Below are 575,269 nucleotides of genomic sequence, written 5' to 3'. Positions count from 1 at the left end.
AGAACTTTCCCATCCCTAGATCTTTGACCACATAGAACCCCACCCCCAACCATGTGTGTTCAGAATCCTACCCATTTTTCAACGTTTAGCTCAGATTCTCCCCTGAGTGGTCAGGTCTCCTCCCTCTTTGGTGCTTTCATGGCCCCTGACTTTACTGATTTTAAGGCAGCGTTAAAACACAGCATGGTTATATAAAATCTAATTTATCTAAGACACAGTGTTTTTATTTATGGATGAGCCTGTCAGGCTATCACTAGACAGCAGGATCCTTGAATACAGGGATTGGGTCTTGTTCACATGTTTTATGTCCCACAGTGCCCAGCATGGGGTCTGACACCTGGTAATTACTCAATGAACACTTATGAATACAATCATGATTTTATTGTTAAGTGAAAAAAAGTGTAGAATAGGATTATAGTAGTCTATCTTTTGTCTAAAAAGAGGGGATATTAGACTATTTTATCATGGCCATTTTCGTTTCCATAAAAGGCACATAAGAAGTGAATCACAAGAGTTTCCGCCAAGAGGTGGGGCTACAGCAAGAATGGGAGGGGTGGTTTTTTAACCATGTGAATGTAATTCTCTTAAAAATCAGAAAGGTTGCTGAGGTGATTTGACCACCAGGATGCTGGTTCCTGATGCCGTTCCTGCACTTATGAGGTGACAACATCCACAAACTGTCATCGGCCCAGCAACTCCATGGCAGGTGGCAGGCCTGCCCCTGCAGAAGGTGGTAAAACTCTGCTTGATATGTGGAAGGCCAGGGGCAGGGAAGGAGGGAGAAAAAAAAAGGGATTTTCTTTTCAGTCAGATAAATGGCAAGTTTTTATTTAAGACATGTTTGCATAGTGTATATAATTTTAAAATGAAAAGCTAGAAAAGGTATAGGTCTTTTTTTTTTTTTTTAATTGGAGGTACGGGGCATTGAACCCACGACCTCGTGTATGCTAAGCATGTGCTGTACGACTGAGCTATATTCTTCCCCCAAGAAGATTGTAGAAGACTTTTGCAGGAAGAATTTAACTGGCCACTAGCAATACAAATTTAAGATCACCCAAAGAATGACTCCTCCTCATCTCTCAGAGAATCAGCTCTGAGAAGAAAAACTGCATTTTGCAGATCATATAAAAAGGAGGAAAGAGGGGGGAGGAGAGGCAGAATAGAATGAAAGATGGGAAGAAATAGATAAAGAAAGAGAAGAGATAGGAAAAAGATGCAGGATATAAGAAAAGAAAAAGAAGAAAACAGATTTTAAAAGATAGAGGCAAAGGCGACCCAGAGAGTGAGAGCGAGAAAGAGAGAGACAGAAAGAAGCAGTGGGAGTATGTATCTGGGAAAGGCTTGGAGGGTAACGTCCAAACCAGTCCAGCAAAGGGCTCAGGCACCAGGTGAGACCAGCCTATGCCATCAGGGGCCTGCTGGACTCTGAGATGGGGAGGCTCCATGTTCCTGGAGCAGGCAGTCTGCAAAGGTTTGGTCCCAGGGGTCCCTCCAGGAGTGTGCAGCCCCCCCCCCACCGCCCCAATACCACCTCTACAGCACAAGGCAACAGAGAGGGGAGAGGTTCTCTAGGCTTCCTTAGATTTTTCCAGGACCAATACCCTTTACCTCCAGGAGCTGAATTCCCAAGGGCAGGTACCCTTGACAGCCTGAGTTGTGCAGCCTTTGGGGACAGTGTGGTCCAAATGGAACTTGTCTGTCCTGCTCTTGGTAGTGGGCACAGTTGCCAGGAGACAGCCCAGCCTCCAGCTTCAGGCTCCCTCATTATCACTGACTGTGGAAGAGTGGCTGGTGCAGACTTGGTCCAGATTCCCCCTTCCTATGTGGGGAGGGCTCTGGAAAGGGATGGAGAGGGCTAGAGCAGGAGTTAAGGCTGATAGTGGAAGACCTTTGACCTCGGGTTTAGGTGTGTACCCAGCTAAACCCAGCTGTGGACCCAGCCAGAGATGAGGGGATAAATGTCCAATTCCAGACAGGATGAAGCTCTCTCTTCCCTACTCTGGGCTGCTTCCATTCCATCGGTAGAACATCTACAAAAGAGAGGAATTCAGTAGCATCTTGTTAAAAGAGGGGGAAAGTTGCATTCTGATTTTTTTTCCAGGATGTCTTCCCTAATCAAAACCAGTCGGGTGAGGATGTTCTATTCTGTCACCCACTACCTGAGTGAGTCATTTCCTTCTCCTGAGCCTGATTTCCATCCCCCTTTTCTACATATTTCTCTCATTTTTTGGGCAGTGGAGGTAATTAGGTTTTTTAAAATTTTTTTAATGGAGATATTGGGGATTGAACTCAGGACCCCGTGCGTGCTAAGCATGCACTCTCTCACTTGAACTATACCCTCCCCCCCCATATTTCTCTCATTTAAAGTCCTGCCCTTAGGCTTCCATGAGGCAGAAAATCAACAAGGATATAGAATTCAACATCACCATCAACCAACAGGATCTAATGGACATTAACAGAACACTCCATCCAATAACAGCAGAATACTCATTGTTTTCAAGTGTCTGTGGAACATATACCAAGATAAACCATATCATTAGCCATAAAACAAATTTCAATAAATTTAAAACAATTTAAATCATACTGAATGCATTCCCTGATGACAATGGAACCAAAATAGAAATCGATAAAAAAAAAATGATAACAGAAAAATCTCCAAATACTTGGAAACTAAGCAACATACTTCTAAATAATCTATGAGTCAAAATGGGGATTCTCAAGCAAAATTTAAAAATACATTGAACTGAGTGAAAATGAAAATGTGATATCAAAATTGTGGCTAAAGCAGTGCTGAGAAAGAAGTTGGTAGCACTAAATGCATATATTTTCTAATAAAAAATTAGAGGAATATCTCAAAGCAATAATCTAAGTCCCCACCTCAATAACCTAGAAGAAAAAGGAGAGCAAAATGAATTCACAAGATAAATTCAAAGCAAGTGGAAATAATAAAAATAAGAACATAAATCCATAAAACTGAAAACAGAAAAAGAAGACAGTAACAGAAAACAGAAAAGAACAAGAAAAAAATGAAACAAGGAGCTGATTATCTCAAAAGATCAATAAATCTCTAGCAAGATCAACAAATTTAAAAAAAAAAGGGAAGAAATACTGGTCCTAATGATGGGAATGGAAGAAGAGCTACCACTACAGACCCTGCAGACATCAGAAGGATAAAAGGGGAATTAGTACACAGTGGGCTGAATAATGGCCTACAAAGATATTAGGTACCTGTAAATATAACCTTGTTTAAAAAAGGGTCTCTGAAGATACAGTTAAGTAAGGATTTTGAGATGAGATTATCCCTAAGTACAATCACAAGAGAAAGGCAGAGGGAGATTTAACAGACTCAGAGGAGGAGAAGGTGAAGTGACCATGGAAGGAGTGGTTGAAGCGATGTGGCCGCAAGACAAGGAATTACTGGCTGCCTCAGAAGATGGAAAAGGCAAAGGATGGATGCCCCACTGGAGGAAGTGTAGTCTTTCTAACACCTTGATTTTGCTTCATTGATTCTGGTTTTGAATTTCTGGCCTCCAGAATGGTGGAGAATAAATGTTTGAAGCCATTATGTTATGTTAATTTGTTACAGCAGTCCCAGGAAACTAATACAGAATGAACAACTCTGTACACACAAATTTGGCAACTTAAATGAAACAGACCAATTCTTCAAAAGATGCTAACTACCTCAACTCATCTAGTATGAAAGAGGTCATTTGAACAATCCTGTAACTACTAAGAAAATTGTATTTATAATGCAAACCACTCCCCCTACCCTCTCCATTTCCAGGCCTAGATGGATTCACTGGAGAATTCTACCAAATATTTAAAGAAGAAAAAAAAAAGATACATAATCTCTTCCAGAAAACGGAAGAGGAGGAATATTGATCAATTAATTTTATGAAGCCAGTATTACCCTGATACTAAAATCAGATTAAGACAGTACCCAAACACACACCAGAGAGCGATAGACCGAACTCCCTAGTGAATTTAGATGCATACGTCCTTAACAGGATGTTAGCAGATGGAATTCAGCAAAATATAAAGAGAAATACAGACCATGACCAAATGGAGTTTATTTCAGGGATGCAAGGCAGATTCAATATTCAAAAACTAATAAATGTAATCCACCATATTAACAGTATAAACATTAAAAACCACATGCTCTTATCAAATGAGGTAGAAAAAGCATTTGACAAAATTCACACCCATTTTATAATTAAGCAAAATCCTCTCCGAGAAATAGGAATAGAAGGGGATATCTTCAACTTGACAATGAACACCTATAAAAACCGACTAGCATTCTACTTAATGGTAAAAGATTGAGTGTTTTCCCCCTAAGATTTGGAACAAGCCACCACCTTGAGGGGTTTTGTGAGCAGAAGGACATCTCAGTCTGCAAGATCAGCTTCCATCTTTACCTACAGCAAAGCTGCCCTTGGACTTGAGAGTGAATAGGCCAGTGGCATACTCTTCTGTCTGGAAGGAAGAGTCATTAAAGAGGTCTACACAGGCTTTAGTCTCAGAAAAGAGGCTTGTACAGGCTTTGGGCCATTTGGACAGCAAATTCCAGTGTCCTGGGGACCTGGGCCACAGTCTAGAAAGGAGGGGGTGTCCAGGCTCCGGGTGGAACTCTCCTTCTGTCTCATAGATTCTTCACCTTGTGGGGAAGGGCCAGCTAAAAGAGCAGCAAAGGTGGGGGTCCTCTTGCCTGGGCCTAGTGTCAATACTGTAGATGAGTTGTGAAATTCAATATTGTTCCTTTTCAGAAAGGTTATATGCTGCAAACACTGAAGTGGATAATTCCCCTGGAGGGGCTGGGGGAACAGAACTTAAATATATTGACACTTTTGCAGCAAAACACATTAATATTCATTCTAGGTAGGTTAAATGAAGACTATATTGACTCCCTATAGTTGCCTCAATAAATTCCTCAGGTCACATCAAGTCAGATTTTGCCACCACATGAGTTTGTGCCAAACTTCAGAACATGCTTTGGGTTTTTCAGAACTTTTTGAGAAGCCCACTTAGCCTTGAACTAATTAATATAAGAGACCTATGCTTGGCATATTAAAAGATATAGTCCCTACCCTCAACGGGGTTCTAGTTTAAGTAAGGGAACTCATTCATATACAGATGATTCCAGTAAGATGTGCTATGTTGATACAGCTGCTGTGGGAAAACACAGGCCCACCTACGGGAGTTTCAGGGAGAACTTCCTTGGAAAGGTGATGCCTTGGATGAAATATGAAGGTTTGAGAGGAGTTGGTTAGGTAGAAAAATGGAACAAGGTATGCTATGGGCTGAACTGTGTCACCCTAAAAAAAAAAAAACCAAGATATGTTGAAGTCATAACTCCCAGTGCCTCAGAATACAATCTTATTTGGAAACAGAGTCCTTGTAGATGTAATTAGTTAAGACGAGGTCATGCCGGAGAAAGGCAAGCCTCTTAAAAAGAGGGAAATTTGGACACAGAGATGGACACACAGAGACATGTGAAGGCACAGACACACAGACTCAGGGGACAATGGCCGTGTGCGGACAGAGACAATGATTGGAGTTATGCTGTACAAGCCAAGGGAAGCCTGGGGCCACCAGAAGCTGAAAGGTGAGGAAAGCTTCTCTCCTAGAGGTTTTGGAAGGATCATCATGCTGCCAACACCTTGATTTCAGACTTCTAGCTTCCAGGACTGAGAGAGAGGATGAATTTCCTTTGTTTTAAGCTGCCCAACTTATGGTACTTAGCTCAGCCCTAAGAAACTAGCACAGGGTGTCTTGGGCATAAAGACAAAGAGATGAGAAACAACATGGTACGTGCAAAGAAACTGTAAGCAACTCCCTATTTATAGAGCATAACTTTCAAGGCAGGAGCTGGCCTGTGATATGTATCTCTCTCATAAATGATATACATACATATCTCATAAATCAAATATCTACACACGTGTTTATAAGAATAAAGAAATGCGGAAGAGAATGATCACTAACATGATAGCATAGTTACCTCATGGAAGTAAAATTTCAGGCAATGCTTACATTCTTCCTTGTTCTTTTTCTGTATCGATTAGTACTTTAAATTACCACACATTTTACGTAGAATCAGAAAGTAAACAATTTCATTCAGGAAAACAAAGCCAATCAATGAGGAGAATGGATAAGAGGGAGCAAAACTAGGAGCAGAGAGACTGGCTAAGGAACTGTTGCAGTCTGTCAGCTGGTTGAGGAGGAGGGCCTGAACTCAGAAGGCGGTAGTCGGAATGGAGAGGTGAGATATTTAGAAGGTAGAATTAGAAGGAATTGGTGAGCAATGAGATGTATTGGGGTCGACGATAGAGAAGAAGATTCTAGAATGACTCTCAGAGCTCTATCTGGGGTGACTTGGTGAATGGTATTCACTGAGGTTAGAACAGGAGGAGATTCAGGGTTTTAGGTGCCAATGGTGAAATACCAGTGGGGGCATTCAAGTAGCAAGGTCCTCAATGGGAGGTCCCCGTGGTGGCCTGTCCAGCACTCCCTGCTAGGTTTCCCCTGGTGAGCCCCTCCCCCCACCTCTGTGATTCTAATGGTGGTTGCTATGTTCACACAGACTCCACCACCCTAGCTACAGCTGATTGGTCAGGGATTGGAGGCCTGACCCAGAGTTCTTTTTTTTTTTTTAAGTGTGTTTGAATACTGAGGACAGGACTGGTGATAAATCTGGGAATCACCCCATATCGGTAGCAGTAAGATCCAAGAATGGACTAGACTTCCTGACAGCATTTTGTAACAAGAGAGGGTGTAGGGGGAGAAAGAAGTCTGAGGATGGAATCTATCAAAGGTTAAGGAGAGAAGCAGAGTTCACAACTGAAATAAAAGGAACAATCAGAGAAGTAGGAAGAAAACCAGGAGAGAGTATGGCCCTATTTTGGATTCTACACCCACTTCCAGTGTGTGTATGTGTGTGTGATTTCCCCCACACAACCAAGCAGTTCTCAGGGCACCAGCTGGGTGTCCTAGACTTCAGCTCAATTCTGACACTACCTACACGGAGATAGCAAGAGATCCCACAGGTTAAGGGTTAAGACTGGGTCCCCTCCCCCAGCTGAGACACCAGCTGAAAGCCCAGGTTGTCACTGTGCCTGTGACCAGCAGGCTGTACATCAGAGGTTCACATGGCCCCCACTTTGGGTTCCGTTAATTTTCCAGAGTGGCTTATAGAACTCCGAGAAACATTTTACTTACTAGACTGTTACTGAATCCCCTTGACTTAGATAATGGTTTATTATAAAAGGATGTAACTCAGGAATAGCCAGATGGAAGAGATGCCCAGGGGAAGGTGTGGGGGAAGGGCATGGAAGCTCCATGCCCTCTGTGAGCATGCCACTCTCCCCGAATCTCCCATGTCCACCAGCCTGGAAGCTCTCTGAACCCAATCCTTTGGGGTTTTTATGGAGGCGTCATTGCGTAGGCATGCTTGATTAAGTCACCGGCCACTGGTAACTGAACTCAGTCTCAAGCCCTTCTCTCATCTCTGCAGGTTGGGGGATGGGACTGAAAGTTCCAATCCTCTAATCACATGCTTGACTCTGCTGGCAACCAGCCTCCAACCTTAAGTAAGGACCCCAAATCACCTCACTAACATAACAAATGATCTCTTTATCACTCTCATCACAGGAAATTCCAAGGGTTTTAGGAGCTCTGTGCCAGAAGACCAAATACACACACACACACACATATATATGTGTGTGTGTGTGTGTGTGTGTGTGTGTGTGTGTGTGTGTGTGTGTATATATACACACATAAATGGAGGTACTGGGGATTGAACCCTGGACCTTGCACATGCTAAGCATGCACTCTACCACTGAGCTATACCTACCTCCCTGTATTTATTGTATATCACAATATCATTTAGAGTTGAGGAAACAGGAGCTGAGAGGCTAAGCTAAGAAGCTGGCTGATTCAGGACTCAAATCCAGGCCTTTTTTCTTTCTACTACACCACTACCCAAAAAGTCCTGTGGGTTTTGATTATTCTGTGTTGTTGCTTTTCTAAAATGGACTTTAAGGGAGACAGTCAGTATGGACAACCTGTTATATTTTCCAATTTCCTTCAGAGCCTGTGCCAGGTTTTGAACTGAAGGCTGCCTTTGCTCTGCCCTCCTGTTTTTGGTCAATATTCATATGTCTGCCTAGGATTTGGTATTTTAGGCCTATGGGCCTGATCAGCATCAGGAGCACCAAGGGCCTCAAAACCACTCGGGACTAGGGCAAATAAAATGTTGAAGTGGAGTGAGGATGGAGACCAGGCTGAGGGGACCACACGGGAGGGCATTCTTGGGACATCTGGAGCCACATCCCACCCCATTTGCTCAAAGACTTCAGTTTGATCCCATTTGTCATCTCACCACACCTTCTTCTCAATGTCATAAGTCACAAAGATGAGTCATTAAGCTGATTTGCTTAATTTATCTTGTGAACATACTAATAAAAAGACTGTTACTGAATCCCCTTGACTTAGATAATGGGAGGGTGACAGAAGTTTCAAGAGAACCAATAATCCACTTTAATTAAATTAGATAATAGCCATTAGAGTTAGTAATTAGTGTCACTCGCCTGGTAATTGAGTGGTTGATGTGAAAAATGGCTCCACGTTAGGATCTGTCTCAGAATGATTGTAGGAAGGATACAAACTTATATGTCCCTTCACATTTATTGTGCATTTACTATGCATCAGGAAGTAGGATGTTGAGCAATAGAGTCAGAGAAGCGAGCAAGAAAGATGAGGTCCCTGTCCTTCTGGAACTTGTATTCTAGCAGTTTGGTTTCACAAGCCCACTAACTGGGGGCATTTCTAACAGTTGAAAAATGGCTTTCCCTACTTCCTTTCTCAGTAAGAGAGACCACTCACCAGGATCTAGGCCCAATTGTCAGAAGAAAATAAGAAAAAATTTTTCACATTTTGATTCTCACTGCAGCCCTGCAAGGCAGGGTAACATGGTAGAAAGGGCCAGACCTGGGTTCAGATGCCAGCTCTGCTACTTCCTACAGCTATTGCTCTCTGAGAGCCACAGAAAGTCTTCCAAACTCTCACCTGAAGCTCTGGGATGATAATATACATCATATATGGCTTATAAATCCTTGGCATATCACACAACAGCTATTGCTATTGCTATTAGCTTATTTTTAAAGATGAGAAACTTGACACAGAGAGGTCAAGTAATTTGTCCAAGGTCACACAGCTGATAATCGGTAGAGCAGGAATTTGAACCCAAATCTGATGCCAAGCCACCTCCTCTTTCTAATTTGGCACCCCTGTCTGGCCAGAGGCCCGGAAGGATTACCCATGGGTGGAGTGATGTGTTAGTTTATGGAGGGATGCAGGCATCGTTACTTGGGAAGTGCAGCCTGGGAGAACCAGGGGAGATGTGCGGTCTGGATAGGCAAGAACGCAGATGGTGGTCTGTGAACAAGTCCAGACAGATGGGTAGCAAGACCCAACCAGAGGAAACCAGGTTCAGGGTCTGCCTAGGTCGGCTCACCTGCAGCCAAACACTGCCCCCTGCCGGCCGCCCGAGGGACGGAGGCCGGCGGCTCAGCTCCCGGAGATGGCGGGCTGCCCACGACTGAAAGGAACCCTGGGGACCGCGCCCCCTTTCTCCTAACAAAGCAAGGAGGGCCAGAGAAGTGGCGGCACCTCGCTACCCCTATGCCAGCCTGGGCCACCTAGGGTGACGTCGCATCGCTTCCTTCGCTGACAGAGCTTTTCACCAGAAGGGGCCAGAACTAAGGATTTTCCCTGCTATGGACCCCCACCCCGGGCATCTCTGGCGCCTCTCCTTGCCACGCAGAACCCTCATCCCGATAGCGGGCCTAGCGGCCGCCCACCCAATCCTGCCTAGGGTGCTAGCCACCTGGGGTGGGCGGCGGACGCCCTTAGGGTTGAGCCTGAGTCTCGCGTGAGGCATCTTAACCAATTCTCGACCGGCTGAGGAGACACTGTGGCGGCTGCCACCAAATGCAGCCGCTTCTTGTCCCCCTCCTGGCATCCTCCCTGTGGCCCTGGATTCGGGTCCGCAGGGGTTAATCTTGTGGAGGGAGAGCACTGACCCTCTTCAGGCTGCAACTTGACAGGTGTGGGTGTGGGGTTCTCCCCACTTCATCCCATCCCTTCCCTCCCTGCTCTCCACTTTCTTTGGCCAGAGCTGCTAAAAAATGAGTTAAACGTTTCAGGATTCTCAGCTTTTAGTCCCGAAGTAGCTCTGCACCTCCATTTGCTCTCTGCAAAGTGAAGTGAGTTAAATGCTCTAAGAACAGAAGTAAACAGCATGTCTTAACATAATCATGTGCATTTCTCCATCTAAGAGAAACCCTTGGGGGAGCAATCTGCAGGAGACCTTGTCTGCAAGGCAGCCAAACATCGGACACAGCCAGGGAACCAGGTGGAGATATGACATATGGCCCCATAATAATGTGAAGTTGGTAAAACAACAGAGAAGGAGCTCAGTAGCAATCTGGGGGGCGGTGTGTGTGTGTGTGTGTGTGTGTGTGTGTGTGTTGGGAGGGGTCCTTTGTCGTATTCTTCCCAAGTCAAGAATCCCCATTTGGAACAGAAGAGATCTGACTCAACTAAGATTCCTGTGGAAAAGGAGAGCGTGTTGGGGGAGTTTCTGACTGAGCTGACCTCGTGCTCAGGGTGAGAGAGCCTGCAGCCCAGTTCCCTGCGGGTGGCTGAAGGTGGTTGAGCCTGACTGAGTAAGCAGCACTCATATTAAAACTGGATAAAGAACTTTCCAGTGTATCCTTAGGTCATCTGAACACTACTCTGACTGTAAGTTGGGCTGGGGAGTTACTACCATGCTTTTTTTTTTTTTTTTTTCAGATAAGGACTTGGAATTAGAAGTTCAGAGAGGTGAAGAGATTAACTTGATGAAAAGATGGGTTTGGAATGCAGGTTTTTGATTCTTTCCAACCCAGTGTCTTGGCGGGGGAGGGGGTGCTCTCTTAATAAAGTGTGACCTGCAAATCCAGAGGGGAGATGGCTTCGCACTATAGTATAGAGCTCTGTAACTTTTTTTTTTTTTTTGGCCATTTTTGTTTAGCATTGTTTCTTTTCCTTTCTTTCTTTTCTTCTTCTTTCTTTCTTTGGCTGTGGGGGAGGGTGGTAATTAAGTTTTTATTTATTTATTTTTAGTGAAAGTACTGGGGATTGAACCCAGGACCTCCTGCATGCTAAGCATGGACTCTACAACTGAGTTACTTCCCTTCCCCCTCTTTTGCACTCTTGAGCACTGCATTTTGACAAGAATACCATCAGATTCTTCTCATTACCAATTAGGTCTCCACTCAGTGTCACCTCAGAGAGGTCTTCCTTGACCTGTCTAGTATTGTCTCCTTTCCCAATGATATTCTTTCACGTTTAGGGCACCACCATCTGAAAATGTCTTGTTCGTTTCTGTGTCTCCCCCATGAGAACGCAAGGCCTTGTCATGTTTCCCTCCATGGCCCTGGGCCCAGCACATGCCAGGTGTTCCATTGCGATGTTTGAACAAATGAACGAACAAGAGCAGTGGTTTTCAAAGTCTGGTTCACAGGTTCCTGGGGGACTCTAGACCCTTTCAGGGGGCCTGCAAAATCAAACACTAAGTCATAGTTCGTCTTTTCCTCAAATTGATGTTGACATCATTTATATTGATGGGTGAAGCTGCCATCCACCAAATTATACTGGAAGTTCTTCACCACCACACACTGACAGTACGAACAAGACAAAATAAAAGCCAGCTTCACTTCTGAATGTACTTGAAGAGGCAATACAAATGATTCATTTTTATTAAAACTCAATCCTTGAGCATATAAAATAAGAAGTAGTCATAAAGTCCTTTTGCACATAGAAGGACAGTGGTTGTCTTGAGAAAAAGCACTTATTTGAGTTGTAAGCTAAATTAGCTGCCTTTATTTTTTTTTTCTAATGGAACCATTTTCCTTGAAAGAGTGACTGACAGAAAAAAATCTATGTTAATTCAGACTTGGGTATTGGCAGGCAGTTTTTAAAAACAGAGCTTTCCCTTTTATGGAAAACCACTGCCAGTTTTCATTGCTAATTATGAAATTCAAGTTTTAAGACAAATATTGGAATTTGGGAAAACATATCTATCACCGAGAGTTTGACAGCTTTCCAAGACCTGCAGACTGTTCTGATGAGCTTGGTGTTGACATTAATGAATGTGAAATTTTGGTGTTGAATCATGAAATGTGTCAACATTTGGAAGAGCTGTATAACTCGGTGAAACAAATATTTTCCAAATGACCAACACACAATGTTTCAGAATCACGCATGGATGAAAGATCAATTCAAAGCACATTACAGACCAATGGATTTTAATGTAATGGAATGAAAAGTTCATTGATATGGTTTCAGATTCCTCAATGCAACTAACCTTCAAGACACTACCACTTGCCCAGTTTTGATATGGTATCTAAGAAAAATGTCTACAATTACTTGAAAACACTACAAAATACTCCTCCCTTTCCCAACTATGTATCTGTGTGAAATCAGACTTATTTTTTCTTATGTCAACCCAAACAATATGTCACAACAAACTGAACATAGAAGCAGGTATGAGAATCTGCCCGTCTTCTATTAAGCCAGACATTACGGAGATTTGCCAAAATGCAAAAACAATGCCACTCTTACTGCTATTTCTTAAATTTGGAAAATATAGTTATTTTTCCTGAACTGTTACTTATGTTAACATGTATATGGTTTATTAATGCTATTTTAAATAAATTAACAAATAAGTATTTTAAACATTTCTCAGTTTTAATTTATAATATGGTGAATATCAATGGATATTTAATATAAACACATAAACAAAAACAAAACCCATAAACAAAAACCCAAAAAGCTCTTTGATCCTCAATAATTGTTAAGAAGGTAGAGGGGATTTTGAGACCAGAATATGTGAGACTCACTGATCTAGAGATGAGAATATCAGCTTTTCTGTCTCTTTTTTTTCTTATTCAGATATAATTCACATACCATACAATTCACCATTTTAAAGTGTAAAATTCAGTGGATTTTTAGTATATTCACAAGGCTGGTCAACCATCACCCACTATCTGATTCCAAAACATCTTCATCAGCCCTCCAAAGAAGCCCTGTACCAGTAGCAGTCACCCCTCCATTGCTGCCTCTCCATACCCACCCTGGAAACCACAAATCTAATGGATTTGCCTCTCTGGTCAATTAATATAAATAAAATCACACAGTATGCGGCTTTTGGTGCCTGGCTTCTTTCACTCAGCATTCTTTCACGTCTTTCAAGGTTCATCCATGGGGTTGTGGTATCCACATTTTATTACTTTTTATGATAGACTTATACCCCATTGCATGATGTATCACATTTTGTTTATCCATTCATCAGTTGATGGACATTTGGGTTGTTCCCACTTTCTGGCTAACAACACTGCTATGAACATTCATGTACAAGTTTTTATATAAATCTATGTTTTCAATTCTCTTGGGCATATACCTAGGCGTGGAATCCCTGAGTCTTATAGTAAATTTTTGAGAACATGCCAAACTGTTTTCCACAGTAGTTCCATTATTTTATATTTCCACTAGCAATATATGAGGGCTCCAATTTCTTTACATCCTTGGTAGTACTTGTTGTCTTTTTTTAATTAAAAAAAAATTTTTTTTTATCTTGGGGGAAGGTAATTAGGCTTATTTGTTTATTTATTTTAATGGAGGTACTGGGGATTGAACCCAGGACCTCGTGCATACTAAACACGCGCTCTGCCACTGAGCTATTCCCTACCCCACCATTCTTGTCTTTTTGATTATAACTATGCTAGTGGGTTTGAAGTGATATCTCATTGTGGTTTTGACTTGCATTTCCGTAGTGACTAATGATACTGAGTATCTTTTGATATGCTTATTGGCCATTTGTATACCCTCTATGAGAAATGTCTATTCCAATCACTGGCCCAATTTAAATTAGGTTATTTATCTTTTTATTGTTGAATTGTAAGAGTTCTTCATAATTCTGGATACAAGACCTGTATCAGAGCTATGATTTGCAAATATTTTCTTCCATTCTCTGGCTTGTCTTGTAAATTTTTTGATAGTGCCTTGGCCCACAAAAGTTTTTAATTTTGATTAAGCTCAATTTATCTATTTTTCCCTCTTGTGCATTTGGTGTCATATCTAAGAAACAATTGCCTACTGCAAAAAAAATTTACATTTAATGTTTTCTTCCAAAAGTTTTGTAGTTTTAGCTCTTATATTTAGGTCTTTGACCCACACTGAGTTAGTTTTTGTAGATGATGTTGGTAGGGGGTCCTAATTCATTCTTTTGCACATGGATATCCACTTGTCCCAGCACCATTGTTGAAAAAAATATTCTTTCCTCATTAGATAGCCTTGACACCTTGACTATAGATATACGGGTTTATTTCTGGACTCTCAATTCCATTCCACTGATCTTTACATCTATCTTTATGCCAGTACCACACTGCCTTGACTGAAATTGAGAAGTGTGAATCCTCCAACTTTGTTCTTTTTCAAAATTGTTTTGGTTAGACAATCTTAGCTTTAATATTAATTTTTTTTTCATTCTAGGTGGTATAGCTGTTTGTTATATTATTCTCTTTACCTTTCTGTATTAGATTTTTTGTACTAATAAAAAGGGTGACAGCTAAATGTGGGTGATGATTAAGTTATGTAGAAGAGTTAAATGTAAAACACTTAGAAGAGTATCTGGCACCCTCTATATGATTAGCTGTTGTTGTTGTTACTCTTTTAAGTGAAATTTGAGAGAAGCATCTTTTGAAGTTGGACTATCAGGATTCAAATACTGGCCCTGCCACTCCCTAAAGCTGTGACCTTGGCTAATTATGAAATCTTACTATACCCTAATCTGTAGAATGTGGATAATAACCTTAGTCTCATAGGGTTGTTGTGATAATTAAAAGAGATACAGACAAAATGAAATGATATAACAGAGATAACAGGAGATTCTTGAACCCAGTAGGCCCTAAACTATCATTTGCCTTCCTATAGTTCTGCAGGGAATGATCAAACTGGTAAAAAAAAAAAAAAAAAACAACAACAACAAAAAACCTGGGACTCATTCCACAGGAAGGACATGAAGGAAATGGAGCACAAAGCTGTTTTTGAATATCCAAAGCCAGACGTGGAAGAAAATGTCTTTTCTTTGTACTCTAGAGAAACCCAGGACTCCTGAATTTAAGGAAGTCATTGTTCCTTAACCCCTTTCTTCCCCAACCCCAGCCCTCTGGGAGCTTCCGTGATGCTCAAGTGGTCATACAGACCAGCACCTGCCAATTTGTAATTGTAATTATTTAGGTCTCAGATGCTCCCATTGGGTGGTCCCTTTTCAGAAATATTTACAAAGTGATTACAATGTTCCTGACACTATATATGTTAAATCTGGGGGCTCATGAGTGAGTAAGATGCTGCCCCAGTTCTCCAGAAGGTCACAGCCCAGTTAAAACCATTTGGTGAAAGTTTGAGGGAGCTTGACAGTCAATTGTTATCTCTCCTAATTCCTCCTTAGTTTTGGAACCAATACAGCAGCTGCTTCTCCACCATAAATCGCCAGACTCAAAGGGAACGTTTCAGAGCCAGCGGTCACTGGCACAGAGGTCTTTGGGCCTGGAAATACGTGGCTTTCTGAGCGTGGAGCACCCTCTAGTGTCTGTTCAGGGTAAGGCGACTTCAATGGGAAACTTCAAAGATCCCTGTTTAACTGCCAATAGTTTCTTAGTTTGGTGCAATTTATGGTTAAGCTGCTTTGTGGTCTCCACTGCAAGACAGCTTAAAAATAATAAATAGCAGAGTTGCCAACATTTTTTGAGCACTTACTGTGTCCCAAGCCTGTGTTAATTGTCTTACCTGGTTACCCATGAGGCAGATACCACTACACTACTATTACTATCAAAAATGTCATCTGAGGTCCAAATTAAATTCTTCATGCTATGGCCATTCCTCTCCCTTTTTGGAGATAAAGGATTGAGGTTTCTTCTTTTTGTGACAGAACCTGTGATTAAAAACAATAAGTTTATTTTTAAAATCTAATTTGCTTATCCAATCATTTTTTTCCCCCCAAAACTTCAGAGATTGGAGTTAGCTTTCTCTATAATGGTACATTGAAAGATGATAAACATTAACTAGTCCCAATTTGTATTTGAGTTTCAGAGAAGTTAAGTAAATTGTCCCAGTTCACATAGCTAATATATTAGAGGAAGAGCTGGGATTTGAACACAGGGCAGTCTAACTCCAGGACAGCAAGCTTTCAACCACTACATTGTGCAAAAAAATACCCCTTCTGCAGCCAGGGCTGAGAGCCCACAGATACAGTGTTTGTGGTGCTGGTGAAAACTGGTTAGGGCAAGAGTGTGTGTTGAGTTGTATTGTAGGAGCTGCTACATTTTAGAGGTATTTGAGTTCCAATGTTGGAGGCCCCATGACAATGAGTTGGACGGTGGGTCCTTGGTGCTTGCAGCTGATCAATTACACTGAGGGCATATGAGTTACAGTATGAGACACTGGGCTAGCTCTCAAAACAACCCTTAGATGCTTCTTCTTATCTTCACATAGTAGAATGAAGAAACTGAAGTTCAGGTTGGTCCACAGAGTGTAAAGAGCTGAGATGCAAATCAGGTAGTAAAAATTATAATTAATAGTTACTGAAGTCTTACCATGTGACAGGCACTATGGTAAGCTATTTCCATATATTACCTCATATAATTAACTCAAAGAATTATAAGCTGAGTTCTAAAGTTAAGGAGAGATTAAGGTGCCTACGGTTACACAGTGAGTGCAGAGCCACGAGTCAAACTTTGGTCTCCAAAGACCCTGCTCTTCGTCACTCTAAGATCTAAGAAGAGAATGTCTGACCTTTTCCTGGGTCACAGAAGCAAAGTGAATTTAAAAACAGACCAAAAAATCATAGCCATAAAGAGTCAGAATGGTGTGGTGGTTAGTACCCAATAAGCGTTGACTCGGTCTAGCTATTTCTAGACCATGTATCTCCTGCTACGTGATGAATCACCCACAAGTTTGGCGTAGCCATCGACATCTCCTTGCTAAAATAGAAATGGCATCTAGATGACAGAGCCAAACCTGGTCCTGCAGCATATCCCTCCTGAAGGAGGCAGCAGCCTCCCCTGTCCTCAGTCCCTGGCCAGATACCATAGTGCTGAGGCAGGTCACTCCTCCCCCAGATCCCTTGGCTACTTGGGGAGCCCCTTGGGATCAGCTGAGTGAGCAGTAAAGGGAGTTCATATGCTTTAAGGATGAAGAACCACTGTCACAGCTGATGCAGCTTGCTCTCTGTCTGTGCCTTCTGTCCCTTAAAGAACAGGACCTGAGGGTCCACACAATTTGCCAAATGTCAGCAGTTGTCTTAGCAATAAAGGATGCCTTGGCCAACAATTGGCCCCTTTGCACATTTTTTCAGATGTTTAGGCTATAGTCAATGGTCTAGCCATTTGATCCAACCAATGGCAGCAACAACAACTCCTTATTCAAGGTCATTCTGTTTGGGGTAAAGAATTCTGGGAATGTCCTTGCTTCACAGATACCCAAGAAAATAAATCAAGGTCAGACATGTCTCTGCACATACTAAAGTCACAATACAAGTCCTCACCAAGGCACTCTTTATCCTTTTTAGAGTTCCTGACATTGAGAATGACCAAGGCATTCATTTCACTCCTAAAAATATATAACACTGCACTCTTGAACAAAGCATTCAATAGAGCTTTCACCTCCGTTACTGGCTTCAGGCTGTAGGTCTCATGGAGGACCATAATGACTTACTTAAACAAGTTCAATTTTAATTAAATGAAATGACACATTTTAGTTACCAGTCAAACAATAGGGGTGAATTATAATAGTGTCCAGGTGTATTAATGGCTTGATCATCTTTTCGTACGATTATTGGCTCATAATCTGAGCAATAAAATAATTCTCAATAAATTTAAAATGATTAAAATGTACAAAGTATGTTTTTTGAGCAAAACAGAATTAAACCAAAAATCAATAACCACAGATCTGACAAATCATCAAAATTGCTGGGAATTAAGCACCACACTTCTAAATAACCCACAGATCCTATGAGAAATCACAAAGGACATTAGAAAATATTTTGAATGAATGAAATTGAATAATACAATTTACCACAATGTGTGGATGCAGCTTAGGCAGTGCTTACAGGGAAATTATAGCATTAAATACTTATATTAGAAAAGAAGAAAGATCTAACAGCAATACTCTAAGCTTGTACCTTAAGAAATTAGAAAAAATAAAAGAGCAAATTAAACCCAAAGTAAGCAGAAGGAAGGAAATAATAAAGGTGAGAGTGGAAATCAATAAAACAGAAAATGTATAAACAATAGATAAAAATCAAACACTATTAAAAAAGATCAATCAAGAGGGGAGGGTACAACTCAGTGGAAGAGCGCATGCTTAAGCATGCACGAGGTCCTGGGTTCAATCCCTAGCACCTCCATTAAAGTATATAAGTAAATAAATAAACCTAATTACATCCTCCCTAAAAATCAATGAAACTGATCAACCTCTAGGCAGACTGATCAGGGAGAAAGAAAACCTGAGAAGGCACAAATTACCACGATCAGGAGTGAACAAGGGAACATCCCTACAGACCCTACAGACATTAAAAGAGTACTAGGGAACATTAGAAACAGCTTTATGCCAATACATTCAACAACACAGAATACATTAGTAAATTCCTTGAAAGACACAAACGTTCAAAGCTCACTCAAGAAGAGATATATAACCTGAATTGTCCTATGTTCATAAAGAAATTAAACTTGTGATTTAAAAAAAGAAATCTTCCCACAAAGAAAACTACAGGCCTAGATGGCCTCAGTGGTGAATTCTACCAAACATTTAGGAAAGAATACCAATTCTACACAACCTTTTCCAGAAAATAGAAGAGGAGGCAATACTTCTCAACTTATTTTGTGAGGCCAGCATTACCCTGATATCAAAATGAGAAAAAAATATTTAAAAAACAAACAAACAAAAAAAACAAAACACAAAACCTGTGAATTTAGATACAAAATCCTTAATATGTAAGCAAATGAAATGCAGCAGTAAATCAAAAGGCTCATTCATCAAGATCAAGTGGGATTCATCCTGGGAATACAAGGCTGGTTTAACATTTGAAAACTCAGTGTAATGCAATTCACTATACCAAAAAACTAGAAAAAGAGGCATAAAGCCTCTTGATGAAATTTACCATTCATTCATGACAAAAACTCTCAGCAAACTAGTAATAGAAGGGAACTTCCTTAACTTGATAAAGAGCAACTAAGAAAAACTTACATCTAGCATTATATATAACAGTGAAAGATTGAATGTTTTCCCCCTAAGATCTGGAAAACACAAGGTTATCTGATCTCACTGTTAACATTGTACTAGAGGTCCTGTGCAGTGAAGTAAGCAAGAGAAATGAATAAGAGGCATATAGATTGGAAATAAAACTGTCTTTGTTCACAGATGCAATGATCATCTATGGTGAAAAGCTCAAGGAATCTACTGAAAAAATGTACTTGAACTAATAAGAGTTATTAACAAGGTCACAGGATATAAATGAAATATAAACCAACCATATGACCCAGCAATCACACTCTTAGGTATTTTACCAAGAGAAATGAAAACATCTGTCCACATGAAGATTTGTAGTGAATGTTTATGGCAGCTTTATTCATAATAGCCCCAAACTGGAAACAACCCTAGTGTCTAACATTTGGTAAATTGATAAATAAATTGTGATATATCCATAAAAAGGAACAAATATACTCAGTGATAAAAGGAAACCATTAACTGAAACATACAATATGAATTAATCTCAAAATTTGTATGCTAGATGAGAGAAGCCAGACAACAATGCTACATTCTAAATAATTACATCTACATGAAATTTTAGAAAAATCAAGTTAATAGTGACAACAAGATCACAGATCAACGGTTACTTGGGAATGGGTGAGAAGCAGATTGACTGCAAAAGGCTACCAGGAAACTTTTTGTGGTGATAGAAATGTCCTATGATTGGTAATAGTAGTTACATGGCTATTATACATTTGTTAAAAATCACTGGATTATATACTTTAAAATAGAGTATTTTATTATATATAAATTATATTTCAATAAAGCTGACAAAAAATACTGAAGGGAAAAAACTCCACATTCTGTGTATCTGTCTCCTCAATCCAGACTAAATAACCTGTTATAAAAATAGCTTCAGAATTATAGAAAATTAGTCTTTAATTCACCTAATATACTACCTCAGGACCTTTGCACCAGTTGTCTGCTGCCAGGAACCGTCTTGCCTTCCACGCTTCTTCTAGATAACTCTTCATCTTGTCCTTCAGGTCTTAGTTTCAATAGCATGTCCTTATAGACAGCTTCCCTGGACCATCCTTCCAAATTATGTTCCTCCATTATTCTATCCTAGCACTCAGTTCCTTCTTTTTTCAAGCACTTTATATGACTTTGTAATGAAATGTTGGCTTCTGTGTAAACTTACTTAGCATCTATGTTCTCCCAGGATGTAAGTTTCATGAAGTTAGGAACTGTGTCTATTTTTGTTCAACAAAAGACCATTTTCATCATGGTGGACAGATAAAAGATTAAAGATTAATATTTATCCAAAACTAAGAGCTCTCACTAAGTGACAATGAAAAGATCAATGCTTAAAATAAGCTTAGGTTTTAAATAGGTAATTTGCAGAAGAGCCATAATCAATCATATGAAAAGATGACCAACCAACCTTTGAACAAACTTGTACTCTCCCGTCATGTGCACAAATAAATCTCAGGGATATTAAAGGCTTCGTTTAAAAAAATAAAGAAAAATAACATTTAGGTGTTGTGATAGAAAGAATAATGGCCCCCAAAGATGTCCACATCCTAGTTCCTAGAACCTGTTAATATGTCACCTTACACAGCAAAAGGACTTCACAGATATGATTAAGGACCTTGAGATGGAGAGATTATCCTGTATTATCCAGGGAGGACCAAGCTGATCACACGGTTCTTTAAAATTGAAGAAACCTTCCTGGCTGAATCAGAGAGATGAGACCAGAGAAGAAGGAAAAGAAATTTGAACATTAATAGGATTTAACAGGCCATTGATGGCTTTGAAGCTGGAAAAAGGAGAGTGGCAAGAAGTGTGAGTGACCTCTGGAAGCTGAGAACAGCCCTTGACTGACAGCCAGCAAGGAAATGGAGGTCCTGCAGTGTAAGAAACTGAATTCTGCCAACAACTCGAATGAGCAAAGAAACAGATTCTCCCCTCGAGCCTCCAGAAATGGATGCAGTCCTTCCAGTGAATGTTTTGATTTCAATCCAATGAAACCTGTGTGTGTCACTTCTGACCTACAAATTGTAACATCACGTCTTTGTGATAGTTTTTTATAGTAGCAATAGAAAACTAATACATGTGTCTGTATGAATACCTCGTGGGGTGGGGAGAACTTTCTAAATAAAGCAAGATATCCCAAATTTCCATTTAAAAAGCTAAGCAGCTCTGATCTTTTTCTTTATTTTGTAGTTTTATTTTTTGAGGGGAAGGAGGCAGTTAGGTTTATTTATTTATTTATTCATTCATTTATTATTTTTTAGATGGAGATACTGGGGATCAATCCCAGGACCTCCTGCATGCTAAGCAGGCACTCTATACCACTGAGCTTTACCCTCCTTCCAAGCAGCTCTGAACTTATTTTAAAAACATATGGAAATTTTATCATAAACCAAGTCAAAAATAAGTTGGGGGAAATATTTGCAATGCAAGTAACTTATAAAAGGTCGATAACAATTACACACAGGATATTTTGTAAATTTCTAAAATATTCAGTACAAAAAGGGGAAATGTTTTTAAAAAAATCTATACAAAGAACACATCCAAAAGGTCAATAGATAAATGAAAAGAGGGCTAGCCTCACCAATATTCAGTTAAGGTAAATAAAGTAAAGAGAGAGAACTTTTCTCTGTTACATTGGCACATAATAAAGGATAAAAACAGTATTGGTGGAAATGAGAGTTACTGTGGCTTTTAAAGAAAGTTGTCTGGCAACAGCTATTAAAATATACATACCCTTTGACCAGCTCCTAAAAGCTATCTGGCTGCAAAGGTGTATATATATATATACACACACACATACACATACATGTTGCTATTTCATTAAAAACAGACAAATAAACAAAGAAAGAAAAGTTCTGTGTCTATGTGTCTGTTTTTGTTTGTAAAAGCAAGAGAGAAAGGTCTGGAAAATTACACCAGGCTGTTAACATTGATGACCTCTGAAGAGTGAAGATGATTAGCTTTATTTTTATTCACCCTTTATGGGTCTTGTTTTGTTTTATTTCTACTTGTTACAATGTTAATTTGTATCATTATAAATTCCAAATTCTATATAATTTGGGGGAGAACACAAGTGAAGGATAGTTTAAAACACACATGTAAACTTTAAAAAGGCATAATGCTTGACTCATAAATCCGTGTTGAAGGGTAAGTGTATTTTAAATGAATGGAAAACTCCCCTCTCTTGCTCCCACTCAGGTAAGGGCTCTCTGCAGGGTCCCTGGGCCTGTGTCCTGCCAATTTGCGAGATGGCTTCTGGCCTCCTCTCTGTCTTCCTTTCTAGAATACGTGCTCTCTGACTGCAGGACCTGCCTAAGTCCTAGTCACCACTGTACTTAGCAGTTAATGATTTCTGAACGAATCACAGAGGAAGATACCTAAACTTCCAATAAACATACGAAAAAGTGTTCAATCTCACTAATCTTCAAAGAAATGCACATTAAAATCACAATGAAATATCATCTCATACCCATTAGGATGACTGCTATTTAAAACAAAACAAACAAAAAGTTTATACTGTATAGCACAGGGAAATATATTCAATATCTTGTAATAACTTATGGTGAAAAAGAACCTGAAAACAAATATATGTATGTTCCTATATAACTGAAGTATTGTGCTATATACCAGAAATTGACACAACATAGTAAACTGACTATACTTCAATAAAAGTATAAAATTAAAACAAAAACAAAAACAAAACAAAACAAAACAAACCAGGAAATAACAAGTGTTGGTGAGGATGTGGAAAAATTAAAATCCCGTGCACTGTTGGTGGGAATATAAAATGGTGGAGCCACTATGGACAACAGAATAGAGGTTCCTCAAAAAATTGAAAGTAGAACTACCCAGCAATGCCATTTCTGGGTATAAACGCAAAAAAATTGAAAAGCAGGATCGTGAAGAGATATTTGCATACCCATATTCATTGCAGCGTGAATCACAATAGTCAAGAGGTTGAAGAAACCCAAATGTCCATTGACAGATGAATGAATGAAGACGATGTGGTATATACATACAATGGGATATTATTCAGCTTTTAAAAATAAAGAAACAATATCACATGCTGCAACACGAATGGAACTTGAGGATATTATGCTAAGCAAAATACGACAGTCACAAAAAAACACATACTGTATGATTGCACTTTTATTATTATCTAAAGCAGCCATATTCATAGAAACAGAAAGTAGGGTGGTAGAAGAGGAGGAAAGGTAGGGCCGTTGTTCAATGGATGTACAGTTTCAGTTTTGCAAGATGAAAAAGTTCTGGAGATCTGTTGCACAACAATGTGGATATAGTTAACTACTGAACTGTACACTTAAGATCATAAATTTTACATTATTTGTTTTTACCACTTTTTAAAAATACACGTACGCATGTGAACCCACTGCAACATCATTATAAACTCACCAGAATAACTAAAGGGAGCGAGATAGATAATGCCAGGTGTTGGGTATTGGAAAGGTTATGGATTTCTCATACATTGCTTGTGGAAGTGTAAATTGGTCAATCACTTTGGAAAAGTGTTAGTGTCTAGCAAAGAGAAACAGATCCCTATCCTATGACCCAGCATTTCCATTTCTGACTCTCTAAGTTCACGTGTCCATCAAAAAACATGGGCACAAATGCTCATAGCAGCTTTTTCATAATAGCCCAAACTGGAAACAACACGAATGTCCACCAGAAGAATGGATAAATATATTAGTATATATTCCTACAATGGAATATGACATTAAATGGAATAAGGCCATAAAATAGAATGAACTACTGTTATACACAGCAACATGGATAAGTCACACACACACAATATTGAGCAGATGAAGCCAAACACCAAATAATACAGATCATGACTTCATATATGTGACGTTCAAGGACGGAAAAACTAATTTATGGTGATAGAAGACAGAATTATGATTACTTCTGGGGGGTATTGACTAGAAGGTTATTGATTGGAAGGCATTATAAGGATAGTCTGGGAATATCTTGACGTAGGTGCACAGGGGTAAATATGCAAAAATACATTGAGCCACACACTTAACATTAGTGCCCTTTGCTGCGTTTATACTATACACCAATAAAAAGTACAGAAAATAGACTCATTCATGGAAGCACATTTTAATTTTAGCATAATTCTGTATTCATGTTTAAGTGGCTATAGAATAAAATCACCGTTTGGATGCCTTTTTCTCTCAGCAGTGTAAACTCATCAGAACCTGCAAACCAGTGGAGGACGCAGAGGCAAAACATAAATTATCCAACCTGCTCCCCCATTTTACAGGGGAAACAAACAGAGTCCAAGGGGGCTGATCTGAGGGAAAGGCTGAACTTCCACAGTAAGTTAGTGGCAGAGCCAGGCCTAGAACTGAGACCTGAGGCACAGCTTACCCCCTCCCCCAACCACTTGCCAGAAGGGTCTGGGTGATGACTGAGTCCCCAGCCCCATGCTAGCTGAGGAGGAAGTTTTCCAGTTTGAGGCCATGCAAGCAGGGTAATTCCTGGAGACCAGCCAGCTGGGAGTCAGGAAGGCGAGAACTGCGATAGTTTGTGGCAGTTTCACTGACAATAGGTTAAGCTGGGACCTCTGTTTGAGTCTGAGAGAAAAATAGAGAAGAGCTTGTGATTTGGGGGTGATACTCTAGTAACCTGAATGGGCAAAACACCGAGGGATCCCAAGAGCTGGGATGGAAAGTGAAACTTCTATGCTCTTCCTTTGACCTTGGCCAAGGTCATTCCCTTTGGACTCACCCCTCTTGTTCATCCAGTGGGGGAGAATCTCATTTAAGGTCCAGGGAACAGAAGAAAGGAGGCTGGTAGAAAGGGCAGCTCTCAGCCCGGTGCTGATCCCCAGGCGGGACCCAGCCCCAGGGAGGCAGAGCAGCAGGAGGGGTGCACGGGAAGTCGCCCAGGTCGCTGCAAGGAGCCAGAGAAGGGTTGCGGCTCGGTGAGGGACTGGATGGGGGTGGGGGGACGGAGGAGGAGTCCTCTGCTGGAATCTGTCGCCTCCAGCCGAGGGTCAGGGCGCCCCCTCCTCTTCTCAGACTCCTCCGGCCTCGCCCCTCCCTCTCACATTCCCAACTCCCAAAGACAACTTGTCGCTTACTTCAGAAGCCCGGGGCTTCTTTCTGTCCCCCAGACTCTGCTTTCTCCCACTTCTTTTGTCTATTTCTGTGTTTGACGGCTTCTCCGGGAGGCGTTCCTCGTATCCTCTTTCCTCTTGTCTGTTATCCGCACCCCCACCCCTACCTTTGCCTCTCTCTCTCTCTCTCTCTCTCTCTCTCTCTCTCTCACACACACACACACACACACACACACACACACACACACACTCACATACACTCACACACCCTCTCTTCTCTCTGCCGGCCATCTCGGCGCCTTTCCTCCCTGGCTCTGGCCTTCCAGAAGCGCGCCAGGCCCTTTCTGGAAACCGCCGCACACGGCGATCCGACGGCGCCCCAGGGACGGGGCAGGTGAGACTGGCGAAAGCTCCGCCTGAGCAGCCCCGGAGGAAGGTGGCGCCCGCGCGGATCCGCCGCCCAGGCCCTGTTCTCGCCCCACGCATGTTGGCGCCAGAGGGACGAGAACGCACGAGTCCCTTCGCGCCCCCGCGCCGTCGGCGCCGCCACCCGAGACCTAGACGCTGGGCCCAGAGCCCTCCCAGGGCGGGGGCGGGGACGGCGACCCGCCGCCGCCCAGCTCCTGGCCTCGGCGCCGTCACCTCCGTCCTTAAGCTCCGTGGCGCCCAAAGCCCGGGGTTCTTGCAGCCTAGGAAGATGCGCGGAGGACGGCGCCGTCCGGAGAGGTAGGTAGACACTCCCTGTCTCCCCCCAGCAGCTGGGGGCCGCGACCACGTAGCTCAGAGCGGCAGCGTGGAAGACTCCTCTGGGACTGGGCAGTCCCCGGGCCGCACTCAGCGCTGAGCGGCCACGGCAGGCGTGGGCCACGCGGGGCCGCCAGCTAACCTTGAGCTCCAGACCGATCCAGCCTCCAGGTGGGGCCTGGGGCGTCCTCGCAACGCCTGGCGCCCAACCCCGCCGGCTCCCCCCCCCCCCCCCGGACTCTCCTAGCGAAGGTGTCGGGGGCAAAGGTTCACCTCCCATCCTTCCCGCGCAACTCTGGCTCCTGGGAGCCCGGTGCTGCGTGCAGCCTAAGGCCCTCTTCGCTGGTCTCCCGGCTTACAGCCTCGTATTCCAAGCCGATATAGCCAAAGAGTCAGGGGCCGGTGGCCCTGAGCGGCCTCGTGGGTGGGGGCCGCTTGGAAAGGGACAATGGTTATTCTTTCTCCGTGGAAATTAGAAATTGGCCTGGAACTCTGGGTCCAGACGGGAACTCTCAGGCCCCCAAGGTGCAGAATCAGCTCTCTCTAGCAGCCCCCTGGAAGGCATGGAAGGACAATGCTTGGGGAGAGTCTCTTGCTTCTGATCGCCTTTCCATGCAGCAAGGGGACATAGGTTTCCTTGCCCTTCGGACGGTGCTGAGGCTAGGTGGCCTCCTGCCTGGGAGAGCGTGAATCTGAATCTGAAGGGATGCCAGGCACCGCCATCTTACTTGAAACACACACACAAAATAATGCGTGTGCGTTTTTGTAGAAGGGCTTGTTTATGGGAGAGGGCAGAAGGCAGGGAAAGGATCTCAATCTGTATGGACTGGGTCATACAAAAATTACTCACCTTTGAAAAGGCACGTAGAGAGAAGCAGGCATACCGGGGCTGCATGGTAGGTACTGTGGTGTCTCGTAGGAATTAGTAAGCCTCAGGAGTCAGTGAGCCATCCTGTATCAGAGCAGTTGTGCCTCTTAGAGTGTTAAGCACCGTGTAAAGGTTGAGGATTTGTAAAAACATGCAAAAGAGACATGAAATTATGTTCTCCCAATTGTGCTCAGTAATAAAGTAGCAGGCAGGAAATTAATATTTTCACCTGTATATTCTCTCCTTCCAAAGTAGAAGAGTACGTGGTATATCTCACATATTCCACATATGCTAAATGTGGGGGGGAAAGGCACAGAACTGTACTTTTCAGTATCAGTAGAAGTATAAAGACTCATGATTGAGAGGAGGTGTTCTCACAGAGAAAATTCACATTTCTCAGTGTACTTCCCCAACCCTTGGAAGAAGAAAGTCTGAGGCTTTTCCTGATATGATCTTTTCTCCAAATCCCCTTTTGAAGCTGCAGTTCCTCCCTTTTCATAGACTCTGGCCCATTTGACTCCAAGTCCAGAGAGGCCTCCTCACTCCCCTGGCCCAGAGAGGATGAAGGCTCTTTCCACTTCCAACTATATCACCCAGGCTCCCTAGGAGGCAAGTTGCCTGCAGCTGTCTGCCAGGGTTTAGAACCACCACCCCAACACACACATGCACCATAGCCATGCACACTGTCCCAGAATAAGTGCAAGGAAGAGCTTTACTAGTCCCAGGCAAGGCACTGTAGGAGACCTCAAAGGCCCTTAAGAAGAGCTCCTCTCTCTTCCACACCACAACTGGGGAGACCCAGATCCCCCCAGCAGATGGTTGGTAGTCCTGCCTTCTTGCTGCCTTCAGAGGCACCGACCCCATGACTCAGTCACCTGAGAACTTAGTCTCCCACCCACTCTGCCTCCAGCTTTTCTTCCTGGACTGATTAAAACAAGCATCAAGCTTCAAATGCTGTTGGATTCAAAGGGAGTTTGATTATTTTAACCTATTGGAACCTCTCCCTCGTCCCCCTCCCTCACACTCTCTTACTCTTGGGTTTTGTCTTCCCTTTCTCCACAAACACAGAAAGAAAAGAAATCCATGACTTTTCTGGGCTGGGAGGGAAGGGACAGAGAGAAAAGAAGGAATATTTGGCCCATCTAGGCAGCACCCAGAACTGTGATCTGAAGCACCAAGCCATCATAGTAGACCCTGTCCTCCAGTGCTTAGAGGTTATTTGATCCCACAATCCCCCCTTGCCCTAAGATCCAATGACACCATTTTTCTTAAGAGGAACTAAAGATTTGGGGCTTCTGCGGTTTTCAAAAAAAAAAAAATAAGAAGAAAAAATTGCTATAGTTATTTGTGACCAGATGTGGAGGGAGCAAGCCTGGGCTCACAGAGCAACGAGGACTGAGCCTCAGGAAGGGCAGGCTTGGCCCCTGGACTGTTCACCAGGTGGAAGTGAGATCAGAGGACTAGAGGTCCAGATCCCTCTCTTGCCTGGCTGCCCTTTGGGCCCCAGTGCCCGGAAATCAGGAATGACTGAAGGAAAAAAAACCAAAAACCAAAAAAAAACCTGAAAACATCCAGACTTGTAATCTATTTAGACTCCCAGACCCATCCTGAAAGCAGTAGAGAAAATCTGTCCCCTTGACTGATTTGCAACTTCCCATACTTCATTTTGGCAATATGGGGATGGGTCAGCTAGAGGGTTCAGATCTTGGGGTCCAGAGCTCAGTGTCCAGGGAGCTAGATTGCAAGGGGGGGGGTCTCACCGCATGCCCCCTTGCTTCCTTCTCCTCCCAGAGCTTCTCAGAAGGTGACTAGAGCTCTTTTGTACAGGTATGAAATTCTACAATTTCGGAGGATTCCAGATTCCTTTAATGTCATGTCAAGAACTCCTATTTGGATTGATCAGAGGAGTTTGTATCTGGAAAATGCTGAGACCAAATATGGTCGTTAATGTAGGTCTTCACTTTTTTCCATTTAGCTAATTCCTTGGTGCTTACCAAGTGGACCTCCTGTGAAAGCACCCAGGCAACAGTTCCTCTTCCATCACTGTCTGTTAAGAGAGGGGTGAAAGCCAGTGGGGCCTGAAAATAGGGCCAAATCTCAATGCCTTCTTCCTCAGGATGATGCCAGAGTAGCTACCCTTGGCCCACATTCCATCTTTCCCTTACCTTCTTCTGTCCCCTCCTCAGCCCCAGTTATAGGAATAACAGCCTTTATCTTGCAGGGGTAATTAAGGAAAAGCATCCCTACCCCATTCCATTGCCCATCTTGGGGCAACTCTGAGTCGCCTCCTCCTCAGCCCTCCACTATTCAAGTACTGGGGCTGAATCAAGGCTGAATCTTGGCAAGAGTGGAGGTGAAGGCTTAGTCTGAAATAGCTTGGATATTAAGTAATAATGATGAGAAAAATGACTATGAACTCCTGAGCCTCCATCATCTGGAAAAGTTCCTCCTTAAGCTATGGCCAAAACCCTCATCCCAGCCAGACTCTGGACTAGTCAGAATGCCCAAAGATCTTTTGTGGAGAGAGAAGTCAATAGCCAGGGACATCCTTTAAAACAATAAAAAGGGAGAGGGTCCAAATTTCTACTCAGTAAACCTCTTACCTCTTTCTCAGTCCATTGGCTCTTTGGCCCTGGGGACCCAGGCTCCTGGGTTCCTGGGTCGACCGTCGGGAATGAGGTTCCTTTGGGGGGTTGAGATGTCCCTGCCTTGTGGCTCCTGCCGCGACTCCTGGGAGAGGCCGTGTCACTGCCTTGGGACCAGATCTTCTCGGTGTTTACCGGTGGTTGAAGAAGTCGTGGTGAGGGGTTTGGGACTGCTGCACCCCTCGGCCCCAGACTCGGGACGTGCTTGGGACTGCGCGGAACACACCAAGTCCTGTCTAGGGGTCCCTTGCGCTGGGCCAGCGCAGCAGCCCCCGATGGCGCGCACCCCGCGATGCTTGGCTGGGGATCAGCACCTTCGCCTCCGGGCTGGGCACGGAGTGAAGACTTCAGTGCAAGGCGTTGGGCTTCTGAGGGGAGGAGGACAAGAAGGTCTCCAGGCTGGGAGTTGGCCGGCCGGGCCCAAGCCACAGCGTTGGCGTCCGGAGAAGGGTCTGGGTCACCTCGGGACTCCGCGCGCCTCCAGCCGCATCGCCGACAGCTCAGGCGCAGGTTGGCGCAGCAAGGGTGGGATATGGAAGCCTGAGAGGGCCTCGCGCCGACCCCTGGCCCTCCGGAGGCGAGAGTCTGGCTGAGGAATTAGAAAGGAGGCTTTCAAACCCGGCCGAGGTGTCCGGAAGGCGCAAGAAGCGAAGGGAGGTCGCAGTTACAAGGTGCCCCTACCTCGCACACAGCAACACCAGGGACCTGTAGACGCGCAGCCTCTGCTGTCTAATGGAAAGAGATGGGGTGGGATGGGGGCTTCGTCCAGCCGCCAGCGCGGGGAGCGCCTCGCCCCAAGCGGGATGTCGGCGCTCAGGGGCCGGAGAGGCTGGGGCGGGGCGCCCTTTCCGAGGTAGCGTCGTCTTCTAGCTCTTCTGCTCCGAGGGGCAGTGGGTCCTGCTCTCTGGGTCTCAGCGCTCGGCTGCCCCCCAGGAACAGTGCATTTGCTCCCTCCAGGCCGCCGGCGCCACTTGCCCCCATTTCCCGGCCCTGGATTCCCCCTCCTCAAGCCCTTCCTCCCCACAATTAACAAACGAACTGGAGAAACCCGCCGGGTCCCAGCGGAGGGCACCTCTCTCCTCCCGAATCGGCTAATTAATTAATCAGAGCCTTAAGGAGACTTAGGGGTTGTAAATGGCGGTTTAGACCGAGGGGGCGCTGACTAGGTCATTAGCCTCCCGGTAGAGACGGGAAGGGAGACGCGCCTGGCCGCCTCCGCCGCCCCCCTGGGCCCTTCTCAACACGCGGGTTTCGGACGCTCCACCTGCCCGCCTCGCTCCAGCTCCCGCCTCCTGTCGGGCTGTTTCTCTTCATTCTTTGTCATTTTCCACCTTCTCTCTGGACGCCTTCAAGGGCCCCATTGTGTCTGCTTGGATCTACCTGTCCTGCTGTCTCCCGTGCCCTTTTCCGCGCCCAGCCTGGGCCTAGAGAACTTTAAGGTCATGGTGAGTGGCCCTGGCTGGCGGTCTCGGCTCTTGGGTCTCAGCTGCGGCACCGGAGGCCTGGCTGGAGCTGAGGGAGCTGGAGATCCGGGGAAATATTTCCCCTTCCCCACCCATCCCCCCCAAAGCAAGGGCATTTGTGAGGGGAAAACCGATCCTGAAACTTTCGGTCCTCTTTCGGTATGGACCAATTCGAAACAAGGCAGCAAATGGCTGGAGAAGATCCAGGCCTCAGTGGAGAAAAGCTCTATTTCATTTTTCTTAGAGATGTGGAGACCTTGCACATTCCTCTACCTGGGTAAGGGTGCACCAGGCCAGACTGGGTGTGTTGGGCTGCCTCCTCTCAGTTCTGGATCCTCAACACCTGTGAGCAAGTGGCCCTTGTTCTGGGGAGGACCAGGTGACAATATCCATGCGACATTGTAATACACACAATTGTTCATCCGCTCTTTTGTCAGGGTAACTAAGTCTGTTTCACTGCCTCCCTCAGCATCACATTTGTGGTATTTGTATGTGAACAGTGAATGAAAGGTTCTTAACATTTTGGGGGTCACTCATGCATACTTTGAAATCTGATTAAAGCTATTGATTCCCTCCTCCCCAGAAAAAAGAATGCACTTATGTGGTACTCACCAAATCCCACAGTTTCAGAGGGTTTCAGACCCTTTGAACCCCAAGTTAAGAACTCCTATTTGGATGAAAGAAGCTGGTGTCTGGAAAATGCTGAGACCAAATATAGTCAGTTAATGCTGGTCTTCATTTTTACCCCTGTGGCTGATATCTTGGTGTTTGCCAGGCCAGCCTTTACCTTTACAAACACCCATGCAGCAGTGTTCCTCTCCCCACCAGTACTAGTGGGGTCTGGGTTCCCAGTGCGAACTGGTCTTTCCTCCCTTCCTAGGACCAGGAAGCTTGAAAAAGTGGGAAGATCTTTGCTGGGGGAAAGCTGATCTTGGACTGGCCAGGAGTAGGACCAGCCCCGTTGGAGGGAAACAGGACTTGGGCAGCCTCCCAGGAAATCAAAAAACACACTGGAACTTCTGGGAAGGTTATGCTATCTGGCAACAACCCCTTAGATAATGCTGGCTGTGAGCCAGGCAAATGGGGATCAAGCAATAAAATATTCTTTTGTGTTTGATCTACTTATTCGGTTTCCTCAGATACCCCAGCTCTTTGTGGGGCTTAGCCAAGGTTAGAGGCTTGGGGGATACTGAACTCTGGGCTAAAAGGGGAGGACATTTGCTTCCAAACATTTTTGCAACCTTGTTAGTAGTAGTCAAACAGCAGGTGGCCCCTGGCGAGCCTGGGGGACCTCCTGGTTTCACACATCCTCAGTGCTGCGGCTTGTTTAGACTTAACTCTTTCTTCACAGCCTCGTAAATCCCTCCTGGCCTTCTCCTCACTCCTTTAAGCTGACCAAGCTAGATCTCCCAGAAGAAAAGCCAGGCTTCTTTGGGGTCTGGAAAGTGAAGAAACTTCCTTCTTCTTGGACTATGTTCAGACAAATTAGGGGAACTGGAAATTATGTTTTTACCACACCCTCCCTCCCCCAACATGCACTCCAAACCTACCTCCCGCCCCCGCTGGTCCTCAACTGCTTACACATTTCAAGCAAATGTGACTAGGGGCAGGAAAGACCCCAACCCATTTCTGGTTGCCCCTCTCTGAGCTGGCACCCCTCCCCTACCAGCCCCAGTTCTGGGCTGTAACAAGAAGCCCATGATTGGCTAATAGTATTCAGACCCCTGCCTGAAAATAAGAAGAAAAAATAAACAATTTTCTGCTTGGGACAACTTAAACTGAATAATTCTGGCTGTGAACACCTGACCTAAATGCTTTTAATCAGAGCAGAAGAAATATATGCCCATTTGTTCCCTACTTTACTAATTAAAAAAAAAAAAAGCTAATTGGTGTTCTCAGGAACTTCCTACTGAGGGTCAGGAGCCCGTAGTCATCTCTCCTCCCCTCCTCACGCCCCTACGCCCCACCCCTCCCCCCACAAGGCTATCCGCACCATGGAGTTGGCCTCTTTCTGACAGACAATGGGAGGGGGATGCCCTTAGACCATCTGGCTCCTCCCCTGCACCAGGACTTTGGCCCTGAAAAGGAAATGCTGCCATTGGCCAGAAGTTCTGGCCCAGCAGGGTTATCCCCCTTCCCGGGCCTCTGGACTAGTTTCTGGGAGCAGAGGCTTCTCACTGGCTGCAAGCAAGTCAGCAGGGCTAACTGGTGGGGTGCAGCTTCCACTGGAGCCCCAGAGCTCAGCCCAGTGCTGGGCACACAGTAGACACTCAGGAAATGTTTATTGAATGTGGAATGAAAGTTCCCACCAGGCAAAGGTCTGTGGCTTGGCTGGGGAGTCTCTGGGGCTGGTGCATGGAAAGCTACATGGAAATAAGCAAGGCCTCGTTTTTCTCAAGCATCTCTCCGATGTTCTGTTTTAATTTCAGCTCTCTGGGACCCCTATTTCTTTCCTACCCATTCTCTAAGGCAGACTCTTGATCACTCCAGCAAAGGGAAAAGGCTCATTGAGAAGCTGGATGAGAATGTCCCACCACTCCCCAGACCTTTTCCCCACCAGATCCAGGTGCTTCAGGCTAAAGGGAGTTTGAACCTGAAATGAGCCAGATAATTGCCCCAATTCTCTGTTCATTGAAGAAGTAGTTACAGGCCAAGGGGTTCGAGGGGCCTTACTTTTATGGACATGGCTCTAATTCAACAGAATACATTATACATATACAGGCTGAGATGCACACCCTCCAACCTAGACTGGTTCTCTGGGAACAAAGCAGGCTTCTTCCTCCTTCCCCTTTCCCCCTCCTCCACCTCAATTCTCCTCCCCCTAGTTCTTAATAGTTACTATTTACTAAGTGCTCCCTGTTCACCAGGCATTGTGCTAAATCCTAGACACATTGTGCATTAATTAATCCTTACAACAACCCTCAGAGTTAGGATACCCAGATTTTACAGACGCAAAAACTAAGTTACTCTTCCAGGCATGAAGCCTGTGCATGTGTGCACGCGTGCGTGTGTGTGTGTGTGTATGTGTGTGTAAAATAATGTTGATATGATATGGGCAGATCTGAATGCTCAAGTGGCATAACAAGGATGGAAATAAACTCGACAACGAAAAGATCAAGTTTTTGAAATATAGAATGTTTTAATAAAATGCAGAGAGTTCCTCCTGCCTGAAAATGAACAAAGAAGTGATGCAATTAACTGGCTAATTCCGAGCCCCAAATGCTTTCCCTTGAAATGGGCGGATAATGAGGCCGACAGTATGTTCGCTGTTGAATTCGCCTGATGTTGCTCCATTTCCCCCCCCCCTAACTTTTGCGCATCGATTGGGCAATCACAGGGAGACGCACAGCCGCGGCCCGACTCGCACACCCTCACAAGCACACACTCACACACGCACAGAGGAATGCTGACACACACAGACCCGACTTTATCCTGCCTCCGAGTCTTTTATGACTCAGCCTCGGGAATGAAAATAGAATTTGGAGCGGAATAATGTGCCTGAGGCCGGGTAGGGCGCAGCTGCTCCAGATGTGCGCTGGGTAATTAGGCGTCCGCGAGAGTCCCTGCACGGCTGGGAGAGGAGTGTCTCGCGGGGCCCAGCCCTGGGCAGGCGCTGCGCCCACAGTCTGCCCCCACGGTAGGCACCTGCCTCCTACTGCCCTCCTCTTCCCTTCCTTTCCCGAGAGGGAGTCTCAAGGACCTCTGTCCTAAGAATAACTTTGGAGAAACTTCTCCTAGAGGACTCTGCACTATCTCTGCCTTGGGGGATGGGGAAGAGCCATCCCGCCTTCCCCTAACCTCCCCTTCTCAGGTTCTAGTGTCTCTGAGCTCAGACTCAAAAGTCTCCAACAAGTCTTCTTTTTCCTTATGCCACTCTATAACTCTACTGGCCCCATCCAAGCCTAGGAAAGTGACCCAACTGCCTGCCCTAAAATGTCCCTCTCTTTGGGGTTTATGGGACAGTCATATATCAGACAACTCTTCTTGTCATCAGGGTCTCTTTTACAAAGTATTCAAACCTTACAATATCCCTATCCAGTAGGTCATTTTCATCCGGGCCTTTGAAGGCCTAAATCACTTGCCAATGATCACACACAGCTAGAGAGGTTATAAGCAACACTGAGCTGACTATGTTCTGAAAGGGAGGGGGCGGGACTTGTCTTGGTTCCCAGTCCTAACCGACGGCTCCTATATCTGCCTCCAATTCCCTTATGTACTTCCCCAAATCTTAAATCCAGAAAACACCAAAATTCCAACATAGACAACCTCCAAAAGGCTGTCTTTCTGGAAATGAATTTTGCTTACAAGAAAGACATTTTTTGTTGAGGTCGTCATAGTTTGGAAGAACATTCCACTTGGAGTAGAGGACACGTCCTCCAGCCCTGCTTCACCACTTTGAATAGCTGCTCTGATCTTGGGCTAACCACGTTTAATTTTTTTGGGCCTCAGTGACTTCTTTTGCAAGTTGTGAGAGGGAGTAAAAGATTCTGGCGCTGCCCCTGAGCTGGCTTCTGGAGAGATCAAAGGAGATATGGGCTGTGGAAGGCTCCCTAGAGTCGGGGGATGGGGTAGGGGGTGGGGAGAGAATGGAGCCATGATTAGCTGTGGATTCCTTTCCCAGCCCTCACTCGTTTAATCGTGTTTCTCTTGCTTGGCAGAGGGCGCCAAAGGCGACACGCCAGCGGCCAGCTCCAGGCCAAGCCCAGTGCGTCTGCAGGAACCGGCCCCCTTCACTTGGCGCGGGACACCGAGCAGCGCGAGGATCTTCTTCTACGCGAACTCAACGCCAGGGCGCCACCTAGAGGCCTGCGACGGCCTCAGCCTTATCCACCGGCGACTACAGAGCTGCTTCCCCAGCCTCGGCCAGAAATTGCGGCGGGAAATCCAGCTCAGGTCTCAGGAACACTTCCGGCACCTTTGACTTGTCTGAGCACCCCCGCCTTTAATGAACTCTAGGAAGGGACACGGGCCTGGAAGGTCCAGAAATACTGATTTTTGTGACTCCCACTAAATGGAAGGGGGTCTCAATTTCGATTTCTTTGAGGATCCTGTGTTGTACATCTCTGTCTGCACTGCCTCCTCTCACCATCTAAATTGTCCGACCCCCTCCAATTATGCTAGAGTTTTGCTTTATCTTAAAGGAAGGGAGTAGGGAAATTTGCCCCTCAATCTTACAGCTTGGTCATCTACATTTTCAGTTTTCTGAATAATTTGGAGATGGACATGCTTTTGGAAAAGTATTTGGAAAGCTTTTGAGGGTGAAAAGAAACATTGCCTAAATGGCCTTTACTCACTGAGTGACCATCAACTAGTGTATGAGTGACATTCAGGAGGGTCCTTGTTGGCACCAGCGCCCCTGTCGGTGGGTGTCTGTGTTGAGCATTTGAAAGTTGACTCTGGGGCCAGGCGAACTCAGAATGAAAAGGCTGCCCAGCATCTATGGGACTCGGTTTCAGGTGCTGGAGGCTCCATACAGAGAGTTTTATTTTTTAAACTGGAATCCATGGCCTCAGCCTGGGTTCTGGAGGTGGGGTGAGGGGAAGCCACAAAGCCCCTGAAAAGTGTGCAAAATGTGTGTGTGCACAGGTGTGTCATTCTCAGGCTGCGGTCTCTTCAGTTTTTCCAGAGACCCAGGTCAGCAATGGGCAGGGAGCCAGCACACTGACCTGTCCCTACTGCAGGCCCAGACCAGGTCCCTAGGGGAGCAGGGGTGGACAATAACACTCTTGAATGGTGTGGAAACTGCTGCCCCTCAGTTCTGCCCTCCTCCTGTCACTAACAACTCGCAGAGGCAAATCCTCCCTGACAGAAGGATTGACTGCCAGTCTGCTGAATAACATATACTTATTTTATTTAGTAAAAACAAATACATGGGGAAGTGAAGTGAGGGAGCTGGGGCACATAATGAATGAGAAGGGGAGCTGGAGGGGCCTCCCCATGCGTATCCTGAATATGAATGTTGGCATAAACAAGCTACTTCCTGTCCTCCAGCTGTGGGGGAGCTCCCTCCTTCCTCCTGGTGGAAGGAAGGAGCCAAAGGACCTTCCCCACCCCTCCCCAGCTGAGGCAAAGTGAAACTGCCTGCAGCAGAGTTAGCCTTTCAGAACATTTGTAAACTGTAAACTACAGCCTAGCATTTTCCCTGTTCGTTTCCACTTTTCATCCCATTTTTTAAAAATCCCCAGTAGTGCTTTGGGGTCTTTTCTTGGAAGGGGAGGTGGTGGAGTTGGCTGGCCACACAGGGCCGCACCTGCGTGTCTGTGCGAGGAAGGTGACAGTCAGTGCACCAAACCCCCACCTGCGTCTGCAGCTGAGCCTCAGTCCTGTACCCAAGCCTTGCCTGGGCCTCTTAGACCGAAGCCTTGATTGTTTTGTTTTGTTTCATGAATAAGTGTGAGGCATGATGGAATTCCTTTGCTCTCCCACCCCAGAGGGCACCTAACCAGACCCTTCCTGCACACAAAGTGAATAGGAAATCAACAGCTTCACTCCCAGTTATCTGGAGCCCAAGGCGAAAAGGGATGTTTCTTGGTTTTGGTTCACATGGTCTATTTGTGATTCCAAATCCGGATTTCACAAAGTTTTGTAAAAAACAAAACAAAACAAACCGGACAGCCCAGAGCAGAAAAGAACTACAGAGAGGGCAGTGGAGGTCCGGGTAGTGGTCATTTTTGTTTGCTTTTGAAGCTTTTAAGGAGCCGGAGGGGAGAGCATGGCAGAGCTCGGCAGAGGCCAGTTTGGACACCACTCAGCGCTGGCCGTCCACTCCACGAAGACCGGCCTTCGGTTTCTCCTCTGGGAACCCCTGCCCAGCTCAGCCCCCTCAGACCTTCTGACCCCCTCTCCCCTTCTAGCAAGTACTTGGCAATAAACGGGGCGGGGCAGGGCAAAGATCATGGCGCCTAGAGACGAAACAAGGAAAAAACCCGCTTTCAGCGGAAAGATGCAAAGAACGGAGGTCAGGGCGTGGCTGCCAGAGCCAGGGCTTCAGCAAGGAAGGACCGGGCGCCTGACTCTGCCCTGGAGAAGAGCGGGCAGCCGAGCGGAGGACGTGCGTGGGCTCGGCGGGTTTTCAGCGCCCTCGGCGGCCTCCAGCCCCCCCCCCCCCCCCGCCCCGAGCGCGGAGCCAAGTCCGAGGGCCAGGCCGCTTCTCTCCACGCGGACACGGTCCGCCCGGGAAAGAAAGGGCCGAGCGGGTGCTTCCGCGGCTCGTAAATTTGTTTCCCCCTTCCTCTAACCCTCCCCCAGCCGTCTTTCTTTTCAGGACAGGAGGGGATGTAAACCGTTTGAAGTTCATCAACACGGTGAAGTTTTATTGTATTTCCGGTCCCCAAGATTTATACACGGGAGGGGGAGCGGGCGGCCCCGCAGACTCCTGCGCTCCCTCGGACTTCCTCGCTGGACACGTGGCCACTGGGACCCTCGCCCCCGGGGCGAGACCAGGAGGGATCCGGGCCGGGCGGACGGGACCACTCGCTCCGCACCTCCTGCCCCCTCCGACGGCCGCTCCTGCCCAGCGCCGCCGCCGCCGTCGCCCAGGTAAGTGCGCCGCTCGGCCCGCTCGGCCACCGCCGGGTGCGGGGTGTATGCCTGGGCACCTGTGAGGGGTGTGGGGTCTGGAGGGGCGGAGGTGGCAGTAAGGGACATCGGTGGGAGGCGGGGAACGAAGGGTCCAGGCTGAAGTTCAGGAAGGAAGGAGCAAATTTCCCCGTTTCATCTGAATTCAGAATGGATTATCTTACCTGGGACAGCTCAGCCTCTGCGGAGACAAGGCCCCAGGACATTTTGGGCAGGGTGACTTTCCAGCGACTGTTCCAGGTTACCTCAATTTCCTTTCCAGTCCTGTTGCTTGTTTGCTCCCAAGTCTTCTGGATGCTTTCGCACACTCTGCTTTTCCGGCTCCCTCTCCGACTGTCACTTTCTCAGCATTCTTTCTCTCCATTCTCCTGTCTGTTCGCATTTCAAAGTTGGGGTTTCGTGTAGGGCTTGAAGAGTTGACCTCTCAGACCTACCCTGGGTGACTCTGGAGCTGGCACTAGCCAGATGGCGACTGCAGACGTACCTTGAAAAACAGTTGGAAGTTGAGAGGGAAATCGTTTTAGCTGTGGAGACCTCCAGCTTGAGACAGAGGCTGAGAGGCAGTGACCAAGCAGGTATATGCCCAGGGCCCAGCCCAAGCCTGAGGCTGGGCCTAGGCCCCCCACAACCCTGCCCCGGACCAGGGCTCCTGGGAGAGAGCAAAAGCTCCTGGATCAATTTGGAGCTGCCAGCACCAGCTCCAAAATGGTTTTGCCTGGAGTTCTGCCTCCAGTTTTTGGATATGTTGTTTATTAGCAACTGTGTTCTATTTGGGAAGAGGTGGAGGAAAATGAAGTTAGCCGGCCAGCCGTTTAGGCCCACAAAATGGCTGCAGGGGCCTGCCCCCAGTGAGCCCTTGACCTGGGGCTTGAACTGGAACTGCTGAGTGAATTAGGTAGTTTCATGTTGTTGGGCCTGGATTTCTGAACACAACGACATTAAACCACCCGACTCACGGCAGTTACTGCTCCTCGCTTAGCTGGAGGAGTTGGGGTGTGGTACATAGTGAAGCAGAGTCAGGATTACTGTATCACCCTTGCAAAATGGTGAAGTGCTTTGAGGTTCCTTACCCAGGAGCAGCAAGGATGCTCCCCAGAGCAGAGATGTGGAATGTTCTCGGGTGTCTTCCCACTTCTGTATTTAAGTGGGTGTTGGGAGGGAAAGGGGAAGTGGGGGAGAATTCCACTCTCCAAAGGGACCTTGCTGGGCTGTTCTACAGAGCCAGAAGGGTCTTAGTTAGGACTTCAAGCTTCCTGTCTTGGGGTCTTGCGTTCTGTTCTACATTCAGACTTTGCAAAGAAAGTCTCGCCAACTGGGCAAAGGCTTGATTTCGACAGAGACACAGGGGGTCCTTGAAGTCTTTGTAACTCTTTGCGGGGTGGACAGGGCTCCACTTTAACGGGAAGCTTCAGGTCCTTGGAGAGGGCTCAATCTGTCCCATTCTGAAAGGGAAACATCAGGATCCCTTGTAGCCTCAGCCCACAGACCCCCAGGGTCCTTTCTAGGGCCCCCTAGTGGGACAAAGGTAGGTCCAAAAATTTTTCCCCTTCCTAATCCCTCAGTGATTTCTCTTCCCCACTGAGTGGCCAAGACTTTCCTGTAGATCCTTGGGCTGGGCTGTGGGTTTACTTAGGTCTGGAGTGCCACCCCCACCCTGGGAGATGGAGAGGGGCCTGTCTTGCTGGCTAGTGGGAACCCCAGACTCTGTTAGACAGTTCAGCCCAGACTGATGGAGTGACAGGAGATGGAGCGGGGGGGGGGGCAGGGGCAACGCTGTGATACCCTCTTTGACCCCAGCCCTCTCCAGGCTGCTGGCTCTCTGCCCAGGAAAGGAGTAACTAGAAGTGCTGGCAGAAGGAGGGGGACAGTCCAAAGCATAAGCTAACTTTTGTTCCCAAACTTTTTTCCCCCTGCTTGAGGCAGAGGAAATGTAGTAAGGGGCCTGGGGGAAGAGGCCCGACCGGATGGGGCTCTGGCGCCAGGCTGACTTGGAGGGTGAAGGGTGTCTCTGAATAAGGGGCCCCTTCCAGGGTGGAGGAGGCCCTTGGGAGACCCACCCTCAGCCCCCGGAGGAAATGCAGCCTTCAACTCACTGTCCTGGTGAGCAAAGTCCAGCAACACTGTCCCTTGATGTTTTCTTGTCCCCCGGTCTGGGGGAAGATGGTCTGGCATGTTCCGCTGCCTCACCTTACTTCTCCCTTGGCCTTTCACAAGCCTGCCCCGCCACCTGGAGCCTGACTGTCTTCCATCTCTGGCGTCCCTTGGCCACCCCCTCCCAGGAACAGCGCTGTAAAATGAAAAAAAGGGGGAAGTTAGAGAGAAAGGAAGAAATAAAGTCTTTGGAAAGCAGAGAGTTTTACAACAGCCACAGGTTTTATGGAAGCAATTCCGTAATAACCTTCTACCTGCTCAGCTCCTTTCCGCCCCGCCTGCCGCCCACCGCCCACCCCGTTTGGCCTCCTGGATGCCCCCTCCCCAGGAGTCAGCCGCCCCCAGGGCCTTCCATATTCCTGAGGGCTCATAGTTGGTAAGAAGATTTTCAAAGTCTGCTTGGGCCACTGACCTCTCCGTCCTTCCTTTCACCTCCAACATCCTGGGAAGGAATTTGGGAGAAGATTTCGTTACTTTACAATTAAAATCCTCACTCAGAGGGTGTGGAAGCACCAAGGATTGAACCCTTGTGCTCAGATTCGATGTGGTTCCTTTCGGAGGCTGTTGCATGGAAGGGTAAAGTTCTGGGGACCTTGATTCCCTCCCACTTGGAGCAAGTGACCCCACACCTTGTTCTTTCTCACAGTGGGGCTACACTCTGATCCTGGGTCAGAAGAAATAGCTCTGGGTGCTTGGGGACAGAGACATGGGGACTTTGCTAATTTCGTTGTACACAGCAGTTCTTTTTTATGATCTCCACAGTTACCTGAGAGCTTTCACATTCAATTCATCTCTGTCCACTGGTCAGATTTACACTTGTGTGGGACACACTTGTGCATGTATAACAGTGCCTTCCTCCCCATGTCCATCCCTACCATGAAATAAGCATCACACGATGTATGCTATCCCTGCGGTTTGGGGTAAGATACGCAGTAAAGGATTTCATGGTCAGACAAAAAAGCCACAAAATTTCGTGACCTCCTCTGGGCCAATTTGAGGCATTTTCTTCACCTTCCAGAGAAATATTTTAGAAGGAAGCTGTAAAAGAATCCAGGTTTAAGTCACATGTGTTTGTGGATACACTGTGTATTTTGCTTGAATATCGAGTCAACAGGCAGATTTTCAAGTGACGCTTCTGAATTAGCTAATGTTATAAAGCCACAATTCCAGTATGCAAATACTCAAGTTTTTGCCCTTTCTATAAGTGTGTGGTGGTTATAAAAATGTACATACATTTTGGGTCATAGGTCTTCTGATAACAGCAGAATTGTAAACCCATATTATTCGCAGGGGTTATACACGCATCCACATGTGTACCATTAGATCTTATATACAAATGCCCAAATGCATTCAGTATTATAGTTGGGCAGATTTATTTATTACATATTCTATACACAGCATAGAGCACAGCACACTAGGTTTCCATAAAGAAATATTGATTTGAAATATGCATACAGGAAACACACACCTATTCAAATACAGCATGCATAAATTTCAGCTTAGCTTATCAATTAAAATCAAAATTTCCCCCTTTCCATTTATCATTTTTCTCTTTATTTTTCTCCTTACTTTAATTTCCTTCCCTCCGTCCAGATTTTTTCTCTCTCTTTTTTATCTCTCTCTCTCTCCTTATAGAGAAGGACCCTTCCAAAAGCAGCCCTTAAACCACAGGCACTCACCGGCTGGTCCTGGCCAGGGCTGGCCTCTGCTCTCCCCACTTCGATCTCATTCTTGATTGCTCTGGGCCCCACTGTGGCCAGAAGCTGCAGCTTTTCCCTGCCTGCCCTTCCCGGAGCTATCTGCCACTGACCCTCAGGCGTGGCTCCTGTGCAGGGAGTGGCAAGAGGCTTCTAGAGGGTTTTCCTTCTTTCCCTCTAGGATTGAGGAGAAGTGGGGAGCAGTTTGCTCTCTCAGGATAAAGTGACACCCACTCAAGCAGCCCCTCTATTAAGCCCTAGAAACTGGGCTCCAGGGGCCCAAATCCTGTTTGCTTCTCTCCCTCATGGTGGGTACCATTGTCTGGGAGAGAAAACAAGGTTGGGGGGGAGGTCCATAGGCTCTGGGGAGAGCACCCAAACAAGGGTCTCCCTCTCAGAGGACCCTTGAATCATTTGCCTGTGCTGGAATTGAGCCCCAATTTGGGGGAACAATGCTTTCTAGAAAGCCTGGCTGCGGTGGGACTCTTTAGCTGGTGCTTCTGGATCCTCACCTGGAGGAGACGAGCTGCGGGTGCAGACTCCAGGGCTTGGGTGCTGGCTCATTCTCCTCCTTTCAGAGCCACCGCTCCTGAGAAGACTAAGCCCTCCAAAACCTGTCACTTTGGAATTCTCCCCACCCCCAGCTTGTTTGTGAGCAAAGGCTAGGTTCTGGTCTTAGAAAAGAGGCCTGGGTCCCCTTCTTACCCAGCACCCAGGAGCCCCCAGGGGTTAGGGCAGCTCACCAGACAGCGACCCACGAACCTGAACCCTGTCTGCTGGGACATGCCACCACTATAAGGCACAAGTCATGAGCCCAATGTTCTTCTCCCTCTAACCTCCTCCCTCAACTAAGTGGCTCTCTAGACTTCTCTCTCACTGCAAAGAGAAGCGGCAGCAAAGCCAGGGCCAGAGTGGGAACCAGAAGGGCTGCGGTCGGAACCCAGCGCCTACACAGCCCGAGTCTTAAGAGCAGCCCGGTGCTGTGACTTTGCCATAAATAAAAAAGCCCCTGCCCACAGTCCACATGTCCTTTTGGGCCCTAATTTATATACTACAGAAAGTCATATACCCAGCCCGCCATGCTTCACAACACCGTTATTTATAGCGGGAGATGAGATTTTTTTTCCCTGAAGAATATATTTATTACAGGTAAAGCCAACAGCAGACTCCCTATGTCTGGCAAATGGAGAACAGGTGCTTTGCTTTAACTGTGATTCACTCGCTGGGCGCCCAGCTTTCTTGCTGGCGAGTCCAGGGAGCTCCCTTGACTTTCCCAAGCGTCCAACCGCTACTTAGAAGAATTTGCATTGGATTTCTGTTTCCCCACTTGGGTCCCATGGAAAAAGCAGATCTTCACGCTGTTTGGTTCCGGATCTGCTGGGCTGTCGCCCTCGGAGAGCTGGGGTGGAAAAGGAGGGGGCCGGCTGGGCGCCGGCATTGATCTTTAAAAAATCATTTTGAAATCGCCATAATGTGAAGAAATATGGCGCTTTGCCCTCGTATTTCACACGTAATGACACGAGATGGCTTCATTTGGAAAGAAAAGCGGGCGGGAGTGTGTCTGTGCGTGTGCAGAGGTGATCCGCAGCCTTCTGCCCGGCAGAGGGGTACATGGCCAAAATGATAAAACCTCAAAATAGAATGGTCTCGCTTTTGTTAAAATGACTGGGCTGGGGCGGCCTGTCTTATAAGGGCCAGGATCGGAGTGGGCTGAGAAAATTGGCCCCAGCCTTGCCCCTAAACTGGACCGGAGGAGAATCTGGGCTGTCCAGGGGCCGCATCTCCCTGAGCACCCACACCACAAGAAGCGACTGCACCCAGGGCAGAAGCCGGGGGAGCGACCTCTGGAGATGGGCCAGGAAGCCAGCCGGTGGTCCCCGGGGAGCCTCAGCACAGGGCCGCAGAGCAGATATCAATAAAAACAGGCTGTTTGGAAGCTTCAGTGAGAGTCTGCAAGAAGGAAGGCAGCTGGAGGGTGGGAGACTGACCCTGCAAGGCTCTCTGTCTACGCTGGTGCCCAAGAGCTATACTTGGAAATCCTTCTAAGGCGCAATACCGCGTGAGGAGCCGGCAAGAGAGGCGAAAATTCGGACTCACCTCCCTCCCCACTGGATGGAAAGGGCGCTAACTCTGGACCCCTTCCCACACCTCTGCTCTGTTGACACCTTAGGGAAGTTCCTTAATCCTTTCTGATGTTCAGCTCCCCCATCTGGGCAATTTTAAGGGCCTGGCCCGCTCTTAAGAGGAGGGAAGGAGAAATGGCTGTGTCCCCCCTCCCTTCTTTCCTCTGACTGACCAGGGCCAGAGAGAGGCTCAAGAAACTTAAAGAAGCTAGTTGTATAAAACTCTTTCAGAGGCTCAACTTTCCAGGACCTAATGAATCCCTTTAACCTCATGAGGGTTCTAATTTCAAGACAGCTACATTTTTGGACAAGATCCTTGGACACTCACGTCCTTTTATTCCCCTCTCTCCTCCCTCAGCTACTGAGGGGTCAGGAGAAGCTCCCAGGCCTGTAAACCTCCCAAACTAGTTACAGAAAGCCCCCTCCAAAGCGGACGCATTCTGTAAAACCCCAACTTCTCCCCATCCCTTTTACTTCATCTCCAGTGGCTTTCTGGTGCACTGTTGTTTAATTAACATCTTTTGTCAAGGGGACAGAGAAGAGGAAGCAAGGGCCGGCGGGGTGGGGTGGAGGTGTGTTTGTGGTGGGGACAGGACCACCTCCTCTTTAATTATGCTGTGGGCCTCTCTGGCTGCTCCCCAGGCTGGGGCTGTCCCCTTCCTTCTGCCCTGCTCTCCCTCTCTCCCTCCTGGATCCTCCTGGGGAGAGGGCTCCGCAGCCAGCGTCCCTCCCGAGGCAGCCCGCTGCTTTCCCCTCCGCCTCTCCTCCGCCCCCGCCGCCCCACGTCGAGAACTGCCCCCCTTCCTGCAAAAGAGGGGGGGACGGGAGGCCGGCAGCTCCGGCTGAGGTTACGTGGCCGCCGAAGCCCTGACGTGATAGCACATTGCATCAGCATAAAACAATCCATCCTCGATATGGAATGCGGTGCGGACGGATGACAGCGAGAGCGCAGCCCCCTCGCCCGATTGATTTATGTCGGAGCTGACGCTTTATCAGGCAGTCGGAAAAACTTTGACCAATCATTTTGCAAGGAGCGCTGAGCCGGGCTGCTCCACTGTACTTTGTTGGCTGAGAAGTTGAGCAGGGGGTGGGGGTGGGAGGGTGGGGGGCTGGGGGGGTCGCGTCCGAAAGCCCTCACACCGGTCTGGGTGCCACCTCTCCCTGCTTGGGCGCCGCGCGCGAGCGCTTCCCTTCCCCCTGCGAGCGCCCGGATAATGTCTGAGAATGTCCATTTCTGGGACGCTTAGCAGCTATTATGTCGACTCGATCATAAGTCACGAGAGTGAGGACGCGCCTCCAGCCAAGTTTCCTTCCGGCCAGTACGCGAGCCCCCGGCAGCCGGGCCACGCGGAGCACCTGGAGTTTCCCTCGTGCAGCTTCCAGCCCAAAGCGCCGGTGTTCGGCGCCTCCTGGGCGCCGCTGAGCCCGCACGCGTCCGGAAGCCTGCCGTCCGTCTACCACCCCTACATCCAGCCCCAGGGCGTCCCGCCGGCCGAGAGCAGGTACCTCCGCACCTGGCTGGAGCCGGCGCCGCGCGGCGAAGCTGCTCCGGGGCAGGGCCAGGCGGCGGTGAAGGCGGAGCCGCTGCTGGGCGCGCCTGGGGAGCTGCTCAAGCAGGGCACGCCCGAGTACAGTTTGGAAACTTCGGCCGGCAGGGAGGCCGTCCTGTCTAATCAAAGACCCGGCTACGGGGACAATAAAATTTGCGAAGGAAGCGAGGACAAAGAGAGGCCGGATCAAAGTAAGTTATAAAAAGTGAGGAAATACCCAGGCCGAAGGCCAGGCGAGGGGGAGGGGAGGGGAGAGGCAATAAACTGCGGACAATGTGAAGGGAAACCGTGGCGGTGGCCCGGAGAGCGAGCTGGGGCGGAGGGAAGAGGGAGGAAGGAAGAGAGGCAGCTGGGTGCCCCAGAAGAGGAGACTGAGGTCGCTGGAGAAGCGCCGCCCCCACTCCTCCAAGTGCAGGAGGGACCCGGAGCGCCGGGACCTGCTCGCCGCTCTCTCGGCCTTCCTTCCCCCACGCCCCGGAGGCCTGGGCTGAAAGCCCGGGAAGAGGCTGACGACCGCCGGCCGCGAGAGGAGCTGGTGGGGCCCGGGAGGCAGCCAGCGAGGCCGAGAGCCCGCGCGGGCCAGGGCGGGAGCGCACGGGGCTGCCGGGCACAGCGCGGCTGGCAGAGCTCCCTGCGCCACGCGCACACCGTAAAAGCCGGCCAAGGGGAAGTGGGAGGGGGCTCATTAGGATTTTATTTGCGATGCAACAGCTTGGCGGAGGATTGTTCCTAGCAGATCTCCCTCAGTAGCAGCTCAGTGTCCGCAGCCGGCGCCGGGAGGGGCGGAGGAAGCCCGGGACCCGGTGACTGAGCCCCCTCCCCGGATGCGCCGGCCCCTCCCCGGGAGCCTTCCCTCTGGTCGCCCCCTCCCCTCCTTGGCATCCTTGTTCGGGTTGCCGCTTCCTTTTCTGCGGCCCCTGCTGCCCTCCGCGGGGCTCCCTACCCCCAGCCGGAGCTGTCCGCCTCGCGGGGAGTCGCGGAATCGCTTCCGAACTTAGGGGCCCGACCGCCGTCGTGGAGGAGAGATCCCGAAAGGACCCTGGGGAGGGGAAGGGTGGGGAGGAGAGAGGCTTGCGGAGAGGTGGAGAACTTTATCCTCTGAAGGTAGTTTCCCACCATCCCCTACTCCTCCAAAAGCACCCTTGCCAGCACCCCAAGTCTGTCTAATTTCCAGGAGGCTCTGCTACATAAGGGGGTGGGGGGATTCTAGTATTTTTCATTTTTAAGGTGGAGAAGGGTAAATTGGTCGGGGGGGGGGCTCAGCCCCCAAATGATAACCTTCAGGTCAGTAGGGACAAGTACTCACCCCTTACCCCTTACTCTTTTTGGAGAGTGAGGGTCAGATTTTTTGGTCTCTGCTTGCCCTGCTGGATTTCCCACCAGCAGAGTGGCCCAAAGGCCCTTTGGGGGACCTCTGCCTGCTGGAGGGTAGAGAGCTGCCCCCCTCCCCTGAGGTCTCTGTGAGGTCCCACTACCTCCATCCCTCCAGGTTGAATCACAGGAGCTGGTGTTTGGGTAACACAGGGCTCTTCCCAAACCCTCCCTGTTCACACCCAAACAAATCCCCCACCTCAAACCCCCAAACTCTGCTTGGAAAGTCCATTATTGCAAGGCAGCAGTTTGGCTAGGATCAATTATTAACAGTTTTTTCCCTCTTTCATATTTAATGCGGCTGCGGGTCCCAGCCCAGGCAATCACATTAAGGAAATAGCGCTGCAAATTGGTAAGACACGGTACTTAGTGTAGGATGAATCAGATTTTTTTTTTAAAAAAAAATCAGTGCTTTTCATTTGGGGAGAAGGAATCTAGCAGAGTAGTGGCTGTTATTTTTAATTGGCTCTGCTTTATTTGGTAACTTTTCTGAGTTCAGGGGTAAGGAGAAGAGAAGCCTGTATATATTTTTGTTTCCTCTTTTCCCCCTCCTCCACTCAATCACCCCTTTCTCTGTTCCCCCTCACTGCATGAAGCCAGTTGCAGTTAGGTGTGCTGTGAAGGACTTTTGTTACCCCCACATCATCCATGACTCCCCACCTTGTGTCTGGAGCAATCTTGTTTCCCAATTTCCCTGAACTTGCTTTAACCAAACTGCGAGCTGAGCAGGAGTGGAAAAGGAGACTATTGCAACCATAAGTTATCTGTGAGCCCCCAGCGCTCCCTTGTCCACAGGCTGGAGTTGATAAATGGTTGCAATTGGGTTGCATGTGAATTGGAGTGTGCTAGATGTTTGCGTCTCTAAATGTGAACCCATATTTGTGGTGTGTGTGGCGGGGGGCGGGGGGAGACGGCAAGATATCTACGAGACACATGCCTGCTACCATGTGGCCAAGAGACACAAGCTTGTGATCGAGGCATGAGGGTGCACTCAAACTGGACTGGAGGGCCAGGAGGTCTCTTGGCTGTGGCTGAACAGAAGCCACTCTCCTCTCCCCTAGCCCAATCCTTGTCTCTCCTCTCAGACCTGGAGCCAGAACCCTTCAGTCAGCCACCCCTAGTTACTCTGGTAGTGTCATAGCAGGGTAGCTGGGGGACTTTAGCCAGGCTGGGCTCTGACCCGGGTCCTAACCAATTCGGACCCAAATGGAGAAAAAGACTGAGAGAGAACCTGAGGTGGGTGAAGCTCTGAAAGTGCTGAGAAGTCTGGTACATGTTTGGCTCCATCCTGTCCAAATAACTCTCACCTGAAGGTGTCTATAGCAGCTCCTCGCCCATCTATGGGAACTCTTCTGGGAATCTGAAGGCCCCGGTGCCCCTTTCCCCAGTGCAAGATGGGAAGTGGAGACCAGGGGTGCGCCCTCTTGGAAGGAGAACATGGGGGCCCTTCATCCCCTCTTCCTTTCTTTGATTCTATCGCTGCTTCTCTTTCAGCCAACCCCTCCGCCAACTGGCTGCACGCTCGCTCTTCCCGGAAAAAGCGCTGTCCCTACACCAAATACCAGACGCTGGAGCTAGAGAAGGAGTTTCTGTTCAATATGTACCTCACCAGGGACCGTAGGCACGAAGTGGCCAGACTCCTCAATCTGAGTGAGAGACAAGTCAAAATCTGGTTTCAGAACCGGCGGATGAAAATGAAGAAAATGAATAAGGAACAGGGCAAAGAGTAAAGATCCCCCCTCAAGCCCTCCCCAGCCCTTCCCCATCTCACGCTTATTTATAAGTGATGGCTGCAAAGCCAGTGCTGTCTGGGGTGTATTCAAGTGAATGGGGAAGGGAGTCTTTCTCTTCAAAGTCCTTTTCTGCATCTAGAGCCTCACTCCTTTCCTTTGCTCTTACCCATCCTTCTCTTCTCCCTGGGCCTCAGGAGGAAGTTTGATTGATTTAGAAGGTAGATGTAGTTGGTTCCTAAGAAAGTGATGGGCCATAAGGAAAGAGAGCCCCTAGTAGAGTCCCCAGAATTCCTCCTGTTTTTTCTGGAAAGCCCCAGCCCCTCACTTCCAGCCTGCCCGGTCTCCCCCACCCCCCACCGCCGCACCTATCCCAGAGTCACCCAGGGACACTCCAACTGCACACAGCCCAGCAGATACCCGCATGCCTAAAGCCCAGAGCCCTCCGTACTAGTGGGGAAAGCTCACAGTCAACACTCAAATCAAGTGACACCTCAAATACAGACCATCACACCCCCAAATCTGGCAGAGCAGCCCACACACCGTCAGACAAGTCCAGGCTCTATCTCTGATGCAATACACACCGAAAACGGGTCTGGAGACACACTCCTGAATGAGGCGCTGCAGCTCAAAAAGGCTCAGCATGTCTCACCACCATCCCCATGGAATCCTTAACTGTACTCAGCCACAGACTCAAGGGCAAATGGGGTAAACTCAGCTCCCAAACTGGTGGGCCAGAAAGGGCGAGGAAAGGCAGCGGTGGTCTTATAAGAGTCTCCTAGGTTTTACGGTGGTATTCCACATACACACATTTTGCTGCAGGAAATGTTTAATTCTGCATGTTGTTTTCCTCTCCTTCCAACAAAAGGAGGTCAAATCGTGGGTCGTGAGCCTTGACAATGTCGTCCTCCCGTTCATCTGTGCCCCGCTTGACAGAGACTGTAGCTTCTCTTGCTCCACACCGGCCCTGAATTCTTCCGCATCCTCCCCAGCTCTGAAATCAACTCTTCGGCCAATCCACCTTGCACCAGCGAGTCAAGCCGCCCCCGTAGCAACCCCCCTCCGCCCTCCATCCCCTGCTAGCTCTACCCCTCCATAGGCAGGAAAGCCTGGTCAAGAGAACCCAATGGAGAATTTATTGTGAATTGATTCCCGGCTCCTTTCCAAAGGCAAGTTATGGAGAACAGGGAGGAGCGAAGGCTCCCTGGCACGCAGAGCTTGACAACGTTCCTCCCGTCCTGCTCAGTCCAACCCATGCGGAGGAGCCCCCGGGCCTGGCAGCTGCTACCCCAGCACAGAAGCGCAGAAACCAGCCCCAGGGCCGGGCTTTACCTGCGGAGTCTCGGGCCTGGATGGCGATCTGTGCGGCTGCTGCGCGCACGCTTCTGGGGAACAGTCCCGCGTGCTAAGGAAAGAGGCAAAATCGCACCTAAGCATTAGGCCGGAGTTTATGCTCAGCTTCTCCCCCACCCCTACCCCACTTCTCCGTTCCCCTCCAATCCCGTGGACTCTTGCTCCTGCTTCTCCCGACCCTGCAAGGGGACATTCCAGTAGAACTTTTTTTGCTTTGTTGGTGGCATTCGTGAAATTGTGCTGTGTTTTGTGATTTCTTTGGGGGTGATTGTCTCGCCTGTTTTCAGTTGTCGCTTATATGGGAGGGTTGTGGGTGGGAGTGGGGTGGGTGAGGGGCTTAGAGCTCTGATTGTTGTTTTGGAAGAAAAAAACATAAAAAGATCAAAAAATATATATCACTCTAGAAATAAATCTCTGCTTGTGTCTTATTCCATCTTGGCTTTCCTCACTTGGCCAGAGGTAGAGATCTTGGTTCGAAGAGGGTGGCTTGGACAAAAGAGTGACTTTTGTGCCCAAGAGGTTTCTCCTTAGACCTTGCAGGCAGTCTTCCTGGTGGAGCTGAGGGCTGGTCCAGACCCAAGCTCCCAAGATCACTGCTTAAATTGATCAAGAGCCTTCCAACAGGAGAGCTGGGAGGCTGGAGGGTCAGAAAACGATAGATGAGTGGTTTGGAGAAGGATCTGTATCTGGGTTTGCAGGGAGCAATGAGACTTTCCTCCTAAGTTGCACTGGAGGCTTGCTACCAACTCCAGAGCCAGAGGGAAGGCAAGGCCTGCCCTGCCACTCCTGGAAGCAGGTCCTCTCTTACCTGGCTGAGAAAGTCACCTTGGTTTGGCCACTTTAAAATATCATGCAAGTGAGGAAGGTGGTAACTTCCTTCTGCTGTTCCCTGCAGCACAGGGACTGGGTGTAGACAGAGGCCTCCAGGAGGCCAGGCTCTCCTTTCTTTTGCTCAAAAAGAATGAACCCCTTCGGGTTTTCAGTCCCCACCTGGAGTTTGAGGCTCCAGTTTGAGCCACAGGGTAGCAGCCTTGGTGTAAGGTGGGTAGAGTTTGGTCGGGGTGGAGGCCTGGGGAGGCAGATTCTACAGGCTGGGAGTGAGGGTTGAATATGAAACAGAAATGCTTCAGGAGAAAAAAAAAATCCCCTTCCCAGTCGGACCCCAGAACTAAATTCGGTTTCAAAGTGCACCTTTCTGTCCCTCTCAGACTATGGTGTCCCCATCAGAGCCTCATATGGAGAGTGCTGTTCTCGGCAGCCCCGTCATTCTCATCCAGGCGCTGGGATTCCACTTCTAACGGGCTGGCGCTTGGGAGCTGGCCTCCTGACTGAGCCTCCCATCGGGCCCACCCAGCGGCGCTGCAGTCCGCGGAGACCCTGAGGTTGGGGTAGAAGTAGGGACAAAGCATGACCCGCGGGAAAGGAGCTTGGAAGTAAAAAGGATGGGCCTACCCCTCTCCAGCGAACAGAAGGATGAACCACTCGGAGAGCTAGCAGGAGGCTGGAGAATCGAAGCTCCTGGGTATGGCAGGGCCCAGACCCGCAGCCTCCAAGGAGGGTTCCATTCCGTATATAAAATGAATCTGCCTCTAGAGCTTGTGTAGACTAGGCTCCCTCCCCGTCCTGGGCTCCCAGGAGCCAGCCCGTGCTGAGAGTGAGCGGAGAAGGCCGGATTCCGCCAAGAGGAAGCGCAAAAAGTGAGGCAGGAACTGTACGGAGTGCTGCGGGGCAGGGGCAAGGGCGCCCGGGGAAGCCTCCGGCGACGTCTGAGTCCAGAGCCCGGGGTGGCTTCTTTAAAGACAAACAAAGGCGAAGATGCGGAGGCTCGGAAGCCGGAGATGGGGAAATCTGCTGTCATAAAAGAGACAGAGATTCAGAGAGGGGGACCGGGAGAGTGCGAGACAAGGAGAAGCCGGGAGAGGAATTCAATGCCGTGTGCGCAGCAATAAAAGAATATGACCGCTATAAAAGTTTATAGCGTATAAATTTCTGAAGGTTAAGAAACTAAACAGCAGCAAAGCAAACAGTGAGGGGAAACTTTCCGGAGCTGAGAGAGCCACAGCTGGGCCTGGGCTCCGGGCCTGGCTGGAGAATGGGTGGGTCTGGCTGGGCCGCCCCCACTCTCACCCGCCCGGAACGCGGGGCGCGGGGTTTCCGGGGGCCCCAGGGGGCAAAGAGGGCTGAGGAGGAAGAGGGGAGGGAAGAACACTTTGTTGTCACAAATGCTTCACGGAACGCAACTGGGATTCCGTCTTTGTTCTTTGCACCCCCTCAAATCGGGCGTCATAAAGAGAAGCCCCCGCACGCGCCCGCGCGCGCACACACACACACACACGCAGGACCGGCGGGGCCAGACGTCTGGGCGCGGGCAGCCTCTTGATCCTTTTACAGTCCTGTCCCACTCTCTCAGGCCTCCTTTCCCCCAACAAAAAGCCCAATTGTTTCTCCTCAGAATTTGGAACAATCGTGTTGGATTTGAAAGGTGCTCAGCTCCCCCTTTTACGGGCCATAAACGGCGCACTGCTCGGCGGTCTCCGCCAGAAATTAGGGGCTGGGGGCGGGGGAGCTTACTGCTTCTTTTTCCCTCCCCACTCCCTCGCCTTTAAAAAAAATCTTTTAGCTTATCTGCACAATTTCAAAACCGTTTCCTGATTTCTGATGCCTTTTTTCTCGCCTGCTCTCATTTCCCTCCCCTTCTTCTGCTAATAATGAAAGTTTCTCCGCTGGTCGCCGCGGCGGCTGGCTCTCCGAGAGGCTGGCGTAGCTAGTTTTTCTCAGGACGGCCGCTAGATGGCACCCTTGCTCCACGTGAAAAGCCCCGATGCGGCAGCTGCCGGGCGCGGGTGGCTGCACCTCGCACCTCAGTCGGCCCTGAATCTACGAACTGAGCGCTATCAGAAGTCATGAATAATTTGCGCGTAATAAAAATATAGGGTTCATTATGGCCGTTCTCCACTTTTTATAGACTTCAAATATAGTGGTGTTATCCCCTCTCTTCCTCAAATGGTCAGTTTTCCCAGGAGGAGGGCTCAGGGCTTCTCATCTTGTTTCTGTATTTGATGGGACAACAAATGCATGAAAAGGGGGAATAATAATAATAACATGAATAGTGGGTCCAAATTAAATAGGAGAATTGATTCGGAAAAAAATGAGATAATCCGGAGAGGGGGGCGAGAGGAAGGTCTGCGGATGCGGGTGAACAGGTCAGGTGAGAGGGGCGAGCGGGCAGGAGAAGGTCGGATGGAGAGGAAGCTGCCCCAACCTGCTGTGGGACTGGCGGGAGAGGGAGTCGGGTGAGCCAGCCCCGGGGTGGAGTTGGGGGCAATTTGGGAGAAACGGATCCGTGGCTTTGGTGGGGATTCGGAGGTGCCCAGAGCCAGCGGGCGGCTCCACACGAACCGAGGCTCTGGAGCCTTTGTATGTGGCCGGGGCTGGGCGGGGCGGCGCCGGGAGACCCAGGCTCGGCGAGGGGCTTCCTTTGAACCGCGAGGTGCGGGGAGGCTCGGCTATTTCCTCGGTTGTTCTGGGCGCTCCAAGTTGGGCCGCCAAAAAGTGTTGTGCTTTCCGGATGGATGCGGGGACAGGCGCGGTGCAGGAAGCAAGGGCTCGGTGCTCCCGGCGTCCCGTGGCTTCAGGTGAGAGTTCAGGGCTCCGTGAGCCACAGCCCGGCCCCAGGCAAGCCTGGGGACGCCGATCTCTTCGCAGTTTAGCAGCTGGAGGCCTGGACTCCGGGAATTTTCGTTCTGAGACCGGTGCGCTGTCAGCCTGCCCATAGCCCCTTGGATTCCAAATACTCCACTTCCTCCTGGCCCGGCCCGATCCGTGCCCCCCATCCGGACAAACCTGCGCCAGAAATAGCTATCTGTCTCCTTAAAATTAGCCCCACCGCCAGCCTCTCCTCTCTTCCCCCAGGACCGGGTGCGAAGAGGAAAGTGGAGTTTCTCAACTTGAGTTTCTCTAATAAATCTGCACTCCGTTGGGTGTTTATAAATTATCTCCTCGCTCTTTCTTGTTTTTTCTTATAATAGAAACATTTTCCTTCCATCAGGAATTTCTGGCGCGGTGCAGGGATGATTTAGAACAAGCCATTGAATTTCTGCCTCACCGGTGAGTCCTCAAATCATGACCATAAAATCGCCGGCACTTGATAAAAATGTTCGCTTCGACAACAGCTTAACGCTGACTTCTGCTGCCTCACCGCCCCCTCAGCCTGGCGCTGAAAATTCAAGACTCCGGTTCTCTCCCCTCCTTTTCTCTTTTTTCTCTCTCCCGTTCGGCCCCTCTCCCATTCTCCGGATTCACTTTTGAAGGACCAAGTGTCCCCACTGGTAGCATCCTCTTGGAAAAGGTGATAGTTTCATTTTTACAAATATTGGGGTGAGTGGGATCCCCAAAAATCACCCCTCCAAAAGCAAGCAACTCTCTCGTGAATAAACAATGGATGAATTGAATGTATCTGTAGAGCCTCCACCTTTGTTATTAGAAATTTTCTTTCTCTCTCTCCCCTTTCCTTCCTTCTTTCTGTCCTGTTCTTTTATTTCTTGGCCAGTGAGTCACTCCAGGAGGTCATTGGTTTGGACCCTCAGATTGGGGCCTTCTAAAGCCTGGCCACCATCGCCTCTAGGCCTGGTAGGCTGGAAGGCCAGGAAAGGCAACTGGCATGAGAGTGTGGCACCCAGTCAGCTGGGTCCTACAGTCTGTGTTTCAGGCCCTAGGTCCTCAGGTCTAGAGGGAGAGCAGGGTTTAACTAGAAGTTCCCAAGGGAAGAGGGGAGAAAAAGGGGAATTCAGTGGCCTTGCTGCATCCAAATCCCTTCTACCCCAAGGTCAGTTTAGGTAGTGACAGTAGTTCAAAGGACAGTGAAGGCTAAAAGATGGCCTTCCCCAAAGGTACACACTCTGCAGTCACTGCTCAGGGCAGAGGAGGGCACAGGACAGTGGGCACCAGGGCCAGGCACCAGGTCCTTGGTTTCCAACAGTGGCCTCCATTGCTCTTTCTTCTCTTTGATGTGCTGATGGGCCTGGCAGTGGCCCTCACCCAAGGGTGCTTTGGAAGGTGTGGAGGACTGGCCTGGGAAGATTGGGAGCCAGCTGGGCATGGTGACTGGGTCCCAAGGCCTGGGTGCAGAACTGGGGCAGCCCAACTAGGTGTCATTCTGCTGGTGGCATCAGGCCCCTCACACATCACACAGAATTGGTCTCCCAAAGGCTTGCTGAGTCCCCTTCTAGGGACCCCCTTCCCATTCCAGCAACGCCCCTTCCAGGCCACCTGAGGTTGTGTAAAACTGCAGAATCACAGTTGCAGGGCAAGCTTTGCTCAGGGCTTCACCTCTGTCCATTAAGCAGAAAGTTTCATCTCCTTCTCTGGGTCCTTCTTCATGCCCTCCAGGACCCCTTCTCCAAAGAAAATCCTTGTTTGTTTGTTTAATGAAGGAAAGTTGGTGACTGGCCTGGGTGGGCCTGAGAGGGGGCAGTTTGGGGGTTCTGGAGAAGGAGTGGGGGCAGGTGCTCCCAGAGCTGAAGGAGGCGGAAAATCTTGCAAAAGTCACCGTTTGCACCGAAAAAAACTCATAATCATTCTCATTTCGGCTTTGTCACCCCCACCGTGCTGCAGTCAGGCGGCGGGGGCGATCGAAGCTGCAGTTTTATAGCTGTAGAGGAAAGAACTCGTAAAATGCTAACAGCTTTTATGCGCTGCGGCATAAACAACAACAGACTCGGCTTTATTGCGTTTTATAGTTTGTTAAAGAGTTTACAGCCGTTTTTTGGGGGCCGGTTACCCAGCCAATTCCCTCCACACGATAGTTAAACCTTTATCAATAATAAGGAAATTGATCATTAAAGCTTTAAATATGACTACCTCGTTTGTTTGAAAATATGTTTAGGAGAGGAAGCTGTATGATTTGATAACTTGTATTAAAATACCAATTACATTTATAGGACCTTTTAAAACTCGGCGCAATTAAACCGTGTTCTTTTACATTTTTCCGAAGCGACCCTGACATTTAAAAACTCCAACTGCCTCGTTAAAATCGCGAAATTAACAGCGTGCCTACGCCTGGCGCGTTGTGTATGTGTGTGCGTGTTTTTTTCCGTGACTCCCCCACATCACTCTTTGGGGGTGGTCTGCGAAGGTATTTGATTTGTTGTGAGGCGAAAGATATCTCATTAATGTAGGTAGTTAAACAGATTTAATCCGTATTCATTCTCTCTCCCCCCTCCCCCTCTCTCCCCCTCTCCCCCTCTCTCTCCCTGGGTGTTTTTTTTTTCCTTCCCCTCCTTTTTTTTTTTTTTTTTTCCGCTCTCTCCTCACTCCCTGGCGCTCTCTCGCTCTAGCTCTCTCTCTCGCTCGCTCTCTCTTGCTCTCACCCTCGCTCTGCGTTCTGTCCGGGAGGAGTACGGAGAAGCCAATAGGATGCGGGGTCTCTAATGGATGCAAATGATCATGAAAAGACAGTGCAAAATATGAAACAACTCATTTGCAGGGAAGTAAATCACCGAAAACTGTTTATGAACTGGCATCCCTTCTTCGAAATGTAAAGCGAGGACCTCTTTAAGTGGCGGTATATTTTTGTTTGGGGGGTGGGGGGTGGGGGGAGGGCGAGTGAGCCGCGGCTGCCATGCAAGCTTAGACTTTTGGAGGCTTCGCTGTCCTTTTCTATTCCTGGAAATCACAAAAAGTGTGGTGGCTTCGAGATCTTCTTCGCCTTTTCTTTCTTTTCTTCCCCCCCCCCCCTTTCCCTCTCCTTTCCTGGCGAGGGTGACTAGGAGCCGGCGAATCCGCGTTTTTTTTCTCTCTCTCTCCCTCCCTTTCCCCCTCCCCACCCCCTCCCCAACAGCCCCCAACTACAGCCGCCGCCGCCGCCGCCGCCTCAAAATTCAATAAAATGAGCTCTTATTTCGTCAACTCACTGTTCTCCAAATACAAAACCGGGGAGTCCCTGCGCCCCAATTATTATGACTGCGGCTTCGCCCAGGACCTGGGCGGCCGACCCACCGTGGTGTACGGTCCCAGCAGCGGCGGCAGCTTCCAGCACCCGTCGCAAATCCAGGAGTTCTACCACGGGCCGTCGTCGCTGTCCACGGCTCCCTACCAGCAGAACCCGTGCGCCGTGGCGTGCCACGGGGACCCCGGCAACTTCTACGGCTACGACCCGCTGCAGCGGCAGAGCCTGTTCGGTGCGCAGGATCCAGACCTGGTGCAGTACGCCGACTGCAAGCTCGCCGCCGCCAGCGGCCTGGGCGAGGAGGCCGAGGGTTCGGAGCAGAGCCCGTCGCCCACACAGCTCTTCCCCTGGATGCGCCCTCAAGGTGAGCTCGCGTCGGGGCCGGCGGGGGCAAGGGAGACCAGGGGCCCAGGCCAGGCAGGGGGCCGGGCAGGCCGGGAGCGGTTCTTCCAGCTCCTGGAAGACCTGCTTGCTCCTTTCAGATAGCCTCCCCCTCCTTTCCTTCCTTCCTTCTTCCCTTCCTTCCTTCCCTCCCTCCCTCCTTCTTTCCTTCCTTCCCTTCTAGTTTTTTTGTTTCCCTTGAAGGAGGTCGCTAAGCGACATTTCCTGAATCCATAAACCCCTCACCCTGCCTGACTTTTCTTCTTATTCCCCTCCTTTTTTCCCCTTTTACTGTTTTATGGGGGGTAGTGGAGAAAGGGTGGTGGGAGTGGGGGCGCTCAACTTTTGCACTTCTCAATTGCTTTATAGTTTAATTACCCTGAAGAAACTTTTCTTCTGGGGCAGAGGCTCTGGGGGCTTTTCAAGGTGGGTCCATTCGTCCCCATCCCAGCTTTTTTATTCTTATTTTTCCCCCTCCTTCACATCCTTCCTTCTAAAGTTTATGGCACTTTTAATAGATTCAACCATCCCCGCCCAACTCTCTGGTGCTGGTTACCAGGGGAGGGGGCTCCCCTTTCTGGCTCCGTTAGATTCAGTGGTGTCTGATCCCCCTCACCCCCCCCCTCCTCCGCTGACCGCGGCCTCCCAGCGCCCCCGCCCCTGCGCGGGGTAGAAGGTCCCCTGCCCTTATTATACTGGTCTCCTAGGCTGGTTCACGAATCTTCCAACCTTCTCCGTCTCTGCCCCCTCCCCCACCCTCCCCTCCCCTCTGTCTCGCCCTTTCCCCCATTCCCAGCAGCCGCCGGACGCAGGCGAGGCCGACAGACCTACAGCCGCTACCAGACCCTGGAGCTGGAGAAGGAGTTCCTATTTAATCCCTATCTGACTCGCAAGCGACGGATCGAGGTATCGCATGCGCTGGGACTGACTGAGAGACAGGTCAAAATCTGGTTCCAGAACCGGAGGATGAAGTGGAAAAAAGAGAACAACAAAGACAAGTTCCCCAGCAGCAAATGCGAGCAGGAGGAGCTGGAGAAACAGAAGCTGGAGCGGGCCCCGGAGGCGGCGGACGAGGGAGACGCGCAGAAGGGCGACAAGAAGTAGGCTCCAGCTGGGACTGCCAGGGCCGCGGCTGCCCTGCGTCCGCAGGTCCCCCGACCGCGCCGCCGTCGTCTGCCCCCGCCCAAGAGAGCTCTGGCCCCGCGAGCGGGGCCGGGAGCCTGGCCTCCCACCGCAGCGTCCCCGCCGCGCCAGTCCCCGCTAGTGGTAGTATCTCGTAATAGCTTCTGTGTGTGAGCTACCGTGGATCTCCTTCCCTTCTCTTGGGGGTCCGGGGGGCAAAAAAAAAAAAAAAAGGATTTCAAGCAAGGACTCCCTCGCCCTGCGAGGGTGAGCGGCTGCGGCCTGGCTGAGCACCCCCCATGCCCCCGCCCCGTGTAAAAAGCCTCCTTGTGCAATGGTCTTTTTTTCCTTTGAACGTGCTTCTTTGTAATGACCGAGGTACTGATTTCTGCTAAGTTCTCCCAACAACATGAAACTGCCTATTCACGCCGTAATTCTTTCTGTCTCCCTCTTCTCTCTCTCTCTCTCTCTCTCTCTCTCTCTCTCTCTCTCTCTCTCTCTCTCTCTCTCTCTCTTTCTCTCTCGTCCTCATTTCCCCCTCCCACCCCCTCTCCCCGCTGCCCTCCCTAGCTCGCTGCCTTTCTCTCTGGCTTCTCTCTTTTCCCACCCCCCCACCCCCGCTTTGGTTTGACAATTTCGTCTTAAGTGTTTCTCAAAAGAGGTTACTTTAGTTAGCATGCGCGCTGTGGGCAATTGTTAAAGTGTTCTTAGGTTTACTGTGAAGAGAATGTATCCTGTATCCGTGAATTGCTTTATTGGGGGGAGGGAGGGCTAATTATATATTTTGTTGTTCCTCTATACTTTGTTCTGTTGTCTGCGCCTGAAAAGGGCGGAAGAGTTACAATAAAGTTTACAAGCGAGAACCCGAGACTGGCCCGGCCCGCGCTCCTCATTTGCTCCTGGCGCCTTGCAGAGCTGGGGGGAGCCGGTCACCGAGATTCTGCGCCCGCCAGGGCAGGCCAGGCCAGGCCGCGGAGAGGAGGAGGCGGGGGTTGGAGGCAGGTGGTGCAGTCTCTTGGCCCAGGGGCGCAGGGGGTGAGGGAGGCGGCTGCGCATGATTGGAGGAGAGAGGAACGAGGGAGGGGAGCCAAGAGAAACCCCCTCCCTTCTCATTCAAAGGCTGCCGGGCCCGGAGACCCTAGCGCCCAGGCCACGCTGGAGAGATGCGCCTGGGCTGGTGGCTGTATCCTCCCACTTCCTCCTTTGTTTTTGTGTGCCCTCTCCTGCATGTGTGTGGGCGTAGGGGTTGGTAAAGGTGTAGTGCTGGGCTGCTAAACAAGCTTATACTTTTATTTTTACTGGACTCTGGTGGGGGGAGCAGGAGAAGAGAGATGCCCTTCCCTGCCTCTCCCTTTCTGAGACTTGGCCACCTTCGCCCAGCTCCGAGGTGGTGGCTTGCAGCCTTCCTTCCTTTTGCTCCCTTTGCTTCTCTGGCAGCCAAGCTGACTGAGGCATCCGCCTCCCGGAACCAGGAGAGCAGCATACCGGGCTGCCCTCCTCCCTTCCTTTTTCTTCCCACCCACCCCACCCCCTTCCTTTTTAAATTTTCAAACCTTATTTTTCTTTTAGCCACCAGAAACAGCAGCATCTCATGCCTGTGGGCTGGATCCCGCGACTTTGGGAGCACCCACGAAACCTCACTCCATCCCTGCCTGTCTGTCTGGGGCAGAGAGAGAGAGAGGGAGAGAACCGTGAGGCCAGGCTCACCTCTTTCCTCACCTTGGGACAAACGGACCAAGTCTGGACCAAGTTCCCCCAGAGGCCCAGCCAGGCTGAATCGGTCCGGATTAATAAAGACCTGAACTGCCCCTACTCATCCACCCGGTTATGTGCAATCCCTGCGTTTGTTTCTCGCTGGGTAACGGGCTGGGGAGAATGGGTGGGGGGCAGGCGGTGACAACACGGATCGCTCTCGGAGGTATTTATTTTCCCTTCCACTCAATCCCTTCCTCCCCAAATCTCGCCTGCAAGCTGCCTCCAGCCCACAGGGGTCGACAGAGGCCCTTGAGCCCCCCAGCCCCAATCCACAGGGCTTGGCTTTCCCATTCATTATTGATTATATTTTATAAATCCAACGCCACACAATTTTTTCCACATTACCGGGAGCAGTGGGGAGGCTGCCCAGCCATTGGCCGAGGGGGCGTCACGTGGGCGGGGTCACGTGGTCCAGAGAGGAAAAAGGGGGTCCTTTTTGGTGTAAATCTGGACTCTAATTCTGTAATATATCAAGGAATCTCGTAAAACCGACACTAAAACGTCCCTGCCTACAAATCATCCGGCCAAATTATGAGTTCATTGTATTATGCGAATGCTTTATTTTCTAAATATCCAGCCGCAAGTTCGGTTTTCGCTACCGGAGCCTTCCCCGAACAAACTTCTTGTGCGTTTGCTTCCAACCCCCAGCGCCCGGGCTATGGAGCTGGTTCGGGTGCTTCCTTCGCCGCCTCGATGCAGGGCTTGTACCCCGGCGGGGGGGGCATGGCGGGCCAGAGTGCAGCCGGCGTCTACGCGGCCGGCTACGGGCTCGAGCCGAGTTCCTTCAACATGCACTGCGCGCCCTTTGAGCAGAACCTCTCCGGGGTGTGTCCCGGCGACTCCGCCAAAGCGGCGGGCGCCAAGGAGCAGAGGGACTCGGACTTGGCGGCCGAGAGTAACTTCCGGATCTACCCCTGGATGCGAAGCTCAGGTAACGCCGCGCACCGAGCCGTCCCGAACCGTCCCGAGCCGCAGTGGCCCGGGCACATTCCCCGGAAGGCGCCCCCTTCCTGGCCAAGTGCCCTTCTCCGCGTCCAGAGTGCTCCCGGCAGGAGGTCGGCCCTTGGGGACGCGGCACCCCCTGGGCCGGGACCCGGCGCGCCGCCCCCACTCCCATTTTTTGCTTGGTGCTCTCAGGCTCGCTCTGCTTCCCTGGCGGATCCCTCTCCGCCTCTCCGCCGATGCCGCGGCGCTCTGAGATCCCAGCCCACCCCCCACCCTTCCTCCTGGCCTTTTAGCTTTAAATATTTATCAGCCGCGCCGGCACGGGCTGGAGACGAGGCCGTTTGTCTTGCGGAGGAAGGCTGGGGTTTGCAGAGAATAGCCATTAGGGTTTTCCCCCTCCCTTCTCCCTTCCCCAGCCAGGGATTTCAACTCTGGGTGTGTCCCCCAGCCCCAGCTAGAATAAGGTCTGAGGAGGGGGCCGCAACGCTGAGCAGCTCTCCCCTCCCCCTTTCTACCCAGCCAACCCCGCTCCCCCATTATTCCCTTCTGGACATTTAGAGGTGGGCTCTAGAGGCCTGGCAGGAGGAGGGAGTGTGAGAGGAGATGAGGATCCAGCCAGGGACACACAGCCACGGAGGCAGGTGGAGAGAGTGGGGCTGAGGCCAAGAGAGATGAGGCTCCTGACCCCCCAGTGAACTTGGGTAGGGGGAGGCAGGACAACTAGAGAAAGAGGCAGAGTTCTCAGGAGATTACAGCTGGCTTCCTCAGGTGCCCTTCCTAGCATCCCTGGAGAACTGGCTAACAAGTTTGCAAGTATCATTCCAGAAGGGTTAATGTCCTCTTGGGGGAGAGACTAGGACTCCAAGGAGTCAAATTAAGAGAGAGTGCAGGCCACTGAGGCGGCTTCTGTAGAAACTCCGAAAGACCAGGGGCTCCATGGGGCCTGCTGACAAGCCTGTCCCAGACATCCTTCTTAATTCTCCCTGGACTCAGGGGCCAACCTCAAGGTCCAGAAGACCCAAGACTTGTCAGAGGGTCCCAATCCAGCCAGAGTTGAGGGCCAGAAGAAGTCCATGTCTTCCACCATCAGTATTAGTGGTCATGGTCCCCGTTATCTGCTCCATAATTCAACTGCCTTTCCAGCTGATTTATTAAAGCCTCAATTTTTCTGCTCATGAACATTTCAGCTTGGCTTTTATCTGACTTGAAATTAGGGCCCCTCCTCCCACTATCTCCTTCCCAGGAGGGCTGGCACCAGCACAACTTCCTGAAAGCCGCCTCAGGGTTTTGGGCCTAAACTGGGAAGCCCTCCCCTGCCGTTGAGTCCCTACCACCCAGATATTGAATGTTCCACCCCAACCCAGGTGGCTATCTCTTCTCTTCCCCTGTACCTTCCTGGAGGCCCAAAGATTGCTTGGGAGAGCTGGGTTGGCTGGGCAGGTGGGTAGACAGGACAGCCTGGCCCTGTCTGAACCTCAGTCAATCACTGGAAAATAGTTATCAGAGGGCAGCTGCCTTTAGACCAACTCCACACTCCAAGGAAATCTGCAAATTCTCAACTTCTCATTCCACAACAGGCTGGGGGAGGGGGAGAGGACTGGACCTCTGAGGCTCTTTGTCTCCTATTCTTTTGGGGGAAAGCCCTCTGGCCAGGCCTAGAGCCCCCACTCCAGGGTTACTTGCATGGTTTTTATTATCCTTTACTCTGAAGACCATCAGAGTCAGCATCCAAAAGGGGAGGCTTGGGGTTCCTGGTCCTGAGGGTGATGGAAGGATTAACCAACTGCCCTTCATCCCACATGCACCCCTTAGGTGCAGGGCTTCAGGAGCCAGTTAGACCTTGGGAAGACTTCCTGGGTGGAAGATGGGAATGTTTGCCTTGGGAGGTCTGCATGTTGAGGGAAGGAGGGGGCATGGGCTAGGGTATGGAAAGTGACAATTTGGTTTAGCGGGAAAATAGGCTTTCCAACTACTGACCCAAGAGCATATACAGGGTCGAAGAGGGAAGCGAACACTCTTATGGCTCTTTCCGCATTCACTTGTTTTTCTCCTGTAAATCTCTGCACAGGGACTGACCGCAAGCGAGGCCGCCAGACCTACACCCGCTATCAGACCCTGGAGCTGGAGAAAGAATTTCATTACAATCGCTACCTGACGCGGCGGCGGCGCATCGAGATCGCGCACGCGCTCTGCCTCACCGAAAGACAGATCAAGATCTGGTTCCAGAACCGGCGCATGAAATGGAAAAAGGAGAACAAGACCTCGGGCCCCGGGGCCACCAGCCAGGACAAGGCTGAGGTGGAGGAGGACGAGGAAGAGTGAGGGACGGGGAAAGGGCAGAGCAAGAGAGAGATGAGAAAGGGAGAGAGCGAGAAGCCCAGCTCTGGGAACTGAACCAGGAAACTCAAGTCAAATAGGGAGAAAAAAAAAACTATTTAAAGGCAAAGCAGTTAAAATTTTTTTAAGGAGAGAAGGTGAAACTGGTTTCTTAACACTGAAAAAAAGATACTACCTATAGGAAAGTCTGTCGGGTGGGTTTGTTTTGTACAGTATGGGAAGGACATCATCTACCTGTTCTGTAGCTTTCTGGAATTTGCCTCCTCTTTTCTATGTCGCTAATTGTAGGATCTTCGTAAAATCCTGCTGTTTTGTAAGCCCCCTCTTTGATGCTGTCTTTGTGCTCTGTGTGTCTGGACTAACGTGTGTGGTTCCTCGCCTTCCTGAGCCCCCGCCTTCCCAGTAGGGGCACTAAAGGGGCCTTAGGGAGCCCCAAGGACCCACGGACTAGCTCGAGTGTCCCCTCTGTGTGCATGGCCTGCTGGCTGCTCCTTGCCCCTGCCAGCCCCTGTGATCCTCTTTACATTCTATGTGTATCTGAAGGATGGAGAAATAAAAAGCAATTAAAAATAAACAGATGCCCTATTTTCCATGTCTCCCTAAGGCTGGAAGAGGGTTAGGGTTAGCCATGCATCCCAGTGGCCCCCTGCACCAACTTTTTCTGCCCATGTGCTGGGGTCTGCTCTTTTTTCTGGTGCCCCTTGCTCTGCGGGCTGCCGACTTGTGAACCTGATATCACACATTCCCTTCATATTCTTTTACACACATTGACACACAAAGGCACACAATCACACATACTTACAGGCTGACATTGCACATAAATATACATTGTCACAGTCACAAACATCCATATTCTTATATTCACAAATAATACGTGTATTTATTTACACAGGCATTCACATATCCCAACTCCTGCCCAGAACACATGTATTCACCATTCGCTCCCACTCACGAGTCAACCCACATTCACACTCACAGACACGTTATACATACCAATGTACACTCACACGTTAGCTTATAAACACACAGACTCACATTTGCCCCCAAGGAAACACGTCCTTGAGTCCACATGCCCCGTCACACATACTCACAACACCAAACCAAACCAAATACCCCACCACCACCACCACCCGGGCAGTTCACAAACTCTTCCTCGACCAGGCCTTCACACCAGGCTGTGGCTGTGCCGCTCGGCACAAATACAAAAATACAAGCTGAAATCCAAAGTGCTAGGCCCCGCGCGAACGAAGAGCGGAAGGAAAGGGAAGGTGACCACCCAAATCCACTCCCGCTGCTCTTCTCGTGAGGGCGGGTGGGCGGCGTCGGGCAGAGGCCGGGCCGCCGTGCAGAAAGCTCCCGGCCACCGGCCTCCGACGCCAAGGCGCTCCCGGCTTTTCGCTCAGCCGGCAAACATTTTCCGCAAGAACTATTCGCTAATTTTATTTCAATTTATTTTACTTTCATTTATTTTAATTTATCTCCTCCTAAATTGACACAGCGACCCAAGTGAAACTTGAAATGGGGGGAAGGAAGGAAATGAGCCCCGAGAGCGAGAGGCCGAGCGGTGCGAGTCAGCCGGCTGCTGCGGCCGCATCCCGGCCGCTCCCAGCCGGGCCGCCCGGCCGCGCAGGGCTGCGCCGGCTTCCTCCGCGCCTTTCCGCTCTCTGTCCGCGCTGCCGGCAACCTGGGATCTTCCCCGGAATACAGAGAAAGAGAAAAAAGAAAAACATTTGGAAGAGGGGAGCTTATTTCCTTTCCTGCTTTTGGGCACTGGTAGCCCAATTCAAAATACGGGAGTATTCAGGGTACTTGGGAAACACGGGGTGAATTTTGGTGGCCGTTGTTTTGCTCTAAAACATCCCCTTGATCGAGGGAGAAAAACCAGGAGGATGGCGCCTACAGCTAGACCTGCAGAGCTGATTTTTAGTCTTTATTCGATTATAAACCCTGAATTATTTAAATTTAAAGAACAGGCGACCAGACAAAAAAGGGGAAGAGAGCGAGTTTAAGGAGAATGCTTAATTTGAATTTGCAAGTAAAAGGCTCCAAAACCTGCAGTTTCCCCCGTCAATGACCACTGAACCCCCACCCCACCCCCCAGAGAGCACAGGGCGTTATCCCTGAGAACGTGGGTGTATGGACATTTGGGCGGGAGAGACCAGGGTCCGGCTTTACCCTCCAATTTCTGAGGTGCAGGGGTGACAATCTGGTGGCTAGACTGTTCGCCTTGGCCTCCATTGGGGCCACCTTTCTTCCCGGAGCAAAAACTAGGCCCTAGGGGATCTAAAGCCCCTACACCCGCAATGCTACAAGCCTCACTGGTGGGGTGCCCACCATTTATAAGACTGGGAATGAAGGGGATGTTCAGGGGGGAAAGGGGGCACTGAGGCTTTCATTTTGCCCTAATACAAGTGGCAACCCTGGACACTGGGTGCTGCTCCAGATTCACTCCCAAATTGCCTTAGAACAGTCCCTATGTGGAGGTTTTGGGGTGAATTTTACTAGAATGGAGGACAGCGCTCCTGTGAGAATAGAGAGGTTCCAAAAAGAGCCCCCCTTCCCAGATGGATGTTTGTGGCTCCTCCGCCTGATTCCCTGCACCCCAAATCTCACCCCTCCTCAGACTGGGGTTTCCCCAAAAATCGAGAAGGAGAAGAAAAGAAGATGGCGACTGAGAAAAGGGTTGCTGGTGGAGCAGCCATGAAGAAATGCAATAAATTCCTTGTTGTTTTATGAAAATTTACAACTTTGTGATAGAAGTTTATGAGTGGTTGAATCCAGCGATTGGCCAGCGCCGGTCATGTGGCCGGGCGATCGTGAACATGAACTTTTTATCATTTCCCTGGTGGTTATAATGCAGCATTCTTTTGGACACCACACCTAGGTCGGAGCACTGTCGTCCTTCAGGGCTCCAGCCTCTTGATATTTTTATACTTCAGTATCAGCTCGATAAAGCAAGAGAGAGAGAGGAAAAGACAGGGGGAGAGGAAAGAAGAGAGAGAGAGGGAGTGAGAGAGAGAGAGAGAAGGAGGGGTGGGAATTACACAAAAGAGAGAACCAAAAATAATTTTAATTTCTAACTTAATTTGCTTGCTGATTTGGGATTTTAGTCATCATGGAGGGTAAATGGACAATCTGCCCAGGACTGCAGCCTGATACCATTTTTCAAAGCCAGAACTTACTCCATTTTCTATGCAAATATCAGAAAAGCGAAACACCCTCTCTCTCAACTCTGAGAAGGGGAAACAACGGCTCTCAGGTTGGGACAATATTATCTGGAAGATGAAGAAGAAACCGAACGCTCTTTTTTTTTTTTTTTTTCTCCTCCTCTTTCTCCCCACCTCTTTCAATCGGAGGAAAGAAACCCCAAGGTCTGCAAAGGTAAGGGATATTCTACAATTCTCTTCTTATATTTTTGCTTCGATTTTGTAGGGGGTGGGGCTTAGGTTTGTCTCTCTCCTCCCCACCCCCAAGACGGGGCTGAACCCCACCTCTGGGCGCTGCAGGGAGAGGCTTCCCAGGAAATTTGGTGGCTGAGAGAGGGGTGGCTGCTTCCAGGAGGGGGAGCAAGGCAGGGAAGACGGGAGGAGGAACCGAAAGGGGCCACGGAGGCGAGCTCTAAATCGCCTTTTTAAGCTGGGAGGAGAGGTTTAAGCCAGGGGGCTGAGAAAGAGAGGATGGGGTGTCTGAGCTTTGGGGCGCTGGTAGAATCCGGTTGCTATGGCCTCTGTGGGTTTGTGCCCCCTCCCCCTCCCACCACCCCTCCCTTGTTCCGGCCTCCCCCAATTGCCCCCATGCAGCTCTCTTGCCCGGTGCGAGTTTCCAGTATCGTATCAGTGGTTTCCCGGCAGCGTTGGCACGAGGGGCGGTGGCGCTAAGGGACGTCCTGGTCTCTGGAGGGCCTGGAATCTCCGCAGAGGCCAGCGAGGGTGAGGAGGTGGCTAGAGAGACACAGAAAGAACAATTCACAGAGAAATACTCATTATCTCCCTTCGGAGACATTTCTGAAATTAAAGGGCTGTGGGTGGAGGCACCCAAATAAAAGGAGAGCCCCCCAGGAAGCCTTCCTGAGAATGCCAGGTCTTTCGCCACTCCCACAGGAGGGAGCCTCGCTCTGCAGGGAGACAATTTTGTGGGTTTTAATGCGGTAGGTTACAGCGTGTTGGTTTCTGTGCAATATTGATTCTAATACTTGTGTCTATTGGTATGAGGTGTGTGGATTTCGGTGCAGGAGAAAAGTGTGCATCTGATATGAAAACATTTCAAACTTTCCTGGATCTAAATGTGGTGATTGTGAAGGAGCTGTTTAGCATGTTGTTGTTTTAGGCTTGTAAATAAAAAAGAGAGAAAAAACAATTAAAAGAAAATCCCATTAGGGGACCTGAATGTATCCAGACTGAAAAGCTGCCTGGCACTGAGCTCAGACACCTAGTCCTGTCCCTTCGGCGCCTGATTCATTCCCCAGCCAGGCCTCCTGGGGGGTGGGGGAGAAGAACCTTTGGGCTGGAGGCTGAGATTCCTAAAGTAGCTGGTGGGGTGGAAGAAGGTGTAAGCTGCTAGGTGAGGACTTAAAAATAGAGTGAGAGGGCTTCTGGGGAAGCTGTGAGTCTAGAGATAAGTGTATTTGGGTGCCAAGGGCAGGAGAGACTGTGATTTAGTTTGGTTTGAAGGAATAGGTGATTGCTTTTCTCTTTTTAAAGACCAGATGCAGAGCATTCAGCCTCGGGCCTCTGTCTGCCTAGGGATTGTGGGGTCTGGGCGTGTGTAGAGGGATCCTGGACGTTTCAGTCTTGAGCTGGGAAGAGAGAGACGCAGCCACTTGTGGCGTGGAAGGGGGGCCCCTGGAGGCACAGGTAGCTGCCCTCGAAGCAGGCCCGGAATGGGTGCCTGAAGGGTCCCCTCGGCTGTGTATCGAGAGAAGTTCTCGGTCAGCACCCACGGCACTCAGAGCCTATTCTCAAAACGAAAAATTTCGCAAACCCACCCAGACTAAAGGTCTTTTTCTCCTGTAGTCTTGGCGGGGCATAAATCATCCCTTTGACAGTTTGCTCTGACCCAAATTATGCGGTTTGCTGCCATCTACCGTCCGTTTGGAGACATGCGGCTTTGGCGCCGCAAGCCCCGCGACACTGCCTGAACCCGGAGCCCCCGCCGCTCGGGTTCGGAGGGATTCTGGGGGCTTCGGCCCAGATTGTTGCTTTCTGCTGGATCTTGGTTCTCGCCTGCCCGCGTGTGGATTCAAGAACAAATGTTCTCTCCCCCTTGGCAGCCGCATCCCAGAGCCAAACCTAGCGGCTGGCTAGGGGAAGCGGCTTTTTCTAGGGTATATTTTAAAAGGACTAATGCTGCATCCCGCGGGCAGGCAGGGGGCCCTGAATCAAAGGGTTGAGGGGAAATCAGAATCGAGAGCCCTCTCCCCTCTACCCCATCAAAGCGCAAGAGGGGATCACCAGGGCCGCTAGGGAGATACCAGGCCAAGACTGCTCAAGGTTTATTTGGTTTTCTTTTCCGCCAAGGGAGGGGGCCAGCAGGGGAGGCGCCGAACCCGGCAGTTCCACTCGGTTGTCAAAAGACAAACCGGGTCTGTGTTCTCCGTGTTGGCTAGTGGGTCTTGCCAGTTTCTTGGCCGGTGAGTCTGTGGTGAAGGAATTGAGCTGAGTTTTCGGGAAACTATGGTGTAAGCAAGTGAGTGTGAGTCCCCTTCCCCATTCCCGATCGTTTCAGGCGAAATCGACACAGATATGCTTTGGGGGAAAAATGGGGAGTGGGAGTGGGGATCAATCATTAAGGAACCAAACCATTGTAATTTCCGTTCCTGCCGGACCCCTCACACCCGCTTAAGCTGACTGCTTTCCCAGAAGGGGGTGGCGAGGGCGGGGGTACGCGCCGCTGCCGCTGCCTTTGAATATTGGCCCCTGTCTCACGGGTTACTGATTAGCTCGGGCTTTCAAGCCGCAGGAGGAAGCTCTGGTCGCTCCTTTCAAGGTGCTGTGGCCCCAGTTCCTGGGCGGGGGATCCAGGAAATTGCCTGCGGTGCCAGGCAGGCAGAGGTGTTACTAGGGTCTGGCTCGGAGTTGGAGGAGCTGCCGAGGTCGAGGGGCCCAGCGGTACTGGGAGCAAATGCGGGGGCTGCGACCCCTCCAGGCTTCGGTGCCCTGAGAGTCTGGGCAGTAGGAGCAGTCCTTTCAGCTTTTCAGCAGAGAATGATTTTCTGGCGGCTAGAAGGCCAGGCCCACTGCAAGAGGCCCCAGGGGAGCACGCCTGAAAAGCCTTGGGCCCCTCGGAGGTTTTTTCTTGCAGGCAAGCGAAGGACAGGTAGGGAGGGGAAGGCGGCTGGTACAGAGGGATGAAACACTTCAGAGCTCTTATGGTGCTGGTGCCGGTGGACCCAGGGAGAGGGAACAGAGCGCCACTGCTTCCCGGAACAGAGACGATGTCGTTCATTTGCATAATGGAAATGATGCTTTTGTACCGCGAGTTGGACCAGCCGATTTTAAGGCAATGTCCCTACTAAACAGCTCTCAAAGGTTGGGAGTGGCCACACTGCTCCCCTGGGAACATTAATGTTCCCCAAACCCAGAGAAACACACAGAACTCAGGGGAAGAACTAGGTTGAGATGTTTTAATTCACCCCACCCCAGCCAGGGTTGAGAGTGGGGTGGGGGAAGGTGTCCACAGTCCAAAGAGCTGGGTGTGGGGTGGGAGCATGGCAGATGAGAGGAAATACAAAGCCTGGACAATGTCTCAATCCCCCCTCCCCTACACATACCTACTGGCAAATACCCTCCCTGAGGTTACCAGTAAAGGAGACTTTTACTCCCAAGCTGAACACAACTTAGACATTTCCCTGGGAGCTGCAATGTGTGTACCTCCACAAGACCACAGATTCACAGCTCAGAAAATTACAATTATAAATCCTGCCTATGGGGTTTCTAGACAATCCTCCTGTGCGTACTCCAGACTTGGTACATATTTATATCCACCTCTCCATATACACACTTTCTCCTTGAGCAGGGAGAGAATCCCCGAACCAGCTGGTGGCTGCGCCTGCTGTGTATTTACATATTTCCCCTTGAAGACAGATCGACAACGGCAGTGGATCGAACCACAGACAGATTCTTAGAGATCTGGCTCCAGAAACCAGGCGGCCTCTGGCTCAGCCCTGCCTGCCTGCTCTTTCTCCCAAACAAACGGATCAGACGAATAAACGCTCATAAATACCTCTGGGCTTAGATAAGAGCGATGAGGCGCTATTTCCTTTCATGCTGGACTCCAGGCGCCCAGGCCCTGCTTTTGCGGCTCCATCTCATGACAGGCAACCTGCAGAGGTGAGGTTAATTTGGGGGTATGGCTCTAAGGATAAGGAGATTATTTCATGCTTCTGTCACAGGGAAAATCCCCCTCCCTCATTGGATCTTGTGTCATCCAGGCTTCACAGGAAAGCCCACACCTTTCAGTCTTAGTATGAAGACATTACAGCCAGAGAGGAGGCAGGGTGGGCTGAGGCCTAAGGCCCGGCCTCAGTGGCAAGGAGGAGGGAGATACACAAGGCTCTCTCCCCACCTTGCTCCTCCTGCCCAAAAGTTTCCTGTTCCTCTCTAGGAGTGGGCCTAATCACAGCTAGATTGGAACACTTGTGACTCTCCATTATTAGGAAGCTTGAGTTTATTTTCTTAAATCTTGACAAAATCCCGATAGAGTCAGGGTAGGAAGTAGTTGATGGGGCAACCAGGAATAGCCACTTAGCCATGAAGGTACAGCCCAGAAGTTGTCCTAAGCTCAGGGAGCTTTGTAAGCCATTTTGCAAGCAACCAAGTTCCCACCCTTGGTCACCAACCTCAGCCCTCTACCACTTTTCCTAGTGTCTTGTGCCATCTTCAGTGGGCAGAATTGGCCCACAAAAAGGAGCCCAAAGAACAATCAGAGGAGGGTCAGCCTAGCCCTTTCATCATCAGATTTTGTCCCACACCCTGGCCTTTTCTTTGTCCCAGGTCCAAAGGTTGTCACCCTTTACTGCCTGGCCTCCATGTGCACATTATAATGTTAAAACCACACCGTGATTCAGGCTTCCAGCCTGGCTCTAATGCTCATTTTCCTTAGATGAAGGAGAAAGAGAATGTCGGAGATGCACACCCTCTCTTGCACCAAAGCTTGTAGACAGCAAGCTGGTGATACAAACACGAGATATAGGAGGGGTTGCAGAGATGCTGAGAGACATACAGAAGGGTGGCAAGTATCTGGAGAGGGGATGCAGAATGATACGTTGTAAGCTGCCTACTGAGACCTCAGGAGCCCCGCCCCCCATAAAACTGAACAAAACTCAAGTCTTGAGAAAGAATTAATTTTAAAAAGAACTGCCAGCTCTAGAGAGACCTGAAAAGGAGTGAGGGCCCCCTCTCTTCCCTGTGGTCTCTGATTGCCTCCTATATCAGGAGGGTTTGAGGACCTAGAACTGGAGAGGGAAAAATTTCTTCCCTGTACCCAGACTTACTGAAACATCTTTGATTCCTAAGACCCTGTCACCCAGGGTATTCTAATGTCTTTTGGGGAAGGAGGTGGGATGGAGTGAGGGTTGCAGGCAAGATAGGGATCAGACAAACCTAGGCTGGGGGATGTCCCTCCCCCTCCTCTCCCTATCCCCAAGTGAAGAGAGGACTAGTCCCTCTTCCCAGTGCCCCCTTCCTGTGCCAAGACCAAGCAGTACATACTAGAACCAGGTAAGATGTCTTGTGCAGCAGTGGCCGTAGCCTTCCCAGAAGCTCCTGGCCTAGCCACACAGCTAGTGAGAGAAGCTTGGGCTCAGACCCTCCTCCCAATTCTCAGCCTTCTGGGTCTTCTGGGCTGCAGACTCTGGCCTGCCCCTCAGACCTTAAGAGTTGTGGAGAAGCAGAAATAATAAACCCAGGCTTGGAGGAGACACAGTAGATCTGAGAAACAGGAAAAACGGTTTTCAAAACCCTTGGAGAGGGTTTCATCTTCTTCGCGTCTCTTTCTGAAAACGATGCTAATCAACGGAGAACTCATCTCTCCTCTATCAACACAAAACCCGAGAAACAAGCCTTCTCCTTTAGTTCCTTCCTAAGGAGATTGAGGTTCGAGATTCGGATATATTTATCCACCTTCCCTAGAGGGAAGGGGCTCAAGCAACGCAGGGGTTAACTTTTCTGAAAACACAATTAACTTTTCCCTATCCTGCATGGGGAGGGGAGGGATATATTTAATCACTGGGGGATGGGGTGGTCTCAATCCAAATGCTCCCTCCTTTCGCAAGACGCCTCTTTCGCAGATCCTACGTAGGTGGAAGGGGAAGCGTTGTGCTGTTGGGGAGAGAGAGAAAGCAGAAGGAGAAGAAGGAGGGGGGAAAAAGGTTGATAGGTTTGTGCGCGGGTCCCTCGCGCGGGCTGCGCTCCTCCTGGGTGCTATTTGACAATTCCTGCCTCTGCCATTGGTCAGTGTTGGATCAGATGGTTGTATTTCCTTCTGGCCCTCACTGGCACCTCGCCATCCCCCCTCAGCTAAAACCCAATCTCAGATATACTACTAATAGGCGCGGCGCTCGGACTATAAAACACAACAAATCATAAACCCGGCGGAGCAGCAGCGGCCGTGCGCGCCTCCCCTCCCAATGAGTTCCTATTTCGTGAACTCCACCTTCCCCGTCACTCTGGCCAGCGGGCAGGAGTCCTTCCTGGGCCAGCTCCCGCTCTACTCGTCGGGCTATGCGGACCCGCTGAGGCACTACCCCGCGCCCTACGGGCCCGGGCCCGGCCAGGACAAGGGCTTTGCCGCCTCTTCCTATTACCCGCCGGCCGGCGGCGGCTACGGCCGAGCGGCGCCCTGCGACTACGGGCCGGCGCCGGCCTTCTACCGAGAGAAGGAGTCGGCCTGCGCGCTCTCGGGCGCCGACGAGCCGCCCCCGTTCCACCCCGAGCCGCGGAAGTCCGACTGCGCGCAGGACAAGAGCGTGTTCGGCGAGGCGGAGGAGCAGAAGTGCTCCACCCCTGTCTACCCCTGGATGCAGCGGATGAATTCGTGCAACAGTGAGTGAGCCTTGCTGCGGCCGCCTTGACCTCTGCGGGCCCCCCTCCCGGAGACAGAACTAGGGAACACCCCCCCGCCCCCATTCTCCCACAGGGTGCTGGGTTGGTGTCTCGATTGGAGCTAAGGGACGATTGGGCGCCTGCACCGGGTCTCCCGCGCTTCTCTCCCGTCCTCAGGAGTTGCAAAGTTTGCAAAGTCCCAGATGCACTCGGAGCCAGGGGGAGCGAGTGGGTTCTCTCGGAGCGCCAGGCCGCAGCTGGGATTCTGGGTCATGGAGATGGGCAGGACCCCCTCCTCGCAGTCAATGGGGGCTTTCCTTGGCGCCCTCAGCTCTAGTCGGGTCCCCACCCAAAGACTGTTCATTGAAAACGGAGTGCGTCATGGGAAGGGGAGCGGCGTGACGCTGGCGAGAGAGAGTTGTGTCTGTCCCGGACTAGGTTTCCCTGGGGGTCAGGGGCTGAGGAAAGATGAGGCACCAGGAAAGGGGTTGTAGTCAGAGGACGGAGAATAAAGGGAAGAAACAGAGGAAGCGAGCAGAGGCGGAGAGAGGGAGAAGCAGGCTCCTGGGTCTCAGGTTGGATTATTTGTCGGCCTTAAGTCCCAAATTGATGTCCATTAGCGGGACACGAAAGTGAGGAGCCGTTAATGCCGACTGTGGATCGATCCACGTCATTACGGATTAAGGGCCGGAATCTATCACAAGGTGGTGGGGGAGCCAGATGAATGGAAGGAAAAGATGCGGCTAGGAAGAGACACACCTGGCCAGTGCTTCCCCAGCCCCTCCCCCTAGGCTCGGGTGGGATTTAAAACTGTTCCTCCCATCCCCCACCAAGAATCTAGACAGAAGGCATTAGCCTAGGAGACCCCGAGGGAATCTGGAGGGGGCGCTGGAGGAGTGAGGAAGGGGGCTGCGGAGGACAGGGAACAGGGAGAGTGGAGGGCATCCCGGGACAGGCTACAGTCCACGTTTGAGGGTCGAGTGGGGGAGGGGGCTCTGGCCCTGGTGACCCCAGGCCTCAGCATCTCCTTTCTGCGTAACAGGTTCCTCCTTTGGGCCCAGCGGCCGGCGCGGCCGCCAGACCTACACACGCTACCAGACGCTGGAGCTGGAGAAGGAGTTTCACTACAATCGCTACCTGACGCGGCGGCGGCGCATCGAGATCGCGCACGCCCTATGCCTGACCGAGCGGCAGATCAAGATCTGGTTCCAGAACCGGCGCATGAAGTGGAAAAAGGAGAGCAAACTGCTCAGCGCGTCTCAGCTCAGTGCCGAGGAGGAAGAAGAAAAGCCAGCCGAATGAAGGCGCTGAAAGGGTGGTGGTTGTGGGGGACGCAAAGGGAGAGGCCTCTGGGGAGCCGAGGGCATCCGAGAGCCTCGAGAAGGCTCTGCGGGCGGGGGAGCCTGGGGAATTGCTCTCCTGAGCCCAACAGGCGGGGCCCAGCGCTCTCCCGGACCCCCGCCCGCAGATCTGTCGCTGGGTGCTGGGAGGCCGTGCTGCCTGAGCCCACCCAGCACCCCAGCGCCCCCTCCATCCCTGCGGAACCGCCTCAGCCTGAACAGGCTCCCCCGTGAGAACTGAGGACCAGACTCACTTGATGTTTCCTGGAAGCAGAGCAGAATGCTCTTGTCCGTGTCGCGTCTCATTTCTTCCATGTCCCCGGTGCACGGTTCAATGGTAGATTCGCAGTTCCCTCAGCGGGGGGGCTCGAAGACTCCCTGACCCCAGACCTCTCCCATCCCCTCCCCAAAGCCACTGGAAGGAGCACATACTACCTAGAAGTAAGAAGAGGAGCCTCAGAAGAAAACAAAGTTCTATTTTATTAATTTTCTATGTGTTGTGTTTGTAGTCTTGTCTTAGTTCTGGACGTGAAATACTTCGGTAATAATATTAATATTATTAATAATGATAATAATAATAATAATAATAATAAAGATGTAAAAACTCGCCGCTTAGTCACCTCTGCTCCTCCCCTGCCACTCCCCCACCCCCACCGCCACCCCTGCGTCCCCGTGCCGGAAACTCAGCAGCAAAGGCAGGAGCCCTGGTCGGCCCCAGCGGGCCGGACACGAGACTCGGAAGTTACAGTTGAGATAAAGGCTGCAGCGGTCCCGCCCAGGCTCCAGCACCGCGCCCGCCAGTACTGAGGCTCACAACGGCCTCTCCTGGTGCAGACTTGGGGGACTCATTCTCTAGCATTTCCTCGTTTGTCCGTGGCACGAGGACCACCACCGAGGTCCCTTAGCCAGGAGCTCCTGCAGAGACCGAGCCAGGCGAGTCTTGCGCCTCGGCAGCACTGTTCTGTCCGCATGATCGCTGAGGCCCGCCGTCTTTGGCCTGCCCACATGGCCTGATCTCCGCCGGCCTTGGCCCTCTGCTCCTGGCCTGTGGCTCTGGAGACTAAATTGGGGCCACTGGGTATTTATCTCTCCGCCAGCAGCTAAAGGCTCCAGGCATCCCTTCCTGTCTCAAGTAGTAGCTCAGTGACAAGTAGGGGAATGTGAAGCCATCGGCAGGCACGGGGTAAAGGACAAGATTTTCTCTTGCTCTTTGGAGACCTGAGGGCGGGAGGCCAGGTGATGGGGCAGTTCGGTCTCATCCCATCAACCAAAACCGACCTATTCTATCCCCACCCCACCCCTCACCCAGGCAGCAAGCTGCAGAGACTGTTTTCCTTTCTTCCTCCTTCTCGCTCTCTTTTTTATTTTTAAAGAAAATAGCCGCCTGGCAGAAGGGGCCCAGCTGTGGCGGTCTCTGGCTGCCCAGAGTGCTCAGGAAGGCACTGCCGGTCCTCAGAACCCCTTTCTGGGGAAGGAGTGGGCCTCTCGACAAATTCTGAAACTACCCAGCCACCAGAATGGGACCTTGAGTGGAGCTTCCCAAGGCAATAGCAGGCATCTGGTGAGGAGGTGAAAGGTTTCTACCTTGATCCCGAACTCTGAGAGCCACATTTACACCCAGACCCCAATCCCCGACGCTGTAGACCTTACGGTTTTTCTCACAGTGAGGCCACTTAGCACCAGCTGGGCTTGTCTTCTGGGGTCCCTGTCATGCTCTGCCACCCCTCCGTTGTAGGCTAAGGATGGGGAGGAAGTCAGGAAGAGGATTCCAGACTTCTAAGAGGATTAGGAGAAGTGAAAGCTTTTCCTTCAAACCCTTGGCTTAGCCCTGCCGGCTCAGTCTGGATGCTGTGGACTGGCCATTGCAGCCGGGTCAGGAAGCAGGCCAGGCCAAGCTCACAAGGAAACCAGTTGCAATAATTGTTTTTCACACATCTTCCAACCTCCCTCTCATTTCCGCCCCCAACTTTGAGATTTGCAAAGCCCCAGTAAAGGAAGAGCAACTCAATCTTTGATCATCTTATCCAGAGTTAAAATAATAATAGTAATAATAATAATAATGACAGGGAGAAGGACACAGAGAGACGAATTCCACTTCCATATAAGTGGGTAAAGGCTCAATCGGGTCTTTCCTCTAAAAGATTCAACCCTGCGGGTGAGCCTAGGCCGGATTTCTTTTTAGCCGAGCGATAGCACAGAGACAGCAGGGAGGTCGCCGTCGCCGCCATGGCGGTCTGCGGCCCGCGCTCCCGCCGTTCGCCGGGAGGTGGCGCGCTCTGCTCAGAGGCCGCCGTCAACCTTCTCCGTTTCTCCCCCTTCTCCTTTTTCCCCCTCTCTCCGAGGCTCGCATTGAATCGGCCCTAACGATTCTCGGATCGTCATTATTTGTAACCATAGAGCATGAATTACCTCTTGAGGTCATCAGCGAGAATTTACGACTGGTCAACAAAAGCACGTGATTCCCTAACGCCCCCCCATCCCCCTTCCAACCCCCCCCCATATTTGGCCGCATACATAGCAAAACGAAGTACAGTGCATCGCTATAATTCATTAATACATCATAAATCGTGAAGCACAGGGTTATAACGACCACGATCCACAAATCAAGCCCTCCAAAATCACCCAAATGAGCTCGTACTTTGTAAACTCCTTCTCGGGGCGTTATCCAAATGGCCCGGACTATCAGTTGCTAAATTATGGCAGTGGCAGCTCTCTGAGCGGCTCTTACAGGGATCCCGCTGCCATGCACACCGGCTCTTACGGCTACAATTACAATGGGATGGACCTCAGCGTCAACCGCTCCTCGGCCTCCTCCAGCCACTTTGGGGCGGTGGGCGAGAGCTCGCGCGCCTTCCCTGCGCCCGCCCAGGAGCCCCGCTTCAGGCAAGCGGCGTCGAGCTGCTCCCTGTCCTCGCCCGAGTCCCTGCCCTGCACCAACGGCGACAGCCACGGCGCCAAGCCCTCTGCTTCGTCCCCCTCCGACCAGGCGACCCAGGCCAGCTCCAGCGCCAATTTCACCGAAATAGATGAGGCCAGCGCGTCCTCGGAGCCTGAGGAAGCGGCGAGCCAGCTAAGCAGCCCGAGCCTAGCTCGGGCGCAGCCAGAGCCCATGGCCACCTCCACAGCCGCGCCCGAGGGGCAGACTCCGCAGATATTCCCCTGGATGAGGAAGCTTCACATCAGCCATGGTAATTCTCGCTCCCTTTTTTTGTCTTCTTGGCTTTCCTTCTCCGCGTTTGGGGAGGGGGAGGTTAGCGAGGAGAGCTTGGCTTTTCCTCAAATATAGATTTATTTTTTTCCAGAGGGGGAGAAGTCTCTAAGAGGGTCCTCACAGCTCGGGGGATAGAGCCAAAGAAGGTCTTTAGCTGGGGGGTTGGGGAGGAGTATTTTTTAATAATTTGTTCCCAGATTCGCCTTAGGTTTTATTCGCCCAGCTACACTAGCTTTAGGATGAAGGATGGGGTTTAAGTAACGTGGGGAAGGGTTCTGCTTGCCCCCCGAAATGTTGAGACTGCTTCTAGCAGAGGAGGGGCGAGCAGCAAAACGAGCTTTCCAGGGCAAAAGTGCAACCGCTCTCCTCCCTCCCGGGGCGAGCGGCCGCCTGAGCCCAGCGAAGGGTGAGGCACAAGGAGGGAGCAAGAGACAAAGCCGGGCGCATTCGCTGCCGGCAGAAGTGGGGGCTGCAGGGAAGGGGGTGCAGAGAGCGAGCTCGGATTCGGGCGTCTGGAGTGGGGAGGATTGGAGCTGCGGTGAGCTGGGTGCCGGGGACGCCTGGGTCCCGCTCCACGCCCCCCTCCCACCCAGTGCCCCCTCCCTTAACCGGAATAACGTTGCCTCGCGGCTCTGCTCCGTCTGCTCCAGATATGACCGGGCCGGACGGGAAAAGAGCCCGGACCGCGTATACCCGCTACCAGACCCTAGAGCTGGAGAAGGAGTTCCACTTCAACCGCTACCTGACGCGGCGGCGGCGCATCGAGATCGCCCACGCGCTCTGCCTGTCCGAGCGCCAGATCAAGATCTGGTTCCAGAACCGGCGCATGAAGTGGAAGAAAGACAACAAACTGAAAAGTATGAGCCTGGCTACAGCCGGCAGCGCCTTCCAGCCCTGAGCCCGCCGGGAGGAGCCCTGGGCAGCCCAAGAGCCCGTGCCGCCCCCAGCCCCGGCCCCTCCAAGCCTCCCCGCGCTGCCGCCGCCCGCTGGGGACCGGTTCCCACGAGCCTGCCTCGCCCGGGCCCTGTGTTACGATTTTTCGTTTGGTCTTAGGTCTTCCTGTGGCTCCCTCTCTCCTGGACTGGTTAATCTTATTATTGTTAATAATAATGATAATTATTATTTTCCCTCCATGGTCCCCACTCCCCTCCGCTCACCCCAAATCTGCCAGTGTTTCTGAATGTTCGTGTCTGTGGTTGCACTCCTTTCCCCAGGAAAAAAATGAAACTCGCATGTTTAATGTGAACTTTCCCCTCCCCATCTGTGTTCTTCTAACTTATTTATAAAAAGATGATCGCAGTATTTTGAGTTTCAGCTTGAAACTTCTCTAAAAGGGGCGGCAGTTGAGGTGGGGTAATACCGCAGCACCGGGGCCCAGCTGAGCTGGCCTCCAGAGAAGCAGTCCATGACTGTGTCTCTTTCCACCATCCTCTTCCTCCTCCCTCCCCACTCCTAGGCCCAAGTCTCCCAGTGGCTTGGTCCTGGGGTGAAAGGGGGCCAGGGAGGACCAAAGGAGTGATGTTGAGAAGAGGGAAGGTAAATAGTGAGATTGAAGTTCCTGCCGCCTGGGTAGGCCCCGCAAGGCCTGGTCTGGGAGCACCCGGAAACAAAAATAATCCTCAGTGTAAAATGTCTTGTGTATTTCTCTGTGAATCGATGGGTCTGGGATAGAGGGCCCAAAGCTTGTAAATATGGGGATAGTCTGGGTCAGACCCATCCCCTCCTCCCCACCCATTTCGCTTCTGAGACCATTTGTAGTGAGCAAGTGGATGCTGTGCTCCGTGTGAAATCTGTCTTTGCCGGGCCTGTCTCAGTGATTCGCTTTTGGTATTTGTTTGTAGCTTTCCTTGAAGTCAAATAAATGTTTCCCCTATTCCATTGCCCTTCCACTTGTCTTTTCTCTGGTGGCCTGTCTCTCCCATCACTGGGCACACCCTAGACCATTTTTGATAGATCTGGGGTACAGGGAAGGGAAAGCAGGATGCTCATCAGCAGCTACTCTCAGCCACCTAAGTCCCTGCCTGGTCAGCGGTGCTTGGGCCAGGGGACAGGCTTTCATGCCTGGGGGACTGAGAGGCCCTGAAACCCCACATGAGGCTGGGGCAGGGGAAAGGCTGAGCTGGACTCTACCGTGGCCTTCCACCAGCTGGCGAGAAAAGCCTCTGGAAACCTCTTCAGGGAAAGTAATTTGGGCCTAAGTCCTGAGTAGGAGGCTCCTGGCCTTTGGGAGTGGTACAGGCCTGCCCAACCCCGCTAGCTGTCCCCTGGTCCAAATCCCAATTCAGCTCTGCCACCCACTAAGGCCAAACAAACAAACAAAAAATCAGCTCGATTTCAAAGGTTTCCTCTCACCCTCAGTCTTCTCTACACCTATTAAGGGCTTGCTCTCTCCAGGGGTCCAACTGACCTCCCCTCTTAACTAGGAGCTGGGGCGCATCCTAGAAAACCCCTGGTTCCCCCATCAGCTGGACTGGCCCAGGGCCAGGGCCCAGTCCTCCTCTGTCCAAGTCAGCCTCCACCCTGCGCACAAGAGTCAAGTCTGGACACTTACCCGGTCAATCCCTTCCAGCTTGGCCCAACTTCTTACAGGACTTGGGGGGAGGGGGAACTGGTGAGGAGGCAGCCGAGGGTTGTGGAGGCTCTACTGGGCCCTCCTTCCTCCTCACCCCTTGACTTTGTCCCCCTTTGTCCATAGCAAACTATCCCAAAAGTCGCTATGACATTTAGATGTCAAATGGATAGGGGTTTTATCTTGAAGTTAGATCGTAAAAATCGCCGAGAAGTCAGACAGATACCCCTCACTGGCTCGAGAAAGTCACGTGAGGTCCATAAAGTTAGTTTTATGGTTTTGGGGAGTTGACACCGCACGGTATATTTCACATTCTCCAGAATGTTAAGTGACACTTTAACTGCTCGCCGTGGTGGGGAAGGGGGCAGAGGTAGGTGAGCACTCTCCCAGCCCAGAAGGCGGTGGCGGCAGCCCAGGCCCAGCTCTCCCGCAGTAAGTCGCTTCCAGTTTTCGCTTTTCTCCTCGCGATTGTGGGGCTGGGAATTGGGGGAAGGAAATCTTACCTCCAGCAGGGCTGTAGGGTGATAAGTGGGGCAAGTTGAGTCTGCTTTTTATACCAAGTTCTGACAAGTTGGGTGTCTGAAGTGGGGGCACTCAGTTCAGTTTGATAAGGCCTCTGAGGTCGGGGGTGCCTGGTTTTATCTGCGGGGGCGTCTGACTCTTTGTGGGGAAAAGGCTCGTGTGGGTCCCTTCAGTGACCTTGGAAATTTAGGGGGCAAAAAGGAGGGGTGTGTATTGCTGAAAGGAGGACCCCCATGTGGGGGGCCACTTCACTACTAGATATCTTCAGACAGACATCTCTCCACCCCCAGGAAAGAGACTTTATGACATTCATTTGTCAGGGGTGTGAGGGGGTGCGCTGCTGGGCACTTTTATCTGGATTCATCTGAGCTGAGAAAAAGCACCCGAAAGGCTAAAGCAGCTGCTGTGGGCTGCCTTGTGCTGGGGCACTCTTTGGCTTTCGGATCTTTGAACCCCACGAAAAGGGGGTATACACCCTCTCTTCTCCATGACCTCATCAGGGCTGTCCGGGACAGGGAGTGCAGCACCTTTGCACCCAACTTCAGCCTATTGGTCCCAAGCCAACCTTCCGGCTTGGCTCTAAGTAGGGTCCTGAGGCTCAAGTGGGGAACAGACAGAGGGGGCATTTCCCTCAAATCCAAAACCTAATTCTGGGCCAGGAGCAGGCAGAAGGGGAGAGCTTCCTTTTTTGTCTTGAGGTGTTAGGTGTTTAAGTAGATCCCTGGCAAGCCCTCTAAAAATAAATGTGCTGAAGATCACAGACCCCAACTGATTGGAAAAAAGGGGGGGATTTAGGAGCTGGGAGAGAAAATGGGAAAGGTGCTCTCTTTCCTCTCTTCTCCTTTCTTCTTCTCTCCCTTTCAGAGCCTAAAGGCCCCTTCGTTTTTGTGGCACCACAAACCAGAGGGATTTCATTATTTGACCCCAGGAGGTCCGTTATTTTCTTAGGATAAGTCACCCTCCTTCTGAAAGCCAGAGGCATCTTCCTCAGCAAATTTTAAGACATATGAGGGTCAACCATGATATCATTCCTACTTTTGCCAGCTCACCATCTCTAGAGTCAGTTCACCAACTCCCGTTGTCCCTGGAACTGGACATGTGGCACCTTAAGGGGCTTCTAATCTGTGGAACAAGGAGAGGGTCACAAGATGCCTTCTGTTTCATAGTAAAGAAAGTCTGTGCTCTCTCCCCATCTCCTCTCTGCTCCCTGAGCTCTCCAATCCCTGCCGGGATCTGACTTGCAGGAGACCCTTCACAGGCTTTGAGTGCAAAGAGGACAGAGAGCTTGGGGTCCTCACCTTGGTTTGAAGACACAACTCCCCAAGAATGATGGGGTATTTGTATCCCTTGGGAAGGAGACTCTAGTCAGCTCCCAAAGGATGTCAAGCACCATTTAAAATAATTCTAATCAATTTTGCAGGTACAACTTCTGCAGGCTTCCTCTCTGGACAAGGCAAATGGGTTGAATGAGGTGCAAAGGAAGAGTGCAGTGGGGGCAGAATCTGACCTGGGGCCTCCAGGGAAACCCCAGTCCTGTTGTGCCCCTGGCCTCACTCTAATGCTGCCACTCTCTCTGAGAAACCTCAGACCACCCCCCCAAGGCTTGCCCCTGAAGATTTTTTTGGCCCCCTCCCACATTAGTTCTGCAAAGTCTGATAAACAGTGTGTGGGGCCAGCGGCCCAGGGACATCTGCTGGGCATATCTAGACAGATTTTCCGGAATGGCAAAGAGCAGCCCCTGGCTTCCGCTGCAGAAGCCACAATTCTTGGAAGGGTCTTCTCCGGCTCTGAGCGATCCTGCCTGGAGAAGATGCCGCCCTAGCTGGGCTTTCCTGTTCTCCACTTCGAGTTCTCTGGGCAATGTCTCCCCTGAACTGCAGCCAGGATGCAATGGGGGAGGGGATGAGAGTTTCCAAATGGTTTCTGGTGCAAAGGAACCCTCTCTGCCCCAGACCGGCATCCTCTTCTCCTGTCTTCCCCAAGACAATCTGCGGTAAAGCTGCTCCTTTCTCTCCTTCTCTATCAGATTCCCCTTTCTGGCTGAGTCCAAGCCCCAGCCTTCTGAGGTGCAGGCCGGCCAAAGCCCTTACGCCCATCCCTCCAGACCCTTCACCTGGGGCAGGGCGCAGGAAGCCAGCAGCTAGAGGGTAAGACTGCACTTTTTCCCTCTGAGGCCAGCTTGACCACCACTCAATGGACAATTTAATTTTGTTTGGTTTCGTTTGGTTATTTTTTGGTTTTGTTTTTTGTTTTGTTTTTTGTTTTGTTTCTCTGAGGCCGCCGGGTGGGAGGAAGTATAAAGAAGTGTAAACAGGAAAGCCAGCCAGGCCTGGAGTTCCAAGTGCCCATATTTCATCGGCTTCCTCTCCGTAACTGCAGCGGGGACACTTAACTCTTCCCTGGCTGTGAGACGTATTCACCGGGGTTAGGGGAGCAGAGTGGGGGGGGGGCAGGATCCAAGTGGAAGCTCCTCTCTCAGGCTGCTTCCTTGAAATCTGGTTGCTGGGGTGGAAGCCAAGGATTCAGAGCAAGGGAGAGAACACACTGCTTAGCACAATCCCCCAAACTCAGCTCCTGCCAGGACAGAGCAGAGAAGGCTGTAGCCTGCATGGGCTTCTCAATTTGGGGCCCAACCCCACCAACCAAGGAGGACAGGGCTAGCAAGAACCCCTCCCCTCTTTTAGGGGAGAGCCCACTGGTCACCATCTCCATATTCGGAGTTTCTCAGAGTAATCAGATTTTGAGGCTAGGATCTGCCCACAGCGGGATTTATCGATTGCTGGAGCACTGTTTCCCATCCATATTAATTAACCCAGACACCGCCTGGAAACCAAGCTGTTTGGGGAGGGGGAGAGGAGAAATGGGGGCCCTTAAGGAGAATGGACATTTCTCCCTAAGAGGCGCCCCTGGGGCCCAGATTGGAGAATCGATCCCCACAAGAAACATGTGTCTTCCCCAAGTTCCTTGTTCCTCAACTTCTCAGCAAGGGTTAGCGTGACTTACTCTTCCACAGTCTGACTCCACACACGTCTTTAAACACCTCCAAGGCCCAACACTTCCTTGTCAGAGTGAGTTTGCCCCAGCACTCAGATGGATGGATCCTCTGCTGGTTGGATGTTCTCAGCAGGACCTTTCTAGAAGGGTTAATGCCTCCTCCCCACCTTCCTTTCAACTCCCCAAAGTAGAAACTTTTTATGGTTTTCCAGCTTGTTTTTAGTGTTTGTTGTTGGTGGTAGTGATAGCCTTCCCTTTCCTCCTGCCCCTCCCTCCAAAAAGTGATTAAAATCTGTTAAAGGATTTAATTAAGAGAGTTAAATGAAAAGGAAGGAGGCGCAAATGAGTTGGGGGAAAAAACCCACACGAAAGCTATTCTCAACGATTAAATCGCCATTTTAACAATATAATGGAGTTTGCATCCTGAAAGGGGAAATCAACGCTCATATCTCATCAATAATTCATAGAGTCCGGGATCACGCAGAGGTCAGCAGACGGGGCCGGAGCGCCAGCCTACTTGGGGCTCTAAGCCTCAGCCTGCCGTATACATTAAGCGCCGCCGGCCACCGCTGCCACCTCTGCCTCCCTGCCCGTTGGGGGCAGGCCCACAGGTTTAAGCCTACTTTTCCTTCTTTTGTCGAATTTACTGAGACCCAAATTTTGGGCTCCAAAAGGAAGTAGGGGATTTAGGAGGCAGGAGAGAACTGGACTTCCCAGCAATCCTGGACCTGTCAGACCCTGAATAGCAACACTTCCTAAGTTTTAATCCTATTCTCTCTCCCTTCTTTCTCCTATGTTTTTAGGCACTGTCTACCCTGTCTCTTCTCCCTAAATCTCCTCTTGGAGAGGAAAATGTGCTCTTTGCAGCATCCCTTAGCTTCTCCTCCCTGGAAACATCTCCCAGGCAGCATGGCCATGCTCTGGCCTTGCTCTCTGAGTGGGTTCGGGCTAAGCCGCCAGAGCTGTGGCCTCTGAGCGAGGCAACTGGCTTTGGTTGCCACAATCCCTGGCTTCGGAGCGCTGCAGAGTAGGGATGAGTGCATCTAGGGAGGAAAGTTACCTCGCAGGCACCCGTCCCGCTTGCCTAGCTAGGGGATGACCCAGACCAGGTGGGAAGGAGAGGACTCAGCCTGAAAAGAAGCTTTTAGGGGAGCAGAAGAGGGAAAGTCTCAGCATGTGGAAGTGTCTCCTCTTTGGGGCTTGGAGGCATGATGGAGTACATTTCTTGTTCCAGTCTCCCCTTCTCTCTAGTATGTCTCTCTAACTCACTCTCTTTTCTGTTTTCCGACCCCTAAGCGACCGTAGAGCAGGAGAAACGAAATCCTTCCCTGTGAGAGGTGGGGGCCTGGGAGGCTGTATTTGGGAGCAAGGGAAACCGAAAGAGCGCTGGTTGCCCCGCGGCCGCTGTGCTGGCCGAGAGGCAGAGGCTGTAACGTCCCCGAGCTGCCAGTAGAGTCCGCCTTAGACCAAGTTCACAGCCAGGCTGGAGCCTCCGAGGCGCCAGCGAGCGGCGGCGCAAGGTGGCCCCGGGACCGCTGGGCCTCGCATAGCCTGGATACTGAGCTCTCTCTCCAGCCTTTTGGCGCCTGTGGCCCCCTCCGCTCCCAAGGAACACTTGATCCAAGCTCTCTCCACTCTTCACCCCAGAAACACCCTTGTCCAGGTCAGCCCATTCTATGGCTTCCCATATGTTCTCTCGCCCAGCAACCGCGGCCCCACTCTTGGGGACAAGAATGGAGAGGGGTGCGTCATCAAAAGCTCTTCCAAGCAACCTAACAAGAGAGACCGGTGGAAATGCGGGAAGTGGTTTTTAAAAAGCCGGAAATGGAGTCAGCATCTTTTTCCGAGGAGGAGTTATTTCATAATAATAATAATAAAAAAAAAAAAACCTACTGCTCTTCCCCAGGTCTAAGGCCCTTGTGGGGGGCGGGGGCGAGGGGGGCGAGGGGGGAAGGGCAGGGAAGGCATTTTGCGCTTGGGTTTCTGCAGCCGGCGCAGCAGAATGAGACCCTGGGCGGTGAGGCCAGCGTTATTGCCAGAGGGGTCGCAAAGTTGGAGGGTCAAAAGTTTACCGCGTGCGTGAGCCGGCCGCAGCGGCGTCTAGCGGCGGGGGCGGGGGCGGGGTGGGAGAGGGAGGGGAGAAGGCGGTGTGTGTGTGTGTGTGTGTGTGTGTGTGAAGAGAGAAGAGAGCGAGCAAGGGATGCTCGAGGTAAGGAAGACTTGTGGGCTCGGGCAGTGGGGGAGCGGAACTGGGGAGCGGGAGAGGCTGATATCTGGGGAAGGAGAAACAGAGAGGAAGAAACCTTCCTCCCCAAACCGGCTCTGGTGGGGTGGGGATTGGCAGAAAAGGAAGAGCTCTGGGCATGGTCAAACCTCTGCGCAATTTTCTCTCCCAAAGATAACCTTTGAGTCACCATATAAAATTTAATTAAAACCTACCCAGCCGCACGCATTTAAAAAATCCAATTACCCACACGTCCTTGCAGGACGTTTGGTGGGGCCAAAGAAGTCTTCCAAGGTGAAGACCTGATTCCCACCAACATCAGCTCCACCAGGCTTCCCCTAAAGGGGCCAAACATCTGGCTTCCCCAACTCCCCCTCCCTCAGACAGGCCTGTTTTTCAGCGATTCCTAACCCCCAGGCTGTGTCCAGGCAGCTGGAGCCCATGACCGTGGGCCAGGACTGGAAGGAGTTTAAAAACTCCCATCCCTCTTTCCAAATTGCTTGGGTTTAAGAACTTGGATATCGAAAGGTTAGCTTAATTCTCTCGCTGTCTCCCCAACCTACATTTGTATGTTCATCCAGATTCCCTCTCTTCCTATTTCAAGGAGGGAGGGGAAATTAGAAGGAAAAATACTGAATGGCCTCACAGAGATCTTTGTAATTGGAATTGAAACAGGCGACCTGAAATGAACCTTGAATCCATGCATTAAGCTTAGCTCATAAGTAAAATGCTTAGAGAGACTCTGTAATTATAACACCAGGGCATATGCTTATTTGGGGGCTTTAAATGACTGTTTGTTGCATTATGAGATGTCATCATACTCTCTTCTAAGCATTTAATATAGGAGGTACACTCTGGGTGTTTGTCCTTCCAGGATAAAGATAACCTGAGTTTTCATAAAGATGTCTTTTGAAATATGCCCAGAAGAGACATGGTTTAATGTCAAATTTCAAATTAATTTGACCCCAGTCTTCGACTAAAACAACTAGAGTTCTCATTTCTATTCAGTTGGCAAATTCTTCTGGGGAGTCAGGCCAGTAAGGAATTCCTGGGGTCCAGAGGAGGTAGAGGTCAAAGCCTAAACCAGAGAATCTATCTCTTTCTGTTCCTACTCAGTCTCTTTTTCCTACATTCCAGGACAGAATATTAGCAAAGTAATGGTTCTGTGGGATGACTGGAACAGCCCAAGGCCCTGGGCTGGAGGGGCCTCAGAATGAGGAAAGGGAGTCCTCTGCCAGCCCAGGCCAAGCTGGGTGCCTTGAGACGCTGTCTCAGACTTGCCAGTGCTAGAGGGATACCCCCTAGCAGACACTCCCTAGGTCTGAACTGGGTGGAAGGGGAGTCACCTGACCTAATTCTGCTGGTTCCTTGGAGGTTGGAGAAAGGGGGAAATGTGTTGCTGGCAGTCCACCCATTTCTAATACTGGAGGGACAAACCAAAGAAAATCTCAAGTATTTTTAACACCTTTTTGGTTTGCTTCTGAACTTCCTTGTGGTGGTGCTGGGGTAAGCAAAGGAGTTACTGTACAGATGAAAAGTCGTTTTAAGCAAAAATGGAGGTGGGGAGGATGTTGTTTGATTTTTAAAGTAGAATTAAAACCTCTGACAGCCAAGTCCCCAGCTTTGATGAGTGCAGTTCAGTCCCTCTCTCAGGATTCTCCTCTCTGTCTTCCCCAAACCTGCTGGCCAAATCTCAGTGCCAGGAGGTGAAGCGGTCATTCCTGGGGCCCTGAAGCCTCCAAAGTTTTGGCAGAAAGGGGTGTCTCTCTGACATTGGAGGAGGGAATAAAGCAGATGGGGTGGACAGTGTGGGTGGGAATACTGGCTCTGCCAGTGCAGCCGTTTATAGGGGAGGCAGGAGGGAAGGGGGCTCTGGTTCAGGCCTGCTCACTGGAACCCAGATCCCCACATTTCCACTTCTTCAGGTGCCAGCCATAAAGGGAACTCTTTGATGTCCTACCCTCTCCCTCTTTGTCTGGGAACCAGAGCTGACAAAAAATATAGGAATGATGGCGTATCAAACCGGGGGCGGGGCCGGGCTGAGTCCTATCCGAATGGGACTGTTAGGGTCTGGGGGTTGGGTGAAGGGAAAGAGAAGGTTCTGGCAAAAAGTAGAGCTGGAGAGGATGAGCTGAATCAAATTCCTTACTCTGTCATTTTTCTCCCAAGTAATGACCTGCGCAAAATTCAATATGACCGAACGGACTGCGCGAGCGTATTATAGTAACTGCCTGCTCGTGGGGGAGGCCCGAGAGGGGTGAAACGCAGGTCACGGCGTCTAAAAATTATTAAAATGTTCGAGAGCTTCGTGACGTGTCTAGCTGTTTAACAAAGACTGCCAGAGTATGAGATTAATACGAAAACTTGCTCTTCACAAACAAAAACCCAAAAAAAGTCTTGCTCCGGCCACCAAGGGGGCTCGCAGCTCCTCTGCCCGCCGCCGCGGCTCGGTTTTCCGGATGCACAAGAGTGGACCAGGGCGAGCTCGGCGGCGGCCGGGCGGGCGCGGGGAGCGGCCGGGCGAGGACTCCTTCCCGCTCCCCTCCCGGCCTTCGGCTCCTCCCCGGCGGCCGGTGTGGCCCGGCCCGGGGCTCGCCTCCTCGGCCCTGGCCCTGCGGTTTCCCTCCGTCCTCGCCGACAAAAGGTAGCCGAGGCCGCGCAGGCTGGGCAAGCACGGGACGGCGAAGGGGGCCGAGCAGCGAGAGGTCACTCCAGCAACCTGTGGCTGCCGGAGAAGGTGGCCGGCGGGCCAGCGAGCCACCCAGAGCGCCTGGGAGGTGGCTCTGTAGGCGCGCGCCGAGCCTTGGCTCTTTTTTATTTTTACTCTCATGCGTATGATGATAGTATTCTCCGGAGGTGAAGGGGAGAGGCGGCCTCTTGCTCTGGTGGACCCCGTCTCTCGGGAGTCGCTGATAAACATTGTCCACCCATTTCGGAGGGACGGGCTGGGGTGGGCGGTGCGGTGCCTCGGTAGGATGGGCAGGTGGCGGCTCCCAGCGCGCAAAAGAGAAAATCTCCACTTTCAGTCATACCCAGCAACCCCTCCAGGCTCTGCCTCCAATCCCTCTCACTTGGAGTGATGGGGCACCTGGGCTGCATCTCTGGTGAAGTGTAGAGCAGTAGAGAGGCCCGGTGGCCAGCCCAGCGGCCCTCCTCAAATTCCAAAAAGCCGATGAGTTGGACGGGTTTCAGGGAGCAGAGGAGTTTAGAAGGATAGGAGATATGGGGTTGGTGGGGAGGAGCCTCGCCAGTTGGAAAGGGTCATGGAGCCCCTCATAAAGTGACCTTTGACAAGACTTGGAAGGCCCTACTTGAGGCTGGGGGTCTGATGGGGGTCCGACCCACACATTTGGTCTGTGGGTCCAGGGCCAGGTGCCAGTCACCCTGAGTGACCGAATAGGGGTCTCTTGGCAAAGATAACTATGGTATTATAGTCCGTGTGTGTGTGTGTGTGTGTGTGTGTGTGTGTGTCTGTGTCTGTGTCTGTGTCTGTGTCTGAGAGAGATTTAAAAAATATTTCTGAGTCCAGCCTGGTTTGGTGTTAGAAATCAGGCCTGGAGGCCAACATTGGCTTCCAACAATCTAGTTTTGGGATAGAAAATTAGAAGGTGTCTGGATTAAGTTGCTGGCAGGTGGAAGCTCTCCTCCTACCCACCTGCAAGGGTCCCAGTACTGGAGACAGGCAGAGACCTTTGGAGTATGGTGGTTAGAGGGTTGTTTTTGGTACTGTTGATGTGTTTGTTAAAGAAATTGATATTATCCTGACTTGTTCACTAGGGATGCAAGTATTTCTCAGATCTAAAGAGGTGAGTGGGGAATCTGGGTGGCGAAAAGTCTCCCCTCACCTTGTGAAGGCCCTCAGCTTTCAGTCTAGGACTCATTTCCCTCCAGCTCAATCCCCAGTCTCCCAGCTTAGTAAATTCAGTGGTTACTGGGAGCCTCAGGATGTTTCTTTGACAAGCCCAAATGTCCCAGGTTTCCCAGATCCCCATTTTGGTCCCACTGCCAGCAACCCTAGCAGGTGGCTGGGTGAGCAAGTTTAGACAGAGAGCCAGCCTGGAGCTGGGGGGGGGGGAATGGGGTTCCTCCTCACACTTTGGCTATCATCCCCTTTTTCTGGTCCCAGGAGGTATTGGGGGTTGGGAGGGGCTAGACTATCATCTGGTTGCATCTTTTATGGTTCCTCATCGCCCTTCATTCGGAAATGAAATGCCTTTGATCTTTTTCTCAGGTTGTAAACGGAATTGCCCGTCATTAAATATCCGGGGCCCCATCTGCTTGGTCTCCTAGCATTTTTCTTTACAGCTGTTTCTCTTTTTACCATTGAATTTTTCCAAAAGGACTTTTATGACACCCCCTTCACACCCAGCCACCTCTCTCTCTTCCCTTTGCTGAGAGGCGCCTTGGAAAATATCTAGATATTCGTTTGATCGCAAACTAAAGGCTTCGAGAGGCGCGGAGTTGCCGATTGGGGTTTTGTTTTTCTTAAAAAAAAAAAAAAAAAAGTAAAAGTCCTGGGGGGAGGGGAGGGGCGCGAGGGCACCCAGAAGGGCCTGGTTCTGACTACACCGCCCCTCCGCAGCCTCAGGATGACCCTTCCTCCTTTTGTGCTTAGCTAATGTTTACATCTCATAATTCATGCGCCGCGGAGAGTTGCGCAGCGGCCCAGAGGTTCGCGTCCCCTTCTCGGGACCGGCTGCTTCTATCTCTAATAGAAGAGAAAGAGGGTTGAAAACATCGTGATCCCAAGAATGGACCCGCAGTGCCTTTTCCTGCTCCCAGAGCTCAAAACTAGAACAAAACGAAATAAAATCAAAGCACTCAAACCACATCCCAAACGAAGAACGCTCGGAAAGTAGGAGGACTGGAAAATTTCTGGGCCAAGAAGATCTATCTGTCTTCTGTATATACCCTGTAGATCCGAATTTGTGTAAGGAATTTTGTGGTCACAAATTCGTATCTAGGGGAATATGTAGTTGACATAAACACTCCGCTCATTTTTTTCCTCGAAGAAAAAAAAATTTTTTTCTAAATGAGGACCATCCAGTGACTGACCACACGAAGACTCCTTCCTTTTTCTTTCTTCCTCTTTCTTTTCCTCCCTCAACTGGTTAGAGAAGAAGGAATCATCTACCCGAAATCTTCCCATGCCTGCCCTTGGCAGCCTTGGTCTCTTTTCACTTCTCTTAAAAGGTTAATGTTGTTGCTGATGATTTTTATTTTATTATCTCCCTCCAACCCACCTATTCCCTATTTGGGGCTCAGGGAGACTTCACCGAAAATCCGGTAAAAATGACGGTTGTCTTCAGCGTGTCCAAGCAAAGGAAATTCGCTTTTCAAACGGATGCCGAGGTCGCCTTTCCGTTTGGGTTCAGAACAAGATGCCCTGGAAATATGCGATTATCAAGGGGTGTTACTGTGTGGGGGTCGCCCGTCCATCCTATTCCCCAGCATCACAAGGATGTGAGATTTCTGCCCGCTCAGGAGGCAGCTGCATTAGCGGCAATTAGAACGACCTGATGCCGTGGTTAGCGTTACTCCAGCGGTTCTGGAATTAGCAAACTGCTATTCAATGTGCTCTCAAAAGTTGGAGGTTTTTCACTCCAGCGCTCATGTTCAGTGTGGGGAACCAAGTCGTTTCTTCTGGCTTGGGCCGCGTGGGGTAAGGGGAGGAGTGGATAGGCGAGGGGAACAGACGGACTGACTGACACAGTCAAACTAATAGCGCAGCTAAATGCGATTTGGAAGGCGAGGTCTCCCCGAATTAGTGCATGAATTTCCTATCGATCCGCCCGCGGTTCCATTCATCTCTGACAAGTCCCTCTGTGCACCCGCCTGCTTGCTCCAACGCCTCCTCTCTCACTCCCTACCCCTCCCCGTTCGGCTGCAGAGAAAAGCCCCACGCTTAGTGCCTCTCCCCCGTGTGGGTTCCCCTCTCCAGGCAGAGCCCCTAGTCTACCTCTCACTTAACTCCCTGCACAGACGCCGGGTGCAGTGTCTCCCTTCCGTCGTGAGGAGGGCCTGGGGGCCTAAGGAAGGCAGGGAATGCCCGGCGGAGGGGAGACAGGACAGGAGGGGTCACATCCGGAGCCCCAACCTCTGAGGGGATCCAGGGATGGCGCTCTGCCCAGCGCCCCAACAGGCCCTGGGGTGGCAACCTGCTTGGTCGCTATCCCTCTCTCTCACTCCCTCCCTTTTCCCCCGAACCGGGAAAGCCAGGCGTGGAGGCGGTCGCCCCGCAGGAGCCCTATGTAAATCCTGGTGCTGGGTGGGTGGGGAGGGGGAAGAGAAGGGGAAATAAACCTCTTTGGCTGGAGTAGGGTCCGGGTGAGCAGATTTCCTTATCCGGGAATCGCAGGCGGGGCGGCCATTGGCTCCAAAGATCACGTGGGCCCCTAACTTTGTTCACTTGACAGTAAGTAGGAGGGCTTTCGGAAACAGGAAAACGAGTCAGGGGTCGGAATAAATTTTAGTATATTTTGTGGGCAATTCCCAGAAATTAATGGCTATGAGTTCTTTTTTGATCAACTCAAACTATGTCGACCCCAAGTTCCCTCCGTGCGAGGAATATTCACAGAGCGATTACCTACCCAGCGACCACTCGCCGGGGTACTACGCTGGCGGCCAGAGGCGAGAGAGCAGCTTCCAGCCGGAGGCGGGTTTCGGGCGGCGCGCGGCGTGCACCGTGCAGCGTTACGCGGCCTGTCGGGACCCTGGGCCCCCGCCGCATCCGCCACCGCCCCCGCCGCCCCCGCCACCGCCCGGCCTGTCCCCTCGGGCTCCTGCACCGCCGCCCTCCGGGGCCCTCCTCCCAGAGCCCGGCCAGCGCTGCGAGGCGGTCAGCAGCAGCCCCCCGCCGCCTCCCTGCGCTCAGAACCCCCTGCACCCCAGCCCGTCCCACTCCGCGTGCAAAGAACCCGTCGTCTACCCCTGGATGCGCAAAGTTCACGTGAGCACGGGTGAGTGCGTGGGCACCCTTTCCCCCTCCCACCCCAACGCTTTTACACCAAAGGGACCTCGGAGGCATGGGGCGGGGGTTGGGGGGAGAGCCAATTGTCCCCGCTATAAACTCGCCATTGCCGGAGATTTACGGTCGCCTGTTTTCAGAGTCACATAATTACATCCCCCATAAATTTTTATGGCCGGGTGGGCCCCGCGCCTTTGAAGTCGGTTCCCCATCCTCTTTGCCATTCCCACCAGCGACTTTTTCACCAGGGAGATGCAGTCTCAGTGAAGTTGGAAATTGAGGAGGGGTGTAGAGGTAGGGGAGGAGAAGGGGGAGGAGGTAATCTGTATTTAAGCGGAGAGTTGAGTCAACTCCCAGTATTTATTTTTTCCTTTCTTTCCTCTAGTCTGGCTTCTTGGCTTGAGAAGTGGGCAAAAGTTTTTACTGGGGGCAGGCACTGTTTGGAATCTGAGCAGAGAGGGTGGGAACTAACAGAAGAAAGCCCTAGTGAAGCCCTCCTCCCTTTTTCACCCCTCATTCTCCCATCCCAGGCTCCAAGCCAAGTGGAGGGAGAGAGGAGGGATTGAAACCTCCTGAAGATTCTCCCCCCTCCCCACCCCAGACACCCAAACAACAACGTCGAGACCACACAACCCTCCAAAACTTAGAAATCTTTTTCTCTTCCTGGGGTCCCGCTTTCTCTTTCGTCCCCACCCTCTCCGGAGGAAGAAGAGGTGGTGGGAGAGGGAGGGAGGGAGGGAGACACTGTGTTAGCTGGAAGAAAGGGCTCTCCCTCCTCCCTTTCGGGGCAATAAAACTTTCTCTTTCTCCCTGTCTCTGTGTGTGTCCAGTAAACCCCAATTACGCCGGCGGGGAGCCCAAGCGCTCTCGGACCGCCTACACTCGCCAGCAGGTCTTGGAGCTGGAGAAGGAATTTCACTACAACCGCTACCTGACGCGGCGCCGGAGGGTGGAGATCGCCCACGCGCTCTGCCTTTCTGAGCGCCAGATCAAGATTTGGTTCCAGAACCGGCGCATGAAGTGGAAAAAAGACCACAAGTTGCCCAACACCAAGATCCGCTCGGGTGGCACCTCAGGCCCAGCCGGAGGGCCCCCTGGCCGGCCCAACGGAGGCCCCCCTGCGCTCTAGTGCCCCCCGCATGGGAGCCGCGAACCTCGGGGCGGGGGTGGGTTCCGTGCGCGGGGAGGGGGTTTGTGGGGAGATGCGGGAGGGGACCCTAGGGCCTGGGCCCGGAAAAGCCTACCTGCCCTCCCCCCACTTTGTCTATTTACACGAATAAATGCAGAGGAGGGGGGAGGGGAAGCTTTATTTATAGAAATGACAATAGGGAGCCGGACAAGGCCCCCCAGAAGCAAGGTTCAAGTCTCTGGCTTTCTTCCTTAAAAAAAAAAAAAGAAGAAGAAGAAGGAAGAAAGAAAAAGAAAGAGAAATAGGAGGAGGCTGCACTCCTCGTTTTCAGCTTTGGCGAAGATGGATCCACGTTTCATCTTTAATCACGCCAGGCCCAGGCCCATCTGTCTTGTTTACTCTGCCGAGGAGAGGACGGGCCTCGGTGGCGACCATTACCTCGACACCCGGCTAACAAATGAGGCCCGGCTCGGCCGCCACCGCCTCCGCTGCTGCCGCCGCTGCTGGAAGACAGCCTGGATTTTCTTTCTTTGTCCCCCATTCCTGACACCCAGCGAAAGCACCCTCTGACTGCCAGATAGCGCAGTGTTTTGGCCACGGTAACACACGCACACAACCTCCCTCCCACTCCGTGCCCTCTCAGGGGGACGCTGACCGCTCACCCCTTGCACGCGGGGCTGGGGAAGGGGCAGCAGGAAGGGGGCAAGCTGAGGCGGGGGGCGGCCTTGGCTTCGCAGGAGCAGGGCAGGGCAGGGCAACTGAGTCTGAGAGAAAGAAAGAGAGAGACCTAGAGAACAAGGGGGCCTTCCTCTGGAAGGTCAAGCCATTCCTGGCGGGCTGACGGGGCAGTTGAGTTCTGGGAGCTGGGCACAACCCTCTTGCCAGTCTGGAGTTGTACAGGGGAGGAGGCCTTTTCTCCTAGACAGGAAATGAATGTGAAACTAGGAAATAAAATGTGCTCTTCCCATCTGGGAGATGATGTTACAGAGACCTCTCCCATAGTTTATCGTTGTTGCATTGATGATTATTATTATTATTATTATATTATTATTAATTATTATTATTATTATTTTATGTGATGTGCTTCCTCTCTCCTATTCTTTCTGACATTCCAAACCAGGCCCCTTCCTAGTTCTGGGGCCATGTGAGTCTAGAACCCTTCGTTGGTGTGAAAATGTGTGTCCTGTACAGAGTGACAATAGAAATAAATGTTTGGTTTCTTGTGACCAGCACGGCGTGTTTTTGTTGAAACCTTGTTGTAACGATGCAGATGAATGCCACCCAGCATATATTTTTAAGCACCCCAGCCCATTCGGCCTCACATTGTATGTGGTTGAGGAATTTTTTCAAAGGGTCCAATGGGAATTTCTATCTCAGAGGACTCCAAATCGTGGTAGCTGGTTGGTTTTCCTTTTTGGGTAGATGTGCTTTGTTTGGGGCTTTTAATTTTTTCCCTGTAGTCCAAAAATGCACTGAGAGGACTGGGAGGGCTGATTCCAATCCCTAATGGGGGGGAAATGTTTCATTGTAGGACACAAGAGGCTTAAGTATGGCAAAGGCTTTCATATTGTGATTTATTTGTCATAAGCAAATAAAATGCGGTTAAGCCGTCTCCTTCTAGACAGACGGCTCTTTGCTTATTAAAGTTCCGAGAGAGGATTCTGCGTGGCCAGCCTCTTTCCTCCCGTGTAAGAAGGTATCGCTTTCCTCTGAGGTGTTTAAGGTTTTAATGAGTCTAATTTTTTGCACAGATGTTTCTGGGTGTTTGCAGGTTTTCAGAGTATTTTTATATTACAAAGGAGCTAGCCGGTGCCATAGCTCAAACTCTGACAAGCAAATAGATAATCAAGAAGACAAATGGCCTCTTTTGTGAAGCCCTGCTCCTGTATTAATTTTCATTTTCTTTCTCATAGAAAGTATCGAAAGTACGACTGGGGACCAAATAGCTTTCTGTCTCTGAGGTCCCAGTCACCCCTAGAATGGAGTGGGGGAAGGGGATGGGGGTGCAGGTGACCCTCAGAAGCTCTGTCAGGCTTGGGCCGCTTTGGGACAGCACCCAAGAGAAGTTGTAAGGTCTGGGGTCTCCAGCCTCAGCACTCTGGTCCTGTGGTAGCCCTTGGTACAGCCATCCTGCCTCCCAAAAACTCCAGGCTCCGGAGAGTATATGCAATTAAAAGTCGTTTTTTGGTCCCGTTTCCCTTCAGAAAATAAAAATAGCCAATTCCACCAGCGCATTTTATTGTTGTTTGTTTTGTGTTGCTCTGGAGTGTAGTGCCTGGGCATTTGAGGCTGGGTAGGGCCTGGGTCAGACCGGGCCGGGGTTCACCAAGTGGGTAGGGGCGTTTGAAATGCCCATTTCACTGCTGCAGGGAGACTCCTAGCAAATTGCCCAGACCTGGAAGATGAGAGCGGCGGGCTTTGTTTTCGGTGGAATCGCGGTGTGATGTTTAGCTTCCAGGGGATGCGGCCTCCCTTCCCTTCCAGAGGGGGAACTGTTCTTAAAAAGCATATGCACCCCCTCAGGAATGTCTCTATAGAACCAAATCAAAGCTGCTCTTAGGAAGGTATGAATAGAATAAAAAAAGATTTCTATGGAGCTTAAAGTTCACAGCCATTCTGTGTAGACAAGAGCTAAGAAAAATGTGAGAATTATACAGAAAACCATTAATCACTTCTTTTCTTTAAATACGTATCCTCTCTCCTTTGTTATTATTCAACAGCAAATCTCCGCAGACCGGCTGTTGGGGGAAAAAAGTGTTAGCTGCCACTCCCGGATCTGCGAGGGGGAAAAAATTTGGAACCATAAAGTTGAAAACTTTTTTCTCTCAGTTTGGAAGAAGCCGTTCGTCATGAAAGGGATCTGCAGAGTTCAGGCGAGAGGAGGCGAGAGGCGCAAAGGTAACAAAGCCCCCGCCTGGGCTGGCTTTTTTTTTTTTTTTTTTTGGATCGTTTTATGAGCTCTTTTTACAAGGGAAAGAAGCAGCACTCTCTCGCCTCCTTTTTCTTTTTCAACTATCTTTGCAGGGTTTTTATGGTGGACGCTTGGTCAGGTTTGATGCCTTTTATGATGACTGATGCTTGAGTCGGGGAGAGAGAGGGAACTGACACCTGGAGGGTGTTTGAACTGATTGGGACTGAGGTGTCAGAGCTCCTGAAAAACCCCAGAAAATGTTGTTTGTGAGGCAGCTCAGAAGTGCTTTTTCTGGTTTTAGAAAATGCCGGAGGGCCTGGGGAGCCCTGGCGTGTGTGCATGTGTGTCTGTAGCGAGGTGCACATGGGGCTGGTGTATTCTGTGACTCTGCTTGTCTAAACCGGAGGCTGGTGTCCCACATGTCTGTTTACCAGTGGGCTGTTGTCACTGCCATCTCCTGGAAAAATGGAATGCAGTTTTTGGATGGAATGCCTCAACCTCAGTGCTGGATATAGGTGGATGTCTTCGTTTTTACTTTTCCTGTCTAGTTTGGGATTCTAGACAAATATTTGCAACTCTCTGGAGCAGGAAACTGTTCCTTTCACAGGGGAGGTTCGTCAATGCTGGAATCTTCCTCTTTGACTCTGCCCCCCTTCTTCCTGGAGGCTCAGAGTTTGCTTTGGTTTCCTTTTGCTCCTTGGTTTGGGGGCTCTGTTCCCCTCTCTGGGGCCCTGCTTCTGAGGGTGAAGGAGCCAGTGGACTCTGCCTCAGACCAGAATGCACTGGCCCCTTTTCCCCGGGGCTCACTGAGAGTTTGGAAGCAGGAGGCTGGCAGGAGAGAGAGTTCATGGAGAGGCCACGTTTTCTAGGCGATTAGCTCAGTATTAGAACCACAAAATGACCTCGGAAGCCCCTTGACCTCTCTGAGACTGGACATTGTGTTGGCTCTTGCCTCCTGCCCAGAAGGGAAAGTCACACCTCTGCAGGGAGGGGACCTTGTGTGTCCCATCTTCTCCACTCCCCAGCCCCCAATCCCTTCTTTGCTATCTTGGAATTTTTGGGTTGTTTTCCTATTACTGTCTACTGGGGAAAAAAGAAATAAAACTTTGAGCACAGCTCAGGGAGGGAGGTTGGGTGCTGGTCTGTCTCTCTGTGCAGACCTCCTTCCCTCAGCCAAACTCCACCCCCACCCATGTCCAGTTCATCCTTCCTTCTTTCCTGTTTCGTTGGAGGGAGCTGAGGGAAGAAAGACAATGGGGGGCAGCTATGAGAGGTCCAGGGGCCTCAGAGAGCTAGGGAAACTAACCCTGGGTCCTAAGGAGGGAGAAGGCTCCTACTATGGCTACTGTTTCAAGGTCTGTTATCCAAATCCACAGCCTCTCAACCCATTTTCTGAAGTTCCTTTGTTTAGGAAGCTATTTCTAAAAATCACTCTCACCTCCTTCCCCTAATCCCCAGTCCCACCCTAGCTACTCACGGAGCCCATGGAGTACCTCCCCACCAGAGGAGCAAGAGATGGGAGGAGGGCCAGTGTAGTCTATTCTGGCCATTTCCAGGGACAGCTGTGCCACATTAACCAAAGTTTCCAGCAACTTTTAATTTTGAGAGATGCGTGGAGGACTTGCTAAGAAGTGAACTCAGAGCCTTTTCAAATCTGCATTCTACTGGCTGGACTGAAAATCTACACCAGCAACCATCCTCTTAGGAGGGGATAGAGACAAAGGGAGAAAGACAGACAGACGACAGACAGACTCCAACTGGGAAGAGGAAATGTTCCCTTGAGTTAAGACTAGGAGAAAAAAACCTTGCTGGGGTATATGTGAGGTGTTGGTTTGCATCTTGAAAATTGTCTCCTGTATCTTGGGGACTCTGTTTCAGGCAAGGAATAACTGGCATTGGTTGGCATTCTCTCCTTTGTCCCTGGGTGGCTTAATAAATGCTGGAGCTGGAGGCCTTGGTAAAAAAGGGAGTGAGCAGAAAGGCAAGCAGAATGGCTCCTGGAATGAAAATATTTGGGGCTCAGGGGATCTGTGCGCCCATTACTCATAAGTGCAGATAACCAACTGTGAGCCCTCTGTAGACCCAGGTGACAAATATCTAGTCACCTGGGTCTTTATAAGCTGCTCTCTGCAATGTGAGGATTAGAGGACCACCACAGGGAAAGAGGGAGAAACAGTGGAAAGGGAAGGCTGGGGTTCCTTCAAGGGTTTCAGCCCCACAGGCAGAACTGCGGGATCTTCTGGCTCCCTCACTCCCAGATCTCAACCTCTGCAGAGCCCATCATTGAGGGCAGGCTCCCCAGCCCCCTGGGCTCACCTTCTTCGATTTTAGCGGCCATCCCAGTTCTTTGAATATTTGGACCTCTCTTTCTCCATTTCTCTGGCCCTCCGGCCCTCCGCACCCTCCCTCCTACTTCCACCCACCTGAGCAGACTGGGAACCCACAGTCAGGCCAGAGCCCACCACCAGAGCAGCCCCAGCACCGGTGGTGGGTCTCCCTGGGAAGCGGTGGCCTGGGAGGGGGGTCTGGTTGGAAAACGGAGTTGGGAAGTTTCCCAGCGTGAGTTGAGCGCTGACGGATTTGTGATCGGCCATAAAACCGGCGCGTTCAGATTCGTAAATCAATCTCGCCTTTCTCATAGTATAAACGTTCGCTTTATCGGCAGCAAGAAAGCGCTCCGCTCGCGCTCAGGCACTTGTTTATTTGAACATGGACATTCCCAGGATCCGAAAAGAGTGTGGGCATTTTAACAGAACCTGTCCAGCGTGCCTTTGCGTCATCTGCTGTTCTTTTTTCTTGTCCTTTAAAAATAATTTTTTGATTTCAGAGACTGCTGTCCTCCCATGCTCCAGCATCTCTGTCTCCTGCTCTCTCTCCTTCCCACCCCCTTTCATATTTTTCGTTTAGACCTTAGCGAAGTGCTTTTCTTTGGAGGACCACTTTTAATGGACTTGTGGCCAGGACTTTGCAGCGAGTTGCCCTTGCTGGAGCCCGGCGCGGGGCTGAATTCAATACCAGTCTGCGTTTTGTCTCTGCACAATCAAAGCCGACCACCCCCCTACAGAGCCCGGGCCTGCCGGCGCCCCCACCCGAGCGTTGGGAGCGGGATTCCAAGGGGTCTAGGCCGGCCCGGTGCCTTGGGCAGGGGCAGCGCTGCAGCTACCGCCAGACCGGATACCACATGGGGGTGGCTGTTTTTCTCGGGGGTTGTTGGGGCACCTGGGTCCTCAACCTTCTCCCTGTTGAGTTGCTTTTGGTTCAGACCCCTCCAAACAAACCACTGGCAGCCCCTCGGCCCCATGTCCATCCCCCACCCCCCAAATGGCATCTCTTTTTCCCGGTCTGCCTGCCCCTGCAGCCGTGGCTGCCCCCGTGCTGCTGAAGATAAGACTGGGAGTGTGGCCGACGGGCTCCTGCAGGAATGTCTTCTCTGCTTCCCTTTGCAACCCCATCCCACACTGTGGCCAAAGACTGCGATTCTGATCCTAACTGGTCTGCTCCTTCTGGCACCAAGCTGTATGTGAAGGTTTGGAGGGATGTTTTGTTTTGTTTTGTTTTGTTTTGTTTTTTTACATCTGAGATGAAGTCTCTGTACATTTCTCTCTCTAGGCCCAGGGAATGGATTTCTCCTATCATCACCGGTGTTTAACCCTTTAATATGCAGCCCCCATCTTTTTAATTGATCAGTCTCCATTGTCTGCCAATTGGAAGTTCAGGGTACTAACACCTGGAAAATGGGGATGGGACAGATCAGGCCAACTTCAAAGCCTCTTTCTTCCCTTTCCTTCCCCTCCCCTCCATTTCACATCTCCAGTTGTCTTCACTAGTGTGTTGTGGGGCAGGGTGTTACATAGGTATACAGAGACTGAGTGTCCACTTCTTTTGTGTAGGAACCTTAGTCCAGGTCTTTGTCTCTAGAGTGTATTCTCAGTCAGTCAGTAGAATTTGGTTCCCTGTAATAGTAACACAACGGGAAAAAAAAGTCCCCCTTGTGGTTACACTCAACTTTGGAAGCTCCCGATGCCATCTCTTTATCCTGTCCTTTTCCTGCCCTTTCAAAAGGCACCACAAAAGATTAAAAGGGGAGTTAAAGCCAGAAACCCCTTCTTTATACATATATAATCTAGACTTATGAAGTATTTCTTTTGAAATTCGTTCCTTTAGAAATTGTTAGTTATTTAAGAAAGAGGGGGAGTAGGTCCCACTAAGATAAACACTCTAGGAATGAGGGAGAGAATAGAGTTGGGGGGAATCTTGATCTTAAAAGATGCAGAGAGAGAAACTAGCAGCTGAGAAATCCAGGGGCTTGGAGAAGGGCTCCGAGCCCATCCCACCCCACCCCCCAGATGCCCCCTGCAGACTATTTCTGCACCTCCACGAACTAAGCAGAAGCAGGAGGAGAAGGGAGACAGGAGAGGTGGGCCGTGGGTAAGTGTGTCTGGGGGGTGGTTACGGAGTGTAGGTTCAGCAGGTACAGATGCAATTGCGGGAGAGAGGAGAACTCGCTACTATTCCATTGGTGGGTTGGGGGGAACCTATTTTGCAGGAAAATTTCTCCTCCTGAAGGGGAAGGTCATAGTGGTCCTTTGAGCCTGAAATCGAAAGACCCCCTTCCTCCTCCTGGTCACGTGATTCATTAAATAATTAATGCCGAGGTTGCAGAATAGATATGTATTCGTCAGGAAAATCGCAGGCTCGGTCTCCCTGTTTCTGACGTGCAATTCAACTGTCCTTTGAAAAACAAGCCTGTACCCCGAGAAAAAAAAAGAGAGAGGGGGAGAGAGAGGGAGAGAGAGAGAAAAAGAGAGGGAGGCAGCAATAAAACAGCCCCGCAGCCGGAGCCACACCACGGGCTGGGGTATTGTAAGTAGAAGGGATTTCTCACTACCTACCGCGTCTTATATGTCCATGTAAATTTATTGTTTGTTATTAATGTTATTGTCGTAAAATGTGACAAATAGCCATCTTCATTTCCTGCCATTTCTCTTCACACGGTGCTCTGTGTGTTTATACCCATTGAGGCATTGCATAGAGATTTTAGGAATATTCCTCTTCTCTCTCTCTCTCTCTCTCCCTCTCTCTCTCTCCCTCTCCTCCAACCTTTTTCTTGATTTATAGCAATATGGGTGTCAGCTTCTCGGCCGGCGTGCCAGCCATTGTGTGTGTGTGTGTGTGTGTGTATGTGTGTGCGCGCGCATCTGCGTGTGTTTGTGAGCGAGTTGTGTTGTTTATGGCCATGTCTTTGATAAATCATTTCTCACAGAAAATGATGTGGAAGCTGGGCTATTTCTGCGGCCGGGAGAGAGTCACTCTCGCAGGCACTTCCTCTCGATCTGCTCTGCTCTGCTCCCAGGAGTTGGTTATTTCAGACGATTTACAGTAATATATCAGCAGTTAATATGAAAGCTCTATAGCTGGAGGTCTTAAATTACAGCATCTGTGATTATCAATTAAGGCAAGATTTGTATAAATTTGGTAAACCAGAAATGCCTCATTGGCATATAAACCCAGTCAAAGACCACGACCTAATATAAAAATTATATTTGTGAGCCTGAGAGAGCCAACATTCCTGCAGCAGCAGACAGAGCTTCATTTTTCAGCAGTTCCCCTTCAGGAGTTTGGCTGCTCCGAAGCCAACCGGGGGTAAAGAACCCAACTCTGAAGGCAGAAGGAGCCTGGGGGCAAGAGAGGTGGAGGCAGAGGAAGAAATTACCGGAGTTGAAGGCAAAGCTTTTTGTAATCGATGGGGACCAAATAGAAGTCTTCTGCATTCAGAGGGGGCTGGAGGGATTAAGTTACAGTATTAAAGCTTAATCTCTAGGACTGATGTGTATGACAGGGTGTTGAGGGTGGGGAAGGAGGTACCCAAATTGGGGGAGACAATGGAGGCAGAGGTTGAAGGGCAGGGAGGGAAGCTGAAAGCTTTGGCTCCCCACCCTCCTGGCTAACAAAACAAGGAAGTGAATTCACACCCCAGTAGCCTTCCTTCGACCTCCTGAAACAAAGAAAGTTTCCTCAGCAGCGAGGGACTATGTGTGTTTGAGGCTAAAGCAGGGAGAAGTTCTCTAAGTTCTTCTAGAAAGGAAATCCAGGAATCAGGTGGTCCCAGAAAGTTGAAGAGTATTCCAGGATGTGGGGTGTGTTCCTCTCCCTAAGCCCCCATCCAAAGAGGGAGCAAACAGGGTGCGGATTGGGAGGGGGAAAGCTGGTAACTATCCTCTCCTCTGCGGTCGGTAGGTTTCATTTGGAGGTCTCAGTCCCTCCCCAACAGGGAAGGGTCTGCTGGTGGAGAGCAAAGGCAGAGGTGGCTTTGGGGGATATTACTCGTTGTGCCCCAAAGTTGTTATGGATGAGGGCCAGAGGGCCAGAGGGCCAGAGCCTTTGCCAAGTTTGGTCCAGGCTGCTAGCTTCTCCTTCCCTGGCTGGAGCCTGGCCAACTGACTTTATAGCCACTATTATCTGTGATACTTAACTCTGCCTGCTAGTGTAAACCTTTGAGCAAGAAAATTAGAGTGATGCCGCACCCAGGTGTTAATTATTCATGGCATCAACTGCGCAGTGGAGCAGCGGCTTAGGCCCCAGTCCAGGCACATCCAGGAGCTCACTCCCATGGTCTATTCCCAGTGGGCACTGAGCCCTGTCCTTGTTAACAGGCAGCTATTTTGGGTGGGTAATGGGTGAGGCCTCCCAATTTGGGAGTCTGAGTTGAAAAGGGTTTAGGGAGAAAGAGAAGGAGAAGGTCAAGACCCTAGTCTGGGATAGGTGGGAGCATTACCTGGCCTACATAAATGGAAGAGTCTGGATTCAGGGGCAGCTTTGATGGGGCTGGAGGCAGCAGACCTGAGGGAGAGGGGGCTCCAAACTCTGCAGGCCCCCCATCTGTGAGTGTTGGAGAATCCCACACTCAGTGTGGGAAGCAAGTATGTCCTTCTCCCTCACCTGGGAAATGAAGGGGGGTAAATGTGGAGTGGGTGAGTTCACCCCCAATCTAGTGCTCCAGAATTCAGGCCAAAGTCTTGGAATTTCTGAGAGATGGGGAAAGGATTACTTCTTCCTTGGAGAGGAAAGGGGACATGAAGGAGAAGGAAGAGGGTAGAATGATATCGGAAGCTTGTGAATTCAACCTGCTTTGGAGGATGGGGAATGGCAGGAGAAGGCTGAAGGACTTGCTGTCTGGGACAGCCCAGAGCTAGTGGGGAGAGCTGGGAGCCAGTCCCACAGGCCCCTGCTCCTGTGCTTCCAACTCCTCCCTCCTTCTCATCTCCCCTCCCCCTGCTGCCTTCGCCTGTGACATGGAGGCCTGATCTAACCCCCCCCCCTTCCTCTCCATTCTCTCAGCCCCCTTTAGGTCTTTGTTTCTTCTGGCCCTGGGGATACCCCCTCCTCTTCCCTTTCCCCAACTTACACACAGACTCTTCCCCAGGAGACAAAAGCACAGAGACCATCCCTCCACCATTATCTTTTAGTCAGTCGCTGGCCCCTCACCGAATGTGAGTCCTGGTGCCCTCCATCCAGGCATATAGGCCTACCCCCCAAACTCAGCAGGTTTGTTGTTGTTGTTTTTAAAACATACATTTGGTTCATTTAGCCATAAAGCACCCTGCATCTTACCAGTTCTGCACACACACACCCCATTTGCTTCTGTGCTGTTCAGGAGATGGGATAGAATGCATTTGACGGCAGGGCTTTAGGAATGCTGCTGACTCTATCTTCTCTCCAGACTCTGCTAATGTCCACTTTTTCTATATAATTATAGTGTTTATCCCTGTGCCTTTAAGCTGGGCTGCCAATGCTTTAATAACCAGAGGAGTTAAATAGAACGATGAGGAGGGAGAGGTTGAAGGAAAAAGAGGAGGCCCCAGAGAGAGACCAAGCAGTAAGATCCCTTTCTGAGGTGGGAAGTCAAGGCAGAGCCAAGGAGAGGATGGCAGGGAGAATGGAGGCTAAGGCCAGTCAGAGGGGCTGGGAGGCTGTCCTGGCAAAGGGAGCCCCACAACCTGGATGGGTACACACACACACACACACATACACACACACACACACAATCAGAGTTAAGTGAGATGGGAAGTGGAAAGGAAACCACTCCCTTTGCCCTCTCCTCTGTAAAAGACATCTCCATGGCAGAGGGATGAGTTTCCCCTGCAGAGGACAAGGACCTAAGGCGAAGGGCTCCACATTTCCCCAAGGAGAGGGGCAGCCTAATAGGTGAGCCCAGAAGTGATTTCTGGAGACGCTCCTAAGTCCTTAGCAAAGGCTCAATTCAAATTCACTTAAGACAAAGATAGAAGCAGAATGTGAGAAGACAACGGAACTGGGAAGGGACAGAGACCACAGAGATGGTTAGAAAAGGCAGAGAGAGAAGAGAAAAACAGAGACAGAAAGATGGAGAAAGAGCACATCCCCCTTGGGGGGGGGGCACAGATTGAGGAGAGGGCTTAGGGTCTGAAAGCTCCTCCAGATTCTGTGCCTTCTTAAAGGCACCAAAGCCGAGGCCATTCCAGAAGAAACTGTCCCTAGAATAGGTCCTGGGGGTGCTAAATCAGGTGTGAGGCAAAAGGGGTAGGAACTCAAGTGTCTGGGAATGGCCAGGGTGTCTTGGGCACTTCAATCTCCTCTCCCACCACCATCATCAGTAACTTAGAGATTGGAATCTCCCAAAAAAGAATTCCACCTTAGGATGGGATGGGCGGGCTGCTGGTTGGGGTCTCTCACACCCGGACCCTCAGAATCCTCTCTGGTCTCTTTCCTCCTCCTGGGTTTGGTTGCTTCTTTCCCTCTTCAGGGACAGGGAGAAGAAGTTGATCTTCCAGCAGCCTAAGAACTTTCCCTCTCACCTCCAATCCACATCTCCCTTGAACCCCCAGCCTGAACAAACGGATGCTACCCTGACTAATCTCCCTCCCCCATCTTTCAGGAAAGAAAAGGAGAAAGGGAAAGAAAGTTGCCACCAGCCTAAGCAGCTTTAGACAACTCCAGGGAAAATGGAAAACGCAAATCTTTCTCTCTTCTCCAATTCCTCCCATCACCCACTGGCCGCAGCTCCGCTCCCTCCAACCATCGCGTCCCCCATCCGCCCGTCCCGTCCTGCCCAGAACTCTCTCCCTTCCCCTCCCTCCTCCGCCAGGCGGGACATATGGAACCCATTTCGCCGGTGACATTGAAGAGCCGCCGCGCGCCCTCCTTCCGCCATGGCGCCCCCGCTCTCCCCGGGCCGCGCCTCGCCGGGCCCCTGCCAGTCGCAGCTCCTCCGCCCGGCCGCTCGGCCCGCTCGCGGAGCGAAGCCGCCACCCGGCTCCGCGCCAGGCCTGCCCACCTCCCGCAGCCCCACGCGGGCCGCCGCGCGCGGAGAGGGCGCCCCGGCTGCTGTCCAGTGCGGGCCGCGTGAGCGCCGGCCGCCCGCCGCCTCGAGGGCCGAACAAAGCGGCGGCGGCGGCGGCGGCGGGCGGGCGGGGGGCGTGCTTCCGGGCCTCTCCCCGCGCTGGCGGGGCCGGGATGAGGCCGGCCGCTCGTTCCCCACCGGGGTCCCGGGACCCGGGCCTGGCCCGCCGCCCGCCGCTGCCCGCGCCCTAGCGGAGGTCGCACAGGTAGGTGTGGGTGCTGAGTGGGCTCCCGGGCCGGCTGGGGTGGAGAGCGAGGGTGCCTGAGACCCCAGGCCTGGGTGCGGAAAGAGACGGCTCCGAACGGTGGAAGACAGAGATGGGAGCAAGTTAAAAAGGCGGTGGGGGCGGAGGATGCGGGCGGTGTGGAGGAATGCGGCCCGCTGTGGGTGTGCAGACAGGACCCGGTTAGGGCCTGGAGAGCGCTCCCGCTCAGGAAGGGTGTTGGAGGCTGTGTGGGGGGGTTTCCAGGGGGAGTTGGGAGATCTGGGTTGTGAGGGAAATGTGGGGGGCATTTGCTGGGATGGAGGGCGGCTGGGTGCTGCTCCCACAGTCCAGCTGCCACCATGGCCAGAGCCTTTTAGCACCTCGCGGGTTATTTGAAGCTGAAACTACAAGGGGTTGCGCTGAGGCCGGGTGTTAAACTGAGAAGGTAGGAGAGGGGGTGATTTATGGCTTCAGAGAAGCTGTGTTTACTCCCTGCCTGCTCTGGAAACCAAAAACCAAACAGAGCAGAGGCAGGAGAAGCCTCTTTCCTTGGAGTGAGAGGCGATGCCAGGTTGATTTGCTGGGATTTATTTTCCCAGATGTGGGGAGATGGTGGGAACTGTCCGTTTGCAGGCACAGGAGAGTGTGCAAGCATGCACATGTGTAGGTGTTTTTGTGTATTGAGTGATTTGCACATTGTGTGCTAAGGCTGGGGTTTGTCGGGTACAGTGTCACTTTCCAAGTGGGCACACAGGGAGCTCGAAGAGGACTCTGCATTCTCTGGCCTTGGTGCTCTGGGATGGGATAGCTCTGGACACACTGCTGCCCAGTGCTCTCGCCATGGGGTAGTGCTCCGTCCTACCTGTGCTTTCTTTCCTCCCACAGCTACATGCAGCAGTACCCACTTGGCCTGGTCCCTGGCCCCTGTGTCATCTGCCCACGCCGCCTGATCTTCACTTTGAACCTTTAACTTTGTCATGGGAGACTGAGGAATTAGTGAGCACAGCTGGGCGGAGAGGAGTGGGGGAGAAGAGAAAAAGGCCTGCGGTGGTGGTAGGGGGGCTTGAGGTTAGCCTGGATTCCACCAATACTCCTCAAATTCCCCCAAAGTCTCTGTTTGGGAGGGGGCGAGTGAGCACAAAGGAGAACAGAGCAAAAGAGCCATGCAGGATGAGGGGGGTGGGGAGAAAAATATTTTGACCCCCAGATTGTTATTTCCGCAGGCCAACTGGTGGCTCTTGCATTTCTGTCCAGACGCCTGGCTTTGCCTGGAAATTGTTTTGCATTAAATTTTCTCAGCCACAGAATTATCTTTCCTCGCCTCCAGCTAAACTTGCATTTTTCCACCAGACACTTGGGCCCCGCACCAATGAAATCTGAGAGGAAGCGGCTGGGCCCTAAGTGGCCGTAATTTAATTGATTTTATCATAAATCATCAACTTGATGAAGAACTCGAGGTTTCAGTGAAGTAAATTGATATTAATGGGAGTTTCTTGAAATGCAAACTCGCCGCATTGTTGGGGCATCTTGAGCTGAGGAGGTAGATTACATGTGTCCCAGAGCATAGAGCCTGGACCCAGAGCCCAGCACAGCTTTAGGGGGTCAGGAAAGCAAGCTGTGAGGGGCAGCTGCAGGCAGACCAATTTCTGTAGGGGAGCAAGGCAGAGAATGGAACTTTGTCGGGGAGAGAGCAGAGTCTGACTCTATGAACCCTGCTGACAGTCTTGGGAATGCTGGTCTCCAAGTGGGGGGAGACTGTTGGAGAAGCTGGTAGGTGTGTGGGCAGAGTTGGGGGTCGGGTGAGAAGGCCAGGCTGGTACAATGGGTGCATTGACTCCTGGTTAAAAATTGCCAGGTTGAAGCCTTCCTCCTCTAATTACACAAATTAATTATTTACTGCTCAGGATGCTGTGTCCAAAAATAGCACTTTCAATTTGGTGTTGAGGGTGGAAAACAACCCACCCTCAACACTGAAGAGCAGTAAAAATCAGTGCACCAGCCTCTGTGGGGACCAGGAGGTCCAGGACTTGGACTGGGACTCAGCAGTGGGAATGTATGCATTTAACTCCTAGGAGGAAATAGTTTGCGTTTGGCTGAGATGGTGTCCATTGTCTGACTCAGTTTATTACTGCTTATTTTTGCCCACTTTCATATCAGTACGCACAGAGAACCACAAACTGTCAGCCCAAAATAGGACCTCGGAAGATCATTTAGCCCAAGCCCTCCCCTCCATACATATGCTCTGGCTTTACAGAAGGGGACAACTGAGGCCCAGTGAGTTCTCTGCTTCAGATCCCACAGCCAATCTGGACTGCCTAGAATCCGAGCCTCCTGATTCCCAAGGCTATCCCAAGTATGACTTTAGACAAGTCACTCCCTGGCTCTGGGCCTCAGTTTCTCTATCTGTAACAATGGAAGGGTTGGCCCTCCCTGAGTTCTTCCTAGTTCTGACCTTGAGTGACTCTCTAGTGCTTGGGAGCAGCTCCTGCATCTGGGTATAGAAATCACTGCATGCATATTTGCAATATACAGGGAGTTTGTATATTTCAGAGCAGTGGTTGCTCACTCTGACTGGCTCTAGTAAATCCATTGGAATCTGGACTATTCCTCATTCTGAAAGTGTCCTTATTCTCAGCAAAGGAGAAGCCCAGGCTTAGAGCAGAGGAGACAGAAAGCAGTGGGAGGGACTAGTTGGCTGGGTTGGGCTGGATTGACATTTGGAGTGGGGCTAAGGAAGGAGGGGGCTCAGCTTCACAGAGCAGGCACTTTCCCTGCCAGGAGCTGAGGCTGGAGTTTCTGGGAATGCAGCTTTTGTAGTTCCTCCTACTCCAGCCCAGGGACTGAACTGTGGTTTCAGAATTTAGATTCTGTGACAACAGGCCACCACTGCCCTGACCTCCGAGTCTTTGAGCCCTTCCTTCTGGTGAGAGGGCACACGCAGGGTACCACAGCACTATACCAGGTCTCCTCTCAGGGCAGCCAGGACAGAAGGCCTGCAAGGTAGATGGCCCCTGTCCTATTTTATTTTCCATATCTTCCCCTAAGTGGGGGAAAAATGATAAAATTCAAAAGAAGTGGGGCTTCTCAAATGTTACATGGTTGTGAGAAGGGACATTTCTTGTAGGACCAGGGATATGAGGCTAGCAGAGGAGGGGAATTTTCTAGACTGCCTTGAAAAGTGTGGTCAGGGATATGAATTCTGATGGAGAAAATGGAAGAGATGGGAAACAAATTCATCTTTGGGATTCTGGAAATCAGTCTCTGGCCAGGTAATCTACTTCTTAAAGTCTTACCTCAAACTCTATTTTGAGAGAAGAAAGGGAATAAACAAAAGGGCCAGCAGGCCCTGACTCTGGCCCTATCCCATTCTGACTTTGGAGTTTTATATTTGGAGGCAGTTTGGGAGGCCTTCCGCTGATTGGTCATTAATCCGGTGAGTTATTGTCTGCTAAACAGAGGTCACGGGGAGAGAGACATCCAATCTGTCAGGAGAGACCTGCACAGTCCCTCTCAGCAGGCTGGGCCCCTGTTCCTCTCTTGCTAAATTCTCCCTTCCTTCCCCAGCAACCCCCCCCACCCCACCCCAAGCTGTCCAAGATTCTCCCTCTGTCCACCTTTGTCTCTACATCCCCTGGGGTGGGGTTTGCCAGTCCGGGACTGAGATTCTAAATGACATGGACCCCAGATTCAGAGGGGCTCAGATGCCAACAAGGTGCCCACCTGCCCTGACTTGGCCCACAGCACCACCATCCGCTTATCAGCGCGTTAGGGCGGCTTCCGTGGTCGCGGAGCAGACTTTGCAAACCCTCGTGGCCGCCCTGTTTTGTCCTGTCTCCTTTTCCCGCTCTGACGCCTGGTGTGGGGGAGGAGTACATCTTGGGTTTTTCTTCTCCAACCTTAGCGGCCTTTTTCTTCTTTCCATCTCTGCTTCTGCTGAGCCGGGTCTACAGAGGCGTGGGGCTTCTTTCCTCTCCGCCCCTTTGTTCCTTCCAGCTAGGGCATCTTACAGCGGTGGGAGTTGGGGATCCAGAAACCGAGAGCAGTCTTCAGCAGCAATTCCCATTTTACAACCCCCAGCTTTTAAATCTTTATTTCAAAGAGATGGAGATTCGGGTGCATGTGTGAACTTTTCAGGACTCTGCCACAGCCACAAAGTTTGGCAGTGAAGCTGGAAGAGTGTAGGACGGGGAACCCAGAAAGGACCAGAATGAAAGAGATCGCTAAACGCCTCGCCCTGGACTCCCAGGTCCTGGCTTCTCCGTGAGCCCGGAGGGCCAGGCGAATGTGGGGCTGCCTTAGCGGGGGGCAGGATCCTTGGTCGCCCCAAGGCTGATATCAGAAATCGATTTTAAAGGAGCCAGCCAGTTTGTCCTTACTGAGAGGAGAATTTTCGTTTGCTCTTTGATGGTTTTTTGGGGGGAGAGAGAAACAGACATGATCCCCCTAAGGCCTGGAAGGGTGGGCAGCCAGTGACCACTAAAGGGGGTTTTAAGGGCTCCAGGTTCCCCGGTACTGGGTACGGATTAGGAGGTGGGGAGGGGAGTGCCGGGTGCTCTGGCTCTGGGGAAACTGAATCAGAGAGGGGGACATTTTCTCTAATTTTTACCTTTATTATTAATTCCTGCCCTTATTAGCTTACACTAAGGTTTCTATGTCTTAATCTTTCAATTTTTCTTTTTCAATTTCTCTCTCCCACACTTGGTAAGTTGCTCAAGTTTCCTCCATTGAATCCAGGAAAAGACTGTTCCCTCTCCTCTCTCTAGTCTGCCCCTAAAATCACAAATTCACTGTCCAGACCCCAATGTCTTCTCTCAGACCCTTATGGTGTTTCCCACCCTAAGGTCCCTGCCCAGGCCCCTCACTGCCCCTCCTTTGTCCCCTGAAATTTGGAGGGTCCCTAGCCTGAAGCGACACCTCAAACAAATTGGGTGCCCTGGGGTTGCCCGTTCTACTCTCTGCTCCTGACCCTCCCAGCCCCAAACAGGGGCAATCAGTGAACCACAAATCTCCAAGAAAAGGAATAAAAAGGCAAGAAAGAAAACAAACTGGGATCTAATTGCATCCCAAGCATTTCAAATTGACTCTACTCTCAGAATGAATAAAGAAGCCCCCCACTCCATCTCCTACCGCATTTGTGGGCGCTTATCCTCTGAGATTTTTCTCCACGTTAGCTTTCTTGTTCCCAGTCCTCCTTTTCACTCCCACACCACTGCACCCCACCTCCTTGTATAGCCAGAAGGGACCACATGAGCTGAGGCTCCGGGAGGGGAGGGGTCCACTGCTGTCTCTACCCTCGGCTCAGCTCCAGGCCAATCCTCCTGCAGGCCCGTGGCTGGCTGGGTGCCCTCTGGGTACTCTTTTTATTCCTTGAGGCAAAGCTATGCAGTCCCACAGGCTTCCAGGACCTCTTCTCTTAATTTCCTAGTGACCCTCCCTAGCTAAAGGTAGCAACAGCTAGGCGAGCTGGAGGGTCTGAGATGCCTTCTTGACTTTAATTTTAAGAAGGAAAAGACCCAGAGGTGCTGTTCCCTTAAACCTCTGGAAGCCTCCCTGGGCAACCCACCAGCCCCAAACATAGGGTCCAACCTAGCAGGTCTCTAACCAGATCTCAGGACAGACTCTGCAGACACTACTCAGGCAGCCCTAACTGCTCTCTCTGAGGTTCCTGGCTTGAGCCCCAACACTGGATCTGACTTGGGCATTTTCTTTCCTTGATACTAATAAATACAGAAAAATGGCTTCCACCTTCCATCTTCACCTCCCCAACACCCTTCCCTCAGCCACCAACTCCCAGCTCTCTAGGCAGGTGGTAGGATCCTCTGGACATCACAGTGGGAGGCTCTTCAGGCAGGCAGTTCTTATTGCTGGAAGGTAGGGAGGCCATGGGTCCCCACCTCCACCCTCATTCATCTGGGCCCCAGGAAACTGCTTCAGTCCATGAAGCTTGACTTGGTGGGCCTGGAAGAAGTGGGGGCCAGAGGAAGCCAGGGACCACTCCCTAAGAGAGCAGGACCCTTTCTCAGCCCAAAGCTAAGCCTGTGAGTGAGGTGCCAGAGGATGTGAAGGAGGCTTTGCCAGACACAGCCACCCTCTCCTGGAGGGAAGACAATAGCTGGAGACCATCTCTCACCTTTTTCTCCCAGTCTCATCTCTCCTGGTTCATCCAGATGGGAGAAGGCAAAAGCCAAAGATTCTAACCAGGAAGTCACAGGGTAGTGGCTGGCTCTGTCTACGCGGAGTTAAGAGAACAAGATTTCCAAGCTGCCTTTGTAGAAAAGAGAGACTGTCGGCCTTCTATTTTACCCCCTAAGTCCAGAGTCAGCAGTTGGGCAGTTGCAAACACTCCTGCTTTTGGAAATGTCCTGGTGCTCTTTTTGTCTTGTTCCTCCACCAGGAATGGCTCTTCCCCCACCCCCACCCCAAATCTGCAGACACCTACATTCTTACCTCCTGGCTTCCTCCTACAGGCCTCCTGCCTTTTCCTGCCCTTCTCAAACACACCCTAAGAAAAGTTTAGCTTTTGTAGTTTTCCTCACTTGTGCCAAGAATCCTAAAATCTTGCAGACCTAAGAGAAATAAACAGGTTTGTTCTGAATAATAATAAAAATAACCATCCTCCATCTCTTCTGCCACTGCATTTAAAATTAAGCCATTTTGCTGGTTCTTCTAATCTTAGAAGTACAAATGTCCTTATCACCTCTTAGCTTCTTCTGCCTATCTAGAGGTGAGAATCTTAACAGAAACTTCTTAGTCAAGTTCTTACAGCTTCTATTGCCAGCCGAGTCTGGAGCTCAAGCTAAACACTGAGTCCTCCTTTTGTCACCCTCTCCTCAATCCCCCTCCCCCTGCAAGATGGTCTGGATTTTTAAAATAATCACTCACCGCTTGTTGTCTGTTCTCAAAAATGGGGGGAGGGGGGATGTTAAAAAAAAAAAAAAAAGGTCTGGCCTTCCCCTCTACCAGTTGGAAACTGGGCCTGGAGATTTGCCGGGAGAGAGGAGGAATAGTGAGGGTGTAGGGAAGAGAAGAGACAGAGAATGGGAGACTCAGAAGGAGGGAGCCAGAGCGGGAGGGCGGGAGACCCGCCACCAGTCCCGGAGGAGAGAAACAACTTGGGGAAAAAAAAGTGTTCTCACTTGGAATGAATGCGGAGGAGCACCCAGCACCCCCACCCCACCCCGGGGAGGCCAGGGCCTTTGACTAGGCCTCCCAAGCGACTTCCCCAATTAGACTAAAAAGGGTTTATTAGTGATGGGGCAGAGGAGCTGTGAACTACACGGGCTTTGCCAAGTCTTTGCGCTCCTCTTCCTCCCCAGCCAAAACCCTCAATTTAAAAACTTACCTGTTCTTAAAAAACAAAAACAGAAGTCAAAATCTCTACCTTCTTTTCTTTCTCACTCTTTTTTTTCTTTTTTTGCCGGGGGCGGGGGTATATTTAAAAATCCCCCCTCCCCCATCACCACCATCACCTTCTTTCCTTATCAGGCATCTAAGCTCGCTAAAGGGGGAGAGGTGGGGGTGTGTGTGTGAGCTTGTGTGTGTGTGTGTGTGAGTGAGTGAGTGTGTGTGTGTGTGTCTGTGTGGTTTTTTTCCCTGTGCAAAAGCAGAGGCCATTGTTACGGAGAGTAGGGCGTACCAGTCTTATAGGGCAACCACACTGTGGCGGCTTGGCCGTGCCGGAGCCCGGAGCTGGATTCTCCGCGAGCTGAGCCGCCCGAGCACCTTTCGGTCTTCTTCTATTTTTTTCCCGCTCCCCCACCCCCTCCCTCCTGCGCACCCCCGCTCCTAAGCCGAGTGAATTGAAGCGGACGCCGCGCGGCTCCTCCGGCCGGTCTGCCCCTCGGGCTCCCCAGCCGGGGTGGCTATTGGGGGTGGGGGGGGCGACGCAGCTTTAAACAGTGGTCTTTTTTTCCTTTGCCTTCAAGGAGGGGAGATTTCTCGCCTGCCGCTCGCGCTGGGGCTCGATGTGAATATATATTATGTCTGCCTGTTCTCCCCTCGTCGGTGGCTAAGGTAAGCTGGACTGAAATAGGCTATCAGTTTGTGAATGGCGGAGAGTATGTCTCAATGATTTATGGCCCATATGACTCCAATCTCGGTTCAAGAAGAGTTCACAAGCTTTAAGCTTCCTTCCACGCAGCGACTCTCTCTCTCTCTCTCCTCTCTCTCTCTCCCTCCCTCCCTCCTTCTCTCCCTCTCTCCCTCTCTCTTCCTGTTTCTCTCCTTTCTCCTCTCTTTTCCTTCAGCAGCCAGATTCTGGGCTGAATTTTTGCCCGGCTGCTAAGAAGTGCCTAACCTTTTTCTCTCTTCCTTTCTTTTCTTTTATTTTTCTTCCTTCTATTAATTATTTTTTGAAGTCCTGGAAGGTGGCCTAGACCCTCTCCTGGGGCTTCCCTAGCCATTGTTACTCTCCCCAGCTTTTCGGGGGTGTGCCTGGAAAGGTGGGTTTCTTGGGGTGGCTCACCGCCCTTCTCCAGCGAGACCCTGGGGGGAAGCCGGGAGCCACCGTCTCCTTCCCTCCCTCCCTCTCTCTTGAGAAGCCATATGGAGCCTGGATTTTTCCAACATGGAGGCAAGGGAAATAGACATGTTTGGCTTGGTAGAGCTGCTCCCCACCCCCCTTCTCCTAGATCCCCAGATCTCGGATCCCCTCCGCATCTTTCCCTCTTCTCACTGTCCCACCAGCCAGGCCTCTGCGCCCTCCAGCCGAGCACGGCCTGGCAAAGTCCTGGTGCGGAGTTGCTAAGGCGCCTTTTAATTCGGTTACCTCCAGAGCCCAAACTTGCTGCTGCCCTAGGGCTCGGCCCTTCGCCCAGTGTGCTTGGAACCTGCCGCCGCTAACCGTTTCCGCATCCTAAACGCTTTCTCTTCGCCTCCTTGGGCCAACATAGGTAGTCGCCCAGGGCTGAGACAGCCCGGCGGCGGCAGCCGGAGGCTAACTCCATCCACAAACCTTCCTGGCCCTTTCTCGCCGCCGGCGGAGTCTCCATTCTTTCCTATCACGTCTCTGGCTTCTAGCTTCCCACACGCTCCTGCCTCGGTCCTGCGATGGTTTGTGGGTTTATTGGAGGGGGAGCGACAGGAATTTCGGCCCCAGGCGTCTAGTCGAATTATTGTTTTATTATCATCATCATCATCATCATCATCATCAACATCATTACTACTGTAACAATCATTTAGACTAAATAAAGCCAGGGCCAGCCATCCAACCACCTCCAACGTTTTTATTTCATTCTCCTATCTATTAATAACAAACTCAACTGATGCCTGTTAATTAATTCCCCCTTCAGCCAGGGCTGCTCCAAAGCTAATTTTGGTTAAATCATCAGAGGATAATGGTAATAATAATAAAGGGATTGGGTCAGCCTGGTCAATTGAACTCTGGTTCTCCTCCCTGAAAGGACTTGCTGCTTTGCAGACTCATGTGTATTTCCCAGAAACAAATTCTTCCCAGAAACCAATAGGAACTCAGGGCTACTGGGCTCCCTTTTGAGTATAAATCTGTGCCATTGAGAAAGGGATTTATGTGTGGGAGGGACTTCCTCCACCTGTACTCCTTTTATTTTCCTATTTTTAGTTTTCTTTGGAGTTGACCAGCTGGGCTGAATGAGATTTAAATAGTTCAAACTCGCATATCAGAAGAGAGGGTCAGTCTGGAGGTTTTATGAAAAGTGATAGGGAGAGGTTAGGAAGACAGATGTGGGGGTGAGATGCAGTCAGAAGTTTCAGAAGAAATACACAAAATCCTATGAAAACTTGAACCTTTATTTTTCCAGCACACTTTTAAAGCTTGCATTAAAATAATGATTTTTTTTTTTTGCCTCAGAGAACTTCAGTAAACAGGGGCTCCCTGTTTCCAACCCAGAGAATAATATTGTTCAGATTGCTTTGTTTACTTTTTTTCCTAGGGAAACTTGTTCTCTTTCAGAAGGCACTTTCTCATCTCTTGGTAGAAAAGTCCAGCAGTTATCCAATTTCTTTCTTCTTTTCTTCTTTTGGGGAAATCAAAGAAAACAGACTGTCAAGAAAAGTGTGGGAAAAATTGAGTCTGATGGAAAAAAAATGGAGGTGGGGGGAACCTAGGCCAAATGGTCGGGGAAATGGAAACAATCCTGTTCCATTTGGGAGCCCCATGGAGGCTGCTGGCTGTGGGGTCCCAGACTTGGCTAGCAAAGATTCAGACTGGGAAGTGGTGGTACCTGTAGCAGGGCCATGGAGGAGCCAGTTCCACTAGCTCTGGAGGTTAAAAATCTTCAGGAAGTTTCTAAGTCAGGCTGTGGTTGTCTTCATGAGGTGGGAAGGGAGGGAGAGAAGAGCTCACACCAGAAGGTTCCCTGCTCAACCTGTTTCTCCCTCCTGCCTCTTTTGGAGATCCTCAGTTTTTTTCTCCAGGCTAGACTCTGCTTGGATGAAAGAGACCTAGATGGAGGCAAAGGCAGGAGGCCTCTCAGCTCAGAGGAGGGTGTTGATGACGCTTTTATTTTGGAGCCTATTAGTCCCCCCCCCCCAAACTTGAGCCACCCTATCCCAGAGTTGGGGCGGGGGTAGGGAGAGGGAGGAGGAGAGGTCAGGGGCTAGTGTGCAGGCAGGAGAGAAGCAATGGCCCTTGCAATATATAAGATTCTATATCTAGGCAGTCCCCAAAGGAGTAGAGTCCTTATTTTTTAAGTGGAAATGAAAATTGGTGGGCTTCTTCTTTTAAAATTAAAGTGGCTGAAATAAGAAAAATCTATTTCAGGTCAAGAAAGTGGCCTCAGCATCTGCTGGGAAGACATTAGGTTGGGGAGAAGAAAAAACCCTATTGATGTCAGTTCCCTTTTCAGTTCCTAAGATGGATTCGAGCCCCAGTCCTCTTCTCCCCCTGTGTCTCTTCTCTCACCCTGCAGGTCAAAAGCTACGAACAGACCTCGGGAGGAGGGGGGCAGAACAGGGAGGGGGGTCCGGCGTGCCACGTGACCCCCAGGGGTGCCAATGTCCGGTCGTGAGGGTATCAGACCCTTGCAAGTTGCCACCCACTGCCCGGGCCTCGCCAAGCGATGCAGAAAGCCACCTATTACGACAACGCCGCGTCGGCACTCTTCGGAGGCTACTCCTCATACCCTGGCAGCAATGGCTTCGGCTATGATGGGCCCCCCCAACCCCCCTTCCAGGCCGCCACGCAACTGGAGGGCGACTACCAGCGCTCGGCGTGCTCGCTGCAGTCCCTGGGCAATGCCGCCCCGCATGCCAAGAGCAAGGAGCTCAACGGCAGCTGCATGAGGCCGGGCCTGGCCCCGGAGCCCCTGCCCGCCCCGCCCGGCTCACCCCCGCCCAGCGCCGCACCTACCAGTACCACTAGCAACAGCAGTAACGGGGCCGGGCCCAGCAAAAGCGGCCCTCCCAAGTGCGGTCCTGGCTCCAACTCCACCCTCACCAAACAGATATTCCCCTGGATGAAAGAGTCGAGGCAAACGTCCAAGCTGAAAAACAGCTCCCCCGGCACAGGTACCAGCTCTCTGCCTTCCTCGCCGTCAGCTTTTGTCCGGGCCAGGAATGTCAGTGTTATTCTAACACCCAGCCCCTAGGCGCCCAGGCGGCGGTCTGGGAACAATATCAGGTGGCGGCAGCGGCAGCGGCGCATTTCCCGTGCCCCCCACCACCTGATGACCCCTGACCCCGCCAACTCCCTCTCCCTCCTGCCACCCTCCACCTGAGTTTCTGAGGGCTCCAGAAGGCCAGGTGCTCAGCCTCAGCCCTTCGCAAGGCCGCAGAGCCACGAAACGCTGCCAGTAGACGCAGAGTCGTCAACGATTGATTATTATTAAGTATGATTACTGTGGGTATTAATCACAATCGCTCGGGCGGCCCTGGGTCCCGGCCTCCAGGCATCGCAACCTCTTCGCGCCACACTTTCGTGCCCTGCCCAGAATGTCCAGACCCCCCCAAGGGTTCTCAGGCACCTACCCTGTCCACTGGACGGGGCGTGGTGGAGGTGGGAAGGGTGTCTACCACACCTAAAATTGGGGATAAGGTGGGGAGAGCGTGCGCGAGAAAATCCAGCCCTAAATAAATGGCCATGCGGCTCTGTCTGCGTGACATGATCAAATTTTCATAAGCTGGGGCAGCGAGAGGAGAACAGGTCTCTTAATAAATGCCACTATTATAGAGTGTCCGCTAATGCGACGGGCGTGGGGGTGGGGGGAGAGGAGGAGGCGGGGACGCGAAGGGGAGGGCGGCGGGGGCTCCGAGTCCAGGCCTGGATTTATTAAGAAACGATGCATTCAATTTCGGCGTGTTCAGTAATTATCTTTTATTTCATTTTCTCCCCTTCCCACCCCTCCCCCTCGGATCCAGCGGAGGGTTGCGGCGGCGGCGGTGGCGGAGGAGGAGGAGGAGGCGGAGGAGGCGGCGGGGGCGGCGGGGGCGGCGGCGGGGGAGGGGACAAGAGCCCCCCGGGGTCGGCGGCGTCCAAGCGGGCGCGGACGGCGTACACCAGCGCGCAGCTGGTGGAGCTGGAGAAGGAGTTCCACTTCAACCGCTACCTGTGCCGGCCGCGCCGCGTGGAGATGGCCAACCTGCTGAACCTCAGCGAGCGGCAGATCAAGATCTGGTTCCAGAACCGGCGCATGAAGTACAAGAAGGACCAGAAGGCCAAGGGCCTGGCCTCGTCTTCGGGGGGCCCCTCCCCCGCCGGCAGCCCTCCGCAGCCCATGCAGTCAACCGCCGGCTTCATGAACGCCTTGCACTCCATGACCCCCAGCTATGAGAGCCCGTCCCCGCCCGCCTTCGGCAAAGCCCACCAGAATGCCTATGCGCTGCCCTCCAACTACCAGCCCCCTCTCAAAGGCTGCGGCGCCCCGCAGAAGTACCCCCAGACCCCGGCGCCCGATTACGAGCCTCACGTCCTGCAAGCCAACGGGGGCGCCTACGGGACGCCCACCATGCAGGGCAGCCCGGTTTACGTGGGCGGGGGCGGCTACGCGGATCCGCTGCCGCCCCCTGCCGGCCCCTCCCTCTACGGCCTCAACCACCTTTCCCATCACCCCTCGGGGAACCTGGACTACAACGGGGGGCCCCCTATGGCCCCCAGCCAGCACCACGGACCCTGCGACCCCCACCCCACCTACACAGACCTCTCCTCTCACCATGCGCCTCCTCCTCAGGGTAGAATCCAAGAAGCGCCCAAATTAACACACCTGTGATGGGAGATGGAGGGCTGAGGGATGAGGTCCTGGAGTAGGGGAGACCCAGGAGGGGCAGAGGCTGTGGAGTTCTGGAGGTCTGAAAGATAGGGGCAGGGAGGTGGCAGTCAGGCTTTCTGGGAAGAAAGGGTCTTGGGGCTCCTTCCCCTCCCCCTGGCCTGAGAGGTTGCTTTTTAAAACTGTCCTGCAGCCCTTGGTCAGTTTGCCTGCCAACCCACTGGAAAGGAATCCACAGCAGATTGGAGATGACCCCATCAACCCCAGGCCTCCAGCAATACCCAGTTGGAATTCCACCCTCGGGAATGGCACAGAGGAAGAGGAGATAGGGAAACAGGCAGAGAAGCACATTTCAAAAAACAGACAAGATGGCTAGGCCATCACCAGCCAACTTACCTTCCATCTCTGTGTCTCTGTGGTTAATTCTTCCAAATCTTGATTTTTTTCCTGACAATTCTCCTTTAAAAAAAAATTTAAAACACATTTCAAAAACCCAAGGGCACGAAACACGTCCCCCTCCCGCCTTCCTGAAACTTCAAATTTCTTCACATCTATTTGAGGTTGATTGGGCACTGCCTCCATTTCTAGTCACACATTTTCCTGCTCTAGGACATTAATATCTATACCCCGCCCCCATCAATTATAGTCTTCAGAGGGCTCAGGGAGGGTGAGAGATCCTGAAAATCAGAGCTGTCTATATATATATATATTTGTCTTTTATGGAAAATCTGGGAGGTGAGGGCAGGCAAGTTGTCAGGACTGAAGGTTTGCCCATTCCGCTGCCTCCCATCTCAGCTCCAGGTCCATCCCCCTCTCGCCACAGAAGGCAGTTGGCAGCACGAGGTTCTACACTTTTATTTTCTCCTGTTGCTCTCTTGACTTAACGTGAAAACAGGGTATATTTTAACAAACTGTCTGTCCCAGGCAGGGGCTGCAGCTGGGCCTTTGAGCCTTGCTCAACCCTGGACAGGACACTTTTGTTGCACTTAGAGTTTACATTTTAATGGATATAAAAACAACTGTGAGAGATGCCTGGGCCTGCAGGAGTCTAGCATCGCTCAAAAAGTGTGTGTTCTAGTGAACATTTTCATATATATTTATTGGTTATAGCCTGTTAAAATATTTTCTTTTTTGTATTATTTATCCCCCTACATTATGTATTTATATGAGGGAAAAAGGAAAAAATTGTACTTTTTTAGTATTTACTTGTTATAAAAGACGTTGTGTTCCCTGTCATGTAAAACCAGCTATTTTAGTTATTATTGTACTCTAGAAAAGAGCTGTAGATTTATGTTAAACTCGTACTTATGAGCAATTGTAATTAGTTCTAAAAGGCATGAACTCAGCTCCTAATTGTCACTGTATAGTCCTGAATTTGTAGAATTAGAGTTAATTCCCTCTTGGAACTTTCTTTGTTCTTCTGTAGTTACTTTTTTCCTTACTTAAAAGGGTTGTCTGTCAAACAATTCTTGAATAAACTTTCTGTTATCAATTTTATCTTGTCCTGGTGGTCCAATTTAGATAGCAGAGCAGGCTGCTGACTGCCAAATTTCTCCCAAGGGAAGAAGGACGTTGAAGACCCTATCTTGGCCTTTTTGTCCACTGCTCAGGCCCCTACCTCCCCCTTGCTGTGTCTCAGGTTTATGTGCTTTTTCTTACACACAAGCTTGGAACCTTCTGCCAACTTCTTTAGCTTAGATTTAACTAACAAGTTGAGGGTAAGGGGAACTCGGGTGCTCTCTCTAGGTCTTTCTGTTTGGCTTCTTTGCCTCTCAGTTTTTCTCATTCATTGACCTTTTGTCTTTTTGCTCCTTTGGTCACAACCTCCTCACCCCTCTCACCCTCCACCCCATCAACAACAAAAAAATCTGGCCGATTACTGTTTCTTCCACGCAACCTAAACTTCACAGTTCTCTTCCGGAGCTACAAAGAAGTCGTCACGTGACCTGAAGCCCAACCACCATTGGGTCTAAAATGAAAACAAAGGAAAATGATTTAATCTAAAAAAAAAAATCTGAGGCCTAGACTTCTCAGGTCAAACCTTAAAACTAAAGTGAAATTAAATCACTAAATAAAACAAGGCAGAGGGAGAGGAGGCGCGTTTGATTTCCCCTGCCAGGGAAAGGGGAGAGGAGGAGGGTGGCAAAAGCTGTTGGATCCAAGCGTAAATAAAATGGTCCCCTGGCTAATGTGCCGCTCTGTTTCCATGATCCTTGGGAAAACTTCATTTCTTAGTCGTGCTTCCATAAAAGTTTTATCACACTGGAGCGAGGATAGAGAGGGTCTGTCAAAGATGAAATGTCACCACCGCGTCACTGAAGCCGATAAGAGCGAGGAGACAGGACGGCTGAAATATGGAGCTAATTCGTTGAAAGAGAAGCGATGGCTGTATGCTGAAGAGTTGCATAATTCTAATTGTAAGCAATGCGCCTGCATTGCTTAATTAGGAGCATATATTTGGTGGTAGTGATGGGGAGGGGCGTGTCGGTGAGAATCGTTCCAGGCCTTCAGCCTTAAAGCCAGGACTGATTTTCATTTTTATGTTGCATCCTGGCAGTCCAAGGTTAGTAATTACAGTCTTTATGCAACAATAAATAACAATAAAAAAGCAACCTGAATTCTACACCCTCCCCACCACCATCACCACCACCACCAAGTAGGATTTTAACTGGACTAGGTTCATCCAAGCAGCAAGCAATTTAGCATTGGGTCAGGCTATAATTTAAAGGCATAAGAGCGTGCAAAGTTTGATCGGGATCAAATAACGCTCAAGGGTTTTTCTTTCTCTCTCTCTCTCTTCCTCTTTCCTGAATAACATTTTCTGAGTGATGTAACTAGATGAAGCACCATGTTTGGCTCTGAGGGTGGAGCGGATTGATTATTTATCTAGCAGGAGAAAGGTAGGCCAAGTCAGAGAATCTAGCTTGAGTTTGAAAAACAGAGCTTTGGCTTGAAGCTGGAATTGCCAACAAGAAAAATAAGGGCCACCTTGGCTTGATGTCCCCTACCCTGTTCTCTGAGAGATTTCAGGAGCTAGCTAAGCAGCCAAAGTCGAGGCGGGAATATCTGGGCTGTAAGATTCACAGCACGACAGGGGGAGGGGAAGCAGTGTCTCTGGGAAGGAGGGCTCTCTTGGCCCCTTTTAACACCCAAGTTTTCTTCTGTTCTCTAATCTGGCCGTAAAATCTGTCAGCAAGGTTAGAGAGAGCCGTATTTCCTGCAGGGGCAGCCGGAGTTGTTGCCGAGAGAAGCGCTCGACCCTGCAGGCAGCTGGAGAGGCTGTGAAAAAACTTCCAGGGCTTCTCAAGGGGGTGGCCGGAGGGAGAACCCTTTCTCAGGCCTGCCTGCGCAACTTCCAGACAACAATTATTCGGAGTCTTCCGTGCCCACTCCTCACCCCCACCCCCATCCGCACCTCCAAATGGCAAAAATTACTTTCTTTGGAGCCGAGTTGGGCATAACCGTCTCTGGTTAGTTTGCCCAGTTTTCAGAGCAGCTCTCTTGGATCTGAGCCCTCCAGAACCTGCCACCCCCCTGTCCCTGCAGCTCCCCCCCTCCAACTCCCCTTTTTTTCATCCTGGCTCTCCTTCACCCCCACCCTTCTCCTCAGATTTCTCTGTCCTTTTTAAATACTCACCACCGCCCACGCGGCTGTTACATTGACAGAAAGTTTCTAGTTCCAGCTCCCGGCTGAGTTGCCATTTCTCTGCTAACCAGCTTTCTCCTCCTTGCTGGGCGGCCACGAGCAGGGAGGGGGAGGGGAGGCCAGAGCCGTGGGAGTTCTCCAGACAAACTTTCCACCCAACGCAGCGCCCTTCCCCTGTCCCCATTTCCCATCTGTTTCCCTGCTCTCCCAGAATCACCTTTCTCTTTTGCTAACACCCCCCACCCCCAGGCTTTTTAAAGGGATGTGGAATTTCGGCTGTTCCCTCTGCTTTCCCAAAGAGCCAAATTCTTTGATGCCATCGGAGGGAGCTGTCAGGGGGCTAAGATTGATCGCCTCATCTCCTCTCCGTCCCTCTGACCCACTTATTTAAAAATCTTCCCCCTGATCGACTTTTCATTTTCTGCTTTGAGATCTAGTTTCCCACCAATTGCCTGGGGCCCTGAGTCTTGTGTCCCCTCCCTCCAGTAAATTACAGCACTTTGTAAAGTTCATACTATCTTGATCTTCTGAATATACATTAAAAAAAAATTCCCCTCAGGGGCCAGAAATGGAATACCATTTCAGTGGTCATTATTTTTCCACCCCCTCCATGTTCATTATTTTCCCACCCCCTCCTCTACCTTGCCAGGGGTTTTATTTGTTTGCATGATAGCAAAAATGGGAGAGGTATTCCTAGGTGGGGAAAGCTCCCCACTCCCCATACACTGACCTGAGTTTTGAAAGTTCTTGAAGTTAAATCAGTAACCTTGGTTCTGGTTCCTGTCCCTGGATATAGATGCAGATACAGGCTTGAGGCTTGAGTGGGTGCATGTGTATCTTAAACTCATCTGTTGGGGGTGTCATAGAGGAGTGCAGGACAGGTGAGGAGGGCAGGTAGACAGAGGAGCAGGGTCAGTGCTACAAACACTGGGCAGAGATGGGAACTGAGACCACACAGCTATGTAGGCCAGAGGTCCAAAAGCGCTTCTCACTATCTATCTCACTCCTCTGTGTCAGCCTAGGAGTGCTTGTCGATTTTCCAAGATTTATCTGTTGCTTTTGGCGGGGTGGGGGGGGGGGAATGGACATAGTGGTGCTGATGATTGTAAATCTCTTCCTTACAGCACGGTAACACAGACCTTTCTCAAATGGCGAAAGCCTCGTTCTACTACCTCTGCCTCCCACATTCAAATCCTCATTCAGCTTTCTTTCTTGGGTCAGGGGAAGGGAAGGGAATGATGCTGACCTTGTAATGAAATCATTAATTTACTCTATTAAATTATTTGGAAAAGAGGAAGAGTTCTCCCTTAGGTTCTCTTGTTTCCCAGGGTTCCAGACCCTCCCATCCTCAGCAGGGGATAAGAGAAAGAGGTTCTTTAGCTATTCTGAAGAAAGGGAGGGACTAGAGAGGGAGTGTAGGACTGGGGGGCTCATGGTGTCCAGGTCATGGTCCTCTAGAGTTTTTGAATCAATTAAAGCAAATAATGCTCTCTGTTTTCCACCAGGCCCAGACAAGCGATTGGCCAAGGCCGGTCCCGTGACCATGAATTCCCTGCAATTTCGCCGGCGTCCTGGGTTTAATAGAGAGAGTCCCCATACGCTTGTATTTATCAGCAATATACAATTATAAAGACCCCAAATTAAAAAAAAAAAAAAAAGAAAGAAAGAAAGAGCAAAATCTTCCCCTCCCCAAATCGCTCCATCACATAAACCTGGGGGGGGCAGGAGGGGGGGTCCCTTCCGATCCTCCCTCCTGACGCCCCCCCCGCAGGCCCCCTCCCCCACCATTGAAAGCCATGAATTTTGAATTTGAGAGGGAGATTGGGTTTATAAACAGCCAGCCATCGCTCGCCGAGTGTCTGACTTCCTTCCCCGCTGTCTTGGAGACATTTCAAACTTCATCAATCAAGGAGTCGACATTAATTCCTCCTCCTCCTCCTTTCGAGCAAACCTTCCCCAGCCTGCAGCCCGGTGCCTCCACCCTTCAGAGACCCGGGAGCCAAAAGCTAGCCGAAGATGGGCCTGCTCTGCCGCCGCCGCCGCTCCCCGCCGCTCCCCTGGCCCCCGAGTTCCCCTGGATGAAAGAGAAGAAATCCGCCAAGAAACCCAGCCAATCCGCCACGTCTCCCCCGGCCGCCTCCTCCGTCCCGGCCTCCGGGGTCGGATCACCCGCAGGTCGGTAAGCAGGGCAGGGGTGGGGTGAGGGGCAACTAGAAAGAGATGGGGAGAAGGAGTGATGGGGGTGGTAGAAAAGGTGGTGAGCCTTTTGGGGTTCCTTGCCCCCGTCGATTGCAGGGACGAGGAAGCAGACTAGACCCATGGGTTTCAGGCCTGGCCTCTCGCTGCTAGCATTTTATTTTCTTCTACAGCAGATTTTGGAAGCTGGTTGAGGAGGACTTTTTTTTTATTTTTATTTTTTTTTTGTGCTAGAAGAAAAGGCTTCGATTGAGGTTTTCGCCTTTATCTGTGTAGAGGAATGTGTTGTTGCTGGGAATGTGTTGTAATCTGGAAGCAGGAGAAGATTCGGTCCCATCTACTGCAGCTCTAAGGGGGGGGGGGGTTGAAGCTAGGGAGGAAAGAAGGCGAGGAACAATCTTTCTATATGAACCCTCTCCCGAGGCTGAGTTGGAAAGTGACGAATCGAAGGGTCCACTCGGAGGACTTGGGAGGGGGTTCTGAGGTTCTGGGGCGAAAGGAAGCCCTCCTTACCCACTGCGTGGCCCGTCGGCGGCTCTCTGAATGCTTTGCCCTGACCGGGGCCGGGTCTGACAGTGAGAGCGGGGCGGGAAAGAACCGAAGAGCCGAGAGGGAGAGAGAGCAGCTTTGGTAGGCGGGAAGGGCCGGGGATGCTGCTGATACTGTTGGGCAGATGGGGGAGTCTTTATTTCAGCCAAGCTGAGGTTGGGCTGAGGACGCGGGCCGCGTTGACGCCTAGCCTGCTTTCCCTGCAGATGGCCCGGGGCCGCCGGAGGCCGCGGGCGGCGGGGCGCGCAGGCTGCGCACGGCTTACACCAACACGCAGCTGCTCGAACTGGAGAAGGAATTCCACTTCAACAAGTACCTGTGCCGGCCGCGCCGCGTGGAGATCGCGGCCCTGTTGGACCTCACCGAGAGGCAGGTCAAAGTGTGGTTCCAGAATCGTCGCATGAAGCACAAGCGGCAGACGCAGCACCGAGAGCCGCCCGACGGGGAGCCGGCCTGCCCCGCCGCCCCGAAGGACACCAGCGAGCTCGCCGAGGAGCCCGTGGCCAGTCCGGGCCGCCCCTCCGCCTCGCGGGCGGCGCGAGAAGCCTGCTGTCACCCGCCCGAGGTCGCACCGGGGTCCCCGGACCCCGGGCCTTTGGCCGCTGGCGTGGAGGGCGCGGGCGCGCGGATCCCCGGCGGCGCGCTGCGCGGGGCCGGAGGGCGGGAGCCCGAGCCCTTGTCGGAAGACGCCTTCCCGGAGCGGCAGGATTCGCCTGTCCTGCCCGACCTCAACTTCTTCGCGGCCGACTCCTGTCTCCAGCTGTCAGGGGGCCTCTCCCCCAGCCTCCAGGGCTCGCTCGAAAGCCTGGTTCCCTTTTCCGAGGAAGAGCTGGACTTCTTCACCAGCACCCTCTGTGCCATCGACCTGCAGTTCCCCTAATAACCCGCTTCTTCCCCCATGGCCCTCGACCCCAGCCCTCTTCAGCTGCCTATGGGAAACCCGAGGATCCCCCTCCCCAAGCCGTATAGACTCCTTTATCTGTTTTGCTAAAATTCAGGTATTACTGAATTAGCATTTAATCCACTTCTTTTCTTCTCTCTCTAAAATATTGGGCACTCGGGCATTTTTTAAAAAAAAAATCACACAGAAAAATTCCGTTTGGTAAAGTCCTTCCAACGAAATCTCAGGAATAATTAAACTTTAGGGGGGCTTTCTTAAAAAGAACTAGAGGAACCTATTTTCCTCTCTCTCTTTTTTTTTTTAAGTTTTAGACCGTAGATTATTTATTGAAATTCTTTAATAATAGGAAAAGGGGAAAGTATTTATTGTACATTATTTTCATAGATTAAATAAATGTCTTTATAATACAAAAACGAATAAGTGTTTGTGTTGGGACCCAGCCCCTATCCCCTGTACCCTCTAAGGCCGGTCCTCACTCCCTCAGGGCCAGTGCCAGGTTTGTCTGGCCCTGGGCGGGCTAAGTCCGGATGGTACAAAAGGAGCCCTATTTGGCCTCCCGCTTCTCCACCCGCAGCTCTGAGAAGAGTGGGGGTGTTGCTGCCACCCCCTAACAGAGGGCCTTTGGCCCTGCTTAGAAATAAAGGTGGAGGAGAGAGTGTGTTGCTAACTGAAGAGGATGCAAGGAGAGGAGGCCTCGGGGACAAGTTTTGGAGTCCTGGAGAGAGGCGCGGAGGTTCACCTGGATTGGGAGCGGTGCCAGGGTTTCCTAGGCTTCTCGCCTCTGTGCCCTAAGAGGGGTGGAAGGGCTTTTTCCAGAATGCAGGTTCCTGGGGACCCGAAGCCTGGGAGCATAGGCAGGGCCAAGGAGTGGAGAGAAGTGGATTGGAGTCAGGGGTTTTCTGAGGAAGCAGGGCCCATACCCAGGGATGGTAACTGGGCTCCAAGTAGTCAAGGAGCCCGACTGGAAAATGTAGCGGGACGAACGCCAGCGCTCTTCAGGCTCCGCAGACACCCTAGGGCTCCTGGGTTTGGGAGGAGGGTCCGAGGAGATGCTGAGAACAAGCCTGGAGAGCCTGGGCAGCGTTGGGAGGCTCTTGGCCTGCAGGGAGCGAAGGAGGAGCGAGGAGAGCGGGAGGGAGACAGGGAAGCAAGGAAGATGCTCAAAATGGCGCTGGGGCCGGGCGGCAGGGAGGGCGAAGGAAGAGACTGTGGCCGCCATGACAGCCGCCTAGGGATGCGCAGGGTCCAGCCCCAGGGATCGTTCACGCACCCACCTTCACCTGTCCGGATCATCCGCGTGCCAGTGAAGAAAGGGAGCCAGGGAGCATCCTTTTAGTTTTCATTTTGTTTTAAAAATGAGCCCAATGGATGCTGAGGACGCGAGATGGACCGAGAGTCTGTGAGAGGTTGGGATTGGGAGGGGGTGAGCCGCAGGTCTCGCAGGCCTGGGTCTGCCTTGCCGAATCTGACTTTTGAGCCTCCGCTCTGGGATTTGAAGCCCGGCCAGAGCTTTCTCCAAATGCAGACCTACCTGTCTTTGCCAACAACTTCATTTGCCATCTCCTATCCCCCACCACACCTTGCCCGGCTGCTTGCAAACCCGGTAAGCGAAAAGCAAGGATCGATCTCCCCATCTGCCTCCGCGTTTGTTCCGAGGAACGTGGAGATTTAAAGGGCCCTGGAAAGCCATCCATCCTCCTTAGGTTTATTTAATATTTCTCCGGCTCAGAAACAGACACCGCCAGGCTACCTCCCCAGCAGCTGCTGCCATTATTTAAAGGCAGTTTATTTCCCGGGCCTCCCAGACTTTCCCCTGGACCAGCAGGACCGGGACTTGAAGTACTAGGCTCTGAGAGGCAAGAACTGTCTAGGAAAAGCCAGGAGCCAACATAGGTCGTGACACATAGGACTAGACAGGCCCTTGCAATTTTTTTCACCTGGTCCCTCAGTGTGGGAGGTACACACATCTTACTCAGCTGGAATTTAATCCCTTAAACTGTCTTAATATAGAATTCATCTCCTGCATTAAATAATCTTATGTCATGTTAAATTGCACTTATTTCTCTCATAAATATATTAATATAGAACAATTAGATGTGTTATTATAATAATATCGTGTATCTTAGTTTATTTTCCCTCATAAAATATATAGGTATGAAATAAATTCAATATATTAAAGTAATAATACACAGCTTATTGGCTTATGTGTTTATTTTCCCCATAAATAAATGAATATACAATATATTAAAACCACACTGTACATCTCATTGGGCTGTGTGTTTATTTCTCCATAAAATATGCCCATAGGCAGTGTTTAACACCTTAAAAATCACAGCACATAGCCATGTCTACACCCACAAAATAAAACAGACATTTCAGCTGGGGCTTTGATGTCCACGGACAGCCAAACTAGATAATTTGGTCTAATTAAAAATGCTCTTTCAGCTTGTAACAAAGATCAAGAATACCAGAAGGATCTTGCTAATTGCCCACCTTCCAGCTTTCTTTGGTCAAAAGGAGAACACCTTTCATCAATGCCAAAGATGCAGGATCTGCTCTGCTGGAGAGAATTCACATCCTGGGATCATGGCCTGGTCCGCAATTCACAGGGGCGTCTCCATTTCTCTAAAAGCCTGCTGTTCCAGGAACCAGCAGCATTAGCACCAGAAATGCAGAATCTTAGGCCCCACTCCAAGCCTACTGAATCAAAATCTCAATTTAGCTGATCCCCAAGTAATTTATATGCACATTAAAGTTTGAGAAGTACTGCTGGGTCATAGTGCCACCTTGCTTCCTGCCTTTCTCCCATGCTTAAGAAGTTTTGACCCACTTTACCTGGTCACTGCCTTCCAGTCCTCCGCAACACAGACCAGTGGCCCAAGGGCATGGAATTTCAACTCCTGCTTGAGGCTGCATCATTCCTGATTCTTTCCTGTCAAAGTGAGTGGGGGATCAGGACGATCCAGCCAAAGTCTCAGTCTACCTGTTTAGATCTAGATATTTTGTATTTCCTGAGGGTGAAAAGCAACTGATCTGATCCAGGGAACCAGGAGGCCCAGCATTTCCCTTGGCTGATTATTAGAGAAGAGTTGGAAATCTTTTTACAGGCAACACAGAGCTTTTCTCTCTCTCTCTCTCTCTCCTTTCCCATGTTCTCAAAATTCACTGCCTCTGATGCCACCATAGCAGAACAAAGAGGCAAGGCATTTCCAAAAGGAAGTGACTCCTGTTTTCAATCTCATCCAATTTCAAATTCAAAGGAATGTCTGGCAATTTGGGATTCATAAACGACTGGGATTCAGGATGTCTGTATTCCAAATTAGCTCCTTTTCCTTGTTTCATCTCTAGGGTCATCCTCTTTAACCTAAGTTTTCCAGGCTGGCTCTGGAGAAGGAAGAAGAGGAGGGGTTGTCAGATAAGGCAGCAGACCCCTCAGTGATGACAGGTTAGAGGGCAATGCCAGGTGGCTGCACTCACTTATCCTATCCTGATCCGGGCAGGGCTCCTCTTGAGTGGTCTGTAGCACTCAAACTGGCTGTGGTTGGAGTGGGAAGGTTTCAGTGCAGTCCTGAAAGCTCCCGGTCAGTCTGCCCTACTCTTGGTGAGTCATTCTTTTAAGAAGAATGATTCATTAATATGGTAAAAGCAAAAGACCATTAGATTGAGGAATTACTTGCAATCACGATAACCCTGAGTCATTAAAAAATTTTTTTAACTTATGCCTGGATAAGTCCCTTCGCCTTCCTAGACCTCAGTTTCTCCAACTGTAAAATAAATGGAAGAACTAAATGGCCCTAATGTCCTCTGCATCAATATATGCCAAAAGTCTATCCATCAGTCTTCACAAACAAAATAGTAAATATTTATTGGTTGTGGTGTCATGTGCTTTTAAATGGAGGTGGTGACTCTTGATGTTCAGTAATAACCCACCTCCCAAGTATCTGGTAGAACCATTTTAACAAACTTTAATTTGTATCTTTACTCCGACAATCATGCCCCAATCATTATTTAAGCAGAGTCAATTTACAATGTGTTAATTTCTGGTGTACAGCATGGTGATTCATTTATACACACACACACACACACACACACACACACACACACACACACATATATATATATATATATATATATATATATATATATATATATATATATACACACATACATATATTCCTTTTCATATTCTTTTTCATTATAGGCCATTACAAGTTATTGAATATAGTTCCCTGTGCTATATAGTAGGACCTTGTTGTTTATCTATTTTATATGTGGTAGCCAGTATCTACAAATCTCAAAGGGGGAGAAATCTTTTCAATGAGCATGTGACTGGGTGTAGTGCTGTGTGCCAGGTGTCAGGTATTCAATAAATATGAGTATTAAGAAGTGTCCTAGCCAAGTTTTCCTCTGGCTTTCATTCTCTGCCACCTTCCCCAACATTTGGTTATGTTCACTCTTGTCTGAAAAAGAGTAGGACATTTTATATAAAAAGAGCCATCAAACTTCTTCTTTAGACTTTAAAAGTCCCCTGTAGTCAGGTTTATCTGGTTGCTGAGTTGAGCATAGGTACAAATTCTGGGCCTCCCTTAACAGCTCTGCTGAATCCCCTGCCCACCTGTCCCCTAAATCTCTGACAAACACTCAGTGGCCCAGTGCCCCCACTGTACATCTTCCTGAAATGTGCTCTATCAAATACATGTCCTCAGTTTGCAGAAAGTAGACTCAAAGGTCCCACATCATCCCCTTCACCTGTTGTGGCTTATGTGGCCCAAATCCTCCACTGACTTCTCCAGCCCATCTCTGCCCTCCTGTCCCCCAGCCCCTCCACACTCAGTGGTGAGGCAGATATTTAGTGCCTGAAGGCGATCTAACACACTGCTTCCTCCTCTGAGGGGAGTCAACAGTGAAAGAGCCCTCCTAAAACCTTCCCTAATTCTCAACCACTGCAGAAAAATCACAGTTCATGTAGTCACTTAGTTACAAATTCAGCTTGATCAGTGTTCGGTGAGGTTTCCAAAATGTGGATAGTTTGGCCACAGCTACCATACCTGGATAAACCTAATTAAGAAGAAAATTATTTCAATGCTTTGTGTCACTTTAATCTTTCCTTTTAGAAAAATCCTAATTCTCTGACTTACTTTTCACTCCAGATGAAAGTTTACGTCTGTTTCTGACATCCCAGGAGTCAGGTTCAACGCCTAGCCCTAGGACAGTTTCTAAGCTAAATCCTTCAAGGGAGGAGAGACAATATCCTCCCTAGAAAACTCTGCCCAAATATTTGGAAGATCAGGAAGTTCTTGCTAACACACAACCTCAAACCTTTCTGCTACAGTTTTAATCATTTGGGTTCTTTATAGATTGTATAATACTAGGCTTTACTTAAAAAAAAAAAAAAACTCTTCAGTTCAGAAAAAAATCCTTTGCCTAAACAAAGCCAACCTTCTGACTTCTCAATGAAATTTGCATACGATAAAGTACATATTGTATAGTAAATGGTGATGTTCCATAAAATATAGCACATATGCTCTTTTCCTATCACATATTTCCATATTTAATATGCTAGTTATATTAAAAACAGGAGACTGACTCATACTATTTCAGAATGTGCATGTAATGATAATATCACACATTTATAGAGTTCTCTATGGTTTATATTTTCTTATTTGCTTTAATTCTACTAACAATGCAGGGAAGTAAGTAGTATTAAACCCATTCTTTTTCTCTGAGGCTGAATCTCATAGAAACCAGGAAATTTGTCCAGGGTTATAATGCTAAGAAATGGCCAAGCAAGGATTTGAACCCAAGTATTCTGGCCCCCAAGCCAGCAGTGTTCCCATTAGGATATGCACCACTCATAGTCCATGGTTTTCAACCAGATTTGTGACAATTTAATTAACCTGCATTAAAAGAAACACCACTGAATTCAGATTCCATCCTCCCCACAAACAGCAACAAGAAACCATCTCTATTATAGAGAAAAAATGGTAACTTTGAATATCCTTTTACTTCTTAAGTTCCAATCTTTGATCTTGGGTTTTAGCCTCCGGGATCTGGGCTGGGGAGAGCAGGCAGAGAGGCACTTAAGGGCCTAAGGAAGGAACTGTTCATAATGCTCCTGCCAACACCCAGCTAAAGCAGCTTCCTCCTTAGAAAAGTCCAGAATCATGTGTAAACTCCTAACACACTCTCATTCTGATTAGAATGGTCCCCCTGCCTGCATCCTTAGTGCTATAATGACCAGCACCTCTCAAAGATAACTTCAGTTCTAAACATGCCTGTGTTCTCCTTGCTCTCCTATCTGTCTAAATAGATGATGTAAAAGAAGAAATCAACTATCTTTCGCTTTGGTGTTGGGTCCACCCAGACCTTCGCTGGTGAATTTCACGTGGTCAGCCAGAAAATCCTATACGCTATAGGTTACTCCAGATGTGGACTGCTTTTCTTTATTTGTTTGTTTTGTTTTGCAGTCAGCTGTGGGCTTAGCAAGGAATCCAAGTTCCACAGACTTTCTCCTCAGGCCAGAGGCCAGTGAAGTTTTTGTTGTTGTTGTTGTTTTTTAAGGGGGAAGAGACTTGGGAACACAGGGAGCCAAGCGGCTTTTTCTCTCAGTCCTTTCTGCTGGGGCTGGGAGAGCCAGCAGGAAAGCGGAAAAGTTTTCATCTTTCTGCTACAGCAGACGAGGTAGCAAGGCTGAGGGATGGATTGGAGAGCATAGTGAATTTGGAGAGCTGAGGCCAAAGCAATCACTGCACTTGACAGTATAACTTGAGGCACTTTTGCTCCGCCCCTTTCCGGCTCCTCACTCTGATACACTATTGGTGACTTTAGCTGTTACTGGAGAGACTGCATTTCCCCAACTCCCAGAATGATTTCTGCTCCTTTATTACACTGATTTGAAATTTATTTCCTTCTTTAGACCTCCAATTGTTCCCTTAATTAGGAGGGTGAGGGATGAGATGAGGGGGTTCTTCCTGGGTTGAGGGAAAGGTGGAAAGTGGAGTCTGGAGTCTCTTAGAAGCAAGGCAGCCAGGTCAGATATGGGCTTAGCTCAGGTTTGGGGTTAAAAGAGAAACCCTTGTTCCTTACACCCTTCTTCTCCAAAGGCCTCTGCGGAAAACATCTTAAAGTGAGAGGGAAACAGCGGGAGCATCTACGAACCCAGAAAGGGGAAACAGAAAGAAATGCCTGCTCTCACCTCAACACTCTTTTTCTCTTCAACTCCTCTGCAGCACCCCCACCCCCCCCATCTCAACTCTTCGTTCCTTTGTTCGCCCTCATCCCTCTGCAGTGGTGATTCTCTCACCCTGCCCCCTCCCATCTCTCTTAAAGGAGTTGCCAGCTGGTCCCCTTCCCCCAACTTGTCCTGCTCTGAAGCAAGGTCTGAAGCAGAGCATACGTGAGAGAGGGAGGGAGGCGGGGGTCCAGTGAAATGCTCTGAGCTCTTTCAGAGTTGGGGTCTAAGCAAGGCTCAGAGTTATTAAGACAAGAGAAAGGCAGTGTGATTCTGGTGCTCAAGATAGAAGGTACAGGCCTGGGAAACAGAAAGAGGGAGCCACACAGAGCCTGAGAGACAACTTTGGCCCTCCTTGCAGAGGGATGAGTACTCACCCTGCCCTTTTAGAGGCGGGGAAACCTGAGAAGTTTTCAGGGTCCTCGCAGGACCAGTCCCACCTGCTTCCCCTTCCTCTCCGCAGCTCAGTTGTTTACAGAGATCCTCCCCTGAACTCTTGCCCTCCTGGACTTGCCCTAGCCCCGGCCCCAGGCCTCCGGCCAGGCAGACACCCTGACAGGTTACAAATGAGCGTGGGTGTTAGATTGCGCCAAGCTCTTGTCCTCGGAGTCTGGAGGAGGAGAATCAATGGGCTTTACCTAAGAGCTTCCCTTCCAGTTCCATCCCCGCCTGAACAGAGTGAAGGAGTCACTTCCTGTTCCCCTCCCCTCCCTCAACCCTAACTCAACAGACACCCAGAGCAGAAAGGGGTCAGACTCCACTCCTGAGCCTCAGGACCTCCACACTGAATTTCCTATTCTCTAAGCAAACTCCTTTTAAATATTTTAGAAAGTTTGTCAGAAATTTGAGTAATTTTTAAGCTGTAATTGGTATTGAATTTATGGATTTGAGGCTTGGGATTTTTAGGGGGGAATGGGGTAGGAGGGAACCGGAAGAATGCACTACACTAGTTTTAAACACTTCAGAGAGAGAATAAAAATTTCCTCTTCTTCACCTGTAAGTAAACATCACCTAGCTCTGTGCTCATTGTGGCTCTCTGGAGAAATACGGGGAGTTATGTGAGTCTGAGTGAGCGAGCCAGCTATAGAGCTCTGGATGGCTAGAGAGAGGATAAATACATCCAGAGAGATGAGTTGATGGATAGGTAAGGAAAGAGTATAAATATGGAGAGAGATGGAAGAACGGAGAGATAGATTGAGACAGAGAGAATATAAAGAGAAGCTGAGGGAGAGAAATGGATGTGTGAATGAGGAGAGAGTGGTTATGCCGAGAGATGGAGAGAGAAATAGGGCATTTCTCATCCTCCTCTCCACATTTCTGTCAGCTTGTCTTGCTCCCTGAAATGCCAGTGTCCCACCCCTCACTTAATGCATCCTTCCCCTGGGGATTCTAGACCCTGCCTCACACCCTTAGGCATTTTTGCAACCCCTTCCTTCACAGTCATCCATTTGGCCCCAGATAACATACCTCACCCAGCTGTCCTAGCCCATCACCCCAAGACAAATTGGGAGAAAGAAACTCAGAATGGGAGTTCTGGGCAAAGGATAGATTCCCCATCTCCTGGTCTACAGATTTGGGGGGACAGCTCCTTTGGGTGGGGGGTGGGAAGAATGAAGGGCAGCTGGGTTGAATTTGTCCAAATCTAATAACCCAGGAGCCTATTGAAGGCCTAGGGGGTTGGGAGGGGAGGAAAGTCTTGAATATTCCTCTAACTTTTCCCCCCCTCTCCCTCTGGTCCCTTCTTTCCAAAAGTCTTTGAAGAAAGATGTTTTTGACGCTTCCACGTCACCCTCAGATGGATGGGCTGCGGGTGATTGAAGTGTCTTTGTCATGCTAATGATTGGGGGGTGATGGATGGGCGCTGGGGCTGCCAAACTCTGGCCCGCTGCGCCCATTGGCCTGGGAGAGATCACATGCGCCCCTCCACCCCCACTCCCTACCCCCTTCCTGGGGGAGCCCCGGCCCAGGCGAGCTGGGCTAGGCCATGGATGCAAGCTTCAGCACTGTGACATACTGCCGAAAGGTTGTAGGGCAAGAGGGTGTCTCCCCGAAACGGGCCGACCCTCCAGCGGCCTCGACGCATGGACTATAATAGGATGAACTCCTTCCTAGAGTACCCACTCTGTAACAGGGGACCCAGCGCCTACAGCACCCACAGCGCCCCTACCTCCTTCCCCACCAGCTCGGCTCCGGCTGTTGACAGCTATGCAGGCGAGGCCCGCTACAGCGGCGGGGGGCTGCCCAGCCCCGCACTCCAGCAGAGCTCAGGCTATCCGGCCCAGCCGCCGCCGTCGGCATTGGGGGTGCCTTTCCCCAGCTCCTCGACCTCGGGGTACACCCCAGCTGCCTGCAACCCCAGCTATGGGCCTTCTCAGTACTACCCTCTGGGCCAGCCGGAAGGAGATGGGGGTTATTTTCATCCTTCAAGCTATGGGGTCCAGTTAGGGGGCTTGTCTGACAGCTATGGAACCGGTGGAGTGGGCCCTGGGCCGTTTCCTCCACCACAGCCCCCGTACGGGGCCGAGCAGACAGCGAGCTTTGCACCAGCCTATGCTGATCTCCTCTCCGAGGACAAGGAATCGCCCTGCGTGTCAGAAACCAGCACCCCCACAGCCCGGACCTTCGACTGGATGAAGGTTAAGAGGAACCCACCCAAGACAGGTAGGGCTCAGGCGTGGCCCCCCTCCCCGGAGCTCAGAGCAGCTCTGCTGCTTCTGCACTGAGGTGTCCTGGGTCTGGGCTGGGTTCCTCTCTCTGAGCTGCCCTGGTAGAGGCAGGTAAGAGCTCTCCACCCAGTCTCAGGTCAGGTGGGGTCTCCCTATCCAGAGTGCCCGGTTACCCTAAAGAGTAAGTCTCCACACACACACCCACTTCCTGATCTATGCGCTCAGGACCTGGTGTGCGTTGGAGGGATGGGGGATGGGAATGTGGGGAGGTTGCTGCAGATTTGGAGATCACCTGGAGGGGTGCCTGGTGATCCACGGGAATTTTAAGAGCTGAAGTTGGACAGAACGGTGAATAGGGGGAGGGGAGAGGAGGGAGAAATAGGTGAGAGAACTGACGTGGCCCTTCTCCCGCCCCGCCCCTAGCGAAGGTGTCCGAGTTGGGCCTGGGCGCACCAGGTGGCCTCCGCACCAACTTCACCACGCGGCAGCTGACCGAGCTGGAGAAGGAGTTCCATTTCAACAAGTACCTGAGCCGGGCCCGGAGGGTGGAGATCGCCGCCACCCTGGAGCTCAATGAGACGCAGGTCAAAATTTGGTTCCAGAACAGGCGCATGAAGCAGAAGAAGCGTGAGCGGGAGGGAGGCCGGTTGCCCCTAGCCCCTCCAGGTTGTCCCAGGGAGGCGGCTGGAGACGCCTCCGACCAGTCCACGTGCACCTCCCCGGAAGCCTCGCCCAGCTCCGTCACCTCCTGAACCAAACGTCCCAACCGACGGGGCTCCCCAGCACCAGAGCCCTGCCGTCCAGCCCTCTCCTCTGCTCTCCCTAATCCCGGCCTGCCTCGGCTTCACTACTCAGGCCATCCTCACCGAGGCTGGGGCGCCAATTTAGAACTGCCTTTGCAGGGAACGGGGAAACATTTTTCTCCAGTCTGGGCAGGGTGCTGATGGCTGGGGGCCGTACATGACTAGAGGCCTGAGAGACACCGCACCTGTCAAATGTGGAGGGAAGGGCTTCCCTCTGCCTTTGATCAGGGGATCCGCAGGTGGGTGGGGTGGGAGCAAGCCCCAGCCTCCCGGCTTCTCCTTTCCCTTCCAATTTCGACTGGTTCAGTTCAGTGCCTTTGAGCTGCGAGGACTCTCCTCACGCACTCCTATCTTAATTCCCCCTTCTCCACCCAGGATGGAGAGAAGACCTTGATGTCTCTTGTGTGGGAGGTGTTTGGGTGTAGGCAGATTACCAATGCTTAATCTCGCTAGTCGCCACAGACCTTACAATAGCACCAGCTGCCTTGTGACAGACCAAAAAGCGCCCCCCCATCTAACCCCATTAACCCCTCCAGGCACATTTGTATTGCACTAATGCAGCCTCCAGAGGTTGTTTTCTGAGACCTGCTTCCTCCCACCAGCGACCTCATCTCTAAGCTACCAAAGTGTTTTGGAACTTGGTACTTCAGAGACTTCTGGAATGTTGTTTGAGGCCTGCCCCCAGCAAGCCTCTACCAGGAAGGCGCAGGCACGCCCCCACTAGTTCCTCCCCTATTTATTGTCTCCCAGAAAAGCCAGGCCCCTCCTCCCCATCTCCTCCCCTTCCCCTGGGGCAGCCCAGGAGGCCCAGGTGCAGTGAGAGCTCCTACCAGCTGCAAGCATTTCTCTGAACCTTGGAGACAGTGGAGGGACCACTCTTTCTGGAAACCTGAGCCCCAAGCAACCAGGTTCTCTCTGTACCTTCAACTACCTCATTTCAATAAAGTCTGTGTTCTCCCCTCTTCCCGCCTGCTTTTGCTCTTCTACCCAGGGGTACAGGAGGCTTCATACTCCAAGATCCCTGGGGGAGAGGTGAGGAAAGAGTTGGCCCAGGCTGGTGGGTCTGGCAGGAGCTGAGTTTTAAGATTTCAGCTAGATAAAGGGAAGGACTTAACTGGGTGGGGCCTAAGCAGAACTGGGCCCCAGGTTTCCAGGTCTGACCCTGGTCAGTCCTCGGTCATTGGAGGAACATGGCAAAGACCTGGAGGGAAAAGGTGGTGGGGAGGAAACAGTTCTGAAAGGGTCCTGGAAGGAAGGCAGGAAAGGAGAACGACCGATCTGTTTGGAGAGAACAGAACAGGGTGTGAAAACAGGAGGAAGTGCAGGGGAAGGCGAAGGGCTCTCTACCCCGTCCCTCTCCTGCCCCTCCCCGCCCCCGCCCAGAGCAAGGCCAGGCCTAGAGTGATACTCGGCGAATACTTGCAGAAGGAGCGAAGCGGGATGGGGAGGCTGTGTAACGTGCCCCTCCCCGGCGATTCTTGCTCAAAGAAAATCGGAGGAGATGGGTCGTCAACAAACAAGATTGACACCTGGGTTACCCCCTCCATTCCCGCCACCCCGCCCAGCGCCCTTCCACCCGCTGGGGACGTCGGGGGCGGAGGGGGCGGCTCAGGGCTGGGAGACTCCGGCCGCAGCCCCAGCCGCCGCCTGCGAAGGCTGTCCACCCGGTTCAAGGCGACCGCCCGGGTCTTTGGCCCTGGACGGCGGGGACGGGGCCGCGAAAAGGCCGAGGGGGCGGCAAGGTGCGGGGAAGGAAGGGCAGCCGCAGGAGGGGGCGGGACGGGGCGCAGAGGGCTGGGGTGGGCGGAGGAGGCCGAGGTAAATCGCAGTCCCGCGCTGACCTTTTTACCTCGAAGCGCCCCCGGGCTTTCCAAACAAGCCGACAGCGCGCCCGCGGGGGCAGCTATTGTCTGCTGGCGGGTCCCACTGACAAATCTTTGGTTGGCGGAGGCGGGGGGCCTGGCTCAGGCAGCACCGCGACGGCTGCCAAACCAACTGCGCTCTCTCGCCCCGCAGTGCCATCGAGAGGGCGCGGGCCTGCGGGCTCCGGCCCCGGTTTATTGATTCCGGTGACCCAGGGAGCCCCAGTGCCCTGGAGCCAGGACAGCTGGAGGCGGGCAGCAGGACCAAGGGGGCAGCTAATCCACTCTATCTATTGAATCCTTGACCTCTCAAAGGAAGACAGGAAGCGAAAAGGACTAAAAGTATATGCACGAAATGCTGAGCATTTGCTTCCTAATGAAATTGGCGCTATTACAGGAAAGGCAACGTTATCAATAATTGCACAGCCCAGCTGGAGAGATAGTGTGTTGCAAGAGGAAGCCCAGCTTTCCTAGAGGCTGTCTTGCCCTCTGTCTTTAAAAAAAAAAAAAAAAAAAAATCTATTAACTGCTTTTCTACATTTAATTGAAATTGCCACCAAAGTTGGCTTCCTCAAAGGGGTCACCTTGACAGAGGGGACAGAGCAAGTGTCTGTGGAAACAAAACTGGTAGAGCCTTCTTGTAGGGTGTATTTCTGGATCCTGCAACCTTTGGACCAGTGGGCAGGAAATCTGGGAGGAGGCAGGAGCTTTGGTTAGAGCAGGACTCCAAGGATGGTGAAGCTGGGCCTCAGATTGGGGCTGACAGGGGAGGCTGGTCCATTTGGTTTTTGGTCACAGCATAAGGAACCATCAGAGTCCCCCAGGGAGGGGTGAGGGGCTCATCAATCCTCTTTTAATAGAGGGGCAGCTCAAAATAATCCACAATACATCTAAGGCCCCCATCTCCTTTGATCCTAACCCCTTTCCCATTTTGTGCTCTCCAAAAATCCCACTTATTTGAGGCCCCTGACTGGTCTATACAGAAGGCATTTATTTGCAGAAAGAAAAGCACACTGTATTTTCCTATCATAAACTACAAAGGGAAGGTTGGTAAAAACAAACAAACAAAAACATAGCATTAAACTTTTCCAAATAGATGCCAAACTGCTTCACTCATAGACTCCTCCGTGCCTTTGAGATTGGTGGTTTTTCTCATAGCCCTTGAGAGGACGAAGGGAATTATATTTCCCAGAAGATCTGAAAGTATATTTTCTGTAAAATTTAAAGCCCTCCACTCCAACACCTCCATTTACCAGATCTCCAAAAAGTCTCCTGTTCTGAAAATAAAGATCCTAAAAGAGAGATTTTTTTGCCCCTTGATTCTTCATAGGAGGGAGAACTCAGGTTGAAAGTTTGTCAGTTTCTGAGGCGCAGCTCCTGGCCCCTCCCACCCGTGGGGGGGGAGCAATTGGGCTTGCACTCCACCCAACCCTCTGCACCATCTGTTTCTCAGCCCAAAGTGTGAACTTTCCCTCTTTTATTTGCTTTTTTCTTCAGCGTTTGTTCTCCCAACTTGAGTCCCTTTGATCTTCTGGACGAGAGAGACAAGAAAAAGAGATTTTGAAAACCTTAAAGGTCTTCTTACTTTCAATGTGGGTTTCTTTGTTATGAACATTCCTTGTACCAATACCATGGGGCTGCTGGCAGGGAGTTTGCAGGATGGGGAATAGAAGAGGGTGTAGATGGGGGTGGTTGGGGGCATCTCTGGATGACTGACCCAGATGAACCTGAAAAGAAGGCCAAGGAGCCAGGGAGATGGCCAAGATGTGTGGGTTCAAATCCTTCCAGCCCCGCCTCTCACAGCCTTGTGGCCTTGGGCAGGTTGCCTTGTTCCTTGCCCCCAGTTTCTTTTTTTCCAAAATGGTCATCATAATAGAACCTATTGCATAGGGTAGGTGCTGAGATTAAATAAGTTAGTATGTGTAAAATGCTTGGAGCAGTCCCTAATAAATAAATGTGAGCCATAATATCACTCTTAAGGGAGACATGTCCTCTCGCCTTTCTATAATCCCTAATCAATTCTGGGACACATTTTGACCCTTTGGGATGCACAATCTCACTTCTCACACTCATATCTTGTTTGACCCCAGATGGGTGTAGAGACTAGAGACGGGTTCTGAGGCTAAGGATGGGTAGAGGAGATTCCCTTCTTAGCAGCTGAGAACACTTCCCCTCACCTGCAGAAGAGGAGAGTTATCCTGGGCCTCCTGCGTGCTTTGCTTCCCTCTCCATTGGGAGGGTGGATAGGAAGTCTTAAAGGGAGACACTTCAAGTTTCTGATTTAGAGTGATGGAGAGCAAGGATTCTGAAGTGTAACTTAGTTTTCCATGTGGTTCCTCTTGTATGGGCTGAGTGAGCTTATGCCAGTTAGTCAATTTCCCTGTGATCCCATTTCTTCAGATGTAAGACGGAGGATGTTGAAGAATAAGTGAGATATACGAGACATGCTTAGAACGTTGCCTGGAGGGGCTCAGTAGAGATTTTCTGTTTTCTATATTCATGTAAGATATTTTTAAAAATTACTTTCCTATCCCGAGTTGTTCTTGGTCTTTGCATGATGGAAGCAGACATCCTCCAGCCTTCATCCTCCAGCACTGTACCTGCAGACCCAGCTGGTACCATAACCATGGGCTTTGCTGCTAGGGAATAAAATAATTCTGAAAGAAAGGGTTCAGGGTAGTCCCACAGAATACTAGTTTTACAGTAGGTGTAGTATCATAATGAGACACGCTTTTGGCAGGACAGCCTCACGATGTAACTCTAGGAGCACATTCTCACTGAGATCCACGAGGTTGGCACGCCCTGCAGTTGTACCAGATTTTTTTCAGATAGTTCAGTCCTGGCTCTAAGAACTTTCCTGTGTGATCTCCTTTACATGACTCAACCACAATATTCCAGATGCTTCAGCATTTGTTATTTCCCAGACTCTCTAAATGCTTTCTGTCCTCGGAGTGAATCCTGATTGGAACAGAAGTGAGAGACGGAAAAAAAATTGGAGTGGGAGAACAGAGAGACACAAGTAGCTGTTGACTTCAGCTCAAAGTAGGACCTCCTGGCCCTTGCTCACTTCACTTGATCTCTTCATCAAGGAAATAAATGGATCAGAGAAGAAAGAATTTGTAGAAAGTCAGGAGACCAGAGCTTCCTCTACTAAGGGCCTCCTGTGTGTCCCTGGAAAAGTCACTTAACCTCTCTGGGCCTGCTTTCCCAGTCTTTAATATAAATTGAATTATCCCACTGCAGCTTTACTTATCTTTTCCTCTGATGTAAATAAGAATATTCAACTTGGTCTGGGATGGGGGGTGGTAATGTGAGGGGACCTTCCTGTTAGATGTAGTCTCCTGGCCTAGTTAAAGCCAATTAAAATGACTATTTTCTCCTCCACCCGACCCCCCAGTCAATTTCCTTCAGGCTCTCAAGATCATGGGCCTAGGTCCAGACAATTCTGAGCCCTGTAGCCCCTTCTGCCTGGAGAGGGCATCTAGGAGGGAGGGAGCCCCACAAAGCATGCGCCCTCTGCTCCTCAGAGGCCTGAAGCTCCCTTCAGTTTACTCTGGCCTGACAGCTCCATTTCAACCCCCACCTTGGAGGTGAGGCAGCACAATATTTACTCAGCCAGAGAGGTTTGCCCAGAAGCCTGGCCTCCCCAGCCAGCTCCTGTGACTCTGCTCTACTGCCCCCACCCCCTTCCCTTCCTGGTTCACAGAGAGTTCAGCCCTGAAATGGCTTGCAGCCCCCCACCCCCCAGCCCTGGAGGAGCTGCCTGTCCAGGGGATTGCTGAGGCCAGAGGGCGGGGGAAGGGTCCCGGTCGTGGGGTCATGCCCTGGTCTCTCCACTCTTGCTGGACCAGCGCCTGGGCCTCCCAGAGGAGAGGCAACTCAGCAGATGATTGTCTTTTTGGGGAAGAGGTGCATGGAGATTGGCTAAAATGGAACTGTTGGATTAGGAAGGTGATTTGGGACTGCAAAGGGCCATCCATGTATCTGCACGTTATTAGTGTTATAAACTATGTCTGATGGGAGAGAAACTTGGTAAACTTGTAATCGTTTGAACTCTCTTTCCAGAGACACTAAAAGAGCTAACACAATAAAGAAGTGCCAGGCCTGATACCAGCAACCGTATATGAAAATACTCTCTTACCTCCTAACTTTCTGGAATGTAAGATCCATGAAGGTTGAGATTTTTGCTTGTTTTGTTCATTGCTGCATTTCTAGTGCCTTCAACAATGCCTGGCACATAGTAGACACTCAGTAAACATTTGTTGAACAAGTGAATATTGAAGCAAAATTTCTCCTGTCTGGAAGCCAGTCTCCTGTCCAGAAAGGTGTGTTGAAATGATGTCAGTTTCAGATGTCCAAGAGTGTTAGCATCATCAGTGTATTCACATGAAGATGATGAAAGTAGAGTTAGAGGTGGAAGGGGACTAGGGAGACATTTTCTTCTTCTCTGACTTTCTGTCCCTTAGTTAAAGGTACTTATCTCAGGCAAATGACAGAGTTCCTTTTACAGCTTCAGAGTGAGTCTGCTCCCACGGTGTACCTACAGAGCTTTCGTTTGTTTTATTTGGGCTTCTTTTACTTTAGCAAGTGTAAACTCAAGAAAAGACTCAACTTTAGAAATTCAAAGGGTTTGAAAGCCCAGCTGGATCTTTAGATTGGTAGAAAGGTTGGTGAAAGATGGGCAGAGAAGTCGCCCTTCTGCAGGGAGAACCAAGCGAGGTGTTCCCACAACAGACGAGCCTTCCTTTTTCCTCTCCTTCTCCCAACTCAGCCCTACAGGGTCTAGTGTCCTTTATAGACCAACGGACCAAAGTTTTCTTCTCTTTTTTTCTAAAAAATGTTTGGGGTTGGCCCTTCTAGGGCCAATAAAGTAAATTCACCCAGGGAAGTGCTCAAGTTTGTTTGGGTCTGAAAGGAGACAGAGAGGGGAAATGTTGCTTTCAATGCTTAATGGAAGTCGAGGGCAAGGATGGCTACCTGTTGGGAGTTTCCCAGAACTCTTGGGAAGATCACCCCATCTGGCGTGGTTCAGTTACGATCACTGGCAATTGTTGGGAGTTGATGACATCCTCTTGCTTACTCCTACCATAGATTTACACGTGTGGATCCTGAGCACAGGGACAGGAACGTGACTTTAAGTGAGAAAAGGGAAGGGAAAACTGTCAAGGAAAAGGGACAGTCACTGGCCAACCCCTGTTCCACCCTGGGGTTAGATTTCCAGATCAAGGGCCCCCTAGGAAGAATGGAGTTGGGGAAGGAATACCTCAGCAGGGGCCTGAAAAATCTTGAAGGCTCAAGGGTCCTGGGCATGGCTCTAACATTTCTCTCTGACTCCCCATTTCGGATTGGCCCACAGCCTCTGGCCAGGAGCTGTTGTTTTTTGGGATGAGAAATCTGAGGAGGCAAAGGCTGGACAACAAGCTGTGCGAAAGAAAAGCCTTCAAGGTGTATGTAAAGAAACTGGCTGGCATTTGGCGGAAAGAGCTGTCCCAGGTTCCTCTCCGGCCCTGAACTTCCTTTCTGCCTCTACCACCTTCAGTTACTCCACTGTCTCTCCTATTTACATTCAGTCATTTTCCAGGGCTCAATTTTCAGTCCCTACCTTTGGGGCCTGGAAAGAGGGACACTACCCCGGAGCTGAAGCTAGAGAGTTAGAGGAAGGCAGGGAGGCGACACTTTTTCCTGGAGGATGGGTGGTGTCGTGTAGGATGGGGCAAGTTCCTAATCCAGCAGGCGGCCTCTATTCAGCAGTTCAAATTCAGTGGTTTGGCTGCATTGGAAATGGGGAATTGCAAGGATCCCTTTGAAAAGGTCTGCAGGCTTGCAGGCTCCCACCTTGCCATGGGGAACGTTTGAAAACCCACTGAAATCTACACTTTGACACATTCCCCAAGAGCCAACCTCCCTCACCTGTTCACAGATCTATCTATGAACAAGCCTTGTTACTGTGTCTCTAACCAGCCAAAACTGACCTTGTACACAGTTTTGCAGATGTTTCTGCAACAACCAGAGAACTCAGGTTGGGGAGACAGGTATTGTTGCCCGTGTGGAAATGTTCTTTCTTTCTCTTCCACTCTTTGGAGTTTATGTTTTGACTGTAAGTGGTGCAAAAATAAACTTCTGAGCAGTGTGAATGGAAAAAGAGTTCTTGGCATAGAGGTGAAAAGGAAGGGGATCCTTTGCTAAAAATCCCTCAGTGTGATCTATTCTACAGAATTCCCGGAATGGAAATGAAAAGAAAGGAGGCAAATAGAGTGTCACCAGTGTCTCTGTGTTGGGTGATGTGTAGCTGTGCACTCAGAGAGAAAGCAAAAAATAAGAGAAAGCAAAACAAATAAAAAATCCCCAACATGACTAATTTCCAACTTTTCCTTCGCAGAATGTGAAAGATCTGGAAAGCTGATTTTTTTTTTCTGGTTATATTTGGACCCAGAATTTGGTAGGCTTTGCCTGAGCCTTCACACCTTGAGTAGGAAAAAGAAAAAGAGCTATGCTTATCCCTGTAATTTAATGATGAAGAACAGAGGGACAGATACAAAAATAAAGAAAAACAGCATCCATTTGGGGGATCCAATCATAACTTTGGATTCTTCAACACTCTATTTTGGAAAAAAAACTTTCAAAAGTTTGTTAAATAAATCTACCAAAGGTAATCTGTGTGTTCCGAAATCCCCCCTTTATGAAAAACTCCCTCTATTTCACTAGAGAAAAATCTGTTTTCTTTTTCTTAAATTCTTTTCTTTGAATAAGAACGGGGGGCTATCTGCAATAGGTGTTCTGTCTCTTTATTCTAAGTCAAAGTGATACGGAGATTGGAAAAAATTCAAAGCAAATTTTGCTTTATTCTTTCTCTTCCTCCAGATGTCTTGCACACAGTTTGCAGGAATAAACAGGACCTTAGGTTTGAATTTCATTTAATCAGCACATAAACTTCTTGCTTTCATGTCTTCTGAATTGTCCAGGTGCTGAGCTGCTCCCAATGTCAGATTCCTCCCTTGAAGAACAAGAAAAGACCTGATTTCCTCTTTTTTTCCTCCCCAGAACTTTTAAGTTTAGTTTTCAGTTTTATTTTTGGTGACAAGTGTAAATGTTTGCTCAGTTGCTGAGACATAACTCACATTCTTCTCTTGGGTCAGGAGCCCTCTTCCAGCCTCTCCTTTCAACTGAGGCAGAGTTCCAGACGCAGATGGTTTTCTTACAGTCAAAGAGGGTCTCACTCAGCAGCCCCAGAGCCCCTTCCCACTTCAGCTTGGAACTGAGAGCGATTTCCTGAGTCACAGGGTCCACTCTCTGATGAGGTCTGAAGCCTTTCGTTGGGAGAGGAGAGGGGAAAGTGCGTGGGTCCCCAATGGATCTGAACAGCAGATCTTTCTACACAGAACCTGGAGAGAATGGACTCTCCTCTTCTCCTAACACAAATAGACACACGCACACACCCACACACCCACACACTCACACACACACACACACACACACACACACACACACACACACACACACACACACACTCCACAGCCCTACAAGCTTAATGGAGGAGTTTTGTTGTTCAAGGGAATGTAGACAGAGGAGGAGGGAGTTCCTTGTAAATCTGCTTCTGGCAAAAAGGAGAGGTGTGTTTCTTCTGACTTTTGGCAAATGTGGAGAGAAATTCCTGCCTCAGCTTTCAGATCAACATTACCATTTAATCTTTTGATGACCATCCAGCTGCTTCTTTGCTCATAAAGAGAACTGAGGAAACTGCATTGCTGCACTCTTTTCCATCCCCTTCTCTCTTACCCATGCACCTGCTGAACATAACCCAAGGGCCTTTTATTTCTCCTTAGGTGAGTGAATTTCCAAGACATACCAGTGCTGAAGTTGAGGATTTCTTACTTTTCTCAACCTCACCAGTGCCCACCTGAGATGGACTTAGAGAACAAAGGTGAGACAAATCAAAGCAAAAAGACAACTAAAAGCTTGGAGATAGAAAGCATATAAAGACTTTATCCTTTATACCCCCACCCGATCTTTATTACAATATCCTGGGCTCAGACACCTCTAGCAACAGGGAGATGACTATTTATAAGAAAGATTCCCCCAGTGTTGGACTGCTCTAAATAATAGAAAATACGTCTTTATATGGAATAGGAGTTTGCCTCCTTGGGACTTGCACACATTGATCTTACCTCTTTGCTGCCTTCTGGTGCCAACAGAATGACTCTTTTTTTTTTTCTCCTGGGGGGAGGTAATTAGGTGTATTTATATTTGTATTTATATTTATATTTGTATTTATATTTATATTTGTATTTATATTTATATTTTAGAGGCAGTACTAGGGATTGAACCCAGGACCCGTGTATGCTAAGCATGCACTCTACCATTTGAGCTATACCCTCCCATATCAGAATGATTCTTAATTCCTTTTCCACATGCTACCCCTCCAAATATTTGAACACACCTGCCATGTGTCTCTCTAGGTCTTTCCTTCTCTAGAATAATACACATTCTCAGTTCCTTAATTTGTTCCCCCGAAGGCCTGATTTCCTGATCTTTCTCCATTCTGCTCTTTCTACAAAACAAAGTGTCCAGAATTGAATAGAAAACATAAAGTGTGATTGGGTCAGTTCTAAGTAGAGTGGAAGTGTCACAGCTCTTGATCTGGGCGCTCTGTTTCTGCTGGTACAGGCAGGATGGCTGGTGGCTGGGAAGAAATGGGAGGGATCCCTTCTCTCTTTCAAGTTGTGTCCATCGGCTTGACTTCTAGGGCTGCATTTGTCACTGATACCATGGTCCAGACAAATCCCCAAGCTCAGTGAGGGAGCCGCCAGGTTGGCAGCCATTTGTGGGGAACAAACATTTGCTGAGCAGAGTTTGTGTGATTTGTGAGAAGGGAAAGGAGCATTAGCTTAGAGAAACAACGGGCAAGGTGAGAAGGAGAAGCCTTATTATCTCAAGGGAAGGAAGTGCAGGTTTCCTGAGGCTACAGCAGCTACTCCGGCCCTACTCCTCCTCATTGTCGTCCAGGTAACTCTACTCCCTGCACAACGCTTTACCCTCCCTCCCTCCTTGGTGGCAGCTGCTATTCTTCTGTCATCATCGTTGTTGTTATTGACATTTACATAGCACTTTGCTATGGGCCCTTACTTCTCATCACAACTCTGGGAGGTTAGTATGATCATTATTCTCACATATGAGGAGCCCGAGGCTCAGAGAAAATAAATAATGGACCCAAGATCACAAATCTGAAAAGCAACATATCACTTCCTTTTTCTGCCTCTGGCCCTCAAGAATTTATATATAAGTCCACATATTTGGGATATGCAATGCATTTAGGATGTCAGCCTCTCTTCCACCTCTTCCTACCCTTACCCCTATCTTACCAGGCATTGTTTAGGGTCTGAGGTCACTGCTTCTTTCCTTTTGGAAAAGACAAATTAAGGAGACTACCCAACTAGTCAAGATTACCAGGTTTGACTACAGACTATCCTTCTCTGTGTAACCCTTACGGATGGAGAATTCCTCCAAATAGAGTCCAAGTCAGCTATTGGTTGACTCGTAGATTCTGTGAAAACCTCTGTTTGTCCAGGGTTTCACCATTATGGGAGATTTTGCTTTAAGGATCTTCCACTTGGGATGTCTTCTCCAAGGGAAAGATGTAGACACTTTGAACATGATGGAGCTTGATGTCGACGGGTTCAGGTTTGGTATATTACAGCAAGCCTGAGAACAATGGGAAGAGGGCTGTTAACATGAATTCGGGAAGGGATTCTCTTTGGGGACACATCTTTCCAAATTCTTATGATGGGTGTGCAGATGCTATGACTTCCTAGGTACCGGGAGCCATGCATGATACAGGGATGGATAAGGAGTGAGGGCTTTCAGCACTGCCCTGGTGCCTGCTCTCACATTAATCAGCCTCCCTCCACATTCCACCCTCCCATCCCCACCACCACATCCCACCACTTTGTTGGAGATATTGGTCATGGTAGACATAGAGATCAGAGCTTTGAAGACTTTGAGAATAAGCAGGTTGAAAGTCCAAAGCTCCAACCCCTTCCACCTGTGAGCTCCCGGCACTGGTCTGCAGATCCAGGCACAGGGCAGATGGAAGGCAGAAACCTGGAGGCCATGAGCAGCTTCCCATCACATAACTCAGCCCAGGTCCTGGGGACCTATAGTGTGGCCCTGACAGTAGGATTAACAGGAAGAGGAGAGAAGAGGGATATGGAGCCAGACTAGGGGCAGTAGGTCACTTGAGTCTGGCATCTACTCTCCTGCTTTATGCAAATGTCGTTTTAGCCCCAAAGAAGCCACATTCTGGGACTAGTTTGCTGTTTATTCAAAAATCCGCAGACTTTGCAACCCGTCTGGAAAGCTCTGAAGGGGCTCTGATAAGGGCATCTCATCATATCCCAGCAGCAAGGCAGTAAATCGAGAACATGCAGAAACATCAAAAAAGCCCTTCCTTGATCAGATGTTGTAAAGAATTTGCCAAGTCTGCAGATAAGGAGATCGCTAGAGAAAGTGCATGTGTGAGTCCCTCAGAGAAACCCCATTTATTTTCTCCTTTTCCATTACCTTCTGCTCTTTAGACGAGAAAGGAGTGCACAACAAAGGGGAGGTGGGTGAGCACTGGTTGTGAGGCTACACAGCCCACGTCACACATGGATCTCACCTTTTCTTATCGGTTTTGAAATACAAGGCACAGAGACTCAACGGCTGCCAAGGGAAAAGGCTATCACAGAGCAAATACCTGAAGGGGAGAGACATATTTGAGAAAGAACAGATAACATTTTCAACATATTTAGAGATCCCAGCCCTCGCTGGGCTTCAGTATCCCTTCACCTGAGCTTTTACCAGTAAGACGTGTCAAACAAATTAAACAGTTTACAGGAAGGCAGGAGCCAGGCATCTAACCAGTCCTTTTTTTCATATGTTGGAGTCAGCCTGGAGACAACCACACTGGGTCTTGGTAATTTCATAAACTAAGGGACTCCAGGCCTGCTATATTTCACTTACTTTGCAGATAGTCGCTCAGCCCCTGACCAAAGGGAATATCAGCTTTTGCTGAGGATCAGTAAAAATCATTAAACAGCACTGAGAGTATGTGGGGGCAGGGGGATAGAATTAGAATTCTTTTTATAGGTCAAGTTAAGTCTTCATGGGTCTCTTCCACTCTTTTTCATCCTTCCCATCATCAGCCCTGCTTGTTAGCCATAGAAATGAAGGACAAAGGAATTTCAATTAATTGGAGGCAATATTGGAGGGACCTGAGAGTTCTCCACACACAAAAAGCTTGCAGAGAGGCTTCGGATGGGAGAGCCAAGACAAGCCCATTGAAAGGTAGAGTAAGGAGGTGGGGTGTATATCTGAAGGGGGACAAATATCTGAAATGTACAACCAGGAAGAGACTAATCCCAGGTTGTGATATCTGCAAATTCTCTTTAAATACAAGGATAACTGGGAGGAGAGATAATACTAAAAACTTAGAGTATGAACGAGGTCACCATCTGAAAGAATGAAAAGATACTGGGTTTTAGGAAAGGAGCTCTAAAAGTGCGAAGAAAGAGAAGACTGGGTGCTTACGTGACTCTCTCTCTCTCCTGTTAGAATTGCGATCCGTGTTCCTAATCTTCTTGGCTTTTCATATATCCTTGAGATCCAGTCTTACCTGGTTACTTGTTTCGCCAAAACATGGCACTCTTTCTATCTTGACTTCTCATAAACTCTCCCATTTGCTTGAATGATTTTCTATTCATTCTATGTCTGGAAAATCCTTGTTTATCTCCCAAGATGCAGCTCATACTTCACTTCCTCAAAGAAGCCTTCCTACCCTCCCTAGACAGAGTGAATCTCTGTCCTTATTTGCTCTGCCCATGTCTCCTTAATTCCACTGCTGGGCACCTACCATGTTGCACTTATCACTTGTCTTTATGTCTATCCATTTTTGTATCCTTAGTACCCAGGAAAAAATATATCTTGTAAGCATATATGAAATATTGAAAAGATACATTAATGAATGTAAGAGTAAAGATGAGACAGCCAACATTTGGCATAGATGGCATAATATTAACAGCTGACAGATCTAACAAATGTATTTAGTTTTTGATTTTCTCTCTTCTTTGCATAACATAAAGATCTTCAAGATTTAAATAACAGGAACTTGACCAAGGAAGGTATTTGTCTCATTAACTCACATCTATAGCATTGCATTCACTTCCAGGTGCCAAATTTTAAGAGTGTCTTAGACTCTCTGGATTGGAAGGGACCATAAAGATTATCTGGTCCAATCTCCTTTTCATGACAATGTTTTCGTCGGTGGTTGTCCATCCAGCCTTGGATGGCAGCCTACCCATCACCAGAGACAGGGAGTTTGCAACTTCCTGAGATGGTCAATTTTCTCTTCAAACCACTTGGACACTTTTCCTTGTTGAAGAGGAGATTCGCTTTACTGCAAATTTCACTCTCTGCTCCTAGTGCTATTCCTTCAGCTGTCAGAAGACAGTCATCATCCCTTCCTCAACTCACTCTTTCTACTCTGAGCAAAACAACCCCCTTATCCTTCAGCAGCTCATTGGATGACATGATGGCATCACCCAAGGAACCAGAGGAATATCCTCTGACAACTCCCGGGGCGGAGTATAAACTGCTACATGGTGTCACCAGCATAGAAATTGATTAGGACAATAATAGTTTCCTCATTCTTGTAGTCCCACCAGCTACTTATGGAGAGTCTGTTGAATATTGGCTTTTGTTTCAAGTCCTTTACATACATTGTCTCATTTAATTCTCCCATTTTGTACATGATGGAACTGAGACTTACAGAGGGTAAGTAAATTGTCCAGAGTCACACTAAAAATACAAAGTTTCTACTAAAACTGTAGTTATTTTTTGTTTTGTTGAATTCCTTTTTTGGGGGCAGTCATACCTAGAGTTAACTCATATTGAAATATCTTATTATTTTTTGTATATATGGTGGCTTACTCTTATTTTCTCTACCTGGGTTCATACAGTGATGAAAAAGATTTTTTCCAAATTTTTATTATGTGAAATTTCAAATATTGAGGAAATATTAAAAAGAATAGCGTGATTGAATTTAGTTGTTACCATTTGTCAGGTTGGCTTTACGTAACTTCTTATTTATCCATCCATCCTTCCATCCAGGCATTTCAAAACAGGTTGTACTTCACACTTAACTTTTTTAGTGTGCATCTCCTCAGAATAAGGACATTGTCTTCCAGAACCAAAGTACCACTATCACACCTAAAAAAATTAGCAATAGCACCCAGTCCATTACGAATTTCTCTAACTTTCTCAAAATATCTTTTTTTAAAAACAAATTGTGGTAAAATACACGCAATATAAAATTTACCATTTCAATTATTTAAGATTTTTATCCTTCATTCTGTTAATACAGTTCACTAGTGTTAAGTACATTCACATTATTGTGCAACCAACTCCAGAATTCTTTTCATCCTGAAAAACTGAAACTCTATGCCCATTAAACAACCACTCCTTGCTCCCTTTTCCCCCATCCCCTGGCAAACAGCACCCCATTGTCTGTGTATGGATTTGACTACCCTCGATATCTCATATAAGTGAAATCATACAATATGTGTCATTTCATGACTGGTTTATTTCACTTAGCATGGTGTCCTCAAGCTTCATCCATGTTGTAACACAGGAAATGTAGGATTTCCGTCCTTTTTCAGGTTGAATAATATTCCATTGTGGTATATGCCACACTTTGTTTATTCATTCGTTGATGGACATTGAGTTGCCTCCACCTTTATGCTGTTGTAAATAGTGCTGCTATGGATGTGGGTTCATAAATCTCTCTGAGACCCTGATTTGAATTCTCTGGGGCTATATACCCAGAAATGGAATTGCTGGACTATATGATAATTCCTATAATTTTTTGAGGAAACTCCATACTCTTTTCCATAGCAGCTGCACCATCTTACAGTCTGACCAATGGTGTACAAGGGTTCTTATTTTTTCACATCCTTGCCAGTGCTTGTTATTGTCTGTTTTTATTTTTGTTTTTTTATTTTGAAGGTAACTATTCTATTCTAGGTGCCCTTGTCAAAGATGAGTTGACATATATGCGTGGGTTTATTTCTGGGCTCTGTATTCTGTTCCATTGGTCTATGTGTCTGTTTTCATGCCAGTATCATACTGCTATGATTACTAGAGCTTTACAATGTAGTTTGAAATCAGGAAGTGTTATTCCTCCAGATATGTTCTTCTGTCTTAAGATTGCTTTGGCTATTCAGGGTCTTTTGTGGTTCCATGTGAATTTTGGAATTTTTTTTTCTATTTCTGTGAAAAATGCCATTAAAATCTTGATGGGGTTTACACTGAATCTGTTGATCATTTTGGGTAGTCTGGACATTTTAACAATATTAATTCTTCCAAATCATGAACATGAGCTGTCTTTCCATTCATTTGCATCTTGTTCAGTTTCTTTCATCAGTGTCTAACAGCTGTCAGTGAACAGATCTTTCACCTGCCTGTATTTTATTCTTTCCAATGCTATTGTAAATGGGATTTTTTAAAAAAAATTTCCTTTTCAACATTTATTGTTAGTGTATAGAAATATAACTGATTTTTGTATGTTAATTTTATATCCTGCAACTATACTGCATTCTTTTATTAGTAATAACAGTGTTTTGGCGATGTCTTTAGGGTTTTCTATATATAAGATCCTATTATCTTCAATAAGAGACGACTTCTTCTTTTCTGATGTAGATGCCTCTTATTTCTTTTTCTTGCCTGATTGCTCTGGCTTGGTCTTCCAGTACAAGGTTGAATAGAATTGATAAGAGTGGATGTTCTTGTCTTGTTTTTGATCTTAGAGGAAAAGCTTTCAGCTTTTCACCATTGAGTGTGATGTTAGGTATGAGTTTGTTATATATGGCCTTCCTATGTTGAGACCATTTCTTCTATACCTAATTTATGGAGCATTTTTTATCATGAAAGGATGTTGAATTTTATTAAATGCTTTTTTTTATCTGCTGAGATGATCATATGATTTTTATCCTTCATTCTGTTAATAAGAATATCACATTTATTAATTTGCATACATTGACTCATTCTTGCATTCCAGGGGTAAATCCTACTTGATCATGGTGTATGATCCTTTTAATGTGCTGTTGAATTTGATTTGCTAGTATTTTGTTGAGGATTTTTGCTTCTATGTTCATTAGGGATATTGGCTATAATTTTCTCTTCTTGTAGTGTCTTTGTCTGGCTTTGGTATCAGGGTAAGGCTAGCCTCGTAAAATGAGTTTGAAAGTGTTCTCTCCTCTTCAATTTTTCGGAAGAGTTTGAGAAGGATTGGCATTAGTTCTTCTTTAAATGTTTGGTGGATCTACTAATGAAGCCAACTAGCCCTGGGCTTTTCTTTGTTAGGGATTCTTGATTACTGATTCAATCTCTTTACTCGTCAATGGGCTGTTCAGATTTTCTTTTTCTTCATGATTCAGTCTTGGTAGGTTGTATGTTTCTAGGAATTTACCATTTCTTCAAGGTTATCCAATTTGTTGGTGTATAATTGTTTATAGAAGTCTCTTATGATCCTTTGTATATCTGTGGTATTATATTATCTGATTTAATCCTCTTAACAGTAGGTAAGGTAAATATATTTAATCTCCATTTTACAGAGGGAAAACGTGGACCTCAGAGAAGTTGAGTGACTTTCCTAAGGTTACATAACTAGTAACTGGTGGAGCCAGGACTTGAACCCAGGTCTTTTCACTCCCAGTTCATTGTTCTTCTCCTGTATAGGGTATTGTTGAAGCAACTGGAAGTGCTTAGCTTGGAGCAGAAAAGACGTGGAGCAGATATTATAGATATTTTTAAAGATCTCAAGGAATGTCACATGGGGTTCTTGAAAGGGCTTCCATTCATTGTGTTTTGCTTTTATGAATGAAATTAGGAAGGGAATAGGAAGAACGTTTTGACAATAAAAGCTGTTCAAAATTGAACTGAGCTTCCTAATCAGTGCCCTATCACTTCAGGTGTTAAGGCATCAGTATACTACCATCTGACAGGGATTTGTTTTAGGGAAGGTTTGGGGGCAGGAGTCTGGACCAGATGACCCTGAGATCTCTTAAAGACTCTAAGATTCCCTTTGGGTCTTCCCCCATATCTCATCCTGTGAACATTTGCATGGTCTTAACCACAACCACCACCAAAGATGGGCATCACTTCTTTATAGGGGAGTGGATTGTTTCTTGCTCCTAGAAGCAAATAAAGAAAACAACTCTGACATGGAAGAAATAAAGATTGGTTCCCACCAAGAAATGTGTTCCTCCCAATGATGCTTAGGATTATAATGCTAAGAAAGCCCTCATTCCAATCGGAACCCAGAAATCAAGATCTCCAAAACTCAAAGGTGTAATCAAATGGGAATAAGGGAAACAGCTACAATAGGGACAGACCAGAGAGGACTTCTGAGCAAGACTTCCCATCTGTAAGCAATATCCTCCTCCTGGAACCATTTTGAAAATTTGGTCTTGGATTCTTTCTAGGAGAAGGAGAAGTCAGCAAACTGGAGAATCAGAGTAGAAACCAAAGTCTTCTGTCCTTCATACTCCTCTGACAGCACGAAGTCAAAGATTTCCAGGAGATTAGGAGCCCTAACTTCTCAGTGCTCCTGGGAGGATAGGAGGAACATCAATGTCTACACGTTCAGGATTTAATAATCTAGACGCATATTGTGCTCACCCTTCTGTGAACCCTAACCTCCCTTTCAAGTCCCTGGCCTCCATGTTCATTAAAAAAATCTGATCACTAGTGACTTGGGCCCCACTATAGCTGACACTGCTCAGTCCTTTCATTTCTGCTCTGGCCCTGACATGCTCCAGGGATGCAAAACAGCTGGGGCTCAGCGATGAGAAAATAGCTTGCTAGAGAAATCTGTCTACAGCAAGGACTTCAGTGTGGAGCTGGAAGATGGGAAAACAACAGCAGGAAATAAGAGGTTTTGCCCTGCTGAGCAGGAGAATATTGTTTTCATGGGCCACCAAGATGCAAATGTTGGGGCAAGGATGAAATTCTGAAATTCTCTTCTTTCTAAGGGAAGAACAACGAGAGAGAAATAACATCTCTCCAGCCATAGCCAAAATAGCTTTAGGGTCAACCTTTAGGTCAGGCATCCCCCTCTGGTTTCCCTTTGCAGATTTAAATTCTGGATCTAAGGCCTCTCCCCAAATCAGTTTTGAAAGGGTGATTTTGGTTATGTTCTCCACAGCTTCTATTTCAAAATGTTATTTTGAGGTCTTGCCTGCTGTCCCTGTAATTCTCACTCTGAATCTTAATGGAGATATGGCACTGGAGACTTCTGGATGATTTGACATTTTCCAGGCCTTGACATTGAACAAGGATATGTCATATGAGAAGTGACTCTCAGTCCAACAGGATGTGCGTACTGAAGGATGTGCTTCTCTGGGGGTCATGGGACACGTTGTGTGATCCATGTTGCCTTAGTGACCTGCTAGGCTCAGGGATGCAACCTAAGACTGAAGAGCAGGTTTCTTTGACATGACCTAGCACTGAACACAACCTCAATAAATGTTTGTTGAGCACATACTTGCTGTCCCCCCACAGTGAGAGGTGGGGCAATAACAACCGATACTGTTGGCATAGCACTTCCATTTCCACGACCCTCTCACAGACATCTCATTTCCTGTGTGCAAGAGCTCTGGGAAGTAGGTATGGCAAATTTTATTATTATCAATTTTATTTTACAGTGAAGAAAACCGAGAATCAAATGAATTAAGTGACCTGTCCAAGGTCATACAGCTAATTAAGGATGGAACATGTTTCCAGACTCTAAATCCCACATTCCTTCTCCTCTAAGAAAATTATCTACACTTGTGGCCAAAATAGTTAGCTTAAAACAGACTATACCTGTGTAGGGGGTATGGACGATATAAGATAGGCCTGACTGATAGTTGTGAAGCTGGGTATTGTTGGGTAAATGGGAGTCCACTCTAGTCTTTCATTTGTGTATATGTTTGACATTTTTTTTTATAATAGAGTTTTTTTAAAAAAAAGAATCAACCTGTGTTCTGTGCTCAAATCCTGTTCCTTCCAAACTAATCTCAGATAATTTTCATTTTCCTGTCTCCAATTTTTCTTTTAATGGCTGAGATCTCGATACTGATAATGGCCACCATTACAAGTGTTTACTGTATTTCTCTGATTTAGTGTACCCCTCTGGTAAGTGCTTTTTTCACATGTCTCACCATTTAATCCTCACAACTCTTCTATGACTGGGCACTACCATTCCCATTTTGCAGATGAGGAAACTGAAGCTTAGAGAGGTCACAGAACTTGCCAAGATCACTTGCCCAAGATCACAAGAAGCACTGGAGTAAATACTAGAGCTGAGACTTGAACTCAGGCCTGGTCGATCTGAAAGCCTGCTCTCTAACTCCTATTTCCTACCTTACAGCCAGAGGCGGGGGGAGGGGGGGGGTCATCCCTCTCTTGGAGACAATATTGTTTGAAATGTGCTTGTATTCTCAGAATTTTACAAGAGACTCTGAACAAGGAATTGGAGACATTCTCATCCCCACTGTTGGAAAGATAGGACTGGTAAACAGAAAATCTCTTCCATTCAGCCAGGCCTGTCTGTCCCCACCTCCCTGAGGGGATTCATGCGCTTAACATTGTTTTGTAATCTCAGATGGATGAAGCTGGCATCTACCATCCGAGCACAGGGGTCACCGTTATTGTTTTAGTTCCTGCAAGTGAAAGGTCTATCAAAGAAGTGGGGAGGCAGGTGGTGTGGGGTGTAGAAAGGGCAATGCCTTCAAATGAGATTTAGGTTCCATGTCTCTTCGTGGATTCACAGAGGACCAACTTTTGGCAGGCAAGGTCTTTGCGCTTAGGTAGACTGGCCAAGGTTAAAGGACACCAAAACCGGCATAGCTGGGACGCCCCTGCTGCCTGATTTCAGCTAAAGCCTGTGCTGACTAGGCCTCTCTCTCCAGCGGCAGCCGAGTCTCCCACTAGTGGCAAGAGCCTTGGGCTGTTATCTGGTGTGGTATCAAATATTTAGCTGGAGAACTTTCAGAGCGCTTCAGGGACGCAGGGAACTGTTTAGATATCAGATTCTCTCCTGCCAGGTCAAGCGAACCCCCCGTTGACGAATGGCTGTGTTTCCTCAAGCATCTCTCCCGGCAGCCAGTTATCTTGTGCTGCCCTTTAACTCGCTGTCCAGCTGAGAGGCCCCAGGCCTGCAGAAGCCGTCCTTCTAATCCCCATCTCAGGCTCAAGCTGCTGCAGTGGGCGATGGAAGATTGTTTACAAAAGATGAAGGCTCGCTGCTTTGCACCTGGTTTCTGTCTGGCCCATGCTGACGGGGATGAAGGAGCCTTCATTTATCTCGGCCTCTCTTCTCAGGCAGCTCCTGCTGTCCTGGCAGGCTTGGGCCAGTGTTTCACTCCCTGATAAAGCAGCTTTCCGAGCAGCTGGGGAAGAGCCACTTACAGGCCTTACACACCTCTCGCAAGACCCCTACCCGAGTCCAGGGGCAGCAGGACTAGATGAGGCAGAGGCTGCCGAGGGTTTAAATAGAAGGTCAAGTGGGTCTTGATTCCAGCGATCTGTCGGGCAGGCCATTTTGCTCTTTCTCTGTCTATAGATTTGGAAATAGGTAGCCAAATAACCCACCTGCCCTTTTTGCCTCCAGGGGAATAAGAGAGAAAGGATATCCGCTGGGGAAAGGACATCAGAGACAACCTTGTTTTATGAAGGACGAGGGTAGACAAAGTAGAGAAAGATTCACTGGGACAGACACTGCATTCAGGAAGGATGGAATTGGGTGTGAAGACTGCAGAAGCCTCCTCCCTAAAGCCCCTAAAGATAGACATTCATGATAATAAGTAACATTTATGGGGTGTTTACCGTGCGCCCAAGCCCTGTGCTAAGCACTTGATCTCATTTAATCCCAAGAGGTAAATATTCTTGTTATATCCATTTAACATATGAGGAAATAGAAGCTTAGAGAGATTAAGTATACAGCCAGTAAAAAGAGCCGAGATTTAAACATAGGATAGCTTGGTTCCAGGGCCCCAGGCTGGTTTTTTTTTTTTTTTTTTTTTTTTTTTTTTTGGTATGTGTTAAGGACTAGTCTAAGAACTTTACATTGATTTCTTACTAAATTATCTTAACCCAGTGGAATAGGTACTATTACTATTCCTTTTGCAGATGAGGGAACTAAAGCTCCATGGGGATAAGTTACACCCCCTAATCCACACGGTAAGTTAGTAACAAATAGGGATTATGCTGTGAACCCAGGCAATTTGGTTTTAGAAACAAACTCTTTTTTTTTTGCTGTTGTTTAATAGAAAAAAAATTTTTTTGGTTATTGTTATTTTGGGGAGGGTTATTGTTATTTATTTTAGGAAGAGCAACTCCAGGGCCCCAAGCTCTTAACAACTATGCTGTAGTTGAGAGACACACTGGATGCTGAGCGTGAGGGTACAGAGTTACGTGGCCATTGATGTGTGTTAAGGAACCTGAGTGCCTGGTTTTACCTGGTGATAACTTTGGTACTTGAACCTGGAGTGAAGAAGCAAATCTAGGTGATGGGTTAGAGGAAGCAGATAGCACGGGACAAGTGTGAACTGGCCACTCCAGGAAGCAGAATTAGGAGTGGGGCGGGAGACGGGGCTCCTGGCAGCTTTAAGGGTTTTGAAGGAGCAGATTTCCATTAAAATAACTGCTTCCCTTTGGCTTGGATAAAGCCACCTTCCTGGGAAAAGTTTGGACGTGAATTCCAATAGTAGATACAGGTGGCGGTACTCTGGATAGAGCTGGAAGTTAATAATCTCAGTTTGGGGAGTCTATTTCCAATAGTTGAATAATGCACTGACCCTCTCCAAAGGTGTCGCCTCCCTCCTAGGACAGGTGTTTTGAGTTGTTTGGGCAAGTCATCACCCTCCCCCTCCCCCCTGTATTGGCTGAACATTGGATCTGGCCAGAGAAAGGATCTTCTTCCTGTTCGCGGACTGGGCCTTTAAGCCCCCACAGATGCACCTGTTGTACTGATGATGCTGGAGAACGAGGCAAGAGGGTGTGGATCGTGCAGTATGATACGTCCCTGGCTATCAGACAGTCCTGGAGCATCTTTACTTTCAAAGCTGGTTGTAATAGTTGCAACTGAGTGGAGAAGGACTGAAGTCCTTATTCAGTCCCAGGAAGGGCTGGTCCAGGACTCAGGAGGTCTGGGTTTCATTTTTTTATTCCACCACTGAGTTGCTGTGAGACATTAAAAAAGAGGCTTCATGATCCCTCGACCTCCTCTTCTAGAACAAGGAAGTTTGTCCCATTCCCTGTTGTTAGCCTGTGTCAAGGACAAGGACAAATGGGACCACTTAAAATAAGCATAACCTACATTCAAGACAAGGTGGCTTTGATAAAGGTAAGTCCATGTCTGTTTTCCCTCTACCTCCTTTGGCTGAAGTCTGGGAGTCTTTACTGGAGCAGCCATTTCAGCTCCCAGGACCTCATTGTTCTGGGGGCAGGAAGCATTGACAGAAGGCCTTCAAGCTTCATTCCTACAACTGCAGCTCCTATCTGACCCCTTGAGGACAGAGAGCTGGAGACAAGGGGAGGGTGGGGTGGGGTAGGGAGGGGATGCTCTGTTTCACACTCTTCCAACCTGACGCCGCTAGGACTGGGATGGTGACAGGCCCTGGGCTCGGTGTTCAGAGCAGCTGAGTCTTGCGGACAAGAAGCAGATAAACTGCACCAGGCCTCTTAATGAACCCAGCGCCAGCTTCAGATAAACTGTCGCCACTTACTCCTCCCAGCCCTCTCTTCTCCAGGAAAGACTCCCTGCTTTGCATCAGCAGCAGACTTGGAGCAGGAGCTGGGGGCCCAGTGCCTGCTGCTCTGCAGGGAAGTTCTGGAGAGAGTGGAGACTCAGGAGTTCTGATTAAAACCTTGTTTGATTTCCCTTAGCTCCAGATGAGTCCAACTCTCTAGGCCCAAAGGGAAGCAGAAAATTAGCAACTGCTGGAAAAAAATATAGATAAAAACCACAGGGGGAGTGTTAACTTAAAAAATGTGTTCCCCAGGACCTCAGCGTGTGACTGAGATTTGCAGATAAGTTCTTTATAGACGTAATTAAGGTAAAATGAGGCCGTTAGGGTAGGTCCTAATCCAATACGGCTGGTGTCCTTATATGAAGAGGAAATTAGGACACAGAGACTCACCGAAGGGAAGACCATGTAAAGACACAAGGAGATGACAGCCATCTACAAGCCAAGAAGAAGGACTTTAGAAGAAACCAACCTTGCCAACACCTTGATCTTGGACTTCCGGCCTCCAGATTTGTAAGAAAATAAATTTCTGTTCTTTAAGCAAAACCACAAAAAACAGTGTGTTTTGCTTTTTTGCTTTTTACTACTCTTCTTCCCTTCATATCTCCTTTGAATCGAATTCTTTCTAGCCACAGAAGAGGTATTACAAATAGGTAACTTCTGTTTAGAGATACTGACAGTCCCATCCCAGATCAACAGGGCAGTGACAAAGATAAGACTAAAAGACTATTTCACTATAATATTTCCACCTCCTATTTATCTCAGTAATTGCCTCAGTCTGATGCTTTGTTTTGGCCCTTGCAGACCTGGCCATGCAGGTTCTAAGAAATGCATCATCTCTCTGTAGGTAGTTGGGACAAGCAGACTCAAGCTCATTTCTTCTAGGCTGCACACTGTTGGATAACCCCATGAGATTGTAGCGCTATACAAATGTTAACTGAATATTAATATTCCTAAGGGTGTGAGAAAACGGTCATTTTCATTAGGGAAATGGAGAAGCATTTTCTGAAGGCATCTGAAAGGGAAGTAGATGTTTCTCATCTGGGACAACGTCAGTGCCTAGAAGCAGGTTGAGATGACCTCAGATGGGTCTTTGAACACTAGGATAAGGCCCAAGGCCACGACTGGGGAGGATATGAGGTCTCTAACCTCAAACATATCTGTTCCAACAGTTTTAAGACTCCATGGAAATCTGGCAGGAGATTGTTACAATGTGCAGGATATGATCTAGTGGGATCAAGGAACTTCTGATTTTTATCTCAGTGTTTTACATCCAGGGTAGATGTTTTTGACTGAAGGAAACAGGAGAATTCCACTTTTTTTTTTTTTTTTTTTTTTTTTGCTGACCCAGCTGCTAAGTTTGGATGGATTGGTGTTATTCTCTAACGATTTTGCCTAAGGAAGCAAAGACGCATCATAAATTTCTTCTGTCGCCCACACAGTTGCTGTCCAGCACGGCGCTAATCACTTAGTAGGGCTCCTCTGAATTCTAAACGAGGTTTGGATGTTTACTTAGCTGGTGATGCTCATCAGTATCATCAGCCTTTCCATTTGACTAGCAAACAGTGCAGAGCTTTCTACGCAAAGTGTAATCCACGCACCAGCCTCAACAGCATCACCTAAGAGCCCGTTTGAAGTGCAGAATCTCAGACACATCCAGTGCTGTGCAGAGCCTGCAATGTAACAAGATCCCCAGGTGAGTCATAAGCACATTCGAATTTGAGAAGCACTACATTTCCTCATCCGATCTTCTGCCTATGAGATAGGCAGGGCAAGTATTATTATTATTTCCACTTCATATCAGTGGAAACTGAGACTCAGAAGTCAGGTGAGTTTCCCATGCTCACACAACTAAACGCAGCAGCTGAAATTTGAACCCAGGTCTTTTGATTCCACATTCCAAGCTCTGTCTACTATGCCAGGATTCAGAAGAAGGAGAGACCAGCGGCTGGTTTAATGCAAATGAATTATCCTGAGACCTGACCCCTGTGTGCTTCTGATTGTTTTTCCCACGTGTAAGATGCTCTTTGAAAGTAGTGGTGCTATGACATTGAGCTCAGTTCTCCCTTCAGTCCTTTTTTTCCACTCGCAGCCACCTAACAGCATTTCCAACCCGGGCCAACTGCTTCACAAGTGCAGGCTGTTAGCAATAATTGCCAGCACCTGTCACAGTGCCTGGCATTTAGTAGGCACTCAACAAATGTTTGTTGAGCCAAATAGAATTACCCGGCATTAGCGCAAGCTCTCAGCTGCTGATTACCGAGGTGCACTGGTGAAGCGGTGTTCTGGGTCTCTGTGACTCCTCTCTGTAGTCCTAGGGAAACATTCAAATTACACGTCCTCCTGACAGGAATTAGGGACACTATCTTCTTAACCTGAAGGGCAGATTTTAAAAGCAAGTTCCATTATTCATGTCTACCTGTCTCCTGAGGAGGGCCCAAGCCGAGAGCTGTGAATGCCCAGAGTGGATGAGCAGGGAATTTAGGGACTCACACTGGGAAACAGGCTCTGCTGCATTTTCTTTGAGTGGAAGCTTGGAGAGTGTGGGAAAAGTCAAGAGCCTTGGCTGAGCCAAGTTTGAAGCCAGGGGTCAGGAGAAAGAGATTACTGGGTGACAGTAACTGGGATCTGCTTGTAAACATTGGCCAGTCTTTGAGGCTTTGGCTGAGATCGCTGACAATGGGAAAAACCTAAAGTTAACCACACCGGGGATTTCAGTGCATATAAATTGACTCAGGGCTGAGTATGAAATGCCTAGTTTTCTTTGATGGCTCCCCCAGGAGAGTAGACATGAAGCAAAGCTCTGAGGAGGGCTGAATTATTATACTGTGAGAAGTTTTCTGAAGACGAGGGCTATGAAGATGGATCCCAGCAGTAAACCTGACAGCTATTCCACTGCTCCTTGCGTTTCGCACCTCACACCAAAATATAAAGGAAGGGAATATATTGTCTTTTCCAAGAAAGCTGTCAATCCTCATCCTCTCTGAGCAGGGCATGTATCTGGGGGGTTCCTCTGCCCAGATACAGCTGGTAGAAATGCCCCAGCTGTGTGTTCTCACCCAGCCTTCTCGGTTTCTGGTGAAATCTGTGCACCATAAGACAGACAAACCTATAATTTGCTATCCTTTGCCCACATCAGGTCCTCAGTTACAGAGCACGTGAGCCCCAGATGCAACAAGATGCAACATAGCCTTTGATCACATGAAGATTAAAGAGGCTAAGTTCATCTTCGTCCAACTTCCTTAGGAGCCAGCACCATGACTATTTTGCTTCCACATAACAATCTGGGGAGGAGGAGATTCAGCTCTTCTGGTGTTGGGGGGGAGGAGGAAGGAAGCTCCCTCTTTGCCCCTACTCTGCTCAGTTTGTTATGGCCAGGAAATCTCCAGCCTTGGGATTTTTCTAAGAGCTGGATCAGAAAGACAGCAGCAGCTTCAGGGTATATTTGTTTCTAGCTTCAAGGGGTTGTTTTCCAACATGTGTAACCCCATCCCTACATCCTTTGATTTAGTTGATTTGTCTCATGGCATTATTGGGGGGTAGGTAGCTCTCTTTCCCTCCCTGCTACACCCCCCACCGAAATCTTCTGCTCTAAGCTATTTGTGGGTCGATTCATTCATCCAACAAGAACGGATGTGAGACAATCAACCACTTCCTCTTTGCCACCCCCAGAGTCCCCTACTCAGACTTCTGTCACGGTACTTATAGCATTTTATTGCATTTATTTGATATATTTTCCTGTATCTCCCCTTAAAAGACAATGAGCATCTTGAGGAAAGGCATTGTATTTGTCTTTATCCTAAGCATCTAACCAGGGTATCTGGCACATAGGAAATATTCAGTATATTTGCTTAAATTGAATGAACGAGGAAGGTAGAAAGGATAAAGACGAATCAGTTGGAGAGATCCAAAACTTAGAAAGAAAAACAACAGATCAAACTTCTTCTCAGTAGCCTGGGCCTGGGGTAAACTTCCAAAATGGTGCTGGGATTGGAGATTCGCTCTTGTCAACCTTGACATTGCTACAGTCTCGGTGTGGTTGCTGTGCTGTTGATAGCGTCACAAAGCTATTTGTCAGGGCTGAGGACGGCTTTTAATATATCATCATTCTGAGTGCCACAAAGGACATTTATCAGTGATCGAACATTGCTTAGAGACTGTTGTAACAATACCTTGTTAATTGATTTGTAAAGTTATCGATACACATATCAGTGTTCATTTTTTGTTGTGCATTCTTGAACAGAACCACAAAATGTCAAAGGTGAAAAGATCGTAGAAGGAAGTTCACCCATTTCTTTTTACAAACGAGGGATGGAAGCTCAGAGACTGAACAAGAACATATCACCAGCTAATGGAACAGCTCGGATTAGAACTAGAGCCTTCCAATTCACAAAAATGTTTTGAAAACTATGGAGAAGATGATAGTGTTTGTGCAAGATTACTTCTCTCTTATTCAGGGGACCTGAGCATTTCCTCCTGCTTTCACTGTCTCTCTCTCTCTCTGTCTCTCTCTCTCTGTCTCTCTATCTCTCTCTCTCTCTCTCTCTCTCTCATTACTAACAGTTATTGAGCACTTACTATGTTCCAAGCACTTTGGTATGCACCCCCCCCACTGCCTTAATCGTCACTATAACCCTATGAGGTAAGCCTAATAAAATCATCATCATAGTAATTGTTCTTCCTTTTTTATAGAAGAACTTCAGGAAGTTAAACTTGCCCAAGACGATACAGTTAGTAAGTGGCAGAGTTGGAATTTAAGCTCATTATGTCCCACAGCAGAATCCATGCTCTGAATCATTATTTTTATAGCTTTACTCAGATTTAAGCAATATCCCACTATGAAGGACTGAGTGCCCTTGCATGAAAAAAGGAATCGGTCCCATCAAGTAAGTACCAGTCTCCGTTTTATTTTGTACACTTCTCTACTATAGGGGCTTGTAATGGTTTCTTTTTATGTCCATCTCTTCCACTACAGTAGAAGGCGAAGGGGTTGTATGTCTTTCATCTTTTAATTTCCAAGACCTGGTACAGTGCCTGGCACAGAGAAGGTGCCTAATAAATGCTGAATCAGTGAGTAGATAAACTCAATGCTGATAGAGCTCACAAGGCTACACACCACCAGCATAACTACTCAGAGTCCCTGAGCTGGGGACTTGGGCCACTACATCTGTTCTTTCTGCTTGGTTTCCTTGTGGGAGAAAGAGCAGCCTCTTTCATGCCCTACAGAACAGAAATGTCAGTAAATAATCTTCCAATCTCTGCAGCGTGGTGTCTGGTCGATTATCCCTTCGCTGGGTGCATTCTGGCAGTCCAGTAGGGCACTGGCAGTGAGGATGGGCTCTACCAACCCAGGCGCTGTGGCGCCTGGCATATCAGTAGGTACAACGTCCCACATGAGAAGCTGCCTTTGTTCTGTGATTTAATGCAGATCGTTTATTAGGGGAGGGCCATGCAGGTGGAAGGGGGCAGTGGTTGTCCAGCATCCCTCCTTGTTACTTTGGTGTCTGGAGCCAGGAATCCCTTCCTCTTCCTGGTGGCTTGACTGGACCTCCCTAACCCATGAATGACCTAGGCTTGGCAGCATGGGTCTCATAAGAAGATTACTGAGGCTTGTTGCCTATTGAAGGTTAACCTGCCGTTTTTACACAAAGCCAATTTTCCCCAATCTATGTTCCCAAACTGGGAGAAGGGTTCATGCCACCAGCCCTGCCTGATGTCTGCAGATCCTGCAGTGTCTGCTTTGACTTGAAATCTCTGGTCCAGACCGTATTCACTTCCCTGTTGGGTTTCTCAGCTGGGTGTGCTGTTTGCATGCTTCTAGTCAAAGTTCCAGAGGCCCAGTGTTTGACTCCCTACAGCCACTCCCTCTTCCTGTGGAGGGAACTGACCCAACCCAGGCCTGGCCAGGCAGGGTGGCTCGCCATCCAGGTCTTTGCCCTTCCTAACAGCCCGGGGAGTTCCAAGTTCCCACTGGGAGATGGCCTGCTGTCTTCAACCCCTCTCCAAGAATGTGCTCTCCCATGGGAAAGGACACGGAGCTTTCCGCCCTGAGCTCCCAAGAGAGGTGCAGACAGTCACAGGAACGGGAAGAAAAGTTCCCTGCACTATAAATACTTCTCAAATGTCCCCTGTAAATCTCCAGACGTGTCAGCGAGGCACAGGGAAGAGAGCTTGAATTAGAGCCGATTAGAGACCATATTCTCCCGGAGGAGGGCAAGCTTGCCCATCAAGCGAGCCCCACAAGGCCGCGGGGACCACCTCAGGAGGCAGCGTCTCTCCAGACAGCTTTCCCGGCAGCTGCCCCGTGCCGCCGGCTTTGGGGAGGACAGACACTATTTCCCCTTTGCTCTTCTGTCCTTTGTGGCCAGAGGGGACCCGGGTGTGTCCTCTTCCCCGTGAGTGAGGGTGGGGGGGAGGGCGGGAGGAAGAACCTAGACGTGGCAGAAGCAAACTGCCCGGGCCGGTGGGTGATTTATGAAGTGCTGAAAAGCATCTTCGAAGCTGTCATTTATCTTACAGCTCTCAGCCTAAATAAACACAGAATCTGCCTAATTATAGTTACAGTGGAAACACAACACCCGAAGTCTCACGGCCATCGCTGCCAGCCCATCTCCGCCCGCGGCCGGGCGCCCGCATCAGCCCACAGCTGCACCCTAGCGGCTGTCTCCGCGCCCGCCCCGGGCTCCTGGCCTCGGCGCGGGGCGCCCTGCCCTGCTTCCCTCCAGACGCCCCTCATCTCCCCCACTTCCCTTCCTCTCTCCGTCCCGTTTCTCTCTTTCTCGCGCTCACTCATGGGCCCAGGAGTGCACGTTCCTGAAAATAATTTGTCAAGAGCAGAGGCACCATCTCCATCCTGCCTGGAGACGCACCTGCTTGCCGCCCCCATCCAGATGCAGCAGGAGCTGGAGAGGACCCTTGGCCTGGGTGGATGTTCCTACTCTTTCCCTGTCCTGGGAGCTTCCTTCGGTTGTAGTTCACCAGGTCCAGCCTGGCCCAGGGGACTCCTGCAAGGTCAAAGGGGCTCTTTCTGTTGTTTACTAGATCAGGAAAGGCCGGGGAGGGTCTTTGGTATCACTTAGGGTACAGAAAGAAGGAGAACCTTTTTGCTCCTTGGTGTTTTTGTGTCCTCCTTGGGAGGGAAAGGCTCTCCTGCTGGATGGTCTTTCCACTCTCTACCACTGTTCCTGGACTTGAACTCAGAACTTCCCTTCCTCCTTGGCATGTGGGAGGTCTCCTGCTTTTGGAGACTCTTCTGTCCTGGATGTCGAAGCAGAGAGGCAGGTACTTCAATAGTACCCAGGACAGTGATATCATAGGGTGGTTCTGGATGAAACCCTTCCCCAGTGGGGTACCCTCTTCAGCTTGGTCCTGGGGAGGTGGGGCTTAGGGCCAGGGCTGTGTTTGACATAGCAAAAGAATTCAGTTATTCTAATAACCAAGGGGAATCAACCCATGACTAATGGAATCAGAGTCCCCTCAACTCCGCAAAAACCAGTTCCCTAAAAATGGCAATTTCAGAGTCCAAGGCAGTGCATCCACCCAGGGACAGTTCTGGATTTCATCCATGTGGTATTAACTTACACGCTAGCATATACATTACACTAGACATATAACTCACTCCTAATTTACTGTTGTCTTTCTGTGTATGCAGGGTCTTGTTCTTGTAGACAAATTTGGGGATCTAATAACAAAGTAAAGGAAGGATTCCTCAAGGGCAGGTGTAATCTGAGTAGACCTCCTGGAGGATGTGCGCTTTGGAAAAGGATATAAATAAAGAAAGGGCTGCCACCTACCAGTTGGAAGGGAATGGAGAGGAGACCTTGAGGAAAGAGAAACTGGGAGTGAACACAAAGAGGAAGTAACTCTGCTTGCTCACTAAGAGCACAGACCCGGGTCTTTTTAATCCTGATTTTGCTTCCTAACTCAGCCCTGACTTGTTCTACCAGAGGGTTATGGAATGTAGTCCCCCGCTGTTTCAGTTCCAGAGTTGAAACCTAGCCAGAGCAGCCAATGCGTGGACCCATGTAACCGTGAGGGGCTCTGGCAGCTGGATTCAGAAGAGAGGCTCTTGAGTCAAGGTTTTTGATGACACCAGCAGCCTCTCTGCTAGTCTGTGGGTCCCTCCCCTCCCCAAAGCGCAGGAACTCCGTCTCTCCCAAATCTAGTCTGCTCAGCCAAGTCTTGGAATCCTGCTCAAAGGAGAAAAATCAGGGCCTTTGCCATAGTATGCAGAGGGGTGTAACAGAGGAGAGATCCATTTTTTACTAGTTATACCACTGCTTATCCATTACAGTAAGATAAAAATACCTGTTCCCTGCCTGGCTCCCAGAGCGCCAATTCAAATGAATGAGGATGTAAAAGCTCATGGTAAGAAAATCTCTCCCTAGGTAGTTCCAGATGAAAGAACGGCTCTTTAGCACTTTGAGTGTGTTAGACGATGAGGCCTCCCCCTATAGCAGGAGGGGAACTCTCTGCATTTTTTTTAAATAAGAGGGGCACATAAAGCCTCAGAACAGTTGAATGAATTTCCTGAAGTCACACAGTAAATTACTTTTGAAGACTTGATTGTTTATCGGATCACAAATGAGTTGTAAGGAGATTTGGTCTGCATTAACTCTGAAGGCCAAGACAGAAGGAAAACACACTTTAAAGTCGCAGGTCTCTAGACTGGTGAGCAAATACATTTTTAATAGAAAGAGAAGGACTCTCTCCTGGTGTTCTGTTTTGCTGGAGTCTCATTGGTTTTTGTGGGTCTCTCTGTCTTTCTCTGCTTTTTCCCTTGTTCCTATTTTCTCCCCTTGCCTTGAGTCTCTCTTTTCTTCCCTCTTTCTTTCCTTCTGAACATCCCAGTCAGCAGTTTTGTCCCCAGGATTCTTTGCTTTTTTTTTTTTCCCCCTGCCAGCTCTTTCCTGCCAGCTGCCAAAGCCTCTGCTCCCTCTCGACTTCCTCAGTTGATCCTGCGCAGGAGCTGATAGCTTATCTCCACGCAGCAACAAGAAAAGTGAGATAGTGGGCTCAGAAGCCAGCCACCCCAGAGCATCTTGGGAAATGGTCTGCTGTTGTGAACCGTTCGGTCCTCACAACCTCACTCCCACCTCCAAGCCAAGATCACACGTAGATGCTTGTCTCCTCTCTCTCTGGTCTAGTCTGTGCTTCTACAGTCAGCTTAGGGCAGACAAAAGAAAAGGCCTGGACAGCTGAGGGTGCACATGTCCCCTTGTCTTTCAGATGTCCAACTTGAAAGGGAGTTTAAGTCCTGGCTTTGTCTCTAATGTGCTGTGCAACATCAGAAAAGTCACCCAGTCTCTCTGAGCTCCAATTTCTGTAGACAGGTATAATCCAACCAGAGTGGGTTTTTATGTATTTGACCCCAGGTTTAGGGCACTGGTAGGTCCTATCTGAGGAGTGGAGAGTAACTGCCATTTCCAGTAACTTCTGATCCGGCATGCCCTTGCACTTTTCTATTTCCCTTTTCTGTCACTTCATTCTGCACCCCAATGACCTAACATGGAAATTTTGTCCCGGGCAGGAATGATCTCACCTGGAGTGCTCCCAGTTTCAATTCTGAGAAAGCCCTGGGGCTTGGAAGTATATTATTCATTGGTTCTCTATCTAATAAATATGCAACTTTTCCTCTACTAGAAAAATAGTTTCCATTCCCACAAGGCAATAAAAAGTAGAGAAATTGCTTCATCTTCTGCTTTGGTCTAAGCCAGTGGTTCTCAAATGGGAGTGACTTTTGCCCCCATCCCTCCAAAAAAAAAAAAAAAAAAAAAAAAAACCAGAAGAGCTATTTGGTATTGTTTGGAGACATTTTAGGTTGAGAAGGGTTTGCTACTGGCACCTAGTGGGTAGACACCAAGGATGCTGCTAAACATCCTGCAGAGAAAGGGACAGCCCCCCACAACCAAGAATTATCGGGTCAAAAATGTCAGCTGGGCTGAGGTTGAGAAACCCTGGTCTAAGTCATCATATCATCATAACAATGTCCTTGCTGAAGTTCTGGGGCCTCACAGAATGTGGAGGTGGCAAGGATTTGCCCTCAGAAGGCCCCCATGTAACAGGGAAATAGTGCCTCTGGATTAGGAGGCAACCTGTCTGAGAGGAGAGACAAGTTTCTTAACTCCATGCTTGAGGAATTTATGGCGTAAAGAAAGCCACCTGGGAATATGATATATTAAATCAATATTTATCCATTCAACAGGTATTTATGGGGCTCCTCCTGTATGACAGGTCCTGTGTAAGGTGTTAAGGATGTCCGAAGTGAGTTCTCAATCCATACACCTACACCCAGGAGGGAGTTTCCCTTCCTCTTGGTCTCATTTCCAGTCACCATCGTGGGCAAGATTTGACCAAATACTCGTGAGTGGAAAGGACACCGAGAACTGAGTAGTTACAAAGTTGGATGTGTTGATGGGCAGTGCTTAGAAAAACAGAAGCCAGACTTGTGAAAAGAAAAGCAGATTTGGGTTCCATTGTAAGAGCAGGTAAGCATTCCTGGGTTGAGACAGCCACAGAATGGAGATGCTGCTGCGAAGTGGGACCTGATGATTTCTATTGGACTTAGGCCCAGTAACCGAAGTTCTCTGAGTTGCATGGACTAACAGGATTCAACATGGCTTTGCAATGCGCCTTGGAGCTCACGGTAACTGCTCTACGAATATGGCAGGAAGAGAGAAACGCTGGCAAACCCAGTGCAGCCTGGAAGTGTTTTTACATGGAGATCTTCCTCCTTTACCCACCTTGTACAAAGGAATTCACTTGCCCTGGGTGAAGGGAAGGGAGGGACCTTTGAAAGTGGGAGTTCTTGTCAGCATTGGCATAAGTGGCAGTAGGCCAAAGACTTGATTCTGAATTGTCCTGCCTTTAGAGATGTGAGCAAATTCTTTTAATCTCATATAGTAGGATACAGGACAAATAGGCCTCTACTGGAAAAATAACATGCGTTCATTCAATTCCATTTACTGAGCACTTACAATGTACAGGAATTATTCCAAGTACTCCAGGATGCATTTATTGATTACTTACTCTTTCACAGTAAGTCATATATTGAACCTCTACCGGCACTGTGCTAAATGCTTGGGGTACAGAAATAAAACACAGCCTGTCAATGGTCCATGAGGAAACAACCATTTCTTAAATTCCTACATACTAAGCTTCAAACTAAGAACTTTATGCACATTATGTTTATAATACTCATAATAATCTTGAGCCTATTTTATAGACGAAGAAAACAAAGGAGCCCCAATTTTTTTAAACTGAAGTATAATTGATTTTCAATGTTGTGTTAGTTTCAGGTATATAACAAAAGTGCTTCAGTTTTACACACACACACACACACACATATATATTCTTTTTCAGGTTCTTTTCCATTATAGGTCATTATAAGATATTGAATATAGTTCCCTGTGCTATACAGTAGGCCCTTGTTGGTTATCTACTTTATATATGTTAATCCCAAACTCCTAATTTATCCCTCCCCCCTTTTCCCTTTGGTAACCATAAGTTTGTTTTCTATGTCTGTTTTCTCTTTCTGTTTTGTAAATAAGTTCATTTGCATCATTTTTTTAGATTCCACATATAAGCGATATCATATGATAATTGTCTTTCTCTGTCTGACTTACTTCACCTAGTATGATAATCTCCAGGAAAGGACTCCCAATTTTTTAAGCCAGTTGTATGGAATTTCCTCAAAAAATTAAAAAGAGGATTACCATATGATCCAGCAATCCACTTCCAAAAGAATTGAAAGCAGAGTCTCAAAGAGATTTGTGTACACCCTTGTTCATAGCAGCACTACTCACAATCACCAAAAGGTGGACGCAACCCAAGGGTCCACCAACAGATGAATGAGGAAACAAAGTGTGGTATATACATACAATGGAGTATGATTCAGCCTTTAAAAAGGAAGGAAATTCTACATTTCCTATGCTACAACTTGAATGAACCTTAAGGGCATTATGCTAAATGAAATAAGCCAGTCACAAAAAGACAAATACTGTATGATTCCTCTTATATGAGGTACCCAGAGTAGTCAAATTCATAGAGACAGAAAATGGAACGGTAGTTGCCAGGGGCTGGGAGGAGCGAGGCAGGGGAGTGGTTGTTCAATGGATATAGAGTCAGTTTTTCAAGATCAAAAGAGTTCTGAAGATTGGTTACACACCAATGTGAATATACTTAACACTAGTGAACTGTACACTGAAAAATGATTAAGATTGTAAATTGTATGTTGTGTATATTTTACCACAGTAAAAAAAATTTTTTTAAGTTTAAGCCACATATCCAAGTTCTGATTCTAAAGTCCCATTTTTTTCCACTACGAAAACAACTATAAGATAAGGGGGAAAGGAATGCATCCTTAGAGGAATCCAGACGAGGAATCATTTATTAACGTGTCATCCTTTGCATCCAAAGATGACAACATCACTATTTTCCTTTGGGCAACTGGGGCCAGAAGGAGGTACTAGCCAATAGCCTCACTCCAAGTCAAGATTTAACATTTGCAGAGTCTGATGCAGTTAAAGATTCAGGCTTCTCTTCTCAAAGTCTTTGTTCAGAAAGATCTTTACCCACTTCCCCAATCTCATCCACCCTCTTCTAGCCACACATGCTGCTTTGCAACTGCTCACAGCCAAGAACCGAGATCACTCTTAGTGGAACCGAGTTTTATAAAGGCAGAGATGTGGAGAGGGCAGCCCCTGGCAAACCTGTGAAGCAGGCAAAGTTTATTTTCAGGCCTCGGGCTTTCCTTTTCTGCAGCTGGCACAGGGCTAAGAGTCAGGAGACTTGAGTTGTAGCTTCTGCTACTAACTTGCTGCGTGACCCTGGAGAGACAGCTTCTCTGAGCCTTGATTTCTGCATTTGCAAGGTAAGGGGTTTTGCTCTACATGGTGCCTGCAGCTCCCCCTCAATATTGGCCCTGGAGGAACTTTGAACCCTTGACCTCTTCACTCCACTACCTCCCCAGGGTCCTCCTGCTCTCTAACACCTTCTCTTTTGGCAAAACTACTCTGGACCAGTTCTGATACGTTCATTCACACACAGGTGCATTTTCTCCCGAGGGTATTTGCATTTCCACTGGGATCCAGATGAGAATGAATGAGGCTCTAACTTGGATTTCTTTTGATTGCAGAAGCAAAGGGCTGTTTGAAGGGTCGGGTGGAGGTGGGGGGAAGGACTCACTCCAGCTGCCGATGGAAAGCAGGGCCCAGCCCAGGGCTGAGGCCTTGCTTGGGTGCAGATCTCGGCACACCTCTCCACATGTGGCCCAGGTGTGAACCCACCATACATCTTCCTCTCTTGCCAGGGACTCTGTAGGGATGCTGGCAGCTCCTCTGTCTCTGAGGAAGTCAGTTCCAGCTCAGATGCCGATGAGGTCATCGGGTTCCCTTGTCTGAGCTGGAATTTGGCAGGAGGGCTCGTGGGGCAGCTGTTTGTGGTTTCTCTTTTCCTCTGAAGGAAGGTCTGAGCAGATGATCTCCTAGGTGCTGCCTGTTTCCATGTGAAGGAGAAGCAGGATGTGGCTCCAGATCAGTGGAATGGGAGTGGGGTGGCAGAGGGTGTCTGGGGGTGTCTGGGGCGACACATAAGTGACATATTTTGTGAGGTGAAAGATCCCAACTTCTTTCAATAACTTCCTCAACTCCACTTTTGTTCTTGGGAAACCCCATTTCTTACTAATATTTATTCATGAGGAGTTTTGTTTTTGGAGATTTTGAGGAGCAGCTGCTTTGGGGTCTGAGGGAATTCACCCCACTGTGAAGGCAACTTTTCATCTACTCAGGGCAGCCAGGCTTCTCATCAAGAAAACATCAGCTCCTCGAGGCGGAGGGGCCTGCAACTCCAGCAGGATTAGTGTGCTGCTGTGGGGGGCTCCCGGCATCCTCTGCTGCTGGCCAGACAGCCCTGAGGCCTGGGGGCAGGACACAGGGGTGTCCACGTGACGGGACAGGCATCCCTGCCTGGGGACCTTGCGGAGCCTCTTTGGCCAGCAAATCGCTACACTGGAGGCGCCAAGGACTAGGAGTTCCAGACGGTCCTCGTCTTTCAGAGGCTTGTGTCTAATGGGAGAATCCAGAGACTTCTACCCTTCCCACCCCTAGAAAACAAATCCAATAGGACATGCAAATCAGTGCCCAGTGGGGAGTGCGGAGGGAAGGCAGAATTAGAAAAAGATATGCACAGGGTGGTTTTTATTTGGGAAGTCAGGAATTCTAGAAAGTCAAAGTTGGCAGGGACTTACTAGTCCAACCCTCGTATTTTCCAGACAGAGAAATTATGGGAAGTGACTCGTGTAAAGAATGCATCAAAGATGAGATTCAAAGATAGGTCTGGCCCTAGCCCAGGGCTCTTTCCTTTATATTTGATCTCTAAATGTCTGGTTGGCCCAGCATTCTAGGACAGCATGACTCAGCACGGCTCACTCACTCTGCGACTTCCCAACTAGCTCCTCCTCACGCTTACAAGTTTTGGTCTGGGTTTCCGCTCATCCTTCACTGTTCACTGCTTTCTTTTTTAATGCCCATCTGAGCAAACTCTGCTCTGTAATGCTCATGGGATTGTAGACGTAAGGCTCCAGTTTCCACATGAAAGAGAGTCCTGGGAATGTTTTGGCCCCAAAAGGGGGCATTGACCTTCCGTAAGGAAAGATGTAGGGAAATCAAGACTGTCCTTAGTTCTTCCTGAGGCAGACTAGTTCCTCTCCTTGCCCGCTGCCAGCTCTCCGTCCTGACCCCGAGCCCCATCCCCCAGGGCTTTCACCTGGTCCTGCCTCCCTGGCTGCCTTCTCTCCACCCCCCGTCACCGCCATTCAGGTCTGGAGCTTTGAAACGTGCTTTTCACTGAGCACTTGGACATTTAGATTATTATTCCTCATTCCACACTCCTTACTGGTTTTGCTTCCCCTTCTCAAACCCTGAACACACTCCTCATGTCATTCCACATTCTACAAAAAAAAAATTGAGAATTCTTGGATATTTGCACTAAATGGGAGGAAATGGGAGATATTAGTGACTGAGGTCACAGATGGGGTAAAAGGGTAGAAACTAGACGATGAATCAAGCCATCTGGCTAGGCTCTCCTGCTGCCCTACTGTGTGCAGAGTCTTGGGCAAAACCTTTAACATCTCTGTGCTTTAGTGTCTTATTTATTGGGTAAGAATAATACTGCTTGACTCATCAGGTACCAAGTGTTGATTTATATCTTATTTCATATTCTATTTGGATACTACAGTCACAAAGATCCTCACGCCTAAGGTCAGGAAACCAATGTATCTGCGAGGGCTCCGCTTCTGTCAAATTGCTGCAGGTGGGAAGCCAACCTGGAGGCAGGCGTTCCTAGGAACAGTGTAGCAAGGCGACTCTAAGACCCCTGCAGTGGGAAGCTCTTGCAGCTGGAAGTCAGGACACCAGTCCACTCCCCCCTTTACTGTTCTACTGTGTATGGAGTCACAGGCAAGTTCATCTCCCCACCTGAGTTTTCCCATCTGTAAAATAAGAAGAATTAAAACTTGTCTGAAAGCTTCCACGCATCCCCAATTCAACTGGGGATGAAGTTCGTTTCAAGAAGCTCTTGAAGTGTTAGGGAAGGAAGAGGCTGTGTTAACCCAAAATAGTTTTATTAGTCTCGGTTTCCAGAAGAAAGGAGTGTACAGAGCTTCCTCTAGCTCAGCACCTGGGTGGTGGCTGGAGCCTGCCAGGGCCTCCATCTGCCCACGTCAGAGGATGCACGAGGAATGGTGGTGCCAGAGGCAGATGCAACAGAGAGGGAGCTATGCTTCACCAGCTTGTCAACATGTCATTAGGGTGTTCCTGTGGGAACCAAGAGCAGAGGCAGGAGGCAGGAGATGTGGGAGGGAGGGAGGCGGGAGGAGGGAGGAAGAGAGAGAAATGGAAGAGATGAAGGGGTTCATGCCAGTACCGCATTCATCCCTGTCAGGAGGAGAGCTCTATCAAACCAAGGCCAGGCCTATAAATCAGGCCATAATTAGTTGCAAAGAGAAAGCTTTAACATCCTCATCAAATTGATTAATACATCTTGCAGCTCAGGACAGGCTGGCCCTGCCTCGGAAAAACTGCAAGCTCGCCCAGCTGGGTGGGGATGGAGTAGGGAGAAGGGACCGTTCCGGCCATAGCTGCGTGGAGCCCGCTGAGTTCTGCCCCTCTGTTTACTCACTTGAAGGAACCTCTGACAAGTGGCAGGCGAGGCCAGCTCTTAGTCCAGGAGGTCATCGTGGGCCTGGAGCCCAGAGAATCAAATGAATGTGCTAGTTTTACTGGGAATCAGCCCTGAAACCACTGACAAATTATTTTTTTCCTTGTGGGTCTCAGTTTCACCATCTGCAAAAAGGACACGTTGGACCAGAGGAACTTTGTTTCCTTCCACTTCTGACACCATAAATGTCTATGAGCCTAATGGACAAGGACATTTAAAGGTCATGGCCAGTGAAGACCTGACTACAGAGTCCGTTTCTAGAATACCCAATGGGAGGTCAGAAGTTTGGGACATGCTTAAATAAGTTGGCCTCACTCAAGCTTGAGATTACCAACCTTGCCTGTGTGTCCTTTCCTGAGGCCTAAGCAGCAGATGCTTTTATCCTTCAAGGCAACACAGAAAGAAAAGATACAGATTAACTTGGATTTACGTCCTGGCTCAACCAGTTATTAGCCATGTGTTTGGGGAAAGTTACCAAGCCTCTTCAGCTTCCTCCTCTGTAAGAGAGGAATAATAATGTCTCTCTTCCTGGGCCATAATGAGGTGTAGATAAAATATATGGTTGACAGGTAATCACTAGCAGTATTATTCTTCAGATGACTCTTGATATCTTAATCATGGCATCGAAATCACATGGAGACAAAAGTAAAGTCCTGATTCCCCACAGGATGGCCAACTAGTCACCCTCCTGGGATGTTGTATGAATAGGCAGCATTTTGTTGTGTAAAAAGCACTGGACTCGAACTTGGAAGGTTTGGGTTCTGAGCTCACCTTTGCATCTTATGAGCTGAGTGACTTAGTGCAAGACCCTTCACCTTTGTGAATTTGGCCTTCCTGAATCTGGAATGTTTTCACATCCAATCAGATAATGTGTATACATGACCTCATAAAATATAAATCACTATTCAAATAGAAAGCATTTGATAACCAATGTTCTGGATATCAGTCACCCTTGCCTGCTGCTCACTGCCCCGAAGTCTCATATCTGGAAAAACAAATCAAATAGGTTTTTCTTCAAGCCCCTGGGACATGCTTCATTGCTCAGAGGGACCCTGTGTCCTTATGTCTTCTATGAATCACACTTTTCTGGTTTCCTGTTTTAACAGAAACTCTGACCTAATTGTTTATGATAAATGAAGATTCTCTATTTCTTAGTATTTGGAACACATATTGGTTGATTTAGTGAGATTATAAAAAATTCACTCTTTCCTACTTCTAGAATAATTAAACTGTTGGGCATATGGCTGTATATCTATATGTATGTATTTCCCAGTCTTCTTGGCAGTTAGGATGACCATATGACTAAGTTCTTGGTAAGAGAATGTAAACAGAAGTGATGTGGGCCACTTGTGGGCTGGGACCTTGACAAATGGGTATGCCTCTTCTATACTTTTTATTCTTCCTGGAACCTAGAACATGAGTACCCTCGAGCCAGTTTGGACCAGGAAGACAAAAGGCCACCCTAGGGGATGCTGGAAAAGCAAGAATGAAGGACCCTGGGTCCCTGAATGACAGCATGGAGAACTTCCTGCCAACTTAGAACTCAGACTGTTCTGTGAGAGAAAAATAAACCTCTATCTTGTTGAGCCATTATATTTTGGGACGTCTTTATTGAAAAAGAGTTTAATGTTTTATCCTCACTATTTATTTGCATTGCTTGTCCCTCAGGAGTCCAGAAGTTTTCTTACCAACCCCACTATGTCTATGTCCCACAGCACCAAATGTGGAAGACACGTTAGGAGATTCCGCTGCTCCTGGTGTATTTGAAGGCGGGGTCTGCTTCTGGATCAGAGTCATCTTCTGGTAATAACTTTATTAAGAAGCTGTCGATCCATATACACTCAAAACTATCCCACCCCCCACCTAAAATAATCAGGTAGGGGGAAGGTGCAGCAGAAAATAAGACAGCTGTAGATGGAGGGTGCCTGGAGGGACCCACAGGCATCTGAATTCTGACTCTGGGCTAGGTGAAGGGGCAGGGAGAGCTCAGGGACCCCAGACCCAGAGAAACGGACCAGAGGTGCCCACGTGACTTGTCACATGAGCCTCTGATAGAGGAAGTGGGATTTTCAGTCTGCACAGCTTTCTTAGGCTTCTAACGCCCAAGAAAACTTGACCCTCACCTACTGACCCATTGGCTTTCTCATCGGTCTGTCATCATCAGTCAGGATTTTTACATAGCCTCTGACATTTAGAAAGCCTCCCTCCTGACACTCATGCCTCCCCTTGTGGAATGTGGCCCTGAGCAGACTCAGAATTATCCTTTAAATGTTTAACTGGGCTCCTGATTTAGAATGTGAGGACCGAATACCCTCTTTCAAAAGCCAAGAGCTGAGGAAGTCTTCCTTGTGGGATCACAAGGAAGAGGAGAAAACAGAGGGAGGACATGGCGCCAAATAGCCACAGGTGGGAACCAGAGTGGGGAGGAGGGCTCGCCTCACTTTGTCACACCACTGGCCCGAATCACAGGGCAGGGCCGGAAGGGAAGCGCCAGTTGCAAATGCTCCCACCTCATCTCACAGCTCACCAAATATTATGGCCTAGCACATAAAAACCAGAGTGCTAAGCTGCCAGGAGTATTAAACTCAAGGAGCTGTGACCAGAAGCAGGCAGGCTCTGGGGACAGGAGTGGGGAGGCGGCAGGCCAGCAGCTCCCACTAAGCCCTGTGTCTCTCAGGCAGCAACTGAAACCAAGCAGGAAACAGCCTTTGCCCCGAAACCCACCTCTGCCTCCTGCTTCTCCAAGGTGAGAGCATTTAGGGAGTCCCGTGCCCCCTCAGCAGGAGTAGGCTGCCTATAAGCAGAAAATAAAGGCTTTTAAGCCACATAAATCAATGAAAATTAGCAGGAGTCAAGGTGAAAAATCCATCCTCCACCACTTGGATGTTTGAGCCAAGATTCTCGGTGATTTACAGCCATATAATTAGAGTGATCTGATCTCTCTCTCTCTTTTTTTTTTCCATCCTCCCTTCCCTTTCTAGACAAAGCCCTCTCCTGTAAGGCAGGTTTCCAGTGGCCACTAGCTCTTCTGGCTGGAAGCAAGCATGTGTACCTCTCAGCTCAGCACCTTGTTGGATCTCAGTGCTACCTTGGTTCGCCTCCTCTCTGCCTGCCCCTTAATGAACAGTCTGCCCTGGGGTAGATATGGGTTGTGGGTGGGGAGCCCACATTCTGAAGAATGTTGCAGAACTGAAGAGGTGTGATTGCTGACCCCGAGTGAAATGTGGCATCATCCCAGAGGTGAAGGAGGGGTCTGGAGTAATCAGAACCCCTAACCTCTGACCTCTGAACTGGGGAGAAGATTGATGATGGCATGAAAGTTTCCCAGTCCTGTGCCTCCTGCCAGATTAGGAACACAATCCAGCAGCTGATGGAAGTGTGAGCTGGGACCCAGAGAGGTTCAGTGCCTGGATTTGCCTCAGAAAACCAGGATCTAGAGGGACAAGGTGGTACAGGAAGTGAAGGTGGAATTCAGAATCGGAGAGACATAGGTTCAAATCCTATCTCTGTCACTTACCACCTAGATGACACTCGAACAAGTGTCTTAAGCTCTTGGAGCCTCAGTTTCCACATCTTTAAAATTAAAATAATATCTCACCGAGTTGTAGGGAAGACTGCATGAAGTAATGATGTAAATTTCCTAAACATAGTGCCTGGAAGGCAGCATTCGCTCACAGCAAGGTACCTTCCCGCCTCTCAACTCTTCTTGCTCAAGGCTGTTTAGCAAGTTGGAAAAGGAATCAGAGCCTCAGCCTGGGTTGCCTAACTTCTCATTCAGTTCCTGGTAGGATGAGAGTCTACCCACAAAAGGCTCTCAGTCTAGATGGATTAACTGAATGACAGAGCAGAATTAGAAGTTCCCTCTAGAAGGCAGACTAGAACATGCCCGCTCTGAGGAAGAAGGAATCACCTGCAGCATGGGGCTGTGCAGTGTCCAATGCCAGGTTCACGTCCTGACTCAGTCTCTTACAAGTCGGGACCCTGGGCAACTCCCTGGGCTTCCGTTTCCCCCAACGTAAAGTGGTTAGAATTGTAATTCTTGCCACAGAGTGGTTCTGTAGTTCAAAGAAAAAGTGAATGGGAAAACCCTTTGCAAATGACTGTATATGTATAATGGAATATAGTCTATAACGGAATATACGGTTATACTGCAAACAGTTTTATTTATAGAATTTCTCTTAGGAAAGAAATTCTGCTTAGAAAATGCCTCAATATGTGCTTATCATATGGCAAATGTTGCCAGACTTTATAATTAAAAAAAGGTTTTTTTAACTTTATTTTTTGGTGGGACGGTAATTAGGTTTTTACTTATTTATTTTAATGGAGGTACTGGGGATTAAACCCAGGACCTCATGCATCCTAAGCACGTGCTCCACCACTGAGCTATACCCTCTCTCTAATGACATGCTCTTTGGAGCTCCTGCTTTCTTTTAAATAATTATTTTTATTGAAGTATAGTTGGTTTGCAATGTTGTGTTAATTTCTGGTGTACAGCATGGTGATTTAGTTATACATATATATTTTCTTTTTCATATTCTTTTCTTTTAGTCTTCATTTATTTATTTTTGGTTTTTTGGGAGGGAGGTAATTAGGTTTATTTACTTATTTATTTATTTTAATGGCGGTACTGGGGATCGAACCCAGGACCTCATGCATGCTAAGCATACACTGTACCACTGAGCTATACCCTCCTCCCTTACCAAAATTTTAGAGAAGGGAGAGTATTGCTTTGATGAGAGAGAGGAAGAAGGAGAGAAAAGAGGAGGGGGAGTGAGGCTCCAACAGGATAGAGACCAGGCATGGTGAAGAGGCCAGAGAAATTATATACTGATGGGATTGACCAGTGGTGTTTTAAGAATGATGACACCCACGTGCCCACATCAGGTGTTTGTGCTGCGTACTGTACGCTCTTCCTCTTGTGCCCCTGCGAAGTCAGGGGTGTCTATCTATTAAACTCACCATTCTTGGAGCCCCGGCCACATACATCTAGTGATGTACACACATTCTTTCATTTATTCCTCCTGTAACTTTCCACAGATAAAGAAATGGAGGCTCAGGAAACTTGGATAACTCACTCAGGATCACACAAGTGGCAGCTGGTAGGAAGGGATTTTAATCCGTGTCCAGCTCTGGGTACTGTACCGTGTTGCTCCTGGGGCCTCAGTTTTCTGAGGTTAAAAAGTCGCTTAACCTCCCTGGACCCCAGTTGTTCTATCTCTAAGAAGAAATGTCTCTATTGCTTCTCCCTTGCTCACTCAAATATTTGATAGATGAAAGAGGTAATAGATGTAAAGTACTTTGAGAGCTTTTAAACAAACATCCCCATTGTGAAAGTAAGCTATTATTAATACCACATCTCACATACTAAAAGGCCTGCTTAATCCACCCTGCCCTGAGGTGCCAAAGAGGACATTTCCCCCTCTGTTTAGTTTATCTTTTCTTGTCAAGTGCCAAGTCTGTTCCACTTTGCTTTCTCTCCACAGAAACCGAGCATATAGCTCTCCCCTAAAAGTGTCCAAATCCAAATACTGTGCCCATCTCAAAGGATTCCCTTCCTCCCGTTTGTCTCTCCAGCCCCCTCCAAAGGTAGGGACTAACCCCACGATGTGCTAGAAAATGTTTAACAAACAGCTTTCCAGAAAAATTCCTGTCCTGATCTATAGCATTTGCCAATTTCCTTGGTGTAAATATTTCCACCATGCCTGATTTCAAACTATCATTGTGACATCACTGAGTGCAGAATTGGGAAGAGAGGTAGGCACCATTATGTAGTATTTCTACCGTATAGCTACAACAGACATAAGTAACTCCAAAAGGTTAGGATATGGTAAAATTCAGCAAAATAACTGAGAAGGGAGGAGTTTTTAGTATTTTCTATTTTTGTTTTAAAATATAATTTATTTAATGGTAACTTTATTTAATTTCAGTTTTTTTTTTAAAAAAACAACTGTTGCCAAAATTCTTGAAAATTTAAAAACCAGTGCTCACAAAGCAGCTTCAGTCTGCCCCCGTGTGACTCGCATGTGTACACGGTAACAGACAGAGTGTAGCCTGGAAGCGAAGGCATGTTGGAGAGAGTGCCAAGTGCTCCTGTGACATATTTTTCTATTCCAGAAACAAGAATCACACAACGGATCCCTAGATTGAAAATGGCTATCTCTGTCTCAAAGATTCTTTTTTTTTTTCTTTCCTTTTTTTTTTTTTAAATTAAAGTACAGTCAGTTTACAATGTTGTGTCAATTTCTGGTGCACAGCACAATACTTCAGCCATACATGAATATACATATATTCATTTTCAAATTCTTTTCGAAGATTCTTAAATTGGAAGTGCTCGTTTGTCCCATTCCCTAACCATGAGCAAGAACTCTGGAGTCTGGTCTCCAGGATCCCGTGTTGATGAGGGTCCTGTTGGGAAACAGATCCACACTCGAACAGGGTTTGTTTAAGAAGAGTTTGATGAAGGTGTATTTCTAAAGATGTGGGCAGGAGTCATAGCAATTCACAGGATGGTGAGGTTAGCCAGAGTAGGGAACTGTAAGCACTCTAGACCTGAAGGGCTGGGGAAGGAACAGTTCCCAGAGTCTGGGGAGAGCTGCAGGAGAGGGTGCCCCCCAGGAGCTGTGGCCTTTAGTTGAGGGACTGGCAGTTGGCAGGGACTAGGAGAATAAGGACCCCCATCTCTAGCTCCCCCTACCTACAGCCTTCTCCAGTGATTTGCTGCATGATGTAAACATGCCCTCCTTCCTCTTTAAAAACTTCAGGTAAAGTCACTGTTCTTGAGCATTAACCATGGCCTGAACCCAACCAGAAGTCAGAGGACAAGGGAGCCTGTTGAAGTAACTCGTAAAGATCACTTCCCAGCATCAGCACCGAGAACAGGGGAGGAAAAGGATGGAGAGTGGCTTTGGAAGGGCAGAGAGATCATGCAGCACAGGTCCTTGGGGGCTCATTGGGAGAAGTCGTTCCTATCCCAGCACCCCAGGCTCATGCTTCTGAAACGTCAGTGGGTGTACTCACCATCTAGGGATTACAGGCAATTTCTGATTCGCTAGGTCTTGGCTGTGGCCTAAGATCCCAGGTAAGGCTGATGCTGAGGCCTGTGAACCAGCCTTTGGGTAACAGGATCTTAGGCCATACCCACCCCACCCCCAAGCCCCAGTGGGCTTGTCTACCTAAGGGAAAATCAGAGCTTTGAAAACCCCTTAATCATTCCCTTCCCACTTCATACCTCCCCTTCCTTTCCTTCTCTTCAGATACTCTCTGGTGCGATTCAGCTATCCATCAACAACTGGGAAATCTGTCCTCCCACTCTCCCAAGGCCAAGCTAGCAGGAGGTGGCTCTGCAGCCCCCTTGCACTTGAAAGCAGGCCTCTCCACTGGAGGAAACCCTGAGAGAATATTCCTAATTCCCCACAACCCCCCCACCCCGTTTACGTTTTCTTTCCTTTGTCCTCACCCCTACAGTCACAGCTGCTCGAGAAAGCCAGTGATTTCCCAAAAGGAAAAAACTTTCAGCCAAGCCCTGGGATGGGATAGGGGAAAGTGCCCCCACTCCCCGTTAGAACTTTCCCGTGGGTGGAACAGCAACCCAATGGCCATTCCACTTCCGGTGCTGCCAGGGTGTCATTACTGAGGCCCTGGCTGTAATTCAGGCCCCTGCTCCATCCCTGGCACCTAATGCAAGCCCTTTTGAAGGCACAGCTCTGGAAACAGTTCACAAACCCCCAAAACTGAATAAACAAAAGTGTTTGTGTGTAGGAAGTATGGCCACCGGGAGAAAAATCTTGGGCAGTAGTCCCATTCCTGGACATGCAGAAGCCAGAGATGTTCTCATTCCTGGATTAATGGGAACCCTCCCTCACTCAGCTAGTGATGAGTGCTAGGAAGCAGGTTAAGCCTTCCTTCTTTGTAGGTCAAGGACGCATGGCCTATGAGGTTTAGGAAGGATACCATGCTGTCAGCTGCGTTCCAAAACGGGAGGAAGCAGCTGGGGTTTTAGATCCTGGTATAAGGAAGTTTGGCCCTAGGGGTATCCCCATTAATTCCAGATACGATGCAGGTGTGTGTGCTAGCTTATACAAGTGACATAAGTTCACTGGGGTGGCCAAGGAAGGGAAAGCTGGATCAGGATGGCGTAACACAATTCCTTCTCCTCGGAACCTAGATAATCTGAAAGAGGGACAGTGAAACATCAAAGGTCATCAGACCTCCTACCTTTTGAGGCTTTCCTCATTACCTGTATTCACTCACCATGGCTACGTAGGATAACCTCCCTGCACAGGTCTAAGAAAGGCAGAGTGAAGTGAGGGTTTCCCAGAGATGGCCTGTTAGTAAGATCATCAAGATACCCAGACCCCACGGGTAAAAGACCCCTTAAAGGACGTGTGTCCGGAGGCCTGGGGTTAGTCCTCTTGCTCCTTTTCCCAAGAGAACGCGGAAGAGGCTGAGTCCCCAGATTCCCGGCTAGGGAACATACTGCCCCATCACACTCTCTGTCTCACTTATTTGGCACTTATCATAAAGACTCCTGACACCATAGAGCACTTTACAGTTTACAAGGAACTCTTCAGATACATTGCCTCATGTAATTTTTGCAAGAAACCTATGGGATAAGGCAAGGCAGGTTTATCACCATTTTATAAACAAGAAGCTGAGGTTCCAAGAGGTGAAATAACTTACCTAAGGGCACAAGACGCCTAGGTGGTGGAGCCAGCACTGGCATTCAGGTTTCCTAGTACAATAGCCTTCCTTTACACTGTCTTCCTTCTCACACTCTTCTTTGTCTAGCAGCTAATTTGTTGGTATTTTCGGATTTTTCCCTTACAGATATGAAGTACCCTGACAGAATTTTGTCTCTCTGCTTTACTAATATTTCCTCAACACCTACCAATGTCTGACACATAGTATGTGCTTAATAAAATTACATTGAATGAGTGAATAAAGGAAGTTGATTACGAGCCACCAGAAGGTGGGGCACTAACTTGGACATCTTGGTATCCCTCACAATAATTACACCATCGAAGAGTAAATATTATTGATAAAAAAAATGATCTAGTATCCAGAGGGTGTGACCGACTCCCAGAAAGTCATCTGCCCTGGGAGGTAATATATTTGGGGGAAGAGTGTCCTCGCCATGGCTTCTAGAATTCTATGCACAGACTCTATTCTTAGCATTTCTCATTACCTTCAACTATCCCTCGCTCATCCTCAGAGTGTTCACATTTGCCCCGTGAACAGATGCCCAGAGGTTCAGACCTGCGGGTCTTTGATTTAGGAAAGAGGCACGATGGTTTGTGTCTCCATGTGTTCCCACTGTCACCAGATAGAATAAAATGACTTGTTTCTCTTGGCAGCCTCCACCCAACAGTTCCCCATGTGTGTGTTGCTTTCTTCAATTTTCCCCTCTACAAAATCTGGTCATGTTTAATAACAATAAATCAGAAGAGAGATTGCAGCCCGAAGAGAAGTCTGGGGCAGCCAGGGTTTCCACATCTGGGGCCCATTCGGGTTGAAGCGATGACAATTCCTAATAAATGTTAATGGAGAACCTCCTCAGATTCATACACTCCAGCCATAATTTAGCCTGTCTCCACGCCAGATGACCTTTTGAACATCCACAATATACCCATCATAGCACCAGCTAAAGCCCTGGATTGCTTCCTGCATACGAAGTGGAAAAAAACAAGGCTTGTTGTTATTGATTGCATTTCTCCATCTTCCTCTCCTGGATTTTTCTTCAAAGGGTCACAGAGCCTTGGAGGCCCCCAGCCACCCAGGTGGTTAGAGGCAAGGGAGTCAGGTTGAGGGATGTTCCCCTCTGTTCCTAAAGGAGCTTCACAAAGTCTGACAGCCAATGCTGTTCCCCCAAGAGACAGGGCTGGACTGTCCCCTCCTTCCTTTTTTGGCTTCTGAGACCCTTTGCTGGTCCTGCTTGCTCCGTCCCTTTCCCCAGCCACTCCTCACCCTCCTGCCCCTTGTAACTAGTCAGTCGTCGAGGCTGGTTTCTGTCTTTGGCTATTCTCTTCCTACATTGTTACCATCATGAGTCTAATGCCCGTGTGCAGTTTCTAGCTGTGACCTCTCTCTCAATTTGCAGTCCTGAATTTCTAACTGGGGGCTGGGTGTTTTCAATTGATAACCAGCCACTGTCTAAAATTCTGTGTGTCTAAATTAACCTATCATCTCACCCAAACACAGTTGGCCTCTTCTCCAAATTTCTGTCTCTCTGTTAAAAGCACTTCTGTTCTTTCTGCTACATGGAAACTCCCTCTCTGCTGCCTCTTTTTCCCATCTGGTGATGGGGTCATTGGCTCTTTCATCCCAATGTCACTCCTTTTAACCTCTACTGCCACCCCTACTTCAGGCCCTTATCCCCCCCACTTTGAAACGTTGGGCTCTCTGCGAACCACCCCCCCCACCCCCCTGCTGCCCCCAAACATGGCAGTTAGATCCATTATCCCAAGATGCTGTCTTGATCATATTCTTCTACAGTTCAAAATTCTTCCTTGGCTCCCTATTGACATTATTATAATTATTGTTACTGATATTCAAATTTTTCATAATTAGGTGCCTGTTGAACTAAGATTACATAACGTTGGAGCCAGATTTTTTTAGGTTACAGAGCGCATGCATTTTTTTCACTGTGCCCCCCTCACCTGGTCTAGTGACATGCCTAATTAGAATTCATGTATTTAGTCATTAGGAAAAAAAAATTTTGAGCTACCGCTACATGCCAGAGTCTGCTGAGAACAGGAGGATAAAGTGGTAAGCGTGATAAGCACTGTCCCTGGTCATATGGAAACACTTTCTAGTGGGAGACAAACAAGTGAAAAAAGGAAACAGGCAAGTAAATGAAATAACCGCAAACTGTGCTAAGTGCTAAGAAAGAGCTGAGAGAGAATGAGAGAATTCGATGATATTTTAATCAGGTCTCTAAACTCTCATCTCTCCTACTGCTGCCTCTCTGGGTCCTGCAGGATATGATCACTTCTTGGGAACTCACCCTCTAATAGCTCCAATAAGGAAGGACAAGCATAACTAATACTTTGTAAAACAAAGAATTCCCTGAGTGCATCTCTATTTTCGTAGCTCAAATAGATATTAAGCAAATCAGGCTACATTTCTTGGACATTTAGAGTCAAGGATATAATCCAGTGACCCTTTGTTTGGACTGCAGATGGAATGGATCTTTACCTTAATATATGAGGGATACAGGTTAGACGTGGTGAAAAACTTCCCAGCAAAACTTCAGTGGAACAGGTTCCCGAGGGGGTGTATCAGTCAACTTTACTAATTAGTGCTGATTAACAAATAGTGTCAGAGGTTATCATACTTATTTCTTGCTTACAGGTTGGCAGATTGGCTGCAGTGCCTCTGTTCCAAGTGTGGATCTTGCTCAGGTCCATTCTGTGCACCGTCTCATTTTGGTACCAGGCCAAAGTGACAGGGGCATGTTCTTCTCATGGTCAAGGATAGAAATGGAAAAGGCCAAGCCAAGCCAAGCAAGTAGAGTTAAGAATCTCTCCTTACATTCCATTGGCCAAAGCATGTCACATGGCTAAATCCATCATCCGTGGAGGGGGGAAGTTTTCTCCCCCCATGGAAGGGCATAGAGGAGAGTGAATATTTGCTGAACAATAATACACTCCACTGCGGGGAGGTTATGGAGTTTCCCTCACAAGTGGTCTTTACAAATAGAAGAGATTGTTATCCATCTGGGTTCCTCTGGGTGCCATATTACCTGAAGTATAGCAAAGGAGGACCAGAAGACATGATTTCTTAAAGATGTCTGTTTTGGTACAAGGGCAATGTAATTCGTGTTTGATATCTGGTTGCCACTGAAGCCCCTTTTCCTTCTCCACCAGAGTTGTGCCATGGGGGTGATTTGCAGCCCAAGTCTCTATCAGAGTCTCTATGTGATTGTATACAAGTGACAGTCGCACAGCAAACATAAATACAGAAGAGGTTCTGATGCCATCAGGGAACAGTATTCCTGCCATCAGGCCAGCTTTGTCTGCCGCCGCAGTGCAGTTGACTCTGGAATGAAATTGGAGAGCTAACTGATGGTCAGAGGGGACTGGGAAGATTCCCATTTGTAACCGAGAGAGGCAGGGCTCAGCAAAAGGTGAGGCAAGAATAGATTTTTACCGTGGCTAGATAAATTCAGTTTCCAAACATATATACATTGTATTAAATCACTTAATGGTTTTAATATTTGAACTTACTCAAATGGAAAGACAGGCACATTTGCAAACCCACACCCTCAGCAGTTTTTTACTTCAAGGTTCCCTATTCTGTACCCTTTCTACCTTTGATAATAACCTTTCTCTCTCTCTTTGGCCCAGAATGCTTATTCTCCTTCTCCTCCCCTCTCAGTATCTGCTATCAGGAACTTTTTAGGTGCTACTCAAAGTATAGTCCGCAGATCATCAGCACCTGCATCACCTGAGAACTTGCCAGAAATGTAAACTACTGGGCCCCTCCCCCCGACTTGCTGACTCAGAATCACTGGCAATGGGGTGGGAAGAGGTTTTCCCAGAAAACTGTTTTAATAAGCTCTTCAGGTGACAACTTATGCACACATACTGAAGTCTGAGAACCAAGGTAGGTCTGACTCAGTAGGTCTCGGGTGGAACCCATGACCTGCAGTCCTAACAATATGCAGATGACACTGATGCTGCTGTCTGTGGACCACACTTCAGGTAGCACTGCTTTAGAACTCAATCACATACACATGAAATGACAGCCAACAGTAAAAGCCTTACTGGTCCTGAGAGGATAGGATCAACATCTTAGTGAAAGAAATGAGTCACTAACGGTGGGATTCCAGGTAAGAGCCACCAGACTGAAAAAACAAAAAGTATATTTTGGTCAGAGGGTGGACCTGGAGCCTCTGAAGCCAAAATGTATATGATTAACTTTCTTCCACATATAGAGCCAGTCCTGGCTATGAGTGATTAAAGAGGGAGTGTTGTATGGGGCGAAAGCACAGGATGGGGAGTCAGGAGACCTGGGTTCTAGCTCTTGCCCTGTGACGGAGAATGTAGTTATATCTGTCTGATTCTCGTCTATAAACTAAAGAACATGGGAGCTACACAATCTCTACCATCCCTACCCCTCCCTTTCTTATTATACAAGGTTACAATTGCCTCAGCTACAATTTTCTCTCCAGGCGTGTAAGGGAGTCTCAAAAATATGGGAATCCCAAGATATAGAACTGAAAGCCCCTTGAGTTAAATTACACTGTGAATCATGGGGGGAGTCAGGCCTGACTCTACTTCGACACACTCTTCTTAGGGTAATGCTTGTCGAGCATCCAGGCTCTGAGCCAGACCCTCAGGGTTGGGATCCCTGCCTCCCACTGATTAACCGTGTGACTTTGGGCAAGTTACTCTCTTGGAGCTGCAGTTTTCTATTCTACAGAACGGGGACGACAATAACACCTACCTCATAGGTTGTCGTGAAGTTTAAAAGAGTTAACACATGTCAAGCGCTTAGGACAGTGTCTGGCTCGAGAAAAGCATTCGATAAATGTCACGGCTACTACTATGAGGAGGTGTGGCGATGCCCAATCAATGCCTGCCGTAAGACTGGTTGAAATCTCGAGACCAGGTTGCATGGCTTCCTCTCTCCTGTAGGTGGCGCCTCCCCTCGTTGAGCACGCTACCCTCGCCCTGGAGCGCCTGAGGAAGTTGAAAGAAGTTGTTTCGTTTCATCTCTGCTCTGTTTAGGATTGCTAGAGCGGGTCTCCTGTTGAAACCTGTTCCCAGGACAGCCAGGTCTGGGGATCCCGACTTCCTCCCTGGAATGGCTCCGCTCCAGCCCATCTCCATCAGAGGCCACTCACCATCGCTGGGAGCGGGAGCCTCCCCTGCGGATGCAACCCTGTAGGTCTTGTCGTGGGAGGATTTAACTCCCAGCACCTGAGCCGGGGAGTTCAGTGGGAGTTTCTTTCCTGCTCTGTTAAAATGACAAATTGGTACATGAGCGCTTAATGAAAGATGCTGGAAACGTCCGTGGAGATCAGAAAAAATCGCCTCTCCGAGCTGACAGCCAGGCCATCTGCATTCCCACATTCCTATTAATTCCTTAACAATAAACGACAGGAGCGCCTAGAGGGTTAACAGCTTAATTTAATCTCTGAGATTCCTTCCTGGAGCACTGAGAATTAGAAAGGCATTTACAAAACGTTATCTGCACACCTGATTTTTCCCCGCTTGATGTGTCTTCTGGACCCGTCACACCCATTCCTGACACACCTCGCACATGCAGAGGCTCTGCCCCTCGGGCTGACACAATACTCTCCACTGGGCCACTCTTGGGCTCTCTGAACCAGACGACTGGACTCCAAGTGTCACAAGATTGAGTTTCTTGGCAGTCGCCCCAAATGCCAGTTTACATTATTTCTTTCAGGGCATCTTAGGGAGAAAAAGTCCTCAGTAGAGCTAGAAAGGTGGTGTCCCTGTTTCAAGTGAATTTCCCTCCTTAGTGGGAAGCAATGGGAAGAGTTACGTGGTAGCAGCAACCAGCTTGAAGAGCTATCAGATCAGGCCTTGAGAGTCTCTGGCAGATCATGAACTACTCATTGAAGAAGTCTGATTGTAATACCATTTTATGGATAAGGAAACTGAGACCCAGAAAGGTTTAATAGTTTGTTTAAGGCCACATATCCAGGTAATGTCAAAGCTCCAAAGTAGTTCAAGTCTCCTTACTCCTGGACAAATATTTGCTCAACAATAGTGTTGGCAGATGGATTGCATCTTACACCATAACTCCCATCGCTGGTTGGTAGAGGCTGTCCAGAGCCCTGTGGACCTCCCAGAAAGTCTCGGTTACAATTTGGAGATGTCTTCCAGGGACAGAAAGAGGGCAAAGGTGCCAGGTATTTGCAGTTTCTGCACTTTTCAGTCTGTTTCCTTTGGATTAGGCATTTAAAAGCTTCTATTAAAATGGAAATGTTATCTGGGAGGAATAATGCAGTAAGCTATTATCAGTCATTAACACCTTGGCTAGAATTCATTTAAGATTAGTTTCCTAGTTGCCCAGTAGATCCGTGAGGGAATGAGAGTTTTGACCAGGATAGGGGCCTAGGAAAGGGCACAGGGTTTTGTCCAGGATGGTGTAATATTTGGGGGCTCAGTGCAGTCAAGAATTAGAAGTCACCAGATATTCAGCTGGAGGAACACTAAAGGTAGAGGTAAGGGGAAGAAGTGACCTTGAAGACTTTTGCACAGTCCTCTGTTGGCTTGCCTTTGCATATGTTTTCTAGCAGTCACACTGCTTGTTTCTAAGTTTCCCCAAATGTAAAATAAAGAGTTGGACTAGATCAGAAGTTCTCAAACCTGTACATATTAAAGTCATCTAGAAGGCTTTTTTTTTTTTTAAATACCAGTGTTTGGGTCCTACCCAGGCCAATTAAATCAGAATGTCCAGGAGCGCGCCCTGCTCACCTTCTTCCCCACCTCTCTGTAGAACATCCTGATTATCAGTCATTATACCACCTGGTCCTTATCCACATATTAACATATTTTATATATTTACAATTCCAGTTTCTGTATTGTTTTGCATTTTGAATATATCAAAATGCTTTCAGAGTCAGGTAACACAAATACTTAACAAAAAGCCTCAATAGCAGTTTTCACTGTCTCACGAAGTCAGAAGCGTAGAAATGCCACTTTGGTTCATCAGCTGAAAAATGCCACAACTGATCAGGCTTCTTTTATCCTTTTGCTTCTTTACTCTTAGTGTTGGCTCTTGGTCTTTAGGCTTGTTGCTGTGTGGTTGCCATAGCTGAAGAAGTCATGTCCTCATCCAAATATATTAACAGGCATGAAGGAAAGTGCAGGAGCCTCATGCATACTCATCCTTTTAACAAGAAGAAAAATGTCCCCAGACATCTCCCAGTGTGGTCTTCCTCTTACTTCTCATTGGCCAGAACTTACTCATGGTGCTGTCTTTAGCAGCAAGTGAACCTGGGAAAGCAAGAATCTGTATTTTCAGCCTCTATCATGAGAGACAGCTCTGCTAGAAATAAAGAAGGGTGAGTATTGGGTAAGCTATATAAAGAATCTGCCCAACTGCAGTAAATATATTTGGTAACATAAGACACAAATATCAATAACAACAGTCAGGGACTTAAATGCATCTGCTACTTTATATACATACTACTTCCTTAAGCAGCTAAAGCCTTTTATTCATATCCGCGGTGCTAGCGCGTGAGACCACATCCTCCTATCTAGGCAGGAAGTATGAAAGAAGATCAAGGCCATTTAGATGTGTTTTGTTAACTTATGATGTGACTAAAAATGTCTTCCTGAACAGCACAATCCTGTTGCTGCGATCCTATTCCTCGGCCCCATCTTGCTAACTGCCTTCATGGCACTTAGACCTTTATCGTACTCTTGAACTAGGGAGACCACCCACTTTTTAGCCTCTGTGCCTTCATCTCCAGATCGCCAGTCACTGGTGTTTGTCCTTGACATCTGAGAGCTCTCTAGTGGTCCTATCTCCTTGACAGACAAACCCAATTCTGCTACTGGGAGGGTAGGGGGTGAAAAAGAGGTATGTGCATACACTGAATAAAGCTGAACATCCATGGAACAAACCAAATGTGTAAGTATTGAGGGGATGCCAAACAAAGGAACCCTTAGCTGGGTTGATCAGATTAGGGCTGGTTTCTGGCAAAATTTGACATTTTGAAAACAGTCTTTGGTTAAGGAATTAATACCCTTAATATATAAAGAGTTCTTACAAGTTTATAAGGAAAAAAGGATAAGTACCCCAAAGATAAATGGATAAGGAGTAGAACTAGTAATTTACAAAAGAAGGAATACAAAAGCCCATAGATGCACTTTTAAAAGTTCTTTAGCAATAATCTAGTAAATATATATCAAGACAAGATACCAATTCTTTCAACTTGACAGAAGTCTAACTGAGAAGGTTCTAAAAATTATAGAGATCAATAGCACTTGTTCTATTCCCACTGTTTCTGGTGTGATTTTTGTTTGTTTGTTTGGTTGGTTGGTTTTGTTTTTGTTTTTGTATTGCAGAGGCTGGAAGGCTAACTATTACGTTTTCCAGTTAGAATTCTAGATGTGAATTAGGTTCCACTAATTAAATGCACTATCTTGAGATTTGGAAGATGCTGTCTGCTGCTGTCCAGGAGCCTTAAGCCACAGTCCCTTTGGGTTAGATTCTTAAGACTACTAAGCACTGTGACAGATAATAGGCTTAACATGACTAACATGTACAGTGCTTTAAATAAATTAAAAAGCAAGTTTACCATATATTAGCTCAAGGAAATAAAGTATTTAGTTCCAAATCTGACTTTGTGACCTTGAACATCTCACCTACCTCTCTGGTGGGTCTGGGCTTCCTCCTCTGTACAGCAAAAGGGATTTATTAGATGACTCTTGTCCCCTTGACAGCCTAGCCAATTGCCAACCAAACACAGTGCTGACTTCTTTCTCCTGGGAAAAGTCTGCCATACAGGTGACCGTAACCCAGCTTGAAGGTAGTGGGATCCTGAGGCAGATCAAAGTTCATGTCTTTGGTCAACTCATTTGCTCAGGGGAGACACCACATATACTCTGTGTTAGTATCCACGTGCTTTGTCATTTAAGTTCTATGACTCTTCCTCACAAGTGGGCAGGTGACAAGGTTTTAAGAGGCCTTAAATAGGAGTTCTTAAAACCCTCCTGCCAACTATTTCCTAACCTCCCACCCCGACCCTGAATGCTGGCATTCATCATTAGAAATGGCTCTGTTAGATCAAGGAATTGTTTCTAGCTAAAGTGAAGCTACATTATCAAAAGTAGTACATTAATATATGAACCCAAGCTGACCTCATTCACACTTATTACGCATGAGGTTAGCTAACTAGTTATCAGTTTGGAGGGCAGAGAGCAGATCTGGAAGAGAAAGGGAGGACTGGCAAAGTCCGAATGGAAGAAGGGGTCCTTAGGGAGGAGAAGGCTAGAGGAGGTGCCATAGGGGACACACTAGGAAACTTGGCGGCAGCACGAGTGTGCTTCATTCATTCATTCATTCAAACAAATAAATATGTGTGAAGACTTCATTATATGCTGGGCACAGTGTTAGGTGTGGTGGATACAGAGGTGAATAAATTTAGTCTTGGTTTCTAAGGCAGGTAGAGCCTTGTTGAGGAGGGGGAGGACCAAATGTAACATGAGCAAGAAAGTATTATATACAGTATATGTCCCTGGTGTGTGCACAAAAGAAGGAGCAGTCCATTCTTCCTGGAGGCATTGGAGCAAATTTCATGGAGGCGGGCTTGCTTTCCTTCCTGGTGAGAAGAAGGAGGTGCCACTAGAGCAGGAGGGAAGGTGAACAATCACAGCTTCCTCGTAACTTCTTCTCTAGGGCCAGCCTGGATCAGGGAAGTGAAAAGTTTTCTTTATGATTGGATAATGAAGCAAAATAAATTGATAGAGGCATCGAAGGCAGAGTTCCACTTGATTCCTTCAGTGGTTGGAGGGCAAGGTGCTTGCCTAGTGTCTGACGGTCACCAGGAGCAACATAGAGCAGAACTCGTGGGGGCTGAGAGCATGGGATTTGCTGCCCCACTCCCTGGGTTTGAGCCCTGGCTCTGTGACATTGAACAGAGCACTTACCACCCCTGGTTCCAGTTTTCTTATTTGTAAAATGGGGAGAAAATAATACCCATCTCATGGAGTTGGGAAGATTAAATGAAATAATGCATGGAAAGCACTTAGCAATAGTGTCTGTTACCAGGTATTTTCTGAGATGTGTTCTACGAAACAGAAATGACCTAATTCAATGGCAGAGCCCAGAAATTCTAGCTCCAGTTCAGTATCTTTGGTCTCACTGATGAAACCAACAGATTCTCCATGGTGGTGCAGGGATCTTGTGAATCTTTTTATAACCCTTTGCCTGCCTCACCCAATTCCTTTCCCATCCAATTCTTTTGTAAATACAACCATGCCTCATGTTCAGAAAATTCAGGACAGGAAAATCTAAGTGTGTTTAACAGATACACCTAGGGTTCATTATCCATATCACAAAATAATTATTCGTTTTACAGGAGAATTAACCTTTACAAAGTTGATTTCTATGTACATGCAAAATTGAATGCAGAATATAAAACTTTATTTTACAGACATCTCAGAATTACAAAATTGTGAAAACTTAAAGATGGAACTGGCCTTAGAAATCATCTAGGCCAGTGTTTTTCACAATTTTTTTGTAGCAGCCCTATTTCTTTAGAAGTCTTTCTTAGATTTCCTAGATGCACGATGCAGAACTAGTTCAATTAAACCAGGGATGGGGAGGAGGAAGCACTTACTCCCTTACCCTCTTGCCCTGTCCGAGACCCCTCTGAGGAGCCCTGGGTTTCTAGCAACATAAATTTGAGTTATACTTATCTGCCACAACCATCTTACTTTGTACATTCCTTTTGTAAAACTTGATCTTCCTGTTTTTCTATTAATTCAACTGTCTTATTTTCTTTTCTAAATTATTGGTTCCTGGAAGGCAAGAACCTTTTTGTTTAAATAAAAAAAAATTCTTAGTGTACTGCTCTGCATATATGTTGAGTAGTTAAGATCTGGTTAAAGTCTTCCTGTTAGTGCCAGAAATGACCAGAGACTATTATTATATATAAAAACCCTTTATTGAATCTTTGAAAAGTGACTTCATAGAACCACTGAATTTTCAGCTTGAAGGGACCTTAGAGAACATGTACTTTAACGCTCTCATTTTCTGGATGTGGAAACTGGGGCCCAGACAAGTGATTCGGTTGATGTCATGTTGCAAGTTGATAGCAGAGCTGGGACAAGAGTGATGGATACTTGATTCCTGGGCTGGGCTGTTTCAACTTATAACAAGCGGCTGCTCTTACACGACTAGAACATTGTAGATTTGTAGTCCTGAAAACACCCTTAAGCTACCTACAAATCTCCTTTCTTTTCTCAATGCTTAACCCAGAGAACTACCTTAATAATCCATGGCCTATGTTTTATTATGTAATTTTTTTAAATTATAAAAGTGAAAATGGACTGACATAAGGAGATGTCCAGGGTATAGCAAATGGACACACAACCATTATATGTGGGATGATCCCATTTTGTTTAAAGCTTAGGTTATTTCTTAAGGTTTAGCTGAATGTATATTTCTACCACACATGACTCAAGTATCTAATGATGTGATAACCACACCTGTTAAATTATATAAGTTGACACTGATGCATGACTATAACAACTGTAAGAGGTTTTTTTTATTTACTTTATCTTATTGTATTTACTACTGCACAGTGCTGCATAGTATACATGCATCTTAATTTATTTACTGAATCCTCTATTGACAACATTTAGGTTATCTCTGATTTATCAACAAGCTACAGTAAAATTCCTCACACAAACATCCTTTTGCCGAGCAGAGCGTGTCTGTGGGACAGATTCCTAGCAGTAGAATTGCTGGATCAAATTTGGAGATACTGTATGGCATTTATTCTCCTATTTTTCTTTTGCTGCTGAGATCAGAATGAATACACCCCAGCATTTATACATAGTTGTAGTTTACTAAGGCTTTCACATCCATGACGTTGAGCTTTTTAACTACTGTGTGGGTTTACAGATGAGGAAGATGAAGTTTCGGCAAGTTAAGTAACTTGCTCAAGTCCTTTAGATGGGGGAGGTAGAGTTAGATTTGAAAACTAGGTCTTCTCACTCCAGGTGAAGGGCCAAAAGTCCCCAATGAAAATACAGAAGTAAACCACTAGTATGAGAAAAGGAATGTGAACACACTTTCTTTGGGCAGCAGGAACCACTAACTTGGCCTGCTGGTGAATATTAGCTGGGGCATAGACATCATCTGGCCTTCATAAAAATCACCTTAAAATCATCCTGAGAGCAATTCAGTTGTATCTCCAGAAACAAACACTGCCACAGTCTCCTGTGGTGAGAAGAGGTTCAAAAGAGGGTCGAGGAAACCATTTGTGTCCTAGACACAGAGGAGAGGAGAAGGCCTCAGTGGACAGGCCTTTGTGAGCAGGAAAAGGGTAGATGTGTATGGGGTGGGGGGAGAGGCATGAGGCACTTTTTCCTCTGGAGACAGAGGGCTCTGCTCTGCTGCATTTCAGCTTGTCAGTGGGTTTCTAGCATGGGCTAGGCCCAAGGAATAGCTATGAGGAGGACAGAGATGTCCCTGTACAAACATCCCTTTTTCCTGTGCAAGCAAACTACTTATTGGTGCTAAAGCAATGAAGTCCTATTTGGTTTAATAGATGTTTATCCGGCACCCACCATGTGTAAGGCCCTGAGGATGTCTGACTTAGCTTGGGCTGCAGTAACAGAATGCCACAGACTGGGTGGGATATGTACAACAAACATTTGTTTCTCGCACTTCTGGAAGTTGGAAGTCCAAGATCAGGGTGCCAGCGTGGTCAGGTTCCTGGTGAGAGCCCTCTTCCTGGTTTATAGCTGGCTGCTGTCTCCTAGCTGTCTCCTCCTCACTTGGCAAAAAAAAAAAAAAAAAAAAAAAAAGGGTCTCACTATCTCTTCCTTTATATAAGGATATTAATCCCAAAATGGGAGCTCCACCGTCACAACCTAATATAAGCCAAATTACCTCCCAACAGCCCACTTCCAAATACCATTATATTGGGGATTGGAGGTCAACATATGAACAGGGCACACACACTCAGTCCATAGCAGATGTGAAACTAAGCCATCCACAGAGGTCTCCGGGAAAGACTAAGGGGTCTTCTGTAGCATCTCCATTTTCAGCCACCCAACTCTACCCAACCCTAGATCTCTTGAGAGCAGAAGTTGATTCAGTGGGAGCAGAGCTAGCAAAGGCCTGGCTTGTCACACCACGCCATGGACCAGTGGCTGTGAGGGGTCCTCGGCTACCTTTCCAGCCTGGGCTATGTTTTGGCTCAGTCTCCTCTTCTGAGACCCTGTCTCCAAGCTGCATATTATGCTAGTAGGACCCAGAGATTTACTTGGTGACCTTTTCCGGATGCGGAATCCAAGCAGTGGGAGGGAGCAAATCAGCTCCGAAGCGGTTAATTTTACTGGCTCCTAAATTGATAAGCGGTGGGACGTCAGTCTGAAATGAACTCGCCTTGTTCGAAGGGGTTCTAAGACAGCGGAACTCAATCAGCAGCGGGCCGCATGGTTCAAGGCTGCAATTCATCCCACCGTGCCTCTGAAAAATGGGAGGTGACAGTTCATTTTGCCAGTGACAGTCTGTCGGTCTCGCTCGCTGCTTCTCCTGTCGATTGCCTGGCTGAGGTGAAGTGCAGCTCCAAGACACCCTCGTTTGGTATTCCACTCAGCTGAGCAGGATGGTCCCAGGACCCAAGGTGTGCAAATGTTACTCTACCCCCCGTCGCTTGTCTTCTTCCCTGCTCTGAGACCCTGCAAGGCCCGATGCATGATTGTGGGTCCCAGGAGGCATCTTCCCACTTTCGGGACTCACCTTTCCTTCCAACTCCCACTTCCCGTGGACTGGGACTCCTCCTCTCTCCAGGACCTTGCAGAACAAAGCCATCCTGCTCAGGGGGCTTCCAGCCTCCCCCCAGAGGACTAAGGGCAGAGGAGAGGTATGGACATAGGTGCAGAGAATTTGCTGCTGCCAGGGCAGACACAGCAGGAACAACAGACACACTCAGTAGGGCACTGCCTTCCTGACCATGGCTTCAGCTTTCAAAGAAAACTCTGAACAGGGGCAGAGAGAGAGAGAGGATGGAGAAAGGGAGGCGACCCTGTGATGCTTGCCCTTAATCCTGGACCGCCACCCAGCTCCAGTACTTTCTACTGCCCTTAAAAAAAAATTGAATTAGAGCTCATGTATCTTTCTTAACTTTCCTCATTTTGATAATTGTACTGGGTGTTATTTAAGGAAATACCCTCATTCTTAGGAAATACTACTGAAGTATTTATGGGAAAAGGAGCATGATGTCTGCAACTTACTCTCAAATGGTTCAGAAAAATATGTAAATTCACATACATAGAAAATAATAAAGCAAATGTGACGTAACAATTGATAAATTTTGGCAAATGGTATACAAGAATTCTAGATACTCTTTCTTGTTTAAAATTAATTCAAAATAAAAAAGACTCAACAGAATTACCTTGCAGCACTTCCTCAATAAACATTTACTGAAGACCTACTATGCACCAGACCCAGTAGGTGCTGGGAATACAGTGGTGAACAAGATAGGAAAGGGGCTTACAGTTGGGAGGGGAAGACAGGTGGTAGACAGGTAGTTACAGATGGGATTTGAGTTTTGAATGGCAGGTTTTAATGCTACAGGAATGTATGAGAGGGAAGCAAGCCAGCCTGGAGAGCTAAGGATGGTTACCAGGGGAAATGTTTAAGCTGAGACTTTAAGCATGAGTAGGGCTCAGCTGAATAAAGGTAGGGGGAAGAGTGTTGCAAAGAGAGGGAACAGCACATGTGAAAAAAATGAAAGTGGGAGTGAGTGTGTCTCATTAAGAAACTAAAAGAAGTCTGCTACTGAAAATGACAGAGAATACAGGCACCACGGAAAGCAGGACAGGGGAGATAAGCAAGAGGTCAAGCGTGGTGGGGGTGGGAGCGTATTAGCCACATGGAGGTGTTAGGAAGTACAATATTAGGAGGCTTTAAAGTTTTAGTTAGTGAAGGGACATGAGCAGACTTTTTTTTTTTTTTTAAAAAGAGAGATCACTGGCTATAAGGTGGAAAACAGGTTGACGGGATATAAGACTAGAGGGCTGCAAGGTGAAAGGTGATAGTGGCTTGGACTAGGTTGGTGGCAGCAGGGCTGGAGAGAAGTGGATAGTTTGAAAGATATTTAGCAGGTGGAATTGGCAGAGGGAAAGAGGAATGAATGACCCCCAGGTTTCTAGATTAGACAATTGGATTATCCACAGTACAATTTACTGACCGAGGGTAGACGAGAAGAGAGGGAGGGTTGGCTAGGAAGGAGAGAGTTGTTACCTCTGTGAAATCTGGGTTCACTTTGCACATTTCGCAACCAAAAAATGTAACACCTAGTAAAGCAGAGTCCCAGTCAGGCTGGAACTAAGGCTCCAGTGGTGAATGAAGTAAGGATCAAAACTCCTGCCCGACCATACCCTGATTTTCAAGGGCCCAGAAGTCCTGTGTCTTTGAACCTTTTCTTTAATGATTTAGGCATATACAGGCAATTCTGGAGAATAAAGTGCTGTGGTGGATAGGTTGCCTTTTCTGTTCAACAACCCTACTCACTTTTAGAAACAGCAATACATGTTGTCTAGAGCTACTTCTCTCCCATTTCCACCCATTTGGTTTCTGTAGGAGCTGCTATGTTCTTACGTAACGCTGCCCCCATGGCCACGACTGACCCAGGCTTGGCCAGTGAGAACCTGCTCTGTGGCCTAAGAAATAATGGAATCCAGGGGCTCTTGGACCAGTGGCATTTAAGGCCCGCCCTTCCATGTTTAGTTATTCAACTCTTCCTTGGAATCTTGGTGATAAATTAATTTTCCTTTTTGCCCAAGGCTATTTGATTTGGGCTTCTGTCTCACACAATCAAGAGTCTTACTACATAGGGCCCTTGAGGAAGCTGGGTTGTTAGAAAGGACAAGAAGGCTGTTGAAAGAAAATCACAAAAGTAAGGATGGAGCTGGCAGATGGGCCACACTCAGTGACACAGCTTGAGTGGAAAGCAGCACATGGTTATTCTAAGCCCTCCCGACCCTGCCTCTGCAGGTACTGGAGTCCCTGTCAGGTGAAGGGTAAGCACGGTCACACCTCACAGGCGGCATAGCAAGAGACGGCACTTTACAAAATGAGCCAAGAGAACAAACAAGGGCCAATGGGTTGGCAGAGGCAGAAGTGATGCAAATCTGTGACATAACCCTGGAAACACCAGAAAGACATAAGAAAGGAGAAAGAAGGACTGAGATAATTGCATTTGAGAGATGGGGGCTATTGATCCAGCAGTCTTAGAGACATACTGCAAAAGTGATCTCACCTGGTAGTAGCCGGGAGCCCACACTAAAACTCATTAGCACAAAGGGAGGCCACTGAGGAAGCCCAGATTTGAGCCAAAGATTTAGTAAGATTGACCAAAGATGGAAGATTCCAGAGGTCAATGATCAAAGCTCCTCGGGAAAAAATTCTGAAATAAGTATTACTTGCCTTCAGATCCCTTTTGTTTTCCATCCTTCCGTGGTATCCAATCCCTCAAGTTGATTTTAATATTAATACTTAATTATTTTTTAATATTCACCCAGGCCTGAATTCTCTTGGGTAATGCTTAAGGTCCCAGACATTTCCTGTTTTCATGTGCTATCAAAATTTACCAGCCTGTATCCTATATCAGCCTTTTAGGACAGCTACTAATCTGATAAACTGATATGTACTAATGGGATAAAGAGTGAGAATGTAGCAACAGGTTAGCCCTGCCAGGTAATTCATATTTTATTTATTTATGAATTCTTATTACCTGACACTGTTCCAAGCACATACCAGGTATTCAGTTCATGTCTGCTGAAATGAAATTAACGGAGTATGCTTCTTTTTACTCAAACATTCTGGAGACAATACCTTACTCAAAATTAAGGACCCTCACTCATGGTAAAAATTATAAGTATTGTGGCACATCAGAGTGGGGGCACATCAGATATTTGGGGGCAGATGGACTTTCAGCCTTCCTCAAATCACACCATGAGGTCAGTTGTCCATCCTGGCTCTGTCTAGGATGGAACTTGGACTGCAACTTGTTCCACATGAAACATTAATTGAGTATTTATTTTGGGAGTCTCTGTTTTGGCACTGAACATCTTTGGGCATTCAGTTAATACTAGAGCATTAAACAGGCAAGTATTTTGGTCTCTAAAGAATATCACATTGTTTTTTGACACGAAGATGATATTATTTACATGGCATTTACAGGTCATGATTGGGTCCAATCATGAGAATGGAAATATTCAACAACTATCAGGTTGTATGTTTTTTGAGGGCAGCCATATTGTCTCTACATGTTTGTGTCCTAGTGCTTTGAACATAGTAGGGGCTCAATAAATGTTGAAGAAAGGAAGGAAGGCAGGAGGGAAATGAGGAAGGAAGGAGAGGAGGAAGGAAGGAACCTACAGTGGCATTCCAATTTCCTTGGTAACCAAAGACTCAAGGTCTTTTTGTAGTTAAGGTCAACGGCAGTCCCAAGGAACAGAAATATTTTGCTGTGTTTTGTTTCCTATTTCCTTTTCTTGTGAAGCTGATGAATCCACTGAGGACTAAATCTGTAACCTGGACTCCAAACAACATGATGGCCCTGCCTCAAGTGATCCTACGAGCTGAAGTACTAACACCTTGGTCCAGCAAGAGTAAAGCATAACAGGTTTCCTCCTCCTCCTTCAAACACTAAAGGAGCTTTGCTGCAAGTGCCAATTCTGGCCTGAAGCCCATGGTAACCCCTGGGAATTGAACATACCCTTGTGTTTGCCACACTGATGATGCTAACCTTGAGGCAAGGAAAATGGGTTACTTTACATGTTCATCACCACTTGAGTAAGCAAACACTACAGAAGGATACTGCAGAAGGCTGGGAAGTCTTTTAGAATCATAATTCTGGATGTCAGAGTTGGAAGGAACCTTATTTCCTCATGTACAGTTGAGGAAAGGGATCCTTTAATAAAAAGAAAAGATAATCAAATTGCCTGTCCCAGATGATTTAGTTACCTAGAAGACATGATGCCAAACCAGATATTCTCTTGGAGTTCCTATAAACTCCATTATTCTTTGATTTCATGATTCTGTGTTGGACACCAACCAATAACGTCCCTGAACAACCAGACTCATGCTCCCCTCTGTGGCCTGAGAAAAACAGTGTAGATTGGGTGGAGGCGATTGTGTGGAAGCCCACAGTTCTGTCACTTATGTATTTTCTTCTCCAGAATCTTCCCTCATTTGGCATCAGCTAACGCAGGAAGTGGTAATGCTATTATCTGCAGATTCAGCCAAATCACCATTTCCTGATTCTAATGTTCAACTACCACTTTTGAATCCTCCCCCCACTTCCTCTCTGCTTCACTTTGAGGTTCAAAAGCATCAAGGAGGTAAATTAGTACTCAGCTGAGCTGAGTGGGGCCCTGACACCCTTCTGGTTCTGCCGTTAATTTGCTGTAACTCAGGTACATCACTTCTCCAGTCTGGGGCTCTGTTTTTCCCTGTTAGTTACAGGGTTTCTAAAGTCCTTTCCAGCTCTGAAATTCTGAGATTCTTTGTTGAGATTTGAAAGGAAAATCTTATGGACCAATTCTCTTTGGAAAGAAAAATGTGTCATACAGCCTTATGAATCTCTTCTTAGCCCAAACTTTTTTTTTTTTTCAGAGCACTATACTGAAACAGTGAAAGAAATCAAGGAAGCAAGGTGACTAGTAACTGAAGTCTACCAGTGTCTCATGTGATTTTGCAAGTAGACTCAGAGGATGCTAGCATCAAAATGGCCAGAGAAGCTCACTGCCGAGGCTGAGTGGAGTTCAGCCTTTGATACTGCTATATTCCTCTCCGAGCCTCTATTTTCCATCAGTTTAGCACAAAACTCTGGTCTCCTACTCTGGGCCAGCTCAGAAGGAACAGGATCCTAGTTTTGTTTCCAATTCAGGATGGAGATAAGGAAGTCCCGCTGAGGCTCTCCAATGGCAATCCCTGTGCTCTCTGTTTCTAACCATAGAATTCGGGTTAGAAGCCCTGGTAACTAGCACTGGTGAGATGAAAACTCACTTCCTGGGGCAGGATTCTACTGGGGATTGTAGAGTTCTCCCCTATTAAGCATAATTGGGTACCATCTTCTCCTGGGGATTTTGGAAGCTCTCGGCCTTCTCTTCCCCGGGCGTTTTCTCCCTGGGGCAAGATGTTGAAAGTTGGAGGTTAAATGACTTGCCCAAGGTCACATCGGTGGTGGCAGAGCAGAGATGAAAACCTCAGCCCATCTTCCGAGTCCTTAGTCTGGCTCTCGTTGGACCATGCCACAGCTGCAATATGTCAAAGGGAGAGTCGCACCTCCTGAGGATACTGGGAAGGGAGGCCAGGTATTGATGTGACTGCCATTCCAGTCCCCAGTGACCTTTTATGTCCTGCAGCCTGCTCAGACTGCAGAGGAAGCAGCTCTGGGACAGTGGGGGTTGCCATATGCAGAGCTGCCCCGGTGAAGATAACAGGTTGTCTGTCAATGTATGAATCCCATGTACAGCCCGGACCACAGAGCTTCCGCTGGAGGAGAAATTAAACCTGTCTCACATACAAATCCCAGTGCTCTGATTACATTTACAGAGGTCGTGGCCTGCATTCTGTCACCATGGAAACCTCTCATGCTGCCAGTGTGTTGTCTGTGTGTGTGGTTGATATTTAAAGGCAAAGTCACGGGCCCCCACTGTGAAACTATCAGCTGCCAGGGGCAATCGCTCTCCTTCACCAGCCCGAGTCCTGGTGTTTCATCCCAGAGATAAGAGGAAGAAGAAGAGCTGGAGAAAAGGACCCACCTGTCTCTAACAGGCAGGCCTTTTTAGTAGAGCCAGGTTTGCAGGGAGGAGGGCTGTGGGATGGAGGTGCTGGGATAGCTGATGTGGGGGAACCAGAAAGCACCCCGACTTTGTCAGAATACAAGCATCCTCTCACGGGCACATGAGCCCAGTGTTAAGTGGAGCCCTTCTTTCCCCGTAACTTCTCCAAGTCATGAGCACATTTCAGAGTGGCCAGATGGAGCTGGGAAGGCCCCTCCATCTGAGTGCACTTGGTGGTTTTGATTTTTGCACATCTGGTAGCTGTGTGAATTGTGCTGATAACAATACTGTTCATGAAGGATTCCTGCTTCTTGCAAAGACCCCACAGCACTGTCCTGGAAAAAGCTACCAAGGGAGTGACTTATCAGGAGTCCCAGGTGTTGGAAGAGGTAAATAACACCTGATTCAACCAAGTAAGAAAAGAACACGAGTGCTGACTCGGCTTGTGACCATCAATTTTTTTCTTTAGTCTCAAGACAATTATTTCCACACCATTGAATGGAGTGTAGATAACACCAGCACCTTAATAGGCTGGGAGCAGAGGCTGTTTAGAGGAGATTTTAAGCACTGTGAGCATAAAATGAACATGACTATTCTGCAATATGCATCTTACAACTTGTCATTAAGTGGATGGCCTCAATGATGTGATGCAACAGGCTTTGATTGGAATATTGAGCTCTGAAAGAGGAAATTCTGCATCAATAGTCTCACGATGTGGAATGTCATGTATTACTCAGTAAGACGTGTCATCGTGTGGAGAGCACATGTGCTACAAAGTACAGCAGCAGATAATAATGGCTTGAATCTCCACAAGGCACTTTTCTTTAGGAATTTACAGCCACTCCCTGAAGCTGCTCAATGTCCCTGGGGGAGGAACATGGTATATCCTGAAATTACAACCGGGGAGATAAGTGGGTCTATTTGATTTAGCTTCTAATCCTCCAGATTATGAGAACCTCTTCATTTTTTCCAATATATTTTTTTCTATTTCTCAATTTCTTCACTTTTTCATCCAGTATCTCATTCGCTTTTTTCTTTTCCTTTTTTCTTTCGTGAGTGTTTTATCCTTAGCAAATCACCCCTCCCTGTCACCTACCCCCCTTTCTGTGGAGCTCAGTCCCGTTGGCAGCCCTCCAGACTGAAGAGGCTGCCACTCCTGGGATATAATCTGCCTTCTGATTGGTTCTTTCTGGGGCCTGTATTTATAGTGGAAACTTGGTTTCTGCCACAATGAATGAAAAGAGGAGTTAATATCTCATGCCTTCCAGATGAATGTTTTCCCCATGTGGTTTGGAAGCACTGCAAGTATCCCAGAATAGATAGGGCAGGGAGGAAATCTTTGGAGGTGGGCAGGGAGAATCTGCAGGCTGATTATCCCCATTTGTTACAGCCCTGTGCCAAGGAAGCCAAGGCCACTCCTTCCATCTCTTTAAAGGCAAGTTAGCTTCATAAAGAAGAAAAACTCTCATCCTTGGAGACCAATGACACCCATATCTCAGCCAGTCACTCCTCAAATATATCTTTCAAATGAGAGATTATGGATGATTCAGTATATGCAGTCATTAAGCACCTCCCAGGGGCCAGTTGTTACAGGGAATTACAGAGATGATAATAATTGCTAACATATATGAAGCACCTACCATGCTGCAGGCAGTTATAAACATTATATATATTAGCTCTTTGAATCCTCACAACCACCTTGAAAATACTAATAGTGTTGCCATTTTACAGATAAGGAAACTGAGGTACGGAGAGGATAAGTAGTTTACCCAAGGTCACAGTAGGTAAGTGGCAGATTTCAGCACAGGGCTATCTGACGTCAGGGCCTATCACCTCTTCAGTGGGGTCAGGATTGTGCTTTGGGATGTGTAGTCTGGAACATGGATGAAGACTGGCATGGGATAAAGGGGAGATTGGATGCTGAAGCCTGGACTGAAAGGCATTTCAATATCACTTCTCAACAAAGATAATGAGAACCCAACCTAGAGTGGTGACACTTTGGAAACAAAGGAGGGTAAGAATTCAAAAGCCATTGTAAAGAGATAAAATCGGCAGGCTTGGTGGATGTTTGGCATGGGGATGAGGACGGGTCCAAGATGAGTCCTACATTTTGAGTTTGGGTTACTGGACACCAGCAATTTCTTTATAACTGTTACGGTTTATTGAGCATATAGCATGTACTATTTACACATACCATTTTATTTAAGCTTCACAATTACCCTATAGGGTAGGGATTATGACATCCAATTTACAGATGAGGAAACTGAGGCTTGTAGAGCTCTGTCCAGAGGCTCTCTTGTAGGTGGCCAAGCCAGAACTGGGACTCACATCTATCTTTTTGACTCATAAGCTCATGCCATTTTCACTGAGCTTTGTTGCCATTACAAGGATTAAGGGAAGAGAAAATATCAAGTTAGTGGAACTGTTCAGATATCCAGGTGGAAATGTGGGACAGAGGTAAAAATTAGAAGAGTAATCTGCATGAAGAGGAAAGTTGGGGCAGTGGGAGAATGAAACCACTGGGGACAAGGGAAAAAAGGAGAGGAAGAGGAGAAAGGCAAGTGTAAAACTCTGGTGAATACCTGTGACTAGAAGGTGAAATGAAGAGAGCCAAAGAAGGAGGCAGAGAAATAACAGTTAAGAGAAGTGGGGGGACAGTATAGCTTAGTGGTAGAGTGTATGCTTAGCCTGAATGAGGTCCTGGATTCAATCCCCAGTACCTCCAATAAAATAAATAAATAAAGAGACCTAATTATCTCCCCTACCCCCAAAAAAAGATTTAAAAAAAGAGAGAGACAGGAAGAAGACCAGGATAGGGCAGTGCCAAGGAAGCTGGGTGCCCAAAGCAAGAGCAAGTGGCCAGTGTTGCCCCCAGGCTGCAGAGAGAAGTTGGTAAAGACTGAGCAGAGTTTAAGAGGAAGGAGGGCATCAATGCCCTTGGGAGAGAGTCACTTCAGTGGTGCAAAGACTGACAGGTAAGGAGAAAGGACATGAGATCTGATGGAGAAAAGGAAGGAGAAGAAAGGATGAGATGGGAGAAGGTAGCAGGGTTGAAGAAAGGTTTTTGTTTGTTTGCTTGTTTTGTTTTTAGGATAGAGGAGACCAAGGATGTTTGCAGACAGAAGGAAAGACTGAATAAGAAAAAGATTGTGAGACTGAAGGTCTGAAAGGTGGTAAGAGAGGGTGGGATCATGAAGTCTATGAAAAGATTCGGAGAGACATTTCACCCTTTAGAAGCAAGGAAAAGTAAAGTCTGAAAATCAGCACAACGAAAACTGATGGTGCTGTCTTGTATATGAAAGAACGTTGTTTAGCTGGTAGAAAATGCTGCCAGAAGGAAAGTTCAAGGATGTTTAGGACACTTAGGACAAGGATGTTTAGGAATAGGCATTTAGAAAGGAAAAAGCCAAAATAGACACTGACACAATTCTGAAGGAAAGGAAAGAATGTATTTCGGGGACCTAAAGGTTATTACACATAGAGTGTCTATTAGGGGAAGGGTATTTTCTCCCACTTTCGTGCACTGAAATAATCACCCACTGCTAGTGGTATCTGTGACTCCAGGTAGTGCTTCTGTTGGTGTTTGTGAATATTGGTAAATCTGACCAAATTACATCAGTTCCTCTTAGTGTGTGTATTCCTCCAAGTGTGTGTGCACCCGTGCTGTGCAGGCAGCACTATCAGATTCTAAATAACTGTTCTCTCTCTTCTCTCACCTTGAATCCCCCTGCCCCAACCCTGAATTCTAAGATTTTTACTAAAGTGAGGGAGAAGAAAGGGTAGCAATAAAGGAAGGGGCTTATGGAGCTTAAACTTTTGTCTCTTGAAATAATGGATGAAAAGAAACCAAAGAAAGCCAGTTCAACCTTTGTTAGGTTGCTTTCCTTCTATTATTTACCTTTAATCTCCTAATCACCCCCCAAAGAAAGGGTTACTCCTTCCGTTGTTTTCCAAAATTATCATATCTTCAAATATTTAGCCTATAAAATTAGCCTTGGCCCCACCTGCCTCCCATGCAGATTAACCCATAGACTGCCTGCACATCTCACTCAGAGTGCACACCCTCCTCTGGGTTTAGCTGACACTTTTCGTGTGTCCCCCCACCTCCACTTCAGATTCCCAAGAGAACCAATCAAAGACAGAGAATGTCAGAATCAGCAACCTCTTTGGTCTTTAAGGCCCCTGTTCGGCTCAGCCAGTGCCCATGGGGGATGTCTAATGTGGTCTAGGGCACAGGCAAAGAAGACACACACAAAAAGTGACTGGGGAATATAGGGGAAAAAATAATAGGAATATGAGACAAAGAACAAAGAAAGAAATGTTACTCTCTAGATGGAGAGGGACCAACTAGGACTGTTTCACAGGGCTGCTCAGTGATCCCTGGGCTGTAATTATCCATCTCAGGTGTTCAGTTCTATAAGAGCTTTGGACCAGCACTAGAAGACCAGGATTCTAATGCCACCACAGCCCCTGGTGAGCTGGGTGGCCCTGGGCAGGGCACTGGGTCAGTTCCTCATCTGAAATTTGATCACCCTGAAGATTCTTTTGAGTTTTAATAGTCCTCATTCTGTTCCGAGACTGTCTCACGGAGAACCTGCTTTGGGAGTGTTCCCTGTTATGATGTGAGTACCTGCTTATTTTGTTGCATGTATTAGTGCAAAGAATCTGGAAGGTTGAGCTGGAAGGGGACGCCATCAAAGTGCATTTGTATGAGTCTGTATATGTTAGGACCCTCCTAATCGAAAAGTCAGCTAATTAGTAAGTGTAAGGCTTCTGGCATGCTGTGAAAACCTTGCAATTTAAGGCCACTGAGCGATGCGCCGAAGCAAGCATCTTATGTCCAGCTCCGCTGCCTCAAGGGTGCCATGAGACTTGGTTTCCGGGGCCTTGCCAAGCATGCAGCGAGCCTGGTTCTTGGCACCAGCAGGATGCATCATCTTTCCTTCCACGGCCTTTAATGAAGTGTGCAGCTCTTGTCCTCATTAGGCCTCAACATCGTCAATAAAAGAGTCAATAAACCCAGTTGATGGGGTTGGGACCAAGGGGCTGAGATGCAGCGGCCGCACATCCACAGGGCAGACATCAGATCAGCCGCGTGTCATGACCCAGCATCCAGGGATCAATAACCAGCTCGGGATAAAGCCCAAGAGCTGCCCTCTGCAGTCTCCTCTCCAGACCCATTTCACCCAGGGCAGAGCAGTGCCAGCCAGCTCCTGCTTTGCTTGCAGTTGTTCCCACCCCATGCCTTCTGGGTGCCAGATGCTTTTGTTTCTTCCTGATTGAGCTCTCTGGGCACCCCATGGATGCATATTTAGTGAGTGCCCACCTGGCATGAGAACATGTAGACGGCATCTCCAAGCAGCCCAGAGGCTGGCATGGGCCCTGTTTTTTGTGTCTTCCGTCTGCTGACAGTGTGTGACGGGCCCCGGTGGACCAGGCGGTATACTTTCTGCATGTTGTGCTGCGGACTCCATTCCTGGCTGCTCTGCGTCTCTTTAGATGCCCTTATCTTATCTAATTACAAGGAATTTCAGAATAATTTCATGGCCTTTGCTCCAAAGGACCTCTTATCTGTGAGGGCCCTGTATTTTAACTTTGTCATTCTTTTGTTGTTGGCCTTCAACTGGGAGACAGTTAAGAAGGGGATGCTAAGATTTTGCTGGAATTGGGGCTGGGGGGAGGGGAAGAAGAGGAAGGCAGACAGACCTGGGATTTGTGTATTCTGCTCCATCCCCCTGCCTGTATGTGGAGACAGCTGGCTACTTACTTCCATGACAGCCACATGGTACCCAGCCACACAGAACAGGACCCGGTCAGGGACTTGTCTGTTGCCAACCTCTCCAGATCCCTTTGATATTTCCGACAGAGCAGTAAAGGACTCTTGACTCTCACGTTTTGCTTTGCCTCTCTCCACCTCCTCTAAGACTCCTCCGTGTGGTTTCCATGGCTACCCCCAATCAGATTTGGCTTCCTGCAAAATTGGATTTCAAAGAAGGACAAGGCTTCAAAGGAATTTGTCCATTTAACAGAATGTCATTAGGAGTGAGGCTGACTGCTGAACCAGGGTCCTCAGATGATTAAGAAGAGGCTGCGCTCATGTGTGGAGGCAGGTTTCTGTCTGCAATAAGGAACCTTGATGCAAGATGACAATGGCGTATTGGAATCTGCCAGTCACCACATCACCACACACTACCCAACGCTGCACCTCTCTCTACCCTATCTCTCTAAAACCCAGAATAGATGTAGAATACCTTTGCCTCGAGTTTTTGCTGCTTCTCTCGGTATAAGGAAGCTATGACAGGCAGTGAGGCCTGATAGGATGTGCAATTACCTGAGTTTATTGCTTTTTATCAAACAATCCATTAACTTGTAGCCTGTATCAGCGTTTGACAAATATCCTTGAAGAAGAGGAGGAGGTTGTCAAATTTCCTCCCATTGCTGAGACGAAAACAAGGCCAAGTGCTTGGTTATATATAGCAGGGATCTGTTTCCCTTGTTGTTTTTTAGAACAGTTTTAGATTTATAGAATTGCAACAGTAGTACAGAGAGTTTCCATGTCTCCTCTCTTGTTTTTTAACACATGTCATAAGTACTCAAAAATGATTCCAGAGTAGTTGTGACATTATAGAAGGAGCAGTGAGTGTGGTAAAAATGCCCCAGAGGGGAACTGGTATTGCTCCGGAGCCTGGAGGAGGCAGCCTGACCACTGCTAACTTTCCCAGGGCAAGAAGGCCTTGCAAGAAGGAGCCTGATTCCCCAGAGACTCTTGCCAGCCTCCATTCCCCACACTTCCACCCCAATTTACTACAACTTGTGGGTGTCATGTGACCCTGACTCCAAGGCACCATTCCTCTTCAGATTGCAGGACTCAGATGCGTAAAGATGGCTCAAAGCCACTGCACCCCTTAAAGGATCAAGCCCCCAACCTTGAAACGGTATCTCAGGAGGGGAAACTATGCCAGGAAGCAGGTGCTGCTACCAGGAGTCCTTTTGGACAGTTTCTCCTCGCTGTTCCCATCCCCCCACCGATAGTTCTGTCATTATTTCTCTGAGGCTGCTGTAAAAGCCACTGCACCCATCTTCTCTGTTTCCTCTCTCTTTACCACTCCCAATCCTTCCACATATTCTGTATGTAGAATCTGAAAATAGAAACTCCATTTTTTTAACACAGAAGGAAATTGGTAGAGGTGAAGTGAGATGTGCAAGACCACATACTATACAGGGGCTCAGGTTAGCTCACTCCCCAGCTCAAAAAGTTTTCAAAGGATCCCCAGTGTCTCCTCAGTTGAGTTCAAATCCTCATTCTGACTTTCAAGTCCCTTCACAATAGAGCTTCAATTTTTCTTGACAACCATAATTTCCCTTCACCATCCAGTAAGAGAGGGTTATTTCCCTGTTCCTCACGAGAAGGCTTTTCCATCTTTGTTTACTCCAGTCCTTCCACCTGGAAAGCACTCCTGCCCCTTCAAAGTCTGATGTGTTCAGAGCCCATCTCAAATGCCACAAGCACCAATAAACACACATACACCTGCACTTCCCTCCTTTTCTTATACTCCTCTCCCTCCATTTTTCATCCAGGGCACTTTATACTTTTCCCGTAGTACCATATCACAGCCAGGACATCCACACCTGTGTGCTTTGGATTAGAGGGAAGCACACTTCTGTGAGCTTGCGCTTCCCTTTCCTCTGTCACCTTAGAGAGAAAGGGCTCAGTTCCTCTCCCTCAGCTTTCTCCCCGGGTTACCCCTTCTTTTCCTCTCATCCTTTCAGCCTAAGGAGGATGGGACACTTTGGCTCCCTGTGCCCCTTGCAGCCGGGCGGCTCTGATTCTCCCAAATGTTGGCGTCTTGAGATTATTTATGGGGATTTATGGTCATTTCCGTTAAATATCCTGGTTTGCCTGACAAGCAGCCGTTCTGCCCTGGTTTTCTGGGCGTGGAGGTGTGGGCTGGGTCGGGAAGGAGGGCTGTCCGGCTTGGCGGGGATTGACCTCTCCCTCCGATTCCGCCTCCTCGCGCCCCATTTCGGGCTTCACGGTGGCTTTTCACTCTGCCCCCGAGGCCCGCCGTCCCTGGGGCGTAGGATGGGGAGCCTCCCGGGAGCAGGCTGCCTTGGGTGGGGTCGCCTCTTGGTTTTGGCCGGGGGGGGGTCCTGGGGGGTGGGGGCAGGCGCGGGACGGCCGCCTCCTCCCTCGGGCGCAGGCGTAAGGGCCGCGTGCCCCGCGCACAGGTGTCGCTGCCTCCGGGCGCCCCGCCCGCCGCGCGCCGCTTCCTGAGCGCACCCCGCCCTGCGGCTCGGCCCGCGGCGCCGGCAGCAGAGGGCCAGGTGCCGCCGCAGCCCGCCCGCCCGCCCAGCCCTCGCCCGCCGCCCGCCCGGCCGCCGGCCGCCCGCCGCCCGCCGCCCGCCACATGCAGGCCGCCGCCGCCCTCCCCGAGGAGATCCGTTGGCTCCTGGAAGGTAACGCCCCGCCGGCCCGGGCGCCGCCGACCCCGCCGGGAGTCGCACGTGCCGAGCCGGCAGCAGCCGAGACGCCAGCGGCTCCCAAGGCCGGCCTTCCCCGTCAGCTCCCTCGCCCGCCACCTTCTAGAACCTTGAGGCTGCCGGAGCCCTGACTCTGGAGAGCCAGCGTTTCATCCTCCGGCTCAGGGTCCCTCTCACTCTCCTCATTTCCCACGTTTTCTTTTTCCTCAGGGCGCCTTCACTTCCCACGTAACCTCCAGGCTTCTGAGCAAGTTCGGGCCAGGTTCTTGGTCGCCTGGCCTCCGTGCTGGCCTTCGCCCTGTGCCTGTCTCCTTGGGACGCCTCGCGTCCGTGGGTTTCGCGCCCGTCTCTCCCCAGCCCTGACTCCGTCTGTCCCGCTCACGAGGGGACCTGGACCTTCCTGCTTAGCCATCCCGGACCTCGAGGGGCAGTAAGGGCTCCCGGGCTCCCGCCAGCCAAGGCCTGGGCGTGGACTCAGCACCCAGACCCCAGGCCCGCTTCACCCGCCTGCGGACTCACCGGGGCCACTCGTGCACCCGGGGCGGGCTGATCCCAGTGTTACATCCCTTCCCTTTCCAGAAGCGCCCCACTGCTGTGTGTTCACCCTCAAACTGTAGTGCCCTCGCAGTTCTTGTAAGAGTTAAAGCCGTACTCACCAACACTCAACACTCTCTTCTGTAACACTCGAGAGACACGTTTTGCTAATGGGCAGTGTCATCTGCTCCACTCACACTTTTTCTGCTGAGAGTAACTTGCTTTTCCTGTAACTGACCTTTCTGGAAGGATGGGGACCTGGAATCTGTGCTTGCATAAGGGTCCCAGGAGGAAACTGCTCAGAATTAAGCCTTTTGGCATCCATGTGACAGTTTTGACACATATTTAACAGATGGCCTGCTTTGGGCAGGTCATATTTTTGGCAAGCAGTAATTTTTTTTCCAGTTTCTCTCAATTTAATTGGTTTTATATCTCCATTACCTTGTTATCGTGGTATAAATGCTTCATAATCAAATATTTGGCAAGTCCATTTGGTCTCTGTTTGTAGGACTGTTTCCATTCTGGGTTGCTTCTATGTAAAAGCTGTCAACTAGGTATTTCTTCTGAGGTGAAGTTTCCAAAACCCATTTTACATATGACCTGAGTGAATCTAAACTTTCAGAACAGAAAAGTATTTGCAGGGTAAAAGAGCATCATCTGGGTTTCTAAGAAGCAGCAACCCAGCCTTTCCCCTCTGCTGTTGGTTCAATAATTTGAAGTGTAAAGAGAGGCTCTAAGTGGTTTCTAGGAGAAAAGGAACTGTGGCAAAAAGTTTCATTTTCCCCTTGCAGTTAGAGGTATAAACTGATTCCTTTTGTTGGTATCTGTCATTTGTTGAGAGGAAACCTATTTTACAAATTCGTTAAACTGTATTTCCGTTTTGTGTGTAGCCTTGGTAGAAAATTCCTTTTCATTTTCAGAGGCTTGCAATGAAATCCACTTCTTCAGCATTTTTGATGTGCAGTTCTTTATTGTTTAAAACTGACACTTTGGTAAACAACTCATTTCTGCACCTGCCACCTTCCTTTAGCTTAGATTATTTTCTTGTTAGCTGACTGTTTTTAATTGAAGTCTTCAGATCTCCTCCTAAAGCAGAACCTTTGTTTGCTGACAAGTAGAGCAGGGTATGAATGGAGATTAATTGCATGTCACATACTTCTGTATCAAACTTGCTGTGTCTTAACAATCTCTGTTCGTTGGTACTCAGGTCTTTAGAATGTACAGAGGAGTCTGAGATTACATTTTAAGGAGCTTCATTGGTTAATGTATTTCTTTAAGGCTTTTTTTTTTTAAGTTTGCAATTAGAGTCTGCATCTGAAGTAGAGAAAAAAATTGTGAAAGTGGGATTCAACTAATAATTCTATTGAAAAATGTTTGAAGAATGTGCTTTTGAAAGGTTCATGTAATCATAGCAACATATTGGTTGTAGGTTTTGTTTATTATGGAACACATTCTCTGGTGTTGACCAGCAGAATTATTCATTGTACTACAAATAATTTGTAGATATTAGAAACCCATAATGACTATCAATTTATCATCTGTTGCTGTTTGTCCCCCCCACACACACACACACTTTTTAAGGGTAACTTTTGACAATGAGAAAATATATAGGTCTTGATCTCTATATCGTCAAGCAGTGGAGGGAGTCACAGGGTGAGAGATCTGCCACTTTAGTGCTGCCACAGGCCGTGGGGGTGGAGTTTCCACAATGAATTACTACTTTCATAAACCAAGGCATAAACGTTTGCACAGTGATTTAACGCTGGCCATCACAGCCATAACTTAAGCATTTATTTATTTATAACTACATAAGCATAAATGACAGGGGCGTTTTTTGACATAATGTGTGTGCTTTAAAAAATAAAATATGCAAAGCGCTGTGAAAAGTTTATACCAAATTTTGCATAATGAAGAAGGGAGCAGACATTCTGAAGGTCTAAAATTAATTTTGTTTAAGGATAAAATTTTAAACATTTGAAAATGTTTCATTTGACCAGGAAACTCCACTTCTAGGAAACTGTGTTACTGAAATTAGAAGACATGAGATATATATACAAAGATCTGTGCTAAATGTCCATGAGTTGGGAAAAGTGGGGCAGTGGTATGAGTAAATTACCCATCTTATGGAATATTTTGCAGCCATTAAAAAGGTTGTGGTGGATCTGTATATATTGGCTTGAAAAGTGTCCATAGCGTATTTTTAAAGCTGAAAAGCAAGGTGCACAATAGTATATATAATATCCTGTTTTTGTTTGAAAACAATAACAAAATCCTCCAAAAACCCATATATTATATATGTTTGTGTAAGCCTCGGAAAGAGTAAGAAAGAATATACTCTAAGCTCTTAACACTGGTTTCCTTGGAGGGGAGTGAAAGGGTGGGAGAGAGATTATTAATTTTATTTCATGTATCTTTGTGTTGTTCAAGCTGTGATGATGACCATGTATTACTTTTGTAATCAGGAAAAGGCAACCAGTGAGATTGTTTAAAAGGAAAAGGAACAAAAGACAAATAAATGCTTGGAGAGGTCAGAGTTTGAAAGGGCCATGAATTTAGGGTTGTGATTATGTTTTTCTCCTGTTAGCCCTGGTGATGTGTGGAAGGTGGGGATTTTTTTTTTAAACGCTTTCTTGGATTTGGGGCAAATGTTAAGGCAATGACAGGTTTCTAGAGTAACTCAGGAAACAGCTTCCTCAGATAGACTGTCAAGCTCTCATATAGAAATAGTAACTAGTCCATATCAGCCAATAAATACCTTATAGATAAGTAAAATGAAGGGCATTTACTGCCTTATTGAAAGAGGAGGAAATATTCAGGTCTGTTTTCAAATAATCAGGCTTCAGTTGTGGAAGTTATCTTTTTGGTTTTGTTTTGTGATAATGACTCTGAAAACAAAAACAATGGAGTGCTGGCAGTTTGCATAATCTGTGTTTCACAGATACAAACATAATCAGTTTCTTCCTTGTCTTTCTAGCCCCACTTTTGAAGTCAGAAGCACATGAGGCAAGTGTGATGGAAGCAGGCTAAATATTTCTTCAGTTCACAATGTGTCCTGTGTGATGGAATGGGGTACTAACTTTACTCTAATAGCTAATGGGTCCCAACTATCTACAAGGGACCTAAATCCTGCACAGAATATGGATTAAAGCCAAAATAACATCCACAATTTAGCTGCGTTTAGTAGCAATTGCTGCATTAACACTGATTCTGATATGCCTATGCTTACTTATTTTTAAACTTCCTTGGAAAGCAGCAGTCATTAATCATTTCCTTCTAGATTGTTTTCCAGATTTGTATTGGTCGATGTAGCCAACCATAAAATCCTTTTCAATATAGTAAAACTCCAACTCCGTGGAACTTGTAGGCGTGAGTTGCTCTGGATAGCTGAGGATATTCTCTTTAAGCATTCTAACTTTTTATTATAAACATTTGTGACCTTTTTCTTTTTTTTCTCAAATGTATTAGGAACTTTTCACCCTTCCTCAACCAACCGGTCTTTGTTCAAAGGGACCTCACTTGAACACTTTAACTAAGAGTTGTTATAGTGAATATCAGTTATCATACTTTAAGGAAATATATTGAGTTGTTTATGGATGTTTCTGCCATAACTGCCCCTGGACTGATTTGTGAATGTTTATGTCTGTTTTATATTTTAGTTTTTGTCTTTTTTCCCCCTACTGTTAGGCCAGGCCTGTGACTTTGCCCTCATTTCAGTGTATTTGTACCCCCAGTGCTATTGGGACATCAGATAAACAAGTTTGTTGGAATTAAGATGCGTAAAAGAAGGTATGAAGGGCTCTTGTGATAAACATAGTACCCAAACCTTTAGGCCTTTACTTTGTGACATGCACTGTGGCTGCTCAGAATCTTTTTTGCTTGATGTTTGATGCTGGGTTACCTGTTAGATAGGTGAGGTTACTGTTCAGTTGAATTCTGGAAGAACTATGACTATACTTCTATTTCTTTTTTTTTTTTTTGTCAAAATTTTTATTATAAAAGCAATAATGCTCATTGTAGAAAATTTAGAAAACACAATGATGTATAGTCACCCATAGTCAACAGTTGTTAAATTTCTATGTATTTCTTTCAGTTATTATTATTTGTACATACTTTAAAAGTTGGGGCATATTGTATATATAGTTTTGTATACTTATTTTTCCACTTACAGTCTTGAGTTATGGTGTTGCTATGGTCTCCTGAGCATTTTCTTAGATCACTAAGTTTCTTTTTTCTTTTGAGTGTCTTTAAGTTATACATCCTGGTTTTATTCCACTGGTAGTTTTACCCTTATAGCTTAAAAAAAAAAAAAGTCCCTTTGATTAGCAACATTGAGACTGAAACGGTGTCTTCTGACTCTTTCCTCTAGTGTGAAAAGTGAAATTGCTGATATAATCTGAGATTTTAGACTCAGACAATTATTAATGTTTTAATTATATATATTAGATTATAAGAATTATTTTTTGATATTTGCATACTACTTTAAAACCATAGCTATGATAATAATTTTCCTTTATAACTTGTTTATTGCTTACTTTTTGTACCATGGCTTTTTTATTCTTGAACTCTTTATCTCTTCAATATTTAGACTGTGCTAAAACAGTAGCCACTAGCCACATGTGGCTATTTAAATTTAAATTCACTAAAATTAGATAAAATGGAACAAACCAGTTCCTCAGTTGCACTAACTATATTTCAGCTGCTCAGTAGCCACAGTGGCTACTGTAGGGAACAGTGCATAAAGCCCTAATAGATGATGTTCGAGAATATAATGCTGAATTTCTGAGGAAGGGTACTTTGATACTACACTTACTGAACCCCTACAAGTTTGAGTGTGTGTCTGTCTAGTTTCATATAAACTTAGCTGTGGCCATGAGGTTCGAGGGTCATACTCTTCCCCTTCCTTCCCCTTCCTCCCAACTCAACCTGTAGAAGTTCTACCATTATCTTCTGGTCTTCAATTTTGTGGAGGAGAAGTCTGATGCCAGCCAGATATGTATATTTTTATAACCCATTCCTCCTATTGCCTGACTGCATGTTCATAGGATATTTTTCTTTGCTCTCAAAAATGTCACTGGATAATTTTAAGGTTTTAGACTTTTTAATAATTTTGCCTGGTATATAGTGAACTCTTTTGATTATAAACTCAGATCTTTAACTTGGGAACATTTTTTTCTATTGTCATTGCTTCTACTCCATCTGTTTTATTCTGTCATACTGAGGTTTATGTTATAAATATTGGGCTCCTGATCTACTCCCTGTGTTTCATCTCTTTTATTGACTCATCTGTCACTGACTTCATTATGGTTTTAAATTAAGCATTTATTTATTTTTTTAAAATTTCCATGTATTTCCTCATCACTCATTGTTTTATTTTCATTATATCTGTAAATCTGGGCTTATAGACATAATGCCTTTTTGGATATTGAAAATATGATTAGAAATTTTCTAAACATTTCTATTCTTTAATAATAAATCTACTTCAGAAAGAGATATTTTCTCTAGTTCTTCAAGAAAAAAATTTTTTTGAACTTTAATGTTTTCTTATAGACCCTGTATATTTTCTTTGTGTTAAGATTACTTAAAATCAAATCCTGACTCTGCCACTTTCTTACTACCTGTTCGACTTTGGGTCTTAGTTTTCTCAGCTGTAAAATAGCGATAATTATAGTAGCCATCTCATAGAATTTATATGACGAATAAAGGGATGACTATTTGAAAAGAACTTAGAATAATATCTGGAATGTATTACACACCATCTGTTTGGTAAATAAAATTAAAAAAAATTTTTTTCTTTGAGAAAGTCCTGTTGATCTCTCTTTGCAGTTGCCTGCCCCAGGAAAACACCTAGACATGGCCTTTTTCTTGGGTTGGTGGTTCATCCTTGCTACTCTAAATTAGGGGAGGTTTGTATGGTTTCTTTTAGGATCTTCTCCGTTTTCTTCTCTCTTTAGTTCAGAGGCCAGTCGTCATGTCTATGAAAAACTTCATGGAGGAAGGATAGAGGAAGTTAGCGTCACTAACTTCACTAACTTAGGAAAGACACGTGTTCCTTACCTTGTTACAGAATGCTTTGTATTTGTGTGTGTTTGTGTAAAATAGTATTTTTGCGTTACTTTTCAGTTGAAAAAAAAAAGTAAAGGCTTAATTTCCCCCTTTTCTCTTTCTGTTTCAACAAACAGAATTTTTTTTTTTAATTGGTAGATATATTTTAGTTTCATTGTGGGTATAGCCTATAGATGTTAGATGGGCTGCCCAGACCTTTTGAACTCTAGGCAAGATCTACTCCCCATATTTGGAAGTTCAAACATCTCCTCAAGATCTGGGTAATTCTCAAGGGCCATGCATTTGGAGGGTCACCTTTCCTTCAGGGTCTCCTGCTTCCATGCATGCTGTCTGTAAGCCTAAACTAGTGATTCCCAAATGGGATAATTTTGTCCTTCAGGGAACATTTGGCAACACTTGGAGACATTTTCTTTTGTCACAACAGGGGAGGGTGCTATTGGCACCTAGTAGGTAGAAGCCAGGGATGAGCCTCAGTTTCCTACAATGCATAGGACAGCCCCTGCAACAAAGAATTATCCAGCCCAAAATGTTGGTAGTGCCACAGTTCAGAAACCATGGCCTTAACATATTCTTGTCTTCAAGTTCTACAAAAGCCTACCTACATGAAGCCCCTGTGAATGTAGATGACTTCACTGGAGATTCAGAGGGTGCAGGGAGAGGGAGGAGGGGTTTCCATTTCAGTAATGCAAACGATTTCAAATTGAGTATTAGGCATTTCTATTCCTAAACTCCCTTCTGCCACTCCAGTCATCAGACGGTGCCCTCTGGCCTTTCACCTAATGTAGTTCCCAGCCTTATGCCTTCTCAGTGGCTCCTTCTCCCTTTATCCTATTTGGAGCAAAACAAAACCAAAAAAAATTTTTTTCCTTTGTTACATGGAAAGGCAGTTTAGCTGTCTAGTGATTTAGGTTCCCACCAACACCCACACACAGAGAAACAAGTTACTTTCCCAAACAATGTAGTTCTCTTCCTAAGAGGAATTCTGGTGCCAAGGGCCAGATTATAATATTTTTACCTCATTACGTAAATGTAATACTTAAAAAATTTTTAATCATTTTAAATACAGGAAAAGTAAGTTCAAGTTTTACCATCATCTGAGAATCTTAACATATTGACATACCTATCATAGATCTAATTTTTTCACGTTATAAACCATTACACCGTACAGAAATCCTATAATTTCTGCTACATTTATTCATATTTATTTCTCCTGTGTTTCCAAGTTCATTGCTTGCTTTTCCGGTTTGTCAGTGCTGCCTTATAGGTTAGGTGATTATAACAGATGGCTTTTCAGGTTTGGAGTCTTTGAGTTCCACTGCTTAATTTTACTATCCAGCTTTTACATGGAAGATAGGACAGATGTGGGCTCAGAAACAGAGTGGTCCTAGCATCCAGAGAGCAAGCTTTCCTGAAGGCTTATGGCTTTGATAAAATCATTTATGAATTACTTAAATTCTCATCTAGGGTCTCCTCCTAACATTGTTGACATTCTAATATTAGTTATATATTATAGGGGAATAAAATTTTTATTCACTTAATAGGAGCTTCACTAAAATGTATCCAATGGCACATATTGATACATACTTAAACCAATATTGTAGTTGAGTTGGAATTAACTAAGGTACTGTATATTATATATCAAGTATGAGAAGTATGCTGTGATACTTAGATAGCTACAGAAAATATCTCTTAACTGTGCTATAATAAACATCCTTAAAAATCATTCTACCTCTAAAATAAAATTTCCTTTTTGATAACGCTGTGAGCCTCTTCATCCACTGATCCCTCCTTCCCCTCCTTTCTTTCTTCCTTCCTAGTACTTTATTAAGGTATGATTTACATGCATAAATGCACTAATCTTAAGTGTTACAACTGGATGACTTTAATATATTTATATACCTGTGTGACTACAACCCAGATCAAGACATAAACATTTCTATCTCCCTAAAAAAGTTTCCTTTCCAGTTCTGGAACTTCATAAATCATTATGATCTCTTTTGTGTCTGTCCTCAACATGCTGTTTTTGAGATTTCTGCATGTTGTTCTGTGTATCAGTTTTATTTTATCCTTTTGCTAAGTACTATTCCATTGTGTGAATATTCCACAGTTTGTTTATCCATTCTTCTGATGAACATTGAGTTGTTCAGTTTTGGGTTATTAGGAATATACCTGTTAATGAGCATTCTTGTGTAACTTGTTTTGTGAACATAAACACTCATTTCTCCTGGATAAATATCTAGAAGTAGAATTGCTAGGTCATAGGGTATGAATATATTTAATTTTATTAGAAACTCCAGTTTCCCAAAGTGATTGTACCTATTTTACACTCCCACCAACTATATGAGAATTCCAATTGCCCCATATCCTCACCAACACTTGATATTGTGGTCTTTTTATTTTTAGACATTTTGGTAAGTATATTTTTATTGTAGAATATTTGCACAACATAGAAGCATACAGACTAATTGATTTAGCCACAGCAATCAGACAAGAAAAAGAAACAAAAGGTATCCCAATTGGAAGGGAAGAGGTAAAATTGTCATATATGCAGATGACATGATATTCTATAAAAAAAACTCTAGCGACTCCACACAAAAACTATTAGAACTAATAAATGAATTCAGTAAGGTAGCAGGATATAAGATTAATATACAGAAATCTGTTTTATTTCTTTACACTAACAGTGAACTATCAGAAAGAGAAAGTAAAAAAAAAAATTCCATTTAACGTCATATCAAAAAATAAAATAAAATACCTAGGAATAAACCTAGCCAAGGAGGTGAAGGACCTATATGCTGAGAACTATAAAACATTGATAAGGGAAATTAAAGATAATTCAAAGAAATGGAAAGATAACCCATGCTCTTTGATTGAAAAAAATTAACTTTATTAAAATAGCCATACTACCAGAGCAATCTACAGATTTAATGTGATCTCTATCAAATTACCTGTGACATTTTTCACAGTACCAGAACAAATAATCCTAAAACTTATTTTGAACCACAAAAGCCCAGGATTGCCAAAGCAATCCAGAGGGTAAAGAACAATGCTGGAGGCATAACCCTCCCAGACTTCAGACAATACTATAAAGCTACAGTAATTAGAACAGCGTGGTATTGGCACAAAAACAGACATATAGATCAATGGAAAAGCATAAAGAACCCAGAAATAAATCCACACATCTACAATTAATCTTCGACAAAGGAGGCAAAAATATACAATGGAGAAAAGACAGTCTCTTCAGCAAGTGGTGTTGGGAAAGCTGGACTGTCACATGTAAATCAGTGAAGTTAGAATACTCCCTCACACCATACACAAAAGTAAACTCAAAATGGCTTAAAGACTTAAATATAAGACGTGATACCATAAAACTCCTAGAAGAGAACATAGGCAAAATATTCTTGGACATAAATTGTAGCAATAATTTCTTAGGTAAGTCTCCCAAGACAAAAGAAATAAGCAAAAATAAACAAATAGGACCTAATCAAATATAAGCTTTTGCACATCAAAGGAAACCATAAACAAAAGGAAAAGACAGCCTACAGACTGGGAGAAAAATTTGCAAACGATGCAACTGACAAGGGCTTGATTTCCAAAATATACAAACAGCTCATATAACTCAATATCAAAAAAACAAACAACCCAATTAGAAAATGGGCAGAAGACCTAACTATATATTTCCCAAAGAAGACTTACAGATGGCCAACAGTCACATGAAAAGATGCTCAATTATTAGAGAAATGTAAATCAAAACTACAATGCTGTATCACCTTACACCAGTCAGAATGGCCATTATAAAAAAGTCTACAAATAATAAATGGTGAAGAGGGTGTGGAGAAAAGGGAACCCTCCTACACTTTTAGTGGGAATGTAAATTGGTGCAGTCACTATGGAAAATGGTATGGAGGTTCCTTAAAAACTGAAAATAGATTTACCATATGATCCAGCAATCCCACTCCTGGGTGTGTATCAGGAAAAGACAAAAACCCTAATTTGAAGATATATGCACACTAATATTCCTAGTAGCACTATCTACAATAGCCAAGACGTGGAAGCAACCTAAGTTGTTATCCATCAACAGATGAATCAATGAAGATGTGGAGTGTATATATATATATGTATACACACACACACACACAGTGGAATATTACTCAGCCATTAAAGAAAGAATAAAATACTGCTATTTACAGCAACATGGATGGACCTAGAGATTATCATACTAAGTGAAATAAGTCAGACAGAGAAAGGCAAATATTACATGGTATCACTTACATGAGGAATCTAAAAAGTAATACAAATGAGCTTATTACGAAACAGAAATAGACTCACAGACATAGAAAACAAACTTATGGTTACCAAAGTGTGGGGGGAGGGGTAAATTAGGAATATGGGGTTAATAGATATGCACTACTATATATAAAATAGATAAACAAGGAGTTACTGTATAGCACAGGGAAGTATATTCAGTATCATGTGTTAATATAGTGGTAATTTATATATATAACTGAATCACTTTGCTATATACCTGAAACTAACACAATATTGTACATTAACTATAATTCAATACAAAAGAAGAAAAAGAAGTGAGTAGACTACTTGATTTTTTTCAACATAGCAGTGTTGGATACTTTTCCATATGAATCTATGTATATATTCATTTATATATAAATATATATATTCTTTTTAAACTGCTGCACAGTGTGTCCAAATTTATTTAACTCTTCTCCTATTGATGGATGTTTAGATTGTTTCCAAATTTTTTATATTTCCACAGTGTTGTAGAGAACATACCTGTATGTGCATCTTTGTGGTACCTATGCAATTATTTCCTTAGGGTAGATTCTTAGGCTCTCAAATGAAGATTGCAGATGTGTTAATCCTAGATTTGTAGTTTGGTCAGTAGTTAAAACTTAATCCAAAATACTCTCTGTGCTTTAGTTTCTGATTTTTGTTTTCTCTGTGCCATGAGTATGTAGGTATTGTCATTTTTTTTCCCCTACAGAAGGTAGGAGAATTAAAAATATAAACACCACACATTTCTTGGGTCACGAGGCAGAAACAATTAGCAAGTTGAAGCAAACCACAACCAGAACATGCTGACAATTTCTCTATTGTGTACTGACAACTTCCTTCAAGCCAAAGCAAAGCTGGTGGGTATGATTTTAGCCTTGCCAACAAGTTTTACCTCTTAACAAAGAGCAAAAAATATATGCCTTAAGGATTACAGTTAATTGCCAGATCAAAAATTTAGGTTTATCTATCTGTCTGTCTGTTTATTTAGTGGAGGTACTGGGGATAGAACCCAGGACCTCCTGCATGACAAGCACACACTCTACCACTGAGCTATACCCTACCCCTAGATCAAAAATTTAATGCAAGGTTTAAAACAAGTTCTAAGCAAACTAAAAGTCGTTTTGTCCCTGTTATGATACTTTTATTTAATTGGTATGAAAATAGGCAAGACAAGGTTTCTGTGAAGACTACTTCACAGAAAAGACTTATTCTTAGAGTAGGAAAATTAAACACTAAAGTTTTAGAGGGTTGATTTTAGTGAGATATTTAGGAGAGTCGCTGCAGAAATCCTGATGGTCTGATACCTTCAGTATATCTGTGAAAAGGAATCAGGAATTACTTTTGTTTGTTTGTTTCTGCCAGAAGCTGTCAATGAGACTTTATAGAATTTGGATCAGCAACCAGGCTGGTATTTCTGTAAAGCAGCAATATGTAACTTAAAGGAGTAGTTGTGACATTTAATTAAATACCCAGATAAGTAGAATACCCGGATATCTAGAATGAAATGTGGTCTTCTGCTATGTTCAAGGTGAAGATTTTTTTTGGTTTGGCGGGCATAGTTTGCTAGGCACTGCAAAGTGGGTGGGCATAGTCTGTTACTGGAAAGGAAGTCTTACTGTTAGTGGTTTACTCATGAAAGTCCTGAGGATGATGCAGGTCTTTACTCCCTGCCTACTTCCATTGATCCAGACAGAGGACTCCTGAGATGTTTCCCTGGGAGGAGTCCCTTCTCCCCTTGACCTCCCCTTCTCTTCTCCACAATCTCAACATTTTCTGCACCCCTCCCTTCCCCATACAGGCTCCCACCTCCATCCTGGAGGGGTAATGTTTCATCTTTAAGGCTTTAACTCCTTCAAACTGTTCAGAGTGAAGCATCTATAAGATAAATTAAACATTTTCTTTTTAATTAGAAAAAATGCTAGGTATCATTGAAAATTTAAGAGATGAAGCTGAAGTAGCATCCAACTCCTAGAATTTCTTTTTTAAAATCAGTGGATGGAATGTTTTCTAATGTTTACTTAGGTATTTTCTTTTAGAAACATTGTCTTTATGGGGAAAAGAGCCATTTTTTAAGGTTGATTCCCGGGCCAGCTCACTTTAAAAAACTATTTTATGGATAATTAAGATGACGTATTCTCTAATAAAGCTCTTGAGGGCATTGGTGCTGAGGCTGGACAAGAAAGGACCATGGTTCCCATAGATTACGGTTGGAAGCTATATATAATTTTTTTCAGTATGTATTTTGGAAATTTATCTCAACTCCCAGATAAAGCAACTGATAGCTGTCAACAACTTACATGTTCATCCAGTAAAGGGCATTTGTTTATCCGGATTTTAAACTTAACTGTGTGACATGTATTTTTTAAAAAATGATTTTGCAAGTATTTTACCTAGAGGAGAATACTATATACATAATATTTTGATGGGGAATGATCTTCCAACTTGAGACTCCAAAAACTTTTTTTTTGTTCTGAAGCCTGGGCCACACCCCCTTCCACTGGCTTCCTCTTTGTTGGTGGGAGCACACCCTTTATCCCCTGTTCCCTAACTCCAAGCTCTGATGGTGATGTTGTGACCTGGGGAGTGACTCTGGTGGGCAGGGCTGGGGTTAGAGCTAGGTTGGGGTTCCTAGGATTGGGGAAGAGAATATTTAATGGGCCAGAATGAGAGGGAATGGACCTCACCTAGGAGGGAGGTGAGAGCTGGTGGAGAGACTCAGAGGGAAAGGAGAACAGAATTTCCTCTCCTGTCCCTCTCTTCCTTTCCTGTCTCCTTTTCTCCAACTCCATCTCCTATTGAGGGTGTGCTTCCAACAGGCTTGTAGGTACTATGATAAGAGGAGGGGGCTCTGAAATGGAGTGAGGAGTGATGACAGAAGTCAGCAGAAGTTTGTTGAAGTGAAGTGGTAATAGCAGCAGCAAGAGAATGGATATTTCTGTAATTGTGCCCAGCCAGGAAAACCACACACATTTAGAGTATTTGCAAGTACTTCGGGACTTTTTTTTTTTTTTTTTGGTACTAAAGAGAGGGCCTGAAATACTGCCCAGCGTTACACTTAATAGAATTAATTTGGTGAGTCACTTTAGCCTGTGCCAACCCTTTTGAACACAGACAAAAATCTCAAATATTTTCTTGTGTATGTATAATGCCAGTATAGGCAGAAATTTATGGCATCCTTCTTTTCAGAACTGTGAGTTCTGCCTTAGTAGTTCAAATACTTTTGCAAAATATCCCCTCTAGGAACATTTTGATTGGCTTTTGCTTGGTGAAATTGTTTTCAGCAGCATTTGGTCATTCATCCAGCCTTCAAATAGAAGGTTGATTGAGGCAAACTTTTGAATTTTAGAAACATATATCAACAACAAAAAAAAAACATTTGCAACTGTTAAGGAACACCGAGTTAAAAATTTTTTCTTTCTGTATCTTAGGAACATTACTTAGAAAACAGATGGAAGCATCTTTCAGTAATTTGAAAAATGTGACCCATAAGATGTCATTCTCCTCCAAATAAACAAGAATAGCCTCATAAATGGACAAGGTCAGAGATTTGGGAGAATGTCAGAGACTTTCACCAGTCCACAGAACCTAGTGATCTTAGGTGTATCCTGTCAAGTCAGAATCTTTTCAGCCGGCATTAGATCATGCAATGGTTTCTCCCAAGGGTGTGATAATCGTATCTTGTCTACAGCGTTTCACATACCCTCTGTTCCCTTGTCCTTCAGTTTTGTTTTCCTACTCTGGTTTGCTGGAATAGATACCGTAAACTGCCTGGGGTAATCTATGTTTTAGGGAAGCTGTGAATTTTAATAGGAAGATGCATCTTTGCCAGAGCTGTGTTTACCTTTTAAATAAGGGACTTAAAATCATTGTATAATACTTTTAGTACAAAATACTGTATATTGCTACAAGCCTGCCTTCCAGAATAATCTTCCATCACTGTCCCTCTCACCCCTAATCTTATGTTCTGCCCTCCAGGTTGAAATTTTTTGTTTCTCCAACTGAAAACTAAGATCTATCACCTCAGGACCTTTGCATATGATATTCCCAGGCTTGTACCATTCTTTTCCTCATTCTACCAACCCCCCTCTTCCTCTCCACCCCCAGCATACATATTTGACCTGCTAATATGGGAGTTTCAGATGAAAAGTCAGTTCTCTGAAAGATCTCCTCTGACTTATTTTCCTCTCTAGACTAGGTACCACAGGCCTGTGCCCCCCTCACTTTTCTTATTATAACGCTTGTCACAATTTATTCTAATGGTCTAAGTCTGTATTTTTTGCTAGACTGTAAACTCTTAAAATAGAGTTTAGGTCATGTTCACTTTCTCAGTACTTAGCAAGTAATAAGTTTGCATTGGATATTTGTTGAAGAATAAAGGCATTTAGAAAAAAATGGCATTGTTTATTGGTATGTTTCTGATTTTGTCTTTTCTCTTTGGTGTGAAGACATTTACAGCATGTGTGGTATTGCTCACTCACCAGCTGATGGTAACTATGTGCAGATCCTGTAACACCAGGTATTGTATATAGTGAGCGCTGTGATGTCAGAGGCACCTCAGGAGTGTTCTTACTCAGTGGTGTTTTTCACACTACGTTTTGCAGTTGCAGGAGCCTAAGGCACCCTGATGTGATAGGACTTGATGTTTATATTAGAAGAGTTCTTGTTTGTACAAGGTTGATTGCTTAATAGAAAACCCACCCAGAGAGGGTGGTGATCTTGGTTAAATATGGGAGGTGGAAATATCTTTCCTGTTCAGTGGTGAGTAGTGTGTTTCTGAGCAGGGTTGCTCAGCCACTTTCAGGTCATAATCACTATAAGTGGCATCGTCTTCTAAATTGAAAGGCAAATGTATTGTAAGTTGATCTGTAATTTTATTTCCTTAATATCTTTATCAAGTTTTGACATTAGGGTTATGCTGGCTTCATAACATGAGGTGGACAGTATATATAATACTAGATATATAATCCCTCATTCAGCCCTTGCTTTTGACTTATTTATGTTTTCATCATTATAAATCTGTTCATTTACTGAGTTGGGGGACTATTTTTAGATCAGGTTTTTAAAAATGTTGAGACAGATGGAAGAGTTTGTCTTTCTGTCATTTTATTCCCCTGAGTAGATGACACTTGCAGGTGAAGGAACAAGTACTTAACATTAACACTCTAAAGTGTTTTGAAATGAAGCCTTCAAAAAAGTAATTTGAAATGAAACTTAAAAAGTCATAATAAAAATATCAAATTATCCTCATTGGGGGATAATTGTATCCTGTTGATTCCCTTTTAGCAATTTTAGTATGTACAAGTATAATTACACAGGATATTTTACTTAGAAGAGTTTAGTAAGGACAGTAGAAGTTCAAAATTATATATATATAATTTTATATATGTATATAATGTTTTATATATATATGTAATTTACCATAGGCATAAAGTATACACTTTAACCATCGATGGATCTTTATTCCCCATTTTCTGTCTGCCTAGGTGGCCTCCTTTCATGTTCACATGTATGAACCAGCTCAGTCCACTATCACTGAGTGAAATGAAGAAGAGGGAGAAAAATTAGTCTCTCTTTCCAAACTGCCTTATGCTTGCATGGTGATTTTTATTTACTTATTTTTTCATATTCTAAAACACATTTTTAGAACATTTAGAAATTATAGAAAAGTATGAAGAAGGTGACCATTGTTAATATTTTGGTGTTTATCACAGTACCTGACTGACCTTTAGGAAGGACTCAATGAAGATTGGGTTAATGAATGAATTCAACCCAGTCCCTCCTCCTTTTTTGTGCAAAATGTTTAGATTATACCATATACCACTTTTTAAAAATTAATAGACAATTTTTTTAGAATAGTTTTGGACTTACAGAAAAGTTGAACAGAGTTCCCCTATTCCCCTTCCCCCCAGTTTCTGCCATTATTAACATTTTATATTAGTTTGGTACATTTGTTATAATTAGTGATGAATACTGATATGTTATGGACCAAGATCTGTAGTTTATTTCATTTTCGTTAGTTTTTACCCAACGTCATTTTTCTTTTCCAGGATCCTATCCAGGATACCTCATTTAATTTAGTTCCTTGGACTCCTCTTGTCTGTGACTGTTTCTCAAATTTTCCTTGTTTATGGTAACCTTGACAGCTTTGAGGAATACTGCTCAAGTATATTGTCGAATGCCGTATATTAGAATTTGATATTTTTCCTATGATTAGCCTAGGGCTATGGGTTTTTAGAAAGAAGATCACAGAAATAAAGTGCCATTCTCATCACATGTCAAGCGTACATATTATCAACATGATTTATGATTATTGATGTTGACCTTGATCATATGACTGCTATAGTTTTTGTTTGCTTTCTCCACTGTCAAATTACTCTTTATTTCCCCCTTTAATACTGTATTCTTCAGAAGGAAGTCTCCGTGTGCAACCTACACTTAAGTATCGGGAGTTATGCTCCCTTTTCTTTAGGGTGGAGTACGTATGTATGTATATATATGTGTGTGTGTGTATATATATATGTAAAGATCCATCGATGGTTAAAGTGTATACTTTATGCCTATGGTAAATTATATATATATAAAATAATGATATATATATTATTTGGAATTCTTCTGCACTGGATATTTGTGTTTTCTCCCCCCATGTATTAATTTATTCAGTTACTTATTTATATCATTGTGGACTCGTGAATATTAATTTTTTAATGAATACTTATTTTATACTTTGAGTTATAATCCAGTATTACCTAACTTTGTTGCTCAAATTGTTCTAGCTTTTGCCATTGGGAACTCTTTTACTTGGCTCCTATGCCCCTTTTGACATGCCCCATCAATTGTGTGTGTGCGTCTGTGTGTTGTGTATGGGGGAGAGAGAGAGTGTTTTGGGCATTTCCTTACTTTCTGGCACTACAAGATGCTCCAGGTTCATCGTGTATATTTCCTGCTCTGGTCCTAGAATCAGCCATCTCTCCAAAAAGCCTAGGTTCCTTTTTATTGAAGATTGGTATTAGAAACCAAGATATGGCCACTAAATGTACTCATTATTACTGGGATGTTGTTTCTGTTAGGTTCTCTCAGCTGACAAAGCAAAGAAATATATGTGTGCGTAGTAACCGCACATATACATATATCTATAAGCAATTTCTGTACATAGCCTTCTGTGTCTATAAAAAGTTAAACATGAATTCTTACTGATGTCTTCAACTCTAATTCATTTTAGACTCCTCTCCTTACTATTCTTTTTTTATTGCACTAACATTGGTTTATACCATTATATGTTTCAGGTGTACATTATGTTTCTACTTCTGTATACACGACAACGTGCTCACTACCAAATATTTAGTTTCTATGTGTCATGTACAGTTGACCCCTTTTACCCATTTCACCTTCCTCCCTTCCCCTCTGGTAACTGCTACTTTGTTCTCTGTATCTGTGTTTTTCTTTTTGTTTTGTTTGTTTATTTGTTTTTTTTATTTTTTATATTCCACATATGAGTGAAATCATACAATATTTGTTTTTCTCCATCTGACTTATTTTACTTAGCATAATATCCTCAAGGTCCATCTATTGTTTTTGCAAATAGCAAGATTTCATTTTTTATGGCTGAATGGTATTCCATTGTGGTATTTATGCCATATCTTCTTTATCCATTCATCTGTTGATGGGCACTTAGGTTGTTTCCATATCTTAGCTATTGTAAATAATGCTGCAATAAACATAGGGGTACATATATCTTTTTGAATTAGTATTTTGTATTCTTTGGATAAATTATCCAGAAGTGGAATAGCTGGAACATACACTAGTTCTATTTTTACTTTTTTGAGAGATCTCCATACTGTTTTCCATAGTGGCTACATCAATTTGCATTCACACCAACAGTATATGAGTGTTCCTTTTTCTCTGCATCTTCTCCAACACTTATTATTTCTTGCCTTTTTGATAATAGCTATTCTAATGGGTGTGAGATGATATATCATTGTGGTTTTGACTTGCATTTCCTTCATGATTAATGATGTTGAAATATGTCTTTTCATGTGTCTCTTGGCCATCTCTATGTCTTCTTTGGAAAAATGTCTATTCAGCTCCCCTCCTTAATATTCACACTGCTTGCTCCTCTCCTTTTCACTCCAACAGTGAAAAACCTGGCTCCCACCACTCACCCTCCATTTATTGTTTGATTAGAGTATACATGTATAGCAGTATAAGAATGGGTAAACCCTACACCCATTGGAAACAACTTTATTGACTAGGATCCAGTATTCATGTGCTATTGACTATTCAGTTCCTATTGACTTTAGTCTTTTAGACTACCCATTTCCAATGTTACTCAGGTTACACTTTTCCTCCATTTCTTCAGTGAGGTTAATTCCTATATTTGTAATACAGTTAGATTATATTGTTACAGTCTACATTCTTTCCTGAGGTTCCTCCAACCTGCTAAATGATTTTTTGAAATTTTCAGACATTAAGGCTTATTCTTTGTGTTGTAAAGTCTTACAGGTTTTGACAAATACATAATGCCATGTGTCAACCATTAACATATCATACAATATAGTTTCACTGCCCTAAAAATCTCCTGTGCTTCACCTATTCATCCTTCCTTGACTCCTCTTGAACCCCTTGTCAACCACTGGTCTTTTTATAATGTTGCCTTTTCCAGAATGTCATATAGATGGAACATCATACAGTATGTAGCCTTTTTAGATTGGCTTCTTTTACTTAATGATAGGCATTTAAGTTTCCCCCATGGTTTTTCATGGCTTTGGTAGCTCCTTTCTTCTTAGCACTGAATAGCAGTCCACTGTCTGTATGTATCCCAATTTATTTATCCAGTCATCTACTGAAGGACATCTTGGTTGCAGCCAAGATTTGGCAAGTATAAATAAACCTGTTACAAACATTCATGTGCATGTTTTTGTGTGGACATAAGTTTTCAACTTAATTGGGTGAATATTAGGAATGTGATTGCTGGGTCTTATGGTAAGACTATATTTAGCTTTGTAAGAAACCAAACCATCTTCCAAAGTGGCTATACCATTTTGCATTCCCATCAGCAATGATTGAGAGTTCCAGTTGCTCCACATTTTTCCAGCCATTGGTATTGTATTGGTATTTTTTGTAATTTATTGTTCTAATAGGTACACATTGATATCTCATTGTTGTTTTAATTTGCAGTTCCCTTATGACATACGATGCTGAGTATCTTTTCATGTGCTTATTTGTCATCCAGATATCTTCTTTGGTGAGAAGTCTTTTCATATCTTTTGTCCATTTTTAAATTGGATTGTTTGTGTTCTTACTGTTGAGTTTTAAGAGTTCTTTGAGTATTTTAGATACAAGTCCTTTATCAGACACATGTTTGGTAAAGATTTTCTACCAGTCTGTGGCTTCTCTTTTCATTCCCTTAATATTGTCCTTTGCAGAACAGAAATTTTCTATTTTAATGAAGTCTAACTTAATTATTTCATGGATTATGCTTTTGGTGTTGTAACGAAAAACTTACTGCCAAACACAAGATCACCTAGGTTTTCTCCTGTGTTATCTTCTAAGGTTTTAATAGTTTTGTGTTTTACATTTAGGTCTGTGATATACTTTGAGTTAGTTTTTGTGAAATGTGAGAGCTGTGTCATTCTATTTATTTATTTATTTATTTGCATATGGATGTTTAGTTGTTCCAGTACCATTTGTTAAAAAGACTACCCTCTCTCCATTGAATTCCCTCTGCTCCTGTGTCAAAGATCAATTAACTATGTTTGTATGGGTCTATTTCTGTGTTTTCTGTTCTGTTCCATTAATCTGTGTCTGTTCTTTCAATAATGCTACTCTGTCTTGATCACTGTAGCATTATAGTAAGTCTTTGAGTAATGTCAGTCCTTCAGCTTTTCTCATCCTCCTTCGTCCTGCATCCTCTTCCTCTTCTCTTCCCTTTCTCCTCCTCCTCCTTCTTCTTCTCTTTCCTCATCCTCTTCTCCTTCAGTATTGTGTTAAAAATATGCTGTGAGAATTTTTGAATTCCTTAAAATTTTCTTCATGAATATTATTTTTAATTGGCTATGTAATATTTCATTATCTGATCTATGATAAAACCAATAACCAGTGTTAAGTGGAAAAATTCAGAACGTTTAATATCTCATTTTTGTAAATGAAAATAAAAAGGTAATGTCAGCATAAAATAAAAACTGAAAGAGTTGTGAGATTATATACAAGTAATTGTAATTTTCTTCCTTAGTCAATTTCTTTATTTCCAGTTTTTCTAGAATGAGTAGCAATACCTTTTTTATTAGAGGGAAAGGTAAATCTGTTTGTGTTTATTTTCTAAAGTCTGAGAAATATCTTTTTTCCTTTCCCCCTCTCAATCTGATATTGGTAATTTGGATTTTCTCTTTTTTCGTTTTATGAATCTTGATAAAAATCTCTAGGAGCTTATCAAATTTATTGGTCTTTTAAGAGAACCAATTTTTTTCTGCTTTCTATTGATTTCTCCTCTTATCTTTATTATTTTCTCTTTCATGCTTGGGGTTTAATTTGTTCTTCTTTTTCTAATTCTTAAGATGAAAACTTAGATAATTGATTTGAAACCTTTCTTTTCTAACATAAGCATTTAAAGCTGTACATTTCCCTTAAGCATGGAATTAGCTGTGTCCTACAATTTTGGATATGGTATTTTACAATCATTCAGTTTATTTAAAGAAGAATACTTCCTCTTTGATTTACGTTATTTCAAATTGTTGAGGCTTTTTAGATATTTCATTGTTATTAATTTCTAACTTAATTCCTTTGTGGTCAGGGAACATACTTTAAGATTTTAGACTTTTGGCATTTATAAGACTATTTTATGGCCTAGATAAGGTATCTTTTAGTGAACATTTCATGTGCACTTGAAAAATGTATATTCTGCAGTTGTTGGACATAGCATTCTGTGAATGTTAATTAGATCAAAATGGTTGATAATGTTGTTCAGGTCCTTCTTTGCTGCTTATTTGTTTAGGTTCTATTAATTTGTGAGAGAGGGTAGTAAAATCCCCAACTGTGATTGTAGATATGTCGTTTTCTCACGTTAGTTCTGTTGGAATTTGCTTCAAGTATTTTTAAGCTATATTATTATGTGAATACACGTTTATAATTCTATTTTCCTGATGTTTTGGCCCTTTTATCATTATGAAATATCCCTCCTTATCTCTGGTAATATTCCATGTCCTGAAGTCTACTTTGTCAGACATTAATATAGCCATGCCATCTTTGTTATGCTTACTATTTGCATACAGTGTAATTTCCTATTTTTCAGCCTGTGTCTTTATTTTTTGAAAAGGAATTTATTAGGGTACGTTGCTGTAGGCAACAGTGGGCCACACAGACAAGAGGTACCTGTGTGACCCTGTGTCTTTATATTTAAAGTATTTCTCTTGTAGATTACTATGAACAATTATATGCCAGTAAAATGGACAACCTAGAAGAAACGGACAAATTCCTAGAAATATGCAATCTCCCAAGATTGAATCAGGAAGAAATACAAAACGTGAACAGACCAATTACCAGTAATAAAGTTGAATTAATATTTTAAAAACTCCCAAGAAATAAAAGTCCAGGACCAGATGGCTTTACAGGTGAACTCTACCGAACATTAGAGAAGGGTTAACAGCTACTCTTCTCAAACTATTCCAAAAAATTTCAGAGGAAAGAATGCTTCTGAACTCATTCTAGGTGACTAGCATCACCTGATACCAAAACTAGACAAAGATATTACAAAAAAAGAAAATTTCAGGCCAGCATCACTGATGAACATAGTTGCAAAAATTCTCAACAAAATATTAGCAAACTAAATCAACTATACATTCAAAGGATCATACACCATGATCAAGTGGGATTAATCCCAAGGATGCAAGGATGGTTCAATATTCACAAATCAATCAGTGTGGTACACCACAATAACAAATTGAAGAATAAAAATCATGTGATCATCTCAATAATTGCAGAAAAAGATTTTGACAAAATCAACATCCATTTATGTTAAAAACTCTCAACAAGTGGGTATGGAGAGAACATACCTTAACATAATAAAGGCCATATATGAGATGCCTACAGCATACATAATACTGATAATGATGAAAAGCTGAAAGCATGTCCTCTGAGATCAGGAACAAGACAAGGATGCCCTTGAGGATATTATGCTAAGTGAAATAAGTCAGAGAAAGACAAAAATTGTATGATTTCAGTTATATGTAGAATCTAAAAAACAAAACAAGTGAACAAACATAATTAAACAGAAACAGAGTCATAGATATAGAGAACAAACAGGTGGTAGCCAGAGAGGAGGAAGGTGGGAGGAGGAGAGAAATAGGTGAGGGTGATTAAGAGGTACAAACTTCCAGTTACAAAATAAATGAGTCATGAGTATGAAATGTTCAGTGTGGGCAATGTAACCGGTAATTTTGTAATATCTTAGTATGGTGACAGATGGTAACTAGACTTCATGGTGATCATTTTGAAATGTATAGAATTTCAAATCACTGTGTTGTATACCAGGAACTAACATAGTGTTGTAGGTCAATTATACTTCAAAAACAAACAAATAAACTGATAGAAAAAGAGATCAGATTTGCAGTTATCAGAGGTGGAGAGTTGGGGGAGGGGGAATTGAATGAAGATAATCAAAATGTACAGGCCTCCAGCTGTAAGATAAATGAGTACTAGGAATGTAATGTAAAACATGATAAATATAATTAACACTGCTATACATTAAATGTGAAAGTTGTTAAGAGAGTAAATCCTTAGAGTTCGTATCACAAGGAAAAAATTTTATTTCTTTAATTTTGTACCTACATGAGATAATGGAGTTTCACTAATCTTATTGTGGTAACCATTTCATGATGTATGTCAGTCAAATCATTGTGCTGTAAATTGTAGTATAGTCAGTTTACAATATTGTGTCACTTTCTGGTGTACAGCATAATGTTTCAGTCATACATATACATACATATTTGTTTTAATATTTTGTTTTAATATTTTAATATTTGTTTTAATATTTTTCATTATAGGTTACTACAAGATATTGAATATAGTTCCCTGTGCTATACAGAAGAAACTTGTTTATCTATTTTATATATAGTAGGTAGTATCCACAAATCTTGAACTCCCAATTTATCCCTTCCCATCCCTTTTCCTCCTGGTAAACATAAGTTTGTTTCCTATGTCTGTGCATCTGTTTTTGTTTTGTAAATAAGTTCATTTGTGTCTTTTTTGGGTTTTTTTTTTTTTTTGGATTCCACATATGAGTGACAGCATGTGATATCGTATAGTGTTTTTCTTTCTCTTTCTGGCTTACTTCACTTAGAATGATGATCTCCAGTTCCATCCACATTGCTGCAATGGCATTATTTTATTTTATTTTTTATGGCTTAGTGGTATTCCATTGAATAAATATACCACAACTTCTTTATCCAGTCATCTGTTGATGGACATTTAGGTTGTTTCCATGTCGTGGCTATTGTAAATAGTGCTGCTATGAACATTGGGGTGCATGTATCTTTTCGAATTAGAGCTCCCCTTGGATATATGCCCAGGAGTAGGATTGCTGAATCATATGGTAAATCTATTTTTAGTTTTTTGAAATTCTTCTCTTTATCTTTGGTTTTCAGCAGTTTGACTATAAGTTGTCTGTGTTTAATTTTCTTTATATTTATCTTGCTTGAGGTCCACTGAGCTTCTTGAATCTGTAAATTGACATTTTTCACCAAATTTGGGAAAATATTGACCATTATTTCTTCTGGTATATTTTCTGTCCTATCCTTGTTTTGCTCTTCTTCTGAGACTCCCAAGTTTATGTAAGTTGATAGCATTTGATGTTTTCCCACAGTCCACTAAGCTTTTTGCCTAAGGGTGTTCCCCCGCCACTCCACAATACCTGCACCTAATGACATTTTTTTCCTTCTAAGGCTCCTTTTTGTCTAGAACCTCCAGAATAATGTTAATTGACAGCGGGAGTAGCTGGCAAAACAGCCTTTCATAACAATGACTTTAGTTTTTCAGCCACAAATATGGTGCTAGTTTGTGACATAAATATTCCTTAGGTTAAGAAGGTATTCTTTTACTTCTCTATATAATATAGTTTTGTCCCAAATAGATAATAAGTATCATCAGAAGAGGTTTTATCATTTGTCAAGAGGCTTATATAGACTTCTCTTTTAACCTATTAAATAAAAAGTAATACATGAATCATATTGAAATGTTTTTATATTCCCAGGATAAACTATATTATTCTTTCAATATACTGCTAGGTTTGATGGTATTTTATTTAGGTTTTTTGTATCTGTACTAACTTTAAAATGATTCATTTTTATGTTCTTCTAGAACTGTGGTTGTGCTATCTTACACCAAATGATTTGAGAACTTTCTCTTTTTCTATGCTCTGAAATAGTTTATATAGAATGAGAATTATTTATTACTTAAAAGTTTGAAAAATTTATAAAAATATTCAAATCTGAACTTTTTTAAAAAACATTTTTAGCAAACTTTTCTTGTCTCTTGGTTATTAGCCTCTTCAGGAATCAAGGTTTCCATTTCTCAGTGAAGTTCAGTTTTAGAACTTAAAAATTAAGTTATTTTTCTCAGAAGTTTTCATTGAGATTTTCACACTTATTTATACGGTATTTTATTTTATTTACATAGCATTTTATTTTTAAAAATAATCTTTTAAATGGGTAAAAATGATAACCACTATCGTAAAATTTAAATATACATAAAAGCACAAAGAAGAAAATTAAAATAACTTGAAATCTCACCAACTTTATCGAATATTTCATTATCTTTACATTTTTTTCTATTATCTTCTTTTTCTTCTGCCTCATTTATGTATATTTGTACTTTCTTTTTTCCTTGATTGCATTTGCTAATGGTTTATCAATTTATTGGATTTCTTCCTCACCTCTGAAAAATCCCAGCTCTTACATATATTTTTCTCACCATTTTCAAGTTCAGTGGTTTTTAACCACTAAATCGTGCAATGGAACCCTTTTCAAAATTAAAATCTTATGTGAAATCCCAGTGTATAAATAGATAAAAGCCAAGCACTTGTGATTAAAGCAAAGGGGAGTAAGGGGAAGGAAGGGAGTTTCCCAGAGTCTCAATCACTTGACCACCACCCCCAACTCCTCTTTCTTATCAGACACTTATGACTCCAGAGAGTACTGTTAGACAACCACTGTTCTGACTTACTAATTCTGCTTATATCTTTATTGTTTCCTTCCTCTTCTTTTCCACAGACTGGTTTTATTGCTCTTTTCTGATTTTTTGAATTTAGCATTTACTGTATTTCTTTTCATTCTTTCTTGTTTAATATTGGAAATATTGAAGTCTGTGAATTTGTCACTGGCAGTGCTGGTCACATCTTATAATATTTTACACAGGATATTTTCTCAATAGGCGGTAATTATAGTTTTGAGTTTCCTCTTTGGCCCACAGAATATGTAGGAGTGTATTTTCAGCTTCTAAGTGTGGAGAGATTTGTATATCTTTTTTTAATATTAAGTTCTGATTTTATTTTGTTATGGTCATATAATAAGATCTTTCTAATTTAGTTTTTAAGAAATTACTGGTTTTTTGTAATCCAGTGTTTAATCAATTTTCATAAATTTTCCATGCCAGCTGTAAAGGGTGCATTTTATTTTTAGGTTACATAGTTATTTCACTTCTGTTATCTATCCTATTAATTATATTGCTTAAATCCTCTATATCTGCACTATCCAATATAGTAACCACTCTCCACATGTGGTTATTGTACATTTGAAATGTGGCTAGTTTGAACTGATATGTGTTGTTAAGTATAAAATGCACATAGGGTCTTAAAGATTTAATGCAAAAACAGGTAAAATATTTCAATAATAATTTTTATGTTCATTGCATATTAAAATGATACGATTTTGGATCTATTGAGTTAAATAAAATAAATATTACTAAAATTAATTTCATCTCTTTTTTGGATACCTTTTGAAAGAGGTTACTAGAGAATTTTAAATTACATGCGTAATTATTTTATTTCTATTGGACATAACTGCCCTGTATAATAATTATATATTTTTGTCCACTTGATCTATCAGAGACTAGTAGTAACATTACAATTGTTTTTTCAGTAATTTCTACTTAAATTTCTCAGTTTTCACTGTATATATTTTTGTACTGTGCCATTTAGCACATAACAGGTCATTTCTATTGTGGATTGAACCTTACATAAAATAAAATGACTCTGTTGGCCTGTTTGAGTTCAACTTTGATGTGAATTATTGCTATTCTTTTTAAGAAAATTTGCTTAGGAGTTTTTGCACACCTCTCTTTTTTTAACTTCAGCTTCACTTTGTTTCAGGTGAGTATCTCTTAAACAGTAATTAAATTAATTGTATCTTTTGACATAGTCTGACTTTGCTTTTCTCTTTTTCACTTGTTTCTGTTAACTTTTTTCTTCTTTTTTTATTGAGGAATAGTTGATTTATAATATTATATTAGTTTCAGGTGTACAACATAGTGATTCAAAATTTTTATAGATTAACCCCATTTATAGTTATTATAAAATGTTGTCTGTGTTCCCTTTGCTGTACAATATATCCTTGTAGCTTACTCTTAATAGAGGAGTCTAACTTTTCACAATTATTGTGATCAGTGAATATCATTTTATGAGTTTTATTTTTATGCTACTTTATTTTTTTCTATATTTTAGTATATTGAGTAATAAAAATATTTTGTTCTACTTTTATTACATTAGTGTTTTGAAAAATCATAGTTGAACCCATTTACTTTAATTAGCATCATCAAGAATGGAATAGTACCCATTAGCCCTATGAAAATGGGTAATTTAGCATGTTTTTCTTCCTCTCTATTCCTTTCCTAACTGAGATTCAGATGCTTATTACATTTTTTTTATAAATGTCTTAAGAATTACTTTAAAATAGAAGTTTTAAAGCATATTTAACCACAATTATCTAGATTTAACTTATTTTACTGTTTTGAATTTCATCACCACCTCTTTCTCTCTGTTGATCATTATATCCTTGAAAAGATTTCCTTGGGGAAGAATGTAGGTGGTAGAAATTCAGAGTTTGAAAATATTTTGTTGTTCTCCTTCATATTATATAACCAACATATTGAGTATGTTTAGAATTCTTTAGCACAGTATTTTTCCTTTAAAAATGCTATAAAACTTTCATTTTCTGGTGCTTATTTTGTGGAGAGGCCACTTTGACTCTGTTATTTTGTAGACTACTTACTTTTTTCTATTGGTATGCTTGAGGGATGTTTTCATTTTCCTTCAGTTTTGAAAGTTCAGAAGGATATGTTTAAATGTTGTCATTCATTCATTCATTTATATTTTTTAACAGCTTCATTGAGATATAGTTCCTGTACCACACAACCTACCCATTTAAAGCATACTGAACCAATGGCTTTTAGTATAGTATTCCCAGAGTTGTGCAATCATCACCACAGTAAATTTTAGAACATTTTCATCATTCCCAAAGAAAACTTGAACCCCTTTAGCCTGCATTCTCCAATCTGCCTCCTCCCTCCCACAGCCCTAGGCATCCACTAATCTGCTTTCTTTTTCTATAGATTTTGCCTATTCTGTATATTTCATGTGAATGGAATTAGACAATATGTGGCCTTTGTGACTGCTTTCTTTTGGTTGGTGAAATTATTTCAGAGATTTATTTGTATTGTAGCATGTATCAGCATTTTATTTTTCATTGCTGAGTAATATTCCATTGTATAGATTATTTTTAGTTTCTTTTATTTGTCTCTTCATCGGTTGATGGATATTTGGGTTTTGTCCACATATTGGCTATTAAGAATAATGCTACTATGAACATTTGTGTACAAGTTTTTGTTTGAACTCCTGTTTTCATTTCTTTTGGGTGTATATCTAGTAGTGGAATTGCTAGGTCACATGGTAACTCTCTGTTTAACCTTTTGAGGAAATTCCAGACTTTTACAAAGTGGCAGCACCATTTTACATTGCCACTAGCAGTGTGTTAGGATTTTAATTTCTCTGCATCTTTGACAACACTCATTACTGTCCATCTTTTTGACTGTCACCATCCTAGTGGATGTGAAGTGGTACCTCATTGTGGTTTTGATTTTCATTTTCCTGATGACAGCTGATGTTGAGCATCTTTTTATGTGTTTATTGGTCATTTGTATATCTTCCTTAGATAAATGTCTATTTAGATCCTTTACTTGTTTTAAAATTGGGTTATTTGTCTTTCTATTATTGAGTTGTAAGAGCTTTTTATATATTCTACATATAAGTCTCATCAGATGTATGATTTGCAAAAATTTTCTCCCATTCTATGGGTTATCTTTTCACTTTCTTGATGACATCCTTTGGAGCACACTGTTTTTTCATTTTTGATGTCCAATTTATTTTTTCTTTTGGCATCATACCTAAGAAACTATTATTAACCCAAGGCCACAAGGATTTATGCCTGTTTTCTTCTGACACTTTTATAGTTTTATTCTTTTCCATTGAATTGTCTTGGCATCTGTATCAAAAATTTATTGACTATAAATATGAGGGTTTACTTCTGAATTCCCAATTCTGTTCCTTTGAACTATGTGTCTATCTTTATGCCAGTACCATATTGTCTTGGTTACTGTAGCTTTGTAGTAAGTTTTGAAATCAGAAAATCTGTGAATCCTCCAAATTTATCCTTCTTTTTCAAAATTGTTTTGGCTATTCTGGGTTCCTTGGATTTCCAAATGAATTATAGGATCAGCTTGTCAGTTTCTGCAAAAAAAGCCAGCTCAGATTTTTATAGAGATCACATTGATTTAGATCAATTGGAGGAATACTGCCATATTAACAGTAGTAAGTCTTATATATGAACATAGGATGTCTTTCCATTTACTTAGGTCTTTAACTTCTTTCAGTAATATTTTGTAGTTTTCAGAGTTTAAGTTTTGTGCTTCTTTTGTTAAATTTATTCCTAAGTGTTTAATCCTGTTTTCTTAATTGGAATGTTTTCTTAAAAGGTATTTTCCTGATTTAATTTTGGTTTGTTCATTGCTATTATATAGAAATACAACTGATTTTTGTATATTAATCTTATATCCTGCAAACTTACTGAACTCATTTATTAATTCTAATAGTTTTTTGGTGGATTCCTTGGGGTTTTCTATATACAAGATTGTATCATCTGCAAGTAGAGATAGTTTTATTTCTTCCTTTCTAATCTGGACTCTTTTAATTTCATTTTCTTGCACAATTGCCCTGGCTAGCCCCAGTACAATGTTGAGTATAAGTGGTGAGATTAGACATCTTGTCTTGTTGCTAATCTTAGGAATAGGGGATAGCAGTCTTTCACTTGTTGACCTAAAACAATAAAACAACCAGTTATTTTACCAGCAAAATGGGGTTATTTGGGAACAACAAAGACTTAATTCAGAGCATGCAGTCTGTGATGATCCACAGGCAAGTCTAGAGAATAGAAGAGAGGAACTTTCTTTTATAGAGGAGAAGGAGGAGTTAGGAGGGGCTGTTATAAACAAAGAGTTCATTGGAGGAAACTGGGAGCTTTTCATTAGCTGAGTTGTGTAACAGTCTCTCATTGGGTGCGCTCTTGCTGGGCAAGGAGAAATTTTTCCTTCCTCCTGCTGGGTAGTAAAGTGCCAACCTTCTTCTTGTTGGAGATGCAAAGGTACATCTCTTCCTGTTGGGTCTGCAATTGACATCAATGGGGAGGGAATGAGAGCTCCCTCTTCTGGCATCCTGACTTTATTTAAAATGCAGATACTGTTTATTAATTTTCACACACTGTTAAATGTGACATTAGTGGGGTTTTGGTAGATGATCTTTGTCAGGCTAAGGAAATTTCCTTCTATTTCTAGTTTGTTGAATGTTTATTTTCTTGTTTGTTTGTTTAAAATCATGAAGGGCTGTGGAATTTTGTCTAAAGCTTTTTTTCCACCTGTTGGGATTATCGTGTGGTCTTGGTCCTTTATCCTATTAATATGGTGTACTACATTAATTTAATTTTAGCTAGCATTTATTTTTTACCTTTTAATTCAACTTCTCATTTTCTCATTCTTTAGTCTCTGGAAGACTTTGGCGGAACCTATTAAATGACATATGCAATAGATGTGATGCAGGTCTTGGAAGCTGATGGTGGTCCTCTGTGAAATTTTATTTCCAGAACTTTGTACTTCATCAAAAGTTCTGGTGATGACTATCTAGGATTTTTTTTGTTTGATGGTGTTGAATGGTATGAATGTAAAACAAAATTTTAAGTGTCCTATGTAACCCAAATGTTATATAAATTCATAACATTATTTTGGTAGTATATCTAACAGTTTCATATTACAGGCACTATTTTTGGAGATGGAAACTTTTAACTATATTATTTATATACATTTTAGGGATGATAACCCTTTTATGCATAATAGAGTATGTAATTAGCATTTCTAGCAATTATAGTCAGTATCAGTGTATTTTTGTCTTTGAAAAATTTGTAGATGCCTCCCCAGTTTCTTTCAATATAACATGATTTGTTTCGTATTATATATTTCTATCAGATCCCTATTTTGTAGTGTATTCTCACCCTAATTGCAGTTTTCTTCTCTTGGGTATGTTTTTTCTTTTCCATGTGGGTTCCTTCAGTTGGTTGCACTGTCATTTTCATTGGTGATGCATCTGCTAATTAGTTTTCTTCTTTGAATGCCTGCTCTTTTTGTTCTTGATTTTTCAGTTCAGCTCTGTTTTAAATTTAAGTTCTATTTATTGACATTTCTCTCTAGCTTCTATTGGCCTGTGACCCACTATGACTTGTTTGTAATGTTTATATGTTTATGAAACTGACAGTCCATCCTCTGCCATCAGTGATAATTAACATTTAACTGTTTTTTTAAGATGGTTTAGAAAATAGTTATTTTTGTGGTTAATATATGTATTAGCTTTCTAAATTCGTCGAAAGTTCTTGGATTATTAGAAAGTGTCACCTACAGGCATATGTAGAGTTTTACTTACTTTTTATTCTGGCGAAATATACATAACATATAATTTACTATTTTAACCATTTTTAAGTGTGCGTTAATTACATTCACATTGTTCTGCAACTTTAACATTTTTAAAGAGAAAGTAATACCTATTTCTTAGTCTTTCAGATTTTCTCTTTCTTCCTTAGTATTTTTTCTTTTTCATTGATCAACTTTCCCTTTCTTTTAGATGCTGAGGATTTCCTGGCAGAAGGTTTGCGGAATGAGAACCTCAGTGCTGATGCAAGAGACCACAGAGACCATATCCTACGGGGCTTTCAGCAAATCAGAGCTAGGTTTGTATCAACCAGTTCCATTATTCTTCTTTATAAGCTTTAAAACAGTTTATAATCAGTAAAGTCTACTTCAGTATATAAATTAGCAAGGTAAGACATATCCATCATAGTTCTTTACACTTGGTAGAGGCTTAATAAATGTTTACTGAATTGAATTAAAGTGAGGCAGGCATAGTTGGGTAGTTTACCAAAATAGAAAATTTTGATAACTATGTATGTTAAGAAAATTATTCTGCTTTTAGCTCTGGATTGTTATGTTGTTCTTTATTGAACACTTTTGCAAATGTGTGAAAAGCTAAGTATTTGTGCTTGTCCAATTTACTAAAAGGGAGGATGTTAAGCCACATGAGATAATTAATTTTCATTATGATTTTTATTCCTGGTTTACATCCAAATCTCCTTCCCTAATAGAAAACTTAAACCATACTTTTCCTATGACCATATTAGGATGTTTTAGTCTCAGACTGGTTGGAATATCATGCTCACTAATTTTTTTTTTAATTAAAGGCCCTGACCTAATTTGTGCCTTTTAGAATGTGAGCACCTGACAGATACATACACTTACTTGGGAGAGGAAGAAATAAAAATTTTCCTTTACAATTTATTTCCTAATCACTTCTTGCTCAAAATGTGGTAACTGAATTAACTGAATGAGAGTTGGGGATAAGTGAGTGTTATTTTAAGCCTTTTCCAACCTGGTGGCCATGTGATTCAGAATGTTTGAACTGAGTACTCTTAGTAAAAGGGAGAACATCTACAGGGTTATGACTGGAATTTAATTTGTGTGGCTGACCGATCTTGGCATCTACTTTAGAAACTTCATTGAAACTCCTTAGAAGCTGAGAGTTTTATCCTTTCGAAGGGCACAGCCAGAATATATTCCCTCCAGGAATGTGAGAGAACCTCACAAGATGCCCTGCTGGATCTTAATCGATCTTTCCTGCTGGCTAATTAAGCATCACTTTTACTCAGCAACTGGGGACTGTGTAATTATCAGCCTGGGTTGCCCTAAATAATTGAAACAAACAGAATGCAGAAGATGGAAGCTTTTTGCAAAAGTAAGAATATCTATAATTTTTATTAGCCTGAAAGAGTGTTTAAAACAAACTTCCCTGTAATGTTACTTTATTTAGATAAATTTAGGCTTAGTTGTGTACCTGTTAGTTCATAATCCATAGAATTTTTTATTTTTTTAATACAAAGTTGACCTTTATACTATAGGATTATTATAAGGATGACATGAGGAATAAAGGTGGAATTATTTTAAATTATGTTATAGGGAGAGGGATGCCCAAACTATAATTGTGTATGTGGTGCTATTAGTGGTATAAATCTGTGATAAGGAATGTAAAAACAATTTTACTGCATCTGTAGAGACAAATATACAATGAATAGGAGTTCTCCTTTCCCATATTTGTACCACAGCATTTGGAAAGGGCTAATTTCAATCTGAAATTGGTAATAAAAGGTGATTTTTGTGGTGACTCGCTGTTATCAGTACATATTATTTCTTAGTCCTCTTTTTAAATGCATACACACACACTCATACACTCATATCCATGTGTGCACACATAGAAGCTGTATTTGTTATGAGGTAGAGAGGGTTCCTTGTTCTCAAAGAATTTGCTGTGTGGTTTGTGGGACAGACATTCAGGAAATAACCAGCAGGAATTTTAGGAAACATCTGCATTGTTAATGGGAGCTTTCTGTTCATTGATTTGTTGTAAGAAAGATGACACTTTATTTAGAATTTCATAATTATCAGATCACAGAGGAAATGAGGAGCCAGAAATTAGATACTGTATAAGAAAATGGAAAAACAAGGCTTCCCTTTGGCAAGCTGTTTGAAATTGTCTTACATTTACCTATTCAATCATCATCCCATTAATGTAACCCTTGTTTTGCTGAATCCTCTTTTTATAGACACATTGCCTCTGTAGCCCCTTTTATGGCTGGTCAATATTATGCACTTATATGTACTGATGCCAGTTTCAAAGAATTAAAGCTTGTACAAGGCCAACCATATTTACTTTCTTTGTGTAGAAGTTGTATCTTTCCCAGAGGCTGGGTGTGAAAAGAAATTTGGAACTCATCAAACTTGAGAGTTAAATGTATATGGCAAGTTGCCAAGTAACATCAAAAGAATTGTTGAAAGCCACTTAAAAAGTTTTATCTTTAGTCATATTAAAGCAATAAAATGTTAAGGGTTTGGTAGATTTGTTGGGGAGAGTAGGAACATATCTAAAATTATTAATTTGGCACATCAGAGTTTATTTGGAAGGTAGGTAAGAAATCTCTAGCAGGATAATCTGGGAAAGCCACTAGATAAATATAAATACCGTATATACACATATTTCCGCCCCAAAACTTTCTACTCTATCTTGTGTCCTTGCTTGAATCCCTGTAATTCTTTCCTCAGCACGGTGCTGCTGAGAATGAAAAGGGTGGAGAGAAGTGAAAATAGCACTGCCTCTGATTCTTCGTAAACTCTAGGGGCTTGGCCCTAATTTTTAAGGTGGCTCAGAATTCAGTGCTGCTTGCCATGGCTGTGGTCTTGCTGTAAATTAAAGCGTCTGACTCCATCATAGCTGTTATGTGCCATTTGCCACCTTTGTTGCATAGAGTCACTGACCCCAGGAAAGGATAGTTGTGTCAGAAGTCATGGATTTCCTCCAAGTGCTCATCTGTTTCTCAGTACAAGTAGCTTCATTATTCTCTCTCCTCTCAGACTTAAAAATAAAATCGTATCCGTATTTCTATCTACATATGGGGTTGGGTTTTTTTTTGGCTTACAAGTGTTACCGATGATGTATAATGTTTTCCATATAAGACAAAATAGAAAACGGATGGTAATTTCTGTGATTCCAAGGAAATGAAATCCTGTTGTGGTATTTGATGTCCTGAGCTGTGATGTTCATTGCTCTTCTTCAAACTGCTTCCTCATTTAAACATTCTCCCTAAAAACTAACGGTTTTCACATTCTGAATCCAAGTTTTCACTGAGCTCTTTAGAGAATGATTAGGATGAAAGCCAGGCAGAGGCTCCTCCTGTTTTATTACGGTGGTCACTGCAGGATCAGCGCCAGATGTGAGACACCTGGAATGAAGCAGACATGATCTACACTCAGACATCTGATGGCGTTCTTACGCATTTGTAGAAACAGTTGAGCATTTCTGAAGTTTGATTCAAGGGAGGCCATCTGACAGCAAGAATACATTGAGAATGGGGGAAGGGATGAACAATATAGAATATTTTTATTACTGAGGTAGGGATAAATTCTCTCTTGATGGCCCGTTTTGGAACAGCTAGTCATTTATGCTCACTGTTGGAAGTGAAGGCCAGAGCCAATGGAAACAAACTTGGAATATTATTTCCTTTTGTGAAAGTTAAAGGAGTTCCAAAATGAGACAGGTAGATTAATAGCATATTGAAATGGAAAGAAATAAAGAAATAACTTTATGTAACAGGATTATGGCCCAAAAGCCACAAAACTCAGGACATTTAAAGTACAGGTTGAAAGAATATCTTTAAAAATGTCTCATTGTGGGTGGTTAGCATATAGCTCTGCATGAAACATGATACACTGGTAGAAATATCATAAAAATAATTCCAATTTTTTGGGGGAACTTCAAGTTTTTCTTACAGCTTAACATGGATTTAGCTTTAAAACAGGATTTAGTTTAAGAATATATCATTCTGATGTCTTTGTATTATAGGAAGAAAGACAGGGAGTTAGTCTAGTATAACTCTTGGAAGCACAATTTTCAAAGTAGTGTACTGTAAATATCATTACTATTAATTACATAGAGAGTTTTACTTTTCCTGAGAGCTGGTTATTGAGCTTAAAACTCCCAAACAAAACACAATGGAATGAAGTGTGCTTATCAAGAGAACTAATGTGGAATGTGTTGTTGGTACATTTGTGTTGCTTGCAAATTTAGATATTTGCTCATAACCTGTTGTTCATTTTGCTACTTATATCCATAGCAAAAAAAAAAAAAGTACTTGTGCAATCCATCTAAGTTTAAAGAGCTCTGAAAAGGCTCAAAATCATACGGAGCAATAATTTGACCACATCTCGAAGGTTAACAATTTATTTCTTCCTTTTTCAGTCCTATCTCTGCCTCTCATCCTTAATCCAAAAAAAAAAAAAAACAAAACCCAAAACGATTTCATGTCTTTCAGCTGATCAACTATATACCAAATTTCTATACTAGTTTTCTGTTTTTCAATGAGTGTATGTTGAGATTTCACAATCGTGTTAAAGATTTTTGAAGATAAACTTATTGGGGCAGTGAGGGGTTATATTTATTGCTCTTTTAGTCTGAAATTCTCTTCAGGTGGGACTGATATATTACCTGCTGTTGGTTTCTTGGCTTAACCTGGAAAGGAAGATCATTTTATTATATGCTCTTTCATAGCAAGTCTCGTGTCCTTTCAAATCATCCTTGAAATGTATAACTCTCCTTTTGATTTGATGATGGAGATTATTTTGTTTATTCTTTTACTTGTGCAAGTATCTTGGAATTAGCACCAGCTCTAAGATTAAATTGATCCACTTTTATTTTCTTTTACTAGGCTGTATTAGTGATCAGAAGCTTCTCCCTTTGGGCATCCCATAAAATAAATATTTTATACAAATAACTGATATATAATAATTTTTTAGTATTTTTATGCTAAGTAATAAGTGGGTTTAAAAAAAAAAAGCTTGGATTAATAAATGTGTTCCTTTCAAACCTTTTTATTAAAAATTCCCTGTACTGAGCTCTTTAAACAGATAGTATGTTCTATCAAGAGCGAAAAGAATCTTGAAATGAGACCTAGGAGGCAGACAGGTAACTGAACTTGCACCCTTCAGGTTGGACTGACCCATTAGAATAATATGCTGAGTATTGCTCTTCAGTCATTTAGTTAGGTTGCTGAAATTTTCTTTACTCCTGATAGAATTATAGCCATCATTATCACCTGGGCACATTCCTATTATCTACTCAATATGGATTTGTCTTGGAAGGTCTCAGAAAATCCTCAGTGTCAATTTTTTAATACTAGAAGCTTTTTTATTTGCCTATAAATGGGTGCCCTTAATTCATACATTGTGTGAAAAGATAATTTATCTGAAATTACTGTCTTCATTTTACCAGTTTACTTTGGCCTTGATTTTAAGTTTCATTTCATCTGGAGCTAGTCTTTTGTCCCAATGCTGTACTATTTTCTCTCCTTATAGAAAACTAATGGGGGGAAAATGCCTTTCTGTGTTATCTATTTGTGGATCTCCAGAAACTTGTGGCGTGGGGCCTTCTTGATTGTGGTTTTCTCTAATTTGCCTGTTTTCTCTTATTTCTGATATAGATCCACCCTGTATCCACTTTCTGTGTTACTGCGAAACTAGAGCAAAGGGGAGAGAAATGCAAGAGCACTGGGTCAGCTGTCAGGAGCCAAACTCTGTTTTGACATTAACTTCGATAACATCGATTCAGTGGAAGATTCTCCTAACCGTGATCTTGTGTTTTCTTTTTAAGTTGCATCCTCCAAAATGCAAATAACATTCTTTTTTCCCCAAATGGTACGAAAATGCAAGCATTACCAACCAAACCTTGAAACCTTCATTTGATTTTTTATGGTATCACTATGATTTTTTTTTTAATTTACAAAATGATGCAGGAAATTTCATTTCCTTGGGATTTTATTTCATTTCATGATTCTGTTGAGAATGAGTTGGGCCTAAAGTGGTTTTTAACAGTCACACTACGTGAATCATTTCTTCTTTGGAAGCTGAATCTTCTCTCTCACTGTGTGGCCTCATCTAGTCTCCCCAAAGTGCAGTGCTAGCAGGGTTGATAATGAAATGCCATCCTGCTTACCACGCTCAGTAAAGGGCTCTGAGAAAACAGGAAAAAAATCAGTCCCACAGGAACATCTCTAGTGCTAGATATCCATATTTAACCCCCATGCATTTAAAATGGAAATGAGATATCTTAGGGTTTTAGTTTTTGATTTACACAAGATGTCACCGCCTCCTTGGCAATGGGAATATTTTATAGACCAACTGCTGACCTGTTTGGGAAGATCTCAGCCTATCGCCCCAGGTCCAATGTAGTTCCTTCATATTTCTTTCGAAACTCTCAGCAGTGCTTTGCAGCAGCTTTGATTCTTCAGGCTTCAAAGGATGCCCCTTCCAGGGCCAGTCTTCCAAAAGGAAAAAAAATCAGCGTAGGGGAACAAACAGCTCTTTAAGAAAGGGGCAGCTATCCCTGTGGCATCTCTTACTGTAGTTAATTAATAGGGAGTTTACAAACCAGTAATACTAAGGCTTTGCAAAGCCAAGAAAATTCCAATTTGATGCTAGTGTGTTGTTAACGGAATTCTCACTTGGAATAACCCAGTCTTCAATAATCCAGCCTCAAATTGTCTTATCGTAGATACAGTGTGGCTGATATAAGATGCATTATCATTAATTGCTCAAACTCAAGCTCCCTCTTGAGTTTGTGAGCCTTGTTGAGGTTCTCATTATAATTTACAGAAAACTTTATGCCCACGTAATCTCCAATTAGCTATTTCTTTTAGTTATATTAGTGAGTGTCTCTCGCTTATAAATTCTGCCATTAACCACAAGGTTCATCTTACAATTTGGTAATCAAGACCTTCTACCGTGTCTACCAAGTGCCTTTGTTCCTTTGTTGAGAGAACTGAGATATAAAAAATTACTCAAAGTAACAGAATTAACAAAGGATTAGGATTTTTTTCATTTTTCAGTTTTATTAGGTAGAATTGTTAAAATTTGCACATATACAATATATTGTATGTAAATACATAAACACAATATACTGCAAGTATTTTAAAAATTTATATGTATGTACGGTTCATTGTTTTGAAGAACATTTAGAGCTTTAGCTTTATTAAAAATTTTAAAAAATTATAAATTAAAGTACAGTCAGTTACAATGTGTCAATCTCTTGGTGTACAGCACAATTTCCCATTTACATACATATATTCATTTCCATTTTTTTATTAAGTTATTACAAGATATCGAACATAATTCCCTGTGCTATACAAAAGAAACTTTTTTTAAATCTATTTTTATATACAGTGGCTAACATTTCTAAATCTCAAACTCCCAAATTTATCCCCTCCCACCCCCTTTCCCTGGTAACCATGATTGTTTACTAAGTCTGTGAGTCTGTTTCTGTTTTGTAGATGAGTTCATAGTGTCCTCTTTTTTTTAGATTCCACATATGGGTGATATCATAGGGTATTTTTCTTTCTCTCTCTGGCTTACTTCACTTAGAATGATGATCTCTAGGTCCATCCATGTTGCTGCAAATGGCATTATTTTATGCTTTTTATGGCAGAGTAGTATTCCATTGTATAAATATACCACAACTTCTTTATCCAGTCATCTTTCAATGGACATTTAGGTTGGTTCCATATCTTGGCTATTGTATACAGTGCTGCTATGAATATTGGGGTGCATGTATCTTTTTGCATTAGAGTTCCCTCCAGATATATACCCAGAAGTGGGATTGCTAGATCATATGGTAAGTCTATTTTTATTTTTTGAGGAAAGATTCGGATTTAGAATATAGAATTTCTAATTGGTTGCGTAGTTTACTTGGCCAAACCACTACAAGAAATTGGCATATTCCAGAAGATTATTGGTTTAAAAGAACTATAGTTCTTTTAATAAATATTGAAGTTTAATTAATTATATATTCATGGTAGAGTATAGCCAAGTCTGCAGTTTATTTTAGAATGCATCAAAAAAGAGAGATGGATATGTGACAAAACAAATACAACAAAAGTGAATCATAGAATCTAGGTTGTGGGTATATGTGGGTGTTCTTTTACCTTTTATGCATATTTGAAATATTTCATAATGTAATGTTGCAAAAAGCATTATTTGTTTCACTTTGCAGTTCAGAAATCATGGACCTCAATCACTGTGGTTTCAGAAAACCACATGCTTCCTCAATTTGGAAATATAACAAACATGTTTGTAATTTTTTTAGGATGATAATTTTCTAGGAATAATCTTATTATTACAGAATGATGGTAGACGAAGGGGTAATCCTCCAGTCTGTTATTTCTGACATAACTAACTTTAAGTATCTAACTTTCATACTTCTTTAAAACTTCTAGACCAGCAATTATTGAGAGCTGACATTCAATTCAAACATTTTGCCCAGGAGAGTGGGAAATTTTAATCTTTTTCAAGGAAAGGCAATTTCTAACTTTTCTCATAAATTTGATAAAAGGAAAGCTAATATGAGATTGGTAGTCCAGTAGGAAATGGAACTCAATTTTACATTTTTTAAACCATTTTATGGTATTAAAAATGACAGAGGTTAGAAACAAAGCTCTTATTCTTTTATTGAACTAGAATTGAAAGTGGCAGAAAATCATTTTGGCCCTGGTGCAGTAAATGTTATCACTAAAACATGTTCAGAGGATATTAGGATAGTCTCTCAAGCACCAGAGACAAAAGTTCACGGAACAAGAACTGATTTTGCTGTCCTTACCTTGAAATTATTAGATGTACAGGAGATGAAAGTATCTTAGCTCTAAGAAGACAGGGTATGGAGTATGTGTTGAAAATAATAATGGCTTCATTCTGGAGGGAAGTAAAATGGAGAGAATATGGTGGGATGGGTCTCTTAGCAGTGACAGACACAATGGAGGGAGTACACAGGGACAGGAGGGCCAGCACCCAAACCAGCCCCAGGGCTGAGGAATCCAGAGAAAATTATACTTGTGCAAAATTGTGAGCTGACAATGAAAATGGTAAGAAAGCAAGCAATGCTATTCATTGAAAGAACTCTTTGAAGATATTATTTAACAGGGAGATTAAACTGGAGCTGTCAGCAGCTACTTTATTTTGAGAATCTGGTAGGAGAGAAATTTTAAGTCCATTTGGGAAAAACCAATCATTTTTGAGTGTGCAGTGTGATTATTCTTTAGAATTTTGTGTAAATGGAGCAGGTTGGTAGGCATATGTTTGCTGATCCTCTAATGATTAAAATTCAGAATAAGTAAGACTCTTGTGAAATTGAATTTCCAGGTTCCAGCTAGTGTTCTATACTGCCATATGGCATAACTAGAATTAATTGCTGCTCCTAGTCTCTTACTCTTTTACTGAATATCTAGGTGCCCAGTTTGAAATAGTAGAGGTTCCACAAAAGTATTTAATCACATAAGATAGATGTTTGACATGCTCATGAAAGTAGTGTGTATAGCTAATAGTTCCTTAGAAGAAAAGGCCTTTTGTAAGGTTTTCTACCTCAAGCCCCCCTTTTTTTTTTATTAAAGAAATGAATGCATAGGAGAGTTAACAAGGAAAAGAGGGAAAATTCTCAGGACTTTATAGGTCAGTGTAAACAGAAAAAGGAAAAGCAAGAAATCTTTTTTGCTAGAGTCTTTAGCTCCTTAATACTCCAAGTGTGGTCCATGGACCAGCAACATCAACATCACCTGGAATGTTGTTAGAAATGCAGAATCTCAGGCTTCACTGAGTCAGAACTACTGAATCAGAATCTGCATTTTAGATCAATAGGCACACCTGAAAAAATGCTCAATGTCACTAATTATCAGAGAAATGCAAATCAACACTACAATGAGGTATCACCTCACACCAGTCAGAATGGCCATCATTCAAAAGTCCACAAGTGATAAATGCTAGAGAGGCTATGGAGAAAAGGGAACCCTCCTACACTGCTGGTGGGAATGCAGTTTGGTGCCGCCACTGTGGAAAATAGTATGGAGATTCCTCAAAAGACTAGGAATAGACTTACCATATGACTTAGTAATCCCACTCCTGGGCATATATCCAGAAGGAACCCTACTTTAAAAAGACACCTGCACCCCAGCGTTCATAGCAGCACTATTTACAATAGCCAAGACATGGAAATAGCCTAAATGTCCATCAACAGATGACTGGACAAAGAAGTTGTGGTATGTTTATACAATGGAATACTATTCAGCCATAAAAATGACAACATAATGCCATTTGCAGCAACATGGATGTCCCTAGAGAATGTCATTCTTAGTGAAATAAGCCAGAAAGAGAAAGAAAAATACCATATGATATCACTAATATGTGGAATCTTAAAAAAAAAAAAGAAGAAGAAGAAGGAGAAGAAGAAGAAGACAAATGAACTTAAATATAAAACAGAAACAGACTCATAGACATAGAATACAAACTTGTGGTTGCCGGGGGGAGGGGAGTAGGAAGGGACAGACTGGGAGTGTGAGATTTGTAGATACTAACGGGTATATATAGAATAGATAAACAAGTTTATATTGTATAGCACAGGGAAATATATACAAGATTTTGTGGTAGGTCATGGTGAAAAAGAATGTGACAATGAATATATGTATGTTCATGTATGACTGAAAAATTGTGCTCTCCACTGGAAATTGACACAACATTGTAAACTGACTATAACTCAGTAAAATAAAAGAAAAAAGAATCTGCATTTTAACAAGATCCCAAGGTTGTTTGTATGCACATGAACATTTGAGAAGCACTACTCTACCACATACTTTTAAATTCATTTAAAATCAGTTTCTTAGAACTCAGAATACATATTTGTGGAGATTATAAACTCCTTAAAGGTATGGATGGTCTTAAGTTCATTTAAAAAAAGTCTATCATTGTACTGGCATGTGGTGTAAACTCAATAATGTGAGTTGAGTAAATGGGAAAGAACTGTTATAAATGTGTTCTCTGGTCTGAGGCTTAACTTGAGAACAAGACACCCTCTTTTTTAGGAAATTTACTGTTCAGTAACCAACCCCACACATTCTTTTCCAGAGACAGGATGCTTTCTTTTTACTGAGCATTAATTAGGGGGTACAGAGCCATTTGTTAAGACAGTGTCCATCTCTTCAAATGTCTCCTATGATAACGTTTCTCCAGCATTCTGTGATATAAGTTTACAAGACTACTGACCATGTGTTGGAGTTCTGTTGGATCATGGGTACCAGTCATTCCAGCCGTGATCCATCATGAGCCCTCTGCTTTTGGTCATCATCCTTCCTATGAAGCTTTGCAGTTCTTTGTCTCTACCATCTCTCATCTTTCCTGATGACTTCTTTTCTAATCCTTTCCTCTGCGTTTCCTAGAATCCACGATCTATTGTAATCAAACTCCTCTATATCCTCACCTTCTTTTCTCCATCTCTGCCTAAGTAAAACATGGCTCTCCTGCAGGACAGTGTTTTGCTTGAGATCATCTTTAATAGAATTTGCTCATTTTCCAGAAGTGCTGTTGGCATCCTTTAAGATCCTTGCTGTCACTTCGAGACTTTTATTATTCAGTCTTACCCCAAATCTCTTCTCTTTTGAGATTTGTTTACATGACTTTACAATTTTCTGTCTTTCTGTCATCTTTTGAGTTCAGTCTTTTCTCATGCTATTGAGGACTGAGTTGTCATCTTCATTCCACTGTTATCACTGCCTTCCCTGACCCTGAGACCTTCTCTTTCTTAAATCTAGCTTTTCCTTCCCTATTACATCTCTTCATTCATCATATAAATATGCTCACATCTTTCCTAATACTACAAAAAACATTACCTCCTACACAGTGATTCCCTCTCTGGCTACTGTCCCATCTCTCTCTTTTTTTACAGACACACTTCCTGAAATAGAAGCCTAGACTGGCCATTTCTGTTTCCTTCTCTGGTCACTCTTCAGTCCTCTGTAATCTAGTCTCCACTCCTATCAAGTTACTCTTGTCAAAGTACCAGCAACTCTCCAGTTGCCACATCCAAGTGACACTGTTCAGTCTTTGTCTTATTTGGTCTCTCTGCAGCATGTGACACTGTTGACAGCTTTCTTTTCCTTAAAAAGTAAAAACAAACAAAAAATCTCTGTCGGTCCCTATGATAACAGTCTCTCCTGGTTTTCCTTCTTCTTTGCATTTATGCTCTTAGTTTAGGCTCTTGCTTGAGCTCATTTTTCTATCCTGCCCTCTTCACTGCTGTCCCTCAGTCTTGCCTCTTTCCTCACCACATTCTTTGTAGGCAATTGCGTGCATGCCCATAACTCCACGCTTTCTCTGTACATGATGACTACCAATTCTACAGCTCAACTGCCGTTCTCTCTCCAAGGCACCACAACATATTGGATGGCTCCTTTTGGGTGTCTTATAGATATCTCAAATTTCACAAAGCTGGGACAGACCCTGCTGGATGCCTACCCAGCAGCCATCCTTCATTCTTCCTAGACAACAGAATCCCTTGAGCCCAGGAATGACTCATGATCTGAAAGCCATTCTGCCTTGCCAGTGGTTGGTCTAGAGTTTACATTAAGATACAGTTTTGCCCAAAGAAATGTAAGGAGAAAACTTCTCTCACAGGACAATCTTATGCTTGGGACACCAGCAAAATATTGAAATGCAGTAAGCACCTTAAGATACTACTCTGCCCTAAGGTGTTAGAGCAGAAATAAGGGAGGCCTAGGTCCTTCATGCCATTGTTGCACCCCTGTATCAACCCTGAATTCATCTGTGTCCAGACTTCTTATTTTGAAGGAAAAATAAACTTCTGCTTGTTAAAGCCTCTGCCAGTCAGCTTTTCTGTTACTTGTAGCCAAAAGAATCCTGATTGAGTGTCCAGAACTGAACTCACTATTTTATATTCTGCTCATTCCTAAAGTCTATTTGTGCTTTCACTAGGTCCTGGCTCCCAAGGCAGAGTCCTGGGAGTCATTCCTGACTCCCCTTTACTCCCCAAACCATCAACAAGCCTATCGATTCTTCATCCTAAATCTGTCTTCTCCTTTCTCTTCCCTTTATCCTCCATTCTGTTGAAAGGGCAAACTTAAAAAAAAAAAAATCATTCATTATTCGTGCTATAGAAAAAGGTGCATTGATGTAGAATGATAAGATATACTATAAATGAAAAAACAGGTAAGTGAAAAAATGTTAATGATAGTAATCTCTGGCAAGTAGTTTGAGTGATTTTTAATTTCTCCTTTTTATTTATTTGTATTTTCAACTCTTTACAGTGAATATGTATTTAATTTTAAGTCACTGATATCAGAGCCTTTCCTGTTTTAAAAAGGGGCAGAGATTTAAGAGCCAAAGAATATCTGTTTCTAGGTGGGAAAGGAGTTGGTGTTGTGGGAGGGTGGTGGGGAGAGATGTGGAAAGAGGAAATTAGGCTTTAATTGTAGCCTTGGGTCACTTCTGTGCAAATAAACAGCTGTATTTGGAGGTGTTTTACTCTGTGCCTAAGCTCACAAACACATATACACATACATGAAAGTAAAATTATTTTTGAACTATATGAAATACAGCAGTCCTTTGAGTAATTTATGATGATTTTTCTAAAATGTTTTTTTTTAATAAAGGAAGTTTATTCTCAAGGTCTTTATTAGATGAAGTATCACTGACTATGAACAACTTCCATCTCTCAGATATTATCTTTCTGAGCTGCACTGAACTGACACAGGATGAATTCCTCATTAGAAAAGGATTATCTACACTCCGTGTGACTATTTAGTAAAACATTTGTGTTTGTGGGACTAGTTTTCCAAAGTGAGGGTACTTAAGTAAACCATTCACTTCCTCCTTCTCAAAACATCAGTCGCCATGATTGATTTGTATGTTGATCATGAAGAGAAATGGAATTAACTAAAAGCAGGGTGAGAATTACAAACCGGAAGCAGTTAATTTACTTAACAAATGCGTGTTGGCTACTTGTTTACCCTTTGTTGGGCACGATGCCAGGCGATCAAGACAGTGTCATGTAAGATATAGCCCTGTTTTTCAAGAGGTTCTTGGGCCAGTGAGTGGCCAGACTTGTGAAAGGAGCCCACTGTTCACAGATACCTTCTCCAGACGGTCTGAAATGTCTGGTTTCAATTTGTGTATGTAACATACCTGGAGTTTCACCATACAGAGTTTCATTTGGGTGTACAGTCTTTTTTTAAAATATAAATTCTTTCCTGGAAGGTTAAGGGATTTTTGATTGTGCATTCATGTGCATTAGCCCTATTTAATGATTTCCTTCTAACTTTTGTTTAAGATGATTGTGCTGAGGAAATTCAGTGGCCAATAAGTTTGTTGAACCTCTGTTATGGCAGGGCACGATACTAGGTACACTGAGGGTTATAAAATTAACAGAGGATCCTTTTCCCCTGGAAGAATGAGGACTTTAGAGATTCCTACCTCTGCCACGGAAGAGCAACAGTCACAGCTAACATTCGTCACACAGTCATCATGTGCCAGGCCCAGAGTCAAGGGCACTACACACATTATCTCATTTAATTCTCACAACAGGTGTGAGGTGAATACTATAATAAGCCCTGTTCGGCACAGGAGAAGACTAAGGCTCAGGGAGGCAGTCAACTTGCTTAAGGTTATACAGTTGTTAGGTTTTGGAATTGGGATTAGAACCCAGGCAGTGTGATTGTTTTACCAGCACTCTTGCTGAGGCTCAGTTTTTCATAACAAGTTAGTAACACCACTGTATTCATTTGACAAATGTTTATTGAGCCTCTACTATGTGCAAAGCATTTTTGTGGTGAGTATGGCAGGTTCTAGTCCCCCTATAACTTATTTTTGAGCAGGATAAACTGAATAATGATACAATAAACCCACCTTGTAAGGTTGTTTTTATGCATATAAAAGTGCCTAATATAAAGCGTGTTACATTATAGATACCCAAAAATATTTCCAAGAAACTTTCAACCCAAAGGGAAAGCTATAAAAGCATGCACAAATAAGTATAATTCAACATGTATTGTGGCTAATGCTTTAAAAGAGGTACCCATAGATTGTACTGTGAAATCCCAGAAAAAGAAATCACCTCTGGTTGGTGGACTATGGGAGACCTTCATGGATGAGATGGCATCATGGCTTGATCTTGGGTTTGAAAAGGATGGATTTTTTGGTCAGATACATTGTACACAAAAATAGCATGTGCAAAGAAGCAGAGGAGATAAAAGTTTAGCCATGTTTGGGAATGAAAGGGTGATCCTGTTTATTAGGTATAAGGAGTAAATAATAAGAGATATAACTGAAAAGGTAAGATGGGACCAAATCATGGAAATAGGAGATTTGACTGGATTTGGGGGGGAGAGGTATGTAATTTAGGAGAGTAAAGCATGGGACAGGGATGGGTAAGCTGATGCTTTAGTGGGGAATTATGGATATCATGTGAATCCTTGGTACCTGGCTGAGGCCACTGGGAGGCAGGAGATGGCTGCAAAGGGAGAGGGGTTGCCTATGTTTGTTCTTTATGCCCAGAGAAGACAAATCTTTTTTTCTTCCCAGCATCTTTTGCTTTGAGCTCATATTTATATCCTTGATTCCATAGCTGCCTTTGGTTCATCATGAGCTTCATAAGCTTTTATGGATAGCCAGATAATCTAACCACTTTTCAGAACTTTATGTCAATGAAAAAAATACATTCAAAATGGCCAACTTTATGCTTCAACTTTTGAAATGTGATTGGTTTGTAAATTAAAGATTGTATTTACTATATTTCAGGTAAGTTAACAAGATTTAATTGATTTTTGAAACAGATCCAGAAAACTTACCACTATCCATTACTTCATTTCATTAGGAAAATGCATTTCAAGGTTCAAACAACTGGCAATGAATTTTGGAATACAGTCTATACTTGAACTGGGAGCTGTCAGTCTAGAATCCCCTTAACAGGCAACCATTTGTAAACTACTCATGTCTTTTAGAGTGTTTTACAAACTTGCTCCATCATGTGAATTACCTGGGGATCTTGTTAAAAATACAGATTTTTAGGTTGCTACTCTGGACATGCTAATTTACTAGGTCTGAGGTGAACCCTGGGGAATCATGTTTCAATAAGGGTTCCAGGAGATTCTTAAAATCAGTCAAATATATATAAAAATCTTTATTAGAAAACACTATTTTTGTTTAGGTAAGTCGCTACTTTGGTTTTAAACTGAATTTTAACAGTGAAGGGGAACAAAGGAAGAAAGACTTGACTGGGATGTGTGAGTAGGCTGTCGGTTTGGGTGGTAAGGAAGCTCCCCCAATGTAACTGGGGATAACTGACATGGAAATCTTACCAGCAAGGCGTAGGGCCAGCTTTTGCTGACATTTCAACCTGATTAGCTTCTAGGATGAGGGATGGAAACACGGTCAGAACAAATAGTCTTGGTCTTTTCCTTGTCCTGATGCTTGCCTGCTGTCTTACATAATTCCTTGGGGCCTGGCAACATCTGGAGACATTTCTGACACTGCAGAATCCCTTGGAGTGGGACAGAACCAGAAGTTCTGGCCCCAGGATGGGTCAGGGAAGTCCTGGGATTGACTGGCTGTTGTGGTTGAATTGCTGGCGACCCCTGACCTGTATTGATACAGGAGTAGAACTGGTCACATAGTCATTAGCCTTTAGATCAAAGTCAGTTCCCTACTTTATGATTTGGATAATTGGGTACCTTATGTAAGTGCTTATGACTGCTGTAGGTATTGTACAAAGAAATAAATGGGAAAGAATGATATTTTAGTATAGCATCTTGTACAATTAGAAAAATAGAAACAGACTCACAGACTTAGAAAACAGACTTATGGTTACTGAGGGGTAGGTGGTAGGAGGGGTAAATTGGAAGTTCAAGATTTACAGATACTAACTACTATGTATAAAATAGATAAACAAGAAGTTTATACTGTATAGCACAAGGAACCTTATTCAATATCTTGTAGTAAATTATGGTGAAAAAGAATATGAAAACGAATATATGTATGTTCCTATATGACTGAAGCATTATGTTGTACACCAGAAATTGACACAACATTGTAAACTGACTATACTTCAATAAAATATTTTTTAAAAAGAAAAAAGTCAAGTTGACGGCAAAACTGAAATAATTTTTAAATAATTTCTGAATTTCTGTATACATCTCAGTTCTTAACTGGAATAAACCATACACATTAAGAGTAGGATTATTTTTTAATTTTTTATTTCATTAATTCATTGTAACTCTTAGAATGGTTACCAGTAGAGGCCTACTTCCTAGATTCTGTTTTTATATATTTATTCAGATTTTGGTGCAGTGTGAATGAGTAAAATAATATTATGTCTTTAATTAGGATTCTATTGTTATTTTTCAATTAATTTGTGTCAGTAGCTTTAGCATTTGTATTAAGTCATTTTCTTCATGAAAGCTTTTAATGAGGAAACAAATTGATTGTATTTATATATTGGATTCTTGCCACTGTGATGTGTATTCAGTTGTGTCTTTTGAAATTTATTTTCCTGGTCATTTTGTGGTTAGTCTTTGAAGCCAGTCTTTAGGGGGATGTTTTTTTCACTTGGATGAAGGTTTTAATTTAACAAAGGTGACTTGTTTTTATCATTCTTTTCCTCCCTTCCTTTGACTTCCTTTTTCCCTCTTGCTTTTGTATAAATAATTGAAGGAGAAATGAAGGTACCTCTCCCCATCTTATTTGGGATAAAATCCATACCCCATAGCATTGCTTGGAGAGCCTTGCTTTCGGCCTGCCTCTCCAGCCTTGTCTCCAGCGCCCCCTGAAATGTACTTTATGCTCCACTCATGCTGAACACAGACAGCCCTTCTGCTTCTCATCTCCTTTCACTTATTTAGCAAGCGTTTATTGAACACAGGCTCTGTACTACTGCCCTTTGAGGGCTCAGTGACAAAGACAAGAAGCTTGTAGTGCAGTACACAGGTGCTGCTGAAAGGAGTCCACAGATGTGCTGGGGGAGCCTAAGCTGAGCCTCACAGGACCATCATCAAGGGTTCACTAGGGGAGGGGCGCAAAGGAAAAAGTGTGCTGGCAGTGAGAGCAGTGACATGTGAGAGTGGGAAGACCAGGTTGGGTAAGTCACTGAAGGATTTCAAGTCAGGGAATGATAAGACTGGGTTTACATGTTAGGTCATTAGAATAATGATGACGCTAATGACATAACAGTTGAGAATTATTAAAGACTTTCAGGTGCCAGTTCTAATGCTCAGTTCTTTGTGTGTATCATCCTAGTTAATCCTCCCAAAAACCATACGAGGCAGGTCTGGTTGTTATTTCTATTAAAAAGGTGAGGAAACTGAGGCTGCAGCTATAGTCCCACAGCTAGAAGATGAAGGCGCTGGGGCTCCAGCCCAGACTTGTCTGCAGGGCCTTTGGCCTCTGTGGTCACTGCACTTCCTTCCCCATCAGCACTGCGGAGAATGGGTCAGAGAGGAGCAAGGTGGCAGGTAGACCACTTGGGACATGGTTATATTGATCTGAGTGAGGCATTTTTGAGGGCTTGAATAAACTCATTGCCTGTAGAGATGGAGAGGAAATGGATTAAAAATATATTAAGGGAGTAGAATCTCCAGGTCTTGGTGATTGATGGGATATACATAGTGATAGGAAAAAGGGTAAAGGATGACTCAAGTTTCAGTTGGGTAGATGGAGCTGTCAGCCATTGAAGCAGTGAAGAGCAGGGAAGAGGTGGGAGAGGTTTGGGACTTTGAGGACAAAGGATAGTCCTGAGAGAGAGGAGAAGAAGAATGATATCTCCTGTTTTTGAATAGTCTAATTGATTGTTTAAAGTATTTCATATGTACAGGCACTATAGTCAAGTCTTTGGCCATTGGTTTCTTCCCTGGCCAGCCTGAGTTCCATGGTGTGCCTCTCTAGTCTTCTCTTATTCTCTTATCCTTTCATCTCACAAGCCTAGAAAAATTCTAACCTTGCATCAATTCAGCTGTCCACCTTCTCTGATCTTATACCTGGGCAGCTAATCAGTGCAGGAGAAAGATTACACAATTGGATTACTGCGACAGTAAATCTTAGTCTACAACCTCAGCTGACCCCTTAATGATACCTAGCAATTATTTCAAATGCCGCATACTAGCAACCTTTCCAATTTTGCTCAGTGTTCTTCCCCCCCAAATCTTAAGCAGTCTTTACCTTACTACCTCTCACTCTTGCTCAACATCATAGCCTATTTCACAAGATAAAACAAAGACTTTCAGATTAGAACCCACTCAGAAATCCTGCTCTGCCCCCTCCTCAAACATGTCTTCCTTGGGCCTCTGCTGCCTGCTCTGATGGGCTTCTGCCTGGCCTCCCTCTGCATCCTGGGCCTGACCTCTCTGTGACCCTCCCCTGCTAGGCATCTTCCTCTGTCTGATCGGATCTACCTTCAGCAACTTTTATCTGCAGGCAGTAAGACAGGTTCTGGGCTTAGCCAGACCTGGGTTCTTCTGGCTCCAGTTTTTACTTCGTGTGTGTTTGGGCCAATCACATCAGTTTTGCACAATTTTGCACTATTCTAGCCAAAATGGCCCACAGTTTAGGCTTTCTATGCTCTCAGTCCCTTGTGGAGTGTCTGGCAAATAGTGGAGACTTATTAATGTTTGAGAGAATGAATGCAGTATTCATAGCTTGAGATATAAAGAGTATGTAGACTTGTTAATGTTCACAAATCCACGCTGCCTTGAGGAGCTCTAAGAACTAGTCCAGCCTAACTTTTTTTGTGTGTGTAACATTTGCTCTCGGGTGAATAAAGTGACCATGTTCGTAACAAGAAAAACATCAAAGGAATTTTCATGTGAATATCATGTTTTTGAACCTGTTCCTGATTCTGCACAAGATAAACTGTGGTAGCTCCGCAATTTGGACTTTTAAACTCCTGTAGTACAGTCAGGTAACCTTTCCATGCTTAGTTTTTCTCATCTGTAAAGTAGATTAAATGGCCTTTAAGCTGTAAAATTCAGTGAGTATATGGTCCACAGTCACACTGTCATAGAGTTATCAGTTATTCATCAATCAGATAATCAGCAGTTTCGATAGACCTAGAGTAGTTATTAACCTGAAGCAAGCAAAAAATGAAACAAACTAAGTTCTAAGCATCAACAGTGACAAAAGTGGCAGGGCAGGAGCCAAAGATAGTACAGATTGAAGCATGGGAACCAGCTGGAGTTCTTTGTATGTGAGTTCTGCCTTTTCTCTCATTACACAAGTTTGGAACCAAAAGACATCTCTGACTTTCCTCCTGACTCTTTATTCCCAACCTGCCTCCATGTCTATTATCAAATCTCTTGTCCCTTCTCTTGCTCTCCAGCAGCTTCCCAAACTGCTTCCCACCTTCTCTCTCTCTCATCCAGGCTGCACATTTCTGCTGGATTTGACCACAGTGGACATTATTCCCTATCCTTAAGAACAAGCAAACAAACCAACCAACCCTTCAGTTGCTTTTTTTTGTCTACAGAAAGAAAAAAATAACTTAATTCTGACCTGAAATTTAGGGTCTTTTATTTTGCAAAATGCCTAGATAGCATTTTTCTTTAGTAGTTCATTGAGTTATATTTGGTTGTCTGTTTCACATAGGGGGTTGTGTAGTCACACAACCACAATTTGCAGTGTTAATGCTAAAACACAGGGGAAGAAATACTAGAATGTAGGTTTCCAGTGTTGAAGTGAAAGAGCATAATCACTGAGTGCCAGGATTTGTTACTGTTAATACCAGAGTGGATAATGGATTGACCATAGCAGGGATTTCATGTAGTGATAGTGTTACATGAGACACTAGTGTAAATAGAGTTTTATTTATTTAATTAATTAATTTTATATTATTTCTTTTTTATTGTCTGGGAATAGACATTTTTTTTTTAGTCGTGAGTAATACTGTCAACATCAGATAATGTTGCTTGTTTATTATTTAGTAAAAGTTTAATTGTAGTCATTATGTTTTGTAAGTAAGAGAGCATTGTGCTTCTTCTAGTGGGTTCAGAAAATTTGTGGATGTAGACTTAAGATCACAGAAATGTTACATCCCTCAAAAGAACCAAGGACTTTCTTATGACGGGTCCTTCTGTTACTTGAGTTATGTGCTTTTCTGTTATTACCATAGTATTTGTTATTTACTTTTAGATTGACATCTCTTCATAGGTAAATATCGCATCTTTTAGACTAGATTGTAAGCTTCTTGCAGGCAGACACTAAGTGTTATACTTTTGATGGATTGAAGGAACTGGGACTAGAAGGGCACTATTCCCAGCAATCTTCCCATCCCTTCCCAACTGTTTCTAAGGCTGGTACCCCACCCCTGGGTCCCAGGCCTCTGATGCCTCCACCTGAGACTTCCACCAGATGGTGCTCTTTTCCCATTTCTGTTCTTGGGTGTCATGCCCTATTACCCTTTGCCACTTGCCCACTCTTTCTGCAAGGTAGTAGACGGAACACTGGTACTAGAAAGAGAATTTGAAATCAAGTGAACCATCCCAAGTGAAAAAAGAGGTTATAGGTAATATCCAGTGTACAGACTATTAGCTTTGTTCAGAAAAGCCATTTCCTTGGGTATAAATCAGTCTTTACCATGTGGCTCACTGCTCAAGGTCAATTGCAAGGGTTTTCCTGGTCTTATTAACTTGCCATTGAAGCCCTTCTCAACCAGATGTCATTGGAATTCTAAGATTTCATTTCTAATGCCAGGATAACACTTCAGTTTTAGTCTTTGCTGTCTGTTTGCAAACAGTGGTTACCAGAGAACAGAGATGGTCAAGGGGTAAATAGAAGTCTCTGGACACTGAGTATTGCAGACAGCCTATCCATTTAGAAGGCACCACTGTTTTGGTACAAAAACTGAAGTTTAGATGTGGACATCTGTAAGTGATCAAGAAGAGATTTGATTTTTTTTTAACAGGTGGTTTACCAAGGCAGGGAATGTATGATGTGTTTTAAATTTCTATAAGTCACAAATAAAATAACACTTTTAATACTTTTGGTTGCAGAAAAAATAATCTAAATGTTCTAGATTTATAACATTACAGATGCTGCCCTTTCTGCATAGCTAGTTTTATAATGCCATTACAATCCTATTCATCTAACCCAGAGGGTCTTATCATTTTAGAAGGGGAGAGTTACTCACATTTTTGGAAACCTGATGAAGTTTATGGACTCTTCTTTAAGGAAAAAGAAAACGTACTTTGCTTTTTAACCATAATTTTTGGGAGTTTATGAATCTCTCAAAGCTCAGTTATGGACTCCAAATTAAAGACCTCTGATCTGACTACCCCCTGATACTAGGCTCTCTGACAAAACAATTATACCTTCTCTTCATAGTAGATTTGTTTTCTATTTTATAGTTAATAGAAGTGCAGTTAATATGAAATTTAGAGCTTGGGCTCTGGAACCAAACAGATGCATACAAATCTTGGTTCTGGCACTTAATAACTGTGATCCTGGTCAGTTTGTTTGACCTTCCTGAGTCTTAGTTTCCTCATCTGTAAAATGGGGATAATAATAGTGCTGACCTTATAGGATTTTGATGAAGATTAAATAAAATAATACATGTAAAAATATACTTAGCACAATACCTACCATATGTTAAGTGCTGAATATGTTGTTTTATTATAATTAGGAAATGGATTTATTTTTCCTTCCTAGATGTTTCCAATAATATGAGGATAGTTACAGTTGTTTGTCTTATCTACTTCACCAGGATCTATCCAATTAGCTGGCTGAGTGATTAAAGCTTGGAGTATTTTAATCTCAATAGCCATTTTTTTTGTTAGCTCCACGGTCAAGAATTTGATACCCACCCTCAAACCCCAACCTAATGATTGAGTCAATAGCCTTATTTTTAGGAAAAATCTAGTATTCTTTGAATCTTGTGTGGCAAACTAGAACAACATGATTGCGGTTTGAAAGATGCTGAAATATGTCTGTAAATTGACCATATCTATTTAAATTACTATTTTATTCATGACACCAGAGCAAAGGACTTGCCATATAGAAGACATTCAATAAATATTTGGTGACTGAGTGACTGGATTCTGTTATAACAGTAAAATGTCTTAAGAGAAATAATCCATTTTTCTGAGTGTTTTTAAGTTAGATGATGTTTTCAAGACTTTCCTCCTTCATTTCTTATTAGAGTGCCTGTTCTGCAACTAGTTGCTAGGACTGGAAACTTGTCTGCCTCATTTACTAGCTGTGTAACCTTGGGCAAGTTATTTCACCTCTTGATGCCTCGGTTTCCTAATTTATAAAATGGGCATAATAATAGGGTTAGAGTGTGGAGGAAGTGAGTTAATATAAAAGAGATACTTAGAACAGTGCCCAACAATATGTTCCAAAAATCTTAGCATTGTCATTGTCATTAACTAATTGCTACTACTACTACAGTTGAAGTTGCTCTTCAAGACTCCTTTCATATGGATTTTTGGGGCAATGAAATTATTCTGTATGATACTATAGTGGTGGCTACATGTCATTATGCATTTGTCAAAACCCGTAGAATGTACAACATCAAGAGTGAACTATGGACTTTGGTTGATAATAATGTGTCCATATTGGTTCATCGATTGTACCAAATGTGCCACACTGATGAGGGATGTTGAGGGTAGAGGAGTATATATGTGTGGGTGGGGAGGGCTGTGTGCAGACTCTGTGTTTTCTGCTCAGTTCTGCTGTGAACCTGAAACTGTTCTAAAAAATAATTCTGTTAATAAAAAATTTAAAAAAAGACTCCCTCCATACAGTGGGCTTGTTTTATTTGTTGCATCTTTCCCTAAACTAAAATTCAATTAAAACTTCTTTAATTTAAAAACACAAATAGCAGATTTGTCTTGCATGTAATATAACTGTAAATTTTCAAGGCTTTATTCTGTAGAGTAGACTAAATGTGAAGTCTTATTCTTCCACAAGTAGAGATGGATTTATTTTGACTGAATGTGAAAATCATCATCATCAATATGGTTGCAACATTTTCTCTCTGCTCATTCTGTACTCCTCTTCTTCCAGTTTCAAATATTATTTGCATGGACCTGATGATGTTGAGTATGAATATTGCAGAGGAGTGATAGCTTCCCTTTCATATTGAAGCTGAAACTTCAGAGAGAAGATTAAAGAAGTGTTTGTTATCTATCTGCACAGGCCTTATGTGAAATTCTCAGAGGCTTTTAGAATAAACAGAGCTCTGTGTGTATGTTTGCATGCTTTTTCTTCTATATACTTCTATTGTGGTCTTTGTATTTTGGTTTAAAATTTCTAGTTTCAGACTTGTTGGAGTCTCTGGCTAACGGATAATTGTTTTCAGAGTGAAGAATAAGAATTAGAAGATGTTGGCAGGATTTGACTAAATGCCTCCTAAAGATTGTGTAATTCTCTAGTGTGGAATCATCTTTCCAGAGAATGTGGTGAAGGCCATTCATAGGATATATTTAACAAGACAAGATCAAGACCTTAAATGTGTCCAGCAGAGAATAATCCATGGTGCCCTCCAGTGAAGGATGAAATTGCTCACCTTTTGGCCTTGCCTTTTAGACGTATCCTCTGTGAGCTGTAGGATAGAGGGGGGAGTATGTGTGTGTGTGTGTGTGTTTAACAGACTTTCTTTAGGGTTATTACGTAATTAATACTTAGAATAAGAAGAGAAGGAAAAGCAATAGGTTATCAGGATAGTGTTATGCCTTCTAAGAAAGAAGGGAGCTAACATTCCACTTCATGCCATTACACATCAAGATCTACATATGATTTTTATTGACAGAAATATTTAATTACAATATCATCGAGAATAAAGCAGATTCTGCTATTTTACTTCAACAAATAGACCTGCTACTTTGTTGGATTAAATTTAATTTATCTGTAATATTTAATTCTTTCTCTGTAATCAGGTATAGCTACTATAGGCAGAAGCAATAATCTTAGTATGTATGAACTTACAACATCTTCTTAACTAACAAGAGAAACCAGGAAGCCAGGGCACTTTACAGTAGGTAGCGAAGAGAACTGAATATATGTGTGTGAGTTGGAGTGGGAATTGTAGGGTGGGGAGCGGACAAAAGAAGAGGTGGAAATCATTAGTAACATTTTATTTTAACTGCTGTGGCACGGCTAGGTTTGTTTTTTTCTGGTTTTCTGGGTTTTTTTCTTATTTTTCAATGAATGAGAACAACGTTGGCTAGCAGAGTTCCTGTTGTTGCCATCGTTAACATTTTGGAAAGAGGAGCGCACACACACACAGATTTGTACATGCTCATGCCTTAATTTCTATTTCTGTTGAATCAGAGGTTGCATAATGATTGGAATCAGGGGCCAAGGCAATGCCTTAAGAGAAATTGGAAAAATAGGAACAGAAGATGGAACATTGCTCACCCCTTTGATAATTTGCTTGATTCGCTGTGTTTTACAGAGAGGAGTTTTATGGAAAACTTCTCACAGTGGCCAGGTTCAGTGGGAAGCTGCACTGTCTGCTAGGTGGAGATTGACCTATCATGCTAATTCCCACCCCTTCCTCCTCTCGCCTTTTCCAGTGAAGATGTCAAAGCTGCCCAAAACTTTTCTTGCCCTCTAACCCAAGTATCTTACATTCCTTCAGCTGATTGCCAGCCCAGAACAGTTTTGAGAAAGAGAAGGGACAAGAAAAGAAAAGTCAATCACAATATTTCTTCTCTACCTTCTCTTCCTCAACTCTGCTAATTTCCCACAAATTAATCTCTGGATTGTTGTAGCAACATACTCCCCACTGATCTCCTTCTCCATTTTCTGAATTTTTATCTTATCAAGAGATAACCTAGATACTCACCAGGTTGCTGTTCCTCCCTAAAGTAGCCACACCTTATTTCATCAAGTATGTACTGGAAGACACACCATTATCACCAATGTATTCCCCTTTTCTTAATTTTTTTTGGACTATGAGTCCTTTTAAGAATTTGATAAACACTGTGGACTCTTTCCCTAGAAAAAAACGCTTATATACATACCCTGAGAAGTCAAGATGAGGTTAGAAAAATATTTTTTCTGTTTAGCAGCATGGAGGTCACTATGTTCATAGCAGGAATTAACATGTGGTGACTGTAAGCAAGATTGGAGTATGTTGAGGAGTGAGTGGGAGGTGAGGAAATAAAGTTTAGGCAATGTTTTTGAAAATTTCACTGTGATGTGAAGGGAAAGAGGACAGCAGATGGAGGGATATGAAAGGGGTGAAGGAGGGTTTGCTTTATTTTTGTGTGAGCATAAATGCTGATGGCAAAGGCCAAATTGACAGGAAAAGGTTGAATATATACAAGAAGAAATCGATATAGAATAATGTAAGGTTCCTGTGAAGGGAGGAGGAAATGGAATCCAAAGTACGATAGACTTTTTGTGGGTAGCCACCATGTATAACGTTGTTTCTGTGGGGGGAAGAAAAAGCAATTTAGATTTCAAATAAGTGACTTACAAGTGATCCTTTCCACCACTGCCATTTCATTAATTTTAAGACTTTAAGGGTTGTTTTTGCGAATCATTTCCCAAAATAAAAGAGGAGATGGAATGATAGAGTGGACTGCAAGAGCCCCAACTTGGCTTGGACATTTAAATGTTAGATGACCTTGAGTCAATTGTTCATGCTTCATGTATAAAACTAAGAATTTAGGCCTTGAAGGTATTTCGGATGTTTTTTGGGCGGGTGTTTTAGTTGTCATAACAACTGCGGGTGCCACTGGTATTTGTGCCCAGGACTACTGATGCTGATTTGTCTTGTAATACACAGGGCAGGTTGTCACAACAAATTGTCATGCTCAAAGCCTGCAGAACTCCTGATGAGAAATGCTGGACCATGGCTAGCTAACCACTTAGGACCTTTCCACCTCTAAAGTCAAACTTACCAAAGGAGATACAGAGTTAAATGTCCCTTTCAAAGCCTTTGAGAATCTTTCAAATCTCAGGGATAACCCTTTGGTTTTTCTTAGAGTAGGTAGTAGCTTTGGCTAGTTATTGACTGTTTAGGAAGCTTCTGGACTGTATCTACCAAAAGCCAACTAAGACTGAGAAATACAAGTCTGACTGATCTCCATTCTTTTCTTTGTATTTCAGGTACTTTTGGGATTATCAGCCCCAAGGTGAGTCCTCTTCGACAATTTATGATTTTATAGTAAAAATGTGTAGATGGTGGTGTTTACTTCCATCTCTTCTAAATAAGCTTCACCATAGAGTGGCATTAGCCATTTCTGAGGAAAATCAGTGGAGTGTTTAATTAACCTTCACCCTGCTGGGCTCCCCTGCCCTGCTTTTTAGCAACAAGAGGCTCCGATGCTCTGCTCTCTCAGTGGACTAGATTATTTTATAGAACCAAAGCTTTAATATGCTTTTATTCCTTGAGCTTTGTTAGATGCCAACGGATCCACTGCCGTTCAAATAAAATGGTGGCTGAGTCCATCATAAAAACCTTGGGAGGCCTCCAACTCAGCTAATCCTTAATTTGCTCCAGAAATAAATTCCGGTATGTTACCTCCTCGATCACAGTGTTCTTCTACACAGCCTGCCTGTCTGGCAGCAGAGAAATGTCAGAAATGGAGTAGTGTTGAAATTCCCACTAGAACAGTGTTATCACATTTTAATATGAGCCTCACTGCAGCCTCAGTGCTTCTAATTGCTTTCAAACCATTGTTTCCCTGCTTTTGCTTGATGAACCCAGCATCTGGCATGATTCTGAAAAGTACAACAGACAGCTGTGTGCAAAATTAAAGAAAAAAAAGGCAGGAATCGAACATATTTTTAAAGGTTCAAAATTGGAATTTTTTTCTGAATTCAGTTTGAAGCGATGTCTTTAAAGTATATGCATTCTTTGTGTTTGGTATTCTGGTAGAGAATTCTGAAACATCATTCTGAATATTAATTATCTTAATTTATATAAATGGGGGGTTTTTATTTTCTCAGAAAATCACAGTTTTAGATTAAGCTTGCAAACAGCTTTATGAACTATTTTGCTCTATAACTTTTTTTAACCAATTGCAAACTTTTCCTTTTATTCTCTTAATATTGTCAGTATATCCAGTCTCAGTGGGCAGTAAAACCTTTAAAAATTCAAGTTGTAATGATATTAGTTTTATTGAAATTTTAATCTTTCTAGCTCATACTTTGTTTTAGGGCATTTCAAGTCTATATAAGGTTTTCTTTAAAAGCAAACTTTAAGAAATAAAAATCTTACATTTTAAAGCTTTTTGACTCCTCCAAGTTAAAGTTGTAGCATTTATAATATTTTAAATAACGTCATGTGGTGTTACTGTATATTCACTGTCCTACAACGCTTATGGCTGAAAACAGATTGAGAATAAAGAATTATATGTAATAATGTCGCAGTTTGCTTTGCAAAATGTGAAATATAGTATTCAGGGAATGGCCCTATAGTTCAGGGTTTAACAGTTGTTAACCAAAATCCACAGAGGGCAGAACATGAATTTGAACTGGCAGAAATGAATGAAACTGTGAGGGTAGAATTAATTACCTAAAGGAGAAATAAAGAATTAGTGTCAGAGATGTGATATAATAATGTGTTGAGAAGAGAAAATAATTTTGGAAGCTAACACAAGAGACTATGTGGGGCTAAAAAGACAAAAGGCACATCTTACCGGCTTCTTGTAATAGAGGCAGTACAGTTACCTTCCGGCATAGGGCAACGTCTACACAGACTTTCTCAGAAAGAGGGCAGAGGTAGGACAGCCAAGGGGACAGTTGGAAAGAGTTTATTTAGAACAGAAAACTGTATTTGCTTCTTGACAATGATTGGATATATGTAGCAAATTCTTTGCTCATTTGAAAGTAAATGTAAGTGAAGATCAGATAGAAAAACCCATATTCATGTGTCTTACCCCCAGCTTTGCTCCTCTCCCTGACACTTTTTTTGTGGGGAGAAGAGGGAGAAGTATCTTTTGTCTTGCCCTTTTGATCAGATCTTAGCTGATTGCTTCAGAAACTGGTAGAGTGGGTGGGAGCAGTAACAGGTCTATATAAGGTACTATAGGATAATTTAAGTTTATGAAAAGAATAGAAATATGTTAGAAAAAGAACAGATGGCAGAAGAATTTTAAAAGCCCTGTAAGGCTAGGGAGTATTGGGAAGGGAGTGAGAAAGGACAGAAATGATATTCCCAAACTTTCCTAGCATTTTTATCTATGGCAGGATTCCTCTGTGCAGGAAGATGATGGGATGAATTTTATTAACTGTGCATTTGCCTAAGTACACACTTGTGTGCTTCAGGATATTTGAACTAAACCAGAGTCTGGTGCCTAGAAGGAAAATAGTCCTTAATTATAAAAGATCTCTTATTTATAAATATCTTTATTAGCACACATTTAAACATCTAGTTATGTCTGTGATGAGTTGGTACAATGTACTGAAAAGGTAACCTTTAAAGAAAGATGCTTGGAAGAGTGGACTGCCCAGACGTAGAGAAGGATTGCAAGCAAAGTGTTTCTTATCAATCATTCTATTCAATCCCAAGTTTAATGTGGTGGAGGAGTGACTGTTGAATAGTATTAGGGAAAGTTTTGTCCCTGTTCTGGAGAAGAAACATGGCATGGTAGAGTGTGGATGTTACAGTCTGACCTACCTGGGTTCAAATCCCACCTACACCATTTAACTAAAGGTTATGTGACCTTAGCAAGTTGCTTAATTTCTGTGACGTTAGCTTCCTTATCTACAAAATGGGGATGTGCCAGACATTGTGCTAAGTCTTATTTAACCCTCAGAATAGCCCTATGAAATAGGTACTGTTAATACACCTATTTGATAGATGTGGATACTGAGGTACAGTGAGGTTAAGAGAATTGCTCAAGGTCATGCCCCTCAAGGATTCTAGCTCGGACAGTATGATTTCATAGCATTCACTCTTTTTGGAAAAATAAATAACAATAGCTTTATTGAGACACAATTCACATGTCATAAAATTCACCCTTTAAAAGTGTACAGGGCAATGCCTCTATCTGACAGGCCTGGGGTGGTTACTGTCTGCTGCTAAGTTTTCCACTACAGACGCAAGAGAAAAAGAGTCCTTGTGCTTTCTGTCTGATTGTGACAGGCCAGATTGAATGAGGGAAGACAGGGAAAAAATTTTTTGCAACTCAGGTGTAATTTTGTGAACAGTATAAACCTGCTCTACTCCAAAGGGGAAAAAAGTATGCAAGTCAGTGGTTTTTAGTATAGTTACTAAGTTGTGCAAGCATCACCAATATCTAATTTCAGAACATTCATTACCCTAGTAAGAAACCTCATGCTCATTAGTAGTTCCAGAGCCCAGTATCTTCATTGCTGTATTTTACTGTCTCACTGCAGAGTTGTTATAAGGATCAGTAATAATATGTGTGAGCCCTAGCATGGTACCTGGATGTAGTGTAGTTTCTGTTTATAATAGTGTTAGTGCTAATTCTTTTCCTCACATTTTCACTTAAATTTTCTTATTAGTCCACTGTCACCTTCCTGAATGATGTTCATTAAAAAAAGAATGAAACATAGGGAAAACAAAACATAATCCAAATAATGTATTACTCTAATGTAGAAGGAACGGAAATGAAAGAGCTCTTTTAATGAGCTCAGATACAGTTGGAAAACATGGGAAAGGCTTTTTATTTTTTAATAAGATAGAGAATCCTTTGATAATTCAAGTCCTGTTTACTTTAAGAACTTTTTTTCTGCTTAAGTTTTCGCTTAAGTTTACCAAGAAAATTCATTGGAATCTTTGCCATGGAACTTCTATCATTTCAGTAATCAGATCTCTAAAACATGATATTGGTCAGGTGTCTAAACAACAGTATCAGTGTTACCTGTTAGATGTGGTGACAATAGCACTTAATGGCATTCAGCATACTGACAATTATAGTTGAATCAAAATTTCAATTATAAGACATAATGTGTGTAATTTAAATTTTATTGCAATAAACGTCTTGATGAATATTAGAAAAATTGCCCACCATTGGCCCAGAGTCTAAAACAAATGACACAATATTTAAATAAAAATTTAAGAAAGACCATGAAAATATTATAAATGTATGTAACAAAGTCATATTTTTTTTCTGTCCAGTGGTCACTCACATTTGTGATAGTGGTAAATATGGGCCAGTGAAATTTCTTGCCAGCTTGCAGATTCTTTGAGTATGGGTGGTATAGAGGGTTTATGAGAAAATTATTTGATATATTTCAGTATGAAACTTCCTACTGCATGAATCTTAAAAATCTTATTTTGAAATGCCAAGTCTGTATCCCTTGTCAAATTAAATTATCTTGGCAAAAGCAATTAGAGCAAAGTGAATAAAGAAAATGTTATCATAAAGCCACATTAACTGTAGATTAAAAGAGATTTGAAAGGAATTTCAACTAATATGTGGATCTTATTTGCATCCTGAGTCAAAAAACTATTAAAAAATTATGAGAAAATTAGAAATTTGAACACTGACTTGATATTTTATGTTAATAATCTGTTAATTTTTTAGGTGTGACAATAGCATTATGTTTATTTTTTTTTAAGAATCCTTATCTTAGAGAGATGTATGCTGTGGTATTTAAAGATAAAGTAATAGATTTCTGACATATTACTCAAAATAATACGGACAAGGGAGAAATAAATGGGGTAGGGGTGTGGACGAAATGAGATGGATCATAAATTAACTCTTGTTGAAGCTATATATGGGAGTTTATTAGACTGTTTTATCTACTTTTTTACATGTTTAAAATTCTCCATAACGCAAAGATAGAAGAAAAAATCTAGGTTGAGATAAATAAAAAATGTTATATTCTTTTATTTCTATTATAAAACCTAATACATTAATGCGTAAGATACTTTATGTATCTTGGACACAAAATACATAGACTAGTGAGGTTTTTTTTTTTTAAGTTTTTATTTTAAGTTTAATGTTTTGTGATGGAAAGAGCATGAGCTTTGAAATCAGACCTCAGTCTGAATCCCAGATCGTCTACTTACAAGCTTTGTGAGCTATGGCAAGTAACTTCCTCATCTACAAAATCTTGCTAATAATATCTACTTCACAGTTATGAGTTGTAATGAATTATAATGAGATGATGAACTCAGAGGAGTGCTTGCCACTTGGTAGGCACTTTGTGAAGTTATAGCAGGTATTATTTTTATGTTTCAAAGTAGGGCTATGCAAATAAATCCATGTATGGAAATTAGATAATGTACACTTCATGTATCTTTACATAAAATTCTTCCATTCCAGCTGAACCCCTGGTGTAGGGCCATGTAACTCACCATGTATATATTTGTGAAGTTTTCATTTAAAGGATGTATGTGCAGAATTTTTATTGGTAGGCACTTCAGAGGTTAGATTTATGAGCTTATTGCTCTGTAATGTCTGAGACATGTTGAATCGAAGCATGGATGTCACTTAACTTCTCGTCTCTTACTATCACATACTCGCAGCATGTAGTTATGACAACTACAAGAAGCAAACCATTAAAGCAGCAAAGAAACACTGTCTTAGCACTAAAAAAATGGAGAGAAGGGTTTCCCTTTGAAGTTGAAGAGAAGTGTTTTTGAATTAATGGAGTGTACAGTGATTTTAGTAAGTTTTATTTATGAAAATACTCTTTGCATTCATGCCAAAAGGTTTTAGCACAGTCACAAGTAGGATTTATACAAAGAAACATAGCCAAAATTTATGATGTGTTTGCAAATGTAAGAAAAAGTCTGAATTTACAATATTTGTAATTTATTGTTAAGTATCTTTCTATCACTATTCCTGGAATGCTAATATTTTATAAACACAAGTGTTGGTTATGAACCTACAATACCCTAACTCATACTACTTTTTAAAAAGAAATCTTCCAGAATGTTTTCCATGTCTTTTGGGGATTTAATAGAGGGAAATGTACACAGGACAAATACTCCTGCCTTTGGCTTTAGCCCAACCTTTTAGCATCAACAATCTTGACAGCTGCTTTTGTGAGTTGACTTCCTTTGGGCCTTTCCCCTCTTTCCTTATTTGCTACATTTTATACAAATTAATCTGTAGAAGGCAGATATACATAGACGTTGTTTTTGAAGTTAATTGCTGACTTTGATACCTTTTCAAATATTTTACTTCCTATACATCTACTGGTTGATTTTTTTTTAAAGAGTGGAATAATACAATAGTGCATTTTTAAATTAATGCACTGTTTTGCAACTACTGTCAAAGAGGGTAAGATTTTTTTCAATAAAAGGATTCACTTTTTTTCTTTTTAACTTCAAAATTTTTCTAAGATTTTCATGTGTTTTGTAAATGTCCTATCCTGGAGCACATGATCTCAAGACATAAGAAAAAGAACTGACTTTCATGCAGGTGAAAGAAATCATTTGAATTAGAAGCTGCAGCCTTCTGTATTCCCTACACAATATATTATACACAAAGATGTTCATTTATAGCGTTGTTTGGAATAGCAAAGACTCCAGACAGCCTAAATGTTCAGCACTAGGGGACTAGTTAAATTAAAGTATATTACATGCATTTAATGGAGTACTACATAGAGGTTAAAAGAATATATGTATATCATGGAGAGCTCGCCAAGGCATATTGGTAACTGAAGAGGGTAATTTGGACAGTGTATAATTTCTGTGTATGTGTTCGTATGTGTGTGCACAAACATGCATGCACGTGTGCTTGCTTTTATTTATGTATAGAATATTTTTGGAAGGATATACATGAACCTATTAACAGTGGTAGCCTTGTTGAAGAGGGGTGCTGGTGTGAGTACAAGACAGAATCATCATTATTTATATCTTTTGCTACTGTTTGAATTTTCACCATGTGTATTATTTTTTAGCTAAAAATTAGTTAAAATAAAAATGAGATAAATCTATTTGTGCTGACATGGAGCAACCTCCATGATAAATGACTAGGAGGAAAAGCAGGATACAGAACAAGACAAATGCTACGATTTGTTAAAAAAAAAAAAAAAGAGAGTGAGAGACATACTACCCTCACAGATACTTGTTATATTTAGACAGAAAATTCATAGAACACCCAAGAAACATCACAATGGTTGATCTGGAGAGAAGAACCAAGAGAAGGGAGGGAAGATGAGCTTTCATTACATGCCTTCTTGTAAGTTTGAAATTTTTGCTCTGGGCATACTTAACTTTTTTATTTAATAAAGCTTACTGTAATTAATAATACTATATTGTGTATTTGAAAGTTACTAAGAGACTAGATCTTAAAAGTTCTCATCCTAAGAAGAAAATTTGTAACTATGTGAGGTGATGCATGTTGACTTAACTTAGTGTAGTAATCATTTCTTGATATATACATGTATCAAATCATCGTTGTACCCCTAAAACTAATATACAATGTTATATGTCAATTATAGATCAATAGAATTGGGCAGAAAAAGAATCGTACAAAAAACCTGATTTAACACAGTAGCTCTTTTTCAGTAGAAGCATGATTTGGTGGTTTATATCTACTCACTTTTTTCCTTCTTAATTTGTTTATTTTTACATATGAATTTATAGAGAAGACCCTGCTGATGGTATAAAATAGCAGAATTCTGTGTTGTTTAGTGTTTGAGAACCAGTAGTACATAGGTGTGTTGAGTTGGCATTACTTAAAAGTGAATTTTAAAATAAATAATAAAATAGTATCATATAATACTCATGATAACTGGTAAAGAATACATTTTTAACCCTGCCCCAGTCTTCCTTTTTTCCATGTGTGGTAATTAAGAGTTTATAGAACTTCTGATTCTTTATCATTATGTAGATGGCAAAGAAAATAAAGTAATTGATAAGTGAATGACTGATTTAAGTTTATTTTATTTAGCCTGGAAACTTTTGTTGAGAAAAAAACACTTATAAAGTATTTCTCTTAGATAGAATTATCCTTGGACCAACACAGAAAACCGGGTAAGTAGTTACTGAACATAGAATCTTGGCCTAAGAATTAATCTACTTCAGGAATTCTGACTCTGATGAATTTTCATGTTCTAGACACGAAGTATTGAGAGAAATATGTGGTTAATTTGAATATAAAATTTCTTGGGTTTCTGCTTAAAACTCTTTGTGAGTAAGCCCTTAGACTTAAAGCCTGGTGAATTTGTTTGATATTTGGAGGCTGAATAATGTGATGGTTGAACTGATTCTATTATAAAGCGTTCGTTTTTCACTCTGCTTCCCATCAACACATACTTCTTTCACAAACTTGTTTAATAGTTGTCATTTCCCAGGATGGCTGAAGTATCACTAACACAGGAAAAGAAGTGCTAAGTCATGGACAAGGGGATTTATATGGTGTGTAAAATAAAGTTTCCAGTTACAGCTAACTCTTGTGACGCAAAGAGTAGAAGAACCAATCTTTGAACCTACCTGTCCCTGTCAGCTGACATGTGTTTAACGCACTTGTACCAGCCCGAGAAAGTTCTTGATCACAGTTCATCCCCTAAAAGGTATTCTCCTAAACTCGAAAGACGATACCACTTTCCTTAAGATTTGTGCACTTTCCTTGTATTAGTGGTACCCCAATAAAAAGGAAAAATAAGTTTTAAATATAAGGAGATAATTTTCCACGTGAAACTCCTTTTCCAAAAGGGACCAAACATTGAACAGAATTGTGGATGGTAAGAGATTTTGGTTGTTGACGTTATTACACACATGTTATTTTCACACATGAAAGGAGTTCTTGTTTGGGGTGGAGTGGGGCACAGGGAGGCTGAATCTCGTCACCCTTGGCCTTTACAGCTCTAGTGGTACTGGAGGTCTATATGACTCACAAAGAAACTCACCTTCTCTTCAGTATGTTAAAAGCTGTTTTACATTTTCAGGCCTGCTGATCTCACCCACAATCCATTCTTTATTATGTGTTGTTTTTATTTTTACTCCTTGATCTTTTGTAAAACTTTTCTTTTATCTACCTGTAGCCTGTAGCTCATGTAGTCCCATTCTTCTTTAGGAGAAGATACTGGAATTACAACTGGCTTTATAGTTCCTCTCAAGAAGAAGTAGTGTTGTAAACTGATTGGGGTATGATAGATCCTAGAAGGTGTCAGGGCAGGAAGGTCTACTATAATTTGTTATTTCAGAGAAAGGAAAGGATAAGAGGAGAAGAGAGAGCAAGATAAACCAATAGTAATAAAATTGCTACATTTATGGCTAACTACGTATTTTTGAAGAATTTTCCTACTGTGAGATTGGAAGCATGATGGTGCCAGAAAGGAAATGCATTCTTTAACTAAGCCAGGTCAAAGGTATATTTGCACGTGGAACACGCTGGCTCATTTTCTATGAAGCAGTGTCAAAATATCCAGGGTCCAATAAAACCAACAAGAAAGTGATGGGAAAAATTCAATATTTTGCTCTAAGTAAACCCAAAGTGTTGTGTTAAATTTGGTAAGCATGAAATTTATGCTAAGAAGTGGTATTTTTTTTTAAATCACTGCAACAATACTACTACAGTAAATTTGAACCTGTGAATTGGATCAACATTTGGCCTCATCTGTTAGTTCCATGCCTAATGTGACTACTAGTATTACTAATATTTATAATAATTTATACTTTTGATTATAGGTTTACTTTACTGAAGTAAAAAAAAAAAGTACTAATTAATAGCACATGCCATAAATCCAAGTTATTGGCTGTCATTCAGTATCCTGTGCCTTGAGTAATGACTGTAATTTATAAAGCGTGCAGATTTGGAGACTGTGCAGCCCAGTGGGTCAGAACAAGAGCTTAGTAATCAGACAAGCTGGGGTCAAAGCCTGGCCCTGCCAGGTATGAGTCACTTGTATGACTTTGGGTAGGTTATGTAATCTCTGTGTCTCAATTTCTTCATCTGCAGCTTTGGGTTAATAATATATCATAAGATTATGCTGAGGATTAAATGGGATAGTGCATGAAGGGTCTTGACCCAGGGCCTGTAACCAGTAAAAGTTCAGTAAGCTATTATATTTTTTGTTATTACTATAGCTGACTCTTTCCTGTAAGTCAGAACATGTTGAAAATTCAGTTGAATGGCTTCATAATAAGATTTAAACACTGAGAATACAGTCAGTGGAAAACAGAACTATTAGCCAATGATTCCAGGTTATGATTGCCTAGTTGCTATATGATAAATGCATTCATTTTACAGTATATTTATCCACATACTACGAAATACCTGTATTTACATGTTTTGAATTATGTCAAAATCTCATTACTATTGAAAATATTCTAACTCAGCAGGTTCCATTTTAGTACCAGTTGAACAGCAGCAGTAGTAGATGGAATGTGTTAGTGTAGAGCCAAAATGATTGCTGACAAGCTGTAATTTATGAAGTGTGCGTTGTCACGTATACAATTATCTGGTTTATATTTGTTGCTGTCAGCCCTCCAGTTTGTTAATGTCCAGAAGTTATGCCTTTATGTGACACCTAAGAAGGGTTAAAAATCTCAGCATTTTCGAGGGGGGAGGGGAAGGAGCAGAAGTGTTCACAGGGTGGCTACCTTTTTTTTTTTTCTTTTTGAAGAACTGGGATGATGCTACACACTGCAGCCCACCCTACTGGTCAAAATGAAAAACTACATCAGACAGGACCCTTTTTTTTTTAAAGGAAGGAGGGAAAAAAGAACTTTTCTATTGGCTCCCCTGGGCATTTTCCTGTCCAGCCCCCCACTGTCAGATGTAGCTCATTTTGTAAATATTATTAAGCTATGCTGTCCTTTTGGCTGTTGGATTCATAGGCGTAGTGACTGCTATAACCGTCTAATCAATTCGGTTGCATTTCTTACCATTTAGACTGCTACTCTCTGCAAATGAGGTCCCTAAAGTTTCTTAAGATGTCTGTTATTGTTAGCATGATTATACAATTAGTAAACAGTATCCAAAGCTAAAAAACTTAGTCTTAGGCTCAATTTATTTCTTATACATTCAAGATTCAGTTGGAGCAACTTTTTAAAAGAATGATAAATGGAAGCTTTCTTTACCTGGCCCATCATTTGTTCTGTAGACTTAATGACATTCAGTACTGTTATACTCACTGCCAGGGCCTTGGGGGGAAAAGAATATTTATACATTGAGTTATGACTAGATGTAGGAGAGGGGGGGAAAAAGATGGGCAGTGGGTCAGACTGTATAGAACATAGAAGAATTTGAGACCTTCACTACACATGGATTAATCACAAGAACTAACCACGCAAATCCAGATGGATATTTAGAAATCGGTGAAGCCTCTAAGATGTTCTGTGGGAAACACCATACATTTTCTAGTGCATGAGTATGTGCAAAATGGTATCTAATTTATGACGGAAATGCTGACAGAACTTTAGCTTTGGTGTTACAGATGTGCTCCGTAATATGTTTACATGTGAATAACATTTCATATATATGGGCACATATGTACCCAACATATTTCTTTAGTTGGTGTTATATTCAATAACTTAAGTGAGTGGTTATAATAAGGAATAATAAGCTGCAGTTTTGCTAATCTTACCTTAGCAGGATCAGACATAAATGATCACAAACTATAGTGAGCAGCATTCCTAGTAAATTGGTCCATGAAAATCTGGCAATCTTAATGCTCTCAAGCATGAAAACTAACTGGATTTGGATCAGGGACCTTTATTTGTAGCATTTTATTTAGGATTTATTAGTTTAAAGAAGGAGCTGTGTGTCTCATGTGTTCTTAAATATTAAATAGAGTCAGAAGTCATGTATTCCCTTCCAATGGCAATAATAAAAATGAAAACCAAAAAAAGGAGGCAATTTTACATTGATTTCAATTTCCTTACATTATCCAAAGATACTTGGTGAATAGCAAAACCCTAGAAAATTTTGAAGCACTCTGTACAAATAGTTGGTTGCAGGTATGAATAAATTCTTTATAATATAGCTCATAATTAATTAGAAGAAAAGTAAAAGATGATGACTTTATACTAATGTAAAAAAAACTGAGCCTTTACCTACTGAATAAGCAAACATATATGTATGTTTTATCTATTTGTTATTCTCATTTTTTATGTTTAAACTGCTTTCTGTCTTTTTTCTTTCCTTCTTTCTTATTTCTCTGGTAAAATTATCACTGTGGCCTGTTTTGGCCCCTAAATGGTACCTGCAAGTTCAGCATCAGATGGGTTTGCTGTGAGTCAAGATAGTTACAAGGGGAACATCATCATGGTTCATTTTTTCCCTTGTTTTATTTGGAATTGAATTAGGAAATGAAAGTTTTTAGCAGTTTGATTCACTTCTCCATAAAGTTTATGGAGCAGCAACAGCTGGTTGAATCCATGGCAGAAAAGCCAACTTCTAGTGGCCAAGCTATTGTTTCAGAATTAAGGCAGAAAACTCATTAGCTGTTAATGAAAACACAGGGAATAAAAACAAATAGCACCAGAAACCCTAGCAAATAATTACCTTACACCTGACACAAAGCTGCTTTATCTTTCTGCTCCAACCCTCAGAAATTCCCAACTTACCACTCTACGGAGCATGAATGAAATTGAGTTTGACTTTAAGGAAAGAACAATAGAGAAATCATCCTCCTTATAGGCCCCTCAGCACAGTACTCGGTGGAGAACCTGCCATTGAATATACTAAGGAGTGTATCTGGCGCCCAATTCTTATGACACTTAGGACAGAGGAGCAAATTACCAGCTAATAGCAGGTGAACGCTTGATATAGTTCCCCCAGATCTTGTTTAGAAATACAAAGGGAAGGGACTGGAGGTAGTGGATGTGATTAATGGAGATATTGTGTGTTAGAATATATATCTGTATAGAAATATATTGATTCTGAGTGAGTTGCAATGGGAAAGTGTGTCTCTAGTGGCAAGGGGTCTTGCTTGCAAGAAAGCCACTCTAAGCAGATGGAGTTCTAAGCCCTAATTGTAGAGCTGCTGGGTGGAAATGTCTGTCACTGTAGATTGTGATCATTTATGTCTGATCCCACTGGACTACAGTTGTGGCCATTTGGAACTATGATTGTAAGAGCTATAGATGAATCCAGAGATCACTTGCAATTATGTTTTAAGGAAAAATGATGTTCTAAACTTCAACAAACCCAAAATGATCACAGTAATTGCTGATTCATCTATAAAATTTTTCACCCATGCATCTTGAGCAGTTGTAATCATTTTAATTACAAGGGAGTGTCTATTCATATAGTGTCATAGGCTTTTTTCTGTGTGTGCCCAAGGGAGTTGGGCCACTTGATATGACACTAAAAACACTTATAGCAACATTTCCATCATCAGGAACTAATTACACTAAGATGTAAAACATATTTTTAAATGTTTTCCTTGCAGCCTTTTTTAGTACTGACCTAGGCTCTGTTTTTGCTGCATTGAGTTATATACCTTGGTTGTTGTGTACTTTACGGAGATATGGTCTTGTGTTTGGCACAGGAGTGGCTGTTAAAAGCCCACCTTGGGTAACTATATTCAGAAACTATAGAAATCACTGGAAGTGACTTTTCCTTCTGAAGTTAGTAAATCAGATGCAAAATCCAGACAGATATTTTGGGTAAGACTTTAAAAACAGAAGCTCTGAATGCAACTGTATTGGATCCTGGAACAGAAAAACACTGGTGAAAAGAACCAGTAAAATCCAATTAAGTCTGTAGTTTAGTTAATAGCAATATACCAATGTGAATTTCTTGGTTTTGACAGATATACGCTAGTTATGTAACAAGTTGCCATTGGGGGAAACTGGTTGAATAGTATATAGGAACTCTCTGTACATTATTTGCAATACTTATAATAAATTTTAAACTATTCCAAAATAAAAAGTTCATTAAAAAAAAAAACAGAACAAAACAAAGCCTCTCCTGATCTGCTTTTTTTTTTTTTTTTTACATCCTGGAATGCTACATCTAAGAGTAAATTTGTCAAATTTCTGAAGCAAGCAGAAAACTTTGAGTCTAGAGTGATAGTTGCTAAGTAATGTTTAGTATATGCTACAAATGTTAAATTTTACTTGGCAACCCAAACTACAATTTTTTTTTAAATGGATTTTGCTTTGGTTCAAAGATTTTTAATTCCTTTAACCTCACTGCCAGGCAGTCCATTTAGGTTATCTTGATAATGTAATTTCAGTGGATTTGCAATGATGTAGATTTGAGTATTTTAACTCCCAGTTCAGTATTTAAGGATTTTTCTGCTTATAGTAGAAATTTCACAGTACTACTTTAAGCATAACTGTAAGCTTTGTATCCTGATCAAGTTACCTAGGAAAGGAGAGCATTTCTTCTGGCTCCAGCCAGTGACTGTTGTGTGAGGTTGTTTATTTGTTTGTTTTAATTTTACTTTTCTTCTCCACAATAAACTCCTTAGTTTATTTTTGAAGTCCTATATCTGCAGATGTTCAACTCTCTTATGGACGTCTACCTACCATTGAGCATCCATAGAAGAGTCTAGATATAATCATCTAATTTATGGAAAGAGAAGGCTACAGCGATTCACTTTTAATCATTTTATATCCTCCCTATCCTTCTAGTTTAATTGTAGGAAATAAACTTTTAAAGTGAGGCAATACAGATTCTATGTAGGCTGTTTGGTTTCACTGCTCCCTAGTTGAAATCCAGGGCCAAAACTCTACAGTTGTTTACTGAGATTAGCATTGGCGATTTCCTTTGGAAATTAGTATTTGAGATAATATTAAATTCAGTTGAAAATCCCCTTTTCATGTTTGTGAAATGAACTGAGCAGCTGTTGGTGTCCTTTTATCAGCAGACTGTACCTCTGTTTGGGGGATTTTAAGGAAAGCCATTTGCAGTGCAGAGCCTTTTCTTCTGGTTTCTGAATGAGCTAACATCTTCCATCTAAACCTTTTAAAGTATCATAATAGTATGGGCCACTTATACAAAATATAATCCAATGTATGTTGAAAACACCCAAAAGGGATTAGCATTGTTTTAATTGCATAATTCAGTATTGTATATACATTACCTTTCATCAAAGCCATTTTACAGAACAAATATTACCTTCTTAAGGCTTTTAGAATTCCTAAGAGGTTGGTTGCATAGGCTGTAAACTAGAATTATAAAGAGGAAACTTCCTTAAGATTGCAAAAAAAGTAGTGATTTAAACTAGAATAGTCCAGATTCTCTCTAATTTTACTTCCCTTATTTTTCAGAGAAGGAAAGAATATTGACCTTGCTATATTATATTATGTATAAAAGTTTAACCTTTTATGTAATTTATTCTCTTTCATTTGGAAATAGAGGCATTCAGGGTAAAAGTTGTAATTAATGGAGACATAGTATATATAAGTTTTATGTATTTATTTAGCAATGTTTTCATTTTAAGTGTGATGGAGAAATTTCCCTCTGGTAGCAAGAGGTCTCCTCACTCTAAGCTAACTAACAGATTCTAAGTTCTAATTAGTTGAATGGAAAATTTCCCATCCAGATAGGTTGGTTCTTGAATATATTTATATGTTTCTCTTATGTTAATGGATAGTGGCCATATCCATCAAGTAAAAGACATATCTTTTTGGTATATCTGGTATATTTGAATAACAGAAGGAATCTATGAAGACCTTTATAAAGGTATCAAAAATATGACCTTCTTTTCTTTCCTTTGGGCCCTCAGGAGGAGACCACGCTGAAAATTACCTTGGACAGGACAGCTCTGATGATAATCACAGTGGACCTCATGGCCCGTCTCTCACATCAGATGCACCTTTTTTGTCAGATTATCAGGATGATGGTGAGTGTCATCTTCCTGGCTTTAGGGTGACCATACTTTGTACTATTGTCCTGGTGTCTTTGCCTTTGGTCATACTGAATCAAGCAGCCTTCACAGGGTTCTCTGTATTGGTAATCATTAGTTTGCAAAGAGCAACTATTTGTTTCATTGTGGTGCTGATCCTCCTAGGTAATTCAGTACTTCTAAAGTTAATGTATTTACGGAAACACTAATTCCATATTGGAGCAGGAAGACATCATTATTGACCTTTTTGTAAGAACTGTAGCTGGAAAGCTAAGAGGGCATTTTAAGATTGCAGGGCCCAGCTTACCAGTCTTTCAGATTTCTTAGCTTCACTGAGTTTCGTGAGAATTAGAGCTTTCATTTAATGATTATTGAATTATTGCTTTATTGTGGATTATTTGAGACCCTTGAGCGTATCATATTATAATAAGATATCATTTTTACAAATGCTTTCACATGCTCTTAACCATATTGGTGTTGTTCAAGGGGAAGGGGAAGCCACAAGAACCACAATGCAAATCTTCCTGGAGCATCTATTTTATTTGAGTTTGAGAATGAGAGGAGTTAAATAATTCAACTGTTATGAACATTATTTTTATATTAAAAACACATTGATATGTAATGCAAAATATATATGAATTTTTAAGATACAAAGATACATGAATATAAAAATAATGGCCTCGTGGCTGCCAGTTTCTGGCTCAGGCTCAGACATCCCGGGAGTGGAGTTTCACTGTGTCTTTTCTGGCATCTGGCCACTTGAACAGAAGGTTTGATCATCACTGATGCACATGGTTATCTTATCAAAGTCTCTCTTGTGCCTCTGCAGTGGGGGGAAAAAGGTAGAGATGCTACTAAACTGAATATTAAATTGGAAGCATATTATTCACTTAGGGATTGGGAGTAAAGTTGGTAAATTACTCTTTATTTTTCATTATTAGTCTGTGATCTTTCTATTTATTTTTCTTCCAAATTTCCCTCCAACTTTGGCATTTTCCAAGCATTCGTAATCCCTATATCCTCTTCTCTTTTTAATTTATCCATTAATTCTTACTTCATTTAGCCCTTTTGGTGATTCATATTTTCTCCCTTTCATTGAATACATAACCACTGAATGAGAGCTGTAGATTCAGTCACACAGAAGCGGTTATTTTTGCTTGAGCTTTGTATACCACCACGATTAATAACACCCAAAGTTTAGAATTGAACCTCGTAGTGAGATCTGTTTATTGGTTCAGGTATTACACCAAAAACATTGTTTGGATTGAAAGTTTAATAATTACCTTGGTAGCTGATTAATAATTGTAGAAAATTAACAGTGCAAAGCATTAAAAAAAAAAAACCCAACCTTTCATTTGTTTTTGATCAATCTAATGCTTGACAGCATTAGAACAATAGTACTTCATTAATCCATAGGTCACTTACTTGGTATTTGGTATTTCCAGCTTCTCCAAACACAGCTGAGAACACAATAAGTAAACCAGAAAGACTTCTAAATGGAAATAGATGTTTCTGAGTCCCAGGTTAACATTTATGTACCTTATTCTTGGGAAAGCCCCTGAGGCCCTCACTGGGGATTCCTCTTCTTACAAATGTCTAGCCATTACAATGTTTTGATTTCTCAGCCCACAGTAAAGCATCCAATTAGAGGGAAAAGTACCGTAAAGTCATTAATTAACAAATAACATTGAGGAAAGAAACAGGAAAATAATTTAAAATCTATACAAAAACAAAATATATAAATAAAACAAAATTTATATACAAACTAAAAGAAGTAGCAGTCTGGGACCATATTGAACTGTGGAGAGAAATGGAACAAACTCTCCTCAAAGAGCTCAGTACCTTAATACAGTGAAACTTTTTGGCTATCATTTTTTGAGCTCCTACTATAATGCCTTGCATTTGTATTCTAAGCACTTTGCATGTATCACCATATAATCCTCAGAACAGCCCTAAGAGGTGGATAGTAGGATTATCCTCAATTTACAGATAAGGAAACTGAGACTCAGGGAAGTTAACTTATCTAAGACCACACAGCTAAGTAGTATTACCAGGATTTACGCCTACACACTCTGGTTCTAGAACCTCTGCTTTTAACCATTCTGCTATCCTTAAAGCACTATCGTTATGTGAGTTATCAAAAAAGATGGATTCATATTCCAGATATTTTGGTTAAGACTATACAGATACATATAGTAGGTTTTAAAATATTATTATTAAAATAGTTGAAATTAAAGGAAATAGCTTTGAAAGAAGTAAACCCATTACCTGGAAAATTCCAAAGTGGAAGCTTTGTTCCATTATAGTTCCCCACAAGAGGGGAATTAACTGTGTTAGTAGTAATATATTTTACTTAATAGATTTTTATTTTCAGTTCTGTGCATAAAGGTTAAAAAAAATTCCCAAAATCACACTATCAATGGCAGAGGTAGGAACAGACTTGTTTATGTGTTAAAATTTTGATTGTAGGATGATGAGATAATGTTTACATATGAGTTTCTGCAAAGCATTGACCCTAACACAGTACCTGAGTGCCTGATGCATAATGGGCACAATAAATGTTTGTTTCCTTCCCCTGAAAAATAAAGATATATATACTTCCTGTGAAATTAAAGAGAATCTTATGAAGATGTTAAAATTTTAAGTAAACTTTACATCCTACCTAACTAGATTGCACCATTATAGAGAACAGTAACACTTGATATGCTATTTATCCATTATTTTAGCAAGTACTTATTTAGATATTATAAGGTAATAGCAAGGGACTGTGCTGAGCTGTAAGTGAAATAGGCAGTAAAAAGTCGAACATAGTCGCTGTCCTCACAGAACTGACTGTCTCATTGGGAAAACACACTATTAGTAAGTTGACAAATGGACAAATATAAAGTCAGTGTCTTCATTTGCTGGTAAGATAGCTAAAGTGATCCTTTAGGAATAAAAGTTATTCTTTAACTTTCTTTGTAGTGACATTATTTTAGACTTCTGGAATTTTTATCCTTATTAGAACAATGAAAGATCGTTGTTAAAATATTTCAGCTTTGTTGCCTTCCGCCTCCAGCCAGAGCAGTGTCCTAAATGTACAGTAATGAAAGGACACACAGTCTGACCCATTCGCCCATAACTTCAGTGATGAGAAGCAATAACCATGGTGCATGTCGTGTATGGGTCGTGCTTTTGTGGAAACTACAAAGAGATCTAGAAGAATATAGAAACCTAGCCAGGTGCACAGCAAAAAATGAAAACCAAGGTTACAGGCTAAACCATGCATAAAAATGAGAGCATGTTGCTACCTAGTCACAATCCCTTCTCCTTTTCCTTTGTAAATGCCCTCAGTCTGGGACTGTCAGGCTGTACAGCCTATTGAGAGACACCCACAAACATGAGCATAACTCTACCATCAGAAGTGAAAACTTGCTAATAAGTGATAACACTTAGATTTCTAGACCTAGAAATAGTTTCTACTATATTGAAGGAAAAAAATTAGTATGAAACACTAAATACAATAGCTATACAAAAAAAATAGCCAATTATGTATGATCTGATTACTTTCATCATCTAAAATATACAATGAATTTTAACGTGTCTATAAATTTATTTCATTAGTATAATGAAGAACCTCCCATGTACATACGTTTTTTTAAAGATGGGTTAGGGAAAGTGATTGTTCTAGAGAAGGGTATAGTGACTCCTTCTGGAAGAAAAAGAAAAAATAAAATCATTTTATAAGAGGAAGAAACCTAAAATCTGTAATAATGGATTATGTATAATATATTTTACTGCATTCTAACTAAAGAAAAGGGAATGAATGGTATTGGGCAGATATATCTAAGAAGTGAGAATGTTTTTAGAACTTATTTTTACATCAGAATATTAAAGGTTAGAAAACGTTCTTATTCTCCAGCAAAATGAAAAATAGAATTGGAAAAATAAAGACCTATAACCATCATTAGAGAAGAATAAAAATGAATAAGTGCTATTGCCTGTTATTGATCAGTTTATTATATGCTACTTGATTTAAAAGAAATTGCAGACCTGTTAATGTACCAATAGTGGCCATTTTCAACTCCATGCCTTTTCTGAAAAGTACATTAAAAAACATATAGAATATTTTGAAAATAAACAGAAATCAGTTTTTTATGGCTTTATTTTTAGCACTTTTTTTTTTTTTTACATTTATCTGTTTTCAATTTGGTTCTGAAATAGAATTCAGTTTTTGGATTTAATATTATGAATAGCAATAGACAAGCTTTTGTTAATCACTGTTTGTTTTATTTCTATACCAATAATAATAGGAAGAAGGTATTATTTTAGTATCTTCCCTAATGGAAAGGAAGAATATATTTTAAATAAAACTTTTATTATTGTGAAATTAAAATGAAGGTCTAATACATTGATTAGATTTTTGTGGCTGGAATTCATGCATGTCTTAAATTTCTTTGTATCAAAGTTAGAATCTGGAATCTGGGAGTTGGAAAGGATGATGGTCATCTAGTAACAGGAGCATTTTATTGAGCACTTTCTATGCCGTACTAAGTGCTTTTCATGGATTATCTCACTTAATTCTCAGACTAGCTCAGAGAGGAGGGAACTGTTGTCCTCATTTTACAGATAAAGAAATTAAATGACTTGGCCAAGGATGACATACCTTATCTTTGGGAGGTGAGGGTTGGGTGTAGGATTCTAATAGATTCCAAACCTGCTTTTTGAAGAGCTCTGATTAGCTGGGTGTTTGTCCTCTGAAATTACCACTCTTATGGGCTTTGCACATCATTCTCTTACTGCTTTTATTTCACTGACTATAATATTTATTTAAAAAATAAATATATTCAAAGCTAAAAATTATCCTGTAAAAACTACTTTACCTACATCGTACAAAATTTGGTATGTACCATTTTCATTATAATTCATAATTTCATTCTAAGTGTTTTGTAATTTCTCTTATCTTTTTTAACCTATGTGTTATCTAGAAGCATTTTTGTGTGCTTTTTCCTGGTTTTTTGTTTTGATTTGTTTTGTTTTAGTTTCTGGGGATTTTTAAATCTGCTTTTAAATTTTGACTTCTAATTTTATTACATAATAGTCTAAGAACATAATCAATATTATTTAGGTTCTTTAGACTTTACTGAGATTTCTTTTGTGGCCTAGTAATGATCAGTTTATGCTTATGTGCTATGTGTGTTCCTGAAGTGTTTATTGAATACACTCTTACTATTTCTATACTTGTAAATAGTATTCTTTAAATCTTTTGTATCCTAGATTTTTTTTTTATCTGCCAAAAGACTTATGATAACATCTCCAGTTAGAGCTGTAGATTTATCCATTTTTCCCTGTTTTGTCTTACATTTTCAAGGTCATGTTTTAGATACTTGTAAAGAACTCTAATTGTTTAAAAAGATTTCTTCTTATTGACATGAAATCCTATCCCTAGAACTTCCACTAATTAAGCTAGTTTTGCCGTCTAATCTGCTTATAACACCCCCAATAGACTTTATACTCAATGAGGATTAAAAAACGTTTGTTCACAGGCCAGTCTGAGACCCTCATTGCTCTAAGTTGTTATAAGGCCTGATTTTAGTGTATTAATTATATTGTTTCACAGAATAAATAAAACTGCACTTTTTAACAGTGTTTTTACTGAGGTGTGTGAATTAATGGTGCAATGATTAGCGGTTAAGTGACCTCTCTGATCAGGTTAACTTTTAGGCTGAATACTACTGACAACTTTAGAGGAAAATGTGCGTGTTTTATGGCTGCTTTACTTGGAATGTTAGAAGCCTATTGCTGGCTCAGTCATTGGTTCCCTAGTAGGATGAAAGAGTTAATGGACTAAAAACAGCAAGCCACTTGCTTCCTTCTCGCTGATAGGGTAGAGCCAATTACTTTCTTCTTGTGTATTTTTCTTAAATTACGTAAACTAACTATATGAACATATTTAGAGATGTTAGTTTCTTTTTATTCTATGATATAATGATAATGAAAGTGACTCAAGATAGTCCCTCTCATATATAAACATGTAAATAAACATACATGCATTCAAACAATCATTTATCTCATTCTCCTTTTATTCTTCAGACACTTGCTTTCGTCTTTGTTGCTTGCAGGTATATTTTTCTTTAATAAAGGCACATGACTCCTGTCAACCCTAACAGAACTTATGTCTGTGTGTTTAGAGTGCACACTGTGGAAGAACAAAAACTGGTTTTCACATCTGTGTTTTGGTGACTGAAGAACAAATTCCTATTATAAAACACATACTTTTATGAGCATGGTAGATTTCTGAACAAGTTTCAGTTGGCTTCAGGTGAGTCCATCAGATTTCAGATCACTGGGAGAAATTAAGGACTCGATGTTGAGTTAACTGTGATAAGGGTAAGTAAGCTGTCACTCAGGATGGCAGTGGCCTCCTTCATGAAGATAAATGTCTTATTAGATCTAAGACATCATGTCATTTATATAGGTTGGTATAAATCACAGATGAAGATGACAAACTGGGTTTCAAAGTTGACAGTAATTTATATAACTTAAACAAATGATTACCAAGGATTATACATGTTTTGTGAAGAATAAAAAAACAATAACAATTATCTGTCTATGAACTACCCATTTTTCATTCCTCAGCCCAGTGTGTTGGGCTCTTAGTGCGTGTTTAAACTCTCACCTTCCGTCCAGCACCCAGTAAAGTATTCTCACATGTGTTGATGGCTGGATATCTTCCATACTGTTTATTTTACTAGAAAAACCTCCTTGCAAATTTAACCCAAGTTTTAGTATAAAACCATGGCATTAAGAGACTTGGTAGTCACCTAATCTAATCTCTGTTTTACCAAGAGGAAACTACATTTTAAAAAGGCTAAGTACCTAGGTCCTATGGCTAGCAAAACAGAGTCAGAACGGAAACCCAAGGCTACCTCCCTGGGCATGGCCTCCCCTGACCCCTACTCTGCCTCCCCTCACCTGCATAATCTCAGCATGCTTTTCAGTGCAGACCTGAACAACTTTGCAGGAGGCCTGACTGTGGTCTCAAGCTATTTTTCACAAGTTTCAGTCAAGTCCTTCAGACATGTGTGTCTCTCTGGCTTATGTATGTTCTTATCTTCTTCCCAAAATGATTTGGGAGCTGTGTATTTTGTAGAGAATTTCAAAGGGCTCCATGAAAGCTAATGATTATAATTGTGAATAACATAAAATAAGTTTCTGAATTGATTTGACATGGAACTAATTAGTTATCTTTTTTTTGGCCCTTTCGACCACATTATAGACTTTAATATACTGCCAATGAAGAGTTAGTTATTGAATACCTATATTGAATGCCCTTATTCAATCATACATTTAGAGGTTTTGTGGAGGATACAAAGAGGAATAAGATGTGGTTCTTTTCTGCAGTGAGTAAATAATCTAGTGGAAGAGAGAAGATTAGACACCCCCACAGTGAAGTATATGGTATATAAGTGCTGATTATCAGGGACTGAGTTTTCAGGGGAAAAAAAATTGCTTGGACTTGCAGTAGTTTGGAAGAAATTCAAGATAATATTTGGCCTGTGCTGTGGCCAAAGTGTTTTTAGAAGTCTTTTCCAGGCTGAGAGTATGAGCAAAAGTCCATTCTTTGAAATGTCAAACATTTATTGAGCTTCCACTATAATTAGTAGTGAAATAACAATGGCCATTTTTAAGCACAAATAGTTGATTTTTAAGCGAGTGACTTGGCAGATGAAATTTAGCTTTTTCATATTGCCTCAAGTATTCTTCGTTTCTCTCCAAATTCTAAACTAGGCAATAAGTGTAATGGTAATATGAAAGTTCTAGTATATAATTTTTGAAGTTTTTAGTGTGGTCATTACAGTGGTGGTATAATGATATGCCACATTTTAGTTGCTAATGTAATATATCTGTCTGAATGATACATAAATCAGTCCCAGGTGAGGAGGGGTTATATATCTTTGCGTGCTGTTTCTTAGAAAATCTTATATTCGGTGCTTAATTACTTTGTTCTTAGAATCTATAAGTACGTTATAATTAAACATAGCATATGCCTTATAGATAAACACTGAATCACCTGAGGATTAGCTGCCTTACCTAGGGCACTCATGTCTAAAGTTTAGAGTTCTGGATTCTCAGGTATGATTTTTAACTACCAGACCATCCTTCCTCAAGCTTCAAAACTACTGACCATTTTTATATCTCAAAGTTTAATATTCACTTAAATGTGAAGGAATTTTGTTTAGGCATAAAACTTTCAGGCCTAGTATATAGACACATATACTTAATTTACATAAGTATAAATTAATATTTATACTTAATATATATGTATGCTTTATATATGTGTCCATAAAGCATACATATATATTAAGAGTGTGTGTGTGTGTGTGTGTGTGTATGTCATTTTTCATGCTTTGGTGATCTTTGTTTTTCTACTAGCCATAAATTCTTTTGCCCTGTCATAGAACTCTGACTTTTCAAGTATAAAGTAAATGTTAGTAATGCTGTTTAAAACAATACTGAAGCACCTGTTAATCTAGAATATTATTGTGTACTAGAGAAAGATTGTTGAATTCACAAACTATAATTACGCTTATGCTCTAGATTGCCTTTCTGACTTTAAGCAATTGTCGTTTTTGTGTTGGGCCCTAAGTAACTTAAACCCAGATACATTAGTCTAGTGAGAAAGAAAGATTATACAAAGTGGTTTCTCTGGCTTGTAAAATTGGGATTTATAGGGGAGTTGATCCTTCATGGAAAGTTTTCACTTATAAAAGCCTTTATCCAATTATTTGCAGGTCCATTTCTATAAACTGTTAGGCTATAGCTTATATGGTATGGTATTTTTAATGAAATATTTGCTCCAAGAGATAAACATTATTGTCGTGGTTAACTTTATAATTATGTTATTTCATAATAGTACTCCAGATTTTGTTTTAATCAAAAAAAATAAGGTTTCTTTTTTTTTAACTTCTTTTTTTTAATTGCTTAAGAAATAAAAAAAAAACATAGGGTTAACTGGGATCATGAGCGCTCTCTCTACAAATGACCATTATCATCGCTGAAAGACATTTATGAATGTCCAAGAACATAGTTGGGCCTAGAGATTGTCACAGCTTAGGAAAAAAAATCACTTGAGTTATCTAATCTAGCCCTTCTAATGAATTCACATCATTCTTACTAATATCTCATTTAATTAATTATCAAATATAGCCATTATGCTCTGTATCCTTCCTTTGCAGGACATCTTTCCCGCCCAACTATTATTACTAATTTATTCTTCATGTCTAACCTAAACTTTTCCTTCCTTAGTTTCAGGTCATTGCTCTTTTCTATACCATCTTCCAAGACTGAATAATTCCCCTAATTCATTTATATTGTTACCTTTAGAAGGTATTTAAAGACTGTGAACATTTATCCCCAGAGTCTTCACTTTTCCAAACTGCATAAATTTCAGTTCTCTTAATCCTTACTTCACTCTGCCCCTGTCATACTCTCCAGTTCTTGAGTATTTTATCACATTCCTTGATCTTTTCCATTCCAAGGAGATCACCTAACCAAGAGAGCTGCCTTTTGGGGAAGCAAGCTCTAAAGTGTAAAACCTCATATAAACCATTAGAAAATGCCTAAGTGTTTACTTGATGTTGGTGTTGGTGATCATCTGGTGGGCATGCCAGTGTAGTGCTTGCTTTGGCATATGTTGGGATATATGTGTATTTTAATGCCTTAATGTATTATGGCCTGTTGTAATTGAATGTCTATAAAGTAGCAGTTAAGAGGGTTTTATAGACCTTAGAAGAGATCAGAATTCTCTAGCCCCCTCTTGTGGTGGAAAAAAATACTACTTTTTTAGCTTTTCTGGATTGTTTCAGTTGAAAGACGAAGGCTAAGATACATAAGTTCTCAACGTGTTGAGTGTTTGGAATGAATCCAATGATTTAAAAATTACATATTATCACATGTAAAAATTATATATATATATATATCCCAGCATATATACACACTCGTATCTGAGAAACTCCTGTTCTTTTATTTTATTAATGCCCTAAAACCTAAAAGATAGTACTTTCTTACAACAATTATTTCAGTATATTCCTATTACCCAAGTCAGGAAGAAGACAAATAAAACCGTAATCTTGAGGAGTATATGTTCCTAAATAGGTAAATAAGGGAGGTTTTGACATGAACTTTAAACCAAATTTGCAGATACTTTTTCTTTGCCATTATAAATGAATACTTATTAGCATTTCTAACAGATTTAAACAGATATCCTATATCTCCTATAACAAATTAATTTTACCCATTTTATAATTTATTATTGTAGCTTTCCTTCTATGGTAGATGAATTTTAGATATACATTAATGACTAGTAATTAGCAAACAGATGAAGGGAAGACTGAACTGGCATACAAATGATTTCATGTGTCTTGCCTATAGAAAAAAATTCTACATGTAGCACAAAATTATGTTTGTTTTTCTAGTAGGCCACTAAAAGTAGCACTTCTGTTCTGTCTTAGAATAACTGATCTATAGACAAGAACCAATGAAGAGTTGCTATTAATATGCCTAACACAGCAATCCAGGAAGTGAAAAGACTAAAATAGACACTGTTTCTAAGTAGTTTTTTATTTTAAGCTACTTGAAAAACTTGAGTAATGGTGAAGGTAGATTGTCTTTATGCTCAAGTCATATTCTAACGAATTCTGAGAACACTAGAGATAAATTTGAGACCATGCTTTTTTAATATCAAATATTTTTTTCCAGAAGAGAATATTAAATATTACACTAATTGAAGAATTGCAAGAGAATGGCATAGATAGAAGAACAAAATGAAAAGAGTTTGGTCACAGGTGAAATAAGTGAGAATATTATAATGATTTAAATATTAAATAGAAAACTGGTAGTTTTGACTGATTCTCTTTTTTTCTCCCCCACTTGAAGGGATGATCGTTGTTATTTTTTTCAAATAGGGAAATTAATTCACTTTTTGTGCTTCTCCGTTAACATTTGTGAATAAAATTTTAATCTCAGCTATTTATTAATTTTTAGTATTGACATTCCTCTGTGCATCTGAAGACAAAATTTAACAAACCTAAAGATGAAATCTCTTAATAAGTAAGCATTTATGGATCTTCATAAGAATAGTCTAATTTTTATACCTTTATAAAAACAGTAATTTGACATAATGTTTTTGAAATTTATTTGTAATCAGATTAGGTGATCTTATATACCCCTATTTCCTGATCTGTGTCAGGTTTCTCAGGCAACTGCTTGATCTGATTTTTTTCACATTAAGCCTGCACTTTTCATAAGATCGACTAAATTGTGGATTTTCGTAATAACTTTGGAACATTCTTTATGAGTAGAGGTGCAGAAAAATCCCTTAGTTATTGTATCTGTGCTATTTACTACCATATATATTTCAGTGGGTTTGGTCACCAAAAAATTGTGACTGCTTTTAAATATACATTCTTTGACTATTGATTTAAAATTAAATGTATATACTTTCACAAACCTCTTTTAAGTGTAGCTTTCTTACTTAGAGATAGATCTTTACTTGGCTTTTGGAAAAAGATTCATTTTAGAAAAATTATTTGTTAATTCAAATCTATTAACCAGTTTAAGATTTTGTATTCTTTCTTTTAGTGTTAAAATTAGGGAAATTGAAATGACTGATTTCCTAGGTGGTTACAGTTAATAACATTATAATATAGAAATTACAAAAATTTGACTTTGTAGCTAAAAGGAGGTGTCAGAGAGGGTCTTTTGGAATGTCGTGGTCATTGTCAAAGTATAGGATAGAAGAGATTTTCCTAGAAAACTACACCTGAGTTCTTGTTAAATATCTTGTTATAAATAATTACCATCTTCCATATTATATCATTGAAGCTACGAGTAAGTTAGATTTCTTCTTTCTTCTTTGTTTTTTCACTCTGTATGTGCAGATACCTTCGGCTAAAAAGCAAGAAGTTTTCTGAATTTTCCTAAGGAACACCAGGGCAATTAAAGGAGCTCTTTATGTGAAACATTTTGCATATTTGTTTCTTCAAAAATAACAAATTTATTTAAATTTGATAGTGTTCTTTTTTAAGTGTTTCCCCCTTAATTTGAAATTCATTAAAATTCCCTTTTTATTTAGGATGAGATGCATTAAAATGGAGCCAAACAGAGAAAACTTCTTACTGTCTTTTTGATTTGTCCAAATCCTGCTTTTCAAAAAAGCAACTTCTTACTACTTTTGTGTTTGTTCCATGGATAAATTATCAAATTATAATATAACTTAACTCTAAATATATATTCACTTCTTAAAGGGTATGTTTCATTTCGTGTTAAGAGAAATACATATTAGCTTGTCTTACCAGTGGAAAAACATTTTTCAGCTGTAGAAGAAGTCCCAGCTTTATCTAAATGAGAGAGAAAGGTACATATATGAATAATGATTTTGCATATTGGGTGCAAAGAAATTTAGAACAAACACTGGAAAAGTTGATATTAATTCCCGTTTAGTTAGGAGGGCTAGATTAGTCCACTAAATAGATATAGTGAAGATAAATGCAGACTAACTTGTTAAGGCACATAAATTTATAAACTTTTAGGATGTTTACATTTTGTTTCTAATGGTGGCCTTCCTTCAGCATTTCTGTTGTTTCTTATATTCTTTTTATTTGTTTTAAGAAGTTAATTAAGGGGAAATCACTGGAATTGCACAAGTGGTTAGTTAGTAAATTCTAACAGTTGAGTTAGTAATTACAGCATATTTACAGTTCACTTAGGATTATTACTAGCGTTGCTGTCATGACTGTTACAGTATGAATCTCTGTGCAGAGTATTGCAGAGATCTGGCTCTACAGATGCCAGACCTAGGTAAAAACATTCACAGCTTTAAGTTTACTTTTCCTACATGGAAAGGCAAAAATTGAGTTCTGATTTAGTTATAATATTCCTTAAACTCTTACCCAAGTTATCACTGACAGTAATTCTAACATACTCTGTTTTTCAGTCCAAGTGATATAAGAGCATGTTGGGTATGATTTTCAATATATGGCAAAAGTGTAAAATTAAGAAGAGATTTCTATAAAATTTTTGCACACTCTGCTAAATGAATTATTGAAATTCCAATAAAGAATTTTTTTAAAAACTCTAAAAAGCAGTATGGGTTTTATTTTTCCCTCAGTCCTTTCAGCTCTCATAAATGTCCCCATGAAAGCTAAATCTGCAGGGTTAGAAAAGAATATATTCTATAATATTTACCTGATCAGGAAGATTTTTAAAACGTGGCATCTCAGTGTGAGGTATTGACTGAGGTAGACTGGCAGGTTTACTGGCCTGGCAGATACAGCAGGTTTGCAGTAAATCCACTTGTTAAAAAATTCCTGAGAAGTTTTTGATTAAGGAACTTCTGCTATCCTTTTAAAATGAAATATGCTGGTCATTTTTTTTTAATGATAAAAGCAGATATTTTATGTTGTTGTCTGAGTCAGATTTTGAAATATATTTTAATAAGTTTGTTACATGAAAGTTCCTGGATTTCTAAGATACTAACTTTAATTATTTGTCCATAGTCCAGCATTTCCAGAGAACATGTAAAAAGAAATGATGAAAATAAGCCTATTCAGCAAAAATAAGAATAAAATTTTACATCTAAATCCAGAAAACCTGCACTTAGAGAAGAATTAATATTGTTATTCTTTGATAAATGTTATCAGTGATTTAAAGCTGTAATAATATTATAAACTCTACTTAATGGTAAAATTAAGAATATTTTAAAATAAAAAATGTAATTTAAAATATTTGTAGTTTTTAAAGAGCAAACTAAAATTATGAGGTAGTTTTAAAAAAATGCATTACAGGTTACACTTCTAGAGTCTGTGAGAGCAGTGATTAATTCAAAGCATAATGTGAAGAAACTGTTAAGTGGTAAACAATTTTATTGGGAAGATGAATTTAGAAATAATATTTTATATAGAAGTTCACAATTAAAGTTTATAATTTATTGAGAATTAAATTTTGAAGATGGTGCTTGCCCCTTCAAAAAGCCACATGCTCAATGAACATATTAGCTCCCTCCTTAGATGTTTTATTAACAAGTCCTCCTTGAATTTTGCATAAAAGCTAGTGTTTAACCCAAATAGACTTATTTAAGTCTTATATGACTGTGTATTTAAAAACTTCTTGATTTAATGAGGTTAGAGCAGAGGTTAAAAAGAGATCTATGTCTCAAATTGATTTCTGGTTGGTGTTGAAGAAGAGCTATGTATCTATATACTCTCCCAAATTAAACCTAATTTTTTTTAAATCCTCAGCACCACAGCAACAAAAACTGCTCCTTAATTCACTGGGACCCTATGTTCTACTTCACAATTTCAGGAGAAGCAACTAAAACAATCAGAATCATTCTTCACCTAGATCACGCTTCTCTGCAGCTAATAGTTCCTTGTTCATCAAGGAAACGAATGTGCACGGGGGTGACACGCTCTTCACCCATCTCCTTTGTTCTAAGGTCCCTCAGACTGATTATATCAGCCCCAGCATTGACAAATATCCCCCCAAACTTTAACACTATGTTAAATTGAGTTATGAGGTTTTAAGGTTACACTCCCCTAGCTGAAGGTTGATTGTTTCTGAGAGATAAAGGAATTGTGCTCAATGATAACAGAATCCTTGCCATGGAGTAATCCTAGTTATTGAACTCATAACTCTCCTTATTTGGTTACTTGGTCACTCTTTCTCCCCCACCCCCTAAGGAATGACTAGATACTAAATTGGTGATTCACCACTCTTCACCTACTTCTCTAAGAATATTTTTAAAAGACCCACAAGCGTTCTAGCAGATGAAGGAACAAGACATATCAAGGAAATAGAACAACTCCTGGAAATGGGCTCTCACTTAGGGAGTGCCAGCTACTAGAAGCAAGAGAGAGACTTGTTTGTCCTTCTTCTGGCAGCATGAATTTGTAAGAGGGTCTGAGGATGCAAAAAGGCTTCCCTTCTCTTTCCCCCAGCCTTCCAGTTTTTCATGCATGCATTTAATCTCTGTGTTGTTTTGGGGGTTTTTGTTGTTGTTGTTGTTGTTGTTGTTGTTGTTTTTTGAAGATTGTGATTTTTTTTTTTTATTTTGCTCTGGAGGCAGAAATTTCAGATTTGCTGTCCAGGCAAAATTTTAAGCTGCAGCCTTAGTTGGTGATAGTGATGGTAACAATTCTTTATGCCAGTCTTTGCAGTTCCAATCCAGCATGCCACTCCATAAATGCTTCTATAGTAGTAAAAAAAATAATAATAATAATACTGAGTAATGGTAAGTTAAAGCCTGTCTGATGAATTGTGAATACTCAATTTTTTCCCTATATCATATGAATTTAAGAGAACTGTTATGAGTGGAATTGATAATACCATAGAGAAGACCTTTAGTTTAGCTGCATTATTGGAATATCAGAGAAAGCCCTACTTAGGAAAAGTGTTTAAACAATGCATAACACCATCTTACAAAAGATTTACTCGTCTGACCTTCATTACCAGCAACAACAATTACTTAGCATGCAACTGTGCTGCATACATGGCACTCTGTAAGGTGAATTAACAATACCTGCTTCCTATAATAAATTTATTGAATGCCTGCCCTATGCCAGACATTAACATTTTATATATGTTATCTCTAATCATCATTACTATTGTGCAGTGTAGGTATTATTACTCCCATATTACAGATGAAGAAACTGAGCACCAGAGAGATTAAATTGCCCAAGGTCCTAAAATAAAAAAGAGGCAGAGGAGCGTTGGAGTAAGTCTCCATACATCCAAAGCCCATAGTCTTTCCAGTATGTCACACTGCCCCACAGAAAAGGAAGTAACATTTGTTATTGGTCCTTCAGATACTTGTATACACTTATGAAAGGAAAAATTAGAGATTCTGGAGTCACTTGGGAAAGGAGTAGTGCATTAATGGCTACCATTAATTGAGCACCTACCCTCTGACAGGCATTGTCCTAGGCACTTACACAATTTCATATTGTCACCTCTTAAGTCCAGTATTCAAAAACTAAAGGATATCTAATTTCAAAACTCCTATTTCTTCCACTATACCACATTGTCTTCCAAGACTGTAGAGGAGAGGGACAGGAAAGGGGCTGTAGCACAGCGCTGTCCTACAGAACGTTCTGCAGTGATGGAAATGTTCTGTAATACTTACACTGTGCAATAGGACAGCCACTACATTTGTAACTACTGAGCCCTTGAAAATGTGGCTAGTGAGACAGAGAGACTACATTTTTTTAATTTAAAAAATTTTCTTAATTTAAATATACATTTAAATAGCCACACGTAGCTGGTGGATACCATATTGGAAAATGCAGATATAGAATAATTCTTAACTAGATAGTCAAGACAACCTGGAAATAGTATTTCAGAAACTTCTTGAAAGATGGATTGGATGGAAGTTGGGTGGGCAAGGGAAAGAAGAAAGGAAGACTTAGGCTTAGGCTGTGGCTGAGGAGGTCAGAGGTGTGAGGTAGGTGAATAGGCAGAAGGGCCCTCAAGTAAATTTATGTGAGAAGCCCAGAGAAAACAGGATGTGGAGTGGAAGAAGGGAAGTGACCTGGCAAAAGGCTTTGAAGAAGAGCGTTCGAATCCATAGTTAATGGATTTGCACAGATTGAAAGGTAAATAAAAATCAGCATTTTTTTCCCCGTATTCACCCGCTATAAATCATTACTCGACGTTTTGATGAGTGGCTTTGGAGTAAGTTGTTTAAATGGTACTGTGATGTTTGTGTATGCTAGAAGCTTACCAGGCCCTCATCCTCCAGAACTCAGAGCTCCTGAGTCACAGGGCTGTAAGTCTCCAGGCAGGGTTGGGAGGCTGTCATTTATTCCTCCACAAGTATTCATTAAGTCAATGAATCATCTTCTTGCTTTGTGTCCATGCCATATCTAACCTTTCTCAAGAAATTAATCCTCCAAGACATTAAATTTTTTACTATAAAAATATTTAAGCCCCTGCTAAGGAGTGATGCTGTCACTAATTTTTATGCTCTTATAGCACTTTACAGTTTAGAAACCTTGTTTGAATGCATCGCTCTAGTTAACCCTCACAGCAACCTCATAAGGTGAGTGGTATCTTTGATAAGTGAGGAAACTGAGCTTGAGGTTTGTCTGGGATCACAGATCTTCACATGTAGCAGAGCTGGAACCCAGACCAGAAAACCGGCAATTGCAGGGCCTGAGTTCTTCAACAACGCTCTCTCCGTGGTTGTTCTCAGCTTTCAACCCCTTCCGCAATGATACATACAGACCTCTCAGTGAGCTGTGTGACTTTCATGTGTGGGTTTCCATTTTTCAGATTAAGAAACTGAGGCACAAAAAAGTCAAACATGAGTCATCAAGCTTTTGAGTCCAACTGCCAATTTGCAGGGGAAAAAAAGGACAGAAGAACATGCTGAAATGCCCTGCAAGTACGCAGTTAGCAAAGTGCTGACAGTAGGAAATTCTAACGATTAAACATCCTAGGTTTTTCAACGGATAAATTATAAGGAAAAGTAAGAGATGAAAGGCAACATGTGGATTAAAAGATTTACAAGACATAATTTTTTTTACATGGGTAAGATTTAAAAAAAGAAAAAATTAAGGTGTAGTTGTACTAGAACCCAGTCTGAAAACTGTGATTTATTTTCTGGTTTATCACTTAGTCTTTCAAACTTTATGCTTTTCTGTACTTAAATTGAAAGAATATTCCAATAGTTTAATATTTGACAATCACTTTGGAAAATACATAGTTAAATATTTTCTTAAAAAAAAGAAATAAACAGTAGTTGCTCTTTTGTGTGTTGACCCTAATCGTCCATTCTGAATGACTATAAACCCTTTGCTCATTCAGTTTTCTTACCATACACCTTGTGGTCATCACTTAAAATGGTTCTTTGGAAAGAAAGCATTTTGGATTGAAGAGTTTTGTAAGTTCCTAGTGTTCTATAAATCTTGGTAATGCTCAAGTTTATGGTCATCAGAACAAGGAATAGTCTAGAAAAACAGTGAGGAGAAACTATTGGATATGCTATTAATGTCCTACTCTGAATTCTGATCTACAATCAATATAAGAATGAAAACAAACATTAAAAAAAAGATTTCAAACACAAAATGAATGCACTTATACTGTGAACTGTTACTTCCAAGTGTATAAATTTGGTCTAGATAAATCATTGAAAACAAAATTAGTTCTTCACTCACAGGGGTGCTGAGTTTGCAGAAAAAAAATATTCCAATGAGAGACAACCTTACAGATACTGTTTTCAGTAAATTCCAAAGCTCCAGATTTGAAGAGCCTGAGTCATCTGACCCACAAGTTTCCCACAAGCTATGATGGTTCCTTTTGTTTTTATCTTCTATGTTACCCTGGCTTTGAAACAAATAAACTTATCAAAGTTTCAAGAATAATATGGGACAGGAAGATTTTGACAGGCATCCTAATTAGTCTGACCCATACTAATATAAACAAATGCATTTCTCTCCATTATCAGGACAGTTGTAGGAAGAGCAAGATGTATGTTCATATTTTGGGTTGTTTATAATAAAGATGGAATTATTGATGCTTTACAGCCTTGGAAGGATTGCAGAGTGTTATAACGTTAGTGTAACACAATTGTATTTGTTTCCCCATATTCTACTTGATTGGAACCTATGATCTAAGTGGTTTGAACACAAAGATTTTCTGTATGTGTGTGTGTGTGTGTGTTTTTGTCAATGCAAAGTGTGCATTAATGAGCAATTTCTCTTTTAAAATGAAAGCTACTTATATTATTTAGACTTTTTTGCTTATAGATATCTGGTAGAGCATTATTGCCAAGAATTCTGAAATAAAAGGTCAAAGTTTGGAAATACATGCTTTGTTTTTCCTTCAATAAAGATTACTAATGAACCCTTCCTACTAGATTATACTTTAAAAATCTTGAATACTTCCTATTTTTGTTTCACACCTATGGATTCTTGTACAGCACATTATATCAAGAATTGAAATCTGAAAGCAAACTTGCAGCGTCTTCTGTAGGAAAAGATGGGAAGTTCTGACAGTAATCTGCACATTCATCCAGCAGATACTTGTTGGTGTCTCTTATGTGTCAGACACAGCCAGGCACTGGGACTGCAGCAGTGAATAAGACATGACCCTTCCCTCCAAAAGCACACAGGCTGGTTGGAAAGACTAATATCTGAATGAGTAATTTGACCACTAAAGCACTGAAAATGAGGAACATAAATGGTGTTATGAGAGCAGAGTCGGGGGAGCAGTTACTACACCTGGAAAGGAAACTAGAGCTCAGGGAAGGCCTCTCAAGGAGGTGGTATTTGAATTATGTCTTAAAAGATCAACTGGAATTTATTAGGCTGACAAGGGTTGGGCAGAAATAAGTCAAAATACTTAGTGTTGGACAGAAGTGTAGGAAGTGGCCACACCCTGCATGTGGGTATATTGTTTAGGGCACTCTTTCCAGAGGTAAATTGGGGGAAAATGTAACAAAAACCCTTTGCAAATGCTCTTTGACTTAGCAATTCAACTTTAAGTGTACTTTATAAATGGACATAAAGATATTTAAGGATGTTCATTCAGACTTGTTTATAAAAGCACAAAATTGAAACAGGTTAAACATCTACTACCAAACAATGGAATATATGCAACCATTAAAAGTGATGTTTGTAGGGGAATATTTAATGACAATGGAAAGATGTTTACACTTTAAGTGAAAATATAAGGTTATAAGACAGCACATACAGTAAGCTCCTACTTTTTGAAATATATGTTTTTCATATATGCATAGAAAAAAACACTATAATGTTCTTCACCAAAATATTTTAACATACTTTTATTTCTAAATTTTATACAGTGAACATGTATTATTTTTAGAATTAAAAATAAACAATGAAAGTTATTTTTCAAAAATCTTGAAAATCTGCAGAGCTCTAGGCCCAGAAGTTTTCACTTCTAGGGATTTATTCTAAGGAAATAAGCCAGTATAGCTCCTAGTACATCAAGTAATTGAAAACAACCTAAACGTCTAATTACATGGGATCGGTTTAATAAATTACAGTACTCCATATGATGAACTGCAGTACAACCATTAAAAATCATGTTGTCAGTTGAGGAGTCATTATTGTCATAGGAAAATGTCCATGATATATTAAAGGGAAAAAGCGGGACACAAAGCAGTATGGAAAGGGCATATACCAATATTAATAGCGGCTTTCTCTGGGTTATGATATAATGGGGTTTTTTCCTTTGCACGTTTCTGTATTTCCTAAGTTTGCTGGCTTGAGCATGTTATTTTTTAAAATTAAAGGTCATTGATTTGTTTTATTTAAATGAGTGTGCAGTTAGTTGTGACATTAACTAAGAGTCGACTAACAGCTGAGGATACACGAGAGTCCACAGTGACATGAGTACATATAAGGAGCAAACATTAGGCACAGCATGTGTTTGTAGAAGGATAGATGTCCTATAAAATATGCGAGCCAGACCTGGGAAAACTTCCTGTCCCTGGGGCAGTGTTAGAGAAGCAGACACCGAACACCCACGGTCCCATTTGGAACCTGCCCTCGCTGAGCATCGTCCCTCTCATCCCTCTTTTTGGTCCAGGCCTTCATGTCTATCTCCCTCTTTATTATAACCTGTTTTGCAGGTAGTGATAATGCCTAATCCAACTTTGTGGTGTTCTTCCTCTTGTAGCCTTTAGCATCTAGCATGGTACTTCTCACTTAGGAATGCTCAGTAAATGCTTGTTGAACAAATGTTAAAATAAATAAATTAAAAAATAAAGATCACAATGCTTTCTATCGTAATGCTTCCAATTTTGTGTCCAGTTTGCCCAGAGCAGCCCGTTAGACTAATGCCTTTAAGAATCACTTTCTAATGATCTAATTGAGAAACTTTTTGTCGGTTTTAACTGTTCAATATCCACAATCTACTAAGTATAATTTGGATTCTGTGAGTAAAATTTCTTGTATACTTTCCCTGTAGTAAAAAAAATTAACTAACACTTAGGTACTCCAGAGCTCATCTGCTACTTATTTCTCTGCCCAGTGATTGATGCAGTCTTATGAGGCTTTTCTGCACTTAGTCCACATGAACTTGATTTATTTTCTCTAGCTTTGTTTTAATGTTGTCTGAAAACATAGTGGTTTCACTGTCTTCCTTCTGCTAAGTTGTGAGAGGCTCTACTTATTGTGTATCAGCATCCATTTCACTTTATTCCTTACTTGCAGAACCCTGATTTTGTCCACAGTGGTCATGTGCTCAGCTGAAAACATTTGCCTTCTTAGACAGACCTGCAGTTAGATGCAGTTAGACATAGTTTTCGTCATGAGAAGGTGTAACTAGTCACTAGCGGAAGTTTCTCTTCTAAAAAAAAAAATGCTGAGGAAGCCCTTTGCCCCTCCTGTCTGCTTTTCCTTTTGTCCCTTTACCTTCTTCCTGCCTGGATTACAGACTTGTTGCCTTGAAATATAGTTTGCACAGAAATATTGTGACTTGTCCTGGCCACGGCTAGTAAGTAGCAAGGCTAGAAGAACATAAATGTTTAGGCCACTCTTTCTCTTGTACCTTGAGTGTAATTATTACAGAACTTCCCTTTATTATAGATTTTGTGTTAATTTACCCATCCCCTACCCTCAAATGAACTGCACTTCAAATGAAACGGGTCTAAATAGACATGCATACACAAATATGCATAATGCAGCAAAGATTTGAGTGCCTTCCTGTGCAAGCTTCATGCCAGGAAATAAAGAGGGAACAGCAAGACTATCCCTGCCCTCAAGCGGCTTACAAATAGCTTTCTATGAAAATGTATAGAAGGTAGACTCTGATAATTCTGCTACTCAGTAAGAGAACAAAGGAGTGTAAGCTCCATCATGAATGGAAAATTCTGCAGAAATTTCAAGAAGGTAGTGGGCCTAGAAGTACAGTCAACAGTTAAAGATGAAGGAAAGATAATTTCAGGCAAAGATATGAAAGGAGGCTTTCTTAAGTAGAGTTGGGTAGTTGGGCTGGAGCATATGCTGCACAGGTAGGAATAAGAGGAGACAAGGCTGGAAAAATAGTTTGGGTATGGATTGTGAAGACTGTGTTTGTTTTGTGTGGTAGGCAGCTATGAAAAAAATTTTTAACCATGAATTTACATGATCAGATCTATGTTTTGAGATGAAGGAAACATTAGAGACAAGGTTAGGAGATTCTTGCCATGGTGTTGGTGAGCAGCGGTGAGGAACTTTCCATGTCACTGGTATGGGAGAAAGGAGAGAAATGGATTGGAGAAAGCATTTTACCTTTAAAAAATGATGAAAGAGGAGGATGAATTGGATCTCAAAGATCATTGTAGAATATTGTTCCTTGAAAATCTTTTAAAGTAGGGTGACTAACCATCTATCTTGAATGTTACATATTTATATCTAGGAAGATAAGGAATTGGCCCTAATGATTTCTTGAAGGACCATTTTCTGCTTCTGGGGAAATGGGAAACATGTACAAATGCGTAGCTCCTTCTCTAATCTGGTTGGATTATTATCAAAGTCTCTTGCTTTTTTCTCTCCATCCTGTTGTAGACTGCTAACAATATTACTGATTAGTATGACATTCTCAAAAAAAAAAAAAAAAAAAACCTGGAGAAATTCTGAGACCTCACATGCCAAAGTCCTCATTAAATGGATGCCTGCCATTGGTTTGAGTGTCCTAAGACTGAATACATAGATTTCCACTAGAAACAGAAAACATTAGATGTGTAGTGAGTTCAATACTCACTGTCTTCTCCCTGGCCAGCATGATAACAGTTGAATGAGTTTTCAAATATCTATGAATTTCATTTATTATTGCTCTCCCCCCAGCTTTATTGGGAAATAATTGACAAATATAATTGTATATATTTAAAGCATACAACATGATGATTTCTTATACATACTGAGGAATGATTACCAAGATGAAGATAATTAACACATCCATCACCTCACACACTTAACTCTCTCTTTCTTTCTCTTTTTTTTCTATTTTTTTCTTTTTTGGCTAGAACGCCTAAGATCTACTCTGAGTAACTTTCAAGTATAATATTGCATTTTATTATTGCTCTTTTAACAGCCATTATTGCTGATAAGAAAAAATGCAAAGAAAAATTTGCACTATTTTTTCTTTTTTTCCTTTACCTTAAGAAGATATTAAAGAGAAGCTTACTTTCTTTTGTATACTACAGTAACTATTACTATTTTTAGAAGTTACAGAGTTCAGCCCCAATAATTCATTTTTATTTAACATTTACGAGTTTGCTGGGCACAAGAGTTTCCACCATGTTACGGGTTTTTATAGCAACCTTATTTCTAAAATGATAAAGGAAAGTTTTGCTTTTGAAAGACATCCTTGTCTAGAAATATAAGTTTAATTTTATGGTAATATTATTGATTTATTTAGCTCCCAGAATTGATTTATAGGTTTTTCTTTAAGGTATGCAAAGACCTCATTTAATTCATACTTAGGCCAGGTTTTTCCTGATGACATGTTCTTTAATCATTACTTGTTTGTGGTTCATGAGAGACTATTTCCTGGTATAATCGACATCATCGATAGGAAACTCATCCTTCTTTCCTTTTGACCTGATTTTTGTTCCTGGGCTATTTTGTATACCTTTGAATCTCTTGTCTTATGAAATATTCTGATAATCATGCTTCTCATGCTTTTTTCACTTGTTGATTACTTTGGTTATGTGTCCATTTGTTAGATGGTTTCATATAAGGGATATTTTAGATACTTGGTCATGAGCTTCCTTATCAAGGCTTCAGTTTTTATTAAAGGAGAAGCATCATCTCAAAAGCAATATTCAGAATTTTAATATAACTCTTCTGATCTAGTTGTGGAGCACCATGATCTGCTGTGGTTTCTTATGTCCAGAATACCCTGATGGAGAAAATGATAGGCTTCTCCACGTTTGTCAGTATTTTCCCAGTTGGGAGAAGTCTTCACCTATTCTTTCATAGTAGTTTAAATATCATTCTAGCTCTATCCGTAAGTTGTGTGCTCCAGGGCTATAGAAAGGATGTAGCAGGTGAAGATCTTTCCCAAAGGAGGTTCCTCTGGAGGTGAGAGGACCTTGGGATCTATGCTTGAAGTGCTTCTGAACACGTGAAGGACACTTGAATCTGTAAAGGACTGGAAACTAGTGAGACACAGCTCTAGTTTCCACTCCTGATTGTCTGCCTGCCTTTTGCCATTCCACTCTACTTCTGTCTTCTTTTTTCCACTGTCAGAGAGCCATCAAAACAAAGCTCCAAACCTCATTTGTTCCAGAGAATTTCTATCTAAAGGTTATTCTCATCACTCTGTGTACTTATGGTTTCCTTCAGATGTTAAAGGTTAGTGTTTCCTTTCTGTCTCTACTTCAAGAGGGTCATTTATATTAAATTGGGAATACTCAAGTCTTGAAAATGTTGACGCTTATAATAGAAAACCTTGATTTTTAAGAAAGCGAAGATTTTTAAATCATCAGTTGCTAATACAAATAAAACCATTTGTATTATACCTACGTGATTCCAAACTCCTGAGAGTCTAACAGTGATGGTGGAGACAGCAACTTGTGAAACTAGTTTAGTGTGTCAGAAAAGCCAAGTAAATGAAGATAGCAGTCTTGATGCAATTTTAAGTGAGACCTCTTAAGTGGGCCACCCAGCATGAAGTCAAAATGAGGCAGCCTCCTGCTTTGGGTAGAAGATAATTGCCATCTGAGGTCAAAAAGAAATAATGTTCTTGATATAGAATTGCATCATTAGGTGTATTATTGGATTTGGGTTGGTGAGAGTAGAGCTTTCCTCTGAAACATCTGTTCTCTGTCAGAGCATCATGGCAGAAGGGATGGACCACCGGTCTGTTTCAATATGGCAATTCCTGCATAAGTGTATAGAAACATAAATGCCTTCTTAGGCCATTGTGAATTATGATGCTGTATACGAAATCTAAAGATCATTATTTTTGCTGCTGTGTCATTTGCCCTTCTCTGTTGCCATGAGATCTTTAACGGTATTACGTTTTCTAAACTTTTCCTTTTTGTTGATACTGGTATTTTGGATAATTTTTCTCCCAGACCTGTTGATTACAGTTTTTTCTTGATTAAATTCCATTTTACTCTGTTCTTGAAGTACTTCAGTTTCTACCGCTACTCCACCCTTTGATTGCCTGTTTTTGTGGACCTTTGTGATACCTTCTAAGTTAATGTCTCATGAGAGTTTAATATAAGCACCCTGAAGAACCCAACTAGCTTCTTATTTGATTATAACCATTGAATTGTTATAATTCAAGTAAGAAGAGATGAAGAAGTTATTTATTTCAGTTCCTTTCATTTACAGATAATGATACTAAGTTAGCAGAAGTGTTAAGTAACTTGATTATTATCATTTGTCTTCTACTTTTATCTAATTTTTGGTACATAAAAATTATTCATGTCCAAGTCTTTTTGAGTTTTTTTCAAAAGGAGATTTTTGTGGGCTTTTTATATGACCAGCCTACTGGTCTAAGTATAGAATTATGCTTTGCTTAGTCCAAAACTTTGAGCACTTTAATTTGATCATCCTTAAACTTGTTCCTATTGCATAACTTTATTTCTTAAGTTTATTCACTACAGTATTTGTGCTAAGAATTATTATTTAAATGCCATGTTTATGATATTTCTACTTCTGTTTGGGAATTGACCTTTAAAAAAAGATGAAGGTTATCTGATAACTTAGGTTTAGTCTCTGTGTTCATCGTTCTTTTTATCAACATTAGGACTGTTTTTCCCTCCATTATCATACAAGGAATTGGTGATTTTTCATAGATTCATTTCCAGTATGTGTCTTTTTTCTTCATTCAGCCTTGTCAACAGATGAATGCCCATGAACATCCATCTGAGTGTAGTCAAGGATCATCTTTCAAGGTGGCTCCAAGGGGCTGTCACCTCTCACTCCTGCATGAGCAGCTGGACCTCAATTTGTCATGGTCAGGATGTGACTGTCAGCCCCACCCAAAATCCAGGGGCTGGGCACCTGCTACATGTTGGATGTGGTGAGGAGTAAAATAAAGGGTCAGACTGGGATTTTTTTTTCCTGCCAAGGCTACTAATGGAGACAGGATCTAGATGCAAATAAGCATAGTACAAAAGAAACAGAAATAGGCCCTATAAGGCAGATGTGATTCTAATGTTAAGGAAGTTGAGAAAAGAGAGAGCTGAATTTCAGCTGATAGTTCATATTAATGTAGTGGCCTCTGTTACGTGAACATTCTTTTGAGGTTTGTTTTCAAATGAACAGCAGGTAGAATGTCTGTCAGTTGCTTTGATGCTTATAGTTGAGGACTTGTGTGCTAGAACTTAGACTAGGTTGTTGGGGACACAGAGATGAAACTGGCAAAATCCCTCACCACATGGACCTTATATTTTACTTAGGGGAGATACATAGTATAATGTCAGGCCATGCATGGTGAGTGCCCTGAAACAAAACAAAACAGAAAAACACCAGAGTGCACAGACAGAAAGTGACTGAAAAAGGATGGCAGTGGGACTCTGAGACAGTACTCAGAGGGGGACATTGAGGAGAGATCTGAATGAAGTGAAATCAAACCGGGCAGGGATCCGTAGGAGGAGTATTCCAGGCAAAAGGAACAGCAAGCGCAAAGGCTTCGAGATAGAAACCATCTTGGAGGGTTCAAGGAGTAATTAATAAACCTGTGTGGCTAGAGCTAAATGAGTGGGACAGAATGAGGAGATGATGTTGAAGAAGCAGAAAGAACTGAATCCTGGAGGGCCTTTGAAGCCATTGTAAGGTATTTGGATTTTATTTTGCATATGATGGGAAGCAACTTGTGAGTTCCAGCCAGAGACTGGCATGATATAATTTACATTTCTAAAAGATTTCTCTAATTACTCTTCATAGAATTGATTAGAAGGGGCATAGGAATGGAAAAAGAGAGAGACCAGGGTGAGGTATACTAGATGATTCACAGCAGATGAGAAGAAAATACTGGAATATGTGTGTGGATGAAATTAAGCTTTTCTGATATTAACAGATTAGTGGTAGTACATGTATTTAATTTATAAGTTAATATAGATATATTTTGTGTCCAATAAAAAATTTACAATTGGGGCAATCAATTTTGAAAAGTTTAAGAACCACTGTTTTAAGGGAGAGATGATGGTGGCTATTGTTGGCTTCCAACATCTTTTCTTTGAAAATGTAATAATCATTTTTTGTGCGCTTTTATTCGTTTTCTTATCACTATGTAGCAGTGGTTCTTCTTGCCATAAAAATGAGCATGCACAGGCAAGCACACACGCACATTTGCATATAATTTCAGGGTGTTCACAGATACCACATTAAGAATCTCAACTGTAGACGATCATTTCACAACACACTCCACCCCAGAGATATAACATTTGTCCTTTTTTCTGAACATTCTAATCCAGCATTTCTATCCCTGTTTGTGTCAATTCTAAAATTAATATAAAAGTGCAAATTTTTAATTTACCCCTCAAGTCTAGAATTCTGATCTGCAAGTGAACACAGTTTCTTTTAGTTCTATTTTGCTATCCATCCATTTTGACAAGGAATTATCTATCTGGAGGTTCAGAATAATGGCAAACACGTTATTTCTGTCACAGCATAGGTACCCCACTTCTCTGTTTCCTGGAGTGTTGCCTAATATACCAGTATTCACATATATTGATAAAGGTCCTTGTGATAGCCAAACAAAAGTTAGAAGCAATGTTTTTATAAATAAGTAATGTGACTTTAACATGGATTCCGGCCATCTGCCTATATGTTTGCTTTCATCAGGGAAGTTCTGTGACACTCTTTTGTACTTCTTTCATTATACCTCAAGCCCTTGGGCAGAAGTAAGAGTAGAAATCAGGCATTTTTCAAGTATTCCTCAAGTTCTTTATAATTTTTGTGCTTTTATAAAGAAGCAGATTTGACCTGTCCTCTTTAGAAAACTCTGCTTAATGGCCCAGCATCGTGGGAACCTTTCAGTCTATTTTGCAATGTCTATCCAATTCTAGTTACACTTGACATCATAAAAAGTTAATCTTTTAAAGATATGCCTCAGTGCACACTGTGATAATTTCCTACTTAGAAAGTTTGCCCGCATACTTTTTTTTTCTTTTCCTGTTTGCTTAGGCCTTTGGTTTCAAAGTATAATTAAAACTAACTGCTGAGACTAAAATGCAGATGCTGGTCCACCACGGCGATCAGGTGAAGGATTACTTTTTCTTTCATGTTGTTTAGTTCTTGTGAGAGGACTCAGGTATCTCCAGCAAAAAGAACAGGTGATTCAACTTCATAGGTGTTTTCTTTCCAGGCCTTTTGTCCCCCTCCACCTGTAATGCCTCTTAAAGTTTGGAGTGATGTGATACAAACATGACATAAAGGAAACTTGACTGTCATTTCATTTGTGAGAGAACATGATGCCCCTGAACATAAACTATGACATAAAGAAGTTGATACAATTTCTTCTTTGTTTATTCTTTGCTGTTGAGCTTTTTGCAATTCATCTTTATTTTTCAGTTGTCTTAAGACAAAATACTGAAAACTGCGGTTTCAGTTTATTCCTTTTAAAAACATAAGTTGAGATAGAGAGAAATACAAATACATTTTTCAAAGTCAATTTATATAGTTTCTATTAACTCTAATTTTGCTTTTAAATCACATATTTAATTTTTTAATGTATTCCATGATGTAAGTTTTCTTATTAAAGTCTTTATTTGGGATTTATTGCACTAAATTTAGTGGACACCTTCCCCCCCAACACACACACACACATTCCCTTTAAAAAAGACAATCCCCCATAGTTTAAATTGATTATACTAACTCTGTTGGTATTGCCTCTTTCTGCTTTATAACCTGAAGTTTGTAAATTATTAGGATAGAGTCAGAATCACAATAGATTGATGCTAAGAAGTCAGATAATTTTAGGATCTTGTGGGAACTTTCTAGCTTCCACTCTTTTATCTCCTCAGAAGACTTTTTCATGAAAGACAGAGATTAGTGACGACTTTCTAATGCAGAGTTTGTCTTTAGTTTTTTGTTTAAAAATGACACTTTGAACATGTAGTGCATAATGCATTTGAAGGTCTGTTGCCAAGCAGCTTGAAACCTAGGGGGCATTGTTGAATTTGAAGGAATAGTGGGTTCAGGGAAGGGGCCAAAAGAAAACTTGAGAAAAATAGAGTAAGACTGAAAGTGTTTTATGATAATTAGAATAAAAATTGGTTATCAGAACTTCACGGGTCAGCTTCTGTTCACACATTTAGCTTTCACCTTGCAAAGAAAGGGATGTATCAGGTAATTAGGTCAAATCAATGATTATATATCTTTAACTCAAGTGGAAGGGACTGTAATTGTGATGAAATTTGTCTGAAGGGGAACGCATGGGGAATCTTGTCAAAGGTCATGGGTTCAAAGGGGAAATTAAGTTCAAGGTTTGGTTCCTGTTCACACGTCCCCACCAATAGTGCATAGTAAGAAACCAAACAACCAGTATTTCTCTAAACAAGTTATTTTATCATTTAGAAATAAGCAGAATCTTCCTTATTCATATCCCTTAAGGGATACAGAATTAAAGCAGTTACACCTCCTTAATAGGGCATTTTCTCCTGACGTGGACAGAAAGAGTACCTCTAATATTATATTTCTTGCTTGTTGGTTTCTTCTTTGTAGCTGCTCACACACAGGACTTCCAGCTGCATGGAATGCAAATAAATAGCCCATCTCCAAGAGATCACATGGCCACATGCCCCCTAATGCAAATTCCTGACTTACAAGATAACAATAAAATATTTTAAGTTTAAGATTGGAGGTAACAGGGAGACAGCTAAGAAAGTTGTTTGGGGCCCTCCTTCTCTCCCTCTCTCTCTCTCACTCTCTCTCACTCTCTCTTACTCTCTCTTCCTGAATTCAGTTTCCCCTTAAACTTGACAAAGTGGAACCAAAATTCACCTTTGTCTTGGTTATTCTTCTGAAACAAAGGGTCTATTCTTCCTTTTAATGCATGTAGAACTTCCATTAAGGTTGACCGTAAGCTCTTGCATGGGATGAAAAAAGAAAAAGCCCTCAAATCTTTTCTCTACCCTGGTATTATTTTTAAAGGACAAACAATAAGAACATAGTTTCACATAGTGGTAAAGAAATCCTGGCTGAAGGGACATGGCCTTTAAAAGCCAATGCCCTTTAAACATTCTGGATTCCATGTGTAACCTCAATACATTAAAATTTTTAAGATTGTTTTAATGTTTTAAGAAAGAGAAATATATGCAAGAAAAAATACATAATTGCTTAAAGCAAAGCAAGAAAGTTCTTGCAGATATTTTTAAAATATTTTTTCACCCTATCAGGTATTACATTTTCAACTCATAAAGTGACACTATTACTGACTGGAAACCAAGAAGCATAACTGGTGAAAGAAAAACTCATCAGTCTGTTTTGTCTATTCTGCAGGGATCGGTGTGTGTGGATCTGCAACCACACATGCCCCAGGACTCCCAACAAACTGAGCTAATATGATTCATGTAACAGAATACAGAAATATTTCAAATATAAACATGTGACCAAACTCCAGATGCTTGTGTCCTCCCTAAAAAGATTTTCATCAAAGTAGACTTTTGCCATAAAACAGGACAAGAAGGCATTTGATGAAAGTCTATCCATATTTTTGCTAATGAATTTCCTTGTGTTTATCACATCTGATGCTTGGATGGACTTCTTATCCTGGGGTGTCTTCTTGAACAACTCTATCTTTTTGTGTCCCAGTATACATGATTTTGGTCTGTAAACTCTAAGATACTTGCCAAGTTTTAACAGAAAAATAATCTCTGACAGCTTGTGATTGATAAACTATTTGGGGATAAACTATTTTGGAATAAACAGGCCTGTGAGTGGAGAACATTCTGGGAGACAGGTGCCTCACTTGACTGAATGGGTTTGAGAGGGGAGGATAAAGGGCTGGGGCAGTTCACACTCCAGTTTAACTCTAGCAACTAAAATTTCTACCCTAGTAAAATTTAGAAGTTCAAGGAACAACATTGCCATGATACTAATGACCTTTGAGGGCGTATAGAGTTCAGAGTTCATTTTCTGTTTACAGCATCCTTTGCTGTTCTCTTACCCTTCCCCCTTCAAAAAAAAAAAAAAAAAAAAAGCAATTATTTAGGACATTGTGACATTCAGCCTGGCTAATTTTTATACAAAAACTGAGAGAGTGTAAAATATAGCAGTTAAGTATTAGTAATGGATAGAACTAGGGGTGCCCAATGTGGAGAGAAGGTATCTCCTGAGCAGTTCAAAGTTCATTCTTTGTTCACATATAATGAAAAGTCTTCAGTTATCAGGTATTTAAACCCAAATCAGCAGTTCCATATCCGTAACCTGAGCTGAGTGTTCCTCCATCTAATGGCCATGCTGCTGTCGTTTGCAGTGAGTTGGGTGACATTCGATTTGTACTCCGAGACGGGAACAGATGGGCTTTCATTGTGAGGCTCCGCCTGTATGCAAATGTGAACCGAGTTTCACCCGATCCCGGGGCCTGACCTGACCGTGCACATGCATTTACTCAACGTGGCTCAGCCTGGGGGGGCGGCGAAGGGGGAATAAAAAATGGCAATCGGATAGTACCAGCGGCAGGTCAAGTTTACCATCCGTCTTTCAGCGGGACTGAGATGGCAACACAGTTATTTAGTTTCAGTGTTGATGTGCGTTGCAATAAACTCCATCATTTCACCTGTTTATGAACCCAGCCTCGTATGAGATCTCTGTGAAATCAAACAAAGCTGGCAATCAACTCTCTTGTTTCCAGCAGAATGGGGGATTATGGACTTTTTTTTTCAAACATCTTTATTTTTTTCCCTAGCCTCACATACATAAATCAATGATTTTTTTCCCCAGCCCTTTTTATTTCTTACATTGAATTTATTTATTTCTTATTTGGAGGGAACAAAATATATTTTCCCCAAATGCTTTTTGTTTCAAATTAAGAGATATGATCATTAATGTCAGAATAAACAACCAGCATTTTAGATGTCGATTAACTGTTTTGCATGTACCCAACAATGTACAGTATCTAATAAATCTTACAATTAAATGTGCAGCCCTTCATTAGAGTGAAAATATGAACAGCTGTAATCATACACATTCTACTGACAGAGAAAAATTTGGTTTCATTTGCAATTTTTCACACTGGGATAGAATGAGAGATGGATTGAAACAGGACTGTTTCTGTAACTGTGGGCTTTTTCTTCACATGTGCAGAAGGACCACAAACCAGTGTCTCTGACTTCAGGGTCTGACAGCAGTGATTTGCCTCAATTTTCTTCTCTCATGAAAGTAAAATTTCTCTTGGGAAACATATAAGCCCTTGGCTAGAAAACCCATAGGACAGACACCCCCAAACTGTAGCAAATAACAAATTGATGCATTTCTTCAGTACATCTGTTCTTTAAGGGGTTCTGTTAACTGATGTCTGAAACTGGCATAAAAGAAAGAGTTGCCAAGAATATAGTGAAAGTTGATGCATACAGCAAGAAGTACTTCTGGCAACAAAAGACACTGCTTCTGGTTGCACATACATATTGCTCAGGATGGAAAAGGGATCTTTTAAAATTGTATTTGTGCAAATGTGGGCAAAACCAAGGCAGGTTTCCCTCAAAGAAAGGTGCCAAATTGTCTCTGCAAAAGGATTCCTCTCCACTGCCCCTTATTCCAGTCCTCACTCCAGGGTGCAAGGCCAACATATCAGGATAGCATTTTCAAGCAGTTCTAAAGAGTTAGGCTTGAAATAATTCCAAATAGAAATAAATGATCAGGACTGGGACTAGCATTTGTCTACTAGGCACCTAGTAGTAGCTGACAGAGATAATAAAGAATAAAGAGTTGCATGACAGTATAGCAGGTATTAAAAAATGTCAGACTCCTTCCCTTGGCTATTGAAAATTGATTTGCTTATCTCGCTTGGTCTCTAAATATGTAATTCCATCTATTTGGAATAGGTATGGATGGCATACATGTGGACCTGTATGTAATATATACATACCGACACATACATATATATTTACATCTATGTATACAGCTCCTTCCTTATACAAACAAGGATTTATGTGAATGCAGGATTTTATGTCCACATAAACTTTTGCTCATGGTTGAATTATTGTAGGTCACCTTAAGTTAAGGATATCATTTGTACCCTTAGAAAATTTGTTTGAGAGTTGTCAAGGCAGTGCTTACAAGGGAATTTGAAATGTTTATTTACTTAAGAAGCAGGGGACTCATATGTTCTAAGTTTAACAAAAAGCTTAACAAAGTTATATTCTGGCATGAGTAAGATACTGAAGTTTTTTTTAATATAGTGAAAAAAGAAAATTACAATTACATTAATTAAAATTACAAAAGTTACAACATGAATATTGTAACCAAGTTATTAGAACCACCACTTCCAGTTGTTTGCTTCAGTAAAATGACTCAATTGCTAAAGTATTATGTAACACAAGCTTGAGAGATGGAAATCAGTAGTTTATTTTTTTAATATCTGTTGAAAGCAATATCATGAATTTGGAAGAAATGCTTATTTTTTTAAGTTTCTTGAGGAGGAAAAAGCTCAGACATCATAAGTTATCACTGATCAGAGCATTCAGGTATCTAGAAAATTATACTCTTTGTGTCTTTACAAAATCCATGAAAGTTCATTTTCCTCAAATGTTTGTGTCACAAAGTACTAGCAAAAGAGGAGGTATTGAGCTAAAATAAATTAATGATAATAATGGCAAATTTATATCGCTCTTATCATGTACAAGGACTCTTGTAAGTGCTTTACATATATTAACTCATTTAATCCTGACAAAAATTCCATAAGGAATAGGTCCTATTTTTATCTCCATTTTACAGATGAGGAAAATGAAACTTGCTCAAATAGCTTTTCCCCAGAACAGAAAATAGAAAATATGAGAAATTAGGACTCAGACTTTTGGAAAGACCTTCCATGTAATAGGACAAATGACTTGTCTCCCTGTGCCTCTTTCATCTATAGAAAATTATGATGTGTTCTGTAAAAATCACATTTATGAAATATGGACCTTGTTTCCTAAGCAGCAAGAAGTAAATGTGTACTATTTCTACAACTTTGAAAGCCCTGCAGTATTAGAGATCACTGTTCTTCATCTATGACATGGTGTTGGACGTCTAAGAAAGTACTTCAAAGTCCTCATGAAAACTTCCTTGTGAGGAAGTTATCAGAACCAGAAAATCTAAACCCTTTTCTTATTCCAAATGCAGATTCCAGTTTGAGTGAGATGAAGTTGTGTACTATCCTAAAAACTGGCCCTATCTAGTCTATGACTCCAAACAAAATTAGGTTCCTCTAGAGTGTTTTATTATTTTCTGTATTTTGCCCTAAGGTTAGTTAGTCAGTTGTACCCTTGAAGGGATGAGTGAAGAGCAATTAGGCAGGACACGGAAGTCTTTTCTTTCTCCTGTTTCCAAAGATCAGTTTTGCACTGTATTGTCTTGCACCAGGTCTGTGTCGTGATCTGTTCAATTCACAATGAAATTAATGGTATCTATAGGTCATAATTAGCCTCTGAATCCTAGTCTGCCTGGAGCAGTCAGCAAAGGTGTACACCCTGTTGGCCTGCAAGAAGGGGTGGGGGGGAGCCACCTTGTGGCTGGAAGACGACCCAGCAGCCTCCAGGACTCTTGCTGTGTTCTGAGCAGAAAGGAAATGATAGTAGAAGCCAAAGGTAAATCAGAAATATCAATCACTAAATATTTGTGGAAAGTGGTAAGGGATATAAATAGAATCTATAACTACAATAATACTGAAGCAGTAGTTGTAAATATACATTATCCTCTTTAATATGACATAGAGTAGATTGAGAACTGAGAAATTATTAAGACCCCCACAAAAAAAAGAATTGAAAGAAAGAATGAAAACATTTAAGTTAAAATTATGTTCATTTTGTAATTCAATAAAGAAATCCCAGAGACATATTTTTAAATTTAATGTTGTTTTCTAAAGCACAGAAAAAGCCCCACAGACATCTGTTTGCATACATTGTGTGTCAGGCAACATCAGATTTGAATGGAATTTATCTAAATTTTATATGCATGGCTTGATGTAAATTGAAATAAATTGTACAGCATACCCTGCATGGACATATTGGTTTTTCCATCGCTGCTTGAACTTTTAACCCCAGGGCCTGAGCCGGTCACACGTTGACCTGTCTGAACTCTGCTGGTAGATCCAAGTGTGGAAGGCTGACCTTGCCTCCATGGCAACCATAAAGTAGGGTCCATGACTCTTCTCACCCTTTCTCTCTCTTTTCTCCACACTCCAAACAAAACAAAACAAAACAAAACAAATTAGTATATTCTCGCACAGCCAGTAAATGTAATCTTGGAATAGTTTTGCCAAAATGCATTTTGCCCCTAACCCAAGCCCTAAGCAAAGCTTTTTCAGCTTGCTTGTCAGATGTTAATGAAAGTTTGAAATGAAAGCCTTTATAAAAGTTAATGGAAAAGACCCCTTCCTGGGACACATTCAGTTTGCTTGTCTACTATTATAATAAAATATACTTCACATACTCATATATTAAGTAATGTTGCTCTAAGTGTGTTATACATGCAAATGAAAATTTTTCTTGTGTGGGATCTCAGGATTAAAAAAAAATATTTAGACTAGGCTTTACCAATGTCCACAGTATCCACGTCAGATCTAACATTTTCCAGTGTCATAGAGCTAATGTATCTGAAAGGAGTAAGCATTAAGGATCTAGAGTTAATTTCTCTATTGTGGGTTGTAGTCTCTATTTTAATTAAGGTACTTTTATACTTCTGATTTGTTTTAATTTTGACAATTTATCTTTAAATTCATGTACCAACAAATTACATTTTCACAATCTTACCAGTAGTTTAAAGGTATTATTTATTCATCACTAAAGTTAAAATTCTGTTCATAGGATGTATTTGTGGCTATTCATTTATTAATGCAAGAAGCATTTGTTGAATGCCTACTATGTAAACAACTTCAACTAAGTACTGCGGGGGATTAAAAAAAAAAAAGTTGTATGCCTGGTCTTAAAGAATTCCAGTTTTGCTGCAAGATAAGATGTACTACTTAGAGAAAAACTGAAGAAGAGTTAGCAGTGACAAGTGTATAATTGTTTAAAATTGTATACCAACTGACAAGGAAATATGGCATAATGGAGTGACCATTTGGGAGTGGATTTAATGAAGAAAGGCCTCTTATGAACAAAGCCCTGAAGAAAGGTGGCTGTCCAGGGCTAGTAAACAAACATTCTACTAGGTTTCAGAGGTTTCATAGAGTAAGGAAAACCTGGGTTGGTGTTGGTAATGTGCAAGGGTTGATAAGAAAGAAAAGTGACAAGAGAAAATGGACTATGTTACACTGAAAATAACAAATATCCTTGAATGCTTATGGACTAATCTGCTATTCTTCAAATCCTGAGGTCCTTATGAATGCCTCAGTTACCTGTTTCTGAAGTTTTTGCAGCAAATATTTTAAAAAGAACAGACTTGTTAATTGTCGCTTGTAAGGGACTCCTATTGTCCTTTTTAGAAAGCATAAAGAAAATTTTAATTTCTAGACGTTTGAGGTAGAAACCTGAAAATCCCAAATGTTCTACAAGTTACCTTTGGGTGACTTTAGGTGACAGGATTGGTAGGAGACCAGCCTGATGAAACTGAAGTTCTCATTTAGAGTAGCTTTGAGGTAGTTAAAAAAAAAATCACAAGAATGTTTTTCTTTATGAGGCAATATAGAAAATTTTAAAAGACAGTATAGTGTGGGCAAGAAGAATCAGAAAGTACTTCTGCCTGTAGCAAATTCTGTGGCTTTGTCTCTGTGGGCCAGAGTTTCTTCATATGTAATAACAAACATATCTAATATTTACTGAATTCTAGCTTTATACCAGGCACTAATGTCTAAGCACTTTCACTTAATTCTCATTGCAACCGTATCAAGTAAGTACCATTTTTCCCCCCAATTTACAGATCAGGAAACTGAAGCACATAGACTTTTCCAGGGTCACACCCAAGTAGTCTGTCTAGCTTTAGACCTGATGTGCTTCATCCATTGCACCAGGCATCAGCAAACTTTTTCTATGAAGGGCCAGAGAGTAAAGTATCTTAGGATTTTCTGACCATACAGCTTCTAGAGTGACTCCTGTGCCAGCGTAGTTACAAAAGCAGGTACAGGTAAGATGCAGATTAATGAGTGTGGTTATATTCCACTAGAACTTTTTTAATAGACACTGAAACTTGAATTCTGTATAATTTTCACATGTCATGAAATACTATTATTTTGATTTCCCCCCTGTCATTTAAAAAATGTTTTTAAAAGAATTTCTAAGCTTGCAGGCCCTACAGAAACAGAGAGTGGGTCAAATTTGGCCCCTGGGCCAGTTTGCCAGCCTCTACACTGCACTATGCTGCCTCTCGATGTGTAGGATACGGAGTCAAACTAGATGGTCTCTAAAATTATAACTGTTCAAAAAAACATTAAATTCAACGACTTTCTAGCTCCAAAACAGGGTAACCAGTTTGGATTCAATTCCATGTAACTAAAGAATTGAAAGTTCCCTTGGAAAACAAGCCTGCCTATCCCTTTTCTTTGGAAAGGACTATCTAAACTATCTCAGAAGGATGAATAATTATTTGTTTAATTGGTATTTTGAGAAACAGATTTCATTATCTTCTTTAACAAGCCATTTTACATTAATTGCTGTTCCTATCAGGATTGTAGTCCTAATATCTAGCCTGAGTCCCTTACGAGTCCATGGAAGCCCACTTGTGCTCCTTTTTAGAGATAACAATGAACTTGTGTCTTCTACACAATTCTACACTACCTCCTACAACTTCTGCATCACTTTCTGCAACTGAAGGTCAGAACCTCCCGTCCTTTTCCCAGGCATTTTTTCCTTACTCATGTAGATTGTCTCCTAGCTATTATTGTAGTGTTCAAAGGATCCTTTCCAAAATATCTTTATCTCCCTTATTTGATAGAAACAGGACCTGGGCTAGATAGAGACCTCTTTTCCTTATCTGTGTGTAAAAGTGTGATTTTCCAAAAGATGCATATATCAAAATTTTTTATAAATGTCTTTATTACCTAAAATAAGTGTTTTGGGAGGTATCCATAAGCTTAATTCATAACCTCTTTAGTTGTATGATATGTTAAAATTATGATATATGAAGTAAATCATCTCTTCCTTTAAAATCAAGTATTATAGCTGATTGTAAATTTAAAACTCTTTTATTTTTCTTTTAGCTTTAAAGCTCATAGCCATTCCAGAGTTTGCTTCTGATCCCTTAGTGTCTATTGAAGTAATGTGATAAAAACAAAATAATAAATCTCATATTTAATGGTGTTCCTACATCCTCAGTTACAGCCTTAACATTCAAACTCCTGAATAGTCTACTAAGCTGTATGCCTTGCAGCTTCCGAAACATTGACAGTTTATTTCATAGATAGCAAGAAAGTAGCCCCTTATTATCTAATAGCCTTGTATATCCTAGCTATGATAAATTCAGAGAATTGTGTTTTTATTCTTAGAAATGGCTGTTGGAGTCAAATTTTTGAAGACTTTTCCCAAGCCTGTGTCTTTATAGACATTTTATCATAAAACTATTAGCACATATAGAGCTTTTTGAAATAAGATGGTTCTGTAGCCACAAAATTGGAGGTACATGAAGGAAAGTAGTCTGTCTTAAAAGTCTGCCTCATTTATATGCGTGTTCAACATGGTCTTGGAGTACTCACTCAACAACTTTGGTCATAGAGCTGTAGCGAGACCAGATGAATAAAGTGCTTTTTGAGAGTAAAATGTTCATCTAATTATATTTCTAAGACTCCAGAGTACTTCTTAACAGATTACATAGGCAGGTTTTTACAGATTAATGTGAAGACTATTAACAGGTTATTTGAAGGGGTTGAGATAAAATACGATGTTATCTCGGAAAATATATAGGGAAAGAGAGCCTTAAAAAGAGAAAACAGTATTGTAACAAGGAGATCCTCTTCCCTACAAACAGTGTCACAGGACAGGGGCACTGGACGGCCCACCACCTGGTAACTTCTTAGCATAACCACAAGACAGATTTAAAGTTGCTGGTTGAAGTGAGTCTCTCATATTTCTTTGCCCCAACAACTGTTGTATGAAAATGTTTACTGCCTTTAAGGAACTTTATTTTGAGAAGAATCTGTTCAGTGAGTAGACTGATCAGTGTTTTTCTATTTTCTTTTAGTTTGTACTTGTTTATTTTATTAGCATTTTAGGTTTTAAGTTTGGGCAATTCTATATTTCAAGATAAACTTTGAATTTTGTCTTAAAGTATAGAATTGCCCAAAATATAGTACACCTTTTCTTTTTTTTTTTTTAAATCCCTGTAATTTGACTTCTTCAAATCCCTGCCATCCTTATACTGGAATTCTGTGTTTACAAATCTCTATCCTGCACTGGACTCTTACTCCTTGAAGGCCTAAAACAATGCCTGTCACAGGGTAAGTGCTCCCGGAGTGTTTGTTGACCTGAACTGTTGAACCAAGTAGTGACAAAGAGAATGGATTTTGACTGAAGCATTAGAATATTGTGCAGAATCCGTGGATTCTTTACATTTTTGGTGGGTAGGCCCATTCTAAAGGAATGCTGCAAGTAAACAACTGTAACAAGCCAATTTTGCTGGCTTTCTTGGGCATTTCATGTTGCTTGCAGTTAGCTGGGCAGCAATTAAGATAGAGAAGTGGCTGGTAACCTCCATATGCATGTGAATGAAAGAAGTTGTGTGATACTTGAGCTGTTCCTCACTATTCCTAAAGGTTCTTGGTGAAATGGAGTTCATGAGGGACAGGAGAAGGGACCTCCACTTCCTGTTAGTGAAATTCTGTATAATAGAATAGAATATATAATAGAAGACATCCCAGGGAAATACAGAAGTAAAAAAGTGTTCCCACATCCCATTGATTATCCTTACACATTTGGGTTTGAAGTCAGAATATTTGCTTTTATACCCTCTGCAGAAAAGAAGCCTATTTATTAAAGATGTCATATCAATGTATTCATAGTGACTGGCTCAATTTCTGGCTATATTTTATTTTATCTCATGTCTCAGCCACTTGTAGAGCTTTCTTGGGAAACTCTTAAGAAATATACAAGATCTTACAGGGTGGTTAATGTTTGGGTCAACAGGAAGCCACTTGATAAGTTTGGCAAATCAGTGTGTCTCGAATTCTTCATCTTTGAGTTCTTGATCACCACCATTGATCATCATGATATACATTTCATGTTGGGTATCTGTTGTTGGTTTTGTATATTTTAGCAACAAAGCAAAATAACACAATCTTCACCATACTCTCTGGTAAATGAGAATTTTAAAATAATTTTGTTGTTGACAACTGAGGATGAGATGTTTCTCTAAACACTTTAGAGAAAGCTACATGCCCTGATACCAGTTGTAGCATCTGAGGCCATTGCTAGGTTCCTAACATGGTGGGAGGATATCAGGCATCCTGGGGACAATGAGGAAAGCTGAAGAAATCCAGATTCAGTTTAAATACTCATGGAGTTTCTGCCATATACAAGGCATAATGCTAGGTGTTGAGGGGATAGAAAGGTGGTTAATTGACAACCCCCCCTCCTTTGTGTTGTATGTTTCTCAGTATGGGGCTAGGAGGGGCAAGGATAAAGGAAACAAAATAAGAAGTTCTTTGCTAATCCTTTGAGGAGCAGTTTCAGTCGTTTAGTAACTGTGGAAGCCTGATTTTAGGGATTGAGGAATGAGTGAGAACTGAGAAACTAGAGGCTGTGGGTATATGACACTTTAAAAAAAAGATTGGTTGGTGAAGAGAAGGGGAGAAATAAGTGGTAGCGGGGAAGAAGAACTTTTTTGGTTGTTTTGTTTTTGTTTTAGGAGAGGGTAGATCTGAGCCAATTTTCCTGAAGATGAGAAAGAACCAATCTGAAAAGAAAGGATAATGGATAGAATCAAGTCCTGGGAAAGGTAGAAGTGGGTTGTATAATACTATTCAAGAATCACTCTTAGCTAAAAGGCAAGGCACTCACTCCTTAGAGAAAGGAGTTAAAGGATAAAAGGGGTGAAGATGCAGAGATATTCTTACCTGGAAGGAGAGGAGGGCGAGGCCATCTGTTGAGAATAAAGAGTATGGAGTAGGGGTTAGCCCAGGGCTTAGAGAAATGGAGAATGGAAGTTTAGGGGAGCTAAACTTTAGTTTAAGAAATGATAGAGTCAAGAAAAGAAATACTGCTAAGCAGTAATTAATATACGGTGAGAACCATCTCAATCTATTCAACAAACATTAAAACGTCAAATGGAGAATTCGTGGAGGAATGAAATGGTAAAAGCTCCTGATCCATTTCATTTTCAGGCTCAGCCCTCATAGCTCTGTCTCAGTGTAAAGTGAGGCACAGCCTCCAGTGCACAGAAGATCATATATAATCTCGCACTGAGCGGTCCTGAATCTTTGCTCACTTATTGTCCCTGTTGACACCAGGACCCAGTCCTGAAGACGTGTCACGTTCACAGATGCACAATAAGAGTAAGCATTTCAGTTCTTAAAAATACCTGAAGTGTATCTCACAAGGCAACTTTCCCCTCCTCAGAAGCCCCATAGCTCCCTGGAGCCTCCCACTCTCCTGCCCCAGAACTCTCTCAAACAGGCTGTTCAGCCCCATTCCTCTTGATCCTCCACAGTACAGGGTGGAGACTGCTGCTTTGTTCTCTGTTCTCTACTGTCTATCCAAGTGCCCTTTGTCCTTTCAAACCCCTATCTCATCCTTATTCTCCCCATATGCATCACAAAAGCCCAAGACACTTGTCTGAGGATCACAGAACCCTCCGTGGATGAGAGCAGTCCTGGGAAGGAACTGAACCAGTGAAGCCATAGTCCTTGAGTGTACAGAATTATCGGCTAGGAACACTCATTGTTAAGAACTGTCATCTAGTTACACTGCAGCTTCATGAACTCAGCTTATGTTGTGAAGAGGATTTGATACCATGATCTGAAATACAAGTTATAATTCTGAACGTACCTTTCATCTCACCTCCTACATTTGAATCCTGTGCCCTAAATTCCAGCCTCATTGTTCGTCATTCCCCAAACCCAGCCCTGTGCCTTCCCCCTAGAATGCCTTTCCCCTCAGAATGCCTTTCCCCTCCTCTCCAGCCCCCTGTGATCCACTGATCCTTCAAGATCCTGCTCATCTTCTCTACATGGCTTTCTAATTGCTCCAAGTCAGACTCATCCTCTTCCTGTCTTGTGTTTTACTTGATGAGTATCCATGCTATAAGCTGTCATCACCATTTGCTTTGTTATATTACTTAATGTGTGCCGGCTTCTCTAAAAGATTGTGAGCTCCGAGAAGGTAGGGTGGCGTCTTAATTATTTTTTTTTAATCTCTCACAGGTTTCATCATATAGTAGACATTAAAAAAGTATCTGTTAAATTGAACCTTTAAAAAGTACGATCATACATATATATATTTGTCATATCCTAAGGAACCTTCAGAGAACCTTGGGATAATAGCAGTGTCTTGTTCTACAGTGTTTCTCAATGTGCCACAGAGTGACTGCCTCCCTCTCTCCCCATTTTCCGTATCTGGAGGTTTTCCTTCCTTAGACACCAGAAATACTGAGGTGGAAAACACCATCCCAGATAGGTCCAAGATAAATGTTCACTTCCTTCAATAGTATAGCGTATGAGTACAAAGGCAAATGCTGGACAGGACGCAGACACTACAAAGACAAATGAGAGTCAGGAACTTGAGAAAAGGGAAAAGAGGCAGCCAACAAGGACATGTTCCCCTGTGTGTGTTACAACTCAGGGAAGAGAAAATGGCAGAAAAACCAAATACACAAGAGTTTATATCCTGTTCACTGCTGAAATACGTTTATGCTGAGATGTCAATAATCTGTGATAGCCCATGTGAAATGAAAATGCTCATATTTATATGGTGCTTTTCATCCAGAGAATCCCAAGATACTTTATAAATTATAAACATGAATGCTCCTTATGCATTCTCTAATGTTCTCTATACATGAAATCCAGTTACTAATGGCCCAAATCAAGCCCCAGCTGCCCCCCACAACACTGAATATCTTAAGATTTTTATCAGATCATGGTATTTTTCTTTGAAAAATCCTTTGTATCAAAAAGTCTGTAGTTTACACTATTTGTCCTCTAACATATGCAGCATTTCTCCTACCTACCTCCCTTCCCCAACTAACATGGAAAGTGAATTCAGTTAGATTTAAGACAAAGAGTAATTGCATTGGAAAATAGAAAAAATATCTCATCCCAGAATGATTAAACCCTTTACCTTATAGAGGGAGTTTAACTCTTTCAGGAAAACAGAATCCTGTATAATAAATGAATACAGAGATTTGCTAAATGAAAGTGTTATGTCCTGAATCTAATTCCCCAGTCATCGGTGAGCTCTTTGCTCCAAGGAATAGTGTACTCATTGTAAGGTGTGTAAGAAGTATAAAATAAAGACTAAGTCAGGTAAGGATTTTAAAATTTTAACTTTTAACTATTCTTATTTTTAACAGTAAGTGTCTCAAAATCTGAAACTTATTTGAAACTCTTGGATTCTTGAAAGTTAATTTAATCATCTACTTTCCTAGAATTATTTTGTGCTTTTGGTATCTTGATTTTGATAAACCCTTCCACATATTCTTTGAGAACTGGTCCAAGCAGAGCCTGAGTTACCCATGCTACAAAAACTGTTTTGCCAGCAGTTTCTGACTCGTTGCCTGTTGGTGCTCATTCTGGAACTTTTGCAGAAAGATGATAAAGTACCCTAATGTGACAAATTCTTTATAGAGGGAGCCTCACAACTTTAGATGACCAATCATAGCAAGGGATGACATACAGTACTTTCATTTGCAATGCTCCATGTTTGTGGTGGGGAGGATTGCGTCAGTTGCAGGGGAAACTTAAAAGGTGAATGTTAGAGCATCTGTGAGAATCCAGAATAACAGGTCAAATGTGCAAGTGTAGGCTGCACCCAGCCTGTGGTGGGGTGGGGCTACTCAAGGTTGAAGTGCAGCAAACAGAAGAGGTGCCTTGAACTAAGAAATCTCCCTTCTTGGTCTTTTTCCCACCTATATTATTCAGATATTTCATACCTATCAGTGTAGTTTGGCTTAAGTAAGACTGCCAAAATTTCTGAATCTGGCCCTGTTTTAATACCTTAGTTAAACTGTCCTTTGTAATGTTAAAGTTCTATAGACCCAAGCCAATATATTTCTGTTTGTTCTCTTTAATAATCAATAAAACAGGTACTACACATTTTTATGTCGCATTTAGAAAAATTCTAGCAACACAAGGCATTGGCTCAGTTTTGACTGGAGTTTCTCAGAGCAGCATGGATTTTTCTCTTTTGAGTAGTGCCCAGACTGAACCGGGGAAGGTGGGTGTTGTTTGTTTGTTTGGGGTTTTTTTGTTTTGTTTTGTTTTTTTATGTGCCAGGCACTGTGCTAACTGCTTTAGATAGATTATTATTATTTAATTGTTTATATCAACACTAAACTTTTAAGTAGTGTATTGAGCCAGATGTTTTTTATCGTTGATGAGACCTTACTTTTAATTGGTTGATGTTCTAACAGGGTGGTAGATCCGATTTTAAAACATAAAGCAAGGGAATAAAAGCTAAATACTTGTCCTAGAAGTTTTGCTCTACCTGTCTCACCGTATGATCTTGTTTTGTCCCATTCCTAACTGGGGATATAAAAGCTATAATTCTTTATGAAGTCATTTATATTGTTCTTTGAGATCTGCTTGTGAAAGGCACTATATAAACTAATCCCAATGTTAATATATCTATATTTTTCCCATATCTTACAAACTCTGTTGTACATAGGACAGATTCATTTATTTATGATATGTTCTTAGTTTGTTACTCTTAGCCAAATTTGTGTCATGATAAATACTTTAAAATAATAATACACATTAACCAGGGATTAGAGAGACTGATTTATAGACTTGGAGCAGGAAGAAGAATAAAATAAAACCACCATCTATTTGGGTCATGGAATCAAATAAGTTTAGAAGTTCTAAGTGAAGTGTTCTTAGTCAAGTCAACAACAAGGTGGGTCACATCAAAAGGAGCATCTGCAATGAAGTAACACAAGGAATTTTTTAAATCTGGAAATGAATGACTTAGGAAAATTAATGGCTCTTCTAACTCCTTAGACAGAGAGTAGTCCTTTCAAGTTTGATGAAGGTCATTTTCAGGACAGTCTAAGAGAGAGGTTACAGTTCAACTTCCACCAGCGGTACTTCAGAAAAGGCAAAAATGGCTTGAGTTTCTGAAGCTTGTTTTTTTTTTTTTAATTAAAGCTAATAAAAATGCAAATACCTATATTCTGAATATTTTATAATAATATTTTATATTTTTCTTCCCCCCCCAAAGTTATGAATTTATCGCCTTTTCCAAAGACTGGAATGGAGAAAATGCCCACTAACCAAGATACAGTGAATGTTTGCTAGTGTGTACTCCCAGCTGCTCATGTAAATCTTTCTTCACAGCAGGATTTGAACAAAAACTCACCACTTAATTGAATAGTTCAAATGCCACTGAGAGGAAATTTTAGTAAGACCAGATTATTTGTAACCTTAAAGTAGATATATGTATTCTGGCAACATATACAGTGTTTTGACATAGCAAAAAATTTTAAAGGAGTCTTTTGCATTCTGAGGCCAATCGTGGGTATTACTTGTTTTAAGACTTTGAAAGTATTCCTTTTATACTGTAGCTGTTTTTTTCTAACAACAACAACAACAACAACCTTGCTTCATTTTCCTTTTTATTTTTGAGCTGTTTGCAACCCCCTTTTGAATAGTGAGAAACAATGCAATTAATTTTCTCCAGCGCAATCATGCATAGATTTAATAAGCATCCGAAGGTAGGATCCATCTGTAAAGTATGCGTTGCATGCTAAATTACTTCTCTTCTGTGGTTTTTTTTCTTTCCAAACCTTAATTAATTGAAGAAAAAAAATGTTTATTAAAGTGGGAACAGGCTGGGCTCTGGCTCTCCGCCTCTGGTTCAAAAGTTCATACAATTCCCTGAAGGCTCATCTGAATGTGTGTGTCTCCCTCTCACAATCTTTCTTTCTCCATTTCTATAGTAGGGATGAATGCCTGGAAAAGGTGTATTATTTTGTTCCCAGGATCAATTTTAATAATCTTAACTTGAGTAAACTAATTTATTTGTGTATATAGATTTGCATGTATTATATATGTTTACATAAACAGCATATATACATAGACACATAAATGTGTTATTTATCCATTTTCCTATTGCTTAGAATATAAAATTGATATACTTTCAGTGGCATCTTTAAACAGGATATAGATAGAGAGCAGGAAGTATAATTCTACAGGTGGATCTCAGACAGGAAACTGAAGGAATTACATACGAACATAAGCTAAATCTTTATGAATAAATTTAGACCAGAAGAAAAAATATTAAATCTATCCCATGTAGAAAAATATTTACCCATAAACAAAGAAATGGGAAAACATAGGAAGTGACTCACTCCTGTGAGATGCTTTGGAAACAAGATATTTCCTGACCTGCAGAAAGTTTTACGTGACCTAGGTGAAAAACAGTAAGTTTTTTGTAAAATAAAAATATTGTTTTCAAGATGGACTCAGAATTTTTTCAACTATCTCAATCACTTACCTAGGATGTCATGATCTTTCATATGTTTTTTTCAAAGTATTGCTTTTTTCTCTTTATTATATGCTATAATTTTTAAATCCTTTTTTATTAAAGTAAATACAAGTTGTAGTTTTCATCCAAATTACTAGTTTCTTTTTTGCTTTAAAGTAAGATTCGTTTTCTCCTTTAATACAAGTAAAGTTTGCACAATCACTTCCAGATTTAGGAGTTGATGGAATCAGAAGGCAGTGCTGAACTTGACTGTGATCTTGCCTGATTGAAGTCTATTTGCCTTTGCCCAGTCGCTTCTTGCAAAGCATGGTGTTCACATAGGAGTCTAGCAGAGGGCTTTCTACAGGTTGTTTCATTTTCTTTGGACTCTATACAGGGTACCTAAAGCCACTGGTCTATTAGTCATTTTAACTTTTTAAAAATTGACGTTTAAGTAAGGAAAAATGAGCAGCATGGAAAACTGTTTTAGTTTGGGATATATACAAGTTTAGTCCTCTTGGCCCTTTTATCACATACGTGCCTACCATCCTATACAGTTGCCATGTGAGTGTCAGATGAGCCATGGGGACATTCCTGGAAGGAATTTTGAGGAATCAGCATTCCGTATTTTTCTCTCAAATGTTGCTACTGCACATTGACATGTATACATTTGGGCCACATCTGCACACTTGTGAATCAAATTACTTGGAGGTGATGCTGAAATATGATCACCAAGTAACAATTATAATTAATGTCTTGGAAGCTTGAAGACTCTCTCACCCACTATGTGCGTATCTATTTGCGTGTATACCGTATCATCGTCTCCCCACACCCAACATTCTGTACTTCCTGGAAGAATCTCACTATTGCTTTCTGAACAGATTTTGGTTTAGACTTTCTGTGAAATCCCTGAATTGAATAGCTATGGGTTTCACAAATTACATGCATGTAAACAACCTACCTTTGAAAGGAGGATGTGTGGGCCCTTTCTCCTATGTGCTTATGTCTCTGTTGTTGTAGATTGGCGTCCTTTGTGAGCTATTCAGTGACATTTCAGAACCATTTCGCTCTGCAGAAAACCCGCAGTTGTGTTTCTTTAGCTGACACTGTGGCACTTGCACTCGAAATTGCTAGTTAGAAAAAAAAATTGTTGAGGCCGGTGGCTGTAATCAGCGTTGTTGCTGTCTGTTTCCTCAGACTAATAGCAGAGCGATCCGAGTCTGAGAGTTCAAACAGAGGTTATCTTTCCCAGGTAGCATCTCGTCCAACGAGAATTTGATTTTTTTCTATAGGACTTTACTCCATTAGATTAATGAAATTTCAATGAGAGCCTGGCGCCCCCTGAAGCTTTGTTAAGAAAACAAATGGTGATTCTGTAGGTGTGACAGCTTGCTTGGAGAGTTACGAGAAGGTGAATACATCCCCACAATCCAGGCAGCCTGGAACACATTGATCTCTATTTAAAGCACCAATCGGATTTTTGTTAATTATAAATGATTGATCTGCAGTTTTTTCCTCTCTCTCCTCTTATATGTGTGGTTCCCCCTCCTTTCCCCACTTCTAACTTCTTTGCATGCTGAGTGTAGAGCTTTTTGTTTAAAGGGACAATCATAGAGAGCAAATTATAGCAACACCCAGCAGCGATGCTATTGTGAATGTCATTGTCAGAACGTTCACTGTTCACCGACTGAGGTGAGCTCTGAAGTAGATTTCAAACTGACTCTTTTCTCCCTTTACTTGGATTATTCCTCAAATAAATAATTATTTTAACAAAAATGAAGCATTAGAATCATTAAATAGTATCATAGACATTCCCATTATTATGTTTTAAAATCTGACTTGTGAGCCCTGTGAACCAAATATCCTCAATATTAACTCTGAGCCACAGTGTGTACCTCGTACGCACCAGGATGTGATGTGTGACCAACCAACCCCGTGTGAGACAACAGGGTGAGTGAAGGTAGTATCTCTGACCTTAAATCTCAATTTATGGGCATTTAGGTGATTAATCCACCTTTTATCATCTTTGTGGAGTGGATTTTTAAAATAATGTTTAGAAGTAATATTATACTCAGAAACTGACACATATGTTATTCCTGATAATTGGTCACCACTCATAGTTCTGAAGAGCACAGAAAAATGTTCCCAGCTTCTTTGTGGACCTCTATTTAGTGAAAATGTCTGAGCATTAAATGTATTTATTTATTGACTACAAAAGCACACAGTTGCCTCTTTATTATTTATGACATATACAATATATAAAGAAGATCATTCACACAGATCTCAGGAAATATATTTGTAAAAATTACAGTTTAACTGCAGATAAACAAGTTTCTTCTGTGTAGCACAGGGAACTGTATTCAATATCTTATAGTAACATATAATGAAAAAGAATACAGAAACAAATATATGTGTATATATGTATGACTGAAACATTATGCTGTACACCAGAAATTACAACATTGTAAACTGACTATACTACATTTTTTATGTTAAAAAAAAAAGTACAGATATTAGTGGGTTACACTGAAAACTATATTGATTTCACAGTTCTAACTCAAACGTAGATTTTTATGAATGTCTTTCTTAAGTTTGAGCCCCTAATTAAGTTTTAGGACATATCTTTTCAAGTTATAATAATGAATTTAACCTAATATTCTTTTTTTTTAACTGTCTAAATAATCCATGCAATGCACAAGAGACCTTTTGAGGCCAAGAATCTTAAAATAGTTTACAGTTTTCAGTGACACTCTTCTGAAAAGTCCTCTAGATTAAAAGAAGTATTGCCTCATTTCTTTGGATGGCTTGAAACTTGTTCACCTCCCTAATGAGTTGTGGTATCACTAATTGTATAAGATAAATTCTCAGTAGTGCCTGCCTTTAAAACAACAGTATAAAATGGGCAAGAACCTCATGTTTAACATACCAGTCTCCCCATACCCCAAATTTTCTGATTTTTGGAAGAAGCTCTCTCTTGCTTTCTAAATAGATTCTAAGTCTGTTAACACTCACCTAAATATGAAAGGTGCTCTGACCCCATGAGCTAATTATTTAATGATCCTGTAAGTACTCTCTCGGGAATACTCTATTTAAAGTGTAATTTTTGCAGTGTAGTGGTTTTTTTTTCCCAGTATTTAAAAATACTTTTTCTTTATTACTGCTAATTATTTTTATTATAACATTTTTTTAAATTAGCAAAAGTCATTAAGGCACATTTATAAATAATTATAACTATGACTTTTTAAATCAGATTTTAAATTAGCCAGAAAACACAGTGTGGCTTTTTTACAAATATTAGCACATCAGAATAGTTGTTGATGTCAATGTCTAAATAAGTGACCAATGACAACGTTAAGAAATGGTGACCATGGTAAATGCACCAAGTTATTTTTATAACATGTTTCCAAAGGGCTGATTTTAGAATGTTTTAATTTTATTCCTGTTGGTTTTGTTTTTGAGTAGCCTAACTAATGATTTTCATTAGTGTATTTGTAATTTATGTGATCTTAGTAGGTTCTACCAAGGTTAAATAATTTAAGGAAATAAACCTTTATCTGATGTAAGATAGCTAATGAAGTATATTAGATACTTGCCCTATTGCTGTACGAAATGGATCTCCAAAGCTAACAACAGCTTTCTGTGGGAACACAAATCTCTGTATAAATATCCAAATGTAGCAAGATGTTGCAAATTTTTAAAGATATGCCATAAAAATAGATTAACGCTAGTATGCAGTCCTGTTCAGCTGAATTACAAAGGGATATCATGGGATTGCCAGTGACATTCACATAAATAAAAAATCAATTCTTAATGATGAGGCAGACTTGTTTTAGCGCATTACCCAGGTTAAATGGGAGCACACAAAGACATCAACTCCTATAAGACTAGTGGAATCATTGTATATTAATATGATTTAGGGAGCTACACACCTCGATGGAATAATTGTTATTATATCTATAGAGCCAGATGGCACTTAGTGTAAACAGCCATTGAGCACCTCAAACACAAGTGCGGCAGGTGATCTTTAAGGTGTTCTTGCATCCTACTCACTCATCTTATCATCGGAATCTGCATTACTGTTTGCAAAATGGTTTGATTCCCAGTATGAAAATTTTTCAGAATGGTCCTATTGTTCAGTAGGAATACAGAACACAGAATTTCCTTAGCAGGAGAATAGATGAGGCAGCTACCTGGATTTGGGTGGTTAGTACTGTATTTTTTTACGAAAAAGGGAACAGAGAGAGTCATTTTTTATTCCAGCACTAGTGGATTTAAAAAGTGGTGTTTTAAGAAAATTTTTTAAATGAATTCATAAATTTTCAGTGAAGTGGGCTCTAGTAATGACTGTTATCAAAATAACCCTATGCAGGAAACCAAAAGTTATAAAAATTTGCGTTTCCAAAGTAAAGAGAAATCTTAAGTTCTCTGAGCAGAAGTATCTGTAAAATGTCTTTGTTTTGAAGATTTAAATTGACTTCTAATTCAAAGTATCCAATTAAAGAAAACTCATTTTTTTTAACAGATACTTATTGGAAACTTACTATGTGCCAAGTACTGTGCTAGGTATTAGGGTAAAAACCCCACCTTCATGGAGTTTACATTCCTCCAGGGGAAGGGGGGCAATAAATGATATAAGATATGAGAGAAATGGAATAGTGAAAGACAGACCATGTGCTAAGAGGAGGGTAAGATTTGCCTTGTTCCCTTTAAAAGCATAAAAGAGACCATCTAGAAATAATAAAAGAGGCTGGGAAAGTTCTTATTTATCTTCCAACTTCATCGATCTTGTGAAATTTCTGGTGAGTTGTCTAATACTACACCTGCTGTTATAGCCTTAGTTCAGTGGCCAGAGTTAAATAGTTGTAATGAGTTCAGTGTAAGCTTAGATTTTCTTGGCTTAAATTGAATTTAATAATGTTACATAAATTTTTTATGGTTTGGTTTCTTTCCTTTGATAATAGTATTAAAAAACATATCATCTTTAATTAGAAATAATTCCTAACTTTTTCCCTTGCTTTACCATGTATAATCCAGACTTTCTGGTTTCTAGATATAAAGGACATGAAACTAGCTTCATACAGGGATCTTTATCATAGTAGATTCAGTGGATTTAGATTTTTAAATATATAAAACAGATTTTCCAAGTATCTAAAATATAAGATATTCGTCAAACTTTCAGCATCTCATAAATTAACCCTTTTGTTCCGTAATGACAAAGTTCATCTTAATCTATAAAACATATCCCCCACACCACTCCATGCTGCTATTGACTAACTCCTGGATTTTAAACTAATGTTCAGTTCTTCACCAGAAGTAGTTTATCGTATAACTGCAGCTGCTCTTCAGATGGAACATAGTACACTCTGTGAAATATTCCTTTAGTTTATGTGAAAAGCTAAAATTCATTTTGTATTATGGCATAGTCTTCATTCAGGTTTATCTTTGGTTAAATACTAAGAATCAAAAATATATGTGCTTATTGCTACATAGAAAAAATATTGAAAGGCTGTGTTTCAAAGTGTTAATAATGGCTACAGTTTATAACATAATATTAAGGATAATATTTACTCTTTTCTTTGCATTTTTCTGTATTTTAATTTTTTCTGCAATAACCTTGAATTCCTTTTGTAATAAAAAATTCTCATTTTTTGAAAGCTAAAGGAGCCTAAAAATTGATATTTTTACTTAACACAAAACCTCATAGCTGGCAAGTTTATGTAGATCAGTTCTGCAGATAATACAAGATAGTAGAAATCAGCAAGCATCACGATTTAGATAATGCCATGAATTACTAATTTTACCTATTTCTATTTCATTGTGCTACTTGAAAAGTGCCGTGCAAAATTTGACCAATTTATCCATTTTTAATTTCGAAGACATCAAACTTCCTTTTTAAAAAATAGTACACCGGGACATTTCTATAGCAACATGCCAGATATACCAAATTTCAGAAGGAAACATGTTTTTAATTTCAGGCCTTTGAATGTGGTGTTGCTCATAAGGATGAGTATTTATGAATGTATAAGAAAAAAAGAGGGTTGGAAACTTTATTTCTTTTAACAGTCAACAATATTTAGCCTATCAGAATGCTTAAATGGATAAACATTCCTACTGTTTTAATTTTGAATATAGATTGTCTCGTGCTGATGGGAAGTATTGTTAATTTTAATAAAATTAACTTTATATTGTTATTTCACCGCTTTATAATAATTTTACACGGCGCCCTGGGGATGCCTCTGTTTTACATTATCAGGTGTCACATTTGCCATTTGGTTGGTATAGCAGCGTTCAGCTTCACTTCTCTATTCGATTGCCTGAAGCCACACTGTTCACGTTACATTAAAAGTAGCTATATTACACTGCACAAGTTTATATACTTTTATTTTATATGTGTATATCATTTTTGTATTTTCTTAAAATCATTGTTTTGTGCTATTTCCCAGCATTCCTGTTGCTTGACTTTAGGTAGGCACAGTTATGATAACAAGTTGGCTAAGACACCTTAGCAGTCTGCCTCAAGTGCTAACACGTTTAAATTTATTTTCAGTCTGGTAGTCAGCCACAATTTTGATACAATCTTAGCGAGTATTTCATTGTTTTTGGTAAGAGTTATAGCTTGATAAATCTATTAAAATATAACTTTTTACATAGAGTTATTGCAATTTAAAAATAAGGGGAAATCATTGACAACTTTCATAACTCACTGTATGTCGGACAGATCACTCAGAGATAATGAATCAGAACATGCCTCTGTTAAATGTTACCACTTGGCTTAAACTCTCCCAGGAATTCATAGAAATCAGACAGACTAGCAAACAATCAGTAAAATAATTGAGTATTTGTCAAATTAAATACCACTGTTACTAAATACACAGTTGTTAAATTAAAGATATACCAGTCCCTCTTGACTAGGTCTGTTTTTACATTTTACTTTGTTTTTTTAATGTCAGTTTATGGCATAGCTTTGAGTTTTGTCTACTTTGAATTGTTCTATTACCTACTTTTATCATGCTGCTATTTAAGGTCTAAGAGTGTGCTAAGACATTTTGGTTAGCTGTGTCAAATATTTATTGTGGACAATTCAAGATGTGCATTTTAAAATAGAGTTTCTTTTTTACTGGAGTTTGTGTATATATGTTGATAAACAAGCTGGTCTCTTGTTGAGACCTTATGTGCAGCTGGCTGTTATTTGATTGATAACTAATGATCCCTATAATCTGAGGAGCATTTAACTGATAACTGATAACAAACAGACTAATCAATTTAACCTTGCCTTAGTACTTCATAGTCAAAAACTGCATAAAAATGAGCACTGAGGGGTTTCTATAAAAGTATGCTATATATTGGGATTTTTGTTTTTCAGAAAATGCTCCCTTTTTTCTTTTCTTACCAAAACTTCTGTGTAGTAGAAATTATATTTCTGCTTTGAATTTTACCATTATTCCATGTTATTAGCAACCATGTATCACTTCCTTCACATCTTCAAGTTTAATATTTGGTGTACACTCTTTTAGTTAGAATCTTGGAACAAAATATTATATAATAGTCTTACTTTTGTTTCTACTCAATAAATATAATTACCCTGCCATTCTCTTAAAGGTAAGTTGCTTATTGGATACATATTTCATTTTCTGTTACTGTGAAATTTGTGCATTTGGGGGATGTTGCTGACTACAGGTAATGAAAATGTGGAACCAGGTGGTAAGAGTCTGTTTGAGTTGTGGCACTGATACAATTTGCCAGGTGACTTTGATGAAGTAATTAAAATTATCTAGCTAATTGAGATGAGCCGTATGAAGAGGAATTATGGGGGGAGGCACAATTATTAAGCTGATTTCAAGCCAAAAAGAATTCTTGCTCTTGAGGAAGAAGTGTATGTGTTTGTTATGGGGATATTGTAGATGTTGGTTGTAAATATTGTGTGCCTACTGAATGCCTATGTAGCCTAGATCCACTTGGTAATTCCTAGTTGGCTGTTTGCCTCTGGGTGGAATTCATAGACTTTATCTTTGCTTTTCTATTTCAAATATTTAGAGATCCTACATGTGCCATTTGAAAAGTCATATCTATGCCATTACAAAGGTGGTATTACAGAGAACTTCTTGTAAAAATTTAGCAGGACATGGAAAGAATTTGAGGTTAAAACTAGTTTTCATAATCCCCATTCTGAGCCAAAATTGGAGGCAAGTGACCCACAATGTATACAATTTAATGGCTATTAATATATTTCTGAATTTTTAGAGGAAAGTTTAATGGGAAAAGATTTTATGAAGTCTCTGAATGTAGGTAATTTGAATCATGTTTATAAATATTTTACCTACCTTGAATAGATGATTCGTTTTGTCCAACAACAATTTCAGAGTAGCTAATGTGGCAATATAAATATGAATGTTTAGAGAAGCATTTTTTTCTTTATATAGTAAATACGTGATTAGTAATGATTTCCTTTACGAAATTTTTTTTTAATGGCGCATTGCTTTATAAAGAAAATGGAGTTAAGTCTGAAGAATTACATAATGAAATCTTCTGGGAATATGTGGTTTAGGTATAATTACAAAAGTGAAAGTGTATAATTTACTTGCATAATGCCTTTCACTGAAGGTTATGAAAATAAGTCTTATGATGTACTCCAGGCTTCAGGTTTCTTATATGCCTCCCTATATAATTGAAACAACTTCCCTGCTATGGTCTAACAATAGGCCTACATCCAAAAATATCTGAAATTTAGCATCATGTAGCAAATTTTCTGAATAAGGTAACATAAGTAATGCCTCTTTTGTCTTTCTCTTAATTAATTGTTTATGTTTCCTCCTTCCACCAAGCATTTGAGGTAGGTAGCCCTCTCCACCTTTTTGAAGACTTTTACTCAAGCTATTTAACTACTAATTATCAAAAATTAAAATTGCACCAAAAAAAAAATACAAACACACACACGCGCAAATTGTAACCATTTGAGAGCCCTGTTAGTGCTAAGCCTTGTAACAGCTGATTTCCATATAATATCTCATTTTAACTTTCACAGTAATTCTTTAAGCTAGATATTACCAACCCATCTGTTTTACAGATGAGGAAACTAAGACTTGGAAAGGTAAATAACTTTTCTAAGACCATATTACTCAGCTGTGGCAAAGCAGGAATGTTAATTTACATCTGACTCCAAAAGTAGATCTCTGAGAAGATGAACAGAGTAAGGAATGACATTCAGAATTCCTGTCTCCCATTATCACTATAAAGTTGCTCTTGATGGCTTTTATGATTTCTGGTGGAGTAAAGATGAATGATAAAAGCACAGCATTTGTTTAGGGCCAAAAGATCAAAAGGGCTCATGGGAAATGCTGACATATGGGCTCCCTTTTTCTCTCTAGACCCAGCATGACCAGCAAAAGGAGTTGGCATGATATAAAGGAGAGTAGGTGTTTAATATAGTCCCACTTATTGAGTTTTTGCTTTTGTTGCTTTCGGTGTCATATCCAAAAAAATTGTTATCAAGCCCAATGTCAAGGAGCTTTTTCCCTATGTTTCCTTCTAAGAGTTGTATGGTTTCAGGTCTTATGTTTAAATCTTTAATTCATTTAGTTAACTTGCAAACCATACATCTGATAAGGGGTTAATACTCAAAATATATAAAGAACTCATACAACTCAACAACAACAACAACAACCTCAAGTCAATTAGAAAATGAGCAGAGGGACTGAATAGACATTTTTCAAAAAGAGACATACACATGGCCAACAGGTATGTGAAAAGATGCTCAACGTTACTGATCATCGGGGAAATGCAAATCAAAACCATAGTGAGATATTATCTCACACCTATTAGAATGGCTATTATTAAAAAGACAACAAATAACAAGTGTTGGCAAGTTTGTGGAGAACAGGGAACCATGGATCATTGTTGGTAGGAATGTAAATTGGTACAGGCATTGTGGAAAACAGTATAGAGATTTTTCAAAGAACTAAAAATAGAACTACCATATGACCCAGCAGTCCCACTTCTGGGTATATAGTCAAAGGAAATGAAAAAAGTATCACACAGAGGTGTCTGTACTTATCTGTTTATTGCAACATCATTCACAATAGCCAAGATATGGAAACAATCTAAGTGTCTATCAACTGATAAATGGATAAAAGATGTGAAAGATATATATATGAAATTTGAGGGCATTATGCTAAATGAAATATGTCAGAAAAAGAAAGACATTATATACAAGTATATAATAACTTATATGTGGAATCTGAAAACACTGAACTCATAGAAACAGGGAATAGAATGGTGGTTACCAGCGGCTTGGGGGTGGGGTGGTCAAAGGGTACAAAATTCCAGTTAGAAGATGAGTAAGTCCTGGGTATCTAATGCACAGCATTGTGATTATAATTAATGATACTGTATTATATACTTGAAAGTTGCTAAGAGAGTAGATCTTAAGTATACTCAGAACAAAAAAGAAATAGAAATTACATGATGTGATGGAGATATTAGAAAATGCTACCTACTATGGTGATCATTTTGCAATACATAAGTGTATCAAATCAACACATTGTATACCTTAAGCCTACACAATGTTATATGTCAATTATATCTCTATAAATCTGGAAGGAAAAAAAGGAAAGTAGGTGGAAATAAGCCTTTGCACTCCTCTCCTAGAATCACTTCTCCCATCTTATTCACTACTTACTCAGAAATGGCTTGAATATTTTGCTAAATGCTTCTTTTCCCGTCCCTAATAACATTGTAAAATCAAGCAAATACTCCAAAAGAATATTCAGAGATGGCTGTGAAGATTTGGAGAGCTTAGAGTGTGAGTATACCAAAAGCATAAAAAATGGCCCTCCCTTTGTGTCAGTAGAGGCCTCAGGCTTACTAGGAGAGAACTCTCCATTTAATTGCTTTGCAGGCTAATCCATACCTCCATGTCTTGCAATATGACTTCCATAAATCTCAAGCAACTAAGAATTTCGGTATGCGCTGCCCGCCATCTGATGCTGAAAACTACTGATCTGGTAACTTGATCGGAGTTTAATGACTACTGTGAGGGATTTTTGTTGAGTTGTGAACAAACCCAAATTCTTTCAATATATCATGTGTGTCTGTGCCAAACTCTTTGGCAGCCCATGAAAGCCAGGTCCTCCCAGATTTGACTAAAGTCCAGTTTTCTTTAAGATTTCCAAGCTTCCAGAAATGCTAAAATATATACTGGTTGACACAGATATCATGTCCTCTAGTGTAAGGTGAGAGTGAAATTGTCACAATGTCTGAATCCCTGAGTTACTTATAGAAAAGGGACATATCTAATATTAGTGTGTTTTTCCCCACACTGGGCCAATTGTGCTTTTCAGAAGCAATTTCTGATCATGGTGATAGAGTACATCTGAACATAGAAGTCACCTATGTATTCACATTCAAGCCTGCTTCACAGATGACCACTGCCAGAATTGGCAGAGCCCTGCATAGGCCCATGTGCCTCTGAGTACACTGAAAGGAATGGCTATTTCGTAAATAACCTATGCTAAGATGGCAAAAAATTTTTCCTGCATGTTCGGACAACTACCCATGAGTGGTCTGCTTCAGTGTTTCAAACTCACCATGAAGTTTCTATTTGACTTAGAATGTCTTGAAGAAACTGACCTCCACAAATTATTCCTTATCTTTATTAGCAGTTATAAATGACCTATAAATGACCTACTGTAAAAATATATATATATATATATAAAAGATCTCTTCATTAAAATCAGAGCATATACCAATGTTTGCCATAAATGGTGTTGGGCTGGCTAGACAACAGGTTGGTAGCTCCCACTAGGAGAATGGACCATGTTGGATTTAGTTAAGCAGAAGCAGAAGGCAGGGGAAAAGTAACAGGAAGATATAGGGATGTGAAAGGGAGGGAGCAGCTGGTTTTCCCGTGAGCTGAGTTTGAGCTGGGCAAACAATTTCAAAGTTACATTCAAGGTGTTCAACCTAGAAGATCAAAATAGATTCAATAATGATGTTCAAAGGCCTATGGTGCGAGTCTAGGGCATTCACCTGGTAGTTCCATGTGGGATGGGGGGAGGCGGAGTCTAGTCTTAGAGAAGGAGGCTGGCTGGAGTCTCCTTTCTACCCTGGCTGGAGTCAAGCCCATAGGGAGCTAGTTAGGTACAAGAAGTCCAGACAGAGGGCTAATTAGGCAGACAGAGAGCACACTGTCCTCCTGACACCTGAGTTACTTCCCTACCCTAAGGGAAATGGAAGGGAGCAGCAGCTTGTAACCTGCCCTCACTTGCAACTGTGGATGAGTGTATTCAGGAACCAGTGAGACCTCACCCCTGCCTGCCCTTAGATTTCAGTTATCACCAGTCAGCCAAGTCAAAAAACATTTGATTGCCTCTATGTGGGTCTTAGTATCCCATGCCTGCTGCATCTTATTATAAGCACCTATAGTCAAGCTGAGTTTGAAAGGGTTAAGAAAAAAAGCATTCCCCAAGTCAGAGCAACAGGGCTTTGAACTGAGATTAGAACCCAGGTAGTCTGACTCCAGAGTTAATCTGGCTTTATCCACTATGTTATGCTACCTTAATCATATGCACTTAAATTTTAGATACAATTTTAAACAGAGCTTCCCTTCGGAAACTTCCTCTGTTCTCTATCGTAGTCCACCCTAATCACAGTTTTTCTCTGTGTCCTCTCATCTGTTATGTATTTTCTCTAAAGAGTCTAAACTCTTTACTTCTCACTGTTGTTAATGCTGCCTTGGAGTTCTTCTCAAGTCATTTAAGATACATAATTATTTTGATGACCTTGACAAAATTGTGAGCTCCAAAATGGTCTCAGATGTGTTTCTTACTATAGTTCACTTATTTACTGGAGCTACAGACAGAAACAGCATGCGAAACCCACCAGCTCTTAAGGGTCTACTAAGTGCTGTTTTAGGCACCCTGTCCAGGGGAATCAAGGAAGACTTACTCCTGCAAGGTCCTCAAGCCAAGGATCCCAAATATTTGACAGTTTGGATAACTCATTATGTTTCATGGTTAACAATGGAATTTTGGGTGGTAGGGGAAACTCATTTGCTTGGAGCAGGAGTCTCTTGACATTGTAATTATCTATATTTTAGAAAACAGCCAATGTGTCTGGGCCAAAACTTTATTGGTATTTCTGTGTTTAGATAATTATTAGATCATATTCTGTCCCTAAAATAGGAACTTGACTCTCCCAAACATCTTGTTAACTAAAAATTTCATTCTTTTATGACTACTTTAGAGATCTTACAGTACTTGCTCTTTTTTAGCCAAATTAAGAAAATAATTACAAAGAATTACAAAATGCTAAGGGTGGATAGTGTTTTATAGTTATTGTTTCCTCAAATGGGTGGTTTTGCACGCAGCAGAGGAGCACAAAAATTATGCAGTTTTTCTTACAGAAAAATAAAACCAGTTTCTTGGTGTGGTTTTGCAGTGTGTTTGCATTGAGGGGAGCTGATGAAGGAACTCTGTACCATTTTAGCAACTTTCCTGAAAAACCTAAAATCATATTAAAAGTTTTTTTTAAGCCATTAATTTGGGTAGAGGTGAGGAGTGAACGGGGAATAGAGGAAATAGGATTGGCCGTGAGTTGAATTGGCCATGAATTGTTGAAGCTATAATAATTGGTGTTAGGTACAAGAGGTTTGTTATATTATTTTCTCTACATTTGTACATGTTTGAACTTTTTATGATAATGTTTAATCTAATAAAATTAAGAAGAAAGACATAGAAAGAAAAATTATACAGTTTGACTTTGGGCAAACCCAAGAATTTTCTAAATGACATTGTTAGCTGAGACAAATTTATACTATTGTTAGATACCAGGGGTGTTTTGCCATTCTTATCCCTTGGTGCACAAAGAATCAAGTATATGCTTCTGTAATTTTTAAAATCCTAGAATATATATTCTTCGTTATATTTAGCTACTATTCTTCAGGTTTTCTCTATTACTACAGTGCTAAAAATATATACCTAGGCTAAATGAGAAGTTTTTTCAGTTGTCTTACCTGTCCATAGACTAGTGGATAGTAATATTCATTTTATAAGTCGGTTTTTCAGTTTTGTTTTTATAAATAAAAAATGTCACACCACTGGCAGGTATTTTTCCATTATTTTAAAATAAATTTATGCTGTTACAAAGATAATAAATAACCAGATCAACACTTAAGAAAAAGAGGTTTTAAGTGCCATGTAGAAATTAAGCTGTGGACCACTAAATAATGGCCACAATGCTATTTTCTTGTTTTCTAAGTCCTCCCTTTAAAGATATCTGAATTAGAGGATTTCCTTACAAATAAATTCCTTAATTAGTCTGGAATTACAAAGGACCTTTTTTAAAGCACAATTTGAAGTCATACTGATTCTGTCCACCAGTCTTAATGAGTAATGTTTGATACAGGAGCAGGCAGCCTCTAGTTGGAGAGCATCACAGGAGCCAGGAGCAGTCAGGAATGTTAGAAGGGGTGCCATGATGAATTTCATGGTTCCTGATTGGACACCAGTGGAGTGGAGTGCTTAAAAACTTGGGCTATGAATCTAGATTGCCTGATCTGAATACAGATTCTATCTTGAGTGTTTATAACAGCTTTATTCACAATAGCCCAGAACTGAAAACAACTCAAGTATCCATCAGTTGATGAATAAACAAACGTTGATATATCCATATGATGGAATACTATTCAGCAATAAAAAGTGATAAACTACTGATACACATAATTACATCAATGGATTGCAAAGATTTTATGCTAATTGAAGGAAGCCAGACATAAAAAATTAGATACCATATGATTTCATTTGCAGAACATTGTTAAAAAGTCAAAACTATAGATAGAAAAATAGATCAGTGGTTGCCAGGGCCAGGGATGAAGGGAGTAAACTGACTGCAAATGGGCATAAGGGAACTTTGTGGAGTGATGGAAATCTTCTGTATCTTGATTTGGTAATGATTATACAAATATACAATGTATTTTTTTCAAAATTCATTAAACTGTACATTTTAAAAGAATTCTATTTTATGTAAATGGTATCTCAATAAAATATTCAAAATCAAATATATAAAATACATTTTCCAGAACCCTTTTTGATTTGTCTGGCTTCTGTGAACAAGCCTCTTGTTATTGCTGAAGGTCATGTCTTTCTAGAACCAAGGGATATACGAGTTCTTTGTCACATGTATATCCTCTTATATATCTACCATCTTCTGGTAAAACTATAACAACAGGGCCCCAGGGGGATAAAGATAGCAAAAGGGACCCTGAGTTAAATATTGGTCTTAGAAGACAAGCTCCCAGAAGGAACTGTAAGCCCAAGAGAGAGGGACTTAAGGAAAGTGAAGCTGGCCCAGGCTACAGAGAGAGGAAGACAGAGACCAGAGTGTTGGCTGGCCCTAGGAAAGGAGGAGGGGGTGAGGTGGCCTTGTTGGGGAAAGGGAAGCTGAGAGAGTGAGATGAAATGTACCTCTTTAGGTGTCACAGCTCTCAAATTAACATGTTTACACATTCATGACACCCAAGTGGCTTCAATTTCTCGGCAGTGGAATTTCTCACATAATTGTTTTTAGAAAAAAATTCATTTTTTGCCATTAAAAAACCTGACAAATGGTCCACATGTATCATTTGGACACAGGTCACATTACCCAGATAATGAACTCTTTCATGTAAAATTTCCAGTAGATTTTTAACATGCAAAAGTCCTCCCCATATGTTATCCTGCATTGATCTGATTGGAGCTGTTAGTGTCTAGTGGATCAATGATCAGCAAACTAAAAAGTCACTTAGTGACTATGACACTCATGGCAGTGTTAGAATCTATTGTGTCAGGAATTCTTGTTTTATTAACTCTGTAATTGCCTGTTCAGCTGAACCGGTGAATTTTATTACACATTTCCTTTCACCTGAACAAGACCTTTGCACTGCTACCAGTGCCCTGAGGATGCTCCATTTTTTCTCTGCTCCATGTCTTTCTCAAATGCCCTATGGCTTTACTGCCATCTGTTTAGGCAGAGACGTGTGTGGGAAGGAGGGCTTTAAGAATACCACCGCTTTGCTCTGAAGCTGTTACGTGGCCTCACCCTGCAGCAGGTTTTCCTCCATTGAGACACTTAGGCCTTGAGAAGAAAAAAGTCGGCAATGCAACTCTGCTTGCTATGTGTTGGTGCTTTCTCTAAACAAGGACCATAATGCCAGGTGGCATGGGAATTAACAGCATTCACTTTGGAGGCAGGTCCAGGGCGGACTCCTGGCTCTGCCAGTTGTCAAGTTAAATAAACTCTCTCAGCCTCAGTTGCCTTGTGTGTAATGGGGGAGGATAGGAATAGTTCCTCCCTCATAGTAACACATGGATGTCTTGCCAGCGCCTCAGATTCAACATGCCTGACACTTCCTTCCCTCCGACACATACCTGTGCCTCTTCTACTTTCTCTTGGAAAATGGTACAATCTTCTTTGACCAACCAGTGCTCTTGCTCATCCCATCCCGACATCCAGCGGTCACATCCTATGAACTTGCCTCCTAAATGTTTCTCTGATACATTCATTACTCTTCATCCCCACCATCTCTGCCCAAGCCCATGCCATTACCATTTCTCATCTGGACTACTAATCATTCAACTGGACTTCCCAAAATCACTCTTAGCTTCTTTTAATAAGGTTACCATGCTGCCATTATTCAATGATTTCTGTTATCCTTAGAATTGAATTCAACATCACTAATACATCCAAAAAGACTCTGTATGATTTCATTCTTTTCTCCACCCTCATGTCACTCCTCTTGGGTATTGTTTACTAGGATTTATTCATGTAACTTACATTTCCATTTATTCAGTCATTCAGCTAACATTTATTGAGCATTTAGTGTGTCAGGCATAGTGCAAGTGCTGAGAATATGAAAGGAAAAGGGTCCCTGCCTAGGATGAGTTCAATGCCTAATGGGGGATAGAGATACAAGAAAATGATTTAAAACTGCAAAATGTAATAGAGCAGAGAGAGTGATTAGCTTTGTGTTTGACACAGCAGAGGAACCTCTGCAATGACAGTGACGATATTATGTCTGGGAGGATAAATAGGAGTGTGTGGGTGTGTGCGTGGGTGTGAGTGTGTGATTTTTAGTTAGATTTTTCATGCCAGAAAATATTTTAGGAGTATAATACAAACCCAAAGCAGAATTGTCCTTTAGATGTTGTAGAGGGTGCATAATAGTTTCCCACATCATTGTAATATAATCACTACTAGCTATTGATAATTTCTGTCAGAACAAATAAAGCTGATGATACATCCCCTTTTTTTCATGAAAAGTACTTTTCTGTCACTTTTGTTAAAAATCTTTCCACTTGTTTGTCAGGCCAAATCTCCAGATTTTCATTTTTTTTAAGTATGTATCCCAGAAAATTTAAAAAGCTGTTGATTGTACCAAATGGTCAAAATCAACTTAAAAGGAAATCAATTCAACATCTTCAGATTTTGAGTCTTTTTAACTGACTTTTTCACAAGAATGCACCATATACTCATCATGTAAATCAGACCTTCTTTAAAATTTAATTTCAGTACAGAGGACTTAGACTATCCACAAATGACAGAAGACCTGTCACTTTAAGGCTCTGTGGCCTGCCTAAAGCACAGACTGGTATGAAATATCTCGTTTTCTAGAAATGCAACTTTAATACTCAGTTGCTACTGAATGTTCATTTGATAAATTTAAATAACAATTTCCTTTAAAATTTGGTCTTCTGATTATATTTTATTTTTTTAACTTTTGGATAATCAAAAGCATTCTCTTAATTAATTTTTGTAAAATGCATTATGCAATTGAGATAATTTCTATAATGTAAAATAAATATCCTTAAAAGAGAAACTTAAATTTCTTTTTATGCCTGTGATGCTTATTGACCATATTATTCTTCAGACATTTCATAGAAGCATTTTTAACCATAGGGAAACTGATTAAAAGCCACAGACACTATTTCGATTGCTAGAAATAATACCCTGCCTAAAGTCTGTCACTTAAGGATCTCAATTAACTTATTATTGCATAAGGTATTTTAGTGTTCTTAGTTTTAAGCTCAGTGTCTGAGATACAAAGAAATGCATGCAACTAGCTCAATCTGTGCTTCTGAAAGAAGCATTTATCAATTAAGAAAAATTGAATTGCTTGTAAGACCTCTGAAAGTACTGATGAAACCTCAGTTGTGAAGAGCAATGGGAACATTACTCTCTGTTTCCATTGGCTAAAGAATAAGAAATAAGAAGAGTTGCCTGACCCAGGGTAAAGTTGACCTAGAACTCTGTAGACTGTTTCATTTGAAATGATTAGGAAAGTACAGTGTATAGAACAAAAGAAATTAAGCTGAAAAATATAAACCATAAGTTAAGAGACCTCATCATTATAGCAACATCACCTCTTCTGCTTCCTAATTCTTCCTTAAAATGTGCCTACTGATGTAGACTCTGAAGATATAAAGATGAATAAGACCCAGTCCCTGCCTTCAAGGAACTAATAATCCAGTGGAAAACAGATGTGTACAGCTAACCCTAATCATTGAGATATATTAGTGTTTCAGCAAAGTGCTAAGTGGAGGGAGAACAAAATAAATTAACTCTGCCCAAGGGAATTAGGGAAGACTTCACAGAGGAGGTGATATTTAGCTGAGTCTTGAAGGAGGAGTAAGATTTAACCAAGTAAAGAAGGAAAGTAGAGATATTTTGGAATTAGAAAATATCAGGAAACAAAAGCAAGTTGTATGAAAATACTTGGCATGTTGGAGAATATGATAGGGAGAATGGCTGGGGGGTAGTTTAGGGTTAGTTGTGAAGAATGTGGATACTCCTTTTGATCCACTCTTGTTACCTCCTGTTAATAGTTTAGACTTTATTTTCTAAGACATTGGGGAGCAATCAACCTTAGTATTTTGTGGTGGGCATGTTTCACTGTTTGGCCATCTGCAGCCAACTCCTCACCCTTCCTATCAACTCTCCTATCCCTTTTTGTGTTACCACCTATTATGTGTGATATTAGTAAGATGGTCCCCTTCCACTATCAGATCCTTCTTCAACAAAATCTGGTGCTGCCAAGGTCATTTGGCTTGATCAAGTGAACTCTCCTCTTTGAAGACTTTGAATCTTGGTCCAGTGATACCAAGAGGTGAGCACATCTGGCAGTCATATTCATAGCAGCAGCAGCAGCAGCAGCAGCAGCAACTATAGTTGGTGTATTGTGGGATTTTTGTTGTGGTTTCTGTCCTCTTGTGTTTCCCCTGATTCCAGCCTTGAATCACTTTGTGGCTTGCAGTGAAGAACCCTGGCTGAATGGTGTCCCAAAGCAAATTCATCATTCAAGTGCAAGGAGTTACACAATTGGGAAATTAGGACTATAGGTTCAGAACTTTAAATGATAGACTGTTTAGAGCTGGAGATGGGTTTGAGATTCCTTATTTCAAAGCCCAAGAGATAGATCACCCTGGGAGAAACTATAGAGGAAGAAAACAAGAGGACAGAGATGATACTGTGGGAGTTGCTAACATCTGAAAAGCAGACAGAGGAGATAGCAAAGATGCACTAAAAGGATACCAGAGAGTCACAAGGAGAACCCAGGGAGGAAATAATCTCAAGGAGGCGCCAGAAATATCACATATTACATAGAGATCAGACAGAATAGGTACTGAGAAGAAGTCATTGGGATGGGCAATCAGTGGGTTATTTGGTACTTTGAAAGAAGAGGTTTAGAGTAGCTTTTCAGGTAGGAGCCAAAATTCTGTGGTTAAGGAAATAATGGAGGTGACAAGTGGAAGCAGCAGTGTAGACTATTTTAACTGAAAGTCTAGTGAAGTGATAAGGGATGAAGCAGCAGCAAAGGATTTAGGGTTAAAAGAGGACTTTTTCCTCTAGAGAAAAACTGAGCCTTCTCAGGCAGAAGAGCTTGTGTAGGAAGAGAGACTGAAAATGTTAGGTGGCGGAGGGATAAATGATCGAACATTTTCTTAGAGAAGAAAGTAGGCGATGGAAACTGTAACAAGGTGGAACAGTTAGCCTTGGAAGGGGGTTGACTCTCTTCCTCTCTGAAGACAGGACAGGAAAGGTAAAATGCAAATTAAAATCACCTGAGTTCTTATTAAACATGGTGAGTCCTCAGGCCTATCCTAGACTTAGTCAAAATATGAATCAGAGTATCAGAGGACAGGGCTCCTGAATGTGCATTATTAACAAACTACAGGTGACAGTTACGCATACTAAAACTTAAGAATCACTAATAGAGATAATACAGAAGTGGAAATGGAGTTGGAGCTAAAGAGTGTTAAAAGTTTGGTACAGCACCCTGTGGGAAACAAGAAATAGAACCTAGCAAAAATGAATTAAGGGAATCCTGAAGAACACTAAGAACCTACCTGAGGTTAAAATAACAAACAAATTTAAAGATGTCAGTTACCTGAAGTGTTCTGTTTCTTTCTTCTGTCCTTGGTGGCCCAGGAGGAGTGAAAAAGCAAATGTTCAGATTGATCCAAGAGGCTGGGAATGGCACAGTGAGTGTGGTAGATCTCAAGGAGACAAAGGACTGAGGTGATTGACCTTGGGGTCTAGGCTGAGTAGGCAGGAAGGTGAAATGGTTCTAGAGTGAAGTAGAAACAAACAGAAGCTCCATTCCAAGTAGGCTGGCTGACTTGAAGGAGTGTGGTTGGTTCCACCAAATTCCAAGCTTCTCTTTAATGGTAGATAACAATCAAAACTGAACAAACCTCCTATACTTTACACTTGCTGCCTTGATCATTATGGTGAAAAATTGGAAACAACCTAAGTGTCCATCAATGGGAGATTTGTTAAATAAATGATGATGTATCCAAATTAGGCATAGTTTGTAATCATTAAACACAGTGACAACAGTCTACTTATTTTGGAAAAATAGTCATGACATTTTAGAAGGTGAAAAGCATGTTATAAAACATCATATAAAGAACAATTTGAGATTCCTAAAATTTCTTGTATATATGTGAGCACATGTGTATATGCAAAGGAGATATCTGAAAGAAAGGTCGCAAATGGTGATTTTTATTTATATTTTCTATATTGTTTAAATGCTTACTATGTGTTTCCATTATTTTAGGACTCAGAAAATATAGTAAAGTTGTTTTTTATTTTAGTAGTACAAAGTGTTCAAAACTCCCAAATTACTTACATTCCCTCCCCACCAGTCAAAACTATGTCAGTGTGGCATATCTCAGCTAGAGGTAGGAGTTGCGCTGATTGAATTAATTTGTACCAATCTGTGAGTGATTAGTGTCTCCATTATCCTTCAAAACATATTCATTTTCTCAAAACATAAATCTCTAAATGATAGTCAAGGTAGGGGAACACTGAAGCACAATAATTTGGACAGTGTGGGTTAAGGTAATTTTGGACAAGAATATGACCCCATAACCGATTAACCCTGACTGAGAATGTATATCCCTCAGGACTATCTTCCTGAAACTTCCCATTTGTGCAACATTCTCTAGTTCTGTTATAGATGGATGCTTGTTACACACAGAAGTTATGTTTTTATTTTGTTTTTTAACTTGGTCATGTTGATTTACTTATTTTGTTATTTCTAACTTAGACTGTACTATTTTTATCTCCAGACATGTGTTAAACATTCTATTCTCTCCCAGTTTTCTATAATTCAGGTTCTATATATTTATATTTAATTCAGGTGGAATTTATTTTGGTATCTAGTGTGAGATGAAAATCTAAATTGATTTTATTCCAAATTGCTACTTTTCTCAAAATCATTTATTGAGTCACCCTCTTTTACTTGTGTACCTTATCATATATTAATTTATTATGTCTAAAAGGAGCTCTTTATTCTGTCGTATTGATCTCAGTATTTTTGCACCAGTTATAGGACTTGTATTAGCTCTGTAATGTTTTAATTATTGTTTTGCGTCTGTCATTACTTTCCTTTTTCAAAATGCTATTTTCCCCCTTTTATTTTTCCTGTAGATTTTAGAATTATTTTTGTCAAGTGCCTTACGAATCCTATTGTGGTTTTAGTCCATATAGCAGTAAACTTAAATCTTGACTTGAATCTCTTCACTTCATACCAACCAATTATTTTCAGTCTCCTAAGTATTTTCCTCAGAGGCTCCCAGTCACAGCCGTAGCAATGGATATATATTGTATGTGTTAACTCAGAGGTTTCTAAGGCAGGGATTGCCTACTTTCATGTAAAATTTATGCATTAGAAACCTGACATTTGGGGCCATTATTAAGCACCTACTGCATAACTGTAATGCAGATTGTTGTTTTTTTAAAGTAGTCCTATGTCTTATTATTTCAGTCTGCCACTCTGAACTTTAGCTACTAATTGTTAGGTTATCCAGGACCAATATGCTTTGCATTCTCCTCCCATTTTTATAATTGGCTTATTGTATGAGGTTGGAGACGTTTTCAAGTTTTCTTTTCTGAAACTCTACAGAGTAATATCTATCTTTCAAGGATTCATTTTGTAAAGGATTCCAAACCCTAGAATGATTATTACCTTAACTACCTGTAAGATCTCAGGGAAGTCACTTATAATTCTCTGATCTTAAACTTTCTCATCTATACAATGGGCATAATAAATACATTCATGAGGTAGTAATGTAAGTGTACTTATAAACAGTCTCTCTTTATTCACTCAAGAAATGGTGTGCCTTTCCATCTCTCCGTTCCCTCCATTTATCTGTCAATATCTATTCTGTCAGTCCTCCCTGCCCTTGTTTCCATAATTACCTTCCTGAGGGAGTTCCTAAATTTCTCCTATGGCTTGGTACTTAACACCAAATTGGGAAAGACTAGAAACAGAGCAAATAATTTTGTAAGCAATCCAGTATTAAATTGATATTAAATTAATCACAATCATTTTAATAATAACAAACAAAGCTAAACCAGTGTTCATACTCATCCTTTAGAAAAATAAGCAAGGTTTAGAAAATTCTCATCTTCTAAGTTGTTAATGATTAATATAGGGTAATAATTTGGTTGTCAATCTTAACAGCTTATATATAGAATGTCTATTAGTACCAAGTAGTAATTCTAAGTGTAAGTACTCATCATCTCACGTTAGAGCCAAAATTGTTGATTAAATGGGCAGGTTCAACATTAAAGTCTGCGTGTGTGTTTAATTAAAATTGATTTTGGAAGAATTCTCCAACTATTGCTTCTTAGGCTCGATATTATTTTCTCATCGTGAATACTAAGTAAAATTAGGCATTGTTTAGGTTAAACTGTGTATGTTGAGAAGTATTTAATTTTATTTTTTTCTAAGGCCTAATATCTTATGTATTTACTTTATATCTTAATTTCATTTTATCCTAGGGAAGACTTATTAGCGTTTGTAATTCAAAGGTTGAAATTTTTTCTAAAGAAGATCCTTGATGTTATAGAGCCCTGAGTACGGGCAGAGATTTGGAAAACAAATTTGAGAAATATAATTCTTTGATTGCTTTCCATCATATTTTTTTCTTGGTAAAATAATATTCAGTGTGCTAATCCTTTCATCTGCTATGTTCTCTGAGGGCTTTCCATAGAGCAGAGCAGTGAAAGCATTATATGGTTATTGTTAGTTAGAAGAAAGACAATTTCATGTATATTTGAACACTTCTACTTCATCCACTTAAGAATTCTCTCTAGTAATTATAAGGTAGAAATATTATTCTTAATTTAAGAACAGAAAGAGAAGAGGGATATAATAAAAAGAAACCAGAATTTTTAAAATTTAGTTGATTTCTAGCTATAGACCTGATTTCTCAGACTAACAATTTCAATACTATATTTATTGATGTACATGGCATAAGCAAAAACCATCCACCTGTTTGGATAGGTGGAAACTACCTTTAAGTAAGAAAGAAATTCCTTTCTGACGCAAATGCTCTCTGCCTTTGAAAGCTAAGTAGAAATATGCAGCATGGTGTTTGCATCAGTCCATCATTTACATGAAGACCTCCTCGAGTCTATCTTATAAAGTCTATTGTTTTTGGTAAATACTTCAGTTGATTAAACCAGGTATGTTTTGTTTTTGTTTTAGCTTTTTTTAGATTGTCCCTAAAATACTTCCAGCTCACTCACAGGTTAATAATCACACTATGATGTCAGCCAAATCAAGTACTGACAAGGAAATGGGAGCCCTGTTCAAGAGAGAGATGAGTAAATATCCCAAGAGAGGAATCAAACAGCAAGCAGTCAGTTTTCATAAAGAGGAAAGTCACTAAGCTAAAGAAAAGAGGTTTTTTAAAAAAAATAAGTTTAACTGGAAACTTGAACAATCTAAAACAATGTGCAGATGGTAAGATTCTAATGGAAGAGGCATGTGGGAGTATGGCCAGCAGCATGTCCCACCTGCCACAGGAGTCTGACTTTGGGCAGATGCAACTCCCTAGCTTGAGAGAAAAAAGTGAAAAGGCTACAGTCCAAGTGAGCTAGACACACGTCTAGCCAGAGTGCTGTTCCTCAGTCAGTCACACTGCTAATGGCAACAACACTAGAATAAAATGGGAAAAACAGTGTGCTGACTTTTAACTATGGTGTCAATATACCTAAAAATAATTTGAGGTTTTGCGTGCCTTTTCTGAATAGAAAGTAACCACACACCAGTTTCATAGGTTTCTTGCTAATAAAAGTCTCCTCGTTTGTTAGAAGCCAACTTCATTTTAGAGTCCTTTGGAACTGACTTTCCAAATTAAAACTGGATCCAAGTACTTTTGCTCTTTAACGGATTGGGATCCATTAAATCCCACCACAGACAAACCCTATAAAGGGTATGTATTGTTTCAAATAGCTGGAGAAGAGAGCAGCTTTCCCCATCACTCACCGGAGCCGTGGTTCACCCCAGTAGAGTCATGTTTTTAGTAGGGTTCCTGTGGGAGACCTGTTTGTGAAAGTGGCATTTGTGATTCAGACTTCAGCTCCCCATGCCAGCTTCGGAAAGTCAAACAGATGTTTCCTCGTTTACTGCAGCATAGCTCATCACTTATCCCAAGAGGAAAATCAGAAGAGGCTTGGGACAAGCGCGATTCTGTCAGCCAAGCCACAGGAAAATGGAGATTGAGAGAGGGCTTATTTGTGTGTGTGTTTGTGTGTGTTCTAAATCTGATTAAATGTGAGGTTAAACTTTGCTTTATTTAAAGATAGGAAGATTCATCTGTAGAGAATTTTACCCTCTGCCTAAATTTCCTTTTTTTAAACTTTCTTTTCTCTCCCCTCTTCCTGGCAAAGTACAGTATCTTTGATGGGTCTCTTTGGAATATAATCTTTGTGCTTTTCTGTTTTGCTTTGGATTAATAGATTGTTTGAGAGCAAAGCTTAGTTCCTGATTTGTTCTGCAAGAGCAGTAAGACCAAAAGTTATTTCCTATTCACACACATCAAAATACATGCATACCAAAAAAAGAAAGAAAGAAAGAAAATGTTATTTTGAATCTCGTACACCACAGTGATGTGGCCTGGGAATTATACTCATTAAATGGATTACAAAGAAGTAGGTAGCATACAGTGGAAAATAATATTGCATTAAGCTTGAACTAACGTTGGGTAGGATAGTAAGAGTTTCATTTCTGATCCATATATTAAAAAAGTAATAGTGCTGATTTTCAAGATCAAGTCAAATCAAATTGTTTTAGAAAAGTACCCAAAAAATCACTTTTAAGCATTCCCATGTTTTTTGTTTTAGACACACATTAGGTAGAATCTTGCTTAATTGTAGTCTAGGGTCAGATTTTTAAGTAGGATTTTTTGGAAAAATTATCTGATGTCTCTTTGCTTGGAATGAATTTCTTTAGCCCCAGGGCTTAGGCCAGTCGAAGGGTTGTGGCTGGTTCAGAAGTTTCTCCTTGGATGTACATCTCTGTCTGTCCCTTTCAGACGCTTGTTTGCTCTCCTCTCTTAGTCTGTGCGAATGCAGAGTGGTGTCTGTGTTTCAAGAAAAGAATGTGTGTTGAAAGAACTAATGGTCCAACTGTCCATCAGACTGGGCAGCAATGGAGGTCATCTGGCGGTCAAAACCAAATAATTTCAGCCTGTTCCTAAAGCCCCTAAAGCTGTTGACTCGATGACTGGCGTTCACTGCCTCTTGTTGCTTCTGTATCCTCTGAAACCTGGGAGTTTTATTTTTGGAGACAAGAACGTACATATTTTCTCCCTAGCAACTGTGTGTACACAGCGCCTGCCATTCAGCATTGGCTCAGGTTAGTTTGGCTGAAGTATACAGTTAGTGCTCCTTGATACACGTCTGCCCTGAATAGACAATAGACCAGATTCTAAACCTAGACGCTCCCAAAATATTGGAAGAGTCTGAATATTTGTGCTTGTTTGGAGTGTGTTGTTGTATAGACATTTTAGATATTTAAAAATAAAAAATATTTTCTCTTTTATAAAGAGATCTGTTCTTAGTGTGAAACCGTCTACAGGCCCGTATTTTAAGGTAGCTTCCAAGTTTCTACATTCACGTGGAACAGATGGGAATGGAAGTGATTTCAGAGTGCTGACAACTCCATTAAAAATGTTTTAAAATCCATAATCCATAAATCTGAACCACATATTGGTTATATTCACAGCCCTTCCACTATTTCTTGTACCCTGTTTGTGAATACCACCACCTGCTGGTAGTTAATGACAAGGTCTTACTTTGCTGAAGAATCAATGTAAAAGTCAATATTAAATGAAATTTAAATGCTTTTAAATAAGTTTTTGAAGTGAAAATATACTTACTGCATTAGTTTGAAACATCCTAGCCACAATTAATTTACCAAAACTTTTAAAAAGGAATTGGAAAAAAATTACACATGGAATATTTTTTGAAACGAAAGCTAGGCTTTAATTATTTTTATTTAATACCAATTCTTAATTATCTTTTCATTTCAACTTCTTATTCCCTCCTCACAACATTTCAAAGTGATGTTAAAAGTATCCATATCATCAAGTTTGAGTTTCATTTCTTTTACTTCTTTTGTCTGCCCACTTTCTAAAAGAAGTGTTTATGTGCAATGAAGTATCAAAATATGGAAAAGGAAGAGGGGCAGGAAAGCATGGAAAATCCACAGGAGAAGTAACTGTCATCTTTTAAAGATTATGTCTGTGATTGAGGGATTTACCACTCTTATTTTGCATTGACTCATAAAACATATGTTCACAAAATCTGTTTTATGTGTGTTTTTTAAAACAGGATAAGAAAATTTTAATGTGCAATAGAATAGGAAAATCAAATCTTTATGCAATGGTATTATAATGTACTTGTTTCTTTTGGTTGTTCAAATCTTTACTCATCAAACAGAAATATACTATCATACTTTATAATAAAATAAATAAAAATCCAATGTCACTATTGCCCAACTCAGTGAATGACAACATTTTGTGGATTAAGGTAATCCAAAACTGCAGTTTTCCAACCAAAAATCGTGTGCTGTTTTTATTCTGAAGCTGTGCTCCTAGCGTTTCCTATCGTTCTTAAAACTGCATCCTGGTCCAGTTTTAATATATGCCTTTAGCAAGGTCACTTTATTATCTCTTTGTATCTAGTAAGACGATTTGAAATGTATTGGTTTGGAGCCAAACTCAACCAGTGATTCCTCCTTCTTAAATATGATTTTCTAACCTACCAATTAAGGGCTGTCCTGCAGGTGGATGGTTCTCTTCGCTCTTCCAACGTGAGAGGTTCTGACACCTCCTTTAGGCCCTCTGCCTTCTGCATACCCAGCCACACTCCTAATATTTTTAGTTGTATGCAACATTAATGTCTCCATACTTTGGGCAATTAGAAGTTGTAGGTCTTTGGCAGAAAGAAATGAAGCCTTACTGAAACTTGGTTGTACTTAGATAGCCTGGTGCTGAGTTTTATGCGCTATCTGGAGGAGAATGAAATTGATCCAATACTGTTTCAAGAGTAAGAATGACTTCCAGAGATTTTGCTCTCTCACAGGAGATTTTACAGAACTTTTTCAATATTCTTTCATCATGTGTGAGGTTTCCCCCACCCCGCACTGCCAACCATAAAACAAGAGCAACCTCTAATGTCATAAGGGAGGGAGGAACAGAAGAGGGTAATGAAGAACCATACCAAATCTTTTGATGATGGAAATCTAAGTAACAAACCCTATTAACTCAGAACTTTCTACCTTAATCTGAAAATTCTGGTTTCAGAGTGACCTTTGCTTTTAGAGTTTTCATACACACACACCGCCCACCCCAAGCTTCTGATCACTGCTGCGAGATCTGACTTATGCCCCCTGCTGCTTACCAAAACAATGACGAGATTTTCTGCAGGCTCCTCCCATCGCACCGTCTGAGCACATCTTCCAGCAGGATACTCAGCTGTGAAGCGCCCCCTACTGTTCCTATGAGGCCAGTGCACTAATGATTCTCAGACCTGCGCTTCCTAGGACTTCTCTCTATCTAAGGAGAGGATAAAGCTTGGTGCCACGTTTCTTCTTCAGCTTTATAAGGATCTATTCAGAACAAGCCACCCTTCTCTAGGTCAAAAGAACACGGAATTCTTACTATCTGCAGCTTTGAAACAGGTCCTTTTTTGAGATACGGTTTTAAGTAATCCTTTCTATTAATTCAGATAAATATATACAGAGCATTCTCGTCTTAGCATGGCACTAAAAATCTTCCCCAAATTATCAAGGAATGACCCCTTCCCTCCTGAGACTTACAAACGTTGGGGGGTCATCCAGACCCAAGCACAGATGTAATAATTCTAATCCTGGAATGTGATAATTACTATAATAGAAGTTTAAAAAGAAATACTATTGGAGTGGGAGAGATTAATTCCACATGGGGGATTCTGAAAGGCATTTTGGAGTAGGTGGATTTTGAATTGAATCCTAAAAGATGAATAGAAGAAGAATGTACCAGGCAGGGGGAACAGTAGCATTGAGAATGTGACATTTGTTTTCACCAGGTTTCTTGCATCCCTTGACTTCTTGGTTGCCTTTGTTGTTAACTGCATGGTTAACCAATTAAGGCAAGGAGAAAAGCTGATTTGAGATAACCATGGTGTGAAAAGCTTTGATCTGGATGCTTACTTTCCTTTCTTTTCACATGGTGATTCTATGTAAATAACATCATTAACTTTCTTTTTTCCTCTAACAGTCCATTTACCTGTTTCTTTCCATCTATATTCCCACACACACACACCCCTCCAGAGTTTATTCTTGGGCACTTTCCAGTTTCTAATATGATCTCCACAAGTCAAATCAATTAGATTGAATTGATAATACAAGGTAATGATCCTGCTTGTCTTTGCAGGTAAACCTGAGAATGGAATGAATCTAACTGCCTACTCATTAACCTTGAAAGACAATTCAGGTGGTTTTATTCTAATGTTTTCGGTGTTTGTTTAGAGTTGAGCACACTTTAAATATGTCTACATTGTTTAATAACCTCTTGTTGTAAACAGTTTTTGGATGGATTCAATTGATATTTTTCATTAAAGACCAGAGCCTAATGAACTCATTCACCTTCTTCTTGAATTTACATTCAAACAGATTTCTTAATGGCTTTTAAAATTGCTAACTTACTAGTTTTAAATTTATGTATTTCATGCTGCCAACCTTGGAGTTTTTGTCCACATCAGATTCCTAATTCTTACTCTGAAATTGTGGGGAATAATTGTCTAACCCTTCTCTCTTTCCATTTTCCCCTAATTTCGTCATTTGTGCTGCTCACTCTCCATGCTATGAATGTCTTCATTTAGGGATTGGTAGGATTTGGGTCCCTAAAGACAAATATTTTATTAGCTCTTAATGGTGATCTGCAATGGAAGGTTACATTTTAAGGCATTATTTATTTTAATATGTTTGTAACTTGTTCTTAAGGAGGTTTTTTTCCTCCTTTTACATTTCCATCTGAGAAAAATCATCCAGAAATGTCTCCACTGCCACCTACTTGCAGTTTGGAAATTTACATGCACCTGGCTTTTCAAATAAAGCTGATTTTGTTTTCCTGCAAGGCAAGATTGCTGTCTAGAATACTGTAGGTGGCATTGTGGATTCTTCTCATGTTTTTAAAGGCATGGGTTTTGTGAAATTGCTTTTAAAAAAAAAGCTACATTATAAGATTTTTTACTAACATTCATGGAAACAGCTTTATCTTTAAATGTGGTATGTCTTCTCCTATGATAATTGTATTGCTACAAATTATGTAGGTAACAGTCTAAGTGAAAATACCATTCCTAAATGCTTTATTCATATTTATATTAGGTTTACGTTGCTGTAGTCATAATCCTTAATAACTTCTTATAAAGCACATTATATAATGCATTCATGATTATGCTATGGAAAGCTGTTACCTAGCACATTGTAAAAGACAGACATTTTAAAAAACAATGTATGATGTTCCTATTTAATACAGAGAGATGAGTTATCAGACACCGTGTGTACTTGTAATTTCATAAATAATAATAAGGTATGCATAAATGGCTCTTTAATGCCCAATGTTATTATGTAGAGAAGAAAGTGAACTATTCTAATATAATAATAGATATGAGAATTTTGAGTTATTTTTTCTTCTCGTCATAGCAGTGACCACTCTTTGCCTAATGATTTCATTTTATTGCAAATCCTCTGGATGGAAGCTTAAAGATTTGACATTGTTATGTGCTCTTTTAATGCAGGTTATTCCACATTTTATTCAGCCTACTAAAAGTATATTGCCCTGTCTTAGCGTATTTAACTGGAAACCTTTGCTTAAGTCATTTTTGCAGCATGCTCTGTAGAGTCTCCCATTTTAAAAAATTATGGACATCCAAGTATCTGCCTAAATTTTTAATTATCTCCCAAACTTCACGTACCTCATTTTTCTCAATTTTCAAACCGGGTAACTAGACTCAATTTTTAAGAACATTTTGGAAAGTGTTAATCATTGTTACTCTGAGAAATCATTTGGATCACATTGTAGATGTATGTACCTATGTGTGAAAACATATAGTTAGTGATGAGGATTATTTTATTATTTCTCATGAATGCAGAGCTGGCAGTTCAGAGTATAGGGCTAGTCCTTTTCTGAAACCATTCTGTACTATCTAATTTCCCATCTATACAGTTTGTCCCTAAGTGACATTTTAAAAGCAGCTGTAACTTTATGGTTGTTTATGTTCGGTGACTGTAGAATGGTTGTCTAAGAGAAGTTAAAACAAATCTTTGCTGTGTGTTCCCTGGCTGGTACACAAGCAGTACTATGCTTGTACTTTTAAACAACTTCTAATGTAATCTGATTGCATTTGTATGCTGCACACCCTTTTTTAAGATTTTTTCTTTTTAAATCTCATCTAGAGAAACTGCAAGTCATTCAAGTTTCCTTAACGGCACCAGTAATGTATATAAATCTTGTTAGTATGCAGTGCATTACAGAATGGAGTGGCATTAAAACTCCTTTGTTGCAAAGTCATGCTTTAAGGAAGGCTTCCAGATCTCAAGATAAACGGTGTGCTTGGTGAAGCCACTTCATTTGAAAGTGTCTGGAATATAATTTGTCTTATAAAGGCAATTCTTTCACATTATATAGAAACCAGGTAAATTCTGGTTAAGTATGGGGAAATTTGTGCACTTGGATGAAATAAAGCTTTATGTTTTGCATCCTCTCTGACAAATGTAATAATAGATAGTAGGCTTTATAAGAGTTTTTGTTTATGGTTGTTACACAGGTGAACAGAGATCTTTGAAATTTCAGTATCAAAAGCACCACAGAAGACAGTCCTGGTGGGAATACTGATGATTGACTGCATAAGCACATAACTGTGGCCAAGAATCCTGGCTTTCCTGGTGTAGGATGATAAAGCACTATCTTGTCACACTGACAGAGCTTTTTGCTGGCACTTGGTGCAAGAAGACAGGCAGGCCAGAAGGTGACTATCCTCAGCAAATTTCTAGTGTTGGGTCACTTTTCTCATCCACGTGGCCCACACGCCAAGCAGCTCTCCCTTTGTGAGTAGATCAGCCTCTTGCACGCATTCAGGAGATCTATAGGCAGTCTCCGAGGCTCCAACTGTCAGCTCCTTTTCTGCTTCAAGAAATGAAGAAGCTCCATACACTACAGTTATTTTTTAAAAGACTGTAATAAGTTACAGTTATGGGTCATGGTAGTTTTTTTCTATGGTGTTATTACCATTATTATCTTCTACAGCAGTAAAAATTGATTGTTCAGATGAGCAGTGTGAGAGACCCTCAAATGCAGTCAGCAGGACTACATCTCCCATCTAGATAGCAAAAAAAAAAGAAACGGAAAGAAAAAGCAAAGAAAAGAGTATATCAACCTTCTACTCCTCTTCCTCCCTCGTGACTTCCCAACAAATTTTATGAATGCCCATGGATGTACCATAAATACATCCCTCTAAATGAAACTACATTTTGAAATTGTAAACCTTTAGTTTGTGACCATCTGTCATCTGTTTTGGTCATCTTTACCCATATCTACATTAATATTATAATTATGGTAACTTTTTACATAACTCTACATATAAGATTTGTGTTTGTAATAAAATGGCTAGATACTATTTGGATACATATTTGTGAGTGCAATTAAATTAGAGAAGGCAAACATTTTTGAGCCCCAGAATGTATTAAGGGAGAAGACAGCTAGTGGTTAATACAGGGTATGTTATATCAGGAATCCTTGTGTTCTATGACCTGCAACAAGCTGCAATACTTTCCAAACTCAGTACACAACGAAACTTGTTTTAAAATGTTTTAAGACAGAGATTTTAAAATGCAATAAAATATTTTTAAAATTGCAATATGCTAGGATTTCATACAGTTGCTGGTAGCTTTAAAAATTGTGATTGTCAAAATGGCATTGTGTGTTTTTTCATCCCCTTATTACATATCAGTTCTTTACTATCATCTTTGTGCTTAATCAAGTAGACTTATGAACACTTAATAAAACTCTCTTTGACTTTAGGGGGAATTTTGAATCCTTCTAAAATCACTAGACTGCCAGCAGTGTTTGGACCGAGTGTCTTGTGATACTGGCTCTATTCCATCTGAGATGTGGTCACTCTCCCTTCCGTGTTGAGATATATTTCACAATCATTAATAATGCATCAACTGCATACCATTTCTAGAAATATTTTTTATTTATAGCTTGGCTCCTTCCTTCCCCACCTCCAATTGCCAAAGGAGCCCTCAGAGCCTCCTGCCCCATTTTTACCCTCCTTCCCTCAAATGATAATCATTGTCCTTTAGAAGACTTTCTGAGCACTGATGAATAGATCCATTCTGCTCTTCCACAAATCAAAGCATCTCCAAAAAGTACAGGGGAGTTTCTTTTTATGAGGCTTTGAGAACACTGCCTTACAGCTGTCCTGAAAAGGAGGAGGATTGGGATGCTGGTTGAGCTCTAGTTTCTTTGACCATCAATGCAAAAAAAAGTATGACTGTGTAATGACACAGACCAAAAGAAACATACACTGTTATGGGACTTTCACATATTTTTATTTCCTTTTATATGTACACTTGATACTGAAAATTTTAATTTTTTTGCTAAGTGTTTTCATATTTAAATATTCAGTTCTCATCGATAGTCATTTTCAACTGTGAATGTTAACTAGTTTTACAGTTTTATTTTCATCATATAATACCAGACCATTTATATTGTTTATATGGGATTGATTTACTTGATTTTTCTCTCTTCCTCTATTCTCTGGATCTTCTTGACCTAGTTCCATGTGTGAACTCCTAACACACACACACATACAACTTTTGGTAAACTGAAGAATATACATGGGTATGAAGAAAGTCCATGCTAAGTCTGACAACCTTATTTATATTGATTGAAAAATGCATTCTTTGCAGACGCCTTTTTCCTTTGCTCTTTTGCCTGCTAACTCAACAACGAGAAACCAGTGGTAAACAGAGTGTTAAGCAGAGAGCAGACGGTAGCAATTTAGTAAATATTGTGGTGTCAGTTTTATTTCATTTATACAATTTATTTCATTGAGAAATATTGGGTAAAATAGATTTCTAAAACAAACGTTATGACTTATATTCTCCTAGGGTAAACCGACTGCATTTCTCATAAGCTGAGGCTGCAGATCTCTTCGAAGGAAAAATTATGAGGGTTGATATTACAAACCTCCTCGGGAGCTCTTAGGGTGTAGATTTTGAAATGGGGAGACTAGAATGTTTGAATAACATAGAATAGTTGTATAATAAAAACTATCATCTCTGGCCACATTTTGCTTAAGTTAGGAAAATTTTTAACATTCAGATTTTTGGCTAAAAGGTTAGTCTTTGTCAGCTTACATAATTACCAATTTTAGGGGAGTTGTTTTGAATTTAATCATTGCATAATGCTTCAGAGGAAGGTCATGACTTTTTAAAATCTGTTACTGTATTCTTCATCCTAATGTCCAGTACATCTGTCTTTATAGATGTATTTAGTAAGAAAGAAGAAAAATCTTTTTTTCAACATAGCTAAAAGATAAAAAAAGAACTTGCCTATAAGTAATGGAGCAAAATGGGAGACCCAGAAAGTAGCGTAGGTCACCTCTAATGAGTGCAAACAGATGACTGCAGTTTCTACTTTTAGACATAATTCTGATTTAAGATCCAGTCATTTTGTCTGGCTTTAATTTTAATTATATTTTGTTAATTAAAAACAAGATAAGCCCAAGAAGTTTCAGGCTCTTTTCCTCTTCATTTCTTCACCAAGGACGAAGCTTATCATCGCCTGCCTCTCACTAGTCCTTCTGCATGATGACGTTTAGCATTTGAAGGGGGAGTACCAGCCCATTGTGGGGAGGAGCTTCAGTTTCATTTCAATGTGTAGAGAAATTTCCCTGAAAGGGAAAGGAGAAACCTCAACAGCTTACCCGAAGGAAAAAGAAAAAACAAAACCTGAAGCTTTAAGAAAATTCAGGTCTCTTGGGGTTGTACCATAGACTTTTCAGACTATTGTTGATGATACTAGAATTATATTTGCTTGTGTTATTGAACGTCACATTTTTATCCTTTTGAATGTATAGAATTTAATGATATTTGTAGGGGACAGAAGTATAGGGGAAACTTTGTCACTTTAAGGGGTATAATACCAAGTTTAAGCAAACCTACTTTTCTTCCAAGAAGACGTGCGGAAGAAACGCCATGTCTTGCATCTAGTAGGCACCCAGTAAATATGAAAAAATGAATAAATGTGCTATGAGTACTAGCGTGTGGTCAAAGTTCTCTAAAATAGCATATTGATAATGTAACAAAGTGTAGTTGTAAGTAACTTGTGCTTTTATCTTTAATACATTAAAGTATATGTGCACTTAGGGTTTAAATTCTGTTCACATATGATTGCTTATACTGTGTATCAAGAAACTAGTTTAAGCTTCTCAAAATATTTATATCTTATATGGGAGGCATGAATTAGTTAAATCAGTATGTTTAGTAGCAGCAAATGGCAATTAATAGTGTACAAATTTTGTATATTCCATTCTAGCTTTGGGATTAGGAATGAAAGTTACTTTACACATTGTGCGTCATGAACTGAAGGGGTAAAAAAAAGAAAAGAAAACATTTCCTGAAAGAAGTTTCTCTTACCAAAAGTTTTCCTAGTGTTATTTTTATAGCCGAGTGAGAGAGAATTTACAGGGAGCTGAAATCATTGAAGCTAATTAGTTGAATGGCCCTATTATTTATCCAGGGACACGTAGTACAATAATTGCTATTGCAGGTTTGAAGCATCTCAGGGATATTAATTCCAGAGCTTTCATGTCATCTCAGTACAGTAAAACTTCCTAATGGCACCCTGAAGGTGCATAATCTCATTTTAAAACTACTTTTTCTTATTTTTTTCTGAAAGAACTGGCAGAATCTCCTTCCATAAAAGCTGAAAAAGGGGAAGAACTCATAATATTTTCCTCATAAGAAAGCAGTTATATTTTCTTATTATTTTTTTTTTAACTGTGTGACCTTTCGTACCTTCTGATGAGGGGGTTGCTATGGCACTTTATCAAAAGTTTATCTGAACTTGACTCCTTTGCCTCCCCTTGGTGGCAGCCAACGTATCTCTTGATCTCTAGAGGGGAGTGGGGGCAGATAGGGAAGGTGTGAGGCGGCATTGGCCCTGGTCCCTTCCATAGTCATTTAGAAGAGGAGGACTCATTACAGAACACAGCAGGGTCCTGGCTAGGTGGGGAGAGATGAGTCCGGCACCTACGCCTAAGAGAAGTCTCCTGAAGACATCCTAACCCATCCCTAATTTGTGTCCCCTTGGAGAAAATGCAACCATAATATGATCTCTATAAAATCACACCAAGAAATGCCACTTGTGTAATTTTAGAGGGAAATGAAGCCATTGCTCATAAAACTTCTAGCACTGTCTTGAGTCAAGAATAGTGATGGTTGTTTGGCAAACATCCCACACTCATCTCTGGAAAACCATCTCAGTTTTTACATTTATCTTTCCTTCCTCCCTCTCCTTCTCCATACTCTTTCATTCTTAGCCTTGCCACTACTTGAAGACCTAAGTTCTGTCCTAGAAAAGAGAGTACAGTCCCTAAAGTTTTGAGACTTAGACTCATAAGAATCCTCTGGACTGGAGGATCCATTTCATCCATGCCTCAGCCTCAGGCCTCTCTCTTTCTACTCTGACCTTGCAAAACTCCAGAGGGGTAAAGACTCAGAGACTTCCCTTTAGTTAGGGCAACTCACAACCTAAAACTTACCATGCTTACTTCATGTTGCAATTCTTTAAATGAGGAGTGACCACAGGGATGTGTCCCCACAGGGGACCAGAATGATACCATTCAAATCTGTGGTCTTAAAATCTAAGAAACAATTTGTATCAAGTTTTCAAGATCTGAAAAGCAAATACAACTCTAACCATGCCATTAAACTGGACAGAAGTGCCAGCAATAAAGCAAGAGAGACCTCCAGGGAAGCTGATGCAATTAGGAAAACTTGACTTAAGTACAGTATATAGATCAAAGTTCTTCCCTTATATTGGCTGCGGTTGTAAGTAGCTGGATCTGTACACACATAGATATGTACCCATTCACACACATACTGTCTTAGAGCTTTGGTCATTTTTATCATCATATGTTAATTTCTTTGTTAAAGTTCCCTGATTTCCTTTAAATTCAATATAAACTTATTTGAGTAACAGTTCTATTCATTAAGGTCTTAATTAGAACAAGACATAAAAATGGTAATGCTCTATGCTTGTATTCCTTCTCTTATTCTTTATAAGTTCACTATAAAGATTGGTAGATTTTCCCAGGAGTTAATGGCTGTCTTTTCAGATACATATATAAACACAGGCAAAGTAACAACTAGTTAGTGGCTTATATCAAATCCAGGGCAAAACAGCATACACCGGAAAATCCTACAGAGCTGCTGTGGGACCTCTGCTCTTGCTGAAAACACCACTGTCTCCTAGACTTCTTGGTCTCAAGAAGTACTGCTGAGTGAGAAAACCAGGATGAAAATCCAGGATCCTGTCCTCCTGTCCTATATCAACTACACAAACTAACTAGGGCCCTCATAATTGTGTTCTCCTCTCTCTCCCTCTCTTTCTCTCTGCATCTCTTTCTCTCCCTCTCGTCCTTTCTCTCTTACATATATTATTTACTCAAGAGTCTGTACCAACCCTTTGGGGGCTGTTAGAATCTATTTTATAGTTTGTTGGTCACTGACCTGATAAGTCATAATCGCTCAGAAAGAATCATCGCAATTTTATCAGGTAAGAGCAGCTGCTGCACAGGCACAGTAAATTCTTGGGCTTAAAATCTGTGCAGTTACTTTTTTCCAGAAGAAATGTTAAATGAATGCTTAATGCATTTGGTGAAAGACTGTGTGCTCTTGTTTAGAATTTAGCAATGATGTTTTGGAAGAAAAAAATTACCAAGTGTTCAGGGAAAGAATCAAAAAGAGGACCTTGAAATTTTATATAGCCCTACCCATATTTGACTTTGAAACCCTCCTAACTTCCCCTTGCTTAAGTTTCTGTCTGCAAAAAAAGGTCAGGGGACGGGGAGGAAATTTTTTGTTATGTGTTGTGTGTTTGTGGCAGGAGGTGGGAAGGTGATACAATGGAATTTCTAATATTTAACATTCTTTAGAAAATTCAAGGACACAGACAATTTCATGTTTTAATCAATTTTGTAGCTCAAATGCCTTTGAAAGTTTTGGTTTTTTCTTTTTCTTTTTTTTTTTTTGAAAACCAAGGAAATCCCAACCAAATGTCTTAAATTACTGGGATGTCTGTATCTTTTGCCCAAGATGGACTTTTAAAAGTCATTAAAGATAAATAAAAATTCATTTCCAGACCAAGCTCCTCTGTATTAAAGTTTTGCATTCTTTTTAATTTTCTTCCTGTCCTTTCCAAGTTATAAGCTTGTGACAACAGGCTTTGCATAAAAATGCTGACAGACCCTTAACTATAACAATGAGAATGGTGCTACTTTCACTTTAATTTAACTTGATTTAAATGAAAAGAATGAGGAATAAAAGAGGGTATACATTTGGAGGTGATTCTATATACTTGGTTTTAACCAACAGGCTTTATAAGTGTTCATTAAGAAACTCCACTAGGCATGTTTCCTGCTGCAGAATAGACTTTAACGGAAGAAATAAAGCTGGGAAGATTCCGTTTTCACTTTGTTTCTCGTAAAGACAGTCAGGATCCAACATAAACAACAATTTACACCCAGCATTTATTCTGGAAATTACAGTATCGTGCAGTTAACGCGCACAGATAAATAATGTTTTATGGGATTCTGTGGAGCCCTTTCAGGGTAGCGGATGTTTAACCAAATTAAAGGATTTTGAGAACTCAAAGCTCTCATTTTAAGCAGGTTTAAACAGTTAATATTACAAAATGCCAGCACAGAGGAGCTGGTCCAAATATATTTTTAATGCACAGTTATTTTATTTTCATGATTTCCCATTTTGGTTTTATTACCATTTGGCACCTTCCGTTTATACTAAGTCACTTGTCGCCCAGGCCGTCTCCCTCAGGACTTTGCTTGCTTTATGGTAACATTTCTTAAGCCACATTTTAATCTCCTATATATCTGCAGGTGTGGAAATATCAGAAATGAAACTATAATTCCTGATAAGATGGCATTTATATAACAGAGATGATTATAAAAATACAGAATTCTGATTTTAAATAATAATACCACAGAATTATTTTTTTAAGGAGAGAATCACGTATTTTGGCTAATTTCTGCCTTTTCTCTTAGTAAAAGGGGGCAGTTTAAAGAAATCATCTCTCTTTCCAGGACAGGGGGTAAAAAAGATACCATCTTTCAAATCATAATAGATTATAACAGTTTGGAGTCATTTTAATATAAAACATATTATAAAGTTATAATCAAGTAATGTTTTGTGAGAAAAGGCAAGAGATATTTAAACGGCAGCACCAAGGAAGGTGAGGGGATGCTTCAGGTAAAAAAGCAACAGCTCCAACCAGCAAGTGTTAGAAAAAGCTCCTCAGGTCCTGTCTTACCCTTCAGGGCTATAACAAATCTGTGTCATTTTCAAAAGATTGCTCCCTTTCCGTGCCGTTAGGTCTACCTGGTCTCCTTTCTCACTTGCTTATGGGGCCTCTGTGCTCTCCCAGATAAGCAATATGTGTCAACAGTTACCTGTGAGCCGTATTTTTAGTAAAATTCAAATTGTGATTCTGAATTTTACTAAAATTCTGTTCTTCTAATATAACCTCAGGAAAAAAATGCTGAAGTTTTTTAATGTTCCTGTTTCACTCATGTATTTTATATGAGGTACGACTTTCAATACTATTATAGCATTAGTTTAGCCCTGGTTAAGGTTAAGTTGGCATTTCTATTCTAAATCACTTTTTTAGGCTTTTGAAACTTGACCTTTTAAATTCTAATGGGACTGAAGCTGAGAGAGATAGACCAAGTAAGTGTGATTAAACATACATAAAGCCATTAAAAACCTGCTATGCCAGCCCAATAGTCTAATGGAACTGCTTTACATTGACAAGCTACTGTCCATTGGAGAATCTCAGATTATTTCTGTTCTTTAATTAAACTTACCTAAACGTGGGGTATGTTGAGGCATATTGAAGTTACAGAATTTTTTTAAAGGCCCTCTATTGAGCCCTTTGCATTGATGGAAACTCAGCTTATCTTCAATTCAACCTCCCTTCCCCTGCCCCTCACAGCCCTTTCTGATCACACCAATCTAAGGCAGTTTCATCGTTCTCTGACAGAACACATGTTGACTGCACCACTCATTCTGAATGTCTTTACTGTCTTATATTACTATTGTATTGTTGTGATCACATGGGATCCTAGGGGACAAGGATTATATCTTAAACTTCTTATTGCCTACAGTTCTTAATGCAGTACCCTATACATAGAAAACATTCAGTAATTAATTATTTGGTAAAGGATTGGAAAAACTAAAAACTGAGAACTATTTGTTCCTCTGTAGACCATCATCCTTCCTGGAAAATAAATGGGTAAAAATATAGCTAATCAGTCCTACACTAGGAGGTCTGTTCATTGGCCTCTTTTATCATTATGATCTATTTGCTTTAATAGAAACAGTATTGTTGATGATTCATTTGTTTATTTATTCAGCAGTTTCTTTTTGAGTGCCTACAATGAAAGAACAAGATAGATGAAGTTCCTGTCCTCATGGGGTTTTACATTCTATTGGGGGGACTAGTAATAAAGAAGTAAACCAATAAATAAAATAATTACAGGTTGTGATTAGAGTTATTAAGAAAGTAAGCAGAGTATTTTGATAGAGAGATGTCTTTCCTCCTTTGGGGAAGTTCATGAAGAGAGGATTCCAGAAATAAAGCAGAAAAACGTTGCCAAAGTGATGTACAGCTGTTATACAACACATCTACATCTGTGGTATATAGTTTACACTTGACACTTCCCTCCTGAGTTTGTTGGGGGGAAAAAAAGATGGAAAGAGACATATAAAAGCACTTGGAAATTTTTTAAGTGTTTCAGGTACTGTTACTATTACTGTTCCCAGTGGGAAAAGTACACATGTAATGGTATTTAGGCAAACCTTGCTCAGCAACCAAAGCTTTCATAGAAAAGGAAAAAAAACTTACTCTTAAATCATTGAGTAAGGAAAATAAGTGACATAGGGAAACAAATCAGAAGTATTGGGCTTAGTCTGCAAACTGGAGGCCCATAAAAGAGACAACATAAGACATGCTACATGGTATCAGCAGCTTCCTCTGGTAACTACTGATCCCCAGCCTCTATGGACCTCTGTGTTGTACCATGGCCTTCATTATCACATATGTGCTTTTGAGGTGCTTAGTTCATACATCTCTAGTTGTGTCAAATATAGTTCTTCCCAATGGATTGCAACCAATTAGAGAGTAGGGTTTGATCTCCTACTTCCTTGGTAAATTATCACTCCAGGATCTCCTGTGCACACCTGACAGTGAAATGCACGTGAATGCTCAGAAACTTTTGCGAAGCAAGTGAATTAGAGCATATGTATAAGATATAATGACAATTAATTTCCAGTAACTTTTCTGCAAATATGGAAGTATTTATTTATTGTGGCCTAGAATTGATAGTTCAATTCAGATCATTGGGTTGGAAAGAACTTTGAGGCGATGAGAGATACGGGTCAATGGGATGAAAAGACTGTTCAACTCCTTCCTTTTAAACATTCATTCATACATTAATCCAAATACTTACCAAGTTCCTCCCGTTATAGTCTCTGTTCTAAGCCCTCTGGGGATAGAAATGGAGGTGTCAAAGGTGAATGAGACATGGCAGAAGTTAAGACATGTACCCAAATAACTGCAATTCAGGAGGTTATGTGATGAGTGCTTAGGCGCTGCAGCAACTCCAGGGAGACCAGTCAGGTTAAGATTAGAGTGATGAGGAGGACCAAGAGGCTCGGAAATTGCTCAGAGATCTTTGCACAGCTGGGAGGCTTCAACTGGAGTCAGTCTGAGCTGTAGCTTGGTGTCTTTAGGCAAATCACTTAACCTCTTCTGGTCTTAATATAAGAAATTAAATCATTTGATCTCTAAAACTCTTCCAACTCTAAAACTCCATGATTCATGAAGTAGCTGCATTTGAGTCAGGCCTTAAAGGATGGATAGAAAAAAAAGTGAGAGAAATTCTGTGATACTAGAATTTCAATAGGTAGAGATGAGGGAGGATAAAATTGAGGGTGGCAAAGTCTAGAGTGAAGGGGCTACATCTACAAAAGTGTAGGAGTGGGGAAAATGTGAGCTGTGCTCAGGAAACAGCCAGTCCAAGCTAACAGAGTTTACTTAATTGCAGGGGGATGAAAAGAGAGAGAACTGGAAGGTAAATCAGCCAGATTTATGGAAAACTTTGAATGCCAGTCTGAGGCCTACTATTCAGTCTAATTGAAGCTTTTTAAGAATGTAATCACTGTCCTTTGCTTTAGATGCCATCCAGGTGACTAAATTACCTAGGCCTTCCATTTCAGTTGCAAGTTAATACTGTAATGTGCCAGGCTCTGTCCCAAGTGATTTACATAGGTTAGTTTATTTTATCTTTGTAAAACCCAATGAGAAAGGGAATATGAAGAAAAGTAGTTTAGACACAATGAAAGAAAAGAAACTGAAATGGAATAAAATAGGAAAGTTATGAAATCCTATGTATAAGAAATGAGATGAACATAAAATATGATTCTAAAATAGATTTTAGTGAAAATAAATCAACCATTTAAAATTATTGAACCCATTTTGTAGATGAGAAAACTGAGGCACAGAGAAGTTAAGTAACTTTCCCAAGTTTACACAGAAAATAAAGTGTCAGGGCTAGTAGTCAAACCCATTTGTTACAGCTATTTAGAAAACTTATTCATGCTATCTTCATTTTTCTCTCTTTACATAATAAGTTACACAGAGCAGCCATTCTCAAAGTGTAATGAAGGCACTTTTACCCAACTCCAGTGTGAGCAAGAAACAACTTCTTATAACAGCAGCCTGTCATTATTTAAGGAAACAACTGTTTTATCAGAAAATGTTCATTAAAATGCTGCTTTTTAAAAATCAGATTGTAGGTTGTGTTTTATAAAAATGACAGTCATTTTTGAAAAGCACAAATATCCCAGAAATTCAAGAGGGGCAATTTCTCCAGCCAAGTTGAAGAGGAAGATAACCCCTGTCTTCCAGAGTTCTACCATTTTAGATTCCACTATTTTGGAGCTGCCAAGAGTCCCTCAGGTTTCCCAAGCATAAAACTTCTCCTTAGGAAGGAAGGAAAGTCAGAAAGTCTCTCCTTCCCCATGTGCCCAGCTTCTGTACGTAAAGGGGTGCATTCTTTCTCTAACCTCTGGCTAAGTAAGGACTTTGTATTGAAATCGGAAATCTCCCGTTCCCATCGTGTACAGTTATGGTCCATGTTCCAGACCCATGAAAAAAACGGAAAGAACCCATGCAGCATTTTGAGGTTCTAGAACAAATAACAAATGTCACTGACATTCTTCAGCTCTTCTGCTGGTTTGTTTGTGACAAGTATAATTTTTAACTGATTACTGAGACATTTTCCCTGTAAAAGTATCTTCTTTTAAGTGGCTCTTCATGCATTTTGCTGGGCAGTTTGGTCATTTCTTAGTTTAAGCAAATCCTCTAAGGTTCCCAAGTTTCCTTTACTGCACTGTGTCATCAGTAGAGTTTTCAGGTTTCTTCCCCGCCACTTACTTCTAAATGTTTGCTGAAATGAACCCTTAACAGGAAGTAAACTTGCCAGGCATGGCCCAGCTGTGCATGAGGCTTGAGTGAGAGGTATTTATGACCTGACAGGAAGATAAAGATAAAGATAAAGATGAAGCTGACTCGGTGGCTGTTAGCAAGGGGAGAAGGAAATGTTTATGACCCCATCTGCTGGCGTTTCAATAGGATAGAACTGCCTTTATGGCGTCAATCTCCCCTGTGACTTCCTTCCATTTGGGGAGCGATATCTTATTTCAAGATGTTCCCACCGAACACACTGTTGTCCCCTTTGTTTAGGGGCGCGGGAGGAAGGAAGGACTTTGTTACTGGAATGTGGGGATGGGGTGGTATTTATGGTTATGACTCAGCTGGAGAAAAGGCTTCATTGGAGTTGATCGTATAGGTCCAGAAAGCTGCCATGCGTTCTGCTACTTCCTAAGCGTTACTCACACTGAAAGCAGAACCATATTAGCTCTGGTCATTAACAGGCATTAAAGCTAACCATTTTATAACACTATTATAATGAGAATTACTGTAGCTTGATTTCCTTTCCCACTGGGGGGGAAAATAACTTCTATAATGTTAGTTCCTTGTTTCTTGTCTTTTATTTAACTTTTCTTATTTTCCTTCTCAACGTTTCTTTTCTTTCCTTTCCTTGGAGAAGAAGACACTTAAAACCAACAGGTGCAATGTCTGCTCAGTTCAAAATTTATGTACTTGTAGCAAAAGCAGCATGATCCCTTTCTTAAAACTAGCCCAGGTTAAGAGAGCTTGCAGATAGATTGACATTTCTTTGTGAAGTAATGCATTTCAAAAGTGCCAAAAATATGGGAATATTCTTACAATACAATATCTAGTGCATCACTGAAACTGGTGTTTATATATATATAGATGGTATTCATTTTACTGCAAAGTAAGTATTTATTTCTCAGTTTTATTTGTACTTCCCCCAGGCCCATTAGTACAGATTAAATTTTATCTTAAATTGCTCAAATAATCAGCACAATATATGTAAATCAGGAGCTTTAACTTCATTGGCACTATTTGTGTGAATATATGTGACCATATTCAACATAGCCATTTTTTCTTTGCAAAAAACAAGCTTTCTTTCTCTTTAGTGCTACAATTCTATTTCCAAAAGATGAATTATTTACCAAATTACATACACAAAAAGCTCAAAATTACAAAAGGAATGGCTTTGCTATTGCCATTGGGTTAGTCATTTAAAGAACAGAGGAAAGAATTTTTGTTTTGGGGTGAGTCACCCAATGATGGGCTTATATACCTCCTTAAGGTCCTATCTTCATTTTCACTGGTTGGAAGGAGTTGGGGAGAAGATGGCTTGCTCAAGCATTTTTCCCCAGAGAATTCCATAGTAATATTGTTTTAATGGAAGAGTCCTGTAGTTAAGTTGGGCAGATTGGTTATAATCTTTGTACCTGATTACTTAAAGCCTAGAAGGTAATAGTGTATGACAAGTTGCATTTTACATCATAGCCCAGGTATAGTCAATTCACAAAGTAGAAATATTCTGGTGGCAATGTCCCTTCAAGGAATTAGAGCTATCACTGAAATAAAACCTCATATAAGCACTGACTATCATAAAGCCAAGATTTGATCCTTGATTTTACAGAAGTTTCTCCAAAAAACATTCTATCATTTCTTCTACAGTACAGGCCCAAGTCTTGGTATGTTCAATAGACCAGTAAGTCTAATGCAGCCATATTTATTCAGTGTGATCCCTGAGAATAATTTGATAGGCCTGCTAGGAGAGATCCTATCACACCTAGAATTTTCTGAGACCTTCTTCTGAGCTACAGGTTACCAGGTGGCATTCTTATTAGCAAAGGTTCAAACCATACCATCAAATGGTTCAAACCACATAACCTCCTGTCTTAGGAGTTAAGCTAGCTTCCTAACCCTCCCTTGCAGTGGTTAACTCCACTGAGAAGCTTTCTATCAGCAATAATAGCTTCAAGGTAGGAAATAAAAAATGGAGAGTGTTTAAATTGTTAATGGGTTTCATGTTCTTGTCACTGTTGAGGGTTTGTTCCCTTTTATAAACTCATAGTTTTTGGTTGACATTGCTTTTATGCGAGCCATCAGCCAGTTGGTGATGGTGTTGCTGTGTTAGACCATTACTGCCGGATTGTATTTGCAGTAAAGAAGGAGAATGGAGGCTGTAAATCTGCAGCTGGAGATTTAGGGCTCTGTTTCTCTGCAGTTTAGGCCCATGTGCTGGGGAGTCCATTCTCCTCCGGCAGAATTATACCCTCCAAACATGCCTTCCCAGGCACTGATCGACGACGTTCATTCCCTGGGCTACCAAGGCACTTAATACGGCTAATTCAGTTAAAGAAGCCTGAGGGGTGAGGTGGATGAGCCTCTCTCTCTCTGCTGGAAGCCAGATGCCAGGCAGGTTAGTGATACTGTTTTATCCCTTCCCCCGTGTGAAGCTGTGAGGAGAAGCTTGTTACTGCAAACACAGAAAAATAAGAAGAAAATGCTTCTAATGTTGGACTCTTTCCTCCTTTTAAGCAGGAAATGCTGTTTTACCCAAACTCATTAACGCTTTTAGTACTAAGCCCATTATCAGGAATATTCAGGAAACACATTCTTGTAGAATTCAGGATGTGTCAGAGGCCTGGATATCTTGACATCATTTTACAAAGCTACCACTGGAGCATGAAAGCAGGGGAGTCCGTGCTTTGGGGACAGGTAACTAGAAAGTAGAAAAAAAAATTTCCCACCTTGACCCAGCCAGTTGGTTTTGATTGAGAAGATAGTATCTGTTATTGTTGGATTCAGAAATATTTTGGAAGGACATCAATGTTAAGTATATTTAGAATGGCTTTATTAATCATGTATCATTTCTACTACTAGATGTTTTATAGTGAAAAGAATGTTAAAATACTTCTTCGGTGGCAAGAGTTGTAGGCATGATTTTAGATGTGTTTTGTTTTGCTTTGTTCGGCCTGCCCCGGAGAGAAAGAACAGTAAATATAGACTCATCCGCACGATCCCTCTGAGGCATGTGGGTCTGCTTTCTGCGTCAGCTGTGGCACAAATGTGCATGATTTAACCACACAACTATTGAACCAGCATTGGCCTATTAAGACTTCAGATGATCTGTTCATGAGCTGTCAGCCCAAATTGAGCTTGAAGCCTGCTGTAAAAGATCTAATTTTCATAATTATCCAGAACCTTCACACCCTCCTTCCCTTCAGTACCACACACCTCCACACACGCACACAGAGGAGTAAACACACACACACAGACACGGAGGCACAGAGCTGCACTGTCCCTGGAGATTCATCAGGCCCCTTGCCCGAAAATGCACTGAGTTCATCCAGGGGTCAGGCCTGGCTTTGACTTCCTGTTTGAGGAGCCCCATGTGTGGTGTTCCAGCATCGCTAGAGGCTAGTGAAGACTGAGTAACCTTTCACACTGTAGCCTCCCACCAAGAAACGAGGTCCCTTATGATCCTGGACCTGGAGTGATTAGGGCACAACAAATACCTTTTTAATATATAAGGTGGAACTAATGCCTATAGAAATAGCTCCTCACTGTCTCATGGCCTTACATTTATATGAAGAAGAGAGAGCTGTTGTCTTTGAGGATGAAGAATTTTAAAGGCAACCTGATTTAGTCTCAGAGTACACCAGGGACTTTGATCATTTAGCTGTTGCTTAAGGCTACCTTTGAGCTTTACCTGACCCTAGTCTCCAAAGGAAATCATCGTACTGCTTTTGGAGTTTCAGCTGGTAATATCCCTGTAGGTAACCTGGCCTGAAATGTGGACCAGTGGGAACAGGCAGCACGTTCAGGCTTAACCCTTTGCAGCACTGGGGATAAAGAGTACATGCTCAGAGGAGTCGATCATTCTGACATGCCTCCAGTAATTCCACTGGAACCGCACTGCACGATAAACCATTCGGTCCCTGGACATAGATTGCCCATGAGTTAGGGGTGGACAGGCAGCACTTTACTAGGTTCTGTTCATACAACCTCAGGTTTTTGAGGCAGCTGAGACTTTAATTCCTTGTCTTATCATGGGACAACTGTATTTCTACACTGGTTGTCAATTGGCTTTGCCCTCAGAGGGCATTTGCTGCAACTCAGGGTTCTACAGTTAGAATAAAGGGAGTTATTTCCTGTCTTCACTGCTTTTTGCCTTTTTTTTTTTTTTTTATCATCAGTAGAGACTGAGTACATTACTCAAAACTTGGCTTTTCCCTGAAGTCCGTTGTTTACAGAGAGACATTTGGGTCCCTGGGGCTCACTCCCATAAAACCTTATTATCATATATTTCAAGGCATAAACTTCAGTTGTCAGCTCAGGAGCACAGTTTTTAAAGCCCTGGCTGCTCTTGTTTTTCTTCTGCTTCACTCTGGTTTATTTTTCTTTCAGCCTTGGCTTTTTTTCCCTCTTCCTCATCTCAAGCAATGCTCAGTTCCAAGCTGGCTCGCTTCTTATTCCACTAATTAGACAAGAAGTCCAGAGAGGCCATTATTAGATTCTGAGAATCTTTATCAGAGCCCATTATGGTCTTAAATACTACACAAACATTTTACTAACTGAACCCATGAAAATTTCAGCTGATCCATCCTTGGTCTTTAGCACCTACCTTCTTTTGTACCTACAGAGTTCTGTTTCTGATGATAGAGATTCTTAAAAGCTTATTTTTCTTTGTATTAATTTTCTTAGAGGCAATTCAAGTTCATTTCCTCTCTTTCTCTCTCTCTCTCTCTCTCTCTCTCTCTCCCCCCTTCTCTCCCCCCACCTCCCCCCCCCCGTCTCGTTCTAATTATGGTGATGGTGGTGGAGGGGTGTCTGAGAAGCCTGCTTTTTCTTGGTGGGGTATGTGTGAATGTGTGTAAATGTCATATGTATTAATGTCACCAGTAAGCAGGATTCATAGTCGCCTGCTTTTCTCTCTCTCTCTTTTTTTTTTTTTTTTTTACAGGGCCAGGGATTATTTGTATGGACCAATAATCTCCCTTTTCTTTCAATGGAAGAATAATCCTGCATTATAATATAGTAACTGCAAAAGAAAGCTCTTTTTCTATTTCATTCTTTTCTTTCTTAATTCACTGTCTAGTGAGTTTCTGATTGACTCACAGACCAATTAAAGTAAAATTTAATGGAAGAATAGATTAACTCCCTGAGGTTTCCCTACCATCCATCACATTTTTATAGCAGGAGCTGTGAGGAAGCTCATAACTTCATGCTGTGAATGTGATAATAAAGAGGGCACGGAGAGGATTCCGATTTACTGCCGAGCTCATGTTCGCCAGGACAGAATTTACTGCCCAATCCCCTTCCCCTTTTTATTCAGGAGGAGGTCACCAGATCTGCCCTCAGCCCAGGTCTGCGATACTGAAGAGCAGATTGTCAGGCCGAGATTCTTTCCCTTTAATTGGGGTGGCATGAGGAGGGGATGTGAATTTCATTGTCCAGAGATGGAAATTGTGTTAAATTCATTTCTGTCTTCAGGAAGCTGTTGTCACCCCAAGTGTTCATATTTTTAAAGGGTGCATTTGATTTGTTACTATTTACCTTCATAGAAATTCAGAAATAATATCAGGCATTTCTGCTTCTGAGTTACTAAGTCATTGTCTTTTATCTACAGGCTTTTCTGGGTAACTAAAGATACCTTTTTCTACATCTTTATAGCCGACATTAATAATGTCTTCTTCTGGGCATCCTCAAATGAGGATTTCAAAGCACTTTGTGATCATTATTTTAGTCTTTCTAATTGGCCAGAAAAAAACCTACTAGCCTTCCAGACATTTTGCCAGTTTACTAACGTTTCTCTGATTCAGCTTAACAGTGAAGTGTGACAGTGCTCACAATATAACAGTAGTCATGTGACACAGCTCCACACCCTTACCTGAGGTTAATTTTGTACATTTACTAAAATTGTTACTTCATGTAGCAAAATTTATTTTTTAGACCTTGAGTATTGAAACCTATGTCGAGTTTCATGACTATATTAATCTTTTTTTCTTTTTCAGAAGCTTGGTAAGATGGAATCAGTATTTAAAAATCATGCTCATCTGATTATGTTTGAAATCAAAACATGTCTGAACTGAAATTACTATCTGTCCCTCCCCTCACCAACCCACTCTTGTTTTTGTATAAAAAAACTTAAACAGGAGAAACCACCCTTCAAAGTGTTATAGGTTGGAAACTTAGGAATCGTCCTAGATTCTCTCTCTCTCTCCTCCACACCCAACATTTCATCGGTCACCAAGGCCCACTGAGTCTACCTCTTCAGTATCTCGAAACCACCCCCTTCTCTCCATCTCTTGCCTTAGTCTTACGTCACGTTTCTCGTTATCTCTTTGTTGGACTGTTATGATCATCTTCCAGCGGATCTCCCTGTCTTCACTCTCATCATTCCCCCTCCAAGCCATCCTCAGTGCTTGAATAAAAGAATAATTCCCCTAAAATGCAATTGTATAATTTTATTGCTAAAAATATTTAAGTGACTGCCCATTGCTTACAAGACAAATTTAAATCCTGTCCATAACTTACGCAACCATTAGCAAAGCAGCATAGCTTCATAGCTTAGAGCCGTGATTCCTAGACCTGGAGGATGTCATGGGATTGCCAGTTTTTAATTTTGACAAGAATATCTTTTTAAAAAACTCTCACCTTCCATCAACATAATTTCACAAAAGGAATATTTTGATGTCAGAAAGTAGGAAGAACACAAATTCAAAATAAATTCTCTTTTTGAGTAGTTATGTAACTTATGGGGGAAAAAAATCACTTTGTACTTCTTATTTTTCTCATTTTACTATAGTCCTGAAAGCTTTGTGATGTTCTCTTACTATATTTGGGAACCTAGAGTTGGTGAGGCATAGCAAATATCTTTTTAATATGTAAGGAAGAACTGATGATGGTCTCTGGAGTCATAAAGAGCTGGATTTGAAATCCAGCTTCACGACTTCATAGTTATATGGTCATGGGCAAGTTGCTTATTCTCACTAAATTCAATTTCCTTTCTCTGTAAAATAGAGATAATAATTGGACCTACCTCTTAGCATTGTGTTTCAGGATATAACACATGATATAACACATATAAAGTGTTTGGCCCAGCGTCTGGCACACAGTAACCACAATGACCTCATGGTCACATCTCCTCTCACTCCCCTACAAGCACCCTATGTCCAGAGATACACTAAGGTGTACCCAAGTGGTCCCCTGGACCAAAACACACGGGCACACCTTGGCACGTGCTTTCCTCTTTGCCTGGAATCTGTTCCTTCTAATTGTGTATCTGGTGGATTCCTATTCTTCCTTCAAGACTCAGCTCAAACTTCACAGTCTCAGCCAACATCCCTAGTTTTCCCTCCTCCCCCATTGGCAGACTGTGTTCCGTGGTCCCCTAGGGTTTTATAGATGGCCAGACTCACAATAAGTGCTTGTTTAATTTCTTTGTTTAATCTCAATAAGTGACTAAACTTAATGTTATAGAAAAATTTATATTTGAGGTTTTATCACGTTTTATTCATTAATTCAGTGACTATTTGTTGAGAACCTACTATGACGCATAAACCCCCTGCATAGGGTGTATTCCAGTAACAATAAGGCAGTGTTCAGTACTCAGGAAGACTTAGTTACTCTCTTCTGTCATTCCATGGAATCTGGTAGAAGCATTAATACAAATGATAATTTTTATTACAATTATTTGTTTGCCTTCTGTCCTCTTCCTCTCTAGAGTGAGTTCCTTGAGGACAATTATCTTACTCGTTTTTGTCTCTCTAGTACCTAAAGCTCAGTGTATATTTGTTGAATAAATGAAGGAATATCAGAAAGCATTCTGAACTTTAAAGAGCTTAATGAACCTTGTTAACTCTATGGTTGATTGTATTGTCCCTGACTTTGAAAGGACACCATCATCCCATGCCAGTGTATCTGTTTTTAAAAGGCTGAACATCTCTTCTGGTGGGTCCACATGAATTTTATCCTTCAAACTACATCTGCTGCTCCATCCAAAAACCTAGGGTGGTTTCTCAAGTCCATGGATCATCTTATTTCTAAGAAAGAAAGGAAGAAAGGGAGAAAGAGAGAAAGAGAGGGAAGAAGGGAGGAAGGGAGGGAGAAAGAAGGAGGGAAGTGGGGGCATGAGGGAGGAAGGAAGGTCACTTGAGCCATTTGAGCTATATACCAGACTGTCCTAAGAAATACAGATCTTTAGTATGTTCTGGCGTCTTTTACTTCTGGTCCAAGTACACATGAGACTTGTTATTTTGGTGAATGTTATTTGGATGATATTATTTGGGGAATAAAATATCCTCTACACTTGCAAAGAATGTTCTCAGTGCCATGAGTTGGATTTGGGAGGTGAACAGCAACATTCCCAGCCATCCTCAGTTTTGCTGCACTGCTAAAAGCTGCACTTTATGGGCAGTTAAACCTCTCTCTGGTCATGCTTGTCCCAGTTGAACACATCGCACAGCAGCATCTTGGGTATTCTGCCATTATTTCCTCAGCACAGGATAAAATGCCTGCATTCTGCATTCCAGAGTTTTGTTGTAATTGATCTTGTTCTGAAGTTGCTGCTAAATGAAATCTGTGAGTGTCACTGGTGAACTCACTAGAAGAATGAAAGCTAACTTTTGAGACTGTTCAGACTTCGGAGCTACACGGCAAGTTAGGACAATCCACTACTTAGACCTTCAGCTGTCATGATGCTTAATGCTCCACACTCACACGTTCTGTGATACTTCCTAACTATAGACATTTTTGTTCATTTCTCAGTTTCCTTGTAAACCAGTGCCACCTCCCTAACTTCATCTCCGTTTGCTGCTTATTCCCCCTTTTATACAGCAGCAATGCCAGATAGCCCTCACTTTGTATATCTTTTTTTCCATAGATCGTTCTTCTATTCTTAGAGAAATTTTATTCATCATTCTAAACTCAGTTCAGTCTTTGTCTGTTCTGTGAAGCCTTCACACACACACACACACACACACACACACACACACACACGTTAAAAACTAACATTTCTTGATCTCCTGCTAGGAAACTCATAACAAGAACTATGTTTGATACTTTTACAAATCTTACCTTGTTTAAGCCTCACAAAGCATTTCAAAGTAGATGTTATTATCCTCATTCTCAAAACATAAAACCAAGGCTAAAAACAGTTAAAATATTTTCCCCAAAGCTTTATGGCAAGCAGTTGAAAGATCTAGGGTTTAAACCAAGGTACACATGACTTCAAAACTAATACATGTTCTACCATATCACACCACTACTCATCTGCTTTATCTGTTTCGTATTAACGCATAACGTCTATACTCTTTTCTTTTATTCATCACATCTATTGTGTTATTCATTTGACTGTCTTTCTTACCAGAAAAATAATTTCTTGAAAGTTATATTTGTTTCTTGTTTATCTTGGTACCCCCAAGGCTCTCAGAACATTACCTGACACATAACAGACGCTGAATAAGGTTACAGGATTGGATTGGCACTCATTACAATTGAGTTGAGCTGAACAATGCAGTTACCTTCAATCTCAGAATTTTGCATTTCTAATGTTTTGGGCTCTGGATGCCATTTCCCTCATGCCAGGTGACATGTGGAGCCTCAGTTGTCTTTGCAACTGTCCATGTATAGCTCTATACCCTTCATCCTGAACAATTCTTCCCAGGAATGTGACTGAGGAACACAGTCATTAGCATATATAAGTTCCTGGAAAACTGTCTTCTATCTCATATATTTGCTGTAGTCGGTGGAGTATACTCAGTCTTTTAGGAATAATTAAAATAGTCTGTGGCTCTAATTAAAGTAGTCTGGGTATTTTTAAGAAACCTATATATAAGAACAAGCTGAGTGCTGACATCACGTTAATTGTGTTATTTTTAGTAGCGCTGTCACTGGGGACAGCAATATGGCACCCGATGCCTTTTTAATCCTCGTATCTGGATGTATAATGTTAAATAACCAGCATCTTAAGAGGAAAGGCATTAAAGCATAAATAAATAAAGCTGTTATGAAAACTCAGAAAATTATCTAAATGCACTTGAATAAGGAGTCATGTAGTGATTAAATTGCTAGCTATGAAGACGAATGCCCTTAACACCTTTCACTACCAGAAACAAGTAACCAAACAGCTGGAACTCTTGTCCTGTGAGGGTGGGAGAGCCAGAGAGAAAAGTTGTTGTGCTGAAATTTTATAGTATTTGATCTGTTTAAATTACAAGCTGTTCTTATTTGTACTAGAAGTCAGAATTTTCCCCCTTCTTTCTAGTCCCTTTGTCTAAATCTTGGCCAAACAGGGAAGACACGGCCCAGCAAAACCACACATTCTAGCATCGCAGTTCTTTCACTTTTCTTTTGATATGAAGAGTCAAAACTATTTCCTCTTAATATCCTCCTTCATCTGAATCCCAACTGAACATTAAAACCCATTGTGGCAAAGTAGCCCCATTTAATTTTCTGTAGCTGAAATAGGGTTTCTTTTAAATGGGCTGCCCAGAACCAGTGGCCTCACCAGACTGTGATACCCACAGCCACAACAGCTGCCGAGTTCCCAGTGGAGGTGGAATGTTTCTTCTGTAAAATTTACCCACGAGGCAGTCACCAAACCAAGCTTCTCTAGTTTCTTACTGTTTCCCAAGATCAGGATGCAAAAAAAAAAAAAAAAAAATGCATTTCTTGGAAATAATCAAAGCACAATGACTTACACAAGGACACGATCACAGATGTGGGTGTCCACTATGAAATCTGGCTCTGGATCACCTGTGAACCTAAGAAAAGGAAGATTAGGGAGCGAATTTATGTGAAAATAATAGAAACTGTTGGTTGGGTTTTGTAGGCTGAAGTTCTGGAGTTAATCATTATTCTGCAGAATCCTGAATGATGTTGCTTGTAGCTTTCCTACGCAGACAGTGTCCCCATGGGAGTCCCACTAACGGTCTTTTGTCAGGCACTATCAGCAGTATCGAGCCAACCTGAGCACCCTATTATTAATCCTTTTCTCCTGGTGACATGACAGCGATCGATGTCTGAACACGCTATTGAAACTGTAGCAATCAAGTGGACTCCAGTTAATCCAATGGGATACTTACTCAGAGCTTATGGGAAGGACAGGGAATTTTTTTCTAACTCTGTACTATTCCCTTATCCTTACACTCTGCGCCGCTATAATTTGAGTAAAGGTTGACATTTACCCAGGTCTGTAAATACACAGGGAACCCTAACCGGTGACTCGAATACACTCGTATCACGTTTACAACCATCTGCCACTTCTGCAAATACATAAACTCGTGGTTGTTGTATAAATAGTCCGTGCCTATGTAAATATAAAGCAAGGACAATGAAACATTTATGTGGAAAGGTACTCACCTGGTGGTGTTTTTGGACTTACAGAAAGCGATCAGCAGTTACAAAGGATAGTATGTACAACACAAGGTTAGCAGATTTCCTGTCCTCTGTTTCAGACAGAAGGAAGTCTAAAGTGGTGGTGCCCCAACTTAGCTGTGAATGCAGGTTCCTGGGTCCCATTCCCACAGATTGTGATTCAGCTTATCTGAGGTGATGCCCAGTAATCTGCATTTTAAGCTTCAAGGTGACTGGCTTGAAACAGCAGTCTTCAGGCTATACTTCAAGGTGCTTTAGGACTTCCTAAGAGGCACCTAAGTGGTTTATAGGGTAGGGCAGGAGGGACAAGGGGGACGAAAGCCAAGAAGGCCAGAGCTGTCCTCGGCTTTGCTAGCAAGTGCATCACTTTTCACAACTTACCTTAGCTTCTTGATTCAATTTCTCTGGCTGTAAAGTCCGTAGCAGTAATATACCTTTATTTATTCCACATGGGTATTTTGAGAAGAGTGAATAGGAGAGTATAAAGAAAATAAGGAATTACAGAGGATAAAGCCAACTTCCCAGTCAGTATAGGAGTCTATTAACATGAGATCGCAGTCTCTGCTTAACCCTACAGTGAGCTGGGCCTCCTGCCTGAGGGCTACCATTGCTCCCCAGGGCCAGGGGTTAGGGCAGCTCTCCAGAGTCTGAAGGGTTTTTCTAGTGCTGAGCCTAACCCTCCCTTCCATTAGCTTCTGCTCACAGATCCTAGTACTTCTACTACTCCCAGTTTATATGGCTAGCCCTGCAAATATTTCAAGACAGTTACATCTCAGGCTAAAACTCTTTGCCTTCTTGAAGGGGAAGACTTGGCTCAGTGGTAGAATGTGTGCTTAGTATGCACAAGGTCCTGGGTTCAATCCCCAGTACCTCCATTAAAATTTTTAAAAAGCCAAAAAATAAATTAATTAGTTTTAAAAAATAAAATAAAATTCCTTGCCTTCTTAAGCTATTCATTGGTTAACTCATTTTCTGAAATTCTCTCACGTACGTATTTGTGTAGTAGCCTTCCTCAACTTACGCCGGTTGTTAAGTTAATTTGCTTTTATTCTGCACCTGAGTTGTCATGTTTTGCACTCAGCCCTCTTCAGCATGTCCTTCGGCAACACGTGCTTTCACAGCAGCTATAGCAATAAGCCCCGCTGCATTTAGTTGTTTCTGAAATTAAAGTGTAAGTACTGGTCTGAAAGAACTAGTGTGCAAGACGCCTCTCAAACGTGGTTGCAGGATAGAATCGTTTAGATGAGGTTATTTTTTTAAATGTAAATTTCCAATGACCTCAACCAGAAATTCATCCTGAGATCCAGAGCAACAAGGGGTGAGGCTCTGGAAAGTGTATCTTTAAGGTGCCAGGTGATTGCTGCAAGTGCAGCTGGCCTGAAAACCACTGTGCACACTCACTTGAGAACACTAAATGGTTTAAAGAGTCTGGTACAGAGAGACCTAAACCCTGCCTGCATCTGCCCCTTAACTGGCATGAGACCTGTGTAAGCGACTTAAATGCCAGAGCGTTCTTTCCTCATCATCTGCATCACATCTACCCCCTCCATCATCAGGATCACATGAGATGATACATGTAAGACACTGTTATCATAAAGGACTACCCAATGTCTTTTTTATGTGTGTATTTTTATATAAATTTCAGTCAAGTGAATATTTTTATACCTCTATTCTATTCCATTTTGATATATATTTGTCTAATAAAAGTTTAGGATCTTGTAGTCATACATGTTTATTCATTCATAGAGCAAATTTAAGAGATGATTTATTTTTTTTGTGTAAATGTGTTTGAGTAGTCAATCAGCAAATTATTCTTTTTGCTGGGCATCATCTTCCCTGTCCCCATCCAGCAGTTCTAGAAGAATCTACAGAAAAAGACCTTCAAGTTTAACACAGAACAAGCTTTAGTGATGCCCTAACCTGGCATGGACCTAAGGAGACATCCTGGAAGGTTCCCATGCAGACAGCAAGTTCTAAGAAATAGGTTTCAACAAGAAAATTGCCTGGTTTATTATTTTTAATTTAATGAATCTTGTTCCTGTAAAAATTGCAGGGCAGATATTCCAGGAAATCAGCATCTTTTTTTAGCCCTGGAGCAGACAGCCCAGTAGTGGCCATGGCTGGACAAGTGTGCCTGACCTGCGTTCCAACCCAAAGGGGCATTGTTGAAAAGTGAGAAGGATTTTTCAGTGCCAGGTCTGAGGCTGGGTGTTCCGTCTTCCCACAGAGACTGTCAGCAAGCAGGCGAATTTTGAAATGAAATTTTGTGATGTGTATATTTTCCACTAAAGACTGGACAGAGCCCAAAACTCATTTCTCAGAGCTCCTTATCCAAGCACAAGATGAGGAATGGTCTTTGGTCATTAGCGCTTGCTTTGGAATAGCCCAGAGGTGAGAGAGTTGCTGTTGGATTTCATTAATCTGAAGAATAGTGTTTAGGTTAAAATGTCTTCCTGGTGTTTTAATTGGGGAACATAACATTGGTGTTCAGCATCAGGCAAGTTTAAGGAGGAAAAAAAAATTTGTGGTGGTGAGTTGAACCTGTGAGTAAAAAACTATAAATGTTTTATGACAACAACAAAAAAAAAGTTTATTTTTGGCAGCCTTTTTGATCCTTCCAGACAACTGATACTCATTATTCTTGCTACATTTCCAAGTTTATGTAATAAAAACAAAAAATGAAATAAATTTTTCATCATAAGGCTTCAGAACTCCCTAAGCTGAAAAGAGTATTCATTCTTTCCACATGCTTATTGGGTACCTACAACATGCCAGGCATTGTGCTAGGCTGAGGATAAAGAGCATAAGATTCAGACCTTACCACTGGGGATGAGGACAAGAACACAGCTCTAGTGGGTGAGGGCAGTGCTAAGAAGTGCAGCAGTCCTCTTCCAGCTGAGCATCAGATGTTAAACCATGGTGTCTTTCCTTACCTGTCCCAGCCCTTACCCCACCTGCACGTAGGAAGCCCTGGGCAGGAATCACAAGGGGCTATTAGGAATCCCACCACACCAGCCTCTCCTTCAACTCAGGTGTGTGGTGCCTAGTTCTCCCTCCTGTCTCCCCAGGTGCCAGAAACCTGGCCTTAAACCCCAACCAGTAAGCTAAAATGCTTGGCAGTGAGCTCTGGCACTCCCTAGCTGTGTAATGTAGACAAATTACTTACTCTTTCTGTGCCTCAGTTTCTTTATCTATAAAGTGGGAGCGTGCCTACCTTATATGGTTGTTATATAAAAACTGAATGAGTTGATACATGTAAAGCACTTAAAACAACAGCTGGCACATAAGTGGAATCTAATAAATGTTAGCCAGGCTATTTCCTCAGTTCTAGCGAAGTACCTAGTTCAAGGTTTAAATTATGCCTACCTTTATCTACATGTTGGGTGTGATTTGGGAATCTAACACAGTCTTGCAGCAATATCTTAATAATGCTCCAAAAGCAGAAACTAACCTATAGAAGCATCTGTTACTAGCTCTGGCCAGATGTCAGAAAACATTTAGGGCTATTCAAGTGTCATTGCTCTCTATGGGAGGTTCATTAAGAACACAAATGTTCTATATCCTGTCCTTGAGTTAGACACAATACACTAGCCAAAAAATTAGAAATATTTTAGAGACAGACAGACTTTTCCTTGGTGAGTTACAAATATTTCTCTCTTCCCTCTCTCTCTCTCTCTGTCTCTCTCTCTCACACACACACACACATACACACTCATAACTTATATAATGGTAGTTCCAGCAATCATAATGATACTGAATCACATCAATGTCTCTGTACACATAAGCCTAACAGCTTAATTCTAGATATTAAATACGGGTCATTATATCTCTGCTACTCATTAATGCTCAGGAGATACATAGGAACACACTTTGAAATGCATGACAGAATTTATAGCTTCAGTATTTGTCTTTATTTAACCAACATTTATATAATACCTAAGTGTCAGGCATAGTTCTAAGCACTTCTCAAATAATAACTCATTTTTCCCTCTATAACAACTATATAAGGTAGATACTACCATTACCCCCAACTTGCAGATGAGAAAACTGAGGCCCAGAGAGCAATTTACTCAAGTCTCACAGCTAGTAAATGGCAGAACCAGGATTCAAAGCAGGCCATTTGGCTCTAGAGTCCATGCTCTTCACCCAGACTCTTTATTGACCAGAAACTTCACTTCTTCCAGTCCTCACAATAAAAACATAATAATTTTTTCTGAGCTATTTTATTGACTCTCCTTTCTCTTGATATAAATTTCCAAAATGCCAACACTCTGCATTCTATAAAATTCTAAAATTCTTAACACAGATTATTAGTGCTCAATCAGCATTTATTAGTGGTAATGACAATACATACAATTTAAGCTTTAAAACTTTTTCCAGCCCCTTTCTCTATTGAGCTGAAGCCCAGGTGACAGGGGTCCCAGGTAGGAACAAAGAAGGATCCAAGAATCTTAGACCTGGGAAGGAGCCACGTACTCATGAGGTCCAGCCCACGAGTTCTACAGATCAAAATACAGATGGATCAAATGACTGACCCACCATTACAGAACCACTTAGCAGCAGAGCTGGGACTAGGGCACAGGACAAGAATGGATAGGAGCATTTGAGGAAACAGTCCTGCTGGAAACTGTCTTAATTTCTTGCGAGCCAAGGCTCTTTCCATTATACCATGTTCCTTCCCCATCTACAGAAACTCAAGTAAGACTTGGAGGTTCACTCCAATCTTGGAAGTCAGAGTAGGGGAAAATCCAGAATGCAAGTTGCTAAGTAGGACTTGAAGAATTAGCCTGTGCCAGAATTCAAAGGAAGGTCAATAGCCAAAACTAGAAAGATAAGCCAAGGTCAAGGCCAAGAGGAAGATGCATTAAAGGGTGAGGCAGAACAGCTCAAGTCCAGGCAAACAAAAGGTGAAGAGTTAGGAAAGAGTAATTGGAATTGTGATAACCTGCCCATATCAAAGCCCAGGTAGATGCTCAAGAACTTCTAAATTTGGGGGAGGATGCACTGTTCCCTGGAAGATACATCCCTTTTGAGTGACAAGCATCAAATTGACCATGCATATTATATAGAACTTTTTAATGAGGCCGAAAACACCAGAACCAAGTTTAGTGTCCACTTTAAAAAAAGATGAAATTATGGGCTGCCACAGCTCATCTAAGAGATCTATGCACAGTAAGCTTCTCAATATCTTAATTTATCTGCCAGTGAAGACTGGACGACTGAGCCGATTCAGCTGGGAATTGAACCTGCGGTTCCAGGAAGTCTAGATATTTCAAACCTCCTACTTAGTCCATTAAGATATCCCCTCCAAGAACATAATGTAGTTAAAGTAGACTTAGATATCTTTAGTACAGAGAGTGGATTTTATTTCCACTTTGGGAATTTCTGATCCATAGTAGGGAGAGATACAGATGGAACTCACCTAAAGTAGTGCCTATGGAATAATGCATGTGTGTCAACATGCACTGTCACTTTTCTGATTTACAGTAAAGAAGAGAAAAACCATCTTGGGAGCAGAATAGATTACAAATGCATTTGCTAAATGGGGGCTTCTCTTATTTTTCCTAAAGACTTACTATTGCCTCTATCGATAAAAATAGAATTAATATATACTTACTCAGAGAATCTGAAGAGGGACCACAGATTTCACATGTCTGTCAGGTGGGCCAGTTTATTTGGGGGACAGTAGGGGAACATCCTGTACTATTACGGGCTGTCAGCCACAGAGAATGTTTACTAATAAGCCTAGCCATTAAGTTGGGTCAGTGATGGATGGTCTGTGTTCCCCTGCCCGGGCCTGGCATGTGCTGTGATACTCACTGACCAGCAGCAGCTGTTGTACTGGCTGCCTTGTTAAGGGTCTCGCCCAGTGACATCAGCTATACATCACCCTGGCTGATACCTTTGATTATTTGGACAGCTCCTGGCATGATGAATCGTTGGGATTGATCTGTCTTTTCTCGCACGTCTAGTCAGTGTTCGTTACCCATCTCTCTCAACTCTTCATTCTCAAGTTGAGGGCCCTTATTCCTGCTCTTTCAGATGTATACGCACCTTCTACCCTCTCCAATTTATAGGACCTGCTCATAATGAGAAACTGGGATGAGGCAGAAGATAAGTGCATCGTAGTTAGAACAGACTGACAGGGGAAACAGCAGCCACTCTCTTGCAGGCAGAAAGACAAGGAGAAAACACGTTCTTCCATGGGCATCGAGGGCTCAGCAGCTTTCATTACTGAGGTCACAGACCTTCCACATATTCCATGTGGTACAAATTAAATTTGAATGCTGTGGGTAACCTGAACAATGCCTTCTATTTATAAGATCCCTTTCTGCAAGGAGTACAAATCATTTTGCACACAGTATCTGAAGCATCACATTTCTGTAAAAGAAGTTTTATCATCTTGATTTCACAGAGGGAAAAAAATGAGCGCATATGTGTGTGTGTGTGTGTGTGTGTGTGTATATATATACCTTAATCTATTTGATAAATGAATGTACAACACAATCAATAATGGGGCCTAAAATCTCTGACTCCCTGATATATGAAGACATTTAATTCATTGATTTATAGAATGTTTATTAAGCACCTACTGTGTGTGTCAAGAGCTGAGAATACAGAGAGCCTCTGTTGGGCAGCCATTAACTCATTCAATCCCACTTAACTCTAAGTCAATATTAGTAAGGGAGAAGCATATGAAAATATGTTATTTTACTTTAGAGAATTTACATGCATGTATTAGAGATATAAGTACTATTCCACTTTACCAATCAGCCAGAGGCCACAGTGGTCTACTAAATTATAAATTCCTGTGTGGTAAAGACAATGTTCTTTATAGTTCTCTCCAAATCTGTCAAAATCGAATAGCAGTAATTTTCAAATCTGTTCTAGCAGACTTGGCAAAACTTCATTGAATATGTGTTTGATTTCTTTATATAAACAATTCTACTAACATAAAATATGGCCATATTATATGTATGCAATATAAACTTTCAACCAGGAGTATACCCATTTCATCTCTCCTCCCAAAAAGACCGCTGAACTAAGCATGATCAATGTAGTCTCCAGAAAGTTCCCACTGTGTGATTGTTTACTAGCTCTTTTTTGGCCACCTGTAGAAAAGTGGTAAGATAACCCAAGATTTAAGAGAAAATTGTGGGAGAAAATTTTAATTTGATGACATTTCTTATCCATTAATTGGGTTTAGGTATGCCACATTGTTCCAGAAAGAATCTAAGGCAAGAACTAATTTATTTATTAAAAAGTATTCTTCTGTTTGAAAAATGGAATAGCTTAGTCAATAGAATAGTTGTAGAACAACTTCATTTAAATCACCTCCACTGCTAGAAAAACACCGGTTTGTTCATTATTACTTCCTGACTAAAACCTTTCAATGACTTTGCATAACTAAAAGGAAAACTAGATTATTGGAACTTTTTAGCTTGAACTTTGAACTCTTTCATTGTTAGTCCCAGGCTCAGAGATTAAATGCCAAGTTTGTTTCCTAGGACGCACCCATATATGCACACCCAGCGAAAGTTCTCAGAGTCCAGCTCAAGGTACCCTCCTCCACAGTCTGTGAGCACCTCTGTCTCTAAACTTCACATGTTTATTTTGACACCTGATCGTGTATTTTCTTGTGTTGTTACAATTTCACATAGTCCCCTTACCACCCCATGGCCACCTTCTGAGGCCGTCTGCCCTTTTCTCTCAGTCCCTAGCACGATACCTGTACCCATAGAACATGCCAATAAAGTTGCGAGTGAATGAGAAAAACTCCAAGCAAACTGCTAACCATGGGTCACTATGAGCTCATAAAAACTGGCTACATCGGCTTATTTTTACATAATTATCAAATATATGTGACAGTTCTTCTAGACTTGATTTGTGGAATTTGCAGAAGTTTCTATTCTTGGACTGACTGCATGGTTCTGTGGCCTAGCTTATATAGATAGAGAGGCACTCAGGACACTCACCTGACATTTGGTTTTCAGCAGCTCGTGGGTACATGCCAAAAGGACATTGCCGTATACTGTACAGTATGTAATTGCAGCATATAATGTAGAAATCTAGCAGTAACCAAGCAAGTATCCAGAAGATAAAGTCATATAATTGGTCATATAATTCAGAGGCCTGTGGTATTGCTTATAAACTGAGCACCAGTGCCTTGATGTACCAGAAAGCCACTCTGGAGAAGTTGGAAACCTGAAATTGGAAGGGCTTTAAATTTCCACATAATTATTTCTCTTATATAGGTCTCTGTGAAGTGTAAGTCTTCTTCTGGTCCTTCAGACCTTGTTGCTATAACTCTGTTTCCATTAACCAAGCAAGAACCAGCAGGTTTTAGAATGCCAGTTATTTCCAAAACTACACGAGAATTGAACTAAAAACCTGATAGCACTTTAACACTGCAGGGCTTGATTTCAAACTATACACCTTTCAAGAGGACATTTTAGGAAGCGTTAAAAATACTCTTCTAATATGAGAGAGACACACATATACATACACACAATGGATTATTACTCAACCATAAAAAAGAATGAAATATTGCCATTTGCAGTAACATGGATGGACCTAGACAATATTATACTTAGTGAAGTAAGTCAGACAAAGACAAATACTGTATGATATCACTTACATATGGAATCTAAAAATAGTACAAATGAATCTATGTACTAAGCAGAAACAGACTCACATAGAAAACAAACTTATGATTACCAAAGGGGAGAGGGAGAAGGCAAGGACAAATCAGGAGTATGGGACTGATTAACAGATACAAACTATTATGCTTAAAATAGATAAGCAGCAAGGATTTACTGTATAGCACAGGGAATTATATTCAATATCTTATAATAACCTATAATTGAATATAATCTGAAAAAAAATTGAATCACTTTGCTATATACCTGAAACTAACACAATATGCTAAATCAACCATACTTCAATAAAAAAAAAATATTCTTCTATATGCATCTCCTATTTTAGCTAAGTATATTGTTCAGCTACCAAAAAAAAAGTGTCTAGAATTACATCTCTGAAATGTGGTTTTTCTTAGTGGTAGAAAGAGTGTAGGAGTAGAGAGGAAGATAATGAATGGGAAAGAAACTTCTAGAAAACTCTAGATGATAGCTAACCTATGACTGATTTATATTTGCTTATGAAACCCATTTCACATTTGCTAAGGGTTTCCTCTAGACCTATCTCCTTTTACCCCAGCTTTGCTCCCTAAGAGCCCTTTGGTGACTCCCTCCGCTTCTCAAAGCCCATGGGTGCCTGTAGCTACTTAATTCCTGAGCCAGTGTCCCTAAGTTCCAAGTTAGCATTTAAATTGACACTTCTGGCACCATCAATGTTGCAGTTGGCCAGGTTTGTTTTAATAATAATTCTTTATACTTACATACCATATTTCATCAATCACTACAATTTATAGATGTTAACCAGTTGTGCTTTCTCCCTCCTTTAGCATCAGGAGGAGCAGGCAACAGAGATTTAAAGAGAGAGAAACTGAGTTGGGAATGTTTCACTGTCAATAAGTAAATTTAGGGCTAGAGCCCTTAAACTTACGTGCTCTCCGTAGATATTATTAACAATACAAACTGTGGAGCTAATATTTTTGAGCATTTACTCTCACCAGGCATTATACTAAGGTCTGTGAAGAGCAAATTTTTGAACTATTCCATCATTCCACTGTTGAACTACAGAATATTGCTGAAAGACATCTCAAGGGATCTTATGATCAGTCCATCTGCCAGATGTTTTTCTTTTCTTGAAGATATCCAGCACTTCTGATTCCAGAATCATTTAACTTCTTGACTTAGAAATTCCTCCTAGTGTTTAGCTGAAATTATTCTTGTTTCAATTTAAGCCTATTTCCTCTAGCTGCACAAGCAGAATAGCTGGTTAGCACACTCCTTATTAAACCTCTGATATGATGCACTATACTGAACTTGAAGGTATAAACCAAATCACCACTTAACCTTATGAGAGTTTCAGGCTAAGAAACAATTTTTTTTTCTTGCCTATGTAATTTCTCTGAAGTTTGGGGTTTTTTAAAAAAAATAATTCTATAGTAAATTTCACTCAAGGGGAAACTGCCTTAGTCATTCTTCCCTTGTTTCCTAGCATTTCAGAAGTTAACACATGCATTTATTAATAACTATACTAATAGTTTTTTGGTTAACTTTTTATTGTATATTATACATACAGAAAAATGTCCAAATTGTAAGGATAGAGTGCAATCATTTTTTAAAACAAAGTGGACACATTCATGTAATCCCAACCCAGATCAAGTTTTAGAGCATTATCAGCATGCTAGAAGCTTCTCTCTGTGCCCCTTTCCAGTTATTGTCATCCCCAAGGTTAACTACCACTCTGACTTCTATCAGCAGATTAATTGTGCCTGTATTTGAACTTCACATGAACAGTCATACAATATACACACTTGTGTGTCTGGACTCTTTCATTCAGCGTTGTATTTGTGAGAACTGTCACTGTTTTTGTATGCAGCATCAGTTCCTTTGTTCTCATTGCCATATAGTATTTCATTTATTCATTTTATTTCATTCTATTGTAGGGGGATATTTTGAGTTTTTTCTGCTTTGGCAATATTATGATTAATGTTGCTGGGAACATTCTTATACCTGTCTTTCGGTGCACATTGTGTTGGCATTTCTGTTGGATCTATACCTAGGAGATGTCAGAGGGTTCGGCTTGAATAGATTCTGCCAAGCAGTTTTTCGAAGGGTTTGTACCAATTTACACTCCCAGCAACAGTGTGTGAAAATCCCAGTTGCTCTCCATCCTCACTGGTACTTAGTATTGTTATTTTTTTCTTAATTTTAGCAATTCTTGTGGGTGGCTTGTAGTAGTTTGCTCACTTGAAATAAACCAGCTGCCCAGCTGGATTAGGTCTCTGAGAACATCCTTTTTTCCTACTGCTGTTGTGTGTTGGCCAGCAGATCACAGGAACAAAGTGGTAGCCAGTGGCCCTCATTTGCATGACTTTGAACTGTTATCTGTGGCTGCTGGAGAGTCTAGCCAGAGCAGACTGGGAGACACCACATGCGGCCATGATAACCTTTTCTTGTTCATTAAGGATGCACTTAGCTCTCTGTGAGGCTGCAACAGACAGCCTGGAAAAGCAGGTCGTGACTTCATGACTATATAATGCTAATCTCATCAATAAAAACAGAGAATGAAAACAGAATTTAAATAACCAACCCACAGAACTACAAAAGTTAGGTCGAGGACAGCTGTGCTTGTTTTCGCAGTATATGTATGACTGGCATGATCCCACTCTCCATAATATATATTCAGATAGAGATTTAAATTGGGTGCTGAAATCTAGAGAGGGGAAGGTTAAATATCCTGAAGTGTTTTGCAAATATTAACCAATAAACAGTCATTTAGAAGCAGTTGGGCAGAATTGGTGCAGTACTTAAGGCTGGATGCTTAAGAGTTTCAGAAAGGTTTGTGAATGATAATTCCTCTCCTTTTGTCAGCAAGAAATTCAAGTTCAGTCTGGTCAGACCAGTGTTTCGCCAATGAGAAGTAAATAGCACAGCTAGCTTTAAAATCAAGTATCAAACTCTACATACTTCCTACCTTGGATTTGTTTAGTTTCTTAACAATGGAACAAAATTTTCAATAAATACAGAGATGCAAATACTGCCCAAATAATCTTGTTAATATGGAGGGGACACTTATCTACTGGAAATCTGTGTATTTTGCCCAAAAATTAGAAATAAAGACTCTTTTACTGATGATTGCGGAAACTGAGAAATTAAACATAGCTATTAGATATATAGATTCAGGAAACTGGCTTACTAAATTTCAGAAAGTTAATTTTTCTCTTTCTCAATCTGCCTTTTGCCAAGTTCCCACCATAAAATGTATGTGCATGCAGTCCTTTCTGCTTTATGTTCTGATTTCACATGGCTACCCCTGTGAGGGTTTTTTAATCTGCAACCCCCAAAATATTGGATTATTATGGAAACAAAGTGCAGTATTTCAAGCATCATGCCACAATAAAAGTAACAGGATAATGATTTTCTTTCTCAGTTCAGATATCAGAGACCCAAGTATTGATTGCCTGTTTCTTTTGCCTCCTGTCCTCTGATGAAACTACACTTTTGACACAGAGTCACAATAAACTGTGCCCTTTCCAGTATGAGATCTCTGTACATGTCATTCACGCAGTCATTGTTTTCTAATTCTCTGTGTTTTCATCAGAGTAGCACAGAAGCCCTTCACTAAGTAGAGAGAAAGCAAGCAATGTTTAGATTCAGAATTCACTGGAACAAACAAGTTCCATTATTTTGCTCACGGCAAGTAGCATTCTAAAAATAGGACTCCCTTTCATAGTGACTATGAAATTACTATTATTAGAATTGACTGAGTGATGAGGACGTAGATAAAGGGAGGTTTCATGAAATGTTGTTGGGAAAATCGATGTTGGATTTGGCAAGCAAAGAGAAGTCATAAAATCAGTTTGAACGTTAGTGTTTATGGATGAGGAGGGTTGGTTGATGGCATGAGCTGAAGCCAGGCTGGAGACCCAGAAGTAATGGCTGGTTCTCCTCCCAAGTCTTCCTCCTGACCTGTAACACTCTTGCTGCCTCAGCTCCAGGTCTCTGATCTCTGCTGCCAGCAAATGATTTGTGATTTTGTTTAAGGATAACTATCGATGGTGGCCTCGCTCGAGGCCACCAAACTCATTTCACTTATGCCCTGCACCAAATTTGATCCCAAAGGTGGAGAGCTTGTGTATTAACACAATGTGACACTTATTACCTTCCTCGTCTTCTGTGAAATCAGTTTATCTAAAAATATCTCATACAAAAGGCCTGCAAAGAAACAAGCCATACACAAAGCATGCACTAAATGTCGTGATAAATGTAATCAGTGCACCTACAGCTTCTCAAGATGCTCCCGTGCTGTGACCCTCCATTTCACATAATGTAGCCTTTTTATTTATTTCCAATAGCTTTCCAATCAGTCAGCACCAGAGTCCTTTTTCTAACCTCAGATCATGGTCTAATAATCAGGTTTCGTGCTTTTATTGGCCTCCAAGGTAGTTTGAGCTGTTAAAACCCTTCTTTAACAAGTTTCCCTTTGATAAGAGATGTTTCAATGGGCTCCATATCTCTCTTACCTTTGCCTAATCTTTTCTAGACAGACACAGAATCATGGGTGACACAGACCCTAGCAACATCATCTAACCTTGGCATTGAAACTCATTTGGACATAGCATCACCTAAAACGTCTAAAAATTCCTAGTCGTATTAGATCCAAAGGGAGAGCATGAAATATGTACCATTAACTGCACACGATTGCATTTTATGAAAAATTTAAATGGCATGGTATAATGAGAATAGCATTTTTCCCACTGCTGTTGGTTTACTTATCTTTTGGAGATAGAACACAGGAAAGAAAATCAATATTTTATTTGTGTTCTCCATTTTGTATATATGTGTCTCAGTCTCTACGTCTCTGGCCCAAGTTATGCCCCAGAGGGATGAAGCTGGCCACGTCCAGTTTTTATCTAGCACCACTGCAGCTGATCCCCCAGCTCTGCTAGAGATCTGCCCAGAAACTCCTCTTTTGCTCCTCTTTGTATCAGCCTGTCTGGGAGGCAAAGTCACCTGAAAGACCACTGAAAGGGCAGATCTCACTCTCCTTTCCAAGCTTCCCACTTGCTTTCTATTGATTGTCCCTAGAAAAAAGGCAACCAATTTAGGGGGCAGAAAATGGTTTGGGATAGACTATAAAAGGGAAAAAATGAGACCAGTGTGAAGAAGTCAATCCCACACAGTCAATCCCTGCAGCTTCCCTCTGTGGGCCCCTGCCTGTCACACCCACCCGATGTGGTCTCCGGCCTGGGCTTGGTATAATCTGACAGCAGTAAAAAAAGAAAAGAAAAAATGCTGCTGTTAAGAACCTCAGCAAAAAAGATGAAAAAGCAAGAGAGAGTGGCTATGTCCTGAACCCACGTGTTTACACACCCTTCTCAAACTTGACAGAAACACTTAAGTTCTGAAGTTCCGGTAAAGAAATAAAATGTGTGATAAGAGATCGGTTACCTGACATATATTTTAGGAAACCCAGACCTCAGTTTTTTCTTACTACCTCCTTTCCACTCTCATCACGTGAAAAGCCGAAAATGGAATTTCTGCTCATTGTATTAGAAGAACTTTCAAGATTTTAAATTATTAAGAAGTTTTAAATCTGATGCATATAATATTTACCAATTTGTCAACTAAAGTAAGTGTGTTTTAAAGAATGTCAAACGAAAGGACAGATATTTCTGTCTTAAGGATATCCACAGTATTGGGTACTTTGTGTATACTCCTCATAGAATATATAGTTTTTAAGGCTTACGAGAAATATGTCAAGTTTAATTTCTATTTTTTAAGCAAGGAAGATAAGTAGTGGCTTTGCTGTTATCACACAATCTATCAGTGAGACATTGTCAAGATAGAACCCAAGTTATAAACTCTCTATTTAGGAGTTTTGACCATAACGGTGTATTGCTTTCTATAACTCAAACAAAATCAAGTTGTTGCTGGCACCATTTTCTTCAGAGTGCTGAAGACAGGAACTGATTTCTTTTTGAGAAATGTTAAGAGTTATCCAACCATTGAGAGGGTTCCCAGAATTCATACTGCCCAAGAAAAACACATGCCGGACCCCTCTGCAGGTTTCCTCCCTGTGGCAGTGATGTGAACCCAGCAGCTAAAATAAGGCCATTTCAGTAAGGAGGGCAGCCCTCAGATGATGCACAGGCCAGTGGCAGAGTGGGACAAGGCAGTATGCTGGGCACTGACTGCCCAAGTGCAGAGGAACAGACCTGGGAGTGGAGGACTACGTGGAGGATGGTGGTGAAGCAGGGCTCTCCAACGTGAGCTCGCACTGTTGCTCGTCTCGCAGACAGTGGAAGGAGAGGAGAGAAGGACAGTCTCACTCAGAATCAGGGAAAGCTGGTGGGGCTGGGGCCACCTCTGTCTAAACCCTGATCTCATACTGCTTCCCTGTGGAGAGTTCCCAGAACTGCAGCTTCCCTCTGTGGGCCCCTGCCTGTCACACCCACCCGATGTGGTCTCCGGCCTGGGCTTGGTATAATCTGACAGCAGTAAAAAAAGAAAAGAAAAAATGCTGCTGTTAAGAACCTCAGCAAAAAAGATGAAAAAGCAAGAGAGAGTGGCCATGTCCTGAACCCACGTGTATATCTGACTACAGGTAACCTAACAGGCCAGCATCCCCACCCTTCCCTTTTTACATACCTTTTAAAGCCCCAAGCCTCTGTCTGCCGAACTGTATGCCTTCAGCTCTGCTGTCACAGACCTGTGTCTGACTGGCACCCTTGGATTCCAAATAAATTGCCTACTCTTTCTCTGAATTTTTTTCACAAGCACTAAACTGCAATACTCCAGCTAACACAGAGGTTCCCACATTCATCTTTTTATGATTGCCATCACAACTTCCTGCCTACCCTCAGCACCCACCCAGAGGTATTTTGGTGGGAGACACAGGCATGAACAAGGACACTTATCCCAGCTACCCTTCTTTGTAGGACATTAAGGCCATAAAACACCTTTTCATCATACAGCTGACTACTTCATTATGGTATAAAAGCAGCATTGTGTGGACATTATACTAAGTATGGTCATTTCAATTCCTCTTTCTTTACATTTTAGGAATGGGGAAAACCTCAAACTCTCTTAATTAGTAAAAACAGTCAGAAGCTAATTGAAAGCTATAATGATTAAATTTTGATACTTTTTTACGGAAGGTAAATAAAACAGCAGTAAATTCTTGAGGCTGGTTGGTGATATTTTCCAGGGAATATCTGAAAGTAGAAAGGAAGTTGACGATGTAATTCACATTCCACAGAGAACCTGTGACCCTTTCTCTTCCTCTCCTCTCCACCCCTGTTGAAGGCTCCAGGGTGAAAGCTGTAAGTTGAAGAGGACAAGCCATCAGTAGAGAGTAACTTATGATGAGAAATGAAAATATTTGGATTAGCTATAATACCAAGCCAGTGATATTTACAAATTATTAAACTGCCATCCTCACATCAAACGCTTTTTCTTGTATGAAATACTAAGCTGTACTTTCAGTTTGTTTCAAACTGTCAGGTCCATTATTTGATGTTCCTCTTTGTTTGTTTATCTTAATTAAGATGTTGAATCAATCATTTTTACTTTCTTTCCCCGAGAGCAGCAGCCGGCTCAGAGTGAGGACAAGGGCCGGCCACCCTCGAGCGCAGTGCAGGTGCTGAGTCTCGTTTGTTCATGGAGGGATAAAAAACACATTTGTTCTCCCGGCTGTGTGGACAGATTGACAGATTTTTGATAAGAGGGGGAAAAAGCCTTCCTTTGGGGAGAAATGACATTTCTATCTAGAAGAAGTAAAAGCAATGGCAAATCTTATTCCTGTTTTGGATATGACCTTCTTCCACAGCATCACAACAACTCACCACCAGCAGGGGAATTCTGAGATGGGGTTAGAAATAGGAGACAGAATGTGGTCTGAATGTCCTGGATCAAACACGAAGCGGGAAACAAGAGCTCTGAATCCCAGCCTATGAAAATGACAATTGTTCTTGCTACTCTGGCTTTCTTTTTTCCATCCCTGGTGTCACAGTTCAGTCTCCATGCTTCTAGGTCATAGTTTCCTGAAAGTAGGGTGGCTTACTGTGGGAGGGACCATTTCATAGCCAAACTACTTTGTGTTCCTCTTTGTAGAGAGATACTTCTGGTCCATCAAATCTGTATAAGGACCTTTGCAGGGTTTTCCCGACAGTTACACCTTAGTTCTGCTAAGACAGCTCGCTCTTCACTACTCAGTCCCCCTTTTGAGAAGCACACGTTCTTCAGGACAGCTAGCCAGGGAGAGAGAAGCAATCAACTAGACATGGAACAGAATTTTACTCTGCACACCCGTCGGCCTGTCTAGGGATGAAACCTGTGACCTTGGTCTCATTAGTACCATGCCCTGTCTAGCTGAGCTAACTGGCCATACAATTCAATCAGCCGGACAAATGAGAAACACGAAGAAAGGAAACAAGTCTGTTGGCTGATTTAGGGAGATCCGATGGGAAACAAAGCGGCGCTTTACTTTTAAACCATCCTAGTCAATGAAGCAGTCCAAACACAGCCATAGAGTTGAGCAGATTTCTTGTATTTTAGATCACATGCTTCTAGAGCAGCATAGTTCTGGTTGTACTCTCAGGCCACTCACTGACTGGAAGGTACTGACATATCTGGAACCCTAGAGATATGCACTTGGAACCCTAAAGTCAGGGAATAAGATGCCTTTTTATTGATTAGAATCGTTTTAAAGCATATCTAAGCAGAATTTGTATGTGAAAGTAGTATTTCTCCACATTAGCATTGTGAGTACCAGCGGCTAGTGTGGAAATCCAGGGTCTCGTATGCTGTTCTGCTCCTGACAGTTTACAGAAATTGACTCCAGTGACTCGGGCAAGAAGGACCGAATTCCAGTCCTTCGTTAGGCAAGAGGTGGACTTTTGAATCACATAATTCCAAGAGGAAACGTGAGCTTTCCAAAGTCAAAGCAAGCACTTCATTTATTTGAGGCCTCTGTTATGACTCCAGCACCACAGATAAACTACTTTCAACAAATTCTCACTCTTCGTTAGTGGAAAATGCTTTCCTCTAATCACCGCAAAGTACCCAACACCTGGAATTAACACCAGTCTTCCCTTACCACACTCATTTGCTCTCCTTCCAGTGGGGTATGCTAGGTTCATGAGGTGACTGCCAGTAGTTGTTTAGCTGTGTGCGCAGCTCCCGGTGCGGCTGCGACTGCTCTTCTGCCCTCAGCATCCATTCTCCCCTTCTTCTGCCTTTGTAGATGGGCTCATGGTTGCCCAGAACAACTCCCTGCCTTCTTAACTCCCTAACAACTAGATTCGACCGTGTGATTTAACTTCTGGCTGATGGATATAAAAGGGACATTAACTTCTAGGGTCATATACGGTGTCCTTAGCAGGTCAGGGGAGGGTGATGCTCCCCTCTTTGTCCCTCTCCCCCTTCCTGCTGGCTCAAGCTGGAGCCAGCTTGGACCATGTGGAAGAAATCACATGCAAAAGGTGGTGAAGACAAGTTAGAAGGAGATGAGCACGTGGAGTGCCATCTCATTTCCAAGCTGCCTCCCTCCAGCCTTATTATACATGAGAAAGAAATTATTTTGTTTTATTAGGCCTCTATTATTTGGGGTTTTCTGTCACATTGACCAAACTAATCCTAACTGACTGATTCACCTGGTAAGGACTCCCTTTGGAGGATAACCAAGGACAGGACAAGTAGGGCAAGACTAGGGAAGTGACTGCAAACAATGGGATGGAAAGAGGTATTGCAGTGGTGAAAAGACCACGAGAGGCTTTCTTCAGCCTATCGAAAGGATGACATAAACCTGCATTATATGAGCATAGGTAATAATTCCCCTGGCGTTTCTTAAATGGTGTTATGCAAAGTCCTAACTTTCATAGATTAATATTGTTTCTTCATATCTCGGTTATACTACTTCCAGATGGTCAGTCAAAACTGTGATGTAGACAAGTTGTCATGGTTCTTTTCCAGGTCATCTTCTGTTAGTTTGTCCTAATGGCACCTCTCTTGCCTCTCACCACCTGTTCTGGTATTCAGTGCCCAGGCCCCTGACCCGGGGCCCCACGTCACCAAGGCCCACCAGCAAGCCATCAGGTTGACAAGGACCTAATACACAAATTCACTCTGCGGTTGTGGTTTTCAGCCCCGACACAGCCCCGGAACATCCTTAGAGCCTTGTAAAAATAAGCACGCCTCAGCCCTACTCCCAGATGATCCTAATTCAGCAAATGTAGGGTGCAGTCCAGGTATCGACTTTTTTTTTTTTTTGAAAAGTTGACAAGTGATTCTGATGTTCAGCCACAGTTAAGAACCACTGCTCTAAGGTGGTAATGACTGGTAATGGCTCAATGCAGTATCATCAACTGCACAGACCTCATGGAAGAGAGTCACTGCTGGATGTATTTCTAACAGTTATCTCTACTCAGTGGCCTACTGAATGGTTGCAAGTGGCTGTGCCTTGTCCCTGGGAGAGCTGGTGCTCGGCCCCTCCCTTGCCACCACTTTATCACACTATGGAGGAGAATGCCTCCCTTAATACACTGCCTCTCCCAGAGGTATTTGTATTTCAGTAGGGAATAATGCTTTCATCTAAGGGAACGGGCTTCTAATGGTGGAATTTCAGGAATTAAGGAAGTCAGTTGAGAAGATGTTCTGGAAGAGGGAGCCTTTGCCAGTTCCCTTAAACACACACCAGTTAAGCAGCACCAATTCTATTTGGTGCTACTTTTTTTTAAGTTGATTTTTTTTTTAAATCACTGGTCCTGTTTCAGAAGATCAGGCTTCTGAGGAAAAGAAGAGCCTTGGTTCTTCGTTTTTCCTTGGATCCTGTTTGGAATCCCCCTCAGCCCTCACACTTTCTCTCGTCCCCTAGAGAGGCAGTGTCATTCATCCCTAATTCCACCATAGTTAGATAGCAAGAAAGCTTGTGTTAAAAGAGTGCATTACACTAGTCTGAATATCCTTTCATGGCTAGAATAGGATCTTAGAACACAGAGCAGAAGGTCATTCAGATATCAGTCCTCTATTATAGCCCAGAAACAGACAGGCTAATCAATATTTTCATATATCTGGTTATCTCTTACAAGCCTGGTGTGATTAAGATTCTACAATGTTTTAGGTAATCCTTACTACTTCATTGGCTTTTCTTCTTGGCTGTTTAAGCTTTTCTTTTTACTTTTATCCTTTCATTACAGATCCTATAAATACCCACCTCATGGGGCTATTATAAAAATCAAACTAAATAAGAGGATTGAGCATGCTCTGAAATTTTTAAAGCTCTATGCAAATGTATAGTTATGTTTCTGTAATAGGGAATCTATTCTTTATGTGTCAGTACTTCAGATCTTTGATGGAGAGAGGAGAGAGAAACATTGAGAGATGCCAAGAGACTGATGCTAAAGATTGGCATGAGGATTCCTTATTTCTGTTCCTGCTTTGTCCGCTTACTAACTGGGAGACTTGAGCAAGTCACTGTAATTTCTCCGTCAAGAGAAAAATGATCATTTTTCTTATTACAGATAATTATGCTTATTATAGAGGTAGCAGTGAGGATGAATGAATCAAAGTGTATCAGAAGACTGAAGAGTCTAAGATTTTAAGAATCCTATAGGAAGAGTCTTGGAAGGGAGATGCAGATACAGCCCCTGATCACAGTGATGAGCTAGAAACAGAGCCCTGGCAGCCCAGCACTTGATCCTCCGTTGTAATTATTAGCTCACGTCCTCTGCTAACTAGGATAAAATTTAAAGTTTTTGTTTTTTCCCATTACAAAAACACATTGAATTGTCTATAGAGATTTTTTTTAACCGTTACAGATTTACTACCCTGGAAATAAGGATTTGTAATGAGGGTATCCCCCCTTTGTTGGTGTGACCTGTTCTCTGGGAATAGGCAGAGGACCAACAGGCTAAGGGCAACCTCCACTAATTGTTTATTTTCTTTCCAAAGTGGCAAGAAGTTGTTGGAGTTTCATACTTCATTTTATATACAAATTGAGGTCCTGGGGGAGAGTATCCTTCATGTGAACAGCTCTCCCCGTTAGTGGAGAAAACTAAGTAACAATAAAACCCTCAGGGACATCATTTAATATTTCCAGCATTTCACATGAGCTCTGACACTCAGGTCTTCAAGGGGAAAGCTGATTTATACCTTCAGTCGTTAGACAATGTAAAGGTGAGGTCAGGCATAGGCATCCTTCATCCCTTTTCCCGTTGCTCACGGGTCCCTTGGGCAAGGTGGAATCAAAGCATTTCAAATGGTAGAGGTCACAGGAGTGACACCATAAGAGGTAAGAGAGCACAGCCTCCTTCCTCTACCAGTGGGGCTGACGCCCATATATCTTCATATTGCCATTGTTTCCACTTGAAAAATTACATGCACTTGGTTTTACTTTTCCTTCCCTTCCTTATTCTTAAAACATGATTTCTTCCACTCCCAATCTAAAGTGTAATTTATGTCAAGAATAATGATTATGTGTTTCTGATTATTTTTTAAAAAGACGAAACCTTTAACATAAATGCAGGACAACAGGTGTCTTGTTTTATGGCCTTGTACCTTTCCAACCCTATAAATTAAAATCATGTCTCTGCCCCCTGTGTCTTTGCACTGATCGGAAGTTGTCTTTCTAGGACGTCCTAGGAATTCTGTGCTCTCTGGCACAATACCTCCCACGTGTTAGGTTCCGAATAAATTTTCCTTTCCTTTCCTCCAAATAAACTTTATCCAATTCTGGTCATGCCTCATAATACATTGCTATACTGTAAATTGCAGCCCAGGTTTATACCCTGGGCTTCCTGCCCCCAAATTTCATAATGGGATTGCATACTCCTTTGTTACCTGTGACATAAAACAGATCTCCTGTGGAAAGAGGCCTCCTATTCGTGGGTGCTCTTACAATGTAGGAAGAGCTTAAGCAGAATTGAACCTATGGTACAAAGTACAATATTAGAATTGCAAATGAATGTTAAAATTGCACAAAGACTACAGATTATTAAAATATTCTTAAAATGATACCTAATTCAAATACAGCTTTGTGTGTTTTTAATAAAAATTGTTTCTCTTTATTCTGCACTGACTTCTTTCTTTTCTGGATTCCTTTGCCATATATTCTTCATACCAAGCTTAGGAATTTTGTATATTTAGCCACTCAGAATAAACATCATTATGTAATATGGAGACATATGGCTTTGTTGTAAAATAGTTGTAAAACTATTTTTTATATTTTCTAATTTTTTTTATTTCCATCGAAATAATATAGATATATCGTTTTTAAACAGCAAATAGTATTACAGGCAGTCATTCCTTCCTAATCCCCAAGTACTGCTCTCCAGGGGCAGCCCCTGCAATTCTTTCATCAATTCTGGTGTGTACTTCCACATTTCTAAATAATATTGTTATACAGCTATTTTTTTGATTTTTCAATTTCAGATATTAACTATTGATTTCATATTATGGCAAAGGAGGATTTAACACTCTTATCCCAGTCCTCACTTCTCCTGCCTTCATCTTCCCAACATGATTATATCATAATTTTTAGTTAGTTTAGTTTTAAGATTTACGTGATTTTAACTATGTAAATTTTACTTACTGCCAACCCTTATAAATATCTATAACTAAATTTTATTTTTTTTTTCCAGAGTGGGAAAATGCCTTGGCTTTTTCATTTGATTGGTTTTCTAAGTCCCTACCCCTAATTCTTCCCAAACTTTGTAGCAGAGTTGTAATATTCTTCAGACGACTATTTTCCACGTGGTCCCACACATCAGATGATCCATCAGGTCCATTCTGTTCTTGGAGCAGCTCCCTTGAAGGCCCCTGTCCTCCTCCCTACTCTGGGCTGGCTGCTCTGGAGCTGCTGTACACCCGTCACCCTGGGATTTCCCTTTGCGTCTTTCTTTTGTCAGAGCCTCACCTGAATCCAGCATCACCTTCTTTCTTGGTGGACACCCTACCCTCACTTTGGTGGAGCACATCCTCTGGTGGCATCCTGAGAAAGGCTGCCTGGAGGTAAATTTCTTGAGAATGTGCGTGTCAAAAAACCTCTTTATCCAACCTTTACACTTGCTTGATAGTTTGGATGTAAAAACACTAATGGAAATTATTTTCCCTCAGAATTTGGAAAGTGTGGCTTCATATCAGCTTCTAGTGTTGCTGTGGAGAAGTTCATTGCCAGTCAGATTCTTGATTCTTTCTGTATAACCAACTTTTCCCCCAACTCAGAAGCTTTTACCAGCTTCTCGTTATCCATTGTGTTCTGAAATGTCACAGTGATTCCCAAGGTGTGAGTCTCTTTTCATTCATGTGCTGGGTGTATGGAGGTCCCTTTCAATCAGAAGACTTGTATCCCTCATTTTGAGAAATTTGATCGTTTCTTTGATCATTTCCTTCCCTTTATTTTCTCTTCTAATATTTTTTCTCTTCTATTTTCTGTTTTCTTGATCCTTTTGCCCTATTTCTTTAAGATTTCTCAGTTACATCTGCCAATTCATTTGTTGATTTTGCTTTTAATTTTGGCTATCATATACTTAATTTCTGACTGTCCTTGTTTCCTGATTGTTTCTTTTTAAGCCTCTTATTTCATGAATTCAGTGTCTTCTCATCCCTCTGGGAATATTAATGATGGCTTATTTGTTTGCTTGTTTTGGTCTTTAATTTTCTTTTCTACTCCCTAAATTAACTCTGTTTCCTCCGAGTTCCCTTTTATCTGTTATATGTTCTGGTCTTTGTCTATCATGTTGGAAGCTTTTCTGCAAATGTCTGGTGATCTTCAGCTCTTGCTTGTCATTTAAAAATGACGCACTAAAATGCAGACTGAAACTTCTGTGTGCCAAGGTGGAGTATATCAACTGAGGGGCTTCACTTTAGAAAGCCTGAAGTTGAGAGTGATGGGAAGACTCAGCCATTTTGCTTGGGGTCTCCCCATTGTTAGTATCTACAGCTCTTTTCTCTGAGGCCATTTGTTTTTTTCCAGAGAAGCGTCCATGGATATGCTGGTGGTACCATTATTCACAAATACCAGGGGTTTTGGAACTGAGCAGTAAAAGGAGGCTAGGGGCCTCAGTGTTCAGGGCATAGACTATTACTTAATTCACCTGTTTTCAGGGTGGCTTCTCACTCTCCACTGGACTGTGTGTCCCAAGACTTGGGACCTCTTTGGTTTAGTTTCCCCACAGAAATTAAACCCCCAGGCCAGGGTTAGAGAAGGATCATTTCTTGACTGTGGGAGTAAAAGAGTGATACTATGTTGAGCTAGAGTCAGAAGACTCTATTTGTCTTCTCAACTCTACAACAAATTAGTCACATTACCTTGGGTGATGTCACATAATGGCATCACTGAGTGAGTCACATAATGACATCATAGCTGGCCGGGCTTTAATTTCTCTATGTGCAAAATGAGTGGCATAGATTGACCTCCAGAGAGACCTGTAACCTCCTCATCTAAGAGTTCTTCATTAGGGTACCTTATGGAAACGCTAAAGTAAGTGATGAAATGATAATTAGAAGAATTTCTTTGACAAGTATTACTACCTCCTTAAATTACGCTACTTTTTAACAGTCAGCCTTTCTTAACAGGAATCGTAGCCTTGGCAATGTACGTAGGTGTGCAGCTCAGACCTGCATCAAAGCCGCTCTAGTCCTTTCCTGCATATGTTCTGTACAGCTTTCTCATGAGAGACCCAGCAGTTCCACTCAGTTGGGGAGGAGGGGTGGTGCTCAACGTCCCTATGAACTTCAAACAGGAGGATAACCCAGGTACCTGCCTCTTCCCTGGTGATGCCACAAGTCGGGTTCCGTTTTGGAGTAGAGCATCCTGGACAATCCCCCGGCTCCATCCAGCGGTGCTGGTACTGCAGGCGTGCCTAGCAGAAAGGGCTCCTATAAACCCTTCGGGCTAAAAAATCTAGGATGAAAATACTCTTCACCTTGGCTTTAGATTATAGTTATGACTATAACATTATTCATCACATAAAATGTTTATTGTAGCATGGTGAAGCCAAAAAGTACTGGATTTGGAGATTTGGAAAAAAAAAACTGAGTTTATGTCTTGATTCTCCTTCCTGCCAGTTGTGTGAGAAAGTCATTTACCCTCTCTGAGCCTCAGTTTCAACTCCTGGAAGCTAGACTATTGAGGTCTTTCCGTCTGTATCAGAATAAAGGAGGTGCCTTAAAAGGAAGCATTTTACAAACACTAAATAGAGTGCTATCCTAATGTAAAGTATTACTATTATCACTGTTACTGTTGTAACTATTTGATCAGGGAAGCCTGAATTTCATGCTGCCTCTTCTGTCTGCTTTGTAACACCCAGGCAATTTCATGATTAGAGTTGGCCTTCCAAAAAGACACTTTCGTTCTTTTTTTCCTCTAAAACAAATGAATCCAGAACCAATCTACCTTAGCCATCCAATATGTGCAGCCTCTTTTGTTCGTGAACAACCTGAAGGTAATAAACTGGTCTGCCCCTGTGACAGAGAAAGATGTTGGAAGGAAATGGGTTTCCATCTCAGGCTTCTAAGGTGCCCTACCAAACAATAACAAGGGACAGATTATTCAGCTAAACGCCCCTGACGTGCATTGGCATGCAATATGCCACCCTCCTCGCCAGGCAGTATTACTTATACACCTGCCTCTGAGGAGGGCTGCTCGGAAGAGCTACTCTGCTTTTATCAGACATACATTTTAGGGACTTTTAAATAAACTTATATAGCAATACTGAGCTGCATGTCTTCTAAACTTTGCTATTTCATCCATCTATACCAAGCACCGTGAAACAAAATGGATGTGCCTTCAGCTTTCTACAGTCTTGGAAAATGAACCAGTCCACTTAACAATAAATGGTGGTTGGTTCAAACACACATGACTAGTCTAGTGAAGAAGAAAAGAAAGTTGAGCTTAATGAAGTCCAGTGTCTGTGTCCCTGTGCATGGACAGGAAAGGACGAGTGTTTTATAACTGTTTATTGGAGTTAATGGTAATAAATTCCTCACTTGTGATGCATTAACTTTAATGTTTTCATTACTTGGTGATTTAGGTTTTCCCTTTTCACATTGTAAATCATGTTGTCCCAGTAGCAGAGCAGGTCGAGCGCCTGCCATAATGTTCATAATACTCAGTGGGGAAAGGAATGTTCTTTCTTTCTCCCCAGCACAGTCTGACAAAAGATGCTTTTCCCTCCTCTCCATTTGCTGCTTTCTAAATAAGCATGAGGGTAGACAGAAGGACACATCTGACAGCAGGATGGTTTCGATCCTAAGGAAAGACAGGTCTCCGCAGTAACTTTCCAAATGTATTTGGTGCTGAAGGTTTTTTCCTTTCTTTTCTTTCTTTCTTTTTCTTTTTTCTTTTTCTTTTGTTTGTTTGTTTGCTGAGTGTGAGCCCTTAGTTAATGAGCTGTGCAAATAGATATTGAGATTTAGTGTTTTTATTTTGCAATTACAGACTTGGTGATTTGGTTGGAAATTTTGGGGTCTAGAAACATTACCCTCATTTTCCCCTCCCTAATTTTTTCCTTGCAAAGTTTGACTTCCTTCAAACTTGCTTGAGTTTTGTCTGATAAAATAGAAGAATCAAGAAAGATTTTAAATCTCAAATGTGTAACTTCAAAGAAAAGGAGGTGATTTTTGCCCTAAAGGTTCCTATCATAGCCATCATTTTTCCATCTCCGATCCCAGACTGCTGCACAGTGACACCCAGGGAGCTGTCTGGGAGCGAGGTCCAGCTCGGGAGTGGCCCTTCGCCCAGTAGATGATGCATACCAGGTCAAAGCCACAGTGCTAAGATCACTGCATTCCCATCAAGTTCTCCCCGATGGGGTGTGAGAGTTCTCATTAGATCACCCACCCTGAAATACCCCCAGAGAATCACGATAATTAGTTCCTGAGTCTTCTTTTTTATTTTCTGCTTTGTTTGCTTTAAAAGTTTTCTCAATGCTGTGCTCTGATATCTGAATGTTTTTTACTAGAGAGACACAGAGAAGGTAAAATTATCATTTGATTCCTCCCTGAAATCTTTTGGTTTGGAAAATAACTAAAATAGAGACTACTAATGGAGCACTAATCCCCACACGGCTTTCACCCTCAACAGGATTGAGTGCTCACACACACATAGCATGTTTGCTTACAGGATGCAAACAAATACACCTGTGGATGTTCAAAGAGAAAAACACCTTTTTTTTCAGAGAAATAAAAGAACAAGACTAGGGAAAGAAGAGGCAAGTTCTTAGCCAAAGCCTGTAGCTCAGAAATTGCCATCAACAGCTGTTTTCTGAAGCAAATTCAGTATCCATTTGTTAAGTTGTTGCAGTTTAGCTCAGTCTTTGTCTGTTTTTGGCTTCCTCTGGACCACCATCCTTTGATGCTTTCCTGAAGCTATCTTATCCTGAAGATAAGTTCTAGGGTGAAGAGAATTGATATCTCAATGAGGCTGTGAAATTAGCTGGAGATTTTGTTCTCTCCAGTTGAGGTTCATGGCATTTTTTTCCTAGCTGGTTTTTTGGTTTTTTTTTTTCCAAAATCCTCTTTTTCCCTTTTCCCATCATTCTCAGTACTGTGATTCCTCCTGACTTCTGCACCACACCACCCCTGCCCCTTCCTCCTGGCTTTCTTCGCTAAGCTTCCCTTCTTTCCCTTTTTTACTTCCTTATTTTACATTACCAACCCTAAGATTAAAATAGTGAATATACAGCAGAACAAAAATTACTGTTTGTGGCTTAGGTGAAAATGATTTATGTAACAAATATTCACTCCCATATTGCCTTCTTAGACCACAAGTCCCGTAAGGGTGGAAGTGGTTTCAGTTCAGTTTAACAAACGTTTATCGGGCACCTACTGTGTGTACTAGGCCTCTGGGGATACAGAGAGAAACAGGTATATGAATAATGAATTGTACTGCCCTCTTTTTTTTTTTTTTTTTCTTAGTGATATCTCTCTACCTATGAACACAAGATCTGTTTTTACCCCCCCCCCTTCCCTTTCTAGGCCATCCCTCCTATTGCCTTCTACCCAGATCCACGGCCACATTCTTTTCCCTGGGACTAGTCCCTTTTCTATTTCCTTATTCAGGGTTTCTAGCAGCTTGATATAGTAACTAAGATCTTATGTAAACCTCAGCAAAGAGGCAAGACTGGAGAGAGAGTACTAGGGGGAAAGTTTAGAGTCCCTGGGAGCCAAGACTGTGCTGTCATAGTGCCCTACAGAAAGTGGTATTAGAGCACAGAAAAGGGAGGATACAATTCTACACGGGGAAACAGAGAAAGATTCAGAGGGGATATGACATTTGAATTGAGTCTTAAAGGAGCCCTTCCTCTTCAGAAAATGGGGATAGAGTGATTGGAATTCCTAGCCAGGACAAAAAGCATGAGCAAAGCCCTGGCAGTGTCAAAGGCATGGCACGTTCCAGAAGGCAAAGCCTGTTACTTAGTGTTGCTGGGGTATTAGGAAGTATGGGGGTTGGGAGAAAATGAAACTGGAAGGTAGCGTGAGACCAAGTTTTAAAGTTTTTGTGTGCTGGAGAGTTTGAGTTTCATCCTATAGGTTAGGGAGGACCATTGAAGGCTTAAAGCATGTATGACATGGCCAGATCTATGTTTCAGAAAGATGATTTCCGGTCAGGATATGGTGAACAGGTAGAAGGTAAACTAGTTAACAAGTGACTGCAAACCCAGGCAAGGCTGTTCTCTTCTTCTGCCCTTTTCTCCACATTCTTATCACAGTCCAGTGGAGTAGTAAATAGATTTGGAAATGATATTTTGTCATTCATTTTTAAAGATATGCTCTCAAGTGACATATGTATTAAAGTGACCTGCCTCAGGATAAGAGGAGAATACAGTGATCCTTCAAGGTTTGTAAAAAGACAGTTTGGCATGTTCAGTCCTTTCCTCCTATTTAGCATCACAAAGCCGTTTGAAGCACTGCTGTCTGGGCTTGTTTCAGGATCCTCACTTTGTCTGCTGCCGCTGACTGTGGTTTGGCTACTAAAGACTTCAGGTCGTTTGGATCTTTGTGATTCTATATTAAGGATGGATTCTTAGGATAAAAATAAAGCTGAAGGTGCTCAGTAAAAGATATGTCATCGATCAACTCAGAAGACATAGAGGCTTCCTGGGATTAAACAGTTTGTCTGGAGATTGCATGAATTCGCAGCCTTTTTCCCACCATAACTCATGCCCTCCAACATTCATTTGCTCAACCCACTTCCAGGAACACCCACGATTTTGAAGAAACACAATTTTTTTCAAGGAAATAAAGCTCTGTGGGAATTCTTGATTGCCACAATTACAATAGTACATCAGATGTGTTTAATCACCATAGACTGTGGCATAAATAAGATATGCTATAAGTTATTTTTAATTGACTTTTCCCCTTAAGAAAGCGTATTGAATGCAAATGAGTGGTATTATTATACAAAAACTTTAAATCCATTCTTATTCTTAAAGTGAATTATTCAAAATCTCTGCCATTTAGATCAACACCTTCAACCGATCAAAGGACACCAATGTGTCCTGATACCATGATTAAGAATCAATGGATTTTTATACTGAATTAGTCTTTCTTTAAAATGAACTATTTACCTACCAGATGCTGTTTATCTTCCTATTTATTTAGGTGTTAGAATTAGTGTGAAGTTATACGTGGAGTTGGAGGGGCTTTCTCCCAATACTTTCACTTCTTATGAGTAAAATCCCACAGAAAGTGAAGACATGGAAGAGGAGCACCCCTTAGACCACAGGCCTCTGTGGTAGTTAGTGTGGTGCCTCTTTGTGGAAACAAGAAGGTTCTTCATACACCATGAATATTAATGGTTTCTATATGTTACCTTGTAGCTTGGCATTATTGATGGACTGTTTTATGAAAAGAAACCATTTTGGATATTTAGCTTAAAAATCTTCTTTTTACACCAGGGCTTCTTCCTTAAAGAGTAAACGAATCACGACCAAGGCTCCTGCATGAGCCCTACCCTGGAACCGGCTTCTCTTTTCTAAACATCACTTTTGTCAGAAGAGGCCTTACAAATGGTCACCAAGCAGCAAATTTTTGAGAGCTCCAGGTTTCTTCCTCTTGTGTTTCCTTTACCTTGCATATCCTTTTATTGCACTCTCTTACTTTTTTTTATTTTTGCCCTCTGTATCTGTTGACCTCTTGAAAGTACATTGTGTTCAATTCCTTCCTTTCATCTGCTACCCAGTTTATTTCTTCATGAAATTAAAGCTGTTTGTTTGAGTGGCTTCTATGTCTTTGAAACTTTTAGATCTTCTACCTATTATTAATGATTTAGAATTTTTCACCTTACTTGTGTTGGTCTAAATTCCTTAATAAGTGAAGCACAAAGACAGAAAAGTATAAGGAGTGAGGGTAGACTCAAGTAGATATCGAATGGAACCACACAAGTTTAAGAATTATGTAAACCTGTCCCAAGGTACTAATGAAGGAAGAGTCCTTGAAACCAACTTCCCTGTTGGCATCATGTGCAGAAGATGAACACCAGATACCTCAAACTGCCATTTATTGGCTAGTTCCTAACAATTGAGGGGAAAAAAGCAAAAAATAACCCAGAAATGCAAGAGGCTGAGGAGAAACAGTAATGAACTTTTGAAGAAGGGCTCAGAAACCAAATACAAAAGAGAGGGTTTAGCGAACAGATTGGGGATCAGCATCCACCAAACAGGAGAAAACTACACCACCCACCCTACCTTCAGTGCCCCCTTTCCCCTTCTCCAGTGGCGGCGCTGTGAAGTGTCTGTGTGTCATTTTGCAAATGCACACACACACCAGTGATCTGTGAGTGAATTGGCATCGCAAGTGGAACCTGACCATTCCCAGCCTTCAAATATTAGATTTTCTCCAACCTCATCCATCCCAACTCCCCTTTATCCTTTATCACGGATACTTTAACGAAGGAACCTGGTAACTTCACCCTGTCTGATTCACACCTGTTAGCTTCAGTCTCTAGGGTGGAGTTGGTTTGGCCCCTTCTTCAAACAACTGAAAAGAAACTTATATTAAAAGGAAAGGGGAGGATGGGAGAAGCCCACAATTTAGGGAGGGGAAAGAGTTGAACAAATGATTTTTTTTTTTAATCACTGATTTTCATTTCAAGTCAATTGAGCAAGAGAGCAAGCCAGCTACCTATAGTGAAAGTTTGTGGGCACTGGTTTGTTCTGTAGGGGCTGCAACCTTTTTGCAGTAGAAATTGTGTGGCCTCTCATGCTATTAGCCTTGTGCTGTGGTGGTGCCAACTGATTTCTCCAATTCTCTTTTCTCAGTGGGCTAGAATGCTGCTGATTAAATAGGCCGTGACTCACATAAGCTCCCGTGTCTTTTTTATTGACTGCTTTACGGAAATGTATCACACTCCAAAGGGTCCCCATTGTTGTCGCTGTGCATGGCTGACTGAGGAGTCATGTTTAGTGCTGAGAGATGGACTCCTACTCTGTCGTTTTTTACTGCATAGTTGGTATGGGTGGGATACAAGAGTTTAAAGGACTCTGGATGAGGAGAAAAAGATGACTGAGAAATTCTTTTATCTTCACCTGCCATAAAAGTTGGGTGGCCATCACTTCTGGATAACACGCTTCTCTGTTGATCGTATCTGTATGGCCCCACATCCTTCAGCTAGGTGAATTTTTTCTTTATATGGGCCGTTCTGAGAGATTTAGTTAAGTGCCATGGTAGAGAGAGATTATGACACTGATATAATTCTGTATTGTGCAGATATAATATGATACCCCCTTAGATTTCTCCAAAGGGCCATTTATTCCCAATAAATCTAAATCATTTCTATTTTTTAAATTAACATCTTTTTTCAGGTAATGGACAAAAAGCCTCAATTTTTTAAAAAATTGTATACTTAAATATAAATGTTTTTGCATTAAAACAGTAACTCATGCAATTGTTTGTAGCTTCTTCCTATTTTTATTACCATCCTACAAAGTATTTACATACTTGCTATTACACATTAAGGAGCTCTGCTGATCTGGTTCATTTGCCAGTAGGTGTGAATTCAGGCATACAGGACTCCTCCTGCCTCACCACCCGGGACCGTGGCTAACATGTGTATTCTCCAGATCACCAGTTCTTCATCAGTGGGACCCTCAGCTGACACTGAAAGAGGAGATAGCTTGATTGCCACAGCGGCTTCCCATCTAGGATTGGGACAGATCTGGATCCCATCTGAATTAATCTGATAGATTGTGGAGCAAATGACATTGAGCTCAGGGTCAGCTTTACATGAGAATTCTGTTACTGTACTCACCACAGAGTGCCTTGTACATAGAAAACAATCGATAGACTAAAGATTGATTTGATCTGATTTTTTCCAGAGCCATTCCAAACTTCATCTATAATCCCATTTTTTCCACTGCCCGTAAGGGAAACCAGGAAAGAGAGCTCATTAATACAGATTCCCTCTAATAAGAAAGCAGCATAACACTTTTTACAAAAACATAGCATATGAAATACTGTGTTCCCAGCTCTCTTACTCTTAAGAATCTTGTTGGTAAATGACCAAGAGAAGAAATTCAGCAAAATTGGGCTCATTCAGTGCCCAATTTTAGCAAACCAAGTGTGACTTTTGGGGTGAGAAGGTGGTAATGGTGCTGTCCCTAGTCTCCTAAAATTAGTGACTTGGAATTCAAACATCTCTGCTGCATTATGTCTTTGTTTTCTTGGTGGTGGCATTCTTGGGTTTCAGTTGGTGGGGAGAAAAAAGCCTCATGCTGATAATGTACTGAAAGTAACTGAAATTAAATAAGCGAAGCAGTGCTCATCACTACTTCCCTCCCCCCTGGGTAATTCAATTCAAGCTCTTTCTCTGATGGCAACTCACAGGGACTGTCTCTGTCACCCCGCTGGGGCCTAGAGTCTTAACATCTAAATAAAAGTTTCACTCAAGCATTTTTTATGCTCCTGCCAGCAGGATCAGTGAGCTGGTGTGGGCACATTAATGTAATATTCATACTCACAGACTCTCCCCACACACAAGGCAATGTCTTCCCATTTTCATAATTATAGATGTTCCATAAAATGGCATTTAGATTTGCATTAAAAAAGGAGCTTTGAATTCTAATAGAACGTTTAACATGTCTTTTATGATTCAGACTCTCGGCATCTTTAACAAGAAGCTGTGTCTCTAAGTTTAACAAGACCTTAAAAAAAGAAAAAAAACCTAGGAAGAAAGATGGATTTAGGGTTTAGGGGATCCTGATTTTCTTATTTCCTGTGTCTTTCATTTAATTATTGGGCCTCTAGGAGCAATTTTTTGACAGCGCTGCAGAGAGGATGGGCTCTCCTTCAAAGGGCCTTCTAAACCATACCAGGTCCTCACCCTCAGTAGGATCTGCTTCTGTTTTCTTGGGGAGCATTTTCAAAGAGATATTAGAATTTTCAGAGAGGTGGAAGAAATGAAAGAATTCTAGCCAAATGAACTTTCCTTTGCTGCTGTTCATCTCATGTGTGCACCCTGAGACCCATCTGGTAGGATTTATAGCAGTCACAGAATTTGCTAACTGTAAAACTCACAAATGAAAACAGTCCATGAACAAGGAAGTTGACAGTAAGGATGGATAGGATAAAGAATCAGGCACTTAGACACACTAAAAAAGAAAAAGAGAAGCTCCCCTGATCTACATTTTTAAAACTAAACTTGAAACAGCTTAGAAGCAAAAGGTAATTTTCGTTGCATTTTAAGTTGTCTTAAATGTTATTTTTAAACAAGAAGTATGTAAAGCACTGAGCAAAGTGCCCATTCATAGCCACCACTGAATAAATGTTAGTTGTTGTAGTTGTTCAGAAAACAAATGTGTGATTGAAAAAAACTTATTCCACTCAAGAGTTTCCAGATATTGGAAAGATGCTCCCGTCATTTCATATGTGTTGTACCTTAATTTGGTTTATATTTTGTTTGCTTTCTAAATTTTTTTAAGACAAACCAAAAGAGATTTGAGTTTGGGGAATAAATAAAAGAATAAATATTAGGATTATGCTAGCTCACTCTCTTCATTTCTCCTAATTAAGAAATATAGAGTTGCATTTTTAATTGTTTTTGTTTTGTTTTGTTCTTGTTTCATTTTATTTTTTTAAGGAATAAATTTCTTCCTCTTTATCCTCTGCCCCTCCCTTCTGTAAAATGAGTCTAAACCCCAGTGGGGGGAGATAGATTGGAATCTTGACTTCTCAATAAATTTGCACCTAACCAGGCTAATTGAAAGCCACAAATGTTAGCGGCGTACGATTAAAGGCTGATGTCAGCTCCAGGTCTTCTCTGTGTAAAGGGCTTCTACCATTCCTAGACTCTTTCCTTTATTTTGACAAAACCATGATTTGGCAGTTATGGCCAAGTTCAGCTTTGCATAGCCCTTCTTTGTGTGAACTTGGTGAAAATCATGTTCACTAAGGTAGCTTTCTGCTTGTTAGGAAAAGGTGAGTGTGGGTTTATTTAAGCAAATTCTTAACTCTCTGGAGTCCTTTTCTTGTCAGTCCATACATATTTAGGCTACCTCCCCTTGCACAAACTAATGCATGTTTAGATCATTTTAAGCAATTTTAACATTAGATATAATTAGGAAGAAAGAAAATTTACTCCCCAACCCAAGTCATCTGGAAATTGTTTTATTTTGCGTCGTATTTAAGCAATAGCCCTTCTTAACCCCCCTTCATTAATCTGGATTATCTCAAGTGGCCCAAATAAATGAAAATTCTGTCAGATTTCAACAAAACATTTTGCTTTTGTTCCTTTTAGGAATGGAAGACATCACAAGAGGAGCTCAAGAGCTTGATAATATCATCAAGCAAGGATACTTAGAGAAGAAAAGCAAAGGTACTGATTAGACCCCCAGATCTCAGAATATTCCAAGAAAAGAAGGGAAACGAGGAGAAAGAGAGCTAGCATGGGCGGGTGCCTTCTTGTGCCCAATACTGTACCAGGCAGGTGCAAGGCAAAAGGAAGGCAAGAAAAGGAAAGAAGTCTGGTGTTCATGGGTAGGCTGACGAGAGATGGTTCAAAATCTTCTCTTTACCAGCATAGGGATTGGTTCCACTCACCTGGTACACAGCAGATGCTTAAACAAATACATGTTGAATAAATGAATGATTGACTATATTTTGTTCTCATCTCTCAGTGTGCTCCCATAAAGACTGAAACTAGGTTGCCAAGAGTGTAGTTTTTATATCATATGTGAAGTGGCCCACTTCCAAGGTTCAGACAAGCCCAAATCTTCAGCTTTCATGCATTTGATTAGAAAAGGTACTACTTGGGTTGGAATACCAGGTGTAATACTTGGGCAAATTGACTTTAGCACAAAGAAAGCCTTTCTTATGCCCACGGCCTGGAGCATCATTTTGGTTTGCTAAAAGGCAACACATAAAGATCTCATGGAGAATTTTAAAAGTACAGGATGAGATTAGAATCTGAAAGACATAAAGGGAAAATAGAGAGAGAGCTGTGAGGGGTCAGAGCAGGCAAAACCTGTTTAGAACTTGGACCTTTAACTGAGTGAGCCCTCTGGACTCTGAGTCAATATGGGATAACCTGTGGGAGTGAAAGGGAGGGTTTTACAGTCCATTAACGTGGGAAATAAAACAATAATACACTGGACTGTGTGTTGTTGGATTTTACGGACTCTTCAGTGATTGTAGTTACCTGAATTTATGTCCCTTACTGCTGTCCCGTTTAGATCACAGTTTCTTTGGTTCGGAGTGGCAGAAGCGATGGTGTGTTGTCAGCAGAGGCCTCTTCTACTACTATGCTAATGAGAAAAGTAAGTGTTCTTCATTTGCACAGCAGCATCTCACTCCTTCGTAAATTCTCAAGCACTTAGATCTCAACTTAGCAGTCCTTAACTAACACCCATAAAGGAACATGCTTGGGAAAGAAAAAAGCTTAGGTAAATAATACATTGCTCATCACCAAAAACTCAGATGCCAATTTAGAAATTACATTCCCTTTAAACTCTAGGATAGTGTGGTCAGCATATTAAAAGGTCACCTTTTATTATGACTAATAACAACACATTATTGAAGTTGAGCACCTTGGCATTAAAAGAAAACCTCTAACACTTTATGGGCATTAATAATATAGTTAAAATATTGAAAAAATTAATTCTGAGGAAGATTTTAACAGCTTACCAATGACCCAGAAATGGAACCCTTGAACCCATACTCTCTAAGAGCATGCTCCAAACTTTATCCTACTGGCTCCTGGGAAGTAATCCAGTGGACATCCCTAGAGCTGAGGAGTACTGAGACCCAGGTGGTTGCTGAGCCCAGGAGACACCCTGCAGCCAGATGGCAGCAGCAGCGAAGTGTTGACTCAAGCCAGAAGCAGCTTCTTAATGAGCCACCACTGACTCAGTCAAGCACAGCACTCATGAGCTATCCCTAGAAGACCTCTCATCCATGCTTAACACATTTGCTCAGCTCGTGAGAAGGAACAGAGGATATAAGCACAAATTGGAGGCGGCTACAAATAAATACAAGATAAAAGTTAACATTGTAGGTGGATGCAAACTTTCAAATAGGGGATATGCTCCTGCAATTAGACAGCCCCGGGAGTAATTCTACAAAGCAAGAGGGAGATAAAGTAAAGTAGCAATTCTTGCGGGGGATTTCTTTAGGCTCTGCCACCTTCTTACAGAGGCCAGTGATCCAAAGGAGATCCTTTATTGTCCCTCCAAGAATTTTCTGTTTCTCGTCCCTTCCTTCTTTCCTGGACTTACTTCTCTCCCAATGTCTGGATATCCAGTCTAGAGAATAATCAGGTATCTACCCAGCTGCCTTTGGACTTCCTGCACCTTGAACACTAAGGTAGCAGAAAGAACAAGTTTGCTAAGTGATATGGAATTTGCCCCTTGGCTTTCGAGGCAGTTACCTCACTCTGCCTCTCTGCCTGCAACAGGTGTCACTGACCTTCATCTTGGGTTCAACATCACGATTCCTCAGAGCCTTTCCCACAGAGGGGTAAAGTGTGAAGCCCTACTTGGAAATGAGAGCAGCATTGCTCAAAACCTGAGTAACAAGTCTCCTGCATCCTTCCAACCTCCAGCCCACTCTCAAATCCAGCAACTATGATTTCTCCCCTGAATTCTAGGCATACAAGCCAACCAGGTGTTATTTTCTTATTTTAAACCTTCAAACTAACATAACATTTATGCCCTTGTAAAAAAAATAAAATGTCCACCATTTCCCTTGCATTTATATACATGGTTGGCATATCTGGATATAAAACCCGTTATCACATTCGTTCATTCAGAATCCTTTCTACTCAAGGTGAGGGGGGAGAGCAAGAGCGAGAGGCTTGGAGACTTTTATTGACCATTTTGCCATCAGAGTGAAATAAAATCCAGTGACCAAAGAAACAACGAAACGTTTTAGTGGCCAGTTAGAACAAGGACAGATACTTTAACAAAAAAGATTCTGGTGTCAAAAAGCACTGTTGCATGGCTCCCTTCTCGCCAGTTACTCCTTATTGTGCCCAAAACATTTTCTTAGTAAGTACGGAGTGTTTGTGTATTTCTTTTAGCTCAACCAGGTAAAGACAGATTCTTTTTCTTTTCTTTTCTCTTAATATTGTCTTCCCACTGCCATCTGTCTCATCATCATCATCAAAAAGCCCTTATTAAGCAACTCATTCCACATGACCCAGGACAGAAAGCATCACCCAGACACTGTGGTTCCATTCTACATGCTCTGCCCGAACCACACCATAAGGGCACAGAATGCTTGGAGACCACCCCCCTCTTTTCCTGTTTCTAATATATTTTTTAAAGAGAGTGACAGGCAGAGTAGTCTATCCTTTCCCTCTCTTAGGGTCCTTTTCCTTTTATCTCCTTCCTCATCAGGTAATGGTACTCAACAGTTCTCTGCTTCTTCCCAATTTGACCTCTGCCAAGGGGACTAAAATACTGAGTTTTCATTATTCTCCTGCTAACATAAATTCCCTCCTGACCAGCAGGAGAGGGAGAGCAGTCTGGCCCAAAAGCTACACAGGGCAGAGGAGGAGTTCCCGGGAACTTATAATGCCCCCTTGCGCAGCTGTCCCTCCCCTCAAATGTGAGCTCTGCTGGCCCTGATAATAATGTTTCAGCTCTATAATCACCTTCCAGAGCCTCCCGTTTACAGCCACACTCTCCCTGCTGTAATAATTCCTTCTTTCTGTTATTATAGATCTCTTAACATTCTAATAAATTCTCTGTCTCTGTTGTACTCTTTTGGCAAAATAACCTTTCATGTTGCATTTCCCTAGCTTGGCAGTGATATCTGCCTCACTGTCGCAGTAGCCTCTTCTTAAGCTCCCTTAATAACCTTTCCTTGACTATTGTGGTTCCTCGGGGATGTAACAGCTGTTTCTGTGCTTTGATTTTACATACGAGAGAAGATGCCCTCCCTTGGCAGTTGCATCTCTCTAGAGATACAGAGAGCTTTCCTGTCTTGCAGGCAAGCAGCCCAAAGGGACCTTTCTCATTAAGGGCTACAGTGTACGGATGGCCCCCTACCTGCGAAAAGATTCCAAGAAAGAATCCTGCTTTGAGCTGACCTCCCAGGATAGGCGCAGCTATGAGGTAGGTTGAGCCGAGGAGATGGAGATCCTCATTAGTGTTGCAGTTTCACTCCATGTTGCATGTGAGCCGTGGTTGCTATGCTGGGTTCCATCCTTTCTCCATTACCTCTCATTTCTTACCAAGAGCTTTCTCCTTGGCATGCCATGCCCACCCATCTGTCGCCACCTACATCTCAGATACTGTCTTTGCTTGGCGTCCGTCTCTTCATCCCCCACCACCTCAGTCTCACCCCATAGGTGAGAGTCTTGTCTATTGCAATTCTTTATTCATAGTCTAATTTCATGACTTTAACTCCTACTCTCTTTATTTTTCAACTGGTTATCTTCACTTCCTTTCATGAAACCCAGAAAAAGAGAAATCTGACTGTAGAGTGAAAAATAATTTACTTTCCCATATTCATCTTGCTCTCCAAAATAATCTTCCTGTATGTAGATGCACCACACATCTCTGGAGGATTTCTAAGATACTGGCAGGAATGATTACTGAGTAGAAAGAGTGATAAGTGAGGAACAAGAGGACCTGAGTGCGGGTGAGAAAGACATTCTTCACTGTGTTCATTTTTATATATTTTGATATACTATAAAAAGTAACATAATAGGTAATGCATTTATTACCTATTATAAAATTAATTAAGGCAACAAAACAAATATCTGACTATGGGAATATAGTGATTTTCACCAAAAATATACTTTTACATGTGTATATACGCCTATTGTTTCCTGCTCATTGGGTATTTTTATCACAGTTTTACTAAAGCAATTTAGAAAAACTTTGGTTAACTTATGACAAAGAGAAAAGCCATGCTAAGGTTTATATTAACTACTTGAATAACCCTTTGCCTCTTCAAATTTTTCTCAGCACTCATCCATTTATGATTCTACAGTATCCTAACACTTACTTCAATAAATGACCTAGGTCTTAATTATGCAATTCCAAAAAAAGGTTTTTTTAATTTAAACTAAACTTTCCTATAGAGTCTTTTATAGATATATATAATACAGATGTATGCACTGGGTGTGTATCTACGTGATTTCTATCAGTTCTGATTGTGCCTCATCCAAGTAAAATTTATGTAAGTCTAAGTCAGTTTCCCTAGACATTTTTATAGAAATATATTTTTAAGAAATCAAGAATGACCGTGTCCATTAATAAGTTTTAAGCAGGAATCTAGGTTTCCTATACAGCACATATCTTTATCTTACCATCATAGCCAGATAATAAAAAGGTTTTTCAGGAACAATCATTTCAAATAGATTCATTTAAAAGAAAAAATTACTAAAGCTTGATGCTTGACTGGCCTGTTTTGTGAATCAGAATGTAGAGTTTGTTTACTTCTTCTTTTCTTTGGCCCACTGAATCCAAGTCATCACCATGGTCTGTGGATTCTTCCTCTACAATATCCTTTGAATCTTTCCCTTCTGATTTATTCCTACAGCCATCACAATAGTTAAGTCCCTATCGCTTCACCCAGAAGACTAGTTAAGTCTTCTAGCTGGTCTTCTCTCTCTAATTTCTCCCTATTTTATTCTCTCCTACTCACAACTAATGAAAGAATCTCCCACTCCTTTTGCTAGATTTACAGTGGCTTCCTGTTGCCTACATTTTACATCTGAATTCCTAGTACTCAGAACCCTTTCATCAATTCTTCTCTGATCTCGGTTCTCCAGCTTCATCTGTTACTGTTACCTAGTCAAGCTGGTCTGCCTACCTTTACTATGCATGGTGTTCTCATTTCTAATCTTTGGCAGCTGGTTCTCCCTACCTGACATGTCCCGCTCCCTCCACAAGTCAGTTTCCACCAACTCTTTTAAAATCCAACCAAAACAGTATTACTTTAACAAGCCTCCCTGGCTTCCCATAGGCAACAATAAGTACTCTCTGTCTTCTCTCAATATCCAGCTTTTAACAATGTACCTACTTTGTAGTGTCCCCATATCAAGAGTGTATGTCGTCTCCAGTACTGATGCATTTGCATTATTCTTTGAAGTCAGGAATTTGGGTTTGCCTTTTTTTCCCTGTAAACTGTTCTCAACAAATGCCTAATGAATGAGTGGGTAATCAGATGAATGAATGCACATGAGCATGAATTCTGGACTCAAATCCAGCTGTCAACATTGGGTATGCAAAATTGCTGAAGGAAAAAAATCAATTTGAGAGAGATTTTAATCTTTTTTCTATGTGTTAAGCAGGCAAAAAAATCCATATTCAGAGCTTCCAACTTAACTGCAACTCAACTCACAAAGTTCCTCCCCTTGAACCTCCCTGTAGGATTCATGGGAATTTTAGTGAAAGTGATAAGTTAATTCACCAATTTTTCTCTAGTTTACAGCCTCTAATCCAGCTGAAGCCAGAGACTGGGTGGATCAAATAAGTTTCTTATTAAAGGGTAAGTATCATTATTACAGAAACAGTATTTGAGAGCATTTGTGGTTGAAGTTATATTGCATAAATATAATCCATAGGCTTCAGTATTTATTTATCTGTCCATTCTGCCTACCATGTCCCTCATGTGCGGACAACAAATAGTACCATGTATGAATCAGAAGGAAAAGAAGCCATCAGCCTGGAGATGACCTCTAATATCATTCTTGCTCATCCACCTACCTACAGGCAAGTCTGTAATATTTGTAATCACCAGAAAAGGAGATTCTGAAAACCAGTTCAGCTTAATTCAATGTCCCCTAACCCATTGTATTCTGGGAAAGAAATTCGTGATACCTAAGTCATCTAGATGTGGTGTAGGTCCAAAACCTCCTAGTTTTAGTCTTAGTGGGAAATAGAAATCTAAACACATCTAGGTGGCCTTCAAGAACATCAGACATTAAAAACAAATTGCAATTTCCCAAACCACAATAAAATGTTCCTTGCTTTGGATGGGAAGAATCTTGCCTGAAGATGTTAAATGATTGCTCTTAGAGTACCCTCTGCTGGCCAGCCTGTAGACACAGCAGTGACAGTGGCCCAGGAAGCCTTGTCTGGGAGCGACTTGGCAGGTAGAAGCAGCCAACCTTGAGTCTGCCGCTTGGCATCAGATAACCCTCATGATACACCATGGCAGGACCCTGCCTCTGAAGAAAGGCAGAAACACCAACTTCATCCATGGCCCAAGACCTAGGGAGAAGTGCATCAGCCTAAAAACATCAAGCCTTTTCATCTCCGTTTTTTTATTTTGCTATAAGTTTTTATTGTGGATAAAAAGAAGGAAGCACCAGAGCTTTAATTACAATTGCCAATTTTACTCAGTTTATGCCTTTGCTATCACAAGAACAAACGATTGCATCTACCAAGAGCGTCACGTATAATAGACTAGAACTAGGCAAACATGAACATTGATGGCGAGACTACAGGGTACACTCTCATCTAGGTGCCTTGGATTTATGCGTGTAATATACCCCTAAGTGTGTAAACCTCAATAAAACTCAAAGCAGCTTTATTGAGCTGTACCCTGTGGTACTTTCAGAATCCCACATTGAAGAAATTATTCATTCCATTTTATTTTAAAACAAACAAAATAATAACATATGGTTTAAGCCACAAATGTGTCTTTGATCCCTTCCTCATATGAGGTGGCATCAGAATTGAGATGAAAATAGTTGTGAAATCTTTATTAAAAGCCTAATCAAGCCGAACAGTTTTATTGTGTTTGGAAATGAATGTCGGATGTCTCTCCATCCTTTCCTTCCCCAGAGCACCCTGACTGCTCTCGCCCATCCTGCAGAGGCCCCTCAGCAGAGTTTCAGAGAGCACTCTGTACTACATGTCAGAGAATGAACCTTCCCAGTTCCCCATTAAAATAAAAAACCAATCTCCCTCTCCTGCCCTGTGCTCCCCAGTGCTGTAATGGCTCAACATCCTCTATGCAGTGACCCACTTTAAGGTCAGCCAGACCGTACAGCTGCAAAAGGACATGGTAACCACATCGCTCAGCCATCCCATTTGGTCTTGTATTACTGTTATATTTTTCCACATCCCACTTTCTCTTCCTCTTCCACCTTTGCCTGCTTTTCTCTTTACAAACAAACCTGTGATAATTCTGCATGAGCTCACAGGGGAGAGGAGCTTGTGACAGCTCAGATCCCCTGCGGAAGCCACCATAGTTCCCAGGCTCTGTGCGCCCTGGAGAACCACAGGCCATCACTCACCCTTCCAGTTTTCCACTTGACGAGCAGCGCGAGGCACGCTGGCATTTCCTCTTCTGGCCTATTTTCTTCCCTTCGCCTCGTGTGCTCATTCGCACACCCATACTTTTCAGGGCTGCTTCGTCCTGATCAAGTTTTATTGCAAGGAAGGATTTATGTTGATGGTTTAAACCTGACGCAGTGCTAGTCTGGCCTTTTCTGTAGATTTCCTGCCACCACGGCCCGCATTAGAAATAACAGCACTTAACCTAGTGTTTCATTTTCTTTTGACATGTTTTATTTTCATCCCTCCTCCCCCTTCTCCCTCTTTCCTTCCCTGCTGTATTCCTTTTTTCTCCCTATCTTGATTCATTCTCATCTCTGCCCTGGCAGATCTGAGCTCCTTAACCATTCCATATGAAGAGGAGGAGGAGGAAGAAGAAGAGGAAGAGATGTATGATGATATTGATGGTTTTGACGCCCCAAATTCTGGTTCCCAAAGCAGACCCATTATTCTGCCTGGGAGTGTGGGGCTCAAAGAGCCCACGGAGGAGAAAGAAGATGAAGATATTTACGAAGTCTTACCAGGTGAGAAATTTCATCTTCTAATCGTCTTCCTCTAGTTTAGAAACTCTTGACCTGGTAGAAGTATATAATTTTGACAACTCCAGAGAAAGCCAAACCTCCAAAGGAGAGACTTGTAGGGAAGTTTCTGTGGAGCTTCTGTGATTCCCAGCACAGACGCTGCCTCCCCTGCTCTGGGGACAAGATAGGTTGATCAGGGAGCATCTCTCATTTCTGCATGTGAAGTAATTTATTGCAAATGTCAACAGGTTAAAGAGTCAATACTTATGTTGGTTTTCATTGGTTTACTGCAAGTTTGGGGATGAGTCATCAAAACTCTCTAGTTTGAACTTCTTTTCTATGTAATTGTGGGAATAATGGAATGTTGCCTCAAAATGATGAAGGATATGAAAAGACTGAAGAAATATAGATGAATGCTGGACAACCCTTTTCAGTAACACAGTAAAACCCTGGCAGAGCACAGCGCACTGTTGCCTGCTTCAGATACACCACGAATCAAATCGCATCTCTTACTAATAAGCCTAACGTGTGATCTCTGCCCACTGTTACAGCAGGTCCACTGTACGTATTTCTTTTTTCCAAAGGCATGATAACTGGATCTCAAAAAATGTGTAATCATCACTGCTTCCGCACAGCCACTTCTCGTGTGGATAACAGCAGCTGTTGAACGGTGCAGAGCACAGTGGGGGTCACACTGTGGAAAAACGAAGCCAGAGCCTTTTAATTGTGAGGTAGTTAGACCACAGGAACGCTGAATCTTCAAGTCCATTCAGAAAGATCGCTCCTGTGGAAATTTGCCAGGAGTTCAGGGCTCTGCTGAGAAATTCAAATTAAGCCTAAATTTATAGCAATTTAAGCCTCAATCCCAGATGAACCCTAGGAACTAAGGTGAGCCTAACACTGAGGCCCCTGAAGACAGGGCTGGTTGCTAAAAAGCATTGTCAGTAAGCAACTTGCATTTCAAGGCTTCCTAAGAAGAGGGTCCAGCCCTGTCAAAGCCACTTTCATCTCTCCCTTGGGGGAGAGGCCACGTCATGGCTTCCTGAGTCGAGGAGCAGGGCTGTGGCTACAGATCTTGCTGAGACCTCGCCCACCACAAGGAGAGCCTGCTTCTTCTCCCAGCACTTCCAGCCTCTGCCGGTCCCAGGTTCCCCAGCCTTTTTGTTGTGTTTTATTATGCAAATGATATCTTGGTTGAGGTCGAGCCACTTCTTGTGTCTGAAGTTAAAAAAAAAATGATAATTTCCTCAGCAAGTCATCGTCGTTAATGAAGTTTTACAAAAACAGATACAACCAAAGGAAAATAAAATTTCACAGGTGATAAATTTTTCCAATTTCCCTGGCAGAATTCGATAGGATTGTTAAATTAAGAGTGAAGGTGTCTGTTAGAAAGCAACGAGCAGTGATGGGTAATTTTATAGAGTGGAAAATTGAATCAAATTGCTACATTAAAACACAGCTCCTCTGAGAATCTTCCCTTTCACAGTCTGCTCCATTGCAACAGCAGGGTGCAGAAATGGATCTGATTCACAGCACTCCCTAAAAGGAGATGTACTCCCCAACTTGACCAGAGTCTTCCTCTGGAGCTCACATTCCACTCACTCCTGGCCAGGCTGGGGGAAATATCTGGGTGACACTCCACTTGGGTCACAGCTGGGAAAACCTTACGGAACCACTCAGCCTTCTGGAAGCTCTCAAAAGAGCAAGCGGGAGAGGGGGCTGATGTTCAGACACCCAGAGCAAAGGAGAGTCAAGGGAAGGAGGCCTCAGGAAATCAGATGAGTCTGAGACCCTCACCTTACCCCAGGTGGGTCAGTGAATATATGACTGGCTTCTTCCCAGCCATCCTTCCCCAGACTCTTAAAATCACACCCTCAGCCATTGCGGTACTGCCCAGGGTATCAGGCCAATTTACACCAAAGTTCACAGCAGTTTGGACTCCAAGGGTGTGGAGACTGGTCTGCTTTCTTGAGGAAAACCACTTCCCCTACGCTCACAACTGTCCCTTGGAGGTGGGGAAGGCCACACAGTAGGAAACCCAGGGTCTCCTTCTGCAGGTTGGGACAATGGCATCCAACTTATGTATAAGTTTCCAGAGGACAGTGCTGTACCCAGCCAATAGGTTCTTTCCCAAAACCTTCTATCCACCACAGTTTTTAGAGACAGCATTGAAGGTGGAATATATTGGCATTTAATTATGATATGACTATTTCAGCCACGAGTCTCCATCAGCCAGCTTCCTGTCCATGCCACTTAGCTTGTTGCATCTGAAATTGCTGTTAGTTTTGCCTGTGCCACACTACCAGTCCTGGAGGAACTGCGAGGGAATGTGAGGGAGCCTGACACTGTCTCCCCTCTGCTGCCATCTCACAAGACCACCCACCGAGCAGTGGCCTGTGAGACCCAGCATGGCTGTCTCAGGATGGACTTGCTCCACCATCTGCTCCTGGAGCAAGTTATCTGCCCTGTGTCTGTGTGATTTCCCCACCCATAAAATGGGGATAACAATAGTAACTATCGCAAAGGGATGCTGTGAGAAGCCTGGAAGTGATGTGTGTAAAGCCTTAGCCCTGGCATACAGTGAGCATTCAGTATTTATTTACTGGCTATTATTCATTTGCTGGTATTTAAATAGGACATGTTACCTCCTTGAAGAATTGGGAGATGGCTCGTTCCTCACCTCCACCAACCCGACCTGAGACAGTCTGGTTGGACATTTTCAGCTGTGTGTGTGAAGCAGATGAAACTGAAAATCCTAAGCAGATGGAATGTGGATCATGCCTTCTGCTCAGGTGCTGGGTGGAGGGCCAGCCGGCAGTAAGGTTGGATTGCGCTTACGTTGCATACCCATCCATAGTCAGATGACTTGGGCCTCTAACATGTGCCTCAAGATAACAGGTAAATGTGCTCTGTGGACAATATTCAGCCTTGCCAGTTCTGCTCATCCTTCCTCTTTGGGATGGAGCCTACATAAGCCTCATTGTCTCTACAGGGAGGGTCGTGTAAGTGAGATCTCCCTTCCAGAATATCATTTCGACAGGCTTCCTAGTTGAAAGAAAAGTGCCTGTAACACATACCAAGTCAATGCAAAAATGTTTTTTCCTAATCAAAATAATGTATGGGTCATCAAATTAAATGCACTGCCTCACATTAATCATGAGATAATTAGCATTTGCTACATGGCTAGCACTCTCCTTCCCTTGAGGGAAAACCAGAGCACTCGAGGTTTTCAGCCAAGACCACAATGTTAGTCCTGGATGATATGGTTTCAAGGTTGGTAACCAGTGGGGTTTCTGAACATCCGTGATGAGAATATGGAGGCCCTTGATTTTTAAGATCTCATTTGCAGTAGATTAAACTGTAGGGGACTACCAACGAAGAAATGCTAAAGCAATATGTGGAAAATGGGAGGCTTTTCTGAGCCCTCTCTCACCCTGCCCCAAAATTATTTTACAGCCTAACACAAGCCCAGTTTCATGTCGAGATTCCATAGAAGGACAACTTTGGTCAGGTTTCTCTTTGTCTGGGGCCTCAAGCCTGGAATCCAGCAAGGCACCTGAGACCACTGAAGAGCTGTAACTGGGGCCTTGGGTGGCAACAGAATCTGGTTGTGTTCTCTAGAGAGATTTCAGGGGAGCAAACGGAAGGAGGGACAAAGAGCCCTCCCCGGGAGCTTCTGTGTACATTCCAGTGCTGCCCATGCTGCCCTGGAGGGCTATTGTGGACCCAGAAACCAGATTGCTTTATAATAAAGCATTTAACTGTTCTTTTTTTAATTTGAATCAAATGGAAACAAGCATTCTGTGGAATTATCCTTCCCCCTGTACAACTGTCCAGACCCACAGGAAATGGGAAAGGTGAGAGTAGGAGGTCTAAGGAAAGAAAGCAGACACCAGAAACACAAAGTTTATGATGAAACGATTTCCAGTTTCACAGCAAAGCAACGCTCCATGAGGGGAGCACCAAAGAAGAGTCAAGGCCACCATCTGGCCCCCTCCGAGCTTCCCGGCCTTTCTGTCTTTGGGCCAGCACCGAAACAGGCATCATGCAATTTCTTCTACCTAGAATATTCACCCTCAGCCTATGAAACCCTACATGGTCTGCTCAACTATGTCTCCTCAGTGACAGCCTCCAGGAGACTCAGCTGGAATTGAGCTCTTTTTCAGCCTTTAACTGCAGTGATTTGTATTCAGGTCTTTCTCACCAATTAGTAGGTGCTCAATTATTATTTGTGAAATTTAATTCAGTGCATTCCAAGTGTTGCAATTAGCACAAACTGAGTCTAATATCTTGTACATCAAGCCCATGCCACGGAGATAGGATGCAAGTACTTTTAGGTAACAGTTGCGATTACCAACTGTACAACAGAGAATTAAATGTGCTATTAGCATCGTGCACATTTGCCATGTTGTCTGAAGAGGTGCTGTAGCCTCCCTGGATTTATATCATACCTGTGCATTCCGGGGAGTGGTTTCTATTTCCATATTTTGCATGTTCCCTTTGCATTTCCAGTCTATCTGTATTTCTGCTGCATCCGTCACCAGAGTACCTTGACATCTGGCTGCACATTGATACATTTGGCATTTCTGAAGCTTCTGTCACTTTGCTTTATTAGGGAGAAGTGATTTCCCTCTTTCTTATCTAGTCATTTTTGAATTTTATTCTCGGTTTAGCTGACGTCAGAGCAGCACTTCCGAAAGGAGCCAGATGTCATGAGAAGCTGGCTCCTCTCTGTGCCTCTGAGGTGGAGTCAGTGTTCTGTTCCTTTCAGCCTCTCATTAGTGTTCCTGACATTGTGCCAAAAGTGTTGATTGAAAATCAACTCTCTGGATACTGATGCTCATTTGTGATACCCCATGGTTCTCTTACATGTTCGCATAGTTAACAGAATCTTCCTCAACTGTTTTCCCAATTGAGATAGATATTTGGGAATCAAGTAGAGCATTTAATGTAATAAGTGGACAGTAATCTTCAGAGGTTAATTTGTTTAAAGTCTATGTAAGATTGGGTTCCCATGTGCCCTGTTAGGAGCAAAGACCATTATAATCTATTACTGTTTAAAGTTGAGCTAGCACATAAATTTTAATTCTTTCTTAAATGAACACATATTTCAATAGATATAAATACTAAAATGCCTAATAACATTCTTACAAAGAAGTTCAACAAGCTCTTTAGCCTAATTTTTTTTAATTTAAAAATAAACTTTTTAAAATTAAAGCCTCACCTTATAGATGAAAAAAATGACATATTTGGCTGTAAACAGCTCCCTTTGTGAGCAAAAAGACTTTTTTTTCTGTTGCCATATAATCAGTTTCCTTGACTTTGGAGTTTGAGAGATACCAATTGGATTTCACTGAAGGATCCAAGGTGAACTCAGCACCTCTCTGTGTGCATTGTGCCCTCGGAAGCTGGGAAGGTGCTGAGACGTGTGCCTTTCACAGCCATCTGTGGGGGGCACTTCCCTTCACTATGTGTTGGGGCCCCATACTCACTCTTTCAAAGGCCACAGAGGCACACACCCAGCCTCTCACATCAATAGCTGGGCTTCTTGACTTGAGCTCACTTTCAGCACCCTGGAAAGGACAGCGCTAGACAGAACAGATACAGAGACTGGAGCTTCCCAGTTCACATCCATCACCGTCGCGTCTAGTACTGGTGGTGAATGATATATAAGATCTAGGGCCAACATTCTGTTTCTTTCTAGGTGACTCCAGAGGCATAATGGAAATCATTGTTTCTAGAGCTGCATAAAACAGATCTTTATTTTTTCCATTTTTGTATCATGACTGGATTAAGTGCTGGTGCCTGAAAGGATAAAGGAATCAAGTTTTAGTTTTCATTTTTACCATTGCAAATACGTTACATTCTCCTATTTTACAAATGCAAAAAGCAGGCAAGCCACTTTCAATAATTTATTTTAAAATCAATGCTAATGAGGTTATGTCTCGTCAGCGGCCGAGTTTTACAATAAAGTCTGATTTATTTAGAAAAGATCTTTGGTGTAGCTTCCCATCTAATGGTGGTGGGAAGGAGGTGGAGTAGCAGGCACGGTGACCCTCCAACTTCGTATCCAATTTGTAATTCACAGCGGAGATCTGACCCAATTTACATTGATTAGAATTGGGAGGAAGAGACATCTGCGCACAGACAGCAGAGGTAGAATAAACCCTCTCTGCAAAAGTGGCTAAGCACAGCAAATTATTGGTCTCTGTGATTAAGTTGTTTGATATCAGCAAAAGAGCTGTGCTGTGTCCAGATTATTGGGTATCTCTAAAACTGAGGGCATACCAACTCTTCTTTTAATGTTTTCAATCCTGTGAAATTGGTCCCACATCCAAAAGGAAAAGCATCATAGCAGAGGAAGGAAGGAAGTGGGCAAGTAATAAGAAGACAATGTGCAAAGAATGATGTTCAACGTGATTTAGTTCCATGTGATCTATTTCCGATACTTGATTTCACTCCTCCATTATCTCACGTCGTTATTCCTCATGGTGAGGTTGGGGCAGCACTACAAGTGGTGAGTAGGAGATATGTGCTTCTGGGCCATACATGGAGATAAGAGGGGTTGAGTCCTTTTCCCACAGAATCTTGTAGGGCAGCTATATTTTATATATTTTTATTTATTTATTTATATCATATGTTTTTTAATCCTGGTAACATTTAATCTTGGTAAATACTAAAATATTTTTTAATCTTGGTCATCTTGGTGACATTTCTTAGAGTATCAATCCCAATAAAAGATTAATTTTAATTTTTACAGGGGAACCGTATCATTTTGTATGTAAAATCAATTACTTCTTGAATGTTCTATAGTGTTTAAACATATTTTTATGCTGTTTATTCTTACTTACGAACTTAGAGTTTACTTCCCCTCGTCTGACATACCAGAACTCATATTGCCCTATAAACCTTATATTTTAAAAAAAAGAGGGGGCTGTCACAGGCCATCTCCTTAAAAGTTCCATTTAGTGGCCTAACTATGGGGAAGCAAGACAAGTAAGTGCCCTAAGACCCACAGAGAGAAAGGAAAGTACATGTAGCCAGAAGAAACAGTATCCAGCCTTCAAAATGTTGATTACTGTGCCCCATTCGTTTTGTGTGTGTGTGTGTGTGTGTGTGTGTAGCTGTGCTCTGTCCAGTAGGTGGTAGTGATGAAAAGAAGAACAGCAAGTGTATTTTTGCACATTTTACCCCACGTGTAAAATAGCTTAATATGATTCTGGCGCTCATGCTTTCTTGATAAAGGCCCAGTTCCCATGTTTTCAGATAATATGAAGTCTGAGATGAAACAGTTTGATGGTGGTAAGAAAGTTAGGCCAATCATGTTGTGACTTTGACCATATAAACACTTGGATAGAGTTAGACAATAGCATTGACTTAGAATCCATCCACCTGCAGCAATTAATTAAAAGACCATTCCAACTGCCCTCAGGAGCTTACACTCTCATGAACAAGGCAAGCTAAAATAACAACAGTAAAAAGATAACTACAAGCCCCAAGTACTAAGAACATAAAATTATGTACGTGACCAGCTTCTGCTACAGCTGAACAAAGCTTGATACATTAAGGACTAATTAATCACAGAGGGCTTAGACACGTGCCTATCTTCACACACTCACACACACACACACACACACACACACACACACTGGATGCTTATGGGGAGATAATACATTTTGAAGAGAATTCTAGAAGGGGAAGAGGAATATAGGGTTTGAGGAAGAGGATTAGGATTTTAGTAATAGGCGTCTAAATGGTCCAATGGACTGGAAGTTCCTCAAAGGCAGGGACCAGGCCATCTTGTCCACTGCTGCATCTCCAGTTCCCAGGGCGGCGTCTTGCACACAGTAAACACTTAAAAATGTTTGTGAATGAATGAATGAATGGGGGAGGAAAGAAGAGAAGGCCAGTTTGAAGGTGAGAGATGATTTAAAAAGAGAGAGAGAGAGAACATGGTCATTATTGCCTTAAAGAAGAGAGTGTGATGAACTCAGGGAAAGGAGACCCATCAGTACAAATAACAGACTGTTGAGCACTAATTACTAACGCCGATCTTGTTCATCCCCCCAGATGAAGAGCATGACCTAGAAGAGGATGACAGTGACACCCTACAGAAAGGAGGTATGAGGGCTTTCTTCCCACTGGAGGAGGCACCTTTCTCAGACTACAAACATTACTGGACTCCCTAATCAAGAGGGTGCTGGTGTGTTGACCTCAACAGCCCCAGAAAAGATAACTAGAGACAGAAATATCTTAACTTTAAAAGCAGCCACCCATTCACTTTAAGTAATGTTCCCAGACGGCTAAGACTTATCCTAGAGAGAGTGGGAAGCCAAACCAGATATTTATTTTTTCCTATAAGTATTTCTCAAATCAGTATAGTGAAAATAGAATTGCCTCATCTCTAAGAGATCGGAGGATTGAGAATGGAAAGAATGGAAATGTCTCCTGTCTGAGAGGCCTGGAGATTACAAGTTCAGAAGGGAATGGAAATGTGTCAGATCTGAAAAGTGAATGTAGGGTGAAGGATAGAATTGCTTGGTGATGCTGACTTCTGGTGGCCTGGTTTGATTCCAGGCACATTTGGAAATGAATATGTAACAGGTTTGTTGAATACAAAAGTACATCTTACTCATCCCATACTGTTACCCATGCTTCAGTCTGTTAGTGAGCCCATCCTTCCTAAGGTCAGATGCCCCTCTAAAGCCTCCTTAAGTGGACCAAGGACCTAGTCTGTCATTGTCTGTAAAGGAATACGTGTTGCAAAGGCCACCTCAAGGACATTTATTCCGTCGACAGAGCCTGAACTGTGGCTGATTTAGATACTGGCTGACTTCTTCTTAGAGAGTCTGTGAAAGCCTTGAGCCTAGGGGTTCTTTTCCCCTTCCTCCCTACTCCCTCTCTCTCTCTGTGCACCCCGCCTCCTTCCCACTCTCCTCTCTCTTCCTCTCCTCGTGCCTTTTCTTCTCTTCCTTATCCATTCAGCAAAGCCTTTCCTTGGTGCATTCTCCACAGGAGTGAATATGTAACAGGTTTAATTACGGACCCGACTTAAACACCTGCCTTCTCTCAAGGAGAGAAAAGGCAGCAAAGAGGTAGCATCAGAAGTCACGTGTAAAGCTGGAGAGAAAGAACCTAGGCGAGTATGACACAGGAATGTTAGTGTAGTTTCAAGTAAGGACCTCATGACAATTAACACCTGTCCTCAAGTCCATTCTGAAACTTACCTTTGCTGTTCCACTTGTTGTACAGAATTCCAACCAAAAAATCTGTTTCCTGACCAACTCATGTCCCATATGTGTCTTTTCTCAACCAACTTCCCTCATTGGTACAGGAAAGAAGCACTTCATGTGGACAGCTTGGTGGAATAACTAGAAGCTTCCCATGGCCAACTTTATATTAAAGTCCATTCAGGAAGCATCAGTGTTCTGGCAAAAGCCTAAAATTCAATTTGGGACTCCTCCCTCATCTCATTTCTTCCTTCTACTCTTCTTTCTAAGGTTCAGTCTGAAGGATGAGGGAAGATTTATTTCTTAGTTGTTCCAGCAGCTATAATTCAAGTAGGTTTTTTTAAAAAAATATATTTTTATTGAAGTATAGTCAGTTTACAATGTTGTGTCAGTTTCTGGTGTACAGCATAATGCTTCAGTCATATAGGAACATACATATATTTGTTTTCATATTCTTTTTAACCATAAGTTACTATAAGATATTCAAATAGGTTTAAAAAAAAAACTTTATTCCTCATGCTTCCTGCCTCCAAAATAGATGTTGTTAAAGTGTAGTGAGCTCTGCATATGTTTCTATGGTTTATACTTCCCACCAGTTAAAATGATTGGTGACTTACTTGGCGATCAAAAAATAGAAGACTTTTCATGCTCTCTGCAGAATCTGAGGCAGGAATTTTTATTATTTGTGTTTACTTATTTATTTATTGAATTTATATAGTGCCTTTCCTACAAAGGAGCTATAGAAACAGCGACAAATATGTAACATCCAAATGTCATCACTTAGCTTTATAACAGTAAGATATACAGGTCCGAGGGAAGGGTAGGCATATAAAAGACAGGGAGCCCCAGGACGGTGGGAGTTCTTCTGTAATAAGCAATCTGCACAAGTTTGGTTCACTTAGTTATTTTCAGGTGTCATGTGCCCTTTGAGGGGGAAAAACTATTTTCTCCTAAAAGGTGCTGTGGCTAGCAGGGTACCTTTAAAATCCACATACTTTTCTTCACTATTCCAGGGATCCTGTTCCCGGAATGCTCTGCTTTTCCCTGATGGAACTGCTAACACTTTTAAAGCCCAACTAAGATCTTATCAGAAGTGGGGGGTGGGGAGGAATTCAGTTTATCCTGATTGGGTGTTAATGACCCTGTAAGATGTAATTTCTTTTATTTTTATACTGTTACCTAGAAAATCTATCACAGCCTTGTAGTATTGATTGTTCAATCTATGAAGAGTTCAGTTTACAGCTTGACTGTTAGTAACAGGGTTATTCTAATGAGTGACTCTTCAACACCTCAGATTTTCACTAAATTCCAACCCATTAGCCTAATGGTCTAACACTAAGTGTCTTTGGTGATAAGAGCTTATTTCCCTTCCCTACCAGGAGAAGGCATGTCCAGGTAACCAAAAATACAACTCATTCTGTGCTTGTAGCTATGAAAACTACTGGCCATTTTCGGGGGTATGCCACATCAAATAAAAAGCAGAGCTGGAGGCCCAAATCGTGCTGATACACTCAAGTCTCTGACCAAGGAAGTTGTTGAAACAGGTCGTTTTCGCTCTGAAATTGTGGGCAAACTCAGCCAAGGGGGAGCCCGTGTTCAGTCATTTCCGCAGGGCGGAAAAATGGTTGCTGGTGAGCATTCCAGCCCCCAAATACTTTTTCCACTTTAGTGGTCGCCAGTGGGGTGAACTATTACATAAAAGAAACAGAGAGAAGTCAGAGAGGTGTTTGCAGCTCTTACTTTTTGAAACCTGTTTCCCAAGACCAAACATGAGATGACCGTCAGCCAGCTATGATTTGGGCTCGATAAAAAGAGCACAGGAGATGAAAATTTGGATCTGTAAGTGTTCCCCACTGCAAGATCATATTTATAACATTAAGGATCATAGTAATTTCAAAACTCAAAGATTAAATTAAGGGCTGTGAAAACAAGCAAATTGTATTTTCAGTCACTCTTCATGTTCTGGTGTCGTAATCAGTGGAGCTTGGCCAATTTTTTATGCCTTTCCTTCTGAAATAGTTAATAAGGTTAATCAGGCTGAGTCTCCTTTAATGGACTGAACATGGTGGCCTTTTCTGGCCTGGCCTAGAGAGCATTTCAAGTCCCCCCCAGTGGGCCACTGCTTTGTCTGTCTGTCCATTTCTCACCACCCCATGCTCTAGCAAGAACTGGTTTTATCTGTCTTCTCCTTTTGTCTCTTTTCCATAATCTGTACCCAGGGCCTCGTTGGCATGGTCCTTTTGTTTAATCAAGAAAATATAAACAACATGCTGACCTACCTTTAGCCTCTTTTCCTTGGTCACAGCTTGAATTCTGGAGCTACCCAGAATCCCTCAAACAAAAGCCCAAGGACATATGAACCTTGGAAAGAACACTGTCAGGCTCTGTGTCCCTAAGGAGGGAGAAATGCAGAAAGATGTCCTGGTCTTTCCACTTTAGAGCTCTCCACTTCATGGAGGCTCATTTTCAAATATTGACTCTGTCAATAGTAGCACCAACTTGGCCTCAGTTACAGGAGAAATGGCTGTCGCTGGTTATAAAGACTTGGTGTGGAATGACAAATGCTTTGCAATAAATACCTAGGAAAGAGGAAAAACAATATATTTTTTGACTTGGTCTGTTGCTTTTCCTTCTGTGACATTTTGCTTGCTTGGAGCATAGCTCCTCTTACGTGGGATAAAGAAAATAAGATGCAGCCCTTTTTTTTCTCTAGAAAAGTCCTTCTCAGCTCTGCTAGCAATTTAAATGCCGTGATCATACCCATTAGCTTCTCTATCATTGTAATTGTTGTTAATTGTTATAACTGTTTTAGTTATTAGTGGTGTCATTATTGCTCTAGGTCCTCTGTCTGTTTTATGCTGAATATATTAGTGATTTGCTTTTGAATTACCAGGCTGTATTTAGTGGAGAGTTACATTTTTTTGGAGAGACATTGAGAAATGCTGGCATTAAGCTTTATTCTTTTGTTTTTCATTCCAAATGGACAGACTGGAAAAAAAAATAATTAGATGGAATAATGTCCTCAAAATGAGAATGACAATGTTTTGAATTAATTAAATGGTCAGAATGCTGCACCGTTTCTGATCTCCGACTGCTGCCAGAGTAGTGTAAACCTAACGGAACCTCAGTTCAGCCCACAGAGGCAATCCTCCCTCTCAGGCTCCCAACTCCTTACTGATCTAAAGACATCAAAGTCTCCTCATGCTTTCTCTGTTCATCGGGTATGCTGGGCAGGTTTAGGGAGGAGCCAGACTGGCCCAGCAGACTTCTCAGCCTTCAAGCTCTTCCTGGGGCCAACTTCAGGGGAAAAAAGCTCCTCGCTTTTCTTCGTCCCCTCCGCAAGGTTTTTGAATAACGCCCACTCCAGGTCAGGTTTTTGTTTTACAACTAACGCTTCAGGGAAGCCTTCCTGACCCCTCAGACTAGGTTGGATTCCCTTTTATATGCAGCACCCTCAACTTCTTTGCAGACATATCATAATCATAAATAGCTAGATAGGTGTGTGACTGTTTCCTGCTGCCTCCCCTGCTGATGGCAGCCCTAAGGGCAGGGACCGTGTGTGTGGCCAACGCAGAATTCCCCATGTCTAGCATAGTGCCCGGCACTTAGTAGGTGCTGTGTACGTGCGTGTTGAAAGTTGAAGAATGAATGCAGTGTAGTGTGCACACTTACACAGAAATATCCATCACACACGTTAAACCGGGAGTCTGCAGTACTGTCCAGTGAAGGAGTTCCTCCCTGATTTCCTTAAAACCAGAATACTTCTGTTTAGAAGCAAGTCCAACCTTTTCCCTATTTTTAGCCTTTCATTTTGCTTATTTTCCGGAACTGTCTTCTTATGGTTCTGACAATTCCAGTTCTCGGGGTAGGCTAAACCCTCCCCTGGATTCCTGAGCTCTTTCTTCTTTTGGCCTTTATCTTATGAAGCACTGAAGACATCTTCCATCTTCAGTTTTTCTTGAAAGGTTTTTGTTTTTCTCCTAGCTTCTGGCATTCCCTGTGATCTGTTGTGCTTTTAGAATAGGTCTTTTTCCACGTGTTCTCCTCAGGTGTCTTACATACCCAATATCAAATCATGTTTTACATATATACCCGAAAAGTACTCATAATTTCAGGAGCTATCCCGCCTCCAGGCACATGGGGAGCAGTACCCCCACAGTGACCATCTGCTAGGCCAGAAAAAGCCAAGATCACTTTGTCAGTCTTACTATTTGGAAATACCAAGTTACATTTTCTTTAAAAAAAATCTATTTTTATCAAATGATTTTCTTTGCCATATATAGATCCATGAAGAATATTGATGTCAATATACTTTTCATTCCTAAACTTAGTCAAAATCCTGAAGTGATCAGTCAACTCCATTACAACTGAAAACACATTAATATACTCTCTGGGAAAACGACTTTCACTTTTCAGGGGACTGATATTTCTCTGTTACTTCCTGCACTGATATCCCCCCAAAATATATACCTTGTCTTTGCAATAGTTAGCATTTTTCCCCAATGATTTTTTTTCCCTGAATTTAACTTTGTGGCAGGATGTTTCCAGTGTAGTTGTCTTGTTTGCTGCCCTCTGTTGTCGACTGCATATACAAACATTTCCTGTGTAAAGAAAACATGCCCGAGTCTTTATGTGGTTAACATTTTTCCTTGTTTGCAATAGCTGAATCTTAACTAAACAACTCTGTCCCACCTCTGTTTTTGTACACTTTAACATTCCTACTAAAAGTTCTTTTCCAGTAACATATAGGGATTTTCTTCCTCTGTGTCTTTATTATTTGAATTGCTCATAAGTCAAGAACAGAGAGGGAAAAAGTATAGCCAGCACCTCTGTCCCCCTCAATGCCTGCTTGCCTTCCATCTGTTCCCATCCTCAGCAACTAGCCCCATCACTCCTCATGGGAGGGTCAAGACAAATGAAGGGAAAGGTGGAAACTGGTAGAATAAGTTTCCCCAAAATCACTTGAATTCTAATTAGCGCCCAGGACTCCTGATCAATAGGAATGTCATCTTTGGTAGGTGCTTCGCATACAGCTCTCATACATAGCATCCTAAGGAACGGGGAGCACTGCCACATTATCCCTGGTCCAGTGGGCATTAGCTCTCCTGCCATTCAAATCCCCAGATCCTCTCCCTTTTTGTACTCTAGTGTTTAACCTTTCCGGGTAGTAGAAGATCAATACAAATTCTTCATTGTTAAGAATCGATGACTGTCCTGTGGCATCACTGCCATCTAGTCTTGCTGAGAAGCCCAGTAAATCTCTCCGGCTGTTTCTAAAGCTTGGTTTGTCGTCTTTGGTTGCTTTCATTTTTAATGCAGATCACTTTGGTTTCTGTTCCCCTGGGGGCCTGCTGATAAATCTTGGCAGACATGTTCAGGGTCTACAAATGAGATGCTGGAGAAGGGCCAGCCCACCCAGAATTTAGTTGTAATGGATGACACCCCCTCGGTTCCACTTAAAGACTGGGCTATTCGTTTCCACATTTATTGGTAATTACCTTGTGTAGTAAGTACCTGGGTGGGAAGTGCCTAGGATGAAGTTCCTGTGTAACAGAGGAGGCCAGCATGTGAGGCTGTGATGCAGATTTGTGCTGGCTGACTCAGCCTCTCTTGTAACAGGCAGAAGTCGGAGACTTAGTACTTCAAATGCATAACAGAGAGGCACTGGATAGTTTGGATGCCCTGGATGAAGAAAGTCTGACAGGAAATCTCTTTGTGCTGCTTACTTACTTTACCAAATAAAAAATTACCTGCCTGATTTTCTTTTATTAATAAACGAATATATTTATCATATGATTGAATAGCACCTGACTAAAGGTTATATAAATATTTAATGTTACTTAATGACCTCCTTTCCCACAGTCCTTTGCTCATGCTGAGTGTTCGGCTGTATCTCTTCCCAAACACCCTATATCTTAGGTTTCCTAGGGGTAATATCAGAACCTTGGTTTCTATTTGCAGCAAAACTGTGGGCTCCACAGAAAAAGCCAGAGTTCTTTTAACTTTGATTTCTCCTCTCTTTGATCAGTGGACTATGCCAGTTATTACCAGGGCCTATGGGATTGCCATGGCGACCAGCCAGACGAACTGTCCTTCCAACGGGGTGACCTCATCCGCATTCTGAGCAAGGTGAGGACTGGAGTGTGGGGCTGGGATCAAAAGGTGGTCTTCTCACTCTCGCTGATGTAGTCACCACAACCAGAATTATTCCATGTCCTATACTTCTCTTCTGTGTATCACATAGCTCCCTTACACATAGAGTAAATTCCCATTGGTTTATAGTTGTCAGGGAAATTCTTAATTGAAAATTCAGTTTCAGGAACCAATTTTCACATTTAAAAATACAATAAAGTAGACACAATACTAAAACTATGCCAATCAAAATTCGATCTTTTTTTAAAGGGTCTTGTGGTGCTCAAAAGTCATCACCATGTACATAATTTGTACATACTCTTGAAAATATTCTGGCTAGGTCAGCCGTCTTCATTCACGTATAGATAAATAAGACTGTAGTATAATTATGTATGGGGGGAGGAGTCAGAGCTGGTTAGCTCAGTTGGTTTGAGCAAGTACTGACAAGGCCAAGACAGTGAATCAACCCATAAAGTCCAGCTAACTTTATTCTCTCCCTTAGTCACAAAGTTAACCCCTAGCCCCACCTAACCATCTCACAAATGGTGGTGTTGAATATAAAAAATTGGGCAAAAAAAGGATAGATTATTGCAGATCCATCACCAACATGAAGAAGATGCAGAACTCATGGTTTGAGGGATCAGTAGCATCATCTTTGTAAAGAAAGATTACACACATATTCTGTATAGGTGGGCTCAGTTTCTGTCTCTGGGGGAAAAAAATGTGTTAAAAAGTTCTCCCTCTATGAGGCAGTCAATATCTACAAACACATTTTTGAAATGGCACAATTTGCTCTTTAGTTGATGAGCATATAAACTCCATAGAGGAAAATTGAAAACCCATTGTGTTATTAACCCATCATTGGCCATTTATCTTTGTTCTGTGAATGTCACTACCTTGACCAAGGGTTTGTCTTGGTTTGATATGTACCATAAACTCCTTATGAAACAGACCAGGGCTGACCCAAGCGGTTCCAAGTCCCTTTTGGACTAGGACCAAACTCAGACCCAACCTTTTGCAAGAGAGTAGGAAGCCTGCAAGTCCTGCTGAGTGAGATCACAATCTTCTGGTGATTTCTTCCAGACTCCTAATACAGTACCACACTAGTACCATTCTGGTGCAGCTCCAATACACCAAGAATAAATTGCAAGCAAAGAAGGGAGTGGACATTGGCCTGATTGGTATTTCAAATGCCCGAAAGCAAGGTTTGCCGTGTAATAGAATTTGTGTACATTACCACACTGGCATTACAGGGGTAATCGAGTTATCCACTCAGGTGTGACCAGGCCTCTGTTTGCCCAGAGCCTGCAGGTGAACAAATTAACTGTTTACATTGTCTGAGGTGCCTGCAGCAGGAGGGAGAGAGAACAGAGCCAGACTGTCTGCTGGCCTTCTCTCTCGGTCATGATTATTTTGTTTGTTTTGCATGTCTTTTGCCTTTGTTAATGGCTTCTCACTGGGGGGTTCCTTTCCTCCACTTGGAAGGGACTGTGCGGTAACTTGCCCTGCACTAGAGAGCTGACTGTGGTTACCATGGCTGTTGTGTTTTTAAGAGAAACCAAAGAACATGGGGAACCTCTCTAACCTGTTTCATTGTTGTTGGGGTTTTTTTAATCAATCTCCTTTCCCGTCCTGCATTACTAAAAGCTATCAGAGTCTAATTCACTGGGAATAAATATCTTGCTGCCCTGGTTCTCTCGGGCTTCTTTCTCCATCTTCTGGAAGGTCCTGAGTCCACTGTCATCCCTTACCATGGTAGTAACACATTTCTTTACTCCCCCCAAAAGCTACACCAGCTGCCTCCTTTCTGCATGTTGCTAATCTCTGCATGTCGGAGGAAGAAATGAGAAGCTAGAAGCTTAGCTGAAGTTTCCCTCATAAAGCTTCATTCCAGTTAACGTTGGCTTGGGGAGCATTTCAGATTGGATTTACCTTTATTATATTACTTAACTCAATAAGACTCCTTGGACAGGAAGGAACCTTAAAAGGCCACCCAATCCATTCCCTTGCCTCTAAGAAGCATAAATGAACTAATTTAGACAGAAAAGGAGATTCCACTACCATTCTAAGCTGTCTGTCTATACAGATGTTCAGTAACTCCTAATCTCTGGAATTTTCCCTCATATGGATTCTAAATTTATTTCGCTTTCGCCCCAGCTGGCTTCCTTTATTGGATTCAGTTACACTCTGCAGCCTGCCTCTCACACCTGGAGGGGCAGAACTGACCCAAGTTGAGGGTAGTCCAGACAAAAATGGTATTTCAAAATCTCCATTTTACTTTTCTCTCTGGCCAGTAGGACTTTCATCAGGCAAGAAAAGCCTGCCGCTTAGGAACCTGGAGAAGTCTACTTCCCTGAGAAACACAAGACAAGATGCAACTGGGTACAGCTCAGCTAACCCAGATCGTTTCCTTACCTGTAAAATGAGGGAGTTGTAATAGGATGAGCTGTAAGCTTCCTTCCACCTCAAACATTCCCATTCTAAACAAACATGATGAGAAAACTGCTAGATAAATTCCACACAAAAATGTGTTTTAGTTTTAATTATTTATTCAGATTAAATAAATTCTGATTATAAGCTCTTTTGGTTTTGGCCCTTATCACTGCCCCTGGCTTTCCCCTCTCTGTATAATAAAAGAAATATTCTGAAGAGGGGGCGGCAGGTGGAGAACAGGATGGGGGTATGGGTCAGGAGTTGGGGATGTAGTAACTTTATTCTGGGGCTCCTGGGGCTCTCTGCTGTTTCTTAATAGTTGCCCAAGTATGACCGAAACTTGAATCCTAGAATCCTAAGGCCAGGAGAGTTTGTTAGAGTCAAGGGCCTTTGGGCAGGAATGATCCCAGAAAGAGAGCAATTTGTCCTTTAAAAAAAAAAATCCAGAGAGGATGTTTGGCTGGGTAAGAAAGATGCACCCCATAGATAAACAAATGTCCATCACCTATGCTTTTCTTAGGGAAGCAGATCATCAAAGATGGGTTACTTACATGACCCAGAACAAAGTCACTTAATCTTGCTAATCCTCAGTTCCCTCATCTGTAAAAACTGGGATAACTTCTATTCAGAGGGTGTTCTGTTACTTACATTAGAGGATTTGTGTAAAGACGTGCCTGGCATCTAGGAAATGATTACTGATTATTATATTCCCCTTTTCCATTAACAATAAAGTAAACTTTGGGGGTCAATGTTAGCTACATACTAGGAGTTCAATAAATTATTGGTGAATTGAGTGAAGAAAAAAAAAGGTAACCTGTCCTGCCAAGAACTCTTCACAGAGATGTTTGAAAGCATAGAAGGTCCTTACTTGGAAATAAAAGGCCATCCAATGAAGGGGCATACGTGGAAATGCTGTGTGCCTTTCCTGGTCTGAGAAATTTTGTCACAGAATTGATCAGTTGCTCAAGCTTCTTTGAGGAGAAGCTCGGGCCATGTATCCAAGCTCTGAAACAGTAGCCAATGGCACAGTCAGCAGGACCCCGCCAACCTCCCTTAACACATCCATCCATTCCTAAGCCCCATGCAGTTGTATGCCCACTTAATGCAGAGTTCCAATTTGAGTCTTAAAATATATTAAAGGGAGATTTTAATAACGAAGCAGATCTGTGCATCCAGCGGATGTTCCTGTGTTCCTTTCGGGCCCAGATATTTCTGAACAGCATTTTCTGGAGCAGGGACCGAGCTCCCCTTCTGCCCAGGGCAGGGACGCAGCTCAGGCCACAGCGGGGTGTTTACCGCTCTTCAGTGGCTCCAGATTGTGGCGCTTGTGCAGGTCTCCTCATACGTAACCGATGGCTCCTGAGAGCCTGCCTCCCGTAAATTACTTCCCACGATGCCTGCGACCACCGCAGAATTCAAGTCTGAATAGAGCAGGAAAAAGGTATTTGAAAAGCCTGTTCACTCAGCTGCATTTTAATTTCCTTTTCAATCTTGTCCCAATTAATTTCACAGAATTAATCTCACAGAAGCAAACTCGGCAGCATTGAGGCTGTGGTTTTAGTGTGGCGGCCGCTCTGCCTGAACATGAAATAGGAGCTAATATAAAAATCCATCTGCTGTGTTTGAAATACACGCCGGCTGCTGCTCAGTCCTGTCTGACATTCCAAACATCAACAGCGGGGAAAAGTGATTTGGGGGTTAGTGGCCATCAGTACTTGGCAGGGGTTCAACAACAGGTGTACTCCAAAAATCCATTCAGCCTGGGCACCAGGCACGACAGGACAGGTGCTGAATCTCCCTCCGTGCAGTAACACTGAGCCCTGGCTTAGTTCCTTTTATCTGAGGATCATGAGGCCCTTCTGTGGACCAGCACTGCTGTGGGCATTTATTGTAAGTGGGAGAAAGGGAGGTAAGACATCTCTATTTGGATAAGACAAGCCACAGGTTCCAGCTTTCAGGGAAGTGACTGTCTTCCTGGCTTAAAGCTTTCTCACTAGGGAAACTTTTTCTAAATAATAAAGGTGCTTGTTCTGCTATTCGAGATAAGTTAAATAAACGCCCATTTAAAAATTAAGCCTCCTGCTTCAGAAGTAATTTATAGTGGTAACATGAGCTGTCCAGGAGATAAGGGCGAATTAAAGAAAGAGAAGAGAAACTCTTTCTCAATTGACTGGAAAGGAGAAAAGGTCCCTGAATGAGGCATTCCACTTAGGGTAAACCAAGTCAGTAGGCTTAATCTCTTGGGCTTCTGTTGTGCGCCTCGTGAGTTTGCCTTGGGCTCCTCCAAGTTTTGTCTAGCTACTTACTCGCGCGGAAGTCAGCCTTGGAGCCGCAAGCTGGGCACCACAGAAGGCTTGTACTTACCTGATGGCTTAGCTGGGGTGGGGAGACATTCTCACCACCCAAACACAGCACAGCGTGCTTTGGTTGTCTTTTCTGCTGGTGCAGTTGATATGGAAACAGAGAGCCTAACAGGCAAAGTCAAGTTTCACACTGAACACATGATGCTGTCAGATGGCCAGGGGCCCTATGTGGATGAGGATGGACTGACTTCATCATTCCTGGGTGACATTAACTTCCGGCGCTGGGTTGGAGCTACTTAAATTCAGGCTGAACCCTGGCTCCAAAGCCAGCTCCTACTTATCTGAATGCAACAGGCCTGTCCCGGCACACCTGCACTATGTTAACATAACACCATGTCTGCTATAATGAGCTTTTTAAAGCCCAGTGTTCACCTAGTCCCTCAAAGGACTACTTAAAGAATGTAGACCTTTCCCCTCCCTTGACCCCATCCCCTCCAAAAGAGATTTGTATGTTGTAAAAATTATCTGGATGCAGCAGTACTTCCTCTTTTAAGTGTGCTTAGTTGAATGTGACAACAACCCTCATAAAAACAGATAAGTTAATTCCTTCAATTGCTTTAAATGAAGGATTTTTTTTTTTTTTTTTTAAATTTCAGGGCTCTGAGGGAAAGGAGGTGTTTGGTGACATCTAGTGTCCATTTAGGACTTCCTCAGGCACCATTACCCTCTACTCAGCTGAGTGGGGGATGGGCAGGGTAATTTGGGAGGTGATTCGGGGGTAGGAAGTGGGGAGAATACAGGCCTGGGGCACAGGCTGCCCAAACATTGTGATGAAACTGATCAATGCCTGCCAAAGAGCTATCATTCACCTCTGACCTAACCAAAGGGGGCGGTGAGGGGGGCACCGTTGGAAAATATCTTTTCTTATTTATGATGATACAAAAGAGAAGCAGAATCTGTCCCCATCACCCCATTTCATGTTAACAAGCAGGTCAACACTGTGCCGTGATGACGAAGATGATGATGGTGGTGGTGTTTTCTCTCATTAATAACCCCTGTGGGAGGCCATAGAGTTAGGAGGATGGGAATGGGATTTGGGGTCAGCTGGAAGGCAACGGTCATACACCGGTCAAATTCAGTAGAGGCCATTCCTTTCCCCCAGACAGGAACCAATCGTCTAGAACAAACCCTGGCAGCCTCATTCCTTCCAGGTAATTTTTATAAATGAAGGGACACCCATTCCAAGAGAGGACAAAAGGGAGAGGGGTGTTTGTGTGTGTGTGTGCATATGCGTGCATTTGAACCTACTAACAAGAGGCCCGACTGCATATCAACCCTATCCTCTAAACCCTGGCCATCTATTATAAAAACCCATTGAAAAAAAAAAGAATAAAACTGGCATTTTCCACTTTAATCTTACTTCTGAACTGTTGTTCTGGACAGGACCCTTCACTTTGTACACACACACACACGCACACGCACACATACCTCAGTCAGGTGGAAAGTCCCAGATCAGATAATTAACCATAAGACCCAGACAGAAATGTTTACCTAGAACCACATAAGCCATAGCAGGGTTAGCTTAATACTCAGAATCGCCCGGTGCTTTGCAAACTCCAGTGCAAAAAAATTCCAGCCATTTATTTTGCTGTGAATTTATAACAAATGCTGTTAAAGTCTTCGTCTTTTGACAGAGGTAATAATAAATTCACTGTTAAAGACGGTAGTTTAATTCCTTATACCTCCAATACTGCACAGAATAAACCATATTCATCACTGAGTAATTTTTTACCACATAAATCTTTAAAACTAACCGGTGAAGGCTGTTGAGACTGAAATATTGTGAATTTATTAGATATGCCCATGTAGTATTGGATTCAGAGGTTTCCATTCGAATATATTATGGGGAAAATTTGTGTCTTTAACTGTGACATTCCCTCCATTCCCCGCTGCCAGTATTATAACAAGCAGCTCCTCCAGAGTCAACTGCACGTATATTAGACAGAGATTTAGTAATAAACTCCTCACTAATCTGCCAAAGAGGCTGGATGACATTTCAGTGAGATGCTCTATTTAAAAGGAGTCACAAAAGCTTTGTTTCCGTGTAATTATTTTCTCAAAAGGAACTCAGTCTTCCCAACCTCTGTCTGCCAGCGTTTCTTGGTAGTATGTGGATCCGGCTCTCCAACCAAACTAGCGAAATGTGGAAGTAAATTATAACCTCGTTGCAAATATACCGGGCAGTAACTTCTATGCAGTTTATAGGGTTAGTTATGGGGGGCTTGGGGTAATTGTTTAGAACACAAAAAAGCTGGAATTAATAGACGTTGCCGAACGTGTGGTATTTAAGGCTAATAAAAAGACTGTATTGATTCTCAAACTAGAAATAATACACAATGGTTTCAGAAAACTTGCTATTTAAAAACTTGCATCTTGACAATATGACACATTGAAGATACAATTAAATCCTCAGATTTGAATAAAAATCCTTTTACTCTACCGTATAAATTTTGAGTGAAAATCTGTGCCTGTTAGATGAGAATATTCTGAACCTTTCTCATGATTTGCTAGTGAAGTGACATTTAAACGGACCAATTGATTATATCAGATTGTAATGCCCTCTCCAGTTTCATTAAGGAAACATTAATATTGCTAGAATGAAAAATATTTTTTCTTTTAGATGCAGAAATGTGCATCATCTTTTCAGCAAAAAGCTTCGGCGGTTTCTCTGTTCCCTCTAATATTCTGTATTTGGCAAGAGTTCCAGAACTGGAAACTTCCAAGGAGGACTATGAACTTTGAGATTTTTTTAGTAAAATAAAAGAAAGTAAAACGTGTTTCTAACTGTTAAACAAAAGAGAAAAATCTCCTGGCAGTGCAAGACTGCAGCCCATCAGAGTAATTGTTAAAAGACAGAACCCGGCTAGAAAGATAAGCGTAATACCAGCGATTAATATTCAGCATTTCACATTATAGTCAGGAGGATGTGTTTTCCTTTGTGATGTGGCTCATAAGCTAAGAGTGTTGGGAGCCAGACTCTGAGCTCTGTCTTCTTTTTGTGCATGAGGATTAAGGAGAAAAAAAACAGCGACAACAATCCGGCTCCATCTGTAAATGAACAAACATCTTGATTTTATAGCTATTTGCTTTGTAAAACTGAGGAATGAAACAAAAATTACTGGATGCCTAAGTAACACTTTAATTCCAAATTCATTTACGCTGTAGCTGTGTAGTTGTCACAAACCATAATGCAGTATTTAATTAAAATAACAGAAGTGCATCTAGATATGTCCTGGGGTAGCTATCACCAAATTATAGTCTATGCCATCCGTATTTTATTTATGAAATGGCAGAGTCTAAGGTGCAACTAGGCTGATACAAAAGCATAAACATTTTAAACCTGTATTTTTATAAAGACTCTTTTTCTTTCCTGCTATGTCTTTAAATTTTTTTCCTCCTTCCGTCTTTCAGGGGTTTTTCAGTGGGATTGTTTTTGATGTCGGTAAAGATCTCTCTAACTCTTGCTTTTCAACTATTGACCTCCCGCGTCTTCTGGCAGTGAAATCCCCAATCTGTTGTCATGGAAAGGCTTGTGAGGTTTCACAGGAGCCACAGCAAGCACGGGACATCTTAGCGGAACTTGGACGTGGATTTCAAGAGGGTAGGGGAAAAGCAAACCCTTTTCAGGCTCCGTGTGTTTGTTCGTATACAATTTTCCTTGCACTTTTCTTTCCACCTATAAATACCCGTTATAGTTTACACGCTTGCTTGCTCTACTTTGTGGATGTTCACATGCAGACATACTGCTCCTTTTCATAAACGCATAGCATCTATCTTACACGCATCCACCATCTATCTCCTTGTTCACATTGGCTGTCCCATCCACCTCCTTGTCTGCAGAATTATGTTCAGCAAGGTCCCGATTTATAGGAAATAAATAATGAAAATGGAACAGACTGGGAAAGATAATCGAAACATTCAAATTGTTATTTTTCACTGTACTTTCCACAGAGTATCTATAAACACCTAGCAGAGGTGTTCACTGATTACTAAAAAGCAATGCCTATTGGAACGTTCTGACCCAGTGGGTCTCTACATTGTATCTTTCCGGCTCTGTCTTGCTTTTTGAAGCTCCAAGATCTGGCTATTTTTAAATGGCAAATGATGCCGTGTTACTATTTTCATTCTTTATACTTCTTATTTATCCTGTTTATAATAACAAGTTTTGTCATCATTTATCCTAAGAATTATAAAACAAAAACAATAACTGCAATCGCCTTTTTAAAGAAAACAGCTCTTGCAATGACTGTATAAAGATATTTGATAATGGTAGCATCAGACCACAGCCGGTTCCTGTGGACCACAGCAAGCGTCTTTTGGAGAAGGGATTCTTACACACACTTGTAATTATTTTAGCCCCTTTCACAAGTCACATAGAAAGTTAATTTCAATCGCTGCTAATTTCCGTCCAACAAGAGTGCGGTACTTTAAACCACCCAAAATAATTGGATTCAAAACAAATTTAGGAAATTGAGTGTGTTAGAAAGCAAATAAAAATATCCTTTTGGTAAGGAGGAGGGTGAAAGTAGTAAAAATGGCCTTTTTTCCTCCCTTCTTTCCCCTTCACAACTTTGCCATTAAAGTTGCACCTACAGCTAGAAGTTTGTCCGTGAAAAATGGTCATTTTGTTTCTCTGCTCAAAGAATGTTATTAAAATGCTAATTTAAAAGAAAAAGGAGTTAAATATCTAGCGATGGTGCATTCTAATTGCAACCATAATGAGCTCTCTAAATGTGCGTGCCCCTGACACACACAGAGCATAAACAGCAGTAAACAGATCATTAGTACCCGCGTTCATTTATTCTGGCGACCTTACCATGACCCCACCGAGGGTAGGGTGAAAAGCAGGTGGATCTGGCTGTGACACCCCCTAGAGGGATCCAGGAAATGAAGCTATAAGCGGTTGTCATGGAAACGCCTATGTGTGCAGATGATGTAACACACCGACAGGCTGTAGGCTCCGCAACTGGGACGTTGCCTTTCCCTCGCCGGAACAATCTTGCAGATTAAATTATTCATTTCTTTAATTCACATAGCAAAAGGAATCCTAATTTTCTTGGTGATACGCAACTCTCTTCCATTTCTCTTAGGTCTGGAGCATAGTGACTTGTTATCCCCTCTTTCTCTGAAACCTACCCCAGCTTCCTACATCGTAGCCCCAAATCACTGAATCTGGCAAAATCAAGTAGGGGAAAGGCAGCAGAAGTCTGATGCTCACCATCTGTACTTAAAGAGAGAAAATCTAAGATTTTAAGCTAAAATTAATGATATAGACAGTGTCCCTTTCTGATGAGGGCATGGTGACCAGGGACTAAATGTACACCTGTCCTGAACAAGATGGCTTTATTTGGAGCAGGGTAGGGTCAAACTGATACCTGATGCAGAGAACATAAAGCACAGAGACACCAGCCCCAGATGAACACATCACCCAACAAGGTGCAGGGATAAGAGGAAAAAAGGTAAGAGAAAACGAGCATCTGCTCACCCTCTCCCATGTCCAATTGAGAGGATTGAGATTAATAAAAATAATTCTTTGGAGAATGATTCCACTCTATCCTACCCTGTTTTGCACCAAACAACCTCAATAACCTTACGGCAACAGTAGAATAACTTTTCTTCTTTTTTTAAAGGAAACAAAAAAGATGATCTCTGGAAATTATTTTAAAATAAAAAATACCCTGGCCTGTGCCTCCCCCCAAACCCCCCCCCCATTGCACTTTAGATGAACCTGTGATATTGTAGCAATGGCCCTTGAAGTGCAGTGGGGAGGTGATTTAGGAGAATATTAAAGGCAATGTGGAGATTCAAGGCGCCTCTCTCAGGGAGATCTGGAGAAATACGCAGCACAGATGGGCCGAGCAGATTAAACATTTCCGTCACATTGTTTCCAAATTGTGTTGTGGTGCCTGAGGCTGGTACTGCGGTCAGAGCAAAACAGAGCGGTGCAGAGCTGCGAGCTGCTCAGTTTATGGAATACATATTAATACGCCGGTCTCACATGGTATCACAATTCTATCAGCTCCGGAATGGTGCTGTCTCTATTGTTCCTGAATTCTGCATTGGCACCTTGCTTTCTCCTGTCTGCAAAGAGTTTACCCTCCCTTTATCCTCTCTCTCTTCTTTAGGCAAAGTTCAGGTTGTGTGTTTCTTTCTCGTTTCTCTTCTCCGCACAGCCCCATTTCACCTTTTTTTTGGCTCACACTTCCGTCACCAACGATGTCCAGTTTGTGCACAGGTCCCGTACCCCTCCCTGGCCTTGACTTGGTCATTATCCACTCACACCCAGTGCAGGTCATCAGTTCAGACTTGAGGCTGAATAGTGCCTTGCACTCAAGGGCTCCCACACCCTCCATCTAGCTGACACGTTTCTCCTCTCCTCAGAACTCTCAGCTCTAGCCAGGGGTGAGCTTTGTGAAGTTATTGCCATGTGCCACCCCCCCCCCAACCGCTGTTGTTGACCCCCAGCCCTTCCGTGTCCTTTTCTTAGATTCACATGCCTCCCTGCCCCCCTGCCCCAGATCCAGGCTCATCAGCCTCCAAGTTAGCAGGTTCCCTGAAATGTTAACAATTAATAAAACTGGTTCAATTGAGGCCAATTTAATGGTTCATTTTTATTATAATTTATAGACCAAAACTCCAAATAATGGAAAAAAAAATGACTGCCAAGAACTTAAAACACGATGTGAAACAACCTAGAGAGGCCGCCAAGCATTGTGCTCTGATCCTTTCACGGGTTCCAACAGCACTAATCTACTGTCCACCCAACTGACCACTTCCTTTCTCCTTCAGCAAAATCTCTTCATAAAACCATTTGTCCTGAAAAGCGGGAACCTGTTTGTGGTGACCAATTCCTGTTCCCAGCCCTGTTTTTCTCAGCAGTTGGAAGGGGGCTGAGTTAGAGCCCTCAGTTTACTTAATAACTTTTGAAAGCATTACATTTCCAAAGCTGGATTTTAGTAGAGAAATTGTAGGTCAATCCAGAGTAAAAATATATTGTTTTTGGCTGGCCTTGGAATATTACCATCTACTCTGCTTAGGAATTCAAATTTTCCATCTTTACTAATGATAATGTATGATGCACAAGCACTAATAAGAGAAATAAGCAATCATAAACCAATAATTCTGTGATTGATTGGCCTTTCCCATACATATATCAAGCATTTATTGATCTTTCATGTTAGGGGCTGATTGATTGCTCTCTTGAAGGGGAATTCTCTTGTTTACAGGCATTGATATAGTGAAGTTTGATAGTTAAAAGAACAAAAGTATGAGACATTTTCTGGGAATCTTGTTCCACAGAGGCTTATTGGAGCCCAATTCAAAGTGAAAAGAGAACGTTTCCATCAGGAACATTCTCAGGGGAACTGACAGTGAGGTGTCAAGCAGCTTGCTCCAAAAGCCATCACATAGATTTGAATGGAAGCTCTGAGGAAACAACACAACTTTTGAGTCGCAGTTTAAAGAGATGGGGCCTTAGAAGGGATAAGCAAGTCTGGTCAGCCCTGGAGGAAGGAAGAGACTCGGCAGCTGGGGGCCGAAGCCTAGGAGACCCAGCATGGCAGGATTCTTGGTTTGCTTTCACTATATGTAAAAGGGGCCGGGGGTTGGGGTGGAGATGGTCTCACTTGGCCAAAGTGCAGATCCAGGCCATAAGGATCATTGTATTTTCCCCCTAAAGTGCTGGTTGGTAAACTGTAGGGGGTTCATATACCCTTTGAGAATCTGCTGAAAGGTCTGAGCCTCACCCCAAGGACAGACACATGTACCCATGTGCACAAATTTACACCAGTTTCAAAGAGTTCAAAGATCCCTTCATGTCCATCCACAGACGGGCCAGGGGTTCAGAGTCTCCAGTTTAAGAATCTGTGCCCTAGAGGATGGTGATTTCCTTTTGTTGGAACAGCCTAGGATTCACTGAGCCTAGAAATTGAATTCTCATCCCAAGACGGGATGGTCATTCCAGGTCATGTCTGTGCTACTCCAGGGGAGCCATGGAAGAGCTTATACAAATAGGAACCAGCAGGGAGGAGAGAAATTAAAATGTAGCAATCATGGAGTAGGGGTATTTAATCTCTTTTAAGGCTTATGATAGGCGCCTGCTGGCTTTCCCCCTGATATCCCCTGACACCTACTGACAGGGTATTTGCAGCACCACACAGGGACTCAGGGCCCTGTGACAGGAGGAGCACTGAGGAGGTCCATGATAGTCTTGAAACTATAAACAGCAATAGGAAACCACTGGAGGCAGCGTCACGCTGTGCAACGTGCCCGTGCTTGGTGGCCATACTGCTTTTTGTTTATAGAATTTGCTGTTCTTTTTATGGCAGGTTTGGTATGGGGTTTTTTGTTGGTTTTTTTTTTTTTTTCCTTGCTGATGGAGATTAGCAGCATAAATCCTTTTATGGCAGTGCTCAATCCCCCATAAACACTTTTGATTGTTGCTGATGGTGAGTGCTGTGTCTGTTTCAGGTTCCCTCAATACTCTGCTCATCCAGGCCAACAGCATCTCCAACCAGATAACGGAGTCCAAATAACCAACTTTCATTTTTAAGACTCCGTTTGAGGGTTCAAGGAGGAAGGGCAGGTTTGGTGTTGAGGAAAGCGATGTTTAATCAAGCCTAGAAATATTCATAATGAGGACAAATCACACATTGTACTATTTTTGAGTGAAGGACTTTACAAGACTTTGTGGCAAGAAGCAAGCACTTATGTAAAGGGTTTGGGGTTTTTTTAAAATAACTTTTTATTACAGTTATTAAAGCATGTTCAATTAACAATTTTGTATAATTACCATCTTATAGAGAATGGGGAGCCTGTATAATTCTGATTCCCTAACAAATTGTCACTTACAGGTGTGCATCCCCACCCGAAAGGTAGAAACACTCCCGCATTGAGGGTTTCAGGTCTCCTGGGAGCGTCTCAGGCATTTTTCCTGTGGATCCTTCCAAACATTTGGGCAAAAAGAAGTCAAACTTTACTGAAAATGTTGATCCCAGGAATTCAGTTCTCTGCCATCCCAAAACTAAAATCCAAGAATCAGCAACTTAATAAAAATGCAGTAAATTAGCACCTCTAGACAAGAGCAGAGTTCATTCAGAGCTGGGGTCTGCCTGGCTGAGCCAGTACTCTCTCCATTTTAATAGTTTAATAAAAATTAGCATAATTAACGAACATCTGTATGATCCAGAGTGGTGCAATTTGGCACTTGGAAACGAGGGCTTAAACATGATTGCTGTGAGTTTAATGTTGTTTTAATTCTTTTTGGCACTGTGCAGTGAAATAAACGTTTGGTGGTGATAGTTCTCGGCCGGATCTCATTTGCATTTTTCTCCCTTTGATTATGAGCAATTGTGGACTCCCCAGCAATTCATCAAAGTAGAAATTATTTTAAAATACCTCGTGGTGTTCAGACTGGGCTGGAGCAATGCATGGGGGGTGAGAGGGAAAGAGAAGGCTAGAAATTTTCCATTCATGCTTTAAACATCTCAGCCCTGCAGCCTTTTTTGAGCATCCAGCCAAGGGATGAAATCTGGAAAGACAGTCAGATGCCTAGACCTTTGATTAAGCTCTTGGGCTACCCCAGCAGGATACATCCTGTGGTCTCCGAGACTGTACCATCTTCCTTACGCCTGCTCTTTTGTTTTGAAGGGCAGAGAGTTGATTTCCCTCATTCCGGTTCTCACCGCTGCGGTGAGCCGACTACATCTGCAACCGGCAGGGTCAGTGTTCCCCTCCAGCAAGAGCGCGCTGACTGGGAGCCCGGCCTTTGCAGGTGTCCTGCTGTGCCTCATCTGCTTCTTATTTGCACCGTCTTCGAGTTGGCAGAGCACCTTCCCCAGGCTCGGTCCCTGCTCCTGGCGTTACAGCTAAAGGGGGATGCTGCCAAGTGTGAGTCGGAGCAGGAAGTCTTGAGCAGTCCCTAGGGAGAGAACACCCTGTCTGAGCCCCTCAGGTGATGAAGATGACAGCATCTGGCAGGTGGAAGACCGCACTTCACACACATTGAAGCAAGCTGACTTCGAGCTAAAGACTGTCAGACAACATTGTGCCCACCCCTTGCCAGCGAAATGGCAGAAGAGCTAAAGCTAGAGTTTTTAAGAGCCAGAGTGAGAGAGGAAGGCAGAGTATGCGTTTCCCCAGCACAGGGAGGCCCTGTAGACACAGCCATTGCAGCGACCTGCTAATGCAGGGCAACACTGCAAGAAAACTTCAGGCAGAAACTGCCCTAACATCAGTGCTGGGAAATGGACAGTAATGTGACTTGGACCAGGAGCAGCTTTGAAATGTCCCGACAGGCACAGGCTGAGGAATTCTGGGTAATCTCCCACTAGGCGGTGCGGACCGGACCGTAGGGGAAGCTGGCCTCCTGGGGAGGGAGGGAGGCAGTGAGAAGGTGTGGTGAGGACAGTGGGAGGAGGAGGTGGGCGCGTTCATTTATTTAAGACTGATTTTTAAAAGGTGATTCCCTGTTCCTTTTAGGATCAACTCAGTCGTCTCACTTCTTACGGCGTCTGAGGCTCTCTTCATGATACTTAGGGAGCCATTTGGGGAAACTGTCTCCAAAGGCAGTTGCTCTCTTACTGCCACGACCAGTTCAGTCACCAGGGACTATCTTGGAGTTGGTTGTAACTAAATCTGCTCAACTGAGAGTATAAATCCCCACTGCTCCCTTCATTTCTTCATAACCTCATTTAACAAGGTTTTTGAGGGGCCCCATTCTGTGCCAGGCACCATGTTGAGTCCTGGGAACACAAGCGCAGATAAAACCAACAAGGCCCCAGCTCTCACAGAACTTTCCACCTAGTGATTGGCACTGAGGCAGAGGCAGGCAGATACAAGGCAGTGTGATGAATTCATTTCCAGGGAAGCACAGGGCACAGCACTGTGGACCACAGAGTTGGGCCCGCACACAGTCAGAGAGTGGTGAGGAGAGGCTTCTGGAGAGTCTAGAGAGACTCAGGAATTGAAATCTGCTTAGGAGTGAGCCCCACAAAAAGAGAGGAGGGACGTAGAGGCTAAACAGGCAGAGGAAAGGCTCCAAGGTGAGAGAGAGTAGTGGAGACAAGTACTATCTTACTAAGGGTCACTAGATTTAGGGGACAAATGACAATGCTGGGCAGTAAGAGGGACTAGGTCATGCAGAGCCTTGTCCATCTTTTTAAGAAGTTGACAATAGGCAGTAGGAACTCACATAAAGGCTTCAAACAGAGCAGTGAGATTATCAGCGTGCCTTTTAGATTTTCGCTGCAGAATGCAGAATAGATTGGAGGGGAACAAGAATGGAGATACAGGAAGCAACTTGGAGGTTGTTTCTGTAGTCCTCACGAGATATGACAGTGATGTGACTCTAGGGTGTTGGCAGTGGGAATGGAGAGAAGTTGGTGGCTTCCAGTAATATTCTGGAAGGAGAATTGACAGAACTCAAGGTCTGATTGGAAGAGGAGGGTGGAATCGGGAATGACTCTTGGATTTCTGGCTTGAGTAACTGAGTGAATAGTGGTGCCACTCACTGAGATGGAGAACACAGGAGGTAAAGATAGTTTGGGAATGGAGAGAGAGGCAAGATGATAGTTAAATTTAGGACATACTGAGTTTGAGCAGCTTGATGGACATGCACTTGGGTATTGGGATCCAACTCTGAGATCTGGGCTGCAGCGATGGTGTGAGTCCTTCCCACAGACATGGTGGCCAAACCACAGAGATGTATAAGATTGCTCAAAGAAAGCACATCAAGTCAGAAGAAGGCCAGGACAGAACCCTGGAAAACCACATTAAAAGGAGGGATAGAGGAAGATGAGGAGAATGAAAAGAAGCAACCAGAGGGAGGAGGGAAACCAGCAGAGTATAATTATAGAAACTAAGAGCAGAAAATGCCTCAGGAAGGGAACATAGTACCAGCACTGCTGGGGGATCAAGTAAGGTAAGGACTGAAAAGTACCCATAGAATCTGAGCAGTAAGGAGGTTGTAGGAGACCACTGAGAGGAAGTGTAAGTGGAGTGATGGAAGCAGAAGCCCAGTTCGAGTGGCTTGAAGAGTGAATAGAAAGCAAGAAGTTGGGGCAGTAAGTGAAATAAATTCTTTCCATAAATTGGACTGTGAATTGACAGTCAGCATAGACTAGTCAAAATGGGAAATCGACATGTGGTGGGGACTATCTAATAATTGTTTTCAAAGATGAAGGAAACTTGAACACATTTCAGTGCTGATGGAAGGAGCCATTTACATTAGAGGCAGAGGTCAGACTTCTCAGAACGTCATCTCTAAGAAAGAAGGAAAGTGAAGGGTTACAGGTGCGTGTTGTGAGGGACAGTCTTAACCCAGGGGAGGGACACCTCCTCCAGTTTATTGGAAAGAAGGGTGGTAAGTTCCTGTTTGGGGGACTGAAGTTTGACATATCTGATGGCTGCTCTTTCCTCTTTGAAGGTGGAAAAGAGGTCAGCGGCTAAGAGGAAGGGGAGAGGAGGAGGGGAGATACATTATCAAAAAGAAACAAATAACCAGTTGACTCGTAATTTGTGTCACCAACCTGGTGGTCTTCCTTTTTTCCCTAGAACTCAGCAGCCAGGTGTGCAAAAGGCAGACAGCTCCATGGGACCCAAATCCAGTTGAACTGGGATACATATATTTCCCACGTATTCCTAAATGTCACTTCCTTCAAAGAAGGAAAACATGTTCTGGTGCTTTCAGGAATAATCCCATAATGCCAGCATCTGCTCTGCTTTTGAGAAGCTCTTCTGTATTCGGGGAGCTCTGGTCTCAGCCCTGTGACTGCCCTTCTTTTAAACCCTCTCATTTCCCTTTCTTGTTTGCTCCTCTCTGTGGCTCTTCTGTCCCGCCGTTATTGACATACTCCTTCCAGGGGAGGAACCTGATGTTCAGAGCACCTCCTACGTATCAGACGCTTTGAATTGTTTTCACGTCTGTGCGTCACTTACATCCCCACGACACAGGGGAGGGGTGATAGTATCCCTACTCTGGCAAAAGAGGAAGTTAAAGCTAGGAGACCCTCCGGTCACATGGCTACTAAATGACCAAGTGGGGACTAGATCCCAGTCTGTCTGACTCCAGAGCCCATTACTCTATGCTGTAAACTCCCAGGGAGTAAGCAGTGCTCTGATTCATCATTATCTGTCTCATGGGAACTCAGACAGCACTTTGCACATAGAAGATGCTGGTAAATATTATTGATTTGAACTATGACCTGACTCCCTGAATATTTTCGGTGGTCTGGCACTTTAGGGTGTGCCCAACTTTCCCTGAAGAAGCTATTCCACTCTGCTTGATAACAGACATGTCTTTTAGGTTCAGCAAGGGCCCCAAATGAGCTAAATTTACAATGTAGACAGAAAGATGGCAAAAGGAAAGCAGAGTTTGCTCTCCTCTTCTTTTTTTAATTTAGTAATCCCATTGGGGTGTTAACGATCAACAAAGAAACAGGATCTCCTACGCAACCATTAACAGATTAGCAAAGATTAACAGAAGCATGACAAATTCCAGCTGAAACCATCATCTTCTCATTTTTCAGGAGTATAACATGTATGGCTGGTGGGTAGGAGAACTGAACAGCCTCGTTGGGATTGTTCCAAAGGACTATCTCACCACCGCCTTTGAAGTGGAGGAAAGATGAGGCCCAGGTATGACAACTTTGTCAGCGAATTTGTTGGCCACGCCTTTGTTTCTCTGTGAAGCATGGGAGTTCCCAGTGAGATCGTTTTTCTTCATTTCCAAAAGCGATGCTAGTAATTCACCACTGAAAGAAGATAAGAAAAACAAACACCACTGTATTTGTTTGTCCTAAATTGGGGAACTGTGTCAGTCAGGATTAGCTTCAAATGCATGTGACAGAAGACTCAACAGCGATTTAATTAATATAGAAATTCATTTTTATCTTCTGTAAAAATCTGGAGGTAAGTAATCCAAGGTATCCAGGTCCTAGGGACCTTCTCTTTTTGCCCTACTGTATGTGGTCAACATTCCCAGGGTTACCTCAAGGCCCAAGGTGGATGCTCCAGTTCCAGCTACCACGTCTGTATCCTACCCAGCAGGAAAGATAGAATGGAAGGAGAAGAGCACACCCTCTCCTTTTAAGGACACTTCATGGGTGTTGCACACACCACTTCTACCTACATCCCATTGGCCAGAAATTAGACATACAGACACATCAAGCTGCAAAGACAGCTTTCTTCTAGGTAGAACCTGTGGCCAGCTTAAAAGTGGAGGTGCGGGGCAGAGGTGTTCATTAACAAATTAAAAAGGGAGAATGGATATTGGAGGACAGCTCGAAATTTTTACCACAAGGATAGGTCGGGACTCTTTATCCAAAGCTCTCAAATCCAGGGCACCCTTTCCCCCAGATGCCCATGTATTGCAATGTGATTGACCAAGACTAGGAAACCAGTATGAGGATTCCTAGGGAACATAATCAAATTAAATTTTAGGTAATAAAGAATATGGCTTGCAGGGAGGTGAGTATAGCTCAGTGGTAGGGTGCGTGCTTAGCATGCATAAGGTCCTGGGTTCAATTCCAAGGACCTCCATTAAAATTTTTTTTTTTAAAAAAAGAATATGGCTTGCGTTTTCTAAGCAAGAACCACATCATGCTTTAAAACAGTGGAGTGTTTGCTTTGAGTGGGGTAACAACAGGACTAGAATTAGGCTAGTGATGGAGGGCACCCAAGGCTAGCACGATGTCTCTAGCTCCACCTCCCCGCCTTAAAAGGAAGCAGCCTTTGTTGCTGGGGGTGAAGGATGACATGTGTGACAGTGATACAAACGGGCCTTAGAATCTTTCAGACCAGGGCCCACGCGAGTGTGCAGCAGCAGCTGAGTGGTTCATTTAGGAATATACAGAAGGAGCGATCGTCCTCTCCGATGCCCGTGTACACGCATGAACCATCAGCTCAGGCCTTTCGCTCAAGTTCTGACTTTATGACTTCCCCAGTGAGGACTCCACTTCCGGGCCACGAGGGCAGAAGAGTTGGAATTCTCCTGTCAAATCTAAATAAATTCACCCTCCTTCACTCAGTCTTTTATTTAATGACAGACTGTTTATCTCCTCGTTCTCTCTACCCAGCAATTCCACATCCAGGGGTTTATCCTGCAGCTGCACTTGCACAATGATACACAAGCAAGGTTGTCTGTAATAGCAAACCTAACTGTTTGGAAGTGACCTAACTGTTCAATAGAGGCCTCATCAGGTAACTGGAGTAGTTCATAGAATTTAATACTATGCAACAGTAAAATAAAAAAAAAAAAAAGAAGGAAAGAAAGGATGCTCTCTGCACATATGGAATACATTCTCAGATATGTTGGTAAGGGGAGAAACAGAGAAGAAAGGAAGGCCTGATTTGCTCCATTAGTTTAAAAAGGGAGTCTGCAATTGCTTCTCTATGTATGAGATACCACTGGAAGGTGAAAGACGATTGTCTCCTGGTTGTCTCCAAGGATGGAGAAACGGCATGACTGTGAGACAGGGTAGGAGGGAGACACCTTTTACTCTCTGCCCTTTTATACTGTCTATATTTCAAATCATAAAAGCAAATGTATGTATTTTTCCTTCTTTAGGACATATATCCTTCATTCCACCCTGCCTTTATGAAGAAACTGTTCATCCAGAGCTCCCACTCCCTCCCCCGCCAGCCCACCAACACCGTGGACTCTTCTCTGTAGGGAAGAGACTGAAGCCTCCGACACGTGCAGGAACAGTAAACCACCAATAAGACAAGCGAGAAGAGGCACGTTCAGCAGACCTGTTACTAAACCTGCCTCCTCAGAGCTGAGCCCATCTCTAAACATGTCCACACATCTACTTCTGCCTTCTCCACAGCCTTGTCACAGAGAAGGTGAGAGAAGGAAACCTTTGGAGGAGGAAGTTGCTGGTTGCTTTGGCTGGCTTGAAAAGCACGAATAAACCTCAGATTTGGCTGCTTGCCATGTGTGATGGTGTTGTGTTTCTTATTGTAATGGTATCAGAATGCTGGCTCTGGGCATTCTCATCACCCGCAAAGCGTCGAGATAAAACAAAAGCCCAGACAAACAGGAGGACGTGCAGTTGTCTTTAGGGGCTGAACCATCTCCACACCCCAGGCTTGCCCAGCCTCTGGTTGGCTTCTCAGACTTCCTTTCATTGCCTACTTGGTTGTGTGTGTGTGTGTGTGTGTGTGTGTGTGTGTGTGTGTGTGTGTAGTCAGCACATTGGAGAGTTCCTTTTGGGGCCTCAGTTAACAACCCCACTGTGTCCTGTAGGCCAAGAAGTGCTTTGGGAAGGGCTTGTCTCCTTTTCCTATTGCCCATACCTAACTCATGACCTATGGGTTATCTGTGCCTTGAAGAGGCAGCAAAACATAATAGTTAAGAACGTAAACTCTGAGGGGAGAGGCTATAGCTTTAGTGGTAGAGCACATGCTTAGCATGCATGAGTTCCTAAGTTCAATCCCCTGTACCTCTGTTAAACAAACAATAAATAAATAAACCTAATTACCTCCCCCCCACAAAAAAGAACATAAACTCAGGAACCAGATAGCCTAGGAATAAATCCCAGTTCCCCATTTACTACATATATTCTCTAGAGCAAGTTACTTGACCATTTATGCCACAACTTCCTCATTTTTAGAAGGGGTGTACTCCATCTCACTGGGTCATTAGGAGACTAAAGAAGTTAAGATATATAAGGTACCTAGAACACCTCCTGGCACGTAGTAACTACTCGATAAGTTTTAGTTATTTTTATTGCCTGACTCACTACAAGAGAAATTTTGAGAGATGGACAACTTAGCAGCTATAGAAATTTTATCTCCACAGTTGCCTATTTGGAGAACTCCTGGATTGGTGGGAGCCTGCCTCACTTCTGTAACAACTATATTATAGTCCTGCAGTAAGATCATTTCACATCACCAAAGAAAGAAACTGGGAGCAAAAAAGGATGTTGTCAGTGGATTCCAAGTTTCTCAAAATATCCTATGCTAGCTATCCATTTCCAGTTTTTTCTGACCCAGGAGTAAAACAGAAGGAAGTGTTTTGTATAATGTGATGGATAAAGAAGTAAGAAAAGGGGACAATTTAAGTCTGGGAGGGAAAGAAAAGTGAGATAAAAGTCAGTACAGAACTGTCCATAATGTCCCCTCCACTTTACACAGGGTGCCAAAGGAGAAGTGACCACTAGGTGGCAGCAGATGAGCAGATGAGCCAAAGGGAACCAATTGCCTTCCGTTTTAGGAAGCTTTGCACCAATCCCAACCTACTGGTAAAGACAATGGGCATTGTTCTAAAGTGATTAACAGAGGGAGCAAACAGAAGCACCTCTGTGCCCCAGGTTGCCCCCTCCCTGGAGAACCCTCAGGGACCCAAGTCTGGAAGTCTTGGTGGCTAAGAGGAGAGAACAAACACCATTGTGCCACTTTTCTATGACAGAGACACCAGAAAAGGGGAAACCAGAAGAGGAAGAGCAGGTTATCTGGGGCGGGGGCGGGTGGAGCGGAGCAAGGTCAAGGTACTTCTCCACTCTCTACCCAGTGCAACACTCTCTCAGTGGCATGGCCGCTGGCTTCCAGTATTTAAAACAAAACCCCCTTAGTGCAGTAGTTCCTTCTCTATCCGTGGACCTAAGGAAACAACCATTTGCCAAACTGCAAAGGGCTTTTGGCATCTCCATCCATTGCACCACACTCAGACTTCTGGCCCTTCTAGCTGTAAACCTTAGAGAAAAAGTAAAGTGGATTGGCCCTGAAAGATACAAACAAATGGACTAATTGGGAATCTAGTCCATAGCCATCTGGCTATCTCAGACATTGTTACATGCTGGAAAAGACACAGCCAGTTCAAAGGGTTAATGAGACTATCTACAGACAAAGGGTCTTCTTTGTCAGGGGAAAGTTCTGAAGGAGACCTTTTAGAAGCAGCAGATTCCTACAGTCTGCCTGAAGCTAAACGTCACCTAGCAGAACCACTCCCCTACTCAATTCCACAGCCACCATCTCAGCCAACAGCCTCAGAAAGCAACTGGCTAATGAGATTACTGCTTCTCTGTTTGACTCCACTAACCAAATCCCCACCTTACTGCCTGTGACTAACTGGATAACTGGGGCATTAGACCACTTAACTAACCACATTATACGTACGATGGCTTCTTAACAGCCATTAATTGCTCTGGCACATGAAACAGGAGAGGGTAAGAGTGGAAGGCTTTTTCCGTTCTTTGATTTTATGTAAAGGAGAGAAAATAAGAAAGCAAGAAAGCGAAGATCCTATATTTAAGAAGCAAAGGTGTAGCTGCCTTTTACAGATAAATAATAATTTACACAGGGCTTACTGGCATCCATTGGATAATCTGACCTGAGGCTGATACAGTTTGGCCTGCATCATCCAGGCTGAGATCTGAGAATACTAAATGCTCTGAAAGCAGTCTTTCAGCTACATTTCATTAAAAATACATTTCCAGTGTGTTTCCTCTGTCATCCATATAGTAAAATAGCACATTGTTTTGCAACTATCTCAGTATTAAATTTTCCCATACGATGGCCTGTTACATCTCTTAGAAATCTGTACTTAATTCAAATCCAAATACATCTTTCCCTCTGGTGAATAAAAATGGGAAAGAGAAGAGAATTCCTATTGTCTCATTCCCTAAACCCAGACAGTTTGATTCCATTTAAAGTGAGAGCAGTGCCAAAGGGTGGTGCCAACTAGATGTCCTCCCTCCTGTTAGAAACAGATACTTTATCTAAATGCAATATGTAAGGAACAGCCTAAATTTCAAGTTATCATTAATTGTTTTTTAGCACTTTAGCTTGCTTGATTGCACCACCTTATTTGTAATCAGTTAGTCTTTGCAAGTGGCAAAACTGAGGATCTGAAAGGTGGTGACTTGAAGAAAAAATCACACAAAATCTGCTGTCGAAGAGGAAATGAAACTAGGGATTCTTGAAAATCTCAGTCTGCTGCTCTGCTTATTGAATCACTTGAGTTCTATTGTGGTGAGACACCTCCAGTGACACATTTCCAAAATCCACATTTCACACCAGCCGCTTACATCACAATAAAGCAGTGGTGTCAATGCAAAGAGTGAGATAATACGCGAGGGCGGGGTGGGGTGGGGTGGCGCGGGACACAGTCCTGCCTTTAAAAACCTGTCTGAGAAAGGAGTTAAAGAGAAGCAAGAAAGAAAAAAGACAGAAACCACTGTTCTTTTTTCTCCTTTTTTAAATTTTTATTTCTTTTTTGAACTTTTTTCTCTCATTTTAAGAATAAAACTCTTAGATGCCAGGGACAGAGGTGCTTTAATCTTTGCCCAAAATGAAGCTTTCCCTGAAGGTCTCCCCACCAGGAGCAAGTCTGGAAGGATAAATCTTGAGTGGCACTGATTTGCTAATCCCCAGAGCCATCAGCAAAAATCTGTGGCGCTGACTTTAGAGAAAGCAGCTGTCTACACAGAGGATGATCCCTGCTACCCAGCCCAGTGACTCAAACTAATTTTCTAGTTTGTGGATTACCATAGTCCTTTGCCTGCCCCTCCCTCCTGCCCAGCTATTTCATTCCCGTTAGAATTTACAGAGATTGGGTAGGGAGTTTGAAACTTACAACTAAAACAGATTTTTCTTCTTCAAAGGATTTGAATTATTCTCCCTATTTTCCTATCCAAAACTAACTGTTCAGAAAACGTGCTTTTGTTTTTTGAGGGTTTTTTTTTTTCAGTTAGAATGAATTGATGACCACCTTTTTGCAGTGCTTTTGAGATTCAAATAATGATATATTTTAAGATGCAGCCCATTTTGTACCAAAACCTTTTATGAATATAATGCCTCCCCCCAAAAAAACCAAAAAACCCTATAGTGTTAGAGGAAACTAAAGTACAGTTAATAGAGCAACTATATAATTTTCCAAATGGAGACATTTTTGAGACTGAAAGGGGACGTTATTAATAAGGATGCCATGACCTCAGGTATAAACTGAGATGAGTGGTCACTTAAAAACTATGGCAGAATGGGTTGCCAAGTCAGCAAAGGAGGGCACAGTAGACAGAGATGACCTGGCTCTCCCGGTACAACGCTTGGGAACCTCCCTTCTAACGAAGTCCTCTCCCCAGCAGACCCGGCTCCTAGGCAAACTCTGCCAACTAGGCTTTCTTTCTCTGATTCCCAGGCTGTTCTGAGAGGCCTGGTATCTCTGGTGTAGAGCTGCTTGTGGGGCTGACTGGCTGTCAGCAGCTGTGTGTGTTCATTTCCCTCATGGGACCCATCACAGCCCACCACCCTGCCACTTGGCAGTGTGCCACGGAGGGAAGCTTTTTTGTGGCTCTGGGCAACTGTATCCCAAGTCCTTGCCTCCAGGGATGGGAGTGACTTCCAAGAGGCTTCTCTTCTAGTGCTGGTCCTCAAAGAGGGCATCTGGTTCCACTGTAGACACTCTTAACCTGATGGTGAGCAGCTGGCCACCTTTTATCCCCAACACGTGATCATGGAACAGAAAACAGGCTACAGACTCCTCCCTTTTGCCCACAGTCAGGCACTGGCATTGCTCTGCCCTGAATCACCAGGGTGGCACATGCACCCCTGCCTACATTTACTGGATGCCTCCGGTGGGTGGGCGCTCTGCTGGGCCTGTCATTAATATCTTCCTCCTTCCGGAAAACACCTAGCATCTGGAGAATTGAGAGCATTTCTTCAACATCTCCAAGGCAGTGCAGTGGAGGTTTGTGGGAGAGAACTTGGAGCTTACTTCACTCCATTAATACAAGGCTTCTCAACCTGGCACTACTGACATTTGGGCCAGATAATTTTACGTTCCTGGGGGCACCGCTGGATGTTAAGCAGCACCCCTGGTCTCTATCCAGTAGATGCCAGTACTACTGGCCCCTCCAGTCCCCCCTCCCATTCTGACAACTAAAAATGTTTCTAGACATTGTCCAAGGTCCCCTGGGAACAAAACCGCCCCTGGTTGAGAACCACTGCTTCAGGGCATTTGGGTGTGCAGAGGGCCAAGCACAGAGAAACTGCCCTGCCTTCTAGAAGTTTTAACTTTAGTCACTGGACTGTGTGATGGGGGAAGTTTATGGCTAGGTTGGGAAGACACAGAGTTTAAATGCCATGAATTCCTCAGGGTTTAAGAACCAGCAAGCCAGCCCTCATGCTCCACGGGAGCCTTTGAGACTTACTGGCCTGCAGGGCTGCAGGTTTGCACTGTAAGAATGGTGCTTGAATGGAGAAGCCAGTACTTGATGATTTAGAGCTCCGTCACAGCCAGTCCCTGCTGTTTGGAGCGCGGAGGTTACCATCCTTGTTTCCCTGTTTCTGTGGCAGAAGTCTAAAAGGAAGTCTTGACCAGGACGGAGTTGGACACTGTGTACTACTTCAGAGCAAGAAACAGGTTTACAGAAAGGGCACCGCAGGCCGCTGCAGCCGAGGGCCCGCGCCAGGTCCCTGCGCTTCGCGCTGGGGATGGTGCAGCGCCAACGGCAGATCCAGGGCAGAAGTGGGGAGTCAGGACAGACTGTCATCTCACAGCTGTGATTCTCCTGGTCCTTTGTGTTAGCTTAGGGGAAAGTTTTCTCATACAAAAAGACTCCTAGGAGCTCTGTCAAGAATCGAAAAAATAAAGCAAAACCACCAAAACCCAAGAGATGAGGGGTCCGGTGTCTTTGTCGTCCTTGCCTGCAGAGGCCGGTCAGGAGGGCCACTGCTGGCCCCGATGCCAGCCAGAGCGCTGTCGGTGCTGCCTCCCCTGGGCCCTGAGTCTGAGGCACCTGGAAGGGTTATTAGCAGGATTGGAACTCATCCCTCTGCTGGGACTAGATCATAATTACAGTAATTTTCTAACAGAGCGCGGCAGTAGGACTGTTTAATCAGCATCTGACTCCCCTGTGATCCCAGCCCTCATCACTCAAGGAGAGGAGTGGGATGGATCTTAAAGAGACAGTGCCCGCCTTTCAGCACTGCTAACAGATGTGCCCTAATTGGTAGAATATATCTAAGTCTCGTAGCTCATAGCAGGCAGGTTGCATCGCCTCCAGCAAACCACCTCGGGCTCTCACTACTCTGGGCCTTCTGCTGGAGGGATTCGGTCAGGCTGCTAGTGGCCTGGCTTCTCACACCAACACGGCCACCAGGGGAAGGGACACACACAGGGCTAGAGCACTTACGAGGGATGTAACTAGATTTGAAAGGATGGCTTGAAGGAAAAAGTGCTTGGCTGAAGACAGGAAGAAGGGACTTGACAGCCACAGAGGAGAAGTCTTGACTGGCAGCTTCCCATAACCCAAAGATAACAGCAGCGTCTCGTGTTCCTGCTCTTCCAGGGGGAAAAAATCCTTGAAGACTTTCGGGGAGTCCTTTCGTTCTCCCACTAGCTTCGCATCTCATTCACCCCGCTCGTCCTTCCTGCCTCTTTCACGGCAATGTCAGTTCCCCTTGTTTTTCTCTTTTGCTTGTGGAAATGGACCAGGTCTCCCCTAAATGGAAGTACATTCACTCTGCTCACTGAGTCAGGAGCGCGCCATCTCCTAAAATGTGTGGCTCTTATTATACTTTTGAACAGAAATGGTCCATGTTTATTTATCTTGAAATTTGAGGTTCCAGCTTTCTAAGCTCCAAATCCAGCCATTACTGTGCTGGAACTGGTTTCCCCCATAAATTATTTCTCTAGAAGATGCTAGGACTGGCCCCTGCTGCCCTGCCCTGTGGTAAGCCATATGCATACCTGGTCTTCATAGCAGTTCCTGAAAAGAGTTTCTTAGAAGAGCTGGGGCAGGGAGCAGACGAGAGATAGGAGGTGGGTGGGGGCTTCCAACGCAGACTGAGGAAACCCTCAGGAAAGAAGTGGTAAAGAGAGCAGGAAGAGGGATGCTCATCCACAGTTCAGAGAAAGCTTACCTTGAACCAGGCCATGCGCCCTCTACAGGGCTCAGTACCTGCTGGCAGAGGGCTACCCAGGAGAGGCGGCTTATGATCAGTGCCCAGGTACAACTGAGGACACACCATCCTGCGCTGCAGTGGCTACCTGCTTGGCTTTAGCTGCATCTCAGCTGGCGGCTCCCACACAAATCCGCAGATGCCACACGAGCCCCTAATGAACACTCCTGGGACCTCTACGAGGCAGGCCAGGAGCTGGTCTGTTTCCACTCCTACCTCCAACCTTGCATCCTCCCAACCCCTAAGGTGTTAAAAATAATCAGCAAGAGCTGAGGCATATAAACAAATTCACAAACACGGAGCTGAGTGTCCAATCAGACTGTTAAAAAGTCATCTCCTAGGCAAAGCTACCAGAGGAGGTACAGGGTACCTAGGACTTGGGGGTGTGGCTCTAAAGCTTTAACGGTCAGAAAACTGAGGATTGTGGAGGAGCTCTGATTTCTAAGAACAACTCTGAAAAGTTTTGCAGAGGGAATTTTTTTTTCCCTCAAGTAGTGGCGGGGTTTTTTTTTTAAGTTTTTTGGGGGGTAAAAAAACACCTTATTTTATAGAATTTGGGAAGTACCTCTCACATGAGTATATTCTACCACCATCTAAAAACATGCCTTTTAAAAACCATGCTCAGCCCAGTTTCCTCAGCTAGAAAATGGGTTTAATACTTGCCTGCTCTCCTCACTGGGCACTGTGGTCAAATAAAACGATGCGTATGAAACTTACTACTTTCATACATGAAAACCTACCCCCTCCTCCACTCACATACACACACACCCCTCCTTCCACAAAACAAAACCCATGAGCTTGGAATCACTTATCCTGGGTAACAGATGACTAGACTTGGGCCATGGAAGGAGCTGTCAGAAGAAAGGTGACTATAAATCAGGCACAGAACCTACTTCAAATCTAAATTCTAACAAAAAATACTTCCATTCTACAAAGCAGCTCCATGGACCAACCCCTCCCCCGTTAGCACCCCCCATCTTCCGTACAGAGGCCATCAACCACGGTGGCCAGCCCTCAGTACACACAGGGACAGAGCAAAACGTGAGCAGATGGTACTGCCTAAATGGAGAGGAAAATCCATCTTTATTTTTCTGGTAACTCCAGGCCTGTGTTCTTAGAAAAACTCTTCCCCTCAGGACATCTCCTTCCATGGCCTACACTCAACTCTGCGCAAGACAGTGAGGGGATGGTGCCTGGCCTTAGATTAACTGAGGTGCTGTTGGATGCACGGTTGTTAATGGATCATTAAAAAAGCCGGCAGTCAGAAAAATCGCATCCGTGTCTCTGAATGGCTCCTGCTGTCCCAGCAGCCTACCCTGCTGGCAGAACGAGCTGCTGAGCACCAACTCCAGGAAGAAAGGAGCGAACAGAAGAAGGCCAACCCAGCTTGCTGTTTTTTGGCTGAGTAGGGAATTGACACAGACCACCTCCGGCTCCTGTCTGGAAGTTTCGAGATCAGAGAGCTTCAGGCACAGCTGGGTTCACAGCTGCACCATTTGGAGCATTGGACTCATTAATATTCATGAGTCATCCCCACCAATCGGCAGAGCGGATGCCATTAGCTTAGCATCTGTCGGGTTTTTGTGAGGGTTGTGTATGGAGTTTTTTTCCCCTTTTAAATGAACTTCTTTTGACATTTTGGATTTGCCTCTGTGGGTTTTCTATCCTCGCCTTGCTCTGCTGCATCATATAAAGGAGAGACCCAGGGGAGGCGGGCAGGAAAGAGAGATGCGTCCCAGCCAGGACTCTGCATCTGCCTGTTGACAAACTTTATTTCTCTTTCAGCACCTGGCACCGCAGACAGGCTGCGAGGATGGAAGCGGCATCAGGTAAATTACACCTAACAAGGTTCGTGCCCAGAACTGTGAGAAGAGCTGGATCCTAGCTCTTTGGAAGGCAATTCTTCCTCCAATGGTGAACTTGAGCTGCACACACAATGCAGGAGAGCTGCCACGCACGGTTCTGAACCATTATTTCCACGCTGATAAACTCATGATTTATGGAAGCCCTCACTCCCTCCTCCACTGCTACAGCTTGTTAGACACCAATTGCCACAACAGTCTTAAATACTTGAATTTTATTTCAGGCCAAAGCCCCTCAACTCTGAACTAAATGCCATGACAGTCCCACAGCATAGGCTGGCAGTAAAAGAGCCCGGGGACAGGGTGGGATGGCCAGAGGGGGGAGCGGGCGAGAAGAAGAACCACACACGCAAACCCAAGTGCAGAGCGAGGCAGAATGCCAGCGGCACTCACCTCCTCGCAGCTCTGGCTCTCGGTGGAGAGAATTATGGCAGCAGGAGGGCAGAATGCCTCATTGTCTGAAGGAAGGCGTGTTGTTCCTCATCTCCATCCCCAGAGCCCTCTCTCCAGGCAGAAACAAAGCCCCTGCATGCCACTGGATTGAACATACGGCCTCCCTGCATCACAGCAGAGGGACACCGTGGTGGCTGAAGCCCTGGGGGCAGGGAGCTATTACTAAGGGAGAAGAAAAGGATTCGAAAAAGAAAGGAGCCCATGCTAACCCTGCAGAGAAGACAGTCACGTCTCTGCTTTATAACCAGAGAGACAGTGACAGCCCAGGGAAGCCTTTCCAAAACAAAGCCCCCTGGGCCGTTCCCTCTCCTCTGGCCCCTTGTCTTTCATGGATGGCCTTGAGCTATTTCATGGGTCTCAGGCCCCACACAGCCAGGCTGAGGTCTTGGGATGCACAGGAAACCCCAGCAACAGGCCTCACAGCACCGTTCCGTTCAGTGATGTTAGTGGAGGGAAAGCAAGGAGGTGGGAGAATAAATATTCACCCCCCTGCCATGCAAGGAGGTAGGCAAGGGGCCAGCCTCCCAGAAACAAAGTGCTCCAGGGGCTGCAGCAAAAACAAAGCCAGTGGGAATACAGTGCACAAGCATTTCTGGTGGAACAATATTCAATACGGCAGCTTAAAACCTGCCACCTACAGATCCCCAAAACCGGTCACCTGAGACAGTGCTCCTGGGCCCATTAACAAACCTCTAAAGAAATTCAGCTCCAGGAGAGTAAATATGGAGTTCAGTTCAAAACCAACAACCCCTGGGCCTTGTGCTTAACTTATAAGCATCCGCACAGTGTCTATTCCTATGGAGGAAGCTTGAGGAGTTGTCGTGACCGCCCTCCACGCGCCCAATCCCGAGCAGAGGCAACGGGAAGACACAAAGCAGCCCAGCCTCCCCACCACCTGCCTGTGCCCGGCCCCACCTGAGCAAGTCTCCCTGCCCATGTCTTCTTCGTCCACCTCAGAGCACAACCCAGTGCTCTGACCAGAGCTCACTTTTCTAAAGCTATTTCCAACTGACCAGGGTCCAAAGGCACAGCATGGTCGCCTCCCACGGCCCTCCTCACAGGCTGAGGAGCAGAGATTCCCTCATCAGGTCTTGCAAAACCACAGCATGGCAGGGAGGAGGGCGGCGGGAGCGGGGGGCTCTCCAAGGAAGGCGCCTCAGAGTCAACAACAGGAGTCCACACCTCGAAGTGGTCCTTTTCTTCCCCAGGAGGCGGTGAGGAAGAGTTCCTCCTGCCTGATCTTGGAAGAAAGCAGCAACTGGAAAAGAGTGGGAAAGGGAAACAAAGGGCATGAACAGATGAACAAAAATGAAAGGACAAACACAAGTGAGTGGACATCAAAAGGAGGTCTAGCCACATGGCAGAGTATTACTCAGCCATAGAAAGGGATAAAGTGCTGACACACACACAATGCGGATGCACCGTGGAAGTGCGCTAAGTGAGAGAAGCCAGTCACAAAAGACCACATATCATGGGACTCCATCTGTGTGAAATGTCCAGAATGGGTGAATCCATAGACACAGAAAGTAGACAGTGGTGGCCAGGGCTGGGGGGCGGGGAAAATGGGGAGTCACTGCTGATGAGTACACGACTTCTTCTGGGGTGATGAAATTGTTCTAGAGTTGACTGTGGTGACTGATGGCTGCACAACTTTGTGAATAAACTAAAAACTACTGAACTGTACACTAAAAGGGTGAATTTTATGTATGTGAATTGTATTTCAATAAAGTTGTTTTTTAAAGAAAACGGGGGTGAGGGGTAGTGGATAAAGAACAAAACAAATAAGAAAGCCTTCTGTTCTTTCTCCCCAGGTTCCAATAGGAGAGCCTGCTCCCCAGGGATGGGCCCCCAGCCCCCACAGAACCCTGGGCGTGGGAGAGAACATGGGATGTGCACGGGCCTCTTCTGAAAGGCTACCAGCCCTGTGACATGACTTTCTCTACCAGTGGATACCTCATGGGCCCAGGTCACAGCATCCCCAGCCCCTGGTGCTTCAGAAAAGAGTCTGCAGTTACCTCTTAGGCGGGGGGTCTCCTTTAGCCAGGTGAGAAGAGCCCCGCCTCTCTTCCTGGGCCCAGCCACAGTTTGACATAGCATAGTGAAGAATGGCGTCGGAAACGGACATGGGGCTTCGGCCCTGGACACAGGCTTCTATCTCAGGCACCGAGAGCTGGCTTTGCAGGAAAAGGTGTAACTGGCTGTCTGACAGGAGGACCACACTCTGCAGGACTCTGGGCCAAACACAGATAGGGCAACACAGCGCATCACTCTGAGCAGTGGCTCTCCCCAGCTCTGTCCTCTGAAGGGCTTTGGCCTGAGTGAGCACTGAAGGCATGAGGGTGCGACAAAAGCACCTAACACGTGCGTGCCTCCGTGTTCCAGGGGCCGCCCGGCCCAGCACCTCCCCACACCCCGCCCTCTCTCCAGGAGGCAAGTGCCAGGCCGCCAAGCACACTCACTTTTCGAGGAAGTGCTGCAGACCTTGTCTCCGCTTCTCAATGAACTCATCTGAGCTGCCAAAGAAGGTTGACTTCCCAGGAAGTTCTGGTACAGGCCTGTGAGATCACATAATGTAACACCCAAGTTAAGCGTATCATCCAAGACAGTCATTCCAGCCCCTGATCAAGCAAATTCCCTAAAAAGAGGCACAAATCAATACAAATAGCACTTAATAAGGTGGCAGGGGAAGGGGGCCCACACCGACTGACAGCACGCTGTGTGTCAGGCACCGTGCTGGCTTACAAACCTCACTTCATTTAATCCTCCCCAAAACCCCACAAGAAAGGTATCAGTGCCCCCATCTGAGTGTTAAGGAATAGAACCCAAGTTTAGTAAATTTCCCAAAGTCACACAGCATAGCAAGCAGCAGAGCTGGTATCCATGCCAAGTCTCTGACTTAAAAACTGCATGCTGCTAAACTACACTGGTTACAAAACCCACTCCCACCATCAGCTATTACTTTAAAAGGAAGAAACTTGGACATGGAGACATGCAGAATGTTGAGTCCTTGTGTGTAAATTACGACCACCTTCTCCAATCCCAGAAGGTACATGCTTGGAATTTTCTAGAGGTAGCTGAGTTGCAGCAAATCATCCGCAAACTCTTTAAGCCTCTCTAGCCTCTCCGATGAAGCATGCATGCCACATGCTTTAACAACAACAAGCCAGACTGGACGGTGCAGGATCTGCTCAGAGGAAGTGCCTACTGGCTTATGAGGGCCTGACTCATGACAGTGGCCTCCTCAGTCCGACACGTTAACTAACTGGCCTGGTCATCAACAGTCACCAGAGCGTTGAGTGCCCACGCTGTGGTGGAGTTGTGTTCTAAACAGTCTCCATGGTTTTAGGACTATTTGGAGGATGTAAGTGAGGAGTGAACAACACTGTTTTCCTGAGGCTCTCAGTCTCATATCTCTGGATAAAGGTCCCCACACAAAAAAGTAAAAACAAACAAACAAACAAACAATTTTTACATATCAAATGGACAGGAACACCACCTGTCAAAATAGTCCAGGCACTAAAAAGTTCCTGACAACCAGCAATAGGCACACTTAAAAAGCTAGCAGTACATTTGTTTAGTCCCATGATATAAAACAAGAAAAAGATTTTTGTTATTTGTTTGGCTTTGTTAGGTCAAAATGTCAGACATAAGACCTCTGTCTTTACTTTTTTCACTGACTTGAAAATATAATTTAAGAGCACATTTCTGAATTTCCTTAGTACATGCCAAGTTTTCTTCATCGTCAATTCCAGTTGCCAAGTAAGCACCTAAAAAGCCAGAGTCGGAGCCAAGGAGGAAGCAAGAGCAAACTCACACTAAACCAGCATTTCTCTGCAGCTGCTTTCTCAGCCACACGAACTCCCGGTAGCGGCGACGCACACAGGACGTCTTGGCAGTAAAGGCCTTGCTGTTGGTCTACAGGCAGAAGCACACGAAAAGGGTTTAGTGGAAAAAGTCCAAGTTCACATGAACTCCCCCCAGTCACTCTGGCTGAGGACCCAAGCCACCAAGCCACAGTCCTGACCAGGGGCTCCAAGCAGCCTGAAGGCAACTCCAGGCTCTTTTTCCTCTCCTTCCTCCTTTTCTTCTGTCAAAACATCCACAAATAGGTTGACTCAGCACTGGCCTTCAGCCCTGGACGGCGTTGACCCCAATACTGAAGTTTGATGCACTTACGTGAAGAAATATCTTATAATCCACATATGAATTCCAGGAGCCCTCATTCTGCACACGGGGGTCCTGAACACGCACAGTGATCACCTCCTGGAGGTAAGAAACGCTCCTTCAGCTTCAGCTCAGCTCCATGGTAAGGCAGCTTTGACACACAGGTTGCCAGACTTTTCCACCCAGCCTCAACTCTCGTTCATTTGTTCATTTATTCATTCAATTCAACAAATATTTACCGACCACCCTCTAGGTGGCAGGCACTGTTCTAAGGCACCTGGCGTAGAACATGAAGAGACAAAAATCCTTGCCCTTATGAAGCTTACATTCTAGTACATTCCAACGAATGGAAAAGTTAGTGAAAATGGAACCCCATTTCCCAGTAACACCTTTTCTACTATTTCCTTCTGGCTTTACTTTGAGCTCATCAAAACCACCTGGGTGTTACTGTCAGAAGAACACTGCTAAGCAATATTCAAATCTCCCAAATCCCCTCAAACTTTTACCCACCTGTTCCTGGTGACCACATGCTTACCTCCTGCTCTTGGTTCTCCAACATCCTACACCAAAAGCCCATTGGAAGGGAACACCTGAGGAGGGACAGAAGACACAGGGCCGTCACTGTTAGTATGCTTCTGCTCTTATCACTCTGCCAGGGCAAAACCCTGAAACTGTCATCGACACGCCCCCCCCCCCCCCCCGGGGAAAGCCAGGCACCTTTTTTTGTTCTTGTGTAAAACTTAAGAGGAAGCAAAAAATTCCCCCACCTAAGCTCAGTGCAAAGTTGAAAGCCCTGGGGGATTTGCCTCCCTTCTCAGACCACAGCAGCGGGGACCCTGAACCAGACCACCTCTGGGCAAAACACGTTCAGGTCTGCACAGTGTCGCCTCAGGCAGCCAGAACAGGCAGTCTGGGTTGTAAAACCTTTCTTCCTGAGGACTGCAGGCAGGCAGTGTCTATGGGCACACACAGCACAGCTCTGCCAGGGAGCCTCACATCGCCCCCTCCTGGATGCTTAGAGACAACCAGGCCCCCACAAACACCAGTGCACCTAAATCTCTCTTTGTCTTGCTAAGCACAGTCACTGCCTCGGAGGTAAACCTCAGAGTTGGAGAGTTCCAGGGGCACCTGAGTGGGCTGCCCAGTTGTGACCTTACCTAATCCGATCTCGGGAACCCAAGCCAATGGGTCTAATCATTTCCTCTCTTGCGACATGCCACCCAGTTTGTACCTCTGCCCAAGCACCCCACAGCTGCATAGGTCGACTCAGGATGTTTTCCGCTCCTTTGCAAAGATTCATTAAAGCCTAAGCCACTGATTTCCCCCAGTGTGGCAGTTTACATGTGCAGCGACATCGCCCACTCCGACAAGGGGATCATGAAGGCTGCAGCACAGGGTTATTCAAGTCCAAAGGGGCCCATGATGTCACCTTCTGTTAAAATACAGCACTAATCTTGTTGCTCCTAGAACCACACCAGCAGCATCCACTCTGGCTGCTGCCTCCACCCTCTTCTCCTAAGTGCAGAACAATAAGCTTTAATTTCCCTTTCCAATTTACCTTGAAATGAAAACTGACTTCAGCCAATATGTACTGCCAACAAACGATCCAGGCTGGCTCCTGGGAAAACAAGACTATCTCTAAGCGCTCCCTCTCCTCCCACCCCGTGCCCATTCACACACCCACTCATTTTTACAGTCCCACAATTAATTTTAAACACATTCTCTTATTAGTTCTGCCTTACCATTAGAAGAGCGTGTAATGAGTTTCCTTCTATTTTATGTTGTACTAACACAAGGCTAACATTTCAAGAGAAGAGGAACTCATTTACACCACAAAATTAGAAGAGCACACAGCTTTCCCAGTCCTTCCCAATATACCAAAAGGTCTCTCTGCACAGACACCGCACACAGAGACGAGGCTGCGTGATACAGGACAAAGTCAGACTACACCGTCTAGCAAACTGGAGATTTTTGTGATTGCAATACCATCTTAAACAGTATTCTTGCTGACATTTTGATTTTTCATCTGATGCAGTCATCCACCACAAAGGGGTCCTGAACTGAAAGGTAAGAAATTCCAATTCTGTAACAACTGATGTATAACATCCTGGATGTAAGCAGGCAAATGCCTGTGACAAAACAAGGCAGGCCAACTTACTGTGAGCAAATTAACCACTCTGGATTAAAACAGGATTTTTTTTTTTTCTATTTTCAGGCATTTGGTAAACTGCCAGCACAGGAGCAGAGAGTTAAATACACTAAAGTGTCTTTTCACAAAAGTAATGACAGGAAAGATGATGACAAGGAAATCATCGTCATCCACACTCTCAGTGGAGCTCTCACATCTCCTGTGCCTTGAAAGGTCTGCCAAATTCAGGACCATAATTTAGTAACTAAATGCTCATCAGTCGCGGGCTCTGCACCACGTCCGAGGGCGAGTTCCTCTCTCCTTTGAAGCTCATACCACTTACAAACAAATAGCTATAAACTGGCTTTGAAAAAAAATCCTAGGACACCCAAAATACTGAATAATTTACATCTAAAGGCCTCTAAGAAAGTTTCATTTAGAGTTTCCTTTAAAACACTGGAACAAACACAAAAACCTAGACTTCAAGTAATAATTTCTAGCAACTATTATTCTCCATCAGCTTCCTCCCTGTAGATATCTCTCCTCATTTGAAGCGCCTTTCTGCCCTTGGAGGGGAAGGAGGAAGTTCTTAATTTTAGCTCTCTATATAATCTGGGAGATGGATCCATGTGTCATCCAAATAAGGACAGAGTCAGTGACCCTCTCAGCTACTTATGCAACTCATTCAGCACTAGCTACATTTCCTGGGCCCTTTTAATCACATCTGAAGTTTTCTTTCTCCACATGTACCAGCAGCATATCTCCAGGGAAAACCCAGTTGTTTGCTGTTTACAAAGTAGATTCCTTGTAAAAGAATGTCATAACAATCGAAAGTCTTAACAATTCAAGGTAACAATCCAAGGCTTTAGCGCCACCATTTCCCCTCTCATTCAAAATACTTAAGATACATTAAAAAACAAATGAGATGATAAAAGTATATAGAGCCACCGAGACTCCCATCCCTTCTTACTCATTCTTCGCCATTCTACAGATGGCAACTCAATAAGCTCTCCTTCCTAAACACCTACAGCTGGTAGAAGCAGCTCCCGTCTGACCAAGCTCTACCTGTTCTCAATCAAGCAGCTCTGCTCCATCCTTTTGTTTACTTGTAACTCGCCACTCTTTCCATATGGAAGTTAAGAATAGAAAGGCGACCACAATCTAGCGCAAGTGCCTCCTGTGTCCCCGTAAAATACTTGCCATTACTCCTAGTCCTAGCGTTTGAAGAAATGTCCCCAAACTTTTACTCCAGCCACTCCCCCTGCATTCTTAAAAAACCTAGGAGCAAAAAGGTCCATATAGTCCTTACTCTCATTTGCCGACTAAGCTTGGGTAGTGGGAAGGAAAGCTACTTTATACTTTAAAAATAAATGGGAAAGCCAAGTTTCCTTCCTTGGATGCCGAGCAAGCACCCGCCTTCATCCCGGGAGGTGAGACTGCTCCTTCCCTAGGATGTCAAGCAAGGTCCCAGCCCAAGCGCCGCTGCTGCGGCTCAAGCCCGCGGCCCTCACCTGAGAGCACCCACTCCCCGCGGCCCCGCCCACGTCCTCTCACCTGAGAGCAGCGCCCACTGCCCACAGAGACACCGCCAGCGCCCCACCATGTAGTCAGAGCCTGGGCTTCTCCTTCCGGGTGAGCGGCCGATGCCCCGGTGCACGACGGGAGAAGGCTGCTGACACACCAATCCTGGGTGCCCAGGACACCCCGCCCCCGCAGGCCGGGGTTCTCAGTGGCAGGCGCGAGCCCGGGCGGCTCGTTCGGGCTTGCCCGGGCCCGGGCTGGAGTCCGGATTCCCCGCCACTAGGGGCGCTGCAGGGTGCACGCAGGCGGAGGGAGGTGCCTAGGGCCTCTAACGTCCAATCCAGAGCCGCGTCCCGCCCATCGTTGTCAGGTCCAGCCAATCAGCGACCAGGGGCGTCCCTAAAGGTCCGGAAGAGGGCCCAGAGGTGCGAGGGAGAGGTACGAGATCTTGAGCACTGGGGGCTCGCTAAGTCCAGAGAGAGTTCCCATTTGAGCCTCGTAGGTTGCAGCTCCCCAGCGGAATTATCAAGCCAGATTGGAAAACTAGATGGTCCGAGCGAACTGGGACGGGCGAGCACACACCAGTTCCACTTGGGAAACAAGCCGAAGGAAGGATCGTGCAGCTAGTTAGCAATAAAGAAAAATCTGTTGATGAGGGCTTTTTTTTTTTCTTTAACATTATTTAAGTATCTGTTAACTACCTGCATAAAGATAATTTTAGTAAACGTAATATCAAAGAAAAAGTTAAGGTAACAGATGCAAGCTCTGGAGTTAGATGACCTGAGTACAATACCTACCCAGTACTACACTGACCGTGTCGGCCTTAAACTGGTCTTAAATCTTTGTTTCCTCTTCTGTAAGGTAGAGATCCTCATAAGGTAAGGTGCACGTACCTCAAAGCAGCTTTTCTCAAACTGTTGCTCTCAGGATCCCTTCACATTCTTACAAATGATTAAGGAACCCAAAGAGCTTTGGTTTATGTGCTATAGTCACCAGATCAGATATTACAATTAAAATTTCTTAAAATTTTTATTCACCTAAAACAATAATAATAAACCATTACATGTTAATATATTTTATGAAATATAAATACACTTTCCAAAACAAAAATTGCTAAGTAGAGTAGCATTATATTACAATTTTGCAAATATCTTTCATGTTTGGCTTAATAGAAAACAGCTGGGATTCTGATATTTGCTTCCCCATTCTCTCTGTTGTGCTGTTGTTTTGGACTAGGAAATGAAGAAAGTACGTTGTCACACAGATACATAGGTGGAAAAGGGAGGAGTATTTTAAACCTTCTCAGATAGTTGTGGATAATCTTCTTTGATACTAGGAAAACTCAACAAATTAGGTAGTTTCTTAAAGGTTAGTTGCAGTGGGAAATCTGAAACCATTTGGAAAATATTGGTTTCCTGAGTTACACAGATCTTCCAAATGTGGGTGCATTTTATTATTCAATATTTTTAAAATCACATATATTAAAATCATCACTGATCTCATCAGTCTTATGAAGCTAAGCTTACTGGTGGATACCACATTTTCATGTAGGGGCAGAAAACTTTCCCTTCTTCCCTCTGGTTCTTTGGCTGGTCTACTAATTAAACTGAGACGTAAGACAAACTAACAGGAGAAAAACCAATTTTATACTTAGGGGAGCCCCCTAAAAATGAGACCCATATAAGGCAATTGAGACATACATGCCATCCTGAGCTGAAGAATGGGATAGGGGCCTGGGCTTCAAAGCTGCGAGGGCAATTCACTGAACGAGAAGAGCATATGTTTGGTTATTAGAAGTTTGCCCAGCCACGGTGACAGATCTTTCAGATAAAAAAGTTATCTCTGGCAATAGCTTTTTGCTACAGGCCCCCTAACTAAATTCTTTTAGGTAATTTGGGAGAGGTGAAAATTTGTCCTGAGTCTGTTGGGTGTTATTACCTTTAGCTCAAATAATCCACATGCCAAATTAGCATATTTTGGGGTGGCACATTCTGCTCCCCTTCACAAACTTCAGATTTGTGAAATTTCCCCTTTCCAAAATTATAATTTTTGCCTGAAAGCTCAAATGTTATCATTGGCAGAAATACTTCCCTTCAGTGATTTTCCTTGAAGTGGCAGGCTCATTTCATTCAAATATCCAAGTCTGAATACCCAGTTTTTCTGTCAGTCATTCTTTCAAATAAAAATGGTATTCTATGAAAAAAAGCAGCTAGTTCAGCTCACACATCTCAAACAATTGCACAATCCTGTACTTCAGTAAGCAGCAGAAATGCTTTGTGTACATCTTCCATTTCAGCACATAGAACATTAAAAACACGTATACTCTAGGAGAGAGATTCATAAAATTAATCATTGGTACTGCTTTATCAAGGATACTCTTAAGTGAAAGTGGCTTCTTAATTCTTTTACTGCATAGGTGTGACAATGAAGAATACAAATCTGGTACAAGGTGGTGCCACACTGCCTTGATTCATGCTACGATGCCAGCAGTTTTATCCACTTTTGTACCATCAGTGAAAAGACCAACACAGTGAAAAAGAGCAAATAATGTCTTAGTATTATTATGAAAATAGTCTTGACCATGCAGACTCCCTGAAAGCATCCCAGGCACTCCCAGAGTCTGTGGACTACACTTGGAGAACCATAGGTTATATCTGTAGAATGTATCCTCTCATTCAACAAATACTTACTGAGCCCTTTCTATGGTTTAGGCACTGTTTTAGATGTTAAAAGTAAAGCAGTGAGAAAACCAATAAAATACACCTAAGCCGCCAAGAAAAAAAAAAAAAAAAAGTAAAGCAGTGAGTTAAACAGAAAAATACCCTGAACTGTTGGAGCTTATATCCTAAGAAATATAAGGGCTTAGCCTCACTACCCAACATATTACTCAATAAGTGTTTTTATATAAGTTCATTAAGTAATTTTTAAAATATTTTTTGAAGAGTGATTTATTTATATGGGGTTTTTTTTTTTTTTTTGAGGGGGGAGAGAATGTAATTAGGTTTATTTATTTCTTTATTTTTAAAGGTACTGGGGATTGAACCCAGGAGCTCCTGCATGCTAAACATGCGCTCTACCACTTGAGCTATACCCTCCCCTCCATTAAATAATTTTAATGTAATACAGGTTTCACAAACAGGCAGTACCCCATCTCTAGCATATTTTTTCAACAATAATTTCTAACATTTGGTGATGGGGCCAATCCGTACTGTACCTGAAACGCTAGCAAATCACAGCACTCCAAGCAGTGATCTCTTCACTTGAGAAAAAATACCGATCAATGTCAGGGCTCTGGGTGCATGATTTGAGGGGTATAGGTTTTAATTAGAGTCCAGTTACTACCAGGAAGTCATGTGAGAATCAGACTGACCTGGGGAGGTAAGAGAGACAGGTAGCTCTCAAGTATATTTGCCTTTTAAAAGAGAATACTTGTTAACCCCAAATGAATAAAAATCTTTAACAATAGAATTTCAAGTAGTAGTCAAAATGAAACAAAGAATCTCACACCCATTAGGACGACTACTATCAAAAAAAGAAAAAAACCCAAAAAACAAAACAAAAACCCAGAAGACAACAAACGTGAAGGTGTGGAGAAACTGGAACCCTTGTGCACTGTTGGTGGGGATGTAAAATGATAGAGCCACTGGAAAACAGTGTGGATTTCCTAAAAAAAAAGAAAAACTAAAAATGGAATTACCATATGATCCAGCAATTCCACTGCTGGGAATATAACCAAAAGAATTGAAAGCAGGGTCTCAAAGAGATTATTTGTACATCCATGTTTTTAGCAGCATTATTCACAATAGCTAAAACATGAAAGCAACCCAAGTGTCTAACAACAGATGAATGGATAAGCAAATTGTGATATATACAAAAAAATGGGATATTCTTCAGCCTTAAAAGGGAAGGAAATTTTGACATATGCTACACCATATGTCCCTATGAACCTTGAGAACATTATGCTAAATGAAATAGGCCACTCGCAAAAAGACAAATACTGTATGATTCCATTTATATGAGTATTTAGAATAGTCAAAATTGTAGAGACAGAAAGTAGAATGGTGATTGCCAGGGCCTGGGGAAAGGAAGGAATAGGGAGCTATTCTTTAATGGGTATAGTTTCAGTTTCACAAGATGAGAAAGGTTATGGAGATGGATGGTGGTGATGGACGTACAACTATGAATGTACACTTAAAATGGTTACGATGGTAAATTTTTTGTTTTATATATTTTACCACAACTTTTTAAATTGGGGGAAATGAAACAAAGAATTTCAGACAGTGCAGAGGAAAATATTTTAAAAGTCCTCTACTTCTGCTGCTTAAATCACGTCTCAGAAGCAGCTATCTACTGTACTTAACATAACTACTGTTTACTGAGTGTCAGCAAGGTGCCATCCCCTTTACACATTACTGTTAATCCTACAGAAATGCTGCAAGGTAGGTCTTAAATAATATTTTCATCTTTTAGATTTTCAAGGAAGCTGAGGCTCAGTGAAGTTAAGCAGCTTGTCCAAAGTTACACAGCAGGCAAATAATAGAGAATTGGATCCAGTTCAGCCTGATACCAAGTCCTTGTTCTTTTTTGCAACGTCACACTTCCTCCTTTCGCCATATTCCTTGTGATTTTGGAAGCTTCGTGTGACAGACACATTTCCTGTTGGGCATGAGGCAGTGTCACTTCAAATGTTGTCTTGAGTAAGATGATTATGATTGAGTTGCCATTATCCTTAGAAAGAAAAGAACCCCTGAAGGTATGAACTAAATGAAATGTCATCATTCTTACGGGAAGAGACAAGAACGAAACCCATTTAACCCCAAAAGACTTTCAAAAAAGATGTTGTTAATGCAGCGATTTTAGGCTTGAGAGTTTGACAACCATCCTGGCAGAATTCCAGAATAGATGATTAACAAGTGAGCTCCTAGTTGATTGCAGATTAGCATAAACCGGTGGTGCTCTGCTACCTAAAAAGAGGTGACTTTTGACTCCCTTAATTCAAGAATGGTGTAAAGCAACAGGGCCGTGTTGGCTCCCTCTGCCTTGAAATATGCACATTAGAGGCAGAATTTAACATGGATGGGCTAAATCTGAAACTTGTGCTCTGATGTACTGTTTAAGAAAATGGTGACATTTAGCTTAGAAAAGAGAGACCTTAGGGAACATGAAGGCTGAATTTCGATACTAGAAGGACGATATGAAAGAGGAATTAGGTTAACAGAAAGAGAACTGTGCTGCTGCAGAAGCCATAAGTAGGGGAATAGGTGGCATTTACATGGAGAAGCAGAATCCAGCTCAATGTGAGGAATTGGGGATGGCAGCATTTTATGCAGGCAGGAATATGGTTTTGGAGTTAGAAATAACGTCAGATCTTGATTCCACCACTTTCTTGCCGAATGCCTTTGGACAGGTTATGCAGCCTCTGAGCCTTTTCTGCAAAATGGAAATAGCAATTCTACCTCCCAGAGTTGTAAGGATTAAATAAGATTAATCAAGGACTCAAAATTCCTAGCACTGGGGCAAAGAGTAGCTAACATTATGACAACTAGTTGTCTCATCATTAAAGTTATTAAAAAACATAATAGGACACTTCAGGAGGGAGTGAGTGGGTAAATTTTTGCTTCTTCCTAGACATTCAACCCAATAATGTCTCAGGAAGAACCACCCTCGTCTCTGCTCTTACAGCCTTTTTAGCAAAACTCTATTATGATATTGCTGGGACGGGTTTCTTACATGGCAATTCTCCAGAACCCCTGCACAGTACCTGGCTCAGCAAAAATGTTACATAAATGCATTCTGGGGGGGGGGGGGGTGGAGTGCGGTGGACTAGTTGCCTTTCTCTTTCCCCTCTGAGTAGAATATCAAAGTAAGGGCAATAAAGACATCTTCTGGTAGAAATTCTATCTATTTTGTTCCTGGTTGGATAGGGAAAAGAGGAGTAAGGGAGAGATTAAAAAAAAAACAAACCCACGAATCTGATGTGAATTAAAGTCACGAAGGAAAGCTTGATCACCCCCATTTTCTGTGAGATAGAACATATTAATTCACTTAATCGTTTATTCAACAAATATTGTTTGACTGTACTGAGCCAAGGTTTCTGCCCTTCCTGGAGTGGAGTTTAGAGTCGACGAGAGCAGACAGACATTAGCTAATGACAGTAAAGTGGGGTAAATATTATGCTGAGAGACCGAATTTCCATGTGAACATTTTTGGCGACAGTTGGAATCAGGAGAACTGGAACATTTATCACAAAGAATAACAAACATGTGTTTTCCCTATTTCTCTGATTCTTTGGGGAGGCTAGGTGAAGGAGTGGTGCTCATGGAGACTAGAGGGTTCGGCACTAAGCCACACATTGGCTCAGCCATGAGAAAGGGGAAGTTCAGGGTGCCAGGATAACACCTACCAGCGGGACCTAACCGAGTCTAAGGGGTCAGGGAAGGACTCGAAGGGGAAGTAACCAACGCTGAGAAGCAGGCGTCTTACAGAGATTTGAGGAGGCGTAAATTGAGGATTACACAGATTGGAGATTTGATAAAGCTCCGATGAGAAACCTGTTAGATTCCGATTTTTCGAGGATGTGAACTACTTACTGTCCAGGACTTGATTTGATTTTTCAGACTAGGCATCAAGAGATTCCCTTGTAAAACTACATGCTTTAACTTTCCAGGTTGCAGCCTTCTAAGCTACAGCTCCTTCGACACTAAGAGTTTAAGAACTAAAACTGCCTGAAACCCTCGCAAACTGTGCGTGACGGCGTGGAAGGCGCGCAGCACCTCGGGTCTTGTAGTCTCCAAAGGACTCCAAATCCCATAGTGCTGTGCGGCGGGTCGTCGCGCCTGCGCAGTGCGGTCGGCGGGCAGCGCAGAGTGCGAGGCTCTTTTGTTCGGCTGAGGGGAGGGCCGTTGGCTGGGGCCTGCGGTACGCCGCTTCAGTGAGGGGCTCCACCGCGGTCACCCGGCTTGTTGCTTTCCTGGTCGCCACTCCCCCGGCCGGCCCGACGCGACGCGCCAGTAGCGCGGCACCGATTCTTCTCGGGCTCGTGGGCGCTGCTCTGAGGTAAAGAGCCCGCTAGAGGCGGGGAAGCGGTGGGGAAGGCGCGCAGTGGCGGCGGGAGCTTCGTGAGGGGCCGCGCGCTCGCGGCAGCGGTTGGGAGCGGGGAGCGCGCCCGCGTCCCGCGGCGAGCCCTCCGCGGGGCGCTGGGGGGTCTGGCGACGCGCGCCAGAAGGATGGAGAGGGCGGGGCGGCGTCTACTGAGCTAGAGATTGAAGCGATTCGCGGTGGGCCGAGCACTTGCGGGTCGCTCTTCGGGCCTGGACAATGCTGCTTTTTTGGGTGGGCGGCTGCGGGATTGGGCTGAAGAGGAAACACTGAGTAAATTGGGAAGGAGACGGACGGGGCGGCCTGGATGCTTGGACAAGTGTGGGGTGGGTTGACGACTGCGAGACCCGCGGTTTAAAAATTGTAACCTGAGAATATTGGGTCGTGCCGGGGCTGCCAGAGGAATTCCGCTAGCAGGACTAGGGAGCGTAACTTCGAGGAAATTTTAAGAGGGGGCTGGGCAGCCCGGAGTGTGCTACCAGGAGAGGAGATCTGTTGAATAAATTGGGGCTAGAAGGAGGAGTAGTATTTTGCCTCGCTGGGCTCTAGAGGGGAGGAGCTGCTACAGGGGCAAGTGGGACGGAGGTATCGAGGGTATTTCTGTGAGGTGTGAAGAGAAAAGGGGAAAACCGACCGCCCTTGCTTCCCGATGGGTAGGCTGTAGGAATAATGTGTGGAGAAAGGACGGAACACTTTCTTCCCTTTTCCAGGTGTCCTACTACCTTCACTCTGTGATTCCTTTAGGGAGTTAAAAAGTCCAAGTGTGGCTCTTGCTTTGATTCATAATTAGTTCAATAAGTTTTTATCTGTGATTTTTACTGATTACAAAGGGCAGCGAATTGTAGAAATGTTAATGAGTTAATATTTAAGGAATGAAGTAAGTTAGTGAGAGATTGTGAGATGATGTGGGAAATTGGGAGACAGGGAAAGTTTGTGAGATTTTTCCCTCCTTGGGCTCTTAAAAGTTTTTTTAGCCAGCTTGTCCTTGCTGGAAAATTTGAATACAAAGGGAGCAATACTTTACCCCTTCTTCAGAACTTCTGGTGAAGATTTTTCTTGGATTGCTTTTATATTCAAACATGTATTGGTTGGTCTCAACTGGTGGTATTTACAAAAAAATCAGTATGCTAGAACCCCTGGCCAGGGGTAAGATATCCTCCACAATTGTGTTAAGAATCAGGTCGGTATTTTGGAATAGTTCTGAAAGGCCCAAGGTTTTGGAATAGATGCATTAATACAATTGGGAAATTACCGCCTGTGTTCCAAGGTGCTTTCAGACATTTATATGGAAAATGGTAAGATTGAAGAGTACATTGTTGGAACCGGTCACACCTTTAGGGCAGTTCAGGATGTTCAGTCATTTCCAGTTTTCCCTGTGGTACCATTTTTCTTTGGTTGCTATGTTCTAAATTGTTTTTCACTAAACATGTAACTAGTGTGTAGCTTGGTGCTTCTAGGTTCTTGAGTAAAGGAGACCAAGTAAGGGTACCCTACCCTGCATTTTGACTGCAGGATGCTAATTTTCTAATCATACATCTCAAGAAAAGAAGCAACCATTATGTCTTGTGCCCATTTTAGAGACTAGGAAAATTTCTTTTTCAGTTCACACCGTTGAGAAAAAGAATTGATGCATTTTTGTCGTTTTCTAGTAGTTTATCCCTCGAACTCTCCCTTTTTCATGTACTATTTCTGATGGTATAACAGATTTTGCATTAGATTTGATAAATTTGCATCATTGATTATTTCTCTGAAGAGTTTTTGGAATAAAATGCTAACGGCTAGTTTATGGACTTACATAACATGGGGCCGTGCTTCTTGTTTATTTAAGTGTCTGGCACATAGTTGACCATTCATATTGTTGAATAAATGGATAGGGCTTTTAGATCCTTTCTAAGAGTTCCATGTGTTAGTCAGCAGAATGACTTGATGTACATTTATGTAATCAGTTTACCTGTTTTTACTCTATGACGTTTGGCAGAGTAAAACTGTTGCCCTTGACATGCTTGTCTTAGCCTCCATTTTTAATATACTTACCCTCATATTAAACACAGAAAAGGTGTGCAGGTTGTGCAGGTCGCAATTTTAAATACTTTAGACAAGGGACTAGGAGAGGACCGAGGTTCTGGGTTTCAACAGAAAGATATATAGTACTTACAGCGATGTCTGTTGAGAAATTGAATAGCGTTTCCAAGGTTAACTAGAGAAGTTATTTGAATAAGGACAAAAATTCAGATCCTGTAAGTATTTGAGTTGAGTAACTTGAATAAATCTTTTTGCCTTTAAGCTTTTATGATTTGCTGACCAAAAGGGGGCAACCTAATTTGTGAAATTGTGTCTTTCTCTTTAATAATAGCTAACACATTGAGGGCTTAACAGAACTATGGTGTTTGAGAGATTAGTGTCAGTAAAATGATTGTTTTTATTTCATTTGAAACTAAGATTTGCTTCAGGTATCACTGTGTCTTACTGATATTTGCAGATCCTTGTGGCCTCCCAACCCAAGCCATATCTATAGTTTCATTTACATCAGCACAATGAAAAGAAGTTAGCTAAGTTTCTGGACACGTCTCAGACAAAATTCACACACCGGTATTCTAGTCCTAGATCCTGGAATTCAGGGGCAGGCATTCTTTTAAAAATGAAGCTCCTGCTCACTGGGTATGTGGCACAAGTTCTTGTTTTCTGCTCCGTAAAGTTTTCCATCTGGAAAGCATTTGCCTCACAAACAGCTACAGCTAACAAACTAAAAGCAGTTTAGAAACATGAGTCAGGACTACAAAGTGAATATACTACACATGCCTTCACCTGCCTTTTGATGACTGATATGTAGTTGCTAATGCTCAGCAAAGATACTTCTTTCTTCCTTATTTTCCATTTAGGTCTTGTAGATCCGATTTATTTGCTGATCATTCCCTAAAAAGCTGGGGCTTTTTCCCTGGTTATCTGAGTCTGAGCCATCCATCCTTATGACCCATATAAAGTTCAACACCTTACACCAGACCTAGACCTACTTTTAATTGAGTGAGTTGAAAATAGAAACAGAATGCTTTGGGAACCACAAGAAAAAGAGAAATATTTGGCTAAGTTGGATAGGCTTCATGGAAGAAGTAGCATTTAAGCTGAGTCTTAAAGGATAGGTAGGATTTTGACTACTGGTCTTGGACAGGAACATACTTTTTAATAATGAGCAAAGCCAGGCATGGAAGAAATGTGCAGGATGTGTTCAGGTTATAGTTCTCTGTTTTGACAGGACTGTAGGTTTTGGAGGGAAGTAGGAGTATGGAATGGTTGGAACCAAAGGGTGTTAGATTTTATACTGAGGAGTTTGTCCTTTTAAGGAAGGAGACTTTGTTGAAAAATTTTTAGCAGTTACCTCTCACTTTCCTATTCAGTCTACTCCCACCCAAATTGTTTACACAGTCTACCTCAGCAGTGCCTCATTGCTTTTGTTCACAGTTGTTCCTTGGGCCAAACTGCCTCCCTCTAGTTCACCTTTTCAAATGCTGTTGGAGCCCTGCTGCAATCCCAACTTTTCAGAACCTTTCCTAATCACCCTAGCCATTCCTCCAAATAGTGCTTTTGTGGTTACTTGTTACTGCTTATATTTCTTTTACTTATTACCTACTCCTGTCATTTCTCATTGAATTTTAGTTGCATTGTTTACCTTTTTTGTATGTTTTTGTCTTTCAGTCCTGGCTCTGTGTCTTACCCTTGGGAGACTTTGGGAAATTTTCTTTGCTTCAGAAAGCCTTAGTTTCCTCAGTTGTGAAATGGGCTTAATAGAGTTGTTGTGATGATTCGATTAAGTGCTTTTCTATGCGTTAAGTGTTAAGTATTCAATGAAAATTATTGTGTTTTTACTTACCCTTATGGGGTTTTCAAAAGCCTGTACTTCTTGTGTGTCAGCATATCCTTCTAGCCTGGCCAGACAGGTCCATTTGCCTGGGTCTGAGGGGGTTCCTGAGATGTGGAACTTTCAGAAGCTTTCAGTGCTTTAGCTGGGGTGAATTGGTCGCCCTTTATTCCACACAGACTCTTAGCAAATGCTTATTGATTTGATTGTTTAATAGATGGTATTAAAAGCTAGTAGAGCTGTGGTTATAAACTTTTATAGCCGTTAACTGACTTGGTCTTAAACCTAAGCTAGAGGCAAAAGAGGGCTAAAGAAAACAAGGAATGGAAAAAGGAGCTAGAAGAAAGAAGGAGCAAAGTGGGGAATGATACGCACAGTAATTATCATTATCTGCTGCTCCCTCAATTTAACTCTTTCTACTTCTTTTCCCAAATAAAGCAAGCTCTTCTCACCGTAGGATTTTGAACCCACTATTCCCTAAATTTGGTGTGTTTTTCTTATTTTTGCTGACTTGTCCCCTTGTTATTTAGGCCTCTGTTACTTAATCTGAAGATATTTTCTTTATAGCATTTATCACTAATGATTTGTTGCTTCTTGTCTGTGCTGTATTCTGCACATATGTACACGCATACACTCCCTCTCATGCTCACTTCTTTGTCCACATTAGAATATAAACTCTGAGGGGGTTGAGTATAGCTCAGTGATAGAGCGCATGCTAAGCATGTATGAGGTCCTGGGTTCAATCCCCAGTATCTACATTTATATATATATATAAATGAATATAAATATATATCTACATATATATATATGAAACTCTAAGAGACCAGAGGTTTTGTCTGTCTTGTTCACCCCATTTTTCTAGCACCTCACATAATAGGTGCTCAATAGATAACTGTTAAATGAATGATTACTCTAAGGGCATGTTCATAGGAAGAGTTAAGCTTCTGATAGTGACATTTTAGCTAAGGGAATTGGTCAAATGAAGTACAAGGCAAAGGACAAGGTAACTGTGATTGATAGGTTAGGAACAGTGGTCTTCAGCTCAAATGCCCACAGATAATGATATGAAGAGGTCTGCATTTTTACGTCAGTGGCTAGTATCGAGAATGAATTGGGTTAGGAGTTATCCAGGCAAGAGATGGTGGTTGCTTGGAATAGGATGGTAATAGTGGAACCAGAAAAAAATGTATAAATTGAAAGATACTTAAGATATAAAATCAACAGGGTATAGTAAGAGACTGGATATGGAGTATGGGTGGAGAGAAATCAAGGATTGTCATGATTTTGTCTTGAACTCAGTAAAAGCTATATGAATTCTTAGACCATTGTTCATTTAATTGGGGGACTGGCTTTTTTTAAAAGTATATCTGTAAAATCAGACCCTGAAATCACAACTTCTGAAGTTTGTTATAGAACTTCACCATATGAATCTTTAAAACTGGTTTTTGGTATTGGTGCAGGTCTTCAGATACCTTAAAATTCTTTTTGTAAATAATTCTATTGAAATTTCCCATTGTTTATATCCTTTTTGCTTCCTTTTTCTTACTTATCTTTTGCCATTTACTAAAGGGCTTTGTTACTTTATTTTCCTGCCTGGGCAAAATAATAGGAAGAACATAAGAAATTCCTACGCTTTGGGTATGTGAAATGTGATTTCTCAGTTTCTGGCAGCTCTTCTGACTCAGTCTTCCAGAAATGAGATCTTGGTTTCTCTGTTTTGTAGTTACTGGTTCATTCATACCAGCCAGACTTGGGTCCTCCTTGAGTGTATTCTGGAGCTGCTCTGCTGTTTAGAAAAACTTTGCCACGAATTTCAGCCAGTATACATAGAACAAAAAGGGTATTTTCTCTTTGAGTTCCTAATGCACTGGATTTCAGAGAGTTATCCTTATGCTTAAAGCAGTAAATAATCTAATAATTAGGACATATATGTGAATATATAAATAGATAATGAATGCCAGAAGATCATAAAAGCTTGCCTCAAAGGAGGGTTTTTACACCTATTTTACAGATGAGGGAACTGAATTATGCAGTAAATATTTAACCCCCTGTAGGCATAAAGTTGTTTTGAGAGGTCAGGGGCAGGAAAGATATGCTTCTGGTGCTCATACTAGCTTCTGGTGAAAGAAACTATGTGGATCTTTCAAGCAATGGTCTTCCAGTTTCATTGTTAATGCAGCAAAGGTCTAGAGTGAATGATGTTGAATATGATATAGAGAAGGTTTTGTTTTCAGGAACATCAGTTATTACTTTATTGTTCCAGCCTTATTCTAAATTTTTGGAGAAAGTAGAATGTTCACCTCCCTTTAACTGTGAGAATTGATTTATGTCTGAAATAGTGTGTGTGGTTTCACCTGAGGAATGTAGTTTCTGCCAGTCCTCTTATAGCAATGGCTTTTATCCAGGGATGTGCATTAGATCGCCTAAGGAGCTTTTAAAGATGCAAATGCCATGGTTAAAGCAGCATTGCGTTGCAATAATAAAAAACTGGAAACAACCCAAATTTTCATCACTAGGTGAATGGTTGGAGTATGGTGTGTCCATACAATATGAAATACTATGCAGCTTAAGAAAGGAGATCTTTATGGAACAATGTCAAAGGTACATTACATTACATAAAAAGGCAGACTGTAGAATTAAAATATCTATTTTCACATATGTACATCTGGTCAGTTTATGTATAGAAAAACAAAAACAGGCCTTGACAAGTTTGGGGCTAGGGAACTTCCTACATAAAGTATGTTTGTAATTGAATTTGAATACATGTGTTATATGACAATTAGAAAAAAAAATTTTTAAATAATACACATACACACACCCTGCTTTCTGATTCATTGAATCTGGGCATCTGTATTTATAAACTCCAGAGGTGATTCTGATTCTCATATATGTGAAAGTTCTCTACTCAAGGTCTGTTCTCCTGTGAATTCTTCTGTAGTACAGATGGTTACCTCATCACACCAACATACTAAATGTTTCACCTTAGCATTTACCTAAAAATCCCTACTGGTCTGGTTTCAGAGGTCTCTGGATCCTGTCTTGTCCTCACATCTGGAATTTGATCTTTCTTCTTCTTTTTCTTTTTTTTAATTTTATAGGGTATGAAACAATCCCTTTATTTTATTGTATTTTTTTGTAGGGGAGACGTACTTAGGTTTATTTTTATTTATTTTAATGTAGGTTTATTTTTATTTATTTTAATGGAAGTACTGGCGATTGAACCCAGGACATTGTGCATGCTAAGCACACATTCTGCCACTGAGTTATACCCTTCGCCCTGGAGTTTGATCTTTCAAGCTGGCAGGAAATCATTATGGAAGTTGCTGGGATCTTTATAATTCATGTATATGATGGCAACCAGGAGCTACACTCACATTGTTTCCTCAGATCTTCCTCATATCCTTTCACTGGAACTAGCCACAGGCATACTTTGCTTTATTGCACTTAGCTTTACTGTGCTTCACAAATGTTGCATTTTTTAAAAATGAATTGAAGGTTTGTGACAACTCTGTGTCAGGCATGTCCATCAGTGCCATTTTTTGCAGCAGCATTTGCTCATATCTGTCACATTTTAGTAACACTCACAATATTTCTAACTTTTTCATTATTACTATGTTTGCCATAGAGATCTGTGATCAGTGATCCTTCGATGTTACTATTGTAATTGTTTTCGGGCATCACAAACCATGCCCATGTAAGATGGCAGAGCTTAATCTGCGAGCTGTTCCCCCATTTCTCCCTCCTCAGACCTCCCTATTCCCTGAGATACAAGGAATATTGAAGTTAAGTCTTAATAACACTACAGTGATCTCTACAGTTCAAGTGAAAGGAAAAGCTGCACATCTCTCACTTTAAATCAGAAGGTAGAGATGATTAAATTTAATAAGAAAGGCACGTTGAAAGCCAAGATGGGCCAAAAGATGGGCCTCTTGCGCCAGTTAGCGAAGTTTTGAACGCAAAGGAAAAGTTACTGAAGGAAATTAGAAGTGCTACTCCAGTGAGCCTCACATGGTAAGAAAACAAAACCGCCTTCTTGCTCCTATGTAGAAAGTTTGAGTGGTCTGGATAGAAGATCAAATCAGCCACAACATTCCCTTAAGCCAAGGTGTAATCCAGAAAAGGCCTAACTCTCTTCGATTCTGTGGAGGCCTAGAAAGGTGAGGTAGCTGCAGAAGAGTTTGAAGCCAGCAGAGGTTGGTTCATAAGGTTTAAGGAAAGAAACTGTCCCTATAACATAAAAGTGCAACTGAAGTAACAAGTGCTGAGGTAGAAGCTGTAGAAAGTTACCCAGAAGATCTAGCTGAGACAATTAATGGGTTTGGCTATACTAAACAAACAGATTTTCAATGTAGATGAAACAGCCTCCCACTGGGAAAAGATTCCAGCTAGGACTTTCATAGCTAGGGAGGAAAAGTCAGTGCCTGTCTTGAAAGAACAGGCTGATTCTCTTGTTAAGGGCTAATGCAACTGGTGGCTTTAAGTTGAAGCCACTGCTCATTTACCATTCTGAAAATCCTGGAGTCCTTACAAATTATGCTCAATCTACTCTTGTGCTCTGTAAATGTAACAACAAAGCCTGGATGACAGCACATGAAGTTTACAGCATGGTTCCCAAAACTGCTTTTTCAGTTTTAGCAACATGTGGTCCTTTCCTCGTATCTTTTTTCCAGACTGTTCTGTCTTCCAGTTTCAGACAAAAACTCTCTTCAGCCTTTTTTGTTGCTTAACAATAGAACAACAGTCCTTAACTCTAACTTTATTATTTTAAATCTTAACTTATTTCACATGGAAAAACTAGTACTTGGTGTGAAACAGGTTGCACACAATAAAGTTATATTGCTGTAAGCCCACTGTTAAGGCCTACTACTCAGAACAAAAGATTTCTTTCAAAATATTACTGTTCATTGGCAACACACTAGGTCACCCAGGAGCCCTGATGGAGATGTACAACAAGATAAATGTGCTAAATCATGTGCCTGTGAACACATCATTCCGCAGCTCTTGGGTCAAGGAGTCATTTTGACTTTCAGGTCTTATTATTTAAGAAATACATTTTGTAACGCTATAGCTGCCATAGATAGTGATTCCTCTGTTGGATCCGGGCAAAGTAAATTGAAAACCTTCTGGAAAGGATTCACCATTCTAGATGCCATAACATTTGTGATTCATGGGAAGAGGTCAAAATAGCAAAAGTAATAAGAGTTTGGAAAAAGTTAATTCCCAGCCTTCATGGATGACTTTGAGAGGTTCAAGACCTCAAGTGAAGGAAGTGCACAGGTGGTGGAAATAGCAAGAGAAGTAGAATTAGAAGTGGAGCCTGAAGAGGTGACTGAATTGCTGCAGCCTCATGATAAAACTTCAGCGGATGAGGAGTTGCTTCTTACTGTTGAGCAAAAAAAAAAAAAAAAAGTGGTTTCTTAAGATGGAGTCTACTCCTGGCGAAGATGTAAAGATTGTTGAAATGACAACAAAGGATTTAGAATCTTACATAAACTAATTCGATAAAGCAGCAGCGGATTTGAGGACTGACTCCAATTTTGAAAGAAGTTCTGTGGGTAAAATGCTATCAAACAGCACTGAATGCTACAGAGAAATCATTCGTGAAAGGAAGAGTCAGTTGATATGGCAGAACTTCATTGTCTTATTTTTAAAAACTGCCACAGCCACCCCAAACTTTCAGAGACCATAACCCTAATCAATTAGCAGCCATCAGTATCAACGCAAGACCAGTCATTAGCAAGAAGATGATGACTTGCTGAAGGTTCAGATGGATGGTTAGCATTTTTACCAGTATTTTTTTTAAATGTTTTTTAACTTACTTTTTTTGGGGGGGGGGTTGGGAATTAGGTTTACTTATTTGTTTTTTTAGTGGAGGTACTGGGGATTGAACACAGGACCTCCTGCATGCTAGGCATGCAATCTACCACTGAGCTATATCCTCCCTCTGGAAGTATTTTTTCATTAAGGTATGTATATTGTTTTTTCAGACATAATGCTATTGCACACTTAATAGACTACAGTATAGTGTAAACTTTTATTTGCCCTGGGAAACCAAAAAATTGTGAGACTTGCTTTATCAAAGTGGTCTGGAAGTATGCCTGTATTTAGAAGCGCAATGCCTAATCTTGTGTCTAATACTTCACTACCTTCTGCCTGCAAAGTAGCACTGTTCCTCTTTTTCATTTTCAGGCTCCTAACTGCAGGAGTGGAGGTGTCCAGGAGAATCGCAACTGCTTTTTTTTTTTTTTTTTTTCTCTTAAAAGAGCTATGAGTTCATGATTCTTGCTCTTCATGACACTGACACTGTAGAAGAATTTGGGGTTCTTAAAATTGGCATTTTCTCAGTAGTTCTCTCTGGCCTACTTGCTAGGTGCTTAACTTAAAAAATTCCACACCATCTAGCACTTGTCAATTTAAAAGACTCAGAAGACTGCTGGGACCCTAAAAACCAAAGCTTTGTTACTGCCGACTGCTGGGACCCTAAAAACCAAAGCTTTGTTACTGCCTGCTGATTTAATTAGCAAAGAAAACCTTCACGTTCCAGTAACGAAAAATCAGTATTTTTTTAATATACTTTCCAAGGTCTTTTCTGAAAGAAATTATCAGTCACTTGTCATTTACTGATAACAAATTGTAGGGAGAAGCCAAGTTAAGAGACCTCTCTGTCCTTTCCTTGTACAGGCTGGAGGGAAATTTCCATGTAAGTGTGTAGCTCGCTCCTAGTTCTGTGTATGCAGCAGGGCCATTAGCCCAGCCCTGCCAGGAGACGTCCATACTGAAGTGCTGTACTTTTTGTTGATTGTGTGACCTTAGAAGAATTATTTCATCTACATCTGAGGTGTCAGTAACATCTGAATGGTTTGTTTTACAGGATGGTTTTGAGGATCAAATGAGATAACATGGTAGTAAACTGTAAAGTGCAATACAAATGTAAAGTATTATTTTTCTAGGCATCTTAAAATGTGGCAGACTCAGTATTTAGATAAAAAGTGTAGCAGCTCAACTAACCAGGTTTTTTGTCTGCATCATCATGATGAGCCTTAAGAAGAAGGATGTAGTATGTCTGAGCTAATCTAGAACTGTTTGCCTTTTTGTACACCTTGTGATGTTCTAGCATATATCCCGACCCTTTATTCAATGATCATGGCACTTCTATGCCATAATTTGGTTGCAAGGATGCTTAGGGGGAGTGGCAAATAGCATTGACTAAAGGCATTTCTCCATTATGCTAGTGTGCTGATCTGAGTTACTTTAAAATATCCTTGTCAAACAATTCCAATTGAGAGCCCTCCTTCCAGATGTCCCTCCTGATATCTCGAGATTGTCATATTTGGGGAGAGGGAGTTTCTCTTGAAATAATCCATTTGGAAACTATATGCAAATAATTGGCCTGTCATAATATTTAAGGGGGCTCTTGGCTCATTTGAAGGTGCTAGATTCTATAGGAAGAATGGGGTTTGTATTTAATCCCATCCTCTACTGAGTTTGACAAATGGTTTGTTTAGGACCCCAAAGAAGTACCTATGAATATGGAAAAAACTCACATTGATTTCGGAATATCCAATATAAAGAATCCAACCTCTGGAGACAGGTGCTTGACCAGTTAAGAAGACTCAGAGAAATTGGAGTCTGTTTTCTGCATTCTTCACTTCTCATTTGAGTTTCCCTTAAGACAGTAAGTTTAAGTGAGTAAAGATGAAAATCAAGAGGCCTTACTTTAGATTTCCCTTATTTGGGGGTTTTCTTTGCCTAAACTAGAGGATTAAATCATATTCTTACTCTTTTCTGTGACTCTTCCTCCTTAGTAAGGGGAGGAGAGGCCTGCAGTAGATAGAGATAAGCTAGGAGCTGTCCTGACCTTTTAGGTCCACAGTAGCAGGATCAGATGGGCAGTATTCAATGTGGTTTCTTTTTGTAAGACAAATATAGCTATTAATGTAGACAACACAGAGCCTTAAATAGGTCTCAGTTCTGAAGCCAGAGTGATAGAATGCCTTTCCTTTACTTTCTTAAATTTAATTACTTGGAAAAGGGGTTACTAGGGGACAGTTGTTGGTTTTGGATTGTCTGTAACCCATTGTTTCCCTCTGGCTGTTGAGAAAGGGAGTATCTTCAAATTTCCAAGTCCAAATTAATGTGGGGAGTTGTGGTACCCTTTGTTATCTAAAGGTGTCAGTTTATTTTTCTTTGCACTGTAACCAGACTCTTGATGAATCTTGCTACCCCTTCAACTGACAGTGAAAGAAGCAAGCAGGGAGTAGCGCTTGTTCTTGGCAGCAGGCACTACTGCATTTATCCAAAAGGAAAATTAGATTTTTTTTTCTTCTCATTAAATAACACTTGTCATGGCAATCAGAATTCTGAAAACCTGAAAGCATCTCCCTCCAGGAAGAAACAACGGCCTCTGAGTCAGAGAACAGTGAAGCTAGCCAATAATTAGCCAGAGTTACCATTCAATCCACTGATTAGTCTGTTCAGTAACAGAAGGGAAGGAAAACTCATGGGGTACTTTCTCTAAAAGACAGAGGGGCTGGGGAGGAAGGAAAGCAGTCTTTGGTATGCAAATGGAGAGAAAGAATCTTAGCACAGAATTGGTTTTGAAGTGTGTGGGGCCTTGGGTGTTGCCTTAGGCCACACTAAAATCACCTCAGAAAACATCTGTTTGTGCCACTCAGCAGAAGTTTGGAATACCGTTAGTGGAAGAGGTATCTACGTTTTTTCTTACCAATTTTTCTTTTTTTCAGGAAGGCAGGGACCATTGCTTATTCTCTTGAATCTCCAGTGTTCAGCAATATCTAGGATTTTTTAGTAGCCAAACAAATGTTTGTTTCTGTAAGTCAGTATTGCTTATATATGCAGATGTAAGAAAAATCTCAAGAATATAAACCTAAGCATCTGTAGATACTGTTATCTGTAGATAACAGTGAGCCTGACTTTTATGAAAGATTTGTTATATTTCGTATAGTCTGTAGATGAACTCTTTCTAAAATACATTGTGTCTACACATGTCAGTTTAAAAATATTTAAAAGAGTTTCTACTTTCACTAAGTAAGATTTCTTTTCTTAAGGATGCTAGGGATAACCAGTTTAATCCCAAATTGGCATTGCCTTAAATTCAGACATGAAACATAATAGTAACTACTTTTTTGTCTTGGATCATCTGCCTTACTCTTGATTCTTTGTATTTCATTCTTGGGAACTGATTCATCAATTTGTAGATTTCAGCCAGTTTTTTAGATCAATTTTGTTGTATTGATATCTTATGGCGCCACCTATTGACACATCTGTAATCATAAGGCTTTATGCCTCCCAGCAGTCAAAATAGTTATATGAAGGACTAAAGAAAATAGATTTATAGGAGACTGGAATTTTAGCACTGGAAAAACCCTTGAAGGTTGAAAGTTCCCAGCCTGATGATGTATTTTACAGAAGAATAAATTCAGGTTCTGTTATCTGTGGTAACTACCTTTTTTTTCTCCCTACTTACTTCCAAATTCTTTTGGTGCTCCAGTTTAGAGAATTTCATGGTCATTCTGGCATTTTTATGGATCTTTCTCAGCCTTAGAAGTAAAAAGTAGGGTAAAAAGTTAACAAGAAACTAGCAAATTATAAATTAATGGTGGCATTCAGGAAGACTGCATACAGAACCTTAAAGGGACTCAAAAGAGATGATGTTTTAACAATGCAGAAGACTGGATTATATATGTGCGTATACAAAAGAGAAAATTAAACTAGATGTTTAATAAATAGGATGTGCCATTTCACACAGTAAAAAACCAAATCCAATATTATGATGAAACTGGAAAACATTCAGAGAACAGGAGAACATATGGATCTGAGGTTATATGTATATAGGTTTGATGTATGTACCTACCTGATTTTTAGGAGGATTGCTTTTCTTTTGAATTAATGTAACATTTTAGATACCATAAGTAAAGGTATTGTGAGATTTTATGACTTAGAATGGGTGTAAAAGTTTCAAGTGGATATGCAGGAATAAAGTTTTGCTGTCAGATTAGTTGGAGCTGTTGTAGGAAACTTTCTAGCTGAACATATCAAAATTATTGTGTATTGAAGATGAATAGCCATAACATAGCAGCATGCACTATTAAAGTCATCTCTGGTATCCTTGCTTTTCTTACCATCCAAATATTCACCTAAGAAAAGTGTGCCTTAGTGTCCTTTTTATTTCCTTTTATCATTTTAGCAGTGTCACCCTTTATACCAGAAAGCTGGCGGGCACTATGGGGAAAAAACAAAACAAGAAGAAAGTGGAGGAGGTGCTAGAAGAGGAGGAAGAAGAATATGTGGTGGAGAAAGTTCTTGACCGTCGAGTGGTGAAGGGCAAAGTGGAGTACCTCCTAAAGTGGAAGGGATTCTCAGAGTGAGTTTCATTGCCCCAGGAAAAGCCATTCATTTGGTCACCAACTATTTCTCAGGAGACTGGTAACGTGTAAGAGCTCGGGTGCTCTGATGGGTACAGTGTTACTCAGGCCTGGCCTTCACGGCTTCTAGTCTAATTAGGAAAATGACCTACATATACAAAGTGCTATTTACACAAGACGGTGATTTCTGAGAAGCAGTTTTGTTTGTGGCTTTAGATTGATCCAAGTTTGCGAAGAGAAAATAACTTTCTTTTGAAGGAGGCAAGATTCTAAGATTTCAGTTTGTACTAAAATGTCCCTACCATCTCCCAAGAAATTTCAGCTTTGTCAGGTTCTTGGTCTTGGACAGGATCTAGTTATTTGTTATCATTAGCTCCTCTATTCCAAGGACACCAGCTCTTGCCCTCCTGTGCTTACCGTTACTCTGAATGTGTAACTTTGAGCGGAAAGTGTGACTCGTGTGCCTCTGGTTTCAGTGAGGACAACACATGGGAGCCAGAAGAGAACCTGGATTGCCCTGACCTCATTGCGGAGTTTCTGCAGTCACAGAAAACAGCACACGAGACAGATAAATCAGAGGCAGGCAAGCGCAAAGCCGATTCTGATTCTGAAGATAAGGGGGAGGAGAGCAAACCAAAGAAGAAGAAAGAAGAGGTAAGGCTAGAAGTAAGAATTCTTACTACCCCAAAATTCATGCTGCTGTCAAAGAAGCTGAGAGCCAGATAGTTTAAGCACTTTTGTTCTGCTGCTTTTTGGATCTCAGCAGCCATCTTAGTCCTTTTGGATTCTTGGATAGGCTAATGCTTAAAATGTGTTTGGGAGCTCACTCTCGTGAAGCCACATAATCTACTTTTATTTTATCCGAGGTTTAAGAACAATAAGTGCAAGGGAATTCATTCCTGAGTAGATTGCTTTCAATGTTTTAATCATTACAGGTTTGAGGTTGCTGTTTTAATCAATTCAATACCTTAAAGTAAGTTATCTTTTGAAGGTGAAGAGACAGTGGTGAACATACATTTTGCTTGAGATGTATGTCCCTTTTTACATATGAGGAAACCTCAAGTACTTCAGACCTTGATGGCATAATCACTCAGGATTCTAAAAGACCTGTGACTTAGAGCCAAAAGAATGGTGAAATATTGGCAAAAGGGTTTGATTACATTATCAGAGAAACAGGAGTGGCTCCAGTCTGGGGAACAGTCCCATATAGTTAAAATTATTCCATCTGTTTGGTTTTTACAGTCTGAAAAGCCACGAGGCTTTGCCCGGGGTTTGGAGCCGGAGCGGATTATTGGAGCTACAGACTCCAGTGGAGAACTCATGTTCCTGATGAAATGGTGAGTGGCTGCCAGTGGCTCTGTGTGGTTGTCTTTTTCTTCTCCCCATCTGTTCCACGCCAGAGGAAAAAAGGGCTGGACGTTTGAAATTCCAGTTGCCCAGGTGTGGAATCTTTAAGATGGCATAGTCCTTCGATAGTGACCCTTGGCCTCTCTGCCAGCCTGGACTCATGAGTTATAGGTAGGGGCCCTTAGGATTCTCAGATCTTTGCCCATTATTTTAGGAGGTGGGAGAAAATCTAGAATGTAAATGGTATGGGGAAGAATCACATTTCCCTTCTGTACATGAAGAAATGTGATTGAACTACCCTTCCCTTCTGTCACCTCCTTAATAAAGATCTGGCTGGCCCCAGGATCAAAAATTCTGTCAACTTCTCAGGGTTAGGAAAGAATTTCTGTAGCTCTTCCTTTGTCCTTGACTGTTACATCCTTTCCAGTTTGTGCACATTCTACAGTTGCAGGATCTGCCAGCAGGGGTCAGCAAGGCCCTTTTACTCTAATGAGCATAGAGAAGCCTACTTTTTTCCATTTAAGTGTAGATACCAATGGTAGTAATACTTCATGAAACCTCATAATCAAACCAGTTGTCTTGAGAATCTTAAGAACTCTAATTAACCCCAAATTCTCTGTCTATCCAAAAGGAGGGCTTCCCTTTTTCTTGCTTTTTGGAAATGCCTGTGTTCCCCCCACCCCTGCTCCAAAGTGGAGCTCAATCATTATCCTTAAAATATAAATTAGGAGTGAATAATTCTAAGCCTTTGCTAAGGAAGGCAGCATTCTGAGGGCTTCATCCTTTGTCAGTCTAGGACCTTCTCTGAAACTCTGTACTAATTCTTCTCCTCTCTAGCGGGAGAGACCTAACTTAACACTTAAGTCTTATGTCACAACTGGCTAAACCTCTGTTTTCTTCCCATACATTCCTTAGGTGTTTACTGAATCTGACTTTCTTTTAGCTGATTTATTGCTAGCCTGTATGAGAAAAGTTCATTTTTAAGGAGCTGCATTTGGGGGAAAAGAATTAATACCAGGAGTTAATTCATTCCAATTAGAATACACTTCTGTGTTTGTGACTAGTCTGAACAACAGTAGTATCTCCACATTGCATAAGATTACACTCCTTTGGTTGACTGACTAGTGTGTGTGAAGGTTATAGATGAATGTAATTCTGCAAGTTAAGATTGGATGTTGATTATAAAACCAAGTTCATTTTTAAAGTGATTTTCTTGGAGAGTGGAGATACTTGTTCATTTCCCAAAGTAACTAATATTTCTCTGTAGTGAAATGACTGAATGACCTCAGAAGGGTGTTGCTGAATTGTCAGCAAGGGGCAGCCTGCTTCAGGTTCCCATACTATTATACTCCTTTCCCTCCCATTCTGTTGAATCCATTGTTCGAAAACATACCTTACTGGCTTATTCTTCTCTGGTTCCATGGGGCTGTGTGGCTTTGGGTTACCTGTTGCTGGGGTTCCAAGTTTGGGGTAGTGCCTCGTCAGAGATCCCATCTTGCATGTCTGCTGCCTGCCCTATCCTACTGCTTCTGGCTAGGGTATTTCCAATGATCTGAAGATAGATCTTACTCCTAAATCCTTGTAGTATGTATGTGGTTTTCAATTTTTGAGAGGATTTTAAAATTCAGAAAAATAAGAGAATTATGTGACAATCCCTTTATTTCTGCCTCCCGTGTTGAAGCACCATTTCAAAGCACCTGGGAGTGGTAGCATATCTGTGTGAGCATGGTGTTTGGTGATGTTAAACAGTATGATTATGAGTCAGCAAGAAAGTGTCCACCTGCATTGGCTATGGTCAATGCCAGATTGGTAATAAATCTTATTATCTAACATGATATTAAATCCTATTACAAAGCCAGCATCTCTCATGGGCTTTTAGCAGCTGGGATATGGCTTTGAAAAGAGCATTGTAGCCTCTCTTATTCTCTCAGAGAACCTGAGAGTCATGCTTTGCTTTGTTTTTGTTTTTGCCTTTCCTAGAGGTTCCAGATGTTATAGATAAGAGTTAACTTTTAAAAAACAAAGACATCCAGAGGGCATTTTCAATGGGAGCTCTGAGGATGCCACTTGACTAAATGCTGCTTGGGCCATGTTGTTATCCTTCCCTGGCCTGCTCTTCTGGAATAAATTTTTTTAAAGTCTAATCCCTTGGGTGATCCAAGTTAGGAGACCACCAGCACCTGCTCTCAAAGTCTCTCTGCTTTGTTCTACAGGAAAAACTCTGATGAGGCTGACCTGGTCCCTGCCAAGGAAGCCAATGTCAAGTGCCCACAGGTTGTCATATCCTTCTATGAGGAAAGGCTGACGTGGCATTCCTACCCCTCAGAGGATGATGACAAAAAAGATGACAAGAATTAACTCTCCTCAGTACCAGCCCCTGTCACATCTGACTGTGGGTTTCAAGCGGGGAAAGAAGGAGTTCTACTTGTCTTGACACCATAGAGGTGGCTTGAGAAGATGTCCTTTGAAGAGCCAGTATAGTTTCTGTGCCCTACAGCAGCCCAAGTGCTTTAAGCCGTTCCATGCTGTATAGTTTGCACACCCATCCCGGTGGAGGGGAAGGAGGGTCAGTGTTTTAAGGCAACCTGTTCTGCACTTTGCTGAGAAAAGCAGAGGGCCTTCTATGAAGGACAAAACTTGCAGAATGAGGTGTGGGAGAGCAAAAGATAACTGTAGATCTTCAAAGAGCATCTCCACAACCCACAGCCTTCTTCCCAATAGTGTTAACTGCATTTTTACAGCGTAGCATGTGTGTAGTTTTTGGCTATTACTGGTGTATTATTTGGGGGTGGGAGGGCTGGGGGGGGAAGGAAGGGAGATGAGTAGGATCATTTTTGTTAAAATTTGGGGCTTGATTGGGGAAATGGTGAAAAAGGAAAGAAGGAGCAACTAACAATGATTCGGTTCTGTGTCCCAAATATTTTATCTTTTCCAAAAATGTCATTGGCAACCTAAATGAGGACTGTGAGAGACTATTTAAAAGCTGTGAATGCTTGAAACCTATAAGCCAAGGTGTTCCCTGCCTGAGCTTAATGCTATTCCCAGCAAAAGACTAAGCCAGTTAAGAAGTTACCAAAGCTGCCATTTGGGGGATGGAAACTGAGGAGGAAATGTCCTATTGGAGCGTATACACAGGGAGATCATTCTGTCTTAGAGGTGCTAATTCTTGAAATTGACAAGAAGATCCTTTATTTTCCAGTTATGAAGTTACAAATACTAGCTTGTCCATCCAAGCCACTGGCTGAGGTATTTGGGGAGGAGCAGAGGGTAGTAAGGAGGTGGGAGAGTAGGAAAAAGACAAGGGCCTGGGCTCTTAGGGTGAAAAACTATTACACCCTCTGTTTTTTGAACTTTAAACTCTGAAACCATTGGTTGCAGAGTTTAGTCACTGACAGCACAAGTTCACTGAATCACACTTCAAGAGTTGAATGATTTCAAAAGCCCTAGTCTCAGGAGGAGATTAAACTTTCATACTGGGGCAGTGGTTCACTTTAAAACAAAACAAAAAAAAATTTTTTTTTAATCCTAAGAATTAATACCCAAAATGCTGTCTCATTATGAGATCCATCGGTTCTTGACATCATCTAGACCTGCATTTAGAACTCTGTTTTAAATCTTTTTAGGCATGTTGTTAGGTTTCTGTGAAAACTTTGTTTAAATGTAAACTTCATACCAACACTGTCAGTTTTTGTCTTAATAAAACTATAGATTTATAATCCTTGATTTTGTCTTGTCTTGCCAGAAATCCTCCTTGCCTTTTATTACCTTATAGATTTGGTCTGTTTGGGAACAACGTTGACACTTGGGATGGTCTTATTTCTTAAATGCTATAGGCTTGAAAATCTGGTGCCTGGTGTGAATCTTTGAGTGGTCTACCATATTAATTTAGTAAATGCTCATTGGGCATTTATAGTTGCTACAGAGATTTATAAAGATTGTCATATCATTGTGTCCATATTGTTCAAAGTTTGTTTTGCACTCTGTGACCTGACAGCACTTCCAAACTGTGATGTTTGGAAACATGTCATTTTGAGTTAGGTTTAGATCCTGGTTCTTGTATTTCATAGATTTGTGTGGCCTTAGGGAACGTCTACTTCTCCAAATTTTTCAGAAATTGGTCCCATGTTTGATCAATGAATTGAAATATCATCCATTTTCTTAACATTGTTTTCTGCCTTTAATTCTAGAGCCAAAATGGGACTAGATTCTTGTCACTTATAAAAGGGGAAATGGGATTTCCATTAAGATTAGTTCAGCTCTGCTCACTAGTGCAAAGCATTTGTTCCAGATAAACTGATGTGTAGATACATAGGTTTTTTCAAAAAGCCTGCTAGGAGTTTTGGGAGACATAAGTAAAGTGGAACTGGGGAGACCTTTTTATGTAGAGGTCTGAGTGTGTCCAGCGGCAGAGCAATCTTATAGCCAGTTTAGAGAGTTGGGGTGGACAGATATGTTCTGGTTCTGTTCTGCATCAGATAGACTGAAATCAGCCTTCATTCAGCTTTAGTGTATGTCCAGAATGGGCTGCTATTCAGCCTTAGCCTTAACCCTTGGAACCGACTTCACTATCACTGCTGGCATTCTGGAGCCCTTGTAAAACCGTATCATTCTTCCCCAGGGAAGACACCGAATTTGAATGCATGCAATGAAAATGGAAGTGAAGATGATACACAATTTTGTTATCTTTAAAAGCTGATATTCACATTTCTAGATTCAAAGTTTAAGGACAAATTTTTCTTGAGTGATTGTTGAAGCCACAAGTGCATGCAAAAATAATACTCTCTATATATAATAGGCACAACACATCTTAAGTCTGCTTCAGAAAGTATTTGGAGAGCATTTCTTCAGGCAGTGCAAAAAATGTTCGTTGGACGGCTTCAATGAAATTGCATTATTGTAGACCAGGAGTTGAAGAGGAGATGGGTTATCTTTGTTACCATTACAAAAGAACAAGAGTTTACTAATTTGGTGACAGAATCATCAGAAGTGGCAAAGCCAAAGAAAATACCTTGCTCCTTCACTGCCTTCAGTTGAGTTTCAAGTCAGTAAATGGACACAGTATAATGACCACAGAAATACTGTCAACTGACAATGCTCAGGAATAACTTTCTTTTCAATGGCATTTGAAAGTTTTGACTCTCAATTCTGAATTTTTAATAGTTAAGTTTTTAAGTACTTACTTTCAAATAAAATCTGACATTCTAGAACTGATTAAGGCTCAGCTCAATTTGATTTTAACCCATAGCCACTGGGACCACATGTACACAGCACATCTTTATGGCCTGTGGCACTGGGAATCTGTGTTATAAAGTGATTATTTTCCCTCTAGAGAAAGAGAAATTATAGAAGAAATTGCTACTCCAAAATAATTTGGTGGAATTGAAACTCTGAAATCCTAATTTCTGCAGTGGCTTCCAAATCCTGAACTATGTATGGAGCTGGGTTCTGTTTGAGATCAAATTTATCTGATCAAGTCATCTGATTGGTATTCATATTAATCTGATGTGCAAGTTGGATCATCTCATGAGGACAGTCTCATTTAAAACTTAGAAATGATAGGGCTGAACTAAGTCCAGGCTCAGTGTTTTCCCTTCGGTAGAATTTGATTGAAATAACAAATACTGCAACCAGGCCAGCATTCAGCTTAGTAGAGGAAGGAGTCTTGGCTTCACCTTGCCTTTTAGCAGTAGGTAGAGACATCCTCGTGTTCTGGTGGGTAGTTAAGGACGTCTGATAAGGGAGCTTAAGATCCTCAGACAACTGTCAGTCTCTGATCTGCACAGTTGTGGCTTGACTGTCCAGCAATGAGGTTTTCTCCCAAAGTTACTGCTTTCCTGGCCAGTGTGTTCAGAGTTGCTCAGGACATTTAATCGACCTTGGCCTTCAGAGCTTCCCATTGAAAACTGCTGAATACTGAAAGTAAATCTGAAATAAAATCATCCTGGGATGAAAAGCATAGTTAGCCCTGCTCTGTGGGGCAAGTAGAGCAAGGAGTCTGTTTCTAAGACTTTTGCTTAGGCCATGAGGTGGCAGGACTCTTGAGGCATGGCTGAAACGCAAAGTTTATAATATGTGCTGACCAGTTTTTGCTTACATTCAATAACTTGTGTTAATTCACCAGCAGGTCTGAGTCTGCATTGTGACCTTGTTGGTTTACATGGTGGTTTGTGGTAGTACCAGAGTCACTGTTTACCCCACGTGGATTTTTAAATCCTAGTTGACTTTGACCACTCCTGCCCTGTTTACTGTTTGCACAGCCACAGGTCAGGCTGGGCAACTTTGGGGCCTGGCTCTGGGACATGGGCCCAGTTTCCGTTGCTGCGTCAGCCCCTAGTGAGGTCTAGAAGGCTAAAGGCAACTCAATTAGCCTCATTACATTTGTGTTTAAAACAAAAGGCAGAACACTAACTCTTGATCTTTTCTCCACCTCTCCCCAAGTGATTTAGAAGTTTTCTTGGTAGAAATAGCATCTGGAATTAAGTAAATACTATGCAACCTACTGCACTCTGCAGTTAGATTAGAAAGGAACCAGCTTTAAGACTCTCTTTGGTGTTTCTGCACACTCAATAAAGAAGACAAGGGTTTCTGTCCAACTGATGAAAACACACCTGTTCAGCAAGGTCCCCTACTCTCCCTCCACTGGAGACAACTTGTACACTAGATTCTGTTTCTCAGCTAATTCAGGCAGACATGAACTTCAAATATGTCCTGGACAGAAAAAGGACTAGAACCCAAATAAGGTGTTAAGTTTCACATGTATCCCAGAGTCCCCACATGCTTATTCTCTACTACAAAGTTCAGAACTAGAGGCAAGGAGGATGCCCAACCTGTGTGTGAGAAATAAAAGTGGAAGAAGGGTTTTTTTCTGCAAGGCACTTGTTTTCCCAGTTATTTGCCAAACAAACCTGAAGAGCAGCAAGGTCTGGTAATTGCTGCGGGTAGTAAAAGCAGGGATGAAGGCAGCCTGACGAAGGCAGGACTCATGGAAAGTACTTCCCGTTCACTGGCTTTTTCTTTGCTGTTCAGCTTTTCCTATTAAGGGTGAGGAGTCAGCTGTGGAGGCCAGGTCTTGATAACACTGAGCATGTCTCTAGATTACTATTCCCCCCACCCCCAGTTCTAGATTCTAATTTTGATACTGAAATAGGCCTGGCTTCATTAGTGAGATGTGTGCAGGGCAGAGCTTGAAACAAATGGGTCTGTTTCCGTTGCCTTACATGATTTAAGATGTGTAGGGAAATAAGTTTGTCTTGACTAAAGTCAAGACAAAACAAGCCTTCAACCCCCACACAAGCAGGTCAGGTCACCCTGAAGTTTGGTTCTTACTTAAACCTGAGGCCTGCTCATCTTGTGATAAGCATCGCCCTCCCTCACTTCCTGTTCCAGGTGCAGCAGCTTTCACAGACCTTACTTGAGTCCTCATATCTTACTGCCAGAAAAAGCCTTGAGCTAGAACACCCACTCCACCTGCCAACAGCAAAAAGAGGTCAGTCCCACGACAGTGTTGACCAACTTGGCCCCAAGCCCCAGCTAATCAGCATGCTCCCAGACACAACTGTACATCCCTCCATAAGGGGACATGGGGGAAGGGGGGGGTGAACAAAATAGACTCTCAGATCAGAGGCAACACTAGCAAAGAGGGGTAAGAGGAATTTTTCTTTTAAAATCTTTAAAATCTGTTTTAAAAGTTGCAAGAGAAAAGTTATAGCCTAATTGTGTAGTAAACAAAAATACATATACACATTTCTAGAAGGGATACAAAAACATTACTCTGGATTTTACTTGTCAGTTTACTCTTCTATAAATAATATTTCTTAACAGCATGAATTAAGTTTTTGCAACTTAACTTTTAGCCATTTTTCCCCCTCCTTTAAGAATCTTAGTTTTATTTGGCTTGCAGTCATAAGTTAAGTACTAATTAAGAAAGATCTCGTTTGATAGGACCAACCCCTTCTAACTAGATGGAGGGGGGGAAGCCATTATAAACTGAAACAAGTTAAGAGCTTGATATTATTCCTAGAATTCTATTCCAGCCCTTAGGATATACTCTAGTAGCATCATTAAAGGACTAGGCTGAGCCAGGTCACACAGTGGTACATGGGAGTTCAAGATCATAGGTTCCATGATGGGGATTCACAGCTTCTGGTCCTAAACTTCGTCCAATCTCAGAGACCGTCAGGTGAGTGTTCAGTACTTGGGCGTTTGTTAAGCATCTACCCCTAGGTGGGCATGTGGCAGGTTCCAGCAACCACCCAGTACCTTAAAGCATTCAACTTTCACAGGCTTTTCATTTTTTGAGGGAGAACAGATTCTGGTCAGCTCAGCTAGGGTAGCTTTCCACTGCCTTAAACCCTGAGGTCTGGCTTTCTGCTTCTCTAGTTCATGGTCCTGCTGTTACCATGAAGTGCTTGTCATATGCTGGTTCTGTAGATATCTCAGGTTTTCACCATCACAGTTGTTCAGTGTGACTATACTCCAATGCTATGCACCCCCTTGGGAGGTGCGGCCACCAGCGAAATAACTGCACAATCAATATTAAAAATGCAGTGTGCCGCGGGTGGACAAGTAAGGAACTGGGCTGGGTGATAACACCCACCTCACCTAGTCCTATCAGAAAGGCCAAAAAGATTCTGAATCCTTCCTCTAAAAGGATTCAGCTGGCAAACCCTGCAAAAAGGTACGTAACACCTGATTGGAAGGTTTGACACTATTTAAACCTTTTCTTTTGCCTTTCTAAATTCTTCATTGCCAACCTCCCCTGCTCTCCACCCACCTTCCCAAGAGAGCTCTGCCTTAGCCACACAATGACCAGTCCTGTCCCTCATGGGGCCTGTTTCCTTTACTCTCAACTTAAATTCAAAGTAGGGAAAAACTGCACTTGAGAATGAATCATCCATTTTATTTTATTTTATTTTGTCATGTGCTCACAGCATCTCTCTCTCTCCTCTCCCTGGCAGGTCACAGAGATAAATTAAAAATAAAATCTACAAGGAAAATAATTTATAAAAGCACTTTCCAGGCTCATGCCTTCTATCCCTACTGCTCATTTAGAATTCCCCCCACCCCCGCAGTGGGGAGAAGAATCAGTGCTTCCCCCACTTCAACTCACTCCTGCTGATCTGGGCAGACAATGCTCCAGAGCCAGGCACGAGTAGGGGCAGCAGTGGCAAACAGAAATAAAGACACTGTGGTCCTGGAACCACCTGGCCATCTTGGCACTCCCCTCTCTGCCTCCCCTAGGCAGTCCTCCAGGAGCCCTTACTAAGCTGGGGGTGCCGAGAAACTGCCTGTGGCCAAGAGCCTACGGGAGGGGTACCCTCAGCCCCCATTACATGCACTTCTCATTTTCCTAGAAAGAAACCCAAAAAAGAAAGCAGACGGAGACCTCGGGACAGAGGAGAAAAATCCCAAGTGTTCACATGGTTACACAGAGTCTTTATGGCAAAGAGAACATTTAGCAGCTTTGAATATTGGGGTATCTCCTTTTTACTCAACACAAGCATTCTAGACCCTATAAGTGAAACAGGGCTCAAGCCCTAAAAAAATCAAAGCGCAAGAAACTCTAAGAGAATTAGTTTTTGTTGTTGCTGCTGGGTTTCATAGTTTCTTTTTTCCAGTGACAAGCCCAGTTGTTGGTAGGGGAGGCCTGAGGGCAGGGTCACTCCCCAGTGTTGTGCTGAATACTGCCTGGCTTCTCCACATCCCCCTGCCTCAGAGCAGCCCCCAAGAGGCTGCAGGCCCAGCACTAGGGGCTCTGCCAGCAACCCAGCTGCAGAAGAGCTCCAGGCAGCCAGTGAGGAGTGGGGGCACGTGGGCGGGAAGGAACAGCGTTCGCATGCAGGCTCTGATGGAGACGCGGGAGCCTCAGCTCGGGGCTGACTGGGCACGTAAGACGGACGGCAGGGCAGTGAGTGACATGCTTGGTGTTGGGGCTGCTGCAACACGGGGCCTCATGACCCTTTCCTGTTCACTCTAACCTTTGACCCTAACCCTCCAAGCCAGTGTTGGGTCCCAGTGGCTCCCCTATGACTGTAACCTCACAGGAGATATCCAAGAACTCCCTTCAGGTTTACCAAAGTGCAGGAACAGAAAGAGTTCACAGCCCCGCCACCTCCCAGAACCCACCGTGTTCCACCCTCCGCTGGGGTTAAGTGGGGTTTACTCACATCAATGACTTAGTCCCACTTAAAACCTGCAGCCTGGAATCCTGGCGAGAGCCAACCTTAACCTGCCCTGTGATTTTCCTCCCGCTTTGATTTTTTGGGTTTTTTTTTTTTTTTTTATTCCTTCCTTCCAGGAATGAGACTTTCTACTACTTTCCTCCTCTCCTCTCCCAAGTCCCTTCCTTCCCTTTTGTTGGCCTCCAGCAATGCCAGCACCACCCTTCCCTCAAAGGAAACGGGTAGGGGCGAGGACCCTGTCCACCCAAATGGTCTGGCCACTTCCACCCCCTCCCACAGTGGGGGAAGCTGAGCCAGACAGCGCCTGCGCCTGCCTCTTCCTGTCCGCTGACCCGCAGTCATCCCATCTGAGAAGATCTATTGGATAAGAAGGCATTAAAGTCCCCGCTGTAGGTCCAGGTCCAGGCCCAGCCCTTCTCCAGTTTCCATCTTGGTGAGCGTCAACCCCCCTTCCTCCCCAGGCTCACTTTCTCCGGTCCTTTGGCTTCCTCTCCTGCCGCCGGGCCTGCTGGTCGGCCAAGGTGCGGGGAATGAGGAGGACGCTGCCGTCCCCGGCGTACTGGAGCGCGTACTGGCTGGGCGAGTAGGGCCGCCCGTTCTCATCCCGAAGCCGCCCAAACACCTCCTGGTACAGGCTCTGGACCTTCTGCTTCATCTGCCGCAGGGAGCGGAGAAACTCCACCTTCTCCCGCAGCAGTCGGGCTTTGTCGCGCTGCAGGTCCTCCACGTCGCGCTCCAGGTTCAGGATGGTGTCCAGCTTGCGCTTGCGGCAGTTCTGCGCCGCCATCTTGTTCTTGCCGCGGCGCCGGATGTCACGGATGAGGCTCAGCTGGGCCTCACTCAACTGGTATTTGGACAGCAGCTCGTTGAATTCCTCCACCGGCAGGTTGATGATCTTGTCATTGGTGAAGGGGATCTTCATGGCTCGGGCTCGATGCTCATCCCGGCTCATCTGCTTGTCCAGGAAGTCAGCCTGCTTCTCCTTGCTGCCTTTCTTGAGGGCACTGGGTGGTGGCAGGTCAGCAGAGTCGAGGGCACTGGGCGCCATGTTGTACGTGTGATTGTGGCCCACGTGCTCCAAGTAGGGCAGGCAGGAGAGCTGAGACGGATCCTGGTAGCTCATGCGGCAGAACTTGGAATACTCGGGCTGGTAGCCCACAGCGCCCTCGGCCTCTTCCAGATCCAAGGTCTCAGAGTCAGAGCTGTAGCCAACGGCACCCTCCTCAGAAAAGGAGGAAGAGGCTGAGGAAGAAGTGGAGGAGGAGGAGGAGGAAGAGGAAGAGGAGGAGGAAGAGCTGCCTTCAGAGCTGCTCAGGGAGGAAGGGCTATGGCTGGAGTCCAAGGAAAGGCCTGAGTCAGAGTCAAATTCTTCTTCAAGCTGGGAGGCCTGCACGGGGTTAAAGCCTTCTTCAATGGCCAGGTCCATCAGGCTGATCTCATCCAGCATGGCTTCATCTAAAAGACCCCCCAGCGGGTCAGGCAGCTCAGGGACTGCTGTGTCGTTGGCTGTGCTGTTGAGCTGGGCCGGAAAGAAGAGCCCTGCCAGGTTGGTGGAGCCAAAGGTGGAGTTGAGGCTGGTGGAATTGCTGGGGACCAGAGGGAGCAGTGTGGAGCTGCTGGCCACAGGCAGGCTCTCCACCTCGGGGCTGAAGAGTGAGAAGTCCTGGCTGCAGCCCCCCAGGGATGCCTGATGCAGGCTGACATTCTGATTGATGGGAGTGTTGGGGGCAAGGCTGTAGTTGGTGCTCAGTGGGTCTCCAGGAGGGGCATTATACAGGATTTCACTTGTTGATGTGTTCACTTCCATGGCCTGGGAGGGGAGAAGAGCATCACCATTCACTCAGGTGTGGCTGGGGGCTCACACTAGCAGGCACCCAACACTGGCATGGCTGCATGGGAGTAAAGGCAGGAGACTGGAAACCAGAGCCCATGGCATCAGCTCCTGGCCCCACTTGATCCGTCAGGCCTGGCAGAGTCGGGTTCCTCCCTGCAGATCCTACCCTAACACACGACTGATCAGTTCCAGGTCATGTTTGGCCAGATTCCCCCATAACGGAGGGAGAAGAAGAAAACACCTAATACTGACTACCTCTTTACTACAAAATCAGCACAGTGAAAGGAACACGCAGCCTTGGAGTGAGAAAGCCTAGCTGCACCACTTGCTGTGTGACCAGGAGCATTTCACTCAACCTCTCTTTGAAATTCAATGTCCTCACCTTTAAAATAATAAAGGGCTGACTAGATGATTGTGAGGGCCAAGTGAGATGACAAGGGTTGTACTGTAAGGCACTGCAGGCATGTCAGCTCTTATTAATGCTAAACCTTGGAAGCACCCGGCCAAGTGATAATCTGCCTGAAGGGAAAGGAAGAAGGTGCACCTGCTTTAGAAGCTCAGCCCTGGGGCTTTAACCCAGACCCCAATCCTGACCCCAGGCCCTACTGCCCCAAGGAGACGCCTGGACAGTTACCAGAGTCCCTACTTTCCTATGCATCAGAGAGGCTCCTCTTTTCATAAAAGTGAAAAAGCAACTGAGTATAAAGATACCCCACATGGAGTTAGATTTGTGCCCAGTCCTGATAATCCTACCTGCATTTCCATGATGGACATGAGATCTTGCCACTGCTGTTCCAAATCAAACGGCGACTCAGTCTCAGTCAGGAGAGGAGACAAAAGGTTGTTCTGAAGACCTGGGGGCTCACTCTCACTAGGCACTGCTTCTGTTATGCTGGAAATGTCTGCTGGAAACTAAGGCAAAACACAGAGGGTTTAACAGGGGAGAAGGAAAGACTACTTTCTGCTCACCTCCCAGAGACTACTTAAGGTCCTGATCCTTCCTTCCTCTGAACTCACCCCCAGCAGCCAGGAGGAGGCCAGCACCAAGAGCTGGCCCCTTAGACAGTCACAGAGAGACACACCATGTGCAGGCTGCCCTGCTGGCTCAGTGGGCTCTCCCTGGAGTCCTGCTCACCTCAGCATTCTCCCCAAAGGGGCAGGTGGCCTCCACCAGCCTAAGGCACTCTTTCAGGGACAGGGCTGTCTGGTCCTCCCCACCAGGCACCTGTGGCAACAGCAACTGTAAGTCTGACTGACCTGGGCCTTGACTGCCTGTGGGCTGAAGCCTCTTTCCCAGCCTTTCCAAAGGGAAGCTTAAAGGAGGACCTGCGTGGTCGCAGGCCTACACTCTCTCTCTGTTCCTAGGCTATCAGCTAGCCCTGAGTCCCAAACTTCAGGAGAGAACAGAGTGAGAGGAAGAGTCCTGATGCAAGCAGAAAGCTGCTAGGCACTCTGCCTCCAGCGTGCAGTTCGTTACGAGGCGTGGCCCCTGTGCTTCTGCTGCTCTTCCCTGCCCGATTCCTCAGTCCACTCACTGTGATTTAGAGACCCAACCCAACGTATACATTCAGGCCCATCTCACAGACACAACTTTTCTCTAAAAAGAAGTTTCTAGAAGTGAGCAGAGCTGGGAGTACCTGTGCAGGGAAGCTCTCCCCAGTCTCTCCATCCACTAGCAGATTTCGTGCCAGAGCTTCTGCACCCTCGCTTGGCCAAGTGTCCTCCTGCTCTGCTCCATCTTGCAGTTCCTTATCCACATCTTGCTCCTTCTGGCGATGACTGTAGTCAAAAATCTCACGCCCAGCCCCCAGGTCAATATCCTGCCGCCAAAGGATGTCAATCAGATCTATGTCCTGAAAGACAGATGACCGCGACTTTAGCTCTGGGGTCTAGGGACTCCTCCCTGTCCTTTCCCTCAGAGGTCCCTCCTAGCATCACTCTGATTACTCCGGGGTGAGGCCCCTCCCATTCTATACCTGCCAGCCTCTAGCCCCTGGCCCCTCCATACTAGCAAGGCTTCATTCATCCATTTCCAGAGACCAGCCTCCAAAAAAGAAAAAAAAAGAGCTAGCAAAACCACTAGTATGACCACCACTATACAGGTCTGTGGGCTTAAGATCTGGACCAGAGACACAGCCAGGCCAAAAGGCAGGGCCATCTCACCACTGCTCAAGAAGGAAGGGAGAATCAGGAGACACTTCTCATTTCAGGAACGGGAATCCCTTAAAACTTGATTTGTAGGAAGCTGGCCATGGCAAGCAAGGGGGAACTGTCACGCAGAATTGCTTCGTGGTGGCCAGGCTTGCATCAGCCTATGGTGCCATTTCATTTGCATAAAGGGGTGGGGTGGACTGGAGAGGAAAATCCCTGCATTTGCAACCACCTGATGCAACCAATGACAACCACAGGCTGTCTCCAGCCCTTCCTACAGCCATTCCCTACTCCCTGGCTGAGGCAGGAGTAAGGCTGAACACCCACAACTACTAAAGCCCAGGCTCACCTCAAGATCCATCCCTGCCAGAATGCCCACTCTCAGCTGATGCCAGCAAGCTGCCTCAATCCCAGGAGAGCCTCAGGCAGTCAGATGATCCTCACTGGGCACCCCACCCCTGCCAAGGCCAGCCCCACAGTGTCCCCTCACACCAGTGCTCACTCCCTTACCACACCCCAGGACTCACTGACTCCCATCAGTCAACCCACTCAAGGACATAGCCCCCATCACCGCCCAGCCACAACTGCCACCATGGGCACCAAAATGCCTTCCTCCTACTCTACCCTGGCAGCTCCTGATCAGTTCCTGCTCCAACTGCCACCCCCACTACCACCAGCCTAGAACCCCAATAAGTAAGAGACATTTGGGCTTCCTATACATGCTGCCCGCTGTGGCTGAAGAAACCGTAAACTGCTGCCTTCCATTCAGAGGTTAAAAGACATACTTTCCAGAAAGCAAAATCCTTAGCTTAGCCCCACCTCCCTAGCCCTGCCCAGGTATCCCTTTCCCACCATAACCCTCCCTGATCCTGAGACCTCCCAGATGTACCTCTCCCTGTAGTCTCCCCACATACACCAACCTGAACAGAAGCCCTGGACCCAGGAGCAGAGGGGGGCTGGGCCACCCGGTGACCAGCCACCAAAGAGTTAAGGGGCCGGCTCCCTTTGGCATGGTCCCCACCACTGTGAGAGCTTCGGTCCAGGCGGGTCATGGTCTGCGAGGTGAGCCCCAGGGCAGCCGGTGCCGGGCAGCCGAACAGGGGGCTGCAAGTAGCTCTTGGCTTGCAGGGAGCGCACCAGGCTGGAAGGGTGGCCCCTTGCTAGCTCCGAGGGGCCTGAGGAGGGTGCCCCACCCGTGCTGCTGCCTGGGCGGCCCAGCCCAGCCCCCTTCCTCCATCCTGAAGCAGCCCCCTCCCACCTCACAACCCCAGTTCCACTCAGGCGCCCGGCAGCCCCCACCCTGAGCTCACCGCAGAGGCTGCAGTGAGATGGGACTCCCACCCCATGCTCCGTGCTCAAGCTGCAGAGGAAAGCAAGCTCCCTCCTGGGCCTATCCTCCCGCTCCTCCCTCTCTCCCCCTCCCCACGCCCCCCAAACTTGTTACCTAGGCTGCAGCAAGGAGCCAATCCCCTCCCCCTCCCACCCCGCAGGTCACTGCTGAGGCTGCAGAGAGCCAATCCCCTCCCCCAGGTCAGCAGCTGGGCTGCGGAAAGAGCCAATCCCCTCCCACTGTCGTTACCTAGGCTGCGACGAGAGCCAATCTCCTCCCCCAAGTCTCCGCTGGAGATGCGGAAGGAGCCAATCCCCTCCCACCGCCTGTTACCTAGCTGCCGCCGGGAGCCAATCTCTGCACCAGGGCAGCTGGAGAAGCTGCCGCAAGGAACCAGCCCATCCCTGGGCCGCCTCCGTCTCCTCAAGGAGACGCACCCAGGGGCGGGCAGCCCCACCCAGCCCAGTCAGCCAGCCGGGGTGGCGCAGTGAGAGAGCCCTGGGGGGAAGGGGTGCCACTCTCCCTCCTGTCGCATCCTGCTTACCCAGCCCACTCAGGACTGGGCAGACACTCCTCCCCACAGCTTCTCCGGGAATCTAAGTTCTTCCCTGGAAGTGGAAGTAGTTTTCCCAGTCCTCAGGAGGGCTGTGGCCAGTTGTCCTCAAGCCCAAGGATCAAAGCTAAGCTGGGCAGGAACCCAGTGCACCCAGATCCACTAGGAGCCAGGGGATTTGTCACCCTACAACAGGCCAGAAGAGAGGAAGAGGGAAAGCCATCTTTCCACATGCAGCGATGTGACAGTGCCGGCCAGGTCTAGCCCCAGGCAAGAAGAAGGCGACACAGGCCTGAAGGCCAGCACTGAAGGAGACAGGTGCTCCACAACGTCCTGGACACAAATGTGTCCCCCACTCTCCTTACCCCACGCTTTGTTCATGAGCACTCTCTACCTGAGCCCTGGCTCACATCTCTAAAGCAGGAAAGAAGCCCCTGACAGATGCAAGGTCACAATTCCAGCTCCCATCCTCACTGCTGCTCCCCTTGAGCCTAAGGTCAGGTCAGGGACAGTATGTTCTCGGTCGCAGAGCGCTCCCCCTCGCCTGCAAAGAGCTGTACACAGGCCACCCCCCTGCTCTGGGCAGAGTGCCAACCTCGAGGGGAATCCTATCCCTGACAAGGGCCTGGGCTATAGCTGTCCATCGAACAGGCCTGGCAGCAGGGGAGAGCTGCCACCCTGGGGATAATACCAGCTCCAGCAGTGCCTGTCACATGCTCTGGACCTGGGTATTTTTATCCCTGAGTTGCTGAGGAAATGTTGTTCCAGACACATAATAATCCTCCCTTCCCCCATACCTAGCCTGGGCCCCTAATGCTGACCTACCTCCAGCCCTCACAGGGAGCAATGAAGACTTGGGGTCAGTCAAAGCACAACCTTCAAAAAGGCCAACAAACAGAGGGAAGCAAGGTCGAAGTACCATCCCATCCGACTCCACCCCAAACAATTATATTCACAACATCCCATCCTATCCCAGGAGAGGTCCCTGCAGGAAGAGGAATGAAGGTCCACAAGTAGGATTCCCAAGCCCAGTCATACCTGCCCCTCAAGGAGCTACCATGGGGCAGGAGGATGGAAGAGGAGGCTGGAAGGCATACTTCTTCAGATCACTGTACCAAGACTGGGGCCCATTTGAAGGAAAAAGAACAGAGGAAGCAGAAGAGATGTAAAGTTCCCAGGGGCACTGTTAGAATCTCAGAATAGACACACTGAAAGGTAAGGACTGTTAATGGCTCCCATACTCAGGTGATTCTAGTCTCTCTCAAAGTAATTCCAGTATAAGCCAGCTGAGCATAAAGCAACCCTGGCACTACTGACACTTGGGGCCAGATCAGTCTCTCATCTGGGGGCTGTCCTATGCTTTTTAGGAAATTTAGTGGCATCCCATGCCTCTCCCCACTAGATGCCAACAGCACCTTCTCCAGTTGTGACAACCAAAACCGTCTCTAGATACTGCCACATGTCCCGTAAGGGGCAAAAGTCACCTCCAGTTAAGGACCACTGGCCCAGAGAAGTCACACACTGACAGTCACTAACATTCTGAGAACTGAGCTCAGGAATGGGCTCGAACACAGGATGAAGGGCAAAATCTGGTCTGACTGGTAGGCAGAAAAAGCCAAGTTCTACAGCATCTGTAAAACTTTTTAAATACCTCCACATCCCCTCTTCCCAAACATCTACCCCATCCCCACACAAGACTCAGCTTTGGAAAACCCAGCCCAGTGCAATCCAGCCTCCTCTTTCCCTAACAGACAGGCAAGAACAGTGGACCTTTTTTGAAGTTTCTTAACACTGAGTCGCAAGCCAAGGCCAAACACAGAGCTCATAGCAGTCTTATTACATTGGTGGGGCAGGGAAAGCAGACGCCATTTAACATCATTAAAGACAAATGCATCACCTTCTGCCCAAAACAGTATGCCAGCCACATGTAAGGAGTTAAGATGTCTAACAGCTCAAAGCAAGCTGACTTCAGCAGCAGAACGCAGCTTCTCTTCTAGCTCCCATCCCTATGCCCTGCAGTGAGCCTTTAGCAAAAAAAGGGAGCTTTGGCCCTCTCCTGGCCAAGAATAACTATCTAAATCTACCCCTTGGCTCAGGCCCAGGAGAGCCGACTTATCAGGACCTTACAACAACAGGCCTGACCACAAAGGAGGAGAACGTCAGGATACATATGTGTGTTTTGATATGGGGGGAGGTACAAGGCAACAGTCCACAAAATATTTGTGTCTTAGCAACAGATACACACTGCATCAAAGCCCATCACAACATGATTCCCTCCCCCACACCAGGCCTCCAGGAGTCATGTTGAAATCTAAGCAGTAAACACACAGGCATGTTCTAGGAACCTCCTACTGCCCTGACAGTACATTTAGAGGTAGGTCAATGGTTCAACACAAGGAAAATGCTCCCAGCCCCCAATCCATCAGACAATTCAGCCCATTCTTATTAAAGAACAACGCCTGAAATCCCCCTGCAACCTCTCTGGTTCTTTACAGGGGTTAGTATTATGACCACACTCCTTCAGGACCAGCCCATCCCCCCAACCACAGATCCTTCCCACCCATCCCTCCATGTAGCCACTAACCTCTTTGGTTAAGTCTCCACTGACTGGAGGGGCCACAGCCCCCAAATCCTCCAAATCTTCACTGAATCCCTGCTCCGTTTCGCTTTCTCGCACCCCGTTGTCTGGGCCGGTCACATCTTGGAGACCACTGGAACTCTCGAGGGTGAGGCCTGAGCTAGGCTGGCTGCCAGAGACAGACCCCTCCGGATCCCGGTGGACCAGCCAGGCGTTAACCTCAGTGGTCGGCACCTGGAACCTGTCCAGGGCCCTCACCTGACTGAGGAGCCGCCGGGCAGTGAAGTAATTGTCCAGGTCTATGCTCTTGGGGTGGATACCATAGCCATCCAAGGTATTCCTCAGGTTGTGGAACTGGGTCTGAGTATAGGCAGAACTGGGCCCCAGGATGATCTCCCGGAGCGGGGGGAGCTGTGAGGTCAGGTAAGTATCCACGTCCACCCGCACCCCAATCAAACTGAGCAGAATGGTGAACTGGAGGAGTCCTTCCGTAAAGTATTTCTTCAGAGAAAGCATTGCTGAAGGACCAGAATGTTTATGCTTTTTGGTTTTTAAATCTTCCAAAAGATAAATCAAGGCCACTGCTCTGCTGCTCCAGCCAGCAAGTTACCCGCCTCAGTGCCAAACTCTGTACCCCACCCTGGCAGCTCCTTGATGGCCTCAGATGAAAGCACACCCCTTGGATCCAAGGCCACACTCCAGACCACATTCACTTTTCCCTTCTTGATACCTCACCTCTGAAAGTACAACTGTTCCTAACCCAGTCCAGGCCCTCAGGGCCCACGTGACTCACTGTCTCCACAGTCCACATACAGTCACTTCCTCACTCACGTTAGCTGGCCTCTCTCTGTAGATTCCAATGCAGGCTGTTCTCAGGAACAGCTGATGGATTTTTTTTTTCCTTCTCCCTCCTAAGGTTTATTTTCTTTGGCTGGAGCTACAGGCCTTTTGTCTTGGGTCAGAGTGTCCCGCCTCCTCCACACTTACCAGGGGGGTTTCCAGAGAAACCTGCAATAGCAATCAAAAAAGCAAGAGAATAAGATTCCATAATTTTCATGCCATGATCAAGGCAAAAGGTAGAAAACACATTAAAAGGCCACTTTTATTTTTTATTAAAAAATAAGTCAATTATTATACTCCCAGAGAAACAAAAACAAAAACCTGTTACAGACAACTATGAAAGGAAGATATTGCTCACAAAGGGTCTTAGTTTCTAGATATTAATCTTGCAACATCTTAAAAGGTAGCTCATTTTGGATAAGCTGATAATGCCCAGAGCATCCAAAATATTTTACATGTCTGATTTACTAACCCTCCCCCAACCCCATACACACACTACCCACTTCTATTTTTAGCTTGAGAAGTCCATTTCCTATCTTGAAAGAAAGTTTCCCATCTCTCGCGAGAAAACTGCCTACAATTCTTGTCCCTTTAAGTTCTAAAGGGGAGGGAGATTAATGGGTGAGAGTGTAAAAGGACAAGAGGACAACCACCACATCACAGTAAGCCTTTTTGTTTTCCCAACTTTGAAATCTGATTTCCCTTTCCGATCACTCACATTAAAAAAAAAAATGAGGGGTACTAACAGGGATGAGGGGGCCCTAAGGCAGGATTATTTGGTCCTGAATTGGAATAGACAAATTTTATTTTTATTCACTTGACCTTCTGAGCCAAAGCAGAAGGATATGACCCAGTCCTCAACCCAGATAGCCAAGTGGGGAGGGAGTAAATCTGCCTTTCAGTTTCTAGCCTCTACTTTTGAGCTTCCATTACCCTCAGAAACTAAGACATAGCTCTCTCGTCTTCACTGTTGTGACCCATGTACCAACTTAACCCTAAAGGGAAAAGAGGGGTCTACCCACACACACATACACACACACGCCCCCTTAAAGTGGGATCTACACACACACACACACACACACACACACACACCCTTATCTGGTTAGAGTAAACACAACTGCGACCCAGAATTCCTGCTTACGCTACCCTCCAGTTCTCACACAATTTATTACTAAAACCTCCCAAGAGCTAATTAAGTACAAGAAACCGGACAAGGTCTCTTAAAGACCGAGTAAGGCCAGGTCTGAGCCCGGTCCCACCCTGCCCCGGATACCCGAGTCCGGCTGGGACCAAGTCGCCATGCCGCTCCTGGCGCCTCGGCTTCTAGCCTTCTGGAACAGCAGCGAACAAGTGCTACTTTCCTGGCCTTGACCCTCCCTTACAGCCAAACCCCACCCCACCCTCCGCCCCTGTGGCCCCACCCCGCTCCCAAGCCCGGGCCTAACACCACGCCTTCTCAGGCCCTCAGCCCTCCCCAGTCCAACCCACGCCGGAGCCGGCTTTCTCCGCGGCCTCTCGGCCCCTCCCCGCCAGGGCCAGGGCCTGGCCTCGACACGAACTCGGTTTGGCCGCCCGCTCCCGCCTCCTGCCCCTCAGCTCCACCCCGCCGCCCTTCACCCCATAAGCCTCTGCCCCACGGTGCTGCGCCCCTCCCGTCAGGGAAAAGAATGTGCCTGATACCCGCTGCTGAGCTCGGCGTCCGCCGCTGCCGCCACAGCAGGCCCTCAACCCGAGTCCAGGCCTTGCCGCCGCCACAGCCGGCCGGCCTAGAGCTCGCCAGCCTCTGCTTCCCTCCCGCCCCCTCTTTCCACCTCACTCGGAAGCCCGCCCTCCGCGTCCCAGGAACACGTTCCTCCAATCGACGAGGCGAGACCGCGGCCATCGCCGGATGTCGCTTTGATTGACAGCAGAGAGAGCCCAATGGGCTGAGTGTGCCTCCTCCTTCCTATACCAATTTCCCAAGACTGACAAGGTCCACGGCCCAATGGACATATAGGCCCACCCCGCGGCGTAGGCCGGCCAATAAAAGGGGCGAAGGGCCTGTCTCCCGGCGTTCTGGACTTCCTCCGTCCGCCGGCCGCAGGAGGTATTACAGGCTGGGCGCGTAGTAAAGGAAACAAGCTGAGCGCTTCCAGTGCATCGTTTGGCGGGGGTATAAGGGCTTACGGCCAGTAATAAGAGGTGGTATCGCCGTCGGAGCGCGGAATCCCCCCTTGAGGGTTCCCACGATGACTTGCAAAAGTCCTGTGAGACCTGAGCGGCTGAGGTGGGGCACAGAGCATGTGTTTCGCATGTGGGGACGCCCGTGCCGCCATCTTGGGTGCTGGCAGCGGAACCCGCTCCCCCAGCTTCCGCTCCATGCGGGCCTGGCATATCGCCCCTCGCCAGGCAGGGACCGTTGCACTATTTGTCTGGAGCAAGGGTCGCATCGTGGCAGCAGCCCTGCGGGCAGGTTGCCACGACAGTAGTGGGACATTGGGAGTGTAAGAGATACGGCATAATCAGTGTTTTTGTCACGATAGAAACACCCGGAAGAGCTCTTCCTCTCTCTAGTCTCCCCTGCCAAGCTCCCATGGAGCTTAGTTTTGCTTTTCAGGAAATTTCCTCAGTTTCTAGTGTTCTCCAGTTTCACCTCGGCAACATCTTTTGTGATTTTTCAAGTATTATTTCACCCCCAACATCACTTGGGGAAGCTGGCAAATTTTGAGGCACTGCTCCAGAGATTCTGATACCCTTATTTTGGGGTGGCAGCATGATAAACTTGACTGTTTATTAAACCACAAGGGTAGTTTTAATGCTGCTGGTGCGGAGATCACTTTTAGGCAGTCACTGAGTTTAGTATGTTGAATCTGCTGTTGTTCCCAGCTGTGGGACAAGGAGGCATTGGCTCAAATTCTTGACTCTCTCGTAATCTAGCGGGCAAGTCATTGGTCCTTGTACAACCAAGGACAAGGCCAGCTGGTAACTCATTTGATGAGAACATCGAGCCCATCACGTGTCTGGAGAGTTAGGCAGCTTCATTTGGGTTAGTTCACAGACTAAGGACTTTCACCATGTAGAAGTATACAGCAGCATTCATTAATTGAATCGTCAGAAAACTGAGCCAGTTACCCTTTCAGAGAGAATGTGCTTCATTTTTTTCATTTTACTATTTGTCTCCCAGGGAGTGCTAGAATATAAACTCCATAAGGACTAGAGTTTTGTGCATCAGCTATTTAGTTTTCAACACCTAGAACAGTGCCTGCAACTTAGTAGACACAATAAATACTTGCTGACTAATTGAAGGGGAACTCAAGCAGGTAGGCCTGTGATTTAAATTTCCTATTATATTACCATATATAAACAACAAGGACCTACTGTATAGCACAGGGAACTATATTCAATTTCTTATAATAACATAATGGAAAAGAATCTGAAAAATATGTATAACTGAATCACTTTGCTGCACACCTGAAGCTAACATTGTAACTCAGCTACACTACAATAAAAGTAAACTTTTAAAAAAATTAAGTTCCTGTTAAAATCAGAAACTAATACTTGGAGGAAGTGTGATTTTGAAGAATATGGCATGTTATCAAGAAAATGGTTGATCATTCAGCCCCTGAATAAGACCACAAAGGTAAATACTACCATTGGATAAGAAAGAAGTTAAGGTGTGATTGGTAACTAAAAATGTATCAACGGGATTGAAAAGGAAATATTTTAAAACCACAGCATTAAAAGATATCAAGAGTAGACTAAAGTTACCAGGCTTAAATACAAGACTATTTTAAGAAGACAGAAGGAAAAATTGCATACTAAAAGTGGCCACCTGTTTGACACAGCAAATACAGAACAATTTTAAACCCTGTCATAGTTTTGAAAAAGCAACAACTGGGCAATCCTATATGGGGAGTCAGGGAACCTTAGCACCAACAGTGGGACAGTCCATTTGTATTTTCCAAGTTTCTTTTGAGCTACATAGCTGGGTACCAGCTGCCTGGGATAAGAAATAAAGTCATGTAGTGTATATAAGACTTACAAGAATCAAGATAAATATTCACTGAAATGGCATTTGTGGGTGGGACTGCCACACTGGGGAGATAACATGTGATACTCTCATGACACTTTGAAAGCCTAAATTCATTTGGTCACTTTAATGGCTTATAGCTTTGTTGAGATAGCGCTCTTGTCCATCCTCTCCTTTCCTTTCTCTCCTTTCTGGGGTCCTGGCTGTGGAGAGAGCAGCAGGCTCTGAGAATAGGAGGGGCTCCATGTTAATCCTTAGAGAAGGGGCTGGGAGAGGTGTAGAGTCTTTTGTTTTTGCCCACACTATCCTGTTCCTTTTCTTTTGCCTCCCAGCTTCAGGGACTGTGTTTAAATGTGTATAATAAGTGAGTGTAAACTGGGAGAGAGATGGATCAGAAACTGTATTATTGGATTAAAGAACGACAGGGTAGTTTGAAAAAATTTCCTGCTCAGCAGTTACAGAAAGATGGGAAGAAAAAGGGGAAAACAATTTCTGGCCCATTGCAAGGGCTGAGGAGAATGTAGGTGCAAATAAAGTCTCAGCAGCAGGTGGTTAGGCCTGGCACGGTGTGGGTGTCCAGGATATTTAATATTTTCCTTGGAGGGTGGAGATTGAAATACTGTCTTCTACTCTGTCTAGAGTTCCAGGTCAAGTCTGAACTGAGCAGGTGCAAACCTCCTTCGCAGAACCCACTGATTAACCTTGTGAAATCCAGGGTGTATCCATCTTCACCGGGGAAGCTACCCGCCTCCCTCCCCCACAACACTCCTCCTCCCCCCTCTTTGCCTGGGACAGCTGTTAATAGGACAATTACCCAAGAAGCAAAAGAAAGATCCCGTGCTGATGTGTCATCAGTCCTGGTTTATCCATTAAGTCAGAGGGAGAAGACCACTGGAAAAAGTGAGCGCATGCACTTGCTCCCTAAGGGAGAGGCTGAGAGCCATCAGTAGAACCAGGCCTTGACGGGGAGACTCCAGGCTGCTCAGGAGAGGAGAGAAGGCAGTGGGAAGCCAGAAAGAGGGTTAGTTCTAATACACAGGGATTTAGGGTCATAAAAAGAGCCAGTTAACTACACTGAAATCTGATATGTTGACCCACCTTCCTCCTCAGGAAAAGCTTTTGCTGCCACCAGCAGGCACATCCATCCTCCAGTCATCCTGAGAGAATGACACCTGCCAGGAAACCCTCAGAGGAGGGAACGTGGGAAGGCAGGCTGGCTGCGGCTCAGAGTTCTTGTGGAATGGCAGAAATTGCTTTTTCCCCAAGGGCAAACCCAATCTTTCTGCTATTCTGGTTGCCCATTAGTTTTCCTTTCTTTAAAATTATTTTTATTTTTTTAAGATGAAAGTAGATCTATTCAGGGAGATTGCACACTCCATAGAGTGCAGGCCATCTCAGACGGCATAAACATGTTTTTAAATGTCCCTAGTCTATATAAATACTCTCACTCTCCAATTTGCAAGTATTCCAACAGAATGGATGAAATGGCTGCCTGAGATTTCCTTACCGCCCTTCTGAGAGATTCTAGGATTACATCCTGTCAATACTAAACGTTACCCTGTTTTGCAAGGAAATCAATTAGTTTTCCAACTAATTCAGACATCTGGCCCCCTTTCTTACATGGTAAACATCATTAGCAAGCTTGTTACCATTAAACCATCAAAAGAGGTAAAGCTCTTCTGCAAGCTAGCCTCTTCCCTGTACACTCTTCCCATGGCTGTCTTAGAAGATTGCTTCTCAACCCTGGCTGCACATTAGAATCACCTGGGGGACTTGTAAAAGCTATCAGTGCCCAGGTCCCACCCCCAACCAATTAAATCACAGTCTCTCAGAGCAGCCTGGGGCGTCAGGATTTTGTAAAAGCTCCTCAGGTGATTCTTATGTGCAGCCAGAGTAGAGAATCACTAGCTTGGAGCAGGAATCCAAGTTGGGTAAAAAAGAACAGCAGCGATAATGCACAAGCACAGACTAGAATCACCACCTGACTTTAGGATGTCCTCCTTCTCAGTCGTAACATGTTGTCTTCCTGGACCTATCCAATGAAAACGCCTCATTGGTCACTCATGCCTTGGTGTAACATCTCATGAAGCTGGGTTCGGCCATCCCGTACGTCTCACCACACTGTCCCAAACAATGTTGGGTAATTTGCTTTGTATAGCTCTCAGTGCGGCATGTCATAATCAGCAAGGTACTACTGGGGGGAGGAGTGGATATTTTGGATTCAGAGTTGCGTTCAAGTCTGGCTCTGCCACGTATTATTTGGGCCCTCCTAAACTAAAATGGAGATGACAATGTACATATTCACATTTAAAAATCAGATCCTGTGTATAAAGCCATTCATGCATGGGTAGAGCTAAGTGTGAGGTCCCTTTCTCACTCAACTCTCTACAACGTTATCCCAGAGAAAGCCAAACATGTTGCAGAAATGAGAGCTGTCCTTAGAATGGTCAACTGGAAACATCCTGCCGACAGAGCAGGGAAGCTTTTGTTTTCTCTCTGGAGGATTCCACAAGCACACACCTCACACTACACACACACCTCCCCCTCTTGACATTATAGCAGGAAGGATAGAGAGAGGCTGTTACCCGAGGGAGCTGTTTCTTCTTCTCACACAAGAACAGATGCTAAAATCCTAGGACAGACAGCACAGAATACGGCAGCAGGCGGGTGAGTCAGAGGAAATGGGATGGTCTCACCTCCAAGATACACCAAGGCCCAGAGGGGACACTTTTGAATCACTAGGCTCCTAGAGACGCCAAAGGGCAGAGACATATGTGTATGTGTTTTTACTACCAATTCTTGTAATAAAGGAGAACAAATCTGACTATATTGGGTCTGTTCCTTTAGTTTTAACCACTGTGCCCTGCTTTCTAGGCTGTTTTGCTAGCTGTGCACCTTTTGTAAAACAATGTTGCCTTTAGCCTGAAATATACAGGAGAGCCTATTCTAGGGGCTCTGACCTTTTAAGGATGTTAGCACTTCTACATTTATGTAGAGTTGGCAAGTTGCAAAATAGAGAATAACCTTTGCTTGTTGGAGGTTTACAGGGACACCATGGCCTGACCCACAGGGACACCTACAAGAACAAAGAATTCCTGCAGCAAGAAGTTTGCAACAACGAACCACACCTCCTCCCCAGTTTTTGTTTGTTTGTATAAAAGGAGCCTGTATTCTGACTGGAGTCGGATTGTTCTCCATGACACTCGTCTGCCATCCTCTCGGTCTGCCGGCTTTCCGAATAAAGTCATTATTCCTTGCCCCAACACCTTGTCTCCCGATTTATTGGCCTGGCATGCAGCGAGCAGAACAAGTTTGGACTTGGCAACATTCTGAGTCCAGCTCCTCCATAGACCCCAGCTGGTAGAGTTGCACACAGCACCTCCCCCCTGGGCTCCCCCACCCCAACCCAAGGAAGCTGAGAGCTGAGAAACAGCAAGGAAACTGCTTTTGAACCCAGCTCTGGCTTCCTCATTCCGGGAGGCTCTCCAGGGTCTTCTCTTCTGCTGCACTTACACGCTTCTCAAGGGCTGCCAGGCTTACACTTAAGTCCTTTTGGGGTGATGCTCCATGGGAGACACTGTCCTGACACTACACATGGACCTTGTGCTTTTACACAGAATCCCATCAAAGTGGGGCCCAGAGGAGGGAAAGGAGTTCTGGGGTCTCTGTTGAGGGAGACTGGGGAGGAGCCATCATTGGGGAAAAATCTCTTCCTTGAAAAGTTCTACTTGAGCACACTGAATTTACTTAGTCACCACTGCACTTAAGCTGTAAAGAGATCCTGGTGACTTTAACAATAGCAACCCAGGTGGTGCAGGTGGTGGTGCTGAGGATTTGTAGGTCCTCAACTTCCTTCCCAGCCTTCTCTCACCCCCCACCCCTCTACCTCTCTCCAGTGTCTTGTCAACCACTCTCCTGTAACTAACTACCCACCTACCTCTCTCTGCAGAGCACACCAGCTCTCTAGGTCCCCTGTCTTCCTCCTCCCTTCTTCTACAAGCTGACCCTCTCCCACTGTGGGTACCATATGCCACACAGAGGCTAGGAAATGCCACTGGAAGCTTTCTGGTGCTGTCTTTGTAAATATGAGCTAATAATGGACTAGCTCACAGAAATATTAAAGCATCAAAATAATCAAATCAGTATTTTTAATAACATATTGAGCTGACATGACCACTGACATCACTTCTGATGATCTGGAATCCAAACAAATAAAGTACTGTGTCTTCTCCCCTCATTATACCAAGTAGCGCTGATTAATGTTCATTATTATAGCTCTGGTAGCCTGCAGGGAAGATTCAGATGCCTTCTAAGTCATCACAAAAGGAGGTGCGATAGATGTTTCCTCAGATGTCTGTGTGGCTCGCTCCCTCACCTCCTTCGGCTCTTTGTTCAAATGTCACCTTCTTGAAGGCTTTCTCAAATGACCCTCATGAAACTGGCATACTGTCCAGCCTCTCCCCACCCCTTACATTCCTGATACCCATTCCTGCTCTATTTTTCTTCATAGCACTTATCACCAGCTCACATATCTATTTTATTCATTTACCTGTGTATTTTCTGTCTTGCACAGAAATTCGTGCACACACAAACACTTGAATAAGCTCCATGCGAGCAAAGATCTTATGTTGGCTACTGTTCCATCACAGTGGCTAAAAACGTACCTGCTACACGGCACTCAGACTTTGTCCAGCATATAAAATATGGTTTCGTCGGACCTATTACGTGCCAGGCTCTGTCTGGGGCAAATTAGTAAAAATGATATTTAGAGATTAAGAAAAGTACAATAAAAGAAATATGTAGGGTGCTGAGCTAGAAACTGGGACAGCAGAGACCTACGAAGTTAGATTCGGTGCTTGTCAGAGAGGGCCTTTTAGAGATGACACTGAAGTTGAGATGAAGAATGAGAAGACTTGGTACTAGTCAGCAGAGGAAAACCCCATCCCCCAGCCATCTGGGATGAGGGAGTGTGGCACCCAGCATAAGAGGACCTGAAGAGAAGAAGAGGGAGGAAATTTTTAGTCTGAAACCTGGGTTCCACCTCCATGCAACTATTTATTAGCTAAACAGTCTTGAAAAGGTCACATAAACCTGGAGCCTCCCTTTCCTTAAAATGGGGGTGAGACCACCTACTTCACAGGTGTGAGCCCTCTTAGATAATGTATGGGATAGTGTTGAAGTGTAAAATGCACGCCTGGTGTTGTGATGGGTAAATGGGTAAGTACTGTGAACTCCGTACCCTTCAAGTGTGAATCTGCCACTGGCCTCGAGGATCCTGAAGGGAAAGCTTGTCCTCTGGTATACTCAGACCAAAGGCACCCAAACATGGGAAAGCCTGACGCCATTCACTGGTGGAGCATTTATGCTGCTAGGCATCTGTCTCGTTTCAGATTGTGTCCTGTCGTGCCTGTGTCTTGGGAGAATTCTGCTGAGGTGTCCGGGCACCATGGCTCCCTTGCCCAGGTCGTGTGAGAGGAGTGGGAGAACTTCTTCTGCACAGAGGGGTTCCTCTAGAACTGTCCTCATCGGCTCCCACTGCTAGAAGCTGTCTCTGAGACCCAAAGGATGACCTGATACATCTGTCCCCACGGTACCTACCAGGAGTCAAAAGACAGACTGGACTTCGCCCGTGTTTTCTGCTGGCCTCACGACAGCCTGCGGACGTCGATGCAAACCAAACCCACAAGCCAGAGAGAAGTTAGGAGGGGAAAGAGGGGCCGGTCCTGGGACACGGAGGATGCCGAGAGCTCTGGGCTTTGAGGGGCGGAGGGCGAGGGAAAGGAGAGGTGGGGGGAGGAGGGCTGGGGTGTGGGCGCAGGCGGAGAGGGCGGGAAGAGGGGGCGAGGAGGAAAAGGCCGCGGGGAAAGGAAGCACCCGCGCGGAGGGGCAGAGGGGGGCGGGCGCGAGGCCGGCGGCCGCCGGGGAGGGAGCGGGCGGCGGCCTCGGGGGGCGGCGGGCGCGGGGCGGGGCGGCGCTGTCAGCGCGAGGCGGCGAGCGGAATGCAGCGGCCGGAGGCCTGGCCACGTCCGCACCCGGGGGAGGGGGCCGCGGCTGCCCGGGCCGGGGGCCCGGCGCCGCCCGTCCGAGCCGGGGATCCCGCGGGGCTGCGGGTACGGAGCGGGCGGCGGGAGCCAGAGAGGCTGGGGGCGTGGGGGGGGGGGGTGCGCCAGCTCGCGAGCCGCTCGCCGGACGCCAGGGAACTTGGTGCCGCCAGGACGGGCCGGGGAGGGGCGGCGCCCGCACAGGCAGAAAAGTTCTCGAGGAGGCCGGTCTGCGTCCGCGCGGGCGACGTTCTGCCGCAGTCGGAGCGGGCTGGGGCACGGCTCGGCCGAGCTGGATTGCGCTTCTCCCGGAGGTCCCGGGAGCAGAGGGGCCGTCCCGGGCCGTGGGCTGTCGGGCGTGCTTCTGGAGGCCACCCGGGCCGGGGGGCTGGGGGCGCGCGGAGAGCGCGGGTCCAGCTTCGGCCGAGGGCCGCTGGAGGAGGAGGAGGCTCGGCGCCGCTGTCCCCCCCGGCCCAGGTTCTGTGATACACTCCGACTCGGGCTCTGGAGCAGTCAGTGCATGACAGAACTTGGGCCCGGAAGGACCTTCTGCACCCCATGGGCACAGCGCCCAATCCGGGCCTGCAGTGGAACATCTGCCTGGGAGAGGAGCAGGGCACCCAAGTGGCCCACGTGGCACAGGGTTGGGCCGGAACCAGCTGTGGACCTTTGTGGCTGGGGTTGCTGGTGCCTGAGGATGGACTCCTGGTGCCAGCAGATCCCATAGAGCCAATGACAGGGAGTCTGCCTTGAGTCAGGGGCCAACGGAGCTCTTCTCTTCCCCCATGTCAGTTGCAGGAACCTTCCCTCTACACCATCAAGGCTGTTTTCATCCTAGATAATGACGGACACCGCCTGCTGGCCAAGGTAACCTCCCGCCCTCACCGGAGGGCCCCTGAAGACCCTGTGCCACAGCCCCAAGCACAGAAGGGACTCTTCTGTCTCCTGTCACAGAGACCCCACTGTAGACTCTGTGACTCAGAGCATCTCAGCTGAGACCCTTCCAAAGGTCATCCTGTCCATCCTCCTGCCTTGTCAGACTGCTGGTCCCTGAAGGGGAAGCCTGTCTAGTCTCTTTCTACTCATGTTCCCTACCATGTCTTCTCCCCATCCTTTCCACTGGCCTGGGACCCAGGAGTTCTAGTCCCCAAATTCTAAACAAGCAACCTCCACTTTTCTTCTACAGCTCGGTTACCACTAAACCTTTAGAACCAGACAGGACTTTAGAGACTATGTAATCCAACTTTCATTTCACAAATGAGGAAAATGCGGTGTAGGGAAGCTCAGTGAGTTGCCTGAGGTGGTCACAGATACTAATATGAGAACAGAGGTCCAAACTCAGGTATTTTGACTTGAGGCTTAGTAGGGCGGTTTTTCACTGCAGTTCACTGCACAGTTATTTTGCTTCTATCCTAGTGAACGTGGCCAGGATAAACCAAACTAGAATAATCCAAAAATAAATGTTTACCATCAACACAATTAAGTAGAGTAGAGCTGTAGTACCTAAACTAGTTATGAAATGCATTATAGATTTTTCATTTGTTTGAGGCTGAAACTTTTTGTCTTCATGGCATTCAAATGAACTTGTTCACCACAGCAGTGGCTGGCAGGGAGACTACTATTTTGCAGATGGGGTCCTAAGTGGCAAAATCCACATGCAGGAGATTGAAAGCTGAGCTGAGCATCCCTTGCCCCAGCAGATGGTCCGAGGTAGCTCAGCAGTACCAATACCAGGGCTTCCTCCCAGCAGCTCACATCCATGTTCAGATGCAGAAGCTGAGTCAGAGAGTCAGCAAACCCAAACAAAACGGCATTGATTAACTTAGGCGGTGTGTGCTGGGAACTTTTCCTTAGACATTTAATCTTCACCATAACCCTGTCTGAGGTCAGACCATCGTTGCTGTTGAAACCCAGCTCTGCCCCTTACAACTGTGAGATGTCAGGGGAGCTACCTGACTTCTTCACATCTCAGTTTCCCCATCTCTATAATGTGGATAATAAAGTTGCTGTTGTGATTGTTATTGTGTTAAAGGGCCCCTGGCTCTGCCATCTTTCCTGCAAACTCCGGTTAGTGTAGAAACTGTGACCAAGTGACCATGCCAGTCTTTAGCTCACTGCACATCTGCTGAATGTTCAGAGGCCTCCAAGAAATCAGGAGAGAACTCCAAAAGCAGGCCTCAGAATTCTTCTCCTTTCTATGACTTTCTTTGCTCAGAATTTGTATTTATGGGGAAACAATGAGCAGATGGACCAAGAGGGCAGTAAAGAGGAGACGGGGAACGGCAACAGAGTCCCGCTTGGCTAGCACCCACCACTCCCTGCCATCCATCCAGGCCCTGTGGAACAGCTGTCACCTTTTCTCCTTCCCTTTCTCATAGTATTATGATGACACATTCCCCTCCATGAAGGAGCAGATGGCCTTCGAGAAAAATGTCTTCAACAAGACCAGCCGGACTGACAGTAAGTGTCCGCCTCTTCCTCGCCCAGAACCCTCAGATGCACAACGTCATCTTCTCCATCTGGACACATCTGTCCCCATCGGCCTCACACACCCACAGGGCATTCTTTCTTCTTCAGAGGTGCTTTTTCTCTCCTTCCCAGCTGTTCTTTTCTCCCTTCCTCCAGTGTGCCTTCACTCCCCTTCTTCTCAAACCAACCCCCCCCACCTTCCAGCACACCTGAACCTCTCCCTCAGTGGAAGAGGACAACTGTGTTGTGGGTCCCCCACCAGCCTGGGGCTGGTGCAAGGCATTGCATATGGGGGTGGAAGGTTGACCTTGAACGGGGTTTGTTGACTCCTCGGAATGAGGCAGTCAGTTGCTAGAAAAGGAGTGGAGTCTTGGGGGAAGGGACACAGAGTAGCCTAATGGTGGTGTCCCTAGTGCTCGTCTTTCCAAAGGTTCTAGGCTTTCTAAAGTTTCTTTGGAAAGGGAAGAAAGAAATAGAGGGAGAGGTGCAGAGCTGGAGATGGGGACAAGGGATCAGGCAGAGGTGACCAGACTGAAAGTTCCCTTCACTTCCAGGTGAGATTGCGTTTTTGGGGGGCATGACCATCGTCTACAAGAGCAGCATTGACCTCTTCCTGTATGTGGTGGGCTCATCCTCCGAGAATGAGGTGAATTCAGGAGGTTGGGGTGACAAGGAGGGTCTGTCTGTGGGGGAATGGCTTAGAGTCTGGGGTAGAAGCTGGGCTCTGAAGGCTCACTGTTGGTACCTCTCCTTCTAGGCTTTGGGGGACTGGGAGCAGCCAGAATGGTTCTTTTTGGAATAATTCATACCCATGATGCCCCTTAGATTCCTTGGGTACCAGAAATGAAGTCCTCTGTAGGGACCCTTTGTTTCTGTCTTTTTATTTTTCTTTCTTTTTTTTTTTTTTAATGGAGGTACTGGGGACTGAACCCAGGACCTCACTTTGTTTCTTAAACATCACTGGAGAAGGATGTACTCAGTTTCCCACAGTGGGCACTCCAGTGCTTCCCAACCCAAACACGGGGAGGCGCCCTCTCAGGTCAGGCTGCATTCAGGCTCCAGCCCTGTCCTATGGGAAAAGGGACAGCTGCCCACCACTGCCCACACAGATAGGCTCTGAGGTTCCCTTTCGGCCTTCTCAAACTCAAGTCTCTTGTTTTCCTCCTCCTGTGTCGGCCCACCCCCAGCTGATGCTCATGTCTGTGCTCACTTGCCTGTTTGAGTCCCTGAACCACGTGTTAAGGTGAGTGATGTAAGTGATGTCCTCTGTCCTCCAAGGCCCCCATCCCCTTAGGCCTTGATACATCACAGAGGCAGGGCCCTTCCTACCTGGTTTTCTCCTGAGGTCCCCACAAGACTAAGGCTGGAGCCAGAGCATCCTACTGCAAGGCCCCTGCCTTTTACCTGATCACACGTGGCTATAGCCAGAAAATGAGACCTAAAGAAGCTAAGTGATTTGCCTGAGGTTACAAGCTATTTATGTCAGAGCAGAGATTCAAATTCAGGTTTGACTTGAAGCTCAGGGTGGTTTTCCCTCCACCCCGATTCAGTGATCTAGCCTGGGCAAGCCGAACTCGGATAACCCAACGATAAATGTCCGCAGTCGACACAATTAACTATGGTAGAGCTGAACTGAACTGCTATGAAATACCTTAGGGTGGGCATAGGGTCAGTGACCAAAGTGTGGGAGGTTGGGTAGGGGGAGCTGACAGAAGCAGAGCCTTTGTGCTGGAATCCCTTGCACAGGTGCTGCCTTCACTGCCCTTGACATTCTCCTTCCTGTGCTTGTTGTGGCAGGGTGGGAAGTGAGGCAATCTTTGGAGAGAGAGGGTCTGCCCACCTAGGCGGGGACCCAGCTCCTCCTGACTGCGGGGAGGTTCTGAAGCTGTGTCTGCCTTCAGGAAGAACGTGGAGAAGCGCTGGTTGCTGGAGAACATGGACGGAGCCTTCCTGGTGCTGGATGAGATCGTGGATGGCGGGTGAGGAGTGGGGAGAGAGGGGCTGGTCAGGGACACTCACAGCAGGAGGTGCCTTTGGGGGTCATCAGCTCTCGATTGCACCCAGCACATTGTTGGCTCTCTGGCCAACTTCTCCCTCCCTTCCTGCAGCATATTCCCGGTGATCCCATCCCCCCATGCCACTCATGAGTTTGGAGACTGACTTCAGTGTAGGCCAAAGTCAAGCACACAAGAAAGTAATCTGATGTCAAACTATGGCTGGTTGTTGACTAGGCAGGGTCTGGGGGGAACGGTTTGCTCTCCAGTGCCCAGGAAAAGCAGGCAGCACAGAAACTTGCCCCTTCCTGGAAAGACTTCACTCAGGCAGAGCCCTGCTACCACCACACCTCCCGCTCTTAGATGACCTTTCCAACACTGGCTAGATGCATGACCTGGGCCAGTTCCTTATTTTCCATATTTTCTCCATCTTTCAAATGGTGATGATAAAGGAACCACCTCAAAGGGTGTGGGGTTAAATGAGGTTATGCAGGTGAAGCTCATGGTTCTCTTTCTATAAACGTTTCCTCCTGTTGGTATACAATTATATCCTTAGGAAGCTGGGAGCTCTTATGAGAAGGGTTGGTTAGTGAATTTCCTTGGGGGGCAATATTCAGGGAGAAAAAAAAGTTCTGGCTCTGGGGCAAAGGATAATGGAAACTGCTCATCTTGAAGACATCCACATGCCTCTTATCATTACATCCATTTTACTGATGAGGAAACAGGCTCAGAGATTCAAGTGACTTGCCCAAGATTACGTGGCGAGGGAGTGGCAGGGCCGAGATTTAAAGCCATGTACGTGTTTTGAGAGACTGCTCTTTCCATGGCCCTATACCACACTGCGGGGGGGCAGAGGCTCTGGGGCTGGGGTACTGTGGAATCCTCCCTCCTTCGCTCTGTAGCTGTTGACCCCCTGCTACTGCAAGGCCTTGTGCTAACTGCTAGGACTGAACAGTGAGGGGAATAAGACCAGGTCTTGTGGAATATACGATTTGTGAATACACTTCCGTGGAACCTCTTTAAGTAAAACTCACATACACGCAATTACAGATACAAAATGAGGTGCAGGGCCTTAAAAGGGGCCCTTCCTTGCAAGAGAGGTTGTAAACTTTATCAGCTTCTGGTCTGTAACCCTAGTAGGCCCAGTTTCTGCCTGCTGAGGGACTCACAGTTTCCCCCCAGTGAAAATCAGGAGCTATACTTCAATAAAAATGTGTATGTGTATATATACACAGACACACACACACATATACACACACATATGTGTGTGTGTGTATATATATATACACACATACATAAAAATAGTAGATAAAAAATTACTAAATGGAAAAAAAAAATCAGGGAAGTGTTAGTGGAGGTAATAGCTGAACTGGAGCCTCGGCCTGGGATGTCTGTGTAAAGGACCTCTGGTGAGGGACCTGGGGCTGCAAGTGCCCCTGTGAGGAGCCTGGAAGAGGCTCTCAAGAAGTGTTTGTTCACTTCCTTCTGCCCTGGAGGAGCCTCACTCAGTCCCCATGGGCCCTACCCCACAGTGACCAGCCCTCACCCCTGCACATACCCACACATGGCCCCAGAGCACCCCCAGGGCATGAGAGAGTTGCCAACTAGCTGAGAAAAGCCTCCACGTTTGGGTCTATCAAAAGGGAAGGTAGGTTCTGATTTTGGGAGTTCCATGGTATAAAATAATAGTGAAACAAGATAGAGACCTCAGAGGGGCCTCCCCCCCTTCACTGTACCTGAATCCATCCCTAGACCCAGAGGTGAAGTGAATTTTCTAGAGCTCTTGAGTTTTTGAACCCCTGCTTTTGACAACCTGATCATTCTAGACTGGACTGCCCTCACCTGACCTCTAAGTGTTTGCTCAAGTGTGTGAGAATCTGGGCTGAAGGCTTTCCGTGGTGAGGGAGTTCTAACTTGAGCAATAGCAGCAGTAAGGTACCTTGAGGGGAGGATGTTGCAGGATATGGCAAGGGAGGGAAGGGCTTAGCAAGGAAAGGAGGCAGAGGGGCGAAGCATGTGGTTAATTTTCCTCTTGGTTTCTCTCATCTTGTAGTGTGATTCTGGAGAGTGACCCCCAGCAAGTGATCCAGAAAGTGAATTTTAGGGTAAGAGTCACGCTGTATCCCCCCTCACTCCCACCTCCCCCAGGCTGCCCTTCCCATCCTCCCCACCTCCTGTCTTCCCTGTGTCTGGGCTGCAGGACCCGGATGGTGGGAGTACAAGCTCCTCCAGCAGAAGAAACCAGTAAGCAGATGCATTTGTAGGGGGAGTGGCAGTCTGGGGGGTATTGGTTAGTAAAAGAGATCTCTGTCCTCTCCCCCTGTAGAGAGAGACAAACACCTCACCATCCTCCCTGGTGGAAAGCACCGACTGGGGAAATAAATCAGTCCTCAGAGACACCAGGTGGCTGCCTTGGGCTTGGAGCTGGAGTTGGGGTATAGATGGAATCTCCCTGCCTAGTTTGGCTTCTCATGTTTGGATGAAACCTTTCCTCTCATCTTTATTCCCCCATCAATCTCTTGCCCACCTTACACCATAGACGGCCTTGGGGGTCCTGGCTTCTAAATGACAGGCCCTAGGACTTCCACTAAGTGTGATACACATCCAGTTTGTGATCCTCTAATCACTGCCTCCCCTCACCGCTGCCCCCCACAAGCCTCTTTCCTTCGCCTCTCTTTCTTCATCCAATACCCTTGCCCTGGCTTGACCACCTTTGACTCTGCTTCCCTGCAGGCAGATGACAGCGGCTTGACTGAACACAGCGTGGCCCAGGTAGGCCCCCTCTGTCTGCCTTGGTCAGAAATGGGTTAGAGAGAGGAGAGCAGAGCATCCCAGAGGGGACCCAGGGGGCTGTCAAAGCTGAGAAATCAGGGGTGCAGGGGGGAAGGGATGAGGCAGTGACAGGCCACCTCTTAGAGACAGTCATTGGAGGCTTCTAGGGTCCCCGAGGTGATGTGGAGCTGGGTATTAATAAATGATGGATGACTTCCCAGCAGCTCACCTCATCTCTGGCTTGATGTAGTTGGATTGAAACCCAGGATGAGCCCACCCTGGAGAGAGCTGGGTCACTTGTTCCCCAAGGCAGTCTGGGAGCTCAGGCTTCTGATGCTTCCTCCAGACCGGAGAAGATACCAAAGAGAGTTTTCCTCCAAACCCTCACCCCTAGCTGTTTAAGGTGAACACTGAGATTGTTAAGAGACCCTTAGACCCATGACAGGGTCTAATCCTCACCACTTGCCACCTTGTCCCGAGTGACCTGACTGTGGAAAAGTCTACCCCTGCCAGTCCCCGCCGTGGTCCTGTCTGAGGGGTGCATGTGGGGCAGGGGGGAGGTTTCCGGATCTGTGGCCTGACTGGTTTCCCAGTGTGCAGACTTCCTGCTTGTCAGGCTTGGCCTCCATTCTGTCTGCCCGCAGGTCTCTCTGCCCAGACTAACCCTGCTTTTATGGAGCTTCCTGCCCTGGCACTAACTTCCTCCTGCTGTGGTGGCCCAGGCCGAGATGGGCCTGTGCCGTCCCGTGTGGAGCCCCAGGAGTGGTGCCCACTGTCCGGTGACTGCCCTTTGTGCCTACTCTGCCTCTCCCCTTCCCGGTTCCCCATGCCTCCTCCTACCCCACTGAGGTGAATGCAGCCCTGTGGCAATTCTCAGGCCAAGGAGGTTAAGGAGCAAAGAGCAGGGCAGTTAAGAACAGGGCTGCTGGCGTGAGTCATCCCAGGATATATGTTCGACCTTATCACCTACATGCTGGGTCACTGAGGGCAAGTTCCTCAACCTCTCTGGGCCTCACATAATCACACGACATTCCTCACAGAGTTATTATGAGAATTAGATGAGCTAATACATGGAAAGCTCTTAGCACAGATCCTATTTTCCAAAGGGAGAAAGAATGAAGACATAGCACTTTAAATGAAATTCTTGAGTAAAAACCAAGGAAGTTGCAGGTAGTGAATGGGAGATGGAAAGAAGAGAAAGTTAGATTCCAGCTGGGAGAAGGAGAACCCCAGGGCTAAGCTGTCCCTAAGAGAGGGCAGGAGGAAGGGACACACAGTGTGGGATGGGCCTTCTTCAGAAAGGAATGAGGCTTGATGGCTGGAGGAGCCATCTGAGGGACATACCTGGGGTCCCCACCATGTTGTCATGGATTTGTATAAACATGGGACTGAGGCCATTTCAGCAGGATGTGAGAGTGAACACATTTGAGCGCAGGTGTCCCCCGGCAGACTCTGGCCAGGAACCCTTTGCCAGCTGTGCCACATCAGCAGCAGGTTGGGTGGGGTGTTGAGGATACACTGCCAGCCCAGTCCAGAGCTAGGGGTTTGCTGAGGTGTCTGGGCTCAGGAAGCGTCAGGCCAGGGCGTCTCTGCCCGGATGTGGCATTGTGGGCTGGAGCTCGCATGGCCTGGTGCGGGGGAGACAGGGCTGCTGCCACACCCTGGCTGCAGATGCAGGAACTGGAGGGCTGGGCAGGTTCTGGCCTGGACTGGTGGTTGGCTGCAGCCAGTGTGAGCTGCTCATTCAGTCTTGATGGCCTGTCCCCACTGAAACCAGGCAGAGGTGAGCTGCTGCCACCTAGTGACCGGGGATTGCAGGGACACTTAGAGAAGGTGGCTGTAGACCTCCCCCTCACTGCAGTTGTTAACATACTTGACATTCCCCCTAGTAATTCTCTCAACCTTCCACACCCCACCCCACCCAGGTTCTTCAGTCTGCCAAGGAACAAATTAAATGGTCGTTACTGAAATGAAGGCTGTGCATTCAAGGCTCCCTACCCCCAGATCATTCCCCCCCCAAATCCTGGCAAAAGCACAAAGACCCCAGGGGACACTGGAGACCCCTCTATATCCCCGGGCCCTCCCAGAACTGACTCCAGAGGTCTCTGGCCAGGGACTCTGAGATGCAAAGATTTGGCTTCAGCATTGAGTCACGCCTTCTCACTGCCCTGGCCTGCCCTTTCTGCCGTGAGAACCAGCTGAGCTGCCTTTACTCAGACCTTAGGCATCCCTGGCCCCAGAGCACAAATAAACCTGCTTTTATCTCCTGCCAGTGGTCTCCTTCTCTCTTGGCCTGGGAAGAGTGTGTGTGCGTGTTCCGATAAGGGCTTCTGCACTCTGCGTGGCTTGTCTTCAGAATGCCCAGCACCATGCATCCTTGTGGTTGTGTGATTGGGGAGAGGGGTGGGTCAATGAAAAGGGAACAATTTAACATAGTGAGGGGGTATGACACTGATACTCGGACCCAATATGTGGTGGGGAGGGCTGGGTATGATTGTGTGACATGATAAAAGAGTTATGGTGGGAGGAATGTGTATTTGGGGGGAAAAGGAGAACAGAAGATGGTACAGACATGGTGGCCCCGCTAGGGATTCTTTGAGTCACTTTTTCCATTATCAGCCTCCAGAAGGGAAGGGCGGAAGGCTTCCTCCAGAAAAACTGAGAAACAGCACGCCTGTTTTTCTTGGCATTCTCGGGACCGCGGAATTCCTATGCTGGCAATTACCCTGGGCACTAGAGCCCTGCAAGCTCGCCATGGCTAGGCCCGGATGCTAGGGGCGAGGAAGCAATGGCCAGGTCCACCGTGCATTTGTGTCCAGAGCACCCGGTGCGCCCGAGGGTGTGAAGAATTGCAGGTTCAGAGGGAGAGACGGGCGGAGGAGGATCCTAGGGGCAAATGCGAAGAATGGAGTGACTTTCGGGGCGACACGACTCCCCTTCTCTCTCCATCCCAGAACCTCTCCCTTTCTCTGACACGTACACTTTATGCATCCTGTACAGAAGTCCGCAAGAGTGTCTTAACGTTCCGCCCCATTCAGCTCGGTTCCCTCCATCTCTGCAGCCGCGGGTCCACGTCCCGCCCCCGGCTCCGCCCCTCGATGTTGCCCACCGCCAAGGGGAGCGCCGTCCCAGGACCGTATCCGCGATCCTATAGCGCCACCTAGAGGGAAAAGCGCTCCCTCAGGTCCCTCTCCCCCTACTAACTCCGCCCCCAGGGCGGGACCGACCCTAGCTCCAGCGAGTTAATCGCTGGTCTCCCACCCGCGTGGCAGGGCGTTGTCCCAGCAACCAGCACGCTGAACCCGCCCTGCTAGCTCCCAGCCAGCTCGGGCTCACGAATTTCCGCCAGCGGTTGCAGAAAAAAATCGGCGAACCCTGGGTGTTAATAGAGGCAGTCACTGCGGGTTATCACATCCTACATTATAAAACTCTCCAGGATTGGATATTTATAATGGGCATGACTACTTCTGTAATTAGAGGAAATGAAAAAGATATAGTTATGTAAACAAATAGATTGTAAATACTGCGTACATAACCATTCCAGTAAATAATGTAAAAAGGCAACTCCAAAAGGGGGAAAAAAAGTATGCAATTAAATGCTGTAGAGTTCAGGAGCCAGTGTAGCGACGGGAAATGAGAAATTTTCCAGAAATACTTTGGCAAAAGTGCGGCCTCATCCGGTGCCCGGCTCCATCCACCTCCTGTAAACAACTGCGAGAACCGGAGGGGCAAATTCAGTTCCTAGGAACCCGGCCGCGCCCACCCGGGTTCTGCAATTCCAATTGTGCAGGGACTAGACTGGCAAGGCCTGGCGCTTTGCACAAAATGGTTCACCGAATCCTATGGATTATGCGATGCTATCCCCATTTTATGGAGGGGCACACGAGGCTCTGAAAGGTTAAAGTATTTCCAACAGTTTTCTCAGAGCCGGGCTTGGGAGGGGGAATTGCTGAGAGGGGTGGGTTTCCCGCACTTTCTGCCCTAGGGCTGTCCGAACCCCTCGCCCACACAGGGACTGTACCGGCTTAAGAGGAATGAGCCGAGGGGGCGTGGCAGTGGGGAGAGGCAACCAGAGAGCTGTCCCCGCCAGCTGTGGCCAAGGATTTCGGGGAAGGTGGCCGCAGCGAAGCAGCCAACCCACGCCGGGAGGCGGGGAGAGGGCAGCGCAGAGGGCTGCGCAGAATCGCGGGGAGACCCAGAGAGCCTGGAAGGGCAGGGGTGCCGCCCCTTCCCGGGGATGCCAAGTTTACAGGCCCGGCTTTCCCGGGACTGAGGCGAAGGGCCCACGCGCCCCTGGCCCCTCCTCGGCGCCCGCAGCCCCGCAGAGCCGCCAGAAAGGAGGGCCTGGCAGTCTGCTTCGAGCTCTGTCCGCTGGTCCCGGCCATCCCCTCGCCCCTCCGACGTCTAATGAGCGCGGCCTCGGGCGCGAGCCTGCGGGCGCGGAGGGTAGCGTGGAGCTGGCGCCGGCGGGGGCGCCGTCTGCCCGCGACCGGTTTTCGGGAAGGGCAGTTGGCGGTTCCGGGCCGGAGAGGCCCCCGGGGCCTGCCTTCCCGTCTGCTCTCAACCCCGGGGCCCCTCCCCGCCTTTCTGCTCTAGTGGACGACTCAGTGGGTCTCGAGTATCTGTGGGGAATAGGGCTTAAGGGCGCCCCCTTTCCTCCTGCTGAATTGGCATCAGGGAACTTCAGAAAGAGCCCCAGAGGCTCAGGCCCAGCCAGAGGGCGTACACCGAAGCACTGGCCGGGGCTCGGGTGCACGGGGAACGCTAGCCACACCTAGACCGGGCTGGGGACAGAAAGGTAGTAACGTCAAGCCCTCGAACCCCCTTTTTACCACCCTGAGCCCTTGGCCCCCTCTCTGACTCCACACGCCCCCTGCTTAACGGCCATTGGCTGGCAGGAAGGCAGAGCTGGTCGGATTGGCCTGCATCCGGACAGTGATGGATGGCTCCCCGCTGAACGGACCGCGACCGAGAGGGCGTCTGCTTTGGCTAAAGCGGGACCAACCAGGCCTGAGAGCGGGTGGAGGATGAGCTGGAGGCTGGCCTAAGGCTCAAACTTCTGTGCTCTCAATCTCCCTTTGAACGCTACTGAGAAAAAAATCTTACCCCTGATGCCTAATAGACATCCTTCAACTCCGGAACCTGATGTAGGCAAAGGTGAATAATTTACCCAAAGTAGTTTGGGCACAACTCTATGGACCTCCCTTTCCCTCTTAACTGGATATCATTCGTGTAACAATATTCGTGTGCTCCGTTTGTTCATTCATTCATTCACTTATTCAAATATTCGAGTTTTTGCCAGGAGCCAGGCATTAGGGAAAGAAAGGGAGGGAGATGGATCAGCAAGTGACTGGGCCCAAATGTGGCAGTGGGGTAGGGGTAGAAGGTTGAAAGGAGAGAGATTCAAGGACTATTTCAAGGTAGAAATACCTTCTAAAAATCAAATGGTGTTCTTTGTCTTGCTCTAAGTGGTGGTAAAAATTCACAGAGCTTACACTTAAGACATATGTTCTTTCCTGTAGGTAAGTCATTACTTCAATTAAAAAAAAGAAAAAAGTAATCAAATTGCCACCAATTTTACTCGACGGTCAACATTTGTATGGTCTTCATCTGTTTCCTAATCTCTTCTTTATCTCTATCAACTAAAACCAGAAAATATCAGATGAGGATCCGAAGAAATGAGTGATTATGAAATACATGTAGACTTTATACTGTACATACAGACGAGTGCTGCCCCTCAAAATGGACTCTCCGGTAAAGAAAAGCAGTGTTGATAAAAACAATAATAGTAGTAGTAAAATAAAGTTTCTTTTGGAATAAATTATTTCAATAGACATTTACTAACTGGCTGTTCTGAGCCAGACACCTTGCTGGGGGTTGGTGGGAGCTTCTAAGGTAAATTGGAAGACACAGTTCCTGACCCAACAAGGTCACAACTTGACTGGGAACAAAGTTGTATATGCAGAAATCATAAGCATTGACAGAAGAGATGGTGTGTTACGTAGTATTTGATAGAAGGAAGTTGGGGAAAGAGACACTACAAAGGGAGAGATAGTATAAGCAAAGCAAAGAGGGAGAGAATCTCCATCAGGAATTGCAGGCAGGCGCAGGCAGCCCAAATGGAGGATGTGTGTCTCTGTGGGAGGCTGGGGTGTGTTGAGACATAAAGCTTCTCCCTCAACAAGTAGTGACTGGATCAATGTGAGCACTGAATGCCATGCTAAAGAATCTGCTGTTTACTGAGTTGACTACTCTGTGCACCTTAGAAATACTGTTGTCTTCAAAACAACCTAACTAAATGGACTCTGTTAGCCCTGTTTTTACAATTGAGGGCCCAAGAATTTGGATAATTTGCCTCAGGGCCCAGGTGAGATTTTTAAACCCAAACTGGTCTGTCTTCATTGCCTACTGCTCTTTGCCCCAACCACAGAGCTTGGTTTGTATTCTGGAGGTGATAGGGAGCATTAAAGATTTTCAAGCAGTTACATGATATCGATTCTGCGTTTTGCAAAGAACTCTGCCAGCAACGTGGAATGTGGATTGAAGAAGGAAATAAGAATTTAGGGTCAGGGCAAGACACACAGAAGACAATCATTTTCATTATAATCACTTCTCGTTCTTTATCTAAACAGTGCCATCCAGCTTGATTGTGCATCTTGTCACCAAACAGCTTGCAAAAATCAAGTCCACTCAGAGTTTGAAGAGTTAGTGCTTTTGAATTCATTCAGATAGTTTCAGGCAATCATTCCACAACAGGGCTTCCAAAGGGACCATTTTGGAGGGAGGGCATAGCTCAGTGGTAGAGCACATACTTAGCATGCACGAGGTCCTGGGTTCAATCCCCAGTACCTCCATAGACAAACAAACAAATAAACAAATAAATCTAATTATTGCTCCCCTCCAAAAAACAGCAACAACAAAAAAAGAGACCACTTTGTTAGGGAAGATGATTTGACATTTACATTCTGAAAGTATGTTAAAAAGTAATAAATCAGTGACATACCAGTGGGGAAAGAGAAGGGGGAGGGGCAAAATAGGGTTAGAGGATTAAGAAGTACAAACTACTACGTGTAAAATAAGTAAACTACAAGGATATATTGTACCGCACAGGGAATATAACCAACATTTTATAACTATAATGGAGCATAACCTTTAAAAATTGTGAATCACTATGTTGTACACCTGAAACTCCTATAATATTATACATCACCTACACCTCAATAAAAATATTTTAAGTAATAAATCCACTTTACAGTTTATATATTTGGTGACCTCTTATCACCCTCACTTATGCTCATTCTAAAAATAGACACACACACACACACACACACACACACACACACACACACACACACACAGATCAAATAAAGGAAAAAGAAATAACAAGAGAGATCTGATTCCATTTGACCAGACCCACAATTTCTCTTTATCGAGACACCTGATTTTTAAGGCATTGAAAATATGTATCTTATTCTCATGGCTGCAATGGGCCCTCACCCAGGAAAACTTGGGGATGGAAGAAAGCTCTGAAAGTCATGGAGGCTATGCCCCTGCTTCCAGGCAACAGCTTCTTAGTGATTGACAGGGGTTCCTAGGGTGGGTATGTTGGGGGCATATGGGGACATATGTGGAGACATGGGTTCACTGATGGAATGATTGAAAGAGACTGGCCCCAGCTGCTCCTAGGTCTCCATGGATTAGGGATCATCCCTACCACGCGGGAGGGTCCAGCCCTGTGGATGGTTAGAGGGCACCTGGAACATTCTCTCCTAAGAAGTGGCTGGGAAAGTCCAGAATTCAGAACTCTTGGTTATGGGGAAGCAAATGAGATTCAAAACAAAACAAAACTTCCAAAACCAAGAAATATCAGCATTCTTTGAATGACTGTAAATAGAATGGGCTCTCACAGGTCTGCCCAGGAGATGGCGCCAGAAGACAAGCCCACTTCCTTCCTGGCCAAGCTGGGATCAGGATGGGGCTGTGGAAGGGTGTGCAAGAACTCGCTCTAGCAGGCATCTCTACCACCTACGGGAGGCAGTTATTCCCACAGGGCTGAGTATTGGAGTCCATTCCTAGAGATCCCCTAGACCACAGAGCAGAACCTTGCCAGGGAAGTGGGGGATTGGTGGTGTTGGGGGGAGGGTTTGGGGAGAAGTGGGGCACCTTCTCTAGGAGCTGGGCAGGGGCAATTGTGCTGAGAACACAGGGCCTCCGATGAGTACACTGTCAAGAAAGCCAGACCCCACCCCCACCCTTTTGAACACTTCAGATTTGGAAGTTGGGTGATCCTGGGAGAACAAGCTAAAGACCCTCAGACAAGGAAAGTGAAGCTTAAAGGATGACTTACCAGGTGTCACACAGCTAACAAGTGACAGAGCTGGGACAGCAATGAGGGTTTCTGAAACCCTGCTCACTTCCGTATGCCCCACTGACCCCATGCTCTCTGCAGAGCATCAGAACCTAACATTTATACATAGAATTCTCAGGACAAGGAGTGCCTTCTTGGGCAATTTTTTAAAAAATGGGGCTTACTCATTCAAAACCCCAATTCACATTTTCTTTTCATGTTTTCAATCGGATTTATTGAGGTACAATTTACATACATTAAAATCCATGTATTTTAAACCTACATTTCAGTGAGTATTAACACCTGTCTATAGGTTCATACAGTTTCAAGGTGCAGCAACTCAATTGTGTTTTTTTTAAATAATGAAATTAATAAATGAATGTCATTGACTGCATTTATTTTCAAACAAAGAAAGGAGAACTTATACACAAAAGGCAGAATATGCACAGGTTTCTTTAAATAGGATTAATATAAATAACTCACACTTGTCAAGTTCTGTAAAAGAATTCTGTTTCCTCCACATTTGTAATTGTATTTAAACTCCCTACCACTGTGAGGTAGGCTGGTATGTCATCCCCACTTGACAGGTGGGAAAACTGAAGCTGCTTTCTGGTCCTGGAAGCAAAAGCAGTGAGGTCTGAAGTCCCACGGGCTTTACTTTGAAGAAATATCTTTCTTCTGTTAGGGCACTGCCCTGGACCCAGCAGGCCTGCCTTCCTGTTTGTTCCCAGTAAACCCAGAATGTTTGCTGGAACCAGCAAGATGGAGCACCATGACTGACAAAATGGCTGGGATTAGGCTTACGGGTATGTGGATGGGTATGTGAGCGGAGGAAAGATATGGAGAATCAGACACACTTCCCTAGATTCCAGTAGAAGCTTTGGGGGCAATACTGAAATGAATCAGAGAAGGTAAGAATCCTGGAAAGCCTTGGAGAACACTGTGCCAACCCCCCTTCCCACCTTCCCTCTCAAGAAGAATTAGGATGCAGGGCATCTGTCTCCAAGCAACAAGGATGAAACAAGTGTTTATGGAGGCTGCAGAAGCATGCCAGGATGCTAATCCAGGCACAGAATGAATTTTTGGACCTGAGATTAATACTACTCCATCCTGAAAAGCTGGGGGGGGGGGGAAAGTGAGTGTCTCTAGCTCTGTATCTCCTTTGTCCTAGGGTTGCATTTGGAGTCTCCTTTAAGTTCTAGCTGAATAAATTGAGAGGAGATAAGATGCAGCTGGTAGGAAAGAGACAAAGAGGGGCTAGGAAGGCAAGGAGGAAGTGGCAGGGGAGAGATGGGGTGGGAGGCTAGAGACAGCCCAGGGCTTGGGAAGCCTCTTGCCTGCCCTGCTGCGTGCACGCACAAGCATCCCCTCCAACATCCCCTCCAGAGGACGCTTAGATTAAAGCTCAGACCCTGGGCAGCAGCAGGGAGGGGGGAACTGGGGTGTCCCAGGGCAGATCAGCTCATTGGAGCTATTTGTAGAGTCAGAGGCTCAGAGGCTGCTGTGTACAAGCTGCTTAGATCTCTGGCTGGCAAGAGAAATAAGGAGCCTCCCTGATGACAATCTTTCTCCTCCTCTTTCTGACTCTTCTTCCTTCCACTCTTCTTAAACCTACTGAATCCCTTAGGCAGCTGGGATCAACATAAGCTAGAGGCTGATCCGTGTACAAGGGAAATAGGGGAGCCTGGAAACAGCAGAACCTGGGAGAGGAATCCGTGTACAGGGCAAATGAGGGGAGCCTGAAAACGGCTGAATCTAGGGAGATGGAACTGCCTAGTGAGAGAGCAAGGGGGTTCTGGAAACTGCTGGACCCAGGGAGGCCAATTTGTGTACCTGGGAAACATGGGGGAACCTGGAAACAGTAGGATCTGGGGAGACAGTTCGTGTACAGGGGGGCAGAGAGAGAAGCCTGAAAACAATCGAATCTGGGGAGACAGATTCATGTGCAGGGGGGACAAGGGAAGCCTGGAAACCGCACAATCTGGGGAGATGGGGCAGTGTACAGTGGAAGCTAGGGCAGTCTGAAAACGGGCTCTCAGGGGATGAATCGGTGCAGAATTACAGCGCCGGGATGGGGGAACCTGGGGAACATGATGAGGCAAACAGGGGCAGGCAGGCAGGCAAGCACAAGAGTGGTCTGAAAGGCAGTTGTGTGGAATGGGGGGCACAGTGGAACCCCCCTCCTAGTAGGTTTGAGTTAGACTCCCTCACAGCCCCTTCTTCTAGACAGGGCAGAGTAAGGGAGTAGATCTCCAATGGGGACCCAAGATTTCACATGGCAAGAAGAGTCTTTGTGGGCAGTTGCTGCCCTGGTCCTAAAATGAGCAGTCTGGAGTTCCCTAGGGGATTGGGGGCGGGGGGTGTTGGAGGGCGTGGGGATGAGGAGGTTGATGGAACTGCATTGCCCCCCATCACCCTCTTCTTCCCCAGCCCTCTCTGAGAGGGACAGGTCTCTTTCTCCCCATCCACCAACCAGCCTGACCTCTCCCCCAACCGGTTCACTTCTGAGTGACAGACAAAGACAGAGCTGCAGACAATCGACTGAGGGAGGCCCCACAAAAGCTCCCTCCCCACCCACCACCCCCAGAGGGGCCCTGGGCTAGCCAGCCAATGGGAGCTGTCACTCCAGTAGTGCTGCCTTCAGGTGACAAGCCTTCAGGAGACAGGGTGACGTGGGGCTTGGAAGGGCCTGAGATTTTTGGGATTCTCTCTGTGCCTCTTGGAAACCAGTTTCCCAGCCAGTTGCCTCTGAGAGAGGAAGTGGGGGGGGGCACCAGGGGCCCCCATGGCAAACAGCAGAGACTGCTTCCACTCTTGGCTAACTGTGGGATCTTGGGCCAGTTATGACCCCTCTCTGTCTATGTCTTCTCATCCTTTGACAGATAAAGATTGTTCTAGATCTCTAAAAGTCCTCCGGCTCTAACATGAGGATTCCTGGTCGACTCAGGAGACAGGGCCTCAAGTAGCATTTCTTCTTATTCGCTGATATTGTTCAGGACTTTGCAGGCAAACCCTGGGGGGACACTGGCGTTTTGAACATCGTGGGAGTGTTTAAGCGAGCTTTCCCTAGCGTGGTTGAGAACTTTAACACTTCTTGACACTCTGAGAGTTTCCCTCCTTTAAGGAAAATTGTCTTTGCTCTAACCACCTTGCATTTCCTGGCTTGTGGTTTAGCCTGGAATGTGGACTCTGCCCTCTGTCCCACATGTTTTGCTTTGATTCCATGCTGGCCTCATCCCCAGCCCCTGTGCCCACGTGTGTCCACCTTTGCCTGTGGCCTCTGTTAATACCCTATTTCTCCTGAAGCCAGTGATGCTTGGAAAGGGGGCTATGTTTGGGGTTTTGGAATAAAGTCTCAAAGTCTGAGGAAGAGGACCCTCCTCCCCCAACAGAGAGATCTCCAAGTACCCCAAGGCCCTGAGGCCTCACAACTGCCTCTTGACCACTGCCAAGCCTGGAGAAGGTACACGTGTACTGCTTGTAAGGCTGTGGGCTGGGAGTGTAGCTGAGACCACCTATAGACCTACAGACCACCAGGCCTGGCAGCCTGGAGAGCACACTGTGTATGTGATGGAGAGAGAGTCAAAGTAACATGGACCTATGTCAGGCCAGGCCTGCAATATTTGAGTAACAGACTTGTGCGTATCCACTCCTGTTAGTCTGAGAAACCACTGGGTTTAACACAGGAGCGCAGCTTGGACTGATGCTCTGATTGCTCCAGAAACTTCCTCACCTACAGTCTGTGCAGAAGAAATCACTCCTAGCACTTTTCAGAATCAGAATGGAAGGGTCCTGCCCAGGTGGAGAGGGACTAGGGTTGCCTGCCTCACCTCTCTCTTGGGGACCTCGGGTGACCTGCCTCAACATAACCAAGAAGGAGAAGGAGGAGGAATCTCCAGGGGACAGTACTAGGAGCTGGACCCTGGGGTTCCAGTGCCACCAAAGATGGCCTCAGGTGCACAGAACCTCTTCCCAAGGGGGGCCAGTCATTCCTAAACACGGGCGTGCACGGCCGCTCGCCCACTCTCACCCCCCTTGCTTCAGCACTATGAGGGATGCACCCGCAGTTCTTAATGAGTCCCAAGGATGTGGGAGCCGGCGGGCTAGAGGGCTGGGCAGAGGAGGGTGGGCGCCGCCAGGCGGCAGGGAGGAGGGGGAGGGGATCTGATTAGAATCCGGGCCGTATGGCGAACGCTGCGGAGATGGAGGTAATCACTGAGCGGGCGAGACAGCGTGCTCGGCGACAGCAGGCGGCCCGACCGTCGCCATGGCAACCGCGGCCTCCGGGGCGCGCGGCTCGGCGCTGCTCCGCGTCCGCGGCGGAACATCTGCTTTGCACTGGGCTGCTGGGAGCCAGGGGGCGCGGGCGCGGCTGCTCCCCCTACCCCGCAAAAAAGAAACAAATTAGGCCAACTGTCCAATGAGGGGCCGCAAATGTATTTATTAATGCGAGGGAAAGGTTGTTCCGGAGCGCAGTTTGATTAATGTTTGAGTCTTCAGCTTGTCAGTCTGGTTTTGTTTCCCGCAAAAGGGAAAAGGGAGGGGTGGGGTGGGGGGCTGGAAGGGGAGTGGGGAGGAGAGAGACAACAAAGCGGGAGGGGATGTTAATAGCCAAATAGGCTCTTTTTCATGTTTCCCTCAGCCTGCCACCCTTGATGGATGGCTCAGACAGAGACCGGAGCGCATCAGGGAGACGCAAGCCCCTCCGGAGAGCTGGGGGAATGGAGGAGAGGTGGGGGGGCTGCTGGAGTCTGGCTGGGGTCTGCGGGGAGGAAACTCCCGGAGGGCTGCAGGGAAAGGAATGGCCCCAAGAAACAGGCAACTCCTGGAGAAACCGGAGGAAATTTTTGCAAACTGTTTACAAGTCTTCCCTGTTTGCAAACTGGGGGCCCCGGGACAGTACCGGAGGGTGGAGGGTGAGGGTGTATGTCCCCTCTGGGTTACAGGGAGGGCCGAGAAGCTTTCACCAGAGGGTTCAGGGATGGGAGAAAGGAGCATGGCTCCAAATCCTTCTTTCTTTCCTCCACTGTTCTCTCTTTGCTCTCACCTTCTCTGCCCTATTTCCCATCTTCTCTTTTTGCTCCATCTTCCCTCCTTTCTCTTTGTCTCTTCTGTTGTTTCTTTCCTCCATCTTCCCCTCCTCTCTTGGTGACATCAGCTGTCTGTGATAGGATCTGCCTTGCTGAGATGTCTTCTTTGAATAGTCTGAACACATACAATGCGTTCTGTTTTGTCTCTTCTGTGGAGGGAACTGAGAGCCCCTTTGGAACCCCAAACTTGACCTGAATTGTGAGAAAACACAGCCCTACTCCTTTTCCATCCTCCCCACCAAATCCTCCTCAGCCCCAGCCCACTGGGAATGTGGGGGGAAGTTGAAAATTATAGATTCAGAAACACAGGAGCGGGTCCGAAAATGTAGACTTTCTCTTTATTATTCTTTGCCTAAAAAAAGCAAAATAAAAAGAAGAATGTAGTCCTTTAAAGCCCAGGCCAAATTTAAATGTGACTTAGCAGCTCATTTCATTTTCTTTTATAAGATAGGATTGAATTTATATGCCTAAAGAGCTTTGCAAGAGTAAAGTTATTAAACTTAAAAAAGCTGTGTGAGCAGATCAGAGCCTCAATTTCCTTGGAAGATTTTTATTTCTTATCAACATCACAATTATTATTATTTAAAGTCTTGGGGTGAGGGTGTAACCATTTTGGTGGCTGAAGGATGGTGGTTTAGAGCCATGGCTCTGAAATTAGACCATCTGGATTGGATCCTGGTTTTTCCTCTCACTAATTGGATGACCATGGGTAACTTCCTTAGCTTCTCTGAGCCCCAGTTTCCTCATCCCCAGTTTAAAGGAGGATTATAATTGTCCCTGGATCACTGGGTTGTGGAAGGGATAAATTAGATAATCCACACAAAGTGTATAGTATTGTGACTGATGGTTATTATGTGTTCAATACATGTTGGCTGTTATATTATTTGGTTATTGACCCTTTTCAAACAAATTCCATGATCACCAACACTGAACATGCATTGTGTTCCAATTATGCAAATGGCAGCATTACATGAACTCGAAGATGGGAAGAGAGATAAATATGATGTCTGCTCTTGAAGAGTTTACACTCGTGCCAAGTGCCAAAAAAGTAGTATAAATGCCAGATGCTTTCAACACTCAGCTCTGAGAGAAGGGTCGCAGGACTTGGAGCTTGGGACCCCCCCTCCCCCGCAAAAAGAGCCATGGAGCCCAGTCTCTAAGGAAGTGAGGATGGAATGGGGTAGAGAGGGGAATGGATGGCAAGAGCAAAGGCCAAGAAGAAGGCTTGCTCATTGATGAGTGAGTTTGGTTGGATCTGAAATGGAAACTTGAGGAGATGTGGGGAGATATGTGTATATATGTGTGAGTGTGTGTGTGTGTGTAATATATATATATATATTTAAGAGAAGATTAATCTAGTGATGGTGCATAGAATGAATCAATAGGAGAGAGACTGGAGACCAAGGAGCTGGTAAAGTAGGACCTGGACCAGAATGGAGAGGAAAGAGTAAATATGAAAAATGTGAAAAAGTTTGGTAACTGACTGGATGTTAGAAAGACAGACAGGGAGAAGGAGATTCATTAAGCACTAAGCTCTAAGGCTTTGAACATGGGCGCAGGGGAGGAAATCGACAGAAACATTGTTTGGTCAGCATTACCTTGAATTCTGGTTGGAGCCAAGTTGCCTTAATTCAGCAGATCACTGTACAGCCTGCTGCCACGGGCTCATTGATGTGCTTTTCATATTTACTGTGTGTCCATTATGGAGTGAGTAGGTGGGAAGTCAGTGTTATCCATCCTCCATCAGTGTGACATGTGTTTTGAGTTGTTGGGAATTGATTACCCTGTACATCTTCGTTTGCCCACCTACCTCCCTCATGACTGACCTTAGAGGTTAAGGGTTCATCCTCTGGCAAGTATAAATAGCCCTTTTGGGGGGCAAAGCCTGGGGCTCAGCTACAGCAGCCCAGTACTTTTAACAAATGGGCCAGGAAGAATGTGTGGACCCTGTTCTCTGGGAGCTGCAACTCTAAAGTTGTGTGCAGTTTGACTATCAAATCATGAGGCAAATTTATAAGCAAACGCTCTAGGAGTCATTCCTCTCTTTGAGGCTGTTCCCTCCAAAGTCATCTCACCAGGTGGCTGCACTTGTTACAAATGCTTCCATTGCTTAAAACATTTGCAAAAGGCTTCATGGGAATTACCTTCAGAGTCTGCGGCACATTTGTTTTGCTGTCCTCAGAGGTACTAGATCTTCATCCTTGGAAGGTGGGATGCTTTGTTTTTCTTAGGTTGGCATTTTTCAAAAAAGTTTCCAAACTGCTTTTAGCGAAGTGTTGAAATAAAACCACAGCCTCCTATAAAGAGCTTGACTACTGAATGCCATGCGGGATCCTAGACTGGCTCTTCAACTGGGGGTGGAGGGAGGTGGGGGTGGAAATAGCTATAAAGGACATTACAGAGAAAGCTGCTGGAATTTGAATATGGAGTGTGAATTACATAATAGTCTTGCAGCAATGTGAAATTTCTGGATTTTGATAACTATACTGAGGTTGTTTGTATAAGAGAATGCCTTTGAGGGGGGTGGGAAGGGATAGACTGGGAGTTCGAAATTTGTAGATACTGACAGGCATATGTAGAATAAACAAGATTATACTGCACAGCACAGGGAAATTTATACAAGATCTTGTGGTAGCTCACAGCGAAAAAGAATGCGACAATAATATATGCATGTTCATGTATAACTGAAAAATTGTGCTCTACGCTGGAAATTGACACAACATTGTAAACTGACTATAACTCAATAAAAAAATGTTTAAAAAAAAGAATGCCTTTGTTCTAAGGAAATACATACTTAAGTATTTAGGGGTAAAGGGACATGGGGTCTCCAACTTACTCTCAAAAAGCTCGGAAAAAATATGCATTTGTAAACATGTGGATAGAAAGGGATAAAGCAAATGGAGGTAAATGTAAACAGTGAATGAATCTGGATAAAGGGCAAATGGGAGTTCTTTGTACTATTTTTGATATTCTTCTCTATTTGAAATTTACCAAAATTAAAGCCAAAAAACCAACTCTATCCTCCATTTGAAGGAGAGACTCATTTAGACATTGATCCTTTCAAAATAGTCCTCTTAGGAGGCACACCTCTTCCAGCTTTATGGGAAGTTGGATGAAGATATGAAAGACAAGCTCATCAGATCTGTGGAGGATACAGGACTGGTTAATATTCTGGGTGACAGGCTCAGGGTCTTAGACCTCAGTAGGATGGAAACCCTGGCCCAAATTGAACCTAGTTTAACATGGTAATGTTCCATCAGTGTTAGTTAAATTGAACTGAGCGGGTGAAATTTAAAAGGATTAAATGAAGTGGGGGCGAGTAGAGAGGTAGAGTGATACCCAAGGTCCTGGATTCAATCCCCAGTACCTCCATTAAAATAAATAAATATGAAAAGGAATATACATATGTATATGTGTGGGTGGAACATTGTGCTGTGCACCAGAAACTGACATATTGTAACTGACTATACTTCAATAAATAAATAAATAAACCTAATTACCTCCTCCCCCAAAATATGATAAAAGGGTTAAATAAGTTATATGTTTATCACTAAAAGCATTAACTCAGTAGAGATGGGGACAACATAGCCCAAAGGGTGGCATTTACCAAAACAAACAAGTTTAGTTGACTGCAACCTCAAAATGCTGATATGTGACAGAGGCTCCTATGATCTGTGGTCGCCATAAAAAGTTGTAGATTCTGAGCTGCATTAATGAAAAATACAATATCTAGATTAAGGGAGGTAATAGTATTTCTCTGTCATGTGCCCATTGGACTTAATCTAGAGCATTCAGTTTAGGCCTGCGGCAGTATTTATAAAGAACTTGCTAATGAAAAGGGGTAGACAGAGAAAGAGAATAGTGAGATTTTGAAATGAGAGCATTTGAGGAATAGCTGAAGGAACTGAGGTTCCTATCAGTTGCCTTCTAGACATTGGATTGGCACTGAACTGAGGAGGAAAAGTTTACATGTTCCCCATTACTTCACAAGGTTAAAATAGGACAGAAGGATGGGGATTACAGGGAGACTTAATATGAGAAAGAATTGTCTAAACGTTACAATAGTCTGAAAATGGAAAAGGATTACCTTGTGAGGTAGTGAGTTCCCTGTCATTGGAAGTATTCAAAGACAGATATTATCATGGCTACTGTAATAAGAATTCTTGCAACAGGAAGGACTCTGGGTTAGACAGACCTCTGTAGTACTTTGAACTCTGAAATTCTAGGGAATCATGTGTCTGTTTAGAAAAAAACAATCCACCAACCTCATTACTCTGTGGTCTTTATTATACCATGTTTACATAATCTGCCTACAAACCCACTGTTTGTATAAGGCTTGGGAAGCTTGGATAAGGAACCCCACATTCTGAGTTCTGCTTCTCTACCCCTGCCTCTATTCCAGTCCCCCATCTATGCCTTGGTTGCCTCTGCCCAGAATTTTTCATGTCTGCCTACAGAATGGGACTTCCCTTGAGAGATCTGTAACGAAATTTTAGGTGATGTACCAGTCTCCCTACCGTGGCTGACTCTAACCCGTATTTCCAATTGCTTTCAGAGTACAAGTCCTACATTTCAGGAGTTTAGTTGAGATCCCAGCCCTCCTGCTTCAGGTGGCAGAAAATGGGTAGAGGTGTGTGAGTTCTAAACCCCAAGTGACCCTAACCCCTGCGGATGGACTGCACATCTTAAAACCAAAGGAAGGTAAAAAACAGAGATAAGAAATAGGCTCCCCTTCTCTGCTGTAGTCTCCCCCCAATTCTTTTCTGTTTTAATCACAGGAAGAATGATTAGTCAGCTGAGGAAGGACGGGGGAAGAAAGCAGATGAGTTTTATCTGGCTGGGGTCTGCCTGAACCGCAGCCATGTGACTACCTGGCTGACCTGGGGTCTCCATCATGTCCCTGCCTGTCCACAAGACGGATCAGGCTGCCCTTCCTCCGCCCTCCCCCTGCCTCATTCCAGGAGAGGGTTGCTAGGATAATTATAGCCTACTGGTTTCTCTCTCTCCTTCTCTCCTACTCCTTCGGGTCCTAGACATTTTTAACTTTCTTAGGGGACTGGAAAACTTCAATACAGTGGCAAATTAGAATCTGGAAATTTCCCTCCGCAGACATAGTGAAGTTAGATTCTCAGAAATCATCCCTAATTTTCACCCAAAGTTAACTGGGAACCTAATTGCTTTGCCCTTCATTTCAGCAACACAGGGCCTTTCCCCCAATATTCAGGCTCCCCCTGGTATCCACAAAGCTGCCCCCCTCACAGGGGCCATCTCTCTTATTCAGCACTGGAGTTAACAGACCTGGGTTTGAATCCTTGTTCTATCCATTGCAAGCTTGGTGACCTTGGGCAAGTTGTAAAATCTCTCAGAGCATCAATTATACCACTTGTAAAATGGGAATAATTATACCTACTTCACAGAATTTTTGTAAAGATTCGACCAAATAATACACATAAAGCTCTGAGCCAGTGACTGGCTAAATCCTCCAGCTGACATTTGTCTGCGTTAAGTGGACAAAACAAAAGGAGATGGTAAAGGGTAGGGAAACCAACCAGGAGGGAGACTCAAAGAAGAGACTTTGAAAGGGATGGATTCACTTAATTGCTGAAGGGATAGCCGAGCAAGAGAAAGAAGCTTGGGAGAAGGAACAGAAAAAGAGGGCTCAAGGAGACTGGCCTGCAGAGAAGGGGAGAAAGTTGGAATGAATGCAGCAAGACAGAGTAGGGGAAAGGGACGGACAAAAAGATGGGAAAGGAAGATGGAATGACAAAGATCAGGGAAAAAACCCAGCTGGTGTAAGCCAGACAAGAGGTGCTGGAGAAGATAGACAGAAGGAAAAGAGAAAACTGAAGGGGGGAATCAAAATGAGATACGGATGCAGGGACAGGACAGACAGACTGAGAGCGAGGGGGGAAAGCATGAGACGGACAGACAGATGGCAGGGACGAGAGGGTGCCCTGGGTTGCCTGCATTCTGCTGTGTTTACCAGCTAATTGAGTTAAATTGTTGTCAGAGATGTAATTAAAGGGTAGAGAGAGCTCTCTGGCAGGCCCGAAACAGATGGAGGGGGCTTTAATTGGTAATTAAATTCTTCCCTGGCAGCTGAGGAAGGAGCCTGTGCTTCAGCCTCACAAGGCCACGGGTGGCCTTCCCCCCTCTCCTGGCCCCTCTCTGGGGCTCTTTGGGGAGGGGGCTGGGCTCTGCACACCAGCAGCCTGGCAGGAGCGGAGGCCTGGTAACTGCAGGAGAATGCCAAACCACCCTTCTTCCCGCCTGGGCTGGCTCAGATCCCACGGGCTCATCCAAGCAAACCCACCCCCGAGCCTGCCCCTCCTGACCTCCCTGCTCCCACCCACCAAACTAATACTGACCAGTGAATTCCTTCGTGGCCCCTATTGCTTCACTAAGATCTCAGGGAAGAATAATGGGCTCTGGCCCCTCGTGCAGGCAGATCGGCTTGGGAAGGGTTAGTTGGTTTAGTCAGGGACCCAGGCGGACCCGTCTGTTGGCATGGCTCCCATGCCCCCTCCCCACCACCCTCCTTCCAGGAGGCACTATGCAAAGATGCTATTCTGCCTGGCACATCATTGTCTGACGCTGACTCTGCGCCCATCCGCGCCTCCCCTGCCTCGCCCCCACCTCCCCAGCTCCTCAGCAGCAAATAAGACAGGATGGGATCAGCAGCCTTGATAGGCAGATTGGTTAGACTTTCTAAGATGTGAGCATTTAGACTAATCAGCTTTCAACTCCAAATCTCAGTCTGACCTGCATTTCATTGGAGAAGGACCCTGGGGATGGCAGATTTCCCTGAAACCCACATGTTCTCGATGTGTTCCACTTCAAAGAAAGAGATGAGTAAAAGGGAGCAAAGAGGCAAGGCTTTTAAAAAGAAAGCTGAAAGGGAAGTTAGGCACAAATAAAATCCAAGGCAGACAATGTGGAATTATTGTAAAATGCATGGCTGACTGTGAGCGGGTAATACAGTGCCGCTCTTACAAAAGCCAGCTCCGAGCCGGATGCATAAATAAAGAACCTGGGGGTCAGTCTCTCATTATAGCTCAGCTGATGAGACAAAAGTTCTTTGTCTTGCTCTGGACTCCATGGAGCCCAGAGAGTCATGGAGGAGCTTTGGAGAGGTTTCTGGGAAGCACCATAGAAATGACGGAAAGGTTCAGCTGTATGGTTCTTGGAGGCCCACGCTGCTGTCCTACCTTCAGCCCCGCACATGCTGTTCTCTGCCAGGAACTATGCTCCCCAACCTTCCATCCTCCTTCTCAGACTATCCTAAGGCCACAGCCCCTCTCATTTCTTCAGGATGCTCTCCTCCACCCCGTCTCCCCAGACCCAACATCTCCTACCCCGCATCCCAACATTGCTAGTTTAATTCTGACTCCCTCACAAGGCTGTAAGCTCAAAGACCAAGGATCAAGTCCATTTCACTCATCACTGTCTCCCCAGCACCAAACATAGGACTTGGCATTTAGTAGGTGCTGAATTAATTTTTGTGGAATGAAGAAATAAATCCAGAACATTTTGCATGCAGGCCAACTCCAAAAGTCATCAGTAAAGCTGTTACACAGATGAGAGAGCTAGAAACACAGTGAAGATTTAGGTTAGCTGTAGGGAAGAACCTTAAAAATCTTTCTGTATTTGCTAAGGGAAAATGAGGAAATCTCCTTTAGAAATAGAAAGACACAAAGTCTAATTGATGGTCAGCACTGATTGCAGCCTTCTGTCTCCACTGCAGGCAGCCAAGAGAGTGACCCTCTTGAGAGTGAACCAAACACCAGAACCTCTCCCCCGCTGGAGACTTTTAAATCAGTAAGCCTAGGGGCAGGGGTAAGAAACTGTATTTTAAAAGTCTTCCCAGGTAATTCTGATGATTGGTAGATTTAGGAACCACTAGATTAAATGCCAGGATTCCTTCAGCTACAAACATTTGTTTTTCTTTTCTTTTGCTTCTCTACCCCCGCAAGAATGAATCAGTCTGGCTGATTCCAAGAGGCCTGAAAGAAAGCAAGCTTTGGGAATATTACTTCTGCATTCTTCACAGAGCCTCGGCAAATGCAGGCGTGAAGCCCGCTGGTCAAGTGGGCCCCTCTCACCACAGGCTGAATGAGGCTCAGGTCCCTGCTGACCACCCTCTACTTGCCCCATTGGAAAGACCAAATTTTAAATGAATATGATTGTAATGTTTAATTGAGCAGCCCCATTCCACAAAATGGTAGTGAAATGCAAAACTTGTCAAGATCAGGACGGCAGGAGCCAAGGGTTGAGACCCGTTTGAATTCTGGTCTCCACCTCTCCTGGTTGGCAGCCCCCAGAGGCTCCAGCTCTCCCTGCACCTGGATGCACCCAAGTGGCACGTCACTTCCTTTCACCCAGGAGGTCAGGGGGACAGCGGTGGGGAGATGAGGCAGGGAGAGGGGATGGGTGCCGTGCCCTCCCCTATAGCAGTCTCATCCTGCAGCCTCCCAGTGAGAGATCTGGTGCCAGACTGCTCCAGAGGCCACCAAAGGCCTAGGACCTGCAGGGTTAAGCGATTCCAGGAGTGGCTTCCTGACTCGTCAAGGCTGACTTGCCCAAACAGTCAGGTCTTGATTAGCTAAATACAGTCCTAAAACCCAAACTTCTTGATTGTTCTTCATTCTCCCTCTGTGACCTGTTACTTCTACCTGCAGAATTTAGAGCTGGAACAAATCTCAGCCTTCTGGTATGACAGTTTTTTCAAGTACTGGATTGGGGCAAAGTTTGGTGGGGATGGAGTACTTCGGCTTCAGCCAAAGCAGTTCTTCTTTTCTCTTTTTTAATACCTAACATCTTAGAATTCTAGCGTGCTGGTAAAAGTTTAACAGCTGGCTCTCACTGGGGTGGGATGGAGAAGCTCCAGTTTGTAGCATTTGTCAATTTCTGTGGTGTAAATACTCCCACCAAAGCCCATTTCAAGCTACTAACTGGAAGTCACCTAGTGCAAAGTTGGGAAATGCACATAACAGGTTGGGGAGCTCTAGGGAGCCAGTTCAAGTCAGCAAGTCACAGCACAAGCTCTGGTCCTTCTATTCAAAGAAGTGTGAACACCGTTGTCTAGCAAAACTTTTTAAAGATGAGGTGATTGAGGCCCAGAAATATTCAAGGAGTTGCTGAGGGTCATACAGCTAACCAGGACCCGAATCCAAGCCTCCTGATGCCGCACCACAAGTCCCACGCAGCCTGAACTACGCAGCTGGGAGGGAAACCAGAAATCATCACAGGCAGCACCAAGGCACTGTGGCTCTTGGGACGGAAAATGTCAAAATAGTGGCCAGAGGGTTTTGCGGCCAACCTTTGCTGGGTACCCAGCAAAGACTAAACTTCCTCTTAGTCTTCATGGAGGTGGGGAAAAAAAAAACAAAAAAAACAAAATCAAAAGCCCCTCAAACTCAAAGAGCCCTATTTTCAACCAACCTCATTCACATCCTCAAGGGAATGAATTACTCCTCACTCCTACCTGGGGTGACTGACGAGGGGAGCACCCTCACCCCCTTTCTCCAAGTCAGTCTACCTCCCACACCTGCTGAAAGCCCTTGGGCAACGTATTGTGTGTGGTGAGGGAGGTGGGGGAGGAACTGGGGGAGAAGTGGCCCTTTCAGACAAGCCCGGGGATGAGCATTTTAGCAGCTGCTTTATGTTCTTACTGGGTAAGAAGCACGGAAGGAGTGGTGCGAGGCCAAGCAAAGGGGCTTGGTCTTCTAGAACCCGGGTTCCAGCTCTGGCTCTGCTACTCATTTGGGTGGGTCTCTACGCCTCTCTAGGTGTCAGTTTCCCCGTCTGTATGATGAACGGTTAGGATCAACGCTTTCTAGCATTTTTTTCTTTTAAAATTCCATGAATCACTAAGGGGAAAACGTGTAGGACACCACTCAATGGCGCTGCTTCTCCTCCCCTCCCTGTTGTCCCACTCTTTTGCTTGCTTCAAAAGGGCCCTTTCCTTGTACACCTGAAGATGCTCCCCACTCTATAGACAACACCCCACAAAGGCTCCCTCCTGCCGATATCCCTGTATATGGATAGGAGCTGTGAAGTCTCCCAGGATTGCCTTGGGGCCGCCCAGCCAGGCAGCTGGTCTCCTGTTTCCTAGCGATTCTTTGTGTCTGTGTTTCTTCCTGAGGAGCTGGGGTCACGGTGCCAAGGAGAGGGAATGAGAGGTGGAGGGATCATCTTTTTTCCCAGCCTCTGCCAGTCTCTCCCGCTCCCGTCTGGTTGCCAGTGGAGGTGGAGGGAGGGTGGGGGGAGGTGGCAACAGAATCCTGTGGCCCGCAAGCCTGTCCTGCCGCTTCCCACTCCACTGTTCCCTCAACTGAAGGAACATGAGTCACACCCAGCAAGGGCCCCTATCGCCAACCTGGCCCTGCTGCTGCCCGACAGAGCCCAGCCCTCCCCCACCAGATCTCATTAAGGGGTCGCTGCTTATGCTTCCCAGCCGCCCCCCATCCATCTTTGGCCACGGTTGACAGACTGGGCCTGGGGGCTGATGTCCGGCAGGTGACAGGGTTAATGGCAGAAGAGGGCAGAGGGCAGAGGCCAGCTAACTCACAGTGGCGGGAGGGCAGACTGGGGAGGCCTTGCGTCCATTCCAGCTGGGCAGCCCCTCAAATTACAGCACCTGGGGGAGGGATGAGTCCTGGACCCATCCATTCCCGGGGAAGCAAGGTGGGCAGTGTCGGCCATCTTGGGAGCAGATGGTGGGAGGAGAGACTGTTAGCCTGAGAGTAAAGGATAGTAGAGGAGGAATAAAGAAGCTTAGAAGGAGGAGAAGGGCTGGAAAATGAAGGAAAAGAGTCCCTACCTATTTGGCTCAGTGAAAAAAATTGCCTCTTGGATCCCTGGATTGGCAAGAAACACTGATATGTTTTGCTGATATGAAGTCAGGAATGTGTTCTGTGGTGGATGCCTGTGACCCACTCCGTTTTCCCTCCCAGCTGCCTATGACAGTGGCCCAGCACTGGTTAGCAGCGAGGTCCCAGATTCAAACAACGTAAGTCCAAATCTTGTTTAGATCCTCCCTGTGTGAGCCTGGGTAAGTTACTCAACCTCTCTGAGCCTGATTTTCTCCCTCTATGCAAAGTAGATCTAGTAGTACCAGCTCCTGTTGGGATGAAAGGACATGACGCATGGGAAACACAGGAACTGGTCCACCAGGAGTGTTCACAAAGTTTTAGCTGCTCTTGATAGCAGACGTATTGTTACAGTATTGCTATCACCTCTGCAGCCTCTCCTCCATCCCCAGGCTTTTCGCAGTCCTCTGCCTTGGGACCTCTCCTCATTTGACCTCCTACATGCCCAAGATCACCTCCTGGCCTGCTCTACTCACTCCCAGGAGCTGCTGACTGCTGCTTTGGGGGCAGCTGCCTCCTCCACAGCTCCCAGAGGAGAGGCCCCACTGTGGCAAGGGTTAGTCGCTCTGGGCCTTTGAAGCCCAGGGAGGGGAGGGGCTGCCCTGAGCTCCTGACCTGGGGGGGGGGCAGGCTCAGCCCCCCACCTCCCACTGTGGGAGGAGAGCTGAGGAACAATGGGCAGTGGAAGGCTGGCTCCAACGCCCGCCAGCTGGCAGTCAGGCGAGGGGGTGGGATCGGGGTGGGAGCATGCCCTCCCCTCCCGAAAGCATGCAGAAAGTCCTTCAGGAGAGCTGGCAGTGGCTGGGGTCTCCCCACAGGGCCCCGGATGTCGGATGTCGAGGGTATCCTATGGAAAGGAGGAGAGGGATTTTGCAGTGCCTCCTCCTGGGCTGAAGTTGTCCAGCGCCTGCCCAGACCAGGCGCCTGGAGCCCCTCCTTAGTTCCAGGGGCCCCCTCAAGTGCACCCCGATCTCAGGGTGGGCAAAGGAACCAACCAGCACGTCTCTGTCCTCCTTCCTAAGCCTGGATGGAGTGGCTCCCCCGTGCTGATAGCCTCCATTAGGCCCTCAATCTTGCAAGGATAATGCATGGCCTGGACTGGGCTGGGGGAGGAGGCCCCTCCGGCAGAGAGGGAGCCAGGAGGCCAGGCAGGGGCCTGAGCAGAATACTAAGCAGCTGGTCTTGGCCTGAAGCTGCCCCTCCTGGCTGGCAAACCTAGGCCAGGCCAGAAAGGGCATGGGGGGGATAGTCTGTCCCCACTCTCCACAGCCCCTGGCCACCTCTGTGCCCTCATCCCAGCTCCACCAACTCCCTACTGTGGTTGAACTCCCAGGGCCTAAGGGTGGGGGGCTTCTCCTTGGGGGCCTCACTTTCTCCAGGCTTCTCAGCTCTTTGTGGTGCCAGAGTCCTGGGTAGCAGGAAACCGCAGCATCTGCCCCGCTCAACTGGACCAGAGCCCTGCGCAGTGCAGAGCCTCTGAGGATGACCCAGCAAGGCCAGGATAAAAAATCCCTTGATAAGGGTGGGAAGACTCAGAACATGAGAATATCCTCCCCTTCCATTGCCTATCCGCAACTGTCAAATGAAATCAACTCTCACACTTTCTTCCGAAGTGAGTATTGCTATGATGTGGCCTGCTCGTTGCTAAATTCAGTCTCCTGGGGATGTTGCCAGCTTCCTCTGGTTGTCCGTGCCTCCAGTCTCAGTTCATCCCACCCCAGCCTCTTCTCCTGCCTTCTGTTGAGGAAGACTTTCACACCACCACCTGTGCGCTTGACAGCGCCTTGCCACTCCCATGGGTGCTTCTGACTCTCCTCGCCCTGCCAGGAGGGAGGACAGGCATTACTGTTCCAGGAAGGCAGGGTAGCCGACCATTAGGGGCTTGGGCCTTAGACTCAGACAAACTGAGGTTGCAAACCAGCATTCCTGCTTTCCAACTGTGTGACCTCGGGCAAGCTTTTGAATTTCTGGGAGCTTGAGTGTCCTTATCTGCTACATGGGTGTTAAACTAGTATTATCATATACGTTGATTATGAAGATTTGTTAAAAAAAAAAAAAGGTAATACTAACCTAAAGCACTTAGCACGGCGCCTGGCACATTATAAATGGCTTAAAATGGCAAAGGGAAAAAAGAATTTTTTAAAATCCCTATTTCATAGGTGAAGAAATGAAGTCCTGGATAGTGGGAGACTGGGCTTGATCCCAGATCAGAGGACAGTGCTCAAGTGAGGTCTCCGAACCCTCAGTCAAGGGCTCTCTCCACCACCACACCCGACAGGTGCCTTCCTGCCCCGCCTGGGGGAGTTCTTTCCCACCCACCTGCCGCAACCCTCAGCCACGCTCCCCAAGTTTCCCTGCTCCCAACATTGGGGCAGCAGGCCCCTGCTCCAACCTCGGAATTCCCCCTGCGTGGGAAAGGCTGATTCTTCCTTCTTGTCAGGACCCGGTGGAACTGTTTGCAATCATGGGAGCAGCCATCAGAATTCAAGGCCCATAATTCACCAGTGATCAGATGTAGGGGAGGTGCCGGGACAGTTATATTAATAACTGTGTCATTAAAAACTAGCAAGTGATGTTCTCATAAAGCATGTGTTGGTTGAGATGGTTGGGTATGTTTATTTATTTATTTTTCCCTGCAGGAGCAAACAGGGCCACCGAGGGGAAACATTAAATTATCTCTTGAAATGATTCCAGTAATAAGTTGGGCAGGTTAGGAGAGCTGTCAGGATCTCCCACCAGACCTCCTTCGACCTTTCTGAACTCCTATCTTTCATTTGGCTTTGTTTTATAAGGGGCCAATTACTCCCTTCTGGGTTAGCTGTGTCCCTTGTTTAGAGCTGCTGTCTATATAGGCAAAATATGCGTTTTTTTTTTCATCAGCTGAGCAAGTGAGAGGGACTATATATTATTCCTTGCCAGAAATCAGAACATGCTGTGTGACATGGAAGAGAGGGGACTTGTAGGGCCAAAGGCTTAGAATATTTGAAATAAGCACTGTTCTGGAAAATCAGGTCCATGGAGACCTAATAATAGTAACATCAATAACTCTCATAACTAACATTTATGTAGCGTGGACGAGCTAGGTTCCCTTCTGAGCACTTGGCATATGTTAAACCATTTGATCTTCATAATAACCCTGGGCGATGGGTACTATTATTATTATCCCATTCTACATATAAGGAAAGTCAGGTCTTGTAGCTGATAGGTGGTGGAGCTGGGACTCAGCCCCAGCCATTTTAACTTCCCAGTCTGTTTCCACCTGCTACGCTGCCTTGAATATTCTTCTCTGGGGATGGTGCCTCCTCCATCTTTAACTGTCCAAGACGGGGATCTCCTGGCCTAAGCTAAGTGGATGATTCCCAAAGCCTGAAAACTCCTTCCTGCCTAACACAGTCACAGCTATGGTACCCAGAGTACCTCCT

General features: G+C 43.5%; 14 protein-coding genes, 4 long non-coding RNA genes and 2 other non-coding genes across 51 annotated transcripts; 15 read left to right on the top strand and 5 right to left on the bottom strand.

Annotated features, from left to right (window-relative positions):
- The first annotated feature begins 24,322 nt into the window (after positions 1–24,322).
- Positions 24,323–36,754, top strand: LOC141573616 (uncharacterized). Its single transcript, XR_012499507.1, has 2 exons — positions 24,323–26,185; positions 35,838–36,754. It is a non-coding gene; the product is annotated as an uncharacterized LOC141573616 (long non-coding RNA).
- A 9,198-nt stretch (positions 36,755–45,952) lies between these two features.
- Positions 45,953–51,108, top strand: HOXB9 (homeobox B9). 2 transcript variants are annotated; one of them, XM_045520787.2, is made up of 3 exons: positions 45,953–46,469; positions 49,144–49,375; positions 50,248–51,108. In XM_045520787.2, the coding sequence occupies exons 1-3, from the start codon at positions 45,953–45,955 to the stop codon at positions 50,267–50,269; spliced, it is 771 nt and encodes a 256-aa protein (XP_045376743.2). In that variant the 3' UTR covers positions 50,270–51,108. The 2 variants fall into 2 exon arrangements, with proteins under 2 accessions (XP_045376743.2, XP_074199084.1); XM_074342983.1 differs by having other exon boundaries at positions 49,144–51,104.
- A 5,934-nt stretch (positions 51,109–57,042) lies between these two features.
- On the top strand, positions 57,043–61,016 carry HOXB8 (homeobox B8). Of its 3 annotated transcripts, XM_074342985.1 has the most exons (3): positions 57,043–57,294; positions 57,571–58,042; positions 58,856–61,016. In XM_074342985.1, exons 2-3 carry the CDS (start codon positions 57,619–57,621, stop codon positions 59,161–59,163), a joined length of 732 nt encoding a protein of 243 aa, XP_074199086.1. In that variant the 5' UTR covers positions 57,043–57,294; positions 57,571–57,618; the 3' UTR covers positions 59,164–61,016. The 3 variants fall into 3 exon arrangements, with proteins under 3 accessions (XP_074199086.1, XP_010958843.3, XP_074199087.1); XM_010960541.3 differs by having other exon boundaries at positions 57,044–58,042; XM_074342986.1 differs by having other exon boundaries at positions 57,045–58,042; positions 58,859–61,016.
- Positions 61,017–61,357: 341 nt separating this feature from the next.
- On the top strand, positions 61,358–64,792 carry HOXB7 (homeobox B7). Its single transcript, XM_074342987.1, has 2 exons — positions 61,358–61,867; positions 63,950–64,792. Exons 1-2 carry the CDS (start codon positions 61,468–61,470, stop codon positions 64,201–64,203), a joined length of 654 nt encoding a protein of 217 aa, XP_074199088.1. The 5' UTR covers positions 61,358–61,467; the 3' UTR covers positions 64,204–64,792.
- Positions 64,793–67,467: 2,675 nt separating this feature from the next.
- On the top strand, positions 67,468–122,384 carry HOXB3 (homeobox B3). 11 transcript variants are annotated; one of them, XM_074342971.1, is made up of 6 exons: positions 95,677–95,813; positions 96,746–96,910; positions 97,935–98,112; positions 115,635–115,722; positions 118,596–119,193; positions 120,043–122,384. In XM_074342971.1, the coding sequence occupies exons 5-6, from the start codon at positions 118,746–118,748 to the stop codon at positions 120,888–120,890; spliced, it is 1,296 nt and encodes a 431-aa protein (XP_074199072.1). In that variant the 5' UTR covers positions 95,677–95,813; positions 96,746–96,910; positions 97,935–98,112; positions 115,635–115,722; positions 118,596–118,745; the 3' UTR covers positions 120,891–122,384. The 11 variants fall into 11 exon arrangements, with proteins under 11 accessions (XP_074199074.1, XP_074199073.1, XP_074199080.1 ...); XM_074342973.1 differs by lacking the exons at positions 95,677–95,813; positions 96,746–96,910 and adding an exon at positions 67,468–67,599; XM_074342972.1 differs by lacking the exons at positions 95,677–95,813; positions 96,746–96,910 and adding an exon at positions 81,674–81,810.
- On the bottom strand, positions 67,675–125,963 carry LOC141573615 (uncharacterized). Of its 5 annotated transcripts, none has more exons than XR_012499505.1 (6): positions 124,525–125,963; positions 122,768–122,856; positions 121,284–121,346; positions 120,885–120,969; positions 117,909–118,128; positions 117,459–117,701 (listed from the first exon to the last, which is right to left on the bottom strand). It is a non-coding gene; the product is annotated as an uncharacterized LOC141573615 (long non-coding RNA). The 5 variants fall into 5 exon arrangements; XR_012499503.1 differs by having other exon boundaries at positions 117,459–117,727; positions 124,525–125,153; XR_012499504.1 differs by having other exon boundaries at positions 117,459–117,727; positions 117,909–118,109; positions 124,525–125,152.
- HOXB6 (homeobox B6) lies at positions 68,104–76,205 on the top strand. Its single transcript, XM_045520774.2, has 2 exons — positions 68,104–74,258; positions 75,301–76,205. The coding sequence occupies exons 1-2, from the start codon at positions 73,844–73,846 to the stop codon at positions 75,558–75,560; spliced, it is 675 nt and encodes a 224-aa protein (XP_045376730.2). The 5' UTR covers positions 68,104–73,843; the 3' UTR covers positions 75,561–76,205.
- HOXB5 (homeobox B5) lies at positions 78,107–80,692 on the top strand. Its single transcript, XM_074342982.1, has 2 exons — positions 78,107–78,786; positions 79,460–80,692. Exons 1-2 carry the CDS (start codon positions 78,225–78,227, stop codon positions 79,705–79,707), a joined length of 810 nt encoding a protein of 269 aa, XP_074199083.1. The 5' UTR covers positions 78,107–78,224; the 3' UTR covers positions 79,708–80,692.
- Positions 91,213–96,440, top strand: HOXB4 (homeobox B4). The gene is made up of 2 exons (XM_074342984.1): positions 91,213–94,077; positions 94,916–96,440. Exons 1-2 carry the CDS (start codon positions 93,621–93,623, stop codon positions 95,212–95,214), a joined length of 756 nt encoding a protein of 251 aa, XP_074199085.1. The 5' UTR covers positions 91,213–93,620; the 3' UTR covers positions 95,215–96,440.
- Positions 125,964–126,205: 242 nt separating the features above from the next.
- HOXB2 (homeobox B2) lies at positions 126,206–128,475 on the top strand. Its single transcript, XM_074342981.1, has 2 exons — positions 126,206–126,708; positions 127,485–128,475. The coding sequence occupies exons 1-2, from the start codon at positions 126,330–126,332 to the stop codon at positions 128,156–128,158; spliced, it is 1,053 nt and encodes a 350-aa protein (XP_074199082.1). The 5' UTR covers positions 126,206–126,329; the 3' UTR covers positions 128,159–128,475.
- Positions 128,476–137,491: 9,016 nt separating this feature from the next.
- HOXB1 (homeobox B1) lies at positions 137,492–138,828 on the top strand. Its single transcript, XM_010960538.2, has 2 exons — positions 137,492–138,071; positions 138,500–138,828. The coding sequence occupies exons 1-2, from the start codon at positions 137,492–137,494 to the stop codon at positions 138,826–138,828; spliced, it is 909 nt and encodes a 302-aa protein (XP_010958840.2).
- Positions 138,829–175,119: 36,291 nt separating this feature from the next.
- LOC141573523 (uncharacterized) lies at positions 175,120–184,925 on the top strand. The gene is made up of 3 exons (XR_012499307.1): positions 175,120–175,433; positions 180,493–180,580; positions 181,759–184,925. It is a non-coding gene; the product is annotated as an uncharacterized LOC141573523 (long non-coding RNA).
- TRNAP-AGG (transfer RNA proline (anticodon AGG)) lies at positions 183,099–183,170 on the bottom strand. Its single transcript has one exon. It is a non-coding gene; the product is annotated as a tRNA-Pro (tRNA).
- A 30,696-nt stretch (positions 184,926–215,621) lies between the features above and the next one.
- Positions 215,622–471,004, top strand: SKAP1 (src kinase associated phosphoprotein 1). The gene is made up of 13 exons (XM_074342968.1): positions 215,622–215,751; positions 247,865–247,970; positions 274,765–274,790; positions 290,215–290,331; positions 426,397–426,474; positions 427,331–427,414; positions 430,089–430,213; positions 432,536–432,599; positions 434,725–434,919; positions 442,987–443,037; positions 450,175–450,275; positions 468,601–468,709; positions 470,640–471,004. Exons 1-12 carry the CDS (start codon positions 215,703–215,705, stop codon positions 468,700–468,702), a joined length of 1,098 nt encoding a protein of 365 aa, XP_074199069.1. The 5' UTR covers positions 215,622–215,702; the 3' UTR covers positions 468,703–468,709; positions 470,640–471,004.
- LOC123618433 (small nucleolar RNA SNORA31) lies at positions 277,643–277,773 on the top strand. The gene has a single exon (XR_006726873.2). It is a non-coding gene; the product is annotated as a small nucleolar RNA SNORA31 (small nucleolar RNA).
- Positions 471,005–480,038: 9,034 nt separating the features above from the next.
- On the bottom strand, positions 480,039–488,367 carry SNX11 (sorting nexin 11). Of its 4 annotated transcripts, XM_010960537.3 has the most exons (8): positions 488,138–488,366; positions 486,014–486,073; positions 484,991–485,045; positions 484,468–484,554; positions 484,106–484,206; positions 482,751–482,846; positions 482,307–482,522; positions 480,039–481,549 (listed from the first exon to the last, which is right to left on the bottom strand). In XM_010960537.3, the coding sequence occupies exons 3-8, from the start codon at positions 485,030–485,032 to the stop codon at positions 481,276–481,278; spliced, it is 816 nt and encodes a 271-aa protein (XP_010958839.1). In that variant the 5' UTR covers positions 485,033–485,045; positions 486,014–486,073; positions 488,138–488,366; the 3' UTR covers positions 480,039–481,275. The 4 variants fall into 4 exon arrangements, with proteins under 4 accessions (XP_010958839.1, XP_010958838.1, XP_010958837.1 ...); XM_010960536.3 differs by lacking the exon at positions 484,468–484,554 and having other exon boundaries at positions 488,138–488,367; XM_010960535.3 differs by lacking the exon at positions 486,014–486,073.
- A 6,571-nt stretch (positions 488,368–494,938) lies between these two features.
- On the top strand, positions 494,939–514,505 carry CBX1 (chromobox 1). The gene is made up of 5 exons (XM_010960534.3): positions 494,939–495,160; positions 509,263–509,439; positions 509,917–510,094; positions 510,683–510,777; positions 513,001–514,505. Exons 2-5 carry the CDS (start codon positions 509,300–509,302, stop codon positions 513,143–513,145), a joined length of 558 nt encoding a protein of 185 aa, XP_010958836.1. The 5' UTR covers positions 494,939–495,160; positions 509,263–509,299; the 3' UTR covers positions 513,146–514,505.
- Positions 514,506–519,665: 5,160 nt separating this feature from the next.
- NFE2L1 (NFE2 like bZIP transcription factor 1) lies at positions 519,666–532,087 on the bottom strand. 6 transcript variants are annotated; one of them, XM_010960531.3, is made up of 6 exons: positions 531,935–532,087; positions 529,421–530,422; positions 524,440–524,655; positions 523,938–524,027; positions 523,556–523,714; positions 519,666–522,778 (listed from the first exon to the last, which is right to left on the bottom strand). In XM_010960531.3, the coding sequence occupies exons 2-6, from the start codon at positions 529,928–529,930 to the stop codon at positions 521,432–521,434; spliced, it is 2,322 nt and encodes a 773-aa protein (XP_010958833.2). In that variant the 5' UTR covers positions 529,931–530,422; positions 531,935–532,087; the 3' UTR covers positions 519,666–521,431. The 6 variants fall into 6 exon arrangements, with proteins under 6 accessions (XP_010958833.2, XP_010958832.2, XP_074199066.1 ...); XM_010960530.3 differs by lacking the exon at positions 531,935–532,087 and adding an exon at positions 531,528–531,666; XM_074342965.1 differs by lacking the exon at positions 531,935–532,087 and adding an exon at positions 531,528–531,666 and having other exon boundaries at positions 524,440–524,622.
- Positions 532,088–534,371: 2,284 nt separating this feature from the next.
- Positions 534,372–540,156, bottom strand: LOC105073305 (uncharacterized). Of its 6 annotated transcripts, XR_012499500.1 has the most exons (6): positions 539,862–540,156; positions 538,928–539,254; positions 536,169–537,009; positions 535,362–536,027; positions 535,078–535,241; positions 534,372–534,487 (listed from the first exon to the last, which is right to left on the bottom strand). It is a non-coding gene; the product is annotated as an uncharacterized LOC105073305 (long non-coding RNA). The 6 variants fall into 6 exon arrangements; XR_012499499.1 differs by having other exon boundaries at positions 535,362–537,009; XR_012499501.1 differs by having other exon boundaries at positions 534,372–534,466; positions 535,362–537,009.
- A 59-nt stretch (positions 540,157–540,215) lies between these two features.
- On the top strand, positions 540,216–549,811 carry COPZ2 (COPI coat complex subunit zeta 2). 2 transcript variants are annotated; one of them, XM_074342963.1, is made up of 9 exons: positions 540,216–540,373; positions 541,097–541,171; positions 542,683–542,764; positions 543,328–543,419; positions 543,961–544,016; positions 544,675–544,752; positions 546,821–546,872; positions 547,501–547,539; positions 548,184–549,458. In XM_074342963.1, exons 1-9 carry the CDS (start codon positions 540,263–540,265, stop codon positions 548,235–548,237), a joined length of 639 nt encoding a protein of 212 aa, XP_074199064.1. In that variant the 5' UTR covers positions 540,216–540,262; the 3' UTR covers positions 548,238–549,458. The 2 variants fall into 2 exon arrangements, with proteins under 2 accessions (XP_074199064.1, XP_074199065.1); XM_074342964.1 differs by lacking the exon at positions 548,184–549,458 and adding an exon at positions 549,465–549,811 and having other exon boundaries at positions 540,217–540,373.
- Positions 549,812–575,269: the final 25,458 nt, after the last annotated feature.

This window comes from Camelus bactrianus, chromosome 16, assembly GCF_048773025.1.
Source record: "Camelus bactrianus isolate YW-2024 breed Bactrian camel chromosome 16, ASM4877302v1, whole genome shotgun sequence".
Classification (NCBI taxonomy): Eukaryota; Metazoa; Chordata; class Mammalia; order Artiodactyla; family Camelidae; genus Camelus; species Camelus bactrianus.
Note: the sequence above shows the minus strand (reverse complement) of the source record. Positions and strands in the feature narration are given on the sequence as shown.

Excerpts from the sequence above, each read along its gene's own strand:
- HOXB9 (XM_045520787.2), top strand. The coding sequence starts at position 45,953 with ATGTCCATTTCTGGGACGCTTAGCAGCTATTATGTCGACTCGATCATA. Across the intron at positions 46,470-49,143 it reads CAAAGAGAGGCCGGATCAAA|CCAACCCCTCCGCCAACTGG; the intron begins GTAAGTTATAAA and ends CTTCTCTTTCAG. Across the intron at positions 49,376-50,247 it reads AATAAGGAACAGGGCAAAGA|GAGGTCAAATCGTGGGTCGT; the intron begins GTAAAGATCCCC and ends TTCCAACAAAAG.
- HOXB8 (XM_074342985.1), top strand. The coding sequence starts at position 57,619 with ATGAGCTCTTATTTCGTCAACTCACTGTTCTCCAAATACAAAACCGGG. Across the intron at positions 58,043-58,855 it reads CCCCTGGATGCGCCCTCAAG|CAGCCGCCGGACGCAGGCGA; the intron begins GTGAGCTCGCGT and ends CCCCATTCCCAG.
- HOXB7 (XM_074342987.1), top strand. The coding sequence starts at position 61,468 with ATGAGTTCATTGTATTATGCGAATGCTTTATTTTCTAAATATCCAGCC. Across the intron at positions 61,868-63,949 it reads CCCCTGGATGCGAAGCTCAG|GGACTGACCGCAAGCGAGGC; the intron begins GTAACGCCGCGC and ends ATCTCTGCACAG.
- HOXB6 (XM_045520774.2), top strand. The coding sequence starts at position 73,844 with ATGAGTTCCTATTTCGTGAACTCCACCTTCCCCGTCACTCTGGCCAGC. Across the intron at positions 74,259-75,300 it reads GCGGATGAATTCGTGCAACA|GTTCCTCCTTTGGGCCCAGC; the intron begins GTGAGTGAGCCT and ends TCTGCGTAACAG.
- HOXB5 (XM_074342982.1), top strand. The coding sequence starts at position 78,225 with ATGAGCTCGTACTTTGTAAACTCCTTCTCGGGGCGTTATCCAAATGGC. Across the intron at positions 78,787-79,459 it reads GAAGCTTCACATCAGCCATG|ATATGACCGGGCCGGACGGG; the intron begins GTAATTCTCGCT and ends CGTCTGCTCCAG.
- HOXB4 (XM_074342984.1), top strand. The coding sequence starts at position 93,621 with ATGGCTATGAGTTCTTTTTTGATCAACTCAAACTATGTCGACCCCAAG. Across the intron at positions 94,078-94,915 it reads CAAAGTTCACGTGAGCACGG|TAAACCCCAATTACGCCGGC; the intron begins GTGAGTGCGTGG and ends GTGTGTGTCCAG.
- HOXB3 (XM_074342973.1), top strand. The coding sequence starts at position 118,746 with ATGCAGAAAGCCACCTATTACGACAACGCCGCGTCGGCACTCTTCGGA. Across the intron at positions 119,194-120,042 it reads AAACAGCTCCCCCGGCACAG|CGGAGGGTTGCGGCGGCGGC; the intron begins GTACCAGCTCTC and ends CCTCGGATCCAG.
- HOXB2 (XM_074342981.1), top strand. The coding sequence starts at position 126,330 with ATGAATTTTGAATTTGAGAGGGAGATTGGGTTTATAAACAGCCAGCCA. Across the intron at positions 126,709-127,484 it reads CGGGGTCGGATCACCCGCAG|ATGGCCCGGGGCCGCCGGAG; the intron begins GTCGGTAAGCAG and ends CTTTCCCTGCAG.
- HOXB1 (XM_010960538.2), top strand. The coding sequence starts at position 137,492 with ATGGACTATAATAGGATGAACTCCTTCCTAGAGTACCCACTCTGTAAC. Across the intron at positions 138,072-138,499 it reads GAGGAACCCACCCAAGACAG|CGAAGGTGTCCGAGTTGGGC; the intron begins GTAGGGCTCAGG and ends CCCCGCCCCTAG.
- SKAP1 (XM_074342968.1), top strand. The coding sequence starts at position 215,703 with ATGCAGGCCGCCGCCGCCCTCCCCGAGGAGATCCGTTGGCTCCTGGAA. Across the intron at positions 426,475-427,330 it reads CTTAGAGAAGAAAAGCAAAG|ATCACAGTTTCTTTGGTTCG; the intron begins GTACTGATTAGA and ends TGTCCCGTTTAG. Across the intron at positions 427,415-430,088 it reads CTACTATGCTAATGAGAAAA|GCAAGCAGCCCAAAGGGACC; the intron begins GTAAGTGTTCTT and ends CCTGTCTTGCAG.
- SNX11 (XM_010960537.3), bottom strand. The coding sequence starts at position 485,032 with ATGGGCTTTTGGTGTAGGATGTTGGAGAACCAAGAGCAGGAG. Across the intron at positions 484,207-484,467 it reads ATTATAAGATATTTCTTCAC|ACCAACAGCAAGGCCTTTAC; the intron begins GTAAGTGCATCA and ends TTCTGCCTGTAG. Across the intron at positions 482,847-484,105 it reads CAGAGAAATGCTGGTTTAGT|GCCTGTACCAGAACTTCCTG; the intron begins GTGAGTTTGCTC and ends GTGATCTCACAG.
- CBX1 (XM_010960534.3), top strand. The coding sequence starts at position 509,300 with ATGGGGAAAAAACAAAACAAGAAGAAAGTGGAGGAGGTGCTAGAAGAG. Across the intron at positions 509,440-509,916 it reads AAGTGGAAGGGATTCTCAGA|TGAGGACAACACATGGGAGC; the intron begins GTGAGTTTCATT and ends CTCTGGTTTCAG. Across the intron at positions 510,095-510,682 it reads CAAAGAAGAAGAAAGAAGAG|TCTGAAAAGCCACGAGGCTT; the intron begins GTAAGGCTAGAA and ends TGGTTTTTACAG.
- NFE2L1 (XM_010960531.3), bottom strand. The coding sequence starts at position 529,930 with ATGCTTTCTCTGAAGAAATACTTTACGGAAGGACTCCTCCAGTTCACC. Across the intron at positions 524,656-529,420 it reads GTGGAGACTTAACCAAAGAG|GACATAGATCTGATTGACAT; the intron begins GTTAGTGGCTAC and ends TCTGTCTTTCAG. Across the intron at positions 523,715-523,937 it reads CCTTTGGGGAGAATGCTGAG|TTTCCAGCAGACATTTCCAG; the intron begins GTGAGCAGGACT and ends GTTTTGCCTTAG.
- COPZ2 (XM_074342963.1), top strand. The coding sequence starts at position 540,263 with ATGCAGCGGCCGGAGGCCTGGCCACGTCCGCACCCGGGGGAGGGGGCC. Across the intron at positions 544,017-544,674 it reads TCCCTGAACCACGTGTTAAG|GAAGAACGTGGAGAAGCGCT; the intron begins GTGAGTGATGTA and ends GTCTGCCTTCAG. Across the intron at positions 546,873-547,500 it reads TCCAGAAAGTGAATTTTAGG|GCAGATGACAGCGGCTTGAC; the intron begins GTAAGAGTCACG and ends GCTTCCCTGCAG.